Consider the following 451,801-nt stretch of genomic DNA (forward strand, 5'->3'; position numbering starts at 1 on the left):
CCAGAAATGGTTCCTGCTTGCCCAGGTCTCAGTCATTTGAGAGAGAAGCAGAAAAGCTGATGTGCTTTATGCCCAAGCACGGCATCCTGTTGCCAGCCTGGAGAACCAGGACAAATGTTCATCACACACAAATAAAAGACAGACAAATGTTGGAAACACATCCTGCCTGGACAAGCTTGACTGACATAACGAACCATTAAATTAAACCAACTTCCAGTGTCCAAAAGCCATGAGACATTCCCTGGATATATGGGAGGAGACTGGGACCTCTGGAACTGCCTGTGAAGGAGGTGTTGAGTCACAAACTGGGCTGGGATACTTATGGAGCCTGGAGCATATTCATCTGGATTTTTGGGTCCCTCCCCTCTATGACAGTTTAGCACCTGGTTCTGGAGATGCTTTGCAGCCCCACCTGGATGGTCATGCCCTCCGTATTCAGCACCCACCTTCCCCTGGTGTCCTGCACAGACCACTCCTGGGGAACAGAAGCATTAACAGGGGCTTCCCTTCAGGAGTGGGCAGTGGGCATGCACATTTAGCACCATGTACATGTTGAGAAGGCACATGATGCACAAGTCTTCACTGTAGCCCAGGAGATCCCGTCTTGATTTTTGTCTTACTCCATGCTGCTGGTAGAGGGAAGCATTGCCAGTAAAACCATCTCTGAGGGCTTAGGCAGAAGCATGGCTTTGTGGCCAATTGACACAGGAAACTTTTCCGCCATACCCACCCTCCATCTATGCAACTGCTTGGTCCTAAATCCCCAGAGAAACAGAGTGTTCAAGTCATACTGAGTCTATCAAAACCAGTTCAGGTGCCTTTACGGGTCTGTCACTGGGATGTGTACAAAAACGATCTATATCTCAACCTTGGAGCCTTCAATCCCACCTTGAAGCCCTCACAGGGCTTGCCTGACAAAACAAGTCTCACAAGACATAAAGCAATGAACAAACACCTGGTCCCTTCTTTCTAGGTGGTTGAGATCCACTTGAGACCCACACACATACTGGTGCACATGTGTGCTCATGCCCTCTGCATCCTGTCTTTCAGCTGTCCCAGCTATTTATGTGAAGGACAACAGCTCCACGAGGAGGCACTCAGAAAGCCTTACTGGGTTGGCCACCAGGCTGGTATCAAAGAGCACTGAGGGACACCCAAATCTGTAGCTGTGCTCTCAGGCAGGCAGAGCAGAGCTGCGAAAACAGCTTGATTCTGCTCAGGAAATGGCTCCCTTCTTTTTTTTTAAACACAAAATATTTATTGGGAAAAACACAGCCCACTTCCACCTGCCACCTTTCAAAATAGTGAGCCCTGCTCAGTTTTTTGAATGAGAGTGTGGGCGCAGCCTTCAGGAGATGCTCCTTGGCTGTGCATCGCAAACACACATCGGTACCTCCCCGAAACGGTGTGATGGACACCCTCCACTGAGTTCCTCTGTCATGAGCAATGACCCTGTGGCCTGTGACAGCTTTCTCAATGTCCTCAAATCCCAGTAAGGCACCTCAGAGATTCCAAAACAAGCCAGAGGCTTGGGTACATATCCCTAACAAGGACGCATTAGGCAGCTTACTACTTTTAAGGAGTTTGGACCCAAATTGTGAGCTTCAAGTTACATACTTTAGTGGGAACGGGGAGAAGATCTCACGTACAAGCAGTGCTGCAAAGCAGGATTTAACCTCCCACTCCAGAGCCTGTGGTTGAGCAAAGGAGAGCACTGCATGCTGATCCCCACTGCCTTTAACCCTGTACATAGTTATGTGGGTGCTGGCAGCCCAACCCTGTCCTAAGTGTTTTCTGTACCCTGAGAGCGGGAGTGGGAAGTACCACTTGGGTTAATCCTTCAGAAATGTTGAATACAAAATGGTTTGGTTTTGCCTGAAAAACATCAGTCTGGGTTTAAAACCCTCCTGGCCACAGAGTACAGTTTGGGCTGGGCTCAGGATCCTGTAGAGCAAAGCTCGGGCAGTACCTAAAAGTGGATGGATGGGAGTGCTGGCAAACCCAGACAAGGAATGTGAAGAGCTGCTGCTGGTTCACTTCAACCCATTGCTGTGATGGAACAAGCTCCAACAGTCAAAGGACTTTCTGCCAGTACAACTGCACCTAGATGAAGAATCTGCCAGTACAGTTATGTCAATCAGTTTTGGGGAAAGAGGAAAATTTCATTCTTCTGCCAGCAAAATTTTAAATGATAGATCAGGCCAAAACTTCTCTCATATTTACAGGGAAGTCCAGCAAAAATATCCTTTTTTTGACAGACTTACTTAAAGCATGTGGCATGGAGACTGAAAATGCTATCAACTATTTGACTGACAAGTGTCAGCAGCTGTTCATCCAATTTGTTTTATATTTCAGCAACTAACAGATTCTTTCCCCTCTGCTGTAATGCATGTCTTCTGGCCCATAGGCATCTTAGAAATTGCTTTTCTGCCTCTCTAGTGACCAAAATGTCAAAAATATTAGAAGACAATTTGTGTTCAGAAGCATAAACAGGCATGCAACAAAGCAAAGATGATTTTGTCAATGTTCAGGCTGTGTTCTTTTTTAAAAAGTCACAGCAAACCTAGGGCAAAAATTACTTCTTTAAGCTTTAAAAGAAAAAGCTAAAGCAAACAAAGCACTTAAAAAATCAGTACAGGTTAAACCATCAGCTGCAAAGAGGAAAAGCAATTGTCTAGTGGCCAAACAAAACAAAGCAGAGCCATATGTCAACCTCTGCACATTGGCTGTGAAGTTCATGACTTACTGCCACCATCACCAGTGTTTGTTCAAAAACCTGCTCCATGGTGCAGGATTCAACAGAGTCACTGCTGCATCAAGCCAAGCCCAGCTAGAAGAGTCCCTTAAGCCATTCACAAAACCCAGGCTTCTTCATCTTAGGTCTAACACTGCTTTCAGAAACTCTTTCATTCTTGACTGCATGTCATTACAATTATTGCAGTTTTCACCCATTCTGAACTTGCTGGACTAAAAAGCCTGCCCAACACCTCTCTCTGGTGAGCTGTATTCAGCTGTATTACCTTTAATCAAGCACATTTAGGCTCTCAAGCTAAACCTGAAGTGGTATTTTCCTCTGATTTTCCAGAAGATACATATTCCATTTCAATTTGTAAATCTGCATTTTTTTATAACTGTGCAAAATATGGGAGAAAAAAGTGCAGAGATTATATGCAATCTGCCAGCAGAGTTGTGTGCCATGAGGAAAATGCCTCACAGGTCAAAACAAAGGAAAACACTGAGCAACAAATTAGTTGCAGGCAGTAGCTAATATGGAGATCAAAAGATTAAAATCAACATACAACGATGAAATCACTGGAATAATAGGAGCACTTAAGAAGATTAAGTCAATAACAGAGTCCAGTACTACAAAAATAAGATTTTGATTATACTGTAAAATTTTATATTGAGAGAGCAAAAGCAATTACAACCATGACATGCTTTGCTCTCCCTGTCTTAGACCATCTTGGCTCATTTCCTATGCAAGGAATACAGTTGTTGAAATAAACAGAAATGTTATGACTCAAGTGCTCGATTCAAAAACAAACCAGGTGGTCAGATCAGATTGGGGACTGTCAAGATGGGGTCTGTAAAATGAGGACTTGTTGCAGATCCTGGAGGATATGACAGCTGGGGGGAACAAAGGCCACACCATTTAGGACTGATTTCGGCACAGAGAGCTCCACAAGCAGCTGATCTCGGGGCTGTCCCAGGCTGTCAGCTGGAGAGAAGCACACACTGGAAGGGAGGTGGGAGGAGATTAATAGCTCAAAGACTTAAAGTGAATGTGGTGGTGAACTCTGATAATGGGGGAAGGTATTTTTCAATCCAGCTAAAACAGCAAAGATTGCAGGTTTGGTTTCACATCAAAGGCAGAGCACACAGCAGCCTCCAAACCATCTGGACCCTCACATCAAGGACAGGAACATGTCCTCCTGTATCCATGTGCACCAATTCTGGGGATCACCCTGTAGCTCAGCCCAGTAGGGATGGGAATGATGACCCACTGAACAGCAGCTAAAGCTCACTGTGATATACGTACCCCTAGTCATGTGCTTGCTGTGCAAGCAGGAATTGTTGAGCTAATCCCTCCAACACACACTGGCCATAGCAATGGGACACCGGCCCCATCCTTTGGACTGTAGGGCCAAAGGCCTGGAGTTCCCCAGGGATAAACAATTACCCTAGTGAAATTCTGCTCACCCCGTAAGTCTCAGAGCACTTGGTGGGTTCTGCAATGCTCTGCATTTTGTGAGGAAGAGCTGAAGAAGCTCCTCTGTACCCCAGAGCTGATGACTCACCTGGGCTTTTCTCTCAATTGTTTTTTCAGCATCATTAACTCCAGCCCCACCCCCAGCCCAAAATCACAAGACAGGCCAATAGTAAAATCAAATAAATAAATAATCAGCCATTTTTGCATAATTTGTGGGTGTTCTTCAACATTCAGGAAGTACTTGGGTTGTGTGCTAAAGTTTTTCTTCTGGATTTTTAGTTTGGGTTCTCATTTTTGGGGCAATTTTTAGTGGTTCTTCTAGATCATGTCTTCTGGGGTGAAATCAGCCCTTTTCTTGTGCTCAAGTAGCACAGCAGCAGTTTCACCAGTCAATCTGGGAGTCTTGCCAGGCTTTCTCTGACTTAGCCGCCACCACCAGGGACAGGGATGCTGCAGTCCAGCCGGTCCCACACGCCCCAGGGGAAGGAGGTAAGATGCTGCCACCTCCGTACCACGCAGACCTGCAGCCGATGGGGACACCTGTGACAACAGTTCAAACAAGGGCAAATACAAATCTTAGACAACGTAACATGTGGCACAGCCAGAAAGACCAGACAACACCGAGTGAGGAGTGAGTGGCAGAAAGACAGTGGAAAAACTGGCTTTGGAAAGATTCTCTCTCTGTTTGGTTTTCTTCGTTGAAAAAGCAAGTAATTTGGAAAATGAGCTGGTTTTCTATCTCATTAAGGGGAGAATAATTCAAAACACGTGGAGTTTGTCCCACTTACTTTTTTGGCCATCCTTCTTTCAAGCAAAAAAAGGAAGGAATAGGAACACAAAACTGAAGTGGGATTCTACCCATTTTCACTGCTTTTTGCTCCTTTTTCTGAAATGTTTTCAGTAGGAAAGTGAGAACAAGGCCATCCCCCCATTATATTCTCCTTCTCTACCTCCTCCCACCTTTTCTCCTAAATAGAAAATAAGGGGAAAAAACCCCTACAAGCCCAGGAAAATTTAAAAGCTCCCACTCTTTCAAAACAAAAAAGTACAACACTTCTAAACATTAGGAAGGAGCATATTTCAGGGTTCAGAAATGAAATGCAGCATTGCTCCATTACTGCAACACAACGGATGACTATTTCCGACAATAAGGATGGAGAGCAGCAGCTCACCCGCTCAACAATTCCTTCCTTGCCTTAGTGGCCAGGTTGACTTTAGACATGGTGTGGATTCCACCAACTCCTCGCCTGCCTCCTGGGCCAGACCAGTCTCACACCAGGAACTAGGTTTCCCTCATGATGTCTCTCCCCACGCCTCACAGGCAGCAGGCAGCGTTTTTGGGGCATAAAGCCTGGCTGGGATCGAGCCGCTAGTTACCATTCCTGTTGACAGGCAAACTAGAATAGGCTCTGGCTCGCTTTCTCCGAGCTGCGGAAGGAGGAATGAGCTGGGAAAAGAGTTCATTCAATTGCTTCTGTTTGGCAGCTCTGCAGGACTCTCCACATAGACAGAAAGAGATGTGGCAAGTAAGGAGTTGCCATTTTTAGAATTACATAAGCCAGTTTGATTGCCATCAAGGCACTCTGTGCAGCTCCTGCCACGGTGCCCTGCCGGTTGCTCTGCAGTGGGACTAGATTTCAAACAGCTTTAGAAACAGGTCAGATACCAGCTCTTAAAATTGGACAGGTTGAAAATGTCGATGCTATATTCTTGCATCACTGACAAAGTTGAACAGCTCAACCATGCAAGAACTCTGGGCCAGTTTGCTTCCAAAATCCCATGAACAGCATTTGCTCTGGACCTGTGTCGTGCTCCAAAAACTATCTCCTCAGTAAAAAAAAAAAAAAAAAAAAAAAAAAAAAAAAAAATCTAAAAATAAAAAATAAATTAAAATTACCTGCCTACGGATATGCAGTAATGTGTACGTAACTCAGTGAAAGAGATGAAAAAATAGTCTGGATGGATTCAGTACCTCTGCTCCTGCCAAAGTGGCCTTGCCATGCACTGCCCCTGTCCCGGTCGTGGCACTCACAGATGGGTGACAGGGCAGCAGGGTCACCCCACCGACGCTCCGGGCCCTGCAGGATGAAATGGACTGACTGCCCATAGGGACTGAGGCATTGGCACTGCTCCTGTTACACAAGGTATCACGGTTTCAAAGGAATAACGGGAAGCAGTCACATGGATAACAACCCTCCCTTCACCTCAGCCCCGAACTTTGCTGTCCTGACTTCCCTGTTCATTGCTCTCTAATTTGCCCAAGCAGTGTCTGTCTCAGACCACTGCAAACCGAACGGCAGCCAAACACCTGGGGACCATCCCTGGGCTGGCCCTGCGAGGCCGTAATTTCTGCCTTGCACTGAGACAGACCCAAACCCAGCCCAGAAGGGCCAGGGCCGGGCAGCACCACAGCCCAGCCTGACTCAGGGCCGCTCTGCCACACCTTGCACCAGCCACAAAACCACATAAAAAGCTGTCACCCGACTGGCTTACTAAGACAGCCCCATCCTAAGTGCCTGGGCTGATGTCTCCTCCAGTCCATCACCGTCTGCTATTAAAAAAGAAAAAAATAAGGAAAAGTATTTAGAAAAATACATATAAATAGCAAAGCAGCATGGAAATCAAAGCCACCATTTCGGAGAGATTGAAGCATAATGCTAATAACTTTCGGCAGCTTCCACTGTGGAGTTTAAGCAGCTGCCAAGTTAAATAACTAGGAGGATCCTAAGTTGTCTTCCAGTGGACCAGAAATGCCCAGCGCCGACTGCCCGGGCAGGGGCGGCCCGACGGGCACGGGGACCCGGGCCGGGCCTGGGGGGCCCTGCGCTCCTAGCCGCCCGGGACCCGCCCGGGACACGTCCCCGGGAGCCGATTGCTGAGCGGGTCTGGCTGTCGAGGGGCGAAAGAGGAACCCCAGGCAGTTTTCGATGTCGACGGCCAGGGAGCTTTAGGGGCTTGGACTGTCGGGTGCGTACGAGACCCTCCGAGGGGAGTGGGGGCTCGAGAAGCCCCGGGTGACCCGGTGTGTCCCGCATGGGGCCGGCCCGGCCGGGCTCCGCACTCGTTTTTCTGGGCAGGCAGCAGCACAAAAATAACTGTAGGAGTGATCGCGCCCGCATGAGAAGCGGCTTTGCGGCGTGAGCCTTCCTGGGAAAAATCCGCAAACCATTTCCCCCTTCAAACGTCGAGGGTGAAGGATTAAAACCCCACGGGAGAACAGCCTCCACGGGAAAGGCCGCACGCAGTGCCGCGCCGGGACCCGCAGCACGCCCGACGTGCAGGCGCTCCTGCCTCCCAAAGCCGGGCTGGGCCGCTCGGCGCCCCCAGACCCACCCGCCCCGCTCGGCGCTCCGAGTGGCTCGGTTCGGCAGTGGGCAGGCGGCGGGGCTGGGGCAAGCGAAGGGGTTGGGGCAGCTGTCTGAAAGTCACTCAGTTGTAATATGCTCGCCGGAAGAGCAGAAGTAGAATCGATAGAGACGGCCTCCAGCTGTGCCTAAACCTGCGAATTCAATTAAAATACTGAGCTCCGATGCCCGGGTCATAGCTGGGATCTCAAAGCCCTGATGCACAAGGCGTGCGGTACCCGGCTCCTCGCCGGCCAGGAGGCAGCGGCACGGCCCGAGCCGGTACCCGGCCTCGGGATGCACCGGAGCTTCTCCGGGCTGCGGGAAGGAGGCGGCCCCGGGGCTGCGCACGGGGTCCCCCCATCTCTCCTCACCCCCAGGAGCCCTGAGGCCTGCGGCACCCGCTGCCCCGACCAGGGCGATGGGTGCGGAGCGGCGAGCTGTTCCCTCGTCCAAGAATGGAGGGAGGGAGGGAAAGAGGGAGAGAAGTCGGTCCAGCAAACACCTCGGCAAGGACGAGGGCGGCGCGGGGAAACTGGCAGCGAGCTCCCGGCCCCGGCTCCGCAGCCCTCTTTTATCCTGCCCGAAATCATCTCGTTTACAGAAAATATTTGTTTGCACTATTAGTTGGTACTGGAGTTAATTACTCAACGTGTGAGCGGGGAGTAATATGGATAAAAGCAGCCCCAGTGTTTATTGTGTGGGTGAGCTGTTTGAGCGGTGCTTGAATAAACTGCAATTAGGGTTAGATAGAGATTAATTAACATGTGAGTGGCAAGGTGTAAAATAGTTCCCAACCCTCCACTCAGTATAATCTGCAGGCGAGGAAAAGAAGTTTGTGGAGGCTAATTAAATACTTTGCTAAAGCCTGCGAGCCCCGGGAGCGAGCGGAGCCCAGCCCAGCCCAGCCGCCGCCTGCCCGCTCCCGCTGCCTGGAGGAGGCGCGGGCTGTGCGGGCAGCGCGGCGCGGCTCCCAGGGCTCAAACGGGCTCTCCCCCAGTCCAACCACCGGACGGGGCTTGTGTGGCTCTCCGTGGCCCCGTCCCAGAAGGCTCCAGAAGCGAGACGGTTCCCTCGCTCCCTTGAACGCTGACCCGTCAGATCCAGACAAGAAGGACGGAGCGGGCAGGGCTAGGGGGATGCCAACACCTGATGCTCCAGACGGGGTATCCCCGCGGGGCAGGGCGCTCCCCTTCGCCCGCAGGCAGCCCCGGGGCGGCCGCCTCTTTCAAAGTTTGTTTCTGGAGCGTGTTGTGGTTCGCAGGTGAAAAAGCCTGTCTGCAAACAGCCGCCGGCGAGCTGCCCCGGCGGGGAGAGGAGGCGCGGCTTTGTCAGCGCCGCACAAAACCCCCGAATTCCTCCAAACTTTCTTAGGCGTGCGAGGGAGGCGGAAAAAAAATATATATTGGGGCCTTTTCATCGCTTGCTTTACCTCTGGCCAGGCTCAATCTAAACCCTTCACTCCCCCCTCCTCTCCCCCGGATAATCCTCCCCTTTATTTTAGAAACACACAAAACCAGGTTCCACGCAGCGCTATAGTGGCTACAAGTGAAAGAGAATTGAGCGCCCTGAATCGCTGGGGGAAAATTGGTTCGGCTGAATAGCCCCAGCGAGGGACGGGGCGGCTAATCAGGGCCCGGGGGGTGCTGCCGGCCCCCCCCAAACAGGTGGACGAGGGACTCTCTCAATTACCGGGTCCTCGCATCTGAGGTTTCTGCAAATCCTCCCCTCCCGCATCACAGCGTTTTAATTAGAGAGAGGAAGGGAAGAAACCCCGGCATCCAGGCACTATAATGCATCGTCGCCTATTGGGGGGGGGGGGGGGGGGGACAGGGAAGAGGAAAGGCGGGGGGGCACAAAAAGGGCTAGAAGGGCAAGGGAGAGCCGTCCGGGTGCCCCCCCCCGGGGCAGCGGGCACCTTTCGGGGGTAACAATTTGCAGAACTCCCGTTCGCTGAACACTGGTCTTTCCTTATTTTTATTATTTATTTTTTTAAAGCAGCGAAATCCAGTCCTGGACTCGGCTCCCTCCGCATTTATTTAAGGCTAATCACCAGCTACCCTGTGAGGGGAGAGGGGTGGAATTAAACTTAGTTTAATTAACATTAATACACTGTCCTAATTAATGGGTTGGCTATTAATTTATACATGCTGGGGAGGCTCGCAGATAAGTGACAATTTATTAATTATCTTCCAGCTCGGTTGCAACGGAGCTGATTGCAGATGGGTTGCCAAAATAACTCGAGCATGGTTGCGTGGTAGTTGCCTTAGAAAAAAAAATCATTCTCCCCCTTCTTTAAAAAAAAAAAAAAGGAAGAAGAAGAAGAAAAAAAATCCTCACGCTCACTCGGAGTGGCTCTTCTAACCCCAGCAAGAACTGGAGCACTCTTTTCCACCCAACTTGTGAATCGCACTTGCCTTCTAATTTGCCACATGCAAAACGATTCCTCTGCTTTGCAAGTTGCTTTTTAAGAAGGGAGAGAGAGAGGAAAAAAACCAGCTCGCACACGAGCGATTTGTGCGTTTTAAACGGGAAGGAAATTGTGCGTGGAGAGGGGGGGCTCGTCTTCCTCTCTCTGCCCCAACCCACCGCGCTCCAGCCCGGCGCCTCGGCTCGGGGAAGATCCATGGTGGCATCCCCATGTCATTCTGCTCAAAGTGACTTCATGTGATGTCAGCTTTAAATGTACGAGACCGTGATCTGACGCTCAGGAAGATGTTTGCTATCAAAATGTGACTGTGGCCACACTGTGCTGCTTGGATGAGTCTCGCCGGCGCTGGGCAAAGGTAAGTGGTCCCAAGGCGAGCCCCGCCGCCCCTCGCCGTGCCCCCCGCCCCTGCTCTCGCATTTCCCGGACCGTGGCCATCGGCGGGGCTGGGCTGGGTGGCACTGGGCTGGAGGGGATTTTTCTTATTCTTTCCTTTTTTTTAAAATACTAACAAGGTCTAGCTTGCATGTTACTTTAGCGGTTTCCGCTTAATGAGCAGTAATCTGGTACCCTATGTGCCATTGTTCTTGGATATGTTCATTTGAATGTAAATAGGGAGGGGGTGCCGGTGGGGGGTGGGGTGGGGGGAGAACAAGGTGCTTATTAAATTGATTTGTCTCCTGGCTTTTCTGGAATGCAGAGCCGAGAGCGGGAGCGAGTTGCTGCTCACACCAAGTTCCCGCACGGCGGAGCGACATGGCGAGCCCGGGGTCGCTGGAGACGGTCATGCCTTCCTCCTGCCCCCGGCACGACGGCAGGGCCGCCGCCGCTAACCCCTCCAAGACCCTGGCCTTCTCCATCGAGCGAATCATGGCCAAGACGTCGGAGCCCAAGCCAGCCTTCGAGCAGCGGCACGGCGGGCCGGGGCCGGAGCCGGGCAAGAAGCCGCTGAGCCTGTGCTCGCCTCTTCCCTGCGTGATCCCCATCCCGCCGCTGGGCTACGAGCTGCCCTCCAAGACTCTCAACTACTCGGAGCTGTGGAAGAGCAGTCTGCGGGGCGGCGCGGGGCTCTGCAAAGCCAACTGCGGCGTCTGCTGCAAGGCAGAGCTCACCCTGGGCCAGCCCAGCGGCCGACTCATCAAGCCGCAGGTCATCCACCAGGCAGGGGCCGTGCCGGCCGCTCCCCGCTCCCTCTACTACTTTAACTACCTGGACGCCGCGTACCACCCGGCCGACCTCCTGCACGGACAGCTCTTCCCCGCCGGCCTGCTGGGCGCCCCGCCGCCAGCGGGGCTGTCGGCCCACCAGAAGCTTTTCCTGCTTGAGAATGCCAAGCTGGCGGGGCTGGCGGCCGAGAAGCTGCCGCCACCGCCTCCCTTCGCCCACAAGGAGCGGCTGCCGGGACACCTGGACCAGGTGATGAAGGAGGCGGCTGCGGCGGAGCGCGGCGGCCCCCCCAAAGGCCACGCCAAGATCGGGGGCGGCGGCGGCGGGGCGGCGGAGGGCAAACCCAAAAACTTCACCTGCGAGGTCTGCGGCAAGGTAAGGGGGGCGCCGGCGTGGGGTGGGGGGCCGGGGGCGGCCGGCGGCGGGGCCGTGCCTGACCTCGCCTTCCCGGCGCTTCCCCGCAGGTGTTCAACGCGCACTACAACCTCACCCGTCACATGCCGGTGCATACGGGAGCCCGGCCCTTCGTCTGCAAGGTCTGCGGGAAGGGCTTCCGCCAGGCCAGCACCCTGTGCCGGCATAAAATCATCCACACGCAGGTAGGTGGGGGGTAGCCGGGGGGCGGGAGGCGGCGGCTCCTCCTGCTCTCCGCGCAGGCCCCACTGACGGGCCTCTCGCCCCCCGGTGCAGGAGAAACCCCACAAGTGCAACCAGTGCGGAAAGGCGTTCAACAGGAGCTCCACGCTAAACACCCACATCCGCATCCACGCCGGCTACAAACCCTTCGTCTGCGAGTTCTGCGGCAAGGGCTTCCACCAGAAAGGTGAGCTGAGCCCGGGCCTTCGGCCATCATTAGTGGGAATTAAACACGGCGAGCCCTGCCCGACTGGGGGAAGCGAGGGGCGCAGGCAGAGCCGCCGCCGCTCCCAATTACTTTCCCTCTAAGCTGGGCCGCATCGGCGGGCACTGCTGACAGTTCTCCCTAAATGCTTTTTAAATGAGAGGTGCCGGGCCTTGGTCCTAATCCAGAGTCCTCCGTTTGCCGCGGGTCACCGGGCTGACCCTGCCTCTCATTTGTGCCGTGCCAGTTGCGCGCTGCTCCGCGCTGACACGGACCGAGTTTGACAAGTGGGACGGGGGTGCGGGGGAGACACTTCCTAATGCCCCCCTTACCTATGCACCGTGCGGCCCGGGCACCCTCGGGGAAACCCTTTTTCCATCTTTTTCCTCTTTCGCAGGCAACTACAAGAACCACAAACTGACCCACAGCGGAGAGAAGCAGTACAAGTGCACCATTTGCAACAAAGCCTTCCACCAGATCTATAACTTGACTTTCCACATGCACACCCACAACGACAAGAAGCCCTTTACGTGTGTCACTTGCGGGAAAGGATTTTGCAGAAACTTTGATTTAAAGAAGCACGTCCGAAAGTTGCACGACAGCGTCTCCAGCGCTCCTCCGCCGCGGGACCCTGGGCGCAGCGGGCAGAGCTAAGGGCCCGGCGCGCCGCCTCATTCGGACCTGCTCCACCAGGCCAGCACTATTTATCCAAACCAGCCTTTGCTTCTCTGTCTTTTCCCCAGCGAGCTCAGCCGCCGGTAGCAAGCGACCCCGAGCCGCAGTTGTACATAAGAGGAATCTTATTTAACGGCGCTTTGCGCCGCCGGAGCGGGCCAGGAGGGGCCGGGCGGGCCGACCCCCGCGCCCGGCGCCAGGACAGCGCTCTTTATACGTGTCTGTAAATCTCCATTTTAAATGTACGCTCGAATAAGTGAGGAATATATATATATATCTATATATATCATGGGACAATAAACCAGCCCTTCGTAGGTGTCTCATTTCCCACCTCCGCCCTGGCCCGAGCGGAGACCGGGCTGCACGGCGCTATCCCCCGTGGGAACGCGGCGTGCGGGACCTGCGGGAGCCGGAGCCTGCGGCTTCAGGGCCCGCCGAGCGCCTCGGGCATCGCAGGAAGCAAAACGAGGGCGGGAGGGAGCCGGGCAGCCTCAGGGGGCTGCAGCCGCCCCCCGGAACGGGGGCAGCGCCGGTGCGGGACCCCCGGCGGGGCTGCGCCGCTCCGGTCGGCAGCGCGAAGGGCGGCTTGGAGTTTCCCAGCGCTGTTTTCCGAGGTCGGTTCATTACGGCGTGTTTAAGCCGCTCCTGAATGACTATCTTTTCTTGCATGCAGATAAAATGATCTCACGCTTGCTTTCCGAGTAATGACCCAAATTAAGAGAGAAAACACAGACCCTTCAAACCGCATTACATTAATCTAATCACTCCCAGCAGGCCTCAGAAACTCTTTTTGATCAGAATATGGATAATCAAGCACTTGGATTACACTAAATATTCCCTTCTCATCTTCCCCCCTCTCTCATTTTTAATACGCAAGTGTCTATTCTGGCCACGTCGTTAGGAACAATATTATTCTAGCGGAGAAAGGAGACGGAGGCGGCCGGGCCGTGTGCGTGCTGCTCGGGCCGGGCTTGCCAATGAAGAGGGGAAAGAGGCAGGCAACGAAATGCCTGGGGACGGCGTAATGGGGAGCTCACCTTTCTCCGCTTAATTGAGTGGTTAAATAGTAGGAGGCGAGGACGAGCACAGCTCGCCGCTGAGCGCAGGGACGGGAGGTGACCCCTCGCTCCGGGTTTCTGGATTCATTATTCGGTTGCGATGCTCCGCGCTCCCTGAGGAGCAGGCTGGGAGCTGGGACCGGGGCTGGCGGGCCCCGTGCTCCCGCTGGAGGGACGGGGCTACTTGAGAGTTTTTCGGGCTTTGCATTTTCCAGTGTCAGAAGTAACGTTTTCACGGTTTGAGGGGCAGAAAAGGATGTCCAGCGATCCTGACAGTGGGGAAAGACCGTGACAGAATCTGTTAAAATATTTTGGGAAAGTTTTAGGTTAAAATTAAAAAAAAAAAGAGAGAGAGAGAGAGAGAAGCAACCCCGTCGTCGTCAAGTCACCGTTCTGGACACGCTGTCGGGGGAAACGGTCCCGCAAGCGAAGGGGCTGCAGCTCAATTTTTTGTAGGCAAGAGCCGAGCTCGGCTCTCCTGCCGCCGCGACAGACGGGGCGGGACAGTCCACGGGCTGTGGACAGCGGGAGGGATCCCTCTCTCCGTGAGGACACTGTGAGGGGGAGGCCACGGCAAGACAAGGTCCCGGAGGAGGGGAGCAGGGCGTGCGCATTCCGAGGGGCGGCCACGGAGCCGGTTCTGCTGCCAGGTCCAGGGAAAGCGCCGCTTCCTCCACACCTTTAGCCCTGGGAAGAGGTCTGGGCTGCCAGCCGGGAGCAGAACGCGGGAGCCAGGCGCGGCTCCAGGGCCCACAGACAGTGCGCAGGCTGCTTCCTCAGCTCTCCTGATGGGCGAGAGCAGTGCGAAACCCGCTCCCGCGAAGGGAACTACGGAAGCGCGTTCTTATCGCATTTTTATAAAAAGCGGAATTGTTTACAGACCCGCCCGTGAGGGGGGAGGGCGGCATTCCCGTCACGGCTGAGGGCATCCTCGGGGCACCCTGAAGGGCCGTGTCGGCCTCCACTGGGTGGGCTTGGTCACCTGGCCCCCCTGGGAGGTGGCAGGCAGCCCTCTCCGGGCCGGCTGTCGCTCCAGTTTTCCCCCGTCCTCGGACGCACCGGGAAGGGGCCGCGGCAGCGCGGTCGCCACCGACCAGCCCTTGCCCCCCCCCCGGGATCTCGCCCGGATCCCGGCATACACAAGCCGCAGATCGCGGGGGAGGGGCGGCTCTGTCAGACACACACACGCCAGAGACTCCAATTATCTTCTCCCTCACAAGATGTTTCTGCTGTCCACGACTGCTCACACTTCGGCACTCTTGCCAGCAAGTCTCAATAATAACACAAAAACCCGCACAAAAACCCCTCTCCCGGCGCCACAGCCGCGCACACAACAGATTGAGCGGTGCCGGTGCCTCGGGGGGGAGGGTTAGAGGTGCCTTGGCGGAGAGAGCGACGTGCCAGCGCCGCCGGGCTTCCCCCCTCGGCCCGCCCGGCCCGGCCCGGTGCCTCCCCGGCACCGGGCGGCTCCCAGGTGCGTTCCGGCACCTCACCGGGAAGCGACCAACCTACAGGCAGCTGCGTTGCCCTTTTCCCTGCACTTCGCTCTCCAAACGTCTGAGCAACCAGTTTGCTGCTAGAAACATGTTAATTGCCAACGGAGCTCATTAAGGCATGCACATGCAAAACACAGCGAGGGAGATTAAATGGACAAAAGCGCAATAATGAACTGTCAAAAATCGGACCCATCTACACGACCAGGAGCACTCAAGAATGAGGCATTTAGAGGCAACAAAGGATTGTCTGGGACAGGAAGAAAGGACGACCTAGACTTTTGTTTAGTCAACACAATTGATTACAAATGAGAGATTAACAGGATAGCTTCAGAGTTTTTTTGAAGGAGGCAGAAGAGAAAAGTCCAATTAAGTGCACCGAATGTTAACTACATTGATTTCCACGGCCAGCGCTAGAGAAATTCTCATTAAACCATCCCTGGCGATCCCTTTTGGAAAGTAATTTGTCTCCCTGATGGAGCAGAGAAAGGGAGCCGTGTAAAGAGAAAGAAGCGCTAGTTCTTGGCACAATGAGCTTAGGAGACACACTGGAAAGAGCCAAAGGGGGAGTTAATGAGCATCTGACAAGCCGCTTGGACCCGGGCCTGGAGAGCAGCGATGAAAAGATGGAATTGGCCAACAACTATTCTTTATATCAAACATAAAAAGGCCAATCTGAAACAGGGCTGCTTAAAGCTGGTGGGGAAGAAAAGAAAGGCCCCCACTGGGGGGTGGAGTGGAGGGCTCAACTGCCCCATTGGGACGGAGGAAAAAATGCATTGGCATGTCCCTCTCCGGAGCGAGAGGAGCTGGCGGCCCTCGGCACCACCCCCAGGCCGGGCATGGCCGAGGGGTCCCGGCAGCCACGGCCCCCGCTGCATCCACCCCCGGCCCGCAGGCTCTTGCACAGCCCCAAACTGCCCCATGCCAGCCCAGCTGGGGACAGTTTTAAGAGATTATCCCGCAGAGAGAGACCACCGGTGATCCCAAATCACTGTGGCCCGGCGCTGTCCGAAATCGGCCTGTCCCCCTCCCCGAGGCTGCATTCGCCGACCCGTCCGCCCCCCGGCGGACTGGGCACCGCGGAGCGCAGCGCAAGGCAACGAGTCTCGTGTAGACACGGCTCGCTCGAAGGCTCTTAAATCAGATTAGAGCTCGTTAATAACAATTTTGGCTTAAGTCTGTATTGACTTAGCTTTAGGAATGGCTTAGCACTTTCGCTTAAGTCAACACTAGGGCTAAATTGACACATGCCTTTCCCAACGCGCCCGGTCCCCAAGGACGTCCAGGTGCTCGCAGGACTTGTCGGTCTCCCGACAGTTGCTTTAAGCAACTGTACGGCAAGATTTGCACTATTTTTAAGCGAGCCCACTGGGCCTCGAGTGTGCCAGCCCACCCCCGCGTGTCACCCACGAGAGTCCCCTCCAGGGATGGGTTTAACAGGCCTCACCCTCCTATGGTTCGGGCTCTCACTGTTCTCTCACTGCCAGTCTTTGCGGTCCTTCCCCAGGGCTCACGGTGTGGCCTCTGCCCACTGCTTAACACCTCCCGCATCTTTCCTCAGGCCCTCTCCATCAGCTTGGGACCCTGGATACTCCCGGAGCCGGGCTCTGCAGAGAGAGGGAAGGGCCAGAGACAGCTGCCCGTGCAACCGAGGTAGAGACGGCCCGGCTGCTCCTGGCACAGGCATCGCCCTTAGGCCAGCGCATGCAGCGGCCACGGAGAGGGCGCTTGGCTGTGTTAGACTCCTTGAGCAGCCTCATGCGGATGGGATGGCAGGGGCAGGTAGGCCCTGGGGCTGTGCAGGCAGAGGGGACCAGCGACAGGCCATGGCAGCGGGGACAGGCACACACTCCTCGGACTATGGTGCTGGCGGGAACACGCTCGCCCCACGCCCTTCCTGCTCCTGAGGGCTTCTGCAGGCAGACTTGCACCATGGGCATCTTAGCCCTAAACATCTGGCTTCCCACCTCCCTCTTACTTCCACCTTCCACATTTTTCTCTGCAGCCACGGCTCTGTGCTGACCAACACCATCACCACGGGCCCTTAGTGAAAAACATAAAAAGTGGTGAAAATGCTCTTACCACCTTGTTTCTACTACTCGCCCTGACTCGTTTTAGGTGATCTTTCCCCACCCTGTAACCCTGATCCTGCCCTACTCTTACCGCTAACCCTGCCTGGTGCAAAGCCGTAGCTTCATGTTATTTGTATTTATCTCACTGATTTATTGCAATTGCTTGATTGATTGAATCATGGGTAACACGTGCCTTCAATTAAAAACAAAAATAAAAAATGAAAAGGGTGCATTTGGACTTTTGTGCTCTCCGTTTTACAATGGGCTGCCTCTACTCATCAGGTGCTGGGGCTGGAGCTGGGCCATGAGGCCTTCAGTGCAGGTGCGTTAAGTCACCAGCGCTCTTAAAATCTGCTTTAAAGTGACTCCGGTAACAGCGTGTTTAATCACCAAAGCGCCTTGTTACCCTCAGTGGGGACAGACACGGAGTGTAGAAAAGGGGTCTGCTCCCAGAATTCTGAGTGTATAAGCCCGAAACAACACAAAACTCGACTTCTACAAATATTTGCATCTTTGCCATCTCCGCTTGCAGAAGCAGGCTGATGAGTAACTTTGAGATCTGATCTGGGGGTAAAAGTACTCCTAGACGATGGGACAGGGATTGTGCATATCGCTGAACCGCTTCGTCTCTCCCGGCTACTCGCCAAGGCTTTCGGAGCATCCCGGGCCCCTTCCGGGCCTCGCCAGCCCGCGGGCGATGCAGCAGAAACGGGGCTGCAGCAGCGTTTGCGGGGGCAGCCCCCGTCCCAGCCCCACGGTCTGCTCCGCCAGCGGCCGCCAGAAGCAAAACCCTCGCCCAAACAACGGGGACGGGCGCTTTGAAACACTTGTGAGACAGAGGTCACGGGAACCAGGTATTTCCCCAAATCTGCACTTGCTGCTGCCTCGCTGCAATGGACACGATTGCCCTGTGAAGGGCTCAGGCGTTTAAATCGCAGAGAGGCACCTGAGTCCTCCCGCAGCCGCGTTCCCGAGGTCCTGTTAACTGTCTGATACTCCTTCTACTGTCTTCCTCAGTGCTGCCAGTTGCCAAGATATTCCACATAAATAGAAGCTTTCTGATTTATAATCAGCCTCTTCCTTCAGATTCATTATGTTAATGAATTGAGATATTACCAACATTGGATTATCGCATCACTCAATGAATCCAGCAAGAGAAAGCTGATTATAGAGGAAAAAGCCAAGTGTACCCGGAAACTTAATACAAAGAAACGTCCGAGAAATAGCGCAAGGCGGCTGCAGTAGTGTAAACGCCTTCTAAACATCATTCCCAGATATAACGGGGGGCTGCGACACTTTGGGACACATAGAACTTTTTGCTAAGGATTTCAGCGTTACAGGTATTATTACAGAGATTTCTAAGGAATCAAACCCTCTGCCCAGAGCTTTCCTGGCATTCTCGGCACCGCTGAGGGAGGGAGAACATACACAAGGCGCTCCCCGTTCCCTGTCCCAGCACACCTTTCCCGGCGACGCGCAGCCCCTGTGCCCCGATACGACCGACCGCCGTCCGTCTGTTTGTCCTTCCCCGCGCCACAGCGAGCTCATTTCACACCGGGCAGCCACCAAGAAATGCTTCTTGGTTGGTTTTTTTTCTGTCCCGCTCTTTCTCCCTTTCCCACAGCCGCTTGGCTCGGGGTTTTGCCAGCTCGAAGCTGCCTTTCGGGCAGAGCCCGCACCGCCGGGGCGCGGAGCGCAGCGCAGGTTGGACCGCGCTGCACAAGCTGCCGGCATGTGCTTCACTTGGGCACATCATCCTCCGGAAGCTTTTACTGAGCAAGAGTCAGAGCTCCGTCAATGAAGCTATTTGGAACACATGCAAACTAAATGGGTAAAGGCAAGTCTAGATACCAAAATTACATCTCCCAACACCGCAGTGAGGCAGGTGCTTATTTACTGCAGATTCAAGCTACGTAATTAGCCAAGGAGGCTGTAATTTACTTAAAGGAAGGCAATTTTTTCTTTTATTAATTTGCAATAGATTTGTAAAATAATCTTACAGCAGCTGGCTCTGCTTGAATCTGTTTCAAAAGTGTGATGTAAATACCGTCTCACACTATTTTGTTGCCTATTAGGGCTTTCTGGTAGGTGATACGACTGAGAGTGAGGAGAAAGAACACCACACATTTATTTTTAAGATCATCATCACTAGCGATAAAATTTATGGGAGAAGTGAGCATACTTCCTAACTAGGCGTTTTAAACAGACGTATCCAAAGTAAGTAAAATGTAAAAGATACAACTGGAAGGCTCCATACACAGCGGGTACAATTTAGCGCATTTTCAAGAGCTGTTTCAACTGTGTTTAAAAGGAGTAGCAAATTCCCAAATTAAATCACCCTATTTATAGCAAAGACAAAGAGCTTCACACAGCAGGAGGATGTACTAAAGAACCATTTCCCCCCACCTGTTTCTTTTGCCAGGGTTTAAGTATATCTACATCTTCCTAATAATCCCGTATCTGAAGGAATTTAGCTCCGTTATTGTGAAACAATAGGACGGGTGCCAATAATCGATCTGGGATTCATTACACTTGGACTTTTCAGCAGTAAACTTCTGAGAGTCTAATCTTCAATCAGCAGATTAGTATTTCATATCAGAATCAGAGAAAAATAAACACCATACCTAAGCAAAGTGTTTATCACTGCCCTCTACTCGCTGTTAACACACTTGGCTACAGTAGGCACCAACTTACATCCAACTCATACATGCGATACAACACTGAGATCCAAGAGGCAGTGACTACATGATCAAAGCTTTATTTCAACTATAATGCAGTATTATCCATGGATTATAATCCTTGAGCAAACAGAATATCACAGTAATGAAGACCTTAGCATTACAAATATGTTAAAACAGCTTGCATTTGGGGTGATATTTAAGGTCAAACTGTATCTGAACACAACTATTAAAATATTATGAAAAGTACCATTATGGAGTAAATAATGTTTTCTTTCAGATATAACCTCTAAAAGTACATTCCACTTCAAATTTGGTTTTCTTATTTTTCAGTACCAACAAGCTCAAACTGAGCATCTCTATCCCCAATCACTGCTATGTGAATGAAAAAGACAGAATGAAGAACTATAAACTCAGCCTAAAACTGAGCCCCTAATTTCTATGAGAACATGACCCTGAATAAATACAAGATAGAGGATACCATAGTGTCAAAAATCAATTCATCTAAACCAACTTAATACTTCAAATGTTGTCTCAAATTAAATTAATAGTCTTGAGAAAGATTCTGCAGAGTAAGAAATTTCTTATCCTAGGAAAACTAACATGCCTTCTGCTCCTGCCCCCACAGCCAGAATAACTGAGAAAGTAAATGTGATGGTAGAGGTGACAAGATGGGTGAACAGGCTGTACTCCTGGGTTAGTATTGGCGTTACTCATCTGTGCATAAATCTAAAAAAGGATGATTAATTATTTCTTCTTGCAAGATACTCAAAGATTAATTTACAGATAGGCAAAGCTTTTGAGTTTTCTCACTGCTCTACTCTCCATTGCTGTTACCCACCCACCAGAAAAGCACCAAGAAGCAACAGGCTCTTAGGACCACTGAAGCTCACACATATACAGATATTTTAACAGAAAAGGGCAAGTAGCAAGTCAAGACTGCAGACTAACAAGTCAGGGCTTTTTTTTGGTGTGTTTTTTTTTTTTTTAGGGGAAAACATTTAGTCAGGATGGGTAGGAAATTACAGAAGATATTTATCATGTAATATATACTTCACATTTATATATATAAAACCTTGGGATAAGATGCGGTAACTACATAGAATTGATGTGTTTCAAGTAACAGCTTCAACTTGCTGAAGAACACCCATTCCAGATCTCATATAAAGCCAGTATTATATTAGTATCAATCATTTTGGGGAATTTAAAAAAAAATTAAACACACAAGTTCAGCATTCACTTTCTCAAATCCGTATCTATAGAAAGGCGAGTGGCAGCCCAGGTGATAAACTAAACCCAAAAAATCGAAGTAGAACAGGAGATGCCACACAACTATGTTGTTCTCTGATGCTGAGTGCCCCAAGGTCTGCGCCAAATCAGGAGACACTCCTGTACCTTCATGTCCATGCTGTGCCACCCTGCCCCTGGTGCTGTGCTGTTTGACAGTCACAGGCAATTGCAGTTGTTTCAGACCACAGGCCAACACGAAGGCCCTTGTCTCTGCAGGCATCCACACACATTCCTTCTTTGAATGTTTCTCTTAAATTTTTCCTTTTCTGGACATGTTCCTATGCAGTTTTCCTTACACTTGTCCTAGTGCTTCTAAAGTCTTGCTGCAGGAAACAAAACAAATTCCATTTTTAAAGATAATTTCATTTTAATCCCAAACATGCTATGTGAACACCTAACTGCGACATGGACACTTCTCTAATCCTGCTCGCAGGTGCCTTTCACTGCACACTGCCAAACCCTCACCCACCCAGCTGCCATGCCCTCCATGTCACACATTAGCTCTCCTTCCAGGGGAATCCACAAGGGGCAAGGAGACAGTGAGCATCTGCATTGTGTCCCAGTGGTTAGGCGGAGTCGAAAGAGATAAAGACCCAGATTATTCACACGTATAAAGTACTTAGGGGCCCAGATTTTAGTTTAAGTGATTTCCTTTGGATGCAAAGACCGGGATGAATCCCAGGCTTTGTTAGTGACTAACTGCTTACCCATCCCTTCATTCTGGGCATCATGTGTAATTGCTTTTCCCTTCTTGTCTGCTCAACTGGTTCCAAGTATTTGCTTTTAAATGTGAGCTCTACAACTGTAAGATCCATACACATTCCCGCTAAATCAGATTGAGAATCATATTGTGAGTTTACAGAAGAAAATATTACCAAGTTGTCTTTGTGACAGAACACTGAGTAGGTATAAAATTGCAATAGTCTCTATGCCAGTTTTTTTTAAGCTCTCAGTTTGTAAGATGAAAGCCTAATTTGATATTTTTGTAGTTATATAACAGTTCTAATATTTTGTGACATTTTGTATTGTGACACTATAGATGAAATTGTCATCGGACTGACACCCTTTACTGTTTATTCCTTAATTACAACTGTTAACAACACTGCAGAGAAGCGTGCTAATCTGCCATCACATATTATGAAAACAACGTTATTGTTACAAACACCAACACCCACTCAACAGGATAATTCTAAGATGGCAGTTTCTGTAAAAACTTATCAGTTTAATGGACACTTCAATAGAAAAAGTTTTAAATGAACTCTTAATACTCGTGTGGAAAACATACAAAAATTTTATATCACAGCTGAAGTTTTGATTTTATTGTGTCAGTGATTCTTCATGCTACATAGAGAAATACTTTAGTAGTTAAAAAAACTTCCATGCAGCATGGAGATGAATAGCTCAGTTAACTATTAGCTTAGCAAAATTTGTAATCACTAAATTTTCATATCTTCAGACACTGGTAGAGATAAACTTTTTTTCTCCGACTTCCAGGTTGGGGGTGGAAGTATATTGTTGGATATGAGATTAATTTTTAACAGTATATTCACTCAATCCAGCTTAATAACAACAAAAAAAATAGTATTTTCTAGACTTCTTTTGCTTAGGAAAGATTAAATTTCTGCAGACCACATCACACAACTGGAAGGATCTTCAATTGAACTTTTACAAGTTTTGTGCTCTGAATTTTTCATACCAAGTTAACCCACTGCACAATTAAAACTCACTGATAATACACCTCTGTGGGAGGAAGCTGAGGAGCTGTTCAATGACTGAAAATGAAAATATTGCCTCCTCAACTTCTATATACGCTTTGTTCTGGACAGCCACTTCCAGCCACCTTTCAGTTTGCTTCTCTCAAACTTTTCATGTCTAAGGAAAAAGTTTTCACTTGTAGATTGTATCAACAGAAAGAAAACAGGCAGTCTCCAAGAAAAGGCAGCCTCGAAGTAGCAAAAAGCCCTCGAGATTTGTTTACATACACATTGGACAGGAAACACAATGCAGGCAGAAGGGAGTTGGGAAAAGCAGTAGTGGTAACTGGAGTGAGGTGTAGAAGTGATAAAGTGGCAATGACAAAAGTCAGGGAGAAAAAGATGTGGAAATTCAAGGTTGTTTCTCCTGCTGCTCTCCTGAAGGTTTCTACAGATTCCTGGTGCTGAACCAAGGCTAATGATAAATAAGCCCTTCCTGCTAATGATAAATTGCTCCTCTCTTCCTCATCCACCAACAGGCAGCAGCACAGATGACTGAAGTGAAGAAAGATAATGCAAAAATCTGCCTTTACTTATCGCTCTTACATGGAGAAGCAGAGGATTAAAAATAACCTAAAACTCTTATACCGAAAGAGCAATCGCCGTGGTGGAAATCTGTACACCAGAGTTTCTCACTCTTGATCCTAAAAGCCTGTTTGAGGATTGCTTCTCAAATACAGAATAAAGAATTGTACACAATGTACCAGTGGAATCAAATTATCTAATATAGTTAATTTTAATTTAAATTATTTACATTTCAATTTAATGGCATATTCTGTTGCCCGATCTGGATGATCTTCTCTGCTTATGTGATAAATTACAAGACAAAATGAAACCAGAATATTTATTTTTGTGAATCTTCTTCTGAGTAGTTTATGTTCTGCTTTGAAGCTTTCATTTTCTTAAAGCCAATAGGAACTTCTGCTCTTCCTAAAAGAAATTCGTCCCACTTGGGAAGAGATTCTTTTATTGATGCCCAATAGAGAGTCTGAGAAAGATATAAGAAAAAATAAATTTAATTTCAAAGTATGTGCCAGTCTGTTTAAAACATAATAGATATGCAAAGCATAATTAAATCTTACTTTATGAGTGAAGCAATTCAGAAAACCACAACGTACTTACACATGAAATTTCAGATTTCTTGTATGATACAAACTATCAGCCTGGAAAGATTTCATTCTGCAGCACCAACTGTGAAATGACTGAATGTGCCCTCTTGTGGTAAGCAACAGATTGGTTTAGACCCTCACAGTACCTTTGATAAACTATTTCTCATGATAATATACTTTTCCCAAAGCTGAACTTATTTTTAAGTACGTATGCCAGCAGAATTTCATTCTGAAGTGGAAAACCCCCTCAGTTTAAAGTTAGAAATGGAAAGTGCACATTTGCCAGTGTAAATTGATTATGCTAGAAAGGTTTGCAGTAATACAATTCTAAATATTTGATCAAAGTTTTAGATGTAATAACTCACCGATGAGGTAATGATCTCCAGTATCTGGATCACAAATAATACCAAAAAAAAAAGGCAGCTGCGTATTTAGCTTGCAGTCTAGAAAACCCACTCTGGATCGTCTAATCCTTCCCCTTGCATTATGCTGTGCCTCTGAGTAATAAATTTAACTTATTTTTTATCTGTGGAATTCATCATTTTTGTTTTGGCATCCTGAGAATAACTCTGTAGGATTTTCAGGAAAATTTTAAGTGCTGTGTATCATCTTTTTTTCCACAAAATAATGTGACCAAGGAACCGTATTAAGCCAACACTTTAATCCCTCCACCAATGTCAGTATTTTTAGCCATTGACATCCATTCATGAAAAAGTAATTTTGTAGTAGAAAACAGTTATGGTACATATTTAATGAGCCTTTTTGCTTTACTTAATTATATAATGTGGGAGAAACGTAGCACAAAACTGAACATCTCTCTGCATTAGATTCCTGGCGAATCATTTTGATCCTTACATGTAACTCAGATATAACTATGTCTCTTGCAGATTTACAAAAATATTTTCTTCAACAGATTTACTCAAAGAATCTTTTTTGACAAGCATATGTGCTGTCACACAAAACTACTCCGACTCAGCAAGCTGGGGATCCATTATAGCCATAACTTTCAGAGTATATTAATACAGACACATACATGGCTGAGTGAAATATGCTCAGAAGTGTTTTGGAACAAAGCATGCACAAGAATTTTGCACCACGAAAGAAAGTTTTCTTCTCCCACTATTTATAGCACTCTTCTCTAGAGGTATAAAAAAAAGCTGAAATAGGATCTTTCCCTGCAAATAGTAACTCTGCTCTCTCTAAAATTTCACCACTGCTGCAAAGTGCAGACATTCTGAAGCCAGAGCTCTTGCTCTGCAGTCCAGTTTGTGGGGACTTCACTCTACATGGTGCAACAGCTCAACCCCTGACACAGAGGGAGCAGCAGCACAAAACTGAGCCAAGCAACCCCAGAGGTGTCTCAGGAGTCCTCAAGGAGTCTAAAACTACTTCTGAACTCAGTCAAAATATGTTCAATATTAGTAGCTTGGCATCTTTCTTACCATCAATCAAGATGAACCGGTATGTAGGAAAAAAAAAGTACCCTTTTGCCTAAAAACATTTAAAAATAAGAATAATAAAAATGCCACTGAAGGAGCATACTCAGTGTGTACCCTGTCACAGTCACAGTAAGTTATTTACAAAATGCAATGACAGATAAAAACTTTCAGCAGTAACCAGAACAAGAAGTGGTGCCTTTCATTTAAGCAACAGCCCAAGCATGACAACACTTGTCCAGCAGGTGTGAGCTCAGGTACAATGCACCTCTTTTCACAGCTGACAGCACTAAAGGTGCACCTTAGCCCTCCTCTGACAGAGCCCAAACCTGTGAGGGACACTGTGCTGTGTGTCCTGGGGACTGAGCCATCACCACTGGGGCACAAAACACAGGTGGGAATCTGACTGCTCAAACTTTTTATATTTAAATTATGTTTTAGAGACTCCAGGTTGAGAAGCAAGAATAGAGTGTACTTTTTGCAAGCTTTCACACAACCATAACATCACTGAAGCGGAATTCTCTCTGTTCATGCTGATAAACTGCTGACCCTGAAATGTAAAGATGACAATCTGTGGCAAACTGAGAACAGGATGACCATATAAAAGAAATAAATTGCTCTGACATAATAAACACAGTAATCTTTTGATATTCACAGTATTATTTTTTCATATTTGACTTAGTTTTTAAATAAAAGTTTGTATAGATATGAAAGCTGACAAATATTTCCACCAGAATGCTTCACAATCTGGGGACCTTGCCCCACAACTCAGGTTCAGCTTGCTACACAGCACACAGGCCTTTGGCTATACCAGTCACTGGATTTTAAAATCAATTATTTTCACTTTAAGAACATGCTTCAGGAAAAAAAAAAGCAAGGTATTTGGTAAACAGCAAATAAAAAGACAGAGTTCTAGGACTTACTTCTAACTTAACAGTTTCGGGATGTGGAAGTAAATACACTCTTTCTTGCAGCCTTTTTTCTGCTGCTTCTATATCCTAAAAAACAGGCAAAGTACAGTTTTAAAACAAACACTGTGAATTTCAAAAGGAAAATGCACACACATAAAGACATTTCACTTAACTAAATAAGCCCATTACATCTAAAAAGCATTCAAATAATAACACTGAAGTTCAAATCTTTGTTTAACCAGTCTGAAATCCACCTTGTATTATTAGACTAACAGCCTCCAGCTGTACCTTTTCCATACCAGAGCACATTTCAGGACTGCATAGGACTGTTGCTGTAAAACACTGTTATTCTCTCTGGACACTGGGGCAAACCAGTTAAATTCTGTTCTATACACCTTAAGGAGAAGGGACCAGAACCTCTATTTCTCTGCTACATGAAGACTGAAGTATGTATTCTAGCTACTGTAACTGTAAAGTAACGAAGCAAATTATGTGCAAGATCTTTACTTCTCAAGACAAAGATGACTTGCTAATATGCATGCATAACATGTGCACAAAAATGTAGAGCTGCAGCAAGCTGTTCACCAGACAAACTTGGATGACAATGCACCTCACAGAGCTTTCTTACAAAAAAAAAATCAGTATTTGGGTTTCTGCTTGTCCAGTGGATGTGTGCTGGATTCAGAAAGGCCTCAGTACATTAAAAAAAAAAAAAAGAAAAAAAGAAACAACTAAAAAAACAACAGCAACAAGAAAATCACAGTGTGCCCCCAAACTAACCGCCCTCTCCCTTTAAAGTTCTGACCCGTTCTTGTGGGCTTAGTTCCATACCCAAACATTGAAGAGATTGAGTGGTGGGCAGATGAAGAGAGACAGAAAGGGACGTGGGAGTGGGGTGTGAAGAAGCCAAAGCTGAACAGAGTGGAGGGGGAAAGAAAGTATAGCAGATGGCAGAGTTGGGAGCAGAGAGCGGGTGTGAAGAGTACAACAGAAAAACTAAATGAGAGAGGAAATTCCCCAAAGGGACTTCCCAAATATTCACCACCACTGCTGCTGAAAAGAAGAGTGAGATTCTGGAGGAGCATATCCACAAGAGAGACCAAACATGATTACTCGTATTGAATAATAGCCAGTCTGGATACCTCAATAAGTGAACAGTGCTCATCTCAAGTTTAGTTTGAAAAATATGACTCAAATTTGGTATATGATTAATAAAAGCAAAAAAAAAAGCCTTAATGTTAGTTGAAGTTCAACTTAGTGTCAGGTACAGTCAGTTCATTCAATTTACAGTGTTCATCTTATTTCATGAATTCCTTTTACAGTAAGACTGTATTCTCTTTCACATAATTACAAACCTAATCCAAGCAAAATGTTCTCCTTTTCCACAGCAAAATCCACAGTGCTGTAGGAAGCTCAAGGATGTTTGAGAAAAATCTGAGGCTTAGTTTGCTCTCTTGAAAGCTTCGAAAGCAGCAAGTACCTGTTCTTTTCTGGTGAGAAAAGACTAATGGGATGAACATAAAGAAGGAACACGAGCAATGACAAAAGCCATTTGAAATCATTATGTCAAAATAACAGAGGCCACTACAGATTTAAGTAACTTAAGGAAGGAGTTTCTCTGTTGTACTTGAAAGAGACACCACAAACAGCACTAAATGATGTCTCAGGCCAGGTCTGGAGAATTTATCATCATACTGAAGAAAGAATCATTCAGTAATGTTCACCTCATTCTTCCATAGGACTTTCCTCCTTTCTGATTCCTTCTTCCAATTACTGTAGAAATTTTACCAGGAAAGAAGAACTTCAATCATTATTTCTTTATACAGTCAGCCAGGTCACTGGAATGTTTATGGTGGCAGGAAATGAGTGTCTTTCAGGCAAGAGAGGACACAGCAGTTGTGCATGTGTGTTTTGCAGAGAAGGTCACTTTGGCATAGCCTGGATATTGGATGTGTCTTTTTGTTGCTCACTCCAGTTTGTGTGTTGTGCAGTCCATTGTCATTCAGAATACTGATTTATTGACAGACAGTGAAAGAAATTTTTGCTGGAAGGTGCAGTATGCTTTAGAAAATAACTGTAACTACTGAAATATTAGAGGGCACTTCTTGTATGTCTACACAACTGGTAAGCTTTGAAGGAAAAATAAATCCCTGTCATCAATATAAAACTAAACACATCAGCAGTATAAACTTCTCTGAAAAAAAACCAGCAAATTTAATATGTCACAGTGCTGAAAAAAAGAGAGCATCTTACAGTGCTTCCCCTGAACCCACAAGGACTGGAACAAAAACAAATCAAGACCCTTCCCCAGAGGTAAAATGGAATTCATGACACATGCATTGCTTTTAGGGGACCAAATTCAGCTGTCACTTACATTGATATCAGTCTGGCAGAATCCCACTTAAATAATTCTGGAACTACATGCCTGGGAAGGAAAGCAAATTTGCTCTAAATTACCTTCCCAATACTAATTACTATACAGCATATTCTTTCTTTTCTATTTCATGTTACAAGCTGTTGCAAAGTAATACATATTTCTAAACACAAGAAATATCACTGAGAAACAAATGTCATAAATTAGATTACAAATACTAGTCTAATTTCTGCTTTTATTACGACAACATTATATAAGCACCAAATGATACAGATTTCCCCAAATCTGCAGTCTCCCTCTAAAGACATCAAGGAAAACACTCGGATAATTATGTTAAAATGATGAACAAGTGCATATAATGTCAAAATTTCAATTAAAATAAAAGGTTAGTTCCTTCCTTACTACTGGTTAGAATTTAAATTAATTTTGAAATCTTTCCTGTGCATAAATACTGACTAGCACAGAGAAAGAAAAATGCCTTTTGCTACAATCTATTACTGAAAACAACTGATTTTGGTTACATGCAGAAAAACAGAAATGGAAATAAAAAAATAACACTTCGTCATGTCCATGTATTTTTGAGTAGGCCAAATCAACAACTCTCCACATGGTAACTGTGAAATGTACAGTGCCTGGTATCAGGAACAATATTCTGAAGCTGGCACATTAATCAGTCTTGTTTTCAAGCTTCTCATATATTGTGCTGCATAGATTTTTTTTCCCTGTTTTCTTCTGTTATCAAAAAGCATCTGCAGGAGTGCATGCTTGTTAAAACTAGTATAAAATTAATAGATTTAAACTGATTTATGGTACTTTATCCTGCAACAGAATTTGTTTTGATACATATGTTTTTGCTTTTTTTCTGTACAAACACCAACATTTTTGACACTTGAAAGGAACAATTTTGAGGATGTGACAGAAGATGGCAAATATCTGTTTAACTGCAGAAATATTTACACTCTGTACATGTCTGAGCTATTGTTAACAATTCCAATACAATAAACCTTTCAGCATGGAAAAACATAATCTACATTTATTGTGTTCAGTGTAAAATGAGAATGCATTTATAAATAAAAATAATTTATAAAAAATGTATTTGTGCAGTAAAAATCTAACCTAAAATGCATATGGAAAACAGGAGTCATATTGAGAGAAATTACTAAATCAGTGGAGGAGAAGCTACGAAAAAAATATCCAAACAATTCACTTCTCCCCAGCCTCTCAGTGAAGCCCCTACACTTACCTATGCCCAGTACATGGGGGTGATGCCTCAGCCCAGAATGCATCAATTTATCAGTTCAAGCTGAAAAATCCTTCTTGTCACAGAATAGTTAAGAAGTGTAACTGTTCCACCTTGTCTGCCTCTCCTTAAATATGATTTCCATTTAAATACAGAGAGGGCATTCCATAGAATTGTACCCACCCAAAATACAAACATTTTAAATCTGAACCAGGCTCTGCATTAAGAAACAAAAAATTCCGTGTGATGAAAATTAATCTTGTGATTGTCTAGAGTAAAACTTATTTTTTCAGTAAACACAATGCATGCAATATGGACCTTTAATAAGCAGGAGTTTAAAGAACATGCACAGGAGGTTCTGTTTTCTGCTGTTTCCTGAACAACTGACAAACGTTTTTCAGATGCATCTTGTCAATGGTCAAATGCATCTCTCCAAATTCAGATACCTAAGCCTTGGGTTCCAGAGAAGGCTTTCAGCATTCCAGTCCCTGCCATCAGATCTTTTTAATTGCCTGCTGAATTTATGTAGGAAACACAAATCCCACCTGATAACAGGTATGTGGAACAGCTATGGACATTATTAGTGCTGTTGGCACCAGAAACACCAGAAGAGTCAGAAACACCAAACACTGTTTTTGCAGACTTGCAATTAAGGTTCCTGAAGTCACTCTACACCTCTTTAAAGAAAAACATCGAACTGAAAATCTCTTCCACAACTTAATACAACCAAAGTGGGAGAGCAGTTCCTCCCCTGGACCAAAAGCCCTGTAGCCTGGTCAGCCTCTCTGTCCAAACACACCCCTGTGTCTTGAATTAATGCCTAGAGAGGCTGGGAGTGCTCAGGCAGAGATGCACTGGCATGTGTTGCATCTCTTCATGTACTTCAGGAAAAAAAAAACCAAGCCCATATAGTAGCAGCTTCCACCACGAGGCTTTTAAAAGAAGGGCACAGGAAATAGGTAGAGATGCCATCAGATAATAAAGACTTGTCATTTAATACTTTTTGGTCAAGTTCCAGAAGAGGGAACTGTACAGAGGAGAATTCAAATGACAACTACAGAGCAAACACTTTTTTTTTTAGTTATCTGAGCTACATAACCATGACATTTCAAGCGGTTCCTGGTAGTTGCTTAAACTTACATTTAAAAGTGCTGCATTCCTTTTATGAGCTGCATCAGCTGCTTGAGTTTGCCATGTCTTTTTAGTCTTTTTGTCTCCTAGATAAGTCTCCATCTGCTGTAGCAGCTCTGATCTCTGAGACAGTCTACAAAGGAAAACATTTTGCTAAGTGGGTAGAACATTTTGCTCAGGAGCTGGAAAATAACCTTTTTACCTTACCCAGTTTTCTCCAAACTACGAGGCTAATTAAGCCGGCTGCAGGGTGGGTGTGCTGGAGGAGGGAAAAGGTACAGGCAGGCATCACCTGCTGTGCTGGTTTGGAGCTCTGATGTTGTAACCAGCAGCCCTCATATGCCAAGGTGCTTAGAAACACTGAATCTCCCAGAACAGGAAAGACAGGGTGGGTTGGGGTGCCTTGATCAGTGCTACTTTTGCTCGTTGGCACGTACTGGTTGTTACAAGAAAAGCAGATTTTTCTGAATCATTACTGTATTTGCCTCACAATCTGAGTTTACAGGGCAACAAAGAAGCAACTCTATAATTGAGGCGTTGAGTGAGTGAATCCAATTACCTTCCTCAAATAGGAATTTAAAAGCGACAGGAGGTTAACAATGGAGATCTCCAACCAGTACCACCACTGAAGTCAAAACGCCTCATCAACCTAAACACCCTTAACGGCAGGCAAGGATGAGAACTCCAATGGTTGATGAAGGAAGGGTGCCACCTCCTGGAACTGCAGCCCTTGGGAAACACCGCCGTGCTCTGCAGAGCTCAGACTCGCGGGCACCGAGGGGCAGGTGCAGGGAAGGTCACACAGGACCCCAACACAGCGGGGCAAACCACGACTACTCACATCTCCTCATGTCTTCGAGCAAGGTGAACCTCCTGAGCCAAATAGGATGACATTTTTCAGTTGTTTGCCCTGGTTTTGTCACTCTGTAAAAGGAAAACCAAGTGAAATCAAAATTACACAGAGATATACATCACCATACACTTTTCAGTATTAAACAATTCTGGTTAAAAAGTCGCACACATTATATTTATATGTCAGCTATCTACACAAAACCTGCCACAAGACATTGCTGTATTTTGCTTTGAATACATTCACACTACTAATGTTCACAGTATGTTTCAGGAAACTCCTACCGTATTCTAATAATTTATGAGAGAATTAAAATTTTACTTTCAAGTTTCAGCTTCAGCATGAAGTTTTCTCAAGTTTCACGTGCTTACAATTGCAGACAAACTCTGTGCTTGCATAAATTGTGTATTCCTGTTTACAGAACTGATTTGTGGCTTTTGTCATGATATACTGAACACAAAGTTATTTGTCAATATGATTTGTAACTCCTTCTCCCAGATATGGTGCCCTTTTCATAAGAAACTGTTTAAGTACAGGCATGATTAAACTAACTTGACTAACTAAGTAACTTATGCTAATAAACCATTTTTAAATGGTTGAAAAACTAAGTGAAAACTTCTGAGCCCATGTTTTCAGCACTGTAACTCAGTACATGAGGGAATACACAGTTTAAATAGTTTACATCTTATTGATTCTTTTTTCTGAGTCGTTATGGGGATCAAGTGCCCAGTGATGCAAACAAAGATCCTACAGCACTTTCCAGAAGGCTGAAAGTGTTTTCCAGTCTATTTTTTTCACCTTAGAAGTAACTGCGTTGTCATCACGTCAAGTAAAATTAAACAACTTATCGCACGTTTGTAATATTAAAGGATTTAAGAGCTGAAAGATCTCAAGGTAAGGAGAACATTACGAAAAGCCTCCTCTCTGTCAGGAGTCACACGTAACACTGAAACCAGCTATTTACACGCGGCCTTTGCTGAAACTGGTGTGCATCTTCTAGGGATGCTTGTTTTACCACACTCTGAAAACACTTCTGTCCACCTGGTCTGTTGCTAAAGCCTCCCCTTCGCTCCTTCCCTCAGCCGGGGCGCTTCGTGCCGTTTGCGCCAACTCTGCTCATCAGCAACACCTTTTCTGGCCACAGGAGAAAATAGAGCGGGGGCAGGCCCGCCACACGCACCTCTCGCCTTTAGGGGCGCCAACTGCTTACACCAGGAGCGATAAACCAGGACCAGCGGGAGCGATAAAGCAGCACCGGCCGGAGCATCCTCCGCCCCGCGGGGCACCGCAGCGGGCCCGGGGGCTGCCAAGGCCAGAGGCAGCCCGGGACGAGCACTCGCAGGCAGCTCCCGGCTCGTCAGCAGCCCCGGGGAGGCCCCTCGGGCCGAGGGACAGGACAGGACAGGGCAGCACACGATATCACAGGACAGGGCAGGACGGGCCGGCACCGCGGCCGCTCCTCTCAGGCCGCGGCCCTGCCGGGGCGGGAGCGCCGCGCACCGCCTGAGCCCTACCATTGGGGAAAGGGGGGGGGGGACAGAATTTACGATCCCGTCGGAACGTAGCATCGCGTCGCACCGAGGGAGGAAAAGTCAGGTAACCACCAAATAAACAAACGAGGCCGTTTACCTTTGGCCTCTGCAGCTTCGATCAGGAACGCGACAGCTCAGCGTGGCCTCCGGGAAGCCTTAAAAGACACACTCACCCCCCCCGCGGCTGCCATGGAGACGGCCGGAATAGCTGAGCCGAGCGGCAGCATCGGGGCGGGGCCGCGCGGGGGCGGGGTCCGCTTTCGCAGCTGCGATTGGCGGAGCGGAACGGCGCCGGCCAATCAGGGGCGGGGGCGGGAGCGTCGAGGGGCGGCCGGGCGGGAGCGGCGCTCGCCGCGCACTGAGCGCTCGGACGGTGCTGGGACCGAGTGGGGAGCGGGCGTGGGACAGGAACAGCCCCGCTCGGGCCCTGCCGGGGAGTGGGCCTGGAACAGAACAGCCCCGCTCGGGCCCTGCCGGGAGCGCCCCTGGAACAGAAACAGCCCCGCTCGGGCCCTGCCGGGAGCGGGCCTGGGACAGGAACAGCCCCGCTCGGGCCCTACCCGGAGTGGGCCTGGAACAGGAACAGCCCCGCTCGGGCCCTGCCGGGAGCGCCCCTGGGACAGGAACAGCCCGCTCGGGCCCTGCCGGGGAGTGGGCCTGGAACAGGAACAGCCCCGCTCGGGCCCTGCCCGGGGAGTGGGCCTGGGACAGGAGCAGCCCCGCTCGGGCCCTGCCGGGAGCGCCCCTGGGACAGGAACAGCCCGCTCGGGCCCTGCCGGGAGCGCCCCTGGGACAGGAACAGCCCGCTCGGGCCCTGCCGGGAGCGCCTGTCAAACAGCGGGGCTGTCCCCGCTCGAGGCTCGCAACGTTCCCTCTCTGGCCCGGACAGTGCCCCCGGAGCCCCTGCCTGTTCTCCACGCGGTTTCCAAACCCCTTGGTGGGATCCTGCCCCTCTGTGTCAGAGCTGGATTTTCCTTCCTGACGCCAGTGCTGAAGGGTTGTTGAGGCGACTCTAGTCCTTTATATCAAACTTACATCAAAATGTGCTTCGAATGAAAAAAACACAATCCACCTTTTTATTTTTGTGCGTGTGTGTGAACATTTTATCCTTAGCAGAAAATAAACCAAATATTCCAAGCCAGGTGAAGCTTAAAGATAATTTTTTCTTCATTTCATTGATGCCCAGTAGATCCATGCACATTTCAAGCTGCAGACAATTTAAAAGCTGCTAGTTTTCCCTAAATGTTTTCTTTCTAAGCACCCTCTGATCCCAGTTTGAGATGCCTCATCATAAGCCTTTCTTGGTGCAGATCACAAGTCTTTTCTTGTGATTTTTCATCTCTATATTTCCTATTTTTTCCTATTCTCTGATAACATATTTATGCAACAAATTCATATTAACTCACTTCATGACATAAATACAAGTTCTTTAGTGTACTTGACAACTTACTCCTGCTTATTGCAGCTGTCAAGATAAATGGTACTTTAAAACTTTAGTATTTTTCTTCTTTCTACTGTTGGGATTGAAAGACAAGACTTTCCAATAAATGCCATGAAGACACAGGAGTAAGTTCTCATTTCTAATGGTGCAGAAAACTGATGGTTATGGTCTCACTAAATTTAACAGAAAGCCCAAGTGTTTTGCATATTCCACTTTGAGCTCTTTGTAATGGCTGTGATCTTTCTTTCTTGTAGCTTTTAATGAATTTCAGGAAGAATAGTAACAAATTGAAGTTTGTTTTACATAAACCATTATAGATGCCATTTGTGGAGAGAATGCAAAGAGCATTTTAGTCAAGTTACAGATACTATCAATTGTTCAGTGCTGTGGAAATAGACAGGATGGGAGCTGTAATTTCTCAATGACTGCCTTATGTGACAGTGGGTGAAGTTCAAAGTTAATGAGCTATAAACTCTTATTTTAACCTACATCAGTTCCAGACTTGTCAAGAATATACACTTTATTGGGGAAAAAAAAAAGGAAGTGGTAGTAACAGGGAGAAATCCCCATGTGCTGGTTTGGGTTGGGGCAGAGTCCATTTTTTCCACAGTAACTGGTCTGGGGCTGGGGTTTGGGTTTGTACTGGAAACTGATGACAGCTCAGACATGTTTTTATTATTGCTGGTCAGGCCTTACACAGAATCAAGGTCTTTTCTTGTTCCACCCCATCTTGAGGGGGTGCACAAGGAGCTGGGAGGGGGACACAGCCATGACAGCTGATCCCAAAACAACCCAGGGGATGTTCCAGGCCATTTGGTGTCTTGCTCAGTATATAGACCTGGGAGGGAAAGTCATGTACATGGGGAAAGGCATTCTGCACATCTGAGTGCCCTGGCACCTCCCTGCAGTGTGTGCTGCTGCTGCCTGTGTGTCATGTCACGGATCCTCCCCTCACCTCAGTTTCCAGTTATATTGTGCATCTTACAGAAAAAACCCACACCTTTAATAATATTTATAAAAAGCCGTTTTTCCACCCTGATACCCCCTTTATTAGACACCTTCTATCCTTACATGAATTTACTATTGGGAATCATTGCTGCAAAAATTTGGAAAACTGGATACTTGCCAGCGGGACCCTGAGGTCTTCATTTACTGCCCAGTTGTGCTAATCTGACCACGTGTGCATTTCGTAGTCTCTCTGTTGCTTGGTCACAGCCTGCAGTAGAAGTGTAAGCATGAGACTGTGTTACCCCATGAGCTCTTAAATATGGATTAAGCACTTAATATTAGCGATGAAATAGGAGCATTATGACCCACAAGGTTTTTCATAACCTTGTGATTTGATTTTGCTCTGAGAATTCAGAGGGGTTTCTGAGTGAAATTGGTGGATTGTGACACTAGGTGGCACTTAAATACAGCTAACAAAAATTTTTGTCTCATTCAACACACAAAAACAGTCAAACACATTCTGTTCTAACATGCAGTTAATTATACCCTCAAAATGATGTCTTGGACTGATATTACTAAACAAACATGTATAAAATGTAATTACAGACAAGTGAAATAAATACTGTGGGCTTATAATTGCAAGATATGTTTTTTGCTTGTAATATGCTACACACCTGTGCGTAGTTTATATAGATAGTATTTTATTTTGTCATTTTTACTAACATTTAGGATGGCACAATTTAGCTTTATGTGCGTTTAGTTACTGCTACAAATTTTTGCCATATGTCAGTTTTTAAAAAAGGAAATGTTTTTATGTATTGGGATTGCAAGACCTGAGTATTTCAAAGGGAAAACTGTAAGAAAGGAGTTTTTTATATGAAACCACTTCAAAAATTTTCACAATAAATGCATATATTTTAGGTTTTTTTACTTTGCTTTTCTCCTTTTTTCTTCCCTTACCTTTTGGAGGTGCATCTCCATTGCTATAGTAGCTTAATATCCACTGCGAGGTCTGAGGTCTATCCATTCATGAGGATTTGTTAAAATACATTGGTAAAATACATCAGGTCTGTGAGACAGTCTGAGAGCTGTGAAGTTCCATCAGAGCAGCTTGTGGCCACCACCTTGGCTCCTGGCAGTTTTTCTTACCAACTGCAGAAGTTGCCAGCAACACTTCAGTCAACTGCACAAGACCTGCGTGAAGCTGCTTTAAGTTACAACAAGTTTAAAAGGCAAAGAGTTCAAGGAAATGTTCTCCCAGAGAGCTGGTAAAGCATCAAACCCAGGAAGTTAAAACATGGACTTCTAATTCCTCTTTCCCCTCACTTCCAGTATTCAGACAGTTGCTCTTAAACTTACTGTTGGCAGGTCCCTCACCATTCCCTGCTCTGCATTACATTGTCTGCTCTGTGGTAGTAAGATTAGAGCTGAGATGAAGCTCATAAATGGTAGGAAATCTCAACACTTTCCTGTACTTGCATTTTGGGGTTTTTTTGCCAGTAAAAGGTGTGTATTTGGTGTGGGAAAGACTGGTGCACACGTGGAAGTCACACATTGTTGAAAAGAATTTGCCAAGGCATTACGGTATACTAAGACAAGCTAATGGGAATAATCTGTGCATGCTTGTTGGAATTGCCCACACACATCAGGAGACCTGTTTCAAGTGAACCAGAACCCAAAAAGCAGACCAGGATGGGCTCAGCACCCATGAGCTGGTGAAAAAATAGTTATCCAAACCAGAGACAACTGTGTCAAGTTCAGAAAAAGAGCTGTAAGACCTGTGTGAGAGAGCTGTGAGTGTGAGGGCACAGAGGTGGTGGAACTTCAGCTGGTTTGTGTGCCTGTCCAAGTGAGGTATAAAACTGTGCATCAGGCCAGGCCAGACTCTGTCCAATGTCAAAGAGAAAAAGTTCTTGGTAAAAGGATGTAAGGAAGAGAATATTTTCCTAGTACTTCAAGTAGAGATAGAAACTTTATAAAGAGGACAAAGCTAAGAAAATCAGTATTCAAGAGCTTTTTTTTTTTTGAGAAAGTTCCTTCAAAGTTCTGGAAATATAAACTAGCCTAGACAATGCTTTAGCCAGTTTACTGATACACCCACTCAGTCTCATCAAGGGGGTACAAGCCCCAACAGGGTATGTTGCTTCCATCAGTAGTTTCTATGGTATAGCTACTTCTTTTTGAAGAGTTCAAGAAAATAGTTTGGCCTTTAAGTAATAATATTAAGCCTTCTCTTTTGGAAAAAAGAAATCTACAGGTCTCACCGACTTCAACAGATATACAGGTAGTAAGATGTTTTACAAGTAATTATAATAACTATTTACAGTAATTAGCTGGAATCTAATTGCTTCTCAGCATGTTAGGGTAGTAAATTACAGCTTTATTTCAAACAAATCCTGTTGTCTGTTTTCCCTAAACTGCACACAGGAAACGCAACAAAAACAAACACTTGGAGAGCCACCATTCTCAGCTCCTGTTTGAAGCACCTCCAATGGAGGTACTTAGCTTTGTTCTTACAAGCAGCACTTACCTCACCCATACAGGCTGCATCTTTCCTCCCCAGCACACTGAGAGCAAGGTCCTCCTGAGGGCAAAAGAGGGTGCACATGAACAAAAGGAACAGAACACACCTTTTGGCTCCTAAGGGAGTCACATCTTATGGTTTATACATGGGAAGGCTGAGTTTCCCAGGCTCCTTCCAATCAGTGTAGAGATCAGCTCTCCTTGATCACAGTGTAGGCAGTAGGCTGAGCATTTGGAGTTGCTCTGAAGGACCAGAGGTATCATTCTCTACAAGCTCTGTAGGGAGCTTTGGGAAAGCTCCTGCCTTCCTAAGGTTGGTGCCTGTAATTACATACCTGATTGGTGTCTGACCATCTGCTTCAAAACCGTCCACAGCTTATGTCTTTCACACCCTCGTGGAGGTTCACTGGAGTTCCTCAAGACTGACCTTGCCTGCTGCACAGACAGAAAGTCTGTCAGCTTTGGCCTGGTTTGAAATTCCTATTTGACACTGTACCAAGTTTACTGAGGAGCAGGTCAGGGCCTGCTGGTCTGACGTGGATCCAGTCACACGCCGTATTGGTGGTTATTTAAACAATTCAGCTGAATTCCTACAATGTTTCGAATGAACTGGACTATTCAGCTTTGTGTCTGCTCTTACTCCAAGTTGATAGACACAATCTTCAGTTTCAGGATGTTTGCATTGGGTATACAATCACCCTATAACTTGTAGCCACCGTAAGGAAGTAATGTGATTGCCATCTGGTCTTACATTAAAATTGTCTTATTCTGTAAAGATGATACATCTACAGCAGCAAAAAGGACTTTGAATTTTAATATGTGCATTTATGTGACTGTCAAGATGCCTGATATTAATAGCTTGACTTTTACTGTAAGCAGAGGTAGAAGAAATAACACCACCTTCACAATTCTGGGACAAGTTTCCTCAAGAGCTGAATTCACAGCCCATCTTTTCTGTTTTTCGCCATACAAACCTAAGGAGCAATGCTTTATTTTTTTTTAATTTCAGTTTAGATTTTGAATGCTTTTATTATGTGTTTCTTCAGTTCCTGAGAGAAATTAGAGAAGCAACAATGCTTCTCTTATTGCATAACATCAACATTTACTGACAATAAAAATAACTGAACTTGCACAAGAAGCCAGTTTCTAATAAACCCTTTTACCAGGTTGTTGTTATGAAGCTTGAGCTTTTCACTTTTTACAAAAAAGACACTTGTTACAGAAAGGTCAGTCAATCTTTTAAGAAAGATTTAATAAATGACTTTTCCCCCCTTACCAAATTTAGTTTTTTGTTGAATTGTTTCCGTTCCTATTAAAGCTTCACAAAAATGTACCTTCTATTATATTTCTTCTAATAGGTTTCTCAGCCTTATAACTATAATAAATTTGTCAGTCTAGCTTGGCTGAACACTGGACTTGAAAAATCCTACCACAACAGATTAGAAATATAACCATTTCTAAACCCTTTCAAGAAGTTTTACCCTTTCTTTCAACACATTTTATGTACTCAGCAATTCAGTGAAAATGACCTTTCAGAGTCATTCTTTAAACTCTCTTTCTTGGTGATAGCACAGTCGAGTCATTTGATCAGTCAGTCAGAAAGCCCAAGTTCTGTTCCCATCTCTGCCAGGATGGATTCATAGTCTGAACCAACTTGCTGAAAGCCAATGTTTTCTTAAGGGTTCATTCAGAGGAAATGACCATTTTGACCCACACAGGACATGATTTTCAGAGGAGCTGAGTGCTCAGACCTGCAATTTCAATAATTCTGAGCAGTGCCCTTAGCACTGGGGTGGGAAGGAAGTCTAGTGGCATCTTGCTGGTAACCAGAAATGAAAACCCTTAGAAGTGGCTTTTATAGCAGATTTTAAAAGATATGCAAATATCTTTTTTGTTCTCCCCATAATCTCTTTCCTCTATTTTGCTTCTATGAAATTTGGTTATTTGTTTTCTTTCTTTTTTTTTTTTAACAAAGAAGTTAAATTTTTAGAAAGAAAAAATACTGTTTTAATAAACAATTCTCTTGAGGAAATGTTCTACGGTGTGAACAGATTAATGCAAAGAGAATGTAACAAAAAGTTTAGAACATTGATAACCATTCTAAAAGCAGAGAAGGAAGCAGCATGATCACATAAATCTAAGAAAAGCAAATAGAATCTAAGTATCTCAAAGCCCTGTGTCAAAATGAATGGACTCTGCTTTATAACACTATGTAAAGTAGAAATAGAAATGTATCATATTTGCTTTGTATGGATGAATGGGAAGCAGAGAGAGACAAGGGTTATCTAAGTAATAGAAAAGTGCAATTAATGACTACTTCCAAGGGACAAAAATAGTCTGCACTAATCCCAAATTATGGCATATACTTTATCCTTCAATTTACCCCCAACTCTTCAGGTTTACTCATAAGCAGCAAATGAGGAAAAGCTGGATTACCTCACCCCTCTTTCCTTGTGAGAGAACTGTTCATGGATCTCCTTGCAAGCCTGTTATGGATCATTTTATTACTTATTTGATCAGCTGTGATGGTTCTGGTGTGTGTCTGGTCACCTGAGTTCAAGAAAAATGAAGAGGTATAGAAAAAGCTTTTAGGATGATCAAGATAGTGGAGCAAGCTTGTTTTGTGAGAAGAGATTAAAATGTTTAGCTTATGTATCAAAATAGGAGCAGGAAGAATATCTGATTGTTTTCTACTAACATGTGATGGTGTTAATATCAGTTAAAAAAATCTTTTAAAGCAAAACGGTAGTTCTAGCACAAGAACGAGTGGCTGTAATGCAGTTGTGTCCCTGCCCATGGCTGGGAGGTTGGAACTAGATGACCTTTAAGATCCCTTCCAACCCAAACCATTTTGTGATCCTATAATGAATAAACCTTCTGTTGAACAGAGGAGTTTTAGGAAAGTACTTAAGCATCAGACAGGTGAACTTCTGGGCAGCCTCTTTGACAGAATAGTGAGGGAGGAAGAGCAAGAAATGGAGCCATTTGAACACAGACCTTCATGTGTTTGTGGCTGTCAGTCTGAGCCACAGCTCTCTGGTGACCTTCAGAGGGAAGCCTGACTTGCAGAGCCTTTCCAGTGACAAGTCTTTCTATGAGACACGTTCTGCTGAGAGGTGCTGGTGAAATGCCAGAATCCAGTCACCAGCATCAATATTGTTATCAGCTGCCAGTTGTCATTGAAAGAAGAGTGGAAATCAAAGCTCCAAGTTACCTGCTGCTCTGTGCCTCTGGCTATGCAGTGCTGCAGAGGCAAAACCTGGAATAAACCACACAATGCACAACCTGTGCAGTCTGCTCGGCTCTGCCTGCCAGGCCAGCCTGACCAGTTGACACCAGTGCTCTGTAGGTGTGTGGAGCATTGCTACTCCATTCAGGCATTGGAAGGAGAATGTTTTGAACACAGAATATCCGTGTTTTTAATACAAGATCTTCCTGTCTGCATAGGCTTCCTAATGTAACCTTCTGTTTCCTGTGATCTCACTATGAGCTTTACATTACAAAGTCCTACATGACATTATTTGTAGTTGGCTGTTTGTCTGAACCTATTTCATAGCCTAAGGCACAGAAAGGCAGGTGAATTTAAATTTTAGCTTTCAAGTTAGTTTTCAAAAGCTGTCAGTTTAAAATATTAAAATAACAGCAAGTTCTACAACATTCTCAGATTTTCTTGCCCAATTGACTGTCTTTGGCATTACTGCACCAGACTGTATTTGTGATCAGAGTTATGGACAGCACTGTGGAGCCCAGGCTGTAAAACAACTCACTAAAAATGTCAGTGCTGCCATTGACGTGAAAAGGGTCAACGCTTGCTTTTCTGTCATTTATGCTTCAGCTTAGAAATAACATAGTAAAGGAGATTTTCTTTGGAAAGATGAAGCAGTAAGAAATATGAGAAAATAAATACATTCCAAGGAATGAGAAAATTACTTTCCTTAGCAAGTATCACTCATTTTCTTCATTAAACTATATCACAGAATGATATCACTTGATGGTTAGCTGTTTAGCTTCTGAAAAAGAGACATGACCAGCAAAACTGTAGAGTTACAGCAGTTTGAATCAGTTTTTTAAAGAGAATGTTTTTCTATTTAAATGAGGCTTATGTGGTCATACTGTGTGTGTGTGTGTGTGTGTGTGTGTGTGTGTGTCCATCCATGCACACATTTCTGTTTCCAGTAATTTTTGAAGCTGACTGTTGGCAGCTAAATTCAAGACCGAATTTACTAGTCCCAAAGACATCACAGTTTTAAAGGGTTTTTTTGAAAATAGATGGCTATTCAGAGAATAAGAAAGGCAGTAAGGAGAGGCTACCATTTGCAAGATGTTAGAAGGTCCATGTAGGCTTTTTTCCTACCAACTCAAAGCTATAGAAGATCAGGCTCCTTGGTTCTGTTATTCATAGAGCTGCCTATATACTTAAAATTTCCCTGTATTTAAAGCAAGTGAAATGAAACCAGTTTATATAAGCAATCAAACGTTCTGTTGCTAAAATATGACTGCTGTATAAATCAAGCTGTTACTGAGATGCTCTAAATTTCCTCTCTGGAAATGGCTCTCTGTAATTGGCTAATCTCTCAAAATAATTTGTGATACCTTTTTACACATTGTGCCAACTGGAATAATCAAACAGGGCTGATTAAAATTATACTTCCCCAATTCTATTTGAAAAACATAGTTCATAAGTTTAATGTACTTTTAATTGTTTTAGACTGTTACAGACTCTGAGAAGGGACTGTTGTCTCTGCTGTAGAAGACAAATATGTGAGTGTAGAAATGGTTATTAATCTTTGTTCATGTGTGAAAGAATGTGGGTGTTACCTGTAGGAAAGACCATGAAAGCATCATTGGGATCTATGGCTAAATCCCATAGAGCATGCTGAAGGTAGCAAGGTGTGTCACCACAAGGTGCTGAAGATTCCTCCCAAAAATGTGATCTGGCAGTAAACAAGCATTTTTAATGTAACCTGAGTATTATTATCAAGCACTTTTGGATGTGCACGTCTCCCACTGTAGATATAGCACAGAATTAGGAGTAACATTCATTTAAAATCGGACATTAGTTCAGGAAAAGAAACTATGGGAATTCATTCTGAAAGGGAACTGAGTATTTTTTAAAAAATAAAGAACTGGTAAATTTGGGAAGTTGGTATTATACAGGTAAGGAACTATTCAGTCGCTGAGGCTTTCTAGAGATACACTATGCGAGGGAATCAAAGTGAATCAGTAAAGAAAAACTTGAAAGCATTTTAGGTCTACTCCATTACTTCTGTCTCTCCAGCTGACAACTCTTTTCCTTGTGCCTTCAGCTTTAGCCAGTGGGGTGGTAGCAGTGGAGAAGAGCTCACACACCCAACCAGATACCCACACCAATACCCCATCCATGCTGACCAGAAGCTGCAGCTGGTCATTCACTTCGTCATTCCACACCACCTCACACTGGTGTCCATGTGTGTGATAAAGCGATGTATTGCTCTTGATTTTCCTCCCTTTTTGTGTTCTGCATCATACTAAACCAAAGGAAACCTTGAATGTCAACAGCCACCGGTACAGTGTACGGCAGGATGTTTGTGTGGTCTCATTGCAAATGCTTGCAAGACTATGAGGAAATACAACTCTTGCAAGGCTGGAAAGGTGTGACAAATACGCCTTCCTTCTCATTACCTACCTGGTGTAGTCTATGTGTAGATTTCATTCATTTGCTCATAAAAAAGCAATTGGATTAGTTTCAGAAAATGACTCAGCATGATATGGGGGTGAGGAGGAAGAGAGACAGTGAAAGATCTCACAGCCACAAGACTGAGATTTACAATCAGTGTGGCTTGGGAATACTATTTGTTTTGTTTGAGTAAAATTTTTAAAAGGCAGTTAGATTACTGTCTACTTTATAGGTCAAAATATATGTCAAAAGAACTGTCCATTTGCAGTCATGGTGCAGGATTGTGATCTGTTTGCCATGACACTGTTGATGTTCCAGACAGATCTTTCCAACATAACACGGGCTGAAAAATCTTTATTACTGAGAGTGTAGGAATATTCAGGCTGTTTTTAAGAAGGGACAATAAAGGATACCCAGGGAAAGTGATAAAGAGCAATAGACATTAATTCTTACCGGGCTTTGACAGTCTGTAGACCAGGCACATCCCGAACCAGAGATCGTATCCACACCTCTGTGTTTACTCCTCAGTTTAAACTCCTTCATGTAAATGTCTGAGGATAAGGTAAAGAGCACCATGCATAAACAAAGAGCCAACCTGTCTCTTCATTATGCATCCACACACTGCTACTGCTGCTGCACATGGGTCCAGAGCTAATGTCCCAGGATACTACTACAACAGCATAATTACTATTCATCATAAATATCTTTGTCAGAAAACTGAAACAGGTCTGCCTAAAATTGCTCAGGAAAATATGCAGCAGTATTGAAAGCCAAGAAATTTAGTGATAAGGTGACAGAAAAATCTTGGCTCTGCTAAAGTCAAAATGAACTTTGCCCATGGCTTCAGTAAAGCCCAGATTTTTGCCTTGAGAGTCTGCCCAGACCAGCTGCTCTTTCTGGATGTCCTGAGAGCGTCTCGCTCCTGAGGGGGCTCCTAGGAAAGGTGAGCTGTCTTGTATTCAGAAAAATGGATTTTAACAAGCATGTGTGCACCATGGATGACTATACTACTCTTTTTGTGAAGAACCTACTCTTTCCAGCTTTGGTGTTCATTTTCACAGAGCCACATACTGCAGCAGAGCACTCATGGTTGTCAGGTTCTGATGCCACCCTGTGAGGGCGGGCTGGCAGAAAACATTCAAGTGCAGAGTGAAAAAGAAGCTGGCTTTCTATTTAGATAGCACTGGAAAATGACTATTGTGAAAAATTAAAGACTTGAGCATATACCACTTCTTTTCTCCAAACTTTTCCCTCTTCCATACATACAAATCAGGAAAAGAATCACTTGCAGACCTTTGAGAATTTCTCTTGCTGTTTTACAGAAAGTGCTTCTGCCTTGTATGTTTAGTACTTTATGTTGTGACCATTTTAGTGAAATAAATCTATGAAGAACATGGCAAAGATGGGAAGCACAGTTTAGTGTACTGGTGAAGCTGTATCTTCAGGCACTAGACAGAACTGTGAGAGGAGAACTGAAGGCACCAACTCAGAGATGGGGGTGAGAGCAGAGATGGCCATTGCTGTGGCCTCACCACTGCACTCACACCCACAAACTGTGCAGAGCTCTGCTCACTCTGAAGACTGTTAACGAACTCTTGGTCCTGTTCCCAAATCTGTCTATACCAATACAACAGCAAGAGCTGAGCTTCTGCTACAGGCATCAGTTGCCATGTGGGAAAATGCAGCACATGGATTATTGATAACCATGTCCTAGGAAGAAGTGGAGCCCTCCAGAATATCAACAGAGTATGATAAAATCTAAACGAGGAATGCATAATGAGGCCAGGATTAGCTGCACAGAGAAACTTTTTGTGCCTGAGTCCTGCCTGTTTGTGCTGTAATCTGTTACAGTTCATACTACAGCTTATAATGAGGTTAGTTTATAAATTATTAATAGGTAATATGAGCATCTAGCAGATAAGGATAACAAGGGTTACAAGCTCATCAGCAGATAATGCTCTATTGCAGTAATAATCAACCTGCTGAACTCTGTAATCATCTATAACAATTGAGACCTATTTGTGAAGAAAATATCTATTAATTCCTATTAAATATAAAAGGAAGTTTAATATAAGACATGGTGGTAATGAGCATATGTATGAGATCCTTTTTTTAATACTATTTTTTCTATAAGCACTTGCTTATGCTCTACAAGATCCTTCTGTAAATAGCAAATGTGTCAGCTGAAACTTGTGTATGAGGAGAGAGATAGATGTATTTTTCCACCACTGTTGTGTTCCTGAGAAGCTCAGGCTTTGAGCTGGGGCAAAGGCAATGGTAGTTTCATGAAGAACGGGTTTGTTACAACAAACAGCAAGGAACAGCTGTGCAACCCCATTTGGGTTATGTGGAATGATTCCTCTCAAGTCATCCCCTGCAACAGCTATTCTCTGTCAACCAGGTGACAACTGTAGGTGCAGAGGTGGCATCTAAGGGGGGCAATGGCCTCCTGTGCCAGCCTGGTCACTGAGTACCTCATACCAACCTTGGATCTCAGGTTCATGTGAATATGTGAGAAAGACTTTGGGGTTTGTGTGCTTAACACAAAAATCATAATTTCAGGAAGGCTAAAATTCCACTCTCCTGGAGTTAATTACTTTCTAAATTGCCTCCAGTCTGGGACTCAAAATAGTGCTTTTGGGCTACAGGGTAAGCTGTAATGGTTGTAATGGCATGGTGTGAAATCAGATGTCATCCTGCTTTACACAAGATGAAAATGAAGTTTTTAAATCCAGCAAGTAGTTAAGAGTAAAAATAATGGAGATCTGCTGCCATTCAGGTCAGGAAAACTGTGGTGCCCCCAGTGCTGCAGAGGTGCCCCTCTAGAGAGGATGTGGATTTAGTGACAGAATTTTCCAAATCCTGTGTGGAGGAGCTGACTATATTACTTTATATATATATGTATGTGTGTATGTATGTATGTATCTCTGTACTCATCGCCTGTGAGAAGCTGAACTCCAAGGATGCTTCCTTCTCTGCACTATGGCTGGGCCAGAGCCTTAGCTATGTGGATGCATCCTACCTTTAGTGGAAAAACTGTAGGTCTTTCTCCATATGGCTTTGCAAAAGTATCTTGTATTCTTCGCTGGAAACTGAAATCACCAGAAACAAAATGCATAGGAAGGATTTTAGCAAATAAATGTGTTTATCTTCTGGTATTATAGCAGTGGATAAAACTAAACAGAAAAATCCCTCAACCCACAAAACCCAGAGCAAACCCCTTCCCCCACGCATTAGCATTTTCAGTCATTACACTGGGAATAACATGCAACAACAGGATTATGATGCCAGCAAATGTACTATGCTGAAATAAAATTATTTTGAAAGGCAAGAATAATGTCATCATCATGTAGCCTGATTGCAGGGTGTAAAATAGCTTTAATAACTTTATTGATGAAACTAGTATAAAAATATAAAGGTTCTCCTTCCCTCCAATACAGCAGTGATTGTGTTAAAAGCAAGATCTCTGGGTCTAGAGGGCCCTTTTGGTGTTCCCAGCTTATGAAAAACAAGGGCTATGGCATGCAGCTGAAAATCAGCAATGCAGAGTGTTGAAATCTCATTCAGAGATGGGTGTATTTCAGAGTACAGAACCAAAAGGGAATATTCATTATATGGAAAGCTAATGCATCATGCTGCCTAGGAAGGATGCTGAGAGGCGGCACAAGAAAATCCATAAAAACTGAAGTCTCTATAAGTGCAGGCAAAATGTGTAATAAGAGCTCCAAAAGGCAAAGAATCTAGTTGCTGAAGTTAATATTACCTTTTGGGGACTTACTAAGAAGAAAATAACATAATCAGACTTTGGTCTCTGTTTTGGGAAGGGGCCACTGTATGATCTGAGGAAGAAGAGAGGGGGAGACGTGATTCAGGCAGAGAATTTGTGTAGGGGTGGCTGTGTACTCACAAGAATATCAGCCCTGCTCAGGGCTGTTCATTGCTGAGGATGTCATTAAGTTTCTGGTAATACCTGGTCAAAGTACCCGAAGTGGTGTTTTTTATGCCATTTGTGAGAAAATGGACTTTCCTCTTCTGGTGCAAACTCTGTGGGGATGCAGATGCCCCCAAACAATTTTGTGAACAAATTGGAAAGAACCAGGAGGGCACTGGACTGGATCAGCACTTTGTGCCACATGTCTGTGACTTTGTGATCATGTGCAAAATTGACTTTATCATATATTGTGGATTGTTCTACCCAGGTACATGCAGTGGCAGGGGCATAAAACCAGAGAGAAATAAGGGCACGAAAAGTGAGGGGGTATTAATATCCCTTATTTGTCAACTTTGGCCTAATTTGAACCACTTTATGCCATTTATATTAAATCACCGTGTTCTTTTTGCTTGTCATTTTGGAGCTTATTCTTTTTCTTTTTGTCCTACCTTTTATGTGACAAAGTCCAACATAATATCTTTTTTGGTAGTCACATTCTTAATCTTCCTGGTTCCTGTGGATACCAGCAAAACAAGGTGTTTCAGAAACTATTAAAGCTGATGAATCAGAGACCAGTCATTGACCTTGACTGGAAGGTGCTGATCCCTGGCTGATCAGGCACCCATGACTCAGGATGGGGAATTTGGAGAAGAATTTTGGCAAATAGAGAAAACTGTTGTGACAGTGCTCTACTCATCTAACCAAGTTAGCTTGAATCAATTATTCTTCCTAACACACACTGCTAGGAGGTCAATAGCATTTCTGAAGTCCATGCAGTATCTACAGCCTGCATCCTTTTTATTTCAGAAAAGAGGAAAAGAAAATAGGGGGGGGGAAAGCGCAAAGATTTACTTATGGCCAATTTCACAGGCTGCAATCAATTTACAGGTCACTAGGAGACTTTCAGGCAAAGGCATAACATATGTCTAACAGGCTCAAAGTAAGAGGCTATCTAGAAAATTGGATTTAAGTTATAAGGAAGCTTATTTAAAGCACTAAAATTCAGAAGGCAGAGCCTTTCATAACCCAAGGTACTGAACCTTTAAGAGTTTTTATGATTCCACCCCTCTCCAATAATGATGTTTTTCAGGTTGAAGTCTAGTATTAAGAAACACTAAAGACATTCCTTGCTAGTTGCAAAGTGTGATAACCTTTCTATACCTAGATAAATAAAGTGTCACCTTTTATTCTGTGACATCTATTTTTATACAGCTACCTGCATTACAGCTACAAGCTAACAGCTTGTTTTGGTCATAGTCACAGTGTATTCAGATTCGTGAATGAAATATATAGCTTAAATGACATTAAATTATATTTTAAATTAAAACTACAGATCAAAATCAGAATGCTTATCTGATTATCATGCTCAGAATCTGTCAAATGGTTCTAACACTGAGCCAATACCATTGAAGATAATGATTGGCGCCTGTTAGGAAAAATTCCTAGAGAGTGAAGCACCACCTGGAGGGTGGTGCTAATGGTCCCATCAGGCTGCATGTAATGAAGGCCTCAATTTATTGTTTCTCTATGGTTTCCTATTCCTCTTGTTCATCTGCTGATGAAACCCGATAAGTACCTTGTTACAGAAAAATGCTCATTTATCTGGTACAGGCAAGACACTCCCATTCCATCTCTCTTGTGCACCACACAGGAGAGAAAAAAACAGCCAGGCTTTCTTTTAGAGGTCATAATTTCCCCTCCATGCACCAGCTGAGAGAACACTGAAGATCTCATTTTATCTTGCTATCAAGCTTGTCAGCTCTGCCCTGGCTTTTCCTTCTGAGCAATGACCCGAAGGGGATCACAGCCTTTCCCTGTTATGGAGAGAAGAGGCCTGGAACATCTCAGAGCTTCTGGGGGCTGACCTACAGGACTTGGTGTTGGTATTGACTGGGGGTCTGTGTGAAGCATGGGTGAGAAGCCACCGTTTCTCTCTTAGGATGGGAAAATATTTTTGAAGACTGTACTAACTTTCTTCAGTATCTGGGCTTTATTTGGAGGTTCCCTCTGTTGCCTCAGTGTCTCGTTCCCCCAGGTCTGGCCTGTGACACCAGCTCACAAGTCTGCCCATTTCTTTCTATACAGAGATGGTACCTATGGCCAGGGCAACAGTGCATTTAATGGAGCAGTACCAAAAGTAACCATCAACCCTCTCAAACATATCCTAGGCCAGATTCACATGTAGGAAAAATTGAGTGCTCATCTCACTCCAGCAGGCATCATGCCGTGATGGACCCCCAAACCCTAAATGGTACAGAAAAACTTTACAGAGCACCCTGTGCAGTCAGAGGCTGCTGGCCCTCATCTTGCAGACAAGGCATCATTTTAGAACATAAAATCCCAGCATAACAGCATGTGGAGTGTTGTGCCACATTCCCTTCTATCAAGCCTTGGGCTTCCAGCCAATAATGCCATCCTTCCAAGACAAAAACACATACCTTCTGCTTTTGTTCTGATGTTGACCCAGAAGCCCTTTCAGCAGTTTTTTTTAGACAAAGGAACAAAGTATTGGGACATAGGCCCAACAGGGTTTGAATTTGGGAGTGGCAGAAATGAGGCAGAAAGCATGGCTCACAGACACAGAAATACTGGAAATGGCTTCCCTAAGAGACATGAAACTGAAATGCAGAATCTCGTCAAAATTCAAACCCATAACATGAAACACCAGCGAAGAGGCATCAACTCCTAAACAAGGATTTCAAGACATAAGGAAGATAACAACTTCGGAAAAGTGAGCCCAGTGACTGTCAGATTAATTGAACACAGTGTCACGAAAGATTGCTTTGTGTTGTGTTGCTTCTTAAAGCATTACAGAGTCAGAAAGACATCAGAAACATTGATTGGCAGCAAAGGGGAAACAGAAATCACCAGTGATCAATACGGCAGCTGCCAGCAGGGGGGGTGACACATCAGTGCAGGAAGCACTTTGTGGATCTTCAAATGGCTAAATAATAGGACTGGGACCAAACCATTGATCAAAATTATTTTTATGTTGTAAAAAGGTCTTGAAAATACACCTTCTGGCATTTGAATCCATTTAACAAAAGTGCTGCTATTATTTGTGCCTGCTTAGCATGACTGTTAGCAGCCTCTGGAAGCCTTAAAGGCTAAACTCGTTAGCTATTTATTACAGAAGTAGTTGGGATCTCCTGATACCACCAATTAATTCAGGCATATTGTTAGAAGTGGAAACTGCTGGTAAATCATATCTCTGTCGCCAAAGTACTACTGCATCTATCCACTTGATACAGGTCTCAGCCAGGCCTCCTCCCCATGCATTTCTAAGCACAGAATCCAAGTACTTTCTCCAAGGCTTTCTCTTTTGTCTTGTCCTCCACTCCTGCCTCTGTTTCTCACCCAGATGGCTCACAAGGGCCAGAGCCTCCTGGAGCAAATGCTGCCTGACCTTTGCAGTGTTGGAAGCTGCTGCTGAGCTCGGCTCGAGTGAGGGAACCTTAGGGAACATCCACCCTGGATCCCGCAGGGAGCTCTGCCCTCTCAGTGGTTTTGCACATGATGATCTATCTGGCTGGCAGCAGCTGTGGGCTCACCTCAGACCTGCTGCTGTCCAGTGAAAACGCTATTTTTTCCATTTAAGGGACTGCTTTAGGGTGTCCTGATTTCTGTAGCTGCTACAGAGAAATCTCTCTTGTTCCATCACTGCCCCAGGTCATGTTCCCACTGCCTGACCCATTCCTTCCTTGTGGCTGTTCAAGCCTGGTTTTTGCCATATCTACCAAAGATGCAGGAAGAGAATGACACCCTTTCTTTAGGAGTAGTTATTTAAGTACCAGGAGACAAGCCCCACAGTCTCTCAGCTTCTGACTTTTCCAGGACCTCTCTTTCCAGCCTTTCACTAGGGAATGTCCCAGTTTATCCTGTCTTTGCTCAGAGGATTTCCAGCTCACTGACTGTTCCCATTGCTCTGCTTTTGCCTGTCTTCAGTGGGGTTACATTTTTAGCCTGTGTGGTTCTCCTTCCCCAAAAGAGACAGTTTTAATCCTGCTCTGAGCAGGCTGGGAGGTGTCCTTACCTGGTCCCAGGGCAGACTTGCCAGACCTACACTTGTTTATCTTGCAGCCAGTGGGGTTGGCTCACGTTCAGCTTGCCATTAGCTCTATCCTTCAGACACTTCCCAAACAAGTGGGATTTAAGCAGCTCTTTTTCCATATTGTTGTTCTGAAGCACTCACCTACCTGTGCCTGTAGGGGCTGCTGTCATCTCCATGGAGGTGAAGCAGCCAGCCTGGGCAGAAGAGCCTTCCCTGGTGTCTGCTGCTGCTCTGGAAGATGTACAGAGGGCACTGTGCTCTGCTGGCAGGCTGGGAAGCGGCTCCCAGCCGCTCATCCATGAGGCATGGTGGGATGGTGTTGAGGTGCTTGCTACTGGAGTGCACCATGAGGGAGTGCCCTGGAACAAGGGCTGGAGGGAGCATGCTATGCTATGAAGGGGATAAAGCTTGGTAGGGATCACCAGGCTGTGCTGCAATGTCCCACTGAGCACAGTACTCATCCAGTCTCCCAGGCTTCACCTTTCTCCCTGTCAACCAAAATGCAGAACTTACAGGTGAGAATGCAGCACCACAAAAGGCAGCAGATGTAATGTGTTGATTTTAACCAGCAATTTTACATCAACAAGTGTTTCCAATCATGGGTGTGGTTTGTCCATGTGCAGGTGCTGCTCCGGAGGCTGCGCTGCCGAGTTTCTGAAGGCTCTGCCAGCCTGGGCAGCCGCTGTGACAGCAGCAGATTGCAACAAGAGTCTGTCCACAAACCCGAGGGGTTTTCCCACAAGAACAACAGAACAGGTAACACAGCACTGAGCACAGAACCAGCACAGGAGGCAGCATGTGGAGCTGCCGAGGTTTTGTTGCAGAGCAGAGCACCGATGGCATTGTGTTCGCTTCAGTGACAGCTCTTGGACAGAGCAGCAGGGAGGTGTGACTACTAATGCACTCCATGGGGAATATGTGCTGCTTTCTCTCCAGGATATGGAACATCTGGCCCCCCCTCCCAGTCTGCCTGATACGGGAACTTTTGTTTTTCATACCACAGTGCTAGGGTTAGTTGAGCTGAGAGTTGCTGCTGGTTATCACAGTAAATAAGGTGACGGTGGCATGGTGGAAGCCCCTGTTCTTCCAGGCAGGAACCTGCTGGCAAACCAGAGCTGGAGTTAAGGAAGGGCACACCAAAGGAGCTGGCAAGAAAGCTCAGGCTCTGAAGTCCTCTTCAGAATGGAGACAGTCCTCCTTCCAGAAGGGATTTTGATGGGTCATAACCATCTAGGGAGGAGCAGTGGTGGAGATGGAAAGGGTTGTTACTGGAAGCTCTCTAATAGTTGGAGGCAATTAAGAAAGGAACAGTGATCTCCACTGTCACTGAGACAGTTCCCAGCTGAGTACTGCTTGGAAATTTGAGATCTAATTAAGGCAGGCCTTGGATCTCATCATTCTTCCTGCACGCCTGGGACAATGAAATACTGACTCCTGCATCTGTTCTGTATGTGTATCTGATGCAAATAAGGAAGAAGTCTGTAAATACATCAAAAACCATACTTTATTTTATGTATAGCAATACAATTTACATATTAAATAACACTATAATAGAATGATTTGATATAGTTTAACATAACAAAAAGAAGATTCTTCAAGTTACAAAAAAACCCCAAACAAAAAACCAAAAACAAACAAAAAAAAATCTCCCTCAAAATACTCCCTCCCACCCCCTCCCCAAACCAAACACCACATTTTTATTCTTTTTTTTTCTGAATGGATCAATGAGACAAATGTATCCAGTGACTGGCTAAGTCTAATTCCTATTGCACACACTGACAATGGAATCCAAAAAAAATATCCAACTTTCACAATCACTGCCCCAAAGAAATTACATGTGTGGAAATCTTTTTTGGAGTGTGATGATGGTGTCTCACTACCTCGATACACAGAAGGTTTGTATTCACATAGCCACCACAGAACTAGGAAGGAGGTGAAACTAGAAAAAAATTAGCTTTATATGAAAATATAAAATTCTATGATTATATACCATAGATACAAAGTTCCCAGAAGATGCTTATCCAAGCAACAAAATATTTACAGTTTTAATGACTTTGCTATTTTAAAAATGAAGAAAAAGAAAATAGGAGTACACATGAATGCTTCGGTCTTTAGAAACAATGGCTGCTTGCTAGTCTCAAGTGTTCTAACAAAACAAAAAAAGTCACTACCCCAAATGTTGGAGAGTTGTGACATTGTATAAAATTGACTATCTCCTCTTTTGGAGACGTTTATTCTTAAAACTCAAGACATTTTTCTTGAAATTAATTATCCTCTGTAGAAAATGCTTCCCTTTGCAAATAGTTAACAAAAACACTAAAAACAGTTTAACAGCTAAGACAAAGTAGAGGCCAAATCTCTTCATTACAGTTCCTCTTTATTTTTGCATTCCTTCTCCCTTGATAAGTAAAGCCAATGTAGTTCACATTGTTAGAATGGCAATAAAGAGAAGAAGAGCAAAGGGGTAACAGTGAATTATGCCTGAAAAAAAATAAAAAGAGAAAAAGAAAAAGAAGAAAAGCAATGCAGTGGATTAACAAATAGGCATTTTCCCTTCATATAAAAATTCACTGGCACCATTTGAATATAAACTTCAGAACACAAGATCTGATGTCAGAAGACATGAATTTGAGAAAGACTGCTAAATCTTTAAGACAACTACATTTTATTCTTTTTTTTAAAATTAAATTAATTTTGTTTTGCTGAGAATTAGTAGTATGCATCTTTGGTAGAATTGATATCTATATTTTTTAGCTTTTAAATAAAATATATCTGCTTAAAAGAAAGATTAATGAGAAGGCAGTTGTGCTGTGTCATAAAGATTCTTCTCTTAATGTTCCAATGTATCACTCTGGGTTCAAGGAATTGAAGCAGTCAAAGACTGGAAAAACAACTGAAATTTTGCAGATCCTGTAAATGACTCTACTAACCTAGAACAGACCCACAGTACAGAAATAGTCACTCACAAGAAATAGTTAAAGGGTCTTGGATTGTTCTTTTTTCCTGTTCCTAAATTAGTGTTTGGAAACAGACACCTAAATACTAAGGACAAATGCTGTTTAAAATGAATATTCTTTGGACCTTCATCCTGCAGAGGAATCAGTGCTTTGCCTGCACACTTGAGCAGTCCCGTCTGCTCTCCCAGACCTTTCTACTGGTGCCAAACTCACCTACAGGAGTGTTTGTAGCATGGGGCATTCAGCTGAGACTGTCACCCATTTTATATGTTAAGATGATACAGCAGCTTTCCAAGCATTCCCTCTTGGAAGGCTTGGCTGCTCTCATGGACTCAGCATGTAGTTTATGTCTTTCACATGGTCTGCTGGTGCAGCAGACATGCGAGACACGGAGAAATGTTTTTTTCTAAATTGCAGACACACAGACACGTGTTTCAGTCCTTCCACATTTCTCAGAGCTGGTGCTGAGGACCACACTTTGCAGTGATACAGGGATATGCTCAGGTTGTCTTTATTTGCAATCCTGCACATTGTCTGGGAACCTTTGATGCTTGAAAGACATCCCAAACGAATGCCAAGAGGTGGGTACAGTGTGGGAGTTGATGTGCCAATACCAAGGTTGGGATGATGCACAGAGCAGGACTTTGGCCAGACACTTGTGGGAGCATCAGCAGAGCTCACAAGTGCCCATCTCTGAGCAGACACTCCTTCTGCCACTCAGTCCAGGGAAAGGATGCAAATCCCTATAAGAGAGCAGAGCTGCAGCTGCTTACAGTAGGATAGATTTGGCTCTTCTGCACACTTAATCCTGACCTCCACAAGCAATTTCTGGCTTCACCCACTTCAGGCTTATACATCACTACCACCTATTGGCTACCTGACTGTCAGCACAGCACTTAACACACAGTTCGAGCCCCTTTATGAAAAAATCTATGGAGAACTCATAGAACAGCAGTGTACATTATTTCCCCATGGATTAAACTCCAAGCAAGTATCTCAGGTGTCGAAAAATGCCAATGCAAATGCATGGATTTCCAAAGCATCTACCAAAGTTCAACCCCCGCAGCCTTCATTCATTGATGTTTAAAACTTGTGAGAAGGTAAGGGATTAAACCAAGGGTATTCAGGCAGCGTGTCACGAACCACAGTCATCTCCCATCATGCCAGTGAAATGAAAAGTAATCAGCTGAAAGTACTGAACAAATCCAACCCTCTTGATGCCTGCAGTAATCTTCGTGTCACTTAGCTCTTGTCAGGGTTTGAATTCTTAACTTCTCCCTACACCTCCCCAGGAACTTAAATACTTCAGATTGAACTGATCCAACTCATCAGGCCCTTTGTGCTACCAGCTGGAATTGCCTGGGGCCAGGTTCACTACTGGGGGTGCAGGGGGGCTCCCCACCCTCTAATGCTGGTACCTGCTGGCCAACAGACCACTCAGCAAAACCTTCCAGCCTTGCAGGCAGCAGTGCTTGAAAACCTCCTTAAACAATTGTTACTGGGGTGTAGTGACTGGAGAGCCAGTCCTTACTCCTACCAGCCATTAACTGACTCCCTCCTCCGTGCCAGGCTATCTCAGTGCAAAGAGGATGCAAACTATAATATTTTGAAACATTCTGCACAATTTCCATTTGGACTAACTGTTGCTGGACAAGGGATTTCCTTACTGAAGCCACAGGCTTATCCTGTTTGGCATTAGCAGTTCCTGGGATCACTTGTATGGAGGGAATTCAACAAACTGAGAAGTAAAAGGGAACTGTGTAAAAGGTTGCTGATGAATTCTTGAATACTGTGGTGTTGAATTAATTGAGTAGGAAATCTTTCTCTTAATGAAGATAAAAGGCCAGATTTTAGCACATACCAGTTTGCACAGCATCTCTGCTCTCAGCGAGTCCCTATCAGTTTGCATTGTGAGAGGCCCTGAACCAAAATACCTACTCTTGATACCCTTTCAAGCAGTTTGCTTTCAGCTTCCATGTGAGTGAAAATACACAGAACCCTGCCAAAGGTCTGTATTTCAGCAAGACTGGAGTGGCAGAAATTAATAGGTTTACATTTATATGAAAAAAATGGGCTGTATTAAATGAAAAAAAAATGCTGTAACATTTTGACAAGTCCTGAAAAATTACAGTGCATGTTTTGTGCAGTTGAAATTCAGAAGTGAAGAAACTAATGCCATATATAAGGGATAGTGCCTTTAACTGTCAACCAGATGCCAGGATGGCTGAAATCACATATTTCCTTTTCCAAGCAGATTCAATAACCCCTCCCTACTCAGCTGAGCTCTGAAGGACACGATTAACTTTAAGGATAATTGAGCACGTGCTTATTTATTTTGTTAAAGAGGGATGGACCTTGTTGAATTGTGACCAAATACAAAGGAAGAGGGAGCCAGTGAGGATGTATACTTAAATGCTCCAAACAATAATTCAATTATTTATATAATCTGGGGGAAACCTTTTATTTGTGTGGGAGGAAAAACACAATAAGCTAGGTTTGTGCTAAAGAATTAGTCTGGCAAAAAAGAAGAGGGAGAATGTAACTTTATAGGTAGTTTTTTTATTAGTTTGCTTCACCAGTAAATATGGATCAGTACTTTATGTTTTAGCACTAAAGTATGAAAATTACACACCTGTAAAAATGGCATCTAACAGTTATGAAATTAAGAAACGCCTGTCATCATGTAACATACCATTAGGTGTGAGGTCATATTCAAGAAATAGTAAGGAAATTAGATGTGTTTAAAATATTGAATAGCTTAGTAATGTAAAATATTGCTACCTTTGATATATCTGAAAACAGGTCTGATTTTGGGTTGTAGTAGATTTCTCACTGTATTGGCTCTGATGAGAATAAAACCAAAGTACTTTCCCATCACGGGGTTGATTAAAAACAAAATCAACATTTTTCTGATTACATGGGGAAACGTTGAAATTGTAAATTCAAAATCTATCACTGTGTCCCACATATGAATTGCGTCTAATTTATAATTATATTGTATGTAATTTATAAATTCCATGTGAAGCAAGTCTCAGGCCTGTAAGAGTACAAAACAGCAATTTGAAACAATACAGAAATAATTGTTTCAGCTCCACAAGGCTGTTATACCTTCACTGTAGCTAAAAATCACCTGCCACATTTTGTCAAGAAAGGATGAACACTGCTCATCCACTCCACTGGAATGCAGAACACCGTTACCAAAACTGTGACATGATCATTAAATAATAAATATGGTCTGAAGGGGTACAGTATCTGTTGTAGAAAGAATCCATCTGGCCTAGCATTCAAGATTTAAGATTCGAGGGTCACTGTAGTTAGCAAAACTTCACTGCATTTAAACAAAACAGAAAAAGCGCATGTTTGTTGTCATGGAATGTCACATCAGGGCTTGTCTTGTATTAGAGTATTATAGGCAGTAACACTGATCATATAGTGCAAACTAGATAAAATTGCGTTTCACTGTGTGAAATAAACAGAGGTGCAAATGCTCAGTAGGATACCATTAAGACATAAAATGGCAAAAAATAAATATCAAAACTTTTATCAGTGTAAAAAAGTAATTGGGTTATTGTATAACCTAGAGTCTGGCAAAAAAGGCCTCAAAAAAGTTCACTCAGTCTTCAGAAGTTCTACAAATTAAGTGCCTTTTCAGGTTTCCAATTAGACAAGAGACTCCATGCTTTCTGCGGGATCAGATTCGTCACTGGCCATCACAGCACCATTTTTGTCCAGTGTCATGGGACCATTTCCATTTTCCTTAGTGCTGACCAAGCTTAGCATTGCCTTATAAAGAAACTGGTACTGTTCCTGGAAAAGAAAGAACAAGTTATTTAAATTCTTTAAGTGTACATCAATGAGTGGCACTTAAATTTGGCATTTCCAGGGAAGGTCATGGATATTCATTACCAGAAGCATACACAGAGCAAAGAAATAGACTAAGAGCAATTATCTCTCTTAATCTAGTTTGACCTTAACAACCCAAATTCCAGTTTAGGGTAGATTATATTATTTCTGATATGTTATTAAATGCTACAGGAGAGAGAAAACGGCCGAGGCCACAGCTCAGCCCTTGGTTGCTCCTTGAGCAGCAGAACCTCGTACCACACACACTGAGCCAAGGGGGCTGCTCATAATGGACAGGCAGGGAAGAGCCTTAATTTGCTGCAGCTCCACCTGCCTTGCTGCATCCCTTCAGACCACAACATTCCAAGTTTAAATAGCACAGCTTAGCTCACAGAACTGGCAGGGGGATGATGACAAGCCAAAAGGTCCTTTTCTGCTTGGACAGCCTTATGGTGCCCGGCTCCAATGTATGAGAAATAAGTTTACTGCAAATCAGAGACTTACAGTGTGGGTTTGAGGTTTATAAAAAATGACAACTACACAAAAAAGGTCCAAATGCAAATTCTGCTCGGTAGCAGATGCTGTAGGGCTTGATAACATACACAATATGTGTTTTGGTTCATGCTTTTGGTCTCAGATGAAAACCTTGTAAACTATCTATTTATATTCCATTTAAAGACTTACAATGTCAGTAAATACTCCAGGCCGCATAAGATTTATCATCTTTGCCACCTGGAAAACATCGACAGCATTTTCATTCTCCAGCTGCTGGGACAGAGTGGTAAGGGCACATAGCGTTCCTGCTGACACAGCTCCATACCTGGAAAACCACACCGAAATGATGAGTTACTCAGAAAAATACCCAGGCACCGACACAGACTCATGAAAATGTTGTTATAGTCTTCCTTGATTACTGTAGTTCATCTTTGTATCTATTAAATGCTTGTTTTATAGTGGCTAATTTTTAGTCATTTTGATTTATAGAAGAAATTTGATGGTACACCAAATCATCGCAGGATATCTGTACTATTTAACCAACACAAAGAACTGTATGAGCAGCAGAATGTGAGCCATTTCAAAATACCCAGCCCGGAGACTGTAACACTGAAATCAGTTCTCACATGCCACATGTACTGAGAGCATCTGCATTATAGTTGAGTGTATTTTAAATTCATTAGTGGGAGCTCAAGCAAAACATAAACGATTAGAAAGAAATGAGACTTTTCCTCTTCCTCCACATCTGACAATTACAGGAGACGAACATGGCCGTGCTCACAAGTAAATGGGGCACATCTCAAAGTCTTCCTTAGGTCTGATTCATCGGCAAAAGGCAACATCCCTGAGCTGAGCACCCAAGAGACATTATGGATTCTGAAGAGTTGAGCTGTGCTGTCATGTAGTAAGAACCTGAGCAGTGTTTTTTTCATCAGGAGCACAATTCAATGTGTCCTTGAGAGGTCAGGTGGAAATCTCAGTGCTGTAAATCTGGGGCTGTGCTTGAGCCGTATGTGCAGGTGGGAGGCACGTTATCAAGGATCCTACACAACTGCTTATGAGGAGCCTCTACTCTCCTCTGCTCTCCTGGTACTCAGAAGACTCAAATTCTGTCCTGGCTCTGTGACTTTGAGAAAGTCTATGTCTAAATGTCCCCACTGCTAAAAGGGGACATTGGTGCTGACCTGCTCTCTAAACCATTTGGAGAGCTTTACTTGAAAACTGAAATAATCAAGTGCTGCAATACCATCTTCTATCACAAGATAACCACTAGGATTTTTTACAGTATTCCTGTGGAAATCAAGGCATCTCCTGACCTAATTTCATGGGATTTTTTAAATTTTAGTTTGCCTAGAAATGGGAAACAAGAGACCTGCTGTATTGGAGGTAAAGTCCATAGAAAAAGCAGCACCTACAGGTGGCTGTGACTGATCATCTACAGGGACAGTGGACAAAGTGCCAGGTGCAGGTGCCTGACAGGACACAACTAATGCCTCTGAGGGTCTAATGGCCTGATTTTAAAGTGGGCTGGTTATCTCTAGTTCCCAACAATCTGAAGACTTCTCTTGCAGAAAATTATGCAGCAGATTCTTATCTACTTGCCTACACATGGACAGTTATATTTAAAAATCTTGACAACTGTCTCAAGTTGGAATTTCTGAACTTTTTAAAATGTTATGAGGTTCATCCCACCATGTACTTCCTAAATACCACATGCATTTACTTATCTGAAAATTCATATATTTGGAATTAATCTGCGGTTGTAATTATTAGTGGATTATATGATATAGTTGTTGCATGTAGCAAAGGGAAATTTTCATTTTCAGCTACATTTGCTTAGGCCCCAATGAAAAGCAGAATCCACATTATGTATTAGGCATAAAAATAAAATCATTGAATATGACAAATAAACCAAAAAAGCAATTTACAGAAGGAATGACTCAGCACTGTTAGGAATGGGATTTTGATTTTCTTTTTTTTTTTCATCTAGCATGAAATGCCCAAATCAATAATGGTTCTAATTTTGTAAAACATAATCTTAAATACTGCAAGAGTAGCAAAACCTCACTTCAGACTACCCAAAGCATGAATATTAAAACCAGCCTGGAATTAATCAGGGCTGGCAAAAGGCAACAGAGCTTACACTGTGCATTAGCAAGGCAGGAGGTGGTGGGAGAAAAACTACTTGCTGCAGCCCAAGGCACCATTTTCAGGAGCCAGTTGGGAATAACCTGTTGCAGCAGCAACACACTGATGTGCAGGGAAAGCTCTTTCAGCTTCAGTGGATACCAGCGGTGCCCACACATCAGCACAGCAGCTGGAACACCAGAGGGTGATAGTAATGTTTTTGCACAGAGGGGAAAGATTCCACGACCTTCCCACTAATCCTGCTTTGTGGCAATGACAGAAAGTCTAATGGGCTGTAGAGCAAAGGGGCTGGAGGTATAGCAGGGTTTGCACTCGGTGTTCGCTCTAAGAACAACACAAGCAGTGTCAAAAACTGGGCCTCCTTGGGATTTTACGGACAGAATGACTCCAGGAAGTGCTCTGCCTGAGAGGAAACAGTCCCTCCAAAGAGATCCTGTCAGACCCAGGCTCCAGACCCACCTCAATGGTATTTTGCAGCTCCATAATGTGTGCAAGTAATAATATAATAATATGCAATGCAATATTTAGGACCCTTTATAACTGGCTGTTCAAGTGTCGCTGGCGGGACAGTGCTCACCACTGCACTACAAAAGAGGCAAGTGTTGGGGCATGCTGGCCCCATGTTAGCAGGCTCCCTCCCTCCCACTCAGCACCATATGGGCCCCTTGGAGGGTTTTTGAGGAAGCAGAAGGAGTAAAAATAATTCTTTCCTCAGAAAATGTGGGCCCTTTGTCACAAGATGCTTCTGCTGCTTATCCTGAGACACAGCTGAGCTGAGCTTGTTCTGTCTTACATGGTACATTAAACCTGAGCTGTTAGACAGGAGCTCAGGCTGTTTTAAAACTGGTTACCATAAGCCCATACCGGGCTGCTTAAAGCGTTATCTTATCCATGGCTCTGCTGGGTTCTGAAACAGGTTGTAGGATTTGTTTGGGATACTTCCAGGTGCAGAAGAACCTGAAATGCTTCCATAGCAAACAGTCTCACTTCCCGAGTCCACCTAAGGTTATGACTAACATAAAAAACACACTAAGAAACAAGTATTTGGCCTCAGGTGCCAACTGAAAACTCATCTCTGGAAGTTTAAATATTCTTATCCTGTTCCCTAGAACACTAAACCCCATTTGCTCTATACAAGAATGGACATCAATCCTAACAAGTATCTTGTAGCTGAGTAACTCCTTGTACAATCTGCACATAAATGAGAAAGAAGTGATGACATACTCATCATGAACTATGGTAGGGCCATCCCTTGTTAAGGCCTCTTCCTTGATTACATTGATAAGTTCAAAGGTACTGCTGATGGGAGCATCTGGGTTTGGCCATTTGGGACACTGAAAGTGGCGGACTTCCAGAACGTAGTCATCCTGCAATGAAAAACCAGCCTGGGCATTAGCTTCTTTCATCCACATTCATCCTCTCCAGGGAAAAAAGAGGGAAGAGCCACATTACAAACTGAAGAGAAACTTTCTTCTTCCAAGCACTTTATATAGAAAGAGGACAGACACACAGCTTCAGCATCCCTGTAACAGTGAACACCCAAAAATAATGCAAATGTAACAAAACATTCAGTTGATAAAATACTTTGTATTTGAGTTCAGGGCTCATATCAAACCCCTCTCAGAACTCTTATAGCTCAAAAGTCAAACAAGAGCAACCAAGGAATTCAGCTTCAAAAGGGCTTGCAAACTAATGGTTTGCAGCAAAGTCCAGCTGCAACCCAGAGAGCAAACTAGAAGCAGGTTCATAATTCAAAAGAAATGAGCCTACAATTTTAAGATTAGTTAAGACCCCCAGGCAATTAAACTATAAATGCTGAATTTTATAAGCAGAGATAGGACAATACAGCTTGGTGTACTTGATGAAAAAGAATTCAATGTACTTTGGTTTTTCATTTTGAAATCACATCTTCACTTGAAGTAAGACAAATACTGCAGTCTTACTAGCTAGAGGAATAGAAGATGTGAGAGAAAGGAGGAGTCAACAAGAATCTCTTTCCTCTGAGAACAACATGCATGCATATGCATTTACAAGTAAATCCTTTTCAAAACTGTTTCTGAGCTCTTCTCCTTCCATATTTAAATGACATCAATGTAAGTTAGGTGAAAAGCAAAGACCCACATTCGGAGGTTTGTTTTACCTGGGTAGCTTCAAGGATAAAGTCATGGATGATAATTTGCTCTTCATTAGAGAGGCACAGTCTGTCTTTGCTGATAAGGGTCACAGTAAAGGCCTCACAGTTCATGGATTCCTCACGACTTGGCCAGTACACAAACTCATCTTCTGCCTGGAGAAATGAAACAACACGTTATTGCAGCCTTTCAGATACCTTGTGTGCTGAAACTGAAAAATCCAGTGGATCAAAAAATTGGTTTGACAAATAGAGATGATCTGGAGCTGACCTTTAAAAACCATTTCTGTCTAAAACAAATTTACTGTTACAGTAGGCACTAAGCCTGCCAGATCCTCCCTTTGTGTGTCCAAACAGGTAACATCTGCTTTTTAATTAGTTTCATAGGGAAATGGTTACTTTAACTCACTCATATTTAACCTTTATATTGTATTCTAGGCTTTACTGCCTTCTGCCTACAGTTTTGCTTGAATGTTAGATATTTGTTTAGAAAAAGCTCATTGACCTTTAAAAATTAACAGCTTATTATTTTTAATTTGCATTTACTGTAGTCTAATCCAAAACTCAAGGTCTGTGGATCAGGTTTAGGTAGAAGATTGATAGATTCTTATGTAGGGCTTGAATTTTTAGGAGCGAGTGGAGGAGTAAAGAGGAAGGAAGAAACACAAATATTCTTATCCTTAAAAAACTCCATTGGCTTAACTTAGTGCAAGTTCCTCAGCAAAATACCTCTCCTGAAGGGACACTGTAAGATCTCAGTGAGACTGTGAGGGATGGAAGAAGCTCAGTGCTGAAGTAGTCTGACTGACAGGATGTAGGTAACATCCTGTCAAAGCTGTTCTTTAAAAAAATAACTGTGAATTCCTAATTTGCTGCAGAGAAAGGAAATTATAGTCTGTCACCACAGACGTGCAAAGTCTGTTTCTCCTCCTGGCTTCAGAGGTCTATGTCCCTGCAGCATAAGCACAGAACCTGCTCTCGCTGCAGGTACAGAGCACACCTGTGTCTCTGGACAACACATCTTTCACTCATGAGAAAACACGAGCTATGAACCCACGTCATCCTGCTGTGGCCAAGTGCATATCTCTAAAACCAGATGTGTTCCTGTGGGTCTGGAGCTTTGGAGAATGTGTCATGCAAGATATTGTTGAGATTTGGGCCATCAGTGTTTATTTTGTAAATGTGACATAAGGTCCTAAGTCCTCTGAGTGCCCTCACTATTCTGCTCCCAATAAGCAGAGGCACTGGGGATCAGAGTAATGTCACTGAGCACTAGGGAAGGGACCTGTATTTTGCATTATTTTCTTGTCCTTTGGCATTACACGTTCAGCACCTTGCTGCTGTCTCAATACTGTGCCACCCCTCCTAGCCAGCCAATACATCCCACAGTGACCACTGAGCCGCTGCTGGGATGCTGCTGCCTGGCTGGCCAGCCTCCACCCTGGGAACAGTGAAAGTGAAAGGAGATGTGGCCAAGCCCAGTGTTCCTCCTTTACTCTTTAATCACTATTGTTCTGCAGAGCTGTTTCATGTACTTGTGGAGACAAGATCAGCCTCTTCATTTCCACCTGACACAGTTTCATTTCATTAGCGCTTTCCGATTCGATCGGATTCCTCTGAAAGCTCCTCGCCTCACAGTGCCTGCAATCCCTTTCATTGCCCTGCACACAAGCAGCATATTGACTGCTGCCTCTTTAGTAGCCTCTCATGACTGCTATTTTCCTGCTGTAATGAAGGTGGTTCCTCTTCCACTTTCAGCTACAATTGTCTATTCACCTCAGTGATGCGTGCATGAAAAAGCGAATCGTTTAGCTCTTAATCCTTTCAACACACCCTCTTGAGACGTGCTGGTAAATCTGGAAGTAGTGATTAGCACTTCACCTGTGTCTCCTTATTTCTCTCTCTGTCTGATGCATTATTTCCACTTAAATTAACATACGTGTTTGCTTTTTGCTTTCATTAAATATAGCATTGTAGCCTTGCACAACCATAATTTGCATGGCCTAAGGCTTAAGCCCACGGGCAAACAAGCAGTTATCTACCCTCCCTACCTCCAGTTCTGCTCCTCTCAAAGTCCTTACCCACAACCTCAGCCTCTCAGTACCCTCAGGAGCATCACAGTATGTCAGCTGGCTGTGAGCACTGTGGTCCATCCAGCCCAGGATGTCTTTCCCAGGGAGGAGTGTACAAGGACACAGCAAAAGAACATGCCCCACCTCTTGGAACTTACCTTCTTGTAACAAGCTTATGGCAGAGTTTGAGAAGGCGGCTCAAAAACTGGCTTTGGTTTCAACCAGCACAGAGCCACAACAGGTACCCAAGTGAGCCTGTGCTGTGCCCAGCTGGGCTGTGACTGTGGTACTGGGCAGGGAGAGACACGGGCAACTCACCAGGCTCTGGTTGTCCGGCAGCATGACAATGATCTGTGCATTGTGATCCCAGATCATTCTCCAGAAATCTTTAGTTGTATGTGGCAGTGGATGTTGTGTTATGATGAACTCATTACTCCTGTAGTAGCCCTTTTGCAGAAAAACAAACACAGTTACTTACTGCCTTCAATACTTTTAAAGCATTAATTTCATCTTTGGGGACACATAATGACCCTATTTCATTTTATTCCACAACATTTTCACACAGACTATAATTAACTCCATTTCCATTCTGCTGAGTCCCCATTGTTTTAATTTACTCTAAATCCCAGCATTTATTTGACTGTATCTCATGGAAATACACATCCCATCTAAATGCATCTTATAATTAATTTTTTAGGCAAGAATCTTTAATAAAACACGGTTAATAGCTTTACATTATGGAGAAGGTGTTAAAATCTCATCTGTTAATACACAGCCATTACATACAGAATTAAGACAATTATAGGCATCTGGTATTTAGCACCTTAGAATTGATTTTACTTTGTAATTAGGTGTTGGCTTCCTCACCATGATATAAGAGGCATTAATGTAATCTGTTCCCTTCATTCCAGGCAGCGGTGCCAAGCCCACTCTAGCACGCTCAGCTATAACGTAAAAAAACCCAAAACAACATAGAGGGGAAAAAAAAAAGAAAAAAGATCAAAGTCTGGTCATGGCACAATGCAGAAAGTAAGAATTTCTCAGCTGTTAACAAAGCAAACAGTGTGCAGCTCCCATCTCCCGCAGGAGCAGGCCAGCACTTTAACTGCGTTAAAGCACTGCCTGCTAACACAGGATATAAAAGAGAATGTTGCACAATATTCCCACAAGGACAAAGTAATTTCAGGAATCAAATTTTACTATAGCAAAGATTTTCACAGCAGGCTGAATTACCAAATAACAGTATATGCAGTGATAACAGGGGATTTCAGGTAATTCTTGGCTGTAGTGTTTCATTTGTCTCCAGCAGCACACAAACTCAGCTGATTTATTTTGTTTTCCCTACCACTCGGTAGCACTGCCATCATTCACAGGGTGAGAGAACCTCCAGAGACAAACCCCTTTCCTAATGGGGAACCACCTAGCAGCCTGTGTGTGCTCTTCAGCAGATCCACACTCCTCTGTGTTTGAGGGCTGGGTTCGACATCATCCTCAAACCCTGTGACAGGCCCCAAAGCCAAGCTGAAATCACTGCAGCTGCAGGACCCACAGGGCAAAGTCATACAGACTATTTCTGCACCACTCACAACTGTTTTTAAGATATATTCTGATTACTTCCATTTTTTATTAACAAACTTCATGATGGACTGTATCTGTGCCACTACTGGCTTGGCTACCATCTGTACCCTGGGTAATGTCATGGGGATGACATTGTGCAAGCCTGGTCTGGTGCAAATTCAGACTGCCTGACAACCATGCACAGATTCCATATTAATGACTGTGAAACTGTCCTCAGCCACCAAATACCCTCAAATCTGGGGTGCCTCATACGGAGAAATTGAGTGCAGTAGCTGAATTACAAACAACTCATGCCAATCACTCTGGGAGATCTCACCGGAGCTGGGAGCGGTATCAAAGTCATCTCTCAGTATTCCATAGATTTATCCCCTACCTAATTATTCAAATTCTTAAGCACTTCAAATTAACATTTCACTTGGACAGTGTATCTGGCTGACACTGCAACTATTTCCTTTTGTTCAGTTTCATCAGGGTAATACAGAAAGACAAGGCAGCTTGGACTGAACAAAAGATTACATTTCCCCTTCCTAGTGGCTATGCCTTTTCATGCATAACACCAGGAGAATTTGTTACAAAAAGTTATGCTAGGCAGTAATCAAACTGAAGATGTGATCTTACACGGCACGACGGATGAGTTCCTGTTCTTCTCTTTGTTGCAGTCTTTCTGAGCACTGAAGCATTCCACGTATTTTGCATTACACTGTGTAACCAGCTGAAAGAGAATAAAGTAGTAAGTCAGTCGTCAGAGAGCTCTAAATGAAGAGCAGAGGTTTCTTTGCCAACTCCTGCAAAGATGCATTAGTAGAAGAATAAACTGCATTGTTAAACTTGTTTAAAGTACTCAAGATGCCAATGGAAATCATCCTTTTCATACAACATGTTTAATGGATAAAAAGATCTCTGCAGCTCTCAGCTTCGAAACATCCTGAAAATGAAGTGCCATCAAAATGTATTTTCACAGAACACCACATTTTGTTATCTTTGAGAACATATTTCAAAGAATTGTAGATATGTTCAGTCAGAAGCAAGTCTCAAGGAAGAAAAGCTAGCAAAATAGAACAACAAAACTTTTATGGTTTTTTCCCCTCTAAAATAAAAGCCAGATCATTCCTGCAGAATGTCTGGCCTTTGGGGAACCCACCACATTGCCATCTAAGATTTGAGGCCATGGCTTGTATTCTCTGGTCTGCTATGTTCATTCTAGGCTGCTTAGAGGCACAAAGAAAAGTTGGGGAGCCAAATTTGTATTTGAATATTCCCCCAGTGCATGGGGAAACTCTACCAGACAAAGAGAGTAAAGGTGGCTTTCTCATCTCCTGCATTAGCAACTCATTATTCAGCGTAATTTCACTCTAAGATGGTTGAATGTAAATTGCTGTACCAGGGCATGAGCACAGGTTATTTTCTGCTACCTCTGTGGCAGCAGCAGAAAGAAGAGAAAGATCTAATAATTGTGGCTGGTCACATCCCAGTTTGAAATGCACTCTAAACAAGACAGCACTCAACTAATCTATGCACTGGCTTAAGTCCCATTAGAAGTTATGGAGTTTCTAAATACCTGTGCAATGTTGGCAGAGAAAGCCATTTCTATAAATGGCACTAAGGGTTGTGACACTTTGTCACGAGTCATCAGAAAACATATAACTGATACATATAATTTAGAATGGTTTGTAAAAGTGCAACAATTTTTAAAACATGAAATCTTTTACTCCTGCATTTTGTGTGTGTGCTTGTTTCTTTAATTTAGTAATTAAGCATCTGGAGTGTCTTGACTGATGGAGAACTACTGAGATTTCTAAAAGTGAATTCGGAGAAGAGCCTGTTCATTTTTTTAATAGCTTGGCACCTGGTGTAATTTAACAGTTTTTGTTCCTTGGGTAGTTATTGGGTAGTTATTAACTGAGTGAGTTTAGCTGTGAAAACAGATGTCACTTATAATCTCTTTATGACGCAAAGTCTCACAAAATATTTTAAAGTGCATTCAAATAAAACACATCAAAAAATCTTAGGTTTCAAATAAGAGATCTGAGCAAAAAAAATTTCTTTGGCCAGGAAGAAAGCAGCTATGACATAGCAGGGAAACACACTAAGCAGTTATTAGCAATGAGAAAGGCATATTGTGCTTCCTGTTTTAAAACATATATATACATATATACATATATACATATATGAGAGACACGGTTTGGAAGAAGACTCTGAGCCAAACTAACCACTGACTCAGGAACATCCAAGGCCCCTCCAGAACAGGCTGATCAGCAGCACAGTCCTAACCAGTGTCCATGTCCCTTTTCTCATCTCTAACTGCACTGATTTCCAGCAGCACAGCTAAGACTGTAGAGGACTGAACTTCTCAAGATGCTGTGCCAATCAAGTGTTCTGGTTTGGTTCTTTAAGGCATGTCAACCGACAGTGAAGACAGGCCGTACAAAAGACAGTAGGAAAATTAGGTGCTTCTGCATGGCAGTGATAAGCCTTACCTTGAACTGTTTTTCTAGTCGTGTCTTCCCTCCTATGCCAGGTATGAGGATGCTGTTAACATAACTGTGCAGCTGGTTTGCAGACACTTCAGTCTCCTTCCCAAGGATGGCTTCCAACAAGGCATCATGAATAAAAATGTACTGCTCCTAGGAAAACATCAGCATGTCAGGCAGGCACTTGGAATAACCTAAACAGCTGGCTTTGACTGAGGGGTAGAGCACAATAAAGGAAAGGGTGTGCAAAACAAGTCACCCATGCAAATACTACCAAATCAAAAATAAATATTTATAAATGTAGCATATACAACTCTGAATGAATCAAAAGCAAATCTGAAGTTTCTGGTCTAGAAAATGAGAGACATTCTAGTGCAAAATAATGCCAGTAATGCATTCAATTTTTACAGGGATGTAACTGGAAACATCTATTTTCTTTTTGATTACAACATAAAAATGAATATGACTTTAAATTCAACCCCACTGCAATTTTTACCTCTGTCTGGACGAGGTAGTTGCGCTGTGTCCTGATATGTTTCAGGAAACCCAGGACATTAACTGTGCTTTTGTCTTTTATCTGTTGCAGCATACTGTCTATCACAATGTAGGTACCAGTCCTGCCAACACCAGCACTACAGAAAACATTAAGAGAAACCCATGTAATAGAGCCAGATGAAAGCAAGTGCAGAAGTAACAGCAGACAGAATTAAGCAAGTATTCCTGTTCACATTAATTTTTCTTGGTAGCTTCAACCACTTAAGTTTCTCAGCAAAATGTTTTGGTTTTCTAGGAATATTACCAGGTATATATTTCCTCCCTTCTGTGGGTATTTTAGTGGTGCAAGATGAGGATGAACACAACACAAGCCATCACACCTGTACCAGCAGCGTGAGGATGGGGCTGCCACAGTCCTGGACTTCACACTGTTCACTGGATGTTCACACTTGCTTCCTGTCAACAACTGCTGCTGTTACTGGAGGTGGCTGGAAGAAGCCATACAGAGATCCACCCTTTGCCAAGCTGCTGCTATCTGAGACCACCAAGGTCTCTTCAGGCTGTGAGGAGCATTCCAGTGGAGCTGGCTACAGGTAGGCATGGGAAGGGGCCAATGCTTGCAGGACTCCTTTGCAGGGGAGGAGGGCGATTCTGGGCCCAACAGAGAGGGAAGCTCTTCAGAAATTCTCAATTTCTGCTCATAAAAGAGCTGTAATCCTCATCATCCTCTCCTCTTTGCTGTGATGCTGTGCAGTTCCCTCACACGCAATGAAGACCACATTCCTGAACTAATTTATCAACTGATCTATTGTCTGACTGCAAGTGCTGGTGAGTGTGAGTGTGTTCAGTGGCAGTTGCATGCTCAGGTGTCCCTGTATTCACATGGCTGGTTCCCAGCAGAAGTGATCCTGTCCTGTCCGTGCACTGAACAGGCAGGCTACAAACAAGCTTTGACCAAGTAACTTCACAACCACACCAGTGCAATGCTCAGCAACTCAATATCACAGCATTAGCAAAATGCCCTGTCAACTGGGAATTTTTTGCATTGGAGCTGTCTTAAGATGTAGGCAAAGCAAGCTCATGTCTACCCACACTGCTGGGGCTGCCACACTTCTCCCGTGTTATAATCTATGGTGTTGCTCTCAGCAGGCATGAAAGAGCACACACTGTGCACTAGATGTGCATGCCATGAGACGTTCAGTCAGAGCCATCATACCTGCAGTGCACCACCACTGGTCCCATGTCCGGGGTTCTGGCTGCAGAGGATCTCCTGACGAAGGTGAGCACGGGCAGCGCGTACTCCGGCACACCCATGTCAGGCCACTGTGTGTAGTGATACTGAATAACTGTTCTCTCGTTCTGCCGCCCCTTCGGGTTTCCTTTCTGACCCTGTGAGCAAAGTGTGTGCAGGAGATGGGAGAGGGGAGGGAAAAGAACCACAGAAATATGATCAGTCCTTCTGTCTTGCTCAGCTGAGAAAGTGGCAGACTCTGACAGAAGAAATCTTCTGCAGCTCTGCCTCCTGCTAGGTGGAGACAGAGTTCAAGGAAAAATACATGTGGGAACAGGTGAAAACAGCAATAACCATGACATCAAAGCAGCAGTGAACTAGGGAAAAAGAAATACAGGCTGAACTTCTCACCAGGATTCTTGTAATCCTGACTTTGCTTACTTCTTTCCCACCCACCTGCTCCTTCAAGTTGCTTAAGCAAACGCTGAGTTTTGCTCTGGTGTGCCCTGCACCCCACAGATGCCAGAAGTCTCCTGGATGAGAACTCACCTTTTTCATCTTTGTGTTCCTGATGGTGAAGCGGCGCACAGTGTAGCAGGCGTGGACGTTTGTGCTCTTGAGTGTGACGATGATGTTGCCATACTCCTCGCTGTTCTCTGTCGGCCAGTACTGATCGCATTTCCTCTGAACAAAGACACAGTTCGGTGGGTTGGCTGAGGGTTTGAGCTGCTGCTCTGTGTTTGCGTTTACAGCTTTTTAAAAAAGTAAAATAATGGCTAGCTCTGTACCCCTCTGTTATGTTAGTTATATATTATGCATCAACATGTATGAACCCAAGCCATTTAAAAACAAATTCTGCCCAGGTGATTTGGGAAGGTGTTAAGGAGCAACTACGAACAAACTAGAAAATCTCTTACCCTTCCTTTCTCAACAAGGTTTGTGATCATTACAATGATTCCAGTATTTTGTTCCCAAATCATCCTCCAGAAATCTTCAAAGGTAGACTTTAAAGGTCCCTGGGTAGCAATGTAGGCTTTTGCTTTGTTGTAACCCTTCAAAGAAAACCATAATGCCAAGTCAGATGAAAGCAATATCATGGCAGACGTATTAATATTTTAGAGGTAACAAAGAAAGGTGTTTTTCTTATTCAGAATAGTGAGGAATTCATAGCAAAATTATAAGGTGAAGATGGAAAACACGATCACAAGTGGCAATACTTCCTCCTTGTGGAAGGATTCAATGGTAGAGGAGATAAAAACAATTAAAACAACTTACATCGACATAATTAGCATTAATGTAGTCACTGTGCTTAGAGTCTTTCCCCGGTAAAGGCCTTAGCTTCACCCTGCTGTGATCATCTGCAGGATAAAAAACAGAGCAGAGAAGCATTAGGGAAACATACTGCAGAACTGCAGGCAAACATCCTATTTCCTGGGTACTGGGGTAGTCCCTACTAACACATGGAAAAGAGCAGCCTTGAATTGGAGTCAAGAAGGAGATGGGAGTATCTGTTCTTGGTCATCTGCTCATGGCAGCAGGTCATCAGTCTTCACATCCTTTAAAGTACATGGCTTATGCTGGAACAGCTTCTGGAGCCTCAGGAGCATGACTCTGGGATCATCGACATCACACAGAGCACTGTGGTTCAGAGAGCCAGGACACTCCATGGAGCTGTAATGCCATGCAGAGACACTGGCGTGGCTCTGGAGGGCAGAGCTGCCTCTGCTTGGCTCATCATCCTCCCTTGGTGCTGGGCTCAGACAGCCCTACTGGCTCTGGAAGCTGAATGTTCTCACTCCTTCACCACCATCATCACACCATGAGGACAGACTTGAGGTCATGACCTGTAGCTCTCTTTTTTTCACCCAAATGCTTGACTTCATCTTAGAGTAGAAAAAAAGTCACAGTCCTTCTGTTACTAGGCAGAGGCACTGAACTGGGTGGTGCTTTCAACTCATGCAGAGAGGAGACACATGAGCCAGCTTTAAGCACGAGAACTCTGGTTTCAATTCCCTTCCTTAGGACCAGTAGAGAGAGAGATTCCTCCAGGGACAATCGGGAGGACTGGAATGCCTAGTCCAATTCTCCAACAGCAAGTCTCTGTGCCTAGAGGGACCAGACAACCATGTCTAAAATCACAGCTGGGACAAGCTCAATGAATGTCCTTGCCCAAGGCCACACAGCAAGACTTTCCCAGGTCTGGGATTTGGTCCTCAGCCAGCACCTTGTTTACTTCTGAGAATCTGTTAGAGACATGTATTTCCATCCTGTGCCATCAAAGCCATTCAAGATGTACTGCAATGTTTATGCACATTGTGAACTTTTTACCAGTGGCTCTCCATCTCTGCTCCTAAACCACAGTGACTGCTGCATCTGTCATCCATGCCATATCAGAGAACAATATGGAGAAAGTTACTGCACTTCCATCCCAGACATGCAATAATTTGCATTCTAAAGCAGAGTTCAGATTTGCAGTTCTCAGAGGGATACAGGCAAAGCCTGCTCTGTGCTAGAGAGATCACTGTTTGTCCAAGTCCTACACCCAGCTGAAGCAGTTTGAAATACAGCAGATACACTCTGTCAGATTTAGCACCTTTGGGATTGTAAGGTAATCCCAGGAATCATCAGTAAAACTCTTTGCTCCACCATGCACCTCCCTTAGGCTGGTTTTCAGGTGTTAGTGGGCAAAAAAGCTCTGATCATAAATTTATCCCAGTTATTCCTCCACAAAATTTCATACCAAACTGACACTTCTAAAATTACACTTGGACCATCAAACTGTGAAACATTTCAAAACTAAAGATGGAGTGAAATCCTGGCCTCAGAGAAGTCAAAACACCCATTGCCTTTAGTGGACAAATGATCTCCCAGCCACATTTTCACATGTTTATTAATTGCTGTGTTTTAATGTAACCTGGAACCACCTGCCTGTCCCAGTCACATACAGTGAGAGGAGAGTGTCTGTTTGGGTTGATTCATTGTTCTTAGGCCAGTGCTTACTTACAGGCCAGGATGTTGATGTATCTGTTCTTGTGCTTGTTGTCAGGGTGGTTGGAATGCTCTGCAGTGATGTTCATGTCGGCCGTACAGCGCTGCACTTCCTAGGCATAAAAAGCATTCAAGTGGAAAATTTGTCAGTCCAAAAAAAACTGAGCTCTTTTTTCTTCTTTTTGGCACCAGCTCACAGAAACCATGTTTAAAGCATCGTTATCTTAATTACTGGATTAAACAAAGTCTTTCAGTATTGTCCTGTTTATCATGGTCTGCTTACACTGAGCCGTGTGAGCTGTCCCTGGTACCTGGTTATTCTCCTCTCCACACACCTGGGGACAGATGCTCTTTGAGAACCCCGAGGTCTGACTGTCCCCTCTGATCACCAGATCATCGCCTTCTGCACTGTATCTGCTGCATCCCCCTTGGGGAGGAAAAAGAGGGTCCCTCAAGGGCAAGAGCAGCCAGTGCAGTGTAAGAAACTAAGCACAAAAACCCATTTCAACAGAAGACTCTTGATTGCTGGACAACTTATCTGCTTATAACCTCTCAAAACGGGGTTTCTGACATTTACGTTTGGCACTGACCTTTTGTTAGTTCTCTGTAGAGAGATGCCTTTTGTAAAACATAAATAAAATAGATCTCTGAAGATAACAACGAGTGCTTAAATATCACTGCTTGGACACTGATTAACAGCCCACAATACAGTGAAAAAGACAAAAGGTTGTATCTGGATACATATACAAATCAGAGAGAGGCCAGGCTTGCTAAGGTGTTCATGAAGCCACAGATGCAGATTTCTGACTGAAGATGCTGTAGGTTAGATACCTAATTCCCACTGATTTTTTTTAAATTTCTCAATCCACCCCTTACTCTGTTCAACAATGGAGTACAGGGTTATTGAAATCGGACAATGGAGGGTCTTTTCTCTGACCCTGGAGAGAAGAGCCATTCTCCTTGGCCAGACCATCCTAGAAAGTTACACACTTCAGAGACTGCCTTAAAAACTGAAGTACTTGTGTGATTCCATCTCCAAGACACCTTTTCTTCATGTCTATTTAACCACAATCTTCCTGAAAAAGTGAATCCCCCTTTTATGACTAGCATAAATATTCTTCATGTAAAGACACATTTTTGAAAACAAAAAAGTAAAATCAATATTTGAAGTTTATAAAGTTGTAGAAGAAAATATATTTATTCAAATCTTTTGTGAGTCTGCACCGAACAGAACCAATTTCCCCCAAGGATATGTGAGGAAGTGCCAAATTACTTTGTACTTCAGACTTTAAAAATAACAATATAGAACCTAAGAGGGAAAGTCATTAGGAGCTCACAGCTGCTACAAAGATCACGAGCTAAGTGACAGTGAAAAATTATCACAAGAAATGCTATACAAACAGCAGATGTAAGAGTTCAGCAATATGCAGACATTTCACAAAGGACTTGCATAGCAATTTTGGTATCTTCCCCAGCATTTACATTTTAAAAGTGCAAAGTATACTAAAACCTTGAACATTTTATAGCTTTTATATACATGTGATGCTCCCAAACAACAATTGCTTCTCTATCTTCCCCGACCCTCCGTAGGGAGAAACATACTGTGCTCAAGGAGATGAGCTGAGCAAAGACAAAGAGGAATCAAGCAAAACTCTCAGCTGGCCCTAATAGAATTTTCATAGTTCCATTTCTATCACAAATAAAAAAAAAATATTAAAGTGTGCATTTCCCCTAATTCTGCCTGTCAGCTCCAGTAAGCAAGGGACTTCTGATTACACAGTGGGCAGGATCAATTCAGCCTAAGACATAATTGGAAAAGCAGCAATATTTACATGTTAGGTTGATTTAGTGTAATATTGTTTTATCTATTTTTGCATTTAGAAATCATGTACCATCACTGCTGTACCATTATGAGTTGCTCCTAAAAAATACCCTCCCTGCTTCTGAAAAACCTCATGTCAAACCCTACATCTCTGTATCACTACAAAATTCTTTTTAGAAGTTACTGGCATTGAAAAATTTATGCCAAATGCTGTAGAATTTAATATAGATGAATCCAATAAGGTTCTGTGGAGAATACTCTGAAAAGTTATAGAATTTAATAGGGAATTACCTCCCTGCTAAGGATTTTTTTCTGACAGTTTAAATACTACATAGTAAATGTATCATTTTCTATTAAATTCTATAGGATTTTTCCGTAAGGGAATTGTTGGTGAGGTTAATCATTTTAATTAACCTTTTTATGTTGATGGTGACTGTTTCCTCGACTGTACATGTTCCCAGCTGGCCAATATAAAGTTAATAGAACAGGAAGATTAAGCTAAGATGGTGAAAAACACAGCAATGGAAAAGGAGGTCTGACTCTGTGAGAGCTGATGATCTGAAAAAGGCTTTTCTTAACACATAGCATTCTAAATGGTTTTTAATACTCTGGAAAGCTGCTGTAATGGTGGATTTCTGTCTGCACACTGTAAAAGCACAGCAGAAGGAGACTTGGAAAAAAGCTTCCCCCTTGCCAATACCCCTCCACTACTTTTGTCTTTTTTAAAAAAGCCTTCTCCTCCAGTCTGGGGCACAGCCAAGGCTTTTGGACATTGAAGATGCCAAATGAGAAGGGGTCTGAGGACATCCCCCAGCTCCACACTGGCCACTGACAGTGTTTGGTTGTGCAGGATGGAGAGATAGGGTTCAGACAGAGATGAACCCTCCTGGGCTCATCTCCCCAAATTATAACCACAGATTACTAAACCACAGGCTCCCCCCACCAGACAGGAAGGCTTAAGTTAACATTCCTCTGTTAATAAAGCTGAGGTGGTTGACTTTCATCAGTGCACAAAATACTGCAAGAAGACAAGACCAGCTGCTGCCTGTTATCTGTGCTTCTGTTCAGAGTATTAGTTGCCCCTTGGCAGAAGAGGACAGCTCAGTGTTAATAAACAACACTCCAGAGAAAGTCCCCAAAAGTTGCCATCTTAATTTTGCCATTTTACCACATTTATGTATTTCACATATTTAATCTTCCAGAATTTTCTGTGGCTTATGCAATGAACACCATGGGATTTCTAAACTTTACTGGCTACCAAGTCCTTCATTTGCACTTAAAACATCACCATGATTGCATTATTATTACAGCCCATGTTTACAGGTAGGTCACCAGGTCAGGGTTGACCCCAGACTGCTCAGTGCAGCCTAAAAAAATTCCTCTCACAGTTAGCACAATGCTGCTGCTGGCACCTTGGAGTAGGACAGATAGTGTCCATATCACCACATCCATAATGCAGCTATGAACTTTTCAGCTCTAGAGTATTTCCTTTGGCTTTCCTTAATACTGCTTAGTATCTTCCACTGATCTTAACAGCAATTGGCTTGCACACTGCTGCTCCTCCTGGTTAACTCTGCAGAACACATTACTGTCCCAAGATGAATGGATACAGGCTCTTATTCTGTCCTTTCAACTTATCATTGACAACCCAAGAAACCAAAGTACATGCTTTCAATTGACCGTTAGTTACTGTAAAAAGTGTTCTAGTCTATGCTATTATGGCTAATTTACCTTTTAATTATATTGTCCATGCTAATGCTAATTGGAATGTGATACACCCAGGTTTAACGACCCATTTTAATTGCCTTTCTGAAACAAGTTACAGATTAGTTTCTTCTAAACTTCAAAGAATTTCCATTTAAGTGTAAAATCAAACTGCTCCAGCGCCTTGCTGGCAATATAAGGTTCTGAGCAAGAATTTTTGCTACAGTGACTGAGCAGGAACTCAGTCTCTTGATTTGGCCTTACGTGGCACTGCTGTTGTTTCCCATTACTTCAGGCTGATGTCCTGGCAGGGGTTGAACTGTGAAAACCTATGAATAGCAATGAGGAGGAATCATGAACAAAGAAAAAGGATCTTAATCTGAGGGACTAAATCAGAGAAGATCCACAGCTTTGTTTTGATATTAATGTGATGTTTTTCAGCATCAAAGCAGCTAGTTCATCCACCCCTGAAATCAGTTTTGATCTATCATTTTAATCCCAAATTACAGAAATTCTGTGTTAGTGCTCTTGCTGTTTGTTTTATCACAGCAAACATGGAGACAGCATACCAACAGAGACTGCAGATAGTATTTGAAGATATCTCACAGGAACAGTGTAGATTTCTGTGATAATTTAGCACCAGTATAAACTCTCTGATGGCACTCAAGAGAGAGGTGAGCTGGGGACAGCCTAGAAAGAAGGCAAAAATAAACAAACCAAAAGGACTCAACACAGGAATAACATAAAGAGATAGTTTAGCATTCCTGTAAATGCACAAAAGAGGAAAGGACAGTGGAGAGCTGTTTGCTTGTGGTATCCTGCCCTTCATTAGGCAGGAAGGTGCCAGAGTCTGACCAAACCCTTGTATTGCCCATGCAATGTCTCCTCCAAGGAGGACTATCAGGTAGAAATCTTAGGAATGGCTGTGGTACTGCAATTAGTAACAGAGAGCCGAGATATCTGAACTTCTTTTATTGCTTCTCTTCTACTTTATCTCTTAATTCACAATGCCAGTTTTGGAGGGTTGGTGAAGCAGTGAGAGAATTGAGAACTCCAGGAAGGTTCTATTCTGCAGCAATCCTTCCTCCTCCAGCTTCACAGTGCTGCTTCCCTCTGGTTCCCATACCACAATGTACAGGCTGAGAACACCTTTAATTATGGCAATTTTGGGCCAGATTATAAAACATTCCCAATGCAGAACTGTCTGCCAGCAGCATGCTTTTGAAATGGCATCTCTCTTCCACCAAATCCCTTGGTGTAGATACAGCTGTAAGCATGTGTCTGGTGTGAGTTGTGTCTAATCTGTACGGGATGTCAGTATAACCACACAGGGTTTTTAGTGTCTCAAGAAATGTGCAAAATGCAGCATTATCTGTCTTCAATGAAGCCCTTTGCTAGAAAATAACATTCTGAGATCACCGGTTAAAAAGAGCCAGTGACCCTTGCCCTGAGCAGCAGCAACCATGAGAATAACGTTAGCAAAGCCCTGTCACATTGCTGAAAATATAGATTTATGTTATTTTCTTACATTTCAGGACATTTAGAAGAAGGTGCCACTGGAGTATAAAGATATTTTCAATTTATGTGATGAGGGAGCTAGACAGCCTGCCTCCAAGTTCAGCGAGCCTGTTCAGACTCCAAATTGGCAATGAATCATTACACTCACAGGGCCACGGGCAGCAGAGGGCTGAGGAGATTGCATTCACCCACCCTAATCGCTCCCGCAGCAGCACTGACTGACCCGCCCCAGAATTACGGAGGAGGGAAATAAAATTGTCTGATCTCAAAAATCCAAATACTGCATTAAACTATAAAAACTTGCAGTTAGCTTTGGGGATGGAAGGTGATTTTTTGGCTTAGTGTTCCTTTCTTAGAGCAACAGGACACGATTACTTGAAAAGCCTTACAGTGTTACTCCAGTAACCGGCCAGGGGGAGGGAGTGAAAAGCTTTACTGTAGGAGGTGGCACTTCACACTGTTTTTAATACAGGAATTTGGAGGGCACATGTCCTATATAGTCAGGCCATCAGGGGAATAGAGAATGACAAATGTGACATCAATTTTTAAAACGAGATCCAGAAGGGGTTTCAGGCACTGCAGCCCACTTCATCTGATTCTCTGTGGGGCAAACTGCTAGACACTGTAATAGAAGACAGCAGAGCCAATGAACACTTCAAACACACAGGGGAGAGGTCGCTGAAGAAGTCTATAGACCATCTCGTAGAGAGTAGCATATCAATTTTCAAAATGTGTGAAAGGGCCTCTCAGAAAATATTACTTTAAAAAACTGATCTGTTTTGGCACCAAAGGAAAACTCGCTTTGTGCACTAACGGGTAAGAGGTGGGTCTCACCTGCCCAGAATTTTCAGTGTTCAGCTTTCACTGGTGGGACCTTATGGGGTCATAAATGGGCTGCAGAGGAGACAAAGTGTGTTTACGATACAAAGTTATTCAGGATAATTAGGACAAAAGCTGTTCATGAAGGGAAGCAGAACAATCTTGCAACACTGAGTGGCCGAGTGATAAAATGGCAACTGAAATTCAATGTTGACAAATGCAAAGTGATGTACTTGGAAAAAACAACCCTAACTAACTATACATACTGACAGGTTCCCAATTTGCTGTTGCTGTTCAGTGATGAGGTCTTGGGGTCACAGCTGATGGTCTTCTGGAGGTGTCAGCTGAGTGCTCAGTAGTTGTTAAAAACCAAATAGTATGTTAGGAGGAAGGAAAGTAATGGAAAACCAAATGGAAAATATCACTGTGCTCCCACAGAACTCTGCAGTAAAATGAGTCATTAAATACTGTGCACATCTTTGGCCTTTCCATCTTGAAGAGGATATGGTAAAGAAAGTAAAAAAGGCACAGAGGGAACAAGTCATCATTAAGTCTGGGATGTCTTCCTCCAGCAAACCAAGTGAATAGTTTAGACTTCTTCAAATTTGAAAATGGATTATTGAGGGGTAATATGGAGGCAGACAGAATCATGTGAGGCATCTAAGTAAAGAGGGAGGTACTTTGTAATGCAAAAACTAGGAGGCACCAAGAGAAAGTATTAGGCATGAGTTAAAAGCAAAAGAAAGTCTGGTTTTGTGCAAAAAATTGTAGAATTCATTGCCATGGGATGCTTTGGACATCAGAGGCCTAAAAGGGTTCAAGAAGCAATAAGAAATTTATAGAAGAAAGGTCTGTGAAAGACTGTTAAATGTAATGACGCCAAGAAAATCTCTGGCTAGACAAGGAGTAGATATAATCCCTGGCTCAGGAAGCCTCTCAGTCTCTGTTCAGTCTTGCCCTCAAACCCTACCCCAGTGGTGCCCTGTAAAAATGTGGTACCTCATCCTGTATGCCATAGCAAGACAATGCTGCAGCTACCTGAGAGTAAGCCAAAAACTTTCCCTAAACCTTTTTCATTCTAGTACTGAAAAAATTCCAAGGTTGAATACAAAGAGCTGTGTCAGAGACGGGCACTTGTGGTGCAGGATCATGGACTTTATTTTAAAAAGCTATTTGTTGTTCAGTATTAAATTGGGTCCTATATTTCTAATTTATATCAAAAATTGAAAATTCATGGGACTCAAAGGAAATCTTAACAATTCTGTATATACAAGAAATCCCAGCTATCACCAGACAATAAAGCTGGCTACTTGCACTATGATTACCCAAAGGGAATAAAGATTCATTTTAGATGTACCTTCCAAGGAAAGATTTGTGAGTTCAAAGTCCTTTTTTACTCTGCACATAAAACGCTTCCTAAGCACATTCACAAAATATTTAACTGCAATTACAGCTCAATTTAAGAGGAGGAGGGAGTATTCACACAATTTACTTTCAAAGGAATCTTCATGTAAAACTCAACCCAATATAGCCTACAGCACTCTGCCAAAAAACACAGGAAGAGACTTACACAAAATATAGCAACAAACAAATAGCGGATGTTCACCTTCCATGTCAGGCAGAGAATGTGTGTGCCTAGTTTAGTCTTTTCTTTTGCAAGTTCAACTTAAACCTCCTGCCATGGAAATTTCTGAAGAGATTTTTGATCCTTTTTCCCTTTAACAAAATCTCATGCACTGCCTACCTTTGGGAAGATTTATTTATTCTGTAGTATTGATCACATTCTTTCAGCATCTCCTTGCCATCCTCATCTCTCTTCCTTTCAGATGTAACAAGCAGATTTTTTTGTAGAAAGCCTGCATGACTGCAGAATCCATTAGCTCTTTTCACCAGTTCCCCATGCATGAAAGCATGATATGGCTGTGGTACTCTCCATCCAAGGCTAGCAGCCCTGTAACACTGGATTTCCTGTTTAATCTGCAATCCTACTGTTTCTCCATAAAACAATAACTCAGTCCTCACTGTAGCTGGCAGATACAACTCCAGCACAAGGACTAAGCCTGGATCTGCCCATACATGAGAAGTTACAGCCCTGGCCACTTCAACAGCTACTGTATAAATGTGACCTTGGGCTCCACTGTCCCTCAGCCACTCTCAGAACTGGGATTCTGATCTCTGAGTCAGTTTGGGCACTTGAGAAACATTTAACCTACAGGCTCTGTGAAAAATCGTTGGTTTCAAATCAGGCCCATGAGGCGCCAGCAGGGCAGAACATCAGCAGTGAAAGGGAGCTGGATGGTTTATCCCAGACAGAGGTTCCCTTGTTCCGATTCCTCCTTACTCCAGAAGGAGATTTCATTTACTCTTTAAGAAGCTGAGACTTCAGCTATGGAGGAATACATCTGGAGTAACTATACTGACTTCAAAGCAGATGCTCCAAGTTTTAAGCCAGCACGGAGAATAGAATTTGGAGCATGCAGCACAGTCAGGGGAGTTTAACTTCCCTTTGGAGGGGACCCTGTGCTCCCCAGAACAGGAGTAATTGGCCAAAGCTCTCCTCCACTGGCTGCCACAGCACAGCACTCACAGCAGGGAACTCCAGGAGGAAGGGAAAAAATAAGGCTATTAGAGCAGTGTTTTTCTTTGCTAAAACACAGGCAGAAGGTGTCCAACATTTGTTAATAGCAGTGATTTTGTGACAGCTGAAGCAAAACCTGCTTAAAGCCAGACCAAGTTTACAGATGTGTTGCTGATTATTTTGAATAATTAAATGGTGTAAAACCCAGCTGTGATGAATAGCACTGGGGTCACAATTCATAAATAATTGAGAAGAGTGAGTTGCATTTGATCATCCTGATCAAATTCTACTCTCTAGAGAATAAATGTTTGTCCTGAATACCATCAACATTGTTAAATGCCTCAATATTCCTGCTCAGCCATCCAGCCAGCAGTCAATTGAACTAAATCACTTTAACACCTTACACATTTGCCTTCCTCATGAATACAAAATGTTTCTAACTTACACAACGTTTTTTGGACATCAGACAAAGCAGCCACTCTTTACAGACAGTAACCAAACAGCAACAATAAACGTTTTAAATGATCCCATTAAAAACAATTCCTGCATACAGTCTTGTCTTTACAGTGTAGTAAGCAAAGAAGCTGTAGATATAAGGCCACCTATTTTGGTTCACTGCCTTGTTTGTAAGCAGAGCTGCCTCTCTGGTTCACATGTAGCACTCAAACACACCTCCTTTTGCTGCTGGGGAAGCCAGTAGTGCAGGTCCATGTAATTTTCTGGGGCTCCTGCTTGTCTGAACTTCCAGAAGTTCAGCAGTGACTGTGATTAGACTGAATGAAGGAAAAGCCTGACTCTACAGCCTGTCCTCGTGCTGCTTGATGTTTACCGTGCTTGCATAACATGGGTTTTGTAGCCCAGAGGTGGAACTACTTTCAGTTCATTGGAATTACCTCCAAATGAGAGCAGATTTATAGGTCAGAATCTGTTCCACACAGGTAAAAAGATGCAAATTTTAAAATAGTCACATTAGGTTAACACTACCAACTAAATCCCAAAGCTTTTCTCCTTGGTTTTATTGGAACAAAATAACCAACAACCTCAATAGAAATTTTTCCTGAACAGAGCATGAATGATGTCTCAAGAACTGACCCACAGTTTGGGTTTTCATAGAAGACCAAATTCGACAACTTTTACTCATTTGAAGCACTGTTTTACTAGTTTTGGGCTACTCAGGGGGTATGTGACTTTTCAGTGTGACTAAGAGGAGCAAATTCTGGACCAAGAAGAGTAAAATAATCTGCACATTGTAAGAAAAACTTGGAGTTAAAAACAATTGTTTGTATCTTCATGTTGTTTCTGGGGGCTTGCAGGCAGTTTTTCCTATTTAATAAAAACTTAGGAGGGTTCCCCCTTAAAGGCACCAAATCTGTGGTGGTTTAGAAAGCATCTGTAAATGTCCAGTCCCACATTGCTCATACCCAGTATCAAATTGGTATTATCCTGTTCCTTCTGATACATTTGAGCACTGCATTTACCTGACATGACAGCCTCACACAGCTGTCACACAGTCCCTAATTATTAATACACAATTAACTTCAGGAAAACAACAGTTTATTGTTGGATCATTAAATTGTACCTCAAAGTCTTCTGAGAACCCATGCTGGTTATTAGAATACAGCTCACTGATGTGTTTAACAAACTGCTTGACTGGAATTGCTTCCATATCATCTGTAGGAAAAAAAAAAGGAGATATTCAGAGTTGGTCTTTGTCTCACACATAAAGCTTTAGGGTAGGAAGTCTTCACTCAGTACTGCTTAGACCCGCTAGTTCCCAGGGGCAGAGCTAGTTCAATAGGCAGTAATAGAAATCTTGATAAATCTGGCCAATTTTGAGGTAAACATTTCATATTGTATTTCCAATTCTAAGCAGTACAATTACAAATACTGAGAGCCTGTTCCCTGGGATGTTAATTTACAAAGTCCAATTGAAGTTCAAGGATCATTTAACTCTTGCTCACAGTTTGAAGATGGCTGTGGGTGGGATGAAGAGGCCTCCTCTTCTTTCACATTGTATAAAAAGAACAGAAGAAACCCAAAATGTGAAAGTACAGTTGACAATTACTCTCAGTAAGATTTTACCAGACTGAGCAGACACACAGGCCTTTCTCAGCAAAGTTATGAACTTTTTCCCTTTTACACAATGATGTAGAATCCAACTGGACTTAGCACTAAACTGCTTCTGAGCAAAGGAACAGACAAATATAACAGCCACACTAATTTGAGTTCTCTCTCATGCCAGACGCTATTAACAACATTGAATATGTATTCCACTGGACCATTTGTTCTTGCTCAGCACAGTGCAAATTCCACCCAATATACCAATAAATCACCCACAGACATTTTCTTAAAAGAAAGAAGCTGAAGGCTTGAATTGAATTAAAGACAAACAAGAGTGTTTCGAGCACCTGGGACTCGGCAGATTCTAATAAAGCTGAGGTGTGTAGGATGGCTGCCCCATTTCTCTCTCTCCCTCTCTCAAGAAAGGCCTAGATGTTGTTACAACCACCACTGCAGTTGGTAAAAACACTGTACTTGCCAACATTCACCAGTTAATATTTTCAGTCTGGCATTTAAAAAATGCAAATTGCTGTACAACTGTGATTACTTTCAGTATGTGAAATAATCTATTGCCTGATGGCTACTATTGTCTGATTGCATGATTTTATGGCGATACTCTGGCATTTATATATTCCATTTAATATTCTTCTGAAGATTGCATCCAGTTTATGTTTACTCCAAGTAATTCAGTGGTGTATTTTTGCTCCCATTTAGCAGCCATATGGTTTGGTGCTACAGCTGCATTATAATCTGGATTCTTTTCCTTTTAAACATCTACATTATGATAGAAAAAATCCAAATATTTCTACAGATACTTAGCAAAATTTAACGATAAATAAATAGATGTGACATTTACTGTATTCAGAGTGAAAGATCTTTGGCAGCTAAAACCTCTAAGCTGTCACACACGCTTTTCTTAGTAAAGGGTATGAAGATCTGTATGTGTAAATGAGGTTCTAGTTTGGCAAGAATTTTATAGATCCCTGACAATCTGATTTCTTTCCAGCTGATGGCAGTTAATATTGACCATGTCATTACTTCCCCCCTTTTATTTTATCAGGTAAGGCTCTAAGGTGGCTTTCTGCACCTATTGACATTTTCAGATTTCAATCAGGTCTCTTCTATTTTATTTACAAGGGCCAATTGTTCAAGATATGCTTGCAATCTGGTCACCTCACAGTATAGTAATGCTACTTTAATTAACCACATGCTCATTTACTGAGTAATACAGAATTTGAAAGATTTGACAAGTATGCTCCTTTTAGCAAAAAGCTGCAGCCTACAGAAATGCTGGCATTTTAAAATATTTAAGTGATAACATTTATTCTATGTAATATTGAGAATATCATCATCTCGTAACAACATTTGTATTAATATTTTTGCAGCCAAGACACTTGAATGGAATGATCTATAGGAACAGAATTCAATAGCAAGAATTTGTAAAACAGTATTTCCTCTCCTGAAAAGTAACCTATATATCCTAGATTTCCTTGAAAATAGCTTATGGTATGATAGCAATTTCATAGAGTCTCACAGGAAAAGTTCCATGGCTATCATTTGTTTTATTCCTTGCATAGTCTAGCTCAGCTGAGATCAAGGATTCTCTGCAGCAGGCCAGTGTGTCCCATTTAGGTTTGCAGAAGGCAGAATTTAATTTTAATTGTGATCTGTGAGCCAAAAAATACATTAGAGATAACGTGCTCTCCAGTCCATTGAATTCCCACCAATTTCAAGGATGGGTCTGCACCAGAGATCCATGGCAAAGTATGGTTAGTTCTTTTTATCATTGTCACTACATGGTGGCAGTGTGTCTCTATCCTTACAGCCACTGCTACTTCACTTCTCTGTTGTTGAGTGTTCTTTAGAGTTTCTCCTCCCTTTTTCCTCTTCTCCATTTTCATTCCAATTCTGTTCAGGAGCCCGAAGCCAATACAGTTTCTTACCCTATTTGATAACATGGGCAACAATTACACATTAAATAAATCAAATAGGAAATACTGATGACATACGATCTCACTGGCTTGCAGGAAAATGAAGGTGCTTATAAACTTGGGAAAACCATATTGCAACCAATGTAATTATTACGTTACTAGGAAGATTAAAATCAGAACCAGGAAAGTTAGAAACTCAAAAAACTCTATGTTTTCCAGTTTTCAAACTGGTGGGTAACATGGTCCTAGAGACTGTGACTGGGACAGGCACAGGCCTGCACGGATGGGCAGCCTGCAGTGTGGTAGGACAAGAAAGCAGCTGTACATGAGATACAGCCTATTATATTAACCAATGGAACAGGACAGCATTAAAGTAATTTGGGCCTGTATTCTTCTATTCGCAACGTCCAACTCCAAACTCCCACCCAGGAACACAAATTACCTTAGCTGGGTCCATGCTTACCCAGCCATGGGCATCTTGCCAGATCTCTGGTAAAATATGTACCAACATCCTCAGCACTCTGGAATGGTATCTGCTCTGACTTTATCTGAAGATGGCTGTGACCTTCATGCACAGAATCTGTTTTTCCTTGCACTATCGTCAGCCTAGGCTTTGGTTAAGCCTTCTTTCCATCTTAAAGTAAATAGACTTCAATGACTATAATTCTTTTAGTCGATTGAAGAGATTAATAGAATCCTATAATGGCCAATTAGCAGCTCCCCGTAGTTCTGCCCATATTCCCTTTTGCGTCATAGACTTTTTCCCTGAAAGAAGCTGGAGTGACATTTGATATTGTCAGTGTGATCCTTACATTTCACAAGGCCTACACATTATTCGAAGAGAAGAGGGAGATGTTTTAATAACACACCTTCACCCCTAACACTGCAGATATAATTACAGTTCTGTCTAGCTTGGGTTTAGCCATCTGTTTTATCAGTGTCAATAAAGCGATTCTGTATTTACTTCACTATGAAAGTTGAATCTGGCACCATAATAATGTACTAACCCTTTGCGTTACATGGAGAAAGAAGTATTCTTAGATGGACAGGGACAAAGGGCTCCAGAACTGTATATCTACTTATTATTATTATAAACAATATGAATTTTAGTAATATTTTTCATAATCAGCTACTACTGAAGCTGAAAGGTGGGGGGTGTGTTTATTTACTGTGCTAGATATTTAATATGTTGGTGGAGTTCCCATCTTCACTTGCTGGCCCAAGACAAGTACCTGAGAGGAGTATCAAATAAACCCAAGGGGTAGCACAATGCAGCTCATTCATTGCTATAAAGACACAATGTCAAGAAGAAAGTCATGTTCTTTTAAAAAAATTATTGTAGAGGAAAACCTTCAGTAGTACCTCCTTTTTAAAGAAATGGCAATTGTCAATGCAGAGTATTAGTACATTCCCTTGTAAGACAGGTACCTTCAAAAGAAGCCTGAAGTGTATAGAAGCAAGAAAGTTCAAATAGGGTTACATTTTAAGTTTGGATAATTAGTAATCCTACCAGGAAGGATTTTCCCATAGCTCCCACTTAATAAGCTGCTTGTGTAATGTTAAAGCAATAGGGGCCAATTTCAAAAGAAAAATAGGATATCCTATCAGAAATGACATTTCCACATAATAGGGTCTCCAATTCATTTTGATTAATTTATAGCCTGAGAGCCCACAGGATAGTTTAGTGGCATTGTATCTGAATAGATGGGTTTGGGTCAGGAATTAATCCAGAAGGTCAAACACAAAGTGCTTCCTCATATTACCTTTATTTAGTTTGGAGTTTTGGTGTTTCTGAACACCAGATGTTTCACACACATGACAAAGTCTTGGTAAGAAAATTCTCTGTGTCTTTCATTCTCCTTGTAAGCGCTTTCTGTTTTATTTTCTATTATCTTTCCCAGCCTACTAAATCCAATATACTCCTTGTACCTTATGCCTTATTTTTACCATGAAATCTGATTTCCTTTGTTTGTTAGTGGCTGCACTTCAGTCTCTCATTTGCAAAGCCACCTGGATTCATGTGCCATAGCTGCCACGTGCCTTGGCCCATCTGCTCCAGCAGGAGCCACTTACTGCACCGCTCAGCAGCCCTGTGCCATCCCTGCATCTCAGGAGCACCTCCATCAATTCTCAGTGTGCTCTTCACAGCTGGCTTCAGCCAGAGGACAAGGGGATTCTCCCACTCCCCTCTCTCTGCCTGCAGGGCTGAGCAGTGAACTGAATCAGCCTGCTGATCTGGCTGATGGCTGTAAGAAAGGATTAACTCATTTGTGGGGAAGTGGAAGAGGATTGGTTGGCAGTGGGATAGTTGAGTTGATCCTACTGATTATGAAGAAGAATAGCGAAGTGGTAGGGAAGCTGCCCTTTCTGAAAGCAGCACAAACTTAACTTGTCTTATGATGATCATGAAACCAGTGATACTGTTAGTGACATTAATCCTGGAGAATCCACATTCTCAGTTCTCATTTTCTACAAAAAGTCTTCCCAAAATATCTACCAATAGGATCTTAACAGGACTGCATTTGACCTTTTAACTCACCGAAAAACAACATATCTGAAAAATGCTTCCCCATATCCATAGCAAACAAGCACCTTTTTGTTCCCAGCAGCACTCAACCCTGGGATGTCAATTCATCTTTTACCCTCCTACCTTCCGCTGCTAGAGAGAACATGGAATGCAATCACAGGAATTTTTAAAAGATATTTACTTATTGTTAAACACATTCAGTAAGGTTTATGGGTTTTTACTTTTTACAAAGAGTGACAGAAAAATTCTGCAAGCAGCTGGAATATCTAACATCAAAATTTAGGATGCATATTATCTAAAACAGTTTAACAGCCATTCAATAAGCTACAGCACATACCAGAGTGAAGGCTGCAGAGCTATGGCAGAAGTAACCATGTGGAGTGTGATTCCTACAGATTCATGTCCACAATGAGCAATGGGCCACTCATAGCTCAGATTTAAACACGATCTGTGCAGCTGCACCACATAATATGAGAGTGCACACAACACAAGGTATTAAATGGGAATGTAAAGCCCAAATTCTCCTGTATTTGGTCTGTCTCTAGTAGAGTAGCTGATCATAAAGAACACTGCGAGGATTAATAGCACATCCTTGGGCAAAGTTCTGCCCCAGTAGAGGTTATTGAAAAATGCCTATCAATTCCACTAAGGTCAGGTGTCCACCTCTAGAGAGAAGTTTAGACAAAACCATACAGACCTACAGATGGACTGTACACTCCAAAGTGAACATACTTATGAGTACCAGAAACTTTGCACGCTGCTCACATTTTGGCACTGATTGAATTTGAAATGTCTAAGCAGGCAACTTCATAGCCACATCCTGCCCCAACCCACTCCACGAGTAATTCCACACGTATGACAGGGCGGTGCCCAGCTTTCTTCAAACCATTTTAGATTTAATGCATTTGAATTACACACATTTCTATTGTCAGAGCTTTTAATTATGCTGGCTTTTCTTGCATAACTATTTAAAATTAGAATGCAATTGAAGCCATTGTGTTTCATTTGGAATAACTAATCTTTCTGACTGATCACACTGATGTATAAAAAACAGCCAGAAATCAGTTTTATTTGTATAATACAAGTATCAATTAATTTATGATAAAGTCATGAAAAACGTTAAAACTGAGAAGGTGTTTACTTTCCGTGGAGACTATATCTGCATATATACTAAAAAGGCAATGCAGTAGGTTTCATTCCAGGAGATCAAACTCCCTGCTGAAGATCTCTAAGACTGGCATCCTCCTGAAGCCACTGACCTCAATAATTAAGACAAATTATAAATTAAAGTAAATTAAGATGAATAAGAAATCATTAAGAGATGATTACTGGGGGCACTACTGTCCATTAATGCTCACATTTTTGTAATCGTGTTTATGAAGGACTGTTTTTAATAAAAGACACCTTTCAAAGTGAAAAGGCATGGAAAACACTTTGAATACATTTGAAGGTCCTGGAAAGATGGGCATGCTAAAAGAAAAACAGGAGTCCTTTCAGCAAGATAATTGCTATCTATTTGTTATAATCAAGTCAAATGAACACAAGGACACATTTCTGATAAAGGGGCAACACATGAAAAAGCAGAATATGAAAAATCACCTGTGTAATTCTGTAGCTACATTCATCTCTCCTGCTTCAAGACTTAATCTACTACGATGCTATTAGCCATGTGTCAGTCAGGAATATAAAGATGTTAATGATAAAATTTTATATGTGTCAAAATAAGAGCTCAGTTTAAATCTGCTTGTACAAATCTTTGATTAGGTTATCATTAATTATAAATGTAATAGCAATACACTTCTTCCCTTTAAGCAAAAAACCAATTTCAGTTCTAGAGAATGAAATAATGTGGATTTTCCCTCAGCACAGGCATTAAACATGGTCTTATTTGGTATTGCCTACTAAGGAACACAATTTTAATCTCACACACTTCCATCCTCAGGTCCCATTCATGACATGAATTACACACATTCCTTACATTTGAGCACAAGAATGTTCAACTTCAGGACTCTCCACCTCAGTGCAACAGCTCTCAGAAAAGGATCTATCCACATTTCACTTGGCCACCATAAAAACATGTTCTGTGATATAGCCATCTTCTGATGCCTCCATTAAAAGTACCATGATCAGATATCATACCATAAATTCTTCAGTGTACTGCAGGAGCAGGGTTGGTAGCAGAGCAAAAGGAAGGTGGATGTTCCCTAAAATACCTTGATATTTTCTTGGCTTCAGAGGATGGCTGTGTTTGCAATATTGCATTCATGAATTTAATTGAAGCTGAAGATGGGTACAATTCACAATATGGTGCTGGAACATAAATCCGCAGGGAGCAGAAAGCAGAAATAAAGTCTTAAACAGCTGAAGAGCACTACCTCTGTGCTCAGTGAAGAGCTTCATGCCCTTGAGAAATAAGTCCTCAGCTGCAGTTAGTGCTGTTCCCTGTACCTTGCCAGTCTCTAGCAAGGCTCACTGTGCTCAGTGCAGTGTCATTGCTGTGGTCACAGGTGTGTCCTGCTCTTGGCTCTTTAGCTCTGGGGATGCAACTTAAGAAAGCCACACCTTAGGAGAAAACAGTGAGATACCAAGCCTATGTTGGGAACCTGCAGCTTCCTTGTCAACTGAGATATCTCATTACAGTTTCTTAATAGAAACACTTCGTCACAGAGTGGATGCTACTAGAACATGTCAGAAGTGCAGGAGCCGAGCCTGTAAAAAACACATTAAGTCTGACCACTGACATTTGCCAGGAGAGGTTCAAGGCAACCATGGTTATTGAAGAGCTAAGAATTTTTAATAAGATGGACTTGTGATGGGACTCCTTATAACCATGGGAAGACAGAGGGAAATGAAGGAGGGTCATGGCTGCATTGGTCTTCACACCATCCCTTGAATATAAGACATGGTCAAAACACCTTTTCACTGCAATGAAATTGGCTACTGTGTTATTTCCTGGGCTCATGCACCCCCAGCTGAAGAAGCACGAGAGCATTTTTCCATTAGATTCTGCCACTATTTACTTTAAATACAATATTAAAATTCTGGACTAGTCAAAATATTAATTTACTGGCATTTAAACCTAAAACTGAACACACTGTGATCCAAGAACTGGGAAATGTTCCTTAGTCTTGTAGTCTAGTCTGAAATGACTGGAATCACTTCTGAGAAATTTTATTTACACTAAAAATATAAGATGTGAAAGACTTTGTAAAACTATGCTAAATGAATCAGCTGCATTGGCCAGCCATTATGTTCTTTATGGTCTGTGTTTCTCGGGACTGTGGCCAAAACTACACAGAGTTTTGGGCTCTGCCATTGTGTCAAGTGCCAACTATCTCTGTACTGCTCTCACAAGTTCTACTGACCTCAGTGCCCATGGGCTGGGCAAGGAAACAGCAAAGCCACAGCAAGATGAAGAATAATGCTCCTCTCAAGAGCAGGAAAGCTCTGAGATAAAGGAGAGGAGGAAGGTTGCAGTGGAATTTGTGCTCATTCCACTGTTGATATCGTCTAAGTTGCACAGAGGTGAACGTCTGCACTGCTGTAGTGGAGCAGCTCTTGTGATGAGAAGAAAGAAAAACTGGTTGTCAGGGTTGCAAAACACACAGGTCTGCAGCTATGACACTGCTGCTGTTGTTACTTGCTAACTCTACTGCAAAGGGTCAAGTCCAGAAAGATGCAAGAAAGTCAGGCAGATACTGACCCAGCAGTGGAAAAGACCAACAAACAGAAGCAGGAGCAGGTTTGCTGAGTGAGATCTTTCCAAGACCAGATGTTTTAGTGAAGAGATCCAGGCAAAGATGATGTAGATGTGGCCAAAATTAACTGAGCGTAGAGGCAAAGGGAGAAGGTACGGAGAGATAATTTTGTTGGGCTTAATGGTAGGGGAGTTTTCAGAAACCTGCCATTGATTACAGATGTATTACTGTCAGGTGCAGGGCTTATGTGAGCTGAGATTTATACCTCAGATGTAATATCCAGTGGGTGATTCAGTTAATGATAACTCCTTTGTCCTATACTTCTCTAGATCAAGCAGTGCAGATAATTATGAATAATGATAATGATTTGGATCTCAGAGAGAATTTGCACAGATAAGCACACACCTATGGGTGATGTGGCCTCATGCACAATAATTAAGCACATATGCCAAGGGAAGTGAAACAGAAAATGGGTAAAATCATTCCCTTACGTGTTTTTTTTAGATTTCACACCTCAAAAGTTGTAAATGTGTGCCTATGTCAGGTAGCTGGCAGATTGATTTAGAGTTCATAGACCTGAGAAAACAGAGGGTTTGCATAAACAGGAGCAGGATGGGGTGCAGAAATAAACACAAACGCTACCTCTGATCATGCCAACACATCATGGAGCAGAGTGGTGGCACACAGAGACACCAGTGCTGCTTCTGAAACCTCTTGAGCTGCGTCAGGATGTCGCTATGCCTGGCTCCCAGACACCTGGCAGAGCCACCCCACACCTGGGCCAGGACCAGCCAACCCAAACCCACTCAGTCTCCTCCACCAAGCAGCTCCCTGCATGCTGTAGATGGGCCTTGGCAAACCTGCTGAACACCTTCAGTCACACTGCTCTAAACTGCCATCAGTGTGTTAGCTTGCTCTTAACCAAGAGTGGAAGTTGGTCCACTGAATTGTAGGAGGTAGAGGCACAGGCATCTAGTCAAGTTTCTCTTGTAAGGATGGGGTTTCACAAGCTAACAAGGCTACTTCAAAAAACTAATTTCTGTGAAAATGCCACTTAAATTTCGCTTCTAGAATCAACATGGCGAGTAAGAGTTTCTCAAGCCCTCTGGCAGCTTCCAGAGGAAAAGTTCAGAGGCTTATCATTTCATCAGTTGCCATCAGTTCAAAGGAGAATTTTGTCATTTCATGTCTTTAAGGCATTTCAGTGGGCTGTCTATGTGGGAGCAGCAGCTGACGTCAAGGAAGACTGTCATTTAGCAACAGGTATATGGGGGAAAACAGCCTTCTCCTACATCTCCAAACATGGAGAACAGCTAGGAAAGCTTAAAGATCTTTCCAGGCATTATCTCACATCTTTGGGAGAAAAACATTGTAACTGGAATTTATCTCGACTAACTTTGAGCTTCATTATGGACTCCCTGCACAGGCAGTAGTTAATCCACACAGTGAGGCCCTTTCAAAGGGTGATTTGGCTTTTGGTGACCTGAATAGCTTTACTGTCAGTGCCAAGATCTTCAAATTCCCCAGTTCATTCTCTCTGAAGATTTTCTGGACATGACTCAGCTTCAGACTAAGGCCCCTCCATTTGGATGTCTGTATGCAGCTGTCTATATGATCATTATATGCACAAAAATGTTGTCATTAGATTGGGAATTTGACGGTTGGATTCACCTTTGCATCCAATTAAACTAAACCTCTTTCTAAGGATAAGTTCATGATGTGCTTTAGAGATACCAGAAATCCTCGCAGTTTTTTAACAACAAAGCTTCCTAAGGTGTCCTGCAGCACTTGGGTGCCTTAACCTGCAGTACTCCTCATCAGGGCCAAGCAGGTCTTTCTCAGCATTACCGAGTCTGAGCAGACCACAGTGTGTGCTGCAGTGACAGCAGCATCATGTCAGCCCCAGAGATGCTGTGGTCAACAACTTGGCTTGCTCGAGTCATGGAACATATCCCAATAAAGTTGCTGGAAAAGCACTGGTGCTGCTGGCCTTACAGTCCTTGTTATCTGCACAGATTTCATTGAACTTCTTTAGCCTACACTACAATTCATATGAATGCAGTCCAGTCCTAAGGGACTGACCATCACAACACCTCTGTGCAGCAGGGTCTCAACAACATACACTGCAGCAGGAGAACATGGAGCTTTCTGCTGGTTAGATAAACAGGTAAATAGATCTAAGAAAAACTTGTCTCAATTTCAGCACAAATACTATATGTTGGCCAAAGAGGCTTCTGTCCGAGGGGAGAATTTCTCTCCTTCCAGTGCCTTGTGATTATAATCTACTGGGTTTTGACACTGCTCTGCACAGAGTCCAGCTTAGCACACCCTCCCCTTCCCCACAAGCTCCAAGGAGGCATCACACAAGAGCAGGCATGGTGGGGCCATTAAAGTGCTACAAGCAGCCCCAACAGGGAATTGTTCCTCTTGGTTCCACAGTAGAAAGAATGGAGTTCTTCAGCTATTTAAGTACTTTTGTGAACACTCATTACAGGTGGTCTAAGATCAAGGCCTGTCACCCTGTCACCTCCTGTTACCCTGAAGGAGAAGGAGAAGGGTGACTTTTTGCTAAGGACATACATTTCAGTCTGCCACAGAAAGCAGAGGAGAAGAGAGCTTGTTTTCTTTTATTTTCAGTGGCACACCATCAGACTGCAAGGCAAACTGCGTAACGCTTTCTGTAGGAATGTAATAGCTGACCTTTCATGCTAGTTCCCATGGGTACTTTGAAAGAGTCTTTCTAGAAATAAGTCACACATGTCTACTGAATAAAATCAAGGAAAATATAACCATATCCTTTCACTTTTCTAGGAAGCACATTTCTTCAGTGTCTCAGAAAAGTCTCTGCATGTTTTTTGGCAAATTGCATATATTTAACTGCAGATTGAATCCCAGACCAATGACACAAATTATAGAATACAACAAGGAAACTTAAAACACCTTCAAGAAACAAGTACAAGCCTTTGACAGACTGAGGTCAATACGACATTTTGGGTATCTTAATTTTGCCTGTGAGACTGACCGTCATCAAACAAGACAGTGGCTGCTAAGGCCACAGTAACACCAGGCTGCTCTCTGTCATCATGGTTTCGAGGCAGCTGCATCCTGCACTTAATAATTCCCAGGGGAAATGCCTCATGAAGAGAGAACAGCACTAAACTCTGCTTCCAGCTTCATTCTCAGTATAGCTGAAGGGAGAATTTGACCTTTGGTAACTTGATTAATACCAAATTAACAGATGGCTTTGGACTTTCCTTGAGATTGTTTGCTCATCCCTGTGTCTCGCTGTCCTCCCTGAGACCCCCAGACACCACCTCTTGTGTACAGTGAAAGTGGGGGCAAGGGCCACAGCCATGAGCGAGCAGTGAAGCCACATATCCCTCCTCCACAACCTGCCCTGACAGAGCAGCTGGTTTCATCCTGGATGCAATGCCTTGGTCTTTTACGAAGTGTTACTCATGTTTTTGACATTTTACAAAGGTTATTCTGAAATTTCTATTAAAACAACGTGGGAGAGGTGCCTGTGGAAAAAAACAGCACTGGCACTCAGAGCCCCACTGCAAAGCACATTAAATTAAATGAAGCAGCACCGATACAAAATATTTCTACCAAACTCCTATGATTTATCACAAGCATAACCTTCCCTTCTTTATGTAATTAAAATAGACTCCAAGTAGTACAAACACAGGAGATTAAGCCCTTCTTACCTGGAATAGGTATAATGGGAATACTTTCATTGGGGACCACACGGGGGGAACTGCTGTCCTCCACATAGAAATGAGCGGTCTGAAAACACTTTCTGTTAAAGGAAAAAGAAAAGAAATAGACTCAGGGTGTGAAAAACTGCCTCTGAAAAAAACAGTCAATCTTAGGTACGTGTTCTGCTTCTCTGTTTCAGTTCCACTTCTGCTCCATACTTTCAGATGTTATAGTTTTAAAACATCAATGCATGAAAACATATGTGCATTTTCTACAATTACAATCCTAATTCGAGATTCTGGTGTGCTCTAATTCCTTGACATCTGACATCCTCCCATCATAAATGCCTCTATATATTGTTGCAAAGTACTACTGAATATGAAATTATACTCATAAAAGTTAGTGGCTGTAAAACAGGTTTCAAATACATCATTCAGAAAGAAATCCTGCACACAAGAAACATATTCAGCAAACAGTTCAAGCCCAAATCTACCTAAGACACTCCCATTTCCAGGGAAAATACACTTACTGTAAAGTTTCTGCTGTGTAACAGCCAGCAGACAGTAATAGAACATCTGTAACTGCTGCATATCATGATGTTCTGCTATGAAAGGTATTCTTCAAACATTTTTTCCATTTATAAGACTAAAGCCATATAACCCTCCTCTTGCAAAGTTGTATTATATATGCTTCTACAGAAAAATGCAACAGACGCTCAGCTTGGGGCCAAGGACTCATCTCTGAAAAGGCCTATAAAGAAGAGCAGAACTTAAATCCACCTGACTCATTTTTACCTGTATTTAACGCAAAGCAGAGAGCACAAGCTGGTCATCACAGAAAAGGTACTGGGCGGAATAACATCAAGAGATCCGGGGAGACTCTGCATGGTGATGTTAACTGAGGCAGGGTTTTCCAACACCAGCGTCACTGCTCATTGCTGACTTAATGAGCTGCTTGAGGCTGGAACTGAATATTTAATGAGTCTTGCTTGGTGTGAGCAGCTATTGTGGCAGGAGAAGGGTCTGCTCTCATCTGTCGGGACTAAACAATAGCTTCCCATTTCAGAAAGATCCCCCTCACTGCCACCCTTCAACTGCTCCTCAACACCTGGGCAAAGTTTGTGGGCAGCCTGGTGAGCTGTGCTTTTGTCAAGGTGCTGGTTCCCTTGCTCAAACGTATTTGCACATAGTGGCTTCCGAGTTCCTGCCTTGCAGTCTGGTGCTCTGTAACTTGGGCATTGTGCTCTCCATAGAGATCCCATCAGCAGAGCCAGAGCCGGCTCTGCCGACTTTGTCTAAGTAATTTGTGCTCCCTTTGTTTCCAACATCCATACGTACCAGGGAGAAAAAAAAGTCACTGAAAACCAAACCACTCTCTTAGGCAAAATCAGAACCTAAGGTTCTTGCTTTCCATGCATCTGTACTTTCTACTGCACAAGCACAGTGCTTCATAATACAGGCACAAGCTTTGGCAGCACAAGTACAACTTAAAACAACACAGAAGCAGGAGAGAGTGGATTTCACAGCATTGTCTGGGAGCAGCTTTCTATTTTGAGGCATGATGTCTTGCACAGTGCTAAAGTTATTTATTTAGTGAGTATACTTTTTTTAGGAGACACCATTAGGTGAATTCACACGTGAGGATGCAAGATGTGCAATAGTCTCACAGCATTTAAAAACATCAGTTGAACTTCCCCCACCCTGCCACTTGCTCTGTTCTCATTTTTTTTGGCAGCCTTTATTTTGGACAATGCACACCCTGGGGGCACACAGCAGAATAAATCAGTCACACATAAAGAAGAAACTATGAATATGAAACAGGCAAAATGTTCCTGATTTTGATGTATTTGGGGCTCTTTCCCTTGAGTCAATACTACAGAAATCCTTGAACAGCTTCTCCTGGTAATGAAGGCCTTAAAAAGGTGTTTGATAAAACCCCAAACCTTTATACAGGGATTTACAGGACTTTTTTAAGCTAATGATACAGGAGCAAAGCAATTATTTTTTGTTAATTTGTTATTTTTCACTCTGAGAGGCTCTGATAGGCTGGCATTATGGTTTTATATACACAGCTATAAGATGGCTTTTTCTTAATAGCCTTGAAACATGTAATTGTGTCAGATAATCACATTGTGTGGTATTTTAAGGCCCATGATGGTGATAGCTGAATACCCAGCCCAGTGCAACTGCTGAGCACAATGTTGGAATAACAATGTATTAAATGAATATTTCACAGAGCAAAGTTTGCCACAATCATTAATGTCATTAAAAATTCTGTGTTTTAGTCCTGGAAGACTTTCTGTAGCTGTTTTGTAAAGGCAGTCACCACGGAATTTGACTAAAGGTTTTTCTCAAGTCACAAACATGATAGTAAAAGATCTAATGTAAATAGCTACATAATGCAGCATGTTCATTACTTCACAATGGATACTGGCACATTAGGTGAAGCCATGCCTCTCAAACTTTTTTTTTTCCTCACTTGCTTGTAATTGCTGTAAATACTCCAAGTTTAGCCCCTCCATCTGAGCTCACTATGCCGAGTCCATTGCATTTGTCCTGGTGACTCCTTCCATGTTTCAGGGACTAGGCAGGCTCAAACTTGAGAGCAGGATGAAGTGATTGAGCTTAAAAGACCTTTTACATATTTAACAAACTTGCTGGATGAATTTTCCAGGAAGTTCTGCTTACTGGGTCTGTTCCCTACTCTTTCATCTTTCCCCTTGCAGCACCAGGACGGAGCTCACATCTCAGGGTGCCAGGCAGATGACTCCAGTTTGGATAATGTCCATTTTTCCTAAATGAGGAAACATCAGGGCCTAAGAAGTGCCTTTTGCAAACTCGTGTCTAGTTTGTAGTAATAAATACTGATATCTGGCATTAAGGCTACTGAGAGGCATTTCAGACAATTCAGCATCTGCCTCCTCCCCCAGCTTGGGGTGCTCCTTTCTATCCCTTGGCATTTCCTCTACCCATTACCTTTCCCTCCACATGCAAACCTTAAGTGGCAGCAGTTGCTAAGGCTACAAGAGGCTGCAGTAAATCCGTGTGTGTATATGGGGAGGGCTGGATAAAGAAAAAGGATGAGAGCAGGAAATTGCTTGTTTCAAACCACTGGAGACACAGCCCTGGAGAGAAGAGGGAGTGGATGCAGGGCTAGACAAGGTCCAAATCTACACCTATTTTCACATAAGCACTTCAGTTTGTAGCTTTTAACCCCACTGTGTATACATGGGCAGGTGCTTGCCCACTTGTTCAGTTAGCAGAAAAAACTACCAGAGGTTTTTTCCTAATAGAAGCAGTCCATGGTGAATGAGCAACTGGGATTTGTCATGGCATAAATGGTTATTAAAATCTTAACAACTGAAACACTAATTTCAGATTACTTATTGTTTTTCTGCAGCAGTGGTAGAAGAAAAGCAAATCACAACCTTCATTTCACTTCCAAAAGATTTTGAGGAGCACACATCTTTTCTGTGAAATACCAAAGAGTCTGTTGTCTCTGAAATATGCCTGTGAGCAGTGAAGCACACTGTTTTCTCTAGCCCCATATGTTTTTTGGCTCCCTTTCCCTGGGGTACAATAACTGTGCGAGATTGTGGTGATCAGACACACAGTTGTCACATATGGACCCAAATGCAGAAAGTAAAACACTGCGAGATTAGCACCTCCCCAGAGAAGGAGCTGAGGCAGGGTCTGTAAGGCAAAGACAATGTAAGGGAGAGCATCCCCTGCCAGAATCCTTTTGCAGAGATAGTGGCTGTGAGTTACTTATGCAAACTAACAAGATACAAAGTATAGAGCAGCAGCACCTTGTTACCAAGCTGAAAGCATAAAAATATGCCCAGAGGTGGTCCTGATTAGTTTGTTCAATCTCTGGTGAGCAAAATACCAGATTAGCTTCTGTAGAAGAGATGCCTTGTGAGATTTCAACACTCAAAACAGGTTTCCTTGGCTATTAGTTACTAAAGCTCAAGCAGTTTCTTCTTTATAGTCATCTAAAAGCAAGAGGGAGAACTGGATCACATAATGGCCTGAAAGCATGTATGCATTTTATTTGTGTAGCAGACAAGTGTTTAGTTAATGCTGCATCCAATGCAGACACACAGCGCATGCTGCAGTTGATGGGAGTGCTGGGGATTGCTCCGAGGGCAGTGTCTGGCCTTTACTCCTCCATTCTGGTCTAGTGCAGGCAACATTCCCTGATCTGTGATGACGGGGGGATCTGTGTGCTCCAGAGCAGCTGAGGCAGGGAGAGGAGGAGCAAGGGATCACTGCAGAAGGGCAAGCAACTGCTTCTGCAGTGGCTGGCTGGAACCACTAGGACAGTGGCTGAACACAGGAAAAATCCAAGGGGAATTCTTCACCTTCTGGGGACACCTAAGAGCCATGCCCTGCCTCACACGCTGAAGTGACCAGCACATTCATTGCTCCTTTTTCACTAGGGATGTTCTCCTTCTTCCAGGAGTTTATGTTGGCTGGAGCAGCGTGTATTCCCTCTTCAAGGCCAGCCAGATTTATACTCCTTTATTTCTGTAATAGCATCTAGGAGCTCCTGGTTTCTTGCAACTACTCTCTTCTTGGGTCATTACCTCCTAAAGCATGACCAATTCAGGGGCAGATGGCATGAAAGGGTCCTGGAGGCCTATTCACTACTGTCAGAGCAGGGCAAACCTTGTCCTTCAGGTACCCTTCCTCCAGAAACAGCCTTCCACAGACAGAAGCTCTGCAAAATGTACATATATTAATGAAGAGACCAGCAGTCCCTGCAGTCACCCTACTTTCACACACAGTCCTTAGCTGATGGGAAGAACAGGCAAAATCAGACTTATAAAGGACCTCTAAACCAGGCTGGACAGGACATGGCTTAGTCTTTATCAAATGCAACCTGGATACAGGCATTCATTCACCATGCTCCTCCATCACAGGGGTGTCTGCAAGGAACTCCCAAACAAAGATGCACAGACAGGAAATGATCCCCTTTCACTACCTCTGTACATTCATTCTCACTTTCAATAGAAGAAAAGCTCCTTCAGATTCTCGTTGAACTGTTTTGCATGTTTTCCAGGAGACACAATTAAGATTGGTTTCTGCTGGCACCAAAAACAAAGTATGTATGCAGTCAAGTGTACTAGTAACACATGGCTCTGCACTTTAAACTAGCTTCACTATTCCTTGGCAAGCATTTGTCACTGTCAGAATTGGCAATGACTCCTCAGAAAAGAGCACAGACTACAGAACAACAGAAGTGCTGCAAATCATGACCATGTCACCAGCAGAGCAGTGGATGGGAGCCTGGACAACAGCTGTCTGCAGTCTGCACTGCTCTAGCTGGGGTCATCAGTCACTGATTTTTATGAGCAATAAAACTGACTCAAGCATTAAGAAGAAAAATAGGAAAGAAAATCACATGAAAAAAGCTGATCTTATGAATATGAATAAGTGACCAGCATGGAGCAGTGATATTACGTTTATTGTATCAGAGGGGCATCTGCATTTACTCTTTTTTTGGCCAGAAAATGGCTTATACTGCCCCAATTTTCTACAATTATTTTCCTTCCAAGGTCTTAACATTTAATGGTCAGAATTCAAAAGCCAAGTTATAAAAGAACCTCTGCCATGCTGGAGCAGTGAGGCAGTGAATGCTGACTGAACTGGAGCTACTGGGGGATATAAAAAACAGGAATGCATAAACCCCAGGAGAATAAAGGAAAGCTGAAAAAGAGGAAAATTTCCCTACAATAAAGCTGATTTTTCTGCAGATCCCTCCTGAAGGTGATTCACATTCTTTCCAAAAAGCGATTTGTTCCTTTAATCTTCTTGAGCAGTGTTAAGCATCACATGGATACAGTCTACATGCTACATAGGTATGTTTCAGAAGTGCATGGCATTCCAAGTCCTTGGCACCTTTTTCTGGATAGAATGGTGAAAAGTAGACTGACTCTTCCTAGGGACTCCCTCTAGGTAAAGAGAAGTGTGTTTTCACATCAGTCAGTTGTGGTTTGGACACCTTCTGCAGTATCATAGGAAAATGAGGACAGGAAAAAGGCTAGGGAAAGGCAGATGACAGAAAAAAGAAGGTGGACAAAACTTTGAGAGAGTATTTGTGCTGAAGAGCACACCACTAGTAAAACCGCCCATCTGAAAAACTAATCTGCAAGCAAGACTAGGGATTTCTGACACAGAACGACAGCTAATTTAATATTTATGGTCTAAATTTGCCAGCTGACTACACAGCTCTCCACAAAATTAAAAATCCTCTTCTCCCAATCCTTTGAGATCCTATCCTGCACCAGAGCCCAAATACCCATTTACATCACATACGGTATTGAACTCAGGCATTATACAAGACATAATAATTTTTGGAAGGGTATTCAAATAATTAAACAGTTAAGAAATTACAACACATGCCCAGATGAGCTACCTTCAAGTCCTCCCCCTTCATCAGCTGTGAGATCAGAGAGCACCCAGGTGGCTAGTGCAGAAAGCTCCTTAATTGCAAATCATGAGTGGATAAGTCTTAGCTTAACTCAGCACAAACACTTTCCATGCTTCCTGGTTCCATCTTCCTGTGGTCCCTGGAGAACAGTGAAGGTGATGGTGAAACCTTATTTGTGATGACACTTGGCCCTGTGACACTTGGTAGCTAATTACTCTCCTGGTGACCTCTGACAGGGTTAGAGGCACCAGACCTTCCCCTCCTGCTTTCATCAATATTCACAACAGCTGTCTTGGATACACTCAGCAATTTTACAGATGACTGAGTGGGATTACTCATCAGTATTTTCTCCTGCAAGAGAACGAGCTCCCTGGTTATATGCATTACCACTCTAAACTTCAATGTCTTCAGGCAAAAACAGGGCAGACAAAACTATAGGTGGTATCTTAAAATGGTTTAAAAATTATGCACAGTTTTAAAAACCAAAGGGAAAACTGACGTATTCATTTTCTTCTGCCTGAGTCAACTATTTGTGTAATGCAACATTCATAACAAAGGCGAGAAAATCACAGAGGAAAACAAAGATATGCCTTTTCCAATCAAATAGTACCTTAGGCAGTTCCTATAAAATGTGTACTTCCAATGCCCTAAACATCATGTAATATTAAAAAGAAACCTTGAAACTTTCTCACAGAAGGAAGCTGGATTTAGGCAGGTGAAGAGCTGTTCTGTAATCACAAGAGCTGCAGCAATCAATGAAGATTGCCTCTTACTAGAGAGCAGCTTTTAGTAGCAGCTCCAAGAACTCTAAATTGGGCATCCTTGATATTATCATTTCAGGACATGAATTCCCTTTGGGATGATGTACCTTAAGAAAGGAAAGAATAAAAATAGGGTGGCACACTGGGAGGTTAAAATAGAGGCAATTTTAAACACAAAGTGTAATTCATCTGGATTGGAAATAGCGTTACAGGAAAACCAAAACAGATAATCCAGCCTAGCAGGGGAGAGCAGGAACAGAGAGACAGCAGTCTCTCTTTGGAATATTCACCTGAATGTCCCTAATTACTCCCACCTAATTACTCTCAAAATGGAAGACCTCCGCTCTTCCCTTTGCAAAAATATTCTTTCCTTCATCCAAATTATCAGGACGCTGAACTGACAGATGGTTTAGGTATCCCAAGCTGCAGCCCAGGATCTAAGATGAACATAAAAATCTGCTAAAAATGTAAGCACAGCTTTTTCATCTCTTTTGATGTCCCTGCCCATCTTTAGGCAGAAACGCCAGTTTGTTAAATGTAATAAAATACTCAATGGGAAGCTCCATCTTTCTCAACACACACGTCCACGTGCACCTGGACTAAAGCTGCATGGGAGAACTAGGAAGATTTCCCAACACTGCTGGATATAATTCATGTTTAGCTTATTTGGGGCCAAGATAAAATATTAAAAATGTGATTATTTCCTTTCTCTCTTAATCACTGTGTATTTGGAGGGTGGGCATTTTTCACTGGCCACTTCAACAAGAAACAGCTACTTAAAAATTTTTATGGTCTCTCTGCTAACTCTGTTTAAAACACAATTAGAAACGGCATTACACCTTTGGAAGCACAGTGCAAAGGAAAAGAAAAGAGTAGCTGGCACCAGAAGCAGAGAAGCAAATCATTGAGTACCTGGTAGATAATGAGAATGCGGAAAATACACTAGTTAATGCTAGTGCTCTGACAGGGCTCTGTACATCACCTCATCACGCTAATAGAGACAGACCGGGTGGCAGCCAGCTGGTCCTTCCTCCCCACCCATTTCCCTGAAAGCAAAGATTTGTAAGCCGCCAAATAATAAACCTGGACAGAAGTCTTGAGGATCATTAATCTCGCTATCAATCAACCCATTTGGAGATTTGCTTCTTGCTGTCGCTGATGCTAATCTGGGACTGACTCGAGAGCTCTGGGGAAGCCTGGAGTATGCGTGTCTGAGGAATTGCTATAATGAGTTTCTTGCATTCAAAGGTTAACAAATGTGACAAGGAAACACAAATATCGGGACAATGAACTGCCATCCACTGAACCAAATCACAGAGAAATACCATGTTGTGTATTCTGCTGTGGTATGTGGAATACAACTCTAACTAGCTCTGGAAAAATGCTGGAGTGAGATGCCAGGAGATGTGCAGGCACCACTTACCTGCTGTGATAGCTACCCTGGGCTCAGCTCTGCACTGCTCTGCACTAACAGAGTGGTGCTGCAGAGAAATGAGTTGTGTTTGCTGAAGAGTGCTTTGGTTAAATCAGGCAGTCAGTGTGGTGTGAACAAATCCACTGGGCTCCCTTCGCCAGACCCCACAGACCCACAGCAATTAATGTATCACAGTAAAAAGCTCCCACATCAGTAGGACCCTTCCAGGAGCATCTGCATTAAATTGTAGTATTTTCCATGAGAATGTTTCTATAAAAGAAATAGCATCAACAACAACAATATAAGCAAATCCCAAGGTAATTAAACTACAAGAAAAATCTTATTAATACCAAAAAAGCTGATAGCAGCATTAAGCATATATAGGCATTGTAAAGAAGCACAGAAAATGAAACAATGTATATTTTAAACTAGCATCTCCACAGATCAAATAAGACACATGAAAAAGTCTAGAAATATTATAAGCAAGTAATGGAGGTAGAATCCACTACACCATGAGGCAGAGGGGACCAAGAGGGATGATCCTGACAGTGTGTGAAATGAAGTGAGGAAGAGTTCCCTTTTCAAAATATTTATTAAGAAAAGGACATCTTCAAAGTTTCAGGCCTATAACTCATTCAAGGCTTCTTGAATTTTAGTGCCGAGGAAATACATATTTCTTATGCAAAAAGGACTCAAAGTATGAGGCATATCAGAAAAATTACCACAATGTCTATTAGCAGGCACCCAATTATACTGAAGAGTCAAGAACTGAAAAATCATAAAGTAACACATGTAGAAGACATTTTGCTTTTAAAAATCAGTTGAAATTATTGTGAAAATTAGACACAAAAAATAAAAACTGCTTTCATCCTCATGACAAACTCTTTTTCAGTAACTATGCACTCGGGCAAAAAACCCCCATTGCTTTCCTATTGTTTTAATCAGTGTGTAGAAACAGCTACTAATCTCAGGAGTAGAACATTTTGATTTAAGATAAAAGTTCACTGCAGATAAGCCAAAGAGGAGAAATTCAGTCAACCTATGTTAATTATTAGAGCCCTTACCACCAGATACAGGTTAATATATTTTCTGTTTATGGACTGTTTTCTTTATTTGCACTATTTTTCAAGCTTCAATCTACCTTTTATTAAGCTCTTTATAACCTTTCAGAGTAGGTTATAAATGATAAATGTGGACCTGGGGAAATAGAGAAAAAAACCCACAAGAACTGCAGTTCACATCTTAGGAAGAACCTATGAATGCTTATTAATGTAAGAAGAAACGTGCCTGGATGCACCAGGCAGCTCAGCAGCAGACATGTAATTAAGCACAAGCTCTTAGCTCTGCACTTCCTCTTTTGAAGCTCATGAGGGGACGTGGCTGCACAGGCACACACCCTGTCCTTGAGAGACATAGATGTCTTCTCCTGGGTGAAGTGCTCAGCCCTGGCACCTCTAGCAAGTCAGATCCCTTTTCCTCCTGCTGTATTCATGCATCTCATTTCCATGATCGGATGAGACCTGTGGTGGTGCTCTGGCTGCAGCAATCGGACTGTGAGCTTGGCAGCACAAAAGACAGCACTATCACCATGGCCAGGTGTGCAGGCAAAGGGAGATTACAGTGGGGACTGAGGTCTTGCTCTTAGACCCACCCCAAATATTTCCATCTCTGCTCATAACCAGGAGCGGTAGTAACAAGTTCCTGTTTTATTCTAGTGCTTTCATGCAAGGAGTTTTGTGAGCTAAAAATGTTTAAAATGCAGACTAAACAGCAGAGTATTTTGCCACTATTTCTGGTAGTTTTGTCCCAGACATTTGGTTTCAGATCTGTGATTTCCTGTCGAGAACACACAAGTGTGAAATACTTGTTGATCCGTTTATTCATTTGCCTCCTGGCTGATCGTAGCCATTTTGACAGAATGGATAAATTGACTTGCTCCTTGTTGTTTTTTTTCCACATGCTTTTCCATCAGCCTGGAAGCACTGCCCCAGCTATCACTCCTACACCCTCACTTTACATGCTGCACCCTCCTCTCAGAGGCTTGCTAAGCTAATTTCACACAATATCCAGGTTGTCTGAAATGCAACAAACAAACTCTTGTTATAGCAGCTTCTGCAACTCCATCTGCCAGATGAAAACAATACATAATATTTAGAGAAATTATTTTTTAACAATTCAAACCAAATGAATACTTTATGCCACTCTTCATAACATGAGATAAATCTGTGACAAATGCACTTGGTTACTTGAGGCAGGATTTAACTATTTATCTACAACACATCTCAGAAAATCATCTATTTTTCCAAGTCACGAACAAACACTGCAATTTGGAAAGGGAACAAATCTTGACATTCTCATTGAGGAAATGGCAAAGGTAACAGCTTCAAGTGATCAGGCAAAACCCTGTAACATCAGCACAAGTTTTTCAATGAAATGTAATTTCAGCAGGCTAACAAATGAGTCACTTTTCTCCAACGGACGTGTAGCAGAACACAGCGCATTTAATTGATGTGCCCTTTTATTGCAAAACATACTGTTTCCCTCTGGTTTGACTGGAGCAATGGGATGCAGCATTGCCAGGAAAAAGCTGAATAATGCAAACTTGGCACCACATAGTAACTAAATGTTGATTCATGGAAAACATGAGACATTCAAGGGGACAGGTCCCAGGTTCCAAATTAAGCTCCACTCTTGTATTGCCCCTGTGTGATTACAGCAAGTTTGCTTAAAATTTGCTGCTCACTCTTCTAATTAGATTCCTGCAAGGGGCAGTTTGCTGTGCCATGAGTTTGTCACTTTATATTCTGCTTTAACTCCAAACCACTCAATTAATATTAAATTCCATTTATTATAAAAACATTTGTTTCTATCCATACAATGCTATCAGCAGCCATCTCATTAATATTCATTTTCACAAAACAGTCCACTGATGTTAAGATCTCAGATACAGCTAATAACTTTAAAAGGGGAAAATATGTGAAGCCAAGAAGGTCAGAACAGAACATGAGCTGTAACAGAAAACACCCAACCCATATGAATTTAAAGCCTTTGCAGAAAGCTCCGCAAATATAAAAAGGCTGGAAGAGAACAATGGCAATGTTAAAGTTAATTCAGCCACCAGAACAAAATGAGGAGTGACATTGCCAATACATCTCTCTCTCTGGGATGGGGAGTTGCTGTATCTGGAACATCAAGGCAAAAAAAGCTGGAAGGAGTCATAGAAGGGTGATGCTCATCCCCTGCCTTCTCTCCCCATGACCTGAGTTGCCTGTTTTCCAGACTTATAAAAAACAAACAAAACCAAAAGCAGAAAACTGAGAACTGTGGATAACCTTAAATCCTGGGCCAAGGTTAGTTTAAAGTCCATTATCCTCATCATGCTTCTCTGTGCTCATCATACAGGGCATTAGCACAGCTTGAGATTGCAGGAGCTCCACTGGGTTCCATGCGCACCATGCATGGAGTAAAGAAGGAGTGGACTGAAGATGGTTTGTGTTTCAAAAGAGCCGGTGTAAAGCTCAGGGATCCTCTTGCACACCTTCAGTATAAGGAAGCATGGCTAAGGACAGATGACATCCAAGTGCAAGCTCAGATCCTTCAGACAGCACTGCCACTCACCAAAATCACAGTCTGACTGAAACACAGTTTTCATTTCCCGACAGGCCCAGCTGCAGCTTGGATTATCTCAAAAACTGGTGAAATGGGAGCATTTCTTCTCTGCTCAGAATGCCCAGCTGCTTCTCATGCAGAATGCTCCTGAGAGTGAGATTACACATTCAGACATGGTGAGATCAAGCAGCTGCTGAGAATGTCCATCAAATGCAGTGATTTCTTCTCTTCTGCTCTCTTATTCCATGCACCTCGAATAAAACTATGCTGCAGGGACAACAGGTAGTAGTAGACTCCACCTATACGTTTAAACTATACAACAGGGAACTTGTTCTATGTAGCTCTGTGGCTAACAAAACCAGGGAATGTTAAACTCTAACCTTCTGCTACCACAAGAAGCTAAACTAATTCCCCACAGCACATCAGTGCTGTTTTTGAAAAGATCCAGGCTCTGCCAAAAAATGGAAACTAAACTTATGGGCCTTTAAAGATGTCAAGCATATCCTCACAGAGATGCCATAGAAATCTTTCTTCTTCCCATCAATTTTTTTAATAATCAGAGAACACATGGCAACTCCCTGTGTGGGACTACTGAGGGCTCACCCCATCAGCATAAAACCTTCCAAAGCTATCACCTTGGGTTTACCACTGGGGCAACAATGGTTTTATACCTAAAATTAAAGAGATGAATTGACACAGCCTGGCAAATCAATAAGCGACAGCAGACACCTAACTCCAATACCATTTGCTGCCCCCTATTCTTCCCATGGATCATTCACGCATTCGCTACAGGGTCAGGCTCGGAAAACCAGAGAAAGGAGAATGGACTCCTATTGCACTGCTGCAACCTTTGCGCTTTTGCTCTCAGGGCTACTGTTCTTGCAGATTTAGAAACACAAGAATATTTTGGAAGGCAGCAAGCCAAGCCTACAGGCTCCTGATCTGATGGCCAAATACACCTTAGAAAGTTGCAGAGCTCATGTAGGTCCCCCAACCTCGTCTACACCATCAGGTTATACATAACAGAAGATTCTTGATTGTCCATTTTCTTAAAGTGGTTTGTGTGAGGACCTGAGTCAAATTATTCTTTCCCCCCAATGATGGCATTTTTACCATCAGGACTATGGAGCAGTTGTGAAGTGCCCAACAATTTCTGAAGAGCCATGGGGGTGCCAGATCCTGATTCACAGGTGACAAACAAAAAGGTTTCTGTCCTCCTGACTGCAGCCAAGTGCTCCACAGGATTTGGCTTTGCAGTGATAAATGTCATGTTTACAATGGGTTGTGTAACACAAAAGTCCATAATTTGCTTTCCAAGGACCTGTGCTTGATTATCAGGAGAGTTAGAAGCATTCACTGAAGTCTAATGAATAGAATTAACACATCATTTAAACAGGGACTAATATGTATGCAAATGAGAAAAAGTTAAAAATAAGAGTTCAAGCCATAATTTCAGAAAACGTAGACTGCATCCTTATGAAATATGAATGTTTCAATTCACCTCCTATCTTTACATCTATGTTAACTGCTTTGCATGTGAACAATAGGGTGCATCAAGCCCATTTTGATATTTATATTTGAACCTGGACTTATAAAATTGATTATATTGAAACATGAATAATATATATGCTAATTAAAGACTGCATTTAATGACATAAAGAAAGACAAAGACCAACACAGGCTAATTTCCATTTGCAAATTTCCTAATGACTGTATTTTCCTTTAGAAAGCAAAAACTTTAATTCCATAGTCTCAGGAATAAAAGAGAATACTTTCTTCACTCAAACTGTTTTAAAATATTTTCATCTTTTTATTCTATAGGACTGATCTCCACAGAGATACAATTGCTTTGCCTAGATAGATTTAGTATTAAATAGCACCCAAGTCAAACTATGGTGATTTATGCATGCAAATGGTGTGATTTAATTATTAATTATTATTAGAAATTTTTATAATAAGGAATTATTTTTGATAAATATAAAGTTTTTACACCCCTCAATATCACAAACATGTTCAGAGTAACTCTGCCGGATGTAAACCAAGTAACTGTTCCTGATGCTTGATAGGCTGCTATTCATCCCTCCCTTCCCCTTTCATGTCACCAAAATTAGACAGAACAGGGGAACAGGACAATTGTGTAGTTATAGGAACACCAGGTATTAGCAGAAAACTTGAGTTCAACTTCTGTCATGCAAAGTCTACAGAAAAACTTGCTGAGGACTGAACAGTGAGGAAGGTGGTGAAAAATCAGTTCATTCAAATGAGTATGAAGCCTGTAATGATATCAGGGACAGGAGAATCTTTTTTTGCTGTTATGTAAATTTTGGTTCTGTGGATAAGAAGCCCAGATTCACCCTTAAGTGACAAAACCAGTATTTGCAGTTTGCTTCTCTGAGACTGCAGAGCCAACCCAATTACTCCCTGATTGGAATAACATGCTGAATGCTTCAAAAATAAGGTGCTGTACGAACAGGAGGAGACTAACCATTCAGGCACATTTATGTCCCAAGCTTTTATAAAAAAGAAAAAAAAAAAGAAAAAAAAAGGCAAGTATGAGGACTTTCACTGGGAATTTCCAGCAATGGGTTTAGGAGATGCCATCCCTCTCCCTACTTTGCAGAGGGCTGTCCTCTCATTCCCATACAAACCCCACATTTATGCCAAATAGCCACCAGCAGAGGAAAACTCCATTTCCTACCCCCAGACACTCCTAGTGAGGGAGTTGCCACAGCTGAGGAGCCCCCGGATCATCAGCCTCATGCCTGTGCAAAAGGAAAGACATCCATGACTTGCAGAAACCCCCGCCCACAGGGATTCAGCATCCCAGCCCTGAGTTCAACCTGTGGCATGACAGAACAATCCATAATAGCTTAAAAAGTATTTAACACGGGGGTAAAAGGGATGAACTCATGGTGCTATAAAATGTGAGGAGTTTTACCAGCACTCAGTGGAAACAGTGGTTAAAAAGTGTTTTTGGAGAGTGAATCATTGCACAGAAATCTATCTATTTAACTTATAATTTGATTAGAAGGAAAACATAAAATGAATTTGAACCTCCAGGGAAGAGCACATTTGTCATTAGTAAAAAATACTTTATTATCTTTGATTTATTATCTCTTTTTTTTCTTTAGCATTAACAATATTTTTAAAGATTCAAATTTGGCTTATTTCTATTACTTAATAAATGTCATTTTGTAGAACATTTCAAAACATTTTTGTTCTATTTTGGAAAAGACAGGATTTCCAAAACATGAAAAAAACCACCAATCAAGACCTGGCCATGACACCTACACCTGTTTCAGCTTAAAAGTTGGAACTCAAATACATTTAAATTTGTAAGTCCATAGAATAAAATATATGCTATTCATGGCAATAGAGAAACTGTTTGCTTTTAAACTAACAAACTCAGTGTTCTACAATAAACTGAATGAATTATTGTACCTTCAACATTTGTAATAGCAGCACAACATGAGCTGTGCATTCCTATGCATTGCTTTTCCCCAAATTGCACAGGTTTTAAGAACAGTAAAATGAAGTCCACCCGTTTGTTATAGTTCTACTAGTCTGCTGATTCCCAATATTTATCCAAGCAGTTAAGATTGCTGAACGGATTTAATAATCTTACCCTATAATTTTACACTCAGACCACATCCTGCTGTGAAATAGCTGGCGCTAATGTTAGCCCAAATGCTGCTGTGGGACTTAGGACAGCACAGGGCCCTCCGATAGCTATATTTTATGGTTACAAGGAGAGAGAAAAAATATAATTTATCTGGTAGCTGTGGTTAATTCACAGTTTCACAGCAGAGGTATACTGTTCCCTCAGGGTACATCTAGTTGTATTATAGGATATTTCATTCACAGTTTGTCCGAGACATTTCTCTAGCTCTGAACCTACCAATTTATGAGAGCGAATCCACTCCAGAGATACCTGTATACACTTTAACACATACTCTTACATACTAAGGATATTAGAAAATATATAAACTAGCAACAGATCAATAGAAAACATAAACTAGCAACAGATCAAGTGACAACAAGTAAGTTTCTTTGACCTGAGAAGGGAAACAGAAAAAGAATACAACCCTTTTTTAAAGAAAGTCTTTTTTTTTTGTAAAGTGATTTTATTTCACAAAAAGCATTTGTAAAATTTCCCTTTTAAAAAACCTCTCAGAGCTTTAAAAGTCAGAGCTCAAAAATTCTAAAGTTGTTTAAGTTTCCTGTCCAGTGGCTGACAAAAGACCTAATAGATGATTAGAAGAAGCCAGTGATACCTGGCATCCTCTACTACTGAAGTTATGAGAAAAGCCACACTCCTCATCCAATACTATTTCTCAGCTCCTTCTGTTCTTAATGGAACATAATTAGGAAATTCTTATATTTAAAAAATATTTGTTCAAACTTATGCATCATAAACTACTGCCTTTAATGCAGTAACTGCACAGACAAAATCTTGCTCTTTTTTTCCAGATCTCAACATTTACACCAGCACTGGGGAGGGCATTTCCAGAAAAAAATATGTCTGTAATTAGTCCATTTAATTAGTTCCACAGAAACAAAACATAAAGATCGATTGCAGCCATGCTGCAGATGCCTCCTTGCCTGACCTCGGCTGCCCTTGCCTGTTCTCCTTTGCTCTCTCTGCAGAAGAAAGTATTTCTGGAAATGTTGGGGAATTCCGCTACACCTCTAAACAAAGCATGGAGAAGGGGTGTCAGCAGCAGTTTTCCAACTTGCTGCCAAGACTTCAGCATAAACTCCAGCCCTTAAGGGTGGGCCTGTGAGCAAAGCACAGCATCGATGTCTCAGCTCTTATGGGACCTGCCACATAACAAATTAGAAACTATACTTTTTGGGTTTGGGAGTTTTCAAGGTCACCAAGATGATATTTTGAATTCTAGTCTTCCACACTCGAAGCACGTATTCTCCTGTTGTTTGACTCATGATTGCATGCTTGACATTATGTTTTAAAATAAAGGTGATGCTGATCTGGACTCCCACTGAGTTCAATGGCCACATTCATAACAGTGCCGGCAGAAAGATGTTCACACAACTGACCCACATGCTACAAACACTCTCAGAGTAAGAGTTCTCTTTTAAAGGCACTGTTAAAATAATCACAATCCAGTATGTACCAGGACTGGCAGCGCCGGGACAGGTGGTTTCACAGCTGTGAAATTTTGGTTCTTCAAGGAATCACGATTCCCTGTCTCCTGTGCATTAAGTACTTCCATACAACAATCTTCTCGAGGAGTGTCTTGAGACTGGGTGTTTTCTCACAGGGTCTTTGCCCTTGGCACCAGGGGTGGTCACTCGCTGGCACTCACTGCTGCCAGTGGGGCTGCATAGACACAAGCAGTCTGGATGGTGCCTTACCTAACACACCATGGGGGCAACAAACTGCAGCTACACCAACCCCTTCTCCTCTGTTTTGTTTTTAAATTACAAATCCTTGTTGTACTCTTAACTCTCCCCTACTTTTAGGATTCCTGCTGCAGGAGAACAGATGGAACAAAACTCCAAACAGATTTTTTTCCACCAACCTGTGGGTCTTCTGACACAGTCGTTCTCTGCAAGCTGCCTTTGCAGTTTCTTTCCTGCCCATTTGTATCTTCCTTTCACTCCCTCCCTCGCTCCTCCCTGCAAATCTTAGATGTGCTCTTTTATCCGCTTCACATTATCCACTTTAAACATGATGCATTTAAACTGTGTCTTTCAAATGCTTTTTCAGGCTTTCAAATCCTTTACAGGACAATTTATCACACTGCACCATCTCTCCTCTTTTCCCACACTTGCACATGTGCTTTATAAAGCTCACAAAGCTGTGGAGAATGGGCCTGGAAGCTCCTGTGCAGGATCAGATTCCTGTGGTGCTCCTGATTGCAGCCGCTTAACCTTGTTTTGGAACGTAGAAACGATGAAAATTCTGTGGCCACTCTTTCCTATCATGAAGCTGTTCCTAATGTCCAACCTAAATTTCCCTCTTACTGCAATTTAAGTCACAGGTCCTTCATGCCCAGCGCAATGGATGCAGAAGATCACATATTCCATGGAGACCTCTTTCATGTACTAGAGCATTTGCTTTCCCTCTCTGCTAACAGCCCTGTCTGCCCACCTGATGCTCTATAATTAGAATTAAAAGTAATATTTTCTGAGCTTTGTCAATAACCTGATAGCTCTGGAAATCACCACTGTTCTGCATTTAAGCTTCTCCAAGTTGTTTCCTTTCTCAAGGCAAAATATGTTGGTTTGTAAAGAGTCAGCTCACTACTGGCCTCACCAGAGAGGAAATGGGTATCTTGCAGAATTCTGGTTTGTGAGAAAAGTAAAACTAGTGTTAATTAAAAAAGAGTAAAAGTAACAGGCATATAATGAGGGAACATGCCCCTTTCCACAGTCAAGCTCTTAACAGATCATCCAGCATGCTTTAAAAGCAACTTTCCATCTGCAAATCTGTCTCTCTCTTTTTTTTTGTCTAATGAGCATGAGTTAGTCTGTTCAAAAGCCCAAATGGGCATCTCGGGGCCAATTCAGCAGCAGGGGGTCCGTTACTATAACAACTGACAACTCCTGTGATTTCTGAAAGGCCCTAAAGTAGCCATTTGGGAAGTGGTTTTCGAGCAAGAAGTCGGGAAGGGATGGCTGCAGGTGCATGTCCTAGGCTCCCCTGCCTCAGCCCTTCCCACATGGAGCCTCCCCCATGTCCCACTACCTTTGGGAATAGCCACGCTCTGCTCCCTGCAAGAGGAGACCATAAAACCCCACGAGCCAACAACAGTGCCTCACTATGGTTTGGTCTTAGCAGATCTACCTGTGGGCTCTGCCCCTTGCTCCAGGCTGTGTGTTGCTGGATGAAAGAGCACAAATGCCGTCAGAGAAGTTTTCATATCGATTTTCCTCATAATTGAAGGATGATGAACACTCAAAGTATGATACCAACAGACAGAACAAGCAACTGGCAGCTGCCCTAAGCTTCAGGCTTGAAAGCGATCTGCCTGAGTCAGCACGAAGGGTGAGCTCTGTTCCCTGTGAGGGATAAGAGGGACCTGATCACAGGCTTGCTCTCTTTTAATGAAAACGAGCAGCCCTTTGAGATACAGAACATGGAAGGGACCAAAATTCAGTACCTTTACCTCTGGCACTGTCAAAATCACATACAAACTAGATCTTCTGCAGTAAGAGCTGAAGTGCTTTTCCTGCATTGCCTGGGTTGAGACAGGGAGAGATCAGAGGACTCTGAATCAGGCTGGGCTGCATCCCACTTGCTGGGCAGTGATCTGCCCTGTCTCCATTCCTCTGAGGCTGTTTGTCATTATGTGAGCGTAGACATGGCCAAACAAAGGAAAACAAAGACATGCCCTGTTCAATAAGAGCAGGGCACATCTAGGCACTAAAAAAGAGATGGAAGATGGATAAGTTTCAGGTATGCCACTCACCTTCATGCTTCCCCTCGTGTCCCTGTCTGCTGCCTGTCTCCGGCTTAGGAAGGCTCTTGCCCTGGTCAGCTAATTCTCCTCTCTGCCTGTGCTGACACGAGTTGTGGTCTGGGGCACTGCCATCCCTAAGCTGAGCACAAGCACCTGGATGTCACCCTCAGGCATTGCTGAGGGCAGTGTTGGACTGAGCATCCCCATCCACTCTCCTCATTCCTGCCTCATGCTGGTCCCTCAGTTGTGCTGGTACAGTTCTGTCTGGTTACTACACGAACCAGACTGGGAGATAATCTGGTTTAAATCAGGACACGATAGTCCCTCTCTTCAGGTTTGTTTTTGTTTTTTTTTTTAACCATGGATTATTTTGCAATCCAGCTCCTCACATGGTTGTACAAACATTGGCATTGGTGTCACAGAGGGTAGAGCAAGGGCAGAAACAGAGGACACCACATGAACAGCTGCTGTTGAAATAAATACTCGTGCAACTGGACCCAAGGCATTCTTAAAATTAACACCCAGGGTCTCAGAGAGTGTTACCACCTAGCATTGTCCATGAGTGAGAAAACAAGCAGAATCACAGTTATTTCAGAGTAAGCTGAAAGAAGCTTTTATCATTGTAAGCAAACAATTTTACAATGGTCTGTAAATTTGCAATGTTCCTTTTCCAATCAGAACAATGCATTGTGTACTCATAAAATAAAACCTAGAGATAGGTTCAAATTACAATTTCAGCACTTTTTACAACCTGCTACAGGCAGAAGTTATTTTTTTCCTCCCCAATTAAGTTTTAACACTGTCTTAGCTAAGGAGCTGTGCAAGCTCCCCAGAATCTAACACCAAAAGGTAGTTTTCTGAGGTGAGGTTATTAGACATGGTAAATACAAGGGTTCTTGGGCTTATGTGGCAGCTTTCATTTCTATGTTACAGGTTGATTTACAAATATAGCTGACCAGCCTTCTTCAGTGCTGTTTTATCAGTGTCAGAACTCAGATGCTGAAATATTGAACACCTGAGCTTGCTCCCAGTGAGGTCTTTGCCTCTGAGTTCAACAACAATACTCTCCACCCGTAAGTGACTTGGCCCCAGGTCACACAGAAAATCAATGGCTGAGTCAGAAAAAGAACCTGCATCTCCTGGTGCTCAGTGTAATATCTTCTGCACAGAAAGGCACTGCCAGAGAAGTACAAGGCTCTGTCACAGGACGCGTCCCAAGGATTCTGTTCAATTTGATGGGATGTTTAAGGAAAACCTGAGAAAACTCTCACTGTTTACTGAATTCCATAGGGTTTTGCCTAAGGAAAATTAAAGACATCTTTTTCCCAAGCTGTCTCATATGCACGCATGACTATAAAACAAGCAACGCAAGCTTGCTTGCTCTTTGAAAGGCAGCAGCTGTGTTGTTCCAAAAATCCCTCCTGAATGTAAACATATTAGCACTGTATAAACAGCTTGATTTAATAAGAAATGCAATACAATATTCCTGCTTTGTCTTTAGGATCACGATGTTGATGGTGGCAATAATTCAAGGTGAATTATGGTATCTGTTTAAAAGAAAGAAAAAGAAAACTCTCCAGCTAAAGTAATGAATTAATTTCTTCCTCTTAGCTGAAAATGAGAAATGGCTATAATTTAGTTCCCATTTAAAAGTTGCTGTTGGCTAAACTCTAAAATCTTAATTGCTTCTTAATATTCTCTGCTTATTTTTTCCCTTTGAAACTATATTCTATAGGACTGTAGCATTTAGATTAAAAATAAGAATGGAAAACAAAAAGTGGAAGGTCACCACTCTCTCCTAAAATATGTTTTTTTCTCCCCAAATGACAGAACTTATTGTGTATCAAAGTATTTCAGTTGATTTCCCAACTCTAGTCACCCTCCTGCACCTCTGAAAAAGAAAGTGACACTGACCCTGGGTTTACCCCTGAGTGTCAATACTGAGGACTTGTTCAATTTGCAACAGAATGTAGTGGAAGTTCTGGAAAAGACATGTTTCAAGCCATATTACAGCTCAGCATGCTATAGGAACTTGCCTTGTTGCAAAAAAACTGAAGTCACACTCAATCCCTAAATAGTTTGGAGGTCACTACCAAACACACTGCAGTTCTTGGAGCTCGCAGAAAAGGCTGTGAGAGTAACAGTGGCAAAGACTTAAGACAACCCAAGTCAAATTTGAAACTGACCTTGAAGATCTGCAGAAGGATCTCATGATAGGAAGTCTGGGTATAAAATCACAGATGCAAAACAAATGCCCAGAAATGCAAAAAAAATGTACTTGGGAAACTGTACCTCACAATGCCCATGTTTTAAGAGGCTCTAGACGAGCTAGCAGTGCTCCAGCGAAGATCCCAGTGAACAGTTCCCAGAAATACTAAGTGGTTATCCCTACAGCACACCATTTCAGGAACCAGTATGTAAGGAAAAAAAGCAGAAAAAGTACCAATGTGCCACTGCAGAAGGGAATGGTGAATCCATATAGTGAGTAAAACAAGTATCTATTCTCCTCATCTTTTCTGTCTGCTAAGACTCAAATTCTCAACTCGATGTTACAGGAAATCAGTTTCAAGCACTAGAGGTCCTGGGAGCAACAGTCCCCTTCATCATGCCCCTGACAGCTAAAGGATCAGCCAGGCCAGCTTTTCCTCAAGAGCAATCAAAGATGCACAGAAGGAAACTGGAACTACAGCTGTCATTGTCCCTCCTGCCCAGGAAGCGCAAGTGCCAACCAGCCCCAGTGGATGTCGTGGCTCCTGGTCACCCTGTGATTGTGCTCTCTTCATTTCTCTGGGATAAAAGGCAGTGCAATTTTTGCAGCTTCATTATGCTGACCTAGTTTATTTTGCACTCTACCAACTTAAAATCACACAGTCCTCTTTGCACAGCAGTGCCATTAAAAGTACTGAATTCAGGAAACTTTAGCAGAAAGGTAATTCAGAGCTGCTGCTTGCCTGCAAGTTCCCATCCCTTTTCATTATTGAGATGGCCACCATGTGAAAAAGATGGAACTGACCCTTTCTCTTCAACATCAGTCATATTTTGTTCACCATTTATCCAAGATCCACATGGAAAAGGAACTGAGAACAGCAAATTACCTCTGCAAATAAGGGAGTCTCATTCAGAAATGGCACAGATCTTTTCCAAATATATTCAATTACAATGAGCCTCTAATGAACACAGCATGGAAGCTCAACAGATATAAAAAGGAAAAGCTTCATCAAACAATGACTGTTTCCTATCACTCTCCTTTTCAAATAAAGGGAACAGAAAACAAAACTTCCTTACAGCAACTCATCTTCACAAAACTTCTTCCTTTGCTGTATCATGGAACAAGCTATGAAGAGTCCAAACAGAGATAAATGCTTTGCCAAACCTTCACAAAGAAACTTCCCTAACTCCTTATTTTGGTCCCTGGATAATAGGGCACGGATGCAAGGGAAACAAGCAGAAGGCTTCTCTCTGCTTCATTGTTCTGCTTATGTCACCTCTGGTCTCAAATAATCTAATCCCACAAATGCTCAAAAATGCGAAAGTGAAAATATAATTTGTTTTACCCTCAAAATGTATTGCCAAAGGGTAACTATGTCTCTTCTGCATTTTCTAGTTCTCTGGGTTTTGTTTTGCAATGCTTTTTCTCACACCAAAACAAAGAACTGCTGTGCAAGAAAAGACCCTGTGGTCCAGCATGCCTGTCCCCTTGAGGGTTATCCTTTCATCAAGTGTTTTTCTGCTGTGCACTTCAATACCGTGTTTCCCTTACTAAAATATCTGTCTCAAACTCGTTTTCATGCCATTTGCTTTGATGGTGTTATTTAGCAAATTATTCCATATGTTGCCCATTACATTTTAAGCTAAGTATTTCTTTCTGAAAATCCAAATCACTGTTCCTTTCAAACTCCTAAATTAGACTCTGCAGTCCTTGAGAATATCTTTTTTCCTTACTTTAAAACACTCACAGGGATAACCATTTTTTCCTAAGGAAAGGCAATCGCACTTGAAAAGGCACATGAAATGCTGTGTTGCTGCTCCAATGGCATGGTCTGTACAATGCAAAATGTTACTGTGGACAATTTCTGTTCTAGTTGCTTGTTGATTTATCCTAAAACACACCTTTACTTTTTGAATACCTATTAAAAATCCTCAGAATTATGAAGGTAGACATACATTATATTGAAGCTATTATACAGATGTGGTCTCAAGTTTGTTTATTGTTCCTTAGCTTGTTGCTTCATAATTATTGAAAAACTTTGATTGTTACATGACATATTTTCCATGTCAATATTAATTTTTAATCTCCACCTTTCTTAGTATCAATCTTTGGCAAAAAACCTGATCTACTGCTTTTAAGGGTTAATTAGAAACTCGTGATTTTACCAAAGCCACTGATGAAAGTTAACTATTGATGCATATTATGGACAGCAGATAAGAAACTATTACGGTCCATATATTACAAACATTACTGGAAAAGTAATTTGGTTTCAGCTGAAGTCTTTGTTCATGTATCTTCCTTGATTTACATGTGTGTTTGCTATTAGGAAGCAAAAATTCTATGAGGTGGATGGTTAGGAATTTTGAAGATAAAAATATTTAACTTTAATTAACATACCTTAATTTTACTAGAGCAATATTATGATCTATAATAGAAACCAATATTTGTCAAAAATTAGTCTTTAACTGTTGGTCACTAGCTAGTACATTCCAACTTCAGTATCTTCTCAGGGATTGTATTGTTATTCTTTGAGCACATTAAACACTAATTTTGCAATTATTTCCCTCAATCCATTAGTGAAACTTCAAAGAAATGGAAATGTTTTGCAAACAGTGAGAGGTACCAACATTCTTCCAGATAGTAGATGTTAGCATTGTATTTCAAAACTTTCTTCAGAATCTTTCCAATTTCAGCTTGTGTGCACTTACCTGCAATTTTATTCACTGACTTACTGCAAGGATGTTAATTATTTGCAAATGTTAATAGAAATTATTGTCATCTATTTAGTAATTATTTCAAATATTCTCAGCCTCAATAATTTGGCCAATTAACTGTCAGTGAAATGGGTGTCCTGAAAAATGGCCTGGTACTTTTTTAATTGATTCTGCAAATATAATGATCAATGGGCTGGTATTTCTCATCAAAGCCGCTTTCCTGTGTCCCATCTAATCAGATTTTGAAATAATTCCTAAATACTTTGTATGTGACTAATCCCTGGTTAATTTTAACTTCCAGACAAATGAGGTGTCTTTGGGTTGTGGTTCTGACATAAGCAAGTGCTGCAGGTTTTAATTTAGTCTAAATCAAATGGAGATGGATTTGCTGATGTTAAACCCAGTCTCCACCACTGAAGCAACATCCGCTGATGTGAATGACAATGTCCCTTTTTAAGAGGCAATCTTTATTTTCAAGACCTTGTAGGCAGCACATCCGAACACGTTACCAATGCTAGAGAACTCTAACTTAGAGCATCCCTATGGAATGTGGAACAAGCTTATTCCCCTTTACCTGAAGTAAAGTCAAGGGAAGGAAAAAACTGCTAAAGATTACACAGGAGGTTTGTGGTAAAGACACCCATGGAACCAAGGCCAGTCTCACTGGGCTTTTCTCCCACAACCACTTTTTCTGAAGGCCAAGCCAAAGGTAACTTCTTACAGGTGTTTTGGAGGGACTAATTGTGAAAATATATGTCACCATTACAGCTGGCTCTACCATTGCTAGAGCTCTACTGACCTCATTTTCATGACACAAAAATCAGTATTTAAAGCAGCTGAATAGTTAACCAACAAAGCTGTTCTAGCATCCAGAGAGTTATCTAATGCATCTATCACCATAACTTCTACCAAAATAAAAAACACAGGGCCACATTAAAAACATCACTTGACATGTGTTTTAAATCATAATCAGTTTCCAATGATAAGGAAACAGGCTCACCTCCAGTAGACAAGCACAGCGATGAGGAGAATGAGGCACACGAAGGTCAGTGCTGAGACCACAATGAGTGGGATGATCCATTCCATTTTACCAGGAGAAGGTCTCGTGGCCATGCTGGAGCTGTTCTTGCCAGCTGTGTGTTAAACAGATAACAAAACCAATCACTGAATGGAAAAAAGAATTACTGTACAGAAAAATGTTTAAACAAAACAAATAACTTATCCATTTTACATGGTATGAGTAAACAGAGCAGAGATCCTCTAACTGCAGGGTGGGACTCCATTTGTCTTCAGTCTGAGATATGAGAGCACAGAAGTATGGTGTTTATTGCCACATATGGCTTGGATTTTACTACTGCCTGTAATTATGGTCTCATAGACACTTTTAGGACTCTTCTGTGCAAGCACCTATTATCAGATGTGTAGTACCCCACTGAGCCATTTCACCACGGTAACTAAGTAAACGCTGCTCTCCGTCATCAGTGTTTGCAGATAAATGCACTCTGTTTCTCAACACTACAGGACAGCCCTGTTTGCAAAGCTCAGTGTAATATTCGCTTCAGAAACAAATTTCTTGGTAACTATCTTAAAATAAAAAATCCTCAACATGTTGGGTGTCATGTCACATCATTTGCAGAATTGTCACAATCTGGTGGGTTACTGCATACGAAAGTACATTTTAGCATATGGATTGTCAAGATGGGTGGATGAATGAATGAATAGGATGTGTTGTAAGCGACAGAAGAAATCATTATGCCACAGCTTTTGAACGAAATTAAAGTTCATCAATATCCTGAGATCTGGCCGAGTAACTCCGCTTCACTTTTTGCATGACATCTCATTAAAATGATTGCATCACATGTAAGGTGAATATCTAGAGGTTCTGCAAGTACTGGAGCCAATGAGACTAGTCACTGCACCAATGTATTTTAAAAGACACCTAATTTGTGCAAATTCATGTAGACTTGATGAATAAATTGGTTTAGACAGAATGTAAAAGAAAAACACAGAAGTGGATTCCGTATCTTACTCATGTTTCCTAACAAACAGGCAGTAGCTGATCAATACCTGTCACGAGGACATAATGGAAAAGGATTAGTATAAACAGCTTCAGATTTTGAGGATTGGAACATGCACACTTGACTTCTACTTTTTAGCCTGAGTCTCTCCTTACCAACGTGATTCCTTGCCCTTGTTCAGTATTGTATTATCATACCTTCTGAAACTGCTGCAAATCCTGCCAGAAGAACGGAATTGCCTTTTCACCATAGGCAGGCAAAACACAGATAATTGGAAGTCACCAGATGTCACATAATATGAAGTCATACTCTATTTTAATAGCATTTAGATTATACTCCTCGGTAGGCAGGAGTAAAATTCAACTAACGTGGAAGTAAAGGTTAATTGTAAATGCTTTTGCCTGACTGCTGAAAACAGAGCAAGGCTGGAGGCTGCTGCAAGCCCAGCAAGAAATCTTTCTAGTTTTAAGAACTAGGCTGATAGAGGTAATGCCCTTTAGCAAGCTGCCTAAATGAGGTGTTAATCAGAAGGGTGTTTGGGGGAACCGAACATGCACTTTGATTGAACATCTCTGATTTCCTTGACTAGAAGGAGTAAGAAAAAGAACAACATCAAAATTAGAGCAAAGGCTTATTCTCTGTATTTGCCAGAATTACAAAATCATAAGTCTTGAGGCATCAGTTTTTATCACTGCATTTCAAATCATTTATCAGCATGAAAAGAGTAAGAGGGTGAGGTAAGTCTTATTAATCAGAATGGTAAAAGGGACAAAGGAAAAAACCATGCGATGCAATGAAACTTCATAGGAGAGCCAAATAGTCCCACCACCTTACATTCACTGGGGTGCTGGTTCAGTTCTCTCCAAGGACAGTATTCTGTGCAGTTTCACCTCCACATCTTTCAACACAAAAACATATGTTTCTGTTTGCATGGGAAGTAAATTAAATTCCATTGTAAGCACAGCATGGGCTGCAGTCCCAATGCACACTATTAAATTCTGCAGTGCTCACGATGCTCCTCTTACTTAGTCTACTGTGGAGAACACACTTATCTGCCCCTGCCAACTCCCAGTACCCCAGATGTAAGGATAAGAAAGTGCTCAGTATGCTGAGTGCCAGAATAGGAAATGCCATTCCCACATGCTGATGGCTGGCTTCGAAATTCCAGTTGGGAATGCCCAAGCAGTGATGTGCTTCAGAAATGCCCCCCCCCCACCCCCAGTTCCTGTGCTGGCTTTGAAGGAAAAGTCTCGGGTGTTTTCCATTGCTTAAATAATGTGTTGAGAGAGCTTCAACAAACCAATGCCAATAAAAACTTTATGAGAATGGCAGCTGGAGCCATAGGTACAGCAGTGCAGCTGGAGAGCTGGTGCCTATCTTGCGTGTCATGGCAGAAAAGCCTAAGAAAAGCCAGCACACTGGATAACTTGGAAAAAGACTTAAAGAAAACACACAAAAAGGCAGATCTGGGCCTTTACTTTCCTGTTCTCCTACATAACAAAAAATTATAAAGTAAAAAAAATAGTTGCCATTTCACTTTTTTCCAAAGCAAGAATGTTGAGCCTTGGTAGTGTCAACAGCATGTCCTTGTCATGGTGCTCACCATAAGCTGTCCTTGGTGGTAGTGCTGGTAAGCTTAACAAATGGACTAGGAAACTCCATTTTTGCTAAGAAATGTAAACAGTTTCCAGTGGCATATGCCTTCGTTGAATTAATTCAGTTTGCCTTTTACTGGCTTGGAATTCGTCCCAGTAGGAAGGAATAAAAATTATTACAGCATATCTGTTTCAGGAGGTCCCACATGATACAAGCCCTGGCACTGCTAAATCTACTCCTGCGTCTGGAAAAATCCATAATTTCTGTGAACCCTCCATTCAGCAGTTCCACTCAGGCTCTGCATGGATGAGCCCTGGCACAGGGAATATTAGATGGCGTCAGGCAGTGAGGGAGGCTCTGGCAGTGCAACTCTTGCACAAGGGTCAAGGTAAGAAAGAGGCATTCTACAACTTGTGAAATGTACTTTTTTTCCTGCATATTCTTGGTAATTGGTTCCTGAGAAAAGAAACATGTTTATTTCCCTTAAGTAACACTGCATGCTATAATAAGCAACTGTAGCTGTACTATATAACCTATCTACCTTTATCATTCCTCATCATTGCACAAACTGCCAGGACAAAGTTCTGTTTGCTGTACCATTACAGATCCCATTAACCAAAGAAAAGCCCTGCTGCTGAACTGCCTCAGACCACCTGGCCTCTTAAAAGACAGTCACTTGCTCATCTTTCCTTTCAGTAAATGAAATTATGGACCTATATAAAGGTATTAACTTATTCTGGAAAATAGTAACAGCCATATTATTAAATGATGAAAAGGCAAACCCGTGTTTTTTAAAAATGTATTACCTTTGATACAAGCTCATGTCATTGTGAAGCTCTTTTTCCCCCTATTTCTTTAAATACATTCCTGCTGTAGTCACACTTACAGGCTGTGCACAGCTAAGCATGGCCTCTCACTGCTTTGTAAACAGATGCCAATCATATTTAATCCTATATCTGAAATTCATAGTTTGCAGACATCAAATAGTTCAATTCTTTTATTTTCAAGTCATTCTGCTGTTTCCTCCTGTAAGTTCCCATGTAAATTTCTGAAGATATTTAAAAGCTGTCTGAATACAACCCTGAGTAATGTGCTCCCTTCTTGAGCAGCGAGGCTGGACTAGCTGACTTCAGTGGTTCCTCCTAACCTTATTCATTCTGTGATCCTGTCTGAAAATGGCTCAAGTCCTGCATGAAAATACAGCTTAATAATCCTTGCTGTGTACGGAGAAGAAAGAATTACACAGATGTTTAATTATCTTAATGAGGTTATTCCCAAAAGGCTTTTGTAACCTCAGATCTGACAAAGACTGTTCTAAAAACTGAAATTCATTCTCAGTTAAAGGCACACACCAGGCTTGAAATTTAACCCTGCACATCATCTCTGTCTCTACAAAGCCCCCTTGTGGGAGGAACTCAGAAGAGGGTGAGTACTGAGGGATGGGAGGACCTGGCTGAATTTTGGATGAAGAGCCAAACCCATGTTTGTGTTCTCAGTCCCAGCTCACCACTCAGGCAAAAGCCCCAGCTGGACAACTATTACTTTGCCCACAACAGCCCAGTTGTTATCTCCTGTAAAAAACAAAGGATTTGTTTAACTGTCTGGTACAACCAACCAAAATTCCACAGGATCATATCTGTTCTCACCCATTGAAACGGAATCACCCTGGTTTTCATTTTTCCCCCTCACTTCTATTCTCTCTTTCCCCCGCTCCTCCCCCTTTCTTTGCAGAGTATCATCCTAATTGCTGTTTTTCTAATTTTCAGGTTTCAGAGTCAGGGACAATGCTGAGCAGCTGTGTGTGTAACAGTAGCAGATCAAAGGTACAATTAGTCTAATGTGGGCACCAAAACAGAGAAAAGGATGATCAGGAAAATGAAAGAGGAGAATGCAAGCAAGCGTTCTGTGACAGAAGAAAATCATTAGCATTGGCCGATACCACCAGACAAGAAGAGGCCAATGCCATTTGGAAAATAATGACATGGCCTCGGGAGAGGTGTGTGTGTATGTGCGTGTGAAATAAGCACTAAAAGAAAATGAACCTTGCTATACTAATTGGCCTCGCACTTTCCCTGTAATTTCTCATGAGTTCCCTGTTCTCCTCTAATCATCCACACTCATGAGTACTTCCCCATTCAGTTATCTCCTTACAACTGCTAATTTGATGCTATATAATTAATTTTACAAGTGTACATTGTTATGAAACAATTTTCTACTCTTTAAAATGATTAAACTTTCTACTCACAAAAACAGTTTTGAAACCTTGACAGCTTTTTAAAACCTGCTTTCTGGGAGAAAAGATGCATCTGAAAATGTTTCTGCCCTTACAATGGGACACAGTAAACTGCAGGGGTGCTTTCTGCTCACTTGGGAAGTGGCCTTCACACTTTTAACTGTCCTGATGCTCTGGAATCCTTTCAGATATTTCTGGCAATGTCCTCTTTGCTTCACTTGTTTTAATTTCAGAGTTACCTTGTTATGGAAAACCTTTAAGGCCCTTTTTCATAGGAAAAGGTCTTACTATGGCTGGAGTTTCACTGAACTCATTTCCTGGAAGGAGCTAGGTCAGGTCTGTCTATATGAATTGCGAATTTCCTTACTACCGTGGAAGACAATTAAGCTGAATCAACTAGTCTTAGACTTTGTGCTGGTTTAATTTACTAGCCTGTGTCTTTGGTGACCTAGATCGAGCCTGGAGGAAAGCTCCTTCTCTTGCATTCCTGAGCGTCTTCTCACAGGGCAGCACTCCCAACAAGCCATCCAGGCTTTACTTGGACACATCTAGTAAAATTTTTGGGCAATTTCCAGGCTAATTAGACCTCGTCAACTGAAGCCTGGTGGCTCAAGATAAAAAGGAAAGAAAGACTTGCTTGAAGGAACTTTGAAGGACAAGGTCTTCACGTTTGGTACCAAGGGATTGAGATTGAAAGACTCCATCCCAAAGCCACTAAGAAACCTCTCAAAACGTTCTCACTAAAAACTAGCCTTTCCCAGTGTCTGGACAGAGACTCACCAGGTTTGTGACCAACCTAACTTCTTCCACCTGGAGGTCATGGACAATAAATGAATACCTACTGCAAGAAAATGGCACAAATGGGCCCTTCTTCCTCTCTGAATAGTCATTCCCAACCCTTTTGTTATTGAGTGTCCTCTTCAGGGCATGGAGGGATCTGGGATAGGCTTGTCTAGGAAGCTGAAAAAATGGTACAGCTCCTTCTCATCTCAGGTAGGCCTCCAGAGGTTTAACTTCAATTTAACTAAAGTTAATTTTGGTGAAACAGACAACTCTCACGTATCTTTCTCCCCATCTAACCAGTGCTGGCTATTTTAGATATAGTTTCCTACATATGGAAACTACTTTGTTCAGACCCAGTGATCATAGTGAGTTATCCTCTCTCCACATGTAAGTATGGAAAACCTAATTTGCAGAGTACTTCAATACTGATCATCTTTGTTGTAGTCTTCAGGCATACCGACTTCAAGCCTGGAAGTGAGCAGAGCTCTAAAACAGGATGTCTAGTAGGTGGCAAAGCTGTACTGGATCACTTTCAATGATAGTTCCCTGCATGCTAAAAAGAGACAGACTAAGGGGATACAATTCACAATAACTAGTAAGTATTTCTTAGCAATATTAAAAATATTTCCCCCTCTCATTGATTTTAATATTTTTTATCTTAACTTCACTATGGAATTAATAACAACCTCTTTGTCTCAAGCTAAGAATTAAGACCAGCTACTCATCTTTCTTCCAGTTTTTTAGGCTGAAAATAAGCCATGGGGCCCTTTCTAGTTCTTATGTAAGGGACATTGTACTTGGGCCATACAAGAAACTGGCATATGAGAAACAGGGAAGCCAAAGGCAGGAAGAACTAAGGGCAGCTATTTCAGAGGCAGGTTAACCGAGGCAGATTGAATTGCTGGGCTTTGAACCTATCTGGTGCTGAATGCTTACTCCTAACACTGCAAAGTTCCCTCCTTCCTGACAGAAAGGTGATTAGGGCAAGTGGCATGTTGAAACCTTCATGACAGGCATCTCAGATCATATTCAGTGGGAACACTGGACTCTGAAGATTTCCAGTTGAGGAGTAAAAAAACCAGCATTGTGCTTAAAAACCACCCAGCACAATCTGGTTGCATGTTCTTGTCTTCTCCATTGTTAATCTGATCTCTTACAGAACAGTTATGATTCACAGCATTGCAGTCAGGTCAGCATTTCTGTAACAAGTTTTATTAAGGATTGGATTTAGCTTTGTTTTTTAAATTGGTTCTGAGCTACAATTGAGTGCAGAATGTCTGAATTTTTGTGTTTATCAGGGTAGGGAAAAATAAATATGTAAGGTTTTTACACAGTACTCTAGGGCAGCTTTGATGGAAAAAGAAAATTACAAAAGACTCCAGGATTAGCAAAATAAACAACAGTAAAAAACCCACTCCAAACAAAAAAGTGCGCTATCTTATAAATGCTGTGGTAATAGACATGATCACTCAAATAACCCATCATTGTATCTAAATCCCACTCCTTACTCTGCAAATAAATCCACACACATGTATTCCATTGGCTCCTTGTAGTTTTCCTCACCATTGTCTGGAGCTCCCCAGGCAGAAATATGAGTGGACATTCCTCACGGTACATTGATAGCACTGTGAGGTACCTGTTTGCATAGGCCTGTGCAGCAAACCCTGACCACACTGGGCTTGGTGCACCTGGGCAGGCTTCCAAAGGCTGTATTTGCTGTGTACATACTGTGGAGGGGGTACATACACCCAGAGCTACTGCATACAGGAGCACTGCTAATTCACATCAGGACAAAGAGAAAATACATGAACTCCGCCTGGCTAAGATTTTTTCTTCCCACAGGAAAAAAAGAAGGTAATTCTAGTGCAGTAGGTGCCTTGTTTAGGAAGATCAGAGCATGTAGGTTTTGTAGTGAGAAATAAACCAGCAACGATCCCATGTTTGAGAGAATATCTCAAAGCCCAATCAGGGAGAATCCTGCAGATAAAATAAATTAGCAAACTTCCCATGAAACACCACTTTGGCACAGCAACCACTCTTCCAAATTAATTTCACAATTATAGTTCACTGCATTCCCCTCTCTCTTTTCTTTCTTGATGCAGCATGTAAAGGGTTAACATTTCCCCAAATTTTCTCTTCTAGTAAACTACAAGAACCATAAATCTGTCCCAGTAAAAGAAAAGGATGTTCTTTCCCCCTCTGCTTCAGCCTTGTAACAATTTATGGGTTGAGTCCCATGACAACCTGCCCATCAGATGAAGTCACCACAAAATGTTGTATCTACTGGAAATCAGTATGGAATTTGAGATTGCGTCATTTTGTAGCACTCTTATGCTAGTAAAACCAGTTTCCCTTGAGATCACTCACCTGGGTTAATGGTGATGAATTTGTTATCTGTGGGGTATTCCTCTGGAAACCTGTCCTCTTTCAGAGGAGGTTTTCTTGTAGTCTCTGGTCTTCTTGGAATCTTGTCCAGGTACAGTTCGTCAGTGAACGCTGGCGGCACTTGGGTGGAAGGGAGTGGCTGGGGCTGAGTGTTGGCTTCATCAAAGCTCTCCTCCTTGGGACCTCCAGCCGTGGGGGCAACATTTTGGTTTGGCTCTTCACCCGATATGGTTTTATTTCCTTCCTCCTCAGCAGTCCGGTTGGGGGAAGCTGCGGCCACGCTGGGCTCGGTGCTATTCCGTGCCTCTGGCGCTGCCGTCACCCTGCTTTTCTCCTTCTTCTCAGCATCCTTCTCTTCCTCTTCCTCGTGCTCCCGCTCCCCATCCTCACTTTCACTCTTTTCATCCTTCTCCCCCTGCTCAGCTCCCTCGCCATCCTTGGTCAGCGCAGAGTCCCGCTCTGGCCCCGGGGAGGCGGCAGCACCCTCGGTGGTGGCCACCACTGGCCGTGCTGCCGGTTTGCTGGCGGCGGCCGCCGTGGGCAGCCGTGTGGGCCACACGCTGCTGGGGAAGGAGGAGATGCCTCCCCCACTGAAGCCCAGCCCTGCCAGCAGGGTGCTGGTCACCACTGAGGCCACGGTGGCCTGGCTGCCGCTGGAGGAGGGTCCCATCCCCGTGGCCATGGACACAAAGGAGAAGGGGAGCCCCGAGGAGGTCCAGGTGGAGGAGCCGGAGCTGATGGGAGCCATGTCAGCTGAGGAGGCAGGAGATGCCGTGGGCTTGAGGAGGTCACCGGCAGCAGAGGGGAAAAAACACAGCAGAGAGCATCAGCAGGGGCCCACCATGCTACCTGGGGGCACTTTTCTTTTGCTTTTCCCTCCCTTTCCACACATTTGCCATTCTGGTTGTTGTTCTCATAAAGCTAAAGACTCACACCAGCTGGATGCAGGGCTGAGCCAGGACAGGACATGCCACAGAGCTACCAGCAAATTACGAAGGGAAAAAACCTCCCTGCATTCAACACATCATCATCAAGAGGCTCTTTATCCTTATCTTTATTTTACATCGGGATCTTCTCCACCCACGTCACCACTGACTTGTGAGTAACGTTTCCTCTCAGGGGTGAGGAGAATGTAAAGGAGTTTAATGAGTTTAGCTGCATTACTCACAGTGCTTTAGTCCTCAGAATTCAGAAGTTTAAAAATACAGTGTTACATAAGGACTGTCCCAAAATAATGGCTGTGCTGCCAACGTGAGCATCCGTGGCTGGTGGGTCTGTTCTGACAAGGAACTCTGGCTCTTCCCACACACATTGTGAGGCCCTCAAATGGTACTATTTTTATTTCCTAAATTTACCCATCGGCATCATTCTCCAAAGGACTGGTGCTGCAGTGAGGCATCGCTCTTAGAAAAGACCTGCAGCATGGCCAGCTGGGCACTCATGAAGGACTTGGAGAGCATCAGCAGCCCTTCAGCAAGCCACCACTACCTCTGCCAGGACCACCAGGTGGTGACATTCATGTATAGAATTGGTTTTCCACATCCACAGGACTCTTCTTGGCCACCACCTGCAATCCAAAGCCAGAGCTGACACTGCCCACTTCCCTCAGGGAGCTGGGAGGAAGTGGGGAATGAACTATGGACTTTGCATCCTCTGTGCTCTGCCACTGTCATTCCAATGTCACCCAACTGCACATGAGCTTGCACATGTGTGTGCATGTGTGTGTGCTCTACTGGAATAAAAGCCCTTGGTATACACACAGAGAACTAAACTTGGTCTATACATAAAGAAGTAGTCATTCCCCTTCCTGAATGACATGGGGAAAAAGACACTGAAGTAAATTGACTAAAGACAAGTAATAATTCTGTGGAAGAGCTGAGTGAGCAGTTCTGCCTGGACAACCTGACCACTCTCTCTGATTTACTGAAAAATGTCTCATGTTACTGAATTCATCCTCAGGAGGACCATCAGTTGCACAGGTAGCCACCAGATAAATACAAAGGTTAAATAGGTGCTATTGAAAGTTGAAAAAAATGCAAAATGTTTAATTTTGAAACTGAAATGTATAACTTAACAGTGTTTGTGCATCTCTCTGCAATTCCCAGGTTCGGTCAGGACATGTAATTGAAATGCTGCAGCAAACCAAGAAAGGCTGCTTTCTCACAGTATTTTTGACCAGCTGCAATCACAGAGATCTGGAGATCTCAGATGAAAACCTGTGCTTTAGAGATTTCAAGCTAAAACTTTAAATAAGCACCTAAACTTTCAGATCCTTATCAATGTGAATCCCTACGGCACAGTGAGATTTGCTTTTCCACTGGCATGAACAGTCTCAAAGCTGGACTGAGTATTAAAATTTGACAGCAGATTTTATACGTCTAGAATACCTCTATACATCATTAAAGAAACATTAATCATTCAAATGCAAGTTTTGTGTGTTATTTGCTTACTAGGATGTATATCAGACTGGAACAGAATACAACCAGAAGCAATGTACTTAGAGTAAATTCAATAGTATGAATCCAGTCAATAAATTTTACTAAACAATTCAGTCAGAATGGTAAGAAATTTATGTTATGGATAATTTATGCTAAATAAACTAATAAGAGGCTTTCAGAACTGAAACCATTTTACTGGAAATGTACCAATGTTTCTGATTCTGGGAACACAAAAGTTGGCTCCAGTGACTTGGTACAGTCTCACCTGAATTAAAATTAAAACAAAGAGATTGTTAAGGCTTTATTCACATGATAATAGGTATCCTTAGAGCACCGGAAGAGTAAAGATCTTGTGTGTGAGGCCTTATTCCTGGTGCATATACTTCTGGTCATGCAGTTAATAAATGAAATTAAATTTATTTCCAAAATCATCATTAAGATTAGAAATCCCCTGTAAATGGGTTGAATAAAAATTTGGAGGAGATTTTTTTAACACTTGATTCCTCAGTAGTCAAAGCCTCTCTAAGCATGAAGCTAGAAAATCAAAACCCTTCTAATATTTCATATTTGAAATATATTGTATGTTATAAACCCTTTTCAGGTGGGTCTGAACACCCCTCTCCCTAGGAAAGCTGGGTCCTGCTGCAGATTTCCAACACCGTGCTGCCACCTGGTGGGAATGTCCCCAAATCCCCACTCCCCAAACCCATGACTTACCACTCCTGTCTTCACAATTCTGGTCCCCTCGAAAATTCGAGTGGTGTTAGCTGAGGGAGGAAGAAGAGCAGTGTGTCAGTGGGCTGGGAAGGAGGCAGCAGAACAACTGTTGAACACGCTACTACAAAATACAGTGCAGGTCTCAGTTTGGAGCAAAAGCAACTCAGCTCATTTGGCATCACTCACCTTACTTTGTACTTGTCCCTAAGGACAGACTCACTTGTCTTTAATTACTCAAGTCTGGCAATGCCGGTTTAAGAGCACTGTCAGAAAACACACTCCCTCCTGCAATCCCAACGTGGATGAAACATCCTGATTTACACACAAAGCAAGAGTAGCTGATAATAGTTTTTTCTGTCTTTATGATGATTTTATCATTATTTATTGCTATCTGTCTCAACTACAACCATAATCAACCTCTGAATAATGTATTGAAAGCTCAAGTGGATTAATTTTCTAGGTTAGATCTTGGTCCAGCCAGAGATTAGAACAGCAGCTTCTTTTGGGGGACACGTGGAAGGGATTACCTCATCTACTCCCATTACAGATGACTGTAACACTGGGTTAGAATACCCAAAGAGTATCCATCAAAGCCAGCAGTAAGACTTACTCCTAACTGTGAGTTAAGCAGGTATCATGGTCAAATTTCAAAGAACTTTTCCATTCTGTCATTGGCTGAAAGAGGTCATAATCAGCAATATATGAGTTTCTGACTTCTGCCTGGCACTTAAAGTGAAGTCCAAAACACTGTGCTGAGGTACTAAGAACAGAGAGCTACATATGAGATATGCCTTGGATAGGACAGACTTCTTGTCTGACCCCCGCTCTCCCTGTAAGGCTGCTAATACAGTGGCAGGACACCACAACAGAACTGAACTATGTCCACAGCTTGAAATCCTTCAGATACTAAGTGCTAACAAAGTAGGATTAAACCCCCACATTTTCCAAAAATGACACAGAAAAATGTCTCTATTACTTTGTTCCTTATCTGCATCAGATCCAAGTGATGACTCCTTGCTTCATCTTACAGACTTAAACTTTTAACTCTCTGCTTGTTTTTTTCTTCCACTGCCCATTAGAGGATTTATGTATCCATAAGCTGGAGAGGGAGGGAATGCTCTCAGCAGAGGTAAATTTTGCCCTACTTAATAAAAATTGTAGTAATGAATTCCCAGGAAGGAGCAAAACTTCAGCACTTAAAAAAAAAGCTCTAGAAACTTCAAGTTCTTCTACCAGGTCTCTACCAGATTTCTCCAATAATCTTAAGAGGAAATTCATGACAAAGGACAGCTTAGCATCTAGTTCTTTTGATTTCCTTTAAATAAGTATGTTTTGGAAATCACTGAGGTTGTGTGCATGGTAAAACCTGAATGTCTCCACATGTGGTTGTCAAGGTAGGGACTGATTTCCTTTCCTCTTTACAGAAAACAGACACCGATCAGACTCACATTCTGCTATAGCTGTGCTGCTGATGTATAAGCAGTCTCTGATGAATTTGTTTGAGAAAACTAGCACCAAGAAAAGCTGTGAATTCTCCTAAAATCTGACAAACCCTGCCAGCAGAGAGATGTAGGCAAACTCTCATCACTAGATAATGGGATTCAGATTAAGTCACTGGCCACAATATGAAATTAACATTGTCTACATGCATTCAAACATCTTCTGAAATCATTTCACACCATATTGAACTGTGCAAAGAAAATATTAAACAAACAATTGTTTAATATAGAAATAAGTATGTGGGTTTTTTACCTTGAAAGAGCATAGTCTGGCTAAAGTCACTACGCATTTCATTTCGGCAAACTGCTTGAACTCTGAACAGATAAAGGATGTCAGGTGAGACATGGCTAATGATGGCCTTCTGTTTAAAAAAAATAGATATTATTCAGTTTTTTACCCCCACAGTACTGTACATGATCAGTCTGAAATATATAAAACATTGCGCTGAAACAGGACATTAATGCCATGTAAGACAAACTGTATTTCTAAACAGAAATATTCACTGGTCCTCTGGGAGAGGGCAAGGCCCGAGGACAAAAGGGATGCACCCAGACTCTGCCGAAGAGAAAGAAATGAACATGTCCCATGTCTATTCTCACGACAGTCTTCATGTCTCTAAGTCTCTGCATTGCTCAGAAAAACTTAAAGCTCTAATCATTCAACTTTACAGGAATTAAAATAAGATTTTTATAGGTGGAGATCCATGTCCCAAACATGGGATAAGCCCAGAAAAGTCACTGCATGTTCAAACTGATGATTTATTTTGCAATAAACTGGCTATGGTAATTTGATGTACAGTACTGTACAACATGATGGCTCAGTACCCTGGGCTGGGATATCCCTGCCTACTCCTAGACCTGAGACTGCTCTGATGGTTTCCTCTTTTGTGTTGCCTTAGTCCACAATCACATCCGTTCACAGCAGTAGCCACGTGGGTCACTTGAAATACCCATGATCTCTTTAGCTAAACACTGTCTATCTCTGATTCAAGAAGGGACAACCCAAATGTATCTGCCAGAGAACTAAAACCAAATTGCACTTTCCTCTGAAAAAGGGTTTCCTTCTCCTCTTGCCCCTAGAATAGACTAAGCTGTCATTGCTTTCTTAACTTCTAAGCTCTGCTGAACAGCACAGGGTCTCACTGCAATTTATTTCCAAGCTATCACTCCATCACATCCCCTGCAATTTTAATTATTTCTTTTACATAAACCAGTATGCTTTCACGGTGCAAACCTCATTTTTGCTGTTTAAGGCTATCCTCCCTACACCTGATTAAAAGAAATTTCCCTTAAGAGTGTGAAATTATGGCAAGAGAGAGGTTACAATACATCATAACCTTGGGTGCCTTTCAATAGATTCCTGTCTGATTTTTTGAGGCAGATCATTCCCTAATGTGACCCAGATAACAATGTCTAGTGGGGAAATTGAAAATATAAATGGAAATGAAGTAAAAGAATCTTCATCTAAGGGAATAAGAGAAGTATTATTGTATAACTGATTGAATGGGCCCAGAGGACTGTGTGTTTGAAAAAAAAGTATGGTAACAGTCACTAGGAATAACACTGTGCTGCTGCATTTTTCATGTGCATATACAATTACTGATTTCATTATTCTAGAGGCTTTCTTTGATTAACAATAAATGGAGGCCTTTCAAACCTGAATATGTCACTTTGATTTTATATGCAGAGAACGTTAAGGACCAGTACAATACTTGCTTCCACTTAGACAAGAATGACAAGCAGATGAAATCCTAAATGGAGGAGATAGAGCAGTGTTTCCATCTGTGCTGAAACTGTCTCACTCTTTTCTCACACTGCCAGATGTAGGCAGAGCTTGTACAGTGGCCACTCCAAAACAATATTCTAGACCTGACTCTGCACCTCCTGGCTCTGGCAGCCCTTACTGCCAGAAACTGCTCCAAAGATTGCAAGGGGCTATGCACAGTGAAAAGCCTCAGTCCAGGAACAGATTTTGGGGGATTGGACTTTTACTGTGAAAATCTGTAATATTCAGAGCCTAACCATTTCCTGAGCCAGCTGCTTCTCAGCAACAGTATATGAAAAAGTGTCGGCAGATTTAGTCCTTTATGCACTCACATAAACTACAAATTCACACTCCCGTGTTTGGGGTAGCCTGTTAGGCAACATTCAACTAATGCTGAACATTTAAATAACAATTCATTGCAGGTCAAACAATAGCCTGTATATAAGGCAACAACTGTTTTCCTCCTCTACCTCCTTCTACCAAGAAAATAAGAATATAAGGATAGCTTGAACATATGTCTGGAGTTGATGCTGTGCTTTTACCAGGTCCTTGTCACTGTCCTTAGTGAAAGTCTTCTCCTTTTCATCTTCATTTTTAGCCCAGCTATATGAGATCATGTAGTTCATGATTGGAGGGTGGTAGATGGTTTCTGGCTGGTTCCATGTTACCAGTAATGCTGTCCTGTTCACAGGCTGCACTTTCATGTTGACTGGAGGAGTGCTGCAAGCTAAAAACAGAAGGATAAAAGATTAAACTCTCCTAAATAAACAAGAGAAAACAAACAGGAAGAGCTGTGCCTCGCTGTAAGAGCCAGGTTTTTTTCTTTAATGCCCTTGCCTACAGTAACAGCTTAGACTGCAATCCACTGAGACCAATGGGATTTAATACCACCTGCAGCTGCTTTCTGCTCTCCTGAGTAAAGTGAACGAGAGACTCCATTCTCTGCAGGCAGGTTGCTTAGTTCTCGACTTATTTTCAGTCCTGACATTTGTACATACACTTTTACTTGGTGACTTAAGAGCTCTACACTACAACATTAAGAAGTCCAGTCAACCTGATCCGCAGCTTCACTCATCCATGCCCTCCTGCTATTAGGAGTAAATACCCCGGTGTACTCTGCTGGCCCTGGAAAGAGTTGAAACCTCTGAAAATGTAACACTATTGGGTCAATAAGTATTTTCTTCTTAACCTAGTATGTTTTACACATGACAGAAGTTATTTTATTCTCCTCTTAATATGTATCTTCCTTCAACAGTTTGACAGTAATGTATTGCTAGCACAGGAAAGAGTGGTTCTTGATGGCCTTGGCCATCTTCTTCTAGTAAGGAGAGGAACCTCCAGCAAGCCTTTGACAGCTCTGCCTTCCTAACACTGCCTGCAGTGTGGGGGCACAAGTCACTTCTCACTCACACTTAAGTCAGTGGGGACATCAACATATGAACAGTTTAACCTGTGGAAAAAACTCAGCTTCTGCTTGCAGCAGTACCAAACCCCAAACTCCTGCAGGGGAGACCAAGCCCAGGTGCAAACCCAGACCATCCACTCGGGGAGTGAGGTGTGCACAGTCCACTTGCAGCCCATGAAACAAAAACACTCTTCCAGGTGTTGCCATGGAAGGGTCTGGCTGGGGATGCACAACACTAGATGGCACTCACAGGCTATGGGAAAAATACATCATCCCCTTCCCAGCTTTAAAGAGCTGAGATTTTTTCCTGAGCTTTAAAAATCACATTTAAAATACCCAATCCAGGGCAGATCTCACATTCTCTTTCCCAATATAAACTCTGAACCAAGAAAAATCACTTGCAATGATACTTAAAACACATGTGCCATGGCAAAAGAGCTGGTCTCTTCTGCCAGGAAAAGGCAAAGTGTCACCCAGCCCATCAGGCTGACACTGTTTGCAGAATTATTTTCCCCAATACAGCTTTTCCATTTAAGGCCAATACATTGAGGTTGTTTGCACTCTGCAGGTATGTGACTGCATGTACATTTGGCCATTATTTCACTTCTTAAGAGTCCTGGCAGCACTGAAGGAGAGAAATGTCTATTCCTATGCCTGGACTTGCAGGTTGGTCATGCAGCTCTGCTGTTACATTACTGAAATAGCTACAGTTCTTAAAAAAATGATTAAATGCTTTAAACACCAGTATTACTAGTGCAATAGAAAAATACCTGGGAAATGCATTTGTGCAGTTATAACTCACACTTTGTAGCTAGCCTGAACAAGACAACAAAAATTGCAGAAATACTCTTGGGAAGGAAAGATCTTTGATGTTTGCTCTTGCCATGAGGGGTGATAATCCTGCAGTTTTGCAGCAGATCCTTCTGCTCAACCCAGAAGGATGACCCAGCAAAGCAAACAAGCCTTACAGTACCTCAAACTGTTGGGAAAACCTGTATGAGTTTCTATTTACACAGAGTTGAAGGGATCAAAACAGCATCCTGCTGTCAATGCCACAAAGCCAGAAGCCAGACTGTGGTCTGATGCCTGCAGACACCTTCCCTCTGGCTCCCTCCTGATCTCTGTAGGGAGCCCACAGAGCCAGGGTGCTGCAGAGCATGGTGTGAAGGCGGCCAGGACCTGGACAAGAGGGCATAGCTAAAAGCAGTTGCTGTTCTCACTATTTACAGAGATTCCTGATCCTTGGTATGCCACTCCATGCTCACCTCTTTCCGCTCTGAGATAGTCAGATCAATTCTCACTGACATCACTGTTTATTGATAACTGCACCAATAAATCATAACTGCCCCCCTCTGACACCCTTTGTCATCACAGAATTACATTCCAAAATGCCAGGCAAGCCTTTATCACTCCAACTAATCAAATCCCATCAGAGATAGGAGCCCGGGGTGAAGGACTACCCAGACCTAAAACCCTTATCCAGTCCTTGTCTTCCAGGAGGACTTGCAGAGATTTATACATTTAAAGTAATCATGCATCAAATTGTTTTAGAAATAATTCAAGCAGGTAACCTTCCTGAGAGACAGAGAGATCTACCTTAATTGCAACAGCCCTCTGAATGATGGCTGGCCAGCTGATCTTCAGACAAGGATCCCAACACACACGTGAGGGAAAGGGGGCTGTCACATCCCCCATTCCTTGCCACTCTCTGAAGCCAGTTTTGATGCTATTTGGAATAGCTCATGCCAGTCAGAGGAGAGAAATGGGTATTTCCCAAGGGTAAATAGAAGACTCACAGGCTTGGAGTTTGGGGCACCCTCCCTGACCCTGCACTCTGATCCAAGAAGGTCATGAGCACTTCTAAGCACCTGAGTGATTCCAATTATTTCACTGATGTCAAGCCTCATTCAGAGCCAGCTAAAATGAGGCTGAATTTACAATACTGCTATTTCACAGTAAATATTACAAAATTTTCATGACTTAGTATGACTTTGTTCCAATTACTCCAAGGCACTTGATGTAATTAATCAATAACTGACCTTTTCTGTTCAGCCACAATTTTTTTACCAGCATATGAATGAGCAAAAAAGAATTTTTTAATTTTTTTATTTTTTTTTTTTAGAAAATGAAACATATGCTTTTATTAATTTAACCAAACCTGCTTAGGACACAACGGAATAAAAAACATTTGATCCAGTAATTCAATTTGATGATTTAATTAAAATGATACATAGTAACTTAGTGAATGTCTGAAAGGCAAGGAAAAAAGTGTAATGATTTGACCACCTATAAAACAACTGGCATTTCCCAGAGATCTAATTTTCCTTTCAATACTCTCTGTGCCGTGGATTTTTGAAAGAAGATTAAAAGAATCACAGGCTCCTTGCTTCCTTTTTTTTTTTTGATGCTAAAGGACCTCTACTGATTTTGCTAAATGTGCAGCTGAAGGACAGAAAGAAAGAGGAAGAGGTTGGGATATGAAGGAGGAAGTTTAATCAGGACACACTAAAGAGAAACACAAGCTTTTCCCTTTTTTTTAACAAAGCCGGGCTTAATAAGCAAAAAAAGCCTGTGAATTCATGATTGCTTGAGGAAAAAGAAAACCAAACCCAACAACCAGCATCATTTCACACTGAAATAGCATCTCAGCTAATTTTAGAAAAAATATTACTAATGCTCTCCTTTAAATTCATATCCTAAGGGATAGGAAAATATTGCGGGGGATTTCAGGATGTCTTTCTGTGGCGTAGTGCAATCTTGAGCTGATACCTGAACTAACCCTGCAGAGATCAATAGCAGGACATCGAAACCATTGTGTTCTGGGCTAGGAGACACCCAAGCCAAGACTTCTGGAAGTGGAAAACCCTGGTTGGGGCCACAGAGCCAAATCTTGGAGGCAAATCTAAACAGGCAGAGGCACTGCAGGCAGCGAGACATGCCATGGACCTCTTGGAGTGGAGAAAACACCCTCACCTTCCTGTCAGGGATGACCTGAACTGGGAGAACCTGGCAACAAGCTGGCTCCTGCCTTATGGAAAAGTCCTGCAGAGGTGGGAGGGTTGTATGGGTGCATCTGGAGGAAGCCCTCTGACCTGACATGTGTGGGGCTGTCCAGGAGCTCAACAGAGGCTTTTCTCTGCAGATCAGCCCTCTAGGAAAGGCACAGGGCAAGCCAGCATCTCAGCCAGCCTCATCTTCCAGGGCTCACTCAAGCCTGGAGAAAACCTGTTTGCCACTGGCAGACAAACGCAGCATGCTAATACAACCCTAAGCACTGGGCAGGCCAGCCATACAGCAGAGAATTATGTTCTTCATGTTAAAAACATTCCAATGGGCTGGAACAAACAAAATTAATTTAACAACTCTGCATTCATCTCTCCCATAATTTGATTTGTATGTTGTACTTGGCTACGTAACCTCCACGAGGCTTTCCTAACTGAAGCCTGATAAAGCTTAATCCAAAAGCTCCTGGCAGCTCCATTTCAGAGAGTTGAAAGACAAAAATGGGGCTTATTGTTTTGCAAAAATTAATTGCTGATATTAAGACACACCCTTGAACGCAGAAAGGGCACATAAGACAATATTACAGCTTTTTTTGTTTTTATTATTCTTTAACAGCAGCCTACATTTTTCTTTCAAAGGCAGAAATGCAAAACCAGCCAAACTTTCTGGGTTTCATCATGCTTTTTGCATATGCTACCTGTGGTTATGAAAAGAGCTATTTAGGGAAACTTTGAGAGAGTGCAAAAAGTGTATATTCAGTTATTGTTTGTATACCTTCTCCCTGTAAAACAGGTGACTCATATGATGAATCCAGTTGCACTGGCCTCAGTGGGATTTATAAAATCCTCTAAAAATGTTCTAAGTTAGCTCTTCCATGCATAAAAATGTCACCACTTTAAAGGCAGTTATTTCTAGCTGTGCTATGCCCTCCTTTGGAAAATCCCACTCTCCCTCCTGGTGAATGTCTCAGCAACGCAAAACTGCCGTTCCTCTCCTTGCTGCTGTGGGATACACATTGTGTGATGAAGCCCTGACAGATTTTGGCACTGAAAAACAACATGCCAGGGAAGTCCTGAATTGCTCATTGTGAGATGGACAGGGATCTTCTAAGGCAATTTATACAGGGAGGGAAGAAACATCAGCATCAGTATGTGCCCAGAGCATGTTACTGGCTCAGTGGTAGGTAAAAGACAGGGACAAGGGTCTTGTCTTGTTCTGGGAGGCAGCTCCTGGCCATAAGGTGAGTGAGGCCTCACTTCTTTTTCTCACTGATCTGGATGTGCATGGGATGAGTGGCAGGGAACAGTGTTTCTCCATTACAAAGGAGGAGCACAGAGGAAGGTGGATGGGGCATTTCTTCCCACATACTCAGGAGGAGAGAAACAGAGGTCAGTATGGGGGTTTCATGCCTTTCCTCCCTGTAAGGGCAAACAAGTTTGCACCTAAGCTCTTCAGGGAAAGCCTTTCCCTTCCCTCTGCACAAGCCCTGGGAGGTTGGAAAGGTCAGTCCTGCAGGACAGATGGACTACTTGCTGCTATAATGAGCAGCAAGTCAGCCACAGGTATCCCAGCTGATTTCAGAGAGGTCTGGAAACTGTGATTGATACCTGTGCTATTGCCAAAACACTGCACCAAGTTCACTCAGCCCTGTCACCCTCAGGAACCTGACTGCAGACAAGAAAAAAGCAATGCCACCAACACAAAAGAGAAGAAAAATACTCTCAAATATGTATATACACACACATATATATATTCTTTCTCATTATTAGATCCTTAAAACTTCAAACAAACCCTGCAATGCAAAAATATGGGTTATATGGCAATGAGAAAACTCGCTTTCAGTGCCATGGTGAGGGAAGTGATACAGGGCCAGATTCAGGTACCTTGGACTGGTGTGACTCAGTGGAGGTGCTTGGGAAGAGGCTGATCCATAACAAACAACAGCGTGCTTTGGGCTGTCGGATTCATCCCTGGAGTTCAGTGAGGGTTGTGCTCCCAAAGGATAACAAATAGACTACGAGGATCATATGCAGAGACAACACAGGCTTTAATATACAGGAAAGTGCTAAGAGGCATACTTACAACATTTTCCCCCTTCTCTTCTTGCAGTTTTTCTGTTTTGCTTCAGTGTACATTGTTGACTTCTCAGAGTGCTTATAAATGACATTATTAATATATAAAGATAATTGCTTTAAAGGGGAGCATACATTTTTCCTTTACCTTTGCCTGCACTTTGCCAGCAGGCACTGGCAGGCTCCCGAGCATGCTGTACACACAAATATTTGTGTTGATCTACTTCAATCCACAGGCAGAATGTAGCTAGGAGACAGACTATTTATCTTCTCTGCTCTTACCTTTCACTATGCTTCAAACAGACAGGATTGTTTCTTGAGGTGTGAGGGACACCTACAGATCACATACTTGTTTTATGAGCCCTGTGAAATAAGCTTATGGGCAAAGGAGCACATGGGGCCTTTCTGACAGAGGGGCTCTGGGTTTTTTCCCCTCTGTTGCTGACCCATTTCTCCAGGTGGACACTGAGGTAGCATTAGGATTAATACCAAATGGCTTTTTTTGTAGCACCTGAGTTTCCATGGAAGCACAGCAACAGAACCTGTTTTACTGTGTGTTTTACTATGTTGTGTTTGATCCCAAATATTTCATATCTTTCACAAATACTGTTTCTACTGCTGTGGCCTGAGTCCTCAGCAGGTGCAGGTCAGACTTGCACCATCAGATGCCATGCTGGGCTAAGCTGATGTCCGACAAGGATCTCCTCTGCAAGTTTTGTGTTTATATTGCACACATGCGCGCAGAAGGTGACTTGTTTTTAAAATGTACACCTGTGTCCTTATTTATACAGTGTGCCTGTGCAACACGTGTGACCACATTCAGTGGCACAAGCTGCATCAACAGGGAGAAGATTTCCTGCCAGAAGGTCACAGATTTGTTCTGTTAGTCAAGTTGACCTTCCAATATTCTGGACTGAGGAGCATAAGAAGAACAAGCCAATAGGGCTGGTAGAGCATCCCAATACATGCCTGTGGGATACCCAAAATCAGATCAGGAAAGCAGATTTCCTTTCATGGTTTCTGGAGACTTTTTCCAACACAAAGGATGAGCTGCAGGCACTCATGGTCCAAATTAAAGTGAGCACTTCTGTGGGCCAAACAGCTGGACCAGCAGGTGGGCAGTGCAGAAAGGAATTCCCTCCAGGTGTAAACAGAATAAATCATCAAGCTCCCTCACAAGTACTCAGGTCTTCCAGCTTCAGTGGCAGCTGTGAGCCCAAATCACACTTTCACACTGAATTTCTCTTGCTCTGTTGATTTGATCCCTTTATAATCTGTGAAGACGTGCAAACAGTTATTTATTGCTTATTAATAAATCTATTGGTAAGTTGTCTGCTCCATTCAGGCACAGACACACATGGTGCTCACATTGCAAACATACAGAAGTAACTACAGGTGCAAGCAGAACCCAGCAGAACAGAGCTACTGTGAGGGGAAGCATGAAATCTATGTCAGGTATATGCATCACATCTTTTTGCATCTGATTCCCCCTCAAAATGTTTTTTTTTACTGAAAAGCTTTGTGTTCCACCTGACTGACCTGAAACTCTCAGCAGCCTGTCCTTTCCTGCTTTTGCATGACATTCTCCAAGACAACTGCATACACCAGGACCCAGAGTTGCAGAGCGAGACATGGATGAGGTGGAAGGGATGAAATATGAAGAAGGAGCACACCAATTTCTGCCTTAAATGTTACTTCAGCAGGCACTTGTGCACGTCCTGCAGCAACAAGCGAGTACATCTCCTTGGAGCACAGGGGCACGGTGGCAGCTGGGCAGCTCCACAGCGCAAAGATGCAGGGCAAGCAATTAGCAGGACAGTGGTAGCACCCTCAGGCACGACCCTGCACACCAAGCCAGGCTGTTACACCAACAGAAATCCTAAAAATGAGACATCGACTCATCTGCATCAGCACCCTGCAGTAGGGTGCTGATCTGATTAAAGGGGAATGGAATTGGGAAAGGATAATCTTCACTAAAATATGAAATCAAAAAGCAAATAGGAAAAGCCCAGTTATCCAAGGGAAGTGGGAAGGAGTTGTTAATCTATGAAGAAATCTTCCAAGATTCTTTCAAAGGACAAGAAAAATCAACTCTAATAGTAAACATACCATAAATTAACTCAAGAAGATTCCTGCTTATTTTCATTTTCCCTAAGATATTTAAAGAAAATAAATAGCTACATTTTGCTTTAGCCATCCTGAGTTAAATGTTCAATAATATTAAATTTACATTCACTATTTTATTGTGCTGGATATATTACATCTATTAGTGTATTGTATTTTGTAGTAATTTAGATTTGACTAAAATAGATAAATGACATTTTGCAAGAGTAGAACTTTTCTGCCTAACACTCTCTTTGGACTCCCAGAGAGAACCCGAGGGCATGAAGAGACTGCAAAGTTGTTTTGAGAGAGTTCTTATAAAACATGGGCATTTAGAAAGGAAAAACAAATTACTGGGAGTAATAACAGAGGCTATAAATGAGAAAAATAACTTGCTCTCATTCAGAAACACTGCTGCCAATGCTCTAAATTATCTGCCTCAAAGTGATGATGTCAGTGCACTGAATCTCCAGAACTTTGGATGCTGCTGCAACGGAGGTGCACCCCAGTGCTGTGCAGGCAAGGTGATACCCTCACAGGTGGCTGTAGTTTCATTTCTGACATCAGGAGCCATGAAATAATGAGTAAGAACTAAACTGCTTTGCTTCAGCAGTGCCGTACCTTTGGCTGCAGGTCGATGGCCTGAGACATGCCTCCAGCACAAAGCACGCAGGAGGGAAAAGCCAAATATCTTCTATCCATGTTTTAGTAGCATTAAGTTAAAAGGACTTCCAAACTGTGTATAACTACCACATAACAAAAAAACTGTACAGAAAATGACCACCTGTGCACTACTAGAGAAATGTCCCAGCTGTTAATTTTGAGTCCAAAGCTAAGTTTTACTGGAGCAAATTTATGACTGCTCATTATTTAACTTTGTCTAGAATCATAATTACAGATGGTACTGTAAGGTGAAATCCCACCGAAGGGAAAGAGCATCATTTGAGACTCCAGCAAAGAGTAATCAGACACCTTTGGGGAAGTAATCAGGCATCTGTGAAAGAAAACTCTGATGTCAAGAGGCTCTCACATGGGATGCTTGTTTAAGTGTTGTAAGGCTTGCAGCACGTTTAATGAGACAGAAAGGTTAAAGGTTTTGGGGTTTTTTTGCGTGTAAAAAACACTAAGAAAAAGAAATAACATTTGATGTAATCAGCAACAAAATAAAATGGGCAAGTATTGTTGCACATGGGGTACTTCCTGAAACAAGGAAATGAAACACCTTTTCCTCCTGAGTTTCCATGCCTACAATTTTACTGAAGCAGGTAATGTTTTGTAAATACATCTCTGCTTGATGGGACAACATGTGAAAGTAGTAAGGATCATGCAGACCCAAATCCCTGAACTGGATGGACTTTTATATAAGAATTCAGTCTATCTGCCCCTGAAGAGCAATATACACTATTAAAGCAATAAGTAATTAGCAATCCCTCTAGCAGAGTTGCTTGAAAGCAGCCTGGGAGCTGCAGGGGCACAATATATGATGTAACAGAGCAACATAATCCTGAGGCACAGAGGACAGGCCAGAGAAGAAAGGAGGCACTTTTAACAGAGATGATCATGTGCAAAAAGTCAAACACTACCACTGTCACTGATACTTACAGTATCTGATTAATATTTTACAAATGTATTCCTGGTTTAGTATGTCTGCACAGAGAACCTCTAACTTTCCAAAACTTTACATAAAATCAATGCTGTAACACGGGTGAGCCCACTTGTTAAATTTTACAAGCCTGATGATCTGCCTGATTTAACAACATGATCCACTGTATCCCTTGGATCTCTGAAAGTTCCATCTTAAAAGTATCATTGTACAATGGTTTATTATCAATCCACCAGTTGCTACAATTACATAGTTGAACAACATTTAACCTGAGTGGTATATTTCTGAAATAAGATCTTTAAAGATCATTTGTATGGTTTCTTGAAATAGCTCCAGGGTAAACTTAAGAATTAAGCTCAGCTCATGGGCTCTGTTTCAGCAAAGGTCTTATGCATATACTTTTATTTCAGGAATACAAGCAGTCCTCAAGAGAACTGTTTAAAATCAGCTTTTGCCAATAGGAGGAAGGAATGAGATAATGGAATCAAGGAAAACTCTTCTTGCTAAACTCTGACACGAAAAAATCTGGAATTTTCACTTCTAAGTGAAAAATTAGCCTTATTTCAAATTAGCTGAAGTACTTTTCACCATCTTGCATTCTCATGATTGAAAACATTGCCCCTCTCTTTATTGCCTCTTTAAAATTGAAAAAAAGAGGAGGGAAATGAGAGCAACTGCAAAACAAAAGGCTGGTAACATTCATACTGGTTAACAAACTGCATCCAAGTGTACTGACGGTTTTGGTTGACCTCAAATAGCCTTTCCTAGAAGATACTTTGTTTACCAAAGGCCACTGCTTTCAGGGCTTTGGTAAGGAAATACTCAAAGGACTGGCATAAAGTGAGAAACAGTTTTCCTCCAGTATATCTGCAGTTTATGCTGCTGGTCACAGTTCTGTGACCTGAGGTAACTTTGATAGCTGGGAGAAAAGACATTCCTGTTTGATGCCAAACTGTTCAGGAGAGCACATTTGCCAATGGACAATTGCAGAGCTGCATCACTTTGTGCTGATCTGAAATTCCCTATTCACTGGGGAATTCTGAAAATTATTCCGAACATTATGCAAATTGTTCTGGGCATATTTTCCTCCAAAATAAGAAAGGCTTACATAATGAACGCTACACTGTTTTCCAGATTAGCAACACTGCCCACTGACTTAATAGAGTGTGACAGAGGAAACAAATCGCAAAAATTCACACCGACAAACAAACCCAAACTTCCCCTCCAGAGCTGAAGACCATCACAAACCATATCACCTTGCAGCAAATAAAAGAAACATTTTCGTGACCTTGCCTTTTTCTACAACGCACAAATCAAGAACAGGGAGGGCAGACAAGAGCCAACATGTGACAGCCATTGGTCACATTGCTTAATACAATGTGGAAAGCACTGAGGTGCAACCATGAGGTATGCATAAGAATCTGCATAACATAAATTTGTTATGCTAAACCTACACTCTTATACTTGCATGCGAGATGGTCTGGCTGGAAAGCACTCCATGCACTTGGCTTCTCAGTACTTTTGCATGAATGACACTATATAAAGAGGTACTGTATTTACTAGCTGAATAAACAATAGGTTTTCCTTTCACTCAAGTATTATGACTTCAACTCATTTCATTTATATGTCAGTAGTTCAGAATGTGCAGTGGACCAGGCACAACATCACTGTTCACCTTTGTCAAAGAAGGGGCCAGAAACATCCACGTTGTTATATCTCTGGAACAGCTATGTCTCATCCCTGTAACCTTTGGAGGATATACTACAATCCATTTTGTGTTAGCAACACTGCAGCTACTTATTTAAGTTCATGAAAAAAATGCACCTATTTTCAGTGTCCCCTGGTGTGCACACAACCCAGAAAGTGACAAGCTGACAGAGCTGGTACAAAATGACTGGCTGCCCAGCCATTAGCCTCCCATAGCAAAAGCTCAAGGGAAAGAGAAATCACCGGCTCCAGCACCATCCCTGCCGTTAGATGGTACACTGAATGTCATCAGACCACAGGAAATGCATGTCCCCCACCTCAGGGTCTCTCTTGAGCATGTCACAATCTCAAAAACCCAGGCAGGCACAAGTACAGATCATTATGGTACCTGGACATGGTGGGAGAGGACCCAGAAAGAACCTGCTCAGGAAACCAATCTCCAAGCACAGTATGTGTCAAGTACCCAAGCACCAAGCTATGTAAACATGGACTAGTGGTTGTGCAGGTCCCTTGCTCCTCTACACTGGCTCACATCATGTTAACTAAGCCATGTGTGCTTGGTTCTTAGAAATTAAAGTCAAGGTTGTATCCTTCCAGTTGTTCAAGTGCTCCTTTGGTCTCGACACTTCCAAATTCAACATCAGCCCATTAACTACAGACATTAGTGTTTGTAATGCATTACAAAATTGTGAGTTTCAGTTATTTACTGTGGTGCTGAAAATCACCCAAAGCATCTTTATAATCTTAAAAATGATCCAGTGAGGTGAGGAATATGCAGGCCTGTAGCCAAAGCAGTAAAATCCTCTTGAATATTATACCACATGTACCAGAGGTACCTTGGCTGCACTCAAAATAAAAAACAGTCAGTTTTGTCACTTTTAACATAATGTAACCCATTAACTTTCATCACTGTTCTGGGCAAATAATATGTATGCAGGATATAACTGAAGAAATTACAGACACATGTTGCTGTTACAACACTGATTGGAAACTGCAGGCCAGGGCATCCAAGTGTAGCAGGGTTTCTTCATTCTCAAGATCTCTTTCTCACTTCTGATGTAAATTCTCCATCCCAAGGCTGCCTTTAAGGTACATGAGGTTTGTGTACATGTGTATTTTATATATATATATATAAAATATATATATAAATAAATAAGCACACTCACAGAATAATGAGCCCTGAGAAATACACTCTCCCAGCACTCTCTTGGGAGGGTGAGGTTGCTGAACGCAGCTGTTTTCATGATTCATGTCCTCTAAAATCTACGCTTTCTGTGCCTGGCCAGGTGAAAATGCCAGGTACAAAAGGGAAGCTTGTAAATCTGCTGAGCTGTTTCCTTCTGGAAAACTGCCCCTTTCTTTTCTTTACCTTTACCCAGAACTGGTTAATCACCAAGCACTTCACAAGAGTGAAGACTGGGAAGTACATGTCATTCCTCCTATCTATAAATAACACCAGTCAATAAAATAAAGGCAAATAAAAGTAGTAAACGATATTTATTTCTAGTCTTATTTTATCCAGTACACATTTCTCTCAGAATTACTGATGTGCTCCTCTAGTCAGGGCTGTCTATGCCAACATGACTGAAACCTCCCTCCCACCCCCCTCCATCCAGCTCATTATCCGGTGTCTGACAGAAGCAAGTGCCAGCTGCTCTGCAAAAAGGCACATGAAATGCTTCAGCAAGATATTAGAAAATCACCTGCCTATAAAGAAGAGGTTTTCTCTTCCTGTCACCATTACCAACAGACTGATACAAACGTTGAATTAAAAGGTCGACAGTTCTTCAAAAGCCTTGTTAGTGTAGAAGTGAACCCATAACCACATCTGGATACTCTATTTCCATTCAAACACCCAATGCATCAGTGCTAATGGGGTTGGATTTTTACCTCTGACCTTGTCCCTTCCTGTTTCCCTTTTGTCAGGCATCTTTAGGGCCCTCAAGCCAGTTGGCAGAAACAGGGACATCATCAGTTTGAGACTTACCTATCATGTGGCTTTGAGACTCACATATTCTAGGGTTTTATTGCCATGTCACAGCTAATTACAGCGTAAGCAGGATTAGTTAATTTACTGACACATACCAACAAGGAATACCAGCATAACCTGCATTATTTCTTTGGTAGCTCCCGGCTGTCCTGAACACCATTTGATGACAAAGTAGACCAAAAAAATTCCCCTACTAGCAAGTGTAAAATTCTTAAGTACAGTCTACCTTTGGAAGCTTCTGTGCCGAGTGGGTTTTCCAAGATGTCTGTCATATCTTGGCTCCAAGCATCCTTCACAGCAGACTTGGATACCTTCCTGTTGTTCAGGCTTTGCTGTGGTCGGAAGTTATTCCTCAGGTACTCCACAGACTTGACATGGTCTTGCTGTTCAGTGGTGAAGATGGAGTAGAATGCCTCCAGCTGATGGCAGCCATCATGGCAGGGGAGAGAAAGGATGTTGATTAGAAAAACAATGTGGTGAAATCCGGGCGGCTGATAAGACAGGAAAATGGGAGGAAGTAAAATGTTGATGCCAAGACTGATAAACCACATGGGAAGTCAGACTGCCCACTGAAATCTCTGCCAACTGCCTTATCTCGGCACAGGGCTTATCCTGCCCAACATGGGAGAAGGCCTTCTAGCAACCTGTGGACGTCTGTCATGGACAAGGAAACATTTACCCTTAGACCTCTTGTCTGGAAGGTTTTTGGGTGTGACACAGCCCTGCCAAGCCCTCCTCACTGCTGGCATCATTTCATTTCACAGTATCATTTCACATCAAAAAGTGCTTCCAGGTCATTCCACCCCAAGAGCTTTCTCCTGGACAAGGCAATGCTGCCTTATCTCCAAATACCTTACAAAGTTTAGCTGCCAGGCTAAGCTTCACAGACAGCTCGTGCAGCACTTTTAGACACAGCTAGGATATACTCCCCTGGGAATAAATTTCTTCTGTTGGATTCAGATCTGAGCTATTTATAAGAAAACATATTAACCTGTAAGAAAGGACTGTAATTGGAAAACTTTTCTGTTACTTCGTATCTTAGTATTTCTTAGAAAAAAATTCTAGCAAACTAAGCTGAAAATATTTTCTGCTAATGTTTTTCTCACAGCTATCAAGGCCAGTATAGCATTTACTATTACCTTGTTATCATTCAGGTCAAGAACTAGAATTAGTTATGTTACTGCTGGAAAGACTAAGCAAGACAGAACAGAGAAGATACAGTCCTGGTATTGTCTGCATCACATCAGTTACACATACTGATAGTATGGATTTTGGGAGCTAGAATTTGGCGCAGGACTTCAAAAAGGGTATTGAGTTACATTTATACCTTAATGACAGGTCACTCTGAAAGCTGCACCCTTTTCCTTACTTAAGTGTGTCTGCTCTAAAACCTATGGAGAAGCATGTGAGCCCTGAAACAACTGGGAAGAACTACCATAGTAGCCTCAGTAGTGGTACTGATAAAAACAATCAGAGGAAGGTGTAGCAGAGCAGTTGAGCATCCTCCACTGAATCAAGAAGCATTTACTACCATTATTTAATTTCCTTTCAAACCAGTAATCTGAGCCCCCTTCAGCAGAGTGATGAGCAGGGAGGGGTGACCACCAATCAGTGACCAGTTCCCATCGCAGGCAGGGAGCTTAAGTGCCACTTCCAGGGTTGCAGGTACTGGTGGTGGAATTTGGATTGCACTCTTTCTGCATCTTAGATGGATGTCTTATTCCCTGGTTCTCAACTGCAATTCTCTCTTGGGTTCTTCAGAGAAACATCCTGAAAAATCTTGAAAACCGTTTCCTGATTATTAGCAGGAGGCTTTCAGAAACATTGAAGGATAGGTTAAAAAAGGGGCAATTTAAACTTTTGTACTAAGGAAAAAAACCCAACAAATGATCCTGATATACTCTTCTATAAAAGCACAGCTCAAAACTCATGTGCTTATTTACATGCTTTTTGCAGTTCATGCACTAGAAGCAGTCTTGATGAAGCCAGCTAACGGAGCTTGAGGTGACTTTATAAAAGCTCAAGAACTTGGGTAGCAACTTCTTCTCTGAAGTCAAATCTCTAGGTCTAGACATCTGTGACATTAATTGAATTTTTAAGCTTTCAGAGAGAACTTTTAAAATATTTTCTTCCGCCATGCTACCTTGGGGAGGCATAATTGCATTTTAACAACTGCCAATTCAAACATGATTTTTAACCTTCCCCTTTTTATGTTTTGAAGTATATATAAGTTATTTCTACCTCACTCTCACGATAAAAATATTATCTATGACAAATGAGGAATTAATTTATCTATAGCTGCCAGAAAAAAAATATTGTAAGATCTGCAGTCAAGGAGCTACATTCATGCTCATCAAGGAGTACAAGCACTCATGTTCAGAAGAAGAAATTAAAAGCTCTTGTAAGACTATTGTAGATACAGGGAAACCTGATCTAAAACTCTGAGTCACGCAATTACAAACCATTAAAGCCTGATGTGTAGCTTTCTAAGGGTTGGATATACAAATGGCAATTAAAAATACTGAAACTGTTATAAGCACAATGAGATCCTCCGAGGTATGCATTATGAGAGATAATGCCATGCTTTGGGTCATTGAATGCACTTAGCTTTACAATGCATCTGCAGGGTGACACAGCTTGTCCTGTTTTGTTGTCTAATTATCAGGAAAGATGATGATGATGGAGGACTGAGAATAAAATAGAGAAGCCTCCACAAACGGACCACTTCAGTTCTGTCCTTTTTACAGCAAGGTATTTTGCACAAAAGCAAGGATTTAATTGGAACAGCAACAAAGCTTAAACAATATCACTTTCCTCCCCTGGGATTACAGGCTGCTTCACGGGGTTTGTGATAAAGAAGGTTAAACTATGGCAATGGATTATGTTGCACTGTTTCTGTTAGAGGAAAAAATAATAATCAGAGCAGTGGCAGGGTGGCAGGCTGTTAAAATACACACATCTAGGGCTGCTGGGTGGGGGGGAGAATACTATTATTTATTCCACATGTGTTGTAGTATCAATGAAAGTCTGTCTACACGCAGAATTCCCAGCCCCTCAACCACACACACATGCACAGAGCAGCACGACGCCAAATTTTAAAGGCTTCCCTTGGCACAGTTACTACAGTAGAGCACGGGAAAGGAGCTATGCCAGGATAAAGTACCTTTATGCTGGGAGCTGTAATTGGCATTTGCCAGTTTATTTGCATTTGTTAAAAAAGAAAAAAGAAGTCATGACCCACCTGATGCACACACAGGGTATAAAACTGAGTGTGGGCCAGGCCTTGCAGCCACCAAATAATGAACAGTAAACTTATTGATGTAGTGAAAAGCTACAAGGGATTGCAAGTATCCTGCAGGCAAGGACAGAATTCAAAATGATCTTGACAATCAGAGAAATAGCCTGAAAAAAACAAAGGATCTGATTCAAACGGGACCATGTGCAGAGTCTCAGGCTCCAGCCAGAACTGGAGGCTGCCTGGGTGCACGATGTGCTCAGCACTGCCGGAGAGATCCAGGGAAAGCCTCCAGCACAAGAGTTCCCACTGACCAGGAGCTGAACATGGGCAGAACCATCATGCTTTTGTGAAACAGGCAAAATAACACCAGGATGGGTGGCTGGAGACATAAATCCTGCCATGGCCCTCAGCCTCTGGAGGGCCCCAGCCTGTCAGAAAAAGATGACAGAGTCTACGGGAGAAGCAATGGCATCTAGAAAACATAAAAAAAGTCCTGGAGCAGGGACACAGCGATTGCCTTCCATACTTACGAAACCTTTGAGCACAGTTAACTGTCAGTCAGGATCACCCAGTGAACTGTTTATTTGTGCTTTACAGCATTAGTGTAAGTAAAAGGTTTGTTTTCAGTGGCTTATGCCAGAAGAATAAAAGGCAAGACAAACTCCATCAGGTTGACTTTCTAAAGACAACAGTCTTACAATGTCAAAATACACTGAACTGGCAAACATTTGACTCCATCTAACCATTGCTTTATCAGGAGCATTCTTCAAACCCCAGACAGGGTGTCTATTTGCATTAAAAGCTGCTATGTGCTAATTTTAAAGATTTGTGCACCAGCTCTCATAGCACATAATGGCAGCTTTACTGTGTTATAAAAACAGTTAAGCATGGAAAATTAATGGAAAGATGTCTTTTCTAATGTAATTAGTTCAAATTACTAAATCTGAGGAGAACTGAAATCGCTCACTTTACTTTGAAAAGAAAGTTTCAATTAAAAAGAATAAAAAGGAACTCCATGTAAATATTTATACCATAGCTTAATTTAATCTTAACGAAAACAATACCAAATAAATCACTGAAAGGAAACTGGGTTTCATGTTGTACTGTCTTCTCAAGACTGATGGCTCATGTTCAGAAACAATATTACTTAAGAGAATAATAAAAAAAAAACACCCACACTTCCTTTTTTGTCAACAGAAATATTTGTGTTCTCAAAATTAATCTGGCAGGTTTTGAAAACACTATCTTAAGGAGGGCAAATCAAGAGATGGACTGCTCTAACAAAATAAACACACCTGATGGTAAGAAATGGGAACAGGTCTTCGAAAAACGATCCACTCCACGATCTCGCTGCACGGAGGAGTAGTCAGGGAACCTGTGTAGCGGTAGTAGCTCCCCAGCGAAGTTGGCAGAAGTTCTCTCAGCACAAAGGGATCCAGAAAGGTCTCCTTCTCTGCAAGGAAGATTGACAAGCAAAATTACACTTTTTTTTATGTGTCTTTGAAACAGACATCACATCGCTAGGCAGCCTAACAAGGTGTAATGGCAACAACATATTTTATCATACATGTAATGAAAGACGCGAACACCCTACCAGAAAGGCTCTTTAAGAGCTGATTAAAAGAGCAGCCAAAATGCTAGTCAGTCCCATACTGAACACACACCCTCCTTTTTGGAATGTGTGCAGGTGTGAAACGCACTTGCCATCCCACTGGTGCTTGAGTACAGACACAACACTGTATTCAATGGTTTCAGCACTCAGTACATGGTAGTGAGGGTTCACCAGGACCCAGTGGGACACAGCCAGGCCCCAGTGGTCCTGCTTGCTGGTGCCCAACCAAAGAGCATTGGGCAGCATATCATTCCCATCTCCACCAGCTGGGGAATAGGATGCAGGAGTGGAGTCAGACCCTCAGTGGAATCCTGAGATAGAAGAGACAGAGCCATGCTGCTCATCCAAACTTCTCTGGGAGCTGCCAGGCAGATGATCTGAGGAGCAAATATACAGGGCAGGAGGACACTGCTGAAGCTCAGCATGGTCCTCAAAGCAATGCCCATTCAGTGCTCACACACGACTGCCTGCATCATCCACAAAGGCACTGCCAGGGTCGTGCCAGACACAGTCAGCACAACACCAGGAGTACGTTTCACAGGTACAACTGCTGCCTCTTTGAAATCCAAGAAACATCTTCCTAGGGTCCAACAGTCCAGGGATAAACCCTTCTCTCTGAGAAGCTCCCTGGACAGCCTGAAATGCAGACCTAAGCACTGGAAGCATTTACATTCAAGTAACAGTGACAAGCTGGTAATATTTAACATCGTGAAGAAAAACAAATAAACAAAAGGAGGGAACAGCTGCAGGCAAGACAATTTCCCTGCCATCCCTGAGCATTTATCCTTTGCAATTTATGTTGACTCACAGGCTGAAGCGCCCTCTCAGCCTGTGCAAAGGTGCTCACTGCCTCCAGGCATGCTGACATGCGAGGCTCTACATCTCTATTTCTCACTTTCAATATTCTGCATGCCTCCAACAGGAGTCCATGTTTGGGTAGAGGGAACTCTTTTCTCCCTGTCTCTCCAGAGCTGATAAGCAAACCCACTGCCCCCCTTCCCGCCCCGACAGAGTGGAGAAGCAGGTAGGCTGGTGATTGACACACACATCTTCCAAAAAGGATGAAGTCTGCAGAATTCACTTCCATGGCATCCCACAGTTTTCAAGAAGTCTTTATCAAATCAGGAGTTGTCTATACCTCTGAGCAGCAGTCTGATAATCAGGGATTTTTTTCCTTCACTGCTGCTGCAAGGTGTCAATGATACATGCACTTCAGATATCTTCTATTTTCTGCACAATATCAACAGGTGTGGAATGTTTTCATAGCCTTTGGCATTTCAAAATATGAGTAATTCTATTAAAGTCAAGGCAATACTGCAATCTCTTCATTAACAAGTCCTTTTCTCCTAGTCCAAGTAGATTTAGATGCATCTCCAAAAAGGAAACAAACAAATAATAAACCAGATTTTTTCCTCATCGTACCATATCTCTGGAGAAAAAATTGTGCTTAAATATTAAATACTAAAAAATATATGATTGGCCAAAGTTCAAAGAGATTCTAATCAAGAAGTCATAATCACAGCAAAAGGTCATATTTAATTTGATTGGCTTGTTTTTATGCAGAAAAACATGGTTAGAAAAACTACAAACTCAGTAACAGACGATTTCCAAAAGCAGCACACACAGCTCGACAGCAGCTTCCCACGTCAGGAGCTGCCTCTCTCTGTGTGGGAGCTGAGCACACCGTGGGCCACGGGGAATCCAAAAGAGCATTTCAACATGCAAACATCCTCTTTGCACTAACAGCCAATGACTGCACATGAAACAGATGGGAGGCACATTTTGAAAAGTGCTTTCCTCTTGAACTTAAGAAAAAATATTTCAGTTCAAATTAACAATTGAACTATTTTAAACTTCTGTAATCTTTTATTTAGACTGATGGAATCACTTAAGATGTGGATAAACACTGAAAAACCACGAATATGGAATATCCCTTTGTCAAAGGCTGGCAGGAGAAGGAAGCTCATTTTACACTTTCAAGGATTTTTGTGCCATATGCTGACAATATTATATTTTAATAATTAATTGTTCATCAAAGGAAAAGATGAAGAACAGGGATGCTAAATTCAAAGTTATTCAAATTGCAAAAATGAATAATGCATGACTTTTATATTAAATACACACTGTATTAAGTAGTCTACATTTCATCCAACTCTGTCTTTCATTTTTAAACATTTTGAACTACAATATGAATAATCAACTAAGGGAAGCTTATTTAGACAGAGAAATACCTTATTTGAATGCAAACTGGAAGTATCCAACTATGATTAATTTTTGGTTATCAATTAGGGAGGGTTTTTGCCTAAGCATTTAAAAAGTCATAGGCAACTGTGAAAAAGAGTATTTCTTGAGGAAAAACTATCTCTGCTAATACATTGTTTAAGTAGGGCAGGGTGTACTTGAGCTAATTTTTCATGGCTACAAGCAACATTTTAAGTTTTCATTAATAAATTCCAAAGATTAAAATTAGAAAATAAATATAATTGGATTAAATTACTACTAAAATAGATGATAATCAATTGATTATGCTTTAATAACACTTTCGAAAACAGATCATTCATTTATATTGCTGCCATCTAGATACATGGTGCACAGTTTTAGAAATCAGAGTCACAAAGAGATCTTCACATAAAACTTAAAGAATAAAGGACTTAGAAATTCAGGGGTCTACCTGCCATATCCTTCAAGAGCATATAGAAACAGTGAATGCCATGACATTCCTAAGAGCTTGAGACAGTTTCGAAAATGAGATTTTGAAGTCATGTCACTTTTTCAACCTTAAATAATTTATTGTTGGTGGTGAAACTGTAAGGAGAATAATTTCCAGGCTAAGCAATAGCATTCACTGAATACCGCAGAGATATTTTATATACATACACACATATGTGTGTGTGTACATTTTTATATATTTACATATATATATACACACACACATATAAAATTTTTACTAAATGGGAAATAACAAGGTTGGAAATGAATAACAAAGCTTTCTTCGCTGTCTTTTGTGACCAGCTCCTCTTTCCATTTACAGTGCTTGGGGTGGGCAGAAACTGTGCCCAGAACTCTGGGAAGAGACTGGATGGGGGGAGGAGTTTCTAGGAGGGAGAAAGCGGATAAGGATGGAAACCATGATTGACAAGACAGTATGTGCTGACAGGTACTAGGAAATAACTAGCAGATAAAAGCAATAAAAGACACGAAAGTAAAGGTGTTCACCTGCAAATAACTGTGAACCACTGCAATCAGTGCTGCACAACCAGCCTATGAACCACTTACTCATTCTCATGCATAAACCAGAGCCACCCACCAAAGTGGTCTCTCTGGCTGCTCCTTGTCCTACTCTCATCTTGGCACCTGAGGACCCAAGCAGACATATAAACAACCAGGAAAGCAGAGCCCCAGAGACAGTGACCCTGAAGACAATGCTCCAGCTAGAGAGCATTCCTCCTGGAAAGGACAACAAACCTGCTGCTGCCACCAGCACTCCCATGTGGTGCAGCAAAGAGCAGCATCTGAAACATCCACCAAGATATCCCACTAATGCAGACAATTTTATCCACAGGTAACAAACAGAAATGCTTTGTTTAAAGCACCAATGCTTGGAAAAATGTGTTCTGTAATATGCCCCAAGGTAAAAATAGCAAGCACCACAGATTTTCTGTTGACCATTAAGACAATGAATGTGACATTTAAACTACTGAGTGTTCCACAGCATAAAAGGACAGTATTGTATTTCAACACTTACATTCACAAAAAACAATTAACAAAGCCAGCTGGTAACATATTTGACCTTCTGATACAACATTCACATCTACGCTTGGTCCTTCTCCCACAACAGCAATGAGAAAAGTCATACCCAGTATGTTCTCTGGTTGGGCTGAGAAGTGTCCCTGGTGTTTTGCATGGAACGAAGGGCCATTTTCTGTACAACCCAACCCAAAGGCAAAGCAATTGCAGGCATGCTTTAAAAGGCTGACCTATTTACACTCTGTCATCACCACCAGATCAGAACTAATAAATCGTGCACAACAGTTTTCTGAGCAGAGGGGGAAAACATCAAATCTTAAGCCAGATACCAGTAGTGGATCTTCAACAAGTATTGCAGTTTTCACAGGCTGATGCCAACAAATATTATGTTGCAAGAGCCATCAGTTGAACATTTTGCCTTCAAGGACTGACTTGCTAAAAATATATTCTGTAAATCACTGGATAAAGATAGACCTGAATCTTAACCAAATCGCTGTACAGCAAGAGGCTTCTCGAGATATGCAGGTAAACAGCACACAACTATCTGTGATCAGAACTCTTTTAAATCTAACAGGAACTTGGATTGGACATCACAAGAAAATAACTATATGCCAAGTCCATTTATATCTCATGGAATGCTTTGGGACTTTCATCGTGCTTTTCTGTAAGAAAACAGGAACTTGGCTGCATTGAAAACAATATCTTAAAATGAGCTTATTTCCAAAATTAACGTATGTGCAGTGCCTGATAGGTGGAAGCGTTACCCAGCTACACTTTGAATAACTGAAATCTGCAATACCAATATGAAGAGCTTTGAAAGTCTCCCAAATTTGTTAAACAATGTTACTGCCAATTTCATTTTCACGATGAGCCAAGACATTCTGAAGCTTCTGCATTCAAACATTTAAAGAGCAAACACACAAAAATAATCAAAAGGACACCATGTCACACACCCACTGAGCCAGAAATCCCCAGATGAAGCAGGCTGCACAGCACAGCCAAGGAGCAGACTCACGGGGGTTATTTCAAAGATGAGATTACAAATATTATATATTACTTTAACTAGAAAGATCAGCAGATGAGTACTTGCTGTGTAAATCCCACAGGAAGAGCAGTTTCTGACAGTCCTCTGTACTCAGGGTAATTCTTGTCATTTATTGTGCAATTATTTTTCTCACTTTTATTTAGGTTTTTTCAAAAACAGAACCTCTGCTGAGCAATGTGAGGAACTGTAAGGACATAGAAAGAACAGCGTGGTGGGGAGGAGGGGAATGAGATAATAACACAGTCCTGCAGACTAATTTAATGTGAGACAACCAGTGAGTGGTACGAAAAAACAGGAGGAAAGAAAAAAAAAAGCAAGTCTCTTATTCACAAAAAAGCATTTCTATGCCAGGTGTTGGTTTCAGGATTAATTTTCCTCACTCCCCCCCTTAAAACAGCTTAGGAGGTGTTGTAGTTTGGGATTATTATGTAAATTCTCTCCCCTGCCACTTAACTGCCCAGGCCAGCGGTTAACAAAAGAAGCAGTTAACTGTGATCGCTGGGGTGGGGGCAGGTTTGTCTCTTTTGGTTTTTTTTTTTTGGATATTCTCCTCAGTCTTGGCTCGGCGGAACGGGGGAGTGGGGGCTCCAAGGAGGCAGGCTGCCCTGCTGGTTACTGCTGGGGTTTTCCCTGGCTGTCTTGCCGCTGCCTACTTCGGACGGCTGTTTTCCTGCCGTGCTGCTGCCTGCCTTGGATTTGCTGCTGGTTGCTCGTACCTTTCTGCTTCTTGGACGGGGAACACAGGGGGAAGAGACTGAGTCCATCTGAAAGCCCACTGCTCGTCTGTTTCGCTGGAGAGGGACTGAAACTCACTCTGCAGCCAGCCGGGTTGTGACAAGGACACTTAAGTATAACCTTTTCTCCCGGAGGAAAACCTGCTGGGTTTTGTTGTTGGTTTTTTTTTTTTTTTTTTTTTCTCTTATGGTGTTGGGGAAGTGGGTTGCACTAGTCTGTTTACATATATATATATATATATATAGCAGTTATCCTTCTTGTATTAAAATTCCTTTTCTTAAATTTGATAAAGAGTGGTGTGATTATTGTGGAGGAGGCCCCTCCCCTGCTTGTGGGTAAAACATTTTGGTTTTTCCCCTCAAACCGAGACAGGAGGCAAAGGTTTAGCTGGGGAGAAGAGGCCTTAAGTCTTTAAAGAAGTAAAATGTAATTCTGAACCTTTTAGCCTTAAGCAGTGCTGATGCAGAGCAGCTGCTGCCATTCTAGACTTGAATGAGACTTCTCCAGGTTTCACAAAACCCAACCTAAGGCAGAGGTACATGTGGACGTACATGAGGTTGGAGAGGCACAGAAACCATGAAATACAGAACAGGTACCAGTGATAGGAAGAAAAAGAAACTATGACAAGTTTAGAGAAGAGGATCCCTGGAAAAACTGGACCCTGGCAGAGGTTGAAGTGAAGCACAAGTGCCCAGAGGAGCGTGGTTTGTTCACGCCCGCTCCAGCAGAACCCGAGCAAAATCACACATCCTCAGACTTCCCCACCTCTCTTTTCTCAGCAAACATTCTCAAAACCCACCAGGAAAGTACCCAGCTCCTCCTCCCTGCAGATGCTTTGTTCACCTTCGGCATCAACCTTAATTTTTAGCTTTTAACAACTGCAACCTCCTTTTTGTTAGTTTGAATTGGTTTTCCTGCACAACGTATTAATTCTCTGTCAGCTTGCTGATCTTTACTCAGCCGTGACCAGCACTGCTTTCCCTGAGCAGACAGGTGCAGGACCAGAGATTTCCAACACTTCCATCATGTATTCCTTTAAGTGATACAGACCCCTGCAGCTATGCACAGAGCTGCCCTATATAAAGGTGTGAACTTATCACCTCTGCTCTCATCTTCATTTCCCACTTCCCTCCTCCTCCCCTTTGCTCCACAGCAATCGTGTCCTGGCCCCTTTCACATGGTTACTCTGACTGTGAACACAAGAACAGATCAGAAAACAAAAGAATATATCCGGATCATCCCTGAGGAAAAAGAAATGCTCCTCCACATTTCCTTCTCGGTTTAACACACTGTGCTGCTCTCCCTTTGATGGCCCTTCCTTGTTCCAAATTGGGCTTCTGCTTTCTTCAAAGTTTTGCTTTCAAAGACGAGGTCCCATGGTATCACATCTCACCCTCAGCCCTCTCCCCCACCTTTCTTTACAACCCCCAGATTTTTGGTGCAGAAGGCAAACAGCTTGTCAGGTGGTGTTATGGTTTAAGTTGAAAATAAAAGAAAAACCTGCCATGGTGCTAATAGTGTTTTCTTGTTATTATGCTTTCTGGTGTGATAGATCCACAGGGTAACTAACACTGTCTAGATTGCTTCTTTTTTAGTGCTGTTTTATTTTAACAGGTTATTCACTGATTTTTCACCTAGGACAATCAGAGAGATGTGCAACATATTTATTCTCTATCCTTTTTCAGCAATACTGTTTCCACTGTATTTTGGTAGGGTGCCCCCAGCAGGCCCTGAAACTTTTGTGGTCACTTGCCTGAACACTTCTTGCCCACCTCAAGGGAGATCCAAGGCTACACTCTGCTCCATGCTAAGTTTCAGTTATGGCTTTTTAATAATATAAAAGCAGGAGAAAAAAGCAAGACTTTTTTCCACATTCCCTTTTAAATAAACAAAGGTTCCTCTCCTCCCCTCACCCCACCTCACGTTCACAAACAAGCAACAGATGCCATTGATTCACTTTGTACCTAGGCTTTTGATCTGGTAGCACTTTGATTTGCAGTGCTCAGTTTTGACAAGGAAGGGAATAAGAGCCCCATTTTTGTGACATTAATAGAGCGTTTTCTGCTGTGGTAATTTATTTGTGCTCTGCTAATAATTTTCTGCTGATCCGTGTAGATTCTTGATGACAGCCACAAAGAACAGGACAGCGACAAAACATGGTTTCCATCACCCTGAAAGATTTTTCTGGGGTAAAATGAGCTGCTGTTCCCTTTGACAACCTTTGTCTGTATCGTAAAACAGGACTGTGGTCCCATGCACCTGTGCCCAGGCTGGGAGAGGGCAAATGCACACAACCTCCAGCACTGGGTGCTGTCCCCAGGACTGACACTGAGGAAGAAGAAGCATTTTACTGCCTTGCAGGCAACTGGTAAGAACAAGGAAAAGGCTTCTCTAAGAGGCTTACATAGAAATCGGTACCAAAAAAGGCAAATCAAAGACAGCAAAGGTGGGAAAAGCAATGTTTCTGTGCAATAGCTCCATCCTGCCAGGTGCTCCTCTGAGACCCTGCTGAAGCATGTGGCAGACAAAAGCTTTAGTAGCCATTTTAATGCAAATCAACTGTATAACACATAACCTGGTATTTCTCAGTCCCCTATTCTCACAAGGGCAGAATCATTGTATCTGAGGCCTGCTGAGCCTCCTCAGCCCATGCATAAGAGCAGCTCCTCCTGCCCTGTGCTCCTCAGCATCTCAAGGAAGGACGAGGAGCAGAGAGGGGTGAGGGGCAGGGCACCCAGTCAAGCACATGCCTGATTTGCAGGCCAAAGATTGCCCCACATATGGTGCAAGCACAGCCAGGCACTAGTGACTTTACTACCTAATGATCCACTGTCTACTAATAACAGTGCATCATTCCCCCAGCACCAGCATTGCTTGAGACCCTTCCCACCAGCTTTCATGATGAGAAAAGCATTTGAAGAGGAGATAAAAAAGACTCCCAGAGATCAGAGACTGGCAAGTCAGCCTCAGAAAACTCATACCCCACCTGCCCCTTCTCCAGAGAGGGCTGCCTGCTCCCAGCTGCCAGTCCCGGGTGGGCTCCTTGGCAGACGTGCTCGTTGTACGCTCTGCGGCAGGGGAAGCAGGAGTGAGAATAGCAGGCACCTGGCTGGCGGGAGGTGTGACAAATCCTTGGCAGAGCACAAGACCAAAAGCAGTTTTAAAATCAGCAACAAGCATTTGACAGCTCTTACAAGAGCCTCCTTGGAGTTCCTATGCCGTTAAAATGCTCTCCGAGGGTGGATGCGGGACTTGGGGAGGGTTGGCAGTGTGGGAATGTACTGCTCAGCAGGGAGACACAGGGCAAACCCCAAAGCATTAGCATTGATCCAGACATTGTCAGGCAGTTTGGTACACCACGGTTTTCCATCCAGCTAAGAAACTTTACACGGTTGCTCATGTAAAATTAAGCCTATTGTGGCATTTAAGAGTCTACAAAATTACGCCCGAGATGAAGAAACAAAGTGAACTAAGTAGTGACTAAGCCTGTATTGATTTTTATGTGTGTGTGTCTCTATCATTGCTACTAAGCTGGTGACACTGTGAAGGGCACAATTATTTATGTCCCATCAAATTAGTGAGTAAATCAAATCCCTGATGAAATCTCAACCAAAAATTGCTTTCACTTCCACACAAAGTCCTTCTGACTCTGGAATTGTTCACTTACCCTGGGAAGGGCACTGAAAGAATACAAGAACTTAACAGAAAAAAAAAGAAAAAATTAAAAACTAGTTCATTACTCACCAGTACTATCCCCACATCTACCGGAGGGACACCAGATCTGTCACCACTGTGGGGACAGCATAGGAGCCCTATACAGATTAGAGTCCCCATGTAGGACCAGGCCTTCTAGTAAATGAAGAAATGAGGATGACGATGAGTGTTTGTGTGGGTGTGCAATCTCCTCTTTGAAAACTGAGTGAATGCAAGGAAGGAGTGACTGTTCAGCACAACTCATGAAGGATGCTCTGCCAGTTAGAGGAAAAGCGATAAGGAAAACCAAGGAAATCTTGTTGAGATGAGGCACATGGGAGGACTAAAGCTGGAAGTCTGGTGATCTTTCCAGCCACCACAGGGTATGTGAACATGGTCTGATTTGAAAGCAAAGTAGTTATCTCAACATTCATATGTATTCTTGATTTTTACATTCTAGGCATGTGCCTCTACATTGTGACAACCACCAAAAACTAACACAGGCATGGAAATGTTATAAAAGGCAAAGAAACTTAAGGTTTTAATTTTGCTTCCTTTTGTTGGATCCCTGCTTGATCCAAGCACTCAATCAAAAAACCACAAGAGTTTTCCACTGTATTTCAGCCAAAAAGTCCATGTTGCCTTAGGGTCCCAGTTGAATGCAGCCAAATGGAAGGCAGGAAGAAGCTTTTCAGATAAATTCATAAAAATGTGCTCATGTAAGATGTAAGTAAATCACATCAAGAAAAGAAATGCAAGCGTATGGAATAAAAACTCACATCTTTACTATTATTCTATATAATAACATTAAAAGAGAGATATGATATGAGAATTCTTCACTGAAGCATTCCATCAATATTTAAGTTAAAGAGAATGATCTCTTTGAACAACTGCTTTGCAGGAGGAAATTCCTTTACTCTAGCCACCAAAGGAGCCTTAGAAAAGGCCTTTAATCAGGGCCTTTGAAACAGGAAGGAAAGCATGATTTTCCTCTTTTTCTTCCTTAATGTTTTGAAAAGGAAACAAGCTATTGAAATATATCAAGCGATTTCCTTTACTTGAAACACTAGCAGACTTCTGTGCATTGTGCACAAAACAAAAATAAATGCCTTTTATCCACCCAGATTTTGCTGTGGGTACCCAGCACCAAGATGGAGTGATCATTATGTGGTCAAGGAATCACAGCCTCGAGACCGAGTCACATCCTACCCAAACAATTATTTTTGGGAATGGTATAAACCTCTTAGGAGACACTGGTGTGATTATCCACAAGTGGCTATTTTGGTTGCAGAGTGAGAAGCAAGAGAAAGAGAGCAGAAAACTTCGATGAGATGGCTAAAACACTGTCGCACTTGCAGAGGGCAGGAGGGTCTTGAAATAGAAAGCAGGTAAAAACCAAAACTAAAAAGAGATCCTAGTCCAGTTAAATGGCAGCTTGGCTGCAAAGTCAAATTACAAAGCCTTTGAAGAAGCCTCACAGCCCAACTCGTCCTCGCTTTGCTTTTGCTAGTCAGTTTTGTTACCCAGTGTGAGCAAGGTAATAACACCTATTTCTGTGGAAAACAACACCAGTTTTTCAGCTTGGTGTGTTGTTTTTATTTCACAGCAGAACACTGAAATTTATAAACAGCAAAATCTAAGGAAAATCCTCTGAATGAAGGACTTTATGGTATGTTATAATTTAACCCGTTTTTCACTGTGTTTGGATTTATTTGCCTCCCCAGTTGCAATGTTAAACGACTCTGAAAGTAGAACAATTAATTCAAAATCCTATTTGTTTTAATCCAACACTGTCAACTAGTTTTAGGTTTGCAGTCAAGAGAAAAAAAATGTTTGTTAAGCTCTACAGCACTAGCTAATGTCTAAAGACAATCTCGGAAAAGGTGCAAAGATGTTTTATCACAGCACTATAGATGGGATGGAGATTTATTATTGTACCGAGCACCATTCCAGCAGATGCCTTTTGAATTACAATGAGATTATTAAAACTTTACAAATCATTATATTAAAACCTGACAAGAGTACTTTGGGAACCAGAGCATCTTGATGTCATTGCTGATGATGCATTACCCATAGTAAGGCTTCGGGAAAATTCCTAAGTAAAAAATTGGTTATAAAAGTATAAAATATATTAATATTTATTTCAGTACCTGCTATAAGTTCAAGGATAATAGGTATATGCATCAGAACAGCTGAATGATTGTATTTATGTCAGCATTAGAAAGATGTTCATCTGCTGCAAAGTTTAATTAATTTTCATAGATAGTTAATTTTCTGTTTCATTATCAGCTCCCTAAATTTGAAAGACAAATAATTTATAAACAAATAGAAACTTCAGAGAGGAGTATTTTTAGAGCAAACAGAAGATAAATAACAGAGTGAAGCATCCATGTTGCCTTCGAAGTACTAATATGAATGATATATTGCAGCAGGTTTTGATTGATAACTTACGCATTCGAGAGCACTGACTGAAAAGAAACAAATTGTTTACTGTTAACCCCAAACCATTTTCAGGTAACAAATGACTCTGATCTTTACCAATCAAATAATGCCTGTGATGCCCTTAAACATCAGTGAATGAGGAATGTGTAGGCTCACTGTGTCCTTCCAGGGGTGACATGATCCCCTTAAGGACAATATTCCTGCCCTTTTCCCCTTCCCAGCAAGAAGAAGGTTTAAACAGCTACTTACCGTGATGTACAACGCCCTTCAACCCATGGATAATGGGATCCAGTGCTGAATTGTCCCTCTGACTGACCTATATGCAAAGGATACAGGATTGGTTACATCTACTCTGGCATCAGGCAGAACAGTCTCAGTTTAATCTTCTAAAGAGAAAAAAAAAAAGATGTTATCTAACAAGCTGCTTAGTTCTCACATTTACAATGGCTCTTCACCAAATGCCAAAGATACATGGTGTAATGAAATAAAGTGAGCAAGGTTAAATCAAAAGAAAGCATCCTCTGAATTCTTTAAAACATTAGCCACATTATCAGCCCTGCAAAGCTGAAAAACACAGGGATGAATTTTCTCCATCTACTTCTGCTTTCATAGAGGAAAACTGCTGTGATAAACAGAAGTTATCTTGGACCAGTTTATTCCTTACTGATACAGCCATAAATCTGGTGCTGTCACTGCAGTCAGTGAAGCTGGACCCCTTTCAGCCCTAATGGAGTTGGGCCTTGGCATCTCATTGCTATTCATATGTTTATTTAATTTAGTGTCACTTGAACAAAGGAAAGGGGGGAAAGCTTTGTGAGAGGATCTAGAAAAAATTGGCAGTTTTTGACAATGTAGTTGACCGCAGTGCCTGACCAAAACTTGCAGCATTCCTTCTACCACCCAATAATTGTCCACATCCTCCACAAGGGTGAAATCCAGCACCAGAGAGAGGACGGGAAGGCAGCAGTAAGGATTAAGCCTGTTGAGCTCTGCAACTTCCAAATTAAACCCATCACTTCAGTTACTTACTTGCACACAGCCAAGGAATTTACAACCAATAATGCAATTTTTTTTTCCTTTAACCTTTTGCCTCTTCAGAGGTATTGAAGGAATAACTCACAATTTCTGTGAACATGTTCCATTACTTAAGTTACTTGCCAATTTACTTTTGGGAGATAAATACTGGCATGTATCTCATTGATGGGGTACATTTTTCTTTTCTTCCCCCCACCAGTCAGCTTCAGAACCTGTGCAGTGTTGATCGTTTCTGGATAGACTGCTCCCAGTGGGCAACACATCAAATGTGGAAGAGCTCCTCTGTACTTTACTGTCTGCTGATGACCTCAGTGTCATGAGGAAAAGCAGAGTTTAATCACATTATGGTTATGTATCAATATATTCAGAATGGAGGGGAGACAAAAGAAGAAAACCCTGAGAAGGGACCTTGTGCCCAGCAGGGAACACACTATTGCGTGAAGCTCAGAACCAGCTTGGAGCTCACTCTTAGGAAGAGGACATAATTGACAATAGCACATCCAAAAAATGTGTTATTGGAAAAATATCACAAATTTAATGGCCAGACAAGAAAACTGGAATCCACTGCCCAAGTTTCACAATCACAAGCATGTCTCTTCTCGTTCTTTCTCCCCATGACTAATTAGGAATCTTAGAAACCTCATTATCTTCTTAGTCAACTGCATTGAGACAAACCACAACAAAACACCTTTATTTTTTCTGTTTATTTGGCCTTTGAACTATTCTGCTGTGTTCCCAACACATTTCCCTGCACTTCTCTAGAGACAAAATTGTTTGATCTGGTGTTGTAAATGGAGACTGAAAATTCTCTCCTCATCACAATACTCCAGAACTTGCCACGATCAGCTAGGGCAAGAAATGCAATAAAATTATGGAAGTAGCAAAAGCAGCTTTGAAATATATACAGCTTAGATGTTACTGGGCATAATACTATTAGCCCTGAAGGCTGTAAGCTCTTTGAAGCATGAACTTTTATATACCCAAAGGGGTGCTTTGTACACTTTGGATCCTGTATAAATAATAATCACAGTACAGGGGATCCAACAACCCACTTTGTACGTTCTGTCTGGCATCTGACAAGTCAACAACAAACACTAAATATACAGAGCCTGTATATTCCTGCATCTTTTACATTTATTCATGTTTCTGCGACCATGACTAACACACACAAAAAAATCATTAAAATGCTATCAGTAATTAAGTACAAGAATGTAAGTCCTTGTCCTGGACTTAAACAATATTTTATTTATTGCTGCCTAAGTATAAGTGGTAAAGAGTTTTATTTTGTTTACATTGGTTCTATTTCTGGTGGCAGCTGCAATCAGTTTGAAGAAAGCAAATAGACAGAAAGAATCCCAAAGGTTAGAACTCTTCCTTTTGGGATTTTATGTCAAAGTAGATCAATCTTAATCTCAGCTCTGGCAGCGCCCCTTTAATCTACTGAGGTGGTATGACTGTAGAGATGCACAGTCTTTTTGATAGCACATTCTGCAAATGTGCTGTGTTCTTCAACAGCATGAAATCAACAGGCACTTTGTTTCTTTGGGGGCTGGAAAGGAAAAGCTCCATGCATCTGTAATAGTGTTTTCTCTGAGGGTATGAGGAGTGGGATCTCACTTTTCCTTGAAAATAACATTCAAACAAGTACCACTTACAGAGATGTCAGTTCAGACCTGCATGGAATATAGCTTTATTTTCCTTCCAGATGCTTTCCCTCTTTTTTCCTGATACTCGTACATGGTTCTCTCACACTTCACTACAACTGTTTCAGGATCTTAGCAAGACCATTAGAAAAGTGCCCAAAAGTTTTCTCATTTTGTGAAAGGGTTCAGACTTCAGAACAAAAGTTTTCTTACATCTTTTTCTTCTTCAAATTGTTAAAAAATCCCAAACCAAAAAACCCACCTTGAATTTCCTCTCTCTTTTTTTTTTTTGCACTTCTCTATATCCTTTTTCTGCCTGTGTTCACAGAGAAAAGGAGGTTTCTGAAACCCAAAATGTCAAGTTCTCTCCCCATTGCTGTACATCTCTGGTTTAACTGGCCTGCAGCTACCATGCTGGTTGAGATCAGAGATTCACTCATACAAGAATACTGTCTCTGACAACAGCTGATACTTAAAAGAAAGGAAGGGCAAAAAAAGCTGAAGAAAAAAAAAGGACAAAAATCTCCAGAATAAGAAGTGTCCTTCTGACCTGCTTTATGATTCCATGTCCTGAAGCTTGAGCTTATATTCTTCTGCAAACTGCTTTTATCTTTCTTTGTTATATAATATGTGCTACAGCAGAGTATTTTTGTTATCTTATGAATATATCCTGAAGCAAAACAGCAATGAATTCTTCAGATCGATTTTACATGCCATGTTTCTGCTGATGCCTTGGCTACAGAGTTGCAGAAAGATCCTACATCTGTAACTGGGTCTTGGCACTTTGGCTTCATCCAACAAACACCTGTCAAAGCTGGGCAAAACTTCTTTTCCTGTGAAAGAAGAGTCATGTGTTTCCCCCTCTTCCTTCAAGACCCCAACACAGAAGAAACACCACGAATGACAACTTCTCAAGCACAGGGATTTGAGGCACAAACACAAACCTGTGATGCTGCTGGCCATGAGTGTGCTGCACAGATGGAAAAGCATCCTGAAACTGCCCTAGAGTACCCACAGTACCACTACTACAAATGTTGTTTCCTGAACAAGATGTTTTTGTTCAAGACTGACTAATATTCTATAGGTCTGGAGTAAACAAATTAAATAATGCTTGTGTGCATAATTTATAATTGAAAAATGCCTGTAATCCTCTTCAGCAGAAATAAATAGGTAACTATGATGCTAAACACAATGGAAAAACAAGCACAGAGATATCATTAAGCAGTTTCCTGTGCTAACAGAGCTCTCGTCATAGGGTAAATATGGGATGAACATGACATGAAGAAGCAAAATCTCTTTATCATACCCTTTAGGTGACTTGGATGGTGCACATGCCATTCCAAATAGGACAAATGGCTTGATGTTAATGCAATGAACAAAACAAACATTTGCAATATGGGAAAAGGCAAGGCACAAGTGACCCCATTCTGCAGTCATAAACCAGAGATGTTCTTCACATGAAGTCATGGTGGAAATCATCACTCTAGACAGGTTAGATTTACTTAAAGCTCCTACATCTGATGCAAGGACTGAGAAGTGATTCCTTCCTTAGTGAACACAGTTGATCAAGTCATGAACTCTATCGACAACAGTGTTAACACCTCTCAGCAGCATAACCTGTTGTCCCCTTGCTTGAAAGTGCTGTTTTTACAGCTCTGCTCTCAGAGGGTGGCCAGGAAACTCAGCACCTTCTCAGAATAACATTTTTAATGCTCCAAAAAGGACAGTTCCAGTGAAGGAGCAGAGCAGGAGTGCAACAAGAGGACAGACAGCACCTCAGCCAGGCTGTCCAGGTCAGTATGGGCACCGTGCTACAGACTGTAAAAAACAGACTGTACTGGGCAAGGGAGTACTCCATGGAAAGCCCCTGTGTTACAGCAGTACTAAGCTCAGCATGTCCAAAAGAGTTAAAACATCCTAACCAGTTCTTGTTCTCAATTGTTTCTTGTGTATTGAGCAGCCAAAGCTCTCTGTTCATCTGATTATTTTACACAACAAACTCAGAACCTCCTGAAGACTCTGATTTCTGAAAACCCTACAGAGTTGCGAAATGTTAAAATTTATACTGCGTGCTATATAATTTAAGCCATATGCTAAAGTCATTTAAGTAATCCATGACCTGTCTTTCTGCTAGAAACAGTTATATAAAGGAGAGAAAAAAAGGTCTCTGGCAAAAATACTAAGCTTGCAATGCTTATTTTAGAAATAGTAACAAATAAAAACAGGGGAACCCCCAAACACACAGTGAGGCAGCTAAGAGAGGCTGCACAGCAACACCAGACCTTACTTCCAAGACTCCTGCCCAACGGGTGAGACTTCCCCGCTCATTCCCCATGGCTCTGGGCAGCCTCTCCATAAACCAGGTTATCCTGGCTGGTTAGCCAGCACAAAAAGGGCTCAGGGAAACACCACAATGCTCTCTAATGATCACTGGTAACAGCCACCTTGTGAGAAGTAGTTGAATATTAATTGCTTGAACAGCTCAGGAGTAAGGAATACACTCTCCTTTTAAAAATATGTTTAAATAGGTCTGTTGATGTGGGGGAAAAAGAACTGAAGAAACCCATCTATTTGTGTTGATATGAAATACAAATTTCTCTTTCATTTCCACCTTAAAAAAATCTGGCATTTAGACATTAAACTGTCATAAATTTGCAGCAACTGCTTTCAAGCTCATTAAATGGGCTCACAGACAGTATTGCAAAGCATCTCAAAGTGAAGGAGAATGCCATAGTCGGCTATATTGAAAGGTGAAATGACATGCATTTTGTTCAAGGCAGAGGAAAATGAATGGCAACAATTTTGTGATACAGTACCTGAGCCTTTCCCCTCCGAATAGGGATATAATTTACTTTTCTCTCCCACTGCAACATTTGGCCCTTGACTTGGAAACTAAATCTTCAATCTATCAAGCCTTACCCATCTGCTAAGTAAAACAGCCAAGACAATCTGCATGCCTTGAATTCGATATAGCCAGCTGCTCCCAGAGTGCTGTGGCATTAACATCCAGAGACCATCTTCTTGTGCTGTAAAGGACGGTGTCTGCCAAGGATGAATGACTACATACTTAACCGTGGCAGCTGAAGCCAGTGACAATGGCTGACACAGAGAGATGCCAATGTGTCAAACTCTACTTGCAATTACAATGGTGAAAGTCAGGGGTAATATTCCCCTAACTGAGCACCTTCAGCTCCCATACAGCTTGTGGTTAAGATATACAGCTAAATACTCAGCTCTCCAAACACTCTGTACAAACAACTAAGAAGAAAAACTATTATAAATTAACTAGGTTGCAGAGATTAAATTGTCCTGTAGTGTTTCAGGACAAATAATATGGTTAAACAATTTGTTCTTTTATCAGCTCAGTGGTGTTGGACAGACGCCAGTCCTCAGTCTCTACAGGAAAGGACCTGATTGTCACTGTTTTAGAAGAGAAATTAGAAGAATCCCATTAATGTGAATACTGTCACACAGTATATATTTTAATATCACAGCAACAGGATTTCAAAGAATCAAAGATAATTGCCATCAAAAGAAACATTCTTTTCTCAGTGAAGGGAAAGTACTGGGCATATTGCTTGTGAAACTCTTCAAATCCATGTCTTTGGGGCCAAATAATTACAGGGCTAGCTATCCTTACTCCTAACCTCTCTGAACAACGATCCTTTAACCTGCTGCAGACTGAGAAAGGACACACATCCTGGCTTTGTGGTCCCCACCCTTCTACTCTGCACTAAGTCCATTGTCTCACCTCTCACTTCTCTGCCTTTTGAAGTCCACACTGTAAAATCCGCCTGTGGATAAATATCTCATTTCTTAAGCATTTCTGAATAAAAGGAAGTGGGATATTTCAGCCAGATCTGGAATGTGGATGAACAGATATGAAAAGTTTATGTGTGTTTTGCTTTGAAATAACGTAGGAAATGCTTATCTGGACCTTTCCAGGAGAACTGGCGGGTGAGAAAGGGATACTGGTCGACCCCACAGCACACTGAGATATCTGCAGAGCCAAGAAAATGCCTACAGAGCGCCCGACATAATGATAAGCTATGTTTGGTGCTCTAAGTTTTTCACCTTCACAAGCACTAAATGATCCAAGAATGATATATTCCTGCTCCTCCACAGATGATATTTTCTTCCATCTCCCCCATATAAGCTATAATTGCACATCTCCTGTATGAGTCGATGCAAAAGGACAAAGCTGGCCAAGAGCCTGCAGCCTGACAGAGGCGAGCTGGGAGGCAGAAGGCATTTGCTGTGTAATGAATGGACTGCCCAAAGTAAGTATCCTGCAGAATGTATTTGTAAGGGAAAACAAGAAATGGAAACAGCCCCCTTAATACTTCAAGTTGCTGCTCATGTGTAAAATCAAAGAGAATAACAGGTACCCAGGCAAGATGTGACACTGAACCTTATGCTGGCACACGCACTATTTCACACAGATACCTCCATGACCTTTGATTTTTTAAAAATGTGCATTAGAGCTGATTTTGCCTTTGCCTATGGCAACCAGTTTCAAGTTCAGTGATTTGAAGGCAAACTCTCTTGAGTTAAATCTGGGTTTTGGCCTTCAGGTGTTAATAAACCTGCTATGAATGAAAATATACTGAAGTCATAGAGGTGCATATGCTGGAGGAGGGAGTGTTCCTAAATGTCTCATTCACTATGTTGTTTGAAGAGAGGGGAAAAAAGTTAATGAGTCTTCCAATGATTATTTTAAATAGAGTAATGGGTATGCATTGATCCTTCTAGCTAATTTCACTTTGAATAATACATCATTCTGACTGAAAGCTTGCTAGTGATGTATTAACTTCATATTTCACTAAAGCTTTGGTGGGTATCTACAGTGAGATATTAACTAACAGTGCCAAAGAGGAAGCTGCACTTTTTCCTTTACTTTTTTGAAGTTCAAAATGGTTTTAAAAGCTATTGAACTGTTTGGGGTCAGGTGTTTTGGCTGTGTGCCATGCAGCTGCTTGCAAACACTGCTCCTTTAACTCACCCCCTCCATTGCTATGTACCTGCTGCCTCTGGACCTGAGTTAGTCACAGACATCCTGGGACAAGGATGTGACAAAGTTATCGATCAGCAAGTTCTCCTTTCATTATGTTTGGTAATGATGCTTGAAAACACAAGCAGCGTAAATAGTCACTTTTACATGAAAGGTTGGCTGAAATAACAGTGTCAGAAGAGCAAAGGGACACCACTGGCTACCACAGAAGAACATACAACTGAGCTCATGTCGGTATGTTGGTGTAATGTGCTGATACAGGAGACTGCCTCAAAAAAAGTAAGACTGAGAAACTCAGAGGTAGAGTTAAGTCTGCTTAATAACTCAGCTCAGAGCACTCTGTGTCCATGCACGCTGAGTTTCTTTGTTAGCAGACAGAAACATTGATCGTGCATTGTACACCTGCTGGCAGCACTGATCGGATCACTGGGCTGAGGAAGACTCTGCAGCTTCCCCTCCACAGCATTACCTCCATTCGCTATCACAAGATTTGCAACGAGCAGGATGGTAAGAAACTCCCAGCAATGTATTTTCCTTTCTTTTTGTAAGGCACTCATTTGCCCAAACTTTGACTCTCTCCATTGATAAGTTAAGAATTAATTTCCCCAAAGCATTCTTGCATGAATGCAACTAATTTACTGCAAGTGAATAACACATTCAATTAACAAATTGTTGAAAGATCTTAATACACATATATCTACAGAAAAACCAAAAGATATGTGCAACCCAAAAGCACAGTCTGATTAGGAGCAGTAGAATATTTCAGCTACAAAGCGCTGTAGAAGACAAAAATGTAATTGCAACACAGAGGAGAGGCAGCTTCAGTGGCAGCTTCTCAAAGCTGGGAAAGCTTGATTGATAGACTTTATCATTGGCAGCTGCGCAAAAAAAGGGCTAGAGGAGCTGCAAGTTTATTTAAAGCAATTTCAGTGCACTGAGCCTACTTGTTCTCCTTTGAGAAAATAATATGATTTCTTCATAGAGCATGTAGTCTACTTATTTAAGCAGCAGTGTGCAAGATCTCTCAATGCTACCAGCAGTTCAGCTGGAAAAATGACACACCAGGGGGTAACATTTTATCAGGATGGAGGCTATTTCATAAAAACTGCCATCAGTTATAAACTGTTCCACCATCTGAGTTAAAAAAAATAAAAAGGGGGTGGTGGGGGAGTTGGGCCTGTTTTAGAGTTTTTAAAATTTGCTCAATTTACAGGATTTTTTAGGTAAAAATAACAATTTTAACCTAAGTTGGGAGGAAAATGGAATGGCATAATGAAAAATATATAATGAGCTCTACAGCCAGATCATCCTACAACACCCACTCCTTGATGTACACAGCTTCACATTTGGAGAGGCTAAACTCAAACTTGTGAAACCACAAATGGAAGCTAGCTCTCATTTTCTTCTGCTCCTGCCTTGAATTTGGTACAGAAGTGTGCAACTGAGAAAAAATATGTTTAGCTATTCTTTTTCTTCTTTATTTTTTCTTTTTCCTTTTTTTTTTTTAACTAAAACAATGAAATCTGGAGTCTAAACAAGAAAATGTGCTGGGCAAAATGCAACGGGTGGGAGGGAACAGCTCAGATGGACATCTGGAACTCCAGCATTTCGCAGGGCTTTAATTTAATTGCTCCAGCTAAGCTTGCCTGGGATGCAGCAGCGATTTCCAGCCTTTCCCTCTCTTCTAGACACCACAAAGGATTTTGGTGAGAGAGGTCACATCAATCACTCCCTTAAAATGTAGAAAAGGAATCGTCTCAGCTTCCCAACATCTTTCATTCATTCTACATGAAAAGTCCCTATTTTTTTTCTCTCCCGGCACTGCCCTTGGCTCCCTCCAGCCTGGCAGCGTAGATGACTCAAGCGGCATCTATGAGTCACAAACACAAAGGATGCAGAAATGTCAATTAAGTTACACAGTCACTTCCCTAATGACAACCACACCTCAGTTCACAATTAAATTAGAAATCCAGAGAAAACAAATTGTTGTAGGGCAGATTTTTTCAAAAATCTCATGCTTTGAAAAAATCAAGTTCCAACGCAATTTGTTTTCCATTCCTTTTACCTTATTTTTAAGGCAGTTGGTGCAAGCTAATCTCCCAAAACTGCAGCAGGAATTTTTGCTACACTAAATTCCCCATGTCTAATGCAGCAGTCATGGGTTGGGAAGGCTCTCAGGCTTCCTGGCATCTTTGTGGTACAGGAACACGATATTAAACCACTGGTATTCATTAATAGTTTTACAGCACAAAAGAACAACTATGATACATTTTTGTATTTGTAATTTTGTTTCAAGAAAGTCCTCAATTTTTACTTATATTTTGTAAATTTTGGGTGTAATTTAATTTCTTGCAGATGTTTGCAGCTTTGTAAAATGCTATGAACTTGTATAATTCAGTGCTCACAGTACCCAAGGCAGAAAGCACCAGCTAATTCTCAGACTCTCCTCACTTCTGCCTCCGCTCTCATGTCTGAGTTGCCTCCCTCTTCCATCACCCACCTGACACATCCTCCTCACTCTCTTCCCACCCAGTGAGCTGTTTCTGTCTCTTCTAATGTTAGAGCATCCTCCCTTCCCCAAACTGTTCCACTTACCCCCTTGAGCACCCTTGCACGACTCTCCCACCTCCTCCTCTCCACCTCCTGCTTCCCCAAGGAAGTCCCTGTGTCATTCCATCTCCCTAGGATGTTCTTCATGGAGACAGGAGAAGCTTTGGCCACTGAGGATGGTGAATGAGTTTGTCCAGGGGAAACCTAGGTGCCAGCAGACAGGGTGCCAAGGATACCAGCTGCAGGACTGCCAAGGATTCAAGAGCCAGTGGGCATCAAGTGTGAGTGCACTAGGAGCCCCATCCTTGAGTGAGGGTGGGTACCAGCAGTGGGGCAGTCACAGCAGTAGAGCACCAAGAAGCAGGTGAGATGAGGCAGCCCATCTCAATGTCCTTCAAGCCTCTCAATTAAGAGTGGCAGGATGTGGCCTGCAATTTTTTCTCTGCTGCTTCTAAACTGCTCAAGTTCCTGCAGCAACAAAAGTACAGCTCAACTGCCCCTGATTTCACCTGGTGTAACACTGCACACAACAGTGAGGATCATGTCAAGATGTTTATTTTTTACTGGGTTAGCATGACCCAACTCACTCAGTTCCTTACAAAAACACTTCAACAAGTATCATGGCTCATGTTTAGAGGAAATGGGGAAATTTTGTGCAGAAAAACAGCACTTAGAGTACAAGTGTATTAAAACCTGGGAAACATTCAGTTTGCAGCAGCAGTTTTTTCCTCTCAAAATACAAAGAAACACAAAAACTAACATGACATGTATGCTTGTTTCAAGATGTTCTACATTTCAGCAGTGGCAAAGTGAATGCTATTCAATCACTGTGAGTAGGTGATAGTCTTAAAGCCACAGAACTCCTCAGGATGCTCTAGCCTTCATGCCTCTGCTCCACGGGCTTCTTACGGCATTCCGGTGCTCCTGTGGAGCATGACCCATCTATGGAGGGGGTTTTCAAGCTCTGTCTCTGGTCAGGAAGCCCTCCTCCTACACAGGATATAACTTCAAAATTGCTAGAATCAAAAAAAACTCAGGGGAAGCTATGAGAGAAGAAATAAAATACAACTGAACAAGATTTAAACCAAAACTTAAAACGTGGTTAGAACAGAAGGTGCTCTTTGAACAAGTCTAGCCTGACCCAGAGCAGTGAAGATGCTTCCTGCAGGTGGGTGTACACAGGATTATTCTCAGGAAGAGTCTTCCATCTCCTCTCCTCCTCTCTGAATCTGCTCACCAGAGAACCTGGCTATTAATTTGAGGTGTTTCCTTATTCTTTTTTCTACCTTCTCACACCCCAGCACTTTAACTCCTGAGTGTCCACAGGTCATGCACACTGGTTATGATCCAATCACCAATGCTGTGGCAGTCAGCTGGACTACCCAGGCTCCTGGCACATGCTTTGCCATGACTACAATTTTGGTATCCACCCCTAGAAAAGTTTCTTATCTCTCGTCTTAAAATCTGGCAGACTGCATGGTCACCACCTTCATCTAACCAGCTGCAACTGACACCACAACCTGCACTTGATTGTTCTGTGCCAGCAGCCTGAGCTGGTATGGAGTAAGCTATCCACAGAAGGCTGGCACAGAGGGACATGCTCATTGCCAGGCTGCACAGGCAATCCTGCCCAAAATGCCTGAGACCCAACACAGTCTGAATGCCAGCCCAGTGTTACATACCTGTGAAGAGCACTACTGGTTGCTCTGAGGATAAGAGGTTTTCCAGAGCTAACTGTAAGCACCACTGCCCAAGGAAGGAGTAAAAAATCTCCCTTTAAGGACAAGACACTAATTTTATGGCTCAGACACAACGCAAGCAGTAATGAAGGAAGCAAGAGGGCACTTCCTACAAGGCAGGCATAGGCTGGACACTTAGAACACAAATGCAGCATTAAAAAAAATTGCTTCTGACACAAGAACAGCTGACAGAGATAATCTCCACAGCTCAGCATGAATTTATAGTCTTTCAACAACTCTATTAGACAGGTGTGGTAGCAGCCAGATGTACTGCATGCACAGACCAAGTTTCTCTAGTGCCCATATGGCCCTGCAGCACACTGAGGTGGTGCCACCTGCCCTGGCATCACCCTCCTCTCCCACCACTCTCTGTCCACACAGAGGTATTGGTGTCAGCTAGAGAGGTAGCGAAGAGCTAGTCTAAATAATGAGTTCAGACTTCAAAATGATGAGTGTTTCCACCCACAACACAGGGACCCCCAAATAGCTCTATCCAGACAGGTTTAAAAGCCAGCTTTACCTTTGGCCTTTAATTCTCTGCCCAAGTTATGAGCAGAGACAAGTCAAGCCATAAGGTGGGGTGGGCTCATGCTATTAGGGAAGGTAAGCTTATTAGCTGAAATGTAATAAATCTCTGTAGATATCTGGAATAGCAGAAGGCAACAGTTTGCTTAGCCATATCACTGGTAATGAGTTGGCAAGAGGAGAGCATTCCAAAACGTTAACCTAAAGCTTAATTTGACTGGTATGCACTTTGGGAGGGTACTTAATAAGACTGGTTCACCCAAGATGGGGAATTATCTGTCTGCTCATGCCTTCCATGAAATGTAGCAGGATATAAAAGACTGTGATTTTAGCAGTTTAGAATACAAAATGCAGGGGGAAAAAGAAAATCTTTGAAAAGTGATTGATGCAGTCTAATCATGTTTCACAAAATAGCATTTCAAATTATGTTAGATATTTTTATAGGATCTAGATGTGATAAAGAAAGTTTGCCAGGTGGCAAAGTAGGCAAGGGGGTGGAAAGAGTAAGAAAATAATTTTATGTTGACTGCTTCTAATACACAGGCATGTGGATAATGCCATACAAACCACATCTAAAATGCAACAAAAAATTTGCCAGCTTAGCTGTGAGGGTTATGGAGCTTTGCTTTCTAATCAACACTTACCCATGTTTTTAAATATTGACCTGGTAAGCATGATCCCAAGGGAAAATAAATATCGAAAGGGATGATTTAATTCAATCATCCTGATTCCTGAATAACATGATCCTATTTCTTCAAAAACCCAGAAAGCAGTAACTTAAGTGAAGCTTATAGATCAGCTAATATATTTACAGCCTTAAAATAACATGAGACACACTATAAAATACACTGAGATCCAAAGTTAATCTCTCTTTGCAATATTCTTGCAGCAAGTAAAGATGAATTTTACGGTGAAAAAAATCCATTTTATCAGGAGCAAGACTGAGCTTTCTAATAACTGAGTGACTTTCTAATGTGGTACATCATTTTACTTTACTTATAAAGAACAGTTTGCCAAATCTCCAGTTAGGCTTCATTTGATACACTAGAGATGTTGCAAAACTAATACCCTCTTTCAGAAAGTCTCTTTGCTCTTCATAATGACCACATTACAATGCATTTTCGATGCACAGAAATGGTACTGTTACAATCAGCAGCTAAGTACTGTTCTGATGGTGTCAGCCAGGCAGCTTTTCCTTGGCTTCTCAGAGCTGTGAAACAGTTGCAAACACCATAAGCTCATGGGAAAAATCTTGCTCCCTCAAAACTCACTGTTCAGAGGTGCTGAACAGATTTAAACAATCTTTATTTAACACATATTCTGATTTTCAGCATAGGATGAGATGGTGATTGGCATTTTTTACCCTCTCTATCTCCAGGAGAGCATAAGAGCACATTCCAGGTTCTGTGCTGGTTTTGTTCTGGGAACTCTGATACAAGCACACCTGAACTTAAAACAAAGGGAGGTTTAATATTACTTAAGATGGACCATTAAGCTCATTTCAGACTCATCACCTCAGTCAAATCATTGTGCTCTTCAGTGAATTCCAGATGTAAAAAATACATCTGAAAGCTACTATAAAGTTATGCTGTAAAAGTGTTCCCAGGTTTACATACTCTCATTTCCATGCCACAAACCTGAAGATTTCTGATTTAGATTCACAGGAGGTAAAAAATCAGATATAAGGATTGCTCTGGGCAGGGCGCCATCTCTGCTGCAGAATTATGTTGGGGGGTGATATGCCATCAGCATTATCAGCTAAACCAACAGCCATACATACAAATGTCTGTCTCTGTACAAAGACATCAAAAAGGGACCAGACTAGACTCTGATTTACTTTCATTGCCTTTCTTTGACCTCTGGAAAGAAAACCACAGGCTCAGAAAACCCTCAATAATCATCTCTACCATAGCGTTGTCCTGGAGCACAGAAACTATAGATGACAAAAACCAGCAACAACTCAACCCTCCAGCAGTAACCTGTGACACTGGATTTACAGTAATTTAGGATAGATTATAATTAAGTTACAGAGGGATATTTTCCTGCACACTTGCTCTGCATCATGTGTAGTGCTTAGGAATTAAACAAGAAACCACATGTATCACTGGTAATAACCTGACACCAACCCAATGCTGATGACACCCCTGAAAGGATGTCACACACCCTCTGCTCCCAACCACTCCTCTTCTCTCCCTTGCATGCTTTCATGCTTTCCCATCACATCCCATCTGGGAACAACACTGACATTTCAGCTGGATCTGTTCTGTGACTTGACTAACGATGGATGGTGTGGGCAGTGCAGATGAAGTCACGATTAGGATGACTACATAACTATCTCACTGATTGTGCAAAAATGACACGTTCCACTTATTTGCACGATTTGAGCCCTAAGTGATTCTTACATCTCTCAGCAGCCTATTAACAAGGAGAGACTTTGTGAATGGAGTAGCCGGGTAAACACTTCAAACAAACACATCAATTATGCATAGTCAGTATACTTTTTCTACCTTAGGGATCAAACTGGAACAAGACTAAAGAATTATGTTTTATTTGTATTAAAAATGTATTAGCTACTGTCCGAGAAGGTTTTTTAGAACATTTGGTATGCTACCCAGGAAATTCTGTCTGAAGCTTGCATTGTTTATTGTTGCCAATGCTAGGAGAAACTTGGCACTGTTATGTCTGAGAACTACAGTAATAATTCTTCAGGCAGAGCAGCTTATATTTAATAAGAATAACTTTTTCATCTGAGACAGAAGATCTAAAAGGAAAGGAAGCCCCAATTTTACCCATCTATTTTCTATATTCAGACTTTACAACCAATCTCTCTTTTATGGCACAAAGCGAAACTCTGCAATAATTTATGAATAGATCCTGTGCTCACCTTTGCTCGAAACGTGCCACAACACCAACTGGTAACGAGAGACTATGAAGACTGTGCAGCTTCATGGAAGATACAGAGGGTAAAAATGTGTAATTTTTCTAAGGGGTTCACAAATCCTGTGGAAAATCCTGCAGAACAGGGCGACATGTGAACTAGAATTTCCTGACTGAAATGCTAGATTTTTCCATCTATGTCCCAGAATGTAAACCATATGTAATATACTTGATTAATCCTCTGAGAAACAAATGGGTATGAGTACTGGATGACTACAAAGTCTGTTTTTTTCAGGATTTTTTTGTTTCTAAAAAAGAAATAAAATTAAATTTTTAAAAAGAGATGGGTAGACAGCCATAAAAAAACTATCCTTCTGAAATCCAGGCTGGATGTTTAACAACTGGGAGAAAACAGCAACTCACCAGAGGCAGCTTCTGTGTTTGGGAGAGAGGAAAGGAGACAAACACACAGCTTTACATCTCCTTTGATTGTGTAATTAAGACTGATTCTAGCAAAACTCTCTGAAGACTTGGATAGCAAGAAATAGATGCTTTATTTACAGCTTCTCTCATCCTCTCTATTTTTTAAAGAAAAAAGGTCAAGTCAAAATGCACGATATTTAGAGCATATAAGAAGGATAGGAACAAAGCAATCTTTGCTATCACTGAGAAAAGTTATTTGCAGCAAACAAGCCACACTTTGTAGCTTCTCAATGCTCAGAGACACGAGAGAGACTCCACAAGGGGCTGTTGTCCCTTCCCTAGAGCAGACAACAGGTGAGTAATGGAGCCTGCAGGAGGGCTGGGGGTCCCTCCACTTTGTCCCAGCTGTCAGAGCACTCCGCTCTATGTCTGCTTTGTGATGTTAGACAAAGTCACTGAGTCAGACATCAACAATGCACAACAGAAAGCAAAACAAAAAAAAAGTATTATTGTAGTTAGGGAACTAATTTGTTTTTTAGTCTAATGGTTATAATCAGTAGATTTCCTGAGTATCAATCTTTCTGAACCACAGAAGGGGTGAGATTATAGACTGACAACTGTAATTTTTATATATTTGACATCTAAGTGTCATTTTCAGGAGTCTGGTAATGAAAACTCCACAAGACATTTTTCTATAAATTAAAAAAAAAACAAAACATGGCATGGCTACAGAAGTGGGGCTTCTTTTAAGGCAGGATATTTTTAAATCATAGAAGTAAACTGTGTTTAAATGCAGACATTAGACTCTATAAATATACCTACACTGGCTCTTTAGAACATCAAGGATGAGAGAAAGAAAAGGAGGCGAAAGAGCACACAAGTGTGTGCTGATCAAACTTTTAGGGCAAGTTATTAAAATAAAACCACTAAAATGTAAGGGGGCAACTATGAGAATTAATGCTAACAAATTCGTATGTAATTTAATGAAGCAAGTTAATAATGGCATCCCACTTGGGATTAATTGCAATACATTAATCAATTAAGAATCATTAAGAAAGCAAAAAAAACTGTAGGTCAAAAACATTTACAATGCTGTAAACTGGAAGATAGTGATTCTGACATTCAAATGAACATTAAACTAGAAGAGCACAAAGATCTATTTCCCATGCAATGCACACAACTAACTCTCATTAATGGTTATGGCAGATAGCTCAAGATATTGAGGAGAGATCCCATAAAATATACAAAGAGTGGTTTTCAGATTTGTAGCATTGCATAACTTTGGAGTCCAAGTCCTTTCAACAAAAGCAAGAAATTTTGCAATTCCCTCCCAGCATCAGTAATTGTGGTGTTTCCACTAAATAAATCTGAGCAAAGGCCTGTGATTTATCATCAAAAGTAGAAGTCACTCAATAACCCATCCCCATTGTTAGTTAGCCACCCTCCTCACTGCTCCCAAACCAGAGAAGTGACAGCACAAGTTGTGAGTTATCATCTCAAAATGTGCAGTTAAGAAAGCATTTAAAGTGCATTTGGGGGGAAAAAAATCTAATTCTAATTTTTACCTTCAATTAGATTTTTTCAGCCACTTTGGCAGTTCATTTCTGTAGATATGTCTGAGATTTAAAACAAAAAGAAGGCAAAAGACTGTCTGTGCATCCTGGTATTTTGCTCTGCACTGTAAAAGCAACTGCATGGCACCACTTTGTGTAGAGCCCATATCCTTTAAAACTTAATCTAACAAAAAAGGCTTAATTGAAAATATTGCATTTTAGAGGTCATCTGACAACATCAGGCTTCCTGCCTTATTGGAAAATACCATGAATGAGTTCATAGAGCTGAAAAGAAGAAGGAAAAGGAAGACGATTGTTTGGGCACTGAAGAAGATAAGTGCACATAAGGTAGATTATCCTTCTACACTGCACAGTCAGCCTGTGGATAGGAAAGTTTCAACACAGCAGGTTGCAGCCATCATGATCTGGAGACTGCAAATGCCTCTTGGCAGAGCACAGGCAGGCAGAAGCGGAACGATGTGTTTGCTTCCAAGAACGATCTGTTTCAGCCTCCCTGTCAGTCTGTGCCTCCAAATCCAGCCCACCTTTTGCTCACACATTTGTACCTCGTTCCTCCAAGCACACTTGCTCAGGATGTTCAGGCTGCTGTGTGAACACCTCTGCTCTCAGCACTCACAGACTGAGCCACATGTGATCCTGCCCATGAGAAGCCACGACAAATGTGCAGCTGTGTGAGTGAGAGCCTGAGCCCACAGCACCCTGCACAGCCACAGAAGCTGCCTGTGTTTGCTTGGGGTTTGACATAAGGGATTGATTACCCAGAGCCCAGGCTCTTCACAGTGACCCCAGCAGCAAAGGTCTGCTGTCAATGGACAGAAAGTTTGGAAAAGTGAAGATTATCTGGTAGAAAACAATCCCACAGGTGAAAGGGCCAGTGTTTCTCCAGTGCAACTCAGCTCACCAGCAAAGCCCTCATTTCTTGAGCTCAGCAGCACTGAGTGATGAACATAACAGCTCACAGCCCTGATCTGTCCCGGCTCCTTGTCCTGTCCAAATTGCTCATGACTTTTGCTCAGTGAGGTCCCAGGTGATCTTCAAGAAAGGGATGTGGCTCTGACCATCTCACAACTGCATCTTCCTCCACAGCTAAAAATGCTTTGAAGCTTCTCTAGTAAACTCAAGGGCTTCATCAGGGATTGTTTGTTAAGTGCTCCCAAGAATCATCCCACTCATTTATGTTACTAAAATAAAAGATGAAGAACCATATTACAAGAAACCTTAATTTTTTAAAGAATCACTGTTGTAAACAGCAGTTTTACTATTAAATAACATCTGAAACATTACCAATTTAGTCAAAGATACAGATCAGAATAAAGTTAAAGTCATTGTTAAGCACTTGAAACTCAATAAGCACCAAAACTGAAACTGGAGAGATACAGATACAGATATATGTTTTACTCACAGAGTACTCACTCACCCCATCTGTTCTCCCCTTTCTTATTTTACATAAAATATTCAAAAATATTCATATTTCCCAAAGAAACTTTTAACATAAGTTGAAATAAAACTCAGAATTTTGGGCTTTGTTAAAAAATATTTTTGTTTTCTTTAATGGAAAGGGTAGACTATATTTTTTAGAAACAGCTTCCATGAATTTTTATCTTCTACCCAAACTCACCTACAATCAATGGCCCCAGTGCAAGATTTTGCTCAGCATGAATACTTGTTGTGTGACACCTAAACTTGCATGTTTTGGCTAAACAAACCACCTCTGGAGGCTGTTCCGTGCCATTCACCTACTGAACTCAACTAAAATCCAACAGACTTTGAGAAACTCTTAAAATTTTGTATTTAAATTCTCCATGATGTAAAATCCCTTTTGATAATTTAATCTCCAGTTATTTACGGGAAAAGCAGGAGAATCTTTCTCTGCTCCAGAGACACTTCATATGGTACTAGGCAGCATTACATGTATTGTACAAGATGAGCCTCAGAAAAATGTACTCTCAGTGCTGTACTGGCCATATCTACCTACTATGACTGTGTCTATGTCAGGGTAGCTATTTTGTACCTCCACACTATTCTTCAACCACTTAAAGGCTCTAGTACTGCTTTTTTTAGTAACAACTAATACTTTTAAACAACTGCAACATTTAAAATGCTAAGAAACTCGATTTAGTGAGGAAGGACACACTTCAAATTGTTTTGCTTGTCTTTGCTTGCATGGAGAGTTAATAGAATAGAGGCATTGCATAAGCAGCTTTAGCCTGTGCACACTGTCATGTTATGAAGATAAAAAAAAATATACCTATACTAATACTAAATAACACTGCTAATCAATAATAACAGTTTTATTATTCATAAGGTACTATTAATAAAACACCAGGCGTTCTAATGTAACCATGAAAAGAATTAATACTGTAATTTAATTTTAAGGTCTTTACATCTATCTGAAGTCTATTAAAATAAATGAAAAGTGTCTCAATGACTGTAGATGATGCCCTGCACATTAATGATGCCACATGTTATTTTAACTACAGCAAATCACCTTTAAGATATTGCCCAAACACTGGAGCACTGATTATGCTTCATGTGGGTGGCTATAATGTTCCAAGAGAAACACACACCTCTCTCTCCATTCTCATTTCCAAAATCAAGCTAGTTTTGCCCAGACTTTCAAAAAGCATTAAAGTAAGGGAGAGGTGGAATTAGGGAATTGCCAGGAACTGAGATGGGGACATGGGACCTTTGTCTCCTGCTTGATGTGGGTTTCTCAAGAACTACTGTATTTAAAGCACTTATTCACTGAACTTATTTAGTTATGATGAGAAACGCATGAAACAGTTTATGAAAGGCAAGAAGAGGAAAGAAAAAGTATTCTAAGGGAAGTTAAAAGCAGAAATCTGTTGTTTCAGAAATATAGATTTAAAAAAAGCATATTTGTGCCAAATATTCAATGGCTTTGATGGTGTTCCACCAATTTATTCTGTGATCAGCTCATTTAGGTTATTATGAAAAGTGAGTCATTGATCTCCTTGAAGGAGCACACCAAGAACTACTATCAAAAGATCTCAGAAAAAACAAGGCCACAATTACTTGTTTTACTGAAGAACAAATCTCTGCATGCACGAGTTAGTAGTAAATATGAAGATATTTACATACAAATAACACACACATAAAAGTTAAAAGGACTACACAGTATTTTTTCAATAACTTTAAAAAAGTGTTTGCATTGGAAAAGAAAATTAAGAAAGGCAACCCAGCAAAAGACCTGTAAACCCCTTGATTTTTATCCCATGTACTTTAGAAAATACTGCTCGTTGCACATTTGCTGCCAAGTACCTAATTACCCTTAAAAATCTAGCTCTGCACTGCTAAAGCTCTTGAGTGATCGAGGCATCAACATCACTCATCATTATGGAGCTAATTTTAATGATGAAAGCATTGCTAAAAGTTATTTTAAAATTCATTTTTACTTTAACTTCTTTAGAGATGATTTGTTTGAGTACCTGAGACACAGTAACTAATCACTGATGGTTTTCTTTGCAAATATAAAATAGATTTATATGCCCTCCCCGTAGGAACAAGAATTCCATCACCTCCTCCTGAATTTCTGAGCTATCGAATATTTGATGAGTGCTTAGGGAATCAGTATTGTGTCTTTTCACAGCAGTAATCAAGGAATGAAGTATTCTCTGTCATAATGAATCTACTGCAGGACTAAAGGATGAATATTTCAAATGCAAAAGCAATATGTTTGTTTTGAACACATTTAAGTTTGGCTTTAATAAAGCAAGTAGTGAAGTGTGCAATGAATTATATTGTTAGATGGTTAAAACAGAGTCATGCAATATGTCTGAATGCATTTAATTCAAGTAACTACTCATTTTAAATGTGACTTATAAATATGTATTGCATGTATATAGACAAATGGATGACTCAGGAACCATGAGAGGCCTTCCACTCCTGGCTTGCTTCAAAACCAGCTCAGCCTGATAATTAACCAAGGCCTGGAGCCAGAACATCATTAACCACAAGCTGAATGTTATGTGGGCTGAAATTGAGCATGTGCACCAACTATTCAAGTCAGGGTCATTTAAATCAAGCCTAAGGTGCCAGGCTGGGCTGGGACCTGCTATGTGTGTTCCAGCAGATGGTGGGTCCCCATGTGCAGCCACAGGCAAATTTAAGATGCCCCCAAAGCAATGACTTCTCAGCTGGGTTTGTCACTGTAGTGGGACTATTTCTGCAAATCCAGAAGCCTTTCCTGCAAACCAAGAGGATGCTGTTGGCAGCAGGTGGTGGGCATGAAAATTAAACATCTCCCACTCCCACCAGCTTCACTTTGAGAGACACCACATCACCCCAATACTGAGAGTAAGGGCCACAATGTGCTGCCCCGAAAAACTTGTCAGAAGGCAAAGAGAAATCACTGGCATTCTCTCATTTGTCTCCAGAGAACTTTGATTTTTGCTAAAATAACAAGTGAGTTTTCTTTAACAACACATTAAAACCAGCTTTCATAGCCCAGTTAGAGATTTCAGGCCAGCTCATCTCTTTTGCAAATTGAGAATACCTGCTGGAGTCTTCACAGTGCTATTTTCTGTGAGACTCTCTCTGTCTATACACCATGAGATACAGAGATGAACAGTTAAAATAGTTTGTATTTGCAAGAATTGTTTCCTGAGTTCAACTAGTAATTTTTTTTGTCAGGTCAACTAACTTGCAGCACACAAACAGAAACAGAATTCATCAACAGAGCTTACAATGAAAGCAATGAGAAAAGCCCAGATTTAACTTGCATTTGTTACAAAGTTCCAAGTGCTTCAATTATACAAGTTCAGAACCAATGTACTTTACCTGGAAATTGCCCCTGAAATAATGAATTCAATAAGGAAAATTCTTATATAGTCCAAGTTAAATTATTTAAAAAGGAAGAAAGAAGGTTCTTAATTATTTAATGTTTCACCAATAATTATATAGTTCAGTATAATGTTCACTCACTGGAGAACCTGATTTTCAAAGGAACATTTGTGAACATCAGTCAGACAAAAAACATCTGCCAGGCTATAAGCTCAGTTGGTGCAGTGCATATTCATTCCAACACAGCATTACTGTATTAGCAAAGATCTAAGTCTTGACTTATTGGCAAATCTATCCAATTAATTTACCTTAAAATATTTACATAGAAAAGCATGCAGGATTCAGTTTTCTAATGCATTTGTAAAAAGCAGTATGACCTGTCTTGCCCCAATTTTTTAAAGCTAAGTTCTAGGTAAATGACTTTGAGATGGCACTACAGCTCTGGAAAATTGAAAGCTATAAAATTAGTACCTGAGTAATCTAAAGTGCCAATCAAAATGTGGCCGTGGACATCTTAGGGACATTTCATTCAAAAGTCACTAAGAATCAGTTTTAAAAGACAGCTTTAAATTAGCTGCATGAAATACCAGCCATGGAATGCTTATCCACATGGAGCCCTAGGGAACAAGGCTCAGGGAACACCAAGTATTTCTGAATAAAAAGGTTTTTCCAAGCTGTGGATCACCAGCTCCAGCACAGAATACACAGCTGAGGGAGCTCAAACAGCACCTTAGTCAAACAAAGTACAGATCTGCAAAGGATTAGCATCCCCAATTAATAACCCTATGTACAACAACTCAGGCTCTATAGGACAAACTCTGGAAAACCCTAAAGATTGCCAAAATAGCAGTTATGTTGATGTCCTCAGACTTTACTTACATGGCCAGAATACAGCACATGCCCTTCCAGACTGGGGACTCGACTCTAAAAGTCTCCCTTGACTGTTCTCTGTCTTGGACCAAAGCTACCCAGAAGAAAAACCTGATACAGTCACAAGTTTAACAGCACAGCATCGATTTCTCATTTCAACCCACAGGCAAAGAAAATACCACCAAAAAAAGAAAACCATTTCCATTCAGCCACAAAACAGGTTGTCCCTGGGGCACTTTGCCAAAGGATTACCTTACCCCCATTCTCTGGAAGAGATCAGAGATTGTTTATCAGTAATGGCTTCACATTTCCCAGCTCCCAGAGCAGAGCAGCCCAGCTGCACCACCATCCAGACTTTACAGCCTCATGTCCTGCAGACTACAGGGCTGGAAATGATGAAAAGTATGGATTTCTGCTTCCCTGAAGGGACTGCAACACTCAACTGCGGTCTTGAAGAGCCTGAGGTCTCTTACAATCAAAGATGGCTTTTTTAACAGCATTACAGATTATTTAAAGTTATTTTTAGTGAGTTTAATGGCTCCCTTGGAATTGTGCAAAGTGGGAGTTGCAGTAAGTGCAGCACCTGCCTTTGCAGGTGGGGAATAAAAACACAGTCCCACTACAATTTTAAGATCCTCTGAAAACAGGACTTAGGGAATAAATGTCACATAGAGACTAGAAAATGGTGTGACGCAGGGCAGTGCTTCACAGGGCTGATGTGAAGCACATGAGGGTAATTTAGCAATTAAATTCCAGACTGATGATGCCACATGTTACACACCATGGCACAACACATGCTCCTGACATGGCACATGCACATAACCCACAGCTCTTCACTATGGTATAAAACAGCCTTTGGTTGTTCTGTTCCCAAACTTCTGCCTCCTGTGGCCAAATTCAATTTGCCCAAAGCTTCCCATATCACATCAGGATTAAGAAGTCTGGGGAATCATCATGCTATGTCACTGTGAATTATCACAGCTCCACCAACTTCGCCCTAACACGAAATGCCACAGAAGTGCTCTGAATCCAACAGTGATGAATTTAACATGCCTCCTTCCACTAGCCTGATGTCAGCAGTTACAGCAATTTATGCAATACAAGGATCTGTCCTTTTCTCCTTATCAAAGCATTTGATCAAAATCAGTTACATGGAAAAAGACAACCTTACTTAATTTGAGCAGCAGAGTCAGGCTTGTCACTCTAACATCATAAGAAAAAGGGAGGTATTTACATATGGGTACTTGCATATTCCTTTTTATCTGGCTTCACAAAGATAACAGCAAGATCACTTTCTTCCTCACTAAAAACTAGCATGAAACCTCACAGAGGATCAGCATTTTCTCTTGCTTTTCCCTCCCTCCTTTCTTTGCTTTTGAAAAGCAAGACCTTAAGAAATTTCAAATCTTCATTAGCCACTTCCCTGCCTGTGAGAGCCTGATGGTGTGGAGGGGCTCCAGCTCCCTCCATTCAGTTCACCCTCAAGTCAGAAAGGTAAAATTCTATTTCCGATGCCACGTGACAAGAAGCTCACACTGCTGAATGCACTGCCACGTGGCTGACACGCCAAGAATCACAAGCAGCAGTCCCTGCCCCACACCACAGCTCTGGAGTGTGTTGAACCACAAATGAGCTCCCCCAGCAGCCCCACTCCTAGGATGCATTTTAAAAAAGCAGATGCATAAATTCACTCATTTGGAAACCTGGTCTGTTCAAGAACTTGTTACTATGACAATTTAGAAGAAGCTGCTACAGATAAGATTGATGAAACTTATTGATTAATTTTCTCTCCAGCTATGTTTGAATTTTAAGTTTTCCCTAAACAGAAGCAGTTGGAGTTGGTTTGTTAGTATTCCAGGGATTGCAGCAATGTGCTTCAGCAGTGAAGGAAGTTCCATGATAAATGCGTTCTCCAATCTGCATCTGTAGAGCAGCTATAAAATCAGAACAATTCATGCAAAATTTTTCATTATGTTTTTAAATATACTTATTTACATTTTAAATCACACATAGACAATATGAAATATCTTTCACTTAGACAGGTGGGAACAAGAAAACAGATGCATCCATTAAGCTTGAAACAATTCAATGAATTAAATAGTACTTGGTGAACACTTTGGTTTATGGATATAGCCTTTGTTTAAACTTACTTGAAAAAACACAGCCATGGCTCCTACTACCCTGTTTTCTAGAACTGCTGTTCCAAAACTGTCAAAGTCATCAGGATTGTAGAAGTAAATCTGCATCTGTAAAAATTAAAACCAACAACAAAATCACATTAGTGTTGATTCATACAGTTTTACAAATGAGGTAATGCATACACATTCTATGTAAACTCAGTGTTATGAACCTAAGATAAAGGAATTCTGCTGAACAATACTGTTTAACCAGCATCTTGATTAATAGCATGACTGCTCTACTGGGACAGTAAGCAGGGAACAGAGTCAAGGCAATGCATTTTAATACCAAACCCAAGGATAAACAGTATGGCCAGCCTGTTTAGATGGCAAACTTTGTGCTTTCTGCCAGCTTCTCTTCATTTCTTTGCTCATTGCAGGCTCATCTCCTGCTCTGTTAAATGTGCTAAACATATTTATCTCAGAGACCATAGAGAATTTTGAAAAGGATTTCAACGCTGAGAGTTATTCCTTTACTCCTAAAGCAATTTGTAAGATAAAAGTCTGTCTCCGTAGCAATGCATTTTTATGAGCCTCTGATATTCAGGTCTCTCAGTTAGGGTCAGCCTTTTCCCTATCTTCAGTTAAATTTCATGACTTCTATTTCCAAAGCGTTACTACTCTGCAAAAAGTATGAGACAAACCCAGATATTTTGATGTAATTTTCAGATAAACAGTAAGTATTAACAATTAGACAAACCCCAAGCAGGAGCAGGTGAGAACAATGATTACCTCAAACTAGAAAATATTGGAGTTACACAAATAGGAGAACCAAGAAACAGCTTCCTCCATGCAGTCTGCTGATAAACAATCCCACTCCACTACACACACGCCATGAATAAGGGCAACCTACAGAGGCCTGTGGGTACTCCTGCTCTTAATTTCCTGTATGGTTCTTGTTTCATTTCCCACAGTAGTGGAGCTTCCTCTTCTGCCAGTCGTCCAAATGCACTGCTGCTTCTCTAGTAGTTGTTCAACCCCTCCATTCCTAAAGAAACCCCTAGTGTTAGTCCATCTGTATCAGCCATGATTTGCTCAAAAGGAACTGGTTTACATCCAAAACACGCAACGCTCCCTTCTCAACTTTATACCATGCAGGTGTGTACATTGCCACAGAATATATTCAGTATTGGTAACACTTGTTATACGTGTGCCCTATGAAATGCAAATGAAAACCACGTGTCTGGTGGTGACAGCCAAGCACAAGAGCTGGACTTTGCAGCGGTTGCTCCTGGGGCCGTTCAGGGAATCTCCCAGATGGATTTTGCAATCCAAACCAGTGCTGGCTGCTTGGTTGGCTGATGTGTAGACTTCCGTTCACACACTGATGCCAGAAAAAAAACCCCAATCTGTTTCTGGCTATGAAACAGGAATGGACCAATCAGGTTTCTCTACCACTGGTCTCTTGCCCAAACCCTGTGCACTCACTCCTGTTTCTCTGCTGCCCATCACCCATTACCTGACCTATTCAGGCTTTTTACAGCATTGCTAGATGGTAAGAGGTACCCTCACAGCTCATAGTTTAAGGGAGAAGAAAGTCTAGCTGAGACTGTCCATGCCTTCTTACACACTGCTGGTCTGACCATCACTCTCTCCAGCAAGTCTGTCTGCAGAAAAATACTCTGCTGCACCCAAACACTTGTTTAAGTTTTTCCAAGATAGTGCTGCATGACAAATCCTATTGTATCCAAAAATGAGAGCATTTTCCCCATACTTTATATATGCCAGATGAGACTATACCCTTTTGTCTTGCTCAGATAGATTCCTGCTCACATTCATTGATTCCCAGGCTTCTGACAGGATATATTGGCTGTAATGGATAGGTACTTTTGCCAGTATTATACAGATAATAAAAAATCGTCATAGAGGGAAAAGGCCAAGATGAAGATCAGAGCCTTCAGAGGTAGAGGTACGTTTTTCAGCAGGAGGATGAAGTAAGACCACACTTCAAATGGCCCACAAAAAAATGAAACAATTGGCACTCACACTAGCTTCATAAAATTTGAAAGTAATTTTCTTCCCCTATTTTGGCCTTCCTATTCCCAGCGTACTCACAGCACACACAGAGATGCTGATGATATCTTACAGAGTTGGTGGTGTCTCCAGATTCTGACAACTTGTGCTCTGAACAAATGCAGATCAAAGTACAGGCATTTGTTGATATAGAAATTAGAAACAATTTGTTTCAGGTAGAATTGCTTAAACTTCAGTTTAGCCAGCACAGACCAAAGCTGAGAAAACACTCACAAATTACATTTTACTCCTCTTTAAAATAAAGTCTAAAATTATGTATACCTTACATAAAACACTTCACTATATAGTCCTCATAGGAGTTCATGAAGAAAAGTATCACTGAGTGAGTTCAGCATATGCCAAAATCATTTTGAATCAATTTTGCTCACGGCATTTTAAGGAAATTAATTTTTACAACACACTTTTGAATAGCAGTGCAAAGGGCTTTAGTGAAAAAGTGCTTTATTCAGTTCCCTCGTCTCAGCAGTGCAATCTCACAGACTAATCAAGAACCACACTCTGCCTTGATTACCATACACATTGGAACATTTTACCACTGCTCCCTGGTGTTTTTCCAGAGAGTGTGGTTCCTCTCTCTGCATCCATCATGTCAAGGGGAAACGTCTTGTATGAAAAATTATCGTCAACTGTCATACAGTAGCTTCCTTATGTGTTCACACAGCTAGAAGGAACATTTTAGGAGTAGAATCTCTGAGGAATCGGTATTATATAATTTGCACATGCATACACTGCAAAGCAAATGTTAAAAAGACAGTAAAGTTATACCCTCAAAGCCTCATGGTTCAGGCTGCTCATAAAACCACACCTGGACACTGCTCAGCATTAGAATTATGACAATTTTCTAATTATATCATCACATATTGTTCTCTTCCATAATACGCTGTCATCTGTTTTCCCCAATTTACAATAAAATGCAAATGTATCAAATGTATTTTTGTTCTTTTATACATAATATACATAATATTGAATACATTTATCAGTAGATAGTTAATTTAATATTTTCTATGGGTGGGATAACATTCTTGATGTACCAAGCGGGAATAAGACAGTTAAATGTAAAATTAATTTCACTGCATACTTAAGTGGCCTAAACATACTAGAAAATTTTCATTATTACTCCATATTATATAATTAGTATATACAATATATGGTGCACTTTGCATATAAATGACTTCCACTGTCTCTGCCTGGGACATACAAAGCAGTAGCACAGAATGCAACAAAGAGGCTTTCAAGCTAAAGAAAATTTGGATCCTATTATAATATTCATTTGTGAAATGCAGAATGGAGCATCATCCAGGCTTGCACATTCAGCCTAAAATGTGGCTCTGCCTGAGTTCAACACCATAAACCATCATTTTTGTACATTTTTGATGTGATTTCACAATAGCTTCTATTTTCCAAAATTTTAAAAAAATAAAATTTAAAGGCTGTGCATCCCATAGTAATGGGAAACCCTGAGATGCCCTTCATAGTTTCTATAGTGTGACACTACCTGCCTGCAGTCAAAATACTCTGTTCCACACATCCCTGCTGATAGTGCTCCAAACAACTCTCCCTGTGGCACAGGTCCCAGAGGGCAGAAGTGCCATGTTCTCTATGGCACAATATATGAGATTTGTAAGACTTTCACATTACAACTAACAAGGCTGGGAAAGGCTTACAGGAGCTTCCTTAATCTTAGATGTGCAACACAGCAGTGTGCTTGCATGTACCTTGTAAAGATCTATTATAAAATCCATGTAGTGTCCAAGCAACTTGAAATTTTCAGTATCCTGATAAAACTGAGACAAACCATCCCTAGTGACACAAAAGCACTTTTCTTGCAGGAAGACTCTCTCCATCCTAAAATGCTATCAACAACTCCTGCAGCTACAGAGGTTTACCAAGGCAGGGAGGGAGCAAGAGTTTGCTTTTAATGGAAAAACTTCATGCTTTGACACTCTTCACACTATGAAAGAATTGTTTTCAAACTTGAGAGAGATTTGCTGTACAGCACAGATTAACCATGAAAAAATCTCACTGAGGGCCAAATCTTCAGACTGTTACAAGTGCCTTAAAACAGAGGATTAGAGAGAAAGCCCTCACTCTGCCACAACCCAGGAGATAATTGCCAGTCACCCTAAGAAAACATGTCATGTTTTCTAGTCTTTGCTGTCCAGGAAAATCCAGTTCCCAACCATTACACTTTCCAAGCCTTCCAGGCCTATTTCCAGCTGACAATACACAAGTGAATACATCACATAGATCCAACACGCAGGTAATGCTACAGCCTGGATAATCTTTGCCTCCATACTCCTACCCTCAACTACTTCCTGGAGGTAGGCAACCCCCTCCTCCCCAGGACAATCTATTCTCTGCAGAAACACCTTTCTTCAAACACATTCTTCCAACCTCTACAGAAATCTGGTGTTCCCCAGACCTGGCAAAATGTCAGGCCTTTCTCTGTGCTTAGACTTTAATGCCAAACTGGGCTGCCACTGCACTGATGCAGTAAGGACAGGCTGTCCAAAATGTGAGTGTGTATTACTGAGAAATACTGCCCACCAGAGACCAGTTCTGATTTTATTAAGTACAATTGCCTCTGAATGACTAAACCCTCATTATGAAATATCACTGGCTTGCAAAAGCTGAGCCTGCTTCCAATGAATGGCTTCTCCCCGCCACCCATCCACAAATAAAAGGCTCCATCTCTCTGCTCAGTTGCTCCTCCTCTGCTTGGCACGACACACAGTCAGACAGAAATCACCATTCCCATGCATGACATCTCTTTGCTCTCATTACCCCACTACAAAGACACAAAGTTTACATCCAATACAGACTATCATGGCCAAACTCATTCAGCACTTAGGAGAGAAAAGCCACAATGAGCGTTTGATAGATCCCAGAAGATGTGAGCGAGTTCAAAGCCATTCTAAGAGACTGGAAACCAAGCAAGTACATTTTCCATAGACAGATGCCAAGTATTTTAAAAATAAATAATTGAGACTTTTAAATTGGGCTGCTATCACCCTGTGCAACCTCCTACAGCAGATTTCTCTTTAGATTAAAAAATGAACAAAGGCTCATTGTGCTGTCACAGATGTGAAGTACAAAATATTCAATAGTATCAGGAATTCTGGTGCAAGGGAAAAGATCATCAGAATTAGCTTTCCGCTCATTTCCTTCCAGCAATCCAAGAACTACCATGCAATTTAAAGCATGGTAAAAAAGCATGAAAAACCTAAAGGTTTTATAGGCCAGCCAATTTTTTGATGAATCAGGCAGCAAGACACACAGGCAACAGCGATGTGGTTTATTATGTGCTGCTTTAGAGACTATTTTCAAAAGAGCAGAACACCCGGGCACGGCAGGTAGACTGCAAATCTATGCAGAATGGTGAAACAAAAATCTTGAAATGTTTGCTTTAAATGATGGAGTTAAGCACTGAATAAACTAATTCTTAATTAGTGCCTTTGCTGCTTACATTGTAAGAATAAATTATTCTCAGCCACTTTTACAACAGGATTTAAAACCTCTCACACAAAAATAAATTCTGTGCTAAGATTATGAATCATACATTATTTTTCTTAATTGAAAGCTTCTATGTAACTTACTTCTGCTTTAAATATGTGCATAGATTTCCAGTGAACTGGATGATGTGATCCATTTGGCTGGAATAAAAATTTTCTACAGACATAATGTAATCTCCACTGCAGCACTAAAAATTCTGAATAACTGTCCTGCAGTCTGTGTGTTTACTGGAGTGTGAGATGTACACTGGGGCAATAAAGTCTGATGTTTGACTTCTCATTATATTCTCTTTAAAAAACCCATGAAACTTATAATTTATAACATATTCAAAATCTGCATAGCAAAGGCAGGGGGAAGAGTGAATCGTGATGTTTTCCAGTTCTCCTACTAGAGCTTGATGTAATAACACAGAGTATATTGCATTCTTTTGAAAAGATAAAGTTGAACAGGAGCAGATAATGGCATGTTTTTCCTGCCTAGTCTATTATTCATCAGTGAATTTTTAACTATAGTTAGGCAGGTACTGAGATGTATTCTGAATGTCACAACTTAGTATTTTACAGTGCCTAAAAGTGTGCTGGGTAAAATTGCAAAACAAAGAGTCAGACAGGGACTTTGCCCTAATGTAATTGCAATGTGATAATGAATACAATGCTAGGCTGAAAAAAAATGAAAGGAGCTGAAACAACAGGAAGAGCAAAGATCATGCAAGTGAAATATCAGAATTTAAGTCAATTTAGATAATCGCTTAGAAGTATGGTAAATTTCCCTTTCATCTTCTTTAATAGTAAGCATTAATTCTTGCTTTGTTGTCTACAAACAATGCAGCAGGTGTACCTATACTGTAAATTTAGACTAAGCAATTTCATAGTCATTTTCAACCTGAAAGTTGGCAGTTGTTGCACATCCTGCCCCTAAGTTTGAACAGGATTTAAACCTGTGAGTGGTCCAGTGACAGCTCAGTAGGAACAGTGAGGAAATGGGGTGCTCACAGCATTACCCTGGGCTTCAATGCACTGTTGGCCATATCAATCAGCATCTTAAGTGTTAAGTCCTGAAAGTTAAGAGAAAAGGACATTGGCAAGCCAGAAACTTCTCTGATTTCAACTGCCAGAAACAAATAACCCTTAGGCTTGCTCCCATCCTAAACAAGCAAATTCATCTCATGTGTACCCAGTGAGTCATTACACAATGAAGGCAGATTTGATGCTAAAAAGCTGCATGTTGCATTCATTTGTAATTCCGTAATATGAAAATAACGGTGTCAGTGTTTATGCTTTCCTTAACATGAAACTTTTTTGCAATTGCTTTGTACTCCAAGTAACAGCCATATGATTCACCATGAAATGAAGTCTGGAAAATCGTTTTGGATAAATGGAACTATAAATTCAATAGAATTTCCATGACAACATAGATTGCAACACTCTGCCACAAGTAAAATGTTATAAATCATTCAAAACCAACAAAAAAATCTGCAGTAAGTCATCTCTTTCACAACACACAAGACCCCTGAATTACAGAGCTGTGGTTATTACCTCCCAATGCAGCACCTCTCCATTCTGATCCTCCTCCATGTTACAAGTGTTGTTTCATATTTGACCTCCTTCCAAACACAGGAAATTATACTACTAACACTTGAATACTAAGATGTAAACAAGAACAGAAGCATAATGAGCAGGAGGCTTTTTGAACTTCTACTTCTAATCTTCTAAAAATGTTTAAAATATCTTCATCCTGTGGTAATTATACCTGTGTATCCAGATACATCACAGCATCTTGTGAGACACACAAATTTAGGAGGCTCTTTTTCTGGAAATGTGGGTGGTAAGTGTACAATAGGGTGCTCAGTCAGCTTGTAAAAGGGATGTGAACCACATGTCCAAGAAATGGAAGAGATCCAAGGAAAGAAGGAGGTAAAAAAAAAAAGGATAAAAGATTGCACCACACAGTGTTGCTCATTTGTGTCCCTCTATAAGTAGGTTTCTGACATATGGTATTTCACCTAAAGTCCCAGGAACCAGAATGACATGATTCCAGGACAACCTTAGCTGCAATTTAAAAATAACTGTGGCTGTTGCCTTTATGCCTGTGAGAAAAGCCTTGAAAATGCAAAGCTCTTTCCTTCCTGAAAAGATTAAGAAGCCCATAAAACCAAAGGACAGAGAAATAGTTCAGTATTCTGATTTTTGGGTATAGGTAGGAAATCAAGTCTTTTGGTAACTTGTGAAGAAATGGAAACCTACTAGTCCTTGGACTGCAAAGACTATTAGAGAGTTTCTGCCATCTTGCATTGACAGGCTTTGTTTTTGGGCCTTGTTTCCTCACATAAACTAAATGGTCATTGTCCATCCCTCCCTAATCAGAAAATGCAGAAAAATATGAAAAAATGGAAATAAATGGGAAGAATGACACATACTTGAAAACCACGGGAAATAAAATACCATTTGGAGCATTGCTGGAAAAAACCACAACAACTCTGGGTTCATTTGCTTGCTACTGCAATAAGGAACAGTCATATAGGTACCTCAGGATCCACTGCGTTGCCTCCTTAATACCAGTACCAACTTCGAACCAGCTCATCACTGAGATAAGAAGACATGATGAGAAGTTGCTTGTGCCTCATCCCTGAAGTGGTCAAGGCCAGGTTGGATGGGCCTCTGGGAAACTTGATGCAGTGGAAGGTGACCCTGCCCATGGCAGGGGTTTTGTACTAGATCACCTTTAACGTCCCTTTCTCCAAACTGTTCTATGACAGAGCTGCCGTTGCAGGAGTTCAGTGCACACAATTACTGCAAGATGCTGCTCCATATACACAAGGGCATCTTCTCAGGCTCTGGGAGGTCAGCTGGTGTCTTTCACTGGTCTTTAGATCCTCTACCAGACTCTGACTCTGCCAGAGACTTCTTGGTTTATTTAGTGAGTAGTTCTGAGTCTCACCCACAGTGGCCTATTCCAAGTAAGAGACTGGAAACACGCAACGCTGAGACAAACTTGGCTTTCTAAAACTGTCCAAATGGAAAAATTGGAGGCAATACTTGGCTGCTGGCATGGTTGAAAAACTGAAACAGGCAATTTAGAAAGTGGCTAAGCACCAAATGACACAGCAACTAAAAACAAGCCGGATGGACTCACTGTATGAACAGAATAACTCTGAACTCCACCCAAAAGTGGCTGTTTCAGATGTCTTCATCTATTTCCCATGGCCTTTCTACAAGGAAAACTACACTATTGAAGAGTTTTAACTTCAAAATACCCAAACTGTACTCATCTTTCAAGCATCTATTTACATTTTTAAACATCAAGAAGTGCTGCAAGAAATGGAGAGAACTGGGATTTCCTACCAAACACAATCCAGTGTTCTTCAAGGAAAAGAAAGGAGTTGCGCTTGAAGAATAAACCCAACAAAAGCACACTTTTCCTAGCATGTGTGATTAATACAATTTCATAACCAATTCACTTTAAAGATGCACTAACACAAGTATTCATTCCTCTGAGAGTTCATATCTTAGCACAAATTATTCTTTTTGTACTGTGGAATTTAGAATGTTCCGTGTGGGGTGTTTTTTTGCTGTTGCTGATGTTGAGTTTTTTCTTTCTTTTTTTTCTTTCTTCTTCTTCTTTTTTTTTTTTTTTTAAATGGGAGAAGGCAAGGTCTTCCACGAACTTCCAAATGCCTCAGAACAATTTTTGAGGTATTTATAGTTTCACTGCATCTCTGGATTCAAAGCTATGCAGCAGATGGGGCACGTTTTCCGCAGCATTTTGCTGGGCGAAAGGCCATTCCTATCTCTGAGGGGATGTGAAATGCTCCAGGCTGTACACTTGCACAGTTATTTTTATTTATGAACTGTGAAGTACATGGACAGTTACAGCAGAACCAGTCTGAGACAAGAGCTAATTTGGAGGGTAAAAATAATATGGGCTTTCCCATATTTTGCAGAATATACATCTATCTCAGGCTGCATCATAATGTCAAAGTGAGACCAAGCAGGGTGCTCAGCATGTCAGGTCTCAGTAGCTGTTTGCAGATTCCTGGAGAAAGGTGGGACAGCCTTTTGCTGCAGGGACAGCACTAGTTCTGCCACAGTCACCTCATCTGAACACAAGAAGGTTTTTTTTTAATGCAGTTGCTTAATGTGTTTCACTTCAAGATTCTCAAAAGGGTTTAATATGCAAGGACTGACTACACTATATCCTTTCTAAAACTCAGGATCTCCTGAAAATACCTCAAATTGAAATCCTTCCCCACCATGTGTACCCAAATCCCCAATCTCTTGAAAAACTTTACATGTAATATCTCTGTACTCTGCCTCTAACTTTCTAGATTTCTTTACCCTTATGCTTGCCTGTTTTACTGAGCAGAAACTGAAGTCTGCACACATCTGAAGCGCAGCATTAAGAAATTTGTAAACTTTTTGTCTTAGTAACTTTGTATACAAACACACACACAGAGTAGCTGAAATACACCACCTCCAAAGCACTAGTATGTTAAGGGCATGATTCTGTATTTACACTAACAAATCAAAAAAACTACAGCACAGCAAGAAGCAAAATATTGAGGTAAGCAGTAGAGATGACAGAAAGGTAAAACCGCTTGAAATTGTGTAGTCTTTTAAAGTTAAAACTTTGTACACTGTCACATCTGCAAATCCATTTGCAAACACATTCTGTTATGGTCCTTTGCTAAAGGTCAAAGTTATTGTTCCATGCCTATGAAACAGAAACACAACTCTGATTCTCACCCTCTCCCACACTCGTACCTGTCTGCAGATGCCATGTTGAGACTCCCCTGGTGCATCTGACTGCTGCTCACTCATGGCATCACTTTACATAATATGATTAAAACAATCTCTCAGCTTTAACACCTCCAATCTCTTATGGGCCCAGTGATGCTGAAAGGAAGCATGTTGAACTTCGCTGAGCCTGATTAACACAAAAGTGCCACCAGATTGGCATCAGAGTCCAGGCTTTGGTTCAGTGCAGCTTTCAGTACACTCTCCCAGGGGGGGACATGCCCAGTTGTGTCCCTGCTCAGCCAGGCCCTGTGCCAGGTTTGCCCCTTCCCTTGACTCTGCGTTTTAATAATAAAAACAATTCTGAAGCCCAAGAGTCACATTTCCACTCTGGCTCACACCTGTGCATTTCTGAAAGCACCTCTTCTGCCTCAGCACCTCACATGTGAATAATTCACCAGAGAAGTTCTGGTTTCCAGTGTGACAGCTGCTGGCATTTCTCTGGGCTCGCACTGTCCCTGGCTCTGGAGGTGCTCAACCAATTTACTTCTTGCTCAAGCCACTGCTGTCACACTTGGATTGTGCCAGTAACCATGAATGGAAATGGGAAACACTAAAAATGGTGCAGCCTCTCCCCCATCACACAGCATGGAGAGCCAGGGCTGGGTGGGGAGGTACCACCTGCCACACAAACCCACACCATTGTACATGTTACTGGTACCTCCACCTCTCCTGGTGTTCTGTCATGGCACAAAATGCCTCAATGGAACTTCTGAAATATGGGACTTGCACAGTAAAGACTTTATCATAAATCTGATAATTAACCTGCATAACTAATTTCCCTCCTGGCAGCAGGCATAGGTTGGAATAAATAGTCTCTTCAATACCTACTGAGAGAAGACTTCTATATTTCATGTTTACTTTAAACAAGTATAAAAACCTTGGGACAAAGGGCCTCAAAGAGTCAAATTCCTTGCAGTTTCAAGAGAGCGCCCTGAATAATACATAAAGCAGCTATGCTCTTATCCCTAAAACCACAGGTGTGAACCAGATGTCATGCTTATCTTCTCTGGAGATTACAGCAAACAATCGCACGCCTTCAGAATATAAAGTAAGCTTTGGATCAAGGAACCTGAAATATATTAAAAGTGTGGCACTGAAGTTAAAAATTCAAATATTAACCTACAAATCACTGATTCACTTAAGAGTCTGTTTATAGTCTGTGTTCTGTAAAAGTTGTACTTCTTATATTTAACCTTTTTATAAGAAGATATATTATGAATCACAAATCTGAGCTAAAACTACTTGCAGAAATCTCAGTCTTGGTCAGCAAGGTATTGCCAAACAGATTGTTCAAATATACCACCACCTATTTTAAATACATCATGGCTCAGAGAACAAAAGCCTTGATTTAAATTTTAAACTTTCCTATTATTGTAGTAAAGGTTTAGAAAAAGGTGAGGATATTCTGCACTCAAATATTGAAAGGAGATTAAACTCAGAAAGGGATCTCAAAGAGAATTTTAAAGTTAACAGTATGTAGTAACAAGACATGGTGCAAATGTGTTCTAACCATACAGCCTTGATCATAACCAGCCACCTAAGAGTGCACAGCTAGAGGATATTCTCACATGTCCAGTTTCAAGAAAAATAACAATTTCTTTACTCAATTTGCAAATGTCCACTAATATGTTGTGCTTGTTTTGGGGGACATTTCAGAAAAAGAACCACACAGTCCACCTCACCAGATGCACAAAACATCCTGCCCCAGCATATTTCAAAGGTCACACTCCTGTCACATTATTTCTCCTTTTAATTAGGTCCAGGCACCACCTCCTGACTCCTGTGTCCACACCTCAGGAGCAGCAGTGCTTGCTGCAGAGGGTGAGGGTCTGTTGTCCCTGACGGAGGGTTCATGTCCTACTGCAGTTTTTCCTTAGCTCTCCTCCTCCACCTTGGCTGGCTTTGTTTTTAATCCAGCATTCTGGTTTCCTTCCCCAGGATCTCCTGTCAAACACAGGCACTCCAAAGGCTGTCAGCAGCTAATGCTAACGCTCCACTAAGAGAAGCCTTCCAGGTCAATTTATGACAGAAATATTGCAGGTTTGTAATTAGACCCCTACATGAGAAAGTCTGTGTTTACTCAATAATCTCCACTTTCACTTAACAGAAGCATGCATCTTGCTCTCCTGGCTGTCATGAAAAGGTGGTGAATGTGATCTGAATCCAAAAACTGTAATGTCATCTGCTTGATCTTGCGGGAGTTGAACTACCCTGTTCATATAACAGTATTCACCAGTGACCCAGAGTCTCATCCTGCCCTCCAGCAGCAGGGCCTGTGACTCCAGGGAAAAAGGCATCCAACATCTTGGCTCACTCACATTAATAAAACAGACTATGAAGAGTCATAGGTTAAGGTGTTAACATGACCCTGTCTTAAGGCTGAAGAGTGAAACTTGGTTTGAGTTGAGATCACAGACCCAGGCTGCTCAGTTCCATGGCAACACTAATGATTTAAACATCTTTATAACTTTTTATTAAAGATACATGATAAAAGTTGAGAACAGTACAGAAAAATAAAGAAATTCAAATATAAAGAATTAAGCCTTCCAGCTTCACCACATGCCTTATCTCCACCTCTGCTGGCAAATGGGTTTTCCTTATAAAAGCAATCTATGGATGGCATTAAATCTGGTGAAAAACATTCTCCTTCAGAAAAACAGGTGAGACAGGCTACAGCCAATTCTGGAGTCCAGTTCTAATTTCTGCAGAATGAAAACATATAACAAAAAAAGAGAAGAAGCACACAGACAGATAACTCAGCTTCTGCACTGATACTTGCAACTTCATCACTGTGGAAAGCAGGCCGTGGAAGTGGCTGTTTTCAGCCACTCCACCACCTGGTAACCCCTGTCAGGTGGCACAGGACACAGCTTCGTCTTGCCAGGCACAGGATCACAGCAGCGCTGTGAAAGTGAGTGTGTCTGGGCTCACTGTGCCAGGCTTGTATTAAACAGATGGAGGAAAGAGATAGGAAGGAAAAGAACAGGGATAGGGGAAGAAAAGAATAAACACAGAAGATGCAGCATCTGTATCTCTCACACCAAAGGGCTGCTCAAGATTTAGCTGAAGTCAGTGCAGCTCTGGTAGCTCCCCCCACTGCTGCTCCAATCAGTTCAAAACACAGTCAGGGTCATGACTGGCTTCCCAGAACAACCAGTGGTTGCTGTGGTGGTATTACAGGGTCCTCAGATGCCAGGAGATTGTGGTATTGCAAGCACTGCAGTTTGTATCCTAGTCTTCATCAATATATCATCTGGTCCTTTCAAGAGCTTCCTTTGCACAGCCTGCCAGCCAAGAGCTACTGGTGGCACCAGTGTATCTGCCAATTACACCCACAACCATTTACTCAACACAAGTTTGGTCTGCTAATTTCAAATTCCTTTCCCTTCTCATTTCAGCACGTACCTCAGAAGGCATCTTTATGGGTTTGAGATTATTTCAATCTTCTCTCTTTCTGTAGAGTTTCTTAACAATGGCACAGATCTTGTCTACAGCAGTGTGGCTGTGGAAGTCTGATACTCCAGGCTGCATTAATACAGCCCTGAAGAGCCCTCATAAAACCACTCATTTCAGCCTACAGGTGCATCAGGCTCTGTATCCTGTCTCAAGTACCAGGCACTAATGGACAGTAAATCAAGTCACTGTGTGTTTACAAGGACAAACAGCAACTGCCCCTTTACTACACCCCTGCAGCTTCCAGCAAGTCTCAGATGCCTTTCTGAGCTGGAAGCTGCGCAAGCACTATCCTTTGACTGGTCCGTCCTGAGCTCCGTTAAATCCTCTTTCCAGCCTGCATTTACCGCTGACCTCTAGAAAATCATTTCACAAGGGGTTCCACAATTCACACACTTTGAAACACTGCAGGAAAAGTGTTCCTTTCTGTAGAATGTGCACCTTCTGGTCTTTCAGAACTCACAATCTCAGTTACAGTGTGAAGCCTAACAAGTAACATTTATTTAACTTCTTTCAGACTTCATGGCACTGTGTAATCATATGCCCAGAATCACCTTTTCCAAGCTGAGATGACACAACAACTATTTAGCTTTTTTTTCTTGTCACTGAAGTTCCTCTATTTTTTGGACATACCTAGCATTTTTGAGCATGGGCAATCAGAACTGCTCATCTGTACCACGGAGTAAAGATTTTTCCTCTTGATTGCACTCATTTCCTAATAACTTCTAATCTTCCTATTTGCCTTTTTGCTACTGCTGAGCACTGAGCTCACATATTCAGACAGCTCCCTGTAAGGACTCCAGAAACACTTCCTTGAGTGGCAATCACTAATTTCATGTTCATTACTCTATGTGCAAACTCACTGTCTTCTTTTTGACCTAGTTAAACTAGAAAATGAGATTTATATGATCCTGCTTTGTGTGTGTCTGCATATGACACGTCAGTCCCTTGTAATAATTTTAGAACGCATTGACCAATTTGATCAAAACCTGACTGCTCACTCGGGTTCTCAGAGACACACATGCAAGTGCCTTTACAGATAAGAAGCAAAGTTAGAGAGACCCAATTAATTTCACGAGTATGGATCAAATATTGAAGACTCTCTCTGGCCTCCTTCACAAAGCACTTCATCATCACGTCTACCATGGGCAGCAGCCACTTCAACTGCTGTCACACTCCCTCCAAGCTCAGCAGTGCTGCACGCTGGTAAACTGGGGCTTTTTTGGCTTGAGAGCACTTCATTCCTGCACCTGGGGATGTAACAGGTCACAGAATGTACCTACTTTCTTTTGCTCAGTGGGATTGCCATCAGTAGGTGTGGATTCCCCTGAGTCACTGAGAAAATACCAGCATTTGAATCTAAGCTCACACAATGTTAATAGAAATCCACCATTCTGTTAAATATTGTAATATGGTAACTTTAATCATAAAGCCTCTCAGTATTTAAATACTTCAGGCACTGTAGACATTTATACAACTAGCAGTAGATGAATTTTCAAATAGATACTTCTGAGTAATTATCCTCTTGAGACAGCACCAATTGCTAAATAATGCCTCAGTTTAATAGCACATAGCTCTTAAGAAATGAACAATTCTGGGGACTATTAAATCTCTCAGAAATGTAACAAAGATGGTGATAAATACCTTGCACTCCATTTCAGGCCTCATGTGGATGAGGAATAGGACATTTTTTCTTACCTGTTAGCTGGACTTCAAAAATAACTCCTTAGAAAATTAGGAGGTAGCCCCTCCTGCTCACTCTAATAAAGCAGGGTATGCAAATTTCTTCTTCTAGACATCAGCAAAGATTCCTTATGAGCAAAATTAGCACTCAGGCTCACAGGGAAAGCTGTCTTAGCAAAACATATCAGAGGAAGAATAACTGGATGGGATAGCTGAGTGGGAACTCCTGAGAATGCCAAAACCCTTACAGATTAGCTGGCAAAGAATAATTGTTCTGTCCCCCCAGAACATCCCTCTCTCATTCCAGGGAAGAATTGCAGAGCAGAAAAGTACAGAGAACAGAAAGAGTATTCAGTCCAGACTTCAGCGAATCAAGGCATGACTGTGGAGAGTTTTCTGATGAACCTGCTTTTATGTAACACACAAAGCTCTAGAATATCAGGAAAATGCAGACCTCTTGTTCATATAAAACGCTTGCCTTTATTCATGCTCCCTAAAGATGTTTTTCCTAAAACTCTGCCTGCTTGCATATTACTTACTGCTAATATAAGAGCCTGGGGAAAGAAATTTGCATTCTTTGGTCACCAGAGGTCTGTAAATAGAGCTATTCACCATGTCACTCCATAGAAAAGGTTGCCTGTTCATAGTCAAAAGATGGAAGCAAAAGGCAGAAAAATACTTGTCTTCTCATCCCGACATCCTTTTACCTTTCAGGGGCATTCAGAAGCCTTTAGAGATGATGAGCTCTCCAAAGCACACCATGTCAGACTGTGTTTACCTTCATGCTAGTGCACAACATCTTGGCTTCATTTCAAAAGCAGCCATCAACAACAGAGGTCATCTAATACACAGGAAGCAGAAGTTAAAATTACTGCAATAAAACCAATTTGTAGCCACTGACTATCTAACTCTGAGTATCAAGTAGTTCCATCATCATTTAACAGCACGCCATGAAATGCTCCTATTCTTAATTCCACTTGAATTATGACTGAAAACAAGATGAAGGATTTGATAACTTGGTGACCAAAAATTTCTATTGTACTCTCCTACTCATTAGAAAAAGTTACCATTAAAAAAAGAGAAAGATTAATATGGAGGTGCCAGATTCTAAGCAATGATTGAGGACTTTACATAAAAAAAGCTCAAAAAGTAAGGACAGCAAAGTATTTTTAGGTGTGCAATAACCCACAGCATTTTAACATATATATATATGTCACTTTGGGTTCAGCATGCGATAAATTTCCATTAGTATTTCACTGACAATTGAAGCCCAGCTGAATACTAAATAAAGTCACATGGCTGTTCTGCTAAAACCTGTTGCAGAAGGAAGGTCTGAAAACCTAGGAACACACAGCCTGTGTGTGAGGTTCAATCACAAACACCTCTGTGGCCACTACAGGAAGAGAACCGGAGGGATGGGGCTACCCCAGAGCACAGCATCCCCACATGATGAAACCACATGTCCTGGACCTGAATGTGGCCATCACTTTGACCTGTGAGGGGCCTCCCTCCCAAAAGCTGTGTTACACCTTGCTTCAGTTTCTGTGGATCAGTAAGTCACCAAGAGAAACAGCACCAGCAACTTTCTGTGTCTTCTCGAACAGAGATTTAAAAAATGCATAAGATAATTTTCATAAGATAATTTCATAAGAGCTTTGCATCGAAGAGGCATCTAGAGCCACTGTGCTGAGACCTGCTGGAATGAAGCTCTGGTGTATTGTGATGTGAGTTTGTACAGATAAAGCCTCCTTTGAGCACTATCTTATGATTCAGTTAATGATGGTTCACTGAGAGAGGATACAAAGCAAGTCCATATCCTTAATAAATACAGTGAATTATTATTCTGATGTCAGGGCCCCCTGTGATGTTTCAGACCTGGGATTTCTGTATCTACAGGTCATTCCTCAGGAAGCCACACTCCCACTTGTAGATGTTCAAAAAGCTGGTAGGTGTTCAACAGACTCTGCACCAAAAAAATCGTGCTATCTAGACTATGTGATACCAAATTTAACCTCAGACAAACGCGAGAGTATTCATGGACACATATACCGAGTTCTGTTTCTATTACATGATCTTTCCAGAATGTAAAGCATTGGACCAGTGCAACCTGACAAGTGCCAGATGAATGCAGTAAGTTACAAGTAGAGTAACACAGCCCAATCCATAAGATTATGTACATTGTCTTAATTGTATCACTTAGATACTACTTTTTTACCCCCACACAGATAAAACAAGTTAAAACAGTCCTGTGCTAGACAAGGAAAAATCTTAGAGGTGGGATGCTGAGAATAAAATCAGAGGTCAGTGAGAATAAGTGCTCTCTGCGGGAGACTCACTTTGAAACAACCCATATGTAAACTGCTCAGACCTGGAGCACCTCCTTGCTTGGTGTTTGTACAGGACCCAACCCAACAAACATCAAGCCTGGTTCAAAAGATTCTATGATTGTTCACGGAAGCCAGCAAACCACAGGACTTCTGTGCAGTATTGTGTGCTCAGAGAATCTTAAAAAAGAGGCAAGAATTACTTGGATTTTCTCTGGCCTATCTAGACATGCAAACATGTCTGGGGGAAGGTGGTTTAAAGACCTAATGTATAACACAACATAAACTACTGGAGCAGACTTAGGTGAGATTTCCTCCTCCTTCCTTCCACATCACAAACCAATTACAGTCATATACAAATCTGAGTTTGTAATCACTATTGTCTTGCTCTTTGCCAAGTTAACAGCAGCAAGGCATAAATAAAGATGAACTCTTCTCCACAGTAATAATGTCAGGCATTTTACTAAATCCATGATACAAAGAAATTTCACCCACTGTTAGATCCTCTTTATCACATACATGTCTTATCTCACCAAGAAATAGTTATATGCATATGGTTTTAAAAGATTCGAGGCTTCCACATAAATAAATGCACACAAACGCCCACAAGCTTAGGGAAACAATAGATTCGTTTTCAGCAGGATGCTGTGAAAAACAATGGGTGAAATTGCAATAACTGATTGTCAGACTGCTTCACTCTACTTACAAATCTCTAAGAAATTTTATCAGTTTGGAAACTAGTCTTGACTGACTTCCAAAGGTCTCTGTTAATGCCTGTCCCCAGAGAGGATGGAGATAATGCAGAAATCCCACCCGCCACAAGAACTAATCGATATTTTAACAGTCTTACTGAGATACTGTTGTTCCAGACCTCACAAAGAGCCACTAGGAAAGTGAGACACAATGTTTTCTGTAATTTTAAACCAATCACAGACCAAGATAAAGCTCTATACCTATCATTTGGGTTATTTTTCCCTGTATTTTCCTAGCATATTTTACAGATTGGCCTCCTTGCCAGTCTAGGCTTTAAAAAAAGCAGTGACAGGCAGTGATTTGTTTGACCAGAACTTAACTCCTCAAATTCCACAATCTGGCTTTTCTAGGAGTTATAATTATTGGGGGCAAGAACTGAAATGAAGTTGTCAAGTGACAGTAATGGGTTCTCTTTCTCCCTTCCCCAAGACTGATGCTACTCATTCAGAGCAGGTCTATACACAAGACCATCTAATCTAATCTGCTGAAACCTTGGTGAGACCTGGCAGTACCTCAACTGGAAAACAGTTCTAAAATTAATAATAAGCCAACCTTTCAGTTTAATGCCTTAGCTATCACAGATACCTAATGGTGCACTTTGCCCAAATCTCACATGGACATTGGCAGCAGGAAAGGAGCAAAGACAAGAACTACAGTAGATTCCTCAGTGCCACACAAATACATCTGCTTTAAATGCAGAGTTACAGACCAAGCAGACAATTTTATTTCATAACACATTCTGTTTATATGAGGCTTGATCTCAGTCTTTGCTCATGCAAAAAAAGTCTTGAGACAACTGTGTGGAAGCAAAGGCTCTTTCTCTTCTTTATTAAAATGGGCTGAGGCTTGTCCAGGTACTGCAAAACTGAGGTGACAGGGAACCACTTCTGAATCCCACTGTTTCTTATTAAGTAGGAAGAAAAGCATGAATATCTTAATTTCTTACATTTCAATTAATTGTAATTCAATTTGGCAAGGCCTAACACAGGAAAATATCTTTACTTTCCCATCCTGTACATTTTAAAATGAATTTGAGACTATATGATTGATGGAAGTTTCCAAGCTTTTAAGTGGGGATACTATAACACTCTCCTTAGATAAATGATTTCCCCAATGTGAAAATGTTAGTTTTAATGAAATGAAATAGCCTTAATTGGTTGTGATGGGAAGTAAACCCTGAGATAAACATTGCATAAATAATTCACATCCTCCCATCTGGGGAACTTCTTCCTGAGCTGTAAAGTGTCTCCAATCTGAAATGCAATACACATTATTTTAGCAGCAACTAAAAAAAGTGCAAGCTTCTTCCAATACACTGCATCTGGAGTGGAGAGCATCTGCTGTTCTGGAGCTGAGTGCACATTTTAAGACATAGTTTTAGAAAGACTTTTGATTCCAGACTAGAACATTTTTTCCTAACACATGGTCTTCCACAGAACTGGTGTCCGCTGTAACTGGATCAAACTTTAAGTGGATCTGTGGAAATTCACATTTCCCATGATGTCCCAACTGTAATATGCAAAGCCTCTTCCACTATTTTCATTTCCACCAACCTGTGCCCAAGGCAGCATCTAAAAGATGTCTGGAGATAGAACTGTAGCCTATTTCATACTTGACTATGGTGTATGACCCAACTGTTCTTGCATCTGCACTTACTGCTTACTCATTTTAAGAGCTGGTCTCCTGTCCATGAACACCTTCAGGAACAGCTCTTCCGCTAAGGACTTGATGCTAAGATCTGCTGTTGGCAAAGCCACTCAAGGTGGGCCCCCTTGTTATAACAGAAAATACATCTTGATTGCAAATGCTCTGTAGAACTTGTGGCATTTTCTGCACCCTGCCCAAAACCCTGGGGGAGAACATGGAAGCAGGGAAACCACAAAACTCATTTAGGCTATTTGATGTGATCCTATAAAATCCACCATGGAAAACATAAGCAACCATAGCTTCTATGTGCTGATCTTTTGGGTGTTCTGCAAATGAAATCTAATAGCACATCACAAATTACTCTGTTCTGATCACGTCTCTTGTTCAGCAAAGCCACCAACTTCCCCTGGGTGCCTGAAGGAGTCTCTAAAAAGTAAAGCTTTCCTTTAGAGGCATTATTCCAAAAAGGTTACAACTTTTGATGAAAATAATGGTGATTTAAAACATGAATATGTAAAACAAAACCCTATGAAGTGAAAATATACTATCTATACATAACTTTTAAAAAGTAAATATGTATTTCAGTCAACATTAATATTCTTAAAAAGGGCAACTGCCAGTGACACACTTATTTTTCTGCCTATTATAAAAAATAAATATGTAAGCATAATGAAAGAATATATTATGCTTACTTGTGTTCATTGCCATGATTTTTATGGGATCAAATCAAACAGACAATGGAAATGAGTTCTGCAGTTTCACTATGCCTTCTGGTTATCAAGTGATAAGTTCCTAGCTGATGACCATTTTTATTTCCTTTCAATGCAGACTCCAAAAGAAACAATTCCAATCCACAGAACGAAAAATTTAAAAACAGATTTTCTTCTCTCTCTGCAAAGGTTTACAAAGGATCACACTCATGGAACAGGGTAGGATATAGTTTTTCAGAGGATTCAGTCAGAGCATTTTTTTTTTCAGCAAAACACAAGACACCCTGGGACTGGATTCAAATGGCAGAGTTTACTAAGGCTGCCTCTACTCACTCTGAAGTCTGATACGCTTAAAAGGCTTCTCCTGGCTTGGGTAGCTCTTAAACCTTAAATATGGAGAAGTGCTACTAGATGAGTCACAAATCATTTAACAGAATTCTGCTCTGCTTCCAGAGAGGCACGAGCAATGCTCACAGCTTTTTATACCTACCAAAGAGCGTCAGAAAGGTGCTGAGATTTTCCACCTATAGAAGGACTAAGAAAAGAACCAGGGATTTGACATGCCAGGATTTTTGTTGCTTTCTCTTGCTGAAGGAAAGGCACCTACAACAGCTGACCCTTCCACATGTCACTCCATGCAATTAGCAGCTTGAATTAATTGGTTTTCTCTATTATTTTAATGCAACATGGGAAAGGGAAAAAGACAGGAAAACGTGATTTTCAAACCATAACAACGAGTCAGGGTGACTCAGAACAGGTACCAATTAGGAACAGTAAGTAAATGTTTTGAAACCACCTCGATTCCGCTTGGTGACATCTGTGTTAAAATATCTTGCTGAGAGAGGATGTGCATGAAGCCTCTTTTAAGTTTCTTCATTCTCAAAATCTAAATCTTTAATGCTCAGAGCAGCTCAACAGCTTCAAAAGAATAAAGAAAAAAGAAAGAAAATAAAAAGAAAGCCTTATGCTTAGAGTAATTTTGCAGAAAAACCCCAAACCACAGAAAAACAATTGCTTAGAACTTACATTTAATGTTAAAGGCTATTCAGGAAATACAAAATGTTTTTTAAAATGTTTAAACGTATAAACAGCGACTGAGAAAGCATTTCTTATTAAGCATTTTTATGGTTACAGCTACTCTGCTGCTGAAAAAGCAACTGCTTATAAAAATAAAGCTAATATTTATGGGCACTATAGCTCAGGAAGGGACCTCTTTTATAAGACATTTACTGCAACAGCCATCACAGCTGAATCATGTTATTGCACAAAAATTAGGGGTTTTTTTTTAAACTCAGGCTAACATTTAACAACTTTAAGTAAATGATAGCATATGAAATTAACTTTCAACAGTACTAAAAAACAGAATAGCAAGGACCTGATCTGTGAGATGCTGATCATCCTCACACAGTGCAAGCCGTTCCAACGGGGCCAAGTGGTAGGGAGCAGTGTGACCACCACAGAAGCAGGTGATTTACAAAGCTGTGCAGGTGATTAACCAATTACTGTGCACAGGACAGGTCTCCTTGAGTGGCTGCAACCCTGGCAAGTTTCAAACTCCCCTCTGCATTACTCTCCCCCAGTATAAAGAGCTGGATACAACACATCTTGTTTTACAACCATCGCACAAAAAACACCCCACCATCCTTGTTCTCTTGGAGTTACTCCTGATGTTTTTTCCTCTCCTTGGTAACTACAGGCAGCCTCATTTGTGAAAACTTCTGTTCTGCAGCACTCCTTACCAAAATTGCTAATTACAGCAGTAGTCATCCTTCCACACTTCGATGGCATGACCTTTAAAGTACAAGCTCAAGGTCATACTTTAACTCACCCAAAGTCCCCAAGATTATTATTTTACAACGTATGCAATAATCAAAGCCATGCTTTAGGATTTGGCAGACAAGCTGTTCTGTCTATCAGAATAACTCACAGATGGTATCTATGTGACACAACATATTCATCATGTTATATTCTTAGTATATGCAATTTTCCCCCTTGCTAAATTTTCCAGCATTCAGCAAGGGCTCTAAGAACTGCTGGTGCCTTGGAAGAGATACCCTTCCAGCCTTGTTGTCTTTAAATTAACTGAATAAAGAAAGAATCTAAAGGTTGAGAAAATTCAATCTCCTGTGTAATTGTAAAACATACTGAATTTGATTTTTACCTTAGGTACTATTTTTTAACTTCTATTTTGCAGCTTATATTTATTTTCTGCTCTTCACATCACATACTGTACTTTCTTTTTACTTGATGTGTGCCATATTGTTTTAGCTTTTGCTCTTACTTCTGCTTATTTATGATCCTTTTTTGACCAAAATCTCAGTCAGATTTGCTTTAGGGGCATTTTTTAATCTTTTTTTCCAGGTAGTTGCATGCATAAGTGAACCATTAAAATTGAATCAGTTCAGTGAATCAAACTGAATGACAACAAACTAAAATGAGCAGAAACATGCCTACAGCAACAAGCAGATTACTTATTTTACTTATTTGTAATGTAGCTTTATGCCTCTCCTTGAGTTTTTCCGATGAAATAAAAACCGTATTTTTTTAGAATACTGGGCTGAGTTTTCAGTCCTGAATACCACATGGATTTTATACAGGAAAATGCACAGAGGGCAGATGCACCCACACAAGGTCAGGTTTCGGATGCTGGCCCAGCAGCCTATTTTAAAGCTCATCATCTGGAGGAGTAAACCACCAAGCACGGGCAAGAGTTCATGAAAATAAACTTGCCGTTCCCAATTTCTCTTGCTTCTGTTACATCTGTCTGTCATTTACTCCCACTTTGCTTGTGCTTTAGAGCCTCCAGAACAGAAGTCACCCCTACCACTGATTTTTGTTCCATACAGCATTCAGGCTTGAGATTGCCCTTGCTAAATGAGGACAAGAGTTGAGAGAAAAATCACTGAAAAGTAGGTCCTCTGCTTTGGAAAGAGCAAACGAACAGCAACCAACCCACCTCGCTTTTTGTTACAGAACGATAAATGTCACTGCTGCAGTCAGAATTTTTCAGTGGTTTTCAGTGGTTTAGCTTTTATGCTGAAAGCCAAAACATTAATAAAGCAACTGCAGTAGTAGGCATCTAAGTCCATGGATGTCAGTAGCAAGGCTTCACGTATGTCACTTTGCAGTAATAGAAGACTTCATATAGAGTGCTAGCACTGAAGGTTACTATTTTTATTTTTTATGTGAGAAACTAAGGACAGGAATGCAAGCAAATGGAGGAGAAAAACGAAGGCAATTCCAATTAATCACTTCCCCTAGTGACATTTTAATGCATTATTGTTACAATTACTCTAAAACGTCCTCAAAGGATCATCACACCAGCTTTTTCGGACTTCATTTTTCACCAACTAAAAATTTAACAAGCAGCCTTTCTGGAAAGTTTGGATCTCTGAAGGGGCAATACCTGTTCATCCCTCTAACTTTAAGGGAAACATGGTTACTACATGCACTGCAATATCAGGTGTGTGATGGAACAAGGGCCTCCTTTCATTTCCTTGTATTTTTACTGGCTTGAACTTTTCCTTGCTTTGGTTTCTTTCTTATTCACTCCCCAATGACCTTCTTCAATTCTGCATTTTCAGAAGGTGACTGAAAATATGGCAAGACAAAACATATCATCCAGGCTGTGGAGGGACAGAGGAGAGGTGTGGGATTTTTTTAAGCTATAAAGTAACTTTAATATTTTTTCTATTTTACAGTGTATAAGTAAAATCACCTCTTCTGTCTCAGCATAATTAGTTCCCCAGTCCTGGCATGCCTAAGAGCCTCGTGTTGTTTGGGGTGCTGTTTGCCAGGGAACACTTAATATTCTCATCTATCACATGAATCAATAAAATGCAACCCTGTTTTTCACAAGGTGGCAGTGTATTAGGAAGAGTCATATGGGCTGAGTTAATTTAAAAGTAATAGACTGAAATTGTCCACATTACTTTTATTGAACTGACAGTGCAGGTCCACTGCTGCTAAGAAATTAATCCCATTTTACAGAATCACAGAGCAAGGTCGTAAAAGTTACTGGTTTATCTTTTTAAAAAATAATAAAAAAATTTAAACTTGAGCTCTGATTTTTACTTCCAGAATATGGGGATTTCTTAAAAGACACTATTCAGGAAATAAATAGGAGAATTAGAGGTATGCCAGACTGACCATATAGCTATTGGGTTAAATTTATGTTCATCAGGAAATGAATGTCTCCCTGCTGATTATCAAAAGATCAAAGCCTGAAAATAAACTTCAGACACCTTTGACATGTGTGAAAGAAAAGAGTGGAGTTCCAATAAATCCCTTAACCCTCACTGAAAGGACAGGATCCCTTCAGAAGGCAAACGATCCCAAGGGCTTGGTGACCCTTGGGACGGTGCAAGTCGTTACTGAACGGAGAGGAAAATCAGGGTGAAGAGTCCAAAGTTAGGGACCTTGGTTTGGTCCATCTACCCAAGCTGGTCCTAAGAGATCAAAACATCCAGCAATGAATTGTCCCCCAAATCAAAAGGGGCAGGATGCTCAGTACTATATTGTGCTGAGGGCCTTTTGACTGCAACATTCACTCAGTCTCCCATCCCAGCTATGTCTGAGCTGGTTAACATTTTGTACTTTAAAATCTTCTAGTGTTTGGGCCTGAACAGATTTGCACAGCAAACAGGGGAGGTACAGTGCCAGAGAGGAGCCTGGTGAGCACAGCAGGACAGAAGCATCAGCAGGATCTGTGTCAGCAAAGCCTATTTCACCTTCGATAATACCTGTTTTATCATTACTGGACCCAATACAGCAGGCTACCAGGCAGGAAACCTTCCCTGCAGGATACAGTAGTCACAGTTGTATCTCCACATCATGCCTGGAAATTCTGACCTTTGTTTTCCTCAAAGTTTCATCCCCAAATTGATAAATTTCCTCAGACGTGAAATTAAAATCTTCAGCACCAAAAATATATTTGCATCCAAGGATACATGTCATTTCTCATATCCTGCTATTTAAATCATTTGACTTTGAGTGAGATATGGGAGAAATTTAAGTTTCAGTACATTTTAGTCTCCATCATGTCAAATTTACAACCCTGGAGTAAATCACACTGCCAAGACAAATGTCTTCACTTAAATCAGATTTGTTGCTTCCTTCCATACTTCAGAACATTAATAAAATTGGAGTTCTAGTTCATAATAGTATTTTCATCCTCACTGTGCCAGGAAAACCACAAGAAGTTCACAGAAACCTTAATTCATTCTCCCCACACTCACTTTGTTAGGCAATTCTAGGCTCTGGTTTTTAGCAGTTATGTGAACGTGTGTGAATGTGACTCAGATTGCTACCAGTGTACCAGCATGCACACAGTCGGTCCAGATAGACCAAGATTTGCTTTAAATGTCTTCTCTAAATGCTGCTCTTATCTTCAGACTTCCTGAAGATTAAAGTCATTAAAAACAACAAAACAGCTCCTTGGGAAAGGGGTAAAAGCACCTGAAAGCAGACAAAAATGGCAGGGATGTTTACAACTCACTGAAATTACCTGAAATTTCTCCCCTAGGTAAAAGAAATTTCTAACAATTGTTTTTCTCTGTCATCTTTCCAACATCTCTTACATCTGCACTCTCAAGAGAACCACGGCCCTCTTTCATTTCTGGATCTGATGCACAATTATAGCAGCTGCTACTGAAGGTGATTACAGATCCAATCTCTTCAGTAAATGCAAAGGAGATGATCGTTTTATGTTTCCCCATTGCAGCACCACCCTTGGACCCCAGTCAGAGGTCAAGGCATGTTGCTTTAGTCTTTATGCCAGGTTAAAAAGCAGACCCCCACTGAGACACACAGCACTGAGACAAGGGTGGTACAAAGGTATAAAGTGCACTTGTGTAGCAGCAGATCACAGAGCAGAAACCTCAGCACAATAAAAAAGGGACATCATTTGAAGATGCATTTTTGACCCAGTGCTTGAGTAGTCATTATTCCTGAACCTAGACACTGACACAGATAAAGCAAGTGACACAAACCTGGCTTTCTAGCTCAGAACAAGGAACATGAATGCTCCTTTCTAACTGCCACCCATCCCGTGTGGCTCCATTATCCATGGCTTGTCAAGAACCTTCCATAATGGGAGGCACATGTCACTGGAATGTTGCTGGGAACTCGGTGTGATTCAAAACGCTTACTGCAGCATTATTACAGTAATCTTTCAGCATGCTTTTACTCCCCAACCTCTCCCCATTTTAACAAAACAATCCTAAGCCTGTATTAACAACAGGGTTTAATGAAAACCATACATTTCATGATGAGTGTTTGGTCATGCATGGGAGATTTGTTTGGAATCAGGATCACTTCTCTCTAGGAATATGACAGGAGATTAAATCATTAAAAATGTATAGTCTGTAATTAGTTTATCATTGCCAGAATTGCAGGAGTATTTTCCAACATAAAACTGATGCCACCAGCAAGAGATCATTCTGAAAGATCAATGTTGCTGAGATATCAAAAAACAAAGTAATTAGCAGACAGCAGGCACACTGTTCTCCTCTGTACTTTTTTCTTTCACAGCCACATGCATACAAATATATATATACACATATATATATACACACATACAGACACACAATGTAACTCCCTCAGGTGATGGGATGGACTCCACAGAAACACTATTAGTGATTGTCTTCACTGATGTGGTGATGTAAGATTATTCTGAAGCATCACCATCTTCTGAGCCTTGAGGATTTATACTAACTGCATAATTCTGGGGAAGCAGCAGAAAGCGCCACAAACAGGATCTTGGTATTAGTTAATTATGGCACTGCGATATTTTCACCAGAGGCATTCCAGAAATAAACTGCAGTACAGTGATGCTGTTTGTACTGCAATAGTTAAGGTGGTTTCAGACCATAAATTATAAACCTCATTTTTCAGAGTTTATGACAGGGTTATAAAAAAGGAACCAGCCCTAGCCAGTTTTCTTTTATGACATAAAAAAATTAGCTATTTGAAAGCTATACATTTATGCATGAGTTCAATGGTTTCAAATGGTTTTTCCCCTCCCACACTCTCCTATTTCCAGCATGGACAAAGTCATTGTCACATTTGATGGCCATTCTCCTCTTCCTCCACACTGTGCCCCAGCCCCTCAGATGGACTGCCACTTAAAATCAGATTCTTTTGTTTTCCAGGGGGAATTAGCAATCTTATGTGAGTCAGCATCCCTGGACAACTCTTTGTGTGTATTTAGTAAGGAAATATTAAAGCTGTCATTTTCAATACGAGGTTCGCAGACCCCTGGGGGACTAATTTAAAGGGGTCTGGAAAAAATAATTAAGAAAAGTCAGTCTACTGTCAGCAGGCTTAAACTCACTGAAAAAGGGCCGACACCTCATCAGGAAAATGTCTGTAAGACTCACAAATAAAAAAAAAATCAAACCTTCACTGAAATACTAGATAATTTTTTTCTAAGGAAAATATGAATTGAAAGCAGCATAGATGGTTGGTGTCAGCTTCCAGTGCAGAGTTTCTTTCAAAAGCAGACGTCAGCCTTATAGGCTCAGAGCTTACATAAAGCAGTTGTAGCAGCACATGCCAGCAGCCTTCAAATGGAGCAGTGAATGCACACAATATCCACTGCTCCATGGCCAAGGTCACCACCTCACTGAGCTGTCACTGAACCTCCACTTTCTGCTTGCACATATGGACAAGTGGAAATAAACATGTCATCCTAGCGCTCTTTTAAATTTGAGTTACTTTCTGGATCTCAGTTTCTTCAGAGTTGCATATCAAGGAAGAAAATGTCCATAACTTTTCATAAAAGCCAGACTGTTCTTGCCTGATCTTACCATTCCTTTGTCCCTTTGGATGTGGTGGGACAGGCTGCCAGCCATACATCTTTGCCTTTTTAAATACTATTTGCACAAGACAGCAGAGTGTAAGCACAAACGCAAACCAATGGTGCCAGAAGTGGAGACTGAGCTCTTCCTGGACTAACAATTATCTTGATGCTTGTGGGCTTCACTTTCAGGAACTGAGGAAGCCACCATGTGCTGAGCTGAAAGTGTTCAGAGTCATGTGCCAGGTCCCTTTGCAAATAGGACACAGGATCCTAAGTCACTTATACTCTTATTTAATATACTTCTCACTGCTCACTGTTATTGCCAAAGAGTTCTATGTTCAGCTCGAATATATATATATATATATTCATGTGGAAAAATCTAGAAATCCAAAATGCTCCGTGATAATCAAGCACGTCTTTTAGAATACAGTTTGGTTTTATCTGAGCTTTTCAGTTAAAAAAATATAACCATTTTTCATGACCATGCACACAGCACCAAGACTTTCTATGTGCACAAACATCCTTAATTTCTACATAACTTATGTGTATATATACATGAGAAAGAATGTAGATCAACGACACTTATCAGATATTAGTCACAACTTCTTGAAAGGAATATGATATTTCTGTTTGAATCACACTTTAAATACTTTAAATTGAGATACCAAAACCTCTTCAACATCATTAACCTGGATTGAAAATAATCAATAAATAATCATTTTGCATGTAAGTATGAAAGGCAAATGTCTGATACATTAATTGTGAAACCCCTTCTGTACTAATGGTTGCCATAACCTAGGGGATCGATTCCATTATGGATATTTACACAGTGACCTATTAGGAATACATGGAAGTATAATTTTTTACATTGATTATCCATCCTTAAAACAGATAGTAATGTATACTTAAATGTATGGATTGCAAAAATCATTTTTAACCTTTATTACATACTCTTTGTTGAAAAGGAAATCGTTTGAGCATCATGGAATGAAGGACACAATTTCAATTTATGTCTTAAGAACAGAGGACAATTATGAATGCACATAAAAAAACCCCTCTGATTTGTAATTGTTGAGTGAGTTACCTAGAACACAAATCTTTCAAATTTGAACCCAAGCAAACAATACAGACATTGCTGGGATAGCATAAAATAAATCCATATTGAACTTTCACAAATTGTATCATCTTTTGAAAACGCATGAAGCAAAATTCTTCTTCTGAATAGCTCCAGTATAAACCCACATAAACTGTAACCAGTATGGTGGCTGGTGAAGGCGGAACATTTTAATTTGATAAACCTGTCTTGTGACAAATTTCCATAGTAAATAGCAGGGTTACTGGGGAGACAACTGCAAATTCAGCCATGAGCTGTAACAGCTTTGAGGTTACACAGAAAGGCACCTGAGGGAGATCACCTCCAGCCATATCATCTGCACAGGTGCCTGCCTGCCCCTCTGAGCCACCAGGGAAAGGAAAAACTTCCTCTACTCCAAAGGGGGAAAGCTCCAGTGGCCATAGGGTGAGCTGGGAATGAGAAGTTGGAAGTGGGAACATGGCTGTTGTCAAGGCCCTGAATGAGCCAAAGGCTTCTGCAATGCTGACCCTCTCTGTCTAGAAGGGGTGGTAAGATGCTATAGCCCCATCAAAAGGACATGAGCATTCAGACCTGACAATGATGGTCACTGCTATATGGGCATACCTGGAGAAAATGGAGAGAGTCTAACTTGGGACAGCAGCTCTTTTGTAAAAGTGAGGTCTGATCATCTTCAGGTTGGTTTTACAGCCAAAGCTTCTTTCATTTGGCAGTAGCTCTGCGTGGAGCTCTCTCCAGAACACAGAACGAAAAATAAACTAAGGTCTCCTAGTACATTTAAAACAAGTTGTCACTAGGTTAATCAAGCCCCAAAGAAAGCATCTAGTACCTGCTCTTAGCAAATTCACTTACTGATTATCAAATCAATTTAGTGATTCGGCGAAGTGCCCATCATCCCTCAAGGCTGTCGCCACACCTGTCAACAAAAACCAGGCGCCGACTCCTCTCTTAGGGACATAACATGTGTCAATTTGAAGGTCCTATTCAAATCACAGCTTCCTGCCAGTTCTGATCTCCTCCTCCATCTTTCATGCCATAATCTTCTTAAAATGAACAAAACCCACTGGTTTTGAAAGTGCTGAATTTTCCACCTGCTTGTGAGGTGGCACAGCAGGGACAGCAGCAGACCTGCAGTAAAGCACCGGTCAATACCAAGAGGCTGAAGTACCAATAATTCCTCCCAGGTGCTCAGAGGGCAGCCACTGATCTTTACAGTCTTTATCATAAAAAGGAATTTTTGTTGATGTTGCTAGGTAATTAGGTCTTTTTCCAACATGAGCTTCTCCCTTGCTAGTTACGGCACATATACTTGGTGCAATCGGGGAAGCAATACTGCCCTGCTGAATGCCTCCTGTCCTTCACAGCAGCAGTCATTAAAAATAAAATTCCCAGTCCATTTGGATTTGACAAATGCCCATGCATTTGGGGGAAGCTGGTGAGTATACAAGGGAAGCAGATCTAAATCTCGTTCCATACTTATCTACAGGGTACTTATCTACGTGAGCATTATTTCAAGCATGCACACACTATTTCTGGGTCCTGGGCTGTGCATCACAATCCCACAAATAGTTCCTCACAATGCAAAGCAAGACACACTAACAAAAAGAAGGCACATCATGTTTAACCCCACTATTAACTATTTGGCATTATTAGAGCCTGGGCAGTATCTTAATCTACAAAAGCAAAATCTCAGCCGTGCCCAGCTCCCCCTCCTCTCCATGACACAGCATCATGGAACCTTTAAATTCAGACTAACTCTTGCACAAAACACCCTGCTGGCGTGAGCATTGCAAAGTCTCAGACCTGTTCAGTATGAGGCCCCATTTTAATCTTCTGAGCATCCTTTCTCTTTAAAGCATAAGCAGATTAAGTTCACTGAGTATCTTTCTTCAGCAATCACGGTAGATGCATTAAAATACAGTAAATGAGGAAGGCCCGATAAAGCTGTAATGAACACATTATCTCAAATCCCAGATTGCTGTAACTTTACAGAAGTAAAGAAATGAACCTAAGAACAGACTTTAAATACTGTTTCAAGGATAAAGTATCGATGTATTGATCTTATGAGTGCTATTATCAGATGGCTATCTCTGGCTGTCAGGTGAATCCATTCACTGCTAGAAAGACACACCAGGTTGTCAAGCCTGGCAATTATCCTTGCTAATTATTTCTCTCCAACTCTCCTTTTCCAGTTCTAGCTTCTGACTACTGCCAAGTTATTCCATGTAGTGTTACCAAAACATTTTCCACTTCTATCTTAGTTAATTACAATGGGAAAACATCTGAACTAACTCTGCTAATAATGAAGCAATATTATGTCAGAGACCAAGTGTGGATGTTTTGCTACCTCAGGTGTTAAATAGGCCAAAACAGTTTGCTAGGAACCTTTCTCTGAAATGAGAGCTTGCCCTTTTTCTGCAGAAAACATTAATTTCCTCTGACATGGTCTCACCTTCAAAGTCCTCAGAGCTGAGCCCCACATTTGAGCTTTCCTATGGTTCATATATATTTCATATTTCTTTTCTTTAAAATGGAAAAACACAATAGCTGTTTGAGCTGCAAGAATCCATAAATTGCTGTTTTCAGTTTCTTGAAATACTAACTTGTAAGATTGTAATTCTGTACCCTGGAGATACAGCAATCCTCTTCCAGTCTATGCACAGTATGGGGACACACAGCCCAGAACACACATCCTCAATGCCATGAAGGAAAGAGGAACAGGAACATTCTATCAGAGGCAGCATAAGGAATATTTTCAGTCTTGACAACCTTGGGTCTTGGTCTTGTTACTACTAAACTGTCTGATAAATCACCATATGGTTTGGTGGGAGGGCTACCAGGCCTTCCAGAAATGGAATGCCAGCAACAACAGCACGTGGCTTCCAGCATTACGTTGTAAACAGCATGTGCTTCAATGTCACCGACTCATATGATTGAAGGAATCTACTTTGGGAAGAAGGAGGAATAATAGATGAGACTGAAGAGAAAGACACAACTATGGATTTGACGATGGGTAACTCCATTTATGTTCAGGAAACACTGAGTTTCACTTTTACTCTCTTGAAATTTCATCTTTTGAATGCAGGTCATTAAGTGAGTGCTCACATTCCTGTCTCTGAAACAGAATGAGAGCTCTCAAGCAAAGAATTTCAAATGAATCTTTTTAAAAACCTTCCTGTTATCACCAATCTCCTATTTTGAACAGGATGTAATGACATTTCTTTTTCTTAAGGGATATTATAGTCCTTCCTTGAACATGCCACCTCAAGATTAAATGTGTCACTCAACTCTCAGCAAGCCACCTTTTCCTCAAAGAGCACCAGCCTGCCCTAAGACGATCTAGACCACAGAGAAAGGAGAATAGAATTTCCTACTCAACGAAGGAGGATGAGAAACTTAACAAAAGAGGTTTCCTCTTCTTTTCAAATGAATTTTGTAATTTTGACTATTCATCTGTGGGTAGTTTTGCATTTTAAAAAGTTAAATCTGGTACCCTTTGAAAATCCTTGAGTGCTGCAGTCATTGAGTATTGAATTTGGTATCTTATTTGTAGGCACAACCACCCTGAAGGAATGCAAGGGCTTGATGCAGGTAAAAAAATATCAACTAAAATAACCCTTACAGCAACCTAGTTAAGGTAAAGATCAAACACAAGCAGTATTCCACTTATGAACTTGAAGACAAAGAATGTAGTTTGAAAGTATATAAAGACAAAAATGACAAAATTCAAGGAATGCAATCCATTCATGGCATGATCAAATCCCAAAGATATCTCTCCCTTTCATAACAAATGTATGATAGATGTAGTACTAATGCATCTTTTTAATCCTCAAATTACATTAACCACTTATGGTGAGCAAGTTTGTTTATTCACCCTTTGTGTGGTGCCTGAGAGTCTGTTAAAAAGTGAGATTTTCCCCCAGTCCCAGAGAAGGATGATTCATCTTTAACTGATAAGAGAGACACTCTGAGTCTTCTTTTCCTGGACAATTAACAGCCCCCTCTGGAGAAATCAATGCTCTTTTGGCAGACCAGGTGCCATTTTCTGTGCTTGAATAAACTACTAACAAACTGTTAGGTGGGGAAAACCTCTTTCCCACATGGCAACACTATTTCTAACTCTGGAGGTAAGCCTGGATTTGTGTTTCTTACACACATGTAGATCAGAAACTATGTTTTATAAAGAAACCCTACTGAATGGTCAATGGCCAATGGTAGCCAAGCACTCTTTGTGGGCTATGCTAACAAAGGTTTTCCTGCCTGGGCAGTGAACACGGGAGGCAGGACAGGCATTTCCTGGAAATAGGAGCCCTCTTTGTCTCCTCTCTGAAGCCGGAGGATAAAGAAAAACCCACTCTGCAGCCAGCCAGCCTAGGCAGGATAGTGTCTGGTGTTCAGGATAGTGTCCAGAAAAGGGTATTATTGGCCTTTCGAGGAATGTGTTGAAAAGCCCAACTATTTAGGGAATACAGAATTTTTCTTATTAAGCCAGGCAGAGAAATAGGAAGCAAAAGGACATACGTATTCAAGGATACAACTATTTTCCCCAAATTGTTTTATCTTTACAGAGAGACCAGAGTCTCTACGCATGAGCAAACATTTTTTTTCTTGTTTTCAACCACTTGATTGTTATTTCACTTCTACTAGACAGTAAACTCTTGCTGTGGTTTAGATCCTTTTTCAACTCTAGTTAACCTTCCCATCCTGTCTGGAAATACAATGCCTATGAATTGGGGAAATAACAAGGACTATGCTCATATTGCTGCCTGAAATCCTACATCATGTGAAGCTTTATTATAGAAAAAACCCCAAGCAATTCATCCCTGCAAAACCTGTGGTTACAGCAGCAGCAGCATTGCTGCATCCTAAACAAGGAATTCCAGTAGGGCAGGTGCTGCACAAACCAAGCAAAGAGATACTCTTTGTCCCAAAGAGCTTTTAAACTCACTGTAAGAAACAGCAAATGAATTCAGTTGGGAGAGAAGGTAAATATGATACTACTGACCCACACAGCCCCAGTGAATGCATTTCACAGCTTGCCTCTCCCTAGAATTAAAAAACCTTTTGGTGACCTGCATTAAAAAATCAGTTCTAATGAAAACTTTTTTGGACACACAGATAACTAGAAAGCAAGATGTGTCTTCCTTGCTGGTTTACACAAGCTTTTGGTCATCATCTCTTAGAATGCAATTCTTTAACATATGATGAAATGAAAAAAAACCATCTGAATAAATGTACTGAGTTTTCTCACTGTGAAAATTATGTCTGATGTAATTTATTCTCTTGGCACAAAATTATAGCAACTGTTTAAAATTCTTCAATAAATAAAGAAACAAACAAACAAACAAACAACCCCAAAGAACTAAAATGTAATCAGTAAAGTACCAGTATAATAGACAATTTAAATAATTTCCTGCTTGCTACCTTAAATTGTGATTCACACTGGTGAAATCTACTCCCATTGTTTAAGCCCCAGTGAAACGACTTCCATGGGAAACACTGGCCAACAACTACCAACCAGCCCATTAACCATATTAAAGTTTTGTTTTGATCTTTTTGTGTGCCAAGGAAACATAATCACTTCTTAACACATTTGTGCAATGTTTCTTTCCCCACACCTCCCCAATATTATCTCTCTTTGCTATTTTCAGCGGGCCATTTGGGAAAACATATCTCTAGCGGAGACACCCCAAAGTCCCAGGACTGTTAGATTTGCCTGACAGAAAAGGGCAGTGCTGAGCACTTACCAAGTTAATGTGTTTCTAACCAGCATCCCAGGACCCTTGTGTGCAGCCAGCCTGGCACAGAGTGTAGGGCAAACCCCCCAACCTGTACCCTCGGTGCACCTGTACCTGTGCTCAGAGCCCAGAGACACTCAGGCACCTGCAGCTCACCACCCTGTAAGACTCACATGCTTCATGGCTGTGCATTGGACACCAAAAAAAAAAAAACTGCTACCTGAGTTCCCACACTTCAAAAGCTGTGAGCAATTCTGAAAAACTTGGCCACCTCAGTCTTAAACAGGGAGTCATTTTCACTGAGAGCAATCAAACAGGCAAGTTTCTTTCACAGCATTAGTGAAGCCCCCATATCTATCCATTCGAAATGACACGGTACTTCAGTCCAAGATGTATTTGCACAGAGGGATGCTGAGGTTCAGCTGAGTCCTCACCTCACCTCTAACTCAGGTTAGAAAGCCTCCACACACAGCCTCCTTACCTGTGCTCATCTCTCACCATCACTGCTGGGGAGACGAGGCTCACATGAACACATTGGAGGAGAGCTCCTGCCAGAAGTCCCTTTAAGTGTGTCAAAGTCCTCCTTCCTTACAGCGACGGCCAGAGTCACCTCCACACAATAAAACACTTCTTGCAGCAGCCTGATAGACACTCTATGGTAGCTACCTTACAGACTGAAGCATCTCAGAATTAGCTATCACCTGTTGTCATCTTCCTTCTCCTCCCATAATCAAGTAACTATTCCAGAAGAACAGAATTTAGCAAGCTCACACACATTTTTTCCCCTTTTTTTGTTACACGGGGTGCCCAGAGCAAGTGCCAGTAAATCCGGTGGCCTGAGTACCCAGGAAGCTCAGCACACAGAGCTCACCTTTACAGCTGGGGAGAGAGTCCCATTTTTCTAAGTCAGACAATCCCACGTTTCAAGCAACAATCCTGTTCAATCTGCTACCTTTCATTAAAGTAGCTCTTACAACTCTGTCAAATTCTCCAACCTTTGTATTGATTTTTTCTCCTATTCAAAATAACTCTCCTTTACAACAAAAGTGGGATGTCAGCCTCTTATCTCTTATTTTCACCCCATCTGATCCTCCTTCTCCTTGTCAGTCTTTCCAGATTCCAATTAATCACGTAGAAAATCAGGGATTTATGTTAAGAAGAATGTACAACTCTTAGCTCATCATTAACATCCTGTAATTGCAGTGTAGTGCTACTGCCTCTGACCTTTTCAAGAAGTCAGTGGGAATCCTTTGGGGGAAGCAGGACATTCCCAGCCAACATGAAAAGAGTTATATCTGGTTCATGCTACTGGACAGTTATTTCAAAATAAAACTCTGGATGCATTGTAACATTTGCAACTTGCTCAGAAATTACTGGGGCCTGACAGGCAGCAGGAAGATGCAGCCATAAAACCAAACTGCTGTTACATCCCTAAATTTTGTCTGGGTCTCTGTATGAATGGTCCCAAGATACGCTAACCCCTCCACAAAACATACTTGATTTCAAACCATCCTCTCCTGTTTCGTCTTAATTATCATGGGACATTCACAGAAAAGATCAGCCAGATGGAGACTAAATATGTCACTAGTACAAGATGGAGCATTCTGCACTAAAATGGAACTTTGATTACAATAAAGTCATTAATTAAAGTCTCAACTGATTCTCCTGTCAGTATACAGGAGGCACTAAAGACAACTGTGAGGAGACAGTGTACCAGCTACACTAAGGAAAATACAACAGTAAACCAAATAGTGATAAGATGATGTTTAACTTGCATTACTCACAGTAAAACATGATGGAAACTCAGTCATGTGTTCAATATATCCATCCATTTTATGCTTTTAAAACTATGATACCCTGATTTCCTGACAACAAGAAACCTGAACAAGATTTAAAAGCAGTGAAGAGCAAAAATAAGTAAAGTCTAGAGAGCGTTGAAATAAAATCTTACTTTACTGGAGATAAGACAGAAATGCAGATTTGGCTTTTTAGCATACTGCATGTTTAGAGTACTTTATTGGGATCCCTGAAGACTGTGGGAAAAGAGGAGACAGAAGACCATAAGAAAACAAAAAAACACATACTAAGTGTCATTTTGAAGAAAAAAATAATTAAATGTGAAAATCCCCAAGGCCATTTTCTTGTCTGAATGATTAAGTCAGAGGTGCTGTAAGAAATGCGGATGGAATAAGCACAGCATGCTAAATTCCCTGGACATTCTACAGCACAGTGTGAGTGTGTAGCGAAATCCTCACTCAGAGTTTCACCAGTGCATCTCCCATCAAAGTCACTGGGAGATCTAAATATCCCCTTATAAGTGTGGATTGGGTCCTTGGAGAGAATGTTAAAGTAAAAACATTTCAAACATTTATAGTCTCTCACTGTGATATATTCCCACAGTCCTTTTTAGAGCCCTCTGTCACTTACTGACTTCTACTTTGCTTCATCCTGCCAGATGGAGGTAAGGAAATCTGAAGAGCTACAAGTAAATGGAATAAGGAAATAAAACCAATGGTGGCTCCCTGTTTCACAATTAGTCTTTACTGTGCTTGAAGCCAACACCAAAAATCTTTGCAAAATTACGATTATTAGATATGGTGAATGTCAGAAATAATAAACCCAGCTGCAACACAGGGTGCTAGCTCTCTCTTGTACACCAAGAGGATATACTACGATACAGTCATCATTTAATGTCATAAAGTGTGTGCAAATCTAGACAGACTCACAACTGCACCAATCATAAAACCACAGAACAGAAATGGTTTGATTTCTAACATTAAGAATTAAATATTCCCTTTCATTCACAGGTGGACAGAGGGCTGGACATACATAGTTGTGATAGAAAGTCTTAATATTCAGGATAAATTAAAAAAATCCACTAACTAGTCTCAATTTATTCCCTATAGTAAAGGTTTTTGAGAACTGAATAACACACATTTCTTCTACATTAATGACACTGATAATCATCTGCATATGATAATACAAAACATCAGAATTTAGTGATATAACAAGAGGTAGGTTAGCACACAGTTATGAACTTTGGCAAGATTACCTGAGCATTCAAATTAGAGCAACTAACTGTAGATCTAGACCACACTGAAGTTAGTGTGTAGATAGATTCAAAGAGAAAAGGAAGAAAATCAAAGAAGTAGTAAGAACAAAGACACCATTAGAACTTGGAAAGTCTTCTAAGAAACACACCTGAAGAACAGAAGAAATTGTTAATGCAAATGATTGTTTTGTAACAATAATTTAGTTAAGTGAATCTGTCAACATAATGTAAAAGCTCGTTAATTGACATGAAAGGGTGTCAGCTCCTCATTTTCTGCTGGAATGGTTTGTGAGGTTTTATTGGGGAGTTTTTTGGATACTTTTTTAAAAAATGGAAATGAACTGATATTCCCAAAAACATGCATGTTGGTACTTGTAGCTATGAAATCACATTGCTCTTTCAGGAGGCCAGCTTGATATTCCTGTAACCAATTTGGCCTAGACAGTGCAAGTTAGTTCATGTAAGAGTAAAGAGATGAGGTCTTTACAGCATATTGGAGTATGGTCCTTGGAATAAGATTCTCATTTACTAAATAAATTACTGTATGGCACTGTATAATGGCGTTCACATTATAACTGACAATTAGCACCATTAAAGACAACGCTCATAAACAGCCAAAGCTCACATCAAATTAACACAGTCATGATTAAAATCACTCTTTTGATTTCTGCTCTTCAGAGAAATAATCAGTGTTTTGCATAAAAATTAGTATGAAGCAGTTAAAAAGGAATAAAAAAAATAAAACCACGGTTATGGTGGCACTGCACTCCACCAGCACAGCACAGCTCTGCCACATCAGCTCCTCAGTTGCTGTGAAATATTAAATGTTGGGTTTCCCTCTGAGCAGGGAGCCCACACAGAGCCCTGTGCAGCCAGTGCTGGTAACCAGAGTGGTGACACGGGAGATTAAAGTGCGGCAATTACTCCTCTTGGCTCTAATGAGGGGAACCTGGGTTCTCTCCTGGCCTGAGGGAAGCTCATCTTCTTTATTTTAATTTTGTCACTTAGCCATTTAAATGGTTTCTAGCTTTTGCATGTTCATTATTCTGCTGCGGCTTCAGAAAGAAAAACCTGAGTAATTACAGCAGAGAAGAACAATAACAAAATACAAAGGAGTCAGCAATTCATTAAAATTTAGAGAATGCAACATTAAAAACTTTTCTTAACTTAAAAAAAAAAAAAAAGGAGTGAGACATTTTCCAATCTGGCACAGAGCCCACATCCTCATTAGGATTCATACTCTACTCACAGAGCAATACACTAATGGTATCACTTTAATCTTCAGCATCACAGCACTAGTTCCTGGCCTCACCCAGATGTTGATGCTAAAATGGCAAGAAAGAGGTAAAAAGAGACTTCTTGCCAGTGCTTAGCAGGCCTGGTATCAGTCTTAATCCTAACTGTAGATGGAAGTTTGAAGCACAGGGACAGCTCTGTTCATGAACGCTACTTCAGAGACAGCCAGGCTTGTAATGGCTTCATAAGGCTCAAGCATCACCAAGGAAAATCTAATCAATAAATAAGCAATCAAGACCTCTAATGAAAGAATACCATTACACATGCCATGCTTTAAAAAGGAATCACAATATGCTACATATGCATAAAAGTACTGCAAGATAATTCGCCTTTGATCCAACATGCCTTTAAAACAGGAAACAAAAGGATGTTCTCATATATCTTACCAAGTAATTTAACATATAAATCACAGAAAAATATGATCCAGATGGGCTTCAATGAAGGAAGCCAATTAACATAGGCAGCCTTACCATCTGACACATTAGTTGTAATAATAAAAACCAAACAACATGGTCAAACAATAACGCTCTGCATTATATCTGACATTTCTAATTAGTTTCTTCATCCTCTTCAAGAGAAAAGACTACCAGCAAGCACTTTGTTTCCCAGAGGAAAAAACTTCCAACTTTAATGTGCTCAGAGCTCAGACTATGGATGTAGCTGATCTATCTGTGTTCCCTTGGGATGTACTTTGGAACTAATGGGTTTTGCACAGTCCACATCTGGTTGCACAATTAGACCTAGAAAATGTTTCCTTTCAGCTGCATCACCACTGTAACAGCTGCAGATCTGAAATGTCAATACCTGTGTGCTCCTTTAAAGCTTTACCTATGTCCATGGTGCTCAGAATAACCAGAATCATTTGGCCTTTGGCTTTTTGTAGGACTGAATTTTGGTTTATCCTTTCTACAGTCTTCCTAGAAATGCCCCTTCTCAGCTGGAGCACAGTATTTTTGGCACACCTCCCAGCATCAGGCAATTAGGATTGCGTCAGACAGTTGCAAGCTGCACTACAATTAGCATTACAAATTAAAAGCTCCATCATGTGTTCACGTACAGGTACTATTTGAGAGGTGTAATCCCAACTCTGACAATTGGTTTTCTATGTATTGCCAATAAAGACTCAGTTTCATCACCTTAGCCCTATTGGACCCTTCAAAATCCACCCATGGAAATACTTTTCAGTACATGAAATTTACAGTTCTTGTGTAGGAGGCAAATAGCATCACAACAGGGAAAGGTTTGGTTTGGAAACTTTTCAAAAAAGTAAAGGAATGTCTGTGGGAATTCTGCTAATGTCATCATACCAAGGAAGGACAGAGGTCTACATCACTGCAATAAGCACAAATCACTTGGAAAACTATTATTAGGATTGACACAAACCCCATCTGGTACAGCAATTTATTTTGTACAGCATTCATAAACAAATGACATACATTCTTAAAGGCCGTCAAGGCAGTTTCCTTTGTTTTTCACTCTCAGTTTTAAAGTAGAAGGAATTAGTATTCCAACCAACTGAAAGGAAAATTAAGAATATTTAAGCTATAGGAAAATTATTTCTTAGGAATTTTCTTATTTCCAAAGTACAATAGCTTCCATGTATCAAGCCAGCATCAAATAGCCTTGGCATCATACAAAAGGGTTTGTGTAGTGGAAATACTATTACTGACACAAACAAGAAAGTTCAGGCTTGTTCACCACCTCTGCTCCTTGAAACTTCAGAAGAGGAGTTGTCTGGCTCTGTAGATTTCCTGACTGCACCTTCCTTAGGGTTACAAATACCAGCATTGCCAACTGGGACTGGCTGGGCAGCATGACAATGTTTGAGCCTTTGCTCCATGTGCTCAGGGGTGAGCCCTTCTGAGAAATCACAGCTACATCAAGGAGATGATGCTGGAAAAGCTCATTAAAAAGAAAATCTCTGCCTCACACAAAGTCAACATACACATACACAATTGGGAGACAAAAAAGGGCTCTAATTCTTCTGTGATGGGGCAGTGTGAGGTGAGTGCAGTGGTAGGTGAAAATCAGAGGTTTTGTCATGCACCAGAGTCTATTACAACCTCCCTCTGAGCTCTGGAAGCCCCTTTCCACCTCCTGAAAAATGTGACTTGGCTAGAGCCACATGTGATGAATTATGGGATGTTGGGGGCTGAATGAAGTTCTTGCCAGACCCAGCTCCCAGGATGACCCCTTCTGCCCACCTGGGAGCCTTCTGGGCACACACATTCCGAAACGCCACGCTCAGAAAGTGCATATCTGTTTCCTGACTGGCGAGGTAGTACCAGATAACATCTGCTTTATCTCACCATGCAAAGCCTCCACTACTGAGTGAAAAGTATCAACAGACTCTGCTGACACAGAAAACGACACTGACAACAAAACGACCTGGGACTATCGGTCACAGGCCAAGATTTGACCGCACCAGGCTCCGCAGCAGCCCATGGTCCCTGCAGTCAGCTGCAGACAGTCTCCCAGCCCCTCGATCCCGACACAGTGGCATTCCCAGGGCGCTGTGCCTGTGGTGGCTCCTCGCTCCCTCTGTGGCACAGTGCCCTGCTATGATCTCCGGGCGGCTGTTGGGCTGGGGACTGGTACGGGTCCAGCTGGCCCCAGCACAGGCAGAGCAAAAGAGCTGCTTGCATGGATCTATAAAGAGATCCTGCTAGTGCAAGGCAAGGTGTGGCACCTGAATCCACACAGAGGGGATGCCATGTGTGTGCAAGGAAGCAATTCCAAAGACAGGCAGTGGTCTCAGCTCCCAAACCACTGCTATTTGTTTGTAAGCATCGTGGGAAAGGAAAGGTTTGGAGGACAATGAGGTCACTTTGAGGATATTTGTAAGGAGATCCTCCCACACATGGAAAACTTAGGAGAGAAACGAGAAAAGTGGCTGTTTGCAACTTAACCCCTGGGACATGAGAGCTGGCAACGTCTGCACAGCCGAGCTCAAAGCTGACATTGCAAAAGCACATGAGAGATGATAGATGGAGTGCTCCGAGGGCCGGAAGGGCCTGCAAAGTGATATGTTCACTGAAAGAAGCATTGCCCTATTTCACAGTTGCCTCAAACTACAGCAGTACGTTCTGGTTTTGTTTTCTCTGAGAACACAAGCGTTTGTCTTTCCACTCACCTCAACAGGGAACCTCTTGCCGTTGATGCTGTGCTCAGAGCCAGCTGATCCATTGCTTTGACCCCAGTGAAACTCCACTTTCTCTGCCTTGAATCTGCCTGGTAACCCGGCACCACTGACAAAATAATCGTCCTTCAGCAGGATAGCAACTGCACACACAGAACAATGAGAAAGAAACTCAGCACAGTTTGTCTGAAGCATTTACAGTTTTTGCTCATTATATCAGAATACATTTTCTAATGCACGCAAAATGTCTAGTCATCAATTTCCTTTTTACAAGGATTGGCTCTAAAAAACATTCTGCAAGTAATGTTGGCTAATTATGGACATGATTGTGAAGCTACATAGACCACAGAGAATCCCAACGTCCAAATTTCTCAAGGAGTTTTTGTCCTCCTTGTTAGATTTTGATTAAAATTTAAATGGCTAACTCCATCAAAACCTGTTTAATGTAATTCTAGAAAGTAATGACTGACCATGGTCCCTGCCCTCATAGACCACAGAAGGTCGGTAGGTCACAAGTTAGGGAAAGAACAGATCCTCTGTTTCTTGGTTTTCTTCTATTTTGTGTGTGGGGACCCCTGTGACCTGTCCCACCTCTACTCTTGGACAAGGCGGGGTTTTTCCTTACCCTCCCTGCTCCCCCTCTCTGTAAAATGGGGAGAGAGACAATTACATTTTTGAGACCCACTCATGAGACATGCTCCATAAGAACTCGGTTTTATTACACTAACTTTGACATTATTATTACAAGATTCAATAAGGGTCAAAGGGATATTCTTTGTATTTTCTTTTTACTTCCAAAAGCCTTTGTATTTTATGTAACAGTAAGACCTGTAGGTCCAAACAGAGGGCAAAATTCTATGGTGGAAGCTGGTACATGTTACAGGGGAGGTCTGTGGTCCAACCAAGAACTGATTCCAGCTTTCAAAAAAATTCCTGTCTGCTACTCTCACTACAAGATCCCCTGTCTTTCCAGGATCTCCTATTTTTAATAACACAATTCCTAAAAATGACTCCCTCCAAAAATTCTTTCTTCACGTTCCTCACAAAACTGTTGCTTAAAAAAAGAACTAAAACTTGAATTTTGTTTCTGTAAAAGCCATTGGAGATCATTGCTTGCTGTGCCTAGAATCCTGTGTTTAAAGTTTTGTGGTTGGTTTAGGTATTTTTTTTCCACTGGAAATAGCAAAACCCACAAGGATTTCTCTGTGTTCTCAAGCCAACTGTGTCATCACAATGGGAACATTAATATAAATCCAGTTTTATTATGTAAGAGGGAGGATTTTATTCACTGCTGGAAAAAAACCCCACAAACAAAAAACCAACAACAAAAGCTGCTTGTGAAATAAAAGTTATTCCTCTGTTGGTGACTCAGTGCAGGCTCTGCTGCAGGCCAGGCTTTCTGCCCTCCTGTGAGAACAGACAGTGTAATTTTTCCACACAGCTCAACTTTAAACTGTTTATGTCAAAACTATCTAAATGTTAAATTGAATGAGATGCTCAGATGTTTCTAAATTGGTCCAGTGAAATCTTGGGGCTGTTTTCTTCCATTGTTTCTGCTTCTTTCAGTACTTCGTTGCATCCAAGTGTTTGTGTAGGAAGGTGGGTGGTGCAGTACTGGCTATAGGCCACTGCCTGTGGCAGCCCAGGATGCTCCTGGGAGTCACTGTCTTCTTACACCAAATCTGAGAAACATAAGGGACTGAAAGCACCACTGCTCTCCACCTCCCTTAAAAAAATTCTCCATGAGCTCAGCAGTATTTTAAATCATGAAAAGCTCATTCAATTAGTTATAAATTCCATAGATAAAATTGTAGGAGTAGAGGAATACAGGAAAGTGGATTCCCATGCATCTGTTAAAAACCTCTGTGGAGATTCAGTTGCATCTAATAAATATTTGATAGTTTCTAAATAATTTATGGCTCTGTCAGGGGTCATTTTACTTGTTTTAGATGAATAATTAAAAGGATAATTAGGAGGATGTACAATCTGAAATGTTCATCTAATTGTTCATTTTACAGTATTTCTTACACTGCTGAGCTGTATAACACGTGTCCCCATCACCTTCCCAGCTCAGCAGCATCCCCTTACTGCCAGTGGTTTGGAGGCTTCCCTCCCTTTCATGTCACCTTTAGTACTCAGGACTGGAATAAACAAACATAACCTTACTGGGCTTCAGGAGCCACTGCTTTTATCCAAGGATTTTTGTAGAGTGCAAGGCATCAACTCCTAAAACCCACTAATTTAAAATACTACATAACTGAGATGACAAAACTGAAGGAAGTGCCATGCAGCCACCTGGACCACAACTGTGTGATGCCATTTGCAGCTTCAGGGCTGGAGTGGGAGGCCCATGACCCCTATGAGAGCAGGAATAAACCTGGACTCAAAGCAGCTATTCCTCTGCCCTATAGAGCAGCTGTGATGGTCAGGACCAGTCAGAGTGATGCATATCAAATAGGAAAAGTACTTAAAAAATCCCAAACAGCTCTGGTAGCCAGTTTCTCCAGGCAGAAGGAGTTTTCAGAAGTTCTCAGTGACCTAAAAAGAGGTAAAGTGGCAATGTATGTGTAATGCTGGTGGGGGTACTGCTCCCAAGGGTGCTCTTCCGTGGGGCAGGTCAGGCTCAAAGAAGCCTTGTCAACCTCAGGCCCAGCTGACACCTAATTATAAGGTGACACAAATAAACAGCTTATGAAAATACATCTATGTATACTCTCCAAGTGACCTTTAGCATTTAGTACTATGGCCAGCTACTCTGGTGACAAAATCAAACCCACATTAGTGCCTTCACCAATGTAATTGTGCACAAAAGCATTTCTAGTTGAGATAGAGGCTTAAAAAATCCATTTCCATTTTCTGTACATTGTGTGCCCTTTACCTGATATGGGGCAGGGGGGACACAGAAGAAGGACCAGAACAAATCTGAACAGCAATAACCTCTTTACCTTTTAACATTTCAGAGCATAAAAATAACTCATTGTTCCACCCTAAAAAAAAAAGATCAGGTCCTATAGCAATAACAATAACCCAAGTAACACATTTCCTGCCAGTTAATGAGCGTTAAGGTTAAGGGCCTTTGGCTTTCCCTGGGACCCCTGTCTCTTTTAACCAGTCATTAATTGCTGAGAAATGCCCTCTACATCCATCACCATTTCTTAAACAGTTATTTAGTTTACTGTCTCTGTCAGTCTGCAATATGAAGGTCCCATGTGGCCATCTGGTTCAAGACTCTGCTGCCAAAACGCATTGCAATTTATGGCACAGCCTTCCTCTATCTTCTACCCATAAGCCAAAACTCCCGACTTGGTTTGCTGCTCTACCACTTACCACCTTAAAAACTAATCCCAGGCAAGTTTCTTCGAAAGGTCAGAAAAGCAAGAAAAGGAATGGGGCTTGATAAAACAAGGGAGGAGTTAGGAGCTCAGCAGAAAAAATCAGGGCTGACAGCAAGGCAAAAAGAGTCTTCACATTACCAGCAAAAGGCCGTAAGTTACCAAGAAAAGTGACAGTTACTGTTGCTCTGCGAAGCAGTAACTTGTCAGCAAAAATCCATAGCCCAATGGGTGAGGAAATCAAATATAGCAGCAGTGCTAAAATCACCCAGCAGAGAAGACTGAAGGTTCAGCTTTCATTGCCAACTGTGTGGAGACTGGAAAATCTGCTGGCACGTTTCAGTTTGACATAACAAGTTTCTGCCTTGTATCAGCAATAGTGTGGTCAGCAGGACCAGGGCAGGGACTGGCCATTGTACTCAGCACTGGTGAGGCCACACCTTGAATTCTGTGTTCACTTTTGGGCTCCTCACTACAAGAAGAACACTGAGGTGCTGGAACAAGTCCAGAAAAGGGCAACAAAGCTGGTGAAAGCTCTGGAGCACCAGTTTAATGAGGAGAGGCTCAGGCAGCTGGGGAACTTTAGCTTGCAGAAAAGGAGGCTCAGAGAGGACCTTATCACTCTCCACAACTACCTGAAAGGTCTTAGCCAGGTGGGGGTCAGTGTTTTCTCCCAGGTAACAAGCTCTAGGGCAAGAGGAAATTACCTCATGTTGTGACAGGGAAGATTTAGATTACATATTAGAAAAAACTTCTTCATCAAAAGGGTTGTCAAGCACTGCAACAGGCTGCCCAGGGAATTGGTGGAGTCATTATCCCTGTAGGCATTTAAAAAGATGTGTAGATGTGACACTTAGGACATGGTTTACTGATGAGGTTGGAAGTGCAGAGTTAATGGTTGGACTCAATGATCTCAAAGGTCTTTTCCAACCTAAATGATTCTATAATTCTAAAATGGTTTCCTAATATACATGCAGCTACATTAGTATTACATGTACAGTATAGCATTAGCACCCTCCTTTGAAGAATAGCACCATCACTTTTTCATGGTATTTCTAATTATATTTATTGCTGATTACCACAAACAGCCTCTGTGACCATAAGGGCAGGGTTCATTACATGAATAGATTAATTAAGCACCAAATTACCATAGCACTCAACCTTGCCTGAACCTCACGTTACTACAAAGGGTAAAAAAGTCACGATTTCAAAGCAAACAGGAGGATTTCTTAGTGAAGTTGGCAAAAAAAACCCCTCAGTAATGCATCAACCCCCCCAGCTATTCTTGGTGGTGGTTCACGTTAACTGGATTTGCTCTGTGGAAAAGAAAACAGGATCACAGCCTGACTATCCATTTCATCTGAGGGGCAAGAACTCCCAACTCCTGCTAAAATCCTGAAGCTCTGGAGCTGGATCTGAAGCACTTCAGGTCATGGGTCACTGTCAAAGTCCCCTGGAAGCCACGGGGGCATCCAAGGTCACGGTGCAAACTCCTGGAGCAGGTACACACCTTGGGTTTTGCGAGCAGACCTCTGGCTGGGGACATGGTACAGAAAGCACTACAGCAATGCAAGTCAGATGTTAATAAAGATAAAAATATACTTCCAATAAATAAAATTGAATTAATTAATGGTTTAATCCAATTCCCTAAAAATATTTGACCTTGTCAAATGAAGAGGGTGGCCTTATAATTTCTGCTTTTTACATTTTTAGAATTAAAGAGTAATCAAATGCATGTGGCTTTGCATATAAATCAACCTTGACCTTTCGGTGAACTGTTTTGGTAAAAATAAGCAGTACTCATGCCTGTTCTTTTTTCTCTAAAAGCCAGAACAGACAGAGCAGAAAAAGATTCAGTTTAGTGAAGAATACTCTGCTATAATCATATCAGAAACACATTAATAAGACCCCTCTACTCCAAGCAGTTATTGCTTATTCTTCTCTAAAATCTTCCAGTTTCTAAGACCTCCCTTTCCTTCCCCCCGAGCCCTGCATCTCAGCATTCTTTTGGATTAGATGTTACAGGCTCCCAAAGCTGATAATTCAAGGTTACACCTTGAAACTCTTACGCTGCCTTTTATTCTGAAGAACAACTGACTACCAAGAGAATTAGTTTACACTGAGAATCAAAAAAAATAAAAAAACACCTTAAAAAGACCCTCCTTAAAATCAATCTGCAGAACTAGTTCTGCACAGAATGCAGAGGCAGATGTAGGTGGCTTCTTCTGGAAAATTATATTAACAACAAAAGAAAGCCACAAAGCCCAAACAACAGAACAACAAAAAAAGAGGAAGGTGGAACATGGCTTGAATTATTAATTGACTGTAGGCAGGCTATGGAGACGAGTAGGAGAGAACATACCTGTTTTCCCTGTGTTTTTCATCCAAGTCTTGTTCGAAGATTCATTGTCAAAACCATCAAGCTTTAGTTCTTGATACTCATCTCCAACATGGGCCAGATGGTCTACAATGTCTATGGGAGACTGGTGAGACCCTCCACACTTCTCGTTGGAAGTAACCCAATGCTCAGGACCATAGGTACCTGTTAAAAAATACAAATGCCAATTAACATTCCAGTGGCTCAACAGCGCTGGATAACTCTTAAGTATGAGGATGAAGCACTCAAACTCCCCAGGTAACTCCACCACATCTACACTTCTTGCATTTGAAAGAGGCTGAGACGTGTAAACTCACGAGGAGATTGAAATCCATTGGCTTTGTGCCGTACTCCAGCTTTGCCTCTGGCACTAACGAACAATGGCCTTTTTTAAAAACTACTATTCTATAAAACCATCTGCAGCTCCCAAGCTCCTCTCATGCAACTGTTATCCATTAGCACAGTGCTATGGGAACTCCCCTAAAGCTTCAGCCTTAATACATTACTATATAGTTTACCTTTTCGGAATGGACAAATAATGTTTCAGCTACCCATTAACTTGTGTTAGTGCAATAGTCTGCTTAAATAATAAGATCTTTATTAATGATCTCATTTCTTTTGGAGGTTTTGAAGCCAGAAAAGATAAAAAGAAAATTAAACTAAATGTATATTAGTAAATTTGAAGAAAACAACAAAGGAAAAAAGAAATTACTCTGGAGAGAGGAAGTAAAGAGGACTTCCTGTCAGGAAGACGCTGTAACTTTTTATTGCTGCTATTCTTACATGAGTTTTCTCATGTTGATGAACAGTCAATTAAAATGATATCGAAAAATAAAAGGTTTGAGACAAAGACCTTGTCATCTGCATCACATACCAGCTGTAGATGTGCTATAACACTCAGCAGCCCACTTGGGAGACTCTTCCATGAACTTTCAATTTTTCTTATGACCTCCCCTTTCCAACTCTTAAATTGTATTAACAGAGACTAAAAGAATACCTTTCTTTGAGTGCAAACAGTGTTTTGAGCTCCCAAGTAACAACACAGAGTTCTCATAAAGCACTTGCCTCTCACAGTTCTTGCAGTGCTTTACAGCCAGAATCAGCAACATTATTCTCTCGTACAGACAGGGAAATTGATGGCTGAGAAGGAAAGCAATTTGCCCAAGCTCAGCTACCAAAACCAAGGTGGACCCTCTCTCCTGAGACCCCCAAAGTCCCACCTGCATTGCACCTCTGAACTACCCAGTCAGCAGGTCTGTCCGATAGGCAGACAGCAGGAAATGATGCACCAATGTGCATTTATTACCCTTGCATCTGAGAAGCACATGCAAATTCAATTAATGCCATCCAAACACAGCAGGTGTGAAGGCCAGTTTCTCTGGACCTTGGGTTTTAATCTGTCTAGTTGCAAAATGCCTTCATGCTCTCTTCCCATGAGCTAATGCAGGACACTTAATCAATAGTGAGATTTTGTGCTATACTCATCACACACAAATGCTGTCTGGTACCCAAGCACAACAAGAAAGTGCTTTACTTTCAAGTATAATTAGTCAAAACTGCAACATCTTTTAAAAATCATTTACATCATCTGCCCAGGTTAAAAATCAGTTTCATTTATCTCATGGTTCAACTTGTATTGTCAGCAAAAGCCACTTCCAGTTAATTTCCCAATGTACCACAGCCAAGGAGAATAGAATTATTAAAAACGTTATGTGGGGGAAATGCAACGTGTTCCACTCAAACACTGCTATTTTCCCAAATCAGGATGCTCTTAGTAATTGGACTGCAGTGAATTAATTGGAAATTCAGATTTACTTTTCATAAAACCTTGCATCTACTCCACGAAATTTGGGAATTTACTTTAAAATGTTTAGCACCACACATAATCAAACCTGCCAGCTCTCATTTTTTGGCTTTGTTATAAACAAGGGGTGAGCTTTTCAAAAGCACTCTGCTCACAGAGGCTATCTCAGTGGTTTCAGCTGTGCATTCGAAAGGAGCTGCGCACTCAAATTTTTCTTTTTTAAGTATTCTGTGTCAATGGGGAATTTTTTTTTGAGTAGGCGGATTTATTTTAACAGGGACTGTAGGGTTCCTTCCATGCATCTTGCCACAATTTTTCATTTACTTACTTATTTTAAGTAGAGCCAACTCTCAACCTATTTGCAGTGAAAACATCCTTGTCAAAATGAATAAAATAAGCCATAAGGGTAAACAAACAAACCACCATGTTGAATTAAAACCTCAAGTGACTTAGATACCTGGACAGACTCTTTCTGAAATGTAGTTTTTCACAGACCTTTGAAGGCTTGTGTAGCTCTGTGTCATTTTAAAAAACAGGCTTTTTTTAAAATTAATTCGACTTGCTTGAATTAATTTAGTAGCAATAAATCTCTTTCTATAAATACAGTAGCTTCACCTGCTTATGAATCCCTAATTTAGCAAAAAAAAAAAAAAAAAAAGCCTAGCAGTATCTGCTTTCTTCATGTGACAGTATTAGTTGCCGTGCATAAAATGTTTCCATACTGGTGCTGAATTATTAAAGAAAAAAATCTAATGCAATGAAACTCTCTCAGCAATTCAAAACCCCAACTTAGTGCTGGTGCTGTGACTCCAAGTCCTGACATCCCCAAATACAGTCAGAGGGCTAAGCTCCGATTTAGAGGTTCAAGACCTGCTAGTTAAAATCGGCACAGGATTTTATAAACGGAAAGGTTTGCCATTAATTTCTTTCAGAAGTTTTTGATATGTAAATTACTACATGCAATATGACCTACACCATTATGGCAGCAACTCTAGACAGAAATAGAGGCCACAACCCCAACATCTCCATTCCCAGCAGTGCAGAATTGGGGCCATCCCGGCTTTAACAATGAGCACAAAAAGGCAAAGGCGGGCTGGGGAAGTGAGAAGAAAACTGTTGAGACCAAACTAAATTATATCCCCAACCCAGAAAAAAAAAAAGCTCAACAACCTATAAAATGTAATCAAGAATAGTGCAGTGGGATTCAGTTATTCCCTGGTAGCCATCAGAAGGTTCAGGCCTAACTGCCTGCTCCTTTCCATGGACATTCAAGTACAGTTTTAATTGAAACTGATCTTCCACTACAGATTTCAAATTAATTCTTCTTCCAAATGTCTCATGCTCCAGACATCCTTGCTTTGCAAAAAACCCCTATATCATTAGAGGAGGAAATAGAACACTTTTTCCAAGCTTGCAGATATTGATTACCTATTCCTTCCATCAAAGCACAATTGCCATTCTGCACTGTATAAATCTCTTCAGTGTTAGACACTTTATAAAGTACTGAGAATTATATCATTAATCATTTGCTGTTACACCTGTCTTGCTTTATTGAATTCTTTGTTTTTTAGAACTTTAAATAAATGCTTTTAAATAAAAACATGACACTAAATAAAGACTCGGTTTCACTTAAACCTAGTTTAAAAAAAAAATCCCCTAATTCCATATGTGACATTTACCCATCTGAAACAGAGGAACTTATGGCTATTTGTATTTCATTTTTCCAACAGTAAGCATGGTGGCTTTAATCAAATAAAATTTTGAATGAATTTGATTTGGCCTTTTAAGGTTGATAAATAATTCGGTTTCCAAAAACCCACACAAGTTTAGAGCCCTCACCTGTGTTAATAAATAATACACATTTCCACTGAGGTGGTGGGACAACCTGCAAGCAAAGGTAAACATCAGAGAGCCCCATCCTGGAGGCTGAAGTATTTGATGCAGGAGCAGCACAGAAAGAGAATAATAACTGATAACATTTGGCATTTTCAGATATTGAAGTCAGTGTCTTGCCCCCAGGAAACCATGGGCTTGGTCCCACAACTACATGCCCACACTGGGGAAGGAGGGTTGTATTCACTCCCAGCTCATGGCAGCAAGAGGATATGGTGACTGGAGAACTCCTGAGTGGGACAGGCCTGCGGGGTGAGGAAAACAGTCAGGAAAGGGAATTCAGCCTCAGTGATCCTCTGAGCACTGCAGAGCGGAGGCCACTCTCTCCCAGCTGCCACGGGGTGTTTTCTCACCCTTCCCACCACACAGAGCTCTGTTCCCTGTCTTGGGCTGGTACAAGGACAGAGCATCTCCCACAGCAGCCCCAGGGACCCCAGCCCTGCTGACTCTGCCCAGTGTCTGCATGGGCTCGGGGGGCTGCAGAGCCCATTCATCTCCCACATCTGGACACTCCCTGAGCACACTTTGGGTCACAGCCAGGTCTCGGGGGACTTAACCTTACAGCTTGGCTGAAAGCAGGGACAAAAGGGCCACTGGTTTGCAAGGCGTGAGAGCAGAGCTGGGGTCAGGGACCTCAGCAACACCATGGTGTCTTACACACAAAGCTTCAAACAACACTTAAGGCCAGAGATTATATCACCCATCCTTGTCCGAAATTGCCTGATGCCTCCTAGATTCTTTTCCCATACAAAAATCTTTCTGTCAATTACTGCAGTATCTTTAATAGTTTTTAACACACTCTTTAAATAGAATCTGAGATTACTTTTTTCTTCTTTTTACTGTACAGAGCAATGAGCAGTCATCATTAATGAAAAACCATTAAAATAATGTATTCTGAGAAAATCTAATTAAAGCTTGTACAAAAACTTCCACTTAAAAATATTTATTTTTCTCTCACAATCCTTCGCTTTAAAACATCTGTTATTAAAAATAGTGGCATTTCCTTGATTTTACATAATTTTCTAATTAATGGATCAGCTACTCTGATACAGACTGGTGTGTAACACATTTGCCTTTACACAAAATCCAGATAGAGATTAACAGGCAATTAAATCAGGCAACTTCTGACTATTTCAGCTGTGTGACAGTACTGTGCCATTCAGCACAAGCAGGTATGAAAGGGAAAATTCCAGGTTTGTCCTAGGGCAAAATCCAATCAGTTATTAAGAATGGATAGAATGAAATAGCATTTCCTGTTAAAAATGTCCCAAGCTTTGCTTGCACAGCTCTAGATGGGCAGCTTAAATACATAAAGGACCACAGCAGGTAAGAACCTCTGCAAGTTTTACAGGCTCTGGATAAGCAGGGATGCTTTCCTTTGCACGGACTGGCAGCTGTGACCTGCTCAACCATCTCAGCATTTAGCTGAGCAACACCAAAGATCTGAATCTCTGCCTCTGTGTCTCTATCACACTTGAACTGCTCTATCATGAGCCAAATCTCATGAAACACCAAAAAGAAATGTCACCACCAATAAACAAAACTGATTCCTTTCTTCACACTGAGGAAGAGCAAGGAAGCAGTGCCCTTGCTCAGCTACAAAGCAATGAACTTCAATAGCAGGCTGGGTTTTCAAACCGAAAAGATTGCTTTAAAAAAAACAAATATCACTGAAATTCACTATGGAACTAAATGCATTTTAAGATCCTTCAGAAATCTCAGTCTGGGGCTTCTCTCCATTATCTGGGAACAAAAAACCTGAAACTGTTACTTGATGCCACAAGATCTCATCATCACTTTTTGACATTTAAAATGGAGCTGTATCAGTAAGGCCAGCAAGACACTGGAGTGGGGCTTAAGCCACGTGAGTAGTGACAGGAAACAAGGCACGTACTGCAGATCCAGACTGGCTGAAAAATCTGCTTCCCTTTACCCTCTCCTCTCACCTCCAGTCCCCCCTGGGAAGAAGAAACAAAGTGAATCCCGTAGGATGAAGCCTAAAAACTGCATTTAGATATAAGGCCAAAAAGAATGATTTGAATGACATATCTCTTGCTGAGTGATTTAGCACAGGGCTGCAGAGGTAAAGGCACAAAAATCCCTGAAAGCCTTGACAAAAATCAGTGGCATCTTTCAGGGGTCTTCCTGCTGCAGAGAAAGCAACCAGGTTGTTGAATATTAGGCAGAAAAGTTGCTGAAATTATACTGTCTTTCTCTAAAATGATGGCATACCAAAATCAAAGTGATGGAAAAGGAGAGCCTGTAGTTAAAGAGTTCACAGTGCTGTTTTGAACAAAAATTTCCTGCCCTGAGGGAAAAGGGCTTTTCATTTTATTATTCTCTGTCATCACTCTGTTTAACATGAGACACTTGTGCTTGCAGAAAATTCCAATTACTGCTTGAAAAATGAGACTGAATTGCAAGAGCAAGATCCTGAAGAGTTTGCTGAGACCCAAACAGGTCTAAGCACTCTCCAGTCTGAGAGGGGTGTGTGTGTGCAAGGCACGGCAGAGTCGCAAACAGCCAAGGATAGGTTTTTGAGAACTTAAAAAATCTTAAAGAAATTTTCCCCAAGAGCAATCTCTGATAAGGGATATCTTAACCAGCAGTTGCTGGAACAAACAAAAAATACAGGAAGACGGAACAAAGAAGGTTTGGATTTAGATAACCTTTGAGTAACCATGAGCAGTGGCACCAGAAACACCGATGCCACTACACCTACAGAACTGCCAGCCATGGGGCTGTAGAAGGAAAGCTGATCTTTAGAACTGATGGTGTCAGCGATACTGTCGCACTGCCAAAATGTGGCAGATGCAAAGAAAGGCTTTAAATCTCACTGCTAAATATAAACTATGCTATAAAGTCTGCAGCTTTTAAACCAAAAGACAGAGTGATGTGCATGCTCTCCTTAAACTTTCATATCCACAGATGCTACAGTTATTGCTGGATTCTTTAATTAAACTTCCTCACCTTCAATTACCTTTGGCAAAGTTTTTAATGCATGTTTTCAAAACCTTTCCTTACAGTTATGTATGAACATATCTACTATACAGTCACAAACACTGTGCTTTTTAATATATATCCCCACCTGCACATATACAGACCTTCTGCATCATAATTTTGTTCCTCAAAAAAGTATGAAGCTGCCATGAATCTTGTATGAAGTTCCCACTGTACCTGTCAAGCTGCCAGAGGCACAAACGTATGATAAATATCCAACATCAGGAAACACCAGGACCTTAAGACTGATGCTGCAGGAAGCTCACAATAAAGTGGAGTAAGTGTAATTACTAAAACAAGCTTTTTCCATAAACATTCCAAGTTTTAGCATTTGTGAGCTGAATAATTTACCACCACTCAAAAGTGAAAATGGTACTAAGTTTAGCTGTGTTGGCAAGATAGTTTGGGGCTTTTTAAGGGGTGTCTCACACAATAAACTCTTGATAGACTTGCCTAATGACCTGCTGAGTTTTATAACTAATATTTCAAAACTATTTATATTGAGCATAGAGCACAACAATATCAATGAAACTGTCATGCAGAACTCACTGAGTGGGAGGATAAAGTGTGGTATTGAAGGTGCCTGCTGGTGGCAAGTGACTGAGACAATGTACATCTACATCCTCTGTTTTTTTCTAATTTTCTACATTTTTAATAAATGTATCTGACATTTCACACCATTCATTTTATAACTGTCAGAGGCCTTTTTAAAACTGCTCACCCTCAGCTGCATATAACAAACGAGGTGACAACTGGCAATATAAGGAAAAAACAGGAGATTAATTTATACGAAGACATTGTAAATTAACTTTCTTATATTCCTATACTAGTTGAGTAAAGCCCCATGAAGGCCAGAGACAGACATAAAAATAGATTTTTTTCCTAAATATAATTTTATAAAGTATAAATCCTAATGGAAATTACAAAATGAAGATGTATTATGAATCAATGCAATAGCTCCGTGACAGCACTTTGTGTTAGTGGGAGGAAGACATATATTTCAGTAATGGGTGCCTCAGACATGGCATGAGTGTCTTGGACAGGTCCCATCCAGGACAACTTTCTCTGTGGAAGGGCCTCCCTCTTTTACTATCCTTTGTTCCTTTACAGGCAATAGCTGTAGAATGACGGACCTTGACAGTAGCAATACTTATATTGCTGAAGTGACCTATTACAGCAGAAGGAAGAGAGGCTCCATTCTTCTCTGTACAGACCAGCAAACGGCTCCCGCCTCAAAAAGTTTACAGCCTAACAATGACAAGCAACCCAATGCAAAGCATCTCAAATTTGAACAGATGCAATCCCCTGGGACAACCTCCCCTTCTCTGTAACACCACGCTTCATGCCCTCTTCTCCAAAGTCATCTTCCAGAAATGGCACTCACACATCAGAAAGGTGATCAAGCTTCCCATAAGAAAAGAAATGTCAATTCTTCCAGAGAGCAAAAATAAAAAAAAAAAAGAGTCTGGTGTTTCATGGAATTAAACATATGAAAAAGCACAAGCTCATGTAACATTGATGCAAACCATGGTGCCATCTGGGCTCCTCCAAGGAGAAAGCACAGTGTGACTAAAGCTCTGAGAAAATAAAACTGAGCAAACAAGAGAAAGAAACTGCGCAAGAAACTTTCCCACCCAAGAGTTGTTGGATGCAGATGGAGGTCTGCAGGGCCTCAAGGGACTTTGTTGAGAGAAGAGGATCTGAATTTGTCTTGGTGCTGATTACAACATCCTTTGCCAACACCCAAGTGGGCAAAAACAAGGGGGACAAGCAGACAATTTGCTGCTCCGTGCCTGTGACCTTACCCCCACACTGCAGGTGACAGCCCCCACAGGACCCAGAGCTGAAACTGGGCAACAGCCTGGGTGCTTCTGCTGAGCTGAAAGTGTGGGAGACCTCAGATTGCAGGAGGAGTGAACAAAACCTGCAAGAAGAGGTATGATGGGCTCAGAAACTCTTTTATGGTTTGAAACCAGAGATCATGGGTTGTTTGAGGGCTTGACTGAGACCCGGCTGAAGCATCAAGGCTCCTGTGCTGCTGAACTTGCCCAGCGGCTCAGAGATGAGCACTGAACGACAGTGACAGTAATAAGTCATGACATTTATGTCAGGAAATCTCAAATTCCCATCTTGCTTCTCTGTCTCCTTCCTTCCACCAGGAGCTACATGCTCCATTTCACTCCTTTATAAAGGGAGAAGTTCATGTATCTCATCAGAGCATCTGCAAGGATTGCTCAAAACTTGAGGAGAGCTATAGAGATAAAAAGCTGTGCAAGACTCAACTGTCCCACTACAGCCCCTGTTCCCAGACTGGCTGCAAATGCATTTAGAAAAAAACACTGTTCCAATTATTTCTCAAAGCACCACAGACTTGAATCCTACTACTTCTCACATGTACCCTTAATAGTCTTGATCTCACCAAAGAAACTGCTAACGTAAATGATGCCTCACAGTAACTTAATTACCTCCAATTTGGGTGGGTACAGAACAGAAAGTACCTTTCCTTGATTCCCATCTGTTCCTCATAACTAACCAAAGAAGCCTTCCCCAGAGCTGTGCCTCTGAAAGACAGCATGGGAAAAAAAAAAAAAAAGGGAGGAGGAAAAACAGGAAAAAATTGTATATTTTTATTGAATTTTTGCAGGATGCAAGTTAATAAAACACCCACAGAGAGCACAGAGCAATATAGAAAGGGAATAAAGGGAGGGAGGGCTGATATCAATAAAGCCTATCCAGAGGCACTGGTGGGGTGAAAGCACTCATGATTTCAGAAGAAACCTGCTACAAAAATGATTTTCACTTGTTGCTTTGGCTCAGGTTTAACATTTACAAAACCCAGAAGTGTCCTAAGCAGAGAGTGGATTAAAAAATAAAACTAGGAAGACAAAATTATCCATTGCTGAAACATGTCACCTTCAGCTTTTCAAAACCCCTTGTTGATCCTAACCTGACCAGAGACAGCCACCAGACTAGGACCTCACCATTTAATCATATCACAGGCAACACTTCACTCCCCAAAATCACTCATCACACTTGGACAAGTGCTGATTTTTCCATGATATTACCCTTTTAGGTGAAAATCAACTTCTACCGAACTACGTTCTTAATGGCATCCCTGTTCCAAGAGCCTTTTCAATCCAGCTGTCCCTTTCACTAATATGCACCAGTAAAACAGCTCCCAGGAGGCTTTCTGGGAAATTGCCAGCTTTTACTTAACGACACATCGTGAACCCTGGCCTCAACTTCTATTAACATTCAGTCTATGTTTCTACCATTAATTCAAGAGGAATGAATAGGAAGACAATAAGCAGCCATAGTGTCCAGCCTGAGGTACTCCATCAAAAGGCACTACTTCTGTAGCTGACAGAGAATGTTTACAACCAGTTCTCATTTTTCTTCTGTATCTGTCATTTTCAGTATGCTATGCTAAAGAGCTTAAACTGCTCAAAACCAGCTTTAGTTTTCCAATTAGGAAAAAACAAACAAACCTACCAAAAAAACCACAAACAAAGCCAAAAAAACCCAAACAAATCAAAGTCCTGAAAAGGACCTAAAGTTCCTAAGGTGGATCTTATTCCATTATAACCCTTCTGCCCAGGTGAGTTTTAGGTAGCAGCCTGTCAGTGCTAGAGGAGGGCACCAGAGTAGTCCCCTCCTGCCCCACAGCCTTGCCCAGTCAGGAGAAGCAGAGCCTCTTTCCTCCTGCCACCACCACCCTCTGGCAGAGAATCTGCACAAACACCTGAGCAGCTGCTGCAGGGAAAACCAGCTGCTGCAGAGAGCTGGCAGCAAAGCACTGCTGTGATGGATGGAGTTGGAGTGAGCGCTGCAGGAGGTTCACTCCCACAGAATCTGTGGTGCTCAGGACCTGTAAGTGTACATTCACAGGACCTGAGTTGCACATTCAAATACAGAGTTACACCAAAAAAAACCCAAAACCCCCAGGTGGGATAAGTGTTCTTTCCTCACCCCAGACTGCAGTTTGCAGGCTTTTGGGATGCATCTGTTACTGGGATGAATGTTCCCCAGGGCAATGTCCCTCCACCTCACTGCCAGCAGCTCACACAGCTGCCCACTGCCTCTGACGGGAGCATCTTCCCCACTGTCACCACGGATGCTCGGGAGCCAGGCAGGAGCTTTCACACTGCACTGCCCCACTCCTCCCTGCCCCATGTGAGGAAGGCAGCAGCCAGCTCTGAACACGCTTCCCTGAGCTCTTTAGTCACAGCAGCATTTGGGCAGCCCACAGTGATATATACCATAAAATGGAATCTGAAGTGTATCATTTAACTGTGAAATCTGTAAGATATTGAATTTATATGGTGTCTGCAGAGCACATTAGAAGATCATCATCATCATCATGTCTTTTCAAGACAGCCATAATTATTCAGGCTGTTATTCTATCTCACCAGTGCTTTTGAAAAACTATTCAATATTAGCAAACCCTCACTAAAACCAATGTTTTGGTTGAGGGACTAATCTTCCTATCAGTACACAGACATACCTGGGCTTATCTACATTACCAATTCCCTGCTGATTGAGCGGATTCATTAACAACACAATCTCTGGTGACTGAAATGAAGTCTCATTCTTCGTATCACCGGTGCCTTGCTGTTTGCTTTTCCTTCACAGTATGCACACAAGTAATTAACTTACTATGCTCTGCTAGCTCCTGACACATTACTTGGCATAGAAAAATTCACCAGCAGGTAGTTAAGCATGCAAAATATTTTCAGTGAAATGAACTTCATAACAAAGCTCTAGTTAGGAAAAATGCAGCTCTCTCCAATACAGTTTTAACACATACCACACTGCCCATACCAACAGGAGCTTCTTGAGAGGTAACAAAAAGTACGTCATTTTTATCACTTTTGCTTAATTGCAGGAAGTTTCTTTAGAGGGAAAAATTGGCAAGCAGCAGATGTTTACTGAAGGGATGAGCATGGAGATCAACCTGAGTGGCCCTGGTGAAAGTCTGACATAAAAAGGACAGACACAGGATCCATATGGTATAGAAGAAAACAGGGGAAAAACACAAAGCAAAGAGGAGACTCGTTTCAGTGCAGCATTACTGAGCTTACTGGTGTCTGGAAGTACAGCAAAACAGCGCATTTTGACTTTAACATCAAATAAAAAAAAAAGGTAATTTGCTATTTAAAGCATAGAGTGCTTTTAAGCCTAGAGTTCAATGACAGTGAAAACTCCCTAAATAACAATATGGAATTTATTACATGCCCCAGATCAAGATTCCACCCAGGAACATGCCTTGAAGTATTCAAGCTGTCTCAGTAATGTCAAGAAATAAAACTGAAGTTACTGTTGTTTGTATCTGTCCATAGGATAAAAGGTTAAGGTACAAAGAGATGGTGATGCTCAGCACAGAAGCAATGAGGGGATACTGGGCTGAACCCACTTAAGTGGCAAGACTGGCACTGACTTTGATAGCACCAGGACTTTCCCTTGAGAATATAAAGATGCCTTGTGGGGCATTCCTCTGATCTGACCACGCCCTAAACTATGACTTTAATCCCTATAGTAACAAAGACCAGGTAACATGTGATCCTCACACCACTGGTGGAGTTTGGTTAGTGCTATACAAAAAAAACAGCATCACTTGCTCTACAGTGTCCTGGTCCTTCCTTTAAACCAAAAGTAGCTGAAACTCCAAAATATTTGTAAAAATACTTTAATAAAAGCAGGAGCTTAGCTGGATAAAAGACTCATTCACAATATTATTCATCCCAACTTTGACCTTTCATGACAAATTCTTGTTCAGAAATTCCATAACTGTGTTGACCCAAAACACTGGAAATTGTGACATTGAAGTTTCCTTCTACATAAGGAAAAATTCTTCTGAAGTCCTGGAAATGAAACTGTTCTTTTGCTCAGTTTGGTCCGGAAGATATTTGTTTCTTTCTCCTTCACATGCCACAAGGCACATAACTTTGCTAAACTCAGACTGGTCACAGAGTTTGGTCATTTGGTCACAGAAGTTGTTCCTCATGTTCCATCACAGCAACCTTCGCTTGTGACAAAAGAAATAGATCTGCAGAGGACAGAACTGGCAGTGATTTGTGTATATTTTCCTCTAATCTTGCACTGCTTTCAACTCAGCTCATTTAAATATAGCTCCTGTCATACCCATCATTTTCAGTTCACCTGTTATGCAGAACCACACGCTTCAACAGAGCAGCCTTTGCTGCATAGTTTGTACAGATTTTCTACTCTAGGCCTGAAATCCTTATTCATTTACAAACTAGATGTTCCTTAAACAGTATTTCCAGTTGCTTAACTGGCATATTAATGCATGGAATGGAAACCAGATTTTGTTATTTCTGATTTTCATAAAAAATTAAGTGTCTCACTTAACCATTAGCATCCTTGATAGTTACTCAGGTCTGTAAACAGTTCATTTAATCAAGGACCCTTGTTAAATACCCAGAAGACTATTGAAATTTTCTCTGTTCCCAGGGAAGGCATCTCAGGTTTTGTTTGGTTTTCCATGCTTACAGTATCAGCAAAAAGTAACAGGTTTTCATGCCAGAAGAAACAGTTGGATAACACATACTGACCTGACAAGCATGAGTCATTACACTTCATAAAGTCACCTCTCACAGTCTTAAAAACAGTTTTCACTTTGTTCAGAAAGGTATGATCACAGAATAAATCAAATCTTGAGTAGTCATTGGGTGGGGTTTTTTGGTTTTGTTTTTGAAAGATTAGTTCCATGTATAACTGCTCTCCAACTTTCAACCTGCAGCATACTTCCAATGCCAGCTCACCAGATTTCCAGCCCAGTCTTTATTTGCCTTCCAGCAGCAGATTGCAAGTGGTCTTCAGGAGACAGCACTTTCCCGGGATGGAAGATGCAGAGTTCACAAGGGGACTCATCCAGACATTTACAGAGTCTTGATCAGTAAATCCTGTGGGGCTGCACAGTTTTTCTCCTGAGGGAAGGTCACGCATTCCCAAGAACCACCATCCACTGAGGAAGTCAGCCAGGCTGGAGATTCAGTAAGAACACTGAATAGATCCAAAGCAGAGCTCGCCACTGTCTTAGTTAGAGGATGTTCCTTGGATCAGAGATGTGTAAAGGAATAATGCCTTTCCTAAGTCATAGATATCCTCCAAAAATCTGAATTTCTTCTTTCAGCTCTGCTGGAACTTGCCAACAGACTTGCAGCATCCAAAAAGCAATGGAGGGGGGAAACAAACAGATCCAACCCAAGTACCACATACAAATATTCAGAAAAGTTCTTTTTTCCCTTTAGGTCAACGCTTAAGAGTTCCACCTGCAAAAATGCAGATGCCAGTTGGCTCACTGTGGGGACAAGACCAATTCCTATGCTAAGCAATGCCATCCCACAGCACTGTAGCACTTGTCTGTATTCCTGTGTTACCTGTGATCTTACACTAAAGCCAGGAGCCTTTAGAGAAGCAAACTGACTTTTGGGTTTTATTTGCTCAAAGTGAAACACAAAAAAAGTTTTAATACATGACTGGAATTTCTTGCCAGTACAAGTGTATGGGAATGAGTAAGAGTATTCTGAGTAGTTTAAGGTAATTGCTGGAACATAGACCAAAATATATAATTAAACACAGCCTTTCTGATTATAATTTAATGACTTTCTTAAAGCCATAGTTGGTGGACTTCAGAGACTGCAGTCTTGAGAGACCACAGTCTTAGTCTCATGAGAAAGAATTATGTCCAGCATTTTAAACTAGAAACTTTCCAGGCTCTGTGGTTTCAGAGGCAAATTTGGAAACAACAACAACAAAAAAAACCCTCAAAAAAAACAACAACAAAACCCCCCCAAAAAAACTCCCAAAAAGGTACAGGAGCCAGAAGGCAAACAAGAACCTTAAAATTATTATCTTTTCCAATCTCCCCTGATTTGTTTTGGTCAGTCTCATTACTTTGGAGCAAGTGATCCTGGCAGTACTCCAGAGTACCTGGCTTTACTGACAAGCACAAAACAGACTTTAACATCAGGGGAAATAACAGAAGAAATCAAAGCCATCAGTACCAAGAGCTGGGCTAACACACACGACCCACACAAGTGTCCCAGGGACAACCACCCTTCAGTGCTCAGCTCAGAGCCACCTTCATTGTCTGTATAAGCAAAAGGGGGAAACCCTACACATTGCTATTTCCCTCAGAGTGGAGATGACACCTGTACATGTACTTGTCTAGCACTAAAGGGGGGCGTGGGGGTGTGCTTTTGGTAAAATAACATTTATTTGGATGTTTTCCAGGCCTTTTTTTAATGACTGTTTAGAAACACATGTAGCACTCTTATTTCTTCCTTGGTTGTGATGTGTCCTGTACAAGTACCTGCTCTCAGAAACACAACCTGGAGTACACCCTTGGGTGGGAATTATTTTCTGCAGGGACAGAACCTTATAATAATAATAATAAGATTTTGTGAAAGTGGCTGCACCAAATTTTATGTCTCTTTTTAAGTACCAGTGACTGATAGTAGCTGACTTTTACTCCTGGTCTTACTGGTCTTGTCAGGTTTTCACAGCAGCTAAAAAAGCAGGGTTTATTCTGAAGTAAATTTTGGATGTAACCACTTACAACTCCACTAGCACAGAGAAGCTAGTAAATCAGTAGTAGAAGTTTATTAATTTAAGAGTTACTGAGACACATCTTATTGATCTGTACTCACACTCAGCCTCCAGAGTTTCCCTCACAGCTCCAGTTTATGCCTCGATTAAGTGGTTCAGAGAAGCCTTGCATTTTACAGCATGCATATCATGTAGCATAATGCTCCTGGTATGATGACTTGCAAACTAAACAGTGGATTTATTGCCTTGGAATAGACTTCAGTTTTACTCCCCCTAAGCAGGCAGCACAAACCCTCCTGTGCAGAGCTCCCAGTGCAGAGCTGGGCTAGGGAATGCTCAGCGCTAACTCAGCCGACAGTGCTCTCATCCCCAGCTTTGGCTCCTGGTGTTGTGACACAGTGTCAGTTAGCTGGACATTAGTTTCCATTTTCAGCATTCCCATGTTTTTGTGAACATTTCTTTTTATAGGCTCCGATTCAGCAAAGTACTTAAGCACATGCTTTACTTTAAATAGCTGAATAATTCAATGTCTTTCCAGCAAAGGTTTAATTGTGTTAGTAGTTCCAGTTCAAGGGCTCCTCGTATCTTGGACACTGAGCACACACTTGTGTGCTCTCTCCATTGCACAGATATGATATCATTCTTGGGCTCCACTGTATGCATTTACTTGAGTGCTTTGCTAAACAAGGTCCTAAAGCAAACATGCCACAGAGTTTATTTAATAATGCTTCTACAGATTGAGTTCTAAACTGTTAAGCATTTTAAAAAGAAAAACTAAGTAACCATGGGATTTACTTTCTTTCATATCTATACCTTGATTTAGCCCTGACTGTAGTTGTGGCTACATGGTTCAATAAAACATTAGGATTATTTTTTCCCAACCTATTTGAGAAGATGTGTTTGTGCCTTAAATTAAGAAGTAAATTAAAAAAGATAATAATTCTGTGTTAAAACCTCTGTAGAGGCTTTGCCCCCTGTCCATAGGTCACACAGAGCTCCTGCACAGGAGTTGCAGCCCATGGTAGACTGGGAAGGTAAAGGGAAAGCTTACTTCTCAATTTACAACATCCCAAGTCCTACTATGCATTACATCTCCAAAGTAGGATATTTGATTACAAAAATATGACCAAAGTGCTCTGGGGGATCTTGTCATGTGACGTTTTTCCCCAATCAGAAATACTTGGGACAGATTTACAAGTTCCTCTCCCATAACCACTGCTGACTTTCTGCATGGAAGCTGATGAATTTTCCTCTCCTTAGAAGATCCCAGCAGCAATGGCTTTAAGAAAAACACCAGGTACCATGAGACTAACAATAAAACTCCCAGACCTGGCAGTGCTGCCTTACCCCTTTGGGCCATTTCCTTTCCAAGAGGCTCCCCACTGAACCACCCAATGCAGGGCCCCTTTCTAGTTTGGTAGCCACTGCTTCAGATGTTTCAAAATATGGTTGCCTAAATTATTAGAAAAATGAATGACCAAAAAAAAAAGTGCAAAGAAAAAAAAAAACAAAAAGACTGTCAAAAGCACAGCTTTCTAGAAAGATAGTTCTCAATATTTGTTAGAAAAAAAGGCAAAGAATGAAATTCACACTTTAAGACATCTGCCCTCAGAGCAGGACATCTCCCTTGCCTGGCATTAAGTCTCACTGTTTCAGATGCTCTGGCCCTGCAGGGAAAGCAAGTTTATGTTCTCAGGTGGCTGCAGAAGCCAAATTAAAGAGGGTAAAAAATGTAAACAGAACCAGATGCACCTGAGAAAGAAAAAAAAATTGCCTTAAAAGATAAAAGGATTAAGCTCTGCTGACCAATAGCTGTAAAACATGTAATGAATTTGGACATTTCTTTTCCAAAGGAAGAAAGCTATTTAATGAGATAAGTGTTATTAAGATAGAGCAGAATAACTATAGTATAGAAAACTGCTCATTAGCTGGGGCTTAATTGCTCTTATAGTTGGTGAAGAAGCAGTAATTACTGTAGCAAAAAAAAAGATCTATATTTAGAGATTATTTGCTTTTATGCATGGAACAAGAATACTACCTTTATATTAAACCAAAATTTAGCCAGAACATATCCAGTGTCATCCCACTGGAACTGAACACTGAAAACTATATAACTTCCTGTGAAAGGAAAAATAATATCGATTATAGCAAAGAATGCAATTGTAGTTATTCTGAAATGGTACTTTGATATTATAGTTCTTTATTCCCTGTGGTCTCACTGTTTGCCTATTTTGTTTATAAATATTTACCATGTACTATCTTCATAAAATAATTATTATTCAATGTGCACAGTAAAGAGAAGACTTTAGAGATCTGGCTGTGTGCTTTTCCATTCTAATCTGTAGGACAATATTTTCATTCAGTTTTAACACATGAGTCCTCACAGCTGAATGTCCTGAGCTTTCTTTGCCAGGTTTTGCATGCAAACATTTACACAAAAGCAGTATCTCTGCTCCTGTGCCTGCCCATCCGACACAGATCCTGCAGAGATTCCCTAGAGCCTGAAGGAGAGCTGCTGTTCTAGGACAGTTTGGTGACTCTGTAGAGAATTACCAGTGACTGCAACATTTTCAACCCCTAGAAGCAACCAGTCATTCTTCATGGGGTATTTAAAGAGTCACTTAAAAGGTGGCTTCTTAACAGATACACAAATTAAATCTGAATGCAAGCACTGAGCCAGGAAAGGCTTCACCCTGAAATGTTCCCTTGAGCAGCGCCACCAAAGTTAAGAATGAAGGGTCCATCACTTCCATGCTAATGGTTTTTTCTGCCAGATTCACATGGCATAACATGTCTTCAAGTGATGAATAGCCTGATACTTTGGAGACTGTGTGGCAGACTTGCAAGGATGTGTGTGAGCTCTACAGGCTCATCTCTCAGGTCTCTGGCTCTCCCCACCAGGAGTCCAGGGCTTCCATCATAGATGTTACAAGCTTTAACAGCATGCCCCTAACCACTCCTGTCCCAAAGAGCATCCAAGTTCACTAATGCTGAAAAAGATAAAAGGAAAATTTCTTTGGATTTATCACCAGCATCTGGCTAGGATCAGCAGCACCCACGTGAAGTACAACCAATTTGGTGATATATGTATCCCCTCATTCTCTCATAAATCATGGCTGTAAAACAAATGCTGGCAGGACAGCCAAGGTTAGAAACAATGAAACACTTTTAGGACAGTTTTTATTTAATTTGACTGTATTTCAGGATAATGATACCCCTTTAACTATGGGAAACATGCTCCATCTGTTCTCCAGATCCTCTACGGGCTTGCAATTTCCTTCCATGTGCAATTCCAGATGTTACCCAGGACCCTGGAAGGCCCCTACGACCCAGGTTCCTTGTTCTCACTCCCTCAGCAGCACAGGGGGAGCCTCCTACAGCAAGGAAGGCTGCACCAACCCTGAGCACACAGAGGTTTAAATGAGGTTTTAACAGCACAGAGGGTCTTTTGCAAATCCTCATTCAGTGCAAGCAGGTGAGACCAGCAGGATTCTGGCATTCCAAACCCGAGGGACCAGAGCAGGGTGTTCTAAATGCAGGAGCACCAAGTCCAGATCTACAGCACTGTGTTTTTCTTCAGAAAGTGTAACCAGAATAACCTCACAGACGTAGCCCAAGGCTTTGTTCTGTGTGGAAATACATAAATATGCTTTTGGAAGTCTGGAACTCACATGAACAATATCTCTCTGAGAGGTTTTTGGTAACTGACACCACACAAGTAGTTGCCTTTTCTGTTTTTGTTTTTTTTTTTTTTTTAAAACCTTGCACATAGTTTTACCAATAAAAAAAATTAGGAAAATTGCTAATCCCTTTTCGTTGCTCAGGTTAATTTAAGGGAAAAATATTCCAAAGGAATAGATAACTGGAGCATTATTTGCTATTCCGTGTTACAAAGTAGGAAGTTTCTCTAGCTATACTCAGCATCTAAGCTTACAGTCCAAACAGATTCTTTATATCGTTTTCAAGTTCATATTGCTTGAATTAATCACACTTATTCCTTTATATTTATAAAGAGGGGTTTTTTAACAGAATCACCATTAATAGCATAGCAGATCAAATATTATTCCAAATTTAAATAAAATCTGTTCATCATTATGGTCATTAGCTAATGGTTTTGTCTTCCTTTGGGACATAGTAAACATTAAAATACAATTTATTTAACATTTATTTCGCATAAAACAAAAAAGAGCATCATCTCCTTCCTACAATAACAACTCTTGGGGTCACAAAACTCTTGAGAACCAGGTTTTTTAAAAAAAAAGAAACAAGCAAACAAACCTCACCACACTTTGAAGTCTAATGAGGTACTGAAGAAAGGATGTAAACATACACAGAAGCTCTTACATGGGTCAGGTGCCCAATCCTGCAGCTACTGATTTTCCTACCACTGAAAATGCTGCAAGGCCAGGGGTTTTCAGCCTCTTGGAGTTGTATGCTCCCAAGGGAGTGCAGAGCCCAGTAATTATTGATTTAGACCTACTGATAATTGGTTTTCTTTCCTCAAATACCACTTATGGACTCATTAAAAAAAAAAAAGCCACAGATCCTCAAAGGTCCACAAACCCAAACCTGAACAGATGTACTCAGGTGTACTCAGTGCATGTCCAGGCCCACAGAACACCCTGAACAAAGTCCAGCACACACAACTGTCCTGGTGATGGCCACAGCTCTGAAACAGCAGTGTGAAAGCCTTTGTTTTCCCACTGATACATTTGCATCGTTAATCAAGCTCTGATAAATGCATTCTTTTCACCTAAATTGATTTTCTTTTCAAAGCTCCCTTTGTCAGCTGATTTGCTAAGTGCTAGAGGACTGCACATCTCGCTGACTGGTGCTCCCCTGTGTATTCATTCTCTTCACAGGTTATCCTGCAAAACTACCATGATTTCACTGATTACTTTTCAGTAGACACTTTGTTAGACTACTAATAAACACAGTGACCTAATTGCTATTAATTATTCCAGTGGAGTCTGCTTTTACAGGGGTTATTTGCTTCCACACGAAATGGGAAATACTACTGAGAGAAGCATTGAAAAATCCATAGCCTGGGCTTCTCTCTGAAGCCTAAATCAATCAGAAGTTTAATGCACACTGTAAACGTGTATGTGTATCTATTGTGCATGTATGCATGAATTATATAGGCCTCTTTTCTATCTATACCCATCTGTATATCACATAAGCCAAATGGGGCTAAGAAGACTGCAAAACCATTTAATTCTCTGAGACAAAGTGTTTTCTTAACAGCTCTGTGAAGGATGCAAGCAAATTTGGTGTTTGCACTTTCATTCCTGCCACGTGCTTAGAAAATTGTTTAAATCTTAGCTATCCACCCAGCCTGCTTATAGTCACATATGTATTTCTGCATGTTGCCTGTATTAACAATGCTGCTGGAAATAGATAAAAGGTAGAGATACACAGAAAGCCAGTTACTGTGCATCTATCCTTCAGCATTCAAACCATCTTCAGCTGCCATAAAACCTGTAGCATATTTCCTGTGAACATTGGGATGGGTTGGACTGTTAATCTAAGTGAATGGCTTTATGAGAAATAGTTTGCCAGCAAAGTGAAAAAGATGTGCAGCAGCTCAATAGAGAAACACACAAGGGACACGGCCAGGAAGAGATGATTCATGGAGGTCTGTCCCACACACACTCCTGAGGTAGCAGCAAGGCAAACTCTCAGTATATTTGGAACTACCCGATAAGAGCTTTTTAGTTCTTGGCTGATGCTTTTAAACACAAATACTTAAAAAAAAAAAAGTGGGTGGAAAAACAAGCAGAAAAGTGAAACTTCGAGCAGATGGTAGAAGGACCATATAACTTTCTGCTAACTCCTCATTTTGCTCTCCAAGGGTTGCACAGTACACACAAGACCACAGGAGCTACAGAGGAAATACCTATGCTGAGAACAGCTTGCTGCCCAGAAGACAGCAATATGCTGAAAGCAAGCCTTAAGCTTCCTCAGATTTGATATTCAAATACCAAAGGAAAATTGGTATTATCCACAAATAGAAATACGCTCACTTTTGAGAATCTTTTTCAGCCACAGAGTTTTGTGAAATGAGCAGCATGTATGTTATTCTTAACATTCAGTTTAATATTTTTCAGCAAGGAAAACAAAATTTAAAAAAAGGCAGTATGTAGCATTTAAATTAAAACAAACAAATCACAACAAAATAACACCCACAAGATGTCTGTGAAACTGTCCCTCCTGGTATAGAAGAAGATAAGGTTGAAACAACCTGCTAATTAAGGTTTTCCAAATCTTTTTCAAAAATGTTTTACAAAATAGTTTGCTTGTAACAAAGCAAATTCTAATCTTGACAATTACTGAAACATTTTGATAGTGTTTCAATTTTTAAATAACATTCTTCTGGTAAGAATCTTCTATTAAAGTTGCAAATAAATATTTCAGCACAAGACAGTATTGATGCAACTTGAGTATTCCATCAGTTACTGTACCACTGCCAGTGGTTAAATTATCCCTGGCATGTAACTTGACATCTTGGAAGAAATTTCCGGAAATTCAAGCAATGTCATCCCACAAACCTGTTGTTCAGGAGAGGGGCAAGTCCTTTCAAAAGGGTTTTCACTATTGGTACACACTGAGATCTCGCCACAGCTAAAAAGCTCTGTTCAAAGATCAGAGATCGGGTTCCTACCTTCAAGTATCTAGAGTGGAAGGATTTTTTGGAAAGTCAGCTTTCAAACGTTTCAGACTGGGTACTGAGCATGGCCTGACCCCAATCCACTCACTCACAGTGCAATCCCACAACACTGGAAACATCCTCAAATGCAGTTTTTCACTGAAGGACTTGGCCTTAGTCCTCAATTCTTATGTCTGACATGATGCAAGAACACTTGAAGAGAAAACAGATCCCCTTCACCAGCACTCAGGCAGCAGGAGCATAATTCATATTTAAGATGCAAAATGTGCTCCCTCATTAGTGCATCTTTTGGGTGTTGAGCCTTTCGTAACTGCTGTTACTGTCCTATTGATCAGTGCCCAGCACTGTAATATACAGTGATTCCTCAGCTTGGAGGAAAGGTATGTGCCAGTCGGGTTTATGAAGCCTATAAAACTTTTACTGTGTTTGTAGCATAACCAAAAAAGAAAGGGGAAAAAAAAGTTATCTGTAAATTTAATTATTCCTGGCTTCTGTCTTAGAAACACCTCTCCAGGGCATAATCTAAGACTATTGAATACCACTCAGCTTCCTGAATCAAGGTGATAGAAGTTTTTTTTAAAACTTCAGTGGCAATTAATAGAACAATTTCCTTCTGTACACGAGCCTTTCCTAAACACGGTGCTGTTATTCCCTGACCTCAGCACGAGCAGGCAGACTCAGAGGTGGAAGAAATGCCAACAAATTCTGCAGGGCTGCTTTGCCACAGGCTAGCTCTCATCACCATCCACTGCCTCCTTGGCCACTGGAAGATAGTGACTGATGCCTTATTTCAGGAATTTCTTGCAATCCTCCTAGAGGGGGAACAGATGGCTCTCTTTGACTACAATATTTCCACCCTGTTACCAAAACCACCCCCTCCTATCTGCAATTAGAAACATGGGATTGCTGAATCCCTCTATCCCACACTGTACCATCTACTTGGAACTTCTTCCTTCCATTTTAAATGATACTTCATTTTCATCAGAAGACAAAGGTCCCAGGATTTGCCCCAGATACACGCAAGTTAGTCTGGGGGCTTTGTTCACATACAGAGTTTATTTGCTTTAAAAGGCCAGTTTGTAGTGGACTCCAACAAATTCAATTCAAACTAGTCTGATCTGCTGAGTACTTCCAACTTAAAAAAAATTTAAATTTGAAAAACCAACATGTTCACTTTGATCAGCCTTAAATTATGTATTTTATTTTTCTGTTTTGAAGAAACACTTATTTCTGCAGTGGAGCTTCATTTTGGAGAGAACTGAGAGCACACTTGAAAGAAATGTTTTGTTCAGTTAAAAAATTTTGAGTCTGTTTTACATTTCGGCACAAATAAATGCTATTCTTCTTTCAGGACCAGTCTAATGCTTTTCTCATCTCCAGTTTCCTCTCCCTTATTTTGCTGTTTGGCCACAGTCTCAAAAAATGAACTGTGACACAACTACCCAGGGAGGATATAACCCCAGCTGTAAAAATTTTAGTCTAAAGTCTGAGCCAGATAACAGATTAGGGATCTTCATTCAAAAAACCCAATAGGCATTATGAGGAACTTGCACAGTTTTGCTGCATGGATTACAAGGGATTCATTTTAAACAGCTTTAGTGCTTAAAACAGGGGAAAAAATCATAGGGAAAACATCCATTAAAGTCAGGGATTAGGGAGGGAAAGCAGAGTAGGAGACCACACATGTGTTGTACTCTGAGGATGCAGCTGACATGGTCCTGTCCTCATGGGCTGCACTTCTCTTTCCTATGGACCAGACCACAGTCCCTTCCTACCAGAGCATTTTCCCCTCATCCCAAAATATGAGTCCCAGCACCAAGAATGTGCAAGTTTCTACTGTGACAACTCAATATCAACGAGGGCATCAATCAACACACAAATTAAGAGCTCTACAGTAATCAACAAGTGCAATATTGCCACTAGTTGCAAAGTTCCCTGTATGTTGCTTTATGGTGAAAAAACCAATAAAAAACAATCTGAAAGAAATTATTCTCGCACCCTGTCTTTCTCTTCCTCACCAACATTACCAATAGCTTGATCTCATTTCCTTAGAAAGAATCACCAGGCTATTTAAATACTAACTAGAGGAAAATATTAACACACTGTTGGGGAAACAAGGGAAAACTGATCCCACACTCAGTAAAGCTTCCTGTCCTTAAACAGTCCTAAACCCTATTAGACCCAAATCAGGACTCTGAATTCTCAGAAATATACTCAGAGAGCGGTGAAATAAACCAGAGTGCTAATCTGACATCTGGGTCATGCCAAAAAAGGCGGCCCCATTTCTTCCTCCTCCCAGTTCCTGTACATACACCAAGGACAGAATCCCTGTACTTGTCTCTGCCCTTCCAATTTCACAGAGCCATTCACATTCCCCAGTAGCGGGGAGGATTTCTGACATTTTATTACATCAAGAGTCTCATCATGTGAAATCCTTTTACAACATCAGATTCTGATTCTCACATAAACTCCTAAGGTATTTTTGCAGATTAATTGAAATGGAATAAATTTCCTTGGCATTTTGAGCCCAGGTAATTCTCATGGCAGTTTGCCATCACAGCCGAGCACCACTAAGCTTCCCATCAGAGGTGAGCCAAGGTCTCCAGCTTGGCTGAAGACTCCTGCTGAAGATTCCCCAAACAGAGGCTGCAAGAGCAGTATGGCTCTTAGGGCAGCAGTGATGTTGATGTCCTCCTCTTTAAAGGAAAAAGAAAGGAAAGGTCTGAGGTGCAGGACCAGCAAGGGCAGACTCCTCAGCTGCTAAACAGCTAGGAAGAGAGCCAGAAGACTGTGGCAGAAAGGGAGCCTTTCAAAGCTGGGAAGGAGAACCTGGAAATGTGACACTAGCATATAAATACAATGGGTAATTCCAGAACAGAGGTCTGATGGGATGAGGTCTGTTTTGGTGGGGAAAGAGGCACCATCAAGAATGAGGGGGATGCTGAAGTGCAGCAGAAATAAATCTGTGACCCTGCAGGGATTCTTTGCTCTTTGAGTTACACAGGGTAAAAACACAACACACCCAAGTCCTGCTTTTATCTCCATGCTTTATCCCCAAAGAAGGAGCCAGGGAGGTTTTGTCATTCCTTTGGGAGCTGCATTATCATCTGAGCTGTCCAATCTTCCTGCTTATTCTCCAGTGTAGACTGTCTCACTCTTATTAGTGCTTATATTTTTCAGTCTCCCACAGGAAGCACAGTACTGTCAAGTGACTTTGAAGATGGGTGATAAGGCCTTTTTCACAACATAAATGCCAGGAGAAATTTTCCCTGAGAAGCTGCTGAGATGAATTCTCTACGGTCCAAAGGAAAAATGTTACCTGACAACAATGCAGCTTGTGTTTGCACATGTTGTTAGAAAAAGGGAAAGAAATCCCTATCCAGAAACAAAACCTGTTCAAATTCACAATACCAGTATGTACTGGTATGAACAACTGCTGCCTCCACCAGAGGCAGGTTCATTGCAGAGGAAAAGCACAGGATCCAATAGGCTTGGATGGCACTTCCCATTTTTGAGGTTCAAAGGCTCATGTAAAACATCCCCACAAATTCACACAAGGAGTCCCTATGACAGTTAGGGTTTTGGTTTTTTTCTCACTGAAGATCATTTCTGACTTACTTTCTATGTCCTGTGAAACCAAAAGGGGCAACATCATGTCATATTAAGGATCCAACCTTCAGAAAACCTCACAGCCTTAGTGCTGGGAAGCAAATACACCCCAAACTTTTACTTGTACAAACTTGAAGGTTGGAGGAGTTACCAGAACAACTATTAACACCCTCCAAAAAGGGTTCAAGATCCAGGAGACAAGGGAGAGGTGGGGACAGGAGCGCTGAAGTTTGTTTCGGTGACTCCACCTTGTTCATCAGACATATTCAAGCCAGCATATCTTTCTCTCCCAAGTGAAATCTGTTTCTACAATTTTGCCAAAACTTTTATATATGGCAGTGGCCAGCTGGCTGCTTGGAGAGCCATGTGTCAGCGGTCCTGGCGAATGCTTAATGTGTGATATGGATCTGCGCAAACTGCAATCACTTGGTTTGCAAACATTTCTGGTTTATGCATTTAGAAAGCAGCTAGCAAAAGGAGAGGCTTCTGAAATAAAGTCACACAACATGGCAGACAGCTTATATATTTAGGCAATTCCTCAGTATACAAATATATCATAGTAACTCATCCCTTCTCCCTGACATGTTCTGCCTCATGGGCCGCAGGTCAAACTGTTCTGTCTCTTCCAGCAAAACACCATCACCTCCTTCACTGCCACCTTTGTTTATACAGAAGCAGGAATTCAAAAGAATCAAGGTTTCTCCAACAAGACAAGATGGGGAAAACCACAGCACCTCTTTCCAGCCCTGCTGCATGGTTGGATCCCAGGAGGGGCAATGCCAGCAAATGTGACCACGGAGGAGGCCCTCCCATATCCCAATCGACAACATGGTGGCTCCTGGGCTGCTGCAAGAGATCTGTGTGATGAAGGAGACATCCACCCATGCAGGAATCAGCAAGTCAGCCCACACAGCTGTGGGATTCCAAGGGGGAAGCAGTAAAGCAGGACAGAGGCATGCTTTGAATCAACGTATTTTTGGGCTACATGCTTCTGACCATACATTCCCAGAGGAGATGTGAGAAATGAATCATGTGGGTTTTACAGAAAGAGCAGCAGGAGATGACTATACTGAAAGAGGTCTGTGGCTACATTCTCCGTGTATATAAAAAGTGCTCATGAAGTTTAAGGCAAGCCATCTATTTAGGGATTTTTAATGCATTATCCCATGTGGTCTGTAGGCCTGTGTACAAGAATATATATGGCTTATTGACTAACGTCAGGGAAAATAGACTTCCCACCCTAGATTAAGTTTATCACAATCTCTGCAATCAGCCCAGTGAGCAAAAGCACGGGTGATAGATGAGCCTGCCACGGCCTCCCGAATGCCAGCAGATACCAGCTGACAAGGCACCAGGGGAAGGTAATTCCAAGCTAAGGCTGCTGGAGTGAACAGAACCTCCTCCTAACACACAACAAAAAGGCCTTCCATTGATTTCCTCCATCCTGACAGCTCTTGGCCCCAAAATAGTCTCCAGCCAAGCCCCAAACTACAAAGACCATCACAGATCAGTATCAGCACCATGACTTGTCCCCAGAGACAATGGGGAAGCCAGACTGGGCTCCACCCCATTGCCGGGACAGGCTCTGCACAGCTGCAAACAGCTGCTTCTGCATTTCTGCTCAGCCATCACATCTGGGAGCTAAGGGTTTACAATCTGAGATGAATTTGGCAGATGGAAGCACTGGAAGCAGACAAGGGGAGGCTGAAGTAGAATAAAGTTTCTCTCTCCCCACAAGTAGAATAAATTGATTTTAACCTTTTGAATCAAGATATTTCAATGCTTCAGGTCAAAATTACAAAAGCAAAAGAAAACTATAATGCAAAATTGAAGTCAGAAGTTTGTCCCAAACTTTGCAGGTTCAAATCAAAGATTCTACATTCTGTACACCACAGTGGTGCTCATTTCTTCTCCTCAATATTTGTCAAATAAGAATTCTGATGCACTTCCAGTGGAAGTCATAGTTGCTTCCAAATCCACCATAAAAATGAAGCAAAATCTAAGACATAAGAACCTAACAGTAACTGTAAGGACATGGGTAAGGAGTTCATATAAACTTAACTGTCTAGAGAAGGAAACAGAACACTGTAATAGACACTAAGTCCAAATTAATCTTGATTTTAAGAGGAAACCAACATGGTTTAGCAAGTAGGAAGAAATGCCGGTATCCTTCGGGTTATCATTAAGTACTTGCTACAAAGAATCTGCTCTTCCTCAAACAACAATAAAGGATTCCTTTTTCTTTCATTACATTGCCTGAAAGCTTCTTAAGAGCACCAGCAGTTTGTAAAGATGAAAAACGTGTTTAATCAGTAATTGCAATGGGTTTAGGAACTGCTAATAAATACACAAGAAAGCTTAGAGGGGAACACTCACTCACCCAAAGCCACAAGTACCACAAAAGTCAATTCCATACATAGTTGTCAGCCACATGCCCAAATTTGTCCCAAATTAATTATTAAACAGAAAATGCAACTGGTTCAAATTTTTTTAAAAATCCAGCTACAAACGCAGACTTGCAAGGCAAGAGTATCTAGTGCCAAGGTAGGATTTTAGTCTCAAATCTAAACATTTCATTGTTCCTACACAAAACTTTGGCCAATGCTGCTACAAAAGCCAACCTGATAAACACAGTCAGCACTGAACTCTGCTCTTGTCTCGTGGGGAGCTGTAATTCATGATGTTTATGAGTTGTATCTATTATGTGACATTCTCAAAGTTGAAGAGTGGAAATACATAAGAGAAAACCCAAAAGGTAGCTCCTGCAGATTAAAAATGACATTCAGCAACACAGAAGATGGGTTGTTAAAACTGTGAAAAGTACAAGAATAAGCTCCATAATAAAACGGATCAACAATGGTGACAGAGGCAGTGGGGATTACAGCTGTCTGCTCAGCCTCTGCTACCACAGCTGGTTACTGTTCTGCGCCTCATGGAAGGAGAAGGAAAGAAAAACCTCTACATCTGATATGACTGCTTTGCCTGTTTAAGATTCAAAAGCTCCACTGAAAGCTTTTACAAAGCTGAAGGGAGCATGATTTATACAAAAAGCTACAAGCCTTTAACAGTCCATTTTGAGCAGAATGGACATCAGTGCTACCTGCCCTTGGAGAATAGTGTTTCCTATTTTATTTACATTTACTCTACATTATGCTTTTAGAGTAATTTACCAATCCAGCCAATCAATTCAAACTATTTTGCAAGTATTTCAAGTCATTCCTTAGCATCACCCTGTAGGCACTTGCTTCTTAGTAATTACAATCATTTTCCTGCAGAGATTTTCTTAATTTAAGGGGCTTTGCCAAGCAACAAGAAACAAAAGAATAACCGTGCTTAAAAATAGACAGAAAAAAAATGTAGGAATCCCACAACTGTATTGAATAGGGTCATCAGGAAGAGAGCAGGAGATAAATGCGTCCCCTATGTCCTTCACGTCTTTACTGACAGCCCCAAAATAGTGCTGTTTAAAGTTTGATAGGTATGGCTCCATATTATAGCTTAAACTTATTTTAAAAAAAGAATCTATTTTAAAAGTTAGCATTTTCAACTCTTCTTGGGAGACTAGAAATAATCTGGCTACTTGGTGCTTTTCATCATCTTTCTGTTGCAGAAGCAATTTTAACTATTTATTTTAAGAAAAGAAGAACATGCCATCACAAAAAGTGCCTCACGCAGGAAAGTATTATAATTGTCCTGATCAAGCATCAGCCAAATGTGTTCTCTTTCTTTCCTTTTAGTAGAAAAGGTGGCATTGGACTTGAAATAACCTGTCTGTTGAGAGGGACGCTGCTCCAGACCTGCAGCTCTCACACCTGACCAAGACACTGAAGTACAAAACCAGGGATTTTAACAACATAAGCCCAAAAAAGTGGACTAGGGAGAAAGCTGCAAGTCTTGAATCCCAACTATCTCCCAATGGAAACAAAACATACAAATACTGCCCTGTGACAATTGCAAGTCCAATGTTTTTCTTAAAATAAGAGGTACCATTTCCTTACTGGCAGCTCCTCTCTCTTTACTACCTCTGAATTTTTCTTTTGAGACTGACCTAGTCAAAACCTTGTCAACTAGAACAGCACCACTTTGTTACTAGTTTTAGGACTGCCTCAAAATAAAAGCAATCAGAGCATTTCTTAAAACTGAATATCCTCCCTGCACCCTACATGTTGACGTGGCCACTAAATCCCACTGGGTAATCTCCAGAATCCATCTGTTCCTTTTCATTCTCATCCTGAGAAGCCTCCCATAGCCCCTGATTATTTCTCAACTTGTCTGAAGAAATATCCTGTCTTCTGGCTTCCCAGACGCTTGCTTCACCCCCTTCTCCCCAGAGGTTTGCTGAAAAAGGCAGCTGCAAAGATTATCCACTCCAAAGTCATGCTCAGGCTTTCTTCAAATCCCTTGAAGGAGGAGATGTTTTCTCTAGCAGGGAAAATGTTTAACAGAGGACAACAAGAGTCTTTCAAAAATCAGTTTCCTCCTATTTTCATCCTCGAAGCAAGATCCAGCTACAGATACCTTCTAAGCAAGCACCTCTTAAAGCATGGTTGTTTAGAGAAGTAGGAGTTAGAGTACTACCCTGACCACATCTAGATTCTCCACCAACATGAAGAATTTGGACTGTGCCTGGGCCATGTTGCAGTAAAGCTCTGCCTTACACAGCAACACGTGTTAACAGGTTGAGAGGCACTGGGAGCATTCACCAAAGGTCATCACCAAACAGCAGATGTAAGCATAAAAACAGTGACATTTTCCTAAGACCACAAAACAGCTAAAATTACAGGAATGTGTATCTTCTCCTTTTTCGGGTCAATACAACCAGCATGTCTGTGCATTTAATGTATCAAACACAGCCACACAAAGCAGCCTAAAGGCTTCTCATTTAATGTGAGGGCTGTTAAAAGTGGCGGAAGAAAAACACACCTCTCTGTTACTTGTATTGTTGCATAAAATCAAAGGCCATTTACAAAGGCTCTGAGATTTAATTGTTCAGTTGTATTTTGCTATTGCTTTATTTGTAACTTGAAGCCCCCCCAGGATTACAGCTTGTGTATTCTTTATAGCTTCCCACCAGTCCTCTACGTGCTCCAACACCAGTCAAAGGTACCAAAACTCCAAACAGCAGGTTTTTTTGCTTCCCTACAATTTCAACGTTACTGCTGCTCAAGTTTAATTCCTAGATTTATGGGGATGCCAAAGGGTTAACTTTGCTTGGAATTTTCCTATTTATCATCATTTGCTTCGAATAAAGTAAGTACTGCAGGAATTTATGATGCCCGAACCTGACAGTCACTGACTGGCTAACAAATCTTTCCTTCTGTTTTCAAAATAGTTTTGTGTTAATCTCTCAGGTCACTATCAAAGACAGTTTAGCATCTAATTTATCACCTTTTGGGCAGAGATCCATGCTGAAAAATTCACATCCAAACTGTAATTTAGTTCAGTTAATGATCTTTTCTCAGAGGAACTGGACAATTAAAAACATATGGAAATGGATAAACTACGCACTTTTCAACTAAATGTTTGCTCTATGTCTTGGGAAATAAATTTAGGATGAACAAGCTGAATTCAGTGAATGGATTAAAAGAGAGGAATGGACTGTTATAAATCAGTTGTTCTCCTTTCCCATACCACATAACAGTATTTTTTTTTTCTTTTTACAGAGCATCTTGTCCAACAGTTGAGGAAAACCTTCAAGAATTGCAGGTTTACACAGGATTAGTGCTATTAAAAATAAAAAGGGGGGGGGTATCTGTTTACACACTATAAACTTTTGACATATTTAGGCACCCAGCTAAAGTAATCAGAGATGTCAGGTTAAACAAGGAAAGCATAAAGGCAAAAATAGTTTTAAAAGTGTACATCAGTGTACACTGGCTTTCATTATAGTGGCAATCAATCACAGATTTTTGGTAGAACGATGACATTCTATAATATCTGGAAAATACCATGGTACAGTTGATACCTTTATAGAAACACAAAGGTTGGAAACATATATGGCATTTTAGCAGTGTTTCCTTTTCTTCTTGTTTCCTCCTTGAGAAATGCCAATGTCCATGTAACAATTCACAAGTGACACAAGCCCCTGCTACTCATCCTGCTGAATGTCTCCCATGGGCTATAGTGGGTGCTGGATGAGAACAGAAGGAGAACACCAAAGCCACTGACATTAATTCAGTGGTCACTTCCTTTGTTGTGTTCCATGCCCTGAGTGGCTGCCTCTAGTCATTAGGAAAAATCATTTGGGGAATTCAATATGGATTTTTTTTGTTCATTTTGTACCCCAAATTGAGGTGCCAGATTTAATACTAGTCTCCTTCCCAACCTTAGGCATGTCTCAAAGTGGTAAAGTTTCCATTATATTCTAAAGTTGTGCTGGGTCACACATCAGCTCTAAGTCACCATGTCTGTGCTTTGCCATCTTCGTGAGCAATTAAGCCTACTGAGCACAGCTCTCTCCATCAGCTGTAGGAGACAGACCCAAGGACCTCCCAAGTGAGAAACACAAGCTGACAGCGACAGCTCTGAGGTTACACCTTGTTACAACTGATTGTAGTCACCATTACAAGAAAAAGAACTGGAAAAATAAACGACATGATCATACTGTTTTGCTTCTAACACTGCTTTGGCCAGAACAAGGCACAAATTGGTGACTTCCAGAACTCAAGAGATTACAGATGTGCCTCCTGAGCTAAAGCTTTAGCCCTTCTGGAGAACAGCTATGGCAGGTCAATGTTCTCTAGGGGAACAGCAGTGGGAACACACCAGTGCATAGATTGCACTGAATTTTTCAATTAAAAACAGAAAACGTAGCCCTTAGCAACAACAGGATAAAAATAAATAATAAAAAGCCCACACAGGAAGACAGTGGAAGCTACACCCTTGAAATGCCTTTTGATGTTAATGCACCGCAATGAGCCTTAGTGTAATCTGCCTCATGAAATACTGAAAGTAAATAAAAATCAGGAATGCAAGCTTATCAATTCAACCACCCTTCAAGACTACCTAAAGCCTTCAGTCTTCCTTACTACTACATAATTTTTTAAAATTTTAGCTAGGGAAAAAAAGGCCCTCAAAATAATCTTTTCAATTCTTCTCTTCAAAGAAGAATTGCTGATAAGATCAATTAAGTGACATGAGAAACAAAACCCAGGCTGTTGGTTTAGTATGTCCTCTGCTTACTGTATATTTCATAAAGACCAAACGTTTGATGTTAATTTTCTGTGATGCATTTTCCAATAATCCATGAGTATGAGCTTGAGCACTGACAGAAAGAAGCGTTGTATTTCACAGCCACACAGGAGCAGACAGTTTTAGGATCATTTATTTAATTATGCAAATGCTACTCTTGTGACAACAAGAGACAGACTCAAGCTGAAGCCATACTTTGGATAATAAAGTTCATATCCAACTGAAGATTCATTACCTGCTGCATCAACTCCAACTAATACCACATTGTTATGGCTTAGTTATGGTTTAGTTAAAGTTAAGGTAACACTTCTCAGGGCAGTTAAGTGTTCATTCTGTATGTTTTCTTTAATTGGCTATTCTACAAGACTCTGCATGTACAAATTAAAACCAAAACCCAACTACTGTCTGAAGCTAATCACTGTTGAATAAACAAAGAGGTTTTTTAATCAATCTAAACATCACTTCTTTCCTGCATTTTACAGCAACATATACCCAGAAGACCTGTAGTTTTTTCTCCAGCACTCAACAATAGGTGTACTAAAAGCAACCACAAAGTACCACATCAGCAGAAGACTCCTGCAACCCCCTATTACACTCATGATGTCACATGTACCACACCAATCATGTACTGCTTGGCCAACACATTGATGAGCAGGGAAGAGAGCAGCAGGTGCTAAATTCATTTACAAAGTAATGTTCATTGAACCCCACAAACCTTCTATCCCCTTCCCTGGAGCTGTGCTGCACTCAGGAGAGCAGAAAAGACCATACCACAGGAACAATGCTCTTTAGTCCTACCTGGTCCTCTCAAAAGCCTTTTTCTGACTGAAACATAAAGCAATATTCACATCGTGAAGACTTTGTTTCAACTCTACCGGGTTCCCAGCACAGTGATGAAATAAACCACAACAAGATAGCAAGGCACATGGGCAGAGGTGTCCAAGGCCCACCTACATGATGGGGCCATCACTAAGCAGCAACTGCTGCAAAAGGGCTGGACCTTCCTCTCTTAGGCACCTACTACCCCCGCATTGCTCTGGGTGCTGGGCTGATCCCACAGGGGTCTGAAACTACATTTTTCCTGAGGAGAATTCCTTCTAAAGAGACTACAAGGGGTTCAGAAGAGCAGAGCCACCAGAGCCTCGGCAAAGGCAGCAGCACATGACTGGGACAGAGGACAGAACTGTGCTTCCCAAGGGTGGCACAAGTTTGAGTTGGCACAGGCGTACACAAAACTGTGACTCTGAGGTAATTATATTTTAAAGTGTTCCTGCTGAACAAAAAAGCTTTTACATGTAGTGAAACACTCCTTTGAAACTGATGGACCAACAGAGGATAGGAGGCATGTTTCAGCCACAGTTAGGAGTTTAAGGCTTAAAAGCTACATGCTTCATCTCAGGTACCACATATACCATGAGACGGGGCAAGAAAACAAGTCCAACTTCTGCAGCACAATTAATTTGTCCATATTAACCAGCTACCTCTGGCCACAAATCTTGAGCTGCTAAGTTACAAGATTCAAGAGTACTCTAACATGTAAGCTTGGCGCCTCTTTAATTAGTATTTTAAAATACTACTTCTAAAACATCACAGTGTCATGCATAAATAGTTACACTTGGCTTTTCTTTTTTTAATAGAAAAAGAATTTTACTATCCAAGTGGTTTTGGTAATATGCAGCTATTGCATGTCAAACACTGCATGATATACCTTCTTGGATAGAAGATTAATGTGCTTACTCTTATTCTGTGGACAAATTTCTTTCATGTCACTGAGAAATAAGGCAAACACTTAAATACAAAGCCCCACAAAAATCTATCCTAGTCCACATCTTTCAGGGCTGAGAATATGTTCTATGCATGTATGTTTAGATACACAGTCAGATCTAAGGTACATAAATAAAAACCTTTCAACAAGATGAATGACAAAGAGAACACACATCTGATTTCCCTGCTTGAAAAATGCTCCACTACTGAACTGCCTTCCCTGCTTGCTGTGGGTGCTCCTGGCCCTGCCCAGCTGTATTCAACCCAGCACAATGGCTGCTCGGGATGAAAGCACCTGATTTCATGAAATCCAAAGGTAAGCAGATCCAAATCTCACCAGAGCTAATGGATTTGGCTCTTATCTCCCCTTGCTAAAGCATCCTGAGTGCCAAGAGACTTATCTAAGCATTAGGAACCAATATTAGTATTATAATGTAATATTCATGTATTATTCTCTTGTCAGTCTTTGAGCTTATACACAACACTTCAGCATAGGCAGTTGCTCATGTACAGTTTTCCATCTCCCTTATTACAGTTTCTATGCTGAATGCAAGAATATCTACATGCATTGGCTACATCATCTGCTGAAGTTTGATGAAGAAAAGAGTTATTTTTAACCTGGGACAGTTCCCAAATCAGCTCATGGCATAGCTCAAAAACTGGCACAAGAGGAATGCACATGGTAGGGTACAAGCTGGGGGAGGAGGGGCAAAAACAATTCGTACCCAATTTTTCACCAATAAATACAACCAAAAAACATGTCCTAAAGCAGAGACACACTAAAGGCCCAGCACAGATACCCAATGGTACAGACACATATCTAGCTGGGAGTTCAAGTGCACCTCTGTAGCTCAGGTGCTGTTTCCAACTAGTCCATGGGATTTAAACCCTAAATCATTTGGGTGCTTTGTGAATTCCCCTACATTCCTTATTGCATTTTGTTCAAACCTGGCTTCTGTTGACTTTCAAAAACCGAGCAAAAGGTCAACAGCAAAATTCACAGCAGAACATGTGGCTTCCTGAGCCTATGATGGGAAACCTAGCCCAGGACAGCAGGGCCACACCAAATTTCACCAGCTGTAGTGCTCACATCACAGCACTAGCACTGTAATTTGTCTGCCTTGACAAAAAGAAAAATGCTTAGAAAGTTTTACATGTGAACAAGCAAAAAGATGAAGCACCCCAGGTCCCTCTCAAGACTGTAGGCTTCCCATACATCTTCAGATGAAAGCACAGCGTGCAAGCAAAGGCTGAGCAGGAGCATCCCTCCTTCAGTGTCAGCTCAGCACAGCAGACCTGCAAGGCTGGGGGAAGCCACGGGAAGTGCAGGCGGCTGAACACTCATCGCTTAAACACTATTTCATCCCAAGGTTCCAAAATGATAATAGACTTTATTCTAATTGGATTGTCTGCAATGAGCCAATTTAAGTGCTAAATGCTGCGAATTATTCAGCATGACATAGCAATGCAATGATCTGAGCCACTGCAGGGCAGGAGGCTTCTTCAAAGCTCCAGTTCCTGAAGCATAATAAGGGGACAAGCCTTGCTTGGCATGTCTCCACCAACCAAATTCATATTGTTTCAACAACTGCAGTTTGCCCACTGAGCATTAACTAATGCTCTGACCTAGAACACATCCACTGTCAGCCAGCACACCTGATTAGAAGATGATTTTTCTGAACACACCTTTAAAGTCCATATCACTGTAATCGCTGGCTTTCAAAGAGACTAAGCACCTACGACACCCCACGTACACTACACAGGCTGTGAAGTATTGATTTAACCACAAGCTTTAAAATATTTAACCAACTTGAGTCTGTACCTTTGTCATCAGGGTAAGAATGTCACATCTATTCACAAGATTTAAGGGACAGGAAGAGACAGACATTTAAAGCTTTAGATTTTATTCCTGTGCATTTAGAACAGCATGGATTACAAGTGCAAATGAAGGACTCCCATGTTACTGCTTAGTCCTGTGCACAGCACACAGTTCAAAAGACAATTATTTTTAGTAATTATATGGAAAGTGTTTTTCTATCTATATTTCACTGCAAAATGCATTCTCTTGTATTAGCAGGGAAGAGGAAGTAAAGCCTAGGGTTCGCTTCTGAGATAAAATCCCAGATTACACCAACAAGTCAAAAAATGGAAAGAAAGAAAAAAGTAATCCGTGAATCATATTCCTAACTTTTAATGCAACACTATCATTCTCCTGCACAACCACCACAAGAGGTTGTCCAGAATTCCCGAGACCTGAGAGTTTTAGAGAACTTGAGGTTAGCTGCAATTAAAGCCCAGACTCAAACAGCAATGCCTTACGTTGTTGCACTTACAAGGTGTGAAGTTTTACCCGTTGGTTCTGGTCACCAAACTCTGACCCTGATACACTGGACCTCCAGTCCCATAGGGTTGGAGAAAGAAGAGCCTCAGAATACAAGACAGTAGTCTCACATCTTGCCTCTCAACTGGCTATGCATCTCCTTCAAAACAGTTTAGCAGCACTCATCCTTAGTGGAAATCAACTGCTTGGCTCTGCAAGAGCACTTGTATCCAAGTTATCTGTCCCCACTGATATAAAAATGACGGATTTTAATACCTCCTGTCCAATATCATGCCTACTTGTCAGTGTGATGGTACGTAGTTAAATCACCAACATCTAATATGAATACATCATCTGATTTACTGAACAGAAATATTTATTAAAAACTTCTGCCCTAACTTGACTTTGCTTCTTGGCTTCTGGATTTATTGGAATTAACTCCTGTAGATGAGCAGTTTACTGTATTTTATTTTCCCACATATTTTCTAATCCACAGAGGCACAGGAACATTAATTCAGGAATTGGCTGCAATTATTTTTTGCTATTCAGCTAGGGGCAGTAAATGCAAACTGAATTGGCTGCAGTTCAATGTCATTGCATAAGGTTTGCTCTATTGTTCCCTTAGATGCAGATATTAGGGTATAGAATGCTAAATCAAAGTAGAGACAATGTCATCCTATGCACTTTCTAATGAGTTCTCAGTAGGTTCAGTTTTCTTGCTGAAAATTAATTTCCTTTTACCTAAAAACAATCATGGAATTACAGAATTAGGACCACTTCTTCCATCACCAAAATTTAAAAAGGAGAGAATGCCTCAGCTGTTCATTTTTTATATAAAGCTCAGAGTGCATTGCAAATCGAGGACTGCAAGCTTCAAGCACTCACCTTAATCATGAAAGCAGTGAAAATAAATAAGAAATGTGACATTGCTATTTAAACAATGATTCTTTCTCTTGCAAATGCCAATTCCTTTCACATTGAAAGCACAAGAGAGGCTTGAAAAACGTGTGCGTTAATCAGGATTTCAGCACAATCCTCCAGGTTCTCAAACCAATCATCAAGAAATTTTCTTGCTCTTTGGAAACGCTGAGGGCAACAAAAAAATAAGTGGAGGCAGTCTCTCCTTTTCTACTGTTTGTTCAAGATCATTGTTTCGTCTTATAAAAGAAATGCAGATAACACACTTCTGTTGTTGCCTTTTTTTTGGGGGGTGGGGAGGGGAGAGGTAGGATGAAACAGGGGGTTAGATTATCTGCAAATTAATATTATTGCTGTTTATTGCACAAAAGCCTCTTCTCCAAGGAGCAAGCTGTATGGGACAGCATAGGGACTGAACAGATATTAGAGGTCCTCACTGCTGTAGATGTAACCACAACTGAAAATACTAATTATCTTCCCAAACAAGAGCTCCTCTGTAGCTGCAGTAGCCCAGAGATGGGCATTAACATAATATTCCTGAGGGCAGCCAGCCATCTTTCACTCATTTCTGTTTGCTCATTTTAAATGCTGGGTAAAAATTAAAGGAGGAAATGGTGAGATTAAAAACAAGGCTTCCATTGCTTGCCCCTCCCCACAGAAATAAAGACACAAGCAAACAGAATCCATCTTTCTTCCCTCTGCTGGGATGCTCCTGACAACAGTTATTACAGCTCCCAGCTGGGAGCTCACTCTTCACCACATCTGAAGACTGTCACAGCCACAGGTTCCTACTAGATTAGCAGGAGTAGGAAAAGATGCTGCCAAAATTGTGTACAGCACACTGTACATACAACTCTTCACACGCTGGCTGAGCACTGCAAGGCAGCAGCCCAAGAACCATCCCCAGTGTCAAAAAGCAGCCCATGTAAAGATGAGCACACTCAAGAGATAATGAGTTCCCCAGGGAAGAATCGAACATCCCAGCTTGAAGGAGGTCCACCAAGAATACGTTGTTATTTACACTCATTTTAAATGTCCGCAGCTTTACTGCAGGAAGCTGCAATCTCCATGTCCTCAGGAGTCAGCTCCCACCCTCCCAAGCCTTTTATTACTGACCTTCAGTGGCTCTTTAATTGCAATGAGCACTCTTGATAAAATTAAAATGTACATTTTAATGGATCAATCCAGCTTTTTAAAATTAAGACAAAAAGCCAAGCATTACAATTGAGAACCACAGCCTGGCTGCCTGGTCTGATCTTCTTGGTAGCTATTTTCCAATGCAGTAATGCAAAAAAGCTAATGCTTTCAATAAAATTTCATTGCTGATTTTTACTTTAACTTGAGAAAAAAAAAAGGGGGGGTGTCCAAGAATGGGGTTTGAAGGTGGCTGCAGCCTGAGCAGAAGGAAAGGCATAAAGCCCCCTGTCCTCTGTCAGGCTGAGCTCCTTCCATCACAGGAGCACCACAGCTGCCCTCTGCACACAAGGTCCTTGCACAGTTGCAATGCACTACCTTGAATGTGGCTGTAAGGACTAGACACCCCTATACTGAAAAAAAAAACACCTTTTCTTGCATGTCACTAGAAGGTGGCAGGAATCCTGAACTCCTTCTGCAGACTTTTGCAGCTATTAATTGTGCAGAAGGGGGCTACGGATGTTCAGAATCTTTTCGCTTAAGCATAGGGGAGGTTATTGCAGACCATGCACAGAGTACGAGGAAGAAGAGCATCCAAGAGGAAATGACCAAATTCAGTAATTATGAAGCTAGATAAAACTCAAGCTAACAAGATTAACTTGTTACACTATATGAACAAGCTACCTCTGAAGAGTCTGCTTATTGTCGGACCATTAGAGGACAGTCAATTTTTTGCACGCAACACGTTCCATTCCAGCAGACATTCAGCAGGTAATAAGACAAAGCCACCGGGTAGAAACTGCCCTGTGGCTTCCATGCGCTCCTCTTCCCTGTATGCTACAAGAGCGGTTTATTTGTTTACTCAATTGAGTGTCCAAAAGAAAGTGTGTTCCCCAGGCAGCAGCAAAAGCATCTAGCAAAGCAGGAGCAGCGCTTCAAGAGGGCAATTACTCTGCAATATCTGCTCAGAGTAGCTATGGCAGAAGCAAAGGCTTGTGGTCAGGAACAGAACACAAAGGGAAGAGCAGCAACAGGTCTGACAGCAGTTCACCCAAAGGAAATCTCTGGCAGGAACACACAAAATATGTGGCTGCCCCATCCCTGGAAGTGTTCAAGGCCAGGTTGGACAGGTCTTTGAGCAAACTGCTCTAGTGGAAGGTGTTCCTGTCCATGCCAGAGGGTTGGTCCCTTTCAACACAGGCCATTTTATGATTTGATTCCAGAAAAACACTAACTAAAGTTGAGTGAATGATGAAAACATCTGCTGCTAGTCCTTACAATCTTTTCCAAGCCCAAGCGAGAAGCGAAGAGGTCCTCCTTCACTGCTTCCCAAACACATCCCACAGTTACTGTAAGGGCTGTAAATAGAGCAAAGCCATAGAGCAGATGAGTTGACCTGGGCATTTCCCAGTGCATTCACCCCCAAGTTCCCAAGCAGCCCTTTTGTTACATAGTGGTGGGAACCAAATGTGCTAAGTGTATATTTAATAAAGGTGATTATGCAGCTGCTAAGAAAAATTTAACACCAAGAGAAACTATAACAGGATATAGAGATAGAGTAACTGAAAAACCAATGCTAATAAAGAATTCTTATTGAATAAGTGATGAAGTGACTGACACCTGAACTAAACATAACTCTAAAAAATATCAGATAAACGTGTGACTCCCACATCTTTATGCATTTTCCTTAAGAATCTCTGTTATGTTCTACATTGCAGAAGTCATTCTGATGGTATGCTCTGCCAACTTCTGCAATGATTCAGAACTTTAGAGATTTAGGATGATTTGTTAACTCAAAAAAAAAAAGAATTATTACAAATGTTTATTTGTCTTTTAAGCTTTTAGTCTTAATATAATGTTAAGGGTATGAAGAACAAAAATTGTCTTTATTGTTTTATGCACCATTCTAAGAGCAAATACAAACATCCAAGTGTCTTCCAATTTGTTATATATTCAAATATTGTATACTCAAGTCAATCATAATGACAAAAATCTGTAATCTGAAATTAAAGGGCAATAGTTTTGTCCTCATGTGACACTTGTGGTCAGAGTTTAATGTGGAAAAACTAATGCTAGAAGATGACAAACTCCAAAATATGAATCAGTAATTAAATTTTAATTAAAAAATGGAAGCAAGAATAAATCTATAAAGCATCAGTTTACTTTACAGACAATTAATATATAAAAACCCATTTATTTTGTTAGCAGTGCAAGAGCACCAACAAATGTAATCACTGGCTGGTAAGTAGTTAGAAGCAGCATGAAAATCTGCCGTAAACGTTTATTCTCACCTAAGATGAAAACATCCACAAATTCATCCCCTGAACACATCGCTTTCTAATACTGAAAGAAACCTCTCGAAGAACATTAATACATAAATATTTGAGATTTAAATGCCATTGGGTCAAAGGGTTAGTGTAATACAGTATTACTGTTACACTTTGCATTATTATCGTTATGCTTGGTTTGCATTTTTACAGCATATGAAATCAAATTAGTTTGCTCTTCTGCTAAGTGCACAGTTCTTGGTGGCCATTAGTGTGACTCACAGGTCAGGAAGCACCCGGAATTTGGCAAAAACGTGTCTTATTTCCACAGGTTCCTATCATCTATAAATCTGACTGAAAAGAGTGAAGGGGAGAATAGCATAAGATATTTTAAAATTAAGCTACTGCCATCTAAGAAACTTGGAACCATAAAGTTACTTGAAGCTGTTGGATGAAAAAGAAAATGTATTCAAAGCATCAGAACCCTTACAGAATGAGGGACTTACCAGAGCAATGAAATTACCTGGCACATTTCCTTGTGAGCTTTCTTTGTATATCATCTTGATGATAGAAATGTTGTAGATATCACAGAAACCTTGCTACAAAAATTTGGGGCAGTTTCTGCTGAGTTCCCACATGAATAACCACATAAATACAAAAATCCTAATCCAGTCCTGTGAGTACACTTCACAACTACTCCATCTCTGCCCGAGCTGAGCAGATACAACGGTATGACCTCAAAAAGAGTTTAGTATTCCGGTCACACTGATATTGCTAACATTATTTTTATATCAGTATCATTCATTTTTAGGTAGATTAATTATAATAAATATATGCTATATCAACAGACTTTTCATTATGGTCCATTTAACCTCATAAAACATAATTGATTCCTATTTGCTCTCTGTGATCGATGCTTAGTGCTCATTGCTGAGCTGTTAGTAAGAGACAAGTTAGAGAAGGGCCATCTCTCTGTAGGATAAATAGCATGGTTGATATCCCATGTAGCTCTGATTGTCTGCATAAATATATGTCTATGCACTTACAGAGACCACAGAAATTAATACTGATGCTTTATTAACTCAAAAATCTCATCCAAGAAACCTATAATTTATAAATCTGTAGTGTTCACTAGCTTGCATTTCAAGGCACAGGGACTAGAAGAACTAGACCTCCTATGCTACATAAATAAAAGCAATATTGGTACAATATTCAGCATAAAGATCTCCCTTCATTAGCTCACACTTTCCCAGGTCCTTTGGAATATTAGTATAAAAGTAGTTATGACCTTCTGGGCTTCAGAGTATGTCACAAAATGCAAGAAGAGAAAGGGAGAGGAAGGGAGATGTGTCTGTACCATGCCCTTTGACGCAGACTGCTGAGTTTTTTAAGTGCAAAGCTCCAAATTTAATTTATGAATAAAAGAATAGTGACCACTGTTTTATACGGACATTCAGTGCACAGATCCACACTGGTAAGCAGTGGGAAGGATCACAGGAATGAACGAATTGTAGGATGGGATCCACCCAGGTTGAACTAATGAAGTCCTTCCTTCCACACTTGGATATTTTCTGACAGATATGTAGATTCTGGGAAATGAACTCAGTGTTGCAAGATGAGGAAGGCAGGAGCTGGTAGGTGTGAAACTGCTCTGATTTGGGCAGTGCTGAAAGACATAATTTGCATACTGGGATCACAGTCCAACTTTGATGTATCATAAGAAGACATATGGAAACATGTATAAAATTTTCCTGAAGGAATACAACAATGGCACACCTTTTTGATGACTCAATTACTCAAGACCATGTATAGAATTCAGTACTTTTGTAACTATTAGTAAATAAGATAATTGTATATTAATGCAATCTGCTGGAAGTAGAACTTTCCAAAAATATTTCACTCTAAGAAATGAGGCATTGGCTTAACATCACTGAATGACGAATTGGATATTCAGCTCATCTCTTCAAAAAATGAAGCAAATTTGAGATGTAAATCAACTTCCTTAAAAAAAAAAAAGGGCAAAACCCAAACCCCTAAAGTTTACTGCCTGTTACAATGGGTAAATATTTCATAGCCAAGGTCTTAATACTCAAAGTTAACTATGAAAGATTGTCTTTCAATATTTTCAGAAAGAAATAATATTTAGCAGAGCCAGCTAATTTGTTATTTTTTGCAGTGAGTTTTAGTGTGATGGATGGGAAAAAAAAATGAACACATAGATACAAAAAAGTGAAAACTTCAGCATTGTATTTCTAACTGTTGCTTTCCAGAATTTCTTAATTATGGAAAGAGGAGGATATATATTTCTTATACAAAGGTGGCATGTAGGCTTGCCCCTTAGGCTAGTGAAAACCCACGTAATTCAAATCTGAAGTAATTCTTAACTTCAGCTTACATAAAGATGAATTACAATAAAGACTATAACAAGTATGTCAACCAAATATTCCAGGTCAGTTTTACCATGTGAAAGACAGTCTCCAGTACACATAAAAAATATATTTAATATTTCTGAGAAACCATTACTCAAAAGCTCACCTGCTCTGAATTTCTCTTAACGAGTTTATCAATTTTTAGAATGCCCAGGGAATAGTAACGTTTAATACTACATACTAAATATTAACCAAGACTTCAAAGCAATAAAAAATGCCGAGAGACAGTTGCAGATTTCAAGATGCCAAGCTTGTCCAGGCAGCTAATCATCTCCCAGCACAAGAAAAACAACAGGAAAAGAGCTACAGCACCAGAGCTTGGTGATTAACTTAACTCTTGCAGGTAAGCGCTTCAGGAGGAGAGTCTAAAGGCACAATTAAGGGATGCTGAAGCAGGATTTCTGAAGAATTCTTGCTGTGAGATGATGCTAGACCCAAAAGCTTTTACCTTCCTCTCCACTACAGCAGAAGCAATTTCCTTTCATTAGGGATTCTGACGGCCCCTTAGGTCAAGATGAAAGATCTACTTTTTTTCCCTTGTGTGAATCTGACATGCCAATCACCCAGTCAGCCTCCCTGGAATAACATTTGGTAACTAAGGCACAAATGAGCAGACACAGCTGGCCAACAGCTCTTCAAGGGGGAGCCTTGGCAGAGTCCACAGTCACTCAGTCCAATCCAGCCACACCAATGTCTGCACACCCTGTCAGCAAACCTCCACTATGCTTCCCAAGTGCTGTGGGGCAGGGAATTAGCCACAAACCCTGCTATTTGGAAAGCCTGGGTAGGCAGGGGTCACTCTCCTAAAGTTAGCATTATTCTAGCAGGATGCGAGCATCAGGTTGACATCTAAACATCAGAAGAAGAAAAATACTAATTCAATACTTGCTTTAATAGCACACTGGGCCCTTAGCAATGAGAAACAGCTCTTCATGGTGCCCTTCTGTTGTGGTAGTTGTGGCTGCTTATAGGACTTCAGGGCAACAGGATTTAGAGACCTCACTTCAGTCTGGATACTGAATTACTCTCATATGCAAGAGAGGCCAAGGACACACAAACTCACATACTACAGACTCAGACAGCTGCATGAACTCTGCGTGAATGTTCTGCACATCTGCACGTACACTTTTAACAACTGAAACATGGATTTTACTGTTTCACTTGAAAATTTGCAGCTTGAAAAGAGTGGTGTTTCATCAGCATAATGTCTCTGTGGGTCATGAAATGCAACCTCAAAGGTTATAAGGGGTTACAAATTGTAGGTGTTAGACAAGTGAAAAAAAGGAATGACTCCTCCTGTCCTCACTGCTCATCTGCTCTTGTCCTTCAAGAAAGTTATTTCCTGCCAGCTTCTCAAATCACACCCACAAAAAATTCAATACTGTTATTCCCGAGAGTTTCCCCTTCTCTGATTTCTTAGGCAGATAAGCATGTAAGGCACCCCATATTTCAGCATCAAAAGGACAGCAAAGCCATCAGCAGTTTGGGCAATTCCTTTCATTTCCCTCTCTCATCACTGTTATCTTCCATTACTTATCCCAATAAAGTGACCCAGCTAAAGAAATTGATCCATCACACAAAGTCATTCCCATCCCTCTGAGTCCAAGAGCGGTCCCTGCCTGAGAGAGCCCCTTTGCAGCCATAGACAAGCAGCTCAGCAGGGCTCAGACTGGCTCTCACAGCATCTCACTCCAGTGCCCATCCCCAGGCACAGCTCAGGGCTTGGCTGGCTTTTCACAGGCTCTATTTGCAGTTTCCCATGTCCCAGATGCAGTGGGTGTGGGAAATAGTGCCAGAGCAGCAGAACTCATCTTCCAGCTTCATTTTCTATCTGCACAAGGTCAGAAAGTTGTATATCAGTATATGGGGTCATAAAACTGGATTTTATCAGAATCTGCAGGGATTCACATCTCTATATTGCACAGTCTATTTGCCCTAATTGCTGCTTTGACTCAGAGATATTCCAGCATTTGTCAGTTTAAACAAAACTTTTAACATTTCTTGAATGTATCTAAACACATTCAGAAATGTAATGAAGTCCCACTTCCCCCAAAAGTCTGTGTCTATTGCCCCTAAATAGTTCAGCTGAGGATTTATTTGAATTTATGGGCAGCAACTCAGTCATTTATTGTTTTCTTAAACGCCTTATACAAGCAAAAACACATAACTACAACATGAGTTCAGCATAAGAGCAAACTAATGTTTCATAAACAGCAGTAATTTTATAAAGCATCTTTTCAAAAGAATTTTTTAAATAAAATGCATTTTTTTCATCCACTGAAGATGATCAAAGCCCAGGTACTGAATTCCCTGAGCTATAGCATTTCTCATGGAGCACTGCTTGGCTACCCTCGCTTTAACTGACTGCACATGAGCCAGAGAGTCCAAAATTTGAATTGTAACAAAGTGTTGTGTGTGATTTTCCATCAACATGGCAACATGCTAACACTCTACCAAAGCCAAGTCAGCTCCTGAAATACAATCTACATTTTCTGGGCCAAGGACTTTCATTGAGCAAATGCAAGGTCATCCACTGTGGTTCAATTTACAAAATTAGCTACTGATCATTATTTATTTGCACTGCATCAAAATTGAGAAAATACGTGATGAGTCACATCCAGGCATCAGAAAGCAAAAGAAAGCCATTGGACGTACTTTAAATTTAACATCTACAAAAAGGAACAAAATATACAACATCATGTTGATTATTTTCCAAGTTCATGATAACTTGCAAATACAAAAGACTTAGGGATTGTGTGGGAAGTTAAATGGAAGATTGCATTTTACCAAACTTGCCAAGATCAGCTGACTTTATGTAACATTTTCCAGTGCTGGTAATTAATGTAAATGAACACATATGCTTTTTCTAGTGAGAAAAATTAGGAAGGGGGAAGAAGGAAAAAAAAATTTAAAAAGGAAGAAAACAGTCCTAGTAACTCAGATAACAGCTTTTAAATGTGAAACACACACAGAAGTGTGTTCCAGTGAAGCCTTCTTCACCTCTACATCATGTCCCTAGGGTATTAAATGCTCTTAATCAACAGTTGTTGATAATGATGTGCCACCTATCAAGATTAAAGTCTGAATGCGAAAACATCTGTTACATTCCTTTATTAGGAAACTGGCAACATAGTTTTTGAACACGTAAAATTTGACTTTTAATTACCCTCTTACACCTTCTGTTCAGCTATTAATCAGCATTAACCCAAAGGTCCATTTAACGCATTATGAATTATAAAACTAAGTCCTATAATGTTTCCATATGAAAAAGACCAAGAAATTTTAATATAAAATGAATGTCATCTATTTTGCAGTTTTTTGAATCAAGTTATGACTTCTGCTTCTGATGTGGAGAAAAGTTGTGCTACCTCAGACAAAGCAGTTACGAGCAGTTGGACATAGATTAAGAAGTGCTGTATTTTATAACCATGCCTCACATTATTCCTTTTCTTTTTAATTGGTCTGAGTTCTCTATTCATAATTACAACGATAACATATAGACAGCTACACAAAATGCTTCTCTTTCCAACACCTGCTTGCACAGAGTAATGTTTCATAGAGAGGTCAGGAAAGTGCAATGCCTTAAAATATAACCTTAAAAATCACAAATGTATACTACAACAACATGAGGTCTTACAGTATTACAAGTAAAAAAGATTTGCTTTGCCATTTGCTTTACATGCCTGCCAGGACATAACCACTTGTGTCCCAAACAGTATGACTGAACTCATGGCTTGTGTTTGCTGTAACCCAGGGCAGACATGCTGCTCTCAGAATATGGCACAGTACAACACTTTCCTATCATGCCACCATATGCCTTCTTGAAACACATATATAGACACAAACCCACCTGGCTGGACCACAGAGGTGCAATAATGCTTAGATCTAAGGGGATAAAAATGTTGAAGAAAAATTACAGCAACAAATACTTCACACAAATATATTACTTTCCATGTTGAAGTGCCAGTTATTCCCAGTCACGTCAGTGCTGTAGTAATTAGGCAGCAGTTACTCCTAATTGTGAGGGGTCTCAGAGCCCAATGCAATCAAACTGAACCACCTCAACCTCATTTCCCAGAGAGCAAATTGGGGTTCAGACTCGCCTAAGCTACCCAAAAGAAACATTACATCAGTCATCTAAGCTTTTCCAAAAACAAGGGAGAAAACCAATAACCTAGAAAGAGCATCTAAATCTATATTACCTTAGAAAAAAAGGAGCTTGTAGAATTTTCTGCTTTTATGGTAATACTCAACCAAAATGCAGTCAGCTGCAGTTACTGTAATTGGCTGTTTCAAAGTCTGATATGTTCAAGACCTTACAGGGGACAGATTTAACCTTGATCAGTCCTCAGCCCATAGATGAATAAGAAGAATGGAAAGAAAAATTTATGTCGTTGCTAATGACATTAATCAGCTCAATTCTGTCTATTGGCAGCTCCTTGCTGCTCATCAGAAAGCACAGTACACTGCAATTTTCAAAACTTACTCCAAGCACCGAATCCTGCAGTTATTTCTCAAGACAAAACCAGCCACATTCCACCATTGCAATGTGCCAGCCAGGGAACGCTCAGTGGAATTGCTTTGTGCAAAAGCTGCTGGCAGGATTGTGATGCTGCAGGGAACAACCCAGAGGATCTGTCATGAGCTGTGCAGCAAGAAACTCCCCAACAGTACAAGGAGAAAATACCTTTTACTAACCAAGACTTGTTAGTAACACCAAAAAAAAAAAAAAAGAGCCATTTTTGTTAGCCTTCACTTACTTTTCCAAAAACTCTCAACAGAAGAAATGACCATTTTTAAATGCTGAAGTGTTACTGCTAAATTTCTCCCACCAACTACAGCAGCAGTCTAATGCCTGTAGAACTATAGAGATTTTCCATCAAAGCTAAAACAAGAGAGAATATATTATTATGAGACCATCAAAAGACATAATTTAAAACTGCACTGCAGTTATATTTCCAAGCAAAAGACCAGGAAACTCCTATTGTATTAAAAATGAAAGCTACATCCCTGTACAGTCACTTGGCTATTCAAAAGTGAGAGAGTGCAAAAACCAGGATGAAAATCTTCATGTAAGTAAACTACTTCAGGTTAAAGAGATGAACATGTTTATTTGGTAAATCTAGAAAAAGGGCAAGAGGCAGTCAGTCAGGTGCTGGACTTCCAGATACAGAATAATAAAAAATTTTAAAAAATTACTGTGAAGAACTTGGATTTAACAAGGCAGTGTATAAAAAAGCTAAAGGAACCTGTAAATGGTATTTTTCCCCCACTTTAATACTATATGAGATAATCACTAAAAAGATAGAAAGGCTTTGTATTTAATGTCACATTCATTCATACAGGACACATCTATATTCAAGCAGTCTGTGGCTGTTTTCCACATTTCTCTAAGACTGCATCCTTAAGAATTCACAATTTCTTTGCCAGAAACAAAATGATTAAAAAGTGTCAGAAAAGAGCAGTGAAGAGGTCTCCAATTTCTGCTGTACCTTCTCTGTCAACCTCTCTGTAGACTCCGATTCCTCTATAAATCTCAACCCTACGTAATCCCTTTCAGAGTTCAGTGGCTCCTGGCCAACACAGTCCACATTACCCAGCGAACACAACAGATACATTCTTCACCCTCACAATACACTTAAACTTGGGTGCCCAGTAATTTGGCCAAAGGCAGGCTTGCATTCATCCAACTTCTCAAGCAACTTCTTGTCATTTTGGCACAAGCACTTTACAACTCAATTTACAAGAAAAGTGGCGGTTTAGTTCCAGCTGCAAAGCTCCAAGAGTAATATTAGGAAAATAAGAACCATATTTCACCTTTTATTGGCAGGGTACACACAGCACTTCATTAGTTTACTTAGCACCCAGGAACTACACACATGTATCGACTGGGCTTTGATCAAGCTTTCACTTCTTTAAAAGAAGCGAGTCCCTCCATAGATCAGTCTTCTTCACAGACCAAAGGCAGGCATGTAAATAAAGGAATAAAAGCCCAGAAAACTCAGAAAAAAAAAAGAAACAGGCAATCACTTATTTACACTTAATTAAGCATAAACTAACTCCCCTCCTCCTTTGGGAAGGATATAGATAAAATATGAATGGAAATAAAAGAGTGGCTGAGTAATCACTGCAGTTCAAACAATATTTCACAAGCAAAACAAGTGTGATAAGATTCAGTAGCCTGTGGCAGACGTTTGTTTGAGTGAACAACAAGATCGTATTTTCATACTTTTGGCCATCTCTGTAGTCTGAGGCAAACTGCCAATTCCTACTCTACTGTCAACCCCCAGACCTAATGGAGATGAAACGCAAAATATAGCTCCGTTCCAACTGCGTTATTAATTCCAGCAGGGCCACATTCGGGCTGACAGGGCTGAGGTCATAATTTAGCCATTAGCACTAGGAACAGCAGGATTTGTCTCCCCAGAGCTGCAGGATCATGGGCCATGCTCTCCGTTTTATGTCTAATCAATATTATATTTTGCGTTCTCTCACTGGGCTAACAGAGGAACAGCTGCAGCACTGGTTTGAAGAACACTTCCAGCAAAAGGCAAAGACAAGATTCTCCTTATAGACTAACAGTAGTCACAAACCTCATCCCACTTCTGTTTTTCTGCAAGAATTTTTTGGTCACATTAAGCTCTGTTTTCTCTCTAAAAAGATCCAAAATGAGCATATAACACATTAAAAAACCCCTCTGCTGGCAAGACCAGCTCTGCCTATACTTTGGGCTTTTCATACCTCTGCAATGCTGCAGGCAACTTCTTGTACCTAAACACAAAATACTATAGCCCAAAATAATAGCCCTATTGCAACCTAACATAACATTTATGTACAAGTACAATTTATCACACGATCCTGCAATTTTTCCCTTGCCTCCAGGCAGCCAGACCTACATGTTTCCCATAAGAAGCTGTGGAGCAAAAGGTCTGCAAACCCACCCTGATTGATTTCCTCCTGGAACTACATTTACTTATTCATGTTTTCCAACAACTTTCAGGTGGTCATTAAAAATAGGTCTAAATGCAAGTTACTACAAAAGAATTTCCTTCCTCACGTAAATGGTCCTTCCTTGTCAGGATGTCCCCTGGAAGTGGGGAGTTCCATGGAACAATCACTTCTAGCAACCCCCAGTCTTTGCCCTTCAGCCTTGGGCATCAGTCACTTCTAAGGGCTGCTGTGTCCAAGGCTACGTGTACTGAGCAGGACCAAGGTAAGAAAACTCAGTTTTACACTTCTACAAACTGCAAGCTGATACTTGGTAGGACAAAAGCCATATCTTCATCACAGCTCAACTCACAAAGACTTCAGACTGTGCAATTTTCTTCTGTGATTTCTCTGAAGACCTTTCATTTCCTTCCCCAGTCTTTCCAGATCCAGACTGCTTTCACTGGCTTAGTCAGAGCCTGTAAGCAGGAAGAGCTGAACATTTTAAGCATCTCTGTATCACTGCTTATTTTAATTTGGTTTTGTTTTTAAAATAACAATACAGAATGACCAGTACTATCCTGACTTAAAACTGGCTGCTGTAGTTCATTGCTTTTAATTACTTGATGAAGAGGAAGAGGTCCCTAACTGACAGCTTCTGAAAGCCTTAAAAAATAATACATGGTAGGGTTTTATTAAATGTTGAAATATTTAGCTGAATTCAGTGACCCAGACAAATCTAGAGAATCTAAATTCAGGGCAGTAACTTTGTAGATTAAACAGCTGCCTTAGGACACCAAATTATTTTAAAATAAATTTTATTGATTTTTTTTTTCCCACCCACATTTTGGAATTAAATGTTGCTGTCAGCTCCACATAAGCTCATCACTGCAAAGGTTTCTCACGTATTAATATAGCAACTGAAATTAAATTCTAATTCATTTGTATCAAACTGGTATAAATCCTGATAGATTTCATATGAGGGTTAATGAACTTAAACATGTTCCCATTTAACTTAATTTGCAACAATACAACCTACTTTTTCCTCAAATAAAAATACCTTAGGTGGGGCAGCACTAACATATCAAAATAAATACACATTCATGTGGCATGTTAAGTTGATGCAACCCCGTTTTAAAACAGGAAACAAAGAGGAGTAATAAATCAACAGGTTCTTCCACGGAAGGAGGTTGACACTGAAGGGATCCCCACTGCAGACAGGTACTCAAACCTTACTTTACCTGGGAAAAGGAGTTCAAAAGTTATCTGTGGTTAAGTTACAAATAAACACGTCTAGTAACCAGCAGCTCTTGCCACCTGTCTTGCACCAAAAATGACGGCAAAGCTGTGTATAAGGATCTCACAGCACTGTGCAATAAATAGCAGATGAAATTCAATGACAATCAATGCAGGATCAACGCTAATTATATATGGACTTGAAATTAGCTGTTAATATTCAGGGAAGACTTCAGAGTAATCACTTAGACTGGCAGTCCTCTTTGTGTCACCTCCATGCTCCACAGCAGTTTAAAGGCAAATAGAACCCAAGGAATTACTATTAAAGAATTAGAGAAGATTGAAACACCATCACAGTCATCTTACGAACTGACATCCTGAAAACTGGGAGCATCTCTGCTCACTCTTCTCAAAAAGGATGTAAAAGAGTGATTAGGAATGGCAGGAAGAATGAGCATGAATATGCAATGACTTCTGTTTCAAAAAGGGAAAAAAAATCTGGGTCTGGACAAGAGATAATTTAGGGTAGAGAGAGAAGAACACTCTGGCAGTCTTTAAAAATCCAAACTTGAATGGACAAGATGAACACAGAGCCAGTGTTCACACTTTGTGCCAACACAAGAGCTCCAAAGCATCAGGGGGATGCCTCTTCCTTTGGCCAATGCAAGCATTGCCACAGGACATAGAAGAGGTCAAAACTATTACAATGCTGCAAGAAATCAATTAGACAAATGCTTAAGAGAAAATCCAAGCAAGGGGTATTGAAAACAATTATGCAGCTACAAGCTCTGGCTGAAGAAGCCCCTCAGACCCAGAGCATCCCTATCTGGTGAGGCAGGCCCCAGACACATCAGTGGCACATCCTATTAAGTTACCAAAAGCCACCAATACTGGACCAAACAGACCTCTGGTCTGACCTCTATGGTATAGTCTTTTCCTATGAAAACCTACAAAGCTGAGACACCTTAAATTGTGCTGCATGGGATCACACACTAAAAATGGGGATATCCAAAGCTCCATCACCTACACAGGAATAAGCAGAAAATGTAAAGAGCCACTCTAATGCAATGTATAATTCATGCAAATTTTGCCATCTAAGCTTTTTAGGCTTTTCTTAAATAAACAAATAATTCATCCTCCATATCCTCTGCAGTCAGAAGCTCATACTAATTATGTTGATATCCTGGTAGAAGTTCAAGCCCAGCTGAGCACAGAGTCCCATCGTGTCCTCTGCAAATAAAGGAACAGAGAGTTCTTTCCTCACAGAGCCACGAATATTTTAAAAAAACATAGCAGAGGGATCATAGGAGACTAGAAACAGAGATGAGGCAGCTTTTCCTTCTTCAAACCAGAGCATCATGAACAGAATTCAGTTTTTTTAAGTTAATGCCTGTGCACTTCTCCCAGACTTCCTCAAAAAGAGACAAGATTGGATCTTTCAACATGGGCAATACACAAACTACCTCCCTCTAACTTCCAGTGATGTGGAAATGCATTTTAGAATCTCATGCAGGTAATGTGCCACAACTGAAAAAACATGATCCACATAAACATCTTTATTTATTTCACATATGAATAAACCACAATGGACCCCAACAGTAGCGTTCCTGTATCTTTCAGGCAACTTAAATGGAAACCATGTCCAATAGTCCTGGGCTAGTGCTGTGAAAGCTCAAGGGATAGGAAACACAAGTCAGCACAAAGGAGTACAAGATATGTACATAAAGACATCTGGTACAGCTTTCTCAAATTTCAGACTTCAGCACTCTCAGTGATGAACACAGTAAAAGAAGCTTTTTCTTGAGGGGTCTGATTCTTCACTGGTTTTTTATCATAGAATTTCTACTGTCCCAAGACTATCACAAAGCACATGATCAAGAAACAGACACCACCTGCTCTGTAACTCAAAATAAGATCACACTTCTGAAAGAACAAAATATCCAAACTCCAACAGAAAACAATAAGATCCACAGATAGCTGATTTTTGAAAGGCTTTTTTCCTTCACATCCAGTCCACGATTCTGCACAGAACTGGCCTCAATCTCTGCAAACATATTGGCTGGCTTTTGATATTTTTCAAAATGTTTTGGTACAACCTTTGACATCTAGTTTCAAACAGTCTAAAGATCACATGAAGTAGCACTATTAGTATTCTAACCTGAGAAAAACCAGAAATACAACATCCATCACAATGATGTAGTCTAGCACTGCTTTAATTTCAGTGACAATGTGAATGAGTCACAGGTAATTGTCAAGAACACAAGTGCCTCCAGTCAGCACTGTAGCCCCACTGCCAGCTGCAAGAAAGAAACAGTTTTCTGCAGTGTGGAAACAACTCAGAGAAGCAGAACAGAGATAATCAGAGCCAGGAAGTCATATTAAACTGATGTTTGATATGAGAAAAAATATGAGTGCAAATATTTGATGAAAGGATTTCATTATTACAAATAAATCACAATATTATTAATTGTAAGGGTTCGTATTCCCCAAATTAAGAAGAATCTTTATTTTGCTACTAGCACAAGCAAAAATGGATATATACTCCTCCTTAGAAAAACATTCTCTTTAACTGCCCAAGGCAATACTAACTGCACACTGATTTTGTCCCAGATTGCTCTGAAAGATCTGATAGAGTGCAGATCCATTTCTGAGCAAGATGTGAAATCCAAGTTCTAGCATCTGGTAGAAAGATGCAGCAGTATCTCTTTAAATATTTAGTTTCTTGTCTAAAATTAATAGTGAAATATCAAAAAGAACCCTGTGACACCTCCAGTGAATATTCTCTCATACAAGAATCCCAGTTTTAACAACAGAGATCTCAGGAACTACTCTCACTTAATGAGCCTTGGCAGCCATTCAAATTAAACACACTATTGTGCAAGGACCTAATTATGCTGAGATTAAAACCAGAGAATGATAGGGACATTTACTGTACTTCTGGCAATTATAAGAGCTCTCAGTATAGGAGAATACAGCTTGTATTTCATAATTCTGAAAGATGTCCCTGTTAGGCCAAAAAAAAAATGCATGAGCATGCACACACAAACAAGATTAATTAAATTTTAAAAATATTTTTCAACTATTTCCAACAAATTATTATTATTAATATTATTCACACATTATTCACAAATTATTATTATTAATATTATTTGTTTTGCCCTATTTCTCCGGTATCTGAATGTTCATACTGTATCCCACATATTCATTTGTCATAATCCTCCATTATTTCTCTGATAGATAATTAATGTTAAATCATCTCTTTTCCTAGGAAAGCTAAAATAACAACAATAAAATATTTGATCATTCAGTATTCTAATTACTTTTTTCAGTATCCTCCCTGATAGTACCCCTTTCTTTCACAGAAAACCAAGTGGTAAGTTATCTTTCTCACTGCCACCCAAAGAGCTCATGCAAATACATGGATTTTTCCTTACTTGGCAAACACAGGCAAAAGCACTTTTGAAATTTTGTGGGTAAAAACTGTCACAGGACGATTTCCAATGTCCTCTTCACTAATGGCTACTCAGAGGAGGTTTGGTTAGGCAACATAAAACCTTCCAAATCCCATGAGTGTGGAGGGGTCGAAGGCAAGTGAACTGCAGCGATCAGACTCTGCTGTAGCTAAAGGTGTTCAGCATCTCACAGGAACAAACTCTTGGACACATGGAACTTGGATTTGCAATGGATTTTGCACCTTGTGGTTAGTTCCACCAGTGTCTAACAGTGTGTGTAATCTGACTGAAGGTTCCCTCATCCTGCAGTCAAGGCATTCACAGCAGATGTTTCCCCAGGGGATTCGCTAGTATCTGATGAAAGCACAGTTCCTGCAGCACCATTCCCTTCAGGGAGAGGCATCAACAGAGCTGGTTTTTGTACCCTGACTTTGGTTTTCATGAAACTTGTCAAACTGCAATGTATTGAACAGTCCCAACCCTGATTTTTCTGTCCCATTACATTCTAGAGCCATTACATTCTAGAGTCATGTCAGCAGATGCAAAGATTTTTGAGAGGACAGACAGGTGGACAGAGTCATCAGCCTGAGAAATTTAACCACCTGATCTGTGCTTTAGGTCGTGAAATGGGTCAAAAGCAACTTTTCAAGTATTCAGCTACACTGGATAACCCGCAGAAGGAAGGCAGTCCCTGTTACCTTGAGCCAGCAGATTCCCTCGAGGAAAACTCTCCTGAAGCTGTGATGCAAAGCCCTTGTTCCCATGGGCAGCCTTCACACAAATTCTGCACTATTTCTTTTTCATATTCTATTCTCTAACAACATATTGTTTTGCTTAAAATGGAAAAAAAAATCGTGAAAAACCTGACCTCTCTGGGGCTGACGGGCACAAGTCAGGGCACAAATGAGATGTATCTGCAAGTAATGATTACTGAAAGAAGTCTCTAGAGGTTTGGAGGCAAAACAAGGTTGCTGTTATTAAATGTAGCTTACCGTAAAACAAGATAAATCAGAGAGTTACAGGTAATTATTTGTATGTTGTCATTGGTCAATCAACAAACTGCATTTGTGATAAAGTGATTTCATAATTAACTGCTCATCGCCAGCACTTTTGAAGTGAAAGTAGGGCTGATCTAATTGTTTCAGTAAAACCAGAAGATAAAAAAATTAGAAGTGTCAAGAAACAGGTAGCACAGCAATACACTGAAGGAATGCACTTTCCAAGCTTGCACTTTGCTCTTTTCTTTATATATTTTTCTGTTGCAAAGCAGGCACACAAAATGCACCCAACTAAATGTCATCCCATTTATGAGAAACATCCACACTCGGCAGCGTTCAGGAAGTGGTCTCTGCATTTCCCCACGGTGGGATTCTAACATTTCACATTTACTTCTGTGTTCTCTCACACCACCTCCTGCCAACCCCCCAGTTCCCGTATTTCTGATGACACAAAATGCTGGGAACAGAGCAGGGACAGCCAACCCAGGCAGCACGACCCCAAGTCTGATATCACTTCCCCTTCCAGTCTGGCTCCGTTACAAGAGCATCAGTAATTACAGACCCAGCATTAAGCCTATTACACTGTAGGACAATCCCCTATTTAAAACTTGCACCTTTTTAATTCTTGAAGAGCCATGTCCAAGCTGGTGCAAAGCCTCTGCCCATGCCCCTCCCACTCTGCCAGCAGCCCTCTCAGAACATGCATTTCAGATCCTTTGGCTGCTGCTATAATCCTGATCTTATCAGTACTAACTGGAAAACTGGCCACAAAGTTGTCTCAGCTGAATACACAGTTTTTGCTAACTTGTGTCTTCCAAGGTTTTAAATTATTGTTTTTACAATAAATATAAATGAAAATGCATCATTTGATGAAAACAAGTATCTTAACATGTTAGTTTGATAAGATCTTTTTTACATTTTAAAAAAGGCAAAGATTGCAGAACAACACCACTCTGGCAAACTTTCCTCTCAATTATGTAGTCAAAAGCTTTCAAAAAAAGGAATTAATTTGATTAATTAAAAATTTATCTAACTCTTACATGTCACCATTCCCAACAGTTGTTTCTCCTGCTGGGATGTAATATCTGTGTTTGAAAACCTTTATGTAACTTCGGAGTTTTTCCATCTAGCTCCAGCAAGCTGATATAATCCAACAACACTGCCTTCTGTGTCCCTGCGCACATACTGGCAATGAAATGTGAATGCTGCATGGGAATAGCTTAAAATATTTCTTTAATATTTTATCATAACTTGAGTGGATGCTCATTTGTGTCCCGTCCAATCTCAGGTGTTGGCAGATGGAGGCTTTTTCCTTTTAAACATCCAGGAGATGGAATTTTCTGGTTTGTTTTCCCCTGCAGTGGATGTACTCATATCTAAATATATTTCAGTAATTTTCCTATTCCTTACCTCTTCCTTGGAGATTGACTGCTTACTTGCATAGTATTTTTTTTTTAATAATGATGTTATTTTTTTCTCCTTGGATAGACAGAGAGGTTCTAACATTTTTTATTTATATGACTATTACATGTAATTTGATAATTCCCTAGTAAGAGATGGGTAATTCTCCTTATAGCAATATGTGGATTGTCAATTTTATTTTTAAAAAAGACAAATGCATTAGAAGAAAAATACCAGATTAGGTAAAGAACCAATATTCTATCACGGCCATATACCAGTAAAACTTATCTCCATCTATTCTCCAGTTGGCTGTAATTGAAGCACAGTTTCCCAGATTAATAGATACAGTATCACTATTTAATCCTCTCCTCAGTGACAGGGTATAATGATCTGATGAACATGCTACTTAATGGACTACCTGAAAGTATTCAAATACCACAGTGATGAGCATAGGCAAGAAAAATAAGAAAATATACTAGAATAGAATGAGAACTGAGAAAGAAATCAGCATGTAAGGGGCAGGATTTACTCTGGGATATATGGGGCCTTTCCTTACCCATAAACATTCCCATTTTTAATTCCTTTATTAACACCTTTATTGTTCCCACAGCTTCATGTGAATGCATTGGTATCATACAAGGAGTAATCTAAATTATCTTGCAGAGTAAGGTTGATAACCTCCCACAAATTAATATTAGCTCAGTAACTTGGCAGTTTGTGTATATAAATTACCAAAGATACATGGTGCCTCCCTATTTCCATATAAATATAATTTACCCTGGATTTATTACTAATATTAATAAGCACAGTCACCCTGCAGCAATTATTTATTTGTTTTTAATTTGAATAGGGCAGAAGTTAATTTGTCAGCCACAGAGGCTCCTTGCTCAAGAGCTGACTGGTGGCTCCAAGAACTCCTCAGAGATATCCAGGCCAACCTACCCCAGAGAGAGTGGCAGAAATCAGCTTAACCCAGTGAGGGGAATTACATGAGCTAGTGTGAGGTCAGATTGTGTTTATGCCAAGCACAAACATTATCAAGGACTTCTTGGTGTTGAAAGTACAGGAAAGATTCCTATACCTATCCTACACAGGGACTCAGACTATACAATACTTCTAGTATCACTAGAAATTATATGAATAGGAAGATATTGGCATCCAGGCCCTTATGCAACAAAGCAGTTCTGTACACAACCACTCGCCACCATCTAGTTCAGGATGCCAACCCCACCCAAAAGCTCAAAGTTGCACACCTTACAGCACAGCACGCAGTAATCATAGTTAGACCTGAATGAATCTTGCCACCTGTCTGCAGAAGTCAAAATCAGTTTATCCAAAACAAAAAAATTGGGGAAAGTCCCCAAACAACCCATGGACAGCAGATGCAACTTCTTGGAATAACTGTGAAATGCTGACATAAACCAAACGTTCAAAACTTTACTGTTCTAGAGAAGGAAACATTGAATTACCAACATCTTTATATTTCAGTCAAATACCAAGTTAACTTTGTTTTTAATTACCAATTAGATTAAGACCATCAGGACTGATTTAATATACAAACAGTGCAGAATTCCTTTAGGTTTTGGTTGGTTCTATATAAAATTATAAAAGGACATATAAAATGAAGACTTTACATCTCAAAACTAATCAAAAGCAGAAGGAAATTTATATATAATATAAATTTAGTAAACAGCAGCTCATATAAAAAGCCATTTAGATTCTCAGTATACACACACACACTGTACCATGCAGAACTCCTACCAAGGACTGTTGTGTCTTAGTTTCCAATTCAACCTCTTTTTAGCAGCTTCTTGCCATGTGTCTTGCCTGCTCTCTTCATTTTAACCTCATCCTTTCCTGCCTAGTAGAATGCATTTAAAGAATTAGGTTTTTTGCAGTTTATTAATAGAACAAAAACATGCTTTGCAATTTGTTTTGGTTTTATATTTTTAGTAACTAAAATATACTAATATACTATATAATATATACTAATTCTCTTGGGGGGGGGAAAGTAGTGGTTTGCAAATTCTTTGCTTATTGAAAATACTGTAATCATTCACTGCTTTACTTAGAGAGTCACTGTGTTATAAAAAGCTGTTTATTTTATAGATAAATAGCCAACAATAAGCCACTCAAACATAGTCATGGGTATAAAGTTATAACCAGCTACTGTCAATAAATACCTATAATATGCCTCAATATGAACAGTCATGCTATCAGCAAACAGAGAGAGGGCAGAAGTTAAACTGTACAGCTGGCCTGGCATACAATTAACCAAGGATTAACAGCAAATGCATGACTTTGGATATGGGTGTGACTGCACCCAATTGTCTCATGCGTTCAGTGTCTGTGTTATAAAGTGAAGTTGCAGCACCAGGGTTGTGTCCTAATGAAGAAACATAAGATGCATTATCATGAAAATCCTTACGGACAGGAGACTTGCTTCTTGTCAGTTCGCAATTTGGCAAGTTAAATAATGACAACCTCAAGTTTTACTTCACGTAACAGGTGCAGCCTGAGGGCAACAGTACAAGTTGTGTCATGCCTCACTATCCTGTTCCGCAGTCTCCACACTGATCTCCACCTGTTTGGCCCTTCCTCTAAGGCTCTCTTTAGAGTTTAATTTGTGCCCTTCAGTCAAGCCTCTTACCAGCTGGCAAACAGAGAATGAAAACCCCAGACACTACTGTTGGTTCAGGACCTAAGCATTCCCACCAGGCAACCAGCTCGTGTGTACAGAGTGGGTAACACTGAGCTGTTGGTTTTTAAGGAGGCCCATTAGCTCAGGGGCTTCACAAACACATGATCGTATACAAGAACTCACTCCCTAAGACTGAAAGGTGCTGGGAAAGAACACCCAGCTCTGCTGTACATTGAATTAGATGAGGTAACTGCAAACTGTTCCCCAGTTCCTCCATGCCAGGTTGGCACACAGCCATCCTTTGGTGCCCTCATCAGCAAAAAAAGCACCCAGAATCTTACACAGCTGCTCCTGGAGAGATTACATAAGAACCTGGGAACATGAGAAATGCTCAGACCAACAGTCCATGACTCTGCGTCTTTTTGATTTGTGAGACTTCAGCTCCTGCGTGCTAGTTTTCACTCCTGCCCTCATGGATGAAAAGGTATGAGGTGTTTCCTCCCTGCTGGGCTGTGTTCATGGGAAGTTATTGCCTTCTTTGGAAAGGGGGCTAAAACATCACCCCATTTCACACAAGTCACTGAAACATCAGAATGGCACAGCTAACATAAAGGCTAAAATTAAACCAATGAGAAAAAGACAAGAGATATGTGATCCCCATACAAAGAAAAAAACCAAATAACCCTATCATTATAGCCTACTGAAGGATCATTCATTCTGAAAAGTTTGAAAACATCAATACATGATAGATGACGTTAAGGTAGCACACTTCATACAATTCACATTTCCTATCTCATAAAAACCAACAATTTCTATCACAAACTCCTTTTGATCAAAGAACAATGGCTCGAACGGAAAGAGCTTCCAGGGCTGTTTGTCCATACAATTAGAAGACTTATCTCAATTTTCATTCAGCTGCATTTAATGACCAAAACTGTGTCCTTGTTCAGACAGTTAATAACTCAGATTAGCTTTGCAAAAATTGTCTGAACAAAGGTTGCTAATACGTTAACCCACTCTGCAATATTTTATTTAATTGGTAACCCCGGTGGTGTTAGGTATGTCATGAGACCACCCTTTGCAATCAGATTCAGAGACATGGAGATAATTGGGATTGATTACAGGACTCAGAGAAGTAGGAACAAATTATAGTCTACGGGAAAAAAATGGGAGTTTTTCCTGACTAAACAATGAAGTCACACAGAAGTGGGAAAAAAACATTTTCTGCATTGCAAAGATCACAATTTTGTCTAAGAAGCATTTTCTGTTGTACAGCTGCATGACTGAGGTAGAGCAGTATCATTTTGTACCTGTATCAGAGATGCTATTTAATACATTTTATTGACTCGAATTTTATTTCTCTTTACTTACACAGACTTTAAGCACAGCCAAGTCATTTCAATGAGAAAATAAAAGTATATGCTACTCGAGGTGATTCTGCAAGGGTGTAGAGAAGGCAGACCAACCATGCTCAGTGGCCAAAAGGTATGAAATTCTGAGCAATATAAATCTTGAACAATTTCCAAGAAAGAGTGGCCCAAGACAAACTCCTATATCCACCTTCTGATTTCAGTAGCACTTTTAGAATAACAATCTATTCTGGAAGTCAAGCAGAGGATTTGTTCCCCTGCATTAGAAATTAACTACATGCACAGTCTTTTCACATCCCTCAAAGAGTGGGCTAAGCTCAGTTTGACCTATGTTTGGTTAGGTGAAGAGCATACTTTGTATGTCTTGAGTGTAAGGCAAGGATAATTATTTCTTACAAACACTTTTCTATCCATATTCCCAAGTACCTGCTCTTTTGTTAAGCATTCCTGATCCCTTCTCAACTTGTTACAGGAAGAGGTTCAATTGTAAAGCAAGCAACACCACAAGCAGAACAAAGAATAAATCCATCTCTTGCCAGCTTCAACAGTCATCCTCCAGAGCAACCCAGCAAGAGTGTGTCTACCAGTGGGAGACCACCACTCCTTCCATACAGGTACAATCTTCCTACTGCCAAATTAAATTCTCAAGTAGTAACACTTCAGTCAAACTGCAAAAAATTTGCAGCAGTTAAACTACAGCAGTATAAGGCCAATAAACATGTTGGTATTTTCTTAAGTTTGCTCGGCAGCTCCTGTTGTGTTAGCAATGCTATAGGACTAACACATGCTCAGAGAATTGTAAAAACAACCCAAGACTGAGACAGCTACTAGTTCCCAGGTTCCTCCATCAAACCAGGGAGAAACTCACGTTTTTAGGGACTGTTTAAGCAGAAACAAGGCAGAAATTTGAAGAAAGCACATAATCAGCTTGAGAATTTCTTAAGTTCAGGAGTTATCCCCTCCTCTACCCTTGTGTGGCTACTGAACTGAGTATTTTCCCTTTGAGAATCAAACACCAGTGATCTACTTCTGACTTAAGATATCAAAGATATCAAACACAGTTCATCCACTGCACTGAATGTGGTCTGAAGTAACAGAGCCCAAGAGAGAAAAAGTAAGTTAGGATTCTAACACTGGAATCAAACCAATGAACTTACTCCAGATTTATAGCAGAGTAACTGCAAATGAAATTGGACTGTTATCTCTGCTTTTACAGCCAGTGGAGTGGCACAGCAGGTATCAGACCAGCTGCCACAGGCCATATTTGTTAGGAGGGCTTCTTTCATTCAAAAGCCATATGAAACGATTTCACTAATCAGAGAACAATTATATGGGTTTGCATACTCCAAAAGCCTGTGGAAAAAATTATACATTGGCTGTCAATTTAAAATTTGGGTCTATTGTTTTACTTTATTTTGCTCATAGTATAAAGCCATTACATGACTAAAATTAAATAAAACTGTTTCCTTCAGAGCTGTTTAAAATATTCTGATGTATTTGTCTTGGAGCTTCATTAATCCATTTCTAATTCATTCTACAGGTTTACTCAACAGCTGTGCCTGATGTAACTACAAATCTGGATAAAATTAAAGCCGCTATACCACTAAATCACTTTATTTGGAAAGACTTAACAAAAATCTTCTGCTACTTCAGGTCACAATGGTTTACAGGTTATTCTACCTACAGGCAAAAAAAGTATCTTTGCTGTAGCATAAGAACAAATACAAATACTAAAGGCTAAGAGTGAAATTAATTTACATACCAACCACCAAAAGTATTCTATTGTATGATCTATGCTTTTTTATGTTGGAGATCAGTTTTCATTTTTAAGCTTCCATGTGCAGTATTGAAACAAATCTGGAACTACCATTTTATTGTTATTTATAGCATTGTAGCAGCTCTCACAACCTGCAGTTTTTCTTAAAACAGACTGAAATTCAAAGAACAGTGAAAAGCAGCTGTAACTAAGTATTGTTTATGTCAGAGATGATTTACTGTAACAAACAACCATTCCTCTTTCTGTTTAACTAAAAATATAATTAAGGAGCCCAGTTATATAACATCTTCTAAATAAAAGGAAATGCTGCCTTTCAAGCATTTTGGGCAATTCCCAGCACTGCAGTACCTATGACAGCAAATCACTCGGGGCTCACCACTCAGTAGTGTCTCGGGGTGCAAGTATTCAAGTAACGAGTTAAGGTGGTTCATTATGAATTGTGTCTCTGCACCCTTCAGGCTTTGCTAGAGTATTACTGTATGGCAGAGATCTGTTCCAATTTAGGAAATGTTACATTAATTGAGTATGCAGGCACACGCTCTCCCCATCTCTGATTAATTAGCACCACTCTAGCTCTTCACATCAATCTTGTGAAAACCACTGTGACTGATCTTGTCTCACTTGGAGCTGAAAATTACCTTGCCAATAGCATAACATAATACTTTGGTATAAACAACAACAGAAAACGGGACTCTTTGGTGGCCTCAGGATCGTTGCTTTCATTCTGCACATCTCTCCGGTGCTTTTGAAGACAAAGGACAGGACTTTACCAACAGCAGACAAATGCAAGTTAGAAAAATGAAGACAGCACACAGAATGCTCTGTATTTTCACAGTGGTGTCTCTGATCAACAGGGACATATTTTTTGCAACCACTGGTTTCACAAAACCACTTCAAAGGTCACTTTTGTCTCCACACCCTTCCTTGTGATGAGGAAAAGGCCCATTTAGGAAACCATTTGGGAGCTTCAGACATTCCAGAGTAATTCCTGGAGGATCACTGCTAAAACTTGACACAGCCAGACTACACAGCATGACCCACGGCCACTCTGCTGCGCTTCCCTTTCTTAAAACTTGGAAAAAGACTTTCTCTCCCTTGCCCAGCAGCCATTTTGAGCGAAGGCAAAGGAACAACATGAATTGCAAAATGTTTTTTCTCACGTTGTCTTTTGCTACCGACAAGTCAAATCGTTGAGCCAAGAAATGTCAGCAATACAGAGATGAAGGCTGATGATTTCAGGGCAGAAGTGAAGTTTTCAGGCAAAATTTCCCTACTGGACCAGGCTGCTTTCATCACATGGATTGCAACTCCCAGGCTCGCCCAAGGCTGCGCAGCTGGCTCCAAGCTCCCAACCTGCTCCCAAGCCTGTTTCCAGCCCTGTGCTCCCAGCCTGCTCCCAGCCCCATTGTTTTACACATTCTGCTTTCTCACCATCATCAGCCCAGATTTGACAGGCCATATTGTCAGCCTCTGAATTCCCTTACTGGTTTTAATGCAGAATTTACTAAGCTCCTCAATCTTCACGTTACCGAACAAAACCATAGGAAAGGTTTTGTGGTTAATACCAGCCTTTCCCCAATCTCCTCAGATCTGCAGCCTTCCAGCTGAGGGTCCTTCTATTACAGGCTCAGGTTCCAAGATATGAAATGCAACAAGTCAGGGGACATGAGATATACCCCTGTTCTTCCATCACCATATTTTAGCAAAACTACCAGGAATTTCTGCATGTCTCTCCACACCGGGGAGCTGGGGAGGTGCCACACACCAGTGGGAGCCACAGCTGGGTTACTGCTGTCTCTGCAAGTCCCATCCCTCACCTCTGTCCTGGTGGGAAGCAGCTCATGCCAAGGGAAGGATGTGCACCCTGCCCACAGTGCTGCAAAAGCAGAGCTCCCTCCCAAAGAGGCATCATGATCTCAGTGAGGTTGTAGCTGTGATTCTATTTGGGCTTGTTTTGGCTGCCTCCCTTGCCCAGTGCTCCAAGGAAAAGTCCTATGTTCCTTTCATAGTCGTAGAAACTGGGTGAAAAACAGATTTGCCATTAAGTTGAAACTGAAAAGATTTTAAAACCAGCCATTTCCAGAAGGTTTACAAAGGCTGAGATTTTGAAAGTGTCCTGAGGGAAGCAAAGAACCTCTCAGAAATTAATGGGAATTAAATGTCCAAAACCCATAGGCAATTCTGAAAATCCTAGCAAAGTATCTAATACTTCTATCTGTCAAAGGCACTAACATTTAAAACAAAAGTGATTTTATCACCAGCTAAGAATCGGTTTTCAAGTGAAAGAATTACAAAATATTAAACCAATTAGTCTGTTTGACAACTTGACATGATTCTTCCCAGATGATGAGAAGAGTGCAGCATGGCAGGAAATAGTAAGATCATGACATAGAATGATAAGTAACTTCTAAGAAGTCTCAGAAATCTGTAGGTCAGAGCTCAGACCCATGCATGAAGAAATAGGCATTTCACTGTATTTGGTGAGTTTAACATGGGTATTTACCATCTAGGAATAAGATTTATGATCCCCTTAACTACTCCTTAACCTGCTTTGAAGTGATTAGGGTTTACAAGTTAGTGAAAACTAATCACTTTTTGTGCTTCTATTTTGGTTTTTTGTCATCTCGAACAAAGGTCTTGTATATGCAACAGGGATATATGCCTTTTCTCATATAACTAGCTCCAGCACATTACTCACTCGAGGCAGGGATACTTGTTCAGCTTGTGTAAGACAAAGCCATGCCAATATGAGTGGTAAAGGAAATTTAAATTTAAGCTTCGTTTTACATGGGGAAAAAGTCCCCACCACATTTGAAAGCTATAAAAGGTCACATCAGTAAACAACAGGGACTCAGAGACATAACTGCTAAATGTTCCCTATGCAATAAACACAGTTTCTAAAAGAAAAGGAAAAATGGTGACATTAAGAAACACATTTCCTGCTACTTCAGACAGTATGGTTAAATTCAATCTCACATCCTTATCTGACCTATGAAATTAAGCTATGTGCCTCCCAGCTCACATGCACACATTTTCATACAGTCAAGGTTTATATGAAAATGCCTTGTTAGCTGTCAGGAGTGACTTGCCTTCAATTGGTTTCATGGGGACACAAAACAGGATCATCACCAGTCCAGCTCACCAATGAGAAAATGCCAAAGCAGCATTTTACCACAATTTCCCAGACTTCTATTTTCGACTACTCTGACATTGTAAGAAAGAAGATTCAATTAAACAGATTCTTTAGGCTTACTCATCCAGCATTTTATGAACCATCTCACCTCTTATCAGGCTAAACCAGATATTTATTATAACAATAAGGAGATTTCATACTAATGTTTCACATTCAGTGAAGCTAGAGATATTAAACAAGATCATTTACTGCTGTCTGCTGCCATTTAAAACAGTGCATTCAGAAAACGTGAGGTGTTCAAAGGTTAATTTGGATTAATGTCAATGGATTTTGCTAACTTCTCCCAGCCCTTGACTCTTGTGCTTCCTCGAGGCCACAGAGGCCCTTCCAGTTCATGTGGAACAGAGCTCAGATACACAGAGATGGAAATGGCTCTGTCCCTACTCCATCCTGTAAGGCTGTTGTCCAACCCAACCTACTCAGTCCTTAAAAGCAGCTTCCAAACAGCACCTGGATTTTCAAGATTATTCAGGTGGAATAAAGCAGAGGAGACTTTTGGATTTCCTTATAAGCCCTCATCACCTGGATCACCCCACTGCCCCACACCACTCCTCCCAGCACAACCAGAGGGAGTCAGGCCAGGACCCATCCCACTGTCTCTGACGGGTTTCTATCTCAGCCATCACTCCCCCTTCTCTGCATTGAGGGAGGATCAAACAGCCTTCAGCACAGGCAATTGCTGTCAGTGCCTTGACCCTGCAGAGGGGAGCCACAAGGAAAGTGCCACCACAGCTCCTAGAAATAAACAGGCAGCTCCACACAGAGACTGTCCCAAGGGAGGGTTCAGCAGCTGCCAAACCTGTGTGCCAGCCAAGGAAAAGGCACATGTCTCCTTGCTGTATGAAGGGTTAAAAAGCCCAATGCACTTTAGCCAGCAGGCAAAAACCAACATCCCATGGAGGAACATGTTTCCTCCACACTTAGCTAGCAACCATTCCCAGGCACTAACACAGTACAGCCAGGAAAGACCAAGAAACATGTAAAGAAACCCAAAATAAACTAAAATCTGACTCCAGATAGGGAATGAGTAACTATACAAAACAAAATACTGAATTTCTTTCTCTCCCCGTCTTTAGAGAAGGGTAGACTAACAACATACAATGGGCCAGATAATGAGAAATCCAGATGGCTCGATTTTGTGGAATTTGGGAAATGAGAAATGAGAGAAGAGTACAGAGAAGAGCAATAGTATTTTAAAACCATTATGCTGTCGAAGACAAATTTGAACATATTAAAACCATATGCCTTTTCTTCCTAAAACAGTACCAGTTGATAGACCCCTGAATGTAAATCACGCTATACATGGTTTAAGGACTAGCTTGGTCTCTATTGTTAAAAAATAGCAAGCATCCACGTGATAAGAGGACACTAGTTCCATGTAAACCAAATGTTACCTTTATATTTATTTTACTTTTGCTAAATATTCTACTTTGCTCCTATCAACAAAAGTATCACTGTATAATCATCCATATTATTGTCTGCCCCACTGTATCTTGGTCCTTAGTAGCACTCCTGTTGGCACTGCAGTTATTTATGGGAAATGGCACATTCTTTTTCCCTCCAGTTGCCCAGCCCTAGCACTGGAAACATGCCATAGTAAGGATGTTCTCCACCAAAGCCAGTTTCAGGTTAAACATAAGCTGCACTTCAGACCCAGAACCAGTTGACAACCATGATTAAGCTACGTATTTAGTAACAAAGAGACAGAAGTGTTTTTCTAAGTTGACACTTGCAATTAAGTTTCTTTCATGGGACACACTCTGGGTCAGGTCAGGCTGCCTGCACAGGAGTGCAGGATCACCACCAGCAGGTTTTTATAGCTCCCAACGTGCACTAAACTAATCACGACAGAGAGGGACGGAATGCTCACCCAGCTCGCCCCCAGTCGCTGCTGTAACCCCAACAGAGAGGGAGATGCCTTCAGGAACAAAGGGCACCTCTGCAGACAGCTCTGGTTTGAAAGCTGATTTCATAGACGGCAAGCGGAGCTGGGGATGAGGCTGAAGGAGGGTGGGGCAACACACAGAGTTTCTGTTTTGTGGGGAGATGTGCAGCACAGCAGGGTACAGGAAAGCACGCACTTGGCTGCCCACTGCATAAATTGCTTTGGTGGCTCCTGAAGTGCTTAAACCGTGGAAGTGTCCTCAGACAGCAATGCAAATTACACTGGTATGCAAGGGCTGTCCCACTGTGGCAATTGCAGAAGAAATTCATGTTGAAAGCCTTTCCCTAAGCTAGTGAGCAGTGAAACGAATCTCACTTTTGCAGGGAACGGAAAGTGGAAAGCAGGCACTTAAGTCACTTATCTGGCTAAGAGGGTAATTCCACAGCACAGAAAACACAACATAGATGTGGTAGCTTGGCATTAATATTATTAATGTACTGTAGTCTATATGCCTCCATTAGCATTGGTCTTCCATGGCCCAGATGCTCTACAAACATGCAGGAGGAAAGCCCTGGGACAGCAATGAACTCTGCAGAAGGAAGTGCCAGCGGGAGGCAATCTAAGGTATCGCTCCTTTATTCAGTCTTTCAGAAGGCAAGAAATGAATGATGACTTCAGAAAGCATCGAAAACCCAAAGCAAAACCAGCTTCTCTGTTTCAAAGCCTTTCCCTTCCCCAATTAGAAAGAGTATTTTCTTCCCCCTTCTGCAGAAATGCCACAGTATAAATCTGTGGCAGCAAATCTGGCCGAGCGGGAAGCACAGCCAGCACGGCAGCTCAACCACCACATATCCCAACCCCATATTTTTCATTCTTAACTTAACCATCAAATACTTTCCAACACCAGAGAACATTTACTGCCAGAAAGCTATTTTCTGCTTTATGCTTATCATTCAAATAAACAAGAAGAAAAGAAAGGAAAAAATAGGGTAGCATAAGATTCTAGAAATCCAGAAATCAGCAAAAAAAATATATGTATTCTTTTCAAGAACATACATATCTAAACATCATATAACATATTTTAGTGGTGGTGCTGGGGTGTTCTATTTCCTATTTTAAACAAACAGAAAGCAGTAACTGTCCTTGATGAATTGTCCATGGAATACAATGAACCATGAACATGCTGGAGGCAAAGTTCAAAAGATTATGTTCCACTTCCTCCAGAACTGGCTCTTAGTAAGAAGTTTCTGTTTCTGGCTGTCTTGGGCCCATCAGATATAGCTAATAGTTTCTTTTCAATAGAACAAGTTCTTCTAAATCTGCAACCCTGAAAATTTTCAATAATAGCATTTTTATCTTAAAAATCATTCACTTCCTGTCCTGCAATCTTGACCTCACACTTCATCACTTTGACTAAAGTTGCTATAGGAATTTGGTGAAGTGCTGAATCATGTTATTCTACCATACAGGCTAAGAAAAAGTGTCACAAAATTATTCATCATCCTATTGAGCAAAAACAGAAGTTTCAGTTTTAGTCCATGTCTAGTCATCCATGGTCCTCAACACCCAGGAGGGGCAAGAAGAAATACAAGGTCCTCTACCCTTGCAATACCACTTGGATGTCCATGTGTATCAGTGTGCACTATGTGTACTTAGTACTTACTGCTCCTCAAATTGAAGGGTTTAGGAATTACACAGGCATTTATATTCTTTCTCAGAAGGCACTGCATGATTCCATGTGCAAACATTTTGTAAAGTTAGGGTTATATATAATTTGTAAAGATGTGTTTAGGTTTAGTTTGCATTCTTGAAATATTTTTATGACCTACACTCATCAGCAGATATGCAATGAAAGGACTCAGGAGAAAGTTCAAAATGTTTTTGTGCAAACAGCTGTAAATATTTATCTCTAATTCCTCCACTTCTTTCCTTAAGGGCCCAGACTATGATCTCTAACTGAAGATCTGGCTTTCTTTCTAATCTATGCTTGAATCACTTACTCTTAACACTAGGTCTACTCCCAGGCCCATTCTTGCATTTTTAATTTTTTCTTTTCCATAAAGAGTTGGTTGTCTCTGCCCTTCTCTGTAATAAAAAAACTTGCAAGGTCAAACACCATGCATTCCATAGCAAACTTCAAGTTGGACAATACACTAAACTCATTCATATAACAAGGGTAAAAGGGTAAATCAACATCTAAATTGCTATGATGATCTCAAACCACTAATTGTGGTTAGTAACTTAAAACAGGAATGTTATCTGGTTTTGTCTTGAAGAAATTTAGGAGAAGCCATGCTTTCCTGTTACAGGGTGTTGTCCAAAACTGCTCAACAGAAGTCTGCAAAAAAACCCCCCAACTTTCTAGTTATGTTTGTAAAGCAATGCTTGGAGCTTTTCCAATTAAAAAAGGAAATGGGCTTGTCTGAAGTGCAAAACCTTCATATTCTTCAAAGAATACAAATAATCAAACAAACCTTTTTGGGGAAGAGAAGGGAAGTGCTTATAACATGGGATGACCGGATTTTTATCTTGATGCCATAAAGAGACTCAAATATGCAGTCTGACTAATATTTGTTTAACTCAGCTTCACTAAAGTAATTAGTTTAATATATAACACAGATGACAAAGAAGCAAGAATGTTCTGTTTTAAATACAACAATGAAATGAAACTTTCCCAAATAAGTCCTAATCTTTAAAGATAAAACTGCTATCTAGGTTTACACTAGCAGAATACAAAATGGTTTCCTGAGATATTCTGGACAGTAACTATGTGTTATAAAGGAGCTGCTAGACAAGAGCCATTTTTTATTTTAAATTACCTCAGCCAGTCACCTCTCTGCATTCTGAGGTTTCTCTTGTTGCTATTCATCCTCTGGTTTTAAATGCTCTATGTGGTTTTCATCATTCTGGTCCTTATCTTCAGGATGCTGCAGCCAGGAATGGAAGATGACCCCAAGTCTGGAGAGGAGCCAGCACCATACGGTCCCAGAGAAATCTACTGCTCAGGCACAATGGGATCAGTCCATGTACATGTTGTCCGAGAGAGGGGGGGTGACAGTTCTGTCTTTCACAGGACCTGAGAGCTGTATGTGGTGCAAGGTAAGACTCATGATGCACATCAGATCTCTCATGAGCTGTTCTCCCCAGCTCACACTTCCCTCTTCGTTAAGAAAAAATGCTTTTACCAACCACCCTTTCAGACCAAGGAAACCCCAACACATTCACACCATTACACTGGAGAGATCATGTCTTCTGCGATTAAAAAAAAAAAGGAAAATCTCAGCAGAAGGAGACCACCTCTGTAGGGTGTAAAATGACTAAAAGAAAAGCTAATGAGTGCCCAGGAAGAGGGCCAACCATAGCTGAGAAGTATAATCTGGAACTTGGAATCAGAGGTACTTTTGCTGCCAAACATATGTCACGACTGTTCCAATGGCTGTCTGTCTGTTCTTCTACAGGAGCCAGCTAAAAAAGGCAGTCAGGTCCCTGAAAACATCCTTCCAGTTTTGACCTAGAGCCTACAAAGCGAAGGGATTATTCCATTTGCATGAAGATTGTGCTTGAAGCAGTTAGGAAAAACTGCAGCAATGAAATTCTGATCTGCTGATGTATTTATAGCTGAAACGTGGCTTGCAAATAGGAATTCCAAAACATTTTAAGAGTCCTGCAAACAAGGACAATTTCATACATTTCATATGATTTCACAAAGACACAGCACCATAAAAATTAATCGTAAAACCAGTGACAAAGACAACTGATTAGTTCATCTTCTTCATTTCCTGCCACGGCAAAATTGTTCTCCAGAGTATATTTAAAAGCACATTCTAGATCTTAACAGAATTAGTTAACCCTACAACTATGTGCAACATAGCAAGAATAAGTGGTTTCTTGAACTGAAATGGTCGAAAGAAAGAAAGAAAGAAAGAAAGAAAGAAAGAAAGAAAGAAAGAAAGAAAGAAAGAAAGAAAGAAAGAAAGAAAGAAAGAAAGAAAGAAAGAAAGAAAAAAATTGAAGATCTTTCTTGCCATGGCTCTGTCATTGCTACAAAATCCCAAAATGCACAGTTCTGGGGTACTGCAGCTGCCAGAAAGTCTGTTCAGGTTGCAGAGCCAGCCCATTTCACAAGGTTATAAGAAGTACGACAGAAGACACTGAAACAGTGAAGGTCTTTAAAGGACTGCAGTGAATGGGGAGTCCAAAATTTTCAGAAAGCAATATTAAAATTACTTGTTTTAAAAATTATCTGTTTTAATGAATTGGTCTGACTTTCGCACTTAACTTCAACCCCTGACTCCTACTGCTCACCAGACAGCTCTTTAAACAACTTATGAAAATCCCTGCATTGTGCAGTGGTTCTTTCTGACCTGGTTCACAGACATTACAAATCCACCATGCTTTGTATGTCACTGTCTTCTTTTTGGGAATAAGACAAGGATCTAGCTCTTTGTGTATTCAATCACTTCACCTGCAAGCATCTTACTCATATTCTTTAATTTGTTCTAACCTTCCCTTCACTGCTGGGCAAGAAAACATTATCTGGCAAATGGATGGAACAAGGTCTCTGTTCACTAGAAGGAGCGTTCCCCACCTTACCCTTCAAATACTTCCCTGGGGTGCCCCCACCTTTCAGCAGCACCCATAAGATCCATGAAATGTGGTTTGTACTCCTCAGGCAAACCTCAGGTTCTGCCTCAATTCAAATCAATAGCAGTGCAACCACTTCACCAAAAGGACAAAAATGCAGTCCTGGATATTTTCTCCTCAGTGCATAGTTGCCAGTGTTCTCATACATCTTTATTGAGTTTCCAACAGGCACAGAAATTATTTGTAGTATCCTGGAAATCCTGTAAACAAAGTAGTTCTAACATTTTGGCTTTTGTTGTGACAAAGCAAAGCTAGAAGTCAGGCAGCTAAAAGAAGTTAAAGGTGTCTAAAAAAGAGGTATGTCTGGAATATTTCTGTTGTCAGCTTTCGTTTAAATCCCTAGACATTGTTAAATAGCAGGCATTCCAGGATGTGAAAAATACATACAGAATATGAATGTTTTTCCTAAGCATGTAAGGAGTTCACACTCTCTTTCTTAAAAAGAACATTCTTGCCGTCTTTGATGTTGTAAATCTTATTATGTAAAACAGACTGTCGTGTAAAATAAATGATGGCACATGATCCTGCAAGAAGCTGAGTAGCCATAAGCCATTTTAAAGCCAACAGGAGGAAAGGGCACTCAGCATCAAGCAAGTTTCTACTGTGAACTTGTGCTAGGCAGTTGTGAATGAAAAACCTCCTGAGAGAATAAAATTTAATGTAAACACAACTTGCCCAAATCACAAGTTGACTGCTTGAGAGAAAGCCTGTATGCAGGAAAAATTGCACAGATCTTTCAGTTGCTCTTGGAAAAGAAATGGCTCTGAGAGATGAGAAAGACTACTCCTCTCCAAAACTGATGGAGTAAGGAACCACCAGAGCATCAACTTTGCACTGTAACCCTTAGAAACCCAATGAGAAGACATGTCTCTTGTGAACATGGGCAGTATAGGAAGTCACTGTCAGAAGGGGCTCAAGGTGAGCATCATTCAGCTTCATCAATAGCTGTGTAATGACTACAATGAAAAACCTTTAACTCCGGATCCATGGATGCCAGCAGCAAATCTTCCATGGGTGTATGGAGGACCAGCCTTTAAAGAAAATGCTATATTGCCTCTGAAAACTGAGGGACTGATTTCACTCTCAATGGCTGCTGAGCTTGGAAGACAAGCTGTTACATGGCAGTCTTGCCTCCAATGTGCTCATCATGCTCTCTTTCAGAGTCTGAGATTTTTAGTGGCATAATATTAGTTAATCCTCTATGTTCTGCCAAACACTTCTCCTCTACAGAGTCTACAAAGACTCTATAGAATTAGACAATTAGAACAAGTTTCTGTATTAAGAGCTGGAGTAGAGCCATCAATTCATTTTTACTGTCCCCACAGAGCCAGCACCGATAGCGGCTGCCCCCCTTCTGCTGGAGATAAGCTGTGACTCAGTGTGGGAAGACTACTTGAACAACCTACCAAATTGTCCCCCTTTTTTCTTTCTTCTAACAGGACCCCAGACACTTTTTGAAAGGATAAATATTGTGAATTTTCACCTTTCAATCTAGGCCACATCAGAAGACCACGACCCCGCCACAAGCAGCAAGCTGGTATTTACCCTGCTCCACAGAAACGATGTATGCCAAGCAGATATTTATTTTTAGCTGGTCACTTGGCATAAAAATGGTCACATCATGTTTATTTGCATTTTTAGCTTAATTACCTCTAGCCTCCTGTTATACTTGAGGGAGTTCTAATAAGATGTTAAGAGAGAAGCCATTCCCTACATACATTGCCTCAGGTTAGTTCGATGCCCCATTAGCCCATCTAATGGCTTTTCATCTGCAAGAGGTGTGTGGGTGTCCTGAAGTCAATGTGAAGACAAACACAGAGGCTGAGAGAATGGAGCTCTTCCTGAACCGTACCTATGCAGTCATGCATGTTTTAGCTATCAACGATATTGCTGATCAGAGTTTAAACCTCACCCCAATTAAAATATTAATAGATACCACCTACCCAGAAAGATTTTAAAATTGAAGTTGCTTTGGGAAAAAGCAGAAAACCAAAACATAGTACATCACTTATCTTAAGGAGACTACCATTTTCTCTGGTGCTTTTACTAGGTGGTAGAAAATACCATGTTTTGTTATTTGAATTCTTACACAGCAACTTCATCACATACAATAAATACAATAAAGGTACCTTTTTTTCACTGCTTTCAGTAATGGAATCCTTTCTAGTTCTACTGTGATAACAGATCCTGTTCTATGGCGCTTGTGACCAAGACTAAGCTGCTCATAACTGGTATTTCCCACAGAGAAACACAGCAGGACTTGACTTTGTTCCTCATCTATTCTCCTGGCTCTGTGAAATAACTACCCATCCCTACCACCTTCTCACCTTTCACTGTACAGACCAACTGGGAATAGCAGAAAACATGGTATGTTTAATGTTCACTGTGCTATTGTTCAGTAATGAATAACTGAACTTGTGAGTTCAGCTCAACAAGGAGCAAAGAGGAGGTTCTTGCTCTGCAGCAGGCAGAGGACTAGAACATTCTTGCTACCAACCACCACAGTGCCAAAAATCAGAGCTGTGCTCTGACTGTTGCCCTTCTGCAAGGCTTAAGATGTTATTGCACTGTCCCTCAGCTGGATGTAGGAAATGGCAAGATGGGACAGAAGCCCAGGCCTCAGTGTTCTGGTTTGTGACTTGGCTTGTTAATGCAGACATGAGTTATTGCTGCCAGTCAGAGCCCACACACTACACTACAGAGCAGCCAAGGACCAGCTCTGCTCCCTTCCACCAGCTCTGGGACAGCCCTGACAGTCTCCAAGAAAGCAGAAGGGGCAATCATGCCTTCAGCTGTCATCTCCACGTTCAGGAAGGATATCTGGGCAATAATCCACAAGCCAAAGCAGCAGGAGATGTGATTTCCATCCTCTGCAAACTCTCCAAAACTTCTTCTCTGCAACCCATCTGTGAGGAAGGAAACAGAGGTGTGCAGCAGAGAGCTGCATCCTGACAGGGAACAATTTTCTGAGGACAGGATCCAGTGGTGTATATATTCTCTGGATTCCGACAACGGTGGTAACACCACTCTGCTTCTTAAATTACAACCTGAATATAAGCACATTCCCTTATTTACAAGCTCCCTTGATTTCAAACTATTTTTTAAATAACTATGATCAAGAATGCAAAAGTGCATTTCTGAACCTGTTAAGCTGTTTATCACACTAACAATGGATATGTTTTCCCAGAGAATTCAGCTCATTTCCTAAGGTATTGCAAAGGAGAAAAAAAATCAAAAGAAAAAACAATCAGGAACATGGCAGCCCCATGTTCCTTAATTCATTTGAAACAAACCCACTTCCATAGTTACATACTTAAGCATCACTTGACAGACAACCCAATTCATTCACATAAAACACTTATTAACTGCTGTTAAGTCAACAGATTTATAGATTACCAGTTCATTATTTGTGCCAGTAGGAAAAAAATAACAATCAAGTTGCATTTAACAATCAAGATACATTATTCAAAGTATAATTGCACACACAGGGTGTGACCTTCACAATAAGAGGTACCTCTAATGCCAAGTGGTTTGGGTGTGAGCAGGCAACAGAATCACTAAAACCCAAACAATCCAATACACCAAACCACCTGCAGCATGACTCCCTCCTGGCAAGTAAGTATTTTTCCTGTTATAATCATTTATTGGGAAAGAAATCAAGCATTCACTCAAATCATACTGAGGTTTGAAAATAAATTTTTAATCTTTATCACTCTAAATTACCTCTCCATCCTCCCACAACCCCAGATCTATCAATATAATGCTTTGTGTTCTCCCACAAATCTTGCATGTTACTTTCTCTTGAGTAATTTATCATGAGACCTAAAACACATACAGAGTATTTTGTTTCATGTAAACTACCTCACATGCATTGAATAATGTTTTGATAAATTGCAACATACACACCATTTCCAAGACGAAACCTAGTAATACAAAAATAACACTGTTCCTTTTAATTCCCTATTTCCTCTGACTCAGAAGGAAAGGGAATGGTGCAGTAAGAGAAACACTTCCTAGACATCAATTCACAATGTCATCTGCTCTGCAATGGTTCTGAAAACATAAATATATAAATGTTGAAAATAGAGACTAATAACATTATCCAAAGCTTTTGCTGAAAAATGAGTCACAAGTTAATTTCAAATAACAGTTATGCAAAGGAAAAGTATGATAAACATTTTAAGAACACTTCAAAACCCAAATACTTTTAAGTTTCTCTTTCTTGAACCAGCTTTCCTGGATGTTTCTGCAGGACTAGAGCAATACAATTTAATGGTAAATGTTGCAAAAGCAAAACCAATTTGGGATTTTTTCTGACAAGTGAAGAAAAAAGGACTCGGTGGCAGATGAGACAAAAATTCAGGTGGAAACAGTATAATACCATGGTTTTCTGCAATACGTAGCACAGAGAAGCCACAAGTATCATACAAAAATCACTACTTTAAATGGATGAATATAAAGCAACAGACTTGTTGAGGTTGGCAGCAACTCACGTAGATGCAATGAGAGCCAAAAACTGTCTGTTTAGTTTCTGGGAGCTGGTCAGATATTTATGCTAATATAGAACAACCTTGGGTATGTGAATGTCACAGAGACACAGGATGTGTGTGGAGAGTTGAGGTTTTGGATAACCGAGGTAATTTTCAGAGTAATTAACTAATGTCAGGGGACATGACCGTGTTCCAAGTAACAGGGAAGGTTAAATAATCGAATGCTGCTGTCTTACCACTTATCTTACTGAATACTGTAAAGGTTTTTATTGAAAAGCTTTTACTGAAAAGGAGTTCAAGATCAAATGAGCAGAGAGACCATTAATTTCACATGCAAAAAGCACTGCTACGAGGTATTTTGTGCCAAACCACATACTGCTTGTCTGCCAGACAACAGAAGAGTGGTTTGTACCTTGAAAAGTGAATTCTTCCCTCTGAAGAATTTACCATGAACCTCTTCCCTTCAGCAGCAGGAGCTACTGCAGCGCCTAGCCAGCTCCCCAAATCCCAGAGCAAGGTCTGAGGTAAGAGCCCAGCAGCTTTTCTTTTTGAATCTCCAAAACCAAGGCTCCCTGTGGCACCCCAAGTGCTGAATTTGCTGCTCTCAGCCTCATACTGTCCTTCAGAAACACCCTGCAGAGCTTGGAATTTGCTGGACCAAGGCTGTAAATGTTATTTAGAATAACAAAAGCTGTTCAGGAACAAGCTGGCTGATACGGCTTTGCCAACAGGCAGGTAGTACAAAGTTACCTTTAGTATCTGCTCTAACTCACCCAAATTCAGCCTGGACCCAGCATGCTACTGCAACTGCAAGCCTGGCCTCGAGGCCACAATTCTCTGTGTCGTTCCAATCCAGTGGTCTGTGTTGAAAGAAGTGGGAGAGCCTCCTGGGTCTTGTTCCCACACTGGAGAAGACATTCCCATCCGTGTCTTTACATGGGAAATGCCTTCTGTAGTTTTCAGCTTGCTTACATGGCAGGGTGAATTCTGCAGTCTTCCATCTCGCTCTACTTCTGTTCAGCTACCTCTCTTGTTCAGTATTTCTGAAACATTTGCAGTAATAGCAGCATAACAGCACCAACACTATTGTACCTATGTTATAAGGCAATAACCCACTTCCTTCCTTGAGATAAACTACTAGAGGGAACAAGAGCTGGGTTATTGGCTTGTAAAACAGTGTGATGATAGTATTATTGTCTAAATTAATGTCATTTAACGCTTTATACCACAGTTGCAGAGGTCCCACCTCAAGCATTAATAATGCATTTTGCTTTTTAACATGTCACATGGGGAAAGAGTGACTTCTGACATCCAGAGATTGCATCAGTAAAACACAACTAATTGGTGTAATCTGCAAGAACAAAATAGAAGACCTTGATTGTTCCTAAGAACAACTCAGTTAATTCACTCTCCCACCCCATCCTATCCTCTCCTCTGCCCTCCCAGATACAATCTTTTTTTTGCTTTATATTATTCATTTCTGAAAAGTATGAGGAGCTAAAATGTAACTTCTTCATATACCTTTTCTGTGCTAAAATGTATATGCATTACTTCTCCTGAGTTACCTCATTCTCATTCATATATTCTACCCTATTTATCAATGTAGGAAACTGAAGCTTTACAAAGGAATCACACACACACAAAAATAAAACAAACAAAAAAAAAACCCCAACAAATCAGGCCCTCCATTGCTAAGACAGAGTAAACAAGTCCTTGGCTGATAAATTTGCTTATGACAATATTGGCAGCAATTTGATTCAAATTCCAGCAAAGTCAATTTTGAATCATAGCAGCCAGGGAGGGACACAAAGTAGCTGCTATTCTCAGCTGTTAACCCCATAAAAGCTCCTTTTCTGAGCCATAAGTCCAGCGTATTTCCCTGGTGGTGCAGCCTAAACCAGTGATCAGTATAAGTGAAGCATGATAAATAGCTACTGCACTACACCCCCATCAGCTGAAGTCTGCACAGGTCTAGCTGTGGAAACAGAAAGGTCATTCATTACTCTGTGTGAACAAACAGACGGCACATTTGTGATAAATAATAGCTATTACAGAGCTACAATACACACTGAGCCTTTCTGCTCCGTGGCTGTGCATGACTTCCCCTGTGTTACTCTTTAAATATAATTATTTAAAATTGGCTTGTGTGATAAAGATCCCCATACTTCTATGGATTAAACTCATAAACCCAAGTATGACTACATATTCGTGTGTGTGTGTGTGTATATATATATACATATACATATATATATGTATCTACCCACACAAGTATTTTTAAAACCATTTGTTTGGTTATGGTAAGCAGAGCACAAAGTCATTTGTCTCATCCTAGATAATACACAGGATATAAGTGGCATATTTGCCTTTATTTTCACTTCTCTCATCAGTCATGATATGGATCTCAGGACTGTAATAGAAACAATAATTAGTAAGCCAACCTCTGGTCAGGAAACTCCTAAGATGTCAGTTCTCACTGATTGCTTTAAAAAACCATTTCAAGCAAGAAAACAACATCCTCACAAGGTCTTTCCCTCCTACCATGACCAGAAGGGCAGGTTATGTAGGGTTTTCACTTGCTGGTCAGTCTTTGAAATAAAATCTAATTTCTTATGAGTATGAAAGGCTTTAACATTAGTCCACATCTGGTAAGCACAGCAGGTGCTGAGAGTCGTTCTGACACGCAGAAATGAACAGATCGTCCTAACTCACAATTTCAAACTGCAAAAGCCATATAATCTAAAACTTCTCATCACACTGAGAAACACTGGATTTCCCAAGTGTTCCTAGTAAAATAAAGGGATTATTTGTGACCCTTTTTTTGTGAAGTAAATCACTGCCACAAAAAGTTAATATACTAAAATATATTTTCTACTTATCTATCTCTGTCCAGCATCCAGTATGGGGAGGCATCATCAGTACCTAATGCCTTTTCTCTCTTGCAGGGGCACAAAGAGAGAAACTCCCGTAACTGTACTCATTTAATTTACAAATGCACTGGCTGTACTGGCCTCTGAACACCCCACTTTGCTGGGCTGCTGCTCTGTGTGCCACCACCTGAGCCTTTTGTGGCAATGCAGTACTGGGCTGATGGACACGTAACCTCCTTCAAACCATATTTAAAAATTTGAAGGATTTTTAAAAATGTTTAGGATAAAATCATTTTCTCGCCCCAATGTACCCAGCTCAGTCTCACAATACTACCTGTACTTCGAGCAGCACCGAGTCTAATCTTGCAATCTGCACTGGCTCCCACCCCTGCCCTGCTGTTTATCTCGGAGGAGGAACAGCTCGCCCTGCTCGTGATGAGCAGCTCCAGCCATACGTGTGCAGGGGAAATTAACTGGTCACCCCGTGAATGCAAGGACATGAACACTTGAGTGCATGAATCTGATCACAGGAAGAGAGTCCAAGCAGAGATGTGTTCCTGTATTCAGCAGGAAATTAACTCTCCTGCCTTTTCATCCCAGGTCTCTGCTGAATATGCAGCAGCAGCAATTAACTTTTACAGAGGTGGGGAGGGAGGAGAAAAGGCTGAAAGTTTTGAACTTTCACTAAACTTGGACCATTAATCACAATCTGTAAATTCAGATGAAGAGACCACAGAAGCAAATGGTTCCCTGTAAATTTCAATTTTTCATTTATATGGCAAGCAGAAAACACAGGTCATAACTCACAGCAACTGGAGTGCAAACTATCAAATTAGTCCAATAGAGTATGTCATTGTGCAGCTTCAGAAACAATAAACAGCCAGCAATGAAGCCTCCTGAAAGTCAGAGATATTCAACTGAGCATACTACACAGTGTGCTAGGATGAGTGTGGTGATTATGGGGAGTAATGACATGAATAGCAAAATGATACAGAGCATTTATTTCAACCATGGAAATCAAGGAAGCCTGCAGCAATTTAAATTTTAGGCTTTACAGCTAAAGGCAAAGCAAAGCTCTATAAAAAAAATTCTAACACAAAGAAAACAAGAGCTGCTTACTTTCTGATAGGTTTATTTTTTTCTAGTTCTCTGTGGAAATGGTACAGACTTGAAAAAATAATGCTCTATTGCAAAACCTTCTGATGGCTACATAAACCATTTTCTGTCTATATGTAGAACATACATGTAAATATACTGCATGCATATAACACATCTTCATGTGTATGCACACTATTGTACACAACTGGCTTGGTCTCATAACTACTCATTTTTTTAAGCAAAACACATATTTTTGATGTGTAACTGTTTCCTTTCGGTTTTTCCCCCCTTCCCATTGATTTGAGATACAATGGGATGGGTCACTCTAAAAATTTCATGACTTTCTACCCCAAAATACCACCCACCTCACCCCAACCCAATCCTGCAGGCACTGGGTGGCTGAGGCAGGGGGGCTGTACATTGAAAATTCTCCAGTTCAAATTGATTCCTTCAACAAGAACTAAATTTCGTCAAGCTTTGTTTTTCCACATGACAAGCTCTGAGTGCCTGTCTGGTCCAGGTACTTGTAGCAGAATGCTGCTCACTCCAGTTCAGATCCTCAGCTAAGACACCTGGCTTTGTGTGCACTGGTAAAAAAAGTCAAAACATGGCATTTTCTAGGACATCCATATTACTGCAGTAAAAGCACAAACTATTTCTTGTTCCAGAAATGACTCTTCCCTCCCACCTTTCTTAAAGCAAGATGTAAAAACAGGGTTAAAGCAAAAAGTGCGGGGGCTAAATTATTTTTCACGTGGGTGGTGAGCCAAAAAAGGTTTTGCCCATCAGGAGATTTCTCAAAAACAAAACAAAACAAAAAAACAAACAAAACAAAACAAAACAAAGCCACATCAAATCTCTTTGACACCTGAAAGCTACAACCAAAAAACTTCTAAGGTTTGAAAACTCTTCCATATTATTTAAGAGTAACTAATCTCTCTGCCACTACCTCTAATGGCACTCACACAATGCAGAACAGCTTTCAGGGTCTCTCACCTGAGCTATTTCCTTTCTTGTACATGCCTGATTTATATTTCTTGTCTGGTTGGTCCCTGTAAAGATTCCTTGGAGGCTACAAAGAATCTTCCTTTCATTTGCTTAAAAAAATTATTTGCACAAGTAATGAGATGCTGTTCTGAGAGTTTCTTTTTGGAAAGCTCTCAGAGGTACCGTTTAGGGGTCAGAGCTGCAGCCCTGATCCACACTTTGCAATCACACTGATTGCAGTAACCTCAGGCAGTAAGATGCAGGGACTAAGCTGGCAGAGTGTGGACCTCAGGGTAGGGCTCTCATTTACATTAAGATCATTTTAAACCACTCCCAAAGGACAAAGATCAGCGTAAATGGCTCCTGCGTGGGAGTAAATTACATGTGTACAAAAGATCAAAACAATGCCAACACAAGGCATAGAAAGGGACACACTTATGCAGAATTTGAAATTAACCTGCACCTTGCTTAAAATTTCTTGTAACAGGTCTCTTTTTTTGTTTCCAAAGGAACTGTAGAGAAATTCTTGCACAAACCCTTATTTAATGAGTATATTTACTTGGTTTTCAAATCTTTGCTAAAAGAGGGAAGCTGAAACATCCATACAAATCTTGATGATTTTCTGGATCAAAACAATACTGTTACAGAAAACTTCAGTTCAATCATCTTTCAGGATATTGCTGGGCAACACAGCCAGAGCATGTTTATAGACTCCAAAATACTAATTTCATACCCAATTTCTCCACACTCAGAGTCTTGCAAAGTTTCCAGGCTTTCACACTTTTAAATATCTGTATTTTCAAGAGCTTGAACATCTCAGTCATGTTCTGCTTTAAAATAAACTGTTAAACATGAGTCCTAATTGAATTACATTTATGCATTTGACTCAGTTTTTAGTTCACAACACAGGCAGAGCTGAGAGGACTGATTCCTCTGGCCCCCATGCAGAGGGTGCACTTTGACTAGCAGCCCCCTTAGTTCAATGGGATTTACAATCACCACAAATACACCTTTATTCAACCCCTGAAGATGAGCCAACTTATCCCACTTGGCAAGCCAAGGCCAGAATGCCCAGGTAAGACACAGATAATGCACTGAGATTAGGTTCTGGGCTATTACTCTGATCTTAATGACACAGTTACAGCAACACAAGCGCAGAGTGGAAAAGTTAACAGAGGGACACAAAAAAATCCTGGGTGAAGGTGCATGCCATGAAATTCAAGTGGCTTGAGTTTGCTTATTCCCAAATCCTTTCATTCAACAACCAAACCTGAAAGAAAGAAGCTTTTTTGTTTGCCATTAGTGAGGGTGGTTTGTTTTAGGAGTTAAATAAATTACAGTGAACAACAGTGGCCAACCACGAGCTGGCAAACCACCAGCTTTTAATGGTACTCTGAATGGCTCACACACTTTCCTTTCAGTACAAGTCTCTTGATAATCCTTTTGGAGTTTGTTCATAGATTTTATTTTTTTTAAGGCCTGAGGATTTTAAAAGTTTTCTATCTGAGTCATCTCTACATGATTTGAGTGAGTCTTTCATTTCCAGTCCTTTTTAGAAATAAAAACTACCTAACAGAACCTGGTTAGATCTGGAGTGGAATTTGCTGTTTGATCAACTAGAGATGCAGAGCAGGGAGCTCTGACAGTGGCAAATTGACTTTCTGCTTGGGGTAACTCAAAGTTCAAATTAGCACTGAAAGAAGCTGCAGTGAGGTGCAGAAGTATGGTCTGCTGGTTAAGGCATGGGCTGAGAAGACAGGACTGCAACACTCAATTCCCCAGCCTTGCCAATGATTCACTAGACCTGATTCTACAAAGCGCTTGCAAATGCTCAGGATGTGGATAAAAATTACTGCACTCCCTGAAGAATCTCACCGGCTCCAAGCCTGGATGACTTGCATTTGATTTAACTTCTCTGTACCTCAGCCTGTGGTAATGCAGTAATTCATTTAATCTGTAACACGATTTGAGATCCCTGAATAAATATGCAATCCCCATAAATATTAATACTTTATTATTAAGTAAGTGCTTCTCGCTTGTAACTGACCTAGTAAGTTCTGAAATATCTGTTGCTGACATCAGTGGAGAAACTTTTAAATTTATATGAAAACCTGTTAGCAAGTTCAAAAGGTATGAAAAATCCACCACTTTGCTCCTTTCAGACCAAATTTGACTATACTGATGCAAAACCCTGAAACATCCATTTTCCATGCTGAACTTTTTCTCTAACACTCTCAAACCTAATTCTAAAAACCCAAGACACAGAATCAGTTCTGGCCCCGCCCCGACCACCGACAAATCTGATGAACAGCCAAATCTCTTAGTGCTCCTTGCTCTGTTCAACATAATATGATGTCCCAGAAAAAAAGGGCAGATGAAACGCACTGACAGTGCCTTTCATTGCCATCACTTCACGCAGATTTCCAGAACAGCACAACACGGTGGAGCAGCAGCTGGAGGATTGCTGGACACATAACTGCACTTCATAAAATAGCATCTGACCTCCTGCACTCCTGCCACTCGAATACTCTTAATGAGCTGCAGCCTGGGAATGGCTGGAGATTCCTAAAATAGTCGGTTAATGAAGAGTGACATGCCCCAAACCGTGACAGCAAGGGGAGCAGTGAATGTGGCAGCGAGCTGGGGATGAATGCAGCACACATGGCCAGGGCTGCTGCCAGAGCCCCCACACTCTTCCTGAGCCATATGACCTCCATAAAATCAAACCAACCAAACAAGAACCCCTTCCCACAATAAAGTTTATTTCCTAAGTTACTTTTGTGCCATTAGCAGTTCACAACGACTCACTGGGTACAATGAAATCACTTACAGCATCCATGTGTTTACATAACAGCCACTCTCAAAGCATGTTTATTGCCAGAGGTAATCAAGAACCTTTATCTCAGTATCTCTTAGAAGAAGCAGCAAATTTAAACAGTACCAGCGTGATCCTCAATCATAAAGGTAAAAGCAAATAAATAAATTAAAATTAAAAAAATAAATAAAGCAAGGGTCATAGAGGCATGTACTGCTCAAAATTTCCCACTGAGATTATTATAATTCAAGACATGACAGTGCATAAAAAGAAATATACGACTTCAAAGTACTGCAACTGCACAGTGTGTTAGTAACAGACACAGCAGATGAGAGAAAAAGGTCTCTGTTATTAATCAGAATTCATATTTAAGAAACAGTGGTTGTTAAGTAACTCCCCTGAATCCTAATCACAACCACAAAGGCACCAATTATTCTGACTCTGCTACTATTCATTAATATCATGCTGAAATCTTATTTGCTTTTACAAGCTGGGGTGGGGGATAAAGGAAATCAACTTTGAGAGGGTTGCTTTTCTTTTCCTAAAAGTGCATCTGTACCTGAACCAGCTGAACCCACAGAGATCAGGCAGTGAGGATACAAACAAGAATCCACATTTGACTAATTGGAAGGTCAGGTAAACAAAGCTCCATTATCATAACAAGAAGATACATTCTTCCTTACAAATTTGCCATTAGCTTTATACATCTCTTGCCCCGACAACAAATAAAACCTCAGCTGAAATGAAAGAAATATCATTATACCATTCCCTACATATTACTTTTTGAAAGACTTTCCTCCCTCCAAGATTGACCCAATGCTTAATTAAAGCTACATAGAGCAGCAAAGATCCAAAGCTCCAACCCAGTAATAACTAGAAATGGTTAGATCTGATTTTCTGTATAATGATATTCTCTTATCAGCACAAGAAAAACAACAACAAACATGAGCTATAATAATGATCAAAGTGTGTTAACACATTTTTGGGAAGGTTTTTTGGTTTGGATTTTAAGCTCTGCCATTTTGGATGGTAACCAAAGTGTAATTCTGCTTCCCTTGATTGACAAAGCCTGCTATACCTTTAATTAAATTTGTGAGTGTACACCATCTTTTTCAGTAAGAATAAGGAATTAAAAATTCATTTTCCAAAGGAAGAACTCCTTCTCCTTACTGACAAACAGTATAATTTCTTTTTTTTTAATATATATAGCATGATTAGCTGAGATCATGTGTATGGCATTTCCAGAATAAAACTAATCAGTGTTACCATGTGCTCCATCACCACTCTATTTGCATTTTTTTTCCTGGAAGGCTTCCAAAGAAAAAGGAAAATCTGCTTTGGAAGAGGCAAAATGGCCTGAATGTCTCCCCTTGAGGGGAACATCTAGTGGAGAACCACACAGCCAGAGCCTGCTAGACCTAAACTCTGACTGTTTCCATGAGAGCATCACTGGCCATCTTGACCTGCAGAGCACACGTAGTGACAGCAGGTCCACCCAGACTCCTGGCAGCTATGAAGGCACAAACAGAGCAGACTGACAGCTCACCCCAGCTATCAGCTCACAGAACACTGACCCTTTTCCACCTGAGGATGCATCCATGGAGGGGCCACCCGGAGAGTTGCCCAGTGAATCTTCCCCATGAGATGTGGTCTGAGGGCACCTTTGCCCAAACACATGACAGCAACCAAAGTGGTGAGCTGATCACCTTAGAGGAGACGTGGACATTTAGTAACTCCTCTTCAAGCTTGTGACAGTCAAGTGAAATTTCAGAAGGTATTTCATCCCACATTTTGGGAAATGCAGTTGCTATGTATGTGCCAACTTCTGGGATGTTGTGGTTCGGGGGGGGATGTTATCAACTTCTAGCCAGAAAATGGGAAGGGTGAAATAAAAGTCAATCCATTCAGGTTTTACAGAAAAGCTAAATAAGTGCCACCCAAAAAGAATACAAGAAGAACTACAAAGAAAAAACAGAGGATTATTTTTATTTCCATCCCCTCCATAGTGTGGTTTTTAATACCAGTCTCCTGAGAGATTGGGCTTTTCAAGGATTAGGTCTGAGAGAACTGCCTGAATCTGAATAATTCCAGACTGACTGGAAAGATGAGCAAGATGCCAGAAGCAGGAGGGAAAGTTTTCAGGCATCTTTCACCTTTATTACAGGGTTATCGAGTCTGCAAAGATCTCTCTAATTCCATGGGTATAGACAAGCTAAAGACAGGGCAGGAGACTGTGGTGCCATCTAAATTGTCTCAGAAGAGGAGGAGTACACAAGAAACTTAGTCCTAAAGCAGCAGTGAAGGTCATTTAGGAAACAGAGTGAGGGCTCATGCCTGTGACTCTGCTTCGACTGGTTCTCTAGAAGATGAATTACTGACTGCACCAGACTACACTGCAGCCTCAAAGTGAGCATCTTTGAAGGTAGAATTGCAGGGTTTAGGGAAAAACACTAATCTACAGGCTCATCACAGAGTGGAATGGGACAAAGTTTGGTACTCAACCATGTCCTGACAGGAAACATTTCTCCCTACAAGCAATGACAAGCAGTTGTCAAATGACAAATACGCTCATGAGGATCAAATGTCAGATTCAAAAGGTGTGAAACAACCCTAACATCAGCTTTAAGTATGAAGTTCCCTAAGGCATGTTCTGGGGCATCTTTTGAGCATTATTTGCTGAAATTTGAACGAACATACTGCTCGGGGAAGCTTTAGAGAGTGCATTGAATGCAACTTGTACCTGCAAATCTGTTTTCACTAAACAGCAACTATATTTCTGCATTATCAGAGATGGCAGGATTCAAAATCAAGCTCATACAAAGTGAATCTTGGTAGTTTAAACATTAAGTGCCGTTCATCTTCATTAAAAGCAGAAGAATAAAGTAACATTTATTAATGTTATGAGCTTTGCTATTGCAGCTCATCACTGTAGGATCTGAGGGCTTTTCCACAGCATCAAATTGCTGCAGAGAAACGAACTTCAAAAGCATTTCCTTTTCAAGTTTCAGCTCTATCTGAAGTAGAATTGTGCTGTCTATGGAATAATGAATGGTCTGATGCAACTGCTTTCTTGATAACGACAGAAACATTTGAACAGAGAACTTTACAGAAGATGCTGAGGGTTGCTGGACTTCAGATTTTCCAACCTCCTTAAGCTTATAAGTAACAAGTGACATGTTGAGCTGCCATAACCAAGGGGCTCCTCTGATAACTGCAGAGAGCTAGACATATCAAGCTCTGGACCAGTTAATTAAAATTGCAGGTTATCTGAAAAATAGTACTTGGCAGCTGAACAGAAAAAGCATCCTCACACCCATCTTTGAGGTAGTTAGGAAAGGGAATAGGTCAGAGGGAGGAAGACCACACACTGTCTTATAATACACAAACCATGGTTCAAAAATATGAAAAGTAAGAGTTGAATTCTTCCTAATTAGAAGATTCTGATGATCTTAAAAAATTTTGCTCATCAACTACAATTACCCTCAAAACTTACTATGATATAATCATTTATGCATTGTCAGGTTTTACTTTTTTTTTTCCTCTTCACAGGTTGTCAAATTCTTTATTTCCAGATATTATGCTAAATTATTCTTTTAATTCCTTAAGAAATCTGAGACACTTTTATTTTGATCTTCAGTGTAAAGCAAAGTCAATAATTGTACTCCATCAGAAGTGGTACAAACACACATGAATGAAGAAAGCTAGAAACAGGTAACAAAAACTAAAAACTAATCAACACAAAGGGGGCAAGAAAACTCAGTTGTGCTCTCCAGCACATACTTACTAATATCCACTGAACCACCCCAGTTCATCAAGCTTCTGTGCTAAGCTCTAGCTGTGCTGATCCCACTGGATTCCTCAGCAACACATCACCCTTTGCCAGTGAATCTTAGACATGGTTTTATTTGCATCCTTGTAAGGCCAGTTACCTGACTCCCTGCAAGCACCTTCTATGGGAAGGGTTACCAGAGTGGCACTGAAGATCTGACTGTCACCCACCAGCATACACATGTCCCTGAAATCCAAACTGTGACAGCAGAGCCCTTTGGCATTCAGAACCGTCTCAAAGCAGCAGGAAACTTTATTCATATAGTTCTCAAGTCAAATATATGTCAGATGTTGCCTGAAAACTAATAATCTGGACTTGTACATCTTGCTTCCTCAAGGAACCAGCCAGTACATTTTCCAAAGGATCCGACAGTCCACCTTAATATTCAATCCAATATACATAACATAATTAAATTCCCCATCCACTCCCTGGGGTGTCTAAGCTCATCTACTGAAGCCTGCAATGATTTACAAACAGGATGTATGGAATGCAGAAAGGCTACTAACAGACCAGTTCTGGCAAGTGTTTTTTTCCTGAAGATAAGGAGGTTGAGACCCCAGTTTCCATCCCTTCTCTGTGCTGGCAGCTGTCAGCCTCAAGCACTGCCTCTCAAAGATGCAGGGCACTGTCTAGATAGATAATACATCAATCTAATAAGCTACAATGATGAATACTAACTTGTGTCATTACTGAATTAATATGCACATTTGTGCAGCTTAACACACACCCTATCACCATGCCAAAGCTATTTCTGTCAAGTTCAAAACAGTCAGCAGAGGATTCACTGGTCAGAGGGATATACAGGAGAGGGTCCATCAGTACCAACACTCAGACTCCCCAATTACCACTTAAATTAATGCCAGGGTAAAAGGAAATGGATTCAGATTTCCCATGTCTCATCTTACAAACATGTGTGTACATGCATAATGCAGTAACACAACTCACACTACCAAGCTGTACAAACACTTGAGCAACTCCAGGATCAAGCTCCTAGTTAGCAACCTGACAAGATGAAATTTTAGGTATTATTTTCAACATTCCCCCTTTCCATTCCTCTTCTCTTCTGTAAGCTATATTATTTAATGAACAAAAATATCTCTTTCACTCAACAGATACAATGACCTGTTAAAAGCAATGAGGTTCTTCAAACAGCTAGAACTGCCTTTTTCCAAGAGTTTGGCTGGTTTTGATTTTTGAAATCAAACTATGAGGTTTCTACCAGAAGTTCTCTGCATGCAGAAAGGCAGCCAGCAGGTCATTTAATTATTTATCTGCCAGAGGTCCTTTAAGGTGACTCTTGGAATATCTGAGCATCTCCATTTGAGAAAGTATTGATTAAGACAAAGTCATTAACATGTGAATGTGTAACTGCAGGAAGAACCTTGGCAGGTCTATAACACACACTCAGGCACTCACAAGAGCCCTAAAGAGCATTTTAAAATATGTCAACAGATCTATTTTTTAAGACAACTTAAAATATAAAATTGGTGGTTGGGGTTTTTTTGTGCCTAAAAATTGTGATATAAAACTCCTTACAGTCAGTCTAGACTAATTTCCAACTATTATACATTATATGATTAATCAAACTGAGTGTTCTGAAATTTTCCTATGTGTATATGATTAGGTAATGATATTTTTTCTGTAATTAACTGAGAGCAGTCTCCTTTCTATTTCCTTTAAGGTATTGATGAATTAAATCAAGGATAGCTTCAAAGATAGATCTGAAATGCAAGCTAGGATACTGTTTTTCAGTTTGAAAAATGTGGTTTCTCTAAAGCTGAAAAGTGTCTTTAATGTGGCACCACTTAAAACCAAAGCACAGAGTTGAACAAATGGAAAGAAAAATGTTCCAAAACACAAAAACACCAGGCTTACATTTACGAAGGTATTTAAACTCCTACTTTTTATTTACACATTAGTTGCTCAAATGTACAATGAACTTACATTACAGAGACCAGATGGGAAGGGGCTTTCAGCTTCCTCCAATGAGCACAACCTTTTCATAACCATTCAAGAAAATGTTGCATTGAGTTTTGTGCAACTATGCATTACACTGGGCTGCTTTCCACAAACCCTGACTCATGAATGTATCCTCACTTCTTAAGCTATCAAGTAAGTGGTGTAACAATGACCCTTTACTGGTAACAGAGTAGCCTCAACTTCAGGTCATGAAAAACGAAGAGAAAATGCAGTATTTACAAAAAATGTTGTGGAAACTTGACAATGGGCCAGGTTGAGGCAGAATGAAGGGTTATGTCAAGAAGCAGCAACTTTTCTGCCCAGATTTCCATCTGCATATGAAAAAGGTATCAAGATGTGCTCAAAAATACAAGTAACTTCGGGAAAATAATGGCCCTGCTTTTTGCAAAGACTTTGGAGGATGTTATAAAGGTGGAAACAGAGTTTACTGAGGCAAAACAAATATTTAATATGATGTTGTCTCTATCTTTCACATCTCAAACTCAGCTTTTTTGCTTCTTTCGTGCCAAGTTCACCTCATCTGGCATATGACCTCCACCAGAAGAAACCTGCTAAACTCCCCTCCAGTCTCCCCAGCAGCATCCACGGATGAAGGGCTGGATTCTACGCCATGACCCGAAAGTCACCGCAGCTCAGGTCAGAAAGACAGGCCTGTTTGTAACAGAACTCTCTGCTGCTGTTCCTTCATTTTGTGCTGCAATTTCCTGGCAATCAGTGCTCTTCCCTCCTTTGTTTTAAGCCTTTCCTATTTGAAACAGGGACAGGTAGTGGGTGTGCTACACAGAGGAACCCTGTGGGTACCCACCCATCAGTGGAGAGAGTTTTCATCAGGAACAAATCGTAATTACTGTCATATTTTGAAAGATCCTCCCTTTCCACCCTAACAGCTTCCTTTGCAGACAATGGACATCATTAAAAAAGAAGACACATCTCTGAAATTGCCTGGAAATTGTCAGTCTTTAGTGCTCATGCAGATGTACCAGGACAGGGTGCAGGACACTTCTTCAGCATGTTATCTCTTGATCATTTTGCTTATGCTGTCAGTCAACCGATTTACCAGCACACCCTGCAGCCATCTGTTTTAGGAAGATGTATTACTGTCTCTTGACACACAGAGGCAGCATATATAAAGGTTAGAGAAGGAGACAAAGTCACCACTGCTGGGCTCCACTGGCAGCTTTCTGCTGCCACTTTAGTGGTGGCTGGGTCAGGTATTTAAACCAGTGGTTTTAAATTGTGGTCGGTGGAACAGCAGTTGCAGAAGGAACATTTGCTGGTTGATGTTCTGAGAAATTGGCTGGCCAAGTACTGCTGGCTGTCCTTGTTCCCACACATGTATGTGGGATTTATTGCCAAGGTAAAGGCAAAAAGGCATTAGATATTTTCCTAATTATACTCCACATAAAGAGATACGACAGTTGTTTGAAAGAGTGTCATGATATGGCAAATGGCTAACGCCTGGAATATGGGAATTTTGAACTAATACACATTCAGTCATTTGGGAAAAGATCCCAGATCTTCACCTTAAATATTCCAAGCTTCAATTTATTTATACAGAAAAAAGGGGTACATTTCTGACATGCCTTAGGGAAAACTATCGTTCTTAATTGAGTTCTGTTTGCTCTATCCTTTGAAAACCACAGGGTTTGCAGAAAGAAAACAAGTGCTTTGTGACTATAAACGCCTTCCAAAAGCTGAACTGGGAAATAAAGCAAAGGTTTGAGTCGGATTCTGCTGAGCTGATGTTACACAAGGGCTCATCTGTGCTGATGTGCATCAGCAGTGCTCTATTGATTACATTGATTTTACCCAGCTAAAGGTTTGACCCACAGTCTCTGAGGAAGACCTAAAGCTAAACAACCTCTAACTAACACCAAACAATAACAATCAAAGCAATAACTATCTTTAAGAAAATAAGAGGGATCAAAAACAATGACCATTCAATAACAGCAGCACAGGAATAAACAATACACATGCTAAGCCATACAGACAGAGACAAACCAGAAATAGCTCAAAGTGGGAAGAAAATACAATATACTGAGAAAACATCAAAACTCTGAGGGACTAGGGATGGAAAGGAAAAAAGTGAAGAGAAGCAAATGGCTAACACTGATCCTGAACCAACACAATTTCATCAAATACTGAAGTACAACATACATCTTCATTATGTTTCTCATTCAAACCAGGAAATCAAGACTAAGGACCACAGTCTTCAAAATCTCTTTTGATATATATTTTAAATCCCCAAATGACTTCCCATCTATCAAACTTTCTGCCAGCATGAGCACCAGCCCTCACAGTTTACAGACAAGTCCTTATCCTCCCAGGACTTTAGCCTAAGCAGCACCAGTGCCTGTGCCCACACTGTGCCCCACACAGGACTTGTCCAAGCCACGTTCAAGGCTCCCAGTATTCATCTTGCAGCAACAGCTTTTAGCTTTGCTGTTATTTCACTACAAGGGACTAACTGTGGCCTGAGGAGTTGTTGAACATGGAGCAATTTGGAGAGTTTTTTCTTACACATACACAGACCACTTTACATACACCTACAGCATAGACACAATGTGATTGCAGCTTTACACTTGCATGTAAATTATTATCCTTGCTCCTCCTAACACATAAATGCTGCAATCCATACTGTTATCCAGGAGAAAAAAAACACATACAACCCCCCTCTCCCAAAGTAACCCTAAACAACCTGCCTAAACCCTATCTATTCTTGATTCACATTTAATCTCTCTGTAATACACTAGAAATCCCTACAATGCATCTGTATAAAGAACCATTTTCTATTAAGACAGTGCCATATATCTTTGTCCTGAGCTGAATAACTGATTGCATCCAAGTTCTGTCGCATCTTTTCTCTCAAAAAGGCCTATCAGTAGGATCAGCCTGTATTCTATGCTCTGTCAGCATGAAATGACATTGCCAGACACATTTGCTGACCATACAACTATATCTTCAAAAATACTGAGATGAAATGGATTATCAAAGCAGCCTAATGTTCAAACATAAGTTACTCCCTGCTGTTTCGTCTCATTTGGCTTTGGTCAAATTTTACTGTGACTGGGTTCCAGCACAACACTCTTTAATGGGCTGTAGTGATGGAGGAGATGTCCTGGAGGGTCAGGGAGATGCCCACACAGCCTTCTGTTCTCTCTCCAGCAGTAGCAACTGAAGGAGCTGTTTAGGAGGTGCACAAAGGCGTGTTGAGTAAGGAATGTTAAAAGGTGCATCTCTTTAGCACTTCCCTTTAGCACTTGTTCACAGGTCTGTCCTCTTGGTTAGTACCATACCTTTCTTGAGATGGAAATACCAGAACTGCAAAGAGGACTCAAGACGCAGGGACACCAAGGTTCTGTGTGGCAGCAGTATAAAGTAAACATACAGATGAGCCTTTCAGAGACCTCCTAGTTTGGCCATACATCACTATCAGGGGATTATAATTATGTATAGAGCATTACTATGCTACAATAATGTCTTTCAGCTCATGGCTCTACTGCCACCCAATGATTATCACTGGCACAAAGAACATTAACCAATTTAAGCCCATTGTATCAATCATCATCACCTTAAGGGGACTCCAAAAGCAGTCTTTAACAGTCCCACAGGAGGGCAATGCTGTATATTCTGCCCATGAGCCAGATATCGAGGCATTACCATTAAGGATGACAGGAGCTCTAAAGGTGCTGTTCCAGTCCATGGTCTCAGTGATCTGGCATTAGAGAGTTCCCAGACAGGCCTTAATATGAGCCTTTAATGAGCAAGTCACAGGTTGTTGTGTCATATCCTACTTGGGGACACTTTAGTTCACGGATCACTAAAGTGAAAGGCAGTAAAGGCAAACTCCTCAGAACTTCTATCACCCAGCCATCCATGCACAAATGCCAGCTCCTTTAACCCTTCCAGAAAAATTTCAACTCTTCCCTGCTTTTGCTATCATTTTTTGCTGGTAGAAAGGAACCTGTATTACAAATGAAGCATGTCTTCCCCCCATACTCCTTTAGCCACCAAGAGATGACAAGAATATAAAAATACCATTAATAACTAACTTGTTCACTGTAATTAACACCTTTGCAGACTCTTTTCCAGAGAGAAATTGGCACACTTAAAGACGGCTCAGCAAGGTGTTATTTACTTAAGGAAAAAGAAAACATTAAAGCTATATGTGAAAGAAAATTATCTGTTATCTCTCATGGCTCTCAAATACATTTTACAGCAGTGACTTTCCAGCCTGCATTTAAAAAAACAGAAATAACTTTTTAAAAAATCCATTAGTAACTCAAAAATATTATCAACCACTTTGTTATACTCTCCCAAATGAAACTGCCAACAATAAACTCACAAGATTGTTTTTGAGTTGTTTATTTATTTATTTATTCATGTGTTGATGACAGAGACAAAAGTATCAGCCATGCAGGATGTTTTTAATATCTCATACACAGTGTGAGCCCATGGAAGTTCACAGTTGCCCCCTCTCCAGGTACAGACATCCCATTTACAGGGGTGGTAAACTCTGCCTTCACTGCAGGGAGGAGAATGGCATTTGGGATGTGAACGTTGCCATGGTGGGTGGGACATGGTCCTCATCCACTGAGACAATAAGTCTCCACCACTGTGGGGATTCTCTCTGGATCACCAGAGAGGCACTGGGAGAGCATCCTCAGGCTGGTCACACTGGTCACAGCTCCTGACTGCACATCAGTTCTCTCCCTGTGCTCCCACTGTAGATTAGCTTTGCTTAAACGTAAGAAGGGAGAAGTCAAAGCGAGGGCACTACTGAATTCCATCCAATGTCGCCACATCACATAGATCCCGCTGGAGGATGGGCCTTGAACTCTCATTCCTCACAGTAAGTGGGAAAATGAATTTCCTTATCCCAAGGATTTCTTACTTGTAGTGTACTTTTCCCTGTTGGGCTGGAATTAGCACCTCCTGTTGTCACAGGGCAGGCAATTGCCACTTATTGGGACCCCTCTGTCCCCCTCACCAAGGGTAGGATGAACCTCACGTGTTCAGTTCCTCACACAACTTACCCAAGCCCGGAGATGGACATCTGTTAACCATTAAGACCAAATGAACAATCAGGGAGATGACAACCCCTTAAATGTGAGCTTCCAACCAAAGCAACCAAAACATGGAGCCACCCAAAATCACATGCACAGCTTTCCTGTGGCTTTCGGTAAACGCATGTACATCACAGAGAGGCTTTGCTGTCAAACCAGGGAGTCTGGGGCAAAGTATCAGGTTTCTTCCTTCTCTTCTGGACACCAGAATTTGAAAAGGACATGTTAATAAATCTGTTGCTCTTGTTTTTATTTGAACTGTGTCTCTGTTGTATAAGAAACAAGCTTTTTTTAGATAGAAAGGTCTGTTTATATAAATCCAGAATATAACTCCCCAGAGATTATTATAAGTTCAAATGCTGTTTTTGAAGTAGCTCACTAGAACCTTTCTGAAAAGAGAGCACCATCTTACTCTACTTTTACTTAAAATACAGGACATTAAAATAATTTTCCCAACATATTCAGACAAGTAATGCAATTACATACTAGTCTTGGTAATAGCATGAAAGCAAACCACCCCACATACTCCTTTACTGCTGCACAATCACAAGTGACAGACATTTGATCATTATTGCAACCACCTGTCAAGTATCACAATGAGTTTTCTCCCATTTAGTGAGTTAAAAGGGCTTATAAACTGCAAAACTGTGCAAAATACAAAGTGTGTTAAAAAAATCAATATCTATTTAGATATCCTCTTAAGGAAGCTTACTTTTGATTAATTTTCTTGACTCTTGAGAAATCTGGTAACAGGAACAGAGGAAGAACACTTGTCTTTATAAATTGGTTTGTCTAACAAGTTTGGAGATTTTTTTTTTTCCAGTTCTCATTTTGCATATACCTAATTCTTCTACTTTGCAGATCATCTGTCATATGTCCATGTAAAAGGTATTCCTTTGAAAGCCAGGAAAAACAAACCATCTCCTCTTCAGGCAGTGGATTAGCTCTTACAAACTAACCTTTTTTGTCAAGATAGTAAAAAGATGTCATGTTTGCAGCCTGGCAATGACCACATTAATGTGGTTAGCAATACATCTGTGGGAATGGTACATAGAGACATGGGATGTCAAAGGAACCTCAAGTCATCTCAAGTTCACTAAAAACAAACAAAAACCCCAACATCCAAGAAAAAAAACCTTTAGCACAAGTTCAACTCTTGGCCTGAATATTTAGAAGCACACCAAGAAAGGCATATTAAACTCTGATCCCACCATGTGCAACTTAAAGAACTACATTTCCTCTCAAGTGATTTCAACTCTACAGTTCAGGCCTTCACTTGTGATGCTGAGTAAAGGACAGTGCTCCCTTTGGAGCAGGACAGTATAAATCCATACACAGAAGGTTCACCTGGCCAGCAACAGGATGAGCATTTATCATTAATTGAGAAGCAAAGTCTACTTGGCAAGCAATTCACTAGAGTTTGTAAATAAATACTGATTTGGGGATATTTTTCTCCAAGTAAACATTTGCAAATACAATTGCAGTCTACCCTCATTCTTTATCTGGAAATCACAGGATCCAAACTGAGCTTGTCTTATAGTCTCACCTTATGCTTCTTTAGAAAAAGGCATCATCCTTTCTTAAAACCAAGAGGGGCAGATCATTTTAAAAATGGGTAACAATTCATAAAATGTACCACTTTTTTTTTTTTTAAGATGACAAAGGCTAATCAAGATTTTGAACACTGTAAATTGAAAAACTCCCTAGCCAGGCAACACAGCTCAGAGACAACAGGGAGAGATAGCAGCCAACGAAACAGTGTCCAAGAAATCCTTGCCAGCACAAACCTTGTAAAACTGGAAAATGGTAACAATTATTTGTAAAACACCCCCACAAGAATTGCTTCCCAGACCTGGAACAGATTGAATGCTGACCTGTATTATGCCAAAATTCAGTGTTAGTGTATCTGTACCTTAAGCATCCTGTTTGATTTTGTCATGGGACAGGCAGGAATAATTTTCAGGTCTTAAGACACATTTTTGATTTGACAACTAAGCCAACTAGAACAAGTCAGGTGTTTTCCTCCTTCCCAGTTTAGCGCCTTTTAAAAAAATGAGTCATTAAACTGGTGCACAGAACTAACTGAAGGATGGTCCAGGTAATTCTACTGTGGCAAGTATTGACAGTGGTTAATGCTTAAACAATACAGTTTGCTTTAGTCAGAAGAGACAAATGGCTCATGGCCTATGAATTCTTCCAGGTGCCTCACTCACTCTTGAATTTTCCTATACATTGTCAGTACAATACCCTGTTTCTTTCTCCCTTAGATATTTGTCAGTGCACAAATGTATTTCTAGCCTAGATAATCATGGCAGACAGGGACAACATACTGATATACAGCACTACTTTACACTGAGGTATGAATATTACATTAGCTGAGTTATCACTATGAGTTCTGACCTTCAACTATCCAATTTTAAATTCATTCATTTTCAAACTATTAAACTCTTCTCTGTCACATCACAGAAATCAACACTATGATGGTAAGTTTTCCTGACAATGTTTTAGTCAAAACAAACTATGATGTATTAGTAGAATTCATAAAAAATGTTTTTGTGCTATTAAAAATCTGGAAAGACTCTGTAGTCACAGCTTGACCCTGAGTAGTCAAGCAGAGAGAAGTGTCAGGTAAGTGATCAGTTCTTGTTCTTCCTACTCCTTCTGATCCCTGATTGTGGATCAGAAACCTCAGCTGCTCTGTCAGAGACAGAAAACTGGGCTCCATTACTATTCCCTGCTTTTCACTGAAAAATCTCTAATGCATGGATATTCCTGTTCTCAGGAGCAAGTCCCAGACAAGAAAACAAACTAGATTACAAGGAGGGCAAAGGTTAAATGAAACTTTTTTCCAACACATTACTGGCAAACTGAGGGAGGATAAAGGAAGCCAGAAAAGCCTTCTCCCTCCGTTTGCTGCCCTCAAATACCCTCGAAGTTGCCAACCAGGTAACATGTCTCGACATATTCACTTCTCGCCAAAGATAAATTAAAAGGCAGAGAAGTTATTTCTTAGGGAAACTAATCACTCTTTTGGCATTTAGCTAGAAGTGGCTATTTTATCCTTCTGAACTACAACACAAGAATTGAAAATGAAAAAGCCAAACCAACACAGAACTCCGACACCAACTGTGTGCAAAGGAGCAGCAGGGAAGTGTGTTCAGCTCCACTGTCTGCAAGGCAAGAGTTAAAGGGGAAAGGAGCAGCAGCACCACTTAATACAGGGGGATCTGACAATACAGCACTTAAATACAGCTCCACAACCCCTTGGCTTCCCAAGCCCTCCTACCTGTGCAGGCCACTGCAGATAATTGTGTGATACCAGCAGGCTGTCACGGCAGCACCGAGACATCCCCATCACGCAGCGCAGGAGGTTTGCACGAGCATTCAGATGCCAATTAGAGACACTTTTTTGCCAGGTTTTAAAACACGACTAATACAGCCACCACCTACATGTGTCAAGACTTGAAACAGTGAAACCCCTAGTTACAAAAAATAATAACATTGTATGCTGTTGGATTGAACTGGAACACATGGCATAAAATGCTCTGATGAGCATCGGAACAGCACCAAGGGTCTCACAGAAAATTTTTGTGTCTGTTTCCCTTCCAGAAACAAAAGGACTGAAAGATGCAAACTACGGGGAACAAGCCACAACTACTTTCAGCAGCTTCTACCAAGGGTCATGGATCTGATGACCATTTCCCTCCATTTAACAAAGTGCCTGAAAAGACAGAAGTATCTCCACATGGGAACAGAAGCCATTATTTTATCAAATCGATCACTGCTGAAACCTTTGAGCTCTAAACAAGCCTTAGTTGAAGTCCTATTGGCATTTAGGTTAACAATTACCTTTTTACAAGTTCTGAAGATGTGCTGAACGTAACAGCACCCCCTGGGTGACAGAGACCTAATTGATGACAGAAAGACAGGGGAAGGGATTCTGGAATGTTACTATTAAAAACAAATCAGTCAATCAGTCTAACTTTGTTCTCAATGACAGCCTAAGAAAGGAGATTACCAGGATTGCCTTGTAAGGAAGGTACCACATACGACAGCAATGGGAAATCTTGAAATCCTAGACAGCCCAGTGAAGAAAGGAACCAAAACCAATGGAAACATCAGTCAATTACAGCTATAAAAATAGAGAACATGAACTCAGGAAAGGGATTTCCCTTTAAGAATTCAGGCTCTAGGCACAACAGAGCTCTAGTTATCACGTTTACGTGGGTAGCCATTTTAATCTACCGTTTAGCACATATTTTGCATGTCTGTATTACTAATATTAATTTTCCTGAAAAAGTCTTTTAATTGAGACACTGCCTCCTCTGCAATGTCTTCTCTCAAGAGTCAAAAGTCAGTGCTATAGAATTACAGGCATCTGGGCTAAAAAATACTCTTCTACTTAATGCCTTTCCATAAACAGAGGAATTTCATCTCAGCTGAGTAAACAGCAATTCCTGAACTTCAGTGTATGGCAACATAAATTTCTTGCTCTGCTCAAGATTTATCAGCTCTTAAAACCACAAAACTGTGTTCCTCAGTCTACTCCTTTCTTTCAGCATCTTCCTCAGACAACTCAGCTTCTTCCAATTTTTATAACCTTTTTCTGAGGGGTCTTAATTTATGCCAAGAAAAACACTGTCTGTTAAATGGCACCATTAGCCTCACATGATTTCTTGTGGTGCATGTGAAGTTTTTGGTCTCCTGCATACTAAATGATCCTTACAGTGTGAAAGAAATCAGTATAAACAGCTGCTTTATTTTGTGCTCTGATAACTGAGGAAAAACAACCCTCAATGAAGAAGTCATCCCTCGCTTGGGGAAAGTAAATGGGCAAATAAGTACATGAATAAAATTAGCAGATCAGGCACTGATTTCTTCACCAAGGTGCATGTGGGCTGAAGCAGATGTTTTCACAAGCAGATCTCTGACTTTTCTCATGGATTAATGCAAGGCTTTTCATCTGCTTTATTTAATTGTCCACAAATAGGTTGTAGATCAAGAAAGAGACGGCAGGAGAGGAAACACAGATTGAGATTTCTTTTGGTTTCTGTATTCAGATGTAGGATGTGTTGACAGCAAGACCAAAACTTCCATCCAGCCACAAAGTCACAGAAAATGGGGGAAAAAAGCCAGGTATCAGCCATCAACAGCCTGGAGATCATGTCCTTTTGCAGCCTGATACAAAGATTCATAAAGTTCTGCAAGAAGTTTTCAGGGTTTAAATAAAAATATCTGTGGAATCACTTCCATGCCTCACTACATTATATATTCAGTGCTAGTGAGCAAACTGGGAAAGGAAAAAAGTGAAAAATGGGAGCACAGAGGAAGGAACAATATGAAGTCAAACCTTGACTTTCTCAGGAGACCAAAGGTGACAGGCAAGGGAGAAAAAGCAGTGTTCTCTTTTCACCTCGTCTGCGCAAAGGGGAACACAAGAAATTAGGGGGATAGACCCAAACTTACCTGAGGACACACAAGAAACATAAAAAATTAGGGGGATAGACACTAACATATCTGCAATGCTCTGCTGCCAAAGAAGAGTGCTTCTCAAACATCTAAACGTTCTGCTTTTTTGGCATGTCTTGAGTCTGATCCAAAAGCCTGACACAGCCACTAGAAATGGTTATTGGATTAAATTCTTAGACAGCACAGAAAATAGCAGGCTAAAGAATCTTAGCAGACTTTCCAAGAGTATTCATTCATCTCTGGCTTGGGAAAAGCTTGTGAAGTGTCAGACGGAGGGAGAATTTTGCCAGGAAAATCTGGGTTTGAACCACAAGAGCAGCTGCCTGTAACAGCATTGCCTAGAGAGGTATCAAACAGGTGCTAGAACCAAAAAAAATTACAAGTAAACAAAACACTAAACCAAAATTGCCTAGTGCCCTGTAAGTTTCTCCATTGTGTGTAACAAAGCAACAACTCAGAGGAACTTCTGAAAGACATAAATGTCAATCCAGCACCCTGCTCAGGCTGACCTTTACGAAAGAGTTTTTTCCCTTTCACATTTTCCTATTTCTATAGGAATAGAGAACTCCTTTGAAAACCCACTGCTGGAGAAGCACAAGTCCTGGGAAAAGGAGGAGATGGCCCAATAATCCCAGTAGTCATAAATTTCCAAATCTGCCCTGTTACTTGCAAGCTCTGCCAGTGGTTTGGGCAGGGGGAGATGAAGCCTCTCCCTCCCTGTCCAGCTCTGCAGCTGTCCCAGCCTCTCTATCTGTGGGCCATCTCAGCACAGCCGAGCAGTTACACCCCAGGAAGAAACTGCTCCAGTGAGTCCTGTTTCTCCACAATTGGTAGCAAAGGGGGAAACAATGACAGCTTTCAAAATTCCCATGGCAACAGCTCCTTCTCTCTGCAAACTCTGACTCCACTGGCAGCCTGAACACTGCACAAAGCAGCAGCACAGAGAGGCGATTCGCAGCCTGCAGTCAGGTACCATTAATTCTATTTAATACCAAATTCACAAGCACAAACCACTGACCACAGCTGGAGATGTAACCTTGAACTCAGGCACCTAATCCTTGCTCTAGTGTGGAACCTTCTGTGTTCCTATCTTTCCAATAATGGGCTTATCTAAAACACTGGAAATTAGGTTTTTAAGGTCAGTAGGAGACCTTTAAAAGCCCTCCAAATAGAACTGAGGTCTTGACTACTTGTGGTCATTGACATTACAGCAATCTTTGTAAGTACAGGGATATTAATCCCAGGAGCCTGACAATTTCAATTTTAGTAATGACATTCTGTGCACCTAAAACTTTCAGTGAAGTTTAATATTCTTCACTCCATGTACTGATCTGGTTTGTGCTGTTCTTAAGTGTTGTTAAATGGTTCTTTCATTTCACTGTGGAACTGGCTGACCACACTTCAGCTGTGCATGGAGTGAACTCTGCACATTGTAGCATCATTACTCTCAGGGGATTCCAGGGAGTTTGAAAATGCTGTAATTTGATTTTTATTTTTTTAAGCAACTACATTTTGTAAAACAGACAATTATTTCTCTTCCTGGAAAAAATACAATAAAAAAATTAATTATGCAATGTCGTAATTAATTGAATTTTAAAATGGAAAAGGTCTACTGTAAAAACACCTATTGTATTGGTAATGATGTCACTTGGGTTGAATCAATAATATTTAAAGAAGCTTGAAGAAGATTACAACAGTATTTGTTCTTCTTTATTTCATGCACAGTTGGACATTAGTGCCCTTACATTATTAAGAGCATATATGCAGTGTAATTCACATGAACAGCTTTACAGAATCATTGATATGAATTAAATTTCATGATGGCTTAAGTGAATGCAGAATTTGGGCAGAATTTGAATGCAGAATTTATTCCATGTAAGTAGGATTTGAACCAAAATCTGTAGAAATTTTTCCAAATTTAAATGCTTCTGATCTGTAGCAAGAAACATCTCCTCTGAGACATGTATTTGGCTGAAAAAAGGTGTCTTCAGCACAGTTAACAGCATCAGCATGGGCATCTAATCTCTGTATCATGCTAAATATTTTTTTCTTTGAAGTGATAAAAATCCAACTGTCAAGCACTGCTTGATCTGACCCGATGCCTGGGGAAAGCTAATCAAAAGGAAGTCTTATACGTTCCCCCTGCTTAAATCCACCCACCCAAATAAGCACAAGTTAGAATTTTTATGAGGTAAAAGAGTCTGCTGTCACAGCCCGGTGTTAATTGGCACAAAGGTTTGAGAATACCTTCGTTTTACTGAACTGCTTTGATTTCAAGACTTCTGAGCAGAATTTTCCTGCTTCTTTATAATCCTGTCTTAACTATCACTGAGTTTGAAGTGAGAAAGGAGCTTAGACAGATCTATATCGGTGTTCATTCATGCCAGACTGTTGCATTTTCATCTGAAACACAGACTGAAAAAAATTCCAGTTGAGGGCAGGAGTAGCAGCATGCTAATTCCCTGTTCAACTCTTGTGGGAGCAACAGGTGATGATTAGTCATTGGCCATCATGTCAGCAGCCTCTTATTTTCTTCTCCGACTGAGAAAAACCCCACAAAAGTAATTCTCATCCCTTTGCCCTCCATCTCTGGGTTTGTACAGCAGATACAATGCTTTAGACAATGTGTACCTGAGGCTTTGCAGCACCACCTCCCAAGACACCTCCCAACTCCTACGTGAAGTAGGAAGGTACAAAATTCAGCAGTGAAATAAACCAAAGACAATAAATGGAGATGCAGCTTTTGTTTACTTCCATCCCTCAGTGTTGCTCCATGTCAGAGTACTTAAAAAGACTGGGTGTCCTTTGTGTTCATCAGGTGAAAATATTATCACCAAGATAGTAGACTGTGACTCACCACAGGGCTCCACCTCCACTGAAAAACAAAACCCAGGATGCAGAAAAGGGGTACCTGCTCTAGCCAGGGGTGTGCTCCTGTCTGATACCACCTGACTTCAGAAGAAGTGATGAAACCCCAAACTGACATCGCACTACAATATGGACAGGAGGAAATGTTGCTGTCTGAGGACCAACAGATGTTTTTCAGATTACCTGGAGAACTGTTGGTGATGGACACAGAAGCACAGTCCACAGGTAGCACTCCATTTCAAGAGTTACCTTGCTTTTTTCAGTTACATGTTCAATCACATATAGACATTTTGCATTATAAAAATCCTTCTGCAATTAAAAACAAGATAAGGCCACTTCACCCCATCCTCACACCTATCAATGCAAGATTCAAACCATCTTTAAGACCAAAAATAGAATTTGTAATTTTCATAAAATTACTTCCAATAGGATTCCATTATTACTTATTTTAACTTGATGTATCTGATGAAAGGAGCTGAGGAGTCACACTTCATACCATTTATCATCTAGCTTTCAGTTCGTTTCAATTTGGTTTTATTTATGCACTGAAAGAGACAGATTTTCTTCCTCCTTATTTTCATAGAACTGCCGTTACTAATAAAAATATAAGATCCCAATTCTGCTAGCCTTGCTTATCATGAGCCAAGTGCAATAAAATGGCTGTTTGACAAAGATTTTAACAAGGTACCCAAACAGTCATTTTCATTATCTTACACTCCACTAATACCCTTCCCTCCTAATATTTTCTCAAAAACTTATTTAAGCCATAAAGCCTTGCAAAGATCACCCACATTCTACAACACACAGTACACAAACTCCAATCTTATTTTACATTTTTCTTTGTAAGTATTCATGGAGCTTGCAGTGTCTAGTAAATATTATGTCTTGTCACAGATAACCAGCCATTCAACTAATTGGAGATTTCTATTAAGATTTCTCCTAAATTTTCCCTTCCCATAGCATTTTTTCATCCTAATTCATCTCCCTGAAAATGAAATCCTGCATTTTCTCGGTATTATCAGTTTCTGTAGGAGATACTGGTATCATTTTGAATTAAACAACCAAAAAAGCTTTAAGTCTGCAGAATTTATTTATATTGTAAGGTCTTGCAAGTGTCTTCTTAAGCCATTGAAGACAAAACTTTCAATCTTTTTTACTGCTGAGGAATACATATTTCTCTTTTCCCTCAATTTGCTTTGCTTTAAGATCCATACTCAGTAAAAAAAAACAACAGGGATGACTAAATATTAGGAAAGAAAATTACTATCAAAGGAGAAACTTCATTTAAATTAATTGATAATGCTTTTCCTGTACATATATATATATATATAAAATCAGTATTTAGTTCCTTAGCAGAGCATTAAGCACTGAAAACCTCATTTCATATTCATACAGGTTTGCTCACAAGTCACCTGTACAACAAGAAATGAGATTATGTGAGCACCAAACTAAACCAACATGCTTCCACTGCCTGTCTATCCAGTGCCTGCCATCCACCCCAGGAATGGTACATTACACTGCGTCAATTCTATCAACACTAATTAATCTAACAGTAACCTTCTCCTGAATCCAGCCTTCACTATTTTAAAGGTAACCATTATCTCATAACTCAAACCCCTTGTCTGATTGTCCTGGAGGTCTGTATGTAATAAAATTCCACTTATAGAAGTTGCCTGCGTGAGGTGCTTTTCCCTTTATCTGTACTTTTTTGTAAGAGAAGATGGACCCAGTTTCTGACAGTTCAATCTGAGTGCCATTTAAGTCTACAGTCTAACAGTTTCATACAAACCATAGGGAGTTTTGACTCGGTTTTGGGTTTTTGCCCACCTCCACGTAGAGGAGGCAGTGAAATACTCCTACAGCACATCTTGATACGGTCCCACAGCCCAGCCTACCGTAAAACAATCTCTAGCAGCACACAGTGGCAGATTGCACAGGTTTAAATCACACCAGGAAGCAGTCAGGACAGGTGGCTGCAAAAATATAGGCTTCCAGGGAGCCAAAACCTGAGGTTTTGGAACTGGTTTATTTTAAGAAGGAAGCTTTTCCTGTCAGCCTCCAGGCACGCAGCTCACTTGAGAAACACCTCTCAGAGGCACTGGCTGGCAGGGCACAGTGAGATTGTTTCCAGTACTCTGGGTAAATAAGTGTATAGGAATGGCATTTATGGTTTTCTTGATTAAAAATAATTTCCTCTTCATTTCTGAGACTATGTCTATGCATCAAGATAACAGAATCTACTGTCTAAAAAGAGTCAGCAATAGATCCTTTTCTGAAAGCCAGTCCTGGAGAGAAAGGGCCCAATTATTCAAAAAAAGTGTTTGCTATAGAGACTGAACAGTATAACTGGCTGGAGATCTCTGCCTTGCTATGGATATTCAAGGAAGAAAGATGTGTGGAGACAAGGAAAATGAGGATTGATGAGAACTGTGAGAACCAAGTCTATCCCCTCCAGCTTCAGCTAGACTGAAGAGAAGTAGAAAGCAGAACTGACATGAGTTGGAAAACAGAGGTGACCTCAGCTAATGCTGCAAAGCACCCTCACCCATCTAAAAAAGTCAGCAGTAAGACACATGTAAAGTCTGACCTGCCTTCACCAGATATGAAACCTCTCATTAGGGCAGAGTCCTTCTCATGGGGCTACTACACTTGGACTGCACTCTGTATGGAGAAAGGATTCCCACACACTCCTTTGCTTCTTCCAGACTTGGCAAAAAATGCTTCTTTTAACAAGTGCAAGAGTGTGAATGGGTGCTCCCTGCTCCACAGCATCCCTGCTCTCCCAGTATGGATAAGTTCCACCAGCAGCACATTAGCATAGGATTTATTCATGCAAACACTCCACTGCCAAAGGGTCACTGAAGTCACAATCCCACAGAAATAATATGAGGCTGTAGCCATACAAGGCCATTGGCATGAGGGGGTGTATTTGCTTTCCCCAGACAAGCCAGAGGATGTCGATAAGGGTACAAGCCTATTCCAGGGACAATAGGAGATTGTTATTTTTATTTTTTTAAGGCCTGAACCATACAAAACCTGAAGTGATTGAACAAACAGCATGTTTCTAAGAGCCAAGCAGTTCCCAAAAAATGCTTTTAGATAAAGGGATTAAAGTTCAATGATTTTCAAAATATGGATAGATTATTTAACCTGCACTTCTACAATGGAGTTACAAAGTATTCGGGGGCTTAAAATTGAAAACATAATAAACCAACAAACATACTCCAAAGCTATTGAAACACCTTATAAAAAAAGCTAAGATAGTTGTGAATGCAATTGCAACCTGTCTTGCCTGCAGAACCACCCCAACTCTTACACTTGCACAGACCCAGCACTAACAGGCAGGTAGCATTCCCCTGTTCCAGTCAGCTAGAGTCTCCCCAGTCAGAAAATCCACAACACACCTGCTGCCCTGGCTGGGTCAGAGAAATGTGCCACACCAGACAGCAGGGGCTGCGTCTTAAAAGGGATGAAGCAAATCTACAAACCCTGCTTTCGACTCCAGTCTCTGCTTCCTCAGTCTTCTGGATGGCCCAGGACACATAATGGCTTTCTTTTCTCCCTTGCAATGGTGGGGGAATAAATAATCTCTGGCTTTACAGAAGTGCTACAAGGAAGGACAGCTTAGACATTCCCTCAGTGAAGACAAAGTCAAACGTAATAAGCCACTGTGAGCTCAGGTTTTTCTAGTCCAGATCCTACCTGAAGATTTGATGGTAAGAAACAGGTATTTTTCTTGTGAAAAAGCAGTCTGGAAATGAAAGTAATGGATGCATTAAAGATCTTTAAAACAGCATTATTGCTGTGTTCTGGGTTAATCAGGCCCATACAATTTGGTACAAAATTAATCATCTAGGACTGTAGTAATAAAGTCTCGCTTGGAGGCTGCATCTCTGCTTGGCATGGGCCCAGGAATGCACACTATGTCAGACTGCTGAAAAACCATGGGGAAGGAACAGAAATAGTCATCTTCCCTACTCAAGTGCCTCAGGCGTTCTCTCCATCACACCAAACAAGGAGGCACAACATCTCCCGTCAAAACTTCGCTGGATTTACTGCAGGTACAAGACATTCTTCTGTGCTCTTTAAGTCATGTGGCAACTAAGAGTTCAATTACCATAATATATGACATTTTTACCACAATTAGCTTTATTTGATCTTAATTCTTATTCCAAAAAGGCAGACTAGATCCCAAAACACATGACTGGTCTAAAATAAAGGATTAACTCTTACTGAATGAATAATTTTGTCATTGACAGTGAAACAAATGCAAAGTTAAACAGTTATGACACTTCTGTAAAACTTCTAGTAAATGAATATTGGTGCTGTTAATTGCTATTAATTCCAGCTTAGTTTTAATTTGTGGTATGGGCACTTACAGTACTTTTCACCAAAAATGCATCAGACTCAGACATGCTCTGTTTCCTATTAATGTCATCTCTGGCAGAGCTGGGAGCACACACAGACTGGAGGCATCTGTTCCACACTGAACAGGGCACTGCTCCTCCACTCAAGCAGCCAGTGCACAGGGGGGCTGCTGAGAGAGAAAAAGCACATTTCAGTCTCACTATGCCTCTTATCCCCTTTCAGGTCCACTGCAGATGGAACACCCTTGCCTTTGCCTGTTGGGAATGTCAGGAGGACAAGGCTGTTCTCAGATTTTCATACTGGTAACAAAATGTTTGGAAGCAGAGGAGAGAGTATTGATGCCTTTTTCTTTTCTTCTTCTCATCATGAGCAGGACTAGATGTAGGATAGTCCCAGCTCTACACAGTAATTTAAAATCAATATAATCACAGTGAACTTTGTCACCTCTGCTTCAGCTGAGTAGGTTTTTCATTTGGGTCCCTTGCCATTTTTCTCCCTGAAAATAAGTTCTTCAGTTTCTAGTCTGCCTTGAAATGAAATAAAGCCATCCTTGGCTTCAACACAGCACGTGAGCAGTCTCTAAAGACATGCAAGACGCAGAGCAAACTTCCATCATCTGCACATGGCTACAAACACAATGATTTCTATTAAATATTTAGGACTCAAATATTTATATCCGGTCAATTACACTGAGCATTATTTGTCCTCCAGGGAATTCTTGCTCTCCCTCAGCACAAAAGAGAGGATCAAAGTGCATTTCCTATACTTACTAATAACACAATAACACCTAAAGCTATCAAGAAATCCTTCCCATTAGACACAAAGACCTTGGAAGCAAACATATAAATGTAGAATAAAAGAACAGAGAAAGATTCTGTTGCAAGCCAACATAAGCAAATGTTCCTCTCTGCCCCAAGAAGCTTACAGTGTTAGCTCCAAGAGACAGTAGAATGTGGTGGGAGAAAAAATGAAAAGGTGAATGAGGTAGGAGACCTCTCCCACAGCTGTACCTTCACTCTGGAACAGAGACAACTGGCAGGTCTGACAGGCTACAGAGTAATGTCCCAGGAAAGGAAGAGTCATTAGTACCAGAAGATCCCACCACCGGACCATTGCTGTGGGAGGATTCACAGCTAGAATTTTGTACCGAGGAAATCACCAGCTAGACTTTGTTAATCGTGTTATCATGCTCAGTAATTCATACATCTCTCCTACAGCAAAACCTTTTTATTACAGAATTTCAAAAACCAATACTGGAATTTTAAACTTTAATATGAACTTACATTTTAAAACATTAAATTATCCAGCGAAGCGGACGTGAATGTGAAAAAAGGCCATTTCCTCCATCATTTCATTAAATTTGAAAGTACTTATTTATTTTAATAAGTTGAGATGTCCATATGCCAGGAAATTAACATCAAAGAATGTTAAATATGCCCAGTATCACTTAAAAGCCTATGGAGCATTATGCATTTTCAAAAATAGCATAACTCAGCAAAACTACTTTCCCAGCAGTTACTTTTTATTGCAGTTTCCAATAGTACTTTGGGGACAAATGTTGAAAATGTTTACTCTACTCTGCACTCCCACTCACACTGAAATCATAAAATGCAAGGTTGAATGATGTGTCGAGGTGCAACACCACAACATCTTCCCTAATTTAAGGTCTTCAGCTAATGCCAAACAGATGGCTGTTTACCAAGCTCTCTTCCAAGGGTTTCTGTGCAGACCTCCTCCATTGGCACTTATGATCAAGACTGTGGATGGCCTCAAATGGAAAGGCTGGACTTGGACTGTTTCCTTTGAACATTTATACTTCACTTAGCACAACAGGACAGAATTGTGACTAATATTTTGATCACTTGAACCACCCAGACATTCTCCAGCCTTAAGAACCCATCTGCTGAAATTGCAGGGAGCAGAACTTAACTGGCACGAGCTCTGAAAAGCTACTTGTGAGAGCTTGCCATTTTGAATAAGGGCCCATAATGGATTAGCCTAGTTTCCTAAGGAAACAGGCTTATGCATTTGAGCTTCCTACTGCATTGGGGCTACCAATTCCTCTTCTCCACTGCTTTCAGATGTGCTGGCTAACTTTGACCAAATCTGAGGGAAGTGGGTGACCTCACACATGCAGCATAGTTTTATGATGCACAAGCAACACCACAGGGAACAGTGGCAGGGAGCACAGCCCAAGACCATGAAATAACCTCAGGGCTTCTTAGGCACTGGAGACTTTTCCCAGGAACATGAAGCACATAGCTGAAAGGGAAGGCCTTAATACCTTCTCCAGCTCATACTCTTTATCTCAATACACCCTGCTTCACCTACTGATGCTTTTAACACTGAGCCACCTCTCAGATGACTTGCACAAATCTAAGGTAGAGGCAACTTTTCTGTGTTTGCACTGAGAGTATTTAAGTCCTGCAGTCATCTGGGGAGCCCTTGTGCGATACAAACAGTAACAGAACTACATACACTGAGCCCTTCTTTACAAAAGTCACATCCAATTCTCTGCAAACTTATCTTCACATAAAAAATCTCCTTCCTCCAAGATCAGCATATGTTAATAGTGTATCATGCAGATAAGTGCCTCAATTTCAAGTCTCCAGCAACACAAATATAAATTAGAAACATGATCTGAAGCGCCACCGAAGCTTCCAAGTTGGAACGTACCTGAAAAGTTCACGTCACCTCTGGTTAGGAGCAGACTAGCATCTGGCATGTAAAATGGCTTTTCATACCCCCAAGGGGCCAGAAGGCTCCAGCAGCAGCCTGAGCTCAGCAGCCTGAGATACACCACCACACCTCAGGAGCAAAACACAGCATGTAAAACTGAACATGAAGTGATCCAAACTCTCCATGACTTCACTGTTGCTTTACCTCAGGGTAAATCTTATTTCTGTACTTGGGAAATACATTCATACAAACACAAAGCCAATCACATACCATTCAATCCTCCATTCTGAGCACATCCACTTAGCAGCTTGTTCATACAGGAGCTCCACACGTGGGATGGACCCCAGAGCTCAAGGACCAGATAATGTGAAAGACGACAAAGGAACCCTACCATGTTCCAACCCAGCACAGTGCAAAAGCAAGTGATCAACATTCAAGGGACCTTTGTAATTTCAGTTTTAGCTGTGAGTGTATTACGGGAAGTTGGGAAGAAGCCATTTGTTTCACTGTTCCAATAAGGAAAGCAACAAAAACTGTGGTCCACATGTCAATACTCACCATCTTCAGGCATTCAATTGCAGGGACATTTCCTCTTTTGTTCATTTCTGAGGAAATTTATACACCAAGACAATTGGGAAAACCTCATAAGAGAGTCAGAAATAAAGAACCCTATGTGGAACATCTCCTCCTGAGCTTTCTGGCAGCTGGACAACTGAAATATTGGCGTGAATGCTTTAATTTACATCAAGGTAAAAAAGCAGCATGGACCAGCTTCAGACACCTCAGCTACACTGGGGTGACCTGAGACGCAGCACCCACTCCCCTGTGCCATCCTCGTTTTTACAGTTGTGATCACGACTCGACTTGACCTTGCAGCTGTGCCAGGAGAGATGTGTCTGTGTCCATGCCTGCAAGTCTGTAATCCTACAGCAGCATGGAGCCAACGTGCATGGAGTGAGCCTGCATTCAAAGAGAAAGGCAGGGGAAGAGGGTTTACTTCAGCCACAGGCAGAACAGACTGGCTTAAGTTAAACTCAGCAAGTAACTGTTTGGAAGGAAACAGTCAGGACAGAGATGGAGAAAGACAGAAGGACTGATACTTGGCAGTAAAGACTCCTTAGGTGGAAGAGTTGCTTTCTGGTCAAGTCTTCAGTGTTTTTAAAAGAGTTATATGTTACAAAGTTATCTCACCCTACTGAGGGTTCAACCACAAGGACCCAGTGAATCAGCAATACCCACCAGTCCTTATTACGGCAGCTCAAGTTGCAACCTTCATATTTCTGCTACATGGACATAGGGCTCCTAATTCCTCACAAATGAAATCGGTCATCTCACAAAATGCCCTGAAAACATTATCAACCAAGAGTCCCACTCATCTCACAACTGGGCAGTGTTAAGAGATGAGAGTGAGTGGGAACACAAACTTAAAAACCCTTATTCAGGGTTCAATTGAATTAAACCCACTTGCTTCCCCAGCTCTACAAAAACAGAAGCTTGATACTCAGGTTCTTGCTAGGGCTTGACATTACTTTGTACAGCAGAGAAACATACCTCTTCAATAAATCATTCCAGTGCCAATAGCCTTCCTCAGATAGAAAGGCTACAGAGATGACCCTTAAGAGTTCAGAGGACAGTTAAAAACATTTCCAGAAAATCACTCAAGTGCTGTTTAAAGATGTAATTTATATGCATAGCTCTGCACTCCATTGCAGGATTTCATATTTATTTAATTTGACAGTTAAAAGTGTGCCCATCCAACTCTTCGGGCACATGCAGTCTTTAATAAAAAACTTTGTAATTTAAAGCCAAATGTTCTGAGTATTGAGTAGGAAAAGAATGTCTTCTTCCTCAAACCCAACACTGTCCCAGACCCACTGGAAAAAACTGGAAGCATCAAACCCACTGAGAGCTTCAACAAAGCACCAGCACAGGGGGAAAAGCTGAGTTTTTTGCTGAAGGAAGAATTAAGTTCCATAGCCTGATCACCTGCAGAAGACCTCCTGTAATCTCAGGAGCTTCTCAACACCTGTGCTACCGACATGCTCTCCCCCAGGAATAGGTAGTCTCCAAGGAAACCAATGTCTCTTCAATTAGCACCTGATGAGGTGGGATGTGTGGCCTAAGAGACAGTGCACAGCACTGGAACTTGCATTGAATTTCCCATTCCATGGCACACCACATGGATACAGCAAAGAAGTTACCTAAACTGCCCTGTCCTTCAGCCCCCACCATGAAAACACATTTACCTCAGAGATTCTAAAAGCATTAGAACTCCTTCAGCTGCTAAGCACCCGCCTTGCAGTACCAAAGATATGGATCTCTTTAATTCTTCCTCTACCTAATAGGCACATGACATTTGACACAGAATAAGCACATGGCACCTCTATCCTGATGGCAGAGCTGGCCCTGTACCAGGCAGCACCTACCCCAGCCCCGTCTCTGCTCACTTCTGCCCCTACCAGGGAACCCAGAGTGGCAGATCTGCTCCTCCAGGCAGAGGATGAGACCATAATGATTAAAAACTGTAAGTCTTTCATGTTGCATTATGCAAAATGGAGATGCTTTTGGGGAAAGGGGAAAGATGGAGCAATTCCTGGGGCAGAGATACTGAAAAGATTATCTTCTGAACAGTGACCGGAACAACACAAAGAAGCCATATGATGTCACAAAAATAATAGAAAATATTCTACATGTACTGCATCAACTGCAGTACTGGCCTTGCTCAGCTATTTCATACAAAGACTCCACTTATATCCTGCAACTAGAATTCTGATTCATTCCTTGATTATTTCATGCTTGGACTATTGCAATAATCTTTGTGCCAAGCTACTTTTTTTTCTTTAATCCACATGCTGCAAGACTATTCAGAGCTTCCCTGCTTGCTTTGTTTCTCACAGAAGTATCCTTGCTGTTCACATACTTTTTTTTCTCACTGTTATTCTCCTGTATGTGTTCAGTTACATATGAAATCAAGATTGGAACTTCAATGTGTTACTTCAGTCATTCAAAAACCTCAAGGCAACAGCAGACTCCAACCTTCCAAGTATTCTCCAGTTCACTTGCTGAGCTTATTTCAATCAAGATGCTACCTAAATATTCCATCTTTCTTTTGCATGCTTAAAATATAATCAAGTCACATGTTTTTAGGTCTAAGGAACTTGAAATATTTTATCTTGTTGCTTATTTCAATGCCTAGAGACCAACTAAATTGACAAGTTTTAGCTGTACTTCAGAATACTTTCAGTTTTATGAAACAGTGCACTGGTTGTTGTAATTCCAGAGGTTTTCCACAAATGTCCCAGTGTTCACATTAAACGAAAAATGCAACAAAAAGCACAGTACATTTAAAGTCTCCCCTGCCCAGCTAAAGCAGCTCTTTGTGCTTCCTCATTTTAGCAGAGATACACCAGAGCTGTGATTGCAGCATTGCAAAGTAAAAATACTTTGATGCACTATTGGAACAACTGTATCTGAAGCTCTGAAGATTTCATCTAGCATCTGTTGCAGTTCTTTTATACTTTTGTGCTGTGCTAAGGAAAGAAACTTCATGAAAGAATGAAAGTTGAGGGAACTGGTTCTTGGCCAGTCTTATATTTCAGCCTCCCAAAGCTGTTCATCTGTCAATGGCCTATCTGCTTCAAAACAGTAAAGAAAAAATTCAGAGCACTCAAAATCAATCAAATTTTAGTGAGAACCTAAAAAAAAAAAAAAGGGAATTTCACCACAACCAAGTCCAACATTTAAAAATTCAGTCAACCACTTGATTGGATACCAGAACTGACTATAACAGTACTTGGAATAAAGTACTGCAAGCATGGCAGACAAGAAAAGGTGGCAAGAAGAGAGAGTAAACAGTATTAATGGTATTCAATAATGCAATCCTGTCTGTGTCTAAGTAGAAACTAAATTACTATCTGAGCTTTCCTTAGCAGATTATTTAGAAACTTGCCAATAGACAAACAAAGTAAATGACAAGACTCTAAATCAGACCTGTGTTCCCCAGCAATATGGCTTAGTAAAAATGATACAGACTACTTGGACTGCTGCTGGCAAGGCTGGCTCTCCTCAGGGGACTGCTAATGTTAAATACTCAACATGAGCGTGATTGTGAATTCCTTATTCCCGCTGGCTTATTGCTCGGAAAATATATCCTGTTCTTTGGGATAGCAATGTGAAAATTCATTTCTTCATTCTCAGAACAAAACCAAAATAGAGTATTTTGTTTTGGTTACTTCACAAAACAGAGTAGCTAAAGGAGGATAAAAAGCATTCTCCTTGACATCCTCTAAATAAGAGCATATTTTGATGCAGATTCTGCAGACACAGATGTGTCTTATGCACATCTGTACAGTGTCTTGCTCATGGACATGAATACTCATGACCCAGTACCGTCAGAATACAAACAATCAAAATACACAGATGGTAGTTCCTGTTTATTTGAGAAAACACACAGCAGTTGCTTTAGCTGTGCACATTAAAATCGGGGTTCATGCTTAGAAAGTAACAGCAAACTCTCCAGCCATGGTTTTCTATGTTTCCCCTATCAAAGAGTGCAGCACTGATTTCTGGAACAACTGTTACTCTAATAAGATTGCATATGGAAACGGATGCGTCGCAGCTGGTTTCAGCAGGGTTCAGTGAAGACTACCATTCATCTCTGATGAATGCAGATCAAAATATTCAAAGCTCAGCTTACTGATCAGATATTAATGGGAATATTTTTGCTACTTCTCTCTGCTTAGTTCCTCTTTAGAAAGTCAGCTCAAAAGAGTGAGTGAGGAACGGAGCCAGAACCTGCTCCTTTTGACCACCCTGCATTTAAGGGAGATGAGTACAGGGGAACAATGACTGAGCACACAGTATGCCAGAGTTTTGGTCAATATCAAGATTTATTATTCTGAGGGGCAGAAAGAGTGAAATACTGACCACGGCAAATAGCCCATTAGTTACCTCTCAGTTCAATAAGTCTTGATGCTTTCCTTACTATGTGCTGATTATTTCCTGTCCAATGCACATTAGCAGCTTATTTAATGAGAACAATCTAAGCAGAGAGAGAAATTCACACATTTACAAAGGACATCACCAAGTTACATTTCATCACAGTTAACACCATTTGCTGTTCTTTCAGGAAATAACCATTACCGATCTTTCCCGGTTTAATGCAGGCAATTGCTTTTCAGGAGAACACTCAATTCTTAGATTCACCACCAGTTATATATTAAATAATAGCATCTTGAAAGACAGCAATAACTGCCTAAGTGTTGTAGGACAAAGCTTTCACACACTGATAGTGTCCACTAGCTTGACAGCGTGGCCAAAGTTCCTGTTCTTAATGGACACTTTTACCCACTCACAGGGTCATCTCTGCTCTTGAAGAAGAGACATCTATTTTTCTTCTATTAACTTCTCCTAATGTTCATGGCAGTTGCAGAAATCTTGAGAGAAAGGACTCAACATTTTAGACAGAAAAAACAGCAATAAGGACATGCACAAAGAACAGAAGCATCATAAGTATTCCTATTAATTTCACACAGAAAATGAGAGATTAAAGGTACAAAGAGAAAAGAGATGTCTGGAATATACCATAAGATTAAAGGGGAAAAAACAACTGTATGCATTTTCTACACAGAGTTCCCTTTACAAAGCCATATTCAGATAAACATGTAAAAGAACACATATACATCCTTGGCAAGTGTCTGCTTTTTTGTTCTCCAAGAAACCCAAATGGTTTTGATTACAAGTATCTCTTGAATGAGTCAGCTCACATCACCAAGGCTGATCAGCAGAACAGTCATCAAGAGCACAGGGCACTCCAGCCCCGTCAGAGTCAGCTCCCCACGCAGCCGGGAAACTCCAGTGGCAAAACCACCATCGCCCACAACATCCTGCTCAGAACAGCACAGCGTTCATTCCATATTCATCACACAGATGAATAGTGGAAACAGACAGCACATCTTCCACCTGAAGGCTCAAAAAGGAGTTTCCTGATTGGAGTAAGGAGCAAACTTCCCCATTGGTTTTGCACAATCTCATGCAATGAGACATGATTTTTACTTAATAGCCTTTCAGAAAAGCAGGTATGTGTAAGTACAGCTCCTTCAGAGCTACTATCACTTAAGGTACAAGCATTTGCATTAGCATCTGTTGCTGTAGTCTCCTCCTAAAGCCCTGACCCTTCAGCTACATTTTTTTGGCTACTGCAAGGCAAACTAGGGTCTGCTTAGGTCACCAGCAAAGTGTTCTCAGCACTGACAAATGCAACACTTCACATTAAGAGATATCTTTAAATGTCCGGAATATTATGTTCTGCGAAGAAGCATACATTACACAACAGAGGGCCAGTCAGAAAGCCCTGAATCTAGTAGATATTTCAATTACATATTTCTGTAGGCTTTTGTTTCAAGTATTGTTATGGGGTTTTTTTTGTTTAAAAAACAGTTTAAATATTTATGAAAATACTTCCGCAGTGAAGAAAAGGCACCTGAACTGCTACTGTCTGTCACTATGATGGGTATTAGAAATATACTGAATTTTGTGGCAATTATAAGGCTGTGATAAAAATCATTTCAAACCTGTTCATTCAGTGGTTAGCCTAAGAGAAAAGATGCTTGTGAAAAGCAAAGGCTGCACTGAAGCACATTCAGGATTCACACCTACTTCTTGCTGTGACTATGCTGTGCCTATTCTATATTTCTGTTACAGGGCAAGTAATGTGGCCAGACTCAGTTTAGGAAGTCTTTGGCAAACTGTAATACACAATCATGGAACAAATACTTTGCTAAAACATACATGAAAACACATGCACAGAGAATTTCCCATAGAAATGTAGTTTGAGCTTCCTGAAAAATCCTAAAAAGAACATCCTAAAAAAACATCTCAGTCTCTGTCCATTCTTGCAGTTCCTACTAAAAGCCAAGTTAGTGTTCTGTTCTCAGTGCCTGCTTACTTCTCAATTTGGTTTAAAGAGCTGCTAGCATTGACTTAACAAAGTTTCTTCTAAAGAACTGATTGTGTTTCCTGACATCTTTATGACAGAACCCATTTAAAATGGACCTTCTTCATTTAATTATCTAGTCTTTAGTTTTGCAAGTTTTATTCCTAACTAGAATAAATGTTAGGGTCAGAACTGTGTCTGTAGACAATAGGGTTATTTTACAAGGCTTTAAAGTCCTTTCCGTTACAACCAGACAGTGAAATGAGAGGTCTGTAGTGTGGCTTTGTCCAGTGGATATGCAGTATGAGCACAGGGCACTGGAGTTCACAGGTTCTGGTCACAGGGACCTTTAGGTATGTAGGTGCCTTATACAATTGTTATAAATCTGAGAGTTGCTTGACTCCTTATCAATAACTGAAGTTTATCCCCTCTAAACTCTTTTGCCTGAGAGGAGCAGTATGACCAAGCAGCTATAGATCACTCATGAAAACAGGATAATTCCTGATCTCCCAAGTTTAAAGCAGCTCCTGGACCATTCACCCTCCACAAGAGCTCAGAGCAGCAGAAGGGCTTCCTACAGGCTACAGAGGAATTACTCTAAAAGCACAGTATAGGACAGATACATCCTGTGGAAGACAGATACTTGAGTGCTCTCTGCAGCATAGCGGTGTCCTTTTTCCACCCCCAGGCAGGAAAACCACAAGCAGCTGCCTGCTTTTGGACCTCTCCACCCTCACCTCAGGATTTATTACAGAACACTTAAGCCCAAAAATACAAATACTCTGCAAGCAGGCAGGCACAGCCACAAACACAGAGAGGTCTCTGCTGCCATAAATCAGTTCTGCTCAATTGAAATCAATATAAAACCACAGCTCAGCCCAACACAGGGGTAGAGACGTGGGCATGCTGGTCAATATTGGGGTTCAACACTCAGCTGTCCACTGATGGCTGTCAGGAGCTGTCCTGGTCTTGTTTACTCCTGCTGGCAAATTCCACTAGAAGAAATTCCAGACTCACCAGTGCACAACCCAGCATAGCCTCCTTCCCTGCCCATTATTGCTGGGGCTGGGCCAGCAGCTGTTGTACAAATAACCGGAGGGGAGCTGGCCTGACCATTTGAGGATAGGGAAGGGAAGCAGCCTACCAGATAATGTCTGTAAAAGAGCTTGGAAACCATTGACACAGGCTAATTGCTCACTGCAGAGTGAAGTTTCCCCTCTCTGTAGGCTCATTTGATGTGAACTTCCCAGTCATGTCCAAAACCCTACCCGCAGGACAAACGTTGTTAGTACATAAACTGCTTAGCCAAGCCCTGCTCAGGGTTCCTGGGAAATATTCTGGGGAACGAGGAAACAGATAACATGATCATCCTCCTCACTGTGCTCAGCTAGAAACAAACATCTGTCTGGCATCTGGGCTCTGCCACCCACCATTTATTCCCATCTTCAACCTAAATACAGAAGCTCAGCACTTTCATTACCTCTGGTCCCCTCAGTGAGTAAATATGGACAAAAGGCATCAGGTAAGAGGCTGAACTGGCTGAAAATCCCTCAAGGAGCTGGAAGGAACCAAGTGATAAAATGCCATGACAAAGTAGCAGCCTGTAGAAACATCCAATTTCTAATGGACCACAGGCTTCTTTACTGACCTCATCTTGATTTCCTCCCTTTCTCAGGGAGATAGTGGCAACACCGACATTCCTGCAGGACACATCACCAGCCCTAGAAAACTCCTTTAGAAATAACCATGTCTTTCCCAATGCTGTACTCTCCCTTGCCTTTTCCCTCCTGAACACAGCCCAAATAATTGCCTGCATCTCAGCACCCCCACTCTGCATGTAGCCCTGTCCCTCCTGATCCCAGTCACCCTGTGTGGGGCTCAGTGGGGCAGAGCTGCTCCTCCTTGAGGCAGAGACCACAACATGGCTCAGGAGGACACAGATCTCCATTCACTTCCAGGATGGACTTGCTCAAGTGCAGTATATGCAGAACCCATCCAGATGGGACACACAGTACCTGGGCTGCTCACACACACCTGCATCTCATGCCAGGAAACCCTTGCTGAAAACCCAGATTCTGCAGTTGGAATACTTGGTCCCAAACCACATTCTCCTGGAATGGCAGTTCAAGTCACTCAATTCAAACAGTAGCCTGACAAAGCATCCAAAGAAAATGGGTTTGCATCCTTGTCTGATTTCTTAAGTGCTGGTAAACACACCATTCCCGCCATCTCCACTTGCTAATTTATGCCTTTTAGCAGCAGCAATACTGACAAAACCTTCATAATTAGATAGCACTAATCAGGTCAAATGGCATGGGATTGACAAGTACAAAGTCACTATCTGTTCTCTGAAAAAGACTGGCTCTTTTCCTTGTAGAAGCAAATTTCTCAATAGACAAAAGGATGCAAAACTCCAAAAAGTAAAGCATAATTACACGTCAGGACTACACATTTTATTTTGACCTATTTTTAAAAGGACTCATTTCATGGCAATCACTTTTTTGGAAGGTTGAACAAGTGATATTAATCATAAAGACCAGCAGAAAACTAGAATTTGGAAAACTTCACTGTGCATTAACTGCTGTGTGGTGAATTTGTGGGTTTTTGTTGCTTTTGTTTCTTTGCTTGTTTGGAGGTTTTGTTTGTTTTGGAAAGTGGAAAGGGTCCTACCTCCTATTTTATTTTTAAACCAGGACTGGTTAAAACAAACAAATCACTCAAGCAAAGAGTTTTGACACATATGACAACAGAATAATTCCACTGGTGTTTTACCTTTTTAAAACATTTTCATTTAACTACTTGAAATTATTATTTCAAATACATCTTTCAGTAACAGAAACAAACCTGCCAAGTGGCACTTAACTCATAATATTTTACACAAGACAGCAGATAGGAACAGGCCATTCATTCCAATATAGACATTTTTCCTCTATTTGCTATTTATACTCCTTAGGAATTCAGAAGCTCAAAATATTTTAAGAAGTTATTTTAGGCTGCAGGGTGGAAGTGTATCTTGGGGCAATATTTGTCCACTTGATAATCTCAAAGTTTAACAAAAACCTGTCATTTTTCATACATTACTAAAATGTTTAGATTTGTTTTACTTGCATGACCTCATTTGCAAATGAGATAGCTTGTATTTTGAGAAGAAAATTTGTGTGTATTAATGGAAAAAACTCCTCTAAGCTTACTTAATTCATTTCCAGTGAAATAAATGGTCTGTATAAAAGGGATGCATTGGCAGTGAAAAAGTAACATTTGCATATTTATCTAGTATCAATATTCAGACTTCTTAGAAAGTAATGTTTTCCCTTCAGCTGAAACTATCCCTGCACAACATCCCTCTTGGACAAGCAACAAATATTTGCAGTGCATCTCAGATCTTCCACAAAAGCACTCACAAGTTCAATATAATGCTTGAAATCTTCCTAAAAACCTTATTAGATATCCGGCATTTTCCACAGAGTCAGCACAGCTACTAACACAATTTCAGGTTGAAGGGTTTTTTAACAACTTCAAATACAAACCTGGAATTTTCTACAACAAACCAACCAGCAAATCAGAAACATCATTCTGAGGTGCATTTTTATTTGTGGTATTTCAAAACTGTGCAGACACATTAGGTCTTCCATACAACTTACAAGAGCAGGGAGACAAACAACAAACCAATATCCTACCTTTTCAGCACCACCTATCCTGGTGTGATGCACTGACAGGTCTCGTTGATGTACATGCACAGAAACTAAAAATTGCAAAATTTCCAGGGTGGATTGATTTTGTTTGTTTGTTTTTTATCTGGAGATAGGTATGTATATATGGATGCTTACAGTCTTCCTAGAAGGCTTAATACAGTAAGCAAATGATGAGCTTGGGAATGTAGTCATTGGACCAGGAGAGTAAAGAGAAGTTTGGGAGACCGTGGCTGTCAGACCATGTGTTAAGAAACTAAAAGACTAAGAGAAGGAGCAGGGTAATAAGGTAAATCCTGCAGGTAAACGGCAGAAATGCAAGAAAGGAGAGAATGTGTATGGAGGGAGTTTGCAAGGAAGCCAGAAGAAGAAAACACACTGTAAAACTAATTTAAACTATTTCTGAGCACAGTAGTAATAAAAAGCAATAAACTACTTGCTTTTGGAGACATTTCATGTTTCAGTCCTCTGTAGAAAACTCACTCACCCGAGTATGCCCAGTAAGGATCCCCCGAAGCCTTTCGCCGCCGTATCTGCACAGAACTACCATGTCTGTTTTCATGCAGAGAGCCAACATAACCTTCAGTCAGAGCTGGGAAGAAAAACAGCAGGAATCGTTAAGAAAGTGGTATTTACTCCCTGGCGTTCACATTTTGAAGCTTAAATCTTTGCTAAGCAGAGACTACAAACTTCAGATTGCTCAAAAGAAAAATTGAACAGGCATGTTCCCCATCAAAGAAAACCCTCCATCCAAAGGTGACTCACAGAAACCAGGATTCAGTAGTGCCATTATTCTGGTCTGGCACATGGCTGTGCAACTCCAGTAATTTCCATATGGAAACTCTGATGTACACAAAGGAACAAGTATGTGCCTCGACATACGACCAACCCTTTTAAGTCTAGACCCAAAAGGGAAGCTAAGCTCACTTTGCTGGTGACCACCAAACCATGCCAGGCCACAGCCAGGCTGCAACACCAGGGCCTGGCAGCATGAAAGGGAGAGGACAGGAACAAAGAAAGCTTTGTAAAATCCCACAAGCAAGAAGGTACTATATTAATCAACTAAACCAGAAAAGAACACATTCCACATTCCATCCCAGGTTTTTATTTGGGGTTTATGCCTCAATTTTTATTCTTTCTCTTTTAAAGGAATGCATTGCTTCTATGAGGACGTGGGATATTTGGGCTTTTTATGTGCAAATTTTGCTTATTGTTTCTATGCATCTGACTGAACCAAGCTGGAGGTGCGTGAATTCACAAATGCCAGTGGAAAGCCTGTAATAAATTCAACTACCTTTCTCAGAGCACAACTGAAAACTTTTGTGCTGTAATAAATGCACACAAACAAAAAAGACCTTATATCCAGAGACATGGAATGCGAGGAACAAGCATACACCAAACGGCTTTATGGAAATTTAAGACCAACTGCACCCAAACCACTTATTTGATCAGTAAGAAACCAGATGAATAATTCAAATTAAAACTTCAGAAAACCATGTAAAGCACTTCTACCCATATGCAGTCACCAAGCACTGCTTTCCCTTCTATTCCCAGGCCAACTGCAGCTGAGTTGAAACCGAGCCTGTAACAGGACTTTATTGAACATCATGCACCAGTAACTCAAAATTTGCCAGCCTTTCCCTTTGAAACAACTTCTGGGTGACACCCCCTTGCACCACAGTAGCAAAGAACATGCTGAGAGCAAGGCTATCGATGTGTGCCAAACTGCTCTAGGGACAACCTTCCCTCTGCAGCTGTGATCATGGATTTGTACAGATTTTGGAATCCTGAAGTGCTAGGAAAAGTCATGCAATTTAAGGGAAGGCAATACAGGTTTGGCCCTGCTCAATTTTCCCTTGTGTGAGCAAAGGTACTAATTGTGCAATTTGAATGAGTTTTCCAGATTTCTTGGCAACTTTCTAAATGTTAATTCACTCCAGGCTGTGAACTAGAAATACTGAAACACATCATGCTACCAGCTTTTATAGGCAACACTACCTCGCATACCTTATTTTCCTTTAGATAAACACTACATGGAACACCTTGTTTTCATCCTTTTTTTTTAATTTTACTTTCACATGTCTACATGGTTGAGAAGCAACAGGCACTCATTTCAACAGGAAGGAACAGGTATGGGATGGGGAGAGCCAAACACTCTTGGCAAAAACACTGAGTAAAAATCAGCGATTAGGAAAATCCCAGGGAAGAGATCATAGGAATAGCCTAGACGGATGGCTGGAAAGGCTGTCAGGGAAAAAATGGTCCAATTATTCACTTAAAAATTACATGTAATGAGAAATACAGCCAAAGTCCCTTTGTGTTAGAAAATGAAAGACATTTTCAGCAGCTTTCTTCTGAGCATTCACTATACAAAGAAGGCAAATACTGTGAGATTTTTCTTGCCCAGAAAATGTCTCCTTCAGGAAGAAGGAAGGTTGCATATTGCCTCCTCCAAAGAGTAAAGTACTCCTGCAGGTTTCTACTCCACAAGCCCTTTTGTGTGCCTCCCCCTCCAGAGAAAGAAACTCTCTAAATAATCTAGGTTTGTTGAAGGTACAAACTCTCTGAGTCAGTGCAAAGTATCTGAAGTTGTAAACACCTTTGTACCTCTATCTGGAACTACCAAAAAGCCTCATGGTAACCATGGTATGGCCATGAATCATACCATTGATTTTCAGTGTCCTCTGTGAGAAAATTAAATTATGCAAATCCAAGCCTTTATGAATGCCTAACTTTAATGTGAAATTGAAGATTTGCTTCAGTCAGCATCTTATTTATGCAATTATAAACCTGACATTCTTATGGAAATATGCAGTTTTAGTTTTCTGTGTAGACACTTAATAGATTTGTGCACTTATTTATACCTATAAAAGGTGAAGAGCCATGCTGTACACGAATTTATTTCTCCCATCAAGGATGTTACAAACCAGGAGGGGAGCTCAAGTATTTTTCAAGAGAACTATAGGAAATGACTTGCTGGTTATATTGCTAAATATTTTCTGTAGGACTGAAAAAGAAACAAATTGGAACATCTTGTTCTAAATAAAATCCTGCATCACTGCTAGACAGCCCAGTGTTAATGTCAATAGACCACTTAAAAACATGCAGTAATTCAGTAATCATCAGCAATTTCAAGAAGATATATATGTTTACTGGGTAGTTGCAGAAACTCTGGGGAAAGGACGATAGGCCAAAACCTCTGGCCTTGCTGTGAACTAGAAAGGTAATGAATGGTCTATGTCTTTCAGAACTCATGACATGACACCACCTTCCTCCCTCTGCTGGCTCCATTCCCCAGTGCTCATAGGACAGCCATGCACTTCTTCATGAGGCCACAAAAACACCCCAAGAAAACACTGTGGGAACAAACAGTTATTGTTGGCAATATCTTCTACTGGTAAAGTCATCAGGAAACCACAGACTCAATCTCATGGTGCTTTTGTTCTGTTGTGTCAGCTGGGGTCAATGGACTCTTTCACACCCAAGAGGTGCAAGGTACAGGACAGAGCATACAGTGGCTCTTTAGGTAAAAGTCTGGAAAAACCAAAGCATTCAAGTTATTTCAAAAAAGGAAGTGCTTCATACATCAAAACCATCTTATTTTTCAGGTTTTGGGGGAGATGAAGATTTACCCTCTGACCAAAACAACACTGCCAATGAAAATTTAACAGGCGTCTTGTATTACTAAATCTGCCTCTTTCACTGCAAATACATAGAGCTAAAATATTCTGTTCAGCTCCAGCCATTAGAGTGAATTTATTCATCTTTGCAAATGCTCTAATTCCACAGTTTCAGAAATTCTATGTGCAAATAAGTGACTCAAAATCAACAGACATCTTCCAATGTTGCTAACATCCAAACAAGTTTCAGAGCAAATATTGAAGTTAAGTTTACCAGCACCAATCACTACAGGTTTCCACAGTCTATTTCAGCCGGGAGACAGTTAACAGCTCCCAAACAGGGAGCAGCCAAGTGGTTTCCTGCTCCACTCCTGCAGAGTGGGATGCTGGAGAAAAGCCAGCAATTTAGATGGGCTGGTCCCACATGGAGCAAACAGGGGGAGGCTCCTAACCTCTGGGAACCCTGCAAAAGTTGGGGAAGTGGAAATCAGGACAACAGGAGGGGCAGGAAAGCTCAACATGGAGCAGCCAAATTAGAGGGGTGGGATATAGGCACACACACACACACAGAGCAGGTGGCAGAGAGAAAGGACAGCTGAAGCCCTTGTCCTGCAAGGCTTCATGTGACACATCATGCCAGTGCTGATGGCAGAGGAGAAATGAATACCATAATATATGGTCTGAGACGTGCAGATACACGATTAAAAGACAAAGGGACCAATCATGCACTCAGATACACAAGCGTGAAATTAAATCCTGAGCAACTCCCCTGGCTGCTGGGGCCGAATCGGTGCCTGTGAAGCAAAACACCTGCAGTCTGGAGCTGTGCTGTGCCCATCAGAACTGCTTCTGCAAGGAGAGGATCCCTCAAAGCTAACATGGAGCAATCTCTTACACACAATTTCACATAATTTTAATTGGTGCTGAATGCTACATGATTTCAGATGATGTGCTAAATGAATCAGCCCGTGCCGCAGACCTGTGGGCAGCGGAAGCAGAGCAGTGCTGGATATGCCTCAGCATTCCCATCAGCTTTCCATTCCCTCTGTCTCAACATATTAACTTTCCAATAAAAATTATTTGTTAAGTGCCCTCCAAGGTACAATAAAGGTAATTCCTGCCTGAATACCTTGCTGGTGTTCATGGCTGACATGAAAACACAAAATTTTATCCTCTATCTACCTTAAATATAAAGCTATTACACTATTCAGAGAGATGATACCCTCGGCATTAGTGTTTAAAAGGTATCAAGCCATCAGCTATGTAAGAAAAATCCTTTAAGGTCAATATGTGATGTCTGAATGGTGAAATCATTAGTTATGATGGTAGATTAACTAGATTGTGTGCCAAACTTGGATTCTTTTAAGCCTTCTTTGAAGATGAGGGCTGCACACAAATCTGTTTTCAGCTGTTGCAATGACATTGGTACAGATTTAAAGGTAGACACATTGGCCAGCTCATTATCATTTTGACTTGCCACTGTGGACTATGGTAGCAGTTGTATCCATTTTAGTCTTAGCCCCTAATGTGAAAAAACTTCTTAACTGGTGCACTTCAGGGTGGTGCTACAAGCCAGTCTTTGGAGACAGAGACTTGACTGTTGGAGCCTGGAGTAGTCACACCATGAAAATTCTTAAAGCAGGGAATTTAAAGAAAAAACTTTATTAGTGTGTAACAAAAAAGCACTAAATCATAAGGAATGCTAGCAATTAGCTCTGTATCAAATCAATACCTGCAGAAAAGAAACTTTTCAAAACGAAGAAAAATACTATTTTCTTGAAGAGTACAGAACACTGCCTTTTAAAAGGGGGTGGGGCATGGAAACATGACCTGAAGGGCTTTTGCAACACCTCTTGAACAGAGCCATGTGTGAGCCTAAAGCTTCAAGCAAGTCTCACCAGAAAAAAAAAAAAAGGCAGCATCTTCATCTAGATGCAGTCACTGTCTTTTTAATTGGACTGTGCTAAAGAGAAGCAGGTAATCTGGTGACACTGCAACACTCTGCACTGTAACACAATCTGCTGAAAAAGAGTTCAGGTTTCTGGGCAATTTCTTCAAATAAATGTTGCCAAATGGGCCAGAAGGGAAAAAGAAAGGAGAAGGGGAAAAAACTGAGAGGTTATAAATTTATAATATTGAACAATTAAAATATTTTGTACAATTAATATAAATAATGGTTAAATTCATCTCTCTAGGCTCTTTCATGGTTAAATTCCTAAACACAACTAGGCTATTTGCCTTACATATTTTACCACCCTTTGACAGCAAATAAATCTACAAATATTTCAGGCACAACTAATCCATTTTGATAGTGCATTACTTTTAAACAGACTCTTCAGACATGGATCTCCATAATTTGCAGATTATTTTATATCTTGCCAAAGGATGAAAGTTAAAACAACATATGGTGGTCAGAAATCATCGAAAAATTGTATCCTGAATGAGACTTCATCCTTTGATTATGCTGCAGAGATTTCTTCTGATTATCAGATAAAAGCCAAAATTTATTCTCCTATGAACACACAGGCAATTTTCACAGCTTTCCATTAATGAAATATAGGACTTCAAAATGACAAGTTTCTCACAACCTAAGTGAAATAACAGATACCCAGATGCTACATCTGCCAAGAGACATATATCCCTTTCCCAGCTGACAGTCACCCAGACAGCCCCTTAATTCCTGTACAAGTAGAATCCACAGGTCTATTCCTAAAACTAACACCTAGACTTCTCACACCATTCATTCTGTTAGTCACATGCCTGATAGATGATGTGGTAACAGCACAAATCCTAAGAACAAGAACATAAATGCAGAGCACAGCAGGCCTCTACAGGAACTAACCAGCAGACTGCAATTTGAAGATGAAAAATAGACCTGGGAACTTGCAGTCAAACTATGGGGATTAAATTAACTAGCAGAATTAAAAGCCCTTATCCCAAACATGAATGCACCAGTCACCAAGCGCATTAACCCTTGGTAACCTGTTGGGTTCAAAGCCAGCGAGCTGAGTGTAATGCAATTTTGTGTTACTGCAATGTACCAGCACAATGGAAGTCCCTGAGCAGCAGAGCTAATGTGGACAAGCAACAGAAAACAGATTTCCAGTGCAGTCTCTTCCTTACATTACAAGGGATGGAGTTTAACAGTGACAAGAAAGTCTCCTCCATCAGAGCCAGCCTTATGCCAAAGCAGACCATGGACAGTATGCCCAGTGCCCCTGGCCACTCTCCCACAGAGCAGATGCACTGCCAAGGAAAAGCAAACCAGTCTCACCAGCCACGAGTTCCCAGAGATCCTGCTCTCAGCCTGCCTGGCTGTACAAGGAAGATGAGCAAAGCTCATTAGCGAGACACTAAGGCAACTTCAAGTTGCATCAATGATGCCCCATTAAGGGGACTCAGAAAAAGAAGCTTGGGAGGCCAGGAAGAGATAGATGCTGCTGGCTGATTAGAAAGGCTTTGATTTTGCATTTCCATGGCTTACATTTTGCTGGCATCAGCTGTGCAAGATATGACATAGCTGGTAAATTTGGACCTCTCATGTCAGCTGGCGTCACCTGCAGCACTTCTGCTAGGAATAAGCAGTCAGCCAGGTAACAAACAGTGCCAACAAGTTCCACCTCAAGCTAAAGCCACACAAATTAAACAACTGCAACATCACCCTTTCCAAGAGGATAGTGCTCTGCAGCAAATCTCCTGCCAGAGAACTTGGGGAATACCCTTAGAGTAAGGATTCTGAGGCTGTGGTACATGAGCTCAAATCTACACATGTGTGAGCAACATGTCATGAAAAAAAATCCCACAACAAAACTGTCTGTTAACTTTTCCCCTCAAGAAAGTGCAGAAAAAGTAGCCCAGACAACTGCAAGGAGGGTTTGCTGTTCATGTCACACTGTAACAGTATGCAATGAGGGTGACAGCTGAAGAAAGGAAGTCTGAGCACCCCAGCTTTTGAAACGCTCATCCCCCAACACTGGGAACTGCAGACACACGAAAACTAGCTTTGTGCAAGACCCTTATGCCACCAAACTGTTCCCTGACACTTCTCTGCATGCAGAAACATACTCCCCTTACCTTTAAGACAAAGTTTTCAAACAGACTGGTATTCTAGGCATCTGAGCTGAGACATGTTAAAGAAGACTAAAGCACATCCTAAAAACTGGACTCCTTTTTCACACTTCTGATTTTGGTAGTCAGACAGAAAAATAATTGGGAGCATCTGAAAACTCTGTAACCTTGAAAACTCTTGGTCTGTGCATCCTTCACAGTTCCTCAAACTTCTGTTAACCATCATTATCTGCATTTCTTAAAAGGAGGAATCCTCATCCTTGTTCATCGTCTCTCCATGCTGCACTTCACAGGGGTTATGTCAACTCTGAATTTTGTTCATAACAATGAGTGATGCAAACACAGAAATAAAACTTCAGAGCAGAGGTTCATATGCAAGGCTGACCTCCACAGGAAAGCTGGTGCTCTCTCAGCCAGTGCTGCCAAAATCACAGCAGATACTAGGGAGGAAACAGGTCAACTCAATTCTCCATACTTAGGGTAACCAGAGTGAACCCAGGCAATGAAAACCCAGGGAGGGAGCAAAAGGACTGCTCACACTGCCAGCTCCGCTGTCTCTGCACTATTTCCCCAAGGGCAAGCTTGAAATCAAGCTTGGAACTAGCTGGAAACCAGAGGGAGCCCAGTGCATTTGTGCAGAAAAGACTTGAATTCATCAGCCCATGCACACTGAGAAGGGGCCAACTTGGTCCCTTTACCCATGGCATAGTTTATCTGGAAACCGTGTAAACCACACATCTATAAATGGAGTTGTACAACGAAATAACAATGGCAAAAGGGGGCTTTATTTCACTTCTTACCTTATTGCACATACCCAGACCTTAAGGGTTTTACAACAGTAAATGCCCTGGCCAGAACCAGTTGTCTCCTCTTTCTCACATAATCAGGTGCTGCAGCGTGCACGGTATTAAAAGAACATCCTCTCAATAACAAATAAGTGTGACCTTAATCAAGTATTTTGTACTTCCAATTCTTTGTTTAATGCAGGATCATAGCATTGTCATTTCACTAAACCACATAACACAAAACCACACAAACTCATGCAAAATCAGCAGTTCCACATCTCTGCTCTAGAAATAATTTGCTTGGGTCCACTGCTAGCATTTGTGGTAGTACAGCCTTATAGCATTTTCAAAATGGATTCCTCTAAATACAAAAATTATCTTGGTAAAAAAAAATGTTAAACTCATCCAAATAAGAATAGCAAGGACTGTGTGACACAGACCTGCTCTGTGCATGACTTCTGTCCCCCCAGGCTGCCGCTTTGCCAGATGCATTCCTGCCTTCCTGTGGGTAGTCTGTGATTTCATTCATTCCTGCCATCATCCCATTAAAGCCACCTTTGCATTCTATCAGCAGAGACAGGCATCTATCTGCAAAACAGGGTCTTCTCTGCTCAGCTGGGGCAGAGCCTACAGAGGGGAACTGTGTCCTTGTGTCTGAGTGTTCAGCACTGACAGCCCAAGGAGTCCTCACTCCAAGGCACCCTTTGAACTCACCTGCCTCTAACTCAGAAGGAGCAACAAGCCCAGAACTCCTTCAGTAGAAAATGCAGGGCACAGAGCTGATTTCAGGCACATGGAGAACACTGAGGCACTTCATGAAGTCAACAGAGCTGCTCCCACTGCGTGGCACGGATCAAACATGTTCCATTATAGTCTTCAGAAACAGGAGATCCTCAGCTAATAAAAATTCCTCATTCTTTATACAAAATGATTTTTTTAACCCATGTCCTTTGGCCCATTTAACAATTTATTGACTGTGGGAAATAAAGTGAGGCCACATCAATCTCTTCCTGGTTATTTGGTTCAGGCTCTCAAATTAATGCAGAAGGTGGAAAGCTCAATAAAGAACTATTTAAGAAAAGAAAGGAGAAATGCTCTAGTCTCACTGTGAGATATCTTCCTCTCAGTCTGCAGTCAGGCCTCGCCACCTATAGCTGCACAATCTCCTGGAGGAAAGATGGAAGAGCATAAACCAGCATTCCCCTGGACTGAGCAAAAATAACTTGAAATTTGTATCACTCTGCACTGAAACACATCAGTAATGCCCAGGTAGCCAGATTTAGTGCCTTCAGCATGTGACAACAATTTCAGCCAGATCCACACAAATTATTTTGGGATCAAACTTAAAAGCTGAGTAGAAGCAAGCAAACAAGCATTCATTTTTATTTGTGTAAAAATGTAGTTAATTTGGCTTATGATCTACAAAACAAGTTTTTTTCATCTTTTTTTATGCCGACAGCTTGCATTACATACAGATTTTGTTGCAAAGGGTTTCATCTACATTTATTTCCCAAAATATAAATCTAAAGTGGAAACTGACATAAATAGAGATTATTTTTTTGTGCTGACTGAACAGGTTGTTAGTCTGGGATATATGCCCCGAAAATGTGACCTACCATTCTGAGAACTCTCTCCTTTTCTTCCAAATAAGTTGCATTGTTCAAAGGGAAAAGACACTATAAATACTACAGAGCTAATCTGTAAGCTGAATCAAACTTCCATCTTTAGTTTTTCACCCAAGTAAAAATTTTTCTGAAAATTTCCCAGCAGGAAGGTCTGGTGCTGTTTAGAACCCAAAAATAATACTTGGTTCCTTGGCCATTTGTCTCCAGAGAATGCAATAAAGATCTTGACACAGAAGCTCATACTACTGAGAGCAACAGCACTAAGGGCTTTGGCAGCAAGTACAAAAAAAAGCAGTAACAGAGCTCTGATGAAGTAAATAGACAAAAATTGCCAGCACTGGTGCCCACTGTGTAGTGATACAGGGGTGGTATGCAGCAGGGGCTCAAAAGGCATGGGGTCACCATTCTCTTCTGTACAAGCAATTTACCCATCTGGAGGACAAAGCTAATGCCACAATCCGTAAAGGTAAATTATGCTAAACCAAGAGGAGGAGAAGCAAGAATGCCTCGAAAATATTCAGCTGCCTGGCAAGCTCAATGAAATGGGCTGATGTAAGTGAGACATTCCACTGAAGATAGATGTAAGGCTATGCAGTTGGGGAGAAATAATAATCAGTGCAGGAATGAAGTGAGAGAGTGCTGTTTAGAAAGCAGTAATGCAGAAAGACTTGAGTATTAGGGTGGATAATGAATTAGAGGAAAGTTCATGCTGCAATACCACTGCAGAAAAAGGCAATTGGTATCCTGGGGCACATGCATAGAGATACTGGAAGCCATAACTCAGTTTCAGACAGTTTTTGGCAAGGCTGTCACTGCAGTGCCACATGCTGTTTGAGGCCCATTACTCAAAAAAAAAAAATTCATTTTTAACAAAAAATCTAAGACCTGGGGCAGGGAAGGGAGGGATGATAGGGGATGACATATGGAATCAATCAAGGCGTCTTTAACACCAACCTTATGCCCTACTCAGCACCAGCCTGGAAAGCCGAGCCACAGGCTGCTCAGCTCTGCCTGGCCAGGCTTTGGTGTGCTCATGCTCATCCTCTCAAGTCTCCAATGCTCCACTCCACCTTCTACCTCCTTGTTTCATACATCAATTTTCATAACAACTCTCATAAGGAGCTAGATTTTAAAGCACTCAGAAGTGTTGATCTTCAGGCAAGAAGTGCTCTCACAGCACAAGAGTGAAAGAGGAGATGAAGAGCCCTGCAAAGAACAAAGGGATGCTTTCACCTTGTGGTGCTCCGGTGGGAGCTCAAATGAACATCATCATTTAAGCAGGAGCAGGTTTGAGAGGAGAAACTCAGTGCACACAAGTGCTGGAAACAGCACATGCTTTCCTTGAGTGCCACTGCAGATCAGCTCTGGCTGAGAACCGAGACCAGAGCAAGGGATAAGCAAGAGAGAGGCACACACAGCCTTGCACCCAACCTGGGCAGGTTCCACACTGCCAGGCCAACCAGAGAGAGCGCAGGTCTGGCAGCTGGGGAGCTGCACAGTCCAAGTCCAAGCTATTGCTTCCCCCAAAGCACGTCTTCTTGGCAAAGCTCAGGCACAGAACTCGCTCCCTTCCCACTCTGATCTCAAACACTCTGCAACATTCCCATTTCCAGTGTTACTAATCCTACAGTTATTACAACCACTTAAATTACTAAACAAAAAAATAACACAACAAAAGCACTGTGCCTTGAAAGACTGAACGAATCCGGTGTACAGCCCACAGCCTGACAAATGTGATTGTTTTCTTAAGAATCACAAGAACCCTCAGGAAGACTTCAGCCCACCTGCAGGAAACAAGGTTGTTGACTGCTGCAGGTTTCTCACTTCCCAAGCAGATTGCTTGGCTATTTAATTATAATACAGCTTTGTATTTCGTCCCCACTTGACTCAGAAAGCCCCAGAATGATCCTCAATACCCACAGAAATTTTAATTACTCAAGAAAATAACTCTCCCCAGGCGAGTTAAATCCAAAGTGTGCACGTATTCCACAGTTGCTATTTCTGTATTTTATGCTGCTTCTGTTTTGTTTTCACTGAGAGCTGTAACACTATTCCATCTCTTGTATAGGCAGTGTCAGTGTTGAAAAACAGATTCATCCTTTTATACAATACTTAAAAGGTGTCTTCATGGCAATATCCTATGTTCTAGTTTGTCCACAAAAAGGAGATATTCATATCAAAACAGATATTCTCTCAGTCTAAGCAATTTACAAAGGCATTATAATAGGGAAATTACTTTTTAAGTAACCAATGCATTAAATATTGAGAGCATATCAGAACTTGCTCTGTGACAGCATTTGTCCTATCCATCACAGGGATCTGCAAAGCTGCATCTTACAACTATGAAGACCTTCTATTGCCCAAACTATCAAAAATGAGTTTTCCTCAAAAAAAAAAAAACTGTTCACCATTAAATATGCTTTCAATGCTATTCTATTTTACATTCTCCATATACACCACAGTCTTTGCTAGAGAAATCAGAAGTAAGACTATTCATAAGAAAACCTTGTCTTCTTTTTTTTAACCCTCAATTCGTACTTTGTAAACAAGAAGCTCAAAGCAATCAGTTCCAGTCAGGCTTTTCAGCTTTGGATTTAAATCCTTTCATGATTTCTTCAAAAAACATGTATCAAATTTTCAGGGAGCGGGAGGGAGAGGACTCTTGACATTATAATTTTCTCTGATGAACAAACTGATATATTACAAAGAGGCATCTATATAGCTAAACTACTTGCCAACTGACAACAAAATCAGATTTGAACATAGGACTTGAAATATATATTAAAAAAGTAAGAATGATTAGTAAAATATCATCTACTGTATGTGATTAGATTTAAAGCTGCAGGAAAATAAAGACTAATGTAGAGTACATTTGGCAACTGATATAAGCCATCTTAACACAGCACATACAAAGATCATCTTTGCTCACGTGGAATGTACCCTTCTGGTTACTGCACTGCTCTGAAAGGGAATAAAAGATACAAACATGAGATAAGAAGATAGTTTAAGCATTTTTTATGAAATACCAAGAAACTTCAGGAAGCTTAGCTTCCAACAGAGATGGCTCAAGCCATTATCCTATTAAGATGGATACTAGCACTTGCCAGGATTTTGGAAGTCCAAAACACAATCACACAACACCAAAAAAATCCCTACTTTCACCCCCCAAAAACACAGTATACACAGGAATGAGGCACAGAGGCTGAGGCTTCAAAAGTGAACAGCAGCAAGGGACCAGAATCAGCCTCAGCTGGAATCAGGGACAAGGCTGAGACACAGGGAATGGGAAGGAGCTTGGTGCAATAGAGAAACACATCCCAGACTCAGAGAGACAGACCTGAAAACCAGCCTTCCCAGCAACTTGCTAAATAGACCAGTGAAGATCCTTCCAACTGCTCGGGAACAGAACCTTGGGAAATGGGAACCTTGGGAGATGGGGGGGATGGAGCAGGAGGACTATTTCCTGGAGACGCTACATAGAAAGAATGCCAAATGCTCAGACACAGTATGGGCTGACTTGAAGACCACATTCAGGTGGGCAGGTCTGACAGGTCAGCAGGACAAGTGCACTGCTCACTGCAGTCAAAAAATTAAAATGTTTTGGGATAGGAAGAGAACAGCCTCTCCTGACTCCAGGCAGCTGGAGCAGAAGGGCAGCAACAGGAATCTGGGACTGTGTAGCAGCACTACCAGGACAGGCTGGGGACAGGGTGAGGAAAGCCCCAAACACAAATCAAGCAGCAACAGAAACATGGCATGGACTGGTATCACACTTAGGGCCACGGGCTGTAGAAGTTACTGCTGAGTGCCTGTCATGATCTGCAATGGCACCAATAATTTTCTTATCAGTAACCCACTCTGAAAGTCTAAATACTACCATAACAAATAAGCCACAAAGCAGGAGGCTGCTATTGCAATTTTCAGCCACTCCACTGCAGCACAGCAGTGTTCACTGCTAAGGAACCAGGCCCTGATTTCACTGGAAACACTTCATTTGAGAATTTTGTTCTAAGTGTAAATTTATGAAAGCCCATTAAGGAACATGTAATCAATAACTACTCATTATTTTCAGTACAGGTAAGTTAAGGAAAAAGGTGCTTCTCAGGTCACAGTAAGGAATATATCAAGTTGGGAGGAAAGAAATCCTTGAAAGGCCTACAAGTTCTTAATTGCTACTGAGCTCTAATGCAGCTGAGATACTCAGCAGACTCTGTATTTGTGCCCCTTAGAATTAGGTGAGAAGATGTTACACACACACTATGTCATTTCCAGGCAAGGACCTTGGGTTGGCGTAAGTTTCTTTGTACTATATAAAAACCAAGGGACAGTCAAACTTAGATTTAATACAGCTTTGTTTCTACTCCACTTACAGACAATGCAGACTACAATTACAAGGGGAAAAGGGGGCAGGAAAAAAAGGAATATTTTAAAACTTTTTTTTTACTTTATATTTTAATAAATATTAGAGGGTCTTTTTTAAATATATATATATATATATATATATATAGTGGTGCCAGAACATGCTAATAAAAGGCTGACACTATCGGAAATTTGAATTCTTGAAAATATATCTACTTTAATTTGCTTTTTAAAAGAATGATTATGTCCTACTAAAAATCTGCAATTTCCAGCCAGCTACATTAATATTTCAACTTGGTTAAATTATTCTTTTAAAAAAGTTTCTAATAAAGTAGCACTTGCTGTGCGTCTTTTAATAAGATTACATTTCTATTTATGACATTATAATACGTTGTATTAAAAACAAAAGAAAGATTACTATGGGAGGAATAGAGATGTCTTCGTTCATTTTAAATTTAATTTAAAGTGGAGGAAAAGGATTTTTCTTTTAAATTAATATTTTCCTTGCAGTGTTATGAATCCCAGCTTGTGCTATTGAATGAGAAGCAGGAAAGGAAACTTTATCATTTTTATGCAAACTCACAGAAAAGGCGAAACTAAACTTCACTAAGCCTCATATATAGCTATAAGCCAAAACTTGTATCTTTGCATAGTCTAAGGGTAAAGATGCTAAGCCAAGATCCATGTTCCTCCTGCTGAAATAGAGCATAAGAGGTAGGTCCTATTGCTCTGTATTATTATATCCATATTTACAGAGCAAGGGAGCAGAAGCCATCCTAAAATGAGTTGTGCCAGACAGAGGAGAAGGAAAACACCTGCAGCTCCTGTTCATCCTACTCACCCTTCCACCTGGGGGGAAGGCATATCTTGCCTGCAGTGCCAACAGAGGTAAACTACCCATAGCTGTTAGATATTTACATTTTCTGCTTCTGGTGCATGAGAGCAACAGGAACACACTGGAGCTTAAGGACAATGGAAAGTCTCATTCCCGTACTCCCATCATGTCATGAAGGTTTTCTATCACAGCTGGTAAAATTGCTCTCACACAGTCATGTACAACATTACCACAGCATTCTGCAGTCAGCATTGCAAAAACAGAGGCACAAAGAAGACAAATCATTCCTTGGTATCATCTGATGTCTATCAGTCAAATCAGAATTAAAATGCAGGCTCAGACCTGAATGCCAGTGCAATATTCCATTCAGGTAGTTGCTCTGATTTGTCCCTCAAAAACCAAGGGTGAGGATAGAAGTTCAGACTGCACTAGTCAGAAGGTGCACCCAGGTTTTCAACCACAGAAGAGACTGGTAGAAGATGTACATGAAACAAAGCAAGTTTGGGTGGCAGAGGGCTAACCTGATGTTGGAGAAGTATTTCTATGCATATTTGCCATATTGTAAATGATTCTGTGGAGTTTTTCCTTCTATAAGCTCCCACTATAGTCTGAAGGAATCTTCTATCCCACACTCAAAATTAACTTGTTAGTCATTCAAAGGCAAAAGTACACACTAAAATAATCACCTATAGTCTAAAATAGGATTAAAGGGCAAAATCACTGTCAGAATAGAAACCAAACTAAACCCCAAAATCCCTTCTGAACAATTGAAAATTGCTAAAATAAATTGAGCAAGTGTGCTCAGGAAATATTTAATCACAGCAATATATTCTTGATAAAAATCAATGCCCATGATATACACTGTTCCACAGAAATGACCTTTACCTAGCCACGGTCTTGGACAGCAGGCCACAACCTTGGCTGGGAGGAGACAGGGAGGGTGAGAGAAGTACAAGACAAAAAAGGATGTTTTTCAGATAGGTCTTTACTGGTCCTTGACAGTCAACAAATTTATAACAGATGTGCCTCATTCTTAGTGTGGAGAAATGAGTGCTGGTAACTGTTATTGTCAGGACAAATCAATTGGAGCCATATGTCTGCAGCAGCTGACAGCATCATGAAAATCTCAAGCAACACAGAGACATTAGGATGTTGCAGAAAATAAGAGCTTTCCCATCGTGTAAAGGGCCTTTGGGAGATGTCTCTCTCTTGGAGATAGGTTTGTGGGAATTAGCTTACATAGTTTGATTCTTTCAAATGCTTAATGGTATGTGAGACTTGGCCTTCTCTTACCTATTCCCCAGACAATAAGTGATAATTAACAGGAGGTACAATGCTACAAATTAATCATAGGACACATCTAATTAGGATTCTTATTTTATCTAGATTAAGCAGGAAGCTGTCACAACATAAACCAGGCAAGTTTCCTAATCTTCTCCACTACACCCTGTGCTCCTCCAACAAAATGTCAGCCATTATTCCCATGATAAAACCAAAGAGGAATGCACAACTCACAGCAAAAGTTTAACTGATGACAAAAAGGAAGAAAATGCTAGGAGCTCATTCTAATAAACTAAAGTTATGCTTCCAAAGCAAATCCTACAGTGCATCTTCTAGATTTTTCAGAACGCAAACTAGTTAGTGGTTACTGAATAGTTGTACTGTAAAACAGGAACAAACATAATTGACCAGATCCATGGCCCTTTTTATTTGGCCAGTATGCCCAGTCCAGAGCGGTGTAACATGCATTACAAGAAAAGGAAGTAACTAACATTGTCAAGTCAGCAGGGTCTCATGTAGGTTAAAATGTAATGCAAGATCAGTGCCATAATTATCCACAAAGCAATTTTTTAGTTTATTGACTATACTGCAGTTCCTGAATTTATGTCCTGGGGCTTAAATTGCAAAATATTATTGCAACGTGGCAGATATTATAATCCAGATATCAGTAGCTGTGTAGGAATGCTTAATATTTCTCTGAACAGCCAAGTTGCTCCAAAAACACTGCCTTTCTTTTACCAGTGCTAATGAGGAGTCCACCAGAATGCAAGCACATTCATTTCTGAGTAAAACATGTACAGAAAGCAAAAAGATCAAGACTTTCAAGGAAGAACTGATTTTCCAAAGACTTGTAGCCAGCTCCCAGCCATCAAACACTCTTGATCTATTCCATGGTGAGTAGTAGCAAGCAAGTTACACAAACTGATGTTCTCAGTTTCCCTTTGACCCTTCCCCATATCTTTTCTCTACACCACAACTCTGCAAGGCTTTTCCCACATAGGTCACCCTCTCTGAGCTGACAGCATTTCCCACGAGGTGGCTGCATGATGACATTCAGCACAGAACAGGGTTGATGAGCATTTTTCGGGTGTCTTGGCAGGGAAGCCAAGTGCCCCTTCCTGCCCTCTGTGCCAACAGGACCTTCACTGTCACCTCTGCTGAGCCCAGAGTGAGGCTGCAGCAAAGTTTCTCATCTGTACCAATCGCTTCAGCAGGAAAGCAAAGACAGAAGAGCATTCCAAACTATCCTATCCTGTAAGGATAGCACATGGACAATTAAACACACACTTTGGATCCCTCCTAAAATTTCAAGGAAGGGTGAGAGGCTGACCAGCCTTGATTCGAGATTAGCCTGAAATTAAATGTGAGCCCAAGGAAGGAAAACAGTGAAGCTTACAGGACTTAAACTAATTTTCCTCTCTTGGAGAAGGAGTAACTTGTTTTCCTCGTGAGTAACAGTGCAGGTGAGGGTGAGCAGGAGATTGTTTGCTCCACCTCAAACACCAATGACCCAAGAGCCCACAAGGGACAAAAGCACCAAAGCAAAATGCCACAACATTCAGTGGTACATCCTGAAAGAAATCAAAGATTTTAATAATAATCAGCATTTTGTTCTAAGAGTTCCCAGCAAGTAAAAAGCCCATGTTGAGATGACCCTATGTAAGGCTGGATGCAGCCATAGGATGAGGCTTGGTTTGAATATTTTCTCAGCCTTCCAGATCTCTGTCAGGTCCACTGCAACAAAATATGCTGCAGTTTTTCCCCTGTTAAGAAGTGATGGGGTCAGAATACTGACTGCCACATGCTGTAAAATAGTCCTGAAGCTTGGGGTATCTACAACAGAGATCTGCTCCAAATGTCAACCTGCTAATATGGGAGCAACAGGGCAGAATGCTTTGGTCTGTGCTTTGCAGGAGGTCACACCATAATTTAAATAATTCCTTTAGCCTTAATTTTTAGTAATTTTGTACTCAGGCAGGCATGTGAGAATATATCATGTCTCAATCTTGCAAGGGAAAAAAAAAAGAGGGAGGAATAATCAGAACATACTCAAGACATTTTGTGAAGAAAGAATCCACACAGATAAACATTTGGCAAAGGGAAAAGACCATATTCCTATCAAGAAACTCATCCATACATCTGCTATAACCAAGCTTTCCTTTCCTTGGAGATGGAAGTTTCCATCACTCGTGCTGGGGCTTGAGCTATTTACAAAATCACTTTTCCTCCGTGTTCTTTTGTTGACATATGGTTTCAATACTTTAGTGCTCTATTAATCCTATTTTGTCTTTCAGATAATAAGGATATTGTTGTTACTAAGTACTATGCTAATTGTTTTTGTCTAGTATTAAAAATACATTGCACTGCCTTATTCTAATTAACTTGAGATTATTATTGAAATAATGGTTTTATTATTTTACCACTGGCATTTTACTGCCTTGTAGTCTTAGTTGTACTCAAGCTATTATGACTTTGCAGCAATTGACTAACTACAATTATTCCATTATCCAGCTTCTAACATTTAATTGGGTGAATGCAGAAAATACTTTCCTATTACAAGATCTTTGCTTTCTGATTTATTAGAATTAACCTTCAATATATACAATCTAGACTTGGTTCATTTTTCCTTCTTCTCAAGCAAAATCCTACGAGGATCACCATAAGCTTAGTTTGGTTTAATTAGGAGGGGGAAAATTTAAACTATATTACGAGATTTATATGGATGCCCTCCAGCACACATTCCTCATTTCACACTTTATGTAAGATTTCAATAGTCAACACACTTGCCTCCTCCCCAAATGAGAACACACCGCAGGGCAGGACTGTTAAATGTCATTAGCATGAACTAGTTTTTATATTGATTTTTGTTGCTCTGTTTCTCCTCAGTCCATTCAATGCATTGCAGAGTTCAGATTTAAGTTTTAATTGAAATACTTGGCAGCCTTAATACCTTGCCCAGGCTGCATTTTGTTCCAAGTTCCAGCTACCAAAATCCATCAGGTTTCACAGAGCTGTGTAGGTACCAACAGCAAAGTGTGGCTCAGCAGCAACGTAAAAGCATTTGCTGCTGGTTTTACTGATCGTTAGCACAGATACATTGAGGGGCTCCAAATAAGACCATTCAGCTTGGTGTGCTCTTACTTGCAGAGGAAAACCTGTTAAGCTACCAGATTTTTTTCAAGTGCTTGGTGTGCCAGGAGACAACTCAATCTCGGATGCCAACGGGGCCAGGCAGGCATTGGTGCAACAAGCATCATGCACAGAAGGTGCCCAAAGAACTACACAAATTGGCAAAGGCAATCAGAATATCAAAATATTTGTGCAGTGGCCAGTCTGAGGACATTTCTCATCCTCTGATGTGTGAATAGCTAGTTTGGAATCCAGGCACAATATGTGCTTTTGCATACAGTCTGGTGCAATTAAAGGGAGGGGGGAATGGGGAGGTTTAAAAAAAATTAAAAAACCAAAACAATAAAATCAGTAAGCAAACAAATAAACCAACCAGAATGACTGAAGGCTAAAGAGTGCTACACTTTGAACTCCCTACACCCTCATTTCCGGCTTTTATTGGCATTAAGTTAGGTCATTAACATTTTATCAATATATTATGTGTATATAATGTTACTGAGATTAATGGACATAGGCAATGCTGCTCTCAAGGCAATCAGAGTTCTGTAATAAGTTATATGCTTGTTCTTCCAACAAACTGCTCAGAGGAAGGGATGCATGGATTTTTAAACAGCTCAAAGTTTAATATGTTAGAATTAAAAGTGTGACTACACTGCAGAATTAACTTTAAAAGAACAGATAGCTTAACCCAGATTAGTATGCTGCTCCCAACAATCAAAGTTTTGAAACCCGAGTAGTTCAGACTTCAGCATATGTTCTAAGTCAATATGTATTGAACTCTAAGCCTCTGCTGCAGCTGATTAAGGACAAAGAAAGGACATGATACAATGCTACAGGAATCTTTTTTTGTGTTCCCAAAGAAAGAACATTGCTCATTTTTATTAAGTCTTAAACTTTCTCTTATCTGGCTACCTAATACCAGGTATGTTTACTACTCTCATTTCTGGTTTTAAGCTTGAAGTGCACAGTCTCAATTGTCATTCTGCTCGTCTACTCTCATTAGAGGCTTCTCTCATTTAGTACATATTCAATTATACAAGTTTTATTAGAAGCCCAGGCAAAACCCCACTGCCTTCCTTTTCCTCCTCCTTCCTGCTCTCCATCCTGCTGGTGTAGGTACACTCCTATGAAATATTTTTTAAATTTACTATTAGGATAATTTGCATTTACCTAGGGGACACCCTGCAGCTTAATATGTTGACATTGAAGCAGTTAACTACTAAAAGCCCCACAGCAGCACTTAGAATTTACATTACAGAAATGAGACATAAGCTCACATCTCCTGGTTAGCTTCCAACCACTACTACAAAGGAAGGAAACACCTCGAGTCATGGTGATAGAGCATAAAAGGAATCTCATGTCACACTATAACAGGTGTCAGCATGATGTATTAACTCTTTGTCAAATGTCTTACAGATTTCTCTCCTTTGACCACAGTACACATTCATGGAGAAATTTTAATTCAAAACCCTAAGTGAGACAACTCACCATGCCACCAGAAATACTTACTTTACATATTCTTTTATGACTGCCTTAACAGCAGGAACATTCTTCTCATTCCCACAATACTTGCTGACAGAAATGCTGAACAGACTCTGAAACCTCATGGAGAGCTGTTAATCAAAGCTTCCTAAATAACAGGCCACAAATACATAGCTCATTTTATCCAGAACTGCCTTCACACCCCACCTGTGCTCCTCCTCATAACCCATACAGGCACACACTGGTTCTCCCTGAAGAAACATGCTGATCCCATTTTCTTACAATACTTGACAGTTATGCAACTCCACACAATTTCCAAAACTATCTTATCACTGTCCAACTTGTCTCCAACTCTGCCAACTAGCTTTTTCATACTTCTCATCCACTGCTATGTCCCATTACATTAGCAGGGAAGGAGAGGACAGAACCAGCTTTCAAGTTAAAATCATTGCTTGGAAGATAAAATAGGATACTTTCCCCTACTTCAACACCCTATAGCCCCATTCTGATTCACCAGCTGCATTCCCTAAAAATCAATCATGTTGGATAACAAAGGTTCCCACACTGACTCAGATAACTTGGAAGAGGTAGTCTTCCCCCTCAATGTTTTAAAGGGCAAGTTTTATAATAGCAATTCTGTTTAACTTCAGATTTTCTTAAAGGGTCAAGAAAAGTTTAATCAGTGAATTGACGACACCAAGTAAATAAACTAAATCCCATGATCAGCCCATCACTTCCTGAGAACTTTTTCTCTGGAAAGTGTTGTGAAAAAGCAGATTGAGCTTCTGGAAAGTATTTTTTTATATTTTAAGAAATTACCTCAAATTACCTCAAGTATTTTTAGAAACTACCTGAAAAACAGTCTCCATTATAACAGTGATTTGAGGAGATCCACACAGGACTCCGAAATCAGCACTCAGTAATTTTATCATCACAGCAACTCACAGATAATGCATGGGTACTTCTCCCTTCCTTTCATTTCCCAAAGAATGACACTGCACCATCTCTCACTGTTCATAGTGCATCTGACATCCCAGTGGTGCAGAGAAGGTCACTACCGTCTGAAACCACAGCAAACAGCTACATAAATTTCTCTGCTTTGTCCATCATATTCCCCAGATCCCTTGCTATGAAAGAACAAGGACTGAGCAGAAGCAATCAGTCAATGACAGTGCAAATGCCTCTCCCCTGTGATCATAATGACATAGTATCTAAATCTGTTCATCACAGCATAGGTGCATTAAAAATATGCACAGATGTGTCTTTCACACCACCGCTAGCAAGATACTCCCTCCGTATTTGCTACATTATGAGATGATACCAATTTGCATTTATATTTTGATTACATCTGACTGAATTCTATAATGTTCAGCAATTTGCGATGGATGAAACCTGACACCATCAAAAGAAGTGTGAGCTTTGCCATTGACTTCAATAAGGACGTGATTTTATCCTAAGTGCTCGGATAAGCAAAGCTCTAAAGAAATAGAGGACCATAGTTTTTCCAAAACTGCACAATTTTGAATCAGAATAACCTGACTGAATCTACAGATTTATACTAATAAGAGCAGAATTCCCCAAACCATTGTTATATCTCAGTTAAATTTTATTGCATTACAGTTGAATGGTATTTCACTGCTGTGCCTTCTTATGTAAAGTATCACAGACTACCAGTGCAGCTGGGGGTTCCTTCCATACCTCCAGCCTCTGCCTTTCCATCTACCCCACTTTGAAGTCTTCTTTTTAAAAATCTGGAAGGGTTTTGCCTTCAATGCCAATTGAAGGAAACAGGGGAAGGCAACATCAGTTTTTCATTAACAAAATCTTGAGTCCCTGAGGCCACCAATATATCACAGCTGGGGCAGCACTGCTATCCTGGTACCTGCTCGCAATGTTCCAGGCAAACTGTAAGTCACTTTTGGAATGTGCTCAAAGTAAACTACCCTGACAAAGTATCAGGCACTTACCACCACGTAGGTCCAACATAGCTTTGATTAGCTGCACAGATCCCTTGGGAAGACAAGGTCAGACAGACTAAAAGCACTTTAAAAGCATTTCTATATAACTAAGAACAGAAAATATTAAAATAGAAATGCAGAATCTCATGTATTTTACACTTCAATACAAAAGAAGGCTGATAGACTTTTCCATGAGCATGTTCTTCAGGGATATATTGGGAGCTCATCTGGTATCAGTTAACCTGTTCAAGAGATGGCATCTGTTACATGTTGCCAAAAGTAACGACCTTTCAAATTCCCCCCACCATTCCCTATATAAAAATATTTATATGTATTTTATATATATATACAGGCATACACATATATATGATATTCCCTCATCTTCCTTTACTGTATTTTTCAGCACTGCCTTTGGCAAAGGACAAAGACTTGAATGGTTTTAATTTCTGCTTTTTTTTACCTCCACAGAGTTTTTCCCTACTCAGGTAAACAGACACTCCACAAGAGCACCACCTTAATTGCCACAAGCAGTTAGATCCATTCAAGCTTAATGTCTTGCAATTGCTGGTCTTGTGACTGAATCCACTTGTCAGAGGGAGCAGAAACTGTATGCTCCTCTCTGATAGACCAACACATCACCTCTGAAATCAAATATATATGCCAGTTTCTGAAACCTGAATCAGTACTTGTCATCAAGCATTCACCACCACATTGCACTGAGCAGCTCACCTTAATGCCCAAGTCTTGTCTCCCCATGAGACTTCTGCTAATTCAGAAGCCAGCAAGGTTCAGCCACAGGTCTAATTCTCCTATGCTGAGTGCCCCACACAGCACCCAACACCCTTCTGCCTTCCCTGCCAGGTATCCCTGACACTCCTTCCACGGCTCCTCAATCTCAACCTAAATAATTCTGCATTGTTTCCTGTCTCCTTTTTCAGCTCACACATGAAAATTGAACATATTGTAATACGCAGCACAGGGAACCTTTTTCCAGATCTAAATCTAATTTTCCATTGCTTTGCCAGGTTTCAGTCCTGACTTCTAAGGTAAAAAAATGTGAATCTTCACATATCCTGGAATAAGTTATTGGGGAAGAGTTTAAAAGGCAATTAGAGAGGCAGAAACTGGACATCTGCTGGCACAGCAGTGTCTAAGTAAAGGGGAAACAACTTTTCAACACAGTTTGGCAACATCAGAGGGAAATTATTTTCATTAATAAAAACAAAGTCAGAGAGTCTGGGCAGCTTTCAGCAATGTTCATGCTGAAGTAACAGAAAGTAGGCAGCACTCTCCTGTAAGTCATGGTGTTTATCCCATTCCTATCAGACTGCATGAAAGAAGAGCAGGCAGAAGGGCCAGCCTGCACCAGACCAAAAGGTCAGCATCTTCCCACAAAGATGCACTGAACTCATTTCTGTTACAGCAGCTCCTGGAATAGCTCTTAAAAATTGCTGTTACCTCCATGTGGGTCCTTGTTCTGGAATAAAACCATTTACATGGGATACTGGTACTACAGCAGCAACATAAATAAACCAGTACAACTGTATTGTTTCATTTCCTTGAGAGGCCTTTAAAATGATAAAAACCTTCTTGTCCTCCAGAAGACAAGAAGCTGGTGTCATTTTTTAATACATTATGTACACAGAATATTTCTGTTTGGATACTGAGACATGCAGAGAATGCCTACTTTAAAAAAAGCTTCACCAGCTCAGACTCAATACACAGAACAGCTGTATTCTATTAAGTATGGAATATAAATATATTTTTCTAGTTTGAAAATACCATGTCACACACACTCCTCTTGCAGGTACCTAACACATGGAAACCAAGGTATCTAACAGGGTTGGGGCATTTGGGAAAAGCCTGCCTGGAGAATAAGCTTGTTTATGAGAATAAAAACCTCACCAAGTATCTCAACTAGGTTGGTGAGAAAATTAGGACAGCAGGAAAAAAACACTGGGATTTTTTTCCCTAAACAAATGGCTTCATATTTCAAGCAAGCACAGGAGATGCCGGGGGGGGCTGGTGACAATCACCACTGAGGCGAATGATGGGATATGTCAAGGAGAGAGAAATGTCATTAGCCACCACAGAAGGGGGGCTGACACCTCCCCACCACTTACATGCCAAAAAGAAGAGCCCAAAAAAAAAAGTACAGCTCCTATTGACTCAGATGTTGTTTGATATTCTTGTACCAGATATAAACACATGAATTTTTCTGGAAGGACCACAGCACTGCAGTTACTTCAAGTCCAGGTGTTACCTGAAGACACTTAATGGGAAAGGAACAGAGGTGGATCAACCACTCCAAATTCATTTCTGTTACTCCACAATAAATCAGTCTCTTCCCTCATCTGGGTAGCTAAAAACACCAAGTGTCCATGACCATGAAATCTAATGGATTCTTCCTGTGCAATAGCTTTTTAGACTTAACTGATGTTACCCACTCATTAAGACTGTCAGGTCATATAAGCATCTTTAACAGCAACAACATAGTGACAGTTGCATTTGCTGTACTAAAACACCTGGTCAAATTTTCTGATGTAGATTTAACAGGTTTGCAGAGAGACCTTAAACTGGTCTCCTTTGCATCTGCTCCAAACTGCCTGATGTTCACAGGGCATAGCTGAATGTGACGCACTCATATTCCCATTCCAGAGTGCAGGGGCAGCAGAAGAAGAAGAGAAAAAAAATACAGATGCTGACCTTTCACAGTTAAGCTGGAGGTATGGGGAGAACTTTTCCCCAAGGTGCTTAAGAGGCATCCTGGAATCAAGGTTTGCACATAAAGCAAACACATGCTGCCTTGACCTTAAGAAGTGAAACCCACTGGCAGTCCATTGCAACTCTCTATCTGATAGTTGTTTCAAGCGCTGTAATCCCTTGCCCTAAGCCAGTTTCCAGGCAGACCCACAGAAACCTAACAGATTTAGTAAAGTCATCATATCTAGCATCACAAGAGGATTAGTTACCATCATCCTCTCTCTGCCTCCCTTCCCTGATACACTGAAAAAAAAATTAAGTTTGAACAACCTCCTGGCAGGTAAACAAGCCCTCAAATCACCTCAATATTAGTGCACTAAAATACCTACTGATTTCCTTGGAGTGTCAGCTTCGTTAACCCACTGTGTCCTCAGTGCTGTTTGGATTTCTCTGCAGAAGATGCAATACAGCTTTCTCACATCCTATTTCTTTTGGCAGCACTGAACTCCACTCAGTGTGATACCCTTAATATTATTTCAAAAGCAGAAAAAGGTCCCTTTTCACCATACACTGTAGTAAATACAAAAGGGGAACACCTTCCACAGGTTTAGTCTAAATAATCCTAAAGCAAGAGGCTTGTTCAGAGTTGCCATAACTCACAAACAAGCCCAGATTCTTAGATGTCCATTAAAGCAACTGAGCCATATTTTCACCCTTGAAACAACAACTTCCTTGAGAGCAAACCACACTGCACAAGTACAAGACTTCTCTCACTGAGCCTTGGTCAGATTTACCTGTTAGACACTTCCTGGATGCTCCTACAAAACAAAATCCCAGTGAGGTGGGCATTGCAGCCTCAGTGATGCTCCACCACAGAGCAGCTCAAACCCTAGCACACTGTGGGGCTCTCGGAGCAGAAGTGCTGCTGCCGTGATGCACAACGAGAGCTGTGAGGAGGGGGAAATCATGCATAGCCACTTTCAAATGTCATGGAAGTAGGGTCCAGAAGCACAAAGAAGAGATAACTCAGACAAAAAACATTCTTAAAAGGTGCCTATAGTTTTCATCTCTGAAAAAAAAAAAAAGTGTGGAAAATATCTAAAATATTCTTCAAATGCTTCAGTGCTCAGTAACTGGGGTACAGGTGCTCTGCACACCAACATCAATACATTATTTAATTCTTTTTTTCCCTTTTCATAGAGACCCTGGACTATTGTTTCCATAATCTCTCCAACTTCCCTTACTACATCTCCATCAATGTTAGTTGACTTCAAGTTTACTTATTTGGGGTCATATTAATTTTTAAATAATGCAGGGAAAAATTACTGTAAACAATGCCCTTGTAAATACATTTGCCAAGAAACTGATTACATGCACCCATGCAACATGCATCCAGCCATAAAAACTAGTTCTTTAACATGACCTAAGAATCTTGAAAAGATATAGCCACTCCAATGTTGGGTTTTTTTCCACTGTATAAACCAAATTGCTCTGTTTAAGTTTTACTATAACTTGTTATTCAGTGGACATAAATTGAGAAACTGCCTATCGAAAAGCTGCATGTTCTGACAAGACCACAAGCAAATAGATAGTCCCCAAAGATTCAGGGGCCTTTGCATACAATCCTATTAATTGCTAGAGGAAAGCAACCATATGGCAAGACAGTGGCATGCTCCATGAGTGCACAGTGGGAAATATGTAGCTTACTGGGAACTTTTTATAGAGGACAAGGGGGAAAAAAGACAGAAGCTGCTAAATCTATAGGTTATTCATTAGAAATTCAGTTATAGACTAGTGCCTTTCTAATTACTGAGGTTCATTAAAGAACAGGGCTTTTTCTAGATAAACTAGAAAACTTTCATCCTTATCATTACAAGAATAATTGAAATCTTGTTTCTATTAAAGTTTAGATGACTTTAAATACCTTCCTTCAAAACTATAACAGCATGTAATTTAATGCTTACACAGGCAACAGAATACAAATTACCTGTTTGCTACTCGACAGACACTATACCTGCATGGCACATACAGCCTCTGTGGCGCACCTGGAGCCCACAGCTTCCAAAGCAGTTGGATTTGAGCCATTTGCTCTGAGTGTAGGAGCCTTTGGGCTGTAGCAAGGCGTGCTTTTCCTGGCACAAGTAAAAGTTCAGGTATTCTCCATTCCCTCCCATTCCATTCATTCCACTCGCTGCTCAAAAAACCCACTTGGGCTGGTGCAGCTGTCGGTGGGTTGAAGTGGGGAACCACACTTAAGCAAAAAAAAAAAGCTTTCAGCAAAATAAGAGTTTTCTTTAATGGTTAAGTTTAGTTTAGCTCACTTCATTGACTCGAGTCCCTGTGGGGTCCTGTAAACATCACATAGTGCCCAAAGTGGTGCAACACAATGAAAGAGGAGGCAGCAACAGAGGAGAACGTGCACTGTCGCCATATGAGAGGCTGCAAACCACGCTCTGAGCAGGTTTGACTCCTGCATTTCCTCTTGGCATGCTCTCTTGGAGCAGAGAAGAGCTCCCTCCTACAGCCTTGTAGCACCAATCCCTGCCATGACACGCTCTCAAGACAAAAGCTGGCCCTCACAGAAGCCACACATGTGGCGCACCCTTCTCAGCACTCCAGCACGTTGGTACAGACTCAGCATGACATCCTTGAATATGCACAACAGCAGGAACAAACAGACATAGGGATTTTATACAGTCTTTTAACAAACTGTTTGTATTGGGATTGGACAAAAGCATGAATAAGTAAAACATGTTCCCCCCTCATTTCACTTTTCCCATGTTTGCAGCATCTCTCCTTGAGCTCCCAAGGGCTGAGAGCTTGTCTAGGAAACATTACACTGAGGCACTGCTAATGGTGACTTTCATTCACAGCAAGGCTGTGATTCAGCAGGGCTGGTACAGCAACTGTAATTCACAAGAAACCAGGCAACAAAGCTTTCCATAAACCTAAAATACCTCACCTGTAGTCAAAGGCTGTCAAACAGACCCCATGGCCTCAAACTTTCTACCCAAATCCTCCCAGTCTTACCATTTGGCTTTCCCACTTGATTAAGTTTCTTGCACCAGGAAGACATAGAATAAATTTCTCTCTTGAAGCCCATTATCACATCTCCTGGCAACCTTCATCTGGATAACCAGTCTCAAGTCAAATCAACTCTGTCACCCCAACTTTTCCCTCGAAGCTCAGTGCCCCAAACCAGCCACAGCAATTTCACTCAGCAGAAGGATAACAACAGGTGACCTGCAGGCAGCACAGCCAACATGATGACTCTGCTTCTCACAACAAGGACTTTTGATTTCTGTGAAAAGTGTTCTCACAGCAATGGCATTGCTGATTCATGTTCAGCTTGTGACATACCACAGCTCCAGATCTTTTTTTGCAAGCCTTCTGCACAAATCCAAGTGATTGTTCCCACTTTTGTCTTCAATGAATCACATCGAATTTTTTTAAAAGATTATTTATGTGATGTATTTATAGCCCAGCCCAGCTTCACGTCATCTGCAAGTTTAACAAGGACACTCCTTTCTGCATCATCCAAATCATTATGAAAACAGAAAAACTGAACAGAACTGGTGCCAGAACAGGCCTTTTCCAAGTCATGCTCAGTACATTATCCCAAACATTTCTGAAAATAAAACTCTTCATCACTCTCATGGGCACTACCCAGACAGGTTTGCATACAAAACCCACCAGAGATCCACAGCAAGACACTGATGTCGATGTGTAAAATCCCCTTCTCTTTTATCTCCATAGGATATTATCCTGGTGTAGAGGGAATTATACTGGCTTGACAAACACCTGCACTGGCAAGTTCTGATGACTGCAGTACAGGCATCAGTGGGTTATGAAGTCACACTGAAAAGGAACATGTATGACAAATGGCCAAGGTAAGGCAGCTCACACAAGCCTCCCACGAGCAGCCTGTGCCATACAGGCACTGCAGTTCTGCATCAAGGTGCCACCTGACCAACCCTTTTATCTCTTTCCTCCCTGCAGGCAGCACAGAAGGGTAGCATGGGCAGGCTTACCATTACTGCTCTGGAGTGCATCTGAGACCCCTCTTCAAGGAAAGAAATTAATTAATTATACAAGTCTAAACACAAGGTTCAACCATCCAATCCCACTGCCTGCAGCATCACCACTGATTCCATAGAGCAGTGCAAGCAGATAATCTTGGGCCAAGCATCAGTCATGCATTTGCCATTCTGCTAGTAAGTAATTTCTATATATTGTTTATAAATTTGAAAATCAGACAACACAAAAATCCGACCACAAACACAATATTTAAAGAGGAAAAGCTGTGTGGTCATGTTGGGTTTTTTAGGCTCTTAAGGCTTTCTACCATATATTCTTTCTCATTTTCGTGGGGAAAGTGGAGCTCACAGGGAGTTTTCATGAAGAACTACAATAAGATCCTGGCAAGTCTTTCATATTTCAGCATAACAGTGCAACACACAGATTCACATCCTGTGTTTAAGTCTAGGCAGACAAATACTCACTACTGAAGGCTGAAATGTCTAGGTGTATGCAGGATCAGAGCTGAATTTCTGGAAACAGAGAGCTTGCGACATCCAATAAACAGTATGTCTTACAGTCCTAGGAACTATTCACCTGGTTGATATTCACTCATTTCATATTCAATAATGAATGTTTATAAACAATTCAAGAAATGAAAACAAAATACAAAGCCACAGAGACTGCAAGGGCTAGACAGAAACTATAAGTGACATTTTAAGACTGGTAGTGAGCTCTGGCTTCCTGTCAGCGCTGGTGCCTCGTAAGTGCTTATCTCAGAGCAAACATTGCCTTAGCTAGACAGCTTCTTTCAAGTCATCTTTTGGCCTAAGTCATACCTTTTGTATAACTGAAAACAGGGAAAGGGCAACATTGGCCAAGTGATTCAGTTTCAATCTGGGGAACAAAGATGGCAAGAAATGATCAACAGCTGTTTTGGGCCATGTCCACATCACTTCATGGTTCTTCCCACTTAATCTCTTTCCTTCTCTGCCCTAGAGGATGCCTTCAAAGCCACTCCTTAGAGAACAGGAGGGTGGCTTTGCAGTGGAGCCCACAGACCAGTTTGCCCACGCTTGTTATCACAGTATCTTAGCCCTGTTGCAGAAGGGAAACACCACTGAGTCTGTTTAGTGTATTAACCTTATTTTAGGAGCCCCTCTCGAGTTGTTACTTGCAAGGAAATCACTGTGCTCTCCTGTCATCAATGAGACTCTCTGCTGTTCTCCCTCCTTTGTTATCCTTTTGTTTCACTGAGTTAAGCTTAATCTTTTGCTTTTGTTTTCCTACAGTAGTAAAACTCTATTATGATGCTTGGCAGACAATTTAAGCTCCTGTGACAATCATCTTTGAAAAGGGAATCTGCTTTCATAAACTCTTTCTACATGACTAAATATTCATTTCTGAGCTAGAAGCAGGCAAAGATTTCACTCTTCCCACTATCTAGCACCTGATTTTAAAGCTACTTAAAAAGAGGAGCAGCAGGAATGTTCTTTTCAAGGTATCCACAATATCCTCCACGACAACAATTCCTCTCAAAGATTTCTTTGTTATGTCTCCCTCATCCTTTTTCTTTTTGGAAAAGGGGTAAAGCAACACAAGATACAAATCTTCAGGGTCTGCTCCACACTTGCTTCCCAGAGTGCACCACAGCCCAGACTGTTCACAAACAGCTTAAAAGAGTCACAAGGGGATCTTCTTCCTTGGTGTGTGTTTTTATACAGAAATAATCCATTATTTTTTAATTTTCCCTTCAGGTTTTGAACCTTACTGGGTAACATTTTAAAATTTTTTTCCTCTAAGGACCAAGGGATCTATTTCTACTAACAGACAAACAACTCACACACGAATAGAAAAACCCAGACAGGCTTCTCCTATAATCCCATGTCTCCAGGAATTAAAGCTTTCAGGGAGCAGTACTGTAGGTTTCTGATTAAATATCACAAGAATTGGCATAAGCTGTATACAAAGAAGTCAAAGTACAGTAGGTCACTAAGCCCTGCAACAGCCTCTTACTGCACATCCCTCTGCCCTGTTCATCTGCAATGAATCGTTCAGCTCTAACACACAGAAAAGGTGCATCATAAACACCACACCAGGGGCTTCCCAGGAGAGCAGGCAACAATTTTGGCACCGAGGGTGGCCCAAACTTATCTCCATGACTAGAAGGAAGCAGCAGCAGCAACACATGGTAAATAAAACTGAACAAAGAACCAGCAGAAAATTAGTTGGACATAGGGGGTGCAGGGAGAACAGAAATGTGTTGGATCCCTACTGGTAGCTAATACTAGAAAAGATAGAAAGCTCTGCTCAGTGCTGTACACAGCTCTGCTGGCACACCAGACCTTCCCTCAGTGACAGAGAGCAGTGCTGCTCTGATGGACAACAGGAGAGAACCAAAACCAACTCTGCCTTTTACTAAGCCAGAGACCTAAGGCAGTAAACAAGGATGGGGCAGTGATGAGAGGGAAGGGGAAGGATCTTTGAGACTCCCTCAGAGCCTAACTTAGGTTGCAGATGAAAGTATCAAAAAAAAAAGAAAATAAGAAAAAAGTGTCACCAACACACAACAGTCAAACAGGCTAACTCTACATTAAAATGAACAAAACAAAAAACAGCATTAAAAATTTACACTTCATTATACAGCTGCCAAGAACTGCATGTTATGGGGAGAAAAGCGAAACTGTCCACAATGAAATATTAAATTGGCAAGCAAAAACACAGAAGGATAATCTGTTTCTCTCCAAGCAATATTTTTCTACAACTTTGCCACTTGTTTTTGTTCCAGGCTTTCTTCCTACTAGTTAGTTAATTAGTGAATAAAGCACGTTCTTAAAAAATAAATCACAGCTCACAGGCCCTGACCATGACCAGAAATCCACCAGGCTGTTTTGCACAGCCACAGAGACACTTGGGTGCCCTTCCAAGGAGTCACTATTCTGCTTGAAAAGGAAAGGTAAGAGGTGAGGATGCCAGAGGGAGAAGGCACAGAGGACCCCATCATGCACTTATATAAGTGCTCAGTTTAGGTCAGGAAAGCAAGGAGAAGGTAAAGACTTGAAGGACTTGCTGAAAACATTGGGCAATGATGACTGGAGGTTAAGACTCAAGAGCTGATGACTTAGAAAGGGCAGAGTCATGGGTCATTTAAAAGAAAAATAAAATAGTGGCTCAACACACTTTGGTACCAACTGGTCAGAGGCAACTGCCTCTGCAAAACCCCATAATTATCATGTAGTTACATTCCACTGACTAAATTTACAGAGCTGTTTTAGAAAATTTCGTTAAACATCACTGGACACCGCACACTGATTACTCCAAACCTCAGCACTTTTTATGTTTCTACATGTTTATTCAGTCGTTCTTTCTCCCTGGAGTGAATATTATCCTGTCTTAAAAGATTTGATGTAAAATCAAACAGCATGTTGTTTGGCAGGGCTTTGGTCTTCCTTTTAAGACTGCTACTTCTCAAAAAGACATTTCAAAACACAAATATACCAGGGCATCGAAATATAACTGACCCTACTTGGACATTAGTTCTTCACACGTCTGCCATCTCTCCCTCAGATCTTTTTAAATTGCACCTACTGGGTAATAAAACTATGCTCTCCCACAAAGGCACTGCTGCTTCATTCCCCACTTAAGCTGCACAAAGACCGTCAGCTGGGAGTATCCCTTGTAATCGCTCCAGCAAACACTTGGCTTACTCAAACATAAATTTATGTTTAATGTTAAATTTATGTTTGAATTCCCTTCAGAAAGTCCCCTCAGGGTTATGGTTTCCTGGGCTGCTTCTAACCATAGCACAGAGCACTAGCAATCAGTGGCACAAACTAACGCTGGTGGCTCAGGGAGAATTCAGCAACTGGCAGCAGCCCTGGACTTGGAGCTGCTGATGCCACAGGACATGCAATACCTTCCACCTGAAGTGCCATGTTTAGCTCAGGACCTTGCCTGGTGCACAATATCATTCTGCACCTCACGGATGAGCCAGGCTCCTCAGCAAGCAGCTTTTCCCCTGTTTAAGTCCAGCTACCTCCAAAGCACAGGAACAATGCACAAAGCCATGTGCTTTCTGCTGCTGCATGGAGAGAGCTCAAAATAGCAAGGCACAACCTAAACAAGCGAAGCAGCAAACTCACTGCTGCCTCCAGAAAGCTGCTTCTGATGCACCAGACTATCAAATGGTGATACAAAACTGGGACTAAAATGAATTGCAGTGTGAAACACTCCACCCTTGCTGTGTGTCACTGGACCTTTCACAGCCCAATTTCCACACTGACATAGATTTGAGGCAGCAACTTCAAGGCTTTTATTAGAGATCTGAAAGTTATGCTTTCTTATTTGCAGAGCCATTTTTATCAATGGATTTGTGAGATTATATCATAGACTACTGAATATTAATATCTCAAAACTGTTTCTATAATACTCTCAATGTGTTGTATAATAGTACTAATGGCATTCAAAAGCAGTCTCAGTGAACTGTTCTTAAATATTATGAGTAAAACTGTGCAAGATGTTTTCCTAAAAGCATTGACCTAAAAATTCTTCAGATTTTTGTTAATATTAAAAAAAATCTTTTTCTTTTTTTAATTCAATGAAGAAACTCCACCACTTGACTCTAAGTTGTTCCACCTTTACAGATGCTCAACAGTTCTTGAACTAAAAGTTTCCCTCTTAATAAACTATTATGGTCAAGCAACCCTACTAGCAATCCAGAAAGAGCTGAAAACAGAAATTCAACGATTCCCATATCTATGGGGAGTCCTGCTGATAATCCTCTGAAGAACTACCATGGTTTATCAACACACAATTGACTCCTTACTGGATAGTCTTGGGTCTTACTGGGTTTGAATGTTTTGGGTTATCCTTCTGGAGGATGGTCAGAAGAGAAAATAAAGGACAAAGTCCCTACTCCTTGACCACGGCAGGTACTCCAGCTTTGTGCAAGTGTGTTATTGGAATTCTGGTTTTAACTGAAAGCAAGGTTTAACTCAGGATTGGGGAATAATTAGTTTTAAAAGGAACTGCTTTGTTAAGCTTGAAAAAAACAGTGTTTCCAAACTTGCCAGCTCTGATGTCTCTTTCAGCTCAACCAAATATTAGATATTTGTTTTGGGAAGGGTTTTTGTTGTGTCCATTTTTTCCCAACCCCACTTTGGCAAAACAATTCAGAATTGCTGTTAGTTTCGGCTGGTCTTCAGAAGAAAAAGTTTCCTTCAAGTTTTTTTGATCTAACAGTAGATATACACATTGTATCAGCACCTTCTTTTAGTGACTGATGAGGCTGATTTCAATTCAAAGGTATGCAGAAAGAATAATATGCCTATGGTATATTTTATTGTTTCTTGCAGCATTGCTAGCAAGTTGATTGCCAGCCATGACTCTTCATGGAGGTATGTACTTATTTGCTGAGAAATGTCTATATTCCTTACCCTTAACAGCAAAAATTAGTAGACAATAAAAGAACAAATTTCAATCCTGAATGTCCAAGACTAGCCTGAAGAATATCAGAAGGCTCTACCCCATCATCCAATGAAGAAGAATTATAATTGGCAACAAAGACAAGCAACTTCCTTTATATAACCAAGATATTTCCCCAGATAAGGCACCCCCTGGCCTATTGCAGCGTGCTCTGCCATGTGCTGTGTCTCAGCAGGTTTCTTGGAGCTGTGTCAGGGAACAAGGCAAAACAAAATCCCCCACAAAAGAGAACTTTGCTACTTTCTCCTCAGAAGCCCTTGTTCACTGTAAGTTAACAGTCCAGTACTAGCCAGAGGTGGCTGCTTCACAAAAACTGACACTTAAACACACCTACACACTGGAACATAAAGCAGTAACATGAACTAATTATTACTTTCACATCAGCTCAAGTATAAAACAGCAAAAAAAAGGTTAGCCACTCATTTTCAATCTAGTTTCTTTTCTTTCCTCTTACTACTTATACTTCAAAAAGAAGGGGGTTATGACAAAGAAATCACTCTTCCTCCTCCCTTCAAGAACTGAAAAAACCTAAAGCTGAAAATTGTGCATGAATTTAACTCAAATTTAAATAGCAACTACAACATTCCCCTGGAGACTAGCAGGTTTAAACCTCCTTTCTGGCAGATCTGGATCTCCTATCAAGTGCCCTTACATCACTGAGGTACAGGATATTCTAAGGACAGTTATACCAAAGCTCCTCACTCTGCCTAACAACTACCTGCAAAAGCATGTGCTGGAGCTTGAACATCATTCTGTTTCCCTGTCACCAATAAACTATACTAAGCATCAGCATATGGAGTTATTCTTGTTTGCTCACTTGCTCTCAATTAATATATAGCAAATATTTGCATAAAATATTTAAATATTCATTGGATCAGAAAAAGGCACAATTGCTGGGTGCTTTGAGAATTTGCCACAGGCAGAAAAAGAAGAGGAAAGAACTCAATTTCCAGGTTCTGCTAAAATGAGTATTTAAACTAAGCAGAATAGAAGAGCTTTGGGGGAAAGTAACTAACAAAAGACCTAACCTCGAAGGGCAGAATACACATTTAATAGGCTTGAAATATTTCATGTCCCTGGAACATTACTGTAGCAATCTATGGATATGCTACTGCCACGTTCATCCAGACAAGCTGACAACTTCATCCCAGTAAGTAAATTAAAACACAAACAACAGACAGCTGCCAAAATACAAAACACATCTTGTCCCTCTGACACAGACTTGGAAATCATGCATAACCCAGACAGAAATTGTGCCAAATCATCACAGCCAGTGAAACCCGATGATGCTAAAATGCTATTCCATACAGACTTCCCAAAGTGGAATCAGAGAGCACATATGCAATGGGATGCTGTAATGACAACACAAAAGGAATAAGAGAGGAGTGAAGGGCGAGTTTTAGCACCCAAACTGATTAGTATTGCCCTCTTGAATAAATGAAGAAACACCCTTCAAATCTCCCCATTTTGACAACAGTTATAAAAAGAGAGCAAGGACAAAGAGAATAAGAAAGATGGCTGGTCAAACAGTGAAATATTTTAGAAAAGATAGCTACATTATTTAACCTGTCAAATCATACAGGGTAGGAGGGCAACTCCCACTGGGAAGGAGGGGAGGAAATATAGGTCACTCTTCAAAGAAGGCCAAACTGTATTTTGCATTCACTTTCACTTCTGTCACTGCTTGTGGTGCAGCTGTTCAGGGCCCCATGAACTCCTGGGCAGCCATGAGGCTTCTGCATGGTGGAGCAGAACTGATCCAAAGGACAGTACCAGAACTGCATTAATGTACAGCCTCCTTATCTTTCCATCCCCAGAGTTGTGCTCAGAAGACACTTCATATCACCACAGTGCTCCAGCCTCTGGAGTGTTACCTCCTGCATTCAAATCCTTGGGAGCAGCTGCACTTACCACTCTGGTTACTCGTGAGCCCTCAAACATAGACATTAAAAGTCTTTCTTCTAAAAGAGATCCCTGGCACTGCAGATGTGAAGGTGGATTTCCCCTTGCTAGAAGACAGCAACTTCTCAATCCAGGTACATATTTAGATGAAAACCAAAGACATATAAAATCTGGCAGGAGGTAAGTTTAGTGTCTCTTTCAGTCTCCAAATCCTTGTTATTCTATCAGGAGAATGCATGCATTAATGTTGCATTGAACAGTCACTGGTGCCCCAAGGAAGACTTTGAAAAACATTCTATTTAAAGACAAGCCTGTTAATGTGTCATCTACAATATGCCTCTCTTACTCCTGGGAAATTTGCATGAAAACAGGATTGTTATTGCTCTGACATTCTGGTGTTCCTACTGTTTATTCTCGTTGGAAGAGGCACAGTACCTACCCTACCATCCCTGCACACCCAGGCTCCCACCAAACAAAAAAAAATTTTTTAAGAATATTTAAAAAATTAAAAGGAGTTTTAAGTGTAACCCCACTGCAGTTTCAGCTCACGTTCTTGAAATCCCAGTTTTAGTAGCAGGGAAGCTCACATGCCAAAGGAAACAGATGCTATAAAAGCCAATAAAAAACAAATAAACATAAATAAATAACATTATGTCACCATTAGTGAAGGTTTGTGATTATGTGAGCATTCAATAGGAGCAAATACAATTCCAACAAGAAAAAAGCACTAACACAAAATACATCCAATGAAATTAAATGGAAACTGCATGGATCAGAGCACTGGAACAGCCTGTCCAGAGATGTTGAGTTTTCTCCTCTGCAGATATGCAAAATCCACCTGGCCAAGATCCTGTGCTCTAGGTGGATGTGCTTTAGCAGCAGGGTTGGACTAGAGGTACCCTCCAAATCCAAAGCATTCTGTGAGGAAATGCCAGCTCAAACAACAATAACAGACTAACATTTTAAGCTAGTTATTTCCCAGGTACACATTTTCTTACTACTGTGTGCTGCCACACTTAAGTCCTTCTCTTCGTAGTGGTGGAAGATGAAAACACCAAGAGGACTGAAGGGGAGTTAAGTGACAGGGACAGTGACAATTTACTTGATGGTTCAGCAGTGGTGGGAAGCTTCCATGCTTTTTTTTTTAATGCATTCCTATCTCATTTTCACTGTTAGACATTAATTTCTCTGCATTTCAAGACATACATTCACAACAAAAAGGTTCACAGAAGGGTTTATTGTTTAAGACTTCATTTCAAACAGACTGATCTGCAACGTCAGTGCAGCTGCCTGATATGCAGCATCGCATTCTAAAAATCCTTTATGACATTTCTCTTTAGACATGAATCAGCAGACTAACAGATGTCTCATTCACACCATGTTTGAGTTTCAGTTTTACTAATGAAATTAATTTAGGGCCAAATTGCATCTTGAGTCGCACACAGAACTCTTATTGACTTGCATGTCAGCCAAATACTTGCACGGGAAAAAGGAAGTCTGACCTTAATTTTAATTTGATCCTTGTAACAGATTGCTATCTTAAAGAGACAGATTGTGACGTCCCTTACTTGTGTTCCATACTACCTTGCATCACAAATAATCCCAATGAAGCCAGCAAGATTTCTAGAGTACTATATGCTCCTAGGAGGGTGAAGGACTCACAACCAGCCTGTTCCTAGTGCAGACTGTCTCTGAATCTCAAGAGGCACCAGCACACAGCTTTCCAAGCTCTTTTTCTCTTTGTACGAACAAGTGTCCTGTCGTGGCAAGACCTGCTGTGCTGCTGCCGAGTTCCATCATGCAGCGCTCAGCACAGGCAGAACAGGAGATGAGGAAGCAGCTGGGGAGTCTGCTCTTCCCCACAGGTTGTTCACAGTCTTTTGCAGGCACATACATGCTTGCCTGGACCAGAGCCTGTGCAGCCGTGTTGGCCAAACTGGATTTACTCACTTTAGCCAATAATCCACTATGTTAACTGCATGATCACAGCTACCTGTTGGAGCTCAGAGCACAGCCACATCTGTTTGAAGCAGAGCGTGAATTCACATCTGCCTGCAAACGCACTCTCAGTCCCTGACTGAAGTAATTTTGAGAAACAGAGCTGTTCCACAGGAATCAAGCCTTTTTAATCTACCAATTTTCTCAAAGGAATGTCTGAACCATGACCTGAGCAGATCATCTAGTGAGTAAATTTTTAAAAATAAGGTTAAAATCATAATATGCTATAGCATTGATATAAAACTCAGCATAACATTCCCTCATTGCCTTCACCTCAAATACCTTCTGGAACTTGATGGAGAAGCAACTTCTGTGCAAGTGACACTATGTTAAAAAAAAGCAAGCTACTGTTGGCAGAATATTCAAGAGTTTCCACTCGCATGACTTCAATCGCCAGTCACATTCTGTTTCACAGTGCTCCAAGAACACATCCACATTTCTAAGTCCCAAACTGTCTCTAGCAATGACTGATTTTATTTGGAACCAAGATATTTTTTAAATTATTTATATTTCTGAAACTTTTGACATCACAGTTAACTCTAAGGACCCAGTCACACAACAAGCTTATCATGTTCTCGTTCCAATAAAGTGAAAACAAAGTTCCTCAACAAGGAGGATGTAACAAGAGCTGAGGACAATTTTACTTGAAAAACAGGCACCTGGAGGGCTGTGGGCTGTTGCTGGAGAACATGACATCGTGACAGACTAAGGACAGTCAGTTGTTGAAATACAAGGTCAGTGAACTCCATCCATTCAGCATCTTAAGTCTGTAACTCTCTTAGGAACATAATTTTTTTTTCACTTAGGCCTGTCAACCAGATGTTATTTCCATACTTTCACAGTAGGTCGACTCTAGTTTCCATCTAGTTAATGGCCAATGTTTACTCAGAAAAGCGCTATCCATCCCCTGTTCTCGCAAACTACATAAAAACCTGTACCAAAAATCTAATACTGATACTAGCAACTTTCAGAGGGTGATTCTTCACCTGCTTACTCAGCAGCTTAGGCTGGTTCAATAGCATTTCTCTGGCCACCTCCAGTTATGCTCTCCACCTTCAGAGATTGTTGAGCCATTATTACTGCTCCCTTTTCCATAATACTCTGAGGTTGAATTCAACTATGACTTTAAGATAAGTAGCAAAAAAGCCAAAGAATCAACAGCACCTCGAATTTTTTGTTGGTTTATCTATTTCACCAGCAGATCCATTTCTGCAATAGTTACACAGTTAACAATGAAGTACATATTGTATGACATTCGCCTTCCAGTTGCTTTGTGATAGGCTACTTCTGTAAGCATATATTTCTCAGCATTTAAGAAAATTCTTTATAGTAGATCACAAGATGGGAATCTATGCTTTAGTAGTCTGTAAGCTGTATCACTACACTGTAAAATTCAAGAATACCCAACCAGAGGAAGACAAACACACACAAAGTCTCAGGAGTAAGAAGTTTAAACAGGCTGCCACAAAGATTGCTACGGACTCTCACATGAGTCTGGTTTGCCTGGAGGTTTTCTATCCCAAAATGCTTTCCATATACTGTAACATTCACTTTGGTTTCATACCCTATTTCCCATTACATTTTGAATTGTTACATTTATATTTAAAATCAGTCTCAAATACTTCCAACATATATTAATGACCTCTAAATAATTTAGGAGGCACTCAGGGCATAAGGTGTGCCTCTGCCATCTGCTCTAGAGCTCTTTGACAGAAGGTCAAGACTTTGGATGGTCTAAGCAGGTACTATCTCAATGTCTTCTTTTCCTTGGCCTGTGTTAGTTCATAAGTGGGTCAAGATCTGCCTTTGCTTTTGTCCTTTTAGATACCCTGAAACAGCCTTCATATAATTTTGAACAAAAGGAGCTGAGAGTATTGCTATTTTCTCAGTTGCACCTGGGCAGGCTCAAAGACATGACATTCCAGTACAAGTCAGTAGCTGATACCACATACCTGTAACTTGCTTGGACTTCACAACAGCTCAGACATTTGTGCACATCACAGAAAGGTGAAGCACAAGCAGAGTCTTCATGAAAACATAAATACAGTTGCACACTATGCCTATACATGCCTAGATAAAGTAGAATCCTGTGAGTGTTCACACTGAAGCCTGAGGTCTGTCCATAGAAGTAAAAAAAAAAGTTTTTCTTTAGGAACACCAAGAGAAGCAAAAGATTTACTTTAGACTTCAGGCATTTTTAGGGATATCACAAGCAAATAAACAAATAAATTAGGGAAAACATTAACTAGTGATCTATCTGAAACAAAACTCCTCAGATGAACTACACAAACCTTCATCCAAGCCCATTCTGCCATGAATGCATAACCCCAAACGCACTGTTTGGGGTTTAGTACACTGAAGGCTAAAAGCTCTTAGCTGGATGGAGGAAGTTGTAATCACAGAGCAAGGAGCTCTAAGTGCTAAGCAAAGCCCTGTCTAAGGCACAAATAGGCTCAGTACAACACATCTGCAGAGATGCACAAGATGTGCAACATCAAGGTTTTCCACATTATATAACCATCAATGAACTACTTCTCTCACCTATTTTTAAACATGTGCTGCACAAAGCTACAATTGACTCTGCCCAGTAATTTCTGCTCATCACTGCTGATTTCTGGCACAGAAGTTTGATCTTCATCATCAGCAAGCGAGCAGAGTTGACTGGAAGATGTTCCTCTCAAAATACACACACAGTACTGCTGTAGAGGGGGTGGTAGGGCAGGACACAAGTGGTTGTGATTGCAGAGAACTGGGAAGCCCCCAATGGAAGAAGCCAGGTCATGTGCCACAGGATCTGCTCAAAAATCCCACAGTGAGAGCTAATGGGTTGGTTTGTATTTAATAAATGTTTGAGACACAGCTTGGTTCTTGACATTGTTCCATATGCATAAAACCCAAGAGTTTATAAAAAGACACTGGGATTGTTAGCCATGCTGCTTCCCCAAGCCAACAGCAGGGAACATGTCCCCATTTTCCAATGTATCCATAATGCATGAAAAGCTGTAAAAGCCAGAATAGTGTGGCTGCATTCTAAGCTATAACACACCAGATTTGTCTGTGAAGTTCCATACGTATCCTGTAAACTGTTTCAAAATGTGCACAATAAAAGTTAAATTTTCATTTACAATTTAATTTTGTCAACAAATCGTGATTTACTACACCTATCTGTCAAACACTGCACTACTTCCTTTCAAATATTACAGGAAATAAAATACAAGCTTCTAATTAACTTTGTCATATGAATAAGAGTTGTTCTAAAACTTCTCTCTTCAAAGTACAGAGATTTAAAGTAATAAATATTCCTTCAGAAGTAGGCCAGTTTGAATTTAATATGCACCAAATAAATATTCCCTCAATTAGATGCGAGCAAGTAAAAAGCTTTATGTTATGGCTTATAGCAATTTCAGATAAAGAGCTTGTGTGATGGAGCGAATCCAGCTACAAAATGATTGCAGCAGCGCGACGTATTTTTAGCACAGGATAGCACTCATCTCAAAAATAATTCTGAGAATTTTTGCGATTTTCAGATCACACTGTGTTTTCAGCAAGGCTACCATGCTTAATAGGCTTCACAAATTACTCCTGAAAATTAATAAGGCAAGTTGAGGATCCTTGTAATGAATCATGTAAGTTCTTATTTGGCAGAACTACACCCTTTTTCTTTTTGTGCAGGAACAGACATCCAAGTTGCACCAAAAAGAAAAAAAATAATAAAATCACCCATTACTGTAATAAAACTTCTACATTATCATTACTTTGATATTCCAAACAAAATTTCTACTCCTCAATTTGACTGAAATCTAAGTCTGTCTTCATGATAGTGAACTGTCGTTACCAGCACAGAACAGACTTACCACTGAATTTTTTTTTTAAAAAAGTGCAAGTTCAAAGAATATCTATGAAAGAATTTTTTTAAAAAGTGCATAATCCACAACTGAATCTCAGACTTTTCACATATCAATCACCATGAAACTCCCTTCTGTGATTACATCTTAGAGCTAAGCAATGGCTACAGTATGTCAGATACCATGGGGACTACAATTGCTTCTAGAAAATATTACCAAGTACTTTTTCTCTGGAGTGTTGTGGTTCTGTAAATAAGAAAGCCCTTTTTCAAGGAGTTACACATGCCCTATTTTACAGATATCTCATGGTCAGCAAAACTGCAATTACTCAGGGCAACCACAGGTGTTGATATACAGCATGGCCAGGCTTGCCAGGCTGTGCTACAAGGCACTGATTAAGCAATGGTTCCACTAAGTCTTGTCACCAAATCCACATGCATTGCCAAAAATGAGATCTTAGTTGGAAAAAGTGTCTACATGAGGAGAAAAACAGTAGCAAAACCCTCCAAAGGTCCATAATGGTCTCTTCCAGAACAGGAAATTATTCAAGAGAACAGTGACTACTTCAAGCCAAAAAAGTCAATATTCAGCTTGCTGACTTCAGCAACGATACAGTCATTTTTTATGAAAAGAGCTCAGGCAGCCCCTCAGCCAACACAGCCTTTGACAGGCAGTTGCTGCAGGGAGCAAACTGGGCAGCTATTCCCAGCCAATACCTTAAATGCTGTGGGAGACACAAAACATCTGGACAGACTTGACTGATCAGAAAAGGCAGGAGAAAACACATTGTACCTCTTCCATTATTCTTCTCCAAGATCTGTTACGCTGACTCAGATCACCTTCTCCCTGCAAGAGCTGGTACCAGTTTTGCTTTGGGAATATGGCACCGAGACAACACAGCCTTCAGCTGGGGATCTGCAAACATGCACTGCTGACTGTCAAAGCATCCCTTCATTTTTATCTCGGTTCTGCTTTCAAAACAATCATATGAGCACTGATATATAATCAGTGCTCTACATACTGAAGTACGACATCAAACAAGTACTAATACTCTGTTTCCCCTAAAGCAGTTTAGAGAGAATCACTGTTATGTAAACCGGGAGGGGAGGACAACACACAAAACAAAAAATCTGAACACATGACTACAAGGTTACCTGTCATTAACTCAGGAGTAATGCCATTTAGTAATTTCAGTCCCTTATTACAACCAGGAACATGTTTGTAACATACCCAAGGACTGCAGAGCCCTGCACTTGTCTCCTGAGGTGTAGCAGGTGCTGTGATTCTGGACAGTGGGGACCATTATCAAAGCTCACAGATGCACCACTCCTGCTAAACAACCCTAATGCACACAGTTACCAATATGGCCCCTTACTTCTAAAATATTGAATTTATTTCTCCTGTAGTATCTTCCTGAATTCACAGTTAATCCTGTTTTTTCAAACATCAAGAAACTTTCCGACACAGTATCTACTGCTGGGTTTGAACATGTCAGTGGAACAGCTGAAGTGAAAATGACAAGTGGCTTTGGTATTACTTTAGACCAGAGCTTCTGGGTAGAGGCAGAAGATGAATTTCTGGCAATGCTTTTCAGTCCCTTCACAGCCCTTTGTTCTGGGGGATCACTGCCTGTTATTAGCCTAAATCAAGAAATTCAGCTTTGTCTCATTTACTCTTAAATGATTTAAAATTCATCTTATAAATGGAGTATAGTCTGCTGTGATTCAGAGCTGCAAATCTACATCTCTGACAGTAAGAAAGATATGACACAAAGTTCAATCTTAGGCCTGCTCATAGCTTCACTTTTCGTAAATTATTTACCATCTGTTCACAGTACTGTCTATTTAGACGAAGATGATTCAGCCATCCATGCCAGGAGTTACAAGTGGAGAAGTTGTACCAAGAAGTCAGACTGATTTCCACTTCAAGTATTATTGCTTTGTGGGTGCTGCCAGCAAATATAGATGCCAAGCATTTTCCAAACCCTTTTCTGAACCTTGATTCAGGGAACAGTCAGCAATTTGTATGTCTGTCAGCTTGGTTCACTGAGCAGCACAGTACACACAGGTCTTCAGGAGGGACTCAGAAAGCACATAGGAAAGGGACCTGTGCAGATGAATGCAGAGAGGCCACAAATTAATATATAAAGAAGCCACAGAGAAGGCATCACAAAGATGCATCATGAAACATCTGACAAGCAAGTACCAGAGCAGAAGTGACAAGAGACCTTGGAAAGCTGAGCAAGTGATGCTAAATGGAGAGGGTCACAGTTATGTATAGCTTTCAAGACTGACAAAAAGTATCCATCAGATACAGTAACTAGATAGGAAGTTTACAAGGGATTACTAAAAAAGGAATTTTATGGGCAAGTAGGTTAGTAAAAGTGTTTTGACTGGACCAACAGGAGTAACGACTGCAATTGAGAAGACAGATGTACTTAATATAAACTAATCAGAACAGGTTAACAGAGAAATGCCTGAACAAGAAAATACCCTGGAGAGATGGAGAAAATTCAAAATAACCTGTCTGGTGTAGTACTGAGCCAAATGAGATGCTGACTTTTCTGTAACACTCTATTTGCTCTGAGAAGACATTTGGTTTTTACAGAAACAAGCCAATAAGCAAGATCGAAAAGCAGAAGCTTAGCAGTGAACAGAGACACACTTCCACAAATCATCTGCACAGAGATATGAGAGGCTCAGCTACCATTGATTCAGCTGTGAATTAAAGAAATTGCCTGAAGATAAAGGTGAAGAGCAAAGGGGACAAGAACAAAGCCTTAAGAAACAACCTCTTCCCTCCCTAAATCATTGGGGAAAGCAGAAAACAGCAGCATCTCATTGAAGTGGAAAAGTGTGAAGGCCTGAACACTTGGACATTTAAAAGGAGCCTATCATGAGTTTTATTACAACTGTCAACAGCAACAGCTGTCCTTTCTGTCCTCAAAAAAATCCCCACACCAAACATAGCCCAAACAGCTGACCTCTAACCACTCAGAACACCTCCTGGAATCACTGCAGTTTTAGAACGCAGCATCCCCCTTCCTTCTGCATAGCTAAGAGTATGTCATTACTAATCCCACTATTACTAATCCCATGTAGAGAGCACAACAACAGCAGCTCAGAGGCTGATAAAAGGAGATAACACGCATCCCCTCAAACACAACATCCTTTTCTCAGGGATTTGGGCTTATTTATTGGTATTCTCATGCTACTTTGGGAGATGGCTGCATCTGCTGGGTACTGCAGATCTGACTTCTGTGTCCACCGATTGTTGCAAACGTTTACATTTAAATAAACATGGTTTGGAAGTGTTCTTCCATCTATTAATTACTGACTAGACAACAGAGAACAATGCTAAACAAAAGCACATTATCCTATCCACACAGGATAGCAGTTGTCACCACCACTCCAGGTTTTCTACAGATAACGAATCGTAGTAATGTAAGGAATCATTCCAATTCTAGATATGCAAACCAGCCTCTTACAGGTCTTCTAAATTCCTACTGCCAAATGCAAACACACACACACTCCCTCTCTTAAAATACCAACACAAAAGTGTATTTGGAATCTACATGCACACAAAAAAACTGACAAGCGGCAAAGCTGCAATTGCATAGAAAAATAGGACATGAATAACTGCTGCATATTCTAAATTCCTTTGGGACACTGAAAAAAATCCCCAAGGATATATATATATATATAAAAACAAGGGATTCTACCATGGCAGAGAACAAGTAGCTCCTTACCAGCAAAAAATTAAGCTCACATTTTAACAATCCTGCCAGAAATAAAGTACAAAGAAAATGCTTTCCTCATAAGAAAAACCTAAGCAAACAAAAAACTTAAAAGAGACACTGGAAGTACAGATATTGGAGAAAATTCTTAGAGCAGCCTGCCATGGGCAAGAAACAAGTGCCCATGTAAACAGAAAAGGTGAATAAAAATAAGTATATATTGACAGTAGTTCCTGATTTAGGGAAAATAAAGCTGGAGTATTAACCAAAATTATGCCTTGAGTTAGTGGCCTGTTGCCACCCAGATCCCATCAACTGAGCAGTAGAAGAGAAAGATGGCTTGATATGAGATGCTGTTCTCATTTATGAAACACTGATATCAGTACCAAAGTTAATAAAAATGAGCTATGGATGATGAGATTCAATTTTGCTTATGTGGTACCCAAGCTATGCCAGGTTCATTCTAATACACAAATGAAGACATTTCCTGTCTCCATCAGCACACAATCCAGAAACTGCATGTCTAGTGTGGACAAAAAGCATATGAAACTATGTAGCCTCTCATTCACTGACCATCTGAGATGCTCTGATTCAACCCACTAGGGCTCTAGAGGCTCCTGGAGAAGGATCTGGATAACCCACAGGTCCTACTTAAGATTTGTTGACCCTTAGAAGTTTTCTCAAATGCCCCACAACATTTCAAAAGGTACTCTCTGTGCTTATGCAGCAGAATTGTGTCCAGACTACTGATTAAACTATGTACACCTGGGTTAAGACTAACTTTCCAGAGCAGAATAAAACAAAATTCAGCAGCCCCTCTACTTTTCCCTTCCAGCCAAAAGAAGTTAAAAGTAAAATTCCCCTCCTGGTAATAACACCTAAGAAAGCCCAGGTGATGAGAAGGTTTCAGATGTTCTATGTTAGATGTTACTGTCCCTCTGAGACTGCACCCTGCACACTTCTTGGGATGCTGAGCCAGCAATATCTACAGCATCACTCTTCAGGAAGCTTCTCATCTGAACTGGCTCGGTCAGTGTTCAGTGAGGATGTGTATATGGGGGGGTGTATATCCTATTTTTAGTGTATGGAGCTGCTTCTGGGTTTTTTGTTTTGTTTTGTTTTTCTTTTAATCCAGAATCATCTTTAGAAGAGGAGAAACACAGAAAAAGACCTGGCAGGAGTATTCACCCCTTGCATTACAGCAACGCCTCGGAGCACACCACTCCTAAGCTGTGCAAGGTGCAGGAGGAACAGCAAGCAACACCACTTCCCTTCCAGGAATTCACGGGTTCCCAAGACAGGTCATAACCCATAAGGACGACAGGACAAGCTGGAGACTAAACATGCAAAAGAAGTAAGAAGTATTGGGAGGAGGAGGAAACAATAAGGTGAACAGCGTCTGACAAAAGAATAAAATAAACACCAAGAAGAAAAACTCATAGTAACAAGCACTCAAATCTATTTCTGATCTTATTCAAAGGATGACAAATATTCTCAAGGGAAATAACAGTTCCTGGCACCACACCCACGCATCATTATGCTAAAGCTTTAGCATTTTCTGACTGCTCAAATTAATCCACGTTTTAAAGAAACACAACCCGGAAAATTCAAAACCAAAGCTGGAAGATTCTGGTTCTGTTTGTGCTCCCACAGCTCCAGACAGTTCTCATGAGGCAAAAGACAAGTCTGCAAGGAAGACAACAGACCCGGCTAACAGAGAGCTCTGGCTGGAACTCAAGAGTAAAAAAGGAGAGCTTATGACCTTTGGAAGTAGGGGCAGGCAACTCAGGATGCAAACAAGAATATCATGAGGTTATGCAGGAAGAAGGGTCAAAGCCAAACTAGAACTTAAGCAGGCTCCTGCCATAACAGGCAACAAAAAAAATATTAGTTTTTATAAACACATTCTACAAATACCACTCTAAATGGACATACTACAAAGAATATTAAATGAAACAGAGTACCTAAACTGTAAACAAACACTGGACTCATTCATTTTGCAGTCCAATTTCAAACTAGAGCATTGATGATAAAAAGACATTTTGTGGCTAAGGAGCTACCCAATGTCAGTGGCACCCTTTCGTATCAAGTCAGGTTTCAAAAGTTCAGCTTTACTTTGTTTGCAATAACCAGGCAGCAACCACTTGTACTACAAATTGACCCACTAGCCCCGACTATTTCACAGATCATAGAACACCAGAATTTTTCAGTTATCACATCTCACATCAGTCTGCTAAAGCACAGCACTTTCTAAAGCAGTGACTGAAGACAGCAAGACGCCATTCACAGCACCTAAACGTTCCATGCATCAAATCCCCCTTTCTGTATAAAAATGGAGCCATTTCACCATTATCTGGTGCATCCCTTAAGTGGGAGACAACACTTCGATTCATGTGTTATATTCTTTTTATATGGGGACAGGAAGGAAAAAAGTGAAAGAAGGTAGGCAAGACAGCCCTCATGGGAGGCATCTTCCTTGACCTGCCATGGACACCCAGAGCTCACCAGAATGAGGCCAACGAGTTCCATGAGAGAGCAAGGCTTCGTCAGCTCATCTCCATCAGCAACTCCACTAAAAACAGCAATGTAGCCTACAGAGCCAGGTTACACAGCATTTGCTGCTGTATTTCACTTAGGTAGGTGCATTTCTGATGACAATCATGTAAGAGGACAGCCTGGGGAGAATTCAGAGTGTATATACTGAAAGCTATTGTTAAAAAAACCCAAAACATTACCATAATCAGAGAGGTGCATAGCACTGGTTTCAGTAGTGCTCCATCTGCACAGATAAAGTGCTTGTCTCTAGTTCCATCTATTTTCTACCATCTGAAAAACAGAAGTAAATTTACAGTCTAAAGAAACAAAAATACTCTTGCATCCTAAAGAGGATGGAGAGAACTTAATGCAGCAAAACAGTATGAATTAACTTGAATTTTATACCCTGTAACTTGCATGTAAATAAAGCTAACTTTATTATGGCTCTTGTGTTAGCACCCAGGCTCTGAGTACTTCATCATAGATGAAAATGGAAACAACTTTAAAATCCCATGCACATGATAATAAAGCTTTGCAATGTACTCAAAGAATACATATTCACAGATTTACACTCCTTGTTGAAAAACTGGATACGAAGAATTAAGCCTCAAGTTTTAAGGAAGAAAGAAAATCCTCATTCTTGTTGGGTTTTGCTTCTGGGTTGAGCTTTATGTCTGTTTAAAGGTACAATTATAGTCAAGAATTTGAAATCATATTAATACAGCTATTTACTGATCTGAATTTCTCTATCATCTCTTTCCCTCCAAAATCATGCTGAAATAGTCTGCTGAGAGCCAAAAGCACAACTACAGTAATTACACTCTAGATGGGACAGAATTTTCTTGTTTTCCTTCTCTCGTGGATCAGTTTTGCTCCACTGAGCTACAAAATAAATCTTCCCATTTTAGTCCACATTAGAAATAAGAATAAAACCTGCAGAAAGACATTCAAAACTAGGTCCTGGAGTGTTTTCAATTCTGGCTACATGTCTTTTTGCAGCACTTAACTATAAGCAAACAGTATTCCTTTAAAACAAAATAATTAAAAAGTCTAGGTATGCTTTTTTCCCCCCACTCCCAATCACACATGCCGAGTCCAAGATAAACATATGATATCTACAAGCAAGTCACTGAGGGCAGATTTTTTGTTTATTTTTTCCCCCTACATTCTTACTTTCTATGCTGTTACTTTCCTTGTTTATTGTATCAACTTAAACATTTGTGCATATGCTGTTGGAAACCTGGGGAGCAGAAAGGCATTTCTAGCTCCACACTGAACAACTGCTTCTACTGCTAAATGGTCAGATTGTTCACGCACACTCCACCTCACTCAAAACCAATAATTTTTACTTTGGGAGAGCTGCCCAAAGTTGTAACCAGATTCCCTGCTGGACTGATATAGTCCATGTGGAAGCCTGTACTACCCAAGTTCATGCTCAGTAGTACAATAACTGACTACAGCAGAGCTGCAGAGTGAACACCTGCACAGTCAGCAAACCAGGTTTCAGTGCAGTGCAACCACAGCCCCTTTAGGAGCTGCAGGACTCTCAGTACTTTTGCAGAACTGTTCCTGAATTTGTCAGAGAGCACCTCTATTAACAATGCAATGCTTTTGTGTTTTTGGAACTAACACAGTTTTTGATTCCAGCTTAAGGAGCAGCTCAAGAACTGAAAAAAAATGACGTATTTTTTTAAAAGTGAGAAATGTGTTGCTGCTGGCACTTCGCTGGAATCTCTGCTCGGTGCTGGCTTTAGCCAACGCCAACCGAGATTCCAGATGGGCTGCTGAGTGTTTTTGGTTTTTAAAAAACATGGCAGCCAATGCACCCATCTGGCTGCACAGAGAAGGGATGCAGGAAAAGAGATCAAGCTCTACCACTGTAATTGAGGTTGATAAATCAGGCGCTAAAATTGTGCACAGCAGGGAAGAAATATAAATGTATATACAGACAGAAGAGCAAGCACAATTTATCTGCATCATTAGAGCAAGTGTTACCATTGAGCGACTGCCACCATGTTCCACATACAAAGAAACTTTCCACTGCTGAATCACTGTGACTTTTGAAAATCGTTGATCTGGTATTTTAATGTAGCTTAAAGCAAAGATTAGAAGCTTAGATGTACAAACTTGTTGCACAAATAGAAAGAGCAAAGTAGTAAGCACTACAGGTTCCCTAATTTCTGCTCCAAGTCAGAGGTCAAGTTACCCTGGCACCTTGCATTATTTTCAATGGTGCTAAGTTAATAGAAGATTATTTTTTTCTTTTGAGCTAGTCTACATCTATTTGCAGCAACAAGTAATTTCATAAATAACACAATACTAGAAAGTCCAGCAGGCCTAGCCAAAAGCAAGGACCTCAAACTATTTAGCTTTGGGTCCACTGCAGTAATTCTCAAGTGTGACCAGCTACTTCTTACATAAGGCCACAAACAAACAGAGCATATTTTGTCATTAATACAGCCTTCATGTACTCTTCATTGTAAATGTCACTGGTCTTTGACCTTCAGTTTTGACAATACTTGATAGTCTGAGGGAGGGTGAGCTTAAGCCTCTTGTTCCATTTAAGAAGAAAAATATCTTCTCTCAGTTGCAAATACCAGAACTTATTTTTCAAAGAACTGTGTTAAAAAAAAACACTTTGGTTTTGTCATTTTTTTTCTTGAAAATCAAGAGGCACAAGTCTAAATCTCTTCTCACTTAATGCTGATTTAGTTACTTCAACTTCAGCAGGGTAACTTCTAATTTACAGAGTCATAAGCAGGAGGCAAGTGAGGATGACAGAACTCTGGGGAGGAACACTGATTAAGACTCTTTTTGAGCTCTCTGTGGCTCCAAGTTCACCGTCAAGGCGTGTGACCACCAGTGTCACATTCCTTCAGCTGCCATGCAGGACAATTTGCCAAGAGACAGTTCAACTTACACGGTTTGCTTTGCTTTCTCCTTTCCTTGAACAGTTCATTGCAACACTGATAGAAAAAAAAAAAGTCCTAGCAACCAGGACAAGAAAGGAAAAAGCTCAGGCATATTGAGATCAGTGGGCATTCTGCCATGCAGAAGGCTGGAGCCAGGATTTCATGCATTGTCTCATTCTATTAATATTAAAGTAATAATGAGTACAGATTTACCCAAAAGGACACATCATTCAAACTCTTAGATCACTGGCATCTCCTAAACAGCCAGCCAGATGTTCCCAGAAGCACGTCCTTTGCATCCTAAGGAACAGAATCATTTTAAGCAGCACCCACTGAAGCATTAACATAGGAAAGCTCTGGCCATACTTCTAGCAAGGATCGTATGGGTTTGGCTCACTGAAATGGCAGGTTTTTTGGAAGCTTCATGTGCTGCAATACAAGGGAGATTTATGTCTATCAGTAGAGATTATTCTCTTCTTTACAGCTTTGAACAAAGCACCAAGAACCAAATTAAATTCTGTATTCAAGGCAAAAACAAAACCACCTTTTTATACTACAGTCACATCTAATAATCACTTAATGACTTAAAGTAATATATTATTTTCCTAGAACCATTTAAATTAGAAGCTAGACAAATACTTGAGTGAGAAATAAAAGTGACAGTGTGATCAATCCCAGCTGGGAATCCTTCTTTGTAATTCAAGGACTTTTGCTTGCTATTTCAAGTACCTGAAACAGCACAGTGATTGCCTGTCCCTGCCCCAGCTGTACCTGCCTCGTCCTAGAGCTCAGGAAGGCACTAGGGAACCAGAACCTATGCTAGCTCTTGAACAGGCCTTACTCTGTACTTTTTTTCCTTTTAAACAGTATTGCTTGCTAACTAGGATTCAAGGTTACTAAATATAGACTGTTGCTGTATAAAGAAAGACAAAGGAATGTTGAGACTACTGTCATTCTGACAACTGCAAACATCCTGCACAGTTTGGACTGCCAGACCCAGAACTGTAGCAGCAGCAGTATTTAAGTCACATTAACAGCCTTCTCAGTGCTCCTCCAGGCAAAGAGACAACATTGGAACCTACTGTATTCAGCCATCTAATTCTTCTTCAATGTTAATAATATTTTAATATACTTTGTCTTCTGCTAGGTCAGGGCACTAACAAGCTCTTATAGGTAGATATTTCTAAGAATTTCAGCAGATTTTTGTAAAGCATACTTCAGTATCAGTATTTATCTAAGAAGAAAATTGAATCAATCTGGCATCTGTCTGTCTTCTTCACTTTGAGGTCACAAATGGATATGTAGAGATGCCGGAGGTTTTTTAATTAATTTTAAAGTCTCAATGAGCCTTAGCTGCTTCTTTGTAAAGCCACCACACAATCAACAGCAGTTTAAAGGTGAACAACTAACTAGAAATGAAGCTGGTCCAGAAATAATGGTCTGCTCCATGTCATTGCTTTCACTGCAAGGATTTTTACTGTATATATAATACAGCTCAAGGTTTCTGTTCCACAGACATCATCCAAGAAATCTCCACAGGCTTCAGGAACTCCCTACAGTGGCTGCAAACAGCTTTGCTGGTTCTATATAAAATAAAACCAATAAAAAATGCCATGAGGCACAGTAATTATACCTGTTGACCTCTCAACTCCCTGAAGTGTATGGCAGGGGGAGGAGCCGAGGGGCTCATGAAAGAAAAGACACTTGGGTACCTTCTATGATCACCCTGTATCACTGAAAACACTCCACTGATAAGATCCTACCAGTATCACATGAAAGAAGTGCAATTATCATTGAAAACATACCTTAAAAGCTTAAGAACTGAAAAAAGCACAAAGTATTTGAGGCAAATAAGTCTATGTAGACTTAAATGTTATGAATGCACAGGGCAGATTCTGACTCAATTTTGACAATTTGGAAGTCCTCAACTTTTCTTGGAAGGACCCAGTTTTCAGCTCATCTGAATGGATAAGCTTTACACACATGAGAAAATTCATGAAGTCTTGCTTGTAAGTATATTAATAATGTTTCTTTCTAGGGCTCAGACAGAGGCATTGGCTTCATTTTCATCACACAGCACTGCTACTAAAACAAAATTAAATATTATACTGGAGAACAAAAATATGTATTTTTTCACAATATCCTGCAGACTTGAGATGTATTTATGTATGTGAAAGATGATCATGTTTATTAGTAGTTGGTGGACTACTCAGGCTTTCAATACAGCTCAATTTAACAATATTTTTACAGATTGAAATCTGAAGAGCCAGAGGCAAAACAGGCACGTATTAGACAACTGGGTCAACTGTAGCCTGATAGCAGGCCATTTCACTGTAATAAGAAAGAGAAATAAGGAGAACTGTTTTAAAGGTAAGATCTAGCAATATCTAGTTCCCGCACTTAAAAAGAACAACATCTAGCTGAAATGAATAAGTACTTAAAATTCATCCACCAGACATACAGAAAAGACAAGACTTAACACACATCAGGTCCTTTATGTGATTTCTCTTCAGCTTAGGTTACTGAAGTCATGTATCAAACCCTTCATTCACAATTACTGGGACACTCCTGTATGAACGGGATTTGTGGACATACTAAATACACTTATAAATCAGACAAGAACCATCAGTTTTGCAGCACAGTTTTTGCTCACAGAAAGCCAGTTTATTCATGCACACACACAAAAATTGAACAATTAAAGCTACAAATATCACTTATAAATTCTGCTATTCATCATCCCAAATGTTACATTTGGGAGCTGGGGGAGGAAGGAGCCTACAACGAGTCAGATTTAATCATAACATCTGCCAAGAACTCCCAACCTTCGATTTCATTCCAACAAGAAGCAACCTTTAAGAAGAACACACAAAAAAAGCTACACACTGTTCAACAAAACCCACTTGAAATATTTAATGTCAAAGCACTGATAAATTTAAGAGAAAAGGTTGGGATGTTTCAGTAGCCACATAAGGCAATTGAAGCAAGCTGCAGATTTACAGTGCCTTCCCAGAGCTGGGGGATGTAGCATTAAAGAGGCTCAAACAAACGTGCTGTTAAATCCAAGCAAGCTTTGATTTATATTAATTCCTTCTGATTTTAAAGAGTCTGTGTCCACCTAAGACCTCCCAATACACTAACTGGCTGACACACCAGGGGAGACTATAAACCGAGAGGCTGTCATGGTCGAGACAGTTACGCTCAACAGCTTGGGAAACCTGTCAATAATCCAGCCCCAGACAACAGTTGGGTGCTATCAGGTAAATCAATGAAGGGTCAGAAAGAAACGAGGACACCAGAAGCACAGAACACTGGTGACGCAGGTGGCTCTGGCCTCTGGCTGCACTGGCTTCGTGCTGACGCTTATCACAGGCTTTCCCATCCCCGCCCTGCAACTGGGGGGACAAAAGGCAAAATAAAAGTGCTGCACTTTGAATTGTTCATGAAGAAAAGGGGAGGAAATGGGTTTAAAATTACAGAGGAAGGAAAGGTCTGCAGATCCAGAAGAACAGTTTTTTCCCACTTCCAAAAACCACACAAAGCCGAAAGCACACAGTTCAAAAGGGTCATAGCAGCTTGAGCCCCTCAAGCTTCCCTGCACCCCACTGGAAAGGGACATTCCCTTAGCTGAAGCCATTGGCAACAAAATGACTCCATAAACTAGTCAAGTTTTTACTAGCAATGTATCAGAATACATTGCAAATATGGATTAACAGATGGACAAAAAAATACAATACAGTAACTTAGATGGCAACACAGTCTCATCTTCAGTTAGTTCAAACCCCACAAGGTCTCCTGTGGCCACCAACAGACTCAAGGTCAAACACCTTCAACCAAGGCACAAGCAAATGTAATGCCACATGCATTTGGAGGCTGATGGAGAACTGCTAATGAAGCTAATCCAGATTCATCTCCAAAAGATTACACAGGCAGCCCCTCCCCCACCATCACATTACATTTCCAGTTTAATTTTGTTTCAACAATATGCTCCACAGACCAAGATATTACACTTAACATTTGACACTAATGTGCTCTAACAAAGTTGACGCATTAAAAGGATTACACATTTGCAGATTACTGAGCAGGTTCCTTCTGGATGCCTGCTGGAAAAATCCTGCAAATGTTCTGGCTCTGGGCTCTCCTGGTTACACCCAGCATTCATCCCCAGGGCTCGGGGTAATCGCTTTGCATGCCACTGAAGGATCTGAAGCAGCAATTGCGCTGCTTTCACTAGAGCCAAGCAGAGCCATAGAACCTGAATAAATTAAAAAGAAGGTTGAACATCAGCTAATTCTTCTCACAAGACATCCCTGTTTATTCTGGTGCTTTGTCAATTTAGTAATCCAGCAAAACCATATATATGACTGTTATCTTCTATGTGCAAGCAAGAGATTATTAGGAGGAAGAGAAATTTAAATTGTCTCTAATAACAAACCTTGAACATACAGAAAGAACAGAGAAAGGAGAAAGTTACCAGATAAATTTGGGTTGCAAAACTGAAATAAACGTTTTATGTTTGCCTAGTTTATTTTTATGCAGTAGAAATTCACATGTTCTGAAGCCATTTTACTTTCAGGGATTTAGGTATTGAAAATGAAATGAGAGAAAAATCACACAGCAGAAGGGCTGGAACATTTGCCTCCCAGGCTGCTGGCTGAAGGGTCTCAGAGGAAGGACAGGACTGCAATTCTGAAACAGGTTAATACATATAAGAACTCTCCTGAGGGCTTTCTGCATTTCTGTACTCGCCATTTCAAACTTCCAGTGTTAATTTGAACTTCTACTTCCTTGAGGGAAAAGCATGAGTTTTGAAATAAGTCTTTAATCACTTAAGGATACAACCACATGTTCCACCAAGAGGTGCCTCTTTCAAACCCTGTGGCAGGGGGAAGTATTGTTTTGTGTTAGGACCTCATCTGAGAAAGAACTATGAAATGGTTAAACTCACACACGCCCTTCCTGCCTCTCTGGGAAAGGAAGAGTGCATTTATTTATATATTCCATTCAGAAAGCTATATTTGAAAGCTATTTTAAGGCTGCAGACTGAAACATTCTAAAGGTAACATTAAAGCAATTTGGATAAAAAGGGCTTTTTTGCCTGCTGTATCTGCATGACACTATAGTCTAGATCAATTATATATATATTTTCAAAAGATTCATGCCAAAGTCAGTGCACAAGTGAAACAGGAGCACTGAAGAACACGCTACCATACCCTAAACTACCTATCAGTTTTACACCTGTAGAAACAAAATATTTTAGCAGGTCACTCCAATACTATTTCAAGTTTGCTGCAATTTGGAAAGCTCATTCTTGACAGATGCCACATTTCTGTTTCTTTTCAATTAGTTTTTATGACCTTATCAGTTGAATTTTGACATACATACATATCGCTTGGAAAGAAGAAATTTCTGAAGGCACTATCAGGAAGCACAAAGCAGGAACTGAAACCCTCGCTGTTTGATGAAAATGCCATCAATGGGAAAATTATTCCTTTGTACAACCGGGTGCAGTGAATTGCCTTCTTCAAACACTGAGTCTTTCCTTCAATGGCACATCAAATAATCTTGGCAAATCCAATAATCCTGAGTAACCGAGTGATTTTCTTTTGGTTATAAAAATGCAACAAGTTCCAATCTGACAACTTCGCATTACCTTCAGTTCACAAAAAAAAAAAAAAATCCTAAATTTTGCTTTTCTTCCCTCATTCATTCCACCACGACCCTTAAACTGCATCCTTCTAGTTTCAGCATCAACCAAATTAAAGGAAGTGTACAAAACTCAAACTGCTAATCACCTGCTTGTACTATTGATCAGCAGCTTTTACGATCTACTACAGCTGAATGAGAAACAACCACAGAAATTTAACAGCACACCACATTTAGGCTTTTGGAAGCAGACATCCTCCCACACCCTTCCAGTAGTTAATTCCCCTCTCTGTTTTAGCACAGCAGCTTGAACCACACTGTGCACTGCACTAGACAGAAACAGATCCATCTGGGAAAGGATGCATTTCTAGAGGTTTTAGTGTTTTCTCCCAAAATCTGATCACTGCCCAGACATGAAAAATACTTGTGCTAACACAGCATGGGAGACTCCACACAGAGCTAAGGATGAATGGTCAGCACCACTCAGAGCAGCAAAGACTCCAGCAAAACCTGCACAGAATCCCAGGCTGACAAAATAAAGACCATACATCCACTATCTCCCTTCAGGACACAAACTAGCAAGTTTGCAGCAATAACTACTGGAGTCTGTGTTGATCAGATACCAGGTAATCAGCTTCGACACTCCTGAACAGTCAATAAGTATAGAATTTTGGTTGGTTGGTTTCATTTGTATTCTTGTTTCCTAATAGTCCTAAAAAGGTATAAGCAGAGGGCTTAATGGCCATGCTATTTTCCTTTCATAGGCTGCTGTTACTTGTCACTGGTTCAGCAGCAGAAAGGTTTCAAGTGTGCAGGGTTCACACAGTACCTCCAGAATGGCAACAGTTAAAAAAATAGCCCCCACAGAACAAACAATGAGTAGGACAGGGAGGACAAACAGCCTTGCCTGAGTACTTTTCCATGAAGAAGAGTCTTGTCTATCAATAACTCTGCCCTCCAAAGCAGCCTTTTTAAAAAAAAAAAGGGAAAAAGAACCCACTAAGCAGCTCATATATTAATGAAAAAAGGATGCATTTCTTAAAATATACTGTCTTTTTTTATAGTCTCAAAAAGCAGCAAATACATTTGTACCTACATTCTCAGAAATGCTATTCTGCACTACACAGATTTGTCAAATTGGTACCCAAAAGAAGATATAATGCCCTAGGAGAAGACATTCAGAATGAAACCATTTACAGAGCCTCAACTGCAGAAGTCACATTATACCTGGGCTATCATGTAGTCGAAAGCAAACATTTTATCAGCGAGGAACAGACTATATGCATTTGTTTACCTGAACTCATTACCCTACCTGTGAAGGAATGCTTGTTGGATACAGATGACAAAACATGAAACTCACAAGAAAATTCAACCAAATAATTAAAAAAAAATCACTTCCTCTCTCTCACTCATCATTCTTTCCTCCAATAACGACAAAAAAATATTGTTTTACATACATAAAACAGGTAGGGCACCACCATGTAATATCAACATCAAACTAAGCAGCAACCTGCCAACAACAGGCAGACAGTAATTTCACATGCCATTAAATAATTAAAGCAGAGTGTCCAATGGATTCTTGTAACCACACAGTTTGACAGTTTTCAGGAAGCAGGACTCAATATTTCACTACATATTCCAAAAATGAGCTCGGGTGCTTTGCAAGGTCTCTGCACTCCTGTGAACCTTGTCCATTATAAATACAGGCTCAAGATATATTCTCACTTTGAGATAACTTACACAGTTGACTATTTGCAGGGCAAACGAATGCAATCAAACAGTAAAGCTTCAAGGAGATTAGAGACCTGCCAAGGTCTGAACTATATCAACAGCTTGAAGTCAGCTCATTCAATAAAGCTTTGACAGTATTACAGTGGCAAAACAAACAAACCGATGGTGCTCACATCGGCTGAGGCTTCCTGTGGCACTGGCTCTGTCTGCTCATGTGTGGGGGGAAAAGGCCCCTGTCAATTGCCATTGCTAGAGAAAGAATGTGACCCTCTTGTCCCAGGAATATCACAACAGAGGGCTGCTGGGTCAGCACCCACTCTCCCTTAGAACCCAGCAGGGATACCCAGACTGAGTGTTCTTGCTTTATTTCAAATTGAATTTGCCCAGTTTTAGCTATTGCTCCCCTTGGACCCCACGTTCTTTCCCACGCTGTCACACAGAAGTCAGTCAAATGTCTTACAAAAATCAGGGTGTATCATATCACTGTGTTTCAAACTTGCAGCTCCTTAGCAGGAAAGCCTGACTGGGTCCCATAAAACAGTGATGGTCTGCATGAATTACATTATTGTCTCTTAGTCACACTATTCATTGCTTCCCACATTCACTTTTCCTTATTTTGCCTGGAATGGATCTCAGGCCAACAGGCTGTCATCCATACTTTAGCCAGTAAAAAGTAATTGTTATTCTCTAATCATGAACTGTTCTCTGAAAGTGCTTATCCCCAACAGTGATGGCTTAATATTCTCTTTATTTACCCAAGAAAAGTTATGTCATTATTCTTGCAATATGGAAACATAGCAGCTGGTTCCCCTCTTACTATAAAGCAGCCACTCATTTAGTGCCACAGAAATGAATGAATATTGGCAAATTTACCATACTCATTCATAACATTTCATATTTGGTTTGTCTTAATTAATTCAAAATATTTTTTCTCATTAAGCATAAATCATTTGTCCAGTAGTTCTTAAGTGACACTTACCTCCCTTTATAAGCTGCATTTATTGCTAATGCCTTGGTTGCACTTTTTTCCTGCAAGTTTCCCTTTTTTATTACTTATGCTTTCGAGTCCCTCTAACCAGGACATTTTTGTTCCTCTGGAAAGAATGCTTGGGTTTGCAGGGTGTAATAACAAAGCATTTGAAATTGCTTCCATCTATTTCTGTTTACACTTCTTTTCTTCCCAATCAGTAAATTCTTCTTGGCTCTTTAGGCACAGAAGTAACAAGCTTTCCAAAGCCTTTACATATACTATGTGCATGTGTGTATACAAACACACACAACATCTCCAGCTTGGGTCAACATTTTATTTGCACATGACCTTAGTGCCTTTAAGTTCAAAAGAGCTGAAATTCATATCCAATAGGTGCTCTTACCTAATTTGTTTTCAAAGGCCTACATTCTCCAGCAGATTTACAAGTGGATGGAAAATCTGCATTCTACCTCCTCCTACAGATTTGATAGATATTGTCTCCCTAGTTTTTGTGCTCAAGCATTAAAAAAAGGAAACTAGGCATTACAGTACCTGTGTTCTCAAACACCATAGAGCACACAAGGTTCAATGTACAGTAGTCAATGTCTAGAAATGCAGCATTTTCAAGCAAAGTTAAATCACCCAGATTCAGTTCTGATTCACTATCTCTAAATTTCCATTTCTATTTGCAACAATCTTCTTACTAGAGTGCTGTGGATTTACGTATTGATGGCAAAGCAACTTTCATTTTCAGAGTTATTAGAAGAAAACTGCAGGCAGCAACTGCAAAGTTGGGAGCTGGGGAAGCTTTGACCCTATAGAACATAAGAGCAATACACTGAACAGCTTGTATTCTCCACAACCTGTAACAAGTCATTTTACCTACTGTGTAGAGAACGCTTTAATACTTGGGAGAAGACAGAATCTCCATTTCTATAGCTCATTAGTAACCAATTTCCATAGTTCATTAGCAAGCAAAAGGAATGTAAACCGACACCTTGAAAAATTGTCCTGTGCTTAGTAATAAACTTCTGTTCCTTTCCAGGTTAAGGCAAATATGCACAGTACGCACACTTCGGATTTGCATTGCATGAATTTAACACCAGTGCGGCAGAACAAAAATAGAATAGCTTTATTCGTCCATGGAAGATAATATACTAAGTTCTAACCTTCACCACAAACCCAATCACTTCTCTATCAGATTTTGGAAGTTTTAAGCACTTGGGAACTCACAAAATTGAGATTCTTTCCTCTGGAAAGTATAGAGCCTAACAAAACACATAACCTACTTAGTACATCACACTTCTTATGAAAATTTTCATTAGGGCTCTCTGAGCAATTGCCAGGACAAGTAGATTAAACCTTTGAGCATTCCTGTGAAGGACAGAAGTGCAGATTTTGAGGTAATAACAGTGCCAGGTATAACTATTAGATCATCTTGTACAGTTCACACATCCATAAGAAATGAAAAATTCTTTAGAAAAATATTCCATGTTTATCTCTTGCAAGCTTCCCTTCTCTATCCAACTATTGTAGACTGTATGGGTTTATGGAAACCCATGGTGCACTTAAGTGGTATTTCAGCATCAGAGAACACCAAGAATCTTCCCTATAGTCCCCATACAGTGCGGACACCTAGTACAGCTCATACATGCACATCCAAAACAAACCACCTGCCAGTGTCTGAAGTAGTAAAAACAGGTATAACTTCATTGACTTCAGCAGGAATGTGCTTGTTTTGGCTCATGGGAATTTCGATCAAGGCTCTGCATGCAGGCTCTGCATTCAAACAGCTGCTTACCTTAGCCTATCACCATGTTCATTTAGCAGTTGCAAAGTCAATTGCCCTTCACTGCAAAAGAACATATATAGACACATTTCTTTCTTTGTTCTACTGAAAAGCACCCAAGCCAACAAATCATCACTGGTAGCAACACACCAAGTGATCATGTCACTTTGAGGAAGTGATTCATGGCGTATTGTGGTTTAAAAACTGCTCATCTGTACCAGCTGAACTACACAGTTTTTCTTCTGCCATTTCCTAGCAGTATTAATTATTATTTTAACATTTTAATAATAAATACTCATCTCCCCTTCACTTAGAAAAAATATTTCTGCTTTTAATGCTCCTCTGAATCCTTAATCTTGTCTTCAAGAACATTATCTCTTCCATTAAAATGATGTGTGTGTATATACACACAAATAGTCGTTCAATCATTTGTTACAATTTTAAGCTTACTATTCCAGAGGTACTCCGGAAAGGCCCTTTCCAAAGCTGAAATTCTCAGGTAAAGCCGTTTCTTGCCAGCATGATGGAACATGATCCGTTTGATGAAGCCGCCAAAAAGCTGAAGTCACTTCTCTAACACTGGTTAACACTGGAAGTCTCGCTGAGATCAATTTTAATCTGCTATTTATTACTGCTTCAAGAACTCTACATGCCTTCAAGAGAGCCTACAGTAAACCCTTTGCCCTTTTTATCTCCTTCATACCTGAGATCACAAAACTAATATAAGTCACAAGCTTTAAGAAGATATTGCTTTCCTGTTGACTCAGATTGCTTGCAAGCAGCTTTGCACACAAAGGTATCATTGCATTACATCACATGGACCTTTCAAACGTTCAGTACGAGGCATCAACAATGCATACAAAACAGCTGCAGAACAGGTTTCATTTCAGCAAGACATTTTGGTGATTCTCTTCAGAGAAAAACCTTTGTCTTCCTCCTAATGGATTGTTACCATAAATGTTTCATGAGCATAATGTTTTATGCAAGTGCTAAGTAAGGGAAAGCCAAAAAGTACTGGCTACTTCTGGTAAAACAACTGAACCCTGAGCCATTGAATGAAAGGATTCAGATAAACATCTGCACATACAGAGATACACTATAAAACCACACTCATTTATCAACCAAAACATTATTGGGTCACACTTGACAATTCCATCTTATTAATTCAGCATCATCAAAACACCTCATAATGGAGCTGCAGCTACACAAACCTCTACAGAATTGCAGGAGACAGGACAGAAGATAACTCACCTCAGAACAAACTAGAGATTTTGTAAGACTTGGATCCAAGCAGATTTGGTTGCAATAAGGCATCAATTTTATTGCCTCTGCAGTGTGTGAAAGGGCATTTGAGGTGTACATGCAGCAAATTATTAGAGCAACAAATAAATATTTTGCAAAATAACAGGGAAACACCAAGCAGTACAATCACCTACTTGGCTTCAGACTGAATTTACCTATAGTTTGGGGGGGGGGGAGGGGGGAGATAATAAACCCCCCAGTCATTTACTTGTTTAGTGAGAAACTTCTCACTTTCACCATTTGGGCTCCAATTCCATAACACATTTACATAATTCAAGACTTAAGTTCATATTTAAGTATGCTGCTGAGTTGAAGCCAAGAAGTAAAAATGGGCCATTGAGCCAATATAGAAGGAACAGCATCAAACCAAAGGTACCGATGGCTGCAACCTCACACTCCCAGCTGGGCACACACAGTGCATGAAACTTAATATCCATGAGGTAGGAGTCTCTCCTATATTAACTGCGAGCTCCTGCTCCAAAGGCAACAACAGAATGGTTCTATCATCCTTTATTTGTCTGTGCCTTGAGCACAAAGTCAAAATGTCACATAAGCTGCCCTCAGGCTGGGTGTACCTGCGAGTTCCCAGGGCTTCCAGCAATACCTGCAACTCTGCTGCTCCTGAAGAGACCCCCACAAACCCTTCTCGTCAGCTGCACTTCACAACTGCTGGCACCTGACCTTTCCCAACACTCACCATAATGGGATGAAACTGCAAAATAACTTTTTAGGGGTCCACCTCCCTCCAAGATTCAATTTGTGGAAAGCCCAAATGTTTCAACCTCATCTATTCTGTGACTGTGATATTACAGTACAGATAGTTTTAGACTCCTGCTTCACAGAGGTGAATTACTATATAATGACAGCAAATCAGCTTGTTTAGCAGCCAATCCTAAATTATGAAAACAAAAAACCCCACAAAAACTAAATCTCTCACAGAAAATATACTCCCCTGAAACCAAGGCAAGTGGTTAAAAGGTCCAACAGTTTTTTTCAAGTAACCATCCACAAATCTAGTTTTACCTTAATATTTGAAAATTCAGAGGGGAAATGCATAGCAATTTCATAGTAAAAACAAACGCCTCTGGTTCTTTTAGCACTTATTCTTTAAGCACTCTTGAAAGGACAGACCCAGCACAAGTTTCCTGGATTCAAAGGTGACTGTTGAAGGGTGACAGGCACATCTTTGTATTCCCAGCTTTTTCTATCTGCAAAGTGGACTGAAACAATGGACCAGGAGAGGAAGCTGCCATCCTTCAGTGAGGAAGGAGACAGGGAAAAGTGCTGTCCCTTAATGCTATTTATACTGTTGCAGCACTTCAGGCTCTGTGGAGGTCGACAGGGGAGCAGCCCCTGCCCCAAACTGATGCCCCAATGGGATGTCAGACCAACCCAGCCCACATTCATCTTGCCGAGTTCTAAAACTAGTCAGCAGTTTCCAAATACTCATATTTAAACAAATGAAACCCCACCTACAGCCCTCTGAGCTGCCTGGCTCTTTCTGCCTTTAGCTTAACAGGAGAGTAAAGCCAATTAAAATAAACAGATTTACGATGCTCACAGCCTTTCTGCATCGGGACCATTCATGGAACCCTTACCGAAAAAAAGACCCAAACCAGAATACAAATGCAGTAAGGCCTGCAGCCAAAATAGCTGAAGCTCCATGGCAGGAAATACTTGAGGGCTCATGCTCACAATAGGCGGTTTCCTGTGGCACCAGCAGTCCCACTGCTGCTCTCCCCCAGGAAAGCCTCTCCAGGCTGCTGCTCAGCTCCACAGCATTATGCCAAGCTCTTGTTCAGAAAGTTCAGGCTTGAATCAGAGGAAAACAGGGGCAATGTTAACTACATGTTAATCAGTGCTGGTTTGCCCCACATACTGCCCTTTTACTCTTCTACAGCTTCAGAGCAGATTCACAGAATACTCAGAGTTGGAAGGGACCCACATGGATCATTGGGTTCCACCACACAGGCATGTGTGCATGGGCCTTTGCACCTGAACCACTGGCTGTAATGACTTTAAATGGAAAAATTTATAAGAAGGAATATATCTATAAAACCAAAGCACTTTTTTCTATACTCCATAATTACTTCTATTCATACTTTCAATTACACAACATTTAACAAGGACTATACTCCAGCTAAAATGGAAGGCAGTTTACAAGTGTGACGTTCACTGGCCCAAAAAAAGAATGCAAAAATAGAAACCAGAGGAAAACAAAGCCAAAAATCCATCCACACCATTAAATTATCATTTTCCTGTCACCACCAGTTTATTCTGACCATATGAACACTGGCATGTCATTCTTCTCTTGCTTTCACAGGAGGGAAGACAGAACTCTACTGAAATCAGAGCAACACAAGTTTTATCATACAGCAAATATAACTGCACCCAGGATAAAAAAAAAATATTATGCCATCCTCTGGCAGCCCAAATTACAAATTCAGACCACAGGCTGGGGGACAGTACCCCACAGACACAGCTACAGCTTACAGTAGTACAAGTATCTAACACAGCACCTCAATGTAAAGCACAGCAGTTTGATCATAGCCAGCCCAGAAACTCCTCAGGGCCAAGTCTTTGCTTATGCAGACATGGTGCAAAGTGCCTTGTACATTTGTTTTGCTACATAAAGTGTTCACTAGGTTGATACTACAAATCCATATGTTTTTAAGAATTCAAGCCAAGGTACATTTTGCTTTTATTATTTGTCAAATCTCACAGAAGCACTACCCTGACCACTTTTTCCCCCTCTTAGGAAAATAAATCACAGCATCCCTTCCTTCCCCTATTGAAGTCTGTGGGAACAGGCTTAAGCTTAGATTTTGCATACTTATTATTTGCCATTAGCTAGTAACTCCCACTCAGCGTGAACCTGCGCTACTTTCACAGTCACCTGCATAAATATGTTTTGTCAAACCACAAAAATGCAGGAAAAAAAATGAATGAGTGACCATTACAAATCCATTTGGGCTACATCATTATCATTTCAGACTACAACCAAATCCCATTTTCCCTTTGCAAATTCAATTTCCATCAATAGCCCCATACATCAGTGGCTGCTCATGTTTGTGGCCTCATTTTTTACATTAAAAAAACTGAAAGATTACTGCCAGTGTATAATAGGCAAACTGCATTTTCAATTCCCAACACATGTGCTTGGAGGGGGGGGGGGGGGGGAGGGGGGGGGGGAAGGAAATACAAGGTAAAGGGAAAAAATGCAAATGAATGTACTGCTATCAGCTGTATATTACCCTAGTGGCATTACCATACTTCATATCTCTGGTTGCATACTTCAGAGGGGAAAAAAAAAACCACTACACTGCCATTCAAGTGAATTCTTTTATGATTTTGCTGAATATTAGTTTACTTCTTATGTTCTATTTTATTTACCCAGAGGCAACAAAACCAAGCATAGATTTGTCTTTCTGCATATATAGTTTTTATCTACTTTGGCAAAATTTTTTCACATGACCAACATAGATAGCAAGCTAGATTTCAGGTGAAACACTTCTTTCCAAGGGACACAACAAAATCCCAGAATTAAAAAAAAAACAAAACAAAACACCACCAAATAAAAACCAACAACCAAACCATCCTCCACATATTGAAAAGGTTAGACAACTCTTTGGTATGCCAAACCTTCTTTTCCACTCATTCTGCAGAGCATCACAGAGCAATGAAATCTGCAGGAGTCAAAACTCTAGATTTCCCAGAAAAAACCTGTAGTGCATCATTATTACAGCTACCAGTACCCAGCACACTGAGTAAGTAGCTTGACTGAATTTCAGCATCTGTGCTGCACGGATAATTCAGGCACGTTAGCTGGTCACTTCTAGTAAACACTCATTTCATTTGTAATGTGCTGCAATGGAACAGAACAGCTCTTGAGGGAATTAGAGCAGCCAGGTAGTTCCTGCCAATCATTTCAAGGGTCCATTCTCACACCAACAGACAGAAGATTCACACAAAATGCCAATTAGCACTAATTGTAGATTTCCCCAAGTCCCTGTGCAACCAAAGATGACAGAGACTTCATACGTGGTTCTTAACTTAAGTGGCAACACTAATTTTGTTCACTTCAAAATCATTTCTGGATGCAGAGCTCTAAGCTTGATAAATAAGTTTACCAAGTTTCCAAGTGGCAAAAGTACCCACTATTCTAAGAGAATTCTACACAAGTATTTTCTTTAAGTCAGTGTCACAGCTGAATAGGAAATGGTTGTTCCATAGGTTTTCATGCTGCATTTCCCTAAACACAAGGTTGTAGACCTTCAGAGACCTTGACAAAGTTTTACAAGAAAAAAAGTGAAAAGCTGCCCACAGCTTCCTGAAGGGCCATCTCAGTTAACAACAGACTGAGCACAACAGATCAACCAAACCTTGGGGACTTAAATTCAGGACAATACTGTCATATTCATCAAGGGAGAACTTTAAAGACAAAGGTCATTTGGTACAAATACCACCTCAGTTCCTTCACTGAAGTACCTCCATTATCTGTGAAACATATAGGGAAAGACAAACACAGTTTAAAAAGAAGATTTTGGGATTTGTTTTTACACTGCAGTTTCACACCAAAATCGGTCTAACAAAGATGCCCAAATGTCCATACATACATACAGACTCTTTCAAGCAATGGATACAACCTAAACTGTGTTTGCTGCCATTATTTCATGCCTTAATCATTGTATGTTTAAATACACACATCTACAAAACAAATGTCATGTCCACACACCACAAACTTATGAAGAAAAAAACAAACCAGAAAAATGTTAACAATTAATTAAACCAGTTCTCATTACCTCAATTTCCATCTGCAATTATAATCATTTCCCATTTAAAATATCTACCACATTTTATTCTTAATTAAAAACTACATCCTTGCAATGAAGTGCAATATGAATTAACAATTCAAATGTTATCTATGCAAATTCATTAGTCCTTTGATTTTTTCCCCCCATTTATGCAAAGTCATGTGTAGGTTTATTTTTATTAAGCTTGTATAACTTCACTCCACGTCTTCTGCTCTGAACGCTACACATATTTCACTCCAAGGACGCAGAAATAAGTTGTAAATGATACAATCTCTTTTCAAGTCTCATACCATTCATTGAAGAATCAATACATATGTGAAGAGGTATCTTGCCCAAATAAATGAAAAACACCTGTGTAATTTTAAGACATGTTAAATTTCTGATGGTTTTGACAACGGCCATTTCTTCAGGCCCTGCTGTGTAAAGCCAATGGAGAAATTACTGTAACATAACAAAACCCCATCTTTAAATCAGCTTTGTCTACACCCAGAGTTCAGTGCCTTGACTCCTCAACATGACTCTGCCCTCGACCCTGCCACAGCCATCTCTTATCCAATTTGGTTTCATCTCCCTCTGCAGTGTTTTGAGCTTTTATCCCAGATTTCAGATTTCTCCCTGCTTCATCAGCCAAGAGCAAACTCATCACAGATTCTCCAGGTGAACAAACCCAACAAACAGTATTAATGCCTTATAACATCAACAGTTTGCCTGCAAGTCTTGTGATTTCAAAAGAATTCAGCAACAAAGTAGCACTAAAATGGTAACTTTTTGAAAGTCTGTCTAAATGTTTCACCACCCACTTTGTATTGAGAAAACCCAAGAGTTTAAAACCCATTCAATAAGAGTGCTACTATAAATGTATCCATAATTACATACACATCCTACCAACACTGGTCACTGACTTGCCCAGGCTACACTTCCATCCCATTCCAGCAGGAAACACACCAAATACAGGAAAAGCTGAAACTGTGCCAACCACATCCAGCGATGGGGGATTTTTCAGTGAGGACCAGCCAGCTCCAGGAGGCTGCCTGCGACTGTGTTCTGGCTTCCCTGCCAAGAGAGGGCATTCTGCAGCTGCGGGAAATTAAGGCATCATACAGTAAATTCTCTTCAGCTGTGTGGTCGAGGTTATTCAGAGTGGCAATTAGCTGTGTGTGTTTAGTAAGGAGGCAAGCAAAGGTGGCCAGCTGCTTCACAGATAAGATCCACACAGAGATTATCATGACAGACCAGAAGATGAATTTTTCAAGGTCCAGAGGGCAGTGCAATGGCTTTAAACTGAGTATATACTTATGAGGCAATTAGATGCATCAATATGAGGCACAAGAAAAATGCAGCAGATTGGAGCAAGATCTGCAGTTTACAAAATTACAAGGACAGATCTTGAAGTCAAATTATACAAACACAATTACACAAATTACACTGTAACCTTCAAAGGAAGAGGTCTTCATTGTATTCCAAAAGCCTCATTGTGTTTTATTAATAAATTCTGGCAAGACAAAGTTTGAAGTCATGCATTTATTTCACTGGCTAGTTTTAAAACCTCTTTATTCAATGATTTTTTTCTGTCATAATCTTATCTAATTTAAGCAGAGTGCATTCTCTTGCTATAATTTTCATTTCATAACTTGTGCACAAAGGAATACATCAATTCAGCTCATCAGCTGATATGTTCTCCTGTGCTATGTGAGAGCAAAGGTAGACTATACATCCCAAAGTGAGACTTGCTTCTACTTTTTCTTAAAGAGAGGCCAGATAGCATCGAGCCAAACACAGCACACCTGGGAGAAGTCATGGGAAGCTTTTACACAAATTTTCATTCTTTCCCAGTCTGCAAAGTCTGCTTCAGATAAAAACAACTAGAAAGGACTGAGATGTCTGAAGGCAGTTCCCTGGCATTGTCTTCTGCTTTTCACTCTTTTAGAAGCAAGCACGTATGAATTCTCTGTCTCCCCCTCCAATTATGTCATTTGTCCTCTGCTAACTCTTATCCACAGTGAAAAAATACTTCTATCCAACATTGTAATTGGAGGAGCTTTAAATAGATAATTTAACCTTGTGAGGATGTTCATTTTCACTGAGCATATCTCTCCAATCTATGAAAGAGACAAACCCTTTCACCTGAGCATGCCATTCTTTAATTGTGACAGCACTGTGAGATAATGTATTTCAAATAGTTCATCAACCTGAGGGGAGTATGAATGCCCAAATATTTAACAATGATGCCTTTTAAAATGAAAACTCGGGCTTGCAAAGATAGTTGTTGCATGATCCACAGCATACCAATACTACCCTACACACTGACAATTTATTTTATACACCAGGAAACTGCTTTTTCAGAAACTTATCAGTAATTAGTTGCTCTGTCATTTTTGATCTCTCAGCCACTGCACAGCAGTTTACCAGCTCCAGCCTCTCTCAGAAGAGAGGCTATCCACTTAAAGAGAAATGGAAAGATTACTGCTATTTGTCCTCTTTGAAAAATTCCATCAGGTCAGTATCAATGCTGACTTCAGGATTATGAAGCTACAGAGCAAACCAGATTTATCCTGTAGCCAGCCTTAGAGAAGCTGAAAAGGTGAAGGTGTAGCTGTAACATCCTCTAGGACAAAGAATCTCAGATAACACTGAGGAAGGGGTCCCTTTTATTGAAGTGTAGTGAGATCTGATAGACAGGTGCATCCAAAAAGAATTCAAGCCATTAAAGGGGGGAAAAAAAGTTTCCCTAGAGAATACACACCTTTTCTTCCTCATTGCCAAAGTACTCATATTCAGCCCTGTAAGACAGTGGGACCCCAAGCTGTCTGCTGGCATGATAAACAGTGCCCATAAAGATACCAGAGTCCTCACAGGCATCTTGGATCCACTCAGACAGTTCAATCTACTGCTGTGTAGCACAAATTTCTCCTTGTTTTCCTTGCCAAGGACAGAAATCATTCTGCATGTACAACTTCCAGGCAAAGAAGGCTTTCTGGCAGCCTAACCTCACTGGTGTCATGGCAATGCACCAAGATCCTGAATTCCCCACCAGAAAGGTGCTCCTTTCTCCCAAGATGAAAAGACCTTCCCATACACTGGCTGCTTTCTCTGTCTTCACATGTATTAAAGCAAGAGGAGGTCTTGCCATTTGATACCTAAATTTAGCTGAACCCAAAAAATGCAGCACAGAAATTGACCTCCACCTTTGCCACAACAGTAGGAAGCCATCCTGGCTTCAACAAGCTGGTTCAGTCAGCCTGGACTGCATATACCTGGGCATGCAACTGCTCATCCCTGTGCAGCAAGTCTTGAAAGCACCACCAAACACTTTGCCAGCAGCCTGCTGAGCCAGAGTCCTGGAGGAAGAAAGCACAGCCACCTGCTCAGAGCTTCTCATCCAAACATACATCTCCAGTTCCCACATTAACCAAACCAGAACCCTCAAGCCACAGCTGGGAGGATGCAATGGGGAATTTCACAGTGTTTCTCTGGCCAAAACAATCCATGCCACTGAATGCAAGGCAACAACTGGATGCCTTACTTAGTGCCTCCTTTCACTGTCACTTTTTAAGCATTACACAAGATAAAGAGCTAGGACACACTGTTTCATGGGTATACTGTGATCAACATGGTCTAAATGGTTAAAGTCTAATTAAATTTAAATGCTTCTAATTCAGGAGTGAGGAGTCTGAGGAGAACAGAGGAGTTCAGTTGGCCAGTCAAAGGTGCAATGTGTTCACACTGGCCTTCACTGCACGGAGGACAGGGTATCAGAGTCAGCTTTTATGTAGCTGTCAGATCTAACCCCAGAAACAAAAGCTAGAGCAATTCAACCTGGTTCAACATCCTGGAACTGATGGAAATGCAGACTGTCATCTGAGAAGTGCTGGTTACACACAAGCTAACTTAAGAAGGTATTTTTAGCATGTTTGTTCAGCTTCATAATTTCAAAAAATAGCTACAGCCCAGTCCACTGGTGTCCTTCTCAGGGATATTGTAACACCAGGAGACATCAAGGTCTTCAGGGGCAACACACCCCATCGCTCTTAGAGGTCTGCATCTTTTCAAAGGAAGGTTCAAACCAGGACACTAAAACCCACCAAATTAAAGATCCTACAATACACAGTTCCCCAGAATCATGGTGGGTTTTGGGGTTCCCCCCAAAATTACCATCATATCCTCTCAGCTGCTTTATGCTTGGGCAAATCACCTGTGATCTGCTATGTCACACAATGCAATTTCCTTATAATTATCACTTGCAGAATTCTCACATGTTCCATGGTGAGAATTCTGGGGCTCCCAAACACTCCTGGGGTGGCATGGAAAATAGTTAAACTGGGGAAGAAGAAGCAAATAAAAATATTGCTAAACTTTGGATTAAAATACGTGCTAAAAATAAACTATTTTTAGAACACCAAGGTGTATTTTACACAGACTCTGTTGTCATTGTTTCTATTGCTTTTTCCTGAAACACTAAAGAAAATATACAACTGGTAAAGTGGAGCCTAGACAGGAAAAGGGAGAAATCTGGCTGTGAACATGATTGTACAAATAGCTTGTTTCTTCACTGCTTTTCCTCATTGAAAAAAATGTGTCCATAGGCATTACTGTTTGAAAACAAACAATCTTCCCACATTTCCCCTCCATGATACGAACTGCCCAAACTGATGAAGCAACATCTAAACTATAAAACATCAGTGCCACTGTGGTTTTCAGGGAAGAAACTGCAATGAAATATCACTGTCCTCTATCAACATAGCCTGCAGTAGAGAAGTTTTTTTCTTGTCAACATTGCAATAAATCACTCACTAGTCAGATTTCATCTGATGTTTCACCACCACACTGAAGGTGGAAATCTCCACTAAACTGAACGGGAACTTCCCCCCCCAAGACCAAACCCAATAGTCCTGTATAACCAACTACCTGTTACTATGTCATGTAGCCTTTCCCCACACCACTCCAACCCTGGTGCAAAATTAAAGGGTATTACCCGTTTTTATACCCACACTTACAATTCTGGTTTCAAAATCAACAGAAAAGCAATAGCAAAACACTTCAGCCAAAGGAATCACAAGGCCATCTGCCTTCAGTATCACCTACCAAAGGACTTTCCTGCCCTATAAAGTAGCCTCATTTGTTGCTTGGTCAAGACTATTCTTAAAAAACACCCAAACCCAAAACAAAAACTAAAACAAACAAAAAACCCCAAAAAATAAAAAACAAAACAACAAAAAATAAAACCAAATCTTATTTCACAATGGTGTCTATAATAATGGATTCAGGCACACATTGTGAATCCCCAATGAGAAGTCCTACTCTACTACTACAACATTTACTGAACATTTGTTCTAATCCACCTACTAACTGCTTTACTAACGGAAGAACCTTATTCAGGTATATAATTCCTAAGCTTAATAATTGTTATGCCAAGATTTAAAAGCAATTGTATTCATACATAAATATATATATAGCAACACATGGCAAGTTGAATGCAAATAACACCTTAGGAGTGCTCAACAGACCAGACAGTGTTGCAGACTGATCCAAGAGCATCAGAGTATCCTCCTTTAATAGGGAGATAGAAAGTATCTGAGAAATCAGGTCCCAGTGTCTGGAAAACTACCACTGGAACAAGTCATCAAGGGAAGACAGTCATGAAAGAACAAAGGAATGGCAGGCAAAGCAGCTCTCTAAACGTAATGATACTTCTGAATAATAGACAATTCTTCAATATAGAATCTTTCTGAGAGAAACTGCAAATATTAAGAACATTAAGACTGCATTATCCTTATAGTCCAGCTGAAAGATCTCTGGAGCTTTTTTTTTTTTTGTTATATATCTAAACCCACAGCAGTGGCTCCTTCCCAATCATCCTGGCACCACTGTAGTGTTATCCTGAAAAGCAGCACAGCAGAGTCACACAATAAAGTGCAAACAGGTAAGCAGGTTTCTCATACAGCACATGTGTGAGGACAGCAAGGCCAGGCAGAAAGGTCCATTTTTTGTTGATGCTTCTTGTATCAATCATAGCAAAAGTAACTGAAAGGCATCAATGGAAGCACCGGACAGTTCATCAGCTTTCCAGGTCAGATAGGACACTACCACTGGCTTTCATCCTTTATTTCACTCACCATTGCATGACCCAGACAGCCAGTGATAACAGAAATGGTGTTCACCAAAACCAGGTACTTCATTTCCAGCTCACCAAGAAAGAATACAGGCCACAAGTTTCAACATCATTTCCAATGAACACAACCGACAACTTGAAAATCCAACTCTAAGGCCTGTGTCTCATAGTGTATGGAATTTAGAAACACCTGGTTTTGCAAAGAAAGAGAGCACTGCTTTATTACAGTGAGTGCTCATAGCCTCTGTTCAACTGAAAGCACAACTGTCAGGCACATTAATAATTCCACTCTGATCTTCAGCTTCTTAGCAAGTGAGCTTGTTACTAATAGAGTGCAAATGAGACAAGCTACAGTTGTTACTCTTTGACAGTGTGCATCTTACAAACCTCATCTGTCTCTGCAGACACTGCACCCAAAATGCCTGATGAAGCCTCCCAAATACAGGAGTCAATAGGGGGATACAGTCTCAAACCACAGAAATGAAGCGTCATTGATCAAGATAACAATCAAAACTGTAAAGCATGAAGGTGTAATAAGACTCCTCAGATCCAATGAAAAAAGTTAATTTTCTTACTAAGTTGGTTTTCACCTTGAAAGAGAAAAGGTCACACTGCTTAATATCATCGAACAGAGAAAACAATACATGCAGATAGTGTTTGACATGAAGTATTAATTACCTTTTTGACAGAGAATCTGTTTGTGCTGTGATGTATCACTCCTTGCACTGAACTATGGCTTGGGATTCACCTACAATAGGTGTCACTACCACGTTAGCAAATGACTTTTACCTCACATTCCTGGATCACTGTATACCAGGTCTGCTCCTAGGTTCTTAAACAGAGCTGGCTTCTTGGCACATAAACATGAATTCCTGTGTGGGTTTAAGTGAGCAGTTAAAAAGAAATTGTTTTCTGCTTACATATAACATTCAAGAAATTTACACACAACTCTTACACCACATTCAAAGGTGAAGCAAATGTGCTCTTCATCATGTCATCTACTTACTAATTATGTTTTGTTCCTACAAAACACTGCTTTAGCAGTTTACTTAAGAGAACAGTTGCTTGCTTTGATTATTGGGGTAGCCAGATCCACCTCTTTTTGCCCTTGGTTTGCTCTCTCCCTTGATTCATAAACATATCTGAACTAAAGTAATTGGAAGCAAAAGAAAAGGTGAGAGAATATCAAACTCATGAAATTAAAGTAACATGTAGCTCATAGCACTCAGGCACTTCAAACAAAAGTTAAACAGGAAATGAGATTTAGACCATTCAAAAGGTTCTTTTATTCAGAATTAAAAATTCCAAGAATCCTTAAACATTTCTGAAATCATGAGAAGCACTGAGCGAGATCACAGCAACCTAAAGAACGACCTGATAAAAATACTGGCATTCATTTTTCCACAGACTCAAGTTTCACCTGGCAGAACTGAAAACAAGATGCAGAGAATATGAATGCTCATATAGACATGACCCAACATTGCCAGATGCTGAACTCCACCCAGAAGGGGTGGAGCAAACACCCCACCAAACACTTCCATGAAAAAGCTGGATTTTCCACCACAGCATCTGGTCAATCCTTTCTGGAAATGCTGTTTCTGAAGACACAAATTATTTCTCCAACCAGATCCTCTCATCTGTGGCAGAAAGCCTTGCCACTGAGAACTGAGCCTTCATAAACTTTACAGACACAGAAGGCAACCATCCCAGAGTACTGCATCCACTGCTGTCCATTTGGGAAGTCTGTCCTGCAAACTGCTGAGGATGATTTCCTGCACTCTGTGATCAACTCGCCAGAGCACCAACACATCCTGTTTTGGACACTTCATCAGAGCATCACCTTCAGATGTTTACCCTACTATTATGTTATGGCTCACCACTGCCTTATCTAGGAAGCACCAAGATTGCTGCAGTCTGAATTCCATGTTGAATTTGACTCAGGTTAATTGTTATTGCTGGCAGACTGCTGGCTGTGGGGTAAAAGCCAGCTGACAACATGACAACAGCTTCTTACATGAATTGGTGTAATGCAGAAATAGCCAAGCCAAAGACTGAAGGCATAGAGACCCAGACTCCACTTTTCCCACTGGAAGTCGTCCCTGCAGAACATTGCTCAGATGTGCCAAGGGAAGCCTGGGCTGCTCTGCCAGTGCAGGACTCCTGGGTCTCAGCATTAGCCACAGGCCTCAAGATATTTTTAAACTACTTTTAACTGCCAAGTATTCTTTACTGCCTTTAATTGTTCAGTGACTTAAAATAAGCATTTATTTTCAATCATATTTGACACTTTGTTAGGTACACTGGAAAATAAACCAATCCCTACATATGCAGAAATTACAAATTAATGAGTTCTGGCAATTATCTTGATGGAAAGAACCAGGTGACTTAGTTGAACATACAGAGATTTACTAAAAAAAAAGGTCTGCTCTAGTAGTTAAAAAACAAACGAAATTGCTTCTATTGATTTTAATTTAGGTTGAAACACTAGCTGTCTCTCCAACAAAGCCAGAAATGGAAACAACTATAAATGAGTACAAGATGTGATAAGATAGACAGATTCCTAAGCAATCTAGTATAGAGATGACCTCCAGTTTAGACTGTAGTTAAAATATGATATCATATGTATGGATCAATAAGTAAGTTTGCATTTGTCTCAGCTCCAAAAGCTGGAGAGCTACAAGTCTTTTTTCTTTAGCTGCTCTAAAACGTTGTCCAATTAAGCTCCACTGTTTTTTTCTTGCAGATCCTCTAGATTCCAATTTACAAATAAAATCAAGAGAAGCAATTAAATGTTAAGTAGTATCAGCATGTTTCCCCAAGTGATGCACATGTGCAACAGAATAGAAGGAGTCCAATCTTGATACAGAAGACCAGGTTACAAATTGAAATACATTCGTATTACCATTACTTGCAGGCTTCACGCTCTAGCAGGTACCAACAGCAGCACCACACGCTGCTGTGCGTGCACACAGGAGGCTCCTGCACCATGAGTCTCACAGGCTGCAGCAGCCCCAGATCCACTTCATTCCTCCAGTCTGCAGCGCCAGCAGGGACACAGAGCAGGAGCAACCAGGGGCTGAATGTGCACAGGAAGAGTATGTGCAGCACAGAACAACGCTGGAAGGGACTTTTGGTGATGAACATCCAGTCCATCATGTTAAAGGCTAATTAAAAGCTTCCTGGCAGACTGCCTGGACACTCCTCTCTGCTCTCCAGACAGCACACACTATCAGGGGCTGCGTGGCTCTGTCCTGAAGCACACCAGAAGTATCAGTATCGATCAAGTACGATTTATGATCCTTTCAGTGTGCCAGAACTTGAGGCAGTATTACCTGATAGGTATGGATCACGTCTTCTCTGTGGCTTTTGTGAAGGCTTTTATATTTGAAAGACTGGACTCCCTCTCTCCTTTAGCCATAAGGACCTCTCCACTTTCTCACCTACCTTCATGGACACCACCCTCTTCCCACAGCTGGGGCAGAAGGGCCAGTTTTTCCCTCAATTGTTGGATGAAGCTAATTTAGCCAAAACACACAGGATCAAAGTGAAAAGGAAAAGTATCCAAGGGAGGCCACTCTACTGGAAACAGGGCCACAGTAACAGAACAGATCTAAATTCTTGCAACCACCTCAATATCCAGCATTGTCTATCAAAGCCAGCAGCATGAGTAACAGCAACAAGGTGAGGGTATGGAAGGTGAAAAAGACTTCCACATTCCTGAGAAATCTACTGCCTCCTTGGGGTTACATCCAAATTGTAATCCCCACTCCAAGTTTCTGATGAGCCTTACCTGTCAGTCACAGTGAGAACACATAAGGGCAATAACTGTGGCCAGGTCAAAGGCAGGTTCTAGAGCTGTATGAAGCTTCCAGTGTATAACACTTAACAGAAGTCAGACTCTACAATTACCCACTTTTAGGTAACTCCCCAGCAGGCACCTGGACTGTTACGGGATGCACTGACTGCTACTCCCTTAAAAACTGTCAGCCTGAAAAAGGAAACAAAACCACAAGAAATGATGCATCTGAGACACCAACACTGCAGTGACTTAAGCCTTTCTTTCTATTTCTAAAACTGCCATTATAGCAGCATTCAAGTCACACTTTTTTTTAAATAAAAGGAAACAAGATACATTCAAAGAGTTTATTTTAGGCCACATCCACTGAACAGCAGAGTATTTTGTTGAGCACTGACTCCAGTAATGATCTAGAAGTCATACTAGGCAAACAATCAACATGAGCTTCCTTGCTGTGGCAGAAAAATAGGCCACTGAAAATCCTTGGACAAACAGAAAGGGCAATAGCATTGCACATACCTAATACGAATAAGACCAGTGCTCAGTTCTGGTGTGCACCTTTCTAAAGAAAAGATTGGGAAAAAAACTGGAAAAAAACCAACAAAAAAAGAAAGACTGCTCCAAAAATTATTCAAGAACTGGATAAAAATCTGGTGGTAAAGGGCTTGTGAAGTTCAAGTCACTGAGTTAATCAAGACATTGTGTCATGGTTTTGTTATAATGTACTCTCATGGTAACAAAATACAAGAGGGCTCTTTAAACTAGTAAAGAAAAGTGAAACAGATAAAAGACAGTTGTTAAAGTGTTGTATATTTACAGTTTGATCTTCAATAATTTGAACAACCCAAGACACTTCTTTATTTTGGTAACTACTTTAGTCAAGGAAAGAAATTGGGTATCATTTCAAAATGGGCATCAAACAAATAGTTGATTTAAAAGAGACAAGACAACTGACAGCTGTTGACAGGAAAGCGCATAAATACCTTTGCAACAGCCACAGCGTTGCACAAAAAACTACATACAACACAACAGAATAATTCCAAGGACTGATACATATGATAAGCATCCTCCAGAAAGCCAGAATTTTAACAGATGGATGGGACATCTGTGCTTCAGCACAGGTAGAATCATCCTAAGAAATGGTTTTTCATTTCACCATGGATTAAAAGAAAAACTCTACAAGAAGCATAAAGACAGTATTAAAATTGTGCACCTTTGGCACAAATCCACTCAATGGACATACTGAAAAGAACAGAGTTGCATTTCAGAATAATGTCGTGATGGTGCAAATCCTCACCTGCTGAAAGCTGCCACAGCACCAGCAGCATCACTCATGCCATGACAATGTGCAGCAGCTGAGCACCTACCATTACACCAAGAGAAGACATTACAGAATTTGCACATTTTGCACCCTCAAGTTTGCAAATATAACAATGAATTAATTCACAGTAAACAGAAGGGAAGCGCTTTGCAATGCATAAACAATGTAGTAAAAAACAATTTAAAAAGTCACAGTTTCTGAATCTGCTGTCGCTGAGCACAAACTTTTAACACTTACTTAAATAGCTAAAACTGCACAAAGGTGTCACTTTGGAACACAAACAGTTATACAGAAGCCATATAATCTGATGCAAAACCCTTGGGCAAAGAAGGAAAAATAAACAACTAATTTTAGAACCTGAACACTCCATTAGCAATTCTCACCAATTAAAATATGATGCAACTGCTGTCAACAGGCAAATTTTAGTTGTATTTTAAGGATGGATTTAAATACAAAATACACAAGCTACTGCACTTTAAAAATAATAATTCAACTATCTATAAGCAGCCTGGAGGCCAACAGCAGAGATATTCAACTGGCTCTCTCTGCCTACCTAGTGAATGGATGCAATGTTTAAGAGACAGTCATACTGCACAATCCCTTGTTTCTACTTTGACTGCAGTAAATCTATACCATAATCTCCAGAAGTCTAAAAGCACCTTAGGAATCTAAATGGCAATGAAAGTCTATTGAAAATTTAATCCCTAAACTCACTTGTGATAGCAATGTAGATCTGCACTTAATTATTTGAAAGCTACTTGGTATCTATTGTCTCAGCTTGGAGTCTCCAGTGAGTGGGAGGGTAGGGAGGGATGGACAGACAGAAGTCTCATGGTGAGGCCGACTGAACTGAGGTTTATGAAACATACATCCACCAAAAACAAACAAAAACAAGAACCAAAACAAACACGCTAAACTTGCTCTAAAAAAGTATTAGAAAATAATTTTTTTGAGATGTGTATCACTAACTTTACTACCACCTAAGCTATTAAATACATTCTTTTAAAATCCAGAAGGGAAGAAGGAAAAAAAAACATTTTACAGGAGACCATTTTTAAGCACACCAAAGTGACACAAAGGCAGGGACTGGTTCGCAGTGCTGCAGGGGTGCAGGGGTTATTTCACAGAAACTCTTGTTTTAAGGAAATGTAAAGAGGCCCAAAGAAAGTAACTTGCTTACTGTTGAGGACCATCAACAAGGGCCAGGACAGAAACACTCCGATTCATCTCTACAGTAAACCAATGGCCTATGCAATGCATTGGCACAACTGACCCTATCACCATTTCCTCCTTATTCAGTGTTCATGTCTTCTTACAGTGAAGTTCCTCTTCCAATCTGGGACAACTAACACTGGCAATTAACCAGTCTCACAAACTGCCCAAGGAACTCCAGGTCTGAGAATTCAGACTGCTAAAAAAACCCAGTAATTCAAACTGTAGTTACTTTTCTGGAGTAAGAAAAGGGCAAGGCACCGTTGTGGTTAAAGCAAGTATTATAGCATTTCCTATGTCTCTTGCAAGGCTTGTGCAAGGACAGAAGATGGAAAGAGTGAGGTGTGGGAAAACTGAACAATTCTCCACTTGGCCTGTGACGAGTTATCAGATAGCTTTCCTTTGCTGTCAGCAGAATAAACTGACTCCCAACAGAAGAACTTTAACAGCACTCTGTCATAGAGACAGGCACATTTTATTAAAAAAAAAAAAGAGAGAGAACAAAACAGCTGCCACAAGTCCAAATAACATCCCACATTTTGCTCCTAAATACCTATGTAGCTCTTCAGGGCTCAAGGTCTCATTCATTACATTGCTGCAAGCATGGAAAAGAATTTTTCAAAGCACCTTTCCTAAGCTAAGCATGCAAGTCCCAAAACATACAGACCTTCTTTAGAAAGGACTCCATGCTTTGAATGCAAAGTCCCTCAAAGCAGGCACTCTGCAGGATAAACATGTGTCAGGCATTACTGCAGCATTTATGCACAGAACTGCAACACCCACATCAATTGAGATTTTATGTGTCAGTTCTGCTGACAGGTGCATGATGCGGTCAAGTTTTAAGTTCTAGAAAATGGTTTATCATTATTCAAATGACTTGATAATTAAGAACACTAGTACTTCAACTCCCAAGCAAATTTAGAGATGCATAATAAAACCACATTAAAAAAAAGGCCATGCACCAACTGATTTTACTTTAACCATAGTTCACTTGAAGACTAATTCAAATGGCTGTAAGGTGAGCCAGTCAGTGTAGTAAAAACACCTTATAGTGATTACATGAACTTGTTAGCTTCCCTACTGCCCTGTGTCTTCCCTCCTCCTCCAGACAGGTGGGAGATTTATTCCCACAACCGTTTCCTCCAGCTTCTCAGTAGTAATCAGAGAAAAGGAAAAATGAAACAAGAACAGCAATATCAATGGAGGATCTCAGTATCATCACTGCTGTGCTTGCAATCTGCACCCTCATTCATCTGTTCACTTTCAGGGTGGGAAGAGATTCTGCTTAGGCCACAAATATGTGACAGGTCAAGGCATAAAGCAGGAATCTGCTGTGTCCTGGCAGCTGTGCCTCAAGAAGATGACTGTATATTAAAAGGCAAGCATTTGGAGACAGGATCAATGTAGCCCAGGTTCATCTAAGAGTCCTCAGTGAACTGGGGTGAAATCCCATTGCAGAGCTGTAAGAGCTGACAGCACTAAAAGAAGCCAACTTGAGTTGCCCCTGGGCAAGTAACACGTAGCCTACAACACAATCAGCAGCACTAACACAAAATACTGAATAATAGCAAAAAATAACATCAATCAAGGATCATTTTTCTGTGATTTTTTTTGTCTAAAGGTTTATTGACACACAAATTTGAAATCTGGTTGCTTTCATCAGAAGTTGGGCACCTCCAGTTGGCCACACCCCAGGTGCTTCTGTTAAATATGAAAAGGTGCCTTAATGTACATCTTCCTTTTCTGCCTTGCTTCCAACCCCTGCATGCCTCCACTAAACTGATACAGTCAAATTCCACCAGGGAGTATCTGGCAAGCAGCAAACTTACATCCTCATCAACCTGGTGCAAGAAGATGCAGATCCACAATTTTTACTATGCAGATCCACGGTTTTCACTTGGAAGAAACACAAGAATGAGTTCACCTCATGAAGAAGGGAAAACCTTATAAAGATATTTAGACACCTGAAGCAGCAAGTAGACCCCAAAAGGGATATATAAACCATAAATTAATCCATTTGATGCATATCTGCATCCCAGATGACTCCGTATTTTTGAGACAATTTCTCTGATGAGATTCCATATGCTAAAACACTTAAGAATTGTTGTCTAGAATTAAATATAAATAATTACAATTTGATCAACACAGAGAAACAGCTCTGATCTTTAAAATGGAAGCACAGTAACTTGGGCAAAAAGAAAATCAGGTTCATTTTTTCATAATTTCTCAGATTAAAGTTGTGTATTAGCTAAAGTACAGTGTCATTACTAAACCCTTAGGCTTCAGAGCACATCATGCCACATGTTCATTTGGCTGCTAAAAAGCAGCAATCAAGTGATTAGTATTTTTTCCAAGGACAGTTGAGATTAATAGTTTGAAGTCATTTCTTTAATTTAACCATGAAACTCGAATATTGAAATTAGAGACAACTTAAATAACATTTATTTCAGAAAATTCTAAGTATGTTAGTCCTTGAGCATTGATCATAAGATGGATAGAGTCCCTTACTGTGAGCTGTCTTTTCTATAATTGGAAAGAAATCCCAACTATTAAGTTTGCAGAACCTGATAACAGTACAACCAACACTGGTCCCTGCAAAGACTCAGAAAGTGGGAGTGAAACCATCACCCTACTGAAATCAATAGGTGGTTTTCCGTGGCTTTTATGGTACCAACCAGGACATATTTGTTCCACAAAGATTCCCAGTGTAGATGTGGGTGGGACAGGTGAAAGACATGACATCTCTGTGCTTGACTCACAGAAGTTCCTCGCTGCTCTAAGATATCCATCTTCTGAACAGAATCAGAAACCCTTACATTCCCATTTCCTAGACAAAAAGGAGACGAAATAGAGGAGGAGAGAAATCCCAACTCATACACACAGAATCCTACCTGCTCTTCCAAGCAGGGTAACATCCCCAAACTGAATACATGCTTTGTAGGTATTGCAAACACCCCAAGAGGACTGAGGGAATTCCAGTTACCCTCAAATTGTGTTCCTTTCTTTTACTGAATGTACTGAATCCCTTCCTTCTGTGATGCCTCTTCCCTCCCAACTTTAAGAAGCCACTCATTCTGCCTGCTAGCACAGACAGCTCCTGGGACTACCTGAAGACTTCTGAAAGCTGAGTCCAGTTCCTGCTAAGCACAAACCTGCTAACAGATAGCAAAGCTCTCCCTAGAGTTTCCCCCCAGAAGCAAACAGCAAACTCAGCTGTTACAGCCTGGGAAGGCTCTCTTGACATTCTTTATCTGCAAGGACTCCATTAGCAACTTCCCGTAACGTAAAGCATATTTTAAAATGCCACTGAAAATAAGGGATAATTAAAATGTAAGAAGTGTCATCTTCATAAAAGCCACAGGACTAAATAAAGTCTTGGAGGGCCCTCTCCTGTACATTCAGTATTTCTCTACGTGCACAATGTACCTTCCTCTGTCAAATCTTTAATAGACAAAGCCAGTCTTCTCTGTACCTTTAAAAATATCTGAAGTAGTATTTGAATAGTTCATAAGGAAAAGCTCCTAGTATAATTTTTCCTCCAAGCAGGAGACAGCTACATGCAAAATTAACTCTCAACTCAGAACTATGAAGACTCAAAATCCAAAACCCATTTAGGCAGTTACCCGGTCAGCAACAATTTGATTCATTACCAAAGAACTAATCCAGGCTCAAGAAAATTACTTTCATTTATGCATCTAGCCAAAGAAAATGGTAGCAATTGTCATTCTTTAGCTGACAGGATTGTCACAGCAACAGCTAAGAACTGCATAAATGTGTACTTTTTCCTTTACAAAAAATATTTACCCTCTCTTAGCAAAGCACTGAGAAATCAGGTAGTAGGCATATCCCCACAATGCTAATATTTATGTCTTACTGATTTTTGGTACTCTGAATTTAGATTAATGAGCAAACAGACCCCATGGAAACAACCTCTCTTACCTTGTCTTCACTTGATTTATTAAGCAATGCAATTACCAGTGACAAGCCCACAGAGAAATGCACTAAACACTTCAGAAAGAGGAAAACCTTACCCACATCATTTTTGTGCCAGAATGCCTCCTTTCTCTTTCTGCAACCAAAGAAACAGCAACAAAAATACCTACTTAAACAGTGAAAACCTATTACAATCCTCCTAACAAAGGAATACTTCAAAGACTTATTTTATACATGGTTCATTTATTGTTGCTGAACAAAGAAAAGAATAGCCTTTATGTTTCCTTACAAAGTAAAGTGATTTGCAGGGGAGAAAATAAACAGTGACCTCTCTTTCATTTAAAGGGAGCTAGATAGGAAGCAGAGGGAAGAAGGATGCTTGTAAATTACCACCAAAACAACAAATACCTTAGTTCTGTAATCCTCTCTAGAAAATGCTATGAAAAGGTATCGAAACATTTGAGGTAGACACTAAATGGTTAATATCTGGCTGGGATTCCCCGCCAACACAAATTCCGATGATATGCCATTGGATGCTGTCAGCACCACTGTCCTGTTATAGTCCACCGAGATCCTCCCTGCAGCTTTCCTGCCTCGGGCATCTCTGATGTACGGGATCAGTGTGGAGCGTCCCCGTTTATCACGATGTTTCACTCTCCACCCCTCTCCTGCACTCACACCAGGTACTGCTGCTCTTCAGAAGGCACACAGGAGCAAGCAAGTCTAACATGGTAGCTCTGTACAAAAACTAAACGAATAAAAGCCCGTTTGGAAAATAGTTTGCTTTCCAAGCAAGCCTTTAGCAATGAACAGCCCCGAAACATTCCCAAGTATTACACAGCTGTTTTACGGCTTCTGGCGTTGAAGAGTTTACCAACACACTGCAAACGGCCACAGACCCACTACTCTGCTTGCATCCATCTTCATGTTCAAAGCATAATGCAAATATTATCTGGTTCAAACACTGCTGATCTAAATCAGCAAGTCGTACAATATTGTCATATTAAACTGACATCATAGCTTGTTTTCCTGCCACGTTCCTGGAGCCTGCCTTCTCGATGTAATTACTGTACAATATATATCAGACCCAGAGAGAAAGGCTTCACTCCGAGGGCTGAAATTGAGAAGAAATCAATACAAAGAAGATAAATGTTTCGTCAAAAGCTGCAGAGGTATTAACCCTCTCTCCAACATAGTTTCTTTTTGCTTCCAATCATTTTACCATGTGAGAAGCTGCTGGAAGGAATGGAATGTGGTGGATCTATCTGCTCAGCTCTATATTTGGAGGTGGGAAAAAGTGTATTTCAGAAAGAAAAATTAAAAATAATTTAAAAAAAAAGTATTCGGAAGTTCCCATAAAACCTTCAGAAATTAATTCTTTCTATTCACACTCGTACACCTGGAGGCAGCGAACAACCGGCGCTGCCTCCGGAGCCCGCGGAAGGGACAGGAGGAGTCGCGGGGGGAGAGACGCATCTCCCTGGGGAAAGGGGGGGTCGCCCTGGCACGCACCGCACCGCGGACCCCTGCGCCCCTGAGCAGGAGGGGAGCCCGAGAGAAAGCAAACCACCCAAAACCCCTTGGGATGCTCAGCCGGCCCCCCGGGGCGCCCCGCGGGTACCGAAGGACACGGGCGCGTCCCGGGAACGCGCCGGGCGGGGCCCGCGCTGCGCGCCCGCGGAGGGGCGCGCGCCCCGCGGCGGAGCTGGCGGCGCCACAGCGCCCCTGGCGGGAGGCCGCGGAACGGCGCGGGCGGCGGGAGCGGAGCCCCGCGAGTTCCCCGCTCCAGGGCCGCTCGGGGGGACACGGGTCCCGCCGCGGGGCGCGGGCCAGGCGAGCGCCCACCGGCCCCCGCTAAACGCGGTTGGATGCGAGACGAGAGGCGATGGGCGCACACCGGCCACGGGGCGCGCACAGCACGGCGGGCGCCGGGTCCGCCAAGCAGCCCCTCTGCTCCGCGGGGTGCGCGGTGGTCGCAGCACAGACCCAGATCCGGCGCGCAGAGGGCGCGCAGCCCCGCGGCCCCCCCGTCCCGCCAAGGTCAGCACGCGGTGCGGCGAGACATGCACCGCGGACCCGAGTGGGGCGGGGAGGGCACGGACGCGGCACCGCGAAGTTTCTGGCGGGGGGCGCGGGGCTGCAGCTCGAGGTCGCAGCGCGGAGTCCGCTCCCCTTCGGGGAGGCGAGCGGCAGTCCCGCAGCACAAAGGGAGCTCCGGGCAGCCCCACGAAGGAAGGGCAGCGTGCAAGGAACCCCCTCCACCCGCGCCACGCTGCCGGGGGCTGCATTGCACCGGAGAGGGGACACCGCGACGGGAGCGCGGAGCCGAGCCCGTGCACCGCTCACGGCCCCACTCGCGGGCAGCGCTGCCCGCAGCCCGGAGAGTGCTGCGGAGACGGGGGAGACCCAACGCTGGGGCCGCCCGAGCGAAGGGGCCGCCGTGCTTCCCTGGCGCATCCTCCGCACTCGCGGGGTGCCCCGCCGCCACATCACGGGGGTCGCGGACACGTGTGGCGGAGGCACCGGGAGACCCCCCAGCCGCCGCGCTCACTCACCGGGGAAGCACACCACATCATGGAGCACGGAGCTGGTGATTTTCAAGAAAAAGATCCACCAACACGGTTGCAGTAGCCTCCGCATGTCCAAAGCCGCACATCGAAAGGGGAGAGGGGCTAAAATAATTAACACACGGGGGAAGGAGAGTGGGGGGGGGAGGGGGGAAGGGAAAAAAAAACTTGTTGAAAATAAGTTTCTCCTCGAGCCCCTCTTCCTGCGGGAGAAAGCAGGGGGCTTCTGCTCGGCTCCTCAACGTGGGGAGAAAAAAGAAATCCCCCGAGCGCGGGGCAGGGGGAGGATAGCGACGAGAGCGGCGGCGGGCGCGGGGACCCCCCCGCGCGGAGTGTGCGCGGCTCAGGCGGGCAGCGGCGGAGGGGAGCGCGGCATGCCGCGGACGGGGCGCTCACAGCCGCCTCCGCGCACGGCCGGGCGGGCGGCGGTCAGCCGGGGCCCCGGCGCGCTCCATCCTGCCGTACAGGAAGTGGCGGGCGAGCCCGGATCCTGGCGGAGACTTTAAAGCGGGGCGAGGGAGAGGGAGAGAGAGAGAGGGAGAGGGAGCGCGGCGCGGCGGCGACGAGGCGAAGCGAGGCGGCGGCGCGCCGGGCGCCCCGGCGGCGCGCCCCCGCCGCCCTTAAAGCGGCCGCGGCGGCGGGGCGGGGGCGCGCTTCTGTGCGCGCACCCCACGCCGCAGCCTCTCTGTGCCTCTATGTATGTTGCCTGTATGTATGTGTGCCTGTGTGCATGTGTGCATGTATTAATGTGTGTGTATTGTTGTTGGCGGCCGCGGCAACCCGCCCGTTTGGAATTTTGGATCCCGCACTCCAGCCGTGTCTGTTTGGAGTT

General features: G+C 41.2%; 3 protein-coding genes across 4 annotated transcripts; 1 reads left to right on the forward strand and 2 right to left on the reverse strand.

Moving 5' to 3' along the window:
* Positions 1-9,899: 9,899 nt before the first annotated feature.
* On the forward strand, positions 9,900-12,966 carry FEZF2 (FEZ family zinc finger 2). The gene is made up of 5 exons (XM_071549690.1): positions 9,900-10,340; positions 10,683-11,524; positions 11,614-11,748; positions 11,840-11,972; positions 12,388-12,966. The coding sequence occupies exons 2-5, from the start codon at positions 10,739-10,741 to the stop codon at positions 12,642-12,644; spliced, it is 1,311 nt and encodes a 436-aa protein (XP_071405791.1). The 5' UTR covers positions 9,900-10,340; positions 10,683-10,738; the 3' UTR covers positions 12,645-12,966.
* Positions 12,967-21,529: 8,563 nt separating this feature from the next.
* Positions 21,530-33,803, reverse strand: CEP15 (centrosomal protein 15). 2 transcript variants are annotated; one of them, XM_071550346.1, is made up of 5 exons: positions 33,694-33,803; positions 32,056-32,138; positions 31,224-31,347; positions 26,482-26,556; positions 21,530-24,001 (listed from the first exon to the last, which is right to left on the reverse strand). In XM_071550346.1, exons 2-5 carry the CDS (start codon positions 32,106-32,108, stop codon positions 23,858-23,860), a joined length of 396 nt encoding a protein of 131 aa, XP_071406447.1. In that variant the 5' UTR covers positions 32,109-32,138; positions 33,694-33,803; the 3' UTR covers positions 21,530-23,857. The 2 variants fall into 2 exon arrangements, with proteins under 2 accessions (XP_071406447.1, XP_071406446.1); XM_071550345.1 differs by lacking the exon at positions 33,694-33,803 and adding an exon at positions 33,245-33,563.
* Positions 33,804-53,638: 19,835 nt separating this feature from the next.
* Positions 53,639-451,498, reverse strand: PTPRG (protein tyrosine phosphatase receptor type G). Its single transcript, XM_071550347.1, has 29 exons — positions 450,958-451,498; positions 363,996-364,100; positions 241,264-241,443; positions 235,564-235,712; positions 192,511-192,606; positions 167,560-167,626; positions 155,332-155,489; positions 151,025-151,217; positions 137,458-137,642; positions 135,404-135,512; positions 133,652-133,701; positions 130,479-131,274; positions 122,482-122,614; positions 96,921-97,012; positions 84,576-84,667; positions 74,572-74,668; positions 72,843-72,925; positions 72,485-72,619; positions 72,117-72,251; positions 71,553-71,725; positions 70,338-70,473; positions 69,848-69,994; positions 67,989-68,082; positions 66,660-66,736; positions 66,111-66,239; positions 63,730-63,876; positions 62,814-62,956; positions 59,631-59,766; positions 53,639-58,910 (listed from the first exon to the last, which is right to left on the reverse strand). The coding sequence occupies exons 1-29, from the start codon at positions 451,040-451,042 to the stop codon at positions 58,764-58,766; spliced, it is 4,269 nt and encodes a 1,422-aa protein (XP_071406448.1). The 5' UTR covers positions 451,043-451,498; the 3' UTR covers positions 53,639-58,763.
* Between the last annotated feature and the right edge of the window lie 303 nt (positions 451,499-451,801).

This window comes from Pithys albifrons, chromosome 3 (genome assembly GCF_047495875.1).
Source record: "Pithys albifrons albifrons isolate INPA30051 chromosome 3, PitAlb_v1, whole genome shotgun sequence".
Classification (NCBI taxonomy): domain Eukaryota; kingdom Metazoa; phylum Chordata; class Aves; order Passeriformes; family Thamnophilidae; genus Pithys; species Pithys albifrons.

What these genes read in the sequence shown, in the direction of transcription:
- CEP15 (XM_071550346.1), bottom strand. Translation starts at nt 32,108, where the DNA reads ATGTCATCCTATTTGGCTCAGGAGGTTCACCTTGCTCGAAGACATGAG. An exon ending in GGAATGCAGCACTTTTAAAT is followed by an intron (nt 26,557 to 31,223) that starts GTAAGTTTAAGC and finishes CCTGTTTTTTAG; the next exon opens with GATATAGAAGCAGCAGAAAA. An exon ending in CCGAAACTGTTAAGTTAGAA is followed by an intron (nt 24,002 to 26,481) that starts GTAAGTCCTAGA and finishes TATCTTTCTCAG; the next exon opens with ACTCTCTATTGGGCATCAAT.
- PTPRG (XM_071550347.1), bottom strand. Translation starts at nt 451,042, where the DNA reads ATGCGGAGGCTACTGCAACCGTGTTGGTGGATCTTTTTCTTGAAAATC. An exon ending in TCCTTACTGGGCATACTCGG is followed by an intron (nt 241,444 to 363,995) that starts GTGAGTGAGTTT and finishes ATTTTTTAACAG; the next exon opens with GTACCTATGGTCCTGAGCAT. An exon ending in GGTTCTCAGAAGACTTTGAG is followed by an intron (nt 74,669 to 84,575) that starts GTACAATTTAAT and finishes TTTTATGCCTAG; the next exon opens with GAAGTGCAGCGCTGTACGGC.
- FEZF2 (XM_071549690.1), top strand. Translation starts at nt 10,739, where the DNA reads ATGGCGAGCCCGGGGTCGCTGGAGACGGTCATGCCTTCCTCCTGCCCC. An exon ending in CCTGCGAGGTCTGCGGCAAG is followed by an intron (nt 11,525 to 11,613) that starts GTAAGGGGGGCG and finishes GCTTCCCCGCAG; the next exon opens with GTGTTCAACGCGCACTACAA. An exon ending in CAAGGGCTTCCACCAGAAAG is followed by an intron (nt 11,973 to 12,387) that starts GTGAGCTGAGCC and finishes CCTCTTTCGCAG; the next exon opens with GCAACTACAAGAACCACAAA.